At 41.7% G+C, this 576716-nt stretch overlaps 2 protein-coding genes and 1 long non-coding RNA gene across 8 annotated transcripts; 2 read left to right on the top strand and 1 right to left on the bottom strand.

Moving 5' to 3' along the window:
- The first annotated feature begins 21173 nt into the window (after positions 1-21173).
- Positions 21174-106470, top strand: ARHGAP8 (Rho GTPase activating protein 8). 2 transcript variants are annotated; one of them, XM_089680781.1, is made up of 13 exons: positions 21174-21392; positions 41879-42000; positions 42102-42239; positions 48195-48282; positions 51601-51732; positions 60081-60167; positions 65362-65460; positions 70358-70468; positions 75264-75337; positions 83229-83306; positions 85676-85804; positions 89295-89398; positions 101016-106470. In XM_089680781.1, exons 2-13 carry the CDS (start codon positions 41955-41957, stop codon positions 101211-101213), a joined length of 1284 nt encoding a protein of 427 aa, XP_089536907.1. In that variant the 5' UTR covers positions 21174-21392; positions 41879-41954; the 3' UTR covers positions 101214-106470. The 2 variants fall into 2 exon arrangements, with proteins under 2 accessions (XP_089536907.1, XP_089536908.1); XM_089680782.1 differs by lacking the exon at positions 21174-21392 and adding an exon at positions 21462-21583.
- Positions 106471-137348: 30878 nt separating this feature from the next.
- Positions 137349-330192, bottom strand: PHF21B (PHD finger protein 21B). Of its 4 annotated transcripts, none has more exons than XM_089680777.1 (13): positions 329734-330192; positions 257250-257534; positions 193151-193243; positions 182298-182642; positions 180260-180382; positions 177664-177715; positions 173460-173536; positions 170674-170725; positions 167260-167282; positions 159009-159167; positions 153131-153203; positions 144953-145056; positions 137349-143262 (listed from the first exon to the last, which is right to left on the bottom strand). In XM_089680777.1, the coding sequence occupies exons 1-13, from the start codon at positions 329785-329787 to the stop codon at positions 143029-143031; spliced, it is 1674 nt and encodes a 557-aa protein (XP_089536903.1). In that variant the 5' UTR covers positions 329788-330192; the 3' UTR covers positions 137349-143028. The 4 variants fall into 4 exon arrangements, with proteins under 4 accessions (XP_089536903.1, XP_089536904.1, XP_089536905.1 ...); XM_089680778.1 differs by having other exon boundaries at positions 257250-257531; XM_089680779.1 differs by lacking the exon at positions 329734-330192 and adding an exon at positions 326133-326354.
- A 200-nt stretch (positions 330193-330392) lies between these two features.
- LOC149459778 (uncharacterized) lies at positions 330393-390328 on the top strand. Of its 2 annotated transcripts, XR_016313214.1 has the most exons (5): positions 330393-330536; positions 333146-333316; positions 360198-360283; positions 379268-379417; positions 389138-390328. It is a non-coding gene; the product is annotated as an uncharacterized LOC149459778 (long non-coding RNA). The 2 variants fall into 2 exon arrangements; XR_016313213.1 differs by lacking the exon at positions 360198-360283.
- Positions 390329-576716: the final 186388 nt, after the last annotated feature.

The following is a 576716-nucleotide window of genomic DNA, read 5'->3' as shown; positions in this document are numbered from 1 at the left end:
TGGAGTAGGAAAGTGGAAAGAGAGAGGGTGGAAAAAAGAGAGTCGGAGGAGGTATGGATGACCCAAATAAAGGGGATTGAATGTGTCAAGTTTGCAAGCAGTAATTAAAAAGGGCTTTTGCCTCTTCAGGGAAATTAAACATATTCCAGTGAAGCCACTTTTGAGTAGGCCTTATGTCTGTTTTGCGCTGAAAGTATTTGGTCTTTCATCTTGTTCTACTTTTGAAAGCCAAAGCGTGATAGGAGGGGGATGTGGAATTCCATCTTAAGGCAATGCACAATTTGGCGGTGTTAAACAAATGACGCAAGATCGATTTGCTATATGTTTTTTCAGGAATATCCAAGAAATGTAGGAGGAAGAGAGCTGGGTCGTCAGGAAGGCCATAATCAGTGAACATCTGAGAGATACGATGTACCTCTTTCCAGTAGAATCCCAATTTTGGGCAAGTCCAAAAGATGTGTAATAGAGAACCCCTTCTATCCTGGCATTTCCAGCACTGATCTGAGATTAGGGGAAGATATTTGTGAAGTACTGCTGGTGTGCGGTACCATCTGGTAAGGAGTTTGAAATTAGTTTCCTGAGTCCATGTACAGAGGGATGATTTTAGAACAAAAGTATAATCCGCCCTTACTGGGTGAGGAGACGGATCTGTTCAACAGCAATTCCCATTTCCAGAGGAGGGGGGGCACTGTTCCTCTTTTATTTCACAGGCTCATTGGGTTGGACCTAGGGATTACCCACCAAAACCAAAGAACCGGGAAAGGCGTTAACCCTTACCCTCCCGTCCAGGGCAGCACCTAACTAGTACATTCTTCAACCTGCTTACATGCTCCCAGCAACCTCCTGGGTTGACTACATCACAGAAACCAGGAGGTAGCATATCGGTAAAGGATAAAGTATTATAAAGTTTGTATCCTTAACGTGATTCAAATATCTGGGACTTGACGGAGAGATCTGTGGTGTGTCGGCGCATGTGCAAGTACCTACTGCGCGCCATAAGGGAGCTGGCTGTGACAATGAGGAAGAGATAGCTGACTACCAATAACAGGTTGACAATAAGGTTCACAATGGTTCCACTGAAGCAGAGCAGCACAAGGAGAACTTTGACTGCAAGGAAGACAATGTTGGACTCCAGAGACTACGAGTAGTTTTTTTTATTATTATACAACAACAATTTTTAGAGAGACTGCATTGAGCTTTACATGAGTAGAATGAATTTCCTCTTTAAGCAATCTAGCGTTCCTAGAAATGTTAAATATTTAGCAAATCCACCAATATTTCTATAATTCCCACAGTGCAGAAACACAGACAATACATTTAGTAGCAAAGCTGGCGCTTAACTCTCTTCAGCTTGATGTAGCAGTCGGATGGCCCAGAATGCCTTTTTTCCAGAATATGAGATTAAAAATAGTTTCAGTATCACACAATATTTCACAGGTGACTCAGAGGTCTAAAATGCCGCCTCAGTTTAATATTTAACAGTTAATAAACAGAAAATGACGCGCAGTGACAGAGCACTCTCATGTGTACAATGAAGGGCACAAAATGGACAGGAGACAAACAGCAATGTCAAACACATTCACAGATTCTAACTGTGCAATAAATAATACATTATACTATATACTATAAACTATAAAGACATGAAAAGAGCTGTAGTTTTTATTAGGGGCTGACATAGAATAGTCATAGGAATTAACCATTATAACAAGGTCTTGTTTGGCAGTACTGACCAAAGATACAGACAACCAAATGAGGCACGACCTCCTTAGGAACAAATGAGTAATTTTTGGGTTCCCTGTCAATCTGGACCTCTCATTGAAAGCTCAACCTCTGCTGACACCACAGTACTCTGGTGACCTAGATAAATCACACCTGTAAAATGGACTCACACACAGAGTAGTGTAAACCAAAATTAAGTTTATATTGGATTGAGAGGTAACTGAGTCAAGAATGACAAAATAATACTGGCAGCAAATCTGATCATCCTTGGCAACTGTGAGCAAAAGTAACAACATTCACGATAAAATAACCATATCTGTTAGCAGGCCTGCTTTCGAAAATAATCCACTGCCTCCAGTCCGAGGGGGCTGTTGAATCCCCAGTGAGCAGGAATGACTATCAATAACAGATAAGCTCACTGTGGGTCCTCAGAAACAGATAGCAAGGATTAAATGTGAAATAGAGAAAATGTTCAGTTATAATTGGTAGTGTCCCCTTTAAGAGCGCTATAATGTCTTATATGCGCGGCTGTTGGGGCCCAATTGGTGTGAAATTGCATAAAGGGGTGGATGATAGTTCCTCAGGGTGGTCACATCAAAGATGGAGAGGGAAAAGTAGAAGATTCAACACTTCCCTAATTGATGGTAAAGAATCAGTGCAAGGTTCCCTTAAAGAGCTCTAACCATGAATTGAGCTTGAAGTAGTAAATAGCAGCAATTGACATAAATGTCTATGGACAAAGATAACTCCCTCTGAATGCCAAAAGCAAAAGATGAACATTCTTTAATCTCTGATAACTGTCATATTAAGGATTTACCTTGTATGGTGATGGGAGCCACAAATCCCAGTGGATCTTATAGACTGTTCACCACTGACAGAACACCATGTTTAGTAAATGGCTTGTCTGCAGAGCTGACTTGAAAGCCGAAGGTGTCTTTTAATAGGTTCCATCATAAGCCCAGACTTATTTGAATGGGAGGCATGTCCATTCACAGATTTAAATCTTTGAATCCCGTGGCGTAATCACCAGGTTGAAAGGCTTTCACCACAGCAGCACTGTTTGAGGCAATCTTATGGAATCTGGGGTTGGCCTCAGAATGCATACCTTGAGTCCTTTGGAGCAGATGTATAGCTTTTTTATCTGTGGGCAAGGATTTGAATCCATCATCCACGAAGAAGTCTCAACAAAGTGTCAAGCATCTGCACCATACTCTTTTTCACCATCAAGAGCAGTCCTTTGTAGACCATATGTTGAAACAGCAAGCGTAGGACTGTTTTTGATGACATGTACTTTCATGTACTATTCAATCATTTCATTGTTTATGTTGTTGTCACGGTGCCACAGGAACCTTAGGAAGTTCCTATGGACTTCTCATACTACAAAGCAATGGAACCTTTGTTCAATGTCAGCAGTTATCGCAACTAGCTTTCCTCTGAACCTCATAAGTACTCATACAAGGTTGTTGGTTAAGTTAGAACCAGTGGGAAGAACATAATTTATGGATATGCCTTGATGCTTGGCACTGCTGTCAAACACTACCCTGATTTGTTTTAGTTTACGTGGATGATACACTCCAAAGAAAGGCATATAGCAGCACTTATGTTCCAGAAGATCTAAGAGAATTGAGTGGGAGATGGAAACCTAAATGGTCTCCTAGTCCTTGCTGGGAGGATTTACTGGTACCACTCCCCTTATTAATAAGACACTGCAGATAGGGGTCCTAACTAAAAAAACTAATGGGGTTTTGAAGGTACCATACCGAGCAATAGAAAATCAAAATTTGTATAACAATTACCACTTTATTGTTAAAAATGTGCCACCATAACATATACACGTTTATTTAAAAAGCATAACATGGTTGGGGCAAATTTGTCAAACATTACTGCAAGAAATGGCCTGCTGGCACATACAACAAATTGACATAACCTTTCACAGATTGATGCTGGGTTAGTTGCTCCTAATGGCACATACAGCAATATAACATAGCCTTTCCCAGATTAATACTTTGTAAGTTGCTCCAATGAGTTTCACAGGACGCAGCCCACTTCTTCAGGGAGACAAAGCATATATTTCTGAAATTATATAAAAAAGTAGGCCAAAGATTTAAGTGCATAACAAGTTACAATAATAAAAATGACACAAACAGTATTAGCATTTACCAGTTGGTGGTATTAGTGACTTCATATAAAGCCAATGAAATGACATGATCATCTGATTCAGACATAGATAGAGGGGAACCCTTCAACCTAAGATATCAATATCCGCCAGCCAATGGCAGCCAAATGTTATCCCTTAGCACATAGAACAGTCCAAATTAGTACTTTCTCCCATTGCTTGTTCAAGGAGCTTCAGCCTTGCTAGGGCAGCTGCTTCCTCCCATTCCATTTACAGATTCTTTATTTGTTATTCCGCCTTTGCTTTGCTGCCATCTCTGCTTGAAGAGCTTTGCTTTGAGCTACTGTTTCTGCTTGGCGAGATTTGCTTTGAGCTTCTATTTCAGCTTCCTTTCTTTGTGCTTTATTTGCTCCCAGACAGGCTTCTATTAACTTGTTGCTTAATGTTGAGCTTCTGGAGCATAAGGATCTAGAAGAACGTGCTGTGAGCTTAGTAGATGTGGATTTATGAGATCTGGTCTCCTGTAGTTGAGCAGTGCGGAGTTCTGCCTTATCCTTAGCATCTTGCACTAAGATCTTTGCTGATTTATTGCTTCTGTCTTAGTTCTGCCAAAGAGCCCTCTATATTAGAGGCCTTTAAAAAAGCCTTTTAGAAAGCTGTATTTTGCAGACAGTTGCTGGTAGCGTTTGTGCTCTGCAGATAGGCGATCTATAGTGTCCCTTAATTCAGCCAGTTGATCATTAAAGCATGGCAAAACTGATATACACAACAAGTGCAACAACACATAAAGCCTAAATTCACTTTTTGCAAACAAACAAACAAACAAAAAAAACCAAATACAGCAATGTTGATCTCATGATCAATGTGTATTTACTCATTTTTTGCAATAAAGTCTGCCAAGAATTGAACCCGCAATTGGTAAGTCGCAAGTGCAATGCACAGGCTCCTGCAATGTTTTTCCCATCCTCGGGTCCATATCAAGGTATGGAGGCTGGCTGGAGCAAGTGCAGTGAGGAAGGAGGAATCGCCAGCACGCTCTGCACATGTCACAGTGGCAAATTAGACATGTAGGAATTGATCCCAGACTTGGAGGATGCAGTTGTGTTGGCGGAGCCATGCACAGTTGTGCTGAATTCAAACAGTCACAGTTTTCTGCTGAAAGATGCACCCCGCGATTCAGGAAATGGGGAGAGGTGGTTTGGGTTTAGGTGTCTTCGACCATTCTTCATGTTACACCTTAAATATAGGTGGAACATAAAACATAGAATAAAACATGGACTTAAGCTGGCCATAGATGGGTAGAATTTTGAACTAAAGAAACAGGATGGAAAATTATTCAAATGAACAAATGTTTGTATGTGTTTTTCATTCAGTAAAGTCTGCTCATCCCAAAACTAAGGCTCATGTACACTGCAGCTGCTAAACTCACGTTTAGGAGCTGTTCAGTGGTTTTTTCAGCAGCCCCTGAACTCATCCTAATGTTTTCCTATGTGTCCATGTACACATCTTCATTTACAGTCGTTTACAGGCAGTTGGGTTTACAGTCTTTTTTTGAACACAACATACTTGCGTTCAGATGTCGAAAGAATTTTCGTTCAAAATTCTATCCATCTGTGGCTGGCTTTACCCTTTAGTTCAGGATGGGAAATCTGATCTTGAAAGAGAATGATTCATCATCTGAGGCATAAATGAGATAAATTTGAACCATCAGATAACATGAATAGTTCTGAGAAGTCATGTGAAATATACTAGGACAGCTGGGTTTATTTTGCTCTTTCTGTGTCAACAATAAGATCATACAGAATGCTCCATTTGATCAAATGACATTTTCAGCACCAAAAACCAAAAACACTATTTAATTCATTTTTAATATTCAAAGCAAACTCACCCATCCTTCCATGTCTCCATGCTTTATTTTCTTAGGAAAACACTTTGAAAAACATCCACCTGGCTTTTCTAGCCACGCTCATCTTACATAAGGGCAGATGATTTATGTAACACTTCCTGAAATCCATCTTCTCTTAGCTTAGGCATGCAGATAGGAGGGTGTGCCTCCCCTTCCCCAGTCGAAGGAAAAAAAATGCCCATGAAGACTCCTAGGATGTATGACACCATTGTGGCCTAGTCCAGAAATCAGGAAGCAACATAGAAACAAACGAAAAAAACAAAACAAATTAAAGGATAAGTTCACCTTTTGACAAAAAATAATAAATGCACATTATTTTGCAGGTAAAAAATGTGAGTTTATTATTTTTTTTTGCAGGAGCCTGTAAAGCATTTCACCAGTGATCAGCAGATTGCATGTGACATTCAGGTTTCCTGTCAGTATATCTGCTTACCTGTACAGGATGTACAGACAAGCAGATATACTGAGAGGAGGAATCAATGATCTACCACAGGGCTCAACAGCTCTGTGCTGTGGTAGTTCATTAAGAAAGATAAGCTGACAGCCGTTAAGGCTGGTGGGACTAGTAGTTTTCTCATTCACAGAGCACTGTGAATGAGTGATGGGTCGGAAGGGCAGAGCCCCACACCGCCTCACTTTTTTTATATTTTGACAGCTAGCAGGAGGAGAAGATCCCCCACTAGCAGTAAAAGTGGGGGAGCAGGGGAAGTCCATCCATATGGGTGCAACATATAACATGTTATGAAAGGTGAACTTATCCTTTAAAGGGCATGGTTAAACAAAACCTGGGCTTCGTTTTACCCATAAAATATGCTATGATTTTTATGCCACAACCAAGAGTCTCACAGACACATACAGGATAAACCCTAAAGCAGTCGTTAAGAAAGGCTTCTATTACACATGGTTGTGCATAAACTGGAAATATACAGAGAGCTAACACTTTGTCTGAGCCTAACTTAACCACTTTCCCGCCGCCCTATAGCAGAAATAACGCTACAGGGCGGCAGGGCTGCACAAAATCACACACACACACATATATATATATATATATATATATATATATATATATATATGTGCGATTTTGCATTGCCAGGTAGGGGCATAGCAGAGCCATACATGCAATATGCTGACACAGTGAAGGACACACACAGCACACAGTAAAACAGCGCACAGCACACATTTAACCCTTTGATCGCCCCAGATGTTAACCACTTCCTGCCCGGTGCCATTAGTACAGTGTCAGTGCTTTTTATTAGTACTGATCACTGTATTTGTCAGTTCCCTCCCTTGTCAGAATGCCCGCCAGTCCCGCTATGAGTCGCTGATCTCTGCCATTACTAGTATGAAAAAAAGAAACAAAATTCCAGTATATATACCGACATTTGTAGACACTGTAACGTTCACATTAACCAATTAATTTATATGTATTTGGATTTTGTTTAGCAAAGACATGTAGCAGAATACATTTTGGCCTAAATTTATTACGAAATTTTATTTTTTTATTTTTTTACTGGATATGTTTTATAGCAGAAAGTCAAAAATATAGTTTTTGTTCTCAAAATTGTCAGTCTTTTTTTGGTTATAGCGCAAAAAAATAAAAATTGCACAGGTAATCAAATACCATGGAAAAAAAGAACATAAATTTAATTTCAGTGCAGTGTTGCATGATCGCACAATTGTCAGTTAAAGTAACGCAGCGTCGTATCACTAAAAATGGCCTGGTCAGGAAATGGAGTAAATCCTCTAGAGGACAAGGGATTAAAGAAGAATTTATTAAAATAGTCAAAGACTGCTCAGCAACTGGTAACTTTTGAGACAATAAAGACTTTGGTGAGCAGTATATAATGTACAATATAGTATATATAGTCCAGGAGCCTGTAAGGCAGAGTGCAGGGTTCAATAGTGTGCAATGCACAGAGTGCAAGGGTCAAGATTGCATAATACACAGAGTACTTCAGACATTGTCAGATTTAGGATACACAGCACAGAGCGCAGAAGTCCACGGTGTGTAATCCAATGTGTTCGAGGATCATTCAGGAGTATATAACACACAGAGTGCTATAGTCATTGCCGGGTTTAGAAGTACATGATACACAGATAGCAAGGTTCAGTAATGCACAGGACAGGAGTGTTATGCACAGAATGTAGGGGTCAGAAGTACATAATGCACAGAGTGAAGGAGACAGGAGTGTTATGCACAGAATGCAGGGGTCCAGGAGTATTTAATGCACAATGCAGGGGACAGGAGTGTTATGCACAGAATGCAGGGATCCAGGAGTATTTAATGCACAATGCAGGGGACAGGAGTGTTATGCTCAGAATGCAGGGGTCCAGGAGTATGTAATGCACAAAATGTAGGGGGCAAGAGTGCATAATGCACAGAATGTAGGAGACAGCAGTGTGTAATGCACAGACTGTAGGGGACAAGGAGTGTGTAATGCACAGAATGCAAGGAGTGTGTAATGCACAGTAGGGATCTGGAGTGCAAAGCAAAAACAGTGCAAGAGTCAGTGCTGTGTATTCTCCCTCACTTTACCCTTTCAGCAAAAATCCCCACTCCCTTCCCTCCAAAAAACCCAGCACTAATTTGCATGCTCACCTCTCCAAAAGCAAATCTTTGCCCCCTCCTCAGCACAAATCATCTCCCCAATCCTCCTTTCTTAGCACAAATCCTCCTCTACTCCCAAATCATCCCTCCCAACACAACCCCCCCCCCCAGAAAAAATCCGCTCTCACTCCCATTTCAGGACAGATCCTCACCTACCCAATTCCTCTCTACAAATCTCCCAGCAACAATCCTCCTGCCCCCCAAATACCCCCTCCTAGCACCACAAATCCCCGCAAACTCCTCTTCCCAGTTCTTTCCCCCTTCAAGCACAAATCTCAGCACAACTTATCCTGGCACAACCCCCCCACGCACATCCCCTCCCAATTTCTAGCACAAATCCTCCACCCCCCTCATCCTGGCACAAACATGTGCTCCCCCTCCCCCCAGCACAAGTCCTTCCCTAATCCTCCTCCAAGCACAAATCCCCCCTCCTAAATCCCCCTCTCAGCACAACCCCCCCCCCCTCCCCACCACCACCACCATTCTGGAACAAATCCCTTGCCTCCCAATCCCCTGAATTTGTGTCCCCAACACAGATAATCTTACACCTCCCCCCACCCCCCAAATATGCCCACATTTGAACAAATTCCCTGCATCCTGAAATTCCAGGCTGAGTCCTGGAGCCCAATGCCAGAACAAATTATGGCACCGCTAACCCACCTGGCAGGCAGTGTTAATTTTGACGTCAGATTTCAATTTAGTTTTAGTCATAGTGTTTTGACTAAAATGCCATTTTAGTTTTAGATGTATTTTAGTAATCTGAATTGTTTTAGTTTTAGTCATATTTTAGTCAACTTTAATCTCCAGTACATTTTAGTCATTTAAAATCTAATGGGTGCAGTTACAGAATTTCCAAACTCATTATATATTCCTGGAGTAAAAACCTAATGACATGTTATTATTTATGATATTAAGGTTTGAACAAACTACACAGATATAGATGTTGTATAAGTAAAACCAAGTTTCCTTGCAAGAAATGTTCCTCCCTTACAATTTTGTTCTGTTTTCCTTTGTTGAAATTGGAATTGAATTGTCAATTGGCGAAAATTCAAAATCATTTTCGTTTAGTTGTTCCCACTGAAAACATGCTGCTGACAAAAAATATGACGAAAACTAAATTAACACTGCTGACAATTGCCCTGCATGTTTTGCAGAATGCCTAGGGTCCCAGATGCTGCAATAGCCCCCTCTACAGGGGCGGACTGACCATTTGGAAACTCAGGCACTGCCCGAGGGCTCGGGATCAGTAGGGGGCCCCAGGACATGCCCCTGGTACCTTTTTCATAGGCTTTTTTGAGTTTGGACACATGGGCCCCATGATCCCCTATTGCCCGGGGGCCCCATGAGTTGTCAGTCTGCCCCTGCCCCTCTATGTCAGTTATCTCTTTGATTTGGGCAGGAGTAAGAGGATATGTGCTTTGGGAGGGAAGAGGAAATGGGCTGGGGGGTTAGGGGGGTCATACTTCAATTATGCCCCTTCCTTCTAGCACAAGTCCTCTCCCCTCCCAAAACACCCCCTAATACATATACTCTAACCCCCTCTCCCCCAAAATCATTTCCTAGAAGCATGAAAGGTTGTTACCTGCCCATGGCGCCCCCCCCTCCCAACCTTCCTGGTCACCATGATCCCCTGCTCTACAAGACTCCAATAAACCTCTTATTACAGACCTCAGATCAGCACATATGCTGTAGAGCAGTGTCCCTCCCTCCCGGATCCTCCTCCCAGCCTGCGTACATGAAACATCAGAGCCGAGGAGGAGGCTGCTGTGCAGTGTAGTCCACTCTGCGTTGAGTCCTCATACCGGCAGCCAAGGGGAAGAGAGGCGTACTGCCATAGAGAGATGCAATTGTGGGGGCGTGTGGGACCCCTGTCACGCCACAAAAGATGCAGTTAGGTGTCCCAGGTGCCCGCAATAGCGCTTCCATGTCAGGCAGGTTAGTGGAGCCAACTGCTTGAACTTGTTTCAGCACTGGGCTCCAGGATTCAGCTCAGACTCGTGGGACTCCGGGATTTTAATCAAATCCCGGGATAGTCCTGGCGAGTCCAGGACGGTTGAAAGGGAATGTAAATATAATATACCTTCCTACTTACTAATGCTAGCAGCATAAGGACTAAAAATAGTCAATGTTGATTGAAAGAGTAAAAGTTCTGCTTTAAACTGATGATTGTGATACATATTACTAGTCACATCAAATCGAACCTACCAATAAAAATCCAATACAGGGTGAAGCCATGACTCTGGTGTTATTATGCAAGATAAGTAGTTTTTGTTTTTTTTTGGACCATCCGTAAGGAACAGTACAGAGTAGCACTATGGGTAATCTTAGCTTTAGTTATTGAGCTTATTAACAAACAGGCTTTTTTTCCAGCAAAGCATTTAGGTAAGCCTAGTAACCACATGTACTTATAGAGCCACCCAATGGCTGGAATTATAAATCTCAAATATTTGCATGCAATCTTTTATGTTTACCCAACTAAAACAATAAAAATAATATTACTTTAGTCCTTATTAAATAATGGAAGAAAAAAATATAAACAAAAACATTATATTTCCTAAAAGTGCTGTTGTGAATAAAATATGGGATGGGTGCAAAGCAGGACGTTTCTTCAAAATGGGGCAAATACACTCCACTCTGGAATAACCTGAAGCTGAACTCAACGCATATATAAAAAGAGCCAATTGGACAATATTGACTGGCATCATGTACATGCGAATGAATGGTTGGAACGAAATTCAGATCCGTTCGTTATCCGAATCCAAATTATCGAATTAATTAGAAAATGTAATACATTTCCTTATGGGTCCAAACTATTATCACATCATGTGACGTCATCCAAATGAAACAAATGCATTCACTAATTTGGTTTAACTTTTTTTCTGAATTCTTGTCATTTGTTTCTGTGTCCAATTAGAGATTTGAGTACATCTAAATCTCAGAAAATTAAGTTATTGTCTGAAAAACAAAGCAAAACGAAGCAAATCGCAGGTCTATTCGTTGTGTCATTACGGTGTTTCAAATGCTTTAAACAATAACAAAAAGCACAATCTATTGTATTTCATCATGTTATGTGAATGAAACAAAGAAATACTACTTCATTTTTTGTTTTCGTTATAATTAATTTTGGTTTAGTTGCAATTCGTTACTATTGTGATTTAGAGATTTGGATACATCTGAATCTCCAAATAATGCAAGTTTTGTCTGAATTTCGATTTGTAACTACATTTATTGAACATATCTAGTAGAAGAAAGTACAAATCTTTTGGTATGTAAGACAGATCATACATACTGTATGTATTAAAAGAGTGCATTTAGCAGCTTTTCTGGAGTCCAACTTTATTAAAGTGGACCTTGCACCTAAATAGTAAAGTCCATTTATTCAGTGTCCCCCCCAATCCCGCCACCTTGCTAAAATGCCTCAGTAAAAGATGAACCAGTAATGTGCTGCATTGTCTTCTTCAAGAGATTTGGAGTACTCAGCATTCCCCAGGGTGACATTGCTTGGAGTGCAACGTCTGCTTTAAATGTGTAAATGTGTAATTTTAGATCAACAATCACGGCAAGTAAGATATGAATTGTTTTCCCTACAGGCAAAGAAACCAGATTTCCCAGATAGGAGAACCTTGGATGCTTCACACAGTAGTTGATTTGAATACCAGTTTAAAGCTGTTTTATACTATACTGTATATATTGGTGACTGTATTTGTACTTTTTAACATGCTATGCAATTAACTCAATGTCACAAAATTATTAACTTTCTTTTGATAATCATTTGACTGATTGGTTGCTTAATTCTTCGTACACTATGTAGCGCTACCTCGGCAGGGGACGCTTGATAATGTTTGCCCCCAGTGGTTGCCCTGACCTTGCAAGCTTCCCGACACCTCTGACACTCTAGGTTCATTTATATTTCAACAGTATGAAATAATAATGCAAGAGATGTGATTCTTTAATACCAGGCTCATCCAAAAGAGTAGACCACAGAATGAAGGTTTAGGAGGTACATCCCCAGCTAATGAATAAAGGCAGTGAAGTTAGAGCAGAGTGCTAGTAGTCAGCTCCTAATATCTTGATTGCAAATCTTCACACAACATAACAGGTGCTCCACTGTGCTCAAAATAGTGCCCCACATGGACTGACACTCACCGTCATCCAATATCTTTAGAATGGTCATACACGCTTTTGGGACTATCCCAGTGAACTGGTTCTCGCAATAGGTAACCACCTCTCCTTGGGATAAACTGTGATTGATAATAGATAAGTTCCAAGAAACCAACTTTCTCCTCTCCTCCACAGGCTTATTCCGCCTAGACATGGATATTTGTCATTCTTTTATGGATTTCTCACTCTCCCATTTACAGTCTGAGAAAGGACACAGACAAATATCAAACTTTACCAGAACTAAGAAAGGAAAAAACAAAAATGAATGAGAAATCCATAAAAGAATGACAAATATCCATGTCTAGGCGGAATAAGCCTGTGGAGGAGAGGAGAAAGTTGGTTTCTTGGAACTTATCTATTATCAATCACAGTTTATCCCAAGGAGAGGTGGTTACCTATTGCGAGAACCAGTTCACTGGGATAGTCCCAAAACCGTGTATGACCATTCTAGAGATATTGGATGACGGTGAGTATCAGTCCATGTGGGGCACTATTTTGAGCACAGTGGAGCACCTGTTATGTTGTGTGAAGATTTGCAATCAAGATATTAGGAGCTGACTACTAGCAATCTGCATGAACCGTTTATTTGCTGTAGAATATATCTGCTCTCCCAGCAACCTTCTGTTTCCCCAGCTCTCTGGTAATTGTAGTTCAATCAGCAAATACAGTATGCATTAGTTATAGGACTACAGGTCCCGGGATACTCTGCTGTCAGAAAAACTGAATGCTAACAGGAAGTGATGTAGCAGTCCGAGTACTGGATACTAGGGGGAAAAAGATTAACCATAGTCTCATCTGTAAATGTCCCTGAATAAAGAAGTGTAGCTTGAAGCTTGTGAGCCCCTATGCAAAAGCTGACCTGGGCCCCCCCCCCACCACTATCAGCTGCTTGTGTCATCATCCTGTGTAGGTGAAACTGGAAACTCTGAGTGCCTAGGATGGGCCCCTGCCTAACCTGCCCAGGCCACTGAGTCTACTGAATTACCTACGCAGGGTGATGCAGCAAGTGCTTTTCCCTACTTGAGAACTTGAGAACGAAGGACACTTTGGGGTGGAAAAGATATGCAGACCACACTCTGGCAATAATGCACTGAATATTGAGGTGGTTTAAAGGAGCATGGTTAAATAATAGTTTAAGCCTGCATATTCAGTGGTATATACAACACCGGCTTCACAGCCAGGTGCCCACTCCACACTGCGAGCAACACTGCACCTTGTGAATGGTCCCATAGTCTTCTGTCACGTGTCCCAGAAGACTATGGGGATGGAGGGGGAGAGGACAACTTCTGCTTTCAATCGCCTTGGCGATCACAGTGAGAGGGGGTACCTGTCAAAAACTGGTACCTGGCCCCCCCTTCTCCCCAAAGGTGCCAATTGCTCAAGGGGAGAGGAACGTCTCCTTTTGGGTGGAGCTCCGCTTTAAAATCAGAAGTCTCAATTTCACATCAGAAGCTCTCCCTTACCTCAGAAGTCTCCCCTTTCAAATTAGGTGTCCCTTTATACATCAGAAGTCCCTTCCTTTACATGAGGAGTTCCCCTTTCACATCAAATCCCCCTTACCATCAGGAGTCCCCCCTTACATTAGAAGTTTCCCCCTTCACATTAGGAATCTTCTTTTACATCAGAAGTTCCACCCTTTGCATTAGATGTCCCCCTTTCACATCAGAAGTCTCCCATTTCAAATTAGGTGTCCCCTTATACATCAGAAGTCCCCTCCTTTACATGAGGAGTTCCCCTTTCACATCAAATCCCCCTTACCATCAGGAGTCCCCCCTTACATCAGAAGTTTCCCCCTTCACATTAGGAATCCCCTTTTACATCAGAAGTTCCACCCTTTGCATTAGATGTCCCCCTTTCACATCAGAGTCCCCTTTTACATCAGTAGCTCGCTACTTAGCACCAGGAGTCCCCCTTTCACATTAGAGTACCTCCAGCATCAGGAGTCCCCTTTCACATCAGAGTTGCCCTTAACATTAGGAGTCCCCCTTTTACATTAGGATTCCCCCTTTCACATCAGGTGCTCCCTACTTAGCACCAGGAGTCCCCCTTTCACAGCAGAGTACTTCTAATGTCAGGAGTCCCCCTTTCACATTAGAGTCGCCCTTAAAGTGGTAGTAAACAGATTTTTTTACTTTTACCTACAGGTAAACTTATAATAAAGCTTACCTGTAGGTAAAATTAATATCTCCTAAACGTGCACCATTTAAGAGATAATAGCTCTTTTTTTAGAGCTGGTGCATGTGCTCTGAAGAAACAGTATACCTGTACAACCTTCGAAAGCACATATTTTACACAGCATTTCTGAGCTTCAGAAGACAGGGGGCAGGGATCTAATGACACACACTGCACAGCATAGAGCATGAAGCTGAGTGTAATCTGAGACCTGAGTGGGGGGAATGGACACACCCCTCTCCACAGTTTCATAGGGAAACATACACAGCTAGGGCTGTCAATCACCTTCTGTGTGCTAGAGGGGAGGGGAGGGCAGGGCATAGACTGTCAGGAATGAGTAGTTGTGCAGTATCTGGTGCATGATTTGAAAACTTCAGCCAGCTAACAATGGGGCCCAATCTGCATGGTAGTGCACTTAATTAATGTTCCTTTTAAATCTGCATGCGGTGGTTGGTTGTTGGGGCTGCTAAACAAATGGTCAGTCTCCTCTGGTAATGAACTACTAACTAACTACTAACTAACACTGGTACGGTAAGCACAGTCGCAACTGCCCACCGGTCCAGGCACCCAGCAAAACTTGCCCTGAATACTTGTCCATCTCTGGTCCTCAGGATCCCAATCCTCAAGCTCAGTCCCGGCTCTTCACGGTCTGATTTCTAGCTCTTTGGCCCTCACAGGCTCAGTCCTTGCACTCCGGTCCTCACAAGCTCTCTCACTCTCTGGTCTCGGTAGGGTGTGTACCACGCCCGTCCTGCACAGCCAAGACCGCCCTCCATATTTCCAAGCTTGGGGAAACTCTTTTTTTTCTCATCTCCTGTTTGCATGGAACTTTGGGTGTTGAAGTTTGCAGCCCTATCCACCTCCCCAATGCAGCACTCCCTCTGGACTACAGTTCCAAGGGTTCTATGCAACTGCATAATAGTCTCTGCCGCTACAGACATTCCAGGTGGGAAGGAAGAGAGCAGATGAAAGAAGCCCACAGCTGCACAGGACACAAGAGTTCCCATGCCTCTGGTCTCATCTAGCTGGCTGAGTACCAAGCTACATTTGTAAGTCACAAGGTAAGAGGCTGCAGCAGAAGTAGATCTGGGCAATCATTTGTGAACATGGCTTCACGATTTACGTAATCATTTTGTTTCAGACCAGAATGCAGGCCCATAACTCTAGATGATGGCTAGACAAAGATGGCTCCCTCCTTCTGGAGAGAAAAGTAGATGAAGGTATTGTCAGGGGGAGTACTGTGATCTCTGTGAGAGGTAGCAAATACCTTAAAGTATTACACTGACATTATTTAGTATGCTGTGCTTAACATGAACAAATATTTCTTGTACTAAGTCGACTTAAAAAAAAAGTACCTAAAATATGTTCCCTTTGGATTCTAGCTGTATTTACTCATTAATAGCATTCTAAATGGATGACTTTACATCTGTTTGAAAATTGGTCTTTTACTGATGTAAGATGAAGGCGTTGGACCGTTTTGTGTTTGAACTGCATTTGCTTCTCTATGATGTCACCAGATCTGCCGCATAGTGCACACTTTGATCTCTGACTAATGTAAAAATTGAGGATGGGAGAAGGTAGATAGAGAGCTTTATACATTTCAACGTTTTTGGACATCAAAGCACAGCTCAGCCCTGGGAGCTGTCTGTTTTTTTTGGACATCTTTGTACAAGGGTTTGCCTGCTAGTTCTTGTAACAGGAGAAGACGCAGTGATTACACTCTAATGTCAATGCGATTGCTGGAAACCAGTTCCTGAATTAAAAAAAAAATCATTCTCACTTTTTTAACCACTTCCCACCCTCTCCCAGCGGCCTTTTAAATAGGTTTCAATGCTGGGATATGGGGCGGACTTCCAAATCTGGCTCTCACAGTGGTCACATTGGGAACTGTCTGTGATAGCACGGAAATCTCAGTCCCCTAAACAAATATGTGTGGCGCATGGGCCCTCCCTGCTGCCACACATATCCACTACATGGTCAGTAAGAGGTTAAAGTGAAAAAGTCTTTATTAACGGGTCATCCCCTTTCATGTGGGAAATATTTGGTTAAAGGCTTAAAGGATAAGTTCCCCTTTGGTAACATGTTACCAAACAGCACCCCTCCGATCCCCCTCTATGACAGCAGGCTAGGGATCTTCTCCCCATACCCGCTGTCACAATTTAAAAAGCGTATGGCCGTGCAGGGCTCCTGCAATCTGTGAATGAATGAATTACAGCTCCACTGTAGCAGATGGCTTGTAGTTTTCAATGAACTGCAAGGCGCTGGTGAGCGCTCTTGTAGTTCATAGATCGTCCTGTTCTCTAGTAATTGTCTGCCCGTATCGGAAGTATATTGAGATTCTGCAGGGGCCTCATATTCCACAATCTGCTGATCATGGGTGTAATGCTCTGTAGTCACCCCCAAAAAATAAATGCACATTTTTTACCTGCAAAAATATGTGAATTTATTAAAAATGTGTGCATTTATTTTAAAGGGCCTTTAATTTCCTCTGGAAACAAGCTTAACCCAGGGCTTCTTTCTCAGAAATTAGTTATAGGAACCGCCTGTGAGGGGAGAGCACATCCTATCAAATGGTGGGTGTGGCCAAATTGCACTAACAATGAGGGGTCTCAAAGGGGGGGCATTAAATATAAGGAGTGTGTTACATACACAGTGCATGGTTCAGGAGTGCGCTATAGAGTACAGGCTTCAGGAGTTCATATTTCACTGTCCACTTTATAATTAAAATGACACCCCTTTCCCCCCAAATCACCTCCCAAACCCAATACAGCTCAAAAGATAGAAACTCAGGAGCACAGGATCCACATTAGAATAAATCATTTGTATTATTATTATTATTATTATTATTAATAATAATAATAATAATAATAATAATAATACGAACATTGCACACTAAGGCTACGTTCACACTAGCGTTGTGTGCAGGAGGCGGAGAGGTGTTTAGGAAGCGGAATGACAATTCTGCACATTGCACATTTGACAGTTCTGCACATTGCAGCACATGATGCTGTTCTAACAGGAGCGTTAGCATTGCATTGCGGCAAAACGGACGCCTCTGATCGATTCAGGAGGCGTTGAAGCCTCCTATTCTAGTCTATGGTGCCGCTCCGCAAATGCCCGGGCGGCGTTTGCGGTGCGGTTGTGATGCGTTTGCGGAGCGGTAACACCATTCAAACTTCATTATAGGCGTTTGTGGGGCGTTTTTAATGCTCGGCAAATGCCTAGCTAAACTGCGCATGCGGCGTTTGCATAGCGTTTGCCGAGCGTTAAAAAACGCTCCGCCAACGCCGGACCAACGCTTGCCAAATGCTATAGGGGCATTTGACAAGTGTTGGTAAAACAGTCAAGTGTGACCGAGCCCTTAGAGTTAGCATGGGAAGCAGAGGGCACTAGCAAGGAACCATTGCAAAGCTGTATTGTAGAAGTGGCAGCTGCCAATCTCATAGCCAGCATAACAGAGTCCTAACTGACAGATGTCAAAAGTCCACCAATAGACAGCATTCTCCGCCACTGTCTCCTGCCTCATTGTCACCTAAACGTGCAGGGGATGCATAGGGTCGGTAACATGTTTTGAAGGACAGCACCTTCTTTTTCCAACCATTGCCATTGAACTCTGAAAGCTGAGACTTGCAGTGCGCTGTGATGATTTGTATATACACAAACCCAATACAGAGCTCTCCTTCCACCCCCAAATCCCCCCCCCCTTCCTTGACAGTACCAGAGAGAGACCTGTTGCTGCAGAAGAGCAGCTACAGCTTACCTCAGGAGAGAAGTGCAGGCTGCAATGCAGGCCTGGGCAGCTGGAAGAGCTTCTGCCGCCAGACTAGCATGGCTGTGTACATCCCTCTCTACACCTCGGCTCTCATAGGGATGTTCAGGGCAGGAAAGATCCTGTGGAGCCGATGGGAATGCTGCACTGTTAAGTGTAAACACAGAAGTTTGGCTTCTGTGTTTAAAAGTGACAGTAGTGAGCAGCAAGCACCGGGCCAGCACTGGAGGTGGAGTAACGGGTTCCGCTGCGTTCCAGCTGGAGAAAAACCCTGGTTACACCCATATTTAAGGTGTAACATAAAAAGGTCCCAGTTTACACCCTCAAACTGTTCTCCCCCCCAACACATACTTACCTGAATTGAGGTGAGCTACTTCCTGCAGCCTACCGTCTGGTTTTGAATATGCATCATCCATTCACAGGATTAGAGATGAGCTCCAGCATTCTTCAAACTCATCTCTAACCCGATCTTCTTTTTCACTTTTTTGTACATCAGTGAGCTCAGGTCATTCCTGGACCTGCATGTAGGCGTGTGTTATCTGCTTTCTCCATTGCAGGTGGCGCTGAAACCGAGCGGCACCACAGCCTGGAGAGGAAGTCCAAGTGAAGCAATGTTTCTCTATGGTTTCCTGGGTCAGTGGAGCAGTGTTCTGGTTGGCTATGCTGCTCCCATGTGACCCTTGGTGCCCATCTTTGGTCAGCAGGCTGTAGTTAAGTCCCTGCCCCCAGGTTTTGACTTGCTTCTTGCGTGTGGCTAGTGTAGGGGGGAAAACCCCCTGCTTGTTAAGGAAAGTAACTAGCTCTAGAGAAAGGTTCCTGACGAGAAGGTAAAGATTAGGGACTCTCTATCCTGGAAAGGAGCTTCCCTCTTGGGACCGGAACGACCAGGCCACGCTTCTCCCTCTAAAACAGACGCTGTTGGCATCTCTCCTTTACATCTGACTAAATTGAACTGTGAACTATTTCCCTAGTGGTGTTGTCTCACCTGTGCATTTGTATTGCTGACATTCTGCTTAATACAAGTTCCAAGTTATACTGCAACCGGATTCTATGTGTTTACTGCCTGCACCACGCTGCACCTTCCCAGATGCAGCTCATGTGAGCTGCAGGGCAGGGGTTTGACCTGATCCGAAGCTCATTGGAATACAAAATGCGGGTGTTAAAAGTTCAGGTTACAGATGAGTTCAGAGGACGCACATGCTCATCTCTATACAGCGGGGTACAGCAACCAGTAGATCGTGAACATCTGACCCACCATCCCAGGGCATCAAACAGAGTGCAGTGCAGAGGGACTACTTGTAAAGTCAGTACTGTAGTAGGGAGCAAGGGCCGCATATGCCGATGCCTCCTCTGTAGTGCTGGCTCCTATCCCATGTGGAGCGATACCAACTGCACTCCACCTCTTATCCCAGCCATGGTCTCCAGAGTGGTGCCAGCAGCAGGAAAGAAGAGATCTTCAGGTCAGTGTGAAGCAATACACCAGACATAATAGTATAGGGCTGTCTTCACACTGATGCGCTGCAGTTTACCCACACCGCGGGTGCAGTGCAATGTACCTCATCCCTTTAAAACCCGAACACATATTATTTACACAGGTTCTCAGGATGATTTAATGCAGCTAAAGTGTGTGAGTTTAATTACCACCTTCATCAGCCTCAGAACCTGTGTAATTGATATGTGTTCGGTTTTAAAGGGATGAGGTGACAAACCTAAGTGCAGTGTACTTACAGCTTTCCTGAGTGTTTTGCGCTTAGTCATAGACTTCTTTTACATCCTGTGGTTTTGGCACATTTTCTGAAAGCACACCAAAATTCCAGGGTGATTGCAGAGTGGTCCCATTTACTTGAATGGGTCATGATTGGCAGGTGGTAGCACCCACCAAACGCAACAGGGGGTTTAATTCCTGCTGTGGCATGTGTACATCTTTGACTGCTGCTTCAGCAGCTAAAGGGAGTAGGGACTGGGGGCGGTAAAAAAGTGACTCAACTGCAGGATTTTACCTCCCAACTTTACATGTGAACAAACCCTCAAGGGCGCCGCTGCCGAATGCAACTAAGGGCTCATTCACAAGGTGGTGAGAAGGTGATATGTTGCCACCTCATCACCTGATTTAAACCCATGATTGCCATTCAAAGCACGCAATTATGACATGGTGGTACGACAATCAGAGGTCTAAATCAGGAGTGAGGAGGTGACACTGGACCTGGTGATCTTTGATTTCTCTCTTGTTGTTCAGGTAGATCTCCAGTTCTATAAGCTTGCCTACCCCTGCCATACAGGATCTGTGAATGGAAAGACAAGGCTTATCTGCTGCTGTGGCAGATGGACTTGTAGATATCAATGAAGCAAAAGTGTGGTAAGTTCACGTCACTTGTAGTCCACGGTTTACTTCCTCCAGCCTTAGGACAGTAGATGTATCTCCACATGGACCAGGGGCTGAGACATACATAATGCATGAGCCAGTGTATTGCACCTCCTCAGTAGGCTCAAATGCATGAAATTAATAACTGAACATTTTTGTAATAATCAATGTAGGGGCATTTGTTAATATTTTTCAAAAAGTTGACTATGTCTTTAAACAATGTCAATACGTCTGACTCTAAGCAGCGTCTGTGTGAGGAGAGAGTCAGAGCTGGTTTTCCTGCAGCACAATCCTGGGTGGAAGGAATGCAGGTTGAGTGGGAGGCTTTCATTTTCACCTTGAGGTTTTTTTTTTTTTTGACTCCTGTCCAGCCCCGCCTAAGAAATAGCCACATGTTGTCTGAACAAAAGAGGCTTGAATAGTTCCTAAAATATCCTGTGTGAAGAGCCACCTGGGTGTAATCTCTGAAAGGGACAGTGACTGAGAACAGCCACATTGCGGATCCAGGATAAAGGCTTGGGACGCGGGGACACAACTGACGAAGATCCAACCAGGAAGTAAACGTGGACAGGATTCAAGGTAACTGCAGCGTAGTATGGATGTGCGTAGATATAGTAAACAAACTCTGAGGGTGGTTACAGAATCAGTTTCACATTGAGCTGTGATCTGTGTAACGTTTCTCTTTGGATGGACTTAAATATTTTGGTTTAAGCGTCAAATGTGAACTAACAAGGGACTGGACATTTCCATGCCAAACCACCTGGGACAACGTAAGTAGAACACGACTAGATTACACTATGCACAGGCATCAAAAGAGGGATGATTGGCGCTAGAGGTGGATATACAATTTATTCAGATACACAAGGGCCTTCTGGAATTAAAGGGTCCATTTATATTAGAGTATTAGCAAAAGTGTGCTCATTTTGTTGATAGGGCCGAATGTGGAAAAATGTGTCACTATGGTGGTGGAGAGCACAGAAGTGCCCATTCGTACAGTAGCATTGGGTACATAAATTTGCATTGGTACAGTGGCAGTGAGAAAAGAAATGCAGATTGTACAGTGGCAGCGAGCACAGAAGTGCCCATTGGTACAGTGTCAGCGAGCAAAGAAGAGCCCATTCGTACAATGGAATCAAGTACAGAAATTTGCATTGGTACAGAAGCAGTGAGAAAAATAATGCAGATTGTACAGTGGCAGCCACCAAAGAAGAGCCCATTGGTACAGTGGCAGCGAGCAAATAAGTGCCCATTCGTACAATGGAATTAAGTACCAAAATTTGCATTGGTACAGAAGCAGTGAGAAAAATAATGCAGATTGTACAGTGGCAGCGAACACAGAAGTGCCCATTGGTGCAGTGGCAGCGAGCACAGAAGTGCCCATTGGTGCAGTGGCAGCGAGCACAGAAGTGCCCATTGGTACAGTGTCAGCGAGCAAAGAAATGCCCATTGGTACAGTGGCAGTAAGTACATAAATTCGCATTGGTACAGTGGCAGTGAGAAAAGAAATGTAGATTGTATAGTGGCAGTGAGCACAGAAATGCCCATTGGTGCAGTGGCAGCGAGCAAAGAAGAGCCCATTGGTACAGTGGCAGCAAGCAATGAAATGCCCATTGGTACATTGGCAGTAAGTGGCAGTAAGTACATAAATTTGTATAGGTACAGTGGCAGTGAGAAAAAAAATGCAGACTGTACAGTGGCAGCGAGCACAGAAGTGCACTCTGGTACAATGGCAATAAGCAAAGAAGTGCCCATATTTGAATTGGTACAAAGGCAGTGAGAAAAGAAATACAGATTGTACAGTGACAGCGAGCACAGAAGTGACCATTCGTACAGTGGCAGCAAGCAAAGAAGTTCCCATTCGAACAATGGAATTAAGTACAGAAATTTGCATTGGTACAGTGGTAGTGAGAAAAGCAGATTGGTACAGTGGCAGCGAGCACAGAAGTGCTCATTCGTACAGTGGCAGTGAGCGAAGAAATGCCCGTTGGTACAGTGGCAGTAAGTACATAAATTTGCATTGGTAGTGGCAGCGAGAAAAGAAATGCTGATTGGTACAGTGGCAGCGAACACAGAAGTGCCCATTGGTTTAAAGGCAGCAAGCACAGAAGTGCATACTGGGATAGTGGCGACGAGGGCCGAGATGGGAGTTGGTGCAGTTTCAAGTGAAGTGGAAGTAAGTGGGATAGGTGCAGGGAACAGCATGGAGGATGGGGGACAGCCACAGTGGTTAGAGGGGAGTTTGGTGTGCAGGTGTGGCTAATGTGGTCAGCAGTACAGAATAAAATATGAAGGCCCTCTTCACACTATGCAATACTATTGCAGTGCACTACTGCAGACAAGTTAATTTGTGTTGCATTACAGTTGTATAAAACCCAAAACCAAAAATGTAATATATTGCAGCTTACTAATTATTAGATGTGGTTGCTGCATTAGTTTGCTTTTCTTTGGCCTTTCCCCCTCTGTTTTCATTTGGTGATCTGGCTAGTAACACACCTCCTGTATTAGAGTGCCCCCACTCTGGAAGAATGAATACAGTGGGCACAGCAGAGCGGACAACAGCACTGTCAGTCTGGGAGGGGGGTAGTGTTAAATGTACTAGCAGATTTAAATACACAAACAAAGCCAATCTCCACCTAATAATTTAAAAGCAGTTACAAAACACAATGTATTCGCTTTTAGGATGAAGGTTTCACATACATAAATAAAAACTGAAAACTGATCATTATAAGCACCCCTGTCAGTGCTAAATGGTTTGTCTCATCCCTGTAAACCGATACATTTGCAGGAGAGCTTGTTCTTTGGATAAACAACAGACCTACTGGCCAGATCACCAGGTGAAAATAGAAGAAAGCCTAGAAAAGAAAACTAATGCAGCCATCACATCTAGGCATTGTAAGCTGCACTGTACTAAATGTTTGCTTTTGGGTTTACTACAGCTTTAAGGGTTAGGGTTAGAAAAAGGACACACACTTTTTTTTAATGCAACACACCACACAAAGCACATATGTTGTGGTGTGTTTCAGCTGGCACCTACTGCATTGTGTTACTGTTCTGGTAAGATGCACATTAGTGCAACGCATAGGTCTAAAGAAAGGCTAAACTCTAACTATACATTCTAATTACCCTCTTCCCATTCTAACTAAATTCCCTTTGCATTTACCTTATATCATGAGGTGACATGGTCCAGAAGCCTATACTTCCCTGGAGATATACAGGTAAAGGGATTTTGTATTCGGGTCTGAAGAAGCCAGTATCACTGATGCCCTGCACCCTGAATTTTTCCTGTCACCCTTCACCCCAACATCCCAGACACTGCATCCACTTGACTCTGAATTTTCTTGCCTCCCAGCACCCCTGCCACTTAACCCCCTGCACCCCGTTTCTGAACTTCCTTTATTCCCTGCACCCCTGACACTGTGCTCTCTGTCCACTTCCTCCTGTATTTGGGGATAGTGCAGACCGTAGAGGCCATTTTGTCCTCCAACCTCAGGGGGTGATGTGTTCATTCTTTGTGTTACCGAGAAGAAGAGGTAAGCCAAGCACTGAGATGCCCGCCTCCTTCTTTATTTATTTTTTGCTTTCAAGATAGGCATTTTATTGCAAATTCAACTTCTTTTACAAGAAGGAAGGGCGTAGGTAAGGAAGGGGGTCCAACAGCCCACCCCCCAGAGGAGAGTTGCCAACCACCCCTGCAGCCCTCGAAATTTCCACTTGCTCGCATAAGTCTAAAGAATGGCTAAACTCTAATTATACATTCCAATAACCTAATTACCCCTGTCCCATTCTAACTAAATTACTTTTGCATTTACCTTATATCATGAGGTGACATGGTCCAGGGGAGACGGTGGGGGCAGCGACAAGCAGCGATCTCCAGTATGACTTTCAATAACGCAGCTGGAAGCTACAGGAGGGAGAGGAGGAGATGCAGCTTCCAGCTGCATCATTGAAAGCCATACAGGAGATCGAAGCTTGTCACCGCCCCCACCTCTGCACAGAACATACTTCATCATTCTGTTTTTTTTTCTGGGCCCCCCCACTGCTGCTGTGTTCGTCTCAGTGCCAAGCCCCTTCCTCCATCCTCTGTACTAATAGGAGAAGAGGGGAGAGAGGCTTAATCTGCTCTGCCTCCCCCTGTGCCCGCCCACATGCAAGTCCGCGCAGCTTCAGAGGAGGTGTGGGCAGGAAACTGAACACAAAGCAGCCGACAGCTCTGCTTCTGACTGAGTGATGTGAGTCCCACCTCCCTCCCTCCCTTCCTTCCATCCCTCCCTTCCATCCCTCCCTTCCTTCCATCACTACGTTCCTTTGTTCCACCCCTCCCTCCCTTCCATCCACACACCCCTCCCTTCCATCCACACACCCCTCCCTTCCATCCACATACCCCTCCCTTACTTCCACACACCCCTTCCTTCCTTCCACCCACTCCTTCCTTCCTTCCATCCACCCCATCCTTTTTTTCACCCACCCCTCCCTTCCTTCCTTCCACCCACCCACCCCTTCCTTCCTTCCTTCCTCCCCTCCCTTCCACCCACCCCTTCCTTCCATCCCTTCCTTCCGGCCACTCCTTCCTTCCTCCCTTCCTTCCACTCTTCCTTCCTAATACACAGAACAGTATACAGAGTACTACTAAAAGTTACCCCCCCCCTCCCAAGCCTATATCTCCCCCCCCCCACAAAAAAAAAAGATTCCCCCCCCCCCCCCACAGTCCTAAATGCCCACTGTAATGTACCTGGTGGAGCCTGATGTGTGGAAGTAGGCTTCTCTTACACCTCTGGTTCAGGAGCCCTGGTAAAGGGACAGGAGCGCCTGAGCACAGAGTGGGCACGAGTGCCTGACTGGTCTTCCATTGCAGGATGCCAAAGAGCAGCACTTGTGTTGCTGATGAGCAGGTTGTGCGTTGATGAGCAGGTGGTGCGTTGCTGTAGAGCAGGCTGTGTTTGTTGAAGGGCAGGCTGTGCATTGCTGTAGAGCAGGCTGTGCTAGTGGAGGACCGAAACAGAAGGCAGGCACAAGTCAGCAGGTTCAAATGCAGCAGGACATGGTCAGGCAGTCCGGGTTGACAACTGAAAGGCAGATCAAGGTACAACACAGCGGGCAGAAGAATAGTCAAGGTGAGGCTAGGGTTGGCAACAGTTGGCAGATGGCTGGAAAAGCAGAAGGAGTCGAAATCCAAGGACAAGCCAGGGGTCGGTACAGGCAGCGTTCAGGCAAGATCAGGAGCAGATCAAGTTGGTATCATAAAGTCAACACTGGAACAGGTTTCAGATGCTTTGGGGAATGTAATAGACCAAGCGGCAAAGGACCCCACAACATAGTGCAGTTTAAATAACCCAGCTGGTGTTTGAGCATGCTAGTGCACCCGTTCGCACATGTGCACACCTACGAATCGGCTACGAACCAATGTTCTGCACAACAGAATGTGCCTTTCCTCACACCCATTTAGTACAGATTTATCCTCACAGCCCTAAACCCCCTCAACACAGACCCCCTTCCAGCACCTCTGTACATTATACAATCCTGATCCCTGCTCTCTGTAAATTATACATTATGCATTCTATGCATTACTCACTCTTAATCCCTGCACTTTGTGCAATAAATACTCCTGAGCCCTGCAGTCTGTGTGTTATGCATTGATAACCCCTGCATGCGGTGCATAATGCACTCCTGACCCCTGCACTCTTTGGTAAATGATTGATGGAAAAAAATGTTTGCCAGCAACGTTGGGGCTCTTGCTTGAGAAAAGCACAACAGTTCCCAGCAGACAATAGATGAACCTGTGCAATGTTAGTCTCTTACCAGACCTAGGGTGCCCTCCTCTGGGTCTCGGGACACATGCTCGGGTGCAGTTCAAGTCCTCACACAGAAAAAAAAGTTGCTACGATTTCCCTCTTTCAGTCCTGCTGGGACAATCCCTCTTTTCCTTCCTTACAAGCAGTAGGAGTGCTCCCTCTAGTACAGTCTGATCACACACTGTCCAGGGGCGGACTGACCATTCAAAAACTCAGGCAAGTAGGGGGCCCCATGAAATGCCCCTGGTACCTTTTTTATAGGCTTTTTTTGAGTGTGGGCAAGGACACAGGGGCGCCATGATCCCCTATTGCCCGGGGGCCCCATGAGTTGTCAGTCCGCCCCTGACACTGTCATTTACCTGGTTAGTGAGCCTGAAGTGAAGAGGAAGGCCTCTCATACAGCTCCGGCTCAGGGGCCACTGAAGCCAGATGACAGTGTGCTGGACTGGAGGAGTTGTAGCAGGCTGAATGAGCAGGATGCAGGGTTAGACAAGCCAGGTCAGTAAGAGACTGGCAGATCAGGCATAATTGTCGGGCAGTAAAGTATCCGGGTCACAGGCCAGTGTCAGCAACAATGAAGCAGACAAGGCAAAAACAGGAGGCAGAAGCAGAATCTGGGGACAAACCGAGGTCACAGCAGGTAGCAGACAAGCATGGTCAGGAGCAAGCTGGGTCAAGATCAGAGGTCAGGCACAGGAATCAGGAACAAGCACACAGAACACCCCACATGGAAGAAAAATATATTTGAAGTATATTTGAAAAATATTCTTCCCGAATATATTGCCATATATTTGAAATACTACAATTTTGGCCATATTCAATATATTTCAAAATATATTTCAATAAATATATATATATATTCATACTGCATGTTGAAATGTGTTTTTTATATATTACAAAATATATGAAAAATATTTTAAAAAATTATATTTTTTAAAACATATTCTTCAGATTTTTTTTAACATAAAAAAGTCATTTTAACATACATTTTTACATATATGTGTAAATGCATTCCAAAAATGTAGATTTGTATTTTTAAAGACATACAGTATATTTGAAATGTATTTTTAAAAAATATTTCATATATTTTGTAATACAAAGTGTGTGTGTGTGTGTGTGTCAGTCAATATGTTTGGGAAGACAATTTTAAAATATATTTTTCTTCCATATGGGACCATAGACCAAACAGCAATGAGCCAGTGCTGAAGTCCTGTTTAAATAGCCCATTTGGCGCCAGTATTGGTGACAGGTGAGTGTCTGGGCATGAGTGCACGCCTGTGCACATCTGCCAGTCTGCGCGTGGGCCTCCATCTGTACTAAGGGCAAGCCTTACCTGACACACACCGTCCCAAGGAGGTTCCAGGTCTCTGAGGCAAGGTCCTGAGCAATGAGCAGTCTTTTTGTCCCTCAGGTCCCACCTGATTGTAATCAGTTATGGAAGGCTTCTGTTCAGTCTGCAACTCAGTCTTTTTCAGCACACTGTTAGCCTTTTTTATTTATTTTTTTTTTACTATCCCCCCCTTTCCTCTCAGCGGCTGTTGAATCAGCCAATCATCTACTCCATTATCAATCTGGACCCAGCCAAAATGGCTGCCCCCTGCACTGGAGACACTCCATAGACATGCATTAAGATTGCTGCTGTACTTTTTTATTAAATGAATATTCAGTTTAACCCTGTCCACATTGCAGAAGGATAATACAACAGCAATAAAGGAAGACGTTCAGGAGGAGTTATTAGCTACAGTCCAGGTTAATAACCTAAAAAATAATAATGTGAGGATGGTATGAACTTCCTGGAAATTACTCCTTTTCAGAAAGTAGACACCACCAGGTGATCTCATTTTTTTGAAAATAAAAAAAAAACCCAAAAAACATGCTGGTATTGAAAAGTTACATTCATACAATACATTCAATATAAATGTACAGGTTATACACAGAGGGAGGAGACTGTGAAGGGGTTGATATACTGTACAGATCATATACAGTGGGGAGGATGGAGATGAGAAGGTTAATGTATAGATATGCAGGATAAGGGAGGTGAAAGGTTAATATACAGGTCTGAAACATGGGGATCATTAGTGTAGGAAAGTAGGGGGATTAGAAAACTTTAAAACAATTCCACAATCACACCCCCCTTTACCTTAAATCTGTTGCTGCGACTGATGATTTAGAACTCAAGAATAATATTTAATTCAGTAGTTCCTTTTTCCTCCGTTGCAGGAGGAGGGGGAGGGCTCTCATATGTTATTGTGGTGATTGGTCAATCGCAAGATACAGAGCTGCTCACATTGGTTGTGCACAAAGCAGTTAATGGGTGTTCTGGCTGCTCCAGGGCTTTTTTTTTCTGGAGGTTAAAGTTATGTTGCAAATACATAGGTATCACAATTGGACTGCAAATAAGAAATACACGCTGGGGTCGATTTACAAGTGCAGTTGCTCCAGAGCTTACTAAATGAGCTTGAGAATAGCTAACCACATGCAAGGAAAATAAAATAAACCGCATTTTTGCTTGCACGATTGATGGAAGTCAGCAGAACTTCTGCTCATTTACTAAGCTCTGGAGCAGGGGTGCTCAACCTTGGGCCATAATGAAATTAAATGGTGCAGAATTTCAAATGTTTTGTTTTGAATATCCTAATGAACATTTTCCTCCTGAAGCCGCCGAATGCCAGTGGGAGGGAGAAGAGGAGAAGCGGGACTGGTTCTTGTATATGCTGTTCCAACCGCCCCTCCTGTCCAAGTGTAAAACAAAATGATGTAGGCAGGCCATACAGGCCCCCTGGGGCATGGGGTGGGGTTGCCATTGCGACCCCTGAAGCTTTGCCAGTGGCTGGGGGTGTGTGGTAAAAACACGTCTCAACTATGGGGTTTTACCAAACACCCCCCAAACCATGAATGTAAACAAGCCCTTACTGTCCTGAGCCCTCTATACAGCTTTTTTCACACTGAAGCACTGTGGTTTACCCGCACCGCAGGTGGCTGCCAGCTTGATGCACTCTGATGCTCTATGATGGCAGGTCAGCAAGCCCAGATTGTGATCAACAGGTTGCTCCCCCTGGTCATGCACTTCCCTGGTTTGAGGTTAAGGGCCACATTAGAAGACTCCGAGGGCCACATGTGGCCCTGCTCTGAAGCAACTGCTCTTGCAGAGTGCACAGTCTATTTGCCTTTCGTAAATCAATCCCATAATGTCTATGGCCACCTCTCGTTACATTACTGACAGTGGTATCTATTTCTCTGCACAAAGTGTAAGACACAAGAGTAACAATTGGCTTCTATGAGGGATATATTGCCCCAAGCCACCTGAGACTGAGTAAACCTCCAAGTTTTTTCCCGTCTCCTAATAAGGCCTGAATAGCAATGGGGACAGAAAATTCAGGAGTGACAGAGGTGGACGGCTGTGGGGGAGGCCTGTTTAATATCAGAGCAATCTAGCCCCTGGGCACATTGGGCCATCATTCACCAACAAATCCAAATCACTAAACACATTATACTAAAGAAATATCATTGCAGTAATTGACTTCCCTTGTCAGGATATCCATTACACCGGTTACCGCACTGCATGCATACGTGATGGTAGCCGATCCCAATTATGATAACATTGTAGAAGGGATTGTATATTACACAGGGAGGCTAATGATACTGCAAATTGCCTAATTAATATTAACATATAGCAATTATGGTTGGATTAATGTGTTGTCATTCTGATCTGCTTTTCAAAAAAGTTGGGCAGTATGTAAAGTGTACCTGTCTTCTCATCTGTTTCTTGTAGAAGAAAAAGGATTACCGGTACTTGTACAGACGGTAATGTGAGCACACATAGTTAATAAAAGCAGAACCTGAGGCAGATATAAATGACACAAATGAATGCAGCTCTGTAACCATTAGTATATCATGCAGTGTATTTTTTTAAATGCTCGCAGCCAGGGCCATGGATAATGGGGTACCACTAGTCCTCCTGTACGGGCCCAGGCCAGCAGGGGAGGCCAGGCAACTGGGATAATTGGATGTGGGCATGGAGGGTGATCAGCACAAATTACTGGAACCGATCCCCTGTATGGCTCTTTCTGCAGCTGGATCCTTCTGCTCTCCCTCTCAACTGCTGCAGATAGTCATTGATTCCCAGTAATTGTCCATCCTCCACCCCGCTGCACCCATCACCCTCCATGTGCACCATATGTTTCCTTCAGGCCCCACCTCCCCCCTGTGTGCCCCCACCTCCTGCAGTGCTGCCAGCTTCCCTCTACTTCCCACTGGCAGCTGCAAGGACACAATAAGATCCTTCAGCATGGAGAGTAGGGGATGGGTTCGATAAATGTGTTACATTTACCAGCCCTTTCTTTCCTGAATGAACACAATAAGTGATTGGTACCAATCACTCACTGTAATCATTCATAACTGAAGCATTGTAAACTGTTTTTTTTTTGGGGGGGGGGGTTTGGAGGGGGCTCTGTCAGGTCGGCTGTATGGGGCCCTGTGGTTTCTAACAGCAGCCCTGCACACAGCATAAGTATCTGAATGTGACCTGATATCAGCCTCCTGCAGCCACTGTCCTACACCCAAGAGAACTGAAGTATGAGAGGAAGAAGCAGCACAGACGAGAGCAGAGTGACAGAGAGATGAGTTCATCTCATGTGCTGCTTCACCCATCAATGTCCAAATGCAGGCTGGGGGGGGGGGTTGTCCTGGTTGAATGATGATGGCCATCAGACAGAGGACATCTAGCAGGCCAAAAAAAACTTTAGGAAAAATCTCTGGAATGCAAGTGAATGTTGAAGCAAATCTGGTTTTGGTAAGTTATTTTTTATTGAGCTATTCATTTTTTGTTGTTTGGCTGGGGGTCCTAATTTAAGGAAAGTAATGAATACATCTGAGGCCTTCTGACTTCAGCAAGCCCTGACAGTAGATACTGTACGCTCTGGAATATTAGTAATGGGTACATGGGTTTTATATCATGATATTATGTGTAGAATATGGGAAGGCTGCCGAGAACGTGTGTCACACTCCCAGGAGGTGATCACCTCTTTGATAGAGCATAAAAGCTGAATGTTTTCCTGTGAGATGTTTTATGGGCTATTGATGGCTGCAACAAGTTTTAGATATGTTGTTGACCTGTTGGGTGATATCACAGAACAGAATTTCAGCTGTTGATGAAGATTGCTCATGAGATATAAAACAATCTACTGAGATATACAGACAGAATAGCAAATGTAAGATTTGAAAGCAAAAACAAATGACATTTTAGGCTCCATTCATACTTGTGACATTAAACACCCATGTTTTTTAATGACAACCATTCAAATATGTGTGAATTAAAGTCGGGGCAACTTTAAAAAGATTCCTGCACTACTTTGGTCCAACTGTAATGTGACTTGAGTGCTATAGACTGAAATGTAAACTCTCAAAAGTCCCATCTGAATGTTATACATGTGACAGTCATTGGTCTGAGTCAAAGTCACATCCAAGTGTTATCCATTCAGTTGGATCAGAGTTGCCCTCCAAAGTTGCACTCCAAATCTAGTTTGGAGCCACACTAATGTGAATGAAGCCTTAATAGCTAAATCACAGAGCTATACAGTAATTGCAGTTGCCGAAACACTGTATTAACAATCTCCATTTTCAATGTCCGTTGAGGTGCAGTGATCTGTAAAGATAAATGTACCCTCAACGCAAGGTGCATACAAAACATTGTGCCATCTTTGCACCATAACATTTTGATGTGGTGCATTGCGGTTCTGCATTTTTAAGCAGTGCAACGTACAGCACTCTACTGCATGTCTCATCCAAGTGTAGCGCCCTCCAGTTTAGGCAGGATTTTTGTAGTGTTAGAGACTTGCTAGAAGTCTGAGATGAGTCAGCCTGGAAGTGAGGCAGTAAGATCACATCAGGGCAGGCTGGGAGGCTCTACAGGTCAGAGCTTCTGGAGCTCTGGCACTTTTTAGAAGAGGGGCGGAGAAGGGTAGGAGGCCTGTGTTTGCATGTTTGAGGTAACCTGGCCAATCCCCAAGTAGGAGGCATGGCATGGTGGCTAGGCCAGCCCTTAAATATAGGAGAGCCTACACAGCAGAGGAGTCGAGTGCAATATAGAGTGACGGATGGTGCTGGTGTGTGGAGCCTTGTATGGGGTCCCAGTGGAGGGAGGCCTATCTACAGGCTGGAGATGGATAGAAGGATCTCCACTGTCACACAGTCTGCTAGGAAATAAAGCCTGTCAGCAGGGAAGGAGCCAGCCCAGCATAAGGCATGAAGCAGCTTTAATACATTACAGGGTAACAGGAACAGGACAGTGTGAGAACTTCTACACCCCCTAGGCCAAAGGAGGGAGAGGGTGGTCAGGTGCAATACCCAACTAGTTCTCCCTGGGACTTCTTCATTTTAGATCTCAGAATGCCTTGCTCAGGGATAGCTGATGGATAAGGAGATTTTCATCTGGGTCTTAGGAGGTTCACCAAAAGGGACCCAATGCTCCTTACAGAGATTGTCTGTCTGCTGATTTATGTCCATTTTTTGCTGAAAAGTTCGTCCTTAACCGCCTCCTGCCTGCCAAATAAGGAAATGACGGGCACAAGGCAGTTCTCTCATTCCGGGAGGACATCATATGACGTCCTCCCACTCTAACTCCAGGGGTGCACAGCTCGGCGATCTGTGGTGCGCTGTGTCCCTCGGACACAGCGGATCACCGATCAACAAAAAGAGCCAAAGACATTGGCTCTGTCATGTGATCAGCTGTGTCCAGTCACAGCTGATCATATGTAAATAAGGAAATGCTGGTTATCGGCATTTTTCCCCTCACGAGCTGTGACACTGACAGCTCGTGAGGAGAGGAGAGCCGGAAAATCGGCATTCCTCAGAGGGGACATGTACACTGATCATCAGGGCACTGATGATCAGTATGCCCTGATGATCAGTGTAGCCCCTATCAGTGCCTCCTGTCAGTGTCTGTCAATGCCAGCTGTCAGTGCTTATCAATGTCCCCTGCCAGTGCCCAGCAATGCCACATATCAGTGCCTACCAGTGCACATCAATGCTACATATCAGTGCCCATCTGAGCTGCCAGTGAGTGCCACCTATCAGTGCTGCCTATTAGTACGCATTAGTGCCGCCTATCAGTGCCCGTCAGTGCCGCCTATCAGTGCCATATATGAGTGCTGCCATTCAGTGCCCATCAGTGATGCCTGTCAATGCCCATAAGTGCAGCCTACCAGTGCCACCTATCAGTGCCCATCAGTGCAGCCTATCAGTGCCCATCACTGCAACCTCATTAGCGCACATCAGTGAAAGAAAAAATCACTTATTTACTAAATTTTATAACAGAAACTTTTTTTTCCAAAATTTTCAGTTGTTTTTGGTTTGTTTAGCAAAAAATAAAAAACCCAGAGATGATTAAATACCACCAAAAGAAAGCTCTACCTGTCTCAAAAAAAATGATAAAAATTCATATGGGTACAGTGTTGAATGATCGTGCAATTGTCATTCAAAGTGTAATAGCGCTAAAAGCTGAAAATTGCCCTGAGCAGGAAGGGGTAAGTGTCCTGTAGGTAAGTGGTTAAAGTTGTACAGTTCCTTGGGCATCCCATATACCCCCAGACCCCATCCAAGTTTTTAACCACTAATCAAAACAACAAAACCAAGTACAAGGACTGTTTTACTGACTTCAGGAGAGGGCCAGAAAATATGTGTTGCCTGGCTGTGCAGAGCTTAGGGGGGACCCAAAAACTCAGCGGCCCTTGAGAAGGTAGTACTACAATAGCAATAAATGAAGTGTCATTTTGTGACACTTAAATAAGAAAAAAGGTAAACTATGCACCCCCACCATCCCTACACAATGCACAGCAGTGAACACCCTTTATAGTTTGTGGGCCGGTGTGAACATGCCCTTGTCTCCACTTTTCTGTTACATCAGTTGTGCAGAGTGTTTGAATATGGCCAGTGGTAAACCTAGTGCACACAGTAGTCAGCACTCAGTCCACAGCTCATTAGAATAAAGATAGAGCACAAGTTTGGAGTTCACGTAAAGATGAGGATGCCCAAACTCATCTCTGGTGAGGACACTTGTGCTGAGGGATGTGGCTGTTACTCTGCTCTGCCAGTGTAAAGCACTGCAGGAAGAGGGTAGGAAGCAGCATTCTGACTGAAATGAAAAGGCATTTCTGGGTATTTTCACCATAAAATGAGACACAGATCATAATATGTAGGATTCTAGGACTATAAAGATAAAAATGTGTATGAATTTAGTTGGACAATGGTAGGTAAGGTAACATATTAGCATGTGCAGTGCCCTCTGAGGAGTGATCTGGGACTGGGCCAAATTTTGACCAATGTATAGGCAGGCTGGTTGTACAGACATCAAGGTATTTGATTTATTTTATTTATGGATGATGAGCAAAATAATACACACACCATGCTCAGCATAACTGAGTACACCCCTTTTTGAAAAGTAAGATTTTAATCAATATATCGATTTACACGAGAACGATTTCCAAAATTTTGACAAAACTGAGTTTATAGAACATTTGTTTAGCTCATTACATGAAAGTAAGGTTATTAATATAACTTAGATTACAAAATCTTTAGTTTGACTAATTTTAGCAAAAATGAATGCACCACACAACAAAAACTACTCCATCTAATATTTTGTATGACCTCCATGATTTGTAAGGACAGTACCAAGTCTCCTAGGCATGGAATGAAGAAGTTGGTGACATGTTGCAACATCTATCTCTTTCCATTCTTCAAGAACGACCTCTTTTAGAGGCTGGATGCTGGATGGAGAGTGATGCCCAACTTGTCTCTTTAGAATTCCCCATCGGTGTTCAATTTGGTTCAGATCAGGAGACATACTTGGCCACTGAATCACTTTCACCCTGTTCTTCTTCGGAAAGGCAACAGTGGCCTTAGATGTGTGTTTTGGATCATTGTCATGTTGGAAAAGTGCACGACGACCAAGTGCACAGAGTGATGGTAGCATCTTCTCTTTCATTATATTATTATTATTATTATTATACAGGATTTATATAGCGCCAGCGGTTTGCTCAACACTTTACATTATAGTGGGAGACAGTACAGTAACAATACAGTTCAATACAAGAGGGCCCTGCTCCTTGGAGCTTACAGTCTAGCAATATAGAGCAGTACATCTGTGAATTCCTGATAATATCATTGAAATGCAGCTCCCCGACACCAGGAGCACTCATGCAGCCCCACAGAGGCACACTACCACCACCATATTTCACTGTAGGCACAATTCATTTTTCTTTGTACTCCTCACCTTTGCGACGCCATATAGTTTTAAAGCTATCAGTTTCAAAAATATTTATCTTGGTCTCACCACTGCAGAGTACAGAGTCCCTGTAGTCTTCTTCTTTTTCAGCATGGGCCCTGGCAACTTGTATGTGGGCTTTTTGTGCAAGGGCTTTAGGAGATGCTTCCTTAGTGGATGACACCCATGCATGCCATTCCTCTGCAGTGTACGCTGTATTGTGTCATGGGAAACAACCACCCCAGTATTTCTTGCTACATCTTTAACTAACTGCAGGGAACTTTTTAAGCCCTTTTCATCAGAAGACACTCTTGTTGAGGTGTTAACTACTGTGGACGGCCTGAGCGTCTCTGTGAGATGGTTGCAGTTCCATCTTTGTTAAAGTTTTGTATCACTTTTGCTACAGTATTCTGACTGATAAATAAAGCTTTGCTGATCTTCTTGTAGTCTTCACCTTTCTTGTGTAAAGAAATTATTTTCTTTCTCAGGCCTTGTGACATTACTCTTCCATGTGGTGCCATTGCTGACAACAAGAAATGGGAAGGGGTTTTCTTTGTTAGGTAACACCCTTTTATAATCCACTGTCTGCTGGACACCTGTTTAATGAATAATTAGACTCACCTATAGTTGATTTCATTTAGGCTGAGCATGGTACATTCCCTTCAACAGGCAGGCAGTGACCCTTATAACTGCTGGAGGTGTCTGTGCTTGATTGGAGTAACTGAAAACCAAAAGATGAGGGAAAAAAAAAAATCTTCCAGGACACAATATGCATATCACACTGTCACATCAGAGTTTTCACTCCTCTTTGTCTCCTGTTTAATAGGAAAGGAATTTAATACACCCCGGTAAGTCCCTGGTGAGCATTAGACTATAATTAGAAACTATGGAGGTAATACAAGAGGCCTTTTGTCCAGAAGCATGTCAGGTTAATTTAATTAAAACTCTAACCGCCTCTAACAAAATCTCGACGCAGCCGCTAGGTTCAAAGCGTTTAATCCCCGGAGATGGAATTTCTATTCGAGTGTTAATTTAGCGTTGCACCATCCAGCCACTCATTAACGCTTTGTACAGTTTGCAAGTTAAACAGCAAACAGATTAGCCGCTTGGTGTTTTTTGCATAATTTGAAAATGATTATTTGCAGACAATGTACACACAGGTGATAAGTGGCGGGGAAAGGCAGAGGCTCCGCCACGCTAACATGCCGGAGCATATTATTCGCCAGGTTATAGTTGATGCCCCCCCGATTACCAGTGCTGGTTGTCATGGAAACCAGGTTGACAATTTGGCTATTTTTTTTCATTGAAACTAGTATTATCATTGCTTGGTTATGTTTTAAAAACCCTAATTTCTACATGTATTACAACAGTAGTGTTGTACTGTATTAGAAATAGAAATTTAATGCGGTTCCCCTATATTAGCCAACTTAAAGTGTAGGTCCATCCATTACCGAAATTTACACCAAAATTATCCCTCTTGTCTTCTAGAGCATGCTTCAGCATATTTTGTACCTTGTTCTTGTAGCAAAAAGCAGATTTTATTACTCCTTATGGTGTCACCACCAGGCTTGTAAATTTCTTGCAGTCAGTTACTATTGATTTAGGAATGCCCCCAGATCTACATCTCCTGAAAGCCCTTTCCCTACATACAGTGGGCAGGCTTTAGGGAGTCACGGCAGGAGCATTTTTGCTAGGAAAGAAATCAATGTATGCCTTTGGAAAGGGACAGGGATAGGGATAGGTGGAGTCCTGGAGTCTAACATGTGGGTCTGATAACGATGGTTGAGAATGAGTACAGAGAAGACACTGTGTTGAAAGTTTTATATAGGAAGTTAGTAGCTCATTGGATTTCTGGTGAATCAACAGGTACTTTTTATGTACTTTAAGCATTTGTAAAGGGAAACTGTGAATATATTGTTAAGGTGTACTTGTTCTGTACATCATCATTGTATTGGATAGGGAGCCATCTATTGGACATTCACTACAATTGCAGTCTATTGCAATCTTGAAACAGGAAGTTTCACTCACAAATCAGTCCAGTTCCAGTTTGGAACACCACCAGTGCAGGCCTCCTTTCTCCCTTTGATACACATATGGCTGTAAGTTCTATATTTGTGTTTGTCAAAATCACATACAAAGCTAGATTGTATTTAAATGTATTCAATTAGCTGTTTGCAAGAAATGCGTTAATTGTTTGCATTTGTGAGAGATATGTAAACGAGCATATTGTAATTTCATATAAAAAATGCAGCGCTAAGTGAAATAAATTGTTGACTAGTATATGTAAACATAGTCCTAAAAACATGATAGATATAAATAAAGTCCAGTCATGTAACAGCAATAAGTGCATATAGTGATTGATAATCAATATTGATGCATCCCTCATTGTGATAGTGGACATCCAAACATAAGTGAGATGATAGTGGTCCCCGTGCTCATAGGTGTGTATATAACAGGGGCGGACTGACAACTCATGGGGCCCCCCGGGCAATAGGGGATCATGGGGCCCCTGTGTCCTTTCCCAAGCTCAAAAAAGACTATGAAAAAGGTAGAAGGGGCATCTCATGGGGCCCCCTACTGACCCCGGGCCCTCGGGCACTGCCCGAGTTTCCAAATGGTCAGTCCGCCCCTGCTATATAATATGCACTAACCAGATAGCGCACAAATATGTGCGTTTGAGTACCTGAGAACCTGAAGATCATCTGGCAAACGAACAGCTCGGCAGGTGATCAGCATTACATCTTAACCATCTGTAGTGCCTTATCCATCCAGCAGGGGGTCATCACCCAAATATAATAGGCTCTCTGATAGCAATCATGGAATCACCCAGATAGCAAGTACCTTGGATTATGCAGATCCACCTTAAGAGAAGGGGCTCGTAATTCACCGAGCCCCAACAGATACTCTGATAGTGTAGTAATTTGTGATTCTTTATTGATAATTTTGAAAGCAGATAAGCACTCACATTCAGTAGGTGAAAGTGATTCAAAGATGGCCGCCGGCCTCCATGCAGCTCGGACAGCGTGACGTCACCGGCTAGGCTCCACCCTGACGTGTTTCGTGCGAACGAGCACGTTATCAAAGGGAAACTCCCTTTGATAACGTGCTCGTTCGCACGAAATGCGTCAGGGTGGAGCCTAGCCAGTGACGTCACGCCGTCCGAGCCGCGTGGAGGCTGGAAAGTAGCTGTAAAAGCTTCTGCTATCAAAAAATTGACCATTTAATATAGTATTTATAAACACTGTTCAGAGGTGAGATAGAGATACAGAGTAACATTGTACTTTTATATGTACTCTGTTTCATTAATCTGCATATGCATCTGCCTGTTAAAGCAACCTGACAAGTAAAAAAAACCCAAACTTTTTTTTTTTGCCTTGAGGGGTGGATGTCAGTATGGAGAAAGAAGTGTTCCCAGACAGGCTGTATTTGCATGCAGACTGCTCTAGGTAACACCCACATGTGATGCTGAGTCTCCATAATTGAAAGAACTGAAATCCAATGAATGAAAGCAATGCTGGGCAAAGATGCTAAACTGTGCCTCCATCCCCCCTCTCCCTTGTTCATGATATGCAAGCAAGGGGCAGACCAGAGTCAGTCAGGCTGGGGAGGAATGGGCTAGATCAACGGTTCTTAACCTAGGGGTCCATAGATGGGTTTCAGGGGTGCATGAGGGTCATAAAAATAACCCTGATTTTAGGGCCAACTGCTCTTGCCTCGTTGGCCCATGTTTAGCATTTAAATTTGTATTATCGTTCGCACTAAAACCGCCATTTTGTGCCACTCCATTATAGCAAGAGCTGATGTAGTAGTTATAATAGTAGTAGATTTGAGCAGAATTAAAATTGTTTTGTTTATTTGCACAAGATGATTACATTTCATTTTTGTAATGACTGGCCATTTACTTTTTGGATGAAAAGAAGTGAGTTTTTTGTTAAAGGATAAGTTCCCCTTTTTTAAAAAAAATAATAAATGCACATCTTTTTTGCAGGTAAAAAAAGCCTATAAAGCATTGCACCCACAATCAGCAGATCACTGGTGACATGCAGGATTCCTGCAGACATGTCAGTGTATCTGTCTGCTCGTACCTCGTACACTCTGATAGGAAATGGAAATGAACTACCACAGCGCTCAACAGCGCCGTAGTAGCCCATTGAGAACTACAAGTGGACAGCCGCAAAGCCTGTTGGTACTTGTAGTTTTCCATTCACAGGACACTGTAAATGAATGACACTTCCAAGTGAGCAGAGCCATGCACAGCCACATATTTTTGAATAGTGACAGCTAGCTTCTGTCAGTGACAGATAACTAGATGTCACTAGATGCAGCGGAGCGAGCAACAGCTGTGAGAGTGGGAATATGTTACATGTTCCACCCTAAAAATGTAAATGCCAAGCTGCGGTTTCTAAAGCGAGCAAAATCCTCTCTTGTATTAAAAGAGATATAGACTCTAGAGAGAGAGATATCATGTTACCCCTGTACAAATCATTAGTAAGACCTCATCTGGAATATGCAGTTCAGTTTTGGGCACCAATTCACAAAAAGAACATTGGGGAACTGGAGAAAGTAGAGAGAAGGCAACCAAACTGATACGAGGAATGGAGGAGCTTAGCTATGAGGAAAGATTAGAGGAACGGAATTGATTCTCTCTTGAGAAGAGGAGATTAAGGGGGGATATGATCAACATGTATAAATACATCAGTGGTTCATATGGTGAACTCGGTGTAGAGCTACTCACCCTGAGGTCATCACAGAGGACAAGGGGGCACTCTTTACGTCTGGAGGAAAAGAGATTTAATCTCCAAACATGGAAAGGTTTCTTCACAGTGAGAGTTGTGAAAATGTGGAATAGACTCCCTCAAGGGTTGGTTCTGGCCAGCTCAGTGGATTGCTTCAAAAGAGGCCTGGATTATTTCTTAGATACACAGAATATAACTGGATGCTAACATTTATAGGTAAGGTTGATCCAGGGAACATCTCATTGCCTCTCGGGGGATCAGGAAGGAATTTTTTTCCCCAACAATAGAAAATTGTATCATGCTTTGCTGGTTTTTTTTGCCTTCCTCTGGATCAACTGTGGGTATAGGACAGGGGTAGGCAAACTTTTTGACTTGAGGGCCGCAATTGGTTCATATATTGGACCCGGGGGCCGGACCAAGAGTAGATGAATGATGTGTATGTGTCATCCATAGTAAGTATAGTAATATTCCCCCATAGTAAGCATAGTAATTAATCCCCCATATAGTAATTCATCCCCCCCAGTAATTCATCCCCCATATAGTAATTCATCCCCCATATAGTAATTCATCCCCCATAGTAATTCATCCCCCATATAGTAATTCATCCCCCCTATAGTAATTCATCCCCCCTATTATTTCATCCCCCATAGTACTATTCCCCCCAAGTAGTAAGCCAAGTCCCCCCTGTGTCAATTCACTTACCTTTGCTCCGCGTGTTCCTCTTGCCGTGTTCCCGCGCCGTTCCGGTCTTCAGGGCGGACTGTGAGAGGAGCCTAGCTCCCCTCATGTTCGTCACGCTGCCCCGCCTACACACATCCTGACAGCCAATCACTGGCTATCAGGATGTGAGTGGCAGCGAGACTGGCCAATCATTGCATTTGAGCGCGCTGCCCTGGCTGTTTTTTTTTTTTGTATCACGCTCCGCGGGCCGGATTAAAAGGTCCACCGGCCCGTATACGGCCCGCGGGCCGTAGTTTGCCCATTGCTGGTATAGGATAACCTTTTTTTTTTTTTCTTTTTTAATGGTTGAACGGCATGGACTTTTGTCTTTTTTCAGCCAGACTAACTATGTAACATGTTTCCAAAGGAGAACTAATCCTTTAAGATTGTTTACTTTTATCAAATTTGTGTATGACATTTTTTATATATATATATATATATAATCTCAATCGAATTTCAATAAAATAAAGTACATAGGTTTATTACATGCAAAGTTGTGTTTATGTGTATATTTCTGAGGAGTGGTCCATAGCTCTTTCATCATGTTTCTTTCTCTTACAGGTGAAGGTGCAACCGTGCTGCCCTCCAGTTCTGCAGACAGGAGGTGCTGTGGCTCCTCTCATCTCTTTTCACTGACATGCAGAGCATGAACTCTATTGACTTTGAAGAGTTAGCCGAAATAGGTATTTAATTTAAGGGGAAACTATAGCGGCTATATATATATATATATATATATATATATATATCTTAAATATACCATATGGTGTTTTTTTAACTCTTTCAGAGCTGCAGAAAGATGAGGAAGAGCAGGCACAGTTGGGTGGAGTCACAGTCGTAGATGATGAAACCCCAGAAGTTAATGATGTCAGTCTAAATGATCCCCACTATGACATTGCCCGTCATGGTATAATTCATGTGGCCGGTAAGTTGAAGACAACAAATGTGATATGAGCAGATGTGTTAGCACTAATAAGTGAAGTAAAGGTACTGGAATGCATTTACTGACTGGCCATCTTTAGGTTACAGTATAGCCATTACTATGTGTGATGTGGCAAAACCATTAAGGGGCCTCTAATCTCCATCTCAAAGGCAATTAAGGACCCATTTTGAGCCAGAGGTGGAATGCAAGAGTCAGACATAAAATTATTGGCTGTTTAGATCATCAGCACCATTGTATTCAAGCAGCCACAGTGGAGATTCTTGTTAGCAAAAAAATTGAGATAGGTATGGCAGCCTTTACACAAGTACAGAATACGAATTAGATCCAGAAAAGTTGTACAGAGAGCCTAAATCATGTATTCAATATTTGTTTCCAAAATATATTTATCAAATTACATTTGCTTCCTGCGTAAATTACTTTGTAACTAAACAGCATTGGGCCCCGTATGCTTTCTGCCCCTTGGAGCAGTCACATGGTCTGTTATAGATATGCCCTTAGGGTACAGACTCATTAATAGTTTTATGTTTCTGAAGCATCAGAATGAGCTTTACAGAGACCCTGTCACCACTTTTATAATTCAGTTACAGCAGTTACAAGTGCACAAATTGTACGCGCTAATGCTCTCTTTTACTTCATCAAAACACTGCTACTAAAACTGACACTTCTGGGAGTGTCAGATCATTCTGCCTTTGTGCTGCTCACAGTCCCAGGCCTGTGTTCTCTCTCTCTCCAGACCTGCACAGCCTCACACTGTGTGTGTTGATAGCACAGTGGCTGTAACATAAGCAACTTAAATGTGTCCTATGCACAAGCCACGCCTCCTTTTTTATCACATTCTTATTAACAACGTAAACGTGCCTGCAATGATCACATGGGTGATATCCCAGCATCACATTACTTGACTGACAGGTCCGTAGTTGCTGGGGTCACTGATAAAGGAAACATGATGGGTGCACCTGGCAGCAAATAGGGTTTATTACAAACAGGTAGGGTCACCTTTCCAGGTGTCACATGAATACAGGAAATTTCTGCAGACTTATAGCTAGCCAATGAAACAAGATTTGGGCACAAGCTGCTGTGGACAGGGTCTTTTTAAAGTTGGCCATACATTGATTGAATCAGCAGGGACTGGCTAAAATATGATCCATCTATGGCAGTGATGGCGAACCTTTTTGAGCCCGAGTGCCCAAACTGCAACCCAAAACCAACTTATTTCTTTCAAAGTGCCAACACTGCAATGAAACCTGAATATCGAGCTTTTGGTTTAGAAAAAACAACTCGTACAGTAGTGCAAACTAATTAACAGTACAGGGATGACCAGAGACTGCGGACACAGTACAGGGATGACCAGAGACTGCGGACACAGTACAGGGATGACCAGAGACTGCGGACAGTACAGGGATGACCAGAGACTGCGGACACGGTACAGGAGATGACCAGAGACTGCGGACACGGTACAGGAGATGACCAGAGACTGCGAACAGTACAGGGATGACCAGAGACTGCGGACAGTACAGGGATGACCAGAGACTGCGGACAGTACAGGGATGACCAGAGACTGCGGACACAGTACAGGGATGACCAGAGACTGCGGACACAGTACAGGGATGACCAGAGACTGCGGACACAGTACAGGGATGACCAGAGACTGCGGACACAGTACAGGGATGACCAGAGACTGCGGACAGTACAGGGATGACCAGAGACTGCGGACACAGTACAGGGATGACCATAGACTGCGGACACAGTACAGGGATGACCAGAGACTGCGGACACAGTACAGGGATGACCAGAGACTGCGGACACAGTACAGGGATGACCAGAGACTGCGGACACAGTACAGGAGATGACCAGAGACTGCGGACACAGTACAGGAGATGACCAGAGACTGCGGACACAGTACAGGAGATGACCAGAGACTGCGGAAAGCACAGGGATGACCAGAGACTGCGGACAGTACAGATGACTGCTGACCTTTGGGGAGGGAGGGGGAGCGGGTACCTGAATTTGACAGGTACCCGCTCTTACTTCCGCAGAGTTTTTTTTTTATCTTACCTGTTCCTTTATCCAGCCGCGCGCTGTCTTCCCGGCTTCTGTAGTGTGGGCGCTCGTCGGACAGCCGGATGCCCAGTGCGCATGCGCGAGAAGCGCTGCGCTTTGTGATTGGTCCGGCGGCTTCTGGGATCTGTCATGTGTCCCAGGTACCGCCTTACCATTCACAAAGAGCACTGCTTCTTGCGCATGCGCACTTGGGACCCGGCTGTCACGCACACTACAGAAGCCGGGAAGACAGCGCGCCGCTGGATAGAGGGACAGGTAAGGTCCCACTGCAGAGCTGAGCGGCCGGCCCGGTATTCTGACACGGCGGCGTGGAAATACCGGACCGGCCGCTCTATATTCGCTCCATAAGACGCACTGACATTTTCCCCCCTTTTTTGGGGGAAAAAAAGTGCGTCTTATGGAGCGAAAAATACGGTATTCTCCTGGCGTGCCCACAGATAAGGCTCGGCGTGCCGGCTGTGGCACGCGTGCCACGGGTTCGCCATCACTGATCTATGGGCAGTCTGGTTGTACTTAAGTCGATCCATTGATTAACTTCAGCAAAATCAGCCTGTTGGATTTTTTGCCTGTGATCCCTGCAGCTACATCTAGCAGTGATCATTGTGTTCTGCCGGCAGGGAGGGCTCCCTGTGCCCCCCCCCCCCCACTAGCAGAACACAATAGCGTTGCAGGAAGGATTCCCCAGGCAACACTGACTGTGTTGATGGGGGAATCAAGCAATTTTCTTTCCACGGTGGATGGAAAGAAAATTGTATAATCTGTGGCTTGTCTAATGCTCCTAATTTTACTTTCAATGTTGTTGTTTGCCATGTGTAAAAGCAGCCTATATATGCAGTAAAGCACGCTTGTTATACTAAACTAAAAGGTTAATCCTCCGCATTGTGTAAGAAAGATGTTTGTTCCTGTCTTCTCTGATCCTTCCCTTCTTCCACAGTCCCCAATCCATCTGCTGATAAAACAGAGCCTTGGGGGGCAAGCTGCACATGCTCAGTTTGGTGTGTATTGCTAGAGAGTTTTTGGGGGTTTTTTCTTGGGAGAGTGCATGTGATCAGGGCCAATCAAGACTTTCCAGACAGAGGGTCAGGGGTCCTGCATCCTCACAAGAAAATCAGGGGAAAATGAACATTCTTCCTACAAACTTTATCCAGTATTCTGCTGGAGACTGATAGAAGTCACAAGACTGCTCTAACTGCTGATGAGAAAAGGTATTTAGCAGTTTATATTTAGTAAAATAATTGCATTTCCATGTTCTGTGTACTGTGTGTGACCAGAAAAAGTGAGTGCAGGGTTCTGGGTTTAATAACACTTTAACACATTTTATTGGAATGCATTTTTTTAGACACATGTGGACCTCGTAGGGCATACTCAAAGTAGATTCATTTTTTTAAGTGTATGTAAACCCTGACAATGATCTCTTCTTATTTGTTCCATTTTGATCGGCTCAGTATATCAATGAAAATTTTTTTTATATTTGTTCCATACATGCAAAAAATTCCTGTTGATTTTGGCAGAAATCTTGTGAGCTGATATCTTCATTGGCTCATGTCCTGTGTACAAGGAGTTATAGAGATGAGGAGGAGTTATGGAGATGAGGGGTCTGTGTTCTCTGTAATCAATCTGAATTGAAGTAGGCAGGGCTGACAACACATACTCACATGGTTAGGAATTCATAGCTGTGTTGTCATGTCTAAAAGGAATGTAGGAGCACACTGCATTTCTGATGCATCAACATTTTTCTGCACTTGGCATTGTTGAAGGGAGAAAACATGTGCACGTATTCCAGAGATGTATGAAATTTTTTTTGTTAATTTCTCCTTGACCTACACTTTAAATTGTCCAAATTGCACAAGAAAATAACTGGTTTTAGTAGGACCAATTCACACCAATGTGCTAGAAAAAGCAAGTCTCATTTTCTGCATTGTGTGTGTATTGAGCTCAGCTTCCGATTTTAGGCAACTGAAGGCTTCCAGAAATGCAGTACAGTGTGTCAGGTTAAGAAATGTGGACATTGGGAGTAGAAAAGGTCCCAACACTGAGGAAAGAATTGTGCCCCATCATTGCTATCATTGGACCCCAATGTTGGTGTCAGTGGACACCAATGTTGGTGTCAGTGGGAAGAATTGTGCCCCTTCATTGTTGATATCAGTGGATGAAATAGTGCCCCAAGGGCCGCATAAAAGCAAGCAAAGGGCTGCATCTGGTCCCCGGGCCGCAGTTTGGAGACCCTTGGTATAAATGAATGTGTTCTTACTGTTTGTTCATAGCTTGTTGTGCCCCATCATTGCTGTCATTGGACCCCAATATTGGTGTCAGTGGACCCCAATGTTGGTGTCAGTAGAAAGAATTGTGCCCCTTCATTGTTGATATCAGTGGATGAAATAGTGCCCCAAGGGCCGGATAAAAGCAAGCAAAGGGCCGTATCTGGCCCCCGGGCCGCAGTTTGGAGACCCTTGGTATAAATGGATGAGTTCTTACTGTTTGTTCATAGCTTGTTGTCACCTGGAAATGTATCCAAAATTCATGCAAATTTGCTTCTAATGTCCATATTTGTTATAGGAAATTACATTGCATGGTTAAATCTAAAGCTCCTTTTTATTCTATTTGTGAACAGAATGGATAGAACCCTTGTTGTTTTCTTTTTTTGTGCTATATGATTTCCCCTTGCTTCCTGTCCTAGGGACACAGTAGGAAGTGAGAGGAAATCTCTCCAAGGTGAGTGGATTTCTCCTCTATTCCTGTTTCGGTAACAACTGTAAAAACACAGATGAAATAAATATACAGGAGCTTTTTTTTACCTACCACAAATGTGTATTTCTGTCCATCCAGTTCTGAGATTTACACAGATCTACCAGACAGCACATGGGGGGCATAAGACCTCATTTTCCTCTGCTGCGGTTAAGTAACTCTGTTTTTGGATATGAAAGTACAGAGCTGTTGTCACGTAACCTTTTTTGCATTCCTTCCACATTGCATCCCGGTCTCAGAGCCTGAACTCCCGGAGATGTTTGTGCTGTATCTTACCGGATTAGCCAATTCTTAAGTATAATATAATTTAAACAAACATTCGGGGTCTGGTAATAGGTTCTTAAGCTAATTAGATTTTTAGAACTGAACAGATCAAAGCTCCGCAACATGCATCTCATTTCAGCAGAGGGTCTGATTTATTTCGGGAAGTCACACTAAGGTAAATAGTTCTTTGAAGAAACCTTGCAATGTATTATCGTGAGCGCATATTCCCGGTCTACCTTCAAATTAATGCATAGTGGGGTTTTTTATGTAAGCACTAAAAAAAAAAATATTTATTTTTCATTTTTATTTCCATTTAGCCAGGCAAATCTGGAGAGTGACTGTTTTGTATATACACTTATAGCTAGCAGAGGACAAACTAAACCCCACTCTATACTGCTTCTGCTGAGTCACTTTACTGCTATGCTGTGAATGTCCTGTGTAATCTCTTCTCCTGCTCTTGAAATCTATTCACAGATCTATTTTCGTCCAAGCTAAACGTTTGGGTCTATGTCAGTCCTGGCTTTCTGAGGAGCCACACACATTTCTGTCAAAACATCTGATAATTCACTTGCTTCGATTCCGCGAATGCACCTATGTAAAATCATGAGTGTGCAATAGCTTGTTTGCTTTATAATGAATATATTGAATTATTTTGTCTTTATAATTTAGGAGGAAACTATTGGTGCACATGTTGCACGCTTGAAACCAAATGCTGAGAAATGTGACTGAAAATTCTTGTAGATTAAACAAAAATCTTTTGACTCTCTTCTCATTTTCTTACAAAGTATTATGAGCACGCAAAAGCAGAAAACCTGTAAGAAACCCAACAGTCCAATTGTCTAATCCCAGAATTTCTGTGTTTTCTAGGTGACGATAACTCAGGTCGGACCGTTATTACTTTCAGTTGTTGCCGCTTACCACCGTGTCATGAGATTGATCACGTCCGTCTGCTAGAGTATGGTTCATAGCTAATCCAACCTCTACACAGTAATACTTGTTTACCTTTGAATTAGAGTGACTTATTGAATAATGGCTTAAAGCTGACCTCCAAGCAAAATTCACACAGGAAATATGTGTGTGCTGACCTGACATCGCATCCAAGATGGTGGACCCAGTTGCAGTCTCAGGGCTTTTGAATGTGAAACAGGAAGGCGCTTCTAAGTGCAGTATTCCAGGTCAACTTTAATAAAAAGCGGTTAAAAACACTTACAATGTGGTAGTAAAAACAGGATCTAATGTAATCCATCAGTAGCAGGGCTCTGTCCTCTAAGCGATGGAGCTGCTGTGCCAGTCAGCTTGGGGGGAGGTGTTTAAGATGGCCGCCGCTCTGTTTGGACCACTGGAGCGCACGCTGTCTACAGACCGGAAGTGACGTGAGCATGGAGCAGTGACGCATTTCAGAGTATGAGCAGAGCTCCTTCTTCATTGGTCTTGAAGAAGAAGCTCTGCTCATGCTCTGAAATGCGTCAGTTCGGTCTTGAAGAAGGAGCTCTGCTCATGCTCCAAAACGCATCACCGCTCCATGCTCATGACACTTCCGGTCCATGGACAGCATGCGCTCCAGCAGTCCAAACAGAGCGTTGGCCATCTTTAACACCTTTCCTCAAGCAGCTGCTGGCTGGCACAGTTGCTCCATCGCTTAGAGGACAGAGCCCTGCTACTGACGGATTACATTAGATCCTGTTTTTACTACCACATTGTAAGTGTTTTTAACCGCTTTTTATTACAGTTGACCTGGAATACTGCACTTAGAAGCACCTTCCTGTTTTACCTTCTTCTGCACAGAGTTTGTCTCCACTCTTTAGAAGTGCTGCTCAGTACCAGTTTCCCTACACACCATCCATCATCAGCTGCCATACTTCCACAACATTGTCCACCGACACGCCCTGCTCCCCAACTTACTCAGGGCTTTTGAATGTCTACACTAGGACAAAGTTTGGTTTGCTGGATGTTCAGCGACCATTTGAAAAAATCCATAAACCCCCAACATAGTGCCCGAACCTCACTGAAGTCTATAGGAGCCAAATCTTGACATCTTTTTTGCCTTTTTCAAGGCTAATTTTCAATCTTTTAGTAAAAAAGGCATGAGTATATGGGTACCATGAGGGGCATGTAGCAAATGCAAATGCAAAAAAAGTCAATAGGTGGTGGGTCTGTTCATACGGTCTAAACAGCAATATAAAAAATACACAAATCCTTTATTATTATTATTATACAGTATTTATAAAGCGCCAATGGTTCGCTCAGCGCTGTACATTACAAAGGGGGACAGAACATGTGACAGAACAATACCAATACAATGCAAAACACGAGGGGATTGAGGGCCCTGTTCTTTCGAGCTTTAAACAACATGTCTGAGGAATGTCCTACACCTGCAATTGAAGTGGGGTACATGCAGGTCCTTGACCTCACCCAAGATGCCCCTTGACTTGTTTTTAATTTGTGTCTCCTTGACAGCAGAGTTTGTCCTGTAACCTCTCCTGCTTTTCTTTTCTCCCTACCTAATCTGTGTTCGCTCTGCACAGTCTGTCTCATTACTGTTGCTTTCTTTCATCTTCAGCAACAGTAAATCTTAAACCTGTCAGCTGATTGGAATGTAGTGGCTCTGACTTGAGGCACAGTGCAGAAAATAGAGAGCAACTGAGCATGTGCAATGCAGGATGAGACAATGCATTACTGAATTTTAAACTGTATAAGCATTTATTTTTAATGCTTTACATAGCTATACCTGCAAAAAGGGTCAGCATGAAGTGGTCTATCAGGGCTTAATATTCTGAATAAAGTTCCACTTTAACAGCTTAAGTCTGGGTTTACACTTGTGCGGTGCGGCATATCGCATGTGATTCACACAAGAACCGCATTCCTGTGCAAATCACATGCAAATTCTGTGCGGTGCGATTTAAGCCATGCATTTTGTATGGCTCAAAATGCACCGCATCCGCACCAAAAAGGTGCAGGAACCTTTTTTTGGTCCGCACTAGAATCGGATCGCATGGGTATTCACAACTATGTGATCCAATTCTGCACATTGCACTGCGTTTTGCAGACCAATTTCGGGGTGTTGTTTACTCAACATACACACCCGCAGCAGTTTGCATGAACGGGGTGCGATTGTGATGCAGAGTAGAATTCGCACAGAAAATGCTGCAAATTCCACACCTCATTAGTGTGAACCCAGGCTCAAACCACTCCACACCTTTCTATGTGGGAACTAGAGTATGAGCAATCAACATAAATATGAATACATTCAATGATAATACCACTAACTGGAAATACACGTTTACAGTTCATTTTGTGCACGAGATAACGTGGAGCTAACTTGTCCACATAAGTGAATTTACCGATCCTTATCTGCTGCACTGAGGGAATTTCATCATTTTATAGAAAATTCAGATTTTATCGTTTCTCTTCAATAAATATTCTTATTGCATAGTTCATATTTGATTCTAAAAAAGAGCGACCCATGGGTCAGGGAGATGTTTATGAGTTCTGACTCTCCCTGGGAAAGGCTGAATCTCTTTACATTATAGCCCAAGGCTTGAGGTATAAATTCTGTTTGCCCCAGCGACTTCTACGTTTACTAAAAAGTCACTTTGCAGGCTAAAGACAAAAATGTTCTGTGTGAGATCGCGAGTGTTTGAAGTTCCTGCTGTCTTAACCTGTTTTCTGCAAATTGAACACGAGGGAATTGGCAGCTAATGACTGAACTGAAAAAAAGCAAAAACTTGATTTTCTTAGAAGTTACAGATTCCAACTGGTAATGACGCGTTTAATAAGTATGTTTTGGGCGACATCAGTCACGATGTCAATTAAGGGCGACTTGTAATAACTTGCACCGAGGCTGCAGGCAACACGCTGTCTACTTCATTAGCAGATATTTATAGGCTATAACATTAAAGAAATTGGATTAAAAAATAATGTTTTAAAGGTTAAAGAGAAACTATTAAGTGTTTTTACTAAGTACATATTTTGAGTACTTATTCCAATATATTTTTTTTTTTTAAATAAAATTCCAATATATTTATTATAAAGTGTGAGGAGACTATCATTTAAGCCAGCCCAATATGGATCGAATCTTGGCAGGTTCAGCAAAGACCAGCCAAACTTCGATCCATCTATGGGAAGGCTGTTTTTTTTTACATGCGATTACTGACGGCAGCTCTAGCCTCTAGCGATAATCATTGTGTTCTGCCTGTTTGGTTCACATAGTCACAGAGTGTTATTCGTGTTCTATGATTCAATTGTAATTAATATTCTTCTTTTGTGCTTTCAGATACCTGAAATATACATTGGATCAGTACGTGGAGAATGACTACACAGTGGTTTACTTTCACTATGGCCTGAATAGTCGCAATAAACCGTCTCTCAGTTGGCTGCAGAGTGCCTACAAGGCATTTGACAGGAAGTATGTTGCTTGTATGGGAGTGAGCATGCAGTGTAAATGTCCAAGCAAAACTAAGCCACTTGGCCAACCTATTTAGTGTGCTACATACTTGCTGATGTGTTATCAAGAAAAGCAAGATTGCTTGAAAATTTGTATAATGTATTTGGATATATTTTACCTATCAAAGCCAAGCTCCAGAAGTTAGAGACAAAATCTATCCTTGCAATATCCCCCCCTTTTCCTGCGCTTAAAGGGTTAAATGCTTGTTAAATCTAGGAGGTAGGGGAACAGACAGGATTATTTACCCATTACCCTGCTCAAGCCGGCCCTGGCGCTGCACTCTTCTCTTTGAAGCTCTGGACTGTGGTCGACTTTTGGCATCATCTTGTATAGTGCAGGACTATCATCCCTGTATTGTATGTGGTGGCCGGAGCAAGCGTGTGGCTGGGAGTGCCTTAGACAGGAGGCGATGGTGGAGCAGTCACGCCATTGGAGGGACCCTGCTGAAGTGGAGAATCAGACAAGTATTTCTCCTTATTTCAGCAAACTACAAAAGCTTTGCAGTGCAGGGGAACCCCATTGCAAGAGTAGTTTTACCCTATTCCTGGAGTTGGGCATTAGAGAGATTGTAAACCTCTGAAATGAAAAATGAACAAAGCATATCATTCTATAGTGTGTACTTCCCTCAATCTATAGCACTTACTGTGGAACATGTCTGCTTTATCCTTCCTGTATCTGCACTTCTGACAGTTTTTTTTTCCACACAAAGCTTCACCCCCTTCCAACGCACAGCAGGTGATTGACAGCCTCAGCTGTGCATGTTTCCCTATGAGACTGTGTAGAGAAGGAATGTTCCTGCACTCAGGTCTCAGATTACATTGAGCTCTGTGTTCTGTGCTGTGCAGTGTGTGACATCAGATCCTCATCCCCCTGCCTTCTGCAAGAGAAAAAATATTTTCCTTTTGGAAGGCTGTACTATACAGCGTACAAGAAGGTATTATCCAACAGCCAGTCAAAAGCTGAGGAATTGGCTGTCTCCTCATTTTTTTACTCCATTGGAGTATTGCATTATTTTAATTAATATATGTTTGCTGTCTGGGTGCCCATAGAGGAATCTTTTCTTCTCTTGCTCATCTGTCAGTTGGACCATAAATGAGGATATATCTCTACTATGTGGACACATATACAGTAAATAAGTTCCTACTATTTGCCCATTGCAGATGTTAACAGACTGAAATTCTTTTCATATAAGGCAGGTTTTGAGTGATTTTACTTCATGTCAGGAACAAAACCTCCAGACAAACAGCCCTGATGAAGGGTCCTAAAATGCTTTGGCCTTACACTTTTGCAAACAATAAACATATCTGTAATTAGTTGATTTCCAAGTATATATTTTTACATGTTTGTATAAAAAAAAATATTGGTAATTTTTATTATTTATTGCAGGTACTTATATAGCCGCATCAATTTACATAGCACTTTACATATATATTGTACATTCACATCAGCCCCTAACCCTCAAGGGTGTACAATCTAAGGTACATAACTTACATTCATACATACACATACTAGGGCCAATTTGGACAGGATCCAATTAACCTACCAGCATGGCTTTGGAGTGTGGGAGGAAACCGGAGTACCCAGAAGAAACCCACGCAGGCACAGGGAGAACATGCAAACTCCAAGCAGGTGGTGCTGTGGTTGGGATTCAAACCAATGACCCTAGTACTGCCAGGCATAAGTGCTAACAATTTAGCCACTGTGCTGGCCAATACTTACCCTCTGTATGCTCCAGTGCTGTTCCCAGCGTTCTTGTTTAGTGCCGTGATCCTCTTCAGGGCAGAACAACACTGTTTTCAACCGTTTCCTGTGATCCCAGGCTGTCATTTAAATGAAAATATAACAAAACAGCTTTAGCTGAGAAATTTACTTTCAATCCAGAGATTTTCCCTGCAGTAGATTTATTCTGCAATTAGATGTCCTCATTCTGATGACCATCATCAATCAACCCAATTCCCTGAATCCAAGTCATCCCAGACCCACCTCCAGCTTCTGAGTGAACAGTGAAAGGAGGAGAGCATTACTGAGCTAGTTGCTAGGATGCTGGCAGCTGGGCTACACAGCATCATTGGTTGTTATGGAGCAGGAGGCCATCTGCACCATAAAATCCAATGGCACTGTGCTCTTCAGCCACCAGCATCCTAGCAACCAATGACACACAGCCTCATTGGTTGCTAGGATGCTGATGTGTGGGCCAAAATGTCATTGGCTGCAGTGCCTGTCCTTGCAACCAAAGGGGGTGGCAAAAATGGGGTGGCATCCTTGGGAAACACTATAGCAAGATTACCAGGAACAATCATAAGGTGGTACAATCTCTGGTGAGGAGCCCACCCTCAATCCAGAAAATTAGAAGTGCCGAGGTTAATTGCTGTCTGAAACAGTTAACACCCCACATTATTACAGTATCCTATAGTCACCAAAACACAGATATGACATGGGTCCAATGGGAAAAACCACTAAACACAGCTGGGAATACAGTTCGGCAGGGAAAACCAGTGAGCACATCAGGGAATAGGATTTGATGGGAAGAACCACTGAGCACAGCTATGGTTAGGTTTCAGTGGAAAAAACCACTAAGCACAGCAGTGGATAGGCATCGGTGGGGGGAACCACTAAGCATAGCAGGAAATAGGCCTTGTCAGAAGGAACCACTGAGCACAATGGTGGATAAGCATCAGCAGGAGGAACCACTAGGCAGAGTGGGGGAGAGGTAAAGGCAGGAGGAACCAGTGATCACAGCGGGAAATAAATAAAAGTTAGCAGAAGGAACCACTGAGAACAACAGGAGAATAAGGAGATTGAATGCTGTATTTTAATAATATAGGATTAAAAACACTCACAAGAGACAAGAACATGACAAGCTAATCTGTGTATTGTGAAGTGGCCACTCCTCTCCATCCTGCAGGCACCGCTGGTCATACACCTAGGGTGCCATGGATGTAAGCTGGAACAGTGTGGAGCCATGTGTGCTGCTTGGGAGAACACCTGGATGTCATGGGGGTGCAGCCATTGCACCTGCTCTGCTGCACCCCCATGACATTCAGGTGGTCTCCCAACCAGCACACATGGCTCCACACTCTTCCAGCTTACATCCATGGCACCCTAGGTGTATGACCAGCGGTACCCGCAGGATGGAGAGGAGTGGCCACATCCCCTACACAGATGAGCTTGTCATTTTCTTGCCTCTTGCGAGTGTTTTTTATCCCATATTATTAAACACAGCATGCAATTACTGCACTTAGCTGGCGCCTCCTGTTCTTCTCTTTTTTGTCTTTGTATGTAGAGTTGGCTTTGCTCTACAGGATGGCTGCCGCTATCTGACACCCAGTGTCCCAGAGACTTTTTAAATACTTGATTATGTCTATGGACATTATATGATTTATTCTTTTAACAGTGTCAATTTACATTTAACCCATGCCGGTCTCCAGCACAAAATTATACGTATAAAGTTACATATATATTCTCCATTTGCCTAGCTGGCATCTGACATTATTGGTATTGTTCATAGTCCATATTGTATCACATTGGAATAATCTCACCTCTGTGCACCAGAATTTCTCCTTTGTTGAATAAGAAGATTGACAATCCCAGAAGTGCTGGTTTCTGAAGATACTTCTTAGTATTTACTATTTTCTCTGCAGAGATGGTGTTTATTCAGTGTTTCAGTAAAGCCACAGAATCATTTTAAGTAATAAATTCTAGTGCAGTAATGAATTCTATCAGACCTAAAAGGGAAACATTTGTGGAGGAAATGGGACCAGGGGGATGTAGGTTCATAGGAAGGACATTAGGAAGATGTGTAGTCAGATCATCTCAGCGCTCACAGTAGCATTGGATCTCATTATAAAGCCACTTTTCACCATCTCACTATCATCTATAATAACAATGCAGATCACTATCTGGAAGGCTGGAATAACACAACGTGACACGTATACAGAAGAGGGCCCTTCAAACGCTCGTTTCATCTTATTTGGCTAGAAAACTATTAGCAAACATCGAGTTTTTTGATGAAAGTCTTTGATGGCCTCTTTTGTGCCTGTCTGTTTCTCTGACAATTGTGTTGCTGAAATCAGGATATCACAGCCTTCCGAGACTTCATAGGAACAGATGATAAAATAACCCCAATAATTTCACTGTCATTGGCGAAGAGGGGAACTGTGCATCTCAGATGTACATGCTTCAAAGTGATGAGTGAATAAAACAAGCAGATACGGTGGGGCTGAGATGGGAAAACCAGTAACTGCATTTTTTCCTTTTTTTCATTTAGTTTGCAAAAGGTTTGCGTAGAGATCACAGTGGCATAAGGATATGTAAATGACAATGACAATACCTTTTATTGTCTGCTAAGGTCATGCTTAGGCAGCCCATAGATGATTCGATTTTTCACCAAGAAGGAAGAGTGGAAGGAAAGAAAATCACTTGATTCTCCCATCAAGACAGTCAATGCCTCCCGCAGTGCTATTGTGTTCTGCCGATAGGGCAGTACAGGGAATCTTATTGGCTGGCAGAACACAATGATTACTGCTAGCGGCTATAGCCAAATTATGAACCATGTATGGCTAGCTTTACCTCCCAATGTTCTGAGATGGGAAAGACAAACCCTTTTAAGCTTAGAATATTTAGACATTGGCCACACCACTGCCACACCCCGATCACATAGACCATGATGTATAGTGAGCAGAATGATTTCACTCACAAAGCTGCTTATGTGAAATTTGGTTGGGGGAAAAAAGAATCTTATTTTATTTCATTAAAGATTAACTCTGGGAAATATTGTGTAAATACAATGGGTATGTGTATTATTATTATTTGAATCTTGGTGTTCTTTGAGTATTTCTAGCAGATCTGTGCAGTATTCCAATGTCAAACATTGTCTCTGTACAGGAACTTCCTGTAATAAAGACCGGTCACTGCTGCTCTCTCTTGTGCAGGGTGACTGGTCTTGTCTCCTCCCTCTCCTGTAGTTTTCTGCAGGCAGCCTGTAGTGGGTGGACCTGCTGTTTCCCTGCCACAGCCCTGCTCTCTGTACAAGCTATGTACAGCACAGTGATGATGTCACTGCTACAATTACAATATCTGGGTTTAAAATTTGAGGAATATATTTCATTGAAAGTTTTTACATCCTGGGTTAAGCTTTAAAGTGATACTAAAGCTTTTTATTTTTTTATAACCAACATGTCATACCTGCAATGTGCAGTGGTTTTGCACAGAGCAATCCCTGTCCTCCTCTTCTCACATCCCCTGCTGAATGCTCCCATAGCAAGCTGCTTGCTATGGGGGCACTTGTGAATGCTCGCTCCTGAGCCCTGCTGTGTGTATCCATAAACGAACAGAGTTTGGCTCACTTGGGCCCCCCCAGCTCCCTCCTCACTGGAGAAGTCAATGAGGAGGGAGAGAGCCAAGAATGTTGCTGCTCTCATCCATATTGCTGGATGGATTGGGATCAGGCTCAGCTAAATATTGGGAGTGCTGGAGGTTGAGCTGCGCACAGGTTTTTTACCTTCATGCATGAAGGAAAAATGCATTCAGCATTTGGAACCGCTTTAGGGGCTTCTTCACACCAGATGTGTTGAGACTGCACTGGCAGTTATTTCCAGGGCAGCCCCAATGCAAAAACAAAGGAAAATGCCTTGGTTCCAGTTCACACCAAAGTGTTACTCTGTTATGCACTGAAAAAAGTACTGCATGCAGTACCTTTATTCAGTGCAGTGGATTGCGACACAGATCACTGCATTGCGGTGCCACTGCAGTGAACAGAACTATATTCACAGGGCAGCACAGTGGCTAAATGGTAAGCACTTCTGCCTGGCAGTACTAGGGTCGTTGGTTCAAATCCCAGCCACGACACTTCCTGCCTGGAGTTTGCATGTTCTCCCTGTGCCTGTGTGGGTTTCCTCTGGGTACTCCAGTTTCCTCCTACACTTCAAAGACATGCTGGTAGGTTAATTGGATCCTGACTAAATTGGCCCTAGTATGTGTATGTATGAATGTATGCTAGGGACTTTATATTGTACGCCCCTTGAGGGTTAGGGACTGATGTGAATTTACAATATATACAGTCAGGTCCATAAATATTGGGACATCGACACAACTCTAACATTTTTGGCTCTATACACCACCACAATGGATTTGAAATGAAACAAAAAAGATGTGCTTTAACTGCAGACTGTCGGCTTTAATTTGAGTATTTGGTATTTACATCCAAATCAGGTGAACGGTGTAGGAAGTACAACAGTTTGCATATGTGCCTCCCACTTGTTAAGGGACCAAAAGTAATGGGACAGAATAATGATCATAAATCAAACTTTCACTTTTTAATACTTGGTTGCAAATCCTTTGCAGTCAATTACAGCCTGAAGTCTGGAACGCATAGACATCACCAGATGCTGGGTTTAATCCCTGGTGATGCTCTGCCAGGCCTCTACTGCAACTGTCTTCAGTTCCTGCTTGTTCTTGGGGCATTTTCCCTTCAGTTTTGTCTTCAGCAAGTGAAATGCATGCTCAATCGGATTCAGGTCAGGTGATTGACTTGGCCATTGCATAACATTCCACTTTTTTCCCTTAAAAAACTCTTTGGTTGCTTTTGCAGTATGCTTTGGGTCATTGTCCATCTGCACTGTGAAGCGGCGTCCAATGAGTTCTGAAGCATTTGGCTGAATATGAGCAGATAATATTGCCCGAAACACTTCAGAATTCATCCTGCTGCTTTTGTCAGCAGTCACATCATCAATAAATACAAGAGAACCAGTTCCATTGGCAGCCATAGATGCCCACGCCATGACACTACCACCACCATGCTTCACTGATGAGGTGGTATGCTAAGGATCATGAGCAGTTCCTTTCCTTCTCCATACTCTTCTCTTCCCATCACTCTGGTACAAGTTGATCTTGGTCTCATCTGTCCAAAGGATGTTGTTCCAGAACTGTGAAGGCTTTTTTAGATGTCGTTTGGCAAACTCTAATCTGGCCTTCCTGTTTTTGAGGCTCACCAATGGTTTACATCTTGTGGTGAACCCTCTGTATTCACTCTGGTGAAGTCTTCTCTTGATTGTTGACTTTGACACACATACACCTACCTCCTGGAGAGTGTTCTTGATCTGGCCAACTGTTGTGAAGGGTGTTTTCTTCACCAGGGAAAGAATTCTTCAGTCATCCACCACAATAGTTTTCCGTGGTCTTCCGGGTCTTTTGGGGTTGCTGAGCTCACCGGTGTGTTCCTTCTTTTTAAGAATGTTCCAAACAGTTGTTTTGGCCACGCCTAATGTTTTTGCTATGTCTCTGATGGGTTTGTTTTGTTTTTTCAGCCTAATGATGGCTTGCTTCACTGATAGTGACAGCTCTTTTGGATCTAATCTTGAGAGTTGACAGCAACAGAATCCAAATGCAAATAGCATACTTGAAATGAACTCTGGACCTTTTATCTGCTCATTGTTATTGGAATAATGAGGGAATAACACACACCTGGCCATGGAACAGCTGAGAAGCCAATTGTCCCATTACTTTTGGTCCCTTGTTCATTTCATTTCAAATCCATTGTGGTGGTGTATAGAGCCAAAAATGTTAGAATTGTGTCGATGTCCCAATATTTATGGACCTGACTGTATGTGTAAAGCGCTGCGTAAATTGACGGCGCTGTATAAGTACCTGAAATAAATAATAAATATTGAAATGTAATTTGTGAAAAAAGTAAAAAAAAAAGTAATCTGAATGATTCACTGAGATTCTCGCATTGGCACTGTCTCCCAGTGCTCACCAGCAGCAATGTGTTCATTTCAGTGTCTCTAACTGGTGGGAACAAGCCCTAAATGTTCTTAGACCGGACATAGACGGTTCGACTGTTGGATGGTTTCTGCTGAACCAGACAAGATTTGAACCATGTGTGGGCAGGCTGAATGTACCAAATTGGTCAATCAACTTGGGTACAACCAGCCTGCCAGATTCACTTGCAATTATCGCTAGTAGCTGCTATAGCCGCTAGCAATAATCACTGTCTTCTTCCAGCGTGGGATGGCTTCCCCGTCCTGCCCCCCCGAGAGAAGACACTTGCACGGCCGGAGGGATTCCCCTGTTAGCACCGTCTCTGTGGATGGGGGAATCACGCAAATTTCTTTTCTGCAAGGAAATTCTGCCGTAAAAGGAAATTTGCACCATCTATGGCCTGCATTAGTCTTTGTGTATTATTAGTTATTTGTGTACTGTCGCAGTAAATTTTTTGTTTTTTTCTTTTTGCTGTCTGCCGTGTTGCAGATTTTTCTAAACAAAATATTTGGCTTGACATACACATTGAGAAGCTGTTTCTTCCTTGTCAGGTACAAGAAGAATATGAAGGCGCTTTATGTTGTACATCCAACTAACTTCATCAAAGTTCTGTGGAAAATATTCAAGCCGGTGATAAGGTGAGTGAATGCAGTTGATTTTGTCAGGTTCAATTTTGCTTCCCTCCTCTCTCATTGACCACACAGGAAGCAAGGGAAAATCTCATCAATGGCTACATAAGGCTGCTTTCACACTGATCCATCTTTCTTCTGCTTTTTCATTAACTACTTGCCCTCCAGGGGATATACCCCCCCCCCCCCCCGTTCCTGATCAGGCCATTTTTTGCGATACGACGCGGCGTTATTCTAACTGACAATTGCACGGTCATGCAACGCTGCACCCAAATGAAATTTAAGTCCTTTTTTTCCCACAAATAGAGTTTTCTTTCGGTGATATTTGATCACCTATGCGTTTTTTATTTTTTGGGCCATAAACAAAAAATGGCCAACAATTTTGATTAAAAAAACAATATGTTTGACTTTTTGCTATTAAACATGTCCAAAAAAAATGTTTTAAAAAAATCAAATTTCGTCATAAATTTAGGCCAAAATGTATTCTGCTACATGTGTTTGCTAAAAAAAATCCCAATACGTGTAAATTAATTGGGTTACGTGAAAGCTATAGGCGGTATAGATACTGGATTTTTTTACTAGAAATGGCAACAATCAGCGACTTAGAGCGGGACTGTGGTGGACATTCTGACACTGGAGGGAACTGATTTGGTATCACTGACATCCCCAGTGACACCAATACAGTGATCAGTGCTAATAAAAAGCACTTACACTGTACTAATGGCACTGGGCAGGAAGGGGTTAACATGTGGGGTCATCAAATTGTTAACTGTGTGCTGTTTTACTATGTGGGCTGTGTTTGGGTTTCAGTGTAAGCACAGTGCTTTGTATGGCTCTGCTATGCAGAGCCATACAAAGCAGTGTCCAGTAGCTGACAGGGGAGAGATCTGTGTTGTTTATACACAGGTCTCTCCCCTGTCAGAGATACTCCGTGATCACTGGGTGCCGCCAAGTAATCACCAGCCGGGACCCGGTGATTGACAGCTGAGGCCCTACCTGGAAGTGCAAAATCAGGTATACTGTAGCAGTATTTCATGCTATAGGGCAGAGGAGAAATGGTTAAAAAAGGCAGAAGAAAAAAAGCGTGTGACCATGTATTCTTATAGAACTCTTCACACTGATCCATTGTGGGTCAGATGCATTTTTCAAAGTCCTGCTTGCATATTTGGTGCAGGTTTGGTGCGCAGCAAAAACACACCTCTCCAATGAAAGCAATGGAAAATGCTGCAAAAACTTATCAAAAATGCTTCTGCGGTGTGTTTTTGGTGCTGTTTTTTGAGTCACATGTCATGTTAAAACCACACTGCAAATGCGGTAAAAATGTGTTTTTGCCACGGATCAGTGTGAAAGTAGCCTAAACTGTGAAAAAACTTGACAGAGTTTTTGCCAGAAAAATAGCATGGCCTTGAATTGTGTTTTTCATGTATACTGAACAGCAAACATGATACATTTGCTATATGCTCGCTACAGGTTCTCTTTTAGCATCAGTACCCAACATGCCAGAAAGGAAATTGTAAAACTTCCCGTATGCGGCATGTTTTCCCTGCCTTAAATTTGTACGCAATAAAGTCTTTAGGTGATAAGCATTTGGTGTGATAGTTATCATAAGCTCTCTTCTCCAAATCCGCTCTGCAATGTTCCTACCTTTCATCTCCCGTGCAGCTCTTTTTGCGGTGAATTAGATTTGTAGAAACTGACAAGCTTTATATGTAATGTACTCATCTAACTGCGCCGAGAACCTGATAAATTGGCCACTGTATAGGAATCTCGTGTTGCATCATTTTATAAAATTAACTCAAGAAATGTGTCTCTGACACAGACATCTCCACCATTAAGGATGACTCTACACAGACTCGATCACTGGTTTAATGCTGTACAAGTTGTGAAATCACTTTTTATTTCAGCTAGATTAATAGAGAAGTATAGCTTTTTTTGCCATGCTTCTCTTTTGGGTCACAGGAGTGCACTTACTTTTTGCACACTCCAGTTAGCGCTGGAGGGACAGAGCAGAGAGCCATTGACTGACTGCCACCTCTCTCAGCTCAGAGTGGACCTAGAACAGAGCGATCAGTGTTTATGTGATCACTCGGTTCTGAAGCTTAGAGCCGGCCGAGGACAGCTGCAGCATCACCTTAGAAGAGAAGAGCTTCCTTTAACTAGAGATTGCAACTTGAGACCCTTGATGTTTAAAGTTTCTGATATGGTGGTATCTGCTGTCTTCTGCTAGCAATGGTGGGACCCATAAACATAGTGAATATTGGTAATTCAGTGAATTTAAACAGGCTGTTTTACTGCTCAAAGCAAAGTTCTCCTGATATCGAGGTGTAAAGTGTCTGCATGCAGTGTCTCTAGTGAGTGTGAGAGTGATGACAAAAGAGGTTGGGCATCCGCCGGTTTACCAATCTTATGGATAGCACAGCCTCATAGGAACAAGAGTTCTTGCACAGGCTCTTGGCTGTTTACAGGGATGCACAGAATTGCTGCCTGACAGCCTTTCAGCGCAGCAAGTAGAGATGTCTGTGTGAAGACTGGATAGAGACAGTCATGATGCAGAAAAACTAATGTGATCCTGGTGTGGAATGGGCAACACAGCTGTGCTGAACTGATGTGCAGAGTCCCACAGCAGTAAGCCAACAATCTGTCTCTGGAGGAGAACGGCAAGCCCTCTGTGTTCAGCTCTGAATCCTGTGCCCAAGAGAGCAAGCCAGTCCCTTGCTGTAGAATAACTGCTTTCCCAGCATCACTTTCATTTGCCAGCTCTTTGGTAGTTGTAGTTCAATCATCATTCAAGAATACAGTATATATTGGCTATAGGACTACAGGTCCCAAGATCCTCTACTGTCAGGAGAACTGGATCCACTCTGCTAACAGGAAGTGATATAGCAGTTTCCAGTATTGCTCACTAGGGGGAAAAGGAATATTCCTAGTCTCACCTGTAATTGTCCATGAAAGGTATAATGATATGGCTCACCTAACAGCCGATCTCCTCCACTCCTCCTACCACTCCATCCCCCACAGCCACTTCCTCCTGTACCACTATCCCCTCCCTCCTAGATTGTAAGCTCGAAAGAGCAGGGCCCTTGAACCCCTCGTGTTTTTGTTTTGTTACTGTATTGTCTCATGTTCTGCCCCCCACTATAATGTACAGCGCTGAGCAAACCTTTTAACGCTATATAAATACTGTATAATAATAATATTATGGCTGGCACCTGGCTACACGTGATGTTTTGTGCTACAATGCACACGTAAAATATACTTAAAGCTTCAGTCTTACGCAGGCTTGTTCAGGCTCCTCCCCTGTACTGAAATGACTTACTCTGAATTCACTGCATACTGTGAGCATCCCACAATTTGAACTAGAACCTACAACAAGTCAAATGTCCTATTTTTCCTGGCTGGATGACACAGCTTGACAGTCCCTGACCCCCTCCTTTCATTAACTGGATTTCACTTCTTTTAATCATGGAGGACCAGCAATACATGCAGGCATTACCCAGGGTGGTCTGAATACAAATATAGCCTTCTTAAGAACACCAGCTCCACCAGACTGACATCCACCCATCAAGACTTTCCTATATTTACATAACTCCTCTCAAGAGACTCACTGCTTGCATCAGGACTGAGGACTCCTGAGAGGAGTACTGAGGCAGGGTGCTGTGATGTTTTTAGAAAGCTATGTACAGCACCCTGCCAACCCCTCCCACCAGTCTGCCATGATCTGCCTGCATCGTATTATAAAGCACAGAGACCCAGTGGTGACATAACTGGATCTAAAATATGGTATGTAAATGTAGCACCCTCCTAGATAGGTGCTAGGATAAGTAGACTATAGTTGGTTCCTCTGCTTAACAGGAGAACTGTTAGGAAAATCTACATAGGCTTTCTGCTTAACAGAGAGCTGCAATTGTTAGTAGTGCTTGCTCTGTGTGTTCAAGTGCTGCTAGTTCTGCCCCTGGCTTCCTCTGTGTTCAAGTAACCTAGGAAGGTTCTGGATGTATAGGTGGAACGCATGCAGAACACAGTATGAATATTAATGCTAATCCCGCGGAGTGCAGCCCTCAGGAATGCTGGAAGAGGGTATTTATTCTTTGGGCATACTGAGTCCTGAGTCTTTCCTGGAGAGGATTACACCAGCCTGGGGGAAGGCATGCTGCCTTCCTGGGCACCTGCTGCCATGCAGCCTCAGGTGGTCGGCCTGAGGGCCTGAAGAAAGAGAGTGACCCTGGTTCTTTAGTAGGCTGTCTGCCAAAGATCTGTCTGGTATCACTGGAGGGCATTGATTGGAAGGAGGCTAAGATTCTGGGCTTGGGCTTTGTGAGTACAGACACTGTGTGATCTTGGGGACCTGTGTGATTTGCTACTGGCTGGTGTCCTGAAGAGTGCTGTCCATTTAACTCCTCCCTAACGTGGGGCTCACGAGTGCTACTTATGGAAGTTCTTTCCTCAACCGTAATCAGTTCAATTACTGGAGTAGCGTACTAAATTTCCCATCCCTATCCAAGTTCTCCAACAATAAAATAACAAAAACAGCCCCTAGACTGATCATTAGAGACAACAAGCAAAAGTGTGTGTGCACCCTACTTTGAAACTACCTTGGGCCTGGCTTTGGGGTAAAATTAGGGAAGACCTGAACATTACTACAGCCACTCCTGCAGGTGTAGCGCTACATTAAAAAAGTAGATTTAAAAAAAAAAAGTCACTAGCTTGTTGATGCAGAGGGAAAGGAAGAACCACAGAAGGCAGATAATATACAAATTATACTTCAGATTTTTTTTTAATATATTTTAGGATTTGCAGGTAAGTGCAGAGTGAGTGCGCAGTAATGTTGTTCCTTCACTGTCGAATCACATTGGAGGCAGGAAGGTAACCAGGCTTTACTTCTTACCTGCTGATGAGAAAAGTCACGTCACCAGCCTGACTGGACAGAGCTGCCTGAAACTCAGAACTGGATGGACAAAAATTTTAATCCTTTGGCAATATCACAGCTTCAGTGTATTTCATCAGTGTATTTGGCTGTTTGCCTGGAGTTACCAGGCTTTTCCAATCTAAATCTGTCTTTTTATAGGGTTACTGCAAACACAGAGAAAGCAGATAAAAATAGTTTTGTTTAAATGTTCAAGTTTTAGCAGATTTTAATTTCACCACTGTGCTTTTTATTTTAGTTTTAAGTCTTCTTTAACAGCAATGTTCTCTTTTAATTCAGTCACAAGTTTGGCAAGAAAGTTTCCTACATGAACCACCTAAGTGACCTTCGAGAGCATCTTCGGTTTAATCGTCTTATCATTCCACAGGAAGTGTTACAGTGAGTTTTGTTATAATACAATATACTTTGGGGCATGTAATATAAGGCCGGACACAAACACCAAAAGAAAGTTACACACAATACATCATGCAGCATTCTCTCAGCACCCCAAGAAATAACAGAATCCAACTTCAGTATTCTTGCACTGTCAAAACCTCCACTTTCATTATCACACAACACACAGGAGGATATATCTTATGGTCATCATAATCTGCATATTAACAGACACTAATAATAATGTGAGTATCCCAGCATAAAATAAACACTTCTTTTGACAGCGTCACAGCATAGAATTAATACATTACCAAAGTTATGGGAAGAAGGGAAGGAAGAGACCTCATCAAAACCATAGCACACAGGAGATTGTGGAGAAGCCTAGGACACGATCAAGACCGATGAGTCCATGCAGCCTTGGCAAAAGTCCCAGCGTCAGAGCATCCCCTTTCGCACGGGAGGACTTCTGATCTCATCATGTCCAGGCCTCTCTTAAATATCCCGATTCAGTGCTTCTGGCCACATTCCCAATCTGGGCGGCACCTTACCTATTCCAGGAAGTGCTACTCAGAAAACCATTGAAAAGGTTTGATAACAGAGTCACACCCAGTAACATTACTGGACAAACAACTCTTCTCTAATACCCCCAATCCTAACAGCACAAAGCAGTAAACATTTCTAACTACAAAAACAACTTCTTATCTTTTCTCACTTAAACATTTCTTAAATGCGCAAACAAGTTCACAAAGAACTCTTATCTAATTTAAGCAGTTCTAATGTCTTGTGGTTCTGGAAGTTCCCCTTAGCCTAGAAAATGACATCAATGTCATTCCCAATGGCATTTCTGGCATATGGGCAGTGATGCTTTATTGTAAAAATCCTCCAAGAAACAAAGGGCCCAAGGCCAGCACATTTCATAGGCATTACAGGGCATATTTATTAAAAAAAACACATTTGGGTACATTGGCATGGCTGTATTTCACAGCATTCACTGTCCTTTGGAGCAATCAGTGGTATCCCTGGGTACATTGGCATGGCTGTATTTCACAGCATTCACTGTCCTCTGGAGCAATCAGTGGTATCACTGATATCTGCATTTATTGTATAGAATAGGACTGTGAAGATTTCCCCTTAGTTCCTGTTTTGATAAACAGAGAATCTCTGGGACAGAAAGTAAAAGGAGGTCTCCCCAGCAGAGAGACACAGCAGTAAAAACCAGCAATGTATATATTTAAGGCACTGGATTAGACTGTTTACGGTTGTAGAAAGTCAGTTGACTTCATGTTGAGCTCAGTAGCTCCAGAGAGACCACATTGAACAAAAACATGGTGCCCCGTATCTAGGGGTCCTAAGATTTAAGATCCACATGTAAAAACTCTGAGAGCACCAACCCAAAAATGGAAGCATCCAAAATCTTTTAGTACTAGTATACATTGGGTACATGTAAGGCCTCACAAACACAGCCACATGTCAAAATTTGACAGCCGTGCAGGAGCAGCTGCCCAGCCCCAAGCATCATATGCCTGCATTCGAGGCCGTGCGGATGCTTTGACATGCGGCTGTGTCCATGCATCCACTCTTGTATACTGCCTGCGTGCAGCGTAGGGCAGGTCCAGACACCAAAGCAGCCTGTACACAGTATGGGTGTCAAAGTTCATCTGAACGAAGCTTAAGTGGTATCACCCTCCTATAGTAAAATAATGTACAGCTGAATAAATCCAAAAGTGCATTATCTAGGTCTCAACAGGTTTGAAGTTTGATCCATCTGCCTATCTCTTTTATTATTTAACCCAAACTGGGTCCTGTTTCCAAGCTCCCCAAACATTTTAGGCCCTGATGAAGGGGGAATGTTGATGTCACCAAAGTGCATTGGCTCTTTTATGTTTCCTTTTTATAAACAAACACTAGCATTAACAGATTTTGGACTCTTAGATCTTTGGTCTGCCACTCTTATTAGACTTTTTACAAACCATAAAAACTTCACAGGGGTTCTATTGGACAATCTATCAGAAATTAACTGAATGTTGGTAGGTAAATGTACCCTGCATAACTGCTTAAGGACCACCCTATAGCAGACATACTGTTACAGGGCGGCACCTGTGTGCAGAATCACATATATATATATATATATATATATATATATATATATACAGTCAGGTCCATACATTTTGGGACATCGACACAATTCTAACATTTTTGGCTCTATACACCACTACAATGGATTTGAAATGAAATGAACAAGATGTGCTTTAACTGCAGACTGTCAGCTTTAATTTGAGGGTATTTACATCTAAATCAGGTGAATGGTGTAGGAATTACAACAGTTTGCATATGTGCCTCCCACTTGTTAAGGGACCAAAAGTAATGGGACAATTGGCTTCTCAGCTGTTCCATGGCCAGGTGTGTGTTATTCCCTCATTATCCCAATTACAATGAGCAGATAAAAGGTCCAGAGTTCATTTCAAGTGTGCTATTTGCATTTGGAATCTGTTGCTGTCAACTCTCAAGATGAAATCCAAAGAGCTGTCACTATCAGTGAAGCAAGCCATCATTAGGCTGAAAAAACAAAACAAACCCATCAGAGAGATAGCAAAACATTAGGCGTGGCCAAAACAACTGTTTGGAACATTCTTAAAAAGAAGGAACGCACCGATGAGCTCAGCAACACCAAAAGACCTGGAAGACCATGGAAAATAACTATGGTGGATGACCGAAGAATTCTTTCCCTGGTGAAGAAAACACCCTTCACAACAGTTGGCCAGATCAAGAACACTCTCCAGGAGGTAGGTGTATTTGTGTCAAAGTCAACAATCAAGAGAAGACTTCACCAGAGTGAATACAGAGGGTTCACCACAAGATGTAAACCATTGGTGAGCCTCAAAAACAGGAAGGCCAGATTAGAGTTTGCCAAACGACATCTAAAAAAGCCTTCACAGTTCTGGAACAACATCCTATGGACAGATGAGACCGAGATCAACTTGTACCAGAGTGATGGGAAGAGAAGAGTATGGAGAAGGAAAGGAACTGCTCATGATCCTAAGCATACCACCCCATCAGTGAAGCATGGTGGTGGTAGTGGCATGGCGTGGGCATGTATGGCTGCCAATGGAACTGGTTCTCTTGTATTTATTGATGATGTGACTGCTGACAAAAGCAGCAGGATGAATTCTGAAGTGTTTCGGGCAATATTATCTGCTCATATTCAGCCAAATGCTTCAGAACTCATTGGACGCCGCTTCACAGTGCAGATGGACAATGACCCAAGGCATACTGCAAAATCACCCAAATAGTTTTTTAAGGGAAAGAAGTGGAATGTTATGCAATGGCCAAGTAAATCACCTGACCTGAATCTGATTGAGCATGCATTTCACTTGCTGAAGACAAAACTGAAGGGAAAATGCCCCAAGAACAAGCAGGAACTGAAGACAGTTGCAGTAGAGGCCTGGCAGAGCATCACCAGGGATGAAACCCAGCGTCTGGTGATGTCTATGCGTTCCAGACTTCAGGCTGTAATTGACTGCAAAGGATTTGCAACCAAGTATTAAAAAGTGAAAGTTTGATTTATGATTATTATTCTGTCCCATTACTTTTGGTCCCTTAACAAGTGGGAGGCACATATGCAAACTGTTGTAATTCCTACACCGTTCACCTGATTTGGATGTAAATACCCTCAAATTAAAGCTGACAGTCTGCAGTTAAAGCACATCTTGTTTGTTTCATTTCAAATCCATTGTGGTGGTGTATTGAGCCAAAAATGTTAGAATTGTGTTGATGTCCCAATATTTATGGACCTGACTGTACGTGATTTTGCATTCCCGGGTAGGGGGCACACGTGAGCCGCGTACGCACCCTACCCACACTGCCATTCGCAGCCGTGGATGTCAATCACCAGGTTCCAGACGGTAATTACCCACTGGCGCCCAGTGTTTCCTGAGCATCTCCGACGGGGAGGAAGATTGTTTGGTTTACAAACAATCTTCCTCCCTGTCAGCTCGAGCACACTGCTCGGGATGGCTGTGTACAGTACAGCCATACCGATTAGTGTGCTTACAGTGAAGAACACACCCCCCGCCCCCTAGTAAAACACTCCCAGCACACAGTTAACCTCTTGATTGCCCCTCACATTAACCCCTTCCTGCCCAGTGCCATTAGTACAGTGTCAGTGCTGTTTTTTAGCACTGATCACTGTATTGGTGACACTGGGATGTCAGTGACACCAAGTCAGTTCACCTCCAGTGTCAGAATGGCTGCTGCAGTCTCGCAGTCCCTCTAAAAGTTGCTGATTGCTGCCATTACTAGTAAAAAAAAAAAATCCCATTATCTATACCGCCATTTGTAAACGCTATAACGGTCATGTAAACCAATTTAATTTACATGTATTGGGATATTTTTTAGCAAAGACATGTCGCAGAATACATTTTGGCCATGATGAAATCTGATTTTTAAAATTTTTTTTACTGGACATGTTTAATAGCAAAAAGTTTGTTTTTTTTTCAAAATTGTCGGTCTTTTTTTGCTTATAGCGCAAAAAATAAAAACGCACAGGCAATCAAATACCACCAAAAGAAAACTCAATTTGTGGGAAAAAAAGGATGTAAATTTCATTTGGGTGTAGCATAGTATGAACGTGCAATTGTCAGTTAAAGTAACAGAGCGCTGTAACGCAAAAAATGGCCTGGTCATGAAGTGGGGTAAATCCTCAGGAGGGCAAGTGGGTAAAGAAGTAATCTTATAATAGTGATCAGATATGGAAAGCACATGTGAACAATTTCTAGGATGAAAATTTCAAAAACAAAAGCTGCCCTGGAAATCAGGGGCTGTTACCTACGTGAGAAAGATCAGTCAAATGGGTTTTGAAGTGTTCAATACAGTGCAAAGATAACAAAGGTACCTTACCTTCCAGACATGATGAAAAGCTCCGCCTCCAGCACAGGGGAAAAGCCGTAGCTATTACTAAAGCGCCTCCACCTCGACCGCCACTCCCTACACAACAGTTTGGTGTCAGCCTGGAGTAGTGAGTATCCACAATTTCTGTTTGTATTCTAAAGTCATATTGTGCTGCAGAGACTCTGCATGGGCTGTGTGCCCAACTATGTATTCAGTGATCTGGAAATTAAGCCAATAAACGTGCTGTATTTTATTGGGCAACACTAGGAAAGGAAGAAAATCAGAAAGCTTCTATACCTGCTCTATACTGGCTAAAGTAACAGGTTCATTTTACAATAAAGTGACTGCAGGAGATCAGCAAAACTGAAATGCAACAGAGATGAAACAATTTGATTTGTTTTACAAATTGGCAATTGTTTATAATACACAGTGCTAAATGTAATTCAACTAGGGTTTACATCTACCTAAGGCACTGTACCACCTCCTTAAAGACACCTTAACTAAAGAAAATTGAAGGTAAAAGCGCAGAAAAATTAAGCATTTTAAATTCTTACTTGAAGTGTTCTTTCTTTCCATAAGAAACTTTTTATTCACTTGCAATGTGCCTCTAACCTTACTAGCAAAATGACTATACCAGGAATTGTTAATTTTCTAGCCCAGCTCAAGACAGACTGCTGCCTGCACACTAAACCACTCTGGTTTAGTGTGCGGGCAAGTGTGAATGGGTCCCAAGTGATATTACAGCTTGATAAATCATAGCCTTGCATTTTTATAAGTCTCTGAATTCAGAACATTCAGATGAGGATATTGGCAGCTATAGGCATTTAGGGCCAGCCAGCTGCAGAAGATTGTCAGGATGTATATTATAGTCACCCAGATGGCACCGTTTCCCCAATGTCAGTTTATGGTAGAATTCCAACCAAATTTTTTTTTTCTTTGCTTCTTCTGGATAGAGTGAAGAAGCACTAGAGACTGTATTTCCAGTGTCTCTGCTGGAGATATTCATATATTATGTGGTCATCACAACAGGAAGTAAGGGGAAATCTCCCCAGTGGAGACTTAGGCAGAAATAATGCCATGAACCACCAAGTTCCTCGATAAACGTTTGTCATTAAACCTAGTTGCTTACGTGAGTGCATTTTCACTTAGATACATTCTGCTCTTCATCAATAGATAAATGATATATAAACAGAGGCGGGTGTTGCTGCAACAAAATGGAACTTCTGATACAATAGACGAAATTGTATTAAGTGGCATATTCTGTATTAGAGAGAGGAAAACAAGCCATTTCTTTTCTGGAGAATGTAAAATAATCTTTTAATTTTCATTTATCATTCTCCCTAGGCAGACAGGTCATGTAGCGGGGTGGCTAACGCTAGCGCTAGTAGTGAGCCATCACCCCTTATCTGTCAGGACATATGGTGTAGTTATACTTCCGTCCTTCCCTGCTTCATTTCAGATAGAGCAAATAATGTCAGGTTTATTTTCTACAGTAGATAAATACAATGTTCAGTGCATTATGGCCGGAGAAATGCAATAACACCAATTGTTCACCTATACAGTTCACCTATGTTGGCAAAGAGGACAATTCACTTTTAAATATACAATACTGTGCAAACAGTTTAGGCAGGTGTTTAAAAGAATATATTTTAAATGCTGATTTTTATCAATTTACAAAATGCAAAATGAGTGAACAGAAGAAAAATCTAAAGCAAATCAATATTTGGTGTGACTACCCTTTGGCTTCAAACTAGCATCAATTCTTATACTTGCACATTTTGTATACCTGCGCAAAGTCAGGGAATTTGTAGGATTAAAGTCAGGTGTATGTTTAACCAATTATACCAAGCAGGTGCTAATGATCATCAATTTGATGTGTAGGTTGAAACACAGTCATTAACTGAAACAGAAACCGCTGTGTAGGAGGCTTAAAACTGGGTGGGGAACAGCCAAACTCTGCTATTTAGATGAAGATGTGGAAAGCTGTTTAATGTCACAGGGCATACACCATGGCAGGATTGAGCACAGCAAAAAGACACAAAGTAGTTATACTGCATCAGCAAGGTCTCTCCCAGGCAAAGATTTCAAAGCTGTTCAAGCTCTTCTGAAGAAGCAAAAAGAATTGAGCAACGTTGAGAATTGTAGACGTAAGGGTCATCATGCTTACTTCCCTTCGACATCAGAAGTGCCATCAGTACAGAATTGACAGAAACCAGTGGGACCCCAGTACATCCATCTACTGTCTGGAGAAGTCTGGCCAGAAGAGATCTTCACTGAAGAATTGCAGCCAAAAAGTCATACCTGTGACATGGAAACAAGGCTAAGCGACTCAGCAATGCACATAAACATAGGCAATGAGGTGTAGAAAAATGGCAGCAGGTGTTCTGGACTGAAGAGTCAGAATCTGAAATATTTGGCTGAACCAGGGGGCAGTTTGTTCACCAAAGGGCTGGAGAGCAGTACAATAATGAGTGTCTGCAGGCAACAATGAAGCATGGTGGAGGTTCCTTGCAAGTTTGGGGCTGCATTTCTGCAAATGGAGTTGGAGATTTGGTCAGGATCTATGGTGTCCTCAATGCTGAGAAATAGAGACAGTTATCCATTGTGCCATAGCATTAGGCAGGCATGTGATTGGCCCCAAATTTATTCTGCAGCATAACATCCCAGTCACTAAATTCTATTGTAGGCTTCAATATGTTCTTGTAATTTAAAAAGTAGCTTTTTGAAAATAGAATAATTCTTTTAAATCTGAACTCCGGTATAATCATATATTGTGTAGGGTGACTGGTCTTGTATCCACCCTCTTCTGTAGTTTTTCACAGGCAGCCTGTAATGGGTGACTAAACTCTGAACAGAATATGTAGAGCACAGTGATGATGTCACTGCTTCTTTTACAAAGCAATAACTAGGATTTGATGCACACAAAGTACATTTATATGCTTTGTAGCTATTGAGGAAAATATTTAATTACAAGTCCAATATCACTAACTGTAAGGGATGATCATTGTAACATTACGTGGACAGTGGGATTGTAAAAGATCGTAATGGTGCACTTCTCATGCTATACATTGAACCTTGGAGGATGCTTTTTTTTCCAGCGTTTGGTCAAACCTGTCAAGGGTTAGATTACCCACAGCTTGTGGAGTAATGGTCAGCATGATCCCTTCGCGTAACTTCAGCAAAGCTTTCTCAAGGGCTTTAGGCTGACAATTAATCAGTAGAGTGGTGAAAATTGCCGAGGTGTTATAGTGTCAAGCCTTCCTCTGCTCCCGCATCCGTTGTACTCAGACCGAGAAATGACTTTATTTAAAAAAGAAAGGAAAAGGTTCACCTTGATTGAATGTTGCTCTAATGGTGCAAATACGGAAAGGCTTGATCCCTCTAAACAAAGGGTCAGCCAAAGACATTTCCAAGCTTCCTTTATTAGTTCTCAACAACTAGTGTAAAGCATCCAATTACTTGGGCTTGTTAGAACAGGAAGAAACGTGTCATCGCTGGCGGCAATTTGAGGGAACTGATTCAGTTGATAAAAGAAATTCATTGCCAAGTAAAATTGAATTTGTTCGGACGGCAAAGCCTTATGCTCTGCGAAACGGGGATTGAAAATGGTTTTGTCAGTCTCGAGGAATATTGCAAGTTGCGGGATGACTTCATTTTAATGATTGTAATTTATGGAGCTGCACTGGATGCTAGTACTTGGATTAAAAGCAACACAATTATGGTCAAGCTAAGGGCCAGTGTATGCAGTTTGTGTGTTGGCTTTGTCTGTTTACAAAGCATTTTTGGTTTCACCAAATTTTAGTCAGGGGTATCAGAGTAAAGGGCACTGAATACAAATGCACGCCACACTTTTCAGATATTTATTTGTAAAAAGGTTTGAAAGCCATTTATCATTTTCCTTCCAGTTCACAATTATGTGCCACTTTGTGTTGGTCTATCACATAAAATCCCAATAAAATACATTTACATTTTTGGTTGTAAAATGACAAAATGTGAAAGATTTCAAGGGGTATGAATACTTTTTCAAGGCATTGTAGGTCTGACTCACCAAGGTTAGTTCTTTGCAGAGAAACCACTGCTTCCACACGCAGAGAGTGGAAGCATGCTGGCAGAAGCAGGCTTTTCTACTTGGGCTGTGGCTGCATTCTATAGAAAGTGATAGACTTTGCACACTTTTCTTTGATGCATGGGGAAAGTATTTAGCTGATTTCAGTTCCAGCTTCAATTCTCATTGCAGACACAGACAAAATTTAAAACCAGACTAAAGTTTTACCTCTTCCCCAGTAAAACCAAAACTTAGAAAAAGGTTTTGGCTAGAGTTGGGCTTTAATAAAATCCTTTTATAGGTATCCAGCGCAGAGATCTCTTTACCTCAATACTATTAAGATCTCTCCAGTCAGTACAGAAACACACTATTCAATTCTCATTACTCATCCAGAGGCGAGCTGCTGCTTATTGAACCGTTTGGGGTCAACAATAATTTGTTAGATTCGTGGCCCAGGTAGCCATACTAACTACACAGATCGTTACGCCAAGATTATTATCAGTGGGAGGTGGAGGCAGAGATACGGAAAATTCAGATTTACATCTTGCCCCATGAAATCTTTACTTCCTTGAACGGTCTACAGGTCAAATGCTTACAAAGACTGCCCATTTATACACTTGTATTAAAACAGACTCCAAAAACTATTTCTTATTCTTTTTAAACCTGAATAAAATAAAATAAGAAAATAATTTTTGATTAAACAAAGGAAGTACTATAAGCTGGCAATTCCAAGCCATCAGTGAATGATAATGCGATGTAGGAGGTATGGCAACCATGCTAAAGTCATCAGGGTCACTGTTGTAACACAACCTGTAAACATATCATTGTGATAAGAAAAGGAGAATTATCTAAGTTATAATATTTTTATTTTGTTCAGCCTAAAGAACAAAAACCAGGGAGAGCTGATCCCCCCCGTCATGGAGCAGACAATTGCGTACCTGAAGGTGAAAGGTAAGGGCTCCAGAATTATTTCATTCTTTAAAGTGGGTGTCACAATGTAACCACAACAAAAGCAAATACATAAACTAAATCCTATCCTACCCAGCACTTACTACACAGTTCTCCTAGATTGTAAGCTCGAAAGAGCAGGGCCCTCGATCCCCTCATGTTTTGCATTATATTGGTATTGTTCTGTCACATGTTCTGTCCCCCTTTGTAATGTACAGCGCTGAGTGAATTATTGGCACTTTATAAATACTGTATAATAATAATAATCTCACTATCTGGTAGGAAAATTAGATCTTGTAGTTGTGCTGCCATCACAAACTCTTTACTGTACAGCCTAATTCTCTTCCCAGGGGTTAAGACAGGGTGAGGACAACTAATAACCTTGAGTAGTTTAACTAGTCAACGAGGACCAGGATAATTCCATGGAAGGAAAGGCACCCTCACTTTTTCTAACTATTTTAAATGTATTGCAATTTACAAGGGATTTTGGTACCTCCCCGTTTGGCTAAATATTATGAAGTATGCTTAGTATCCCAAGTATAAATACAAATAAACCCCCCTAGTGCAAAATAATGACAATCAAATACGGTGTACCCTTCCCTTATTCACAAACTTCCCCAAAACGCATATAAACACTTTAAACCCCAAAAAGTGTGATAATCTTATGAAATATGCTTAGTATCCCAAGTATAAATACAGATATAATAAGTACTCAAAACAAAAAACACACAAGTCCCAAAATAATAAATTAGTCAAAATATCAAAGTCATTCAAAATCTCAAAATCAACCTCCAGGTGAAGACAGCCTCCAAAGTAATTTCTGAAACCAAAAAAACCTCAAAAAAAAGAAAGGAAATGCACATAGTGTATTATCCTTAACAACTTGAATTATTCATTCCATAACGCATGTGATTCACACAAAAACACTCGTGATCACTATATGGTAAAGTGAATAGATGTGTAAACCCGTGCCCGTATAGACATATAGCACAAGCTACCTAACCTTCCTAGCAGATGAGCATGGACAATGGTCTATATACAGTAGAGGTACACTAACATTACTTGTTATAATTTGCAATTTCTGTAACAGACAGGCTCCAAGCTTTACTCAAGTGATTGCAGGGAACAGGGCGCTAATGTCATCCTCCAAGTGAACTTCCTTCTTTGGTCTTGGGATGTCCCCTCTGGCACAGACTTTCCTTCTTAGTTCTTCTGTTGTAATGGAGCCCCCCCTTTTAGGTTATGCTTGTGGCCTTTTATTTAGAATGTTTGGGTAGCCATTCCCACATTGGCATACCCTTTCCTGCATCAGTTTCCATAAGCGAAACAGAACTCAAACTCTAGAAGTCACTGTTGTATCATACATGCCATAGACCAGATGTGTCAAAAGCTGATGTTTACTTTACAGCTAATGTTTACTAATAGTGAAGCAATGTGAAAAAGTCAGCAGTAACAAAAAAATTAATGAAATAAAGCCGCATGCAATATACATTGATCAGCGCTAAATTATTATTAATAGTGTATGCTAGGATATGTCACCATATAGAAATAATGAAAATATCAATTATTATTATACAGGATTTATATAGCGCCAACGGTTTGCTCAGCGCTGTACATTATAATGGGAGACAGTACACGAGACAGTACAGTAACAATACGATTCAATACACGAGGGGATCGAGGGCCCTGCTCCTTGGAGCTTACAATCTAGGAGGGAGGGGATAGTGGTACAGGAGGAAGTAGCTGTGGGGGATGGAGTGGTAGGAAGAGTGGAGGAGTTCAGTAATTAGCTGAGGGCGGGGTAGGCTTCCCTGAAGAGATAGGTTTTCAGAGTGCGCCTAAAGGCAAGTAGAGTAGGTGATAGTCTGATGGATTGGGGTAGGGAGTTCCAGAGGATGGGGGAAGCCCTGGAGACAAGCATTGGAGGAGGAGACCAGGGAACTAGAGAGCAGGAGGTCTATCAATGTGTCTATAAATCAAGAATGAGTTCTTAGAAACCAATTTAATATAAATATGATGTAAATCCAGTGAATAAGTAATGAGTCCTAGTGTGTCTTATTCCAGCCTTCACCATGCAAAAAGGAACACCCACTGTATTTATCCTCCACCATATAGGGAGATTGTAGGCTTACTGCAATCTAATGCTGTCTAATGGATAGAACAAAAATATGCGCTTTATTATGAATTACCATTCAGGGTTTCTCTCGTTCCATCAATAAAAACGAAAGCGGCACTCTTCCACTCCCTGGGGGTCAGCATCAACATTCAAATATGCAGGGCCACCAGTCCAGCAAGGATTGGCGGCAGGACCTCTATCAATTATGCTCTGCTCAACGCCATTTTCTGTGACTGCGCATCATCAGGAGCCTCTCAAGAAGCCAATAGATTGACTTCTGTGAAATAGGACTGCTGGAAAACTATTATTCAATCAGCCAAACGTCTGCAGCACTGACCAGTGTATTTTGGCAGTGGAGGAGTCCCTCGTTTGTGTGGACGGGGGAACCGATCAAGCTGAATGGAAAAAAAAACTAAGCATGTATACCCAGCTTTGCTGCATTCTGTCCCATAATCCATAATTTCTGCACACTGGGAGATGGTGCCATGCAGTCATATGACTATCCCTAGACATAATAAGGCTGTATTGCATTACACATAAACAGAATACATACAATCTGCTCTTTACAATCCTGTTAGACATAATAGTATGAAGCATATTGTAAATGAATGGTTAAGTGGTTCTTATTACTGGTGGTCCTTGAAAGCCAGATACTCACTTACTGTCCATCACGCTGGCTTTGGTGTGTGGTGGGGCACTGTACTGGTGTACATACATAATTACTCGGTTTATTGTGATGAGTCACCCTTCTTGACTCCTGAAGAGCTTTTTCTGAAGCCCTCTTCAGCTGATGTCAGTGTTTGAGCCATTCCTTGTAATATTATTATTATGAAATGTTTGTTCTACCAATATTTTCTACACAGGTCAAGCGTATTTGGGAAGAACTGGGACAAAAAGTAAAGTGTATCTAGACCCAAACCTTTTTTTGTTGTTGTTGTTTCTGTTTTGAGTAGAGAAGGGATAGTACCTCTGTCAGGTTTTTATTGCTGTATGTATCTCCTTTAGGGAGTTTCACCCTCTCTATTTCTCCTGGTCACTGGGATTGAAATGACCAATTTTGCTGATTTCAAAGGACACAAACACTTTTGTCAGGGCAAAAACATTCACTTTAGCTCAAAATATCCCCAATATAGTAACAGACAGCAGTAAAAGAACAAAAAACAAAAAAAAAATGGGCAGGCTCGATGGACCACTCGGTCTTTTTCTGCTGTCACTTTTCTAAGTTATGTTTCTAAAAGTTCAACCATGCCTCTAACCCTTCCTTGCATTACCCAAAACTAAGAGACAGAATTGAACTTTAAAAAGACCATTTCACCTACTTAAATAAATGCATTGCAAAAAAAAAAAAAGCACAGACGAATCAAGTATTTTTTACTTGCAGTGTTTATCATTGGAAAAATTGGAGTACTCCAAGAAGAGTCAATTATCTTGCACAGCCCCCTCCTTTCTTACACGTCATAGCCTTCTCCTCTCCTGGAAATGTGTAATTACTCTATGTTCTGGCTCAGCTCCTCTGCCCTCCATTCATCTACCTACATAAACTTTTATGTAGCTACCAGCGTAGGAGTTAAGGGGAATACTATCGTGACATCTCCTGAGTCTGCAGGGGCTGCTGACATCACATCCAAGATGGCGCCACCCAACAGTACTCTCAGAACTCTTGAATATCTACACAAGGAGGTTTTTACAGGTAAATATCATACCTAAAATATAATAATAAATAACAATAAACTTTATATAGCTCCTTTTAAATGTAGCTTCTCAAAGCACTTTACAAATAAAACACAAGAAATACACAGGATAAAATAAAGGACAAAAGGGTCATCTGCATGAAAGCTCGTCTAAAGAAAAAAAATTTGTAGATTTGATTTGAATGAGTCTAGAGAAGCTGACTCTGATGTTTTTTGAAAGAAAATTCCAGAGTTTTGGAGCATAGAGAAGGCTCTGTTTCCCATCGAGTGTAGGTGTGTAGGGGGTACACACAGAAGACCAGAATTTGAGGAGCGGAGGTTACGATGAGGGGGAGTAAGTTGAGAAAAGTTCAGGAAGTAAATGGGGTTCCAAGCCATGAAGAGCCTTATAGGTGAGCAGGAGGATCCTAAAGTCTATGCGAAATCTGATGTGTAGCCAGTGCAAGGACTCCAGGATAGGGGTAATATGATCACCTGTACCAAACTTACTCAGGTTTCTGGCTGCAGAACTTTGTACTTATTGAAGTCAATTAATTATGGATTTAGTTAAACCAGTGAGTACAGCATTGCAATAGTCAAGTTGGGAGAACACAAATGTATGGATCAGCTTTTCAGCTACAGTGTATGATACCATAGGACGCATCCAAGCAATGTTTCTCAAGTGGAAAAAAATGTTCTGACAACATTTTGTACATGTGGATCAAAGGTTAAACTAGCATCAAATATCACCCATAGATTTTTCCATTTAGACTGAAGTTCAAGTATAGGGCCTTCGATAGGCTACCAGAACTGGTATTTTAAAATTGATGGGGGGTGCGAATAAGGCATGACTTCAGTCTTGTCATAGTTTAATTGAAGGAAATTGTGTGCCATCAAAGTTTTTAGATCACAAATACTGTTAGGAGAGAAGCACCCAAAGTAGAATCAGGTTTAGTGTGGATGTGTATCTGAGTGTCATCAGCATAGAAGCGATAATTGAGCCCGTGTGATCTAAGCAGTTGACCAAGTGGAAACATGTAAATGCTGAAAGGTAAGAGACCCTGAGGAACACTGTACTTGACTGGACCAACATCAGACTGGAATCCACCAAGAGAAACAAAGTGACAGCAATCAGTAAGATATCACTTAATCCATTTCAGAGCCAATTCTGAGACTCCAAATATGGGTTCAAGGCAAGAGAGTAAAATATTGTGGTTTACTGTATTAAAGGTAGAACTAAAATCAAGTAGAATAAGAATAGTTAGTGAGCTGAATCAGAAGGTCTTTAGTGACTTTTACCAAAGCGGTTTCTGTGCTGTGCAGTTGTCAAAAACCAGATTGGAGGGGTTCAAATAGGTTATTTAAAGTCAGGTGCCCAAGGATCCTGGCAAGGAAGGACAAATTAGATATTGGGCGAAAGTTGTTTTCCAGAGCTATGTTGGGTTTTTTAGGTACTGGGGTGATGGCAGCAGTTTTGAGGATTGTTGGTTCCAAACCAGTGCTAAGGGAGTAATTTATGATATTGAGAATAATGGGGTATTGGGAACTAAAACAGGATTTAAATAAATGGATGGGAATAGGATCAAGTATACAGATGGAAGATTTTATATTATCACCAGTTTAATTAGAGATGCAGAGTCAAGTGAAGAGAAATGGGAGAGAGACGAAGCAGTAACACTACGTGGGTCAGGAAGTGATGTGGAAGAAACATATGGTGTAGTAAGAATTTGATGTCTTATTTTGGAAATTTTTGAGGAGACAAAAATCTAAGCATGCTGTGTTGTGCGGTGTTGAAGCTGGTAAAGTGGAGGGACAGTGAGGTTTTAATAATCTGTTAATGGTACACATATAATCTCATGGGAAGATATTTGTTGAAGTGGGTGGTCTGGAGATAGGATCTCTTTAAAGAGGCAAAGAGACATGCAGAGCGTAGAGAAAGTGTGTTTGCAAAAGACTTCCCCCAACCCCCTAATGATCTCCTTTATCTTCCCTTCCTCTTAGCACCCTGCATATTTGGGTATGGAGCATGTAACTTTGCCCCTTGTCTCATTATCCAGACACTAAATACATTTAGGGACCAGGGCCGCAGATAAGGGGGTACCACCGGTCCTCCTGTAGGGGCCCCAGGCACAAGGGGATGCCAAACATCACGGGGAATCGGTGTGACGGGGTGGGGGACAATTACAGAAGGATGCCCTGTGCAGCTCTCTGCAGCAGCTGAAAGCCAGTTTCTCTCCCTTCAGATGGCCTTCAACTGCTGCAGGGAAAGACACAGACATGGGGCATCGTTCTGTAATTGCCCCCCGCCGCACTGATCCCTCTGCTTTTTCTGCCGGCATCTGATTCCCCCGGGAGCCCAGACCCCCCTCCTGCTGATCTGCTGGCTGCCCTCTGCAGCCGGCTGCTTATTCTAGCCATTGAAATGAATAAACTCTGAAGCGCTAAACGTGCCTAACTCTTAGGCACAATTACACGTGTTTAGCAACTTTCAGCATTTTGTGTAGTCAAAATCCCCTCTCCTGAACACAATTTTAGGGAATTTTGTGAACTTCCTCTAAACTCCCCTGCTACTAAACTGCAAACGGCTATGTGTGTATGGACACATAGGATAACATAGAGGGGAGTTCAGGGGCAGAAAAAAAATCCACCAAAATCCACAAAAACATGAATTTAGGAGCAGAAGTTTGCATGGGGCCTTAATGTGCTCCGTTGAATTCAGAAATCCAAAGATGGCTAAGTGCAGAATACATTAGTGCAGCACATACAGTACCTGTTAATGTTCCTTGCATTAAAAACACCTATTAGAATGATGGGCCTGCCAACACATCCTGACATGTTGAACATTGGATATGATTGTTTTTTTCTAACACAACACAGGTGCATTGCTGTAGTGTGTTGGGGTGCCATTTAAAGTAACTGACACCCCAAGCCACATTTACACTTCTGCAATGCAGTGATGCATGCATTAACACACACTACGTGCATTCATAATAAAAGGCACTGCAGTGCAGCAACGCATGTTACCACAACCCAGAAGTGTAAACGTGCCCTTGGTGTTGTGTTTTTAGAAATCTCTTCCCTTTTATGTCTTTTCATATCTGCCTGGAGTTCTGCCTTAGTTGTTGTTATTTCAGTTCTCAGTCTGAACAATTGTCTTGTGATTTAATGGTTTTTATTTTAATTGTACAAACACAGCGAGCTCCTTTTGTACATAATATACAAATTGCTTTTTTAACGATCCTGAGTGTTTATGTTTATTCTGTACGGGAGCAAAATGTACACATTTGTTCGGTTACATTATTACAATGTCTCCAATTTTCTTCTTTTTATTTCAGGTTTGTTTGTATGTTTTCCTGATGGTTTTCATTTCCATTAATGTGTACCTTTCTAAAAGTAATGTGTTGAGAAAGTGTAGCGAGTTGAGGCTGTTTAGGCAGAAACCAAGCTTATCTAAGGTTTATTTTTTTCTTATTATGATTTTTTTTTAAATCTAGGCTTAAAAAAAATTAAAGCTGGAAAATGTTTGGCTGTTGCTGGGAAGTTCAAACTTACTATGTCAGATAAGTAAATAGATTAAAGTGTGCCCATCAACACCTATTCATTTCTTTGCAATTTATCTGGGTAACAGTGTAGCAGTATATAAAATTACAAAAACGTATAAATGTGACTGCCATTCAGCACAATAGTACTCTAGACCCAGGCATCATGATGACGCAGTCCCCTGAGGGTTTGTCCATGACTGTCTAAACTTACAGGAAGTGAGTTGAATGATGATGGTGGTCATTCAACTAGGAAGATTGGTGACATCTAGTGGCAGAAAAGACTTACTGCAGGGACAGCACTAGATTGAATGTAGATATTGCTGCGAAAAGCTGCCTTTTTATTTTTACTTTTACTCTTGCTTTAGATTTTTTTTTACCTGGAATTCTTCTTTCATTAAAAAAAAGTTTTGGCTGGCACTTCATGCTAACAAAATATACAGCTTGCCTCAAATGTATTTTGTTGGAGGGACACTATTACAAAGTGCATGCAAATATTCCTAGTGACACAGTGATGCTTCCATTTATTGCAGTCAGCAAGTCTTCAGACATTTCATTTTGTCTCACAGGTTTGCGCACGGAAGGTCTCTTTCGAAGATCAGTCGCCGTTCACATCATCAAAGACATCCAGAAGCTGTATAATCTGGGTCAGTATTTCCCCGAGCACTCCGGGAGCACCGAAGCGAGTCCTCTCGCCGATAATGAATCTATTTTACCACCGCTACCACCGCTCATTTAATTAGTTAATCATAAAGCCATTTGTAATGTAGATGTCACGTTAGCGGGAGATGTATGGAGGCCGCTAGGGACACAGCTGTAGGAATTTACAGTTTGTTGAATGGAGGAGAAGGAAGGGGGGGGGGGTAATGTTGATTCATAGAGAAGAGATATTGGCGATTATGAACTGTGATGGAACAGGTTACTATCCAATTTAAAATATGCTTCTTCGGGTGAAGTTACCTTGTGTGGCCACTACAGCGAATGGTGCTGTAAGGATGAATTGTTTAGTCTCATGACTGGAGTTCATTCTTCTCTGTAATGACAGGTGAAATGTCACAAGCAGCAAGATTATTAAGGCCATCAACAATTTTATTTTATGCCCCTGCTGCTGCTGATGTGCATCATGGGTTTTACAGACTTCTTTGCACCCTCATTTTCAGACTTTATTTCAGATTTGAAGATCAGCTAAATTTACCAACATCCAAGTATAGTGAGGTTTTACTTGAGCGGATACAATATGAGATAGTTATGTTGCACTATATAGTTGTTTATCTGACAGATCAAATCTGAGACCGCTGCATGCAGACACAAGATGTTTTTGTGACTGCCTCTGCTCCCTTTGTGGAGATTTTTCATCATTTCAAATTCTGTGACACCCTGGCTTCTGGATAAGAAGTGAGTGTGTTATCTCTTAGCAGGTAAGTTTTCTGCTTCCCCTTCCCAGAAGTAACTCAGTAGATAAGCGCTCTCTGTCCCTTCCCCTTGCTAGAGCTCCTGCTTCCCATTTACATTAGACATTAGAAGGCTGGAAGGTTGCTGAGTCATTGCTGGGTGCAGGAGCAGGGTGAGCCAAGCTGCTGAGTCACTGCTGGGAGGGGTAGCAGGGTGAGCTGAGCTGCTGAATCACTGCTGGGATGGGTAGTAGGGGGAGCTGAGCTGCTCAGTTGCTCCTGGAGGGGGAGCAGGGGGGTCTGAGCTGCTGAGTTACTCCTGGAGGGGGAGCAGGGAAGGCTGAGTTACTCCTGGAGGGGGAGCGGGGGGGGCTGAGCTGCTGATTTACTCCTGGAGGGGGAGCAGGGGGGACTGAGCTGCTGAGTTGCTCCTGGAGGGGGAGCAGGGGGGGCTGAGCTGCTGAGTTACTCCTGGAGTGGGAGCTGAGCTGCTGAATCACTGCTGGGATGGGAAGCAGGGGTAGCTGAGCTGCTGAATTACTCCTGGAGGGGGAGCTGAGCTGCTGAATTACTGCTGGGAGGGGTAGCAGGGTGAGCTGAGCTGCTGAATTACTGCTGGGAGGGGTAGCAGGGGGAGCTGAGCTGCTGAATTACTGCTGGGAGAGGGAGCAGGGGGAGCCAAGCTCCTCAGTCACTGCTAGCAAGGGGGGAACAAGATGAGTCAATCTGCTGAATCACTGCTGGGAAGGGGTTGCAGGGTGAGCCAAGCTGAGTCACTGCTGGGAAGGGAAACAATCCATTTGTGTAATCCAACGCACTCTTACAGCCACTGAATTGAAATGGTGCTGCAGTGACATGATGCATGGCATTATCTAATGCAATGACCAAACACAGAGGGAAATATGATTATAAAAAGTGAATGAATTATATTCACTGTATACTTAATTAGTGTGAAGTATAAGCAAAACATTTATTTTATTACATAAGAATAATTTGTTTGCTGGGGTATGCCTTAAAATACTTTTTATCTCAATGAAAATACTGCTTTACCACTCTTATGCTCTGAGCTTGCTTGAGTATCAACTACAGCCTTCAGAAAAATTGTCCTCACACAGACTTGTATTGCAGAGAAGGTGATGGGGTATATCTGACCAGGTCTGTTACTGAGTGCTGATTACACAGTGCACTGGATCTATCTCTGGTGCCTATTGGACTGCACATTTAGACACTGCACAACTGCTGTAATAGGAGAGTGAAGGTGTGTAGTAAAATGTCTGAATACATATCTGTTTCTGTGACTTCGGATGGGCTTTAAAACTAAACCTAAAATGTTCCCTAGTTATATCCACCTCACTGCTATCAAGCATGTATGCTGCAAAAAATAATAATAAAAATTCAGTTTTATTACAGTTTCCTCTCTTTGAAATGCACACCCTTGCTATATCTGTCCATAAAAAACACAATAAGCGGGGAAGTTATACAGTAATGACTTGCTGTGTGATTCTGAATTGGTTTAATGCTTCACTTGCTGATAACATCCAATTACTATTCAGCAGCTTCTTTCTATGTTGAACAGCTAAATATTAATGAGCATAACCAATCAATGTATTCTTTTGACTTCGCAGGGAAGGCCGTGAATTTTGATGAGTATACTGATCCGCACATACCTGCTGGAATCCTGAAGACCTTTCTGCGTGAACTGCCAGAACCTCTGCTGACCTTCATCTCTTACCAACGCATCCTGAGGATCACCAGTGAGTTTACAGCTACACATACCAACAAATGTTTTCAACAAAATTGTGTTTCCATACATATATTCCTTCAAGGAGAAATGTAGTTCAGAATAATTGTTTTCCTACACCTGAAAGTTGAAATGTGGCTTGTGGTGGGATTTCCTTTACTGACTACTGATGGAAGGAAGAGGGAGGTATTTAGGTGGGCTTAGCATATGGATGAAGCTAATGGTGGGTGTCACCAGTATGGAGGTGTTCAGTAGTCAAGATAGGAGACAGAGCAGCAGCAAGCACCTACTGAATTATCATGGGAGGCCCTAAAATTGAACTTTCAGTTTCAGCCCTTGTTTACACTGATGCGGTGCAGAATTTGCACCAGTTTCTGTGCAATTTCAGAACCGCATCATAATTGCACCCCATTCATGCGAACCGCTGCAAGTGTGTATTTTAAGTTAACAACACCCCAAAATTGCTTCACGAAATGAGGTGCGATGTGCAGAATCGGATCACATGGGTGTGAATACCCATGCGATCCGATTCTGGTGCAGACAAAAAAAAAGAGACCTGCGCTATTTTGATGCGGTGCAATTTAAGCCATACAAAATGTATGGCTCAAATTGCAGCGAATAGAAATCGCATGTGATTTGCACAGGAATGCGATGTGGTTCCTGTGAGAATCACATGCGATGTGCCACACAGCATCAGTGTGAACTGGGGCTAAATCAGCTAAATACATTCCAGGAACATAAAAACAAAGAGTATTCAAAGCTTCACAGTTTATTATCTTTAGAAGATAGCCACAGCCTGAGTAGAAAGGCCTGTCCACTGCCAGCATGCTGCAGAGAAGGATCTTTGCTCACTATGTGGAAGCAGTGGTCATTCTGCAGAGGTCCAACTTACCTCCTGCTCAGTCAAGCCTAGAGCTCTGCATTCAGCAAAGGCCATGTTCCTGATGATTGGTGAGCTCTGACTCTGGGGACGCAGGGGATTGTAGGACCTCTGCACAGAGACCAATGTTTCCACACAGAACATACTGGCAGGAGATGGGTTCTTCTTTGTTTTTCCTACTTTGGCCACCTTTTTGTTTTGATGCACCTGGAAATTGAATGTTCAGGCTTTGTATGTCTTTGTCATTAGTTGGAGGACTGTCACTGCTGATCTCTTCTTTAAGAATGTTTGTTCCCTGGCTGTCATGCTCATGCATATGCTTTGGCTTTAATGCTTTCTGATTCTCTGACCACAATCAAATACAGTGACGTCGACAAATAATAAGAACTGAAACTTTTATGCTGCTCATTTATATCATGCTTTTGCAATCTGTGATTTAAAAATTCTGACTGAAATTGATATTTGCAAGCCATTCTGGGTTTTGGGGCACCCAGAAGGAGGCTCCAGTATCTCCCAAAGGTATACCACATAGACAGAAGCTTGTTGAACACCTGATTATCACCTCTGCATGAGTTTGTTGGACATCCCTGTCTACAACATCACCCCCAGCTCCATCACCAACCTCATCTGCAGATATCGCCCAAACCATCTTCTCCACTCCCAAGACCTCCTGCTCTCCAGTTCCCTTGTTATATCCTCCCACGCTCACCTCCAGGACTTCTCCAGAGCTTCTCCCATCCTATGAAACTCCCTACCTCAGTATGTTTTGGTTAGCTCCTACCCTGTCCGCCTTTAGGCAATCCTTAAAAACAAATTTATTCAGGGAATTCTACCCCACCTCCATCTAAGAACTGTACATTAGTCACCTCCATCAAATTATCCCCTGCAGCTATTACCATTTGTACCTCCTCCCCCCTCCCTCTAGATTGTAAGCTCCATGAGCAGGGCCTCCTTTTCCTTCTGTTATGAACTGTATTGTAATTGTACTGTCCCCCTTTATGTTCTAAAGTGCTGCATAAACTGTTGGCGATTTATAAACCCTGTATAATAATAATAATAATAATCCCTTACCAAAACTATGGCTGTTAATATGGGGTTGGCCATATCACATGCCACTATTCTGGGAATGCTTTCCACAGAGTCTGTGCCATTTGTGAAATCAGGTACTGATCAGTTCTTGCACACCAAACCCATTACAATTTGTCTTTATGGAGCTTGCTTTTGTACACCTGAACGTAATAAACTGGAGGGTCCAAATACTTTCAGCCATATAGTATGTGCAAACATCATTCCAGTCACTCCTGAGGGCACTTTAATAGGTTGAGTTTACTTTTGCATTGTGATAGCACACACACATGGCACCCCAACATACTAAAGCGTGCAATAGATGGATCGAAACTCATCCAGTTCAGGAGGGACCGGTCAAATTTCAATCCATCTATAGGCAGGCTGGTTTTACAAAAGTTGATCTCAACACCAGAAGAACACAATTACGTTGCAGGAGGGATTCCTCATCCACAATGAATCGCACATTTTAAAAAAAAAATTCTGTTCAACTCGCTGGTTGAACAACAAAAAAATTTATAATGTATGGCCTTAGCAGTACACTGCATGGCAGGGTCTTGCAATACGTCACATTAGGAATTTTGTGACTTGGTCGATTTTTTTGGTGATGTGCTCAGCTGGTGCATTGGCAGCCTATTCATTTCAATGGGCTGCTTTTATTGCGCCGCACGTTAATGCGTGACATAAAGCACTCTAGCGTAAAAAGATAAATAGGCACTAAGAGCATCTCTTCCGTCCTCCTTACTAGAATAAAGTCCAGCACAACTTGGTGTCACCAGACCTCAATGCCTGGAGTCCCATAAAGTGCAGAGACTGGAGAGGAGGCAATTATAGCGCCTTCAGCAGGCTGGACATCAAGTAAATGTAGATAAAGAAAACTGTAAAAGTGGATTAAATTATAATTAAAATTGCACTTGTTTAGATAAATCATAGTACTGACTTCTTGCATTAACGTGGTATTCCTTAGAATGTCTGGTCCCAACCTAGAAAGCTGCTTGGGAAAATATCTCTTATAAAATACATGTAATGTAAAAAGTCATTTTTAAAGTTAAAATACCTAGTGATTCTATCATGAAGGTCACTGTTCAGGCACTTTCTTTTATGGGGTGACAATGTTCTGCTTCCAGTTGTTCTCCTATGTTGTCACCCTGTCACATGCTTTCCCAATTCAGACTACAAGGGACAATGGTGATGTACATTACACAGACATGGTCCACAGTAATCCTGACCTGAGAAATGACTTGCAGGAGGTGCTAAAGAGCATGTAGACAGGAAATGGCTGCAAAGATTCAGCAGCACTATAATATGAAAAAAGGTGAAAGTTGTATTTTATATTTACACCTCTTTCTGTCCCTTAGAAGCTACAAAGTACATGCACAAGATACATCTAAAATCCACACTACAAAGGCAAATGATTTATTTCATTTTTGGGTGGAGACGAATTAGGCAGCCTAAGTAGTATTAGAAATTTTATATGTCCCAATGTGAATATGCTTCACTTTGTTGCTCTGCTGATCTTCCCTTTTCGCTGCTTTGTATCTAATATTTGTTGTTATAGGTGTGGAGAGTATCCTGCGTGTAAACAGCTGTAAAGAAATTGTACACAGACTCCCGGATCATAACTACGCCGTGCTGAAATATCTCATCTCTTTTCTGAATATGGTAAGTATAGGGCACATATTGAATTAAAACAGCAGCATAGAGAATACATGGTCAATTTATTTAAAAAAAACCTCTGTGTGAATGTCTGCGCATTCACACAGCCATCACGAAAAATCCCCGTAATATGTCTGTTCAGGAAATTATCACATTTTATGGCCACTAGATGAGGCTGACAATCAAAGGAAATAAACATATTAAAAGCATTACTCGTTTTTTTATGACGGCTGTGCAAATGCTCAGATGTTGGTACTGCAATTGTTTTATAAATAGACCCCTAGGTGTGTAGTCACTGGAGGGAATTTACTAAAACTGGAGCACTAAGAATCTGGAGCAGATGTGCATGGTACCCACATGGAAGAAAAATATATTTTAAAAATATGCTTCCCAAACATATTGACATATATTTGAAATGCTACAATTTTGGCCATATTCAATATATTTCAAAATATATTTCAATAAATATATATATATATATATATTCTTAGATTGTAAGCTCCAAGGAGCAGGGCCCTCCTAACCCTCTTGTATTGAACTGTATTGTTGCTGTATTGTCTCCCATTATATTGTAAAGTGCTGAGCAAACTGTTGGGGCTATATAAATCCTGTATAATAATAATTTACTGCATGCTGAAATGCGTTTTATTACAAAATATATAAAAAATATTTTTAAAAATATATATTTTTTAAATATATCTTTCAGATTTTTTTTTAACATATAAAAAAGTCATTTTAACATATATTTTTACATATATGTGTAAATGTATTCCAAAAATGTAGATTTGTATTTTTAAAGACATACAGTATATTCAAAATGTATTGTTAAACCTATTTTGCATATATTTTGTAATAAAGACACATTTCAACATGCAGTATGTGTGTGTGTGTGTGTATGTGTGTGTGTGTATGTGTATATATATATATATATATATATATATATATATTATTTTTTTTAAATATATTGAATATGGCCAAAATTGTAGCATTTCAAATATATGTCAATATATTTGGGAAGAATATTTTTAAAATATATTTCAAATATATTTTTCTTCCATATGGGTAGCCAATCAGCTTCTAACTTCAGCTTGTTCAATTCAGTTTTGACAATAAAACCCAAAAATCGACTGGTTTCTATGCAGAGCTGCACCAGATTTTGCACACTCCAGTTTTAGTAAATCTGCCCTATAGTGTCCATATAGCTATCCCAGCCAATTAGTAGTAAGCGAAAAAGCAGTGAAATGCCAGTGGTTTAATCACTAAAATAATCCAGTGCCATATATGTGGTGGAATTGGGGTGAGGTATAGACATTGTGTATAAACAGGAAGTAATTAAGTATGCTGGGACTTTGTAGTCCATGCCAGATGAGCTGCTATACCTAAAATATTCACTTATAATTGGATCATGCAACATAAATGAGCTGCATACAATTACTGATGACTGATGGTTCAGTAGCCTTCATTGGATGTTCTTTTACAATACCTTGCTTGAGTCTGTATATCTCAATGGAATACACAGCTAGAAGATTGAGCACTCATCATTTGTATCACAGTGGATACATACACTATAATCCCTGATTAAGGGAATTCTTCCAGTATGGTTCCCTTAATACCTACAGGTGTCTGTGTAGAGAACTGAATCTATACATTTTATGTGACACTGTCTGATGTTTTGTAATTGAATGAATTTATTATCCAATGAGGCTTACATGTTGGGATTTTCACTTGGGAAATATATGATATGCATGAGCGTTATATAATTTATATTGTATTTTCACAGATACTGTATATGAACTTCTTGCACCAATACATTTCTGTGGGCAGTGGCATACCTAGAACCTTCAGGGCCCCGGTGCAAGTAACCTTCCCTCCAGTGGCAAAAAGACGGGGTCGAGCGCAATTTTGACCTTTGTGACCCTGGTAGTTCCGCCACTGGTGTCAGTAGTTTTTGTTTTTTTTTTATTTATTTGCCATTATACAATATTATTTTTTACAATTTTTTTTGCAGCCCCATTGGGGGGGGGGGTTGGTGAAATATCAGGGGTCTAAACAGACCTCTGATGTTTCATTTTCGAGACGGAGTAAGCTGCATTGAATGAATGGATAGGAATAGCTCTGTACAGAGCTTTCTGTTCATTCAACAACTGAAGTATAGTAAACACAGTTTACTACACTTCAGGTATGAATGGATAGGGTCAGTGATCAATACCAATCACTGACTCTCTGTTCAGAAAAGGAAGGGGCCAATAAATTACACATTCACCAGCCCCTTCCCTGCTTTGCACCTTGACCACATCCCCCGCATCAGCCGGCGAAAGGGGGGAGAGGACCCAGCAGCGCTGCAGGGGAGGAGCAGAGACAGGGAAAGAGCTCAGGGGGGAACTGCTGGAGAGCACAGGGTGGCCGCCGAAGAGCACGGTGAGGGGCAGCAGAAAGAGGATGGATAGGAGCAGGGGCTGAATGCCGCTTCTCCTCCTCCCCCTCCCGCAGGCATTCTGCTGCTCCTCCTATCCAGCCATACAGGGGGGCTGCTTGGGCCCCCTGCAGCATGGGGCCAGGTCGCAGTTGTGACACCTGTAGGTACACCCCTGCCTGTTAGTATATGGGAGTTAATAGGCACATGCATGAAAACACTGTAGGCAGGTGCATCCCGCTGTCTCCACTGTGGGTGGCATTCGTCCTGAGCGGTACCATGGCCTGGAGAGGAAGTCAGGAGAAACCTAGTTTCTCTATATGGTTTCTAAAGGCAGTGTTCTGGTTCCAGGTGACCATGTTGGGTCAGCAGAGGCTTTATAAGTCCCTGCCCCCAGGTTTTGATGCGCATTTGAAAGTGGGTAGAGTAGGGTCAGGTACCACGCCTGTAGGGACAGAACTAACGACAGGGAAAGTTTCCTAATGAGGAGGAAATCATAGGGCTTGCAGCTGCTCTAAACATCTTCCCACTTGGGTATGAGACAGCCAGGCTGCACTCTGCTCCTCATTATCTCATTGTTGATTCGGCTGAAACCTGCTCTTTGCTCACTGTTGGGATCCGTGAGTGTCCCCAGTTGGGTTGTCTTCTCACCGGGTTTGTTGTGACTGTCTGCATTGCTCCAATACAGTTCTTATATCACACTTGGACTTTCTGTTTTATTGCCGCCGCTTCACCCCACCTACAACAACATTTATATGAAAACAGATATTTTATTGTTACCGTGATAATCAGACATAATACCACATAAAATCACGGGCAATCTGGTATATTACAATCACCCCTTTATAGTTACATCCTTCATATTCTATACAGTCAGTGCAAATATAATGCGATGCTTGCATCAGTAGGAGAATCCCAGCATGTTTTAAAAGCATCTACATTGGAGGCTGGAGTCTGAGCATATAGAGTAGAGTACACACTTATCGGTTAAGTTTGTAGATTAAAACCAATCCCAAATTGTGCACCCAGGGGACGTCCAGACAGAGGTACAGGAAACATAGAGCTCAGAGAGATCCAGGGACTAAACATATACCAAAGCCCTCTTTGGAAACCAAGCGTATTTGGCCTAGACCAGCAGTGATGATCCTGCCTGGGTTGTTTTCATGCACATCCCTATAAACTATATATAACCACATGATTTTATTGGTGACATTTGAAGAGCTGTTGACACACTAATAGAGCTTAGCATTATGTCCTATTGTGTTGATAGTGACAAACTTGTTGCATGTTACACTTTAATATTTAGCAGCCAGATGCAAATATTAGGGAGCATAGCCAATTCATTAGCATTATTGTGGACAGCATTGATTTGGGAGGGATGTTGTGATATTTTTCTATTTTCCTCTATTATGAAATAATTTGTTTTGAATGATAAGATGTAGCCATCAGCCAGGGGGGTGCGTAGAAAATCTGTGGAGGTTGATGATTGTATCACTCCTATTTCTTGTCGTCTTTACATCTATCACTTTTATGGAGAGTGTGCAATGAAAAGAAATCCTCTTTTCCCAAGTCATCTTCCAGGACAGCTTCACATGAGATAGGCTCCTTCTATCAGTAAACACCTGATCCACTTTAACTAGTTGCCGACCGCAGATAGCCGAATGACGGTTTCACTGCGGCCGGCCAGTTCTGGGTGGACGTCCCCCCAGAACGCGCTCTCCTGGGGCACGCACCCGGCGATCTCCGTGATCGCTGTGTCCTACGGACACAGCTGATCACGAGATGTGGTAAAAGGCCGATCATACTGGCCTTTTACCACGTGATCAGCGGTGTCCAATGACACGCTGATCACAGGGAAATGCAAGTGCCCGTTCTCGGCTGCACTTTCCTCACACTGTCAGATCGTGAGGAAAGTACTGCCGAAAACCGGCAGTTATCAGAGCGAGGACCGGCACCGATCATCAGGGCCACTGATGATCAGTGCCCTGATGATCGGTGCCCAGCAGTGCCACCAACAAGTTCCTCCCACCTGTGCCCAGCAGTGCGCCCACTAGCTCCGCCCACCTGTGCCCAGCAGTGCACCCACCTGTGCCACTCTGCAGTGTCACACACCTGTGCCCAGAAGTGTCACCTACCTGTGCCCAGCAGTGCCAACCACCTGTGCCCACCCACCTGTGCCCACCAGTGCCACCCACCTGTGCCCACCCACCAGTGCTGCCCACCAGTGCCACCCACCAGTGCAGCCCAGCAGTGCTGCCAGTCAGTGCCACCAGTCAGTGCCCAGCGGTTGTGCCAGTCAGTGCCGCCAGTCAGTGCCCAGCAGTGATGCCAGTCAGTGCCATCTATCAGTACCCATCATCAGTGTCACCTATCAGTGCCGCCTATCAGTGCTGCATATTAGTGCCGCCTATCCGTGACACCTCATTAGTGCTGCCTATCAGTGCCGCCTATCCGTGCCACCTCATTAGTACTGCCTATCAGTGCCCTTTTAGTGCTGCCTATCAGTGCCCATCAGTGCTGCCTCATCAACGCATATCAGTGAAGGAGAAAAAATACCTGTTTGAAAAATTTTATAATAGAAACAAAGAAACTTTTTTTTTTTTTCTTTTCAAATTTTTTGCAGTTTTTTAATTTATAGCGCAAAAAGTAAAGCGCCCAGTGGCGATTAAATACCACCAAAAGAAACTCTATTTGTGAGAAAAAAATGATCAAAATTTCATATGGGTACAATGTTGCATGACCGCGCCATTGTCAATCAAAGTGCGGCAGCGCTGAAAGCTGAAAATTGGCCTGGTAAGGAAGGGGTTATAAGTGCCTGGTAGGCAAGTGGTTAATTTATGAAATACCCTATCTGTCCCTAGGGTCCAAGTAGCTGCCTTGTCTAATTTTCTGGAATTGAAGTTAGCGGAGGATCCCCTGGTAGTCAGATTCCTGAGGGCCATCGGTAGACGTAGAAACCCACATATGCCCAAATGCCCAGTCTGGGATTTAGGAACAGTTTTAAGGAAATTCCAACATGAGCCATTCGAATTCTTGGAAAAATGTTCTCTCAGGTACTTAACCCTCAAAACCATTCTCTTAGTAGCCCTAGTCTCAGCTTGCAGAATCAGCGAATTGCAAGCACTGTCAGTGATAGAGCCTTACTGTACAATCATGATGTACCAAAGGTCACATCACAGTTTCACAGAACAGAAGAGATTGTAATACCATCATTTTTCGGGAACCCGAACAACACCAAAGAAAGAGACTACAACAAAATTGATGTAAGAAGATGCCTAATTGCATACATAGAGTGCACTAAGCCATGGAGAAACTCGTCCAGCCTCTTCGTCTTGTTTCAAGGACCAAGGAAAGGTTACACAGCCTCTAAAGGCACCATCGCAAGGTAGCTAAAGGAAGCCATTTCAGAAGGATGCAAAACCATGGCACTGATGCCACCATCTGGTCTGAAAGCACATTCAACTAGGGCTACCCTAGCTACATGGGTAGAAAAAGCTGGTGCCTCCCCCGGACAGATCTGCAAGGCCCCAACATGGTCCAGCTTTAGCACATTCGCCAGGCACTACCGGTTAGACCTGATCACCAACAAGGAACAGACAGAAAGGTCTTGCAAGCAGCAGTCCCACCCTAATTTACGTATTCTTATTCAATCCTCTCATGTGAAGTTGTCCTGGAAGATTTCTGGAAATACAGTTAACAGGTAAATAACTGTGTTTTCTGTCCTTTTTAAAGACAGAGGCCTTCCTTCAATTTTTTTTACACTACAAGCTATCCATAGTAGAATTAACAAAATTCCATTACCAGCATATCAAGATACGTAATAGGTTCGGTTCCAGTTAATCTCCGCCGCGCTTCATTAACGTTAACGGGCGCTCTTAAGAAAACCCCTAGTGTCAATGATTGCTGTTTGAAGAACAATCGTACGTGCAGTGCCCGGTGATCGACATTTGTTCTACAACAGATGCATCATCTCGATGCAGGCACTAAGAGCTCAGGTACTTGAGGCGCTAATGAGGTGTGCGTGCTCTCACTATAATGCCACCGGTAATTAGCCCGCAGAGCCTTGCGGTATGGTCAGAGCAGAGTCCATTAAAAGCAAAGATTGCATTAAATCCATGTCTTCATAATCGCTTTTAGCTTCCTAGACTGGAAGAGTCATTTTACTTTTATAATGTCTTTCACCTGTGACATGCCGTGAATTTTTACCATTTCAGTTAAAGGATTAGTATGTACTATTAGATCCCACAGGTAAGGATAGGGGTGGGGTGTGTGCTGAGCCTGCTAATACGGCGCGTACACAATGGCAAGGCCACACCTCCTGTGTTTCTTTATTTTTTTTGTTAGAGGGCTAAATATTTTAAAGAATAGTTACAGCCAAAACTTTTAATTGTAAGAGGATTAGTCTTTTTTTTGGTAGGATTTCCCATGACTTCCTATCTCAGAGACACAAGAAATGAGAGGAACTCCCTGGGTTGAGGATCTTCAGCCAGGCTGATTGGCCAGGCTGGGATGATGTAGATCTCATATACATGCAGTGGTGTATTTAGGTTTCATGCTGCCCTAGGCAACACAAAAATGGGCTCCCCCCCCCCCCCGGAGAGACCCTGACACTGACAAACACCCCCCTCCCCCACGATATGAGCTTGACATTGACCAACAACAACCACCCCCCACCCCAGCAAAAGAGAAGACACTCACCTTCACAGCTCCGGACATCCCCGGGAACAAGAGTCAGGCTCTGCATACACCATCAAGCAGTCCACAGCCTCTCTCAGATCCCACTTAGTCCCCAGGCTGCATGTGTCCTTTCTTCTATCCCTTCTCTTAGGGGGGCAGCACTGCCCCCCTGAAAAATGCTGCTGCCCCCCTGAAAAAATGCCGCCCTTGGCAAATGCCTTGTGGTAAATATGCCTCTGTATATATGAACAGGAATTAATTAAACCTGGCACATGCTGGGATTGTACACTAGACTGCACATGAGCAGCTCGGTATACAGTACAGTACAAAAAAAATGTTACATAGAATGGCTTTGCAGTAAAAAGAAAATCTTTCTGCTCACAAGTTTCACATTTTTGCCTAAAGTTCCTCTTGAATTCTAAGTGCATCTACACTGACAGTTTTCTCTTAGTCCGCCTGCAACGTTGCACAAATACCTGTTGATGCTGCCAGTGATGCAGTTTCCTGTGAATGCAGTTTCCTGTGATGGGGTGACAATGATGGTGCACGGATCCTGAATTTAGAGCAGAGTTGTCAGATTCATGTAGGCTTGCCTGCTTGTATTACAGTGGGAGGAGCTGTTGCAAGGGCGTGGCAATCAAAACTGGCACTGTCCATTTACATACCTATAGCCTGTCAATCATCACCTAGCCACAGCTAGCAACGCCCACTGTGTTCTGGATTGGCAGCACTACCTTTGTTGCTGAAAATCTCCCACTGTTAGCTGCAGTGTCTGGGAGGGGGAGAGTGTGAGACACAAATGAAGGAGGCTTTGTCAGAGTCAGAGAAGGTAAAGGAATTTTTTTTTTTTACTTTGAGGCTTGTGCTTCACATAGGAACTCAATTTAGGATTTGTTCAGACTACCACACGGGAGCTTGATGCATTCTCTAAGCTTTTCCCACACCCAGGAAAACTATTGGCATGCAATTTTTCTTTCATTTGAGTAGGCAGGGTGCACTCCCAGGGAGATTTCTGGCAGCTTGAACAGAATTCAGTTTGACAGAAATGTTTATCTAAATGTGAATATAAATCTGATTAGTCAGTTAGAAGAATGATATTAGTGATTCCCCATGTGACACATTAAAGTCATTAGCTTTCTAATCGCGCGGGCGGAACCGCATTATTATGGCAGAATGTGTTATGGGAAAGCGACATAAATAGATAAACCATTAATTTCACTCAGTTCCCTTTTCATGATAATATGCTTTTTATATGGATTTGAAGAGCACCTCCAGGCAGTAATTAAAATCAATCAACAAACTGCCAGTGTTAGCCGGCAAACATTGCAACGGCACTAAAATGCGAGTGTCCGCCTAGTTTGCCTTACAGGTATTTCTAAAATGAAGAGTGACTGATTTTCCTGCAGTAGTGCATGATCCAGTCAAATGGAACACCTTTTCCCATCGTCTGCATTTCACATTCTTCAATATGCCAATAGAATTAGTGGGTTTTTTTAATTATTCAAAGATTAATCTGGGTTTTTACGGTGCCTCTGGATGATCCTGCAGTCACTTGTCATGTGCTGTCCAGCCCCCCTGCTTGCAGGATACTGCACTGTGGCTGGATCAGGGATGTGAACAATTTCTTTCTGAATGACTGGAGGTGTAGGTAATTAGAATAGACGTGTACAGTGGGATATGTGCTATCTCAATTTTATTCAATGGGAGGAGTTGGGGACATGGGAATTTGGGCAAAGGGATTTCCAGGAGGTACTGACAAGCAAATGGAAAATGTGTTAGGCAACCTGATGAACACAATTAGTGGAAATAAATTGATACTAAACAGAGACGTGTTAAGTGCCATAATTCATTCACATAAATCATATATATCATGTCATGTATTTTGTTTTGGGTTTTTTTGAATCCTCTAAGTACCTTATTCATGCAGCACTGTTGTGTGCTTATATGATCTCTCCCTGTTCTTTGGCATCTGCAAGGAAAGATCCTTGGGAGGGGTTCTATTACTACAGTATGAGTCTGTGTCTGCACAGCCCTGGTTGGTGCTGTGCAAGTCACATGACTAAAAAAAAGCGTTTTTTTTAGATTAAATTCTAAATATAAAAAAACAGTTTTACAGCTCCCTAAACATGTTTATTGAACATCAAATGTGTATTTTTTGTGTATTTATAAGGTGTAGGCAGAGTCAGTGATGATTGACACTAGCTTTTACTTTGCCCAGATGACATCTGCATTAAAGGCTTTTTTTTAATTTACGGGTATTAGCAATACTATATATATATAGTATATATAATATATTTAATACTGATTTATACTAAAACACAGCTTTTTGTTAGTTTGTTAGTGAATGTAATCAATCAGCATGCTATATCTTGCCCCCATAGGGTTTAGCAATAGGAGGACATGCAGGAGGAGGGAGGGAAGGAGGGTGTGTCATTTACCACTATGTATACACCCACATGTGTGACTCTATGGTCACATGGGCTGCTCAGATAAGAAAAAGGAGGAAATTAAGAGCTTAGAACTGAGCATGCTCAGTAGAGGACACCAGCTGGTCTACAAAATCTCAGCCTGCAGTGGGGACACAGAGAAGATGGGTGGGACAGCTGAAGGCAGGATCAACCAGGTATATTTCACTCTACATAAAATGGATGCTTTAGTGGTTTTGTAACTATGCACACTCTGTTATTTAACATGTGATTAGAGTTTTTCATAGTCTGGGTTTAATGACACTTTAAGAGACAGTAAGATGTTTTATTCCCTGGATGTATTGAAAATGCATGCAACAGCCACTTTTTTCACATTTGTATAGGGAAAAGAATGTTTAAAACCCCTGTCAGATTCAGCAGTGATGACTGGAGACCTAAAGCTTAAAGGGGAAATACAGCCAAAGCACTTTTTTAGCTGTACTTTTCATGTGCATCGGTCCAGGCTGGGGAAAGATCCCAACTTTAAAGTCGGAATCCACCCCAGAGTCTGGAGTGACACTTGGCTCAGCCTTTCAGCAAGCCACTGAGAGCCTGAGCCAGCCGCTCCCCCCCATCCCACTACTCATGGGCACAGCTAGGTGGACTACAGATACCAGCATGACTTTTTTTTTTTGCACCAATTCAATTAAATAAAGTAGAAAAAGCAAAGTGAACATAAAAACAGAGGTAAAAAGCACTCTACAACAGCTGTCAGCAGAACAGGCCTCTAAGATATTTAATTACCAGCCTTTTTGGTGACCACTATAAGCTTTGGATTTGCCATCTCTTTCTGTCTCGGTGACAGTAGTCACTAGGCTAAAAGAGGGTGGGGGAGATTTACTAAAACTGGAGCATGCTTTGGATTTGCCATCACTTTCTGTCTCGGTGACAGTAGTCACTAGGCTAGAAGAGGGTGGGGGGATTTACTAAAATTGGAGCATGCAAAGTCTGGCGCAGCTCTGCATAGAAACCAATCAGCTTCCAGGTTTTATTGTGAAAGCTTAATTGAACAAGGTGAAGTTAGCTGATTGGTTACTATGAACAGCTGCATCAGAATCTGAGTGTTCCAGTTTTATTAAAATCTCCCCCTGTGAATCTTTCAAGAAGGGATACATGCAATAATAAAAACCTGCCAGGGATTTCAATGTTTGCTTTAGGCTACGTTCACACTAGCCTTGTGTGCAGGCGGCAGAGAGGCGTTTGGAAAGCGTTTTTACCGCTTCCCAAACGCCTCTGCCAGTTCTGCACATTACAGCACATGGTGCTGTTCTAACGGGAGCGTTTGCATCGCGTCGCGTTGCGTCGCGGCAAAACGGACGCCTCTGGACGAGTCAGGAGGCTTTGAAGCCTCCTATTCTTGTCTATGGTGCCGCTCCGCAAACGCCCGGCCGGCGTTTGCGGCGCGGTTGCGAAGCGGTTGCGGGGCGTTTGCGGAGCGGTAACACCACTCAAACTGCATTATAGGCGTTTGTGGGGCGTTATTAACTCTCGGCAAACGCCTAGCAACCGCCGCTAAACCGCGCATGCGGCGTTTGCGGAGCGTTTGCCGAGCGTTAATAACGCTCTGCAAACGCCGGACCAACGCTTGCCAAACGCTATAGGGGCGTTTGGCAAGCGTTGGCAAAACAGCCTAGTGTGAACGAGCCCTTAGACATACTCTAAATGACAAAGGTTCACGTTCAACCACATTGTACCATTAATGGTCAGCTGTACTAAAAATTCAGCTTATCCTAATTCCTGGCAGTTCAAATAATTTGCTGGTTTACATCTGGATATGTCACTGTTTCTCCATGACTGAGATATCCTAGAGCTCCGAGATATACAATGAGCTTTTCAAAGCCAAATGATGGAGAGCAACACCTAGCTTATTCCCTTGTGGGAGACACAAACTGTTGTGGGGAAATTCCACCCATGGAGTCTCTACCAAATATAAGGAGCTTATGGGTAATTCAACATCCTTACCCCAAAAATTTAATTATCAGTTTTGGGAGAGAAATATTGATCTTGCTGATGTTTGAAATGTCATTTCTCATTTTAGTAGTTGCTTTAATATTTCTTTCCTTGGCAGATATCTCAGGAGAACATCAACAACAAGATGACCGCCTCAAACCTGGGCTGTGTGTTTGGACTGAATTTGGTGTGGCCACAGGAAGGAGTCCCATCCATCAATGCCCTGGTCCCAGTAAACATGTTCACAGAACTGCTTATAGAATTCTATCCACAAATCTTCAGCTCCAGGACTGTCCTGGGTGAGAAACTCCCATAATCACTGTGCACTATACAATGGACAATTCATAGAAACAATATGATGGACAATGATAAATTACTATTTCTAGGGCTATACTCACCCTTGCTTCTGTTGTCCCCCCCACAGGAATGGTGGAAAATAGGTGCATTTCCATGTATATTGCCTTCTTAGAGGCACTCACATTGCCCCCCTGCTCTGTGATTAGCTTCACCTTTTTTGCTAAGCCTTTCACTCCATGCCAGTCATACTACGCTTCATACGCAGCAACAATTCAGATCCTGCTGGACAGACAAACGGCAGTTGCATGGTACAGGTAAAAAAAAAAGCTTGTCCATCCCTAGAGTGGGAACAGCTATCACTTCTAGTCTAGTAGAAAGAACCCTTACAAAGGAGTGTATGTGGGCTCTTTTCTCTTGATGGTAGATAAAGGAAGCAATGGAAGTGTTGCTTGTGGCAATCTCACACTGATTAGCTCCAGTTCTCCATAACCTGGTTCAATATACAAGGTTACATGCAAAAGACCTTGCTGCACCCCTGAAAAGTGATCAACAGTGTATCTTATTTCAGAGGTATTTAACAGCAGCAAAGGGGTGATTTGTCGCTTCCTCCCCACCTGTTTCAACCCTGGAAATGCTGCACCACCACGCTGCAATGGCACGAATGGATCATGTTCAGTGGCAGTACTGCCACCGAATGCACATGGGGTACAGTTCTTGCTGCAATTCATCAAAAGTGTGGCATGTGTACACTTCAATTCAGTTGCCTATACAGTCTGGAGGGCTGACTGGGGGCAGTAAAACTGTAGCTCAACCACCTGTTTTTACCACCCACAAACTGTAAGTTTAAATGAGCCATAAGTGTGTTGTTCAAGCTGAGTTGGTTAGACGAGCCTTTCTAAACCAGGATGTTGCAGCGTCCTGGTAGAGAAAGGCATTCAGATGAAACCGAGCTCCCGCTCCTCTGCCAAACTGTACATCGGCACTGTGGGAGCTCAGTCAGCACAGGAAATGCACTAGGAAAACCCCTCCCCATTCCATTGCTTTCACTTTCCTAAGTGATGAGCTCTGCTCCTCCCCCTACAGTGCAGAACTCAGTAGTGCGAGTGCAGGTAAAGTACTGCAATTTTTAAAAAGGCTGTGTGTGTGTGTATGCGAATGTGTGTTTATACATGTGTGTATGTATATATGTGCCTTTGTGTGTGTGTATGTATTGTGGAAACTCGCTTCAAATGGTAGAGCTTTTCTTGTTTAAGCACACAGCAACTCGCTTCTTTAAGGGCTTTTTTTTTTGCCCACTTTTATTTAAAGAAAGTTCAAATAAACAAGAATGCTTCCCACGCAGGGGTATCCATCATCAAGCAAATTAATAGTATTCAGCCTCCTGGCTTGCACGCAGTTTTAAGTCTGCCTCCTGCAGACTCTTCCCAAAATATGGCACCAGCACACAGCTAGTCTGGCTTCCACCTGACTCCAAGGCAGAGACCTCCCGTCTGCCGGGGTGGAGCCCTCCTGACTCCGTCTGCCGGGGTGGAGCCCAGAACTATGGTTAGTCCTCTATAAAAAGGCCTGCACACACCTGTGCAATCAGTGTGCTGGGGGTTCTCAAAACACGGACCCCGGATTGGAGATTTCATCCCTCCCAGATCTCTTTGAAATCTCCAGGCTCCAGATCCCAAAACAGACTTAATGAGTAAATGAGGAAACTGAAAAGCCAGTTTCCTCTGCAATCCATCAACTCTCTGGAGCCCCTCAACCTGCCTGGTTGAAAATCCAGGGTTTTCAGCTTTATTTTGGCCGTGGCAGGACACCACACTGCCACATATCCCCCCCCTTTGTTTTGACCCCGTAGGGGGCGGAACACACAAACCTAAAACCCTTGCTTTAGGCCTTCTGTGCGGGCTATCACCTGTAGAGGTCCAATCCTGGCTGACTTCGTTTTCATCAAAGGGAAACACTACTCCCTGCCCCAAGAGGTGACTTCCCCTGTCTCCCCTTACTTGGGCTCTACTACTTCCCCATGCCTTTTTACGAGTGCGCTTCCAAAAGCGCGGTCTTTCTAATTTCCTTAAGACTATGCTAGTCCTTTTACCACTAGGGGGTTTACAAATCTCAGTACCCTTTGTAACCCGGGGTTGACTCCTAAGCTTTAAATGCCTGGTACCTGTAACATTACAACGTGCTCCCTCAAATTCCTCTAGACCATCCCTTTTTGCTTTATTTAATTTTGATGGGGTTATATTTTTAGACCCTTTAGTAATAGAGGTGGGCTCTTTTATTTGGGAATCAAACACTTTTAACATCCCCTTGTTAAGCTTTGGGACAGTTCCCTTAGACCTTTCATTCTTACAACTTGGGCGTTTACTGGACCTTTGGAAAACTTTTCCAGAGTGACCTTCCTGAACCTGTAGGGGGCCTATTTCCAGACTCTTAACCTCTCTTGTGTCTGTTAAGCACTCATTACCTCTTTCAGGAGAACCAGCTACCATGTCAACCTGACTACCTGGTCTACTATTCTTTTTGTTATCACACACAGTAATCAGACAATCCAAATTCGTCAACACATTTCCCTTTTTATCATTATCAAAATTATTCTTGTCAGAGCTCATTTCACTAGTAATTGGCAGGGCAGTTTCTGGAGAGGAATCACACACAGCGGAGTGGGTGTCTCCCATGGAAACGTCACTACCCATTGACTTCGCTGTCACAAATAACCCACCGCTGGTAAAAGGCACCGTTAAGGATAAACGCTCAGCAGAAGCTTTGCCCACAGCCCATAAAGGAGTTAATGGTGTAGTATACCAAACTGATATCCATAGAGAAGCCGTGGAAGAGCTTATTGACACTGAGCCTCAGAGTATTTGGGTGAATCCCACACCTGGTTACGCTCTGGGAGAGCCCCAGGTTATTGTGTTGGGTACCTCCAGCCAAGAGGAAGCCTCGTTAAGAAGCACCACCTCTGAGGCATCAGTAAATGAGTGTCTCCATGTCTCCAGGAAGGTCTTATGTGTGGAATCGGGCTGTCTTTTTATAACAGACCTGCTGAAGGAAATGTTAGCCTTCTGGAGTGTACAGCCGGTGTATACCATACTGTCTCTTCCATGTTCGGGAGAGCTGGTACAGTGGAGTCCCGCTAATCGGAGCTTGGTATTACAGGCTATACAAAACAAAGATGGTCAATATAGGAATTCTGTGATACCATCCTTGTTGGTAATGGTGAAAATTGTCTTTCAGTGCATGGCTGGGTTGCTTCATAGCAGTAATCTGTATGAGAGGCACACCAGAGTACTGTTGGACAGGACAGAGGTTTGGGCAGAAGTGCCGGAAGACACATGTATATGTGATGTGCTTGGGGTCGTCAACCCTAATGTAGCATTATGTAAGGATGGTTTGGTATCAGGACAGTTGCTGGCAGAGTCTTTTGTGACAGCGAAGTCAGTGGGTAGTGAAGTTTCCATGGGAGACACCCACTCTGCTGTGTGTTTTGAAGAAGAGCTCTACCACTTGAAGCGAGTTCCCACAGTATGTATGTGTATATATATATATATATATATATACACACGTGTTTTTTTATATGTATGTATACATGTGTTTTTGTGTGGGTGTATATTTGTGTCTTTATGTGTATATACGTGTGTGCTTTTTATGTATGTGTGTATGTATGTTACTTTTAATCCTGAACCCTAATCCTGTGTGACTAGAACTGCTTTTTTAGGGCTCGTCTATAATAGCAGCAAGGACTGTTGCTCCTCTGAAAAGTGACCCATGATTGGATCCCTTTTCAGAGGCATTTGACAGGTGGTGAAGAGACAATATTTTGCTGCCTCCACAGCTTTTTTTAACCCCCCAAATGCATGTATACTTCTAGCCCTGGCTGCTGCCTCTGCAGCTAAAGGGGAACAGTTGGTGGTGATAAAAACATCTCAACCGCGTGGTTTTACCCCCCAAGGTGATGTCATTTTTTTGCCACTTTTTTTCGGAAATGAAGACACATGCTGTTATTGAGGGGGGGTAAAGCACAAAACTAGATACATAGAACTGGATACATTTAGTTTATAGGTCATGCAGTGGGAGCAGCAGGTGAAGGGGTTAATATATACACGTCACATACAGTGGCAGGATGGAGATGAACAAGTTACACAAACAGAATTCTGTTCATCCCTAGTAATAGGTATATCAGTCCCTCCCCCTCCCTCCTCTCTACCGGTCTATGTGTAGGGCAGCTTTTTACAGCAAGTCAAAGCTTGGTTAGAAAAGTCAAAATATGCAATTCCCACTGCCTGTATATCTGGATCTACTCATCATTTTCACATGTGGTTTGCACTGTAGGTAACTTCTATTTATGTATTTGTTCTTGTATTGTTTACTTTGAATTGGCCAGATTTCTGACAGAATTACTGTGTTGTCAAATGCCAGATTCAGAGTTTCAGTCTCGCCCAGTTAGAGGAACTCAGAGAGGTAAAAAGATCAGGGGAACCACCGGAGTCTGTGACCTCAACACAAGGACTTGAGACAGTATTCCTGCTTTACCTGGTGATTAGAACAGTTTTCTTCCTCATTCACATGGGTGCTGAGTTCTGTACACCATGAATGGGCCGCTTGTTTATGTTACTGCAGTTGCCAGTGCTACGTGCAGGCAGCCCATGTAAGCGTATGGGGACACAGCGGCTGTATGACACAGCCTTTTTTCATTCTTTTATATAAAAAGTAATTAAAAGAGATTTACATAAAACACATTTCACATAACAAAAGTTCACAATAAATGCATCATCATCAAATTAGTATTATTATACAGTATTTATAAAGCACCAATAGTTAGCTCAGCGCTGTACATTACAGAGAGGGACAGAACATGTGACAGAACAATACCAATACAATGCAAAACATGAGGGGATTGAGGGCCCTGCTCTTTCGAGCTTACAATCTAGGAAATAACCAAAAGTACACTTCCACTTACAAGCATGTCAGTGAGCGGTCCCAAACGCACAATGTCTGCATTCAGGGACATACACTCACACACCTGTCAAATTGGGGTGAGTGTCTGTGTCCCCATTCACTTACATGGGCTACCTGCACGCAGCACCTGGCAACTGCAGTCACATAAACAAATGGCCCATTCATGGTGGATGGACCCCAGTGCCTGTGTGAATGACACCTTTGTTACATGCTTTTGTACTGTTTAAGGTCACAAAGGTAATATTTATATTGGATGCTTTGTTACAAGGTGTTTCATAATGTTTTGTTTGAAAGGAACAAAATGGTAAAATATTGCACTCTTACCTGGTGTATGTACTTATTGTACCTTGTGGTCCATTCACACTTGAATATTGCAGGATATGGCAACAAACATCTGTACATCCAGTGCATTGCTCTGCCATTCAATGTCATTGACACCACACCACACTGTACAGTGGTGGGCATCACCACACATACAGTTAGGTGCATATATATTTGGACACCATTTTCATACCTTTTGGCTCTGTATGCCACCAGAATAAATTAAAACGAAACAATCCAAATTAATTTGAAGTGCAGACTTTCAGCTTTAATTCAAGGGGTTGAACATAAATATCAAGTACAAATTTTAGGAACTGCAACCATTTTTATACACAGTCCCTCCATTTTCAGGGGCTCAAATGTAATTGGACAAATGAATATAATAATAAATATTCATTTTTAATATTTTGTTGAAAATCCTTTCCTGACAATGACTGCCTGAAGTCTGGAACCCATGGACATTACCAAAGCCTGGGCTTCCTTCTTTCTGATGCATTGCCAGGCTCTAACTGCAGCTGTCTTCAGTTGTTCTTTGTTTGTGGGTCTTCCTGCCTTTAGTTTTGCCTTCAGCAAGTGAAATGCATGCTCAATGGGGTTGACATCAGGTGATTGACTCAGGCATTGCAGAATATTCCACTTCTTTTCCTTCAAAAACTCCTGGGTTTCTTTAACAGTGTGTTTTGGATCATTGTCCATCTGTACTGTGAAGTGCCGTCCAATCAACTTTGGCTGAATCTGGGCTGACACTATATCTCTAAAAACTGCAGAATTCATCCAGCTACTTCTGTCTTCTGTCACATCATCAATAAACACCAATGACCCAGTGCCACTGGAAGCCATGCATGCCCATGCCATCACACTGCCTCCACCATGTTTTACAGATGACGTTGTGTGCTTTGTATCATGAGCTGTTCCAAGCCTTATCTACACTTTTTTTCTTCCCATCATTCTAGTACAGATTAATCTTAGTTTCATCCGTCCAAAGAATACTTTTCCAGAAATGGTCTGGCTTTTTGAGATGGTTTTTTGGCAAATTCTAATCTGGCTTTTCTATTCTTCAGGTTTATGAATGGTTTTCACCTTGTGGTGAACCCTCTGTATTTGCTCTCGTGAAGTCTTCTCTTGATTGTAGACTTTGACAATGATACGCCCACCTCCTAGAGAGTGTCCTTGTCTGGATGTTGTGAATGGGTTTTTCTTTACCATAGAGAGGATCCTGCGATCATCCACCACTGTTGTCTTCCATGGACTTCCATGCCTTTTTATGTTGCTGAGCTCACCAGTGCATTCTTCTTTCCTCAGAATGTACCCAACTGTTGATTTGGCCACTCCTAATGTTGCTGCTATCTCTCTTATGGATTTGTTTAGTTTTTGAATCCTTACAATGGCCTGTTTCACTTGCATGGACAGCTCCTTTGAACACATGATGTAGTTCACAGCAATAGATTTCAAATGTAAATACCACACTTAGAATCAACACCTGACCTTTTACCTGCTTAACTGATGAAGAAATAATGAAGGAGTTTCCCACACCTGCCCATGAAACAGCTTTTGATTCAATTGTCCAATTACTTTTGGCCCTTTGAAAAAGGGGAATGGATACTCTTAAGAGCTGTAATTCCTAAACCCTTCCTCCAATTTGGATGTACATACCCTCAAATTAAACTTGAGTGTGCACGTTCAGCCCATATCCATTATAGAACTAGAGCTTGAATATATTTTAGTAAATACCTTAAAAAATCTAAAATTGTGCTTGTGTCCAAATATATATGGACCAAACTGTATATTTTGGTGCACTGTGTAAAAAAAAGGGTCCTGTACATTTTTTTTTTTCTGTATGTTGTGCATACCCATCCACGAATAGGTTGTCTTAATGCAATGCACAATGATGTAAATCGCAAAGTGTCTGTTGTAGTCTTAATAGGCCACACCTGTCAAGTAAGGTCAGAGGACAGAACCATGACATGCAGTGGGGGATGGAGGTTTCCCACATTCTTGGAAGCATTGAATGAGTGGGGACACTGATGGAGGCTGCAGCACTGGACTGGGGGGAAGAAAGTAGGACACACAAGCCACTGGAGAGGTCAACCTCTTGCAAGAAGGCTTCAACTTGTTCTTTTTGGTCACCTGGCAGGGTCACTTTAAGAGCTTCAACAACAAAAATCTGCTCTGAGCATTGTAAATTGTTCCTGGATGTGGTGCTCTTTAGGCTAATGTTTGCTAATAAGCTAATTGTTGTGCATACAGAGTCTTGCATTGCAATTTTAAACTGCTTGGAGTCTGTTTCAAAAAGCGTAATCACAACAGTGACATCTGAAGGTGAGATGGAAGAAAGACAATTATAAGAGGGGACCTAAAACACAACTTTGGAAGCTGTGCCCAAAAGTACATGTTGAGGACAAGTATTAGTCACCACTACTGTCTGTCGTCTCCCTGCAGCTGATCTTTTCCCCATTACTGACTTACAATCCCTTGTTCTGCACTGTGTCTCTCTGTGAAGGTGGCCATGTTGGTAGAGGCTTTGCTTCCTCATATCAGACCATTCAGCAAGGAGAACATTGAGCAGCACAATAGTGACATCATGAAATCTCACTTCAAATCTCCTGAGACCAGTAGCTAGAGGCAGCAGTGCCTTACATGATCTCACACTGCAGATATACAGCTTTGAGATTGTGTGCACAGGAGTGCCTAGGCACCCTCACATACCAGGGAGAGTACTGCAATTTTTCAGGAGGAATTCCAGACAAAAGGTAGATTTTTCAGGGTACTGCTTGACGTTTTTACAGCTGCTGTTTTTGGCGTTTTGATTTACAGTCAATAAACTCTCCAGCATGTTATCCTATGTGTCCATGCACACATACAGTAGGCTGTAATCAACATTTTTTTGGCAGGAAAAATCCCCCAAAACTAGTGGGTTTCTAGAGATGTTTTTTTAGCTGTAAAAACGCTCTAATGCTGAAAAATGTGGTAAAACGGCGCAACCCGGTGTTTTGTACTTCTTTTGACCCCAAAAAAAAGCTAAAATCGCAAACACTAAAAAATGCCACTAATCATGGCAAAACTCTCCTAAACGCTACTGCAAAAATGCTTAAAAAAAGCAGAAAAACTCAAGTTTTTAATGTGACTTTACACAGCTAACAATGCCACCGTTATCAAAATGTCAAGTGTGCACGAGGGCTTAATATTGCAGTGGAAAAGTCAGGTCACAAACTTGAATTTTACTGTCTAACAGCAGAGCCTGGCTTTATTCTCAGATTTGTACCTATTATAAAGGCATTAGAATCATGCTTTTTGGTACAAAGTATTTTGCTTAATTTACTAATAAAAATAATACAGCGCAAATAATACAAATAATCAAAATGTGAAAAATATATTAAAGTCCAAAAAAAAGTCCTAAATTAAAGTCCAATGTCCCAAAAAGTCGTGAACAAAATATTATTTTAGAACTGTAACTCAAACTTCATAAATTTTCCAGCATGCTTACATCTTCTGTGAAAAGCATTTAACTATTAAAAAACTTTTAATACTCAAGTGATTCTCCAAATTCACTCACATTTTCAAACTGAATAAAAAACCTTTTTGTAAATAAATCATGACTCCTCAAACTTGTTCCAAGAGCCCCTCTGACTATTGGAACAAGATTGTGATTTATGAAGTTTGAGTTACAGTTCTAAAATAATATTTTATTCACAACTTTTTGGGACATTAGACTTTAATTTGGGACTTTTTTTGGACTTTAATATATTTTTCACATTTTGATTATTTGCGCTGTATTATTTTTATTTTTATTAGTACATTTTGATGTTTAGTCAGTCCTTGAACAGCAGCATTCAATTTTTCACTTATTCCTTTGCCGCAAGTTTTTTATGTATTTTGATTAATTTGGTGCTACAAACCTGAACAAACACAAATGTAAAACCTATACATACGATAGAAAAAAAAATCTGCTAAAAGAACATTGCTAAGAGAAAAAAGCTCCTTATACAGAGCTCCCTGGTCTTCCTGTGAAGTTTTCAGGACTAAGCTAAGTGCAGAAGCAGGAGAGGATCCCGGCCCAACTGTACCCCTCACAGCACCACTTCCAAGGCTGGTGTCTTTTCTGCCCCTGCCCAGCCCAGGATCACAGTATATAACTGTGCAATAACCTAAATCAGCCAATCATCTTTTATCTATCTAGGGTTAACTGAATCAAATTAGTTAAGTATAGATGAATTAAAGTTTTTCATGTTGTTGTCCTTGCACCTTACTGAATTATTATTATTATTATAATACAGTGTTTTATAGCGCCAAAGGGTTTGCTCAGCGCTGTACATTAAAGTGGGGTGACAGTACAAGAGACAATACAGTAACAATACAATACACGAGGGGTTCGAGGGCCCTGCTCTTTCGAGCTTACAATCTAGGAGGGAGGGGGTAGAGGTACAGGAGGAAGTGGCTGTGGGGGATGGAGTAGTAGGAGAATGGCTGTTAGGTGATGGTGGGGTAGGCTTTTCCTGAAGAGATGGGTTTTCAGGGTGCGCCTGAAGGTGAGGAGGGTAGGTGACAGCCTGATGGATTGGGGTAGGGGGTTCCAGAGGTTGGGGGAAGTCCTGGAGAAGTCCTGCAGTCAGGCGTGGGAGAAGGAGACCAGGGAGCTAGAGAGTAGGAGGTCTTGTGAGGAGCGAAGATCACGGGTAGGGTGGTATTTGGGTATCAGGTCAGTGAGGTAGTTTGGGGCAGCATTATGGATGACTTTGTATGTCAGAGTTAGTAATCTGAATTTAATGCGTTGGGCAATTGGGAGCCAGTGAAGGGATTGGCAGAGGGGGGCGGCCGAAGTGGAGCGGTTGGTGAGGTGGATGAGTCTAGCCGCTGAGTTCAGGATAGACTGGAGCAGGAATAGCGTTTGTCGGGGTAGGCCGGTGAGAAGGGAGTTGCAGTAGTCTAGGCGTGAGATAATAAGGGAGTGTACAAATTGTTTAGTGGTGTCTGGGGTGAGGAACATGCGTATCTTGGAGATGTTGCGGAGGTGGAACCTGCATGACTTTGATAGTGATTGGACATGAGGTTGGAAGGAAAGGTTTGAGTCCAGGGTGACACCTAGGACTTTGGCGTGTGGGGTGGGATTGATGGTGGCGTTGTTAGTCGTGATGGAGAGGATGGGGGGCACGGGCTGGGGGGAAAACTAGGAGCTCGGTTTTGGACAGGTTTAACTTGAGGAAATGGAGCGACATCCAGTCTGATATGTTGTTTATGAGGTGGGTGATACGGGCAGAGACTGAAGGGGTGAGTTGAGGGGTGGAGAGGTAAATTTGTGTGTCATCGGCATAGAGGTGATAGTTGAAGCCGTGGGAGTGTATCAGTTTGCCAAGGGAGGAGGTGTAAATGGAGAAGAGAAGGTCCGAGGACAGAGCCTTGGGGGACCCCAACAGAGAGGGGGAGGTGGCAGCGTTATAGGTAATGCTGAAGGAGCGTTGGGATTGGTAAGAGGAGAACCAGGAGAGAGCAGAGTCCCTGATGCCAAGGGAGTGTAGTTTAGTAAGGAGGAGGGGGTGGCTGACTGTGTAGAAGGCCGCGGAGAGGTCGAGGAGTAGGAAGACTGAGTAGTGGCCATTAGCTTTGGTGGTTAGCAGGTTGCTAGTGATTTTAAGTAGGGTGGTTTCGGTGGAGTGTAGGGGATGGAAGCCAGACTGTAGTGGATCAAGGAGATTGTTGTCAGCGAGGTGGGCTCTTAGGCGATTGTAGACTAAGCGCTCAAGGAGCTTGGAAGTGAGTGGCAGCAGGGAGATGGGTCTAAGGTTGTTCAGGTCAGTGGGGTCCAGGGAGGGGGTGATGTGCGTGTGCTTTAGGGGGGAGGGGAATGCGCCAGTAGAGAGGGAGAGGCTGAAGATGTGGGTGAGGGAGCAAATGATGGAGGAGGGGGGTGACCGGAGGAGTTGTGAGGGGATAGGGTCCAGGGAGCAAGTGGTGAGGTGGGCTTCAGTCAAGACCTTAGTGACCTCCTCAGTGGTAGCAGGGCTGAAGGAGTGGAGTGTTGGGGAGGTTATAGTGTGCGGGACGTTAGGTGTGATGGGGGGGCAGTGCGGTTGCGAGGTCAGAGGAGGGGAGAGTTGAGGGGGTGATGGAGGATGGGTGGCTAGATGGAGAGGTAGATTGTGAATTGACAATGTTCTTACGGATTGCATCAATCTTATTTTGGAAATGATTGGCAATCTCGTGGGCGGTGAGTGAGGTACTGAGTGGAGGTGGGGGGGGAGAGAGCAGGAAGTTGAAAGTGGAGAAGAGCCGGCGAGGACAGGTGGAGAGGGTGTTAATGAGGGTTACGAAGTAGGCTTGCTTGGCGGCGTGGAGGGAGGAGGTGTAGGTGAGGAAGGCAGATTTGTAGAGGGAGAACGCACGACGGGATCTGGTTTTGCGCCATAATCGCTCCAGCGTGCAACTGCGTCGTTTGAGACATTTTGTACGGTCATTCTGCCAGGGTTGAAGCGGTCGTGGTCTGATGTTACATGTGGTTAGGGGTGCCAGGGAGTCTAGGGCAGTTGACAGTGAGTCATTGTACGCAGTAGTGGCCAGGTCAGGGCATGACGGTCAGCTGCCGAGTGGAGAGGGGCCGGGTTCAGGTTGCGGAGGTTGCGGCTGGTGATGGTTTGATGCTTTGGTGGGGGGGTTAGAGGAGGGGGAGACAGAGAACGTGAGGAGGTGGTGGTCAGAGAGAGGGAAGGGGGTGTTAGTGAAGTTGTGGAGGATACAGAGGTGGGAGAAAACGAGCCTCGAAGGAGGAGAAGGATAGGGAGGGGGGGTTAGGGAGGACCTGGAAGGTGCTCAGCAGCGACAGAATAAGCTTAACATTCAAGGGAATTGCATTAACAGCTCACCCTTCGAATACCTGGCACATTGTGGAGTTCTGTAGACTAGCCTTTCTCAACCAGGGTCAAATGACACCACCGCTGACAATGGTGTAATAATTCAGCATCAATAAAGTGTGCTTTCTTCCGCGGCTCCACTTATATGCAGCATGTTTGTGCTGGGAGTATAGATGGGAGGGCTTGGAATAAAACTGAAAAATTGGGGAAAAAAGCAGAAAAAAAAAAGTGTAGAATGTTATTTTACAATGATAAATAACATATTTATGACATGGTATGCAAACTATATAACATGAAGACCTCAGTGTGGAAATTGTACATCTCTAGCTGGGAGCACGCTCAGTCACATGCCACTACTACGGAAATCAAGCTGTCACCAACAGTTCCTGGTCTCAGAGCAGGGATCAGAAGCAGGTAAGAGCGGAAAAGTTAAAAAGAAAAAAGGAAAGATAACATTGATCAGGGCTTGATCTTGGTTAGTGTCAGTGTGTTTTATGCAGGTTTGTATATGCTGTACATGGGATCAACAGCAACTCAGCCATGAAGTGGTAGGCCACATAAAATGACAGAGCGGGGTCAGCGCCTACTGAAGCACACAGTGCGCAGAAGTCGCCAACTGTCTGCAGAAACAATAGCTAAAGACCTCCAAATTTCGTGTGGCCTTCAGATTAGCACAACAACAATGCGTAGAGAGCTTCATGGAATGGGTTCCCATGGCCGAGCAGCTGCATCCAAACCTTACATCACCAAGTGCAATGCAGACCGCCGGGTGCAGTGGTGTAAAGCAGACCGCCACTGGACTCTAGGGCGGTGGAGACGTGTTCTCTGAAGTGACAAATCATGCTTCTTCGTCTGGCAGTTCAATGGATGTGGACCCTTAGTTCCAGTGAAGGGAACTCTTAAGACGTCAGCATACCAAGACATTTTGGACAATTTCATTCTCCCAACTTTGTGGGAACAGTTTGGGGATGGCCCCTTCCTGTTCCAACATGACTGCGCAGCAGTGCACAAAGCAAGGTCCATAAAGACATGGATGAGTTTGGGGTGGATGAACTTGACTGCCCTGCACAGAGTCCTGACCTCAACTGGATAGAACATCTTTGGGATGCATTAGAGCGGAGACTGTGAGCCAGGCCTTCTTGTCCAACATCAGTGCCTGACCTCACAAATGTACTTCTGGAAGAATGGTCATACTTTCCCATAGACACACTCCTAACCTTGTGGACAGCCTTCCAAGAAGAATTGAAGTTGTTATAGCTGCAAAGGTTGGCCAACTCAATATTGAACCCTATGGACTAAGACTGGGATGCCATTAAAGTTCATGTGCGTGTAAAGGCAGGTATCCCAATATGTTTGGCGATATAGTGTATTTTGGGTTTTTTTTTGGTGGTGAATGTTGGTAATGGCATAAAATTATACAGATACAGTTTAAAAATTATATTTATTTTACTAGTTTGGGCATGTTGTTCTTTAATGATAAAATTTGAATAAAATATCAGGTGATAGCCGTTAACATTTACCACCCAATGAAGGACAAATCTGTCCTGAAAATTAAGATATAATTCACCTGGGGCGCCTGCTGGATTTTGCATTACTTAAAGGTTGCCATGGCTCAAAAAAAGGCTGAGAAAAGCTGCTGTAGACATAATGATGACTATTCCCAGGTCATCCAGTAGGTGTCAGTAGGAACTCAGAACTGAGCCCTCTATACAGTCAAACTGACATTGACACATACAACACAACTGTCATCACAGGGAGGGCTTGTAATGTTTGCAGCATAACATGTTCAGTCTAAACTCATCACCCTCCATCCTGGAATTTCTGTCCTTCAGCCCTATTCAGGAGTGATTGTTAGCCAGTCTCCTCCCATGTTCTAGTGATTAATGGTACACTGCAGAGTTAATGTGTATATTAAGTCAATTGCTGCTAGCTACATACACGCTGTACTCCACAAACAATGCCTTCAATTACTTGTAACTTTATGGTTTATGCAAATGTAGAGCAGTTTAAAGAGAGAAGGGAAGGGAGCTGATTAAGCAGCACAAGCTGAATGCCAAATGAGATTGTTTCCAGTTTTCAGTCCCCTAATGGAGACCGGTGTGACCTGATCTAAAGTCCTTAAATCAGCAAATCCCTATTTCAAGAAATGAAAGATACAACACAGTCTGATATGAAAATGCTGCATTGAAACTGGACCTGGCTTCAGGGTTTTTTTTTTTTTCGAGTTGAAGGGTAACTCATGTGCTCCTACTATGCAGGCTTTGAAAATTTTAGTTAGGTCCACAGTATACAGAGGTCGCTTGACGTGGGACTGTGGCTTATGCATGTATTTGCAATGTGTGCAAACAAAACCCTCTGTTTTTAACGCAAACTGTTACACAGGGCCAAATTGGTTGTTTTGTAGGCTGGCTGACAAGTGTTGCTGGGAAATCCTTTGTTTGTGGTGTGCATTGCCCTTCCATGTGCACCTTACTGCTGAGGCTGGTTATAGGTTGGGATGGTTGCCATATTTTATGTTAAAGGGTATCTCCTCTTTCAGGGGAAAAAGTGGCAAATAAAAAAAAATAACATGGCATATGGCTGCGAGTGATGTGTTCTGGTGGAGGCACAGTTCCCCTGTCAGAATGCAATAGCCCAGCGGAGAGATTGCATAGTTAGTACAGAGACCTCCTCGCGAGCTCCTCTGTTTTTGTTCAGCCCAGTGGGCTGAATGGAAAAAAAAATCAACTTACTGTGTGTACCACGCTTAAGCCTGGTGTGCTGAGCAGTTTTGAATTTAAGAAAGAAAAAAGACCAAGTTAATATCAGTAGCTATCTACTATTGGCTTTTATTCTGCCAGACCCACTGAATCTCAAACTATGTAGACTAATTGCTTTTTTAGCTGACCAACTGCATCAAAGCAATACACTGTGTGGCCAACCCTGTACCAGTTACTAAAGAGCAAACATCAAAATCTACATACAAAAATACTTTTAAGAACACAAATATATTTTCTTTACCTGAATGCCAGGGTGACAATCTGAAAGAACAGGAAGGCTGCAAGAAAATGTTGTCAAGCCAGAAACTGCATGACTTGTGACCACCTTAAGGAAACAGTTAAGTGTTGCAAATCATAAAAAAATGGATGGGGACCATAAAGCAGGGGGGAAAAAAACTTCAATTAAGGATAATATAAGTGTATAATGTATTTAAAGTTATTAAAAGAAAGCACCTGCTATTGAAATTTTCAACTCTCGACTTTAAAAACGAACTGTTCAAGGTAATCCAGCTCTTTTCAAGATGTTGCCTCTGGTGTTGGTTTGGTTTATCGATGGCACTGAATCAACTCTCATCCATTATTCAAGAAAAGTTTTCCAGTGCAGAATTGGTGTTGTAAAATGATGTGCTTGGAATTCCACAAAGAGATAGAGGAACCATGCCGGCTGTCCCCCGCCGTGGCTCTGATAACAGTTTCTCTTCACAAATGATAATTGTGCAATCGAGGCTTTCCCTACCGCAGACCTTCTCCAACATCTCCCCCTGCATCAAAGGACAATTTTCAGATCATCTCTTTGGCTATGGAGAAGCTGATTACAGCGGATGGCTTGAAAGAGATATGATTGTGAGATATTCCCTTATTTCTGTCAATGAGATGGAATTTTCAAGAGGGAATTGGGTCTCCCGGCTGGGAGGTTGGTGGAAACTCTGGTGATATTGTGAAACCTCCTCCCATGTGTCTTGTACGGTAACAGTGTTAGGACCCCCGCTGCGGAGATTTATCTCTGGCTGGAAGATGTAGTATTGAGTTTTTAAGAAGAAAATAATAGATTCCAGCTGCCTTCATCTATATTGCCGGTGCAGAGGAACATTTTATATGTATTACAAGAATCTAACTTATCGCTTGATTTACCCTTTACTGCTTTGAAGCAAACCTTGTTTTGGCCATGTTGGCCAAGGCAACAGGTTTAATAAAGTGTGTCTTAAAGGCAAAAATTTTTTTTTACTGCCTCTGTCCCATTGCTGAGATTTTCCAATACTTTCAGTCCTAAAGACGCAGCATGAGGTAAAAGTAGATCTTGGGGTCTCCAAACTGTGGCCTGGGGGTCAGATGTAGCTCTTGCCTTTAACTGTCCCTTGGGGCACTATTCCACCAACTGACACCAGTGATCGAGCACCATTCCCCTTACTTGGGGCACTATTCTTCTCATTGATATAAACAATGGGGCACTATTCCTCCTGTTAGAAACAATAATGGGGTATTGATCCCGGGGCAGTTTCTTCTCCCACTGGCCACAGTCCGGCCCCCCTAAAACCTGAAGGACAATAAACTGGCCCTTTGCTTGGAAAGTTTGGAGACCCCTGCTATAAGGTAAGGGATCCTTCTCTCTAAGACATTTGTCACTGGGGAAAGGTGTCCCCAATACATTTACTTCAGTTACACTAGTTCTTTTGACAACTGTAAAATATCAATCTCCCATCACTGTCTTAGCTACCAAGAAAAAAAGGGTGACTTTTCTCAGTGATAAAACAGACAGCAATAAAAACCTGACACACCATCTGACATAAAACTCCTTACCATCTCCAATACAAAGAGCAAGGTGCACAAATGAGATATAAGCTGCAGATTTGTCAGTTTCCAAGAACCTAGCTACCCTTGATTGCATAAAAATGAAGGCACATAGAGTGGACTTTCAGACTTCAGTGCAGCAAAATGCAATATATTTTTAAGTGGTTGTAAAGATTGAAGGCTTTTTTTTTTACCTTGCATGCATTCTATTCTGTGTGCCCCTCCCCCCTCAGCACCCAGAGGGAGACACAGCAGAGGGAGAGAGCGGGAGGCAGGGCCGAGTTGCAGCTCTAAGTGTCTTATGAACACATAGAGCAGGGCTCGGGAGTAAGCAAGCATCTGTGTCTCCATAGCAAGTGGCTTGCTATTGGGGACACTGGTGAAGGGGAAGAAGCCAGGAGCACTGGTGGGGAACCCAAGAAGAGGATCGGGGCTGCTCTGTGCAAAACCATTGCACAGAGCAGGTAAGTGTGACACGTTTGTTATTTAAAATAAAAAAATCTTTGGAATCACTTTGAGTTTATCATTAACACCTGTAAATTACTGGGAAATATGGGAATAGGGAGAAAAATGTGAGCTACTCCCTAAACACTCCACTCCATGACTTTAACGTGCTTCTTCTTGACCCACTCCTTTGCTGCCTTTGCGGTATGCTTTGGGTCATTGTCATGCTGGAAGACCTATTCACGACCCATCTTCAGTGTTTTGGCTGAGGGAAGAAGGTTTTCAAACAAGATTTTACAATATTTGGCCCAGTCCATTGGCCCCTCAATGTGGCAAGGTCGGCCTGTACCTTTAACAGACTGTAAGGATGGTGTTCTTAGGGTCATAGTCAGTATTTTTCTTCCTCCAAACATGGCGAGTCGAGTTAATGCCAAAGAGGTAAATTTTGGTCTCATCTTGTCAGGGCTCCCGGGTATGACCAGAGGTGTGTGACTGACGCAGGGAAACGCAGACTTCCGATAAGTTATAAACAATTTATTAACACTAACAATACAAACATAAACGCAGTGCAATACTAAAACATAACACAGTGCAAACGAACCAAACCAAACCACCCACAGATAACAGTACATACAGTGCAAGCGTCGTCAGGCAGGCCGGGTCAATATCAATCGGGCAGGTAGGTACAGGGGGAGCAAGCGGAGAATAGTCAGGTCACGAGCAGGGTACAGCAACTAACAGGCAGGTAGGTACAGGGGGTCAGGCAGAGAATAGTCGGGGTCACAAGCCAGGGATCAGAACAGGAGAAGTCAGCAGAGGTCAGAATCAAGCCGGGTCAGCAACAAGACAGGAACAGGAGCAGGATGCAGGAACAAGATACAGGGCCCAGGAAAAACACAACACCAAGGCAGAGTCTGCAGGTCTGAATGTCCCTTAAATACACCAGTATAATTAGTTCCAGGTGTTTGACTGGCTGCAAGGTTGAGTCTCTGATTGCTGGGAGCACCCGCTGGCCAGCCCTGGTACTGCAGCTCACGTGGCAGGTGAGTCCCACTGTTGCTGGCCAGTCCATTCCTGACACATCTAACCACAGTACGTTCTCCCAATCCTTCTCTGAATCATTTAGATGTTCATTGGCAAACTTCAGACAGGCCTGTACATGTGCCTTCTTGAGAAGGGGAACCTTGTGGGTGCTGGAGGATTTCAATCTATGGCGGAGTATTGTGTTACCAATGGTATATTTGGTGACTGTGGTCCCAACTGCCTTGAGATCATTCACAAGCTCCTTCCGTGTAGTTCTGGGCTAATCCCTCACTTTTCTCATGATCTTCCTTACCCCATGAGGCGAAACCTTGCATGGAGCTCCAGACCGAGGGAGATTGATGGTTATTTTGTATTTCTTCCATTTGCGAATAATCACTCCAACAGTTGTCTGCTTCTCACCAAGTTTCTTGCTGATGGTCTTGTAGCCCATTCCAGCCTTGAACAGGTCTGCAGTCTTGTCCCTGATGACCTTTTGACAGCTCTTTGGTCATTTGCCCATGATGGTGAGGTTTGAATGGAAGAAAGAGATTCTGTGGACAGGTGTCTTTTATACACATAACGAGTTGTTGTTAGGAGCACCTTCTTAAATTGACATGACTAATCTGTGTACCACATGAGCACATAGCCAGTCTGCAGGAACCAGAATTATTGTTGGTTGGTAGGGGATCAAATACTTATTTTACTCACTGAACTGCAACTCAGTTTATATCAATTTCATAATATGTTTTTTCTGGATTTTTGGTTGATATTCTGTCTCTATCATTTAAAATACCCCTATAAAAAAAATCATAGACCCTTTGTTTCTTTGTAAGTGGACAAACTTACAAAATCTGAAGGCGATCAAATAACTCTTTTCCCCACTGTTGGTCTCTGAAACAGAAGAGCAGTGAAAAGGCAGAGATTTGTCACTTAATGGTATTAAAGACAAAATGTTGATCTACACCAGACTGGAGGAAGGACAAAATATGTCCCACAGAGTACTTACTAGGATGAAAGTACCTCGACACACACCAAGCAAAGAAGGCCATCTGGGTGTGATTGAAGATTTTTTGAGAAGTCAGCATCCTAGCCTTTCAGAGAGTAGGGATGACTGAATCCAGAAGGCACCTGTCCCGCTAGCCTGTGGTGCCAACATTCATGCCATTAAAAGCAGAGAAGGGCCCTTTGGGTTAGGAGGTCTGGATGATCCAGAAGGACCCACTGTGTGTCTGCCAGCAGCTTGAGTATGTCCAAGAACTACGCTGTCCTGGGATAATCTAGCAAAATGAGGATCACCAAATTCCCTCCTTCTCAATCCTGTGTAGTAGGTGAGAAAGAATATGGATGGGTGGAAAGGGCAGAAAAGAGTAGATCAGAGTTCCTGCTGTGAATGCCTAAGGGTCCCTGAATGTGGCAATAAACCAGTGCAGTTTGTTGTTGAATCCAGACCCCAGCAGGTTCCCATCTGGTGCCCCCAGCTGTAGCAAAGAGTTTGGAAGACCTCCCAAATGTAGAGCACTTTTACCCTGTTCTAGATGCTGATGACTGAAAAAAAATGGCCTGCCCATTTTCCATGCCTGGAATGTGGACAGCACACAAGGCCAGACAGCAAAGTTCTGCTGAAGAAAGGATCTAGTCTGCTTGCTTTCCCATCTAGCGTCTCCTTAATGATGAATGTAGGTCACAGCCATGGCAATTTCTGACTGGATGCTCATTTGGTGACCTTGTAATACGCAAGGCCTGCATTGAAAGGACAGATGAATCATCCTGAGTTTGCAAATGTTGATTGGAAGGTGAGTTGAAGCTGTTATAGCTGCAAAGGGTGGGCCAACTCAATATTGAATCCTACACATTAAGACTGGGATGCCATTAAGTTCATGTGCGTGTAAAGCAGACTGTAGCAAGCATACCCACAGAGACGGATGCGGCCCTCCATTTTGTTAAGAATTTTCAATGTCTCCCCTCATTCTCTCCCTCCCTCTCTGGGAGCCACAGTGACATCTGGTCAGTGTGGGTGTTTGAAGTGTCACAGGCAGGCCAGAGCTATGCAACCTCTCTGAGCTGAGCGCCTGGCTATCTAAGAAAGCTGTGCAATCTAGCACATTGTAAAAGATGACGCAAGCCCTCCCATGAGTTCAAAGACATTCCAGAGGAGCACGAACCAGATAACACTATTAAAATCCATTCTTAAAATCCATTTTCCCCCTATGTCTCATATCTTGGAATATGAGAGACTTACATAAAAACCAGGCATATCTTCAGATTGCCCACGAGAAGACAAACAGTTTGATAGGTCACACTCCGTGACTGGAATATCTAGGAAAGCAGAAAATTACATCTCTGGAACCCTTCAAATATGTATTTCATATTTCAAAGCGTCTGCATAGTAATCTACCCGCGGGTGGAATGTCACTTGTGCATAGGGAAAGTTATGAGCAAAATATGAACTATGAGAGATTTTGACTCTAGTTTAGGTATCTGCCCAGACGATCCCTCCCTAAACGGGCTTTGGTCCTTGATGTCAGAGACACCCCCTGCTGGGGATCTACAAAATGGGCTGTCAGGCCTAGGAGAGCTAAGTTGAAGAATTCTCCCTTTTAACATCAGAACCAACCTGGGAGACGTGCCCTTCTGCTTTGAAACTTGATCTGCAAACCCAAGGCTGATTGGCAAGTACTTTAGCCCTTTAAACTCCTTCCTGTTACCTCTTTGCTGTGCTGTTGTTCTCTGTATATTTATATGTATATTGGTTACATCTTTTTTTCTGTAAATATTTTTATTGCACCCTTTTGACCTTTTAGTAATAAATTTTTCTTTCTGAAAGTGTTGAACTGTTTCTAAAGCTCCTTAATGCAATTTATGAATTCCTGCCTCTAAAAGAGCGCTACTGTGTTTGTTTAACCCTCTGTATAACAGGTCTGCAGTGACAGTGTTATACAGACGATTATCTCAACCATCATAGTGTTATAGCTGATATCGCCGAGTTTCCTCTTTCTCTGTACAAAAAGGAGGTGGTGGCAGTGTGAAGGGTTAATTGAGTAATTAACCTGACCCAGTAACAATTGCTCCCAGGCTGCCGGTACATCGATTTGTGGTCCATTAGCTGGAAAATTGTTTGCAGGGTGCAGCTGGGCGTGGCATTGTGACGCACATGACATCGCAGTTTTAGATTGGCTAGTCCTTCGGTCACGAGTTTGGTGAGAAGGTCAGGGGCCTGACGCCGCGATCGTCACACAAACGTCCCAATACTTTTGGCAATATAGTGTATATTGTGACTATTATGGCGAAAGGGCCTCTCAAACTCCATTGCTGCCTTGGAAGTCCTCCTAGGTAGAGTTTGGACTTGGGTAGCAGGATTGTCCAAGGACCAAGATTGTTTGTCCCATGTGGCCAGAATGTTGAGTGAAACTGGGAGTACGGTACAGACTCCAAGGCAATCAGGAGGCAAAAGATCCTCATGCAAGCAGGAATAGAGTTTCCTCTGGACCTGGAGGGTCCTGGCATGAGAATGAAGAATAAGATGTTTTCATGAGGCTGAAAGAATCTGGATAGGGCTTCATCCAGCATCACACCCAGGGTCCAGCAATGATTTCTTTAGGTTAAGGATCCAAATGAAGCTCTGCAGAGCCTGTCCCATCTGTTGGATGTTAGTAGACAGGAAGGACTGGTCCCACTCAGGTACCCTACAAAATGAATCCTCTGAGCAAGCAGCAGAGCCAAAACTGGGTCAAGCACCTTAGTGAAATCTCAGAGGACTGTGTTGACAGGCCAAAGGGAAAGACAATTACATTAATTAGGAGGAAAGATGGGAATGAGCATATAGGCCTCACTAGTGTCTATTGAGGCCAGAAGGAGGGAGGCAATGACTGACCTAATGTTTTCTATGCAAAACCTGAAGAAATGAGTTGAGAATCTCCAGCTCCAGAATGGGCCTGACCCCTCCATTCCAGTTTCGGAACCATAAAGGGGTACCAGCAGAAGCCTTAAAAGCATTTTTCTGTTGGTGTAGGAGTAATGATCTTTTGATCCAAGAGCATTTGGACAGCAACAAGCACATGTTCCCCATCGTGGCGGGTGAGAGAATAGTTTGGAAGCATGAAGCAGAGGGGAGGTGGAGAGCAAAACTCATTTGTAAAATACAAAAATCCCCCTGCGCTCCACAGAACCTAGTGAGTAAGCTGCTATCACCTGTTCTTTATACCGCAAGATGTGTGAAATCAAATCATATAAGTGGTGAAGCGCTCAACTTATAATTACCTAGTGAATACACAAATCATAATAATACAAATAATAATTATTATATAAAACTAGTGCAATATCTTCATACACATAACGAATATATATCCCTGGTGATATAGTGGAAACTTATATCTTTTAGACTGTGCAGAAAGTGAAAAAATACAATAATTAAATAAATGGTGATGCCACACTGTGAAAAAATGGCAAAAGTGTTCAAAATAATGTCACTCCATGCTGCAAATAGTGCTTTTCGTGTAAATCTTGACGTGACTCCCCTCAAATAGCAGAAATGCCCCCTCACCTTCCAAATTCGACCCTTGCGGGTCACAGAGCCTTTTTATATATATCTCTCTGTTAGATGTCCTCCACTGCCTCCACCGACCATGCTCCACCTCCAGGCAGTAAGTACCTCTCCAATTACTCCCCTCATGCACCGAACTTTGCCAGGTAAACCTCTCCTCCACTGCCACCTCCGACCAAGTTCCTCCTCCAGGCAGTAAATATTATCCAATACCCCTCACACAATGGACTCAGGCTCAGAGCGATTCATATAAAACGATAAAACAGACCTCCATAGTGTAACATCGCTTTATTAAGCTAATCCAATACAGTGGAATATTGCACTCACATGTCCTCACGATTTGACAAGCAGTTTCCCATATGCTATGGGTGTATACAGGAGTCCCAAGATGGCGTCCGAACCCGGAACCGGAAGTACGTCACCCCTACGTCGACGCGTTGCGCCACTGTCACGTGGCTTCTTCAGGATCCTGAAGAAGCCACGTGACAGTGGCGCAACGCGTCGACGTAGGGGTGACGTACTTCCGGTTCCGGGTTCGGACGCCATCTTGGGACTCCTGTATACACCCATAGCATATGGGAAACTGCTTGTCAAATCGTGAGGACATGTGAGTGCAATATTCCACTGTATTGGATTAGCTTAATAAAGCGATGTTACACTATGCAGGTCTGTTTTATCGTTTTATATGAATCGCTCTGAGCCTGAGTCCATTGTGTGAGGGGTATTGGATAATATTTACTGCCTGGAGGAGGAACTTGGTCGGAGGTGGCAGTGGAGGAGAGGTTTACCTGGCAAAGTTCGGTGCATGAGGGGAGTAATTGGAGAGGTACTTACTGCCTGGAGGTGGATCATGGTCGGTGGAGGCAGTGGAGGACATCTAACAGAGAGATATATATAAAAAGGCTCTGTGACCCGCAAGGGTCGAATTTGGAAGGTGAGGGGGCATTTCTGCTATTTGAGGGGAGTCACGTCAAGATTTACACGAAAAGCACTATTTGCAGCATGGAGTGACATTATTTTGAACACTTTTGCCATTTTTTCACAGTGTGGCATCACCATTTATTTAATTATTGTATTTTTTCACTTTCTGCACAGTCTAAAAGATATGTTTCCACTATATCACCAGGGATATATATTCGTTATGTGTATGAAGATATTGCACTAGTTTTATATAATAATTATTATTTGTATTATTATGATTTGTGTATTCACTAGGTAATTATAAGTTGAGCGCTTCACCACTTATATGATTTAAAACTCATTTGTAGCTCCTGGAAATTACACTCAGCACCTAGACGTCTGATATTTTCTGGAACCAGAAGGCAGACAGACATCCCACTTTGAGGAAGCCTTGGTACCAGACTTAGCTAACTTGGAGGGCCATATGTTCTTATGAATGTATGTTTGTGTCTTAAACTTGGTATTGAAAGATTGAGAGGGATGAAAGCCCATGTATGCAGTAGCATAAGTCCATTATGGTCAGAGGGAGCATTAAGGATGGAGCTGGGATTCCATAAGTTTGATCCACACAGCAACTGATTCGGAAGGTACATGAAGAGCCACAGTGGCTATGGTGCAGTTGATTGATAGAAGACTCATCCTGAGGGAGAAAAAGAAAAATTCATAGGAAAAAGTAGGTTTCTCTCAGTAGAGTGAAGAGCTTAATCACATCCAGTTATATAGTAAGATGTCCCTGCAGCCTTCCTTTTTGCCAGTGTGTAGTCGCCTGAAGGACGCTGCACATAACCCATATAAACCCAATCATAATGATTTAAAGAAGCCTGTGTTCTGCACTGTACATTCTAGAAATTGTATTTTCACTTCGAAAGGATTTGCAAGAACTGAAGTGTGTACAAATAATTTCCAGTCATGCCTCAGTTTTATTTTATGGCTCTTAGAAATACCTGCGCTAAAGTGGCACACAGCAACGCATTAGGCTCTAATGAAAGGATAGTTAGCTTTAATTATCTTCACTAAACAAAACCTGCACAAACAGCAGGGGATAAAACTATCAATACGGAGAGACAATCTGTTAGAGATGGCAGAAAGAGTGGAAGCTGAAAATGTTCATTTTGTCTCGAATATAGGGCATGATTATTTTTCAAACAGAAAGTCCTACACCAGGCAAAACTTTTATTTAGTTTTGGACAGAATGAAGAACAGTTAGCACATAAAGTAAAGTTTTGCTATTTGCAAGCTTATTGGGGAGATTTCCCACCCACTGGATCCTACCAGAACAGGAAGTGCTGATAAATCTCTCCAATGGGGATACAAACCTAAATGAATTTTGGCATTTTGGCATATAAGAGTGAGGAAAGGTAAGGGTTTTTTTTTCTCTGAGTGATACCCCCATTCCCCATCACTACCATTTCTTGTATGCTTGTCACAGAGACAAGAAGTAAGGGAAATCTCTCATTGAAATGATTAAACCCCACTCTATCCAGCAAAAAAAAATTGCTAGAGTTAGGCTTTAAAAACTTTTTTATTCTGGAAGCTTGATAAAGATTTTTTGAGAAACAGTGATTTCTAGTACTAGTATAACTATAAAACTTAAGGCAAAACAAGCAAAATTATATCTAACCAATAAAAAATGCTATTGTATCAAATAAAGGAACTGCTGCTTGCCCATGGGCTCTCTTATCTTGGAGACAGATTCAGCTTCATTGTTTCTGTGAAAGTACAGCCTGAAAAACACAGTAACCCTTGGAGAGCTGTAAACCTTGGAGAGCCAAGGTTTCCACATTTTGTCATGTTATAACCACAAATGTAAATGTGTTTTATTGAGATTTTATGTGATAGACCAACACAAAGTGGCACATAATTGTGAAGTGGAAGGAAAATGATAAATGGTTTGCAAACTTTTTTGCAAATAAATATGTGAAAAGTGTGGCGTGCATTTGTATTCAGCCCCATTTACTCTGATACCCCTAACTAAAATATAGTGGATGTCCACCTGTGTGTAATTTAATCTCAGTATAAATACAGCTGTTCTGTGAAGCCATCAGATGTTTGTTAGAGAACATTAGTGAACAAACAGTATCATGAAGGCCAAGGAACACACCAGAGAGGTCAGGGGTAAAGTTGTGGAGAAATTTAAAGCGGAGTTAGGCTATTAAAAAATATCCCAAGCTTTGAGCATCTCACAGAGCACTGTTCAATCCATTATCAGAAAATGGAAAGAGTATGGCACAACTGCAAACCTATCAAGACATGGCCATCCCCCTAAACTGACAGGCCGGGCAAGGACAGCATTAATCAGAAAAGCAGCCAAGAGGCCCATGGTAACTCTGGACAAGCTGCTGAGATCCACAGCTCAGGTGGGAGAATCTGTCCACAGGACAACTCTTAGTCGTGCACTCCACAAAGCTGGCCTTTATGGAAGAGGGGGAAGAAGAAAGCCATTGCTGAAAGAAAGCCATAAGAAGTCTTGTGTTCAGTTTGCGAGAAGCCATGTGGGGGACACAGCAAACATGTGGAAGAAGGTGCTCTGGTCAGATGAGACCAAAATTGAATTTTTTGCCCTTAAAGCAAAACGCTATGTGTTTCAGAAAACTAACATTGAACATCACCCTGAACACACCACCCCCACTGTGAAACATGGTGGTGGTGGCGGCATCATGTTGTGGGGATGCTTTTCTTCAGCAGGGACAGGGAAGCTGGTCAGAGTTGATGGGAAGATGTATGGAGCCAAATACTGGGCAATCATAGAAGAAAACCTGTTGGAGTCTGCGGAGGTTCACCTTCTAGAGAACAACAACCCTAAACATACAGCCAGACCTACAATGGAATGGTTTAGATCAAAGCATATTCATGTGTTAGAATGGCCCAAAGTCCAGACCTAAATCCAATTGAGAATCTGTGGCAAGACTTGAAAATTGCTGTTCAGATGCTCTTCATCCAATCTGACAAAACTTGAGCTATTTTGCAAAGAAGAATGGGCAAAAATTTCACTCTCTAGATGTGCAAAGCTGGTAGAGACAACCCAAAAGACTTGCAGCTGTAATTGCAGTGAAAGGTGGTTCTACAAAGTATTGACTCAGGGGGGCTGAATACAAATGCACGCCACACTTTTCAGATATTTATTTGTAAAAACTTTTGAAAACCATTTATCATTTTCCTTCCACTTCACAATTATGTGCCACTTTGTGTTGGTCTATCACATAAAATCCCAATAAAATACATTTACATTTTTGGCTGTAAAATGACAAAATGTGGAAAATGTCATACTTTTTCAAGGCACTATACATCTGTGGACTGGATAACCAAACAAAAGCAGTGAAATGTCTACATAAGTACAGTATTTCAAGCCAATTAACCTCAGGGAAAAGCTTAACAATTAGGGCAGAAAAACGACCATTTGGTTAAACTCCTTTTGTATCTAACATTAAGTATAACTGGCATACTGTATTTAACATTAAAGTTAAAATAATGCTCATTGTTGTAAGGGATTAGGAAAAGATATAAAAACGCTTTTATGTGCACCGCACCTGGACTAAATGCAGCAATAGCTCTAGAGAAAAATGGTCCAAGGTTGCAGCACTCAAGTATTAAGTCCTCATGCACACTGGATGTTTTTACAGCTGCCTTAGTGGGATAGTGTGATAGTGGGAGGACTGTTACCCCAAGGGCCGGATAAAGGCTAGCAAAGGGCTACATCCGGCCCTTGAGCCGCAGTTTGGAGACCACTGTGATAGACCAACACAAAATGGCACATAATTGTGAAGTGGAAGGAAAATGAGAAATGGTTTTCAACATTTTTTTTACAAATAAATATCTGAACAGTGTGGTGAGCATTCGTATTTAGCCTCTTTTACTCTGATACCCCTAACTAAAGTCTAGTGGAACCAATTCCCTTCAGAAGTCACCTAATTAGTAAATAGAGTTCATACAGTGAGGAACAGAAGTATTTGAACACCCTGCGATTTTGCAAGTTCTCCCACTTAGAAATCATGGAGGGGTCTGAAATTCACATTGTAGTTGCATTCCCACTCTGAGAGACAGAATAAAAAAAATTCAGGAAATTACATTGTATGATTTTTAAAGAATGTATTTGTCTTGCACTGCTGAACATAAGTATTTGAACACCTAAGAAACAGCAAGAATTCTGGCTCTCAAAGAACTGTTACTGTGCCTTTAAAAAGTCCACCTCTACTCCACTCATTAATCTAACTTAGTAGCACCTGTCTGAGCTCTTTAAAGACACCTGTCCACCCCACAGTCAGTCAGACGCCAACTACTACCATGGGCAAGACTAAAGAGCTGTCAAAAGACACCAGAGACAAAATTGTGGACCTCCACAAGGCTGGAAAGGGCTATGGGGCAATTGCTAAGCAGCTTGGTGAAAATAGATCAACTGTTGGAGCAATTGTTAGAAAATGGAAGAGGCTAAAGATGATTGTCAGTCTCCCTCGGACTGGGGCTCCATGCAAGATCTCACCTTGTGGGGTATCACTGATGATAAGAAAGGTCAGGAATCAGCCCAGAACTACAAGGGAGGAGCTGGTCAATGACATGAAGAGAGCTGGGACCACAGTTTCAAAGGTCACTGTCAGTACAACACTACACCATCATGGTTCAAATCATGCATTGCAAGGAAAGTTCCCCTGCTCAAGTCATCACATGTCCAGGCCCGTCTGAAGTTTGCCAATGACCATCTGGATGATCCAGAGGAGGCATGGGAGAAAGTCATGTGGTCAGATGAGACCAAAGTAGAACTTTTTGGTCTAAACTTCACTCGTCGTGTTTGGAGGAAAAAGAAGGATGAATTGCATCCCAAGAACACCATCCCTACTGTGAAGCATGGGGTGGTAACATCATGCTTTGGGAGTGCTTTTCTGCGAAGGGGACAAGACGACTGCACTGTATTAAGGAGAGGATGAATGGGGCCATTTATTGTGAGATTTTGAGCAACAACCTCCTTCCCTTAGTCAGAGCATTGAAGATGGGTCGTGGCTGGGTCTTCGAACATGACAACGACCCGAAGCACACAGCCAGGATAACCAAGGAGTGGCTCTGTAAGAAGCATATCAAGGTTCTGGAGTGGCCTAGCCAGTCTCCAGACCTAAATCCAATAGAACATTTTTTTTATAGGGAGCTAAAACTCCGTGTTGCTCAGCGACAGCCCCGAAACCTGATAGATCTAGAGATCTGTTTGGAGGAGTGGGCCAAAATCCCTGTTGCAGTGTGTGCAAACCTGGTCAAGAACTACAGGAAACGTTTGACCTCTGTAATTGCAAACAAAGGCTTCTGTACCAAATATTAACACTGATTTTCTCAGGTGTTCAAATACTTATGTTCAGCAGTGCAAGAAAAATTCTTTAAAAATCATACAATGTTATTTCCTGAATTTTTTTTTAATTCTGTCTCTCAGAGTGGGAATGCACCTACAATGTGAATTTCAGACCCCTCCATTATTTCTAAGTGGGAGAACTTGCAAAATCGCAGGGTGTTCAAATACTTCTGTTCCTCACTGTATGTGTGTAATTTAATTTCAGTATAAATACAACTGTTCTGTAAAGCCCTCAGAGGTTTGTTAGAGAACATTAGTGAACAAACAGCATTATGAAGGCCAAGGGACACACCAGACAGGTCGGGGATAAAGTTGTGGAGAAGTTTAAAGCACATTTAGGTTATACAAAAATTTCCCAAGCTTTGAACATCTCACAGAGCACTGTTCAATCCATCATCTGAAAATGGAAAGAATATGGCACAACTGCAAACTTACCAAGACATGGCCAGCCACCTAAACTGACAGGCTGGGCAAGGAGAGCATTAATCCGAGAAGCAGCCAAGAGGCCCATGGTACTCTTGAGGAGATACAGAAATCCACAGCTCAGGTGAGAGAACCTGTCCACAGGGCAACTATTAGTTGTGCACTCCACAAATCTGGCCTTTAAGGAAGAGTGGCAAGAAGCCATTGTTGAAAGATAGGCATAAGAAGTCTCGTTTTCAGTTTGCGAGAAGCCATGTGGGGGACACAGCAAATATGAGGAAGAAGGTGCTCTGCTCAGATGAGACTAAAATTTAACTTTTTGGCCTAAAAGCAAAACACTATGTGTGGCGGAAAACTAACACTGCAAATCACCCTGGAAACACCATCCCCACTGTGAAACATGGTGGTGGCAGCATCATGGGCAATCTTAGAAAAAACCTGTTGGAGTCTGCAAAAGACTTGAGACTGGGGCGGATGTTCACTTTCCAGCAGGACAGTTAACCTAAACATACAGCCAGAGCTACAATGGAATGGTTTAGATCAGGGGTGGGCAACTGTGGCCCTCCAGCTGTTGGTGAACTACAAGTCCCATCATGCCTCTGCCTTTGGGAGTCATGCTTGTAACTGTCAGTTTTGCAATGCCTCATGGCACTTGTAGTTCTACAACAGCTGGAGGGCCAAAGTTGCCCACCCCTGGTGTAGATCAAAGCATATTCATGTGTTAGAACGGCCCAGTCAAAATCCAGACCCAAATACAATTGAGAATCTGTGGCAAGACTTGAAAATTGCTGTTCACAGACGCTCTCCATCCAATCTGACAGAGCTTGAGCTATTTTGCAAAGAAGAACGGGCAAAAATGTCACTCTCTAGATGTGCAAAGCTGGCAGAGACATCCTCAAAAAGACTTGCAGCTGTAATTGCAGTGAAAGGTGGTTCTACAAAGTATTGATTCAGGGGGGCTGAATACAAATGCAGGCCACACTTTTCACATATTTATTTGTAAAAAATTTTAAAAACCATTTATCATTTTCTTTCCACTTCACAATAACGTGCCACTTTGTGATGGTCTATCACATAAAATCCCAATAAAATACATTTAAGTTTTTGGCTGTAACATGACAACATGTGGAAAATGTCAAGGGGTATGAATACTTTTTCAAGGCACTGTAATGCAGTTGTGTACTTCTTTAAAAATAATTTCATGCATTTTACATACAGCTAGCATAAGAGACTTGAGCGGTCTTAATATTAGCCTCCATCATCCAATATTTGCACAACTGTAATAAAAGCCTCAGTCGACAGGTGCAAAGGAAGCGTCACACCCAACAGAGCAGAGGCAATATGATTCCAGGCTACAGATTTCAGCACTGTCAGTAGGTGGAGCCATTAGTAGAGTGTGAACTGGGAACCCATTATAGCAGGACCATGTATAGAATCAGAGATGTTCTATGATATGTATTTTTATCTAAATATCCCATGTCCCATATCAGAACTCCAAAATGCTAAAGCCAAAAGGGTTGAGCATGACAGCCAGGCAATTTGCATTTTCCAACGGAGAAATCAACAATTGTAAACTCAATGTTTCTATCAAGAAAGGTTTTCTTTTTAAAGTTGAACTCCAGCCAGAACATTTATGTTTCTTTGAATAGAACATGGAAAGGTTATAACCTCTGTCAGGCTTTCATACCCCTCTGTGTCCTGTCAGGACAGGAAGTGATGCACAATCTCTCCAATGGGACATGAAAAATAAACACATTTGCTTTTGCAGGGAAGGGTTAGAACGTTTGACAGATTTTTATTGGTGTCTGTTCTTTCCTGTCCCTGTGATGACACCCTCTCCATCACTAGTATTGGTGTCACAGGGACAGGACGTGAGAAAAAATATTGTGGTTGGAGAAAGAAAATACTTGAAAGAAATTTTGACTCTTTCTTACTGTATCCAAAGCCTAAAAAACTGTCATTGTCAAACAGCTAATTGTCCCATGCATGTGTGTTCAAACCAGTAAGATCCCAGTGACAGACTTTAAAAAAAAGTTGATGAAATAAAAGTAAAAAAGTAAATGTATATATACACACACATCCGTGTAGTGCTGTCCTCTCATCCCAACATTCAGCCAGTTTCAGGAATAATGCTTTTTTTAACTCAGCAGTTTGGATTTCACAGCAGTATACAGTGTCGAATCTGAAACTACTGAAAGAAGCTGACCCCTCCTGGGCACCGAGGATAGAAAAATTGAAAATATTTCGGGAGATTAAAGCTGAGCGTAAGTCTACATATTCTTGAATCCACATTAATTATTAAGGCACCCTGCCACGAAATGTAATTGGCTGCTGTCTAAGCAGAGTGCTGATTTTTTTTTTTAGGTTAACGCTATGAAATGTATTTGATTTTCATCTTGGGTTTAAAAGAGATTATTTTAATGAATACACATGGCAGTCACACGGCAATGAATCAACAGAGTTGTCTTTTTTTTTTGAAGCTCTAGTCTCTGCTAGTCTGACAAAAACAAAGCCAGAAGACTAGAGCTAACCACAGCATTTGTCATGGAGTGAATGTCCTCAGTGCTGCCATTGGCTAAAACAAGTAAAAATGTTTGTGACCTCTTTGAGATGAAAGCTTTTGCTTAATCCTACTGTCTCTTAGAACTTTATATTTTCTTAAAGTAGAACTAAAGACTCAGCAAAAATAAAACAGAATTTGTGGCTTACCGTAAAATCCTATTCAGTTTATTGAGGGACACGGGGTCAGAAGGAATTCTGCACAAATGGGTTATAATGCTACCTACAGGATAATTGGACATTAGCGACAGAAACAGAGCTGGACACTAGCAAAAAAAAAAAACATGATTTTTGGCTTACTGTAAAATCTTTTTCTTGGAGATCATTGATGGACACAGAGTCAGAAGGATTTCTGAGACGTATGGGTTATACTACTACCTACAGGAGAATTGGACATTAGAAACAAAAACAAACTGTTAGTCAGGCAATATGAATAACTACCTAATCTAACTATTAGTCAGCCAGTATTACCAAAGAATGAGAGGCAAGAGTTGAGATCTGACCCTTCAGAGTACTCAGGGCCACACGTTGATCCTAACCTGACTAGAAAATCATCAGGATGCATTCCATGGATTCCCTGATTTTAGCAGCATAGGAATAATTGATTTACAAAGACACTTTATGCCTTAGGACCTGGACTTCATCAGTCATGCAATTAAAGCCAGCAAGCAGAAAACAGGGTGGTAAAGTGATCCCTGGGTCTAGAGATCTGTATAGTCTGGGAAAGCCCATAGAGAGTCTGCCACCAGTCTGAAGAGGTCAGAGTACCACATCCACCTGGGTCAGTTCAGAACAATGAGTATCACTGGAATTCCTTCCTCCTTGATCCAGTGGAGCAGACAAGGAAGGGCTTCAGAGGAGGCATAAAAAAGGTTCAACTGATCGCACAAGTCATTAGGACATCTATTGCTATTACCCATCAGAGTATCGCTGGATCTGGAGACAAACTTGCCCAGTGAGGAGTTGATCCTGGAAACCAGGAGGTCCACATCCGGTGTTCCCTCTCTGTGACAGAGGTCCTGAAACACTTGTGTGAAGAGACCATTCTCCTGAGTCCAAATGCTTTTGATGTAGGAATTAATGGAACAATTTTTCATGCTTATAATGCATACCTTGCAACTTCAAGAGATGGGAATGAGAGACATCTATTAGCAACAGTATGTAGGCATAGAACACACCCCTGACAAGCCCCTCTTAAAGGCGAATTGTACAAAAAAATAATTGCTAAACCCACAAGTGCTTTTTTACCACTACTATTCCTTTGCACTGTATTGGCTTTTGGAATTTACAAATGCAGCAATTTAGAAATTGGATGAAAGGTTTGGCACTGTGAAACACTTTTTGATAGATAAGTAGTGCATTTTATATACAACTATATAGATCAGACCAAAATGAGGGACAATGAGGAGGAAAGAGGGACAAAGGGACTTTGTTCCAAATGAGAGACAGTTCCTCGAAATCAGGGACAGTTGGGAGCTATGAGAATACACAGTGGACAGTGTTGGAATGTGAAACCCAAGTCAGAAAATTTGGTTGACTTCTCTTTGAGCTGCAAAACTTTTGGTTCCTTCCTGATGGTTGATGTATGTCACTGCTAAGGCACTCTCCAAATAAATGCAGATTTAGTGACTATGCAGGTCAAAAGGTATAGTCCTGGACTGCAGAGTCTGAACTTTGATGTAAAGAGTCTAGATTAGTAGATAGAAGATACTCCAAATGATGGGTTGGTTCAAGAGCTGACTTCTGAAGGTGCAGGACCTAACCAAACCACTTGTGAGTTTGAAAAGATTATTGAACTTTAACTTCAATAAAATCTATACTTAATACTTAAGAGTATGCATGTGCTAGGGCCACTTTTGCCTGCACGGGGATGAACAGGATGAGCATGCATCCCCGTGTAGGCAATCTTTTTCATATCAATTGCTCCTAATTTGACAGCCATGCAAGTGAAAGTGTGCAGCCCTGAACACAATGTGCGTTCTGGGACATGCACCAGCATAGCTGTCAAATTAGGAACAGCGGCTATGCCCGTGCTGCCAATTTGTGTAGAAACAAAAAAAAAACAAAACTTTTTTTCCAGAACAATGACTCCTCGGAAGGGCAGCATGGAGTTCTGCTAATCATTCCAGAACATTGATAGATTAGGCAGGGATGAAACTGAAATTATAGCTTGCTGCCCTTGGACATCACGTGCATTATGATTGCAGCCAAGGTGATTGTTCATAGACATCCCCCAATTTTGGGAAGTGGGAGTGTCTCCTCATTGTGAAGAGGAGGTTTTTTCTTCCTTTTTGGACTATCAGCCACTTGCTGGCTATTTGTATTTGCTGGAGCATTGACTACGCATCATTGCTTAAGCCTGGCATCCCAACAGTGACAGCAATGGATCATGTATTTGTACTGTGTGTCTTAATGTCTTCAATAGGAGTGATTTCAGGTAGAGTGACAATGAAGGATCAGAACTGAGAAACCGTGGTCACCTTACAACAGGAAGAGCCTTACAAGACACTTGATGGCAAGATAACCAGGAATAAACTGAATAAGCCTGGGTTCACTTGAAGTCGCATGATTTTAGTCAATGTCAGTGCGAATTCAAGTGCAACTTGTAAGACATCTGTGCAACTTCATGCACAGGTGTCTATGCAAGTTGCATCTGAAACCAGCAAACGTAGCGCAGGAACTACTTTTCAAATCAGTGTGACTCCGACAGATGCACCAATTAGAACGGTTCCATTGCCGATCACTGGGTGTGACTTGTCATGTGATTTGAACTGTCAAACGGGGGCTTAAAGATGAAAATTAAATAGGACTGAAAACAACCTTTGGAATTACATTAACATATGAAAGTATGTGTGGCCTCTCGACTCTAGTATAACGGCTCATGCACACAGATCTGAATGCAGCGACATTGTATGCTATGGGCTCATGTACATTGCTCCATCTTGGTCTGCAGTGTTTAGTTACATACACCAAAACTAGAAACAGAAAACTGTGTTCATGGCACTGCGCATATATTGTATTTTACGTTGTATGCAAATACCTGTGCAAAATGACTAATAGCAACCCTATTGGCTTCTGCCACCGCTCAGGGCCAACAAATATCAGTATCGACATGAAAATGTCAACAATATGTAGATGTTTAAATCTCCCCCTGAATTAGTTATTTATGTGGCACGTTCAGGATGACCTTGGCCTTGAGTCATTCAGAATGGCTGCGGTCATTCTGTGCATGTGCTGTATGAAACACTCATTCTGGGTGAGATGTAAACATCAATAGTTTGTAATCAGTGGTGGTACAGCTGGCTACACATTGGTAATATTTACTTGTCGGCCCTGAGCAATGGCGGCAGCCAATGGGGTCCATGAAGGGCGTACACGTGTAAATGTTTGCAGTTGCACAAATGTTGCATGTGTACAGCATACAGACTTTCTACACAGGATCCCACATATACACAACACTCTCATGAGCATAAGCCCCAACACTGGCTGAGAACTGCAGCAACGCAACCTTAACAGGTTACAAACAATTTGCAGTAGCCTAGTTAAGAATTCTGTTAAGGGTTTTTTGTGAATTGGAGGAGAGGCCACTTTTGGATTGCACTGAAATGTCTGCAGTGGCAAAACCGTGTATGTAATTAACAAAAGCAGGATTCTGTCAAGGATGAACCTCATTTTTTACTGCAGATGGCAGCAGGAGAAGAGAGGGAAGATTTGTGAATCATCACCTTTTCTCCAAAGTGATTTCTATTGCTGTTAAAGGATTTGAATAAGCAAAACAAAGTCCTCTTAGTAGATTAGTATGCATAAACACAATGATCAGAGATGTGATTTCTCACTCATTAGTGTACATATTTCCATTACTTACACAGGAAATGTAGATCGCATAAAGACACTGCACTTTGAGGAAAGAAGGGGCTCACATAGAGGGCAGAAGTGTTTTACAATGAAAAGTTATGCAGGCTGTTCAGTCTGAGTTTGTCTCACTTAAAGCAGATTTTCTGGTGGTGTTCTCATATACTCCTGGTTAGTAATCAGCTTGTGTTCGGTGCAAACCAAAGTTCATTTAAACCTGAAAGTTAGCAGTCATTGCTGGGCCAATGATCAGTGGGCGGGAGCTTGATGAAACACCTTCAAAAAAAGCTAAAGAAAATCATTGATACCCCAGTGAAAAACAATAGCAATTTAACATACATCTCAACACCGTCAACAAAGAAACTGTCAATCAAGTTTTAATGCATCATAGATAAGTAAAACTACATTGGCATATTTAGGACAAACACTTTTTTTTCTATGCACACTAAATGGACTGTCCCCTTAAAGTAAAACAAAATAAATAAGACTACTTTTAACAGTCCAATACATTTCTTCATATATTCCCCTCACATTTTCTAGCTGCACATTTTAAATTTTATTCAAGAATAAAATAACTTAAAAAAAAATTTTTAACCTAAAAAACTACATTGCAAGCCATTATCTGAATGCATAATTGGTGTAAAATAACCAATGTATAACAACTGTGTTTATTTTATCTTTATGTCAAGTCTGTTTTTTTATTTGTTCATCAGTAAAAGAATATAAAAATCTTGGTCAACCCATTGTTAAGTGTATTAAAATAGATTTGTATAGTACTGCACAGTTTCTCCCGGAGTTGTGAAAATGGTGGCGGGGGCCCCGTTATTACTGATTGACCACCAAAGTCCCATTTCATAAGACATTCACAACTGTGTGATATGCGGATGTGCGACTGAGCTGCTCTGCGCGGCCGTATTGTCATGTTAAATTTTCCTCTCAATATGAGATCAGAGTGATACTTTCACAAGCAGGCTGTTTTTGAAGCATATATGTTAGCGTCAAGTAACAGTAAAAAAAATAAACGTACACGTTGAACATGCTGCTGGGATGAGTGAGGACACCTCAGGTACAAATGTACATATCATTCCACCCAAAACGGATATCTGAATTATGGATGGACACTGCTATGAATTAGTTACTGACTTCTTAAATCAATAGGGGACTGTACAACAGATATCCCCGTTTTATTTTCATGTTTTGGATGAGCAAGCAGACTCACTTCTTCCGCTGTATGTTGGTAGCATAGAATTAAACAACAACAGGGTAAAGTCTGAAATAAAATTCAGGTTTTCGGCACTGGACTGCTTGAGAGAATTAAAAAGCCAGCAAGTAATCTTACCTGCAAATTCCCACACAAATATGATCTTTGAGTGAACTGATCCATCATAACTGCTCTGTTAACTAAAAACATGATTTCTAACACTGATTAAACTGGGCAGCCAAAGACTTAAAGGAGTGTTCAACTTTAATTCCAAAGTTATATGAGATACCCTTTCTTATAGGACCACTGAGAAGCCCCTCTCTTCCTTCCATGATCATTTGTTTTTTGCTGAATTAGGAGCAGTGCCACAGCAGGTGAAAACTGGTATGGCAGCAGGTCTGGCCAGATATACTAGCACTCATGGTGAGTTCTACATTTAATTGAATGGTCTAATGTTTATGATGGGTTGTGAAAAGGCAGCATCCTGCTGTTTGACTGGGGGTTTGAAGGCATAAAGCACAAGCTCCCCTTACATTTAAACTGTAAAACTCCTTAAAGCAGGCAGTTAAGTCTTACTATAAGAAGACCCCTGCTTCAGACTGCTTCTGTGCTGTAATACAAAAGGCTCAAAATTTCCTCATCAAATACAACCTTAGGGTTCATGCAGATGAATACAATGTTCTGCATTAAGATCTGTAACTTATAAAGATCTGAACACAGCTGTATTGTGTTCTATGAACCCATGCACACTTGCCTATATTAGTCCACAAAAAAATCTGCATTCAGGGATAGATGTATGGACTGTAATTTATGTTGTGTGCATGTAAATAGTTGTGGTAACATTTACAGTCATACAGCACAATTGCACTCTATTGGGCACTGTTGCCCAGGGCTGACGTGTCAATCCTGACAATGTGTGGCCAGTGGTGCTTCGGTGCAGATTGCACAGTATTATGTTTACATGTCAGTCCTGAATAAGGAATTGGTGTGATGGCCATGCATATGCAGAAAAAACTGCATTGAGACATTCATAAATGACTGGCTGATGTAATTCTGTGCATGTGCCGCATAAATGACCCACCAAGGGCCAACATGTAAACATCAATAGTGTGTAAATCAGCACAGCAGGCACTGCTGCTTGCATAATATTGGTATGTAGATTTTGACTCTGACTAGTGGTAGTGGCCAATAGAGTGCATTTGCACCATACCAATGTAAATGTTACCACAATGTTACATGCGTACAGTGTTCAGACATGATGTTGCACAGAATCCTGCTACCAAAAAGATAAAACATTATGAATATTACAATCTGATTATATAATCTTCATACAGTCTTCCTATAGTCATTACATTACCTATGTACTGAATCTATGCAATTTATATCATCTTCAGCATGTTGCTGGTAAATCTGATGGAGATCACATTATAACATGTGTGACTATTTTAAAGTTAATGTATAGCCAAAACATTTTTTTTTTAGTTTTGGATAAAGGAAAGGGTTAAAATCCCCATTAGGTGATTTATTTTTTTTGTTGTTGTGGTCTGTGTCTAGCTAGGGAGATTTGTTGACAAAATATACTGTATGTCCCTCTGAATGGAAAATGTTCCCTGTCTGATAGAAAAAAAATTGTCTTTACATACACTTTAAATCCTGCTGTGCTTTGTTCCCTGTGTGGACTCGCACAGCACCATCATATTTAAAAGGACATGCGTCTAAAATACATTTTACCTGCAGTGGCATTGCTGATAAACACCATGATCATATCACTGAGAAAGAAACTAGGAATGGGAGACAAGGGCCCTTCTCTGATTCTTACATTGGGGGCCTTAGATACACTTTTTTAGTATTTTTTTTTTTTACAAAGTATCCATCACTTTCAAAGTGCCTTATTCATCAGTCATACAAGTGATACATTTATACTGTTGGTGACAGTTGTGTTTGGAGCTGCCACCAGAAAGCTGGATGAATAGTTGCCTGTGTCCATTTAAAAAATCCCTCTGACACATCCCTATTCCATATCATTCTTCTTTGAACTCTTACAATCTCTTCCTTTGCTTCCTTCTTATTCCCGATATCACGTCATGCAAGGATTTCTCAACCAGGGGGGTTCCCCAAAGAGTTTCTAGTGGGTACTTTTCCACCGAACATTAATGTAAGGGACTCTTCTCCACTGACCACTAGTGTTTGAGGACACTACAATTTTCATTGACTTTGTCTTTTTTACAGCCATCATTATTGTTTGGTTCAGTTTGTAATTATTACAAAATACATTTTGTAAAGCAGGATAGTGTTGAAAAATCATTCACCCTGTGTCTCAAATACTCAAGGTATGTCACAATGTTTATTCTCTTTTATAATCGTTCTAGAAAATACTGATTACTCTATTGTACTGTAGATGTAATACATTTTAGCAGAGGTTTTTAAAGTCCTGGAAATTAGTTTGATTGGGGTAAAAAGGTAGAGAAAAGCAGACCTAAAGTGGACCTGAACTGAAAAAGTGAAGATTAAATATCTTATAGTAAACATTTGGAAATGTTAATTGTGAACAAGCAACTCCCTGAAAAAATTACTTTATCTCCTGAAAAATAGCAATATGCCTCTTGTGCCTAGGCACGTCTGTGTCATTAGCCTTATAGCTGTATTTCTCCAATGCCAGCTCTAAGACTCTACTGTCTCTGACTGTTAAGCTCAGGAAATTTGGAGTAAGATTTGGTGATGTCACTACCATGTTGCTGTTTTGCTTGCTGGAGAGGAAGTTGTACCCAAGGGCCTGCAAAGCAAAGGTCTCCCTTGGTTTGCTTCATCCACTCTGGTGGATATGTGCTTTCTAAACCTCTCCTGCTACTTAAATGTTCATCTACCAATCATCAGGTTTGAGGAAGTAAAGCCCTGCCTCTTCCAAGATGGCTGCCTGCACACAATCACACAGAAGAAGAAGACATGCTAAATCAGTAGTAGGGAAAAGATCAGCCTACTGACAATGGAGCCTATGGGCAAACCTTTTGACTAGTCCTTTGGCCTAGGTTCACCTTTTTTTGGGCACAAATTTCACAATTCAAGTCCTAGTTAAAGTGCAGGCAGGCTGAGCAGTAGTTTATGTACCTAGGAGGTAATAGCTCAGCTAAATAACATATGAGAGGCCAAAAGTAAGAATGATGCAGAGCAGGAGGAATGTACTGATCTGGACACCACAGGCTCAGCTCTCCCCTGAACATCAGGTCAGGTGGTTCTCAGAAACCAGTTTTGGCAAGTAAATTACAATGTCAACACCTCAACCAAGCTGACTGATGAATGAGTATTTCAAAAGTGACAAATTATCCTTGAGTACAGCATAGATTAAATCTGTAGGTGTAAAAATAAATGGTCTTAACAAAATACATTTCTGAAAGGTTCTGATTAATTTAGAATCTTGACTTCAATAAACAATTTTCTTGATGATCAAGAAAACAGGAAATGTATGTTGCAATTGCAGGTGATCCATTGTCTTGTGACCCTTTGAGTCCACTGACAATCCTGTGGCCTAATGTGGTGCTAGGCTTGGCTGACCACTGTTGCATCAGGAAGACTAGCTAATGAATATACAGAAAATGTATCGTTTTAGAATTCGTACCTTTAAAAATAATGTGACCGACTCCCCTGCCCTCACAATTCCCTTTCTCTAATAATCAAAAACTTAAAAAAAAAAACTATAATTCAAAACAAAATGCTATATCAGATATGTAAAACTCCACTTGAGGCAGTTTTTCTTTAAATCTCCTGTACCATAAAGCAGAATCTTCTGCAGCTTAAAATAAAAACGCATATTGTTCCATTCACATTACATATTTTACAATAAAAATGCAGTACAAAAAAGGTTAAGGTTTTTTTTGGCATATTGTCTGTGCTGGCAAAAGAAAGAAAAAAACGAGAGAAATAAAAATATATGTTTAAAAAATAAAAAAGAGCAAAAAATTCTTCTTTACCAAAATGTAAAATAAGTCGCTCTAGCAAAGTTACTCACTTTGTCAATATTATATCTTTCAAAGAAGGAAATGAGAGAACAAAAAGCTGCATGACAGACATCGATAGCAAAATAAGTATAAAGGACCTTAATGAAGTTAAGGAATTGTACAGTCGTACTTCGATAAATAGTCGAGCGTATACACAAGCATCGGCATGAAAATACTTCGATATCCCACTAGAAACGCTAAGTTTATACAGTTTTCTCTTAATATATCAGCTGTAATAATACTGGAAAAAATCATATCTTTTTTTGTTTGAAGGCTCTGAGTAGTTCCTAACATTACCCCTTATTTTTCTTTAAAAAAAGAAGCCCCTTTAGACAATGAACCTGAATACGTGTGGCAATTTTCACTTCAAAGGGCTATTAGGAGTCCGAAAGAAAAACAACTCTTAATTTTTCCATTATCTTATCCATAAATCCCAAAATACAGTCCTGAAGCCCCATTCGTACTATCATATTTCAGCCTTTTGACACATGAACAAAAGCTGAATTGATTTAAGCAAGACCCAACTTTCCCCATGCCTCTTGCTTTAGTTTGGCCCTTTTTTGCTTTGTTTTTCTTGTCTGCTGTTTTTTTTTAATGATCCATAAGTAATTAAGGCCAAAAAGTAAAATGAAGAAACTCATAAGCACTGAAGGTGTTGGCATGTAGTGTAGCACGCCCTGGTCTCTTCGCTATTGCCGCTGTCACAACCCACGTTAATGCGTTTGCGAGTTCTGTTGATGAGCGTGTACTTGTAGAGTACAAAATGACAAGCAGTCCTTTCATTTTTTTATTCTCGTGTATTCCTTCTTGGCAAAATTTGCTTAAAGTTATTGTTCCATCTGGCTGTGTCAATTGTTGGTCTGAGGCTGCTGCAGGCCTTTGTGTAAAGCAGGGGTGGCGGTGGAGGGTTTGATCCAGGGGACAGTTAGCAAGGATGAGGAGGAGGAGGTGGTCGTGGTTGTCATAGTAACCTGAAGCATCTGTTCGTTTTGTATCAGTCTAATGAGACTTTTGAGGCGTTCCAGTGATGACTGAGTTCCTCTCTGCTGTGCCAGCAAGCTATTCTTCAGCTCTAAGCATTTCTGTGACAGGGAGAAAATACAATATGTTGCTTATTGTTAAAAACCGGATAAGAAAAGTGTATGAATGAATACGTGCAGATTGGACCGGTATGTGATAACTGAATGTGCAGTGCTCTGTATTCAGGAAGTGTGCTGTTAACACTGCTCCGAATAAGCAGTTTAATTCTCAGTGTACACCCAGTCAAATGTGAAAATGTTGCATGGAAAAAGCATCAAAGGTTGCTAAGTGTCTGCCATTTTAAACTTGGTAACCAGTCATACTGCAGGCAAAATCTCTATAAATACAGATATACTCACCTACTAAATAGCCTGTGAAGATGGAAGCAAACAAACACAGGAAATATATACAAACTCCATGTTACTGTTAGGACTGTTAGGTTGTTGTAACCTACAGCTTAGAAGCAAGAGTGCTAACTGCTAACTTACTGCTCCAAAGTAACATGTCCTGTGATTAGCATGACCCCTAATGGTACTGGACAGTATTTGTGCACATATTTCACTTAAAGAAACACCACCCCTGTATCATACAATATTTGATTTGCAGAAATTAAGCCACTATTATAATCTTCAGCATTCAACACTTCCAGGCAGCAGAGAGACACAGGCATCAGACACACCTAGAAGTGCTGGGTGCCGAAAATTATAGCAGCAGCTTTTGGTGCAATAAAGATGGCACTAACAAGTGTCATTCATGCCTTTTATAATACTGTGTTTGTGTATATATTTGTAAAATGGCAAAGGGGTATTTTAATATTTTTAGGACTAAAGAACATTTTTTCTCAGGTTACATCTAGGTGAAGAACCCCACAGTGCTCCGGGACTCCTGTGTCATGGATGTCCCCGTTTAAATGCTTATACAGTTACTTAAAGATCTTTACTTTACTAACAGAAATAAATAAATAAACTAAAAGTCACCAAAAATAGGAATAGGTGGGGCTAGGCTGTAAGCATTTATGCAGTGCTCATGGTCTGCATTCGATTCCAAACACACAATCTGCACGGAGTCCATGAATTGCTTCCCTGTTTGGGTTTTCTCTGGGTGCTCTAGCATTCTCCCACAATGCAGCGCTATGTTAAAGAATATCTAAAGCCAACACTTTTTTCTTTGTTTTGGACAGGTACTTAAAACAAACTTTTTGGGTCTGTGTTCCTTTGAGCAGATTTCACTTCTCTTTCTGTCTTGGAGAACATTAAGTGATAGAAAATGTAAACGTGAGGAGGAACACCTTTTTAGCTGTCACCAAAAAGGTGTCCCCATTGAAAGTCTTCCTCTCATGTTCTGTTGTAACAGAAATTCCATTTTGGATTTCCCACTGACAATAGACAAAAAAAAAAAAACAACAGATAGAGAGGGTAAATTTTCCTAAAGGGACACAGATGGCAATAAAAACCTAAGTATTTTTAACAATTCAGTTTAGGCGAAAAAACGTGCTTTAGAAATATTTAAAATGGCTTTCTCCCAGTTGCCTTGTTGTATATATGCATGACTGTAACAGGGTGTAGGAGACCATGGTAATGCATAACATTTTAAGCTCTTTCTGGTGGCAGTGGCAGATGTGATTGGTTCACTGTTCTCTGTAGTGCTGTAGAATAATTGCCGGCACTATATAAATGTGTCAAATAAACATAAAATAAAGTACAATAAGGTCAGAGGACTCAATCAAGATTTCCACACGATTAAAAACATTACCTTTATAGCTTCTCTCAGAAGTCTCTCTTGATCTTCTAGCTGTCTCTGTTCATTCTTCAACTCATTGCCTTTCTTCAATAACTTTCTCTTTTCCTCTTCTTTCACTGAAAAAGAACACAGAGAGTCAGCTGTCTGCCACAAAGACAGTTTGATTGTGCTGCAAAGGAGATCAGCAATAGATGCAAGAGGCAAAAGAAAGAACAGAAGTATATATGCACTGTGGCAATGCTTCCAAATAATTTTAGACACATATGTCTGAGTGGCAGTATGAAAAAGCTGTGTCAAATATAGAAACCTTGGGTTTTCTGCTAGTTCCAATGCACAGACACAATATGGCCAAAAGTTTGTGGACACCTGACCATTTCATCTACTCTACGGCCAAAGAGACACTGCTCAAAAAAAGGAACACTTTTAAGTCAGTATATAGCATCAAGTCAATGAAACTCTTGGGATATTGGTCTGGTCAGTTAAGTAGCAGAGGGGATTGTTAACCACTTGCCCTCCAGAAGATTTACCCCCCCTTCATGACCAGGCCATTGTTTGCTGTTCGGCACTGCGCTATTTCAACTGATAATTGTGCGGTCGTGCAATGCTGTACCCAAACAAAATGTATAAATTTTTTTCACACAAATAGAGCTTTCTTTTGGTGGTATTTGATCACCTCTGCGGTTTTTACTTTTTGCACTATAAACAAAAAAAGACCGAAAAGTTTAATAAAAAACAATATTTTTCACTTTTGGTTATAAAAAAATATCCAATAAACTCAAAGTTAGTTATAAATTTAGGCCAAAATGTATTCTGCTACATATCTTTGGTAAAAAAAATCTCAATGCATGCATATTAATTGTGTAAAAGTTATAGCGTCTACAAACTATGGTATATATTGGAATTTATGTAGCTTTTGTTTTCTGACTGCCTATCACATTTCTTGAGGTGCTAAAATCCCGGGGCAGTACAAACCCCCAAAATGACCCCTTTTTTGAAAGAAGACATCCCAAGGATTTTGCAGAGAGGCATCTTGAGTCCATGGAACATTTTATTTTTTGCCACAAATTGTCTGAAAATGACAATTTTTAAAAAAATTTTTTTACACAAAGTGGTCACTTTAATGATATATTGCTCATGCATGCCATGGGTATATGTGGAATAACACCCCAAAACGCATTATTCTACATCTCCTGAGTATGGGGATACCACATGTGAGAGACTTTTTGGCAGCCTAGCTACATACAGGCCCCCAAAATACACATATACCGCCTCCAGGCTTTCAAAGGGCATATTCGCTCATATCACTTCCCCACTATCACAGATTCGGAGGTTCTAAAATGCCAGGATAGTACAAACACCCCCCAAATGATCCCTTTTTGGAAAGTAGACACCCCAAGGAATTTGATAAGAGGCATGGTGAGTGTTTTACAGATATAATTTTTGTCTGAGGGTTTTGAGAAATAAAAAAAGAAAAAATACATTTTTGTTTTCTTTCTTCATTTTCCAAAAACATGTGGCAACAAATGAGATCTGTAAAACACTCACCATACCTCTTAGCAAATACCTTGGAGTGTCTACTTTCCAAAAAGGGGTCATTTGGAGGGGTTGCTTCTACTATCCTGACATTTCAGGGTCAACATTAGAAGCCTATGCCACACATCACCCAGTCTTGAAGACCAAGCCTTTTCTGACACTTTTTGTTCACATGAAAAAAAGTTTTTTTTGCTAAAAAATTACTTTGAACCCCCAAACATTATATATTTTTTTAAAGCAGAGGCCCTAGAGAATAAAACGGTGGGTATTGAACTTTTTTACGTCCCACAGTTTGTACACCGATTTTTTTAAACGCAAATCTTTTGGGAAAAATACACTTTTTAGAATTTTAATGCCTAAAAACACAATATATTGCCCTATTGTTTGATAACATATAAAAGATGATGTTACTCCGAGTAAATAGATAACAAACATGACATGCTTTAAAACTGCGCATGCCGGTGCAATGGCAACAAAGTACATACATTTTTATTATCAATAGGAGACGCATTAAAAGCCTTTACAGGTCACCAATTTATATTTACACAGGAGGTCTAGTGCTAGAATTACTGCTCTCGATCTGACATTCACGTAGATACCTCACATGCATGGTGCAACCGCTGTTTACATACCGCAAGCGCAGGTGGGCAAGGGTGCTTTTTTTTCCCATTATTTAGATTTTTAAAATTATTTTTACACTGTCCCTTTCTTTTTTTTTTCAAATCAGTTTTTTTGCTATCAAAGGGAATGTAAATATCCCCTCTGACTGTAATAGGCATTGACAGGTATTCTTTTTTGAGAAATTTGGGGTCTATTAGATTCTAGATATCTCCTCTGCCCTTACATTATCTGATCTCACCAAGATCGGTGTGATCAGATGCTTTCGCAATTTACACATGGCGCTGTTTATATCTTGTGAAACTAAACTGATGAAATGCTTGTAGCTTCTGAATTATTAGACTATAGAGATGATTGGAGTCATTCTGGTCTCTGATCAGCTCTATAGTCAGCCAGCAGATCTGCCAGCTGCATTCTCAGATTCCCCTGTGAGACAAGAGAGCCCAAGAAAACTGTGGAAGGCAGCAGCTCGTAAGAACAATTCAGCAGCTAATAGGCCACTAGCATTGCTTTTAAATGAAAGCTGACCGCGAGCTGAAAAAAAACGATGCCGGTAGCTGCAGGCATCATCCCGGTATAACCACTCAAAGATCAGCGACGTACCAGTAAATTGCTGGTCCATATATGTAACAGCAGAGAACAAGGGCATACGATGAATCTGCTCTGTGGACCAACATGACTGCAATTCATTCTATTCTGTAATGCCCATGCTGAGGGTTAGGCCCAAAAAAGTTTTTGCATTCAGAAACTGTGATCGGTTTCCATGCAAATTGTCTGGTAAGAGCTGAATTTTGGTGGGCAGTGGTGTATTTTTGTGCGTATAACTTGCTTTGGCCCACATTCAATTGGTACAAATCTTCCATGCAAAATAACGGAAGGGCTAAACGCTAGTGCTGGCAGCGACAGGGCTGATCCTGCTAACACTGCGTTCTTGGGGACACTGTAAAAAGGAGGCACTAGTGTAGTTCTGTTCATGATCTTTATATTGAGCCGTACAAACACTATACTAGTATTGGCGATAATCAGCGACCTATAGCGTGAATGTGATAGTGTGTGGGCAAACGCTAGCTGACCCTGGCTGGGAGGGGTGCTAACTGACCCTGATGTTATCTGATGTCGATAGTGGCAGGAATACAGTGATCAGTGAAAAATGTTATATACTGACACTAATGTACTAATGGCACTGGCTGGATGACGAGGCGATCAAAGGTTAATAGGGGTGATCAAAGGGTTAAATGTGCTAATCTAACGTGTGTAAAATGTAGTGCTTTTACTTGGTGCCGTGTTCTCTCTTCTTTCCCTGGACTGACCGGGAGGGGGGGGGGGCGCAGGCACGTTCACACCCCATAACGGGAAGCAAAACAAGATTACATCGTTTTGCCAAGAACTGATGCTCACCTGCAAAATGTGGGTAAGTGGGTGGCAAGTAGTTAGAAAAAAAAAGAAACCCTTAAAAAAAAATTTTACACATAGTGATCACATGATCACCGGGATCTTCAGCAGTGTCAGTGTGGGAGAGCCCCCTTGTGTTAGTACAGCCACAGCGACCTACGGGTACATTGCAGGCGAAAGGTCGGGAAGCAGTTAAGTAGTTTCAGCTGCTTTGGTGCACTAGATGGGCAACAATGAGACGACCCCCAAAACAGGAATGGTTTTACAGGTGGCAGCCACTAACATTTTTTTCCCTACTGATCTTTTCTGACTGTTTTTCAATAGTTTTGCATTTGGCTTGCACAGGCAGTCCAACTCCTCCAGGATGGCACATCAATATGTACCATTGCCAGGTTAGCTGTGTCTCTCAACACAGTCTCAAGAACATGAAGGAGATTCCAGGAGACAGGCAGTTACTCTAGGAGAGCTGGACAGGGTAGAAGGTCCTTAACCCATCAGCAGGACCTTTGTGCAAGGAGGAACAGGATGAGCATTGCCAGGGCCCTACAAAATGACATCCAGCAGGCCAATAGTGCGAATGCCTCTGACCAAACAATCAGAAACAGACTTCATAAGGGTAGCCTGAGGGCCTGACATCCTCTAGTAAGCCCTGTGCTCACTGCTCGGCACCATAGAGCTCAATTGGCATTTGCCATTGAACGCCAGAATTGTCAGGTCCGCCACTGGTGCCCTGTACTTTTAAGATCACCCTGAGCACGTAACAGACGTGAAAGGGTCTGGAGAAGCCATGGAGAATGCTATGCTGTCTGTAACATCATTCAGCATGACCATTTTGGTGGTGGGTCAGTTATGGTTTGGGGAGCCATATCCATGGAGGGACGCACAGAGCTCTACAGGCTAGACAACGGCATCCTGACTGCCATTAGGTATCGGGATGACATCCTTGGACCCACTGTCAGACCCTACACTGGTGCAGTGGGTCCTGGGTTCCTCCTGGTGCACGACAACGTCCAGCCTCATGTGGCGAGAGTATGCAGGCAATTCCTGGAGGATAAAGGAATTGATACCATTGTATGGCCCCCACGCTTGCCTGACCTAAATCCAATAGAACACCTCTGGGATATCATGTTTTGGTCCATCCGACGCCGCCAGGTTGCACCTTACACTGTCCAGGAGCTCAGTCATGCACTGGTCCAGATCTGGGAGGAAATACCCCAAGACACCATCCGTCGTCTCATTAGGAGTATGCTCCGACGTTGTCAGGCATGCATACAAGCATGTGGGGGCCATACAAACTACTGAGTACCATTTTGAGTTGCTGCAATGGAATTTCAGAAAAATGGACTAGCCTGCTGCATCATTTTTTCACTTTGATGGAAATGAAAATTATCAACCTACAGAGGACTGAATTCAGACACCCCGAAAATCAAACGATGGGGCATCCTTACGTTCCAAACACATTACCCAGTCCATATCAGTATAGATATCCAGTATGATATTTTTCCCCATTGACATCTGATGTGTTTTTAAAGTGTTCCTTTAATTTTTTTGAGCAGTGCATATGGACACCCCTCTAAATGACAGGTGTTGTTAGTGAAAGGTACTGTTAATGCTACAGCATACAAAGACAAATTTAAACAATCGTGCATTTTCAACAGTTTGCTGTTCCAGCATGAATGTGGCCCAGTGAACAGTCAGCTCCATAAAGTCATGTTTTGATGAGTTTAGTGTGGGGTGTGTTTAGCGTGAACTTGAGTGGCCTGCCCAGAACCCTGACCTCAACTTTGACCTATACTTAGGCTTTTACAGTATATGCAATAGAAATAAGTCAACAAATTGTAATGCACAATAAGGGATCAAAATGCATGTCACCATGTATCGATGTTTATTTTCATGTACATTGACATACAACGCAAAGTGCGTTGCATCACAAGAATTTATGTATTTCCATTGATCTTATTAGGAAACAGATTAGCCTAAAAACAGACAATGTGATTGCAGTCTTAAAGGGCTGAGGAAGTTTGCTCCATAATGCGTTCAGCCCCTCTGAAAGAAAAAAAATTCAGTGCGATTGTACTCCCTAGTTTTCCAAGAAGGACCATTGCAGGTCTAATGACTTGTAGTGAAGTGGTCTGATTGACATGGTAACTGATTGGCTACCATTCACAGCTGCACCAGATTTTGCACTCTCCAGTTTTAGTAAATCAACCCCACCATGTTTTATCCAAGAAACAGACCAAAAAATGGCAACCACTCCAACCAGATCAATTTACAACTATTAAATGAAAGAGACATGTGGTTGGGGCAAAATACTGAATCCCCAGCTAGTCAATTATGTGCAATCTAACATTTAAATTCTGAGCTTTTTCCTTGCATGCATTTGCAAATACATGTGAAGCCTTGCTGCAGCACCAAGACACCTCTGCAAAGTGCAATCCCGAACACTAAATTATCTGAAGTCCAACCTGGGACATATCTATAGTAATAAATACATTGAGAGCAGGATTAGCTTAACCGCCTCCTGCCTGCCATATAAGGAAATGACGGACTTGTGGCGGTTCTCTCGTTCTGTGAGGACGTCATATGATGTCCTCCCACTCTAACTGCGCATGCGCCCCCCCGGGGGGGTGCAGCAATCAGTGGTGAGGTGTGTCCTTGGGACACAGCTGATCACCAATCACAGTAAAGAGCCAATGACGTCTTCTCTGTCATGTGATCAGATGTGTTCAATCACAGCTGATCGCATGTAAACAAGGAAATGCCTGTTATTGGCAGCTGACAGCGCGTTAGGAGAAGAGAGCCGGTAAGCAGCATTCCTCAGAGGGGACATCTACACTGATCATCAGGGCACTGATGATCAGTGTAGCCTCATCAGTTTTACCTGTCAGTGCCCATCAATGCCACCTGTCAGTGCCCATCAATGCCACATACCAGTGCACATAAATGCTACATATCAGTGCCTACCAGTGCACATCAATGCCACATATCAGTGCCCATCAGAGCTGCCTTTCAGTGCCAGTCAGTTCTGCTTATCAGTGCTGCCAATCAGTGCCCGTCAGTGCCACCTATCAGTGCCCGTCAGTGCCGCCTAACAGTTCCAATCAGTGCCGCCTAACAGTGCCCATCAGTGCCACCTATCAGTGCCATATATGATTGATGCCTTTCAGTGCCCATCAGTGATGCCTGTCAATGCCCACAAGTGATACCTGTCAATGCCAATCAGTGCCACCTACCAGTGCCTCCTCATCAGTGCCACCTCATTAGCGCAAATCAGTGAAGGTGAAAAATTACTTATTTTAAAAAATTTATAACAGAAACTAAGAAAAAACTTTTTTTTTCAAAATTTTCAGTCTTTTTTAGTTTGTTTAGCAAAAAATAAAAAATCCAATGGTGATTAAATACCACCAAAAGAAATTATATATTTCTAAAAAAAAAAAAAAGACAAAAATATTGTTTGGGTGCAGCGTTGCATGACCGTGCAATTGTCAAATTGACATTCAAAGTGTGACAGCGCTGAAAGATGAAAATTGGCCTGGGCAGGAAGGGGGTAGAAGTGTACAGAAGGCAAGTGGCTAAAGATGGCCCCACGTTCCTTAAAGTAGAAGCAGCACACCAGAAGACCCGACTCAGACAGAGGTGCCCAGTTAGGCAGTTGAAGACTCACATTGTGTGTCTGCATTATATTGTATTGTTGCCCCACCATCTTGCAACTTTCCCTTGCTACTGATAGTAAACTGATTTGGGTGGCTTCCAGTTTTGGTTTGTTGCATTTGGTGCTGACACATACTGGGATACCGGGGGCCTGCCTATATTTTGCCTCCCCTGGTTCATTCTCCCCCGCTCCCCCTTCATCAATACGCTAATAAGAAAGTTAAACAAAATCTTTCCCTTTTCATTACCTCATTTTAGACACAAATATGGCATTACTGGGTCTCTTTGCTTCTCTATAAAGTGCAGGCAGATCATAGCTGGTGGGAGGGGCTGTACATAGTTTCCTGCAGACTTTCCTAGGTAATGTCCACTTGTGATGCTGAACCCCCATGATCGAAAGTAAATTTAAATGAATGAAAGGAGAGAGCCAGGGACAGTCAGGCTGAAGAAGAAAGAGCTATATGATGCTGAAATTCCTCCAGCCAGAAAATGAGGCAGGCTCTATCTGACTTGCTGCAGATTCCAACGCAAATTGTGGGTAGTTCTCAGTGTGCAATGAAATCATAGTAAGCAGTTTCAGTACAGGAGAGGAGCCTGCATAACTGTTGCAAAACTGAAGGTAAGGCTGGAATACAGCTTTAAGCAGACTTGAGCTGGAATTTTTTATTGTTCTGCTAAGCAACTACACAAAATCTGAGGGGCCCTCTCTTAGCTATGTTAGACTTGTGGTGCCAAGGTTATGTGGTAAAGGTGACCCATGCACTATGAACCTGCAGTCTCCTATGGTACACTTCATGTTTTATACCAGAGAAAAAAAATTCTCTTCTCTTTCATCTGCCAGTATCCGACCCAGTGCCACACTAACACACTTTACAGATGTCTCCCTTTCACACTCATCAATATATGTATCAAAGTTAAAGGCAGCTAACAATACAGAGAGAAAATTCCACAAGTGTATGACTGCATCGTTGTCAGTAATAATAATAAGGACCATACCTGATTTATGTGTTACATAGGACTGTACAATAGCAACAGCTCCACCCCACGGCACTGTCTCCTTCTTTAATACCTAAAGGACGACAAAGAAAGAAGAGAGCAAAAATTAGACAAACTATTTTAAGAGTCACTCAAATTGACACACTGCAGTGAGTAAAGAAAAAAAAAAGCTTGTAAAAGTTTTAAGGAATAAATGTATTAAATGTTTAGATCACTAGTGCGCGAAGTATTTCAAACCATCGACACAGCTAAAAAAAAGTATAAATATCATACTATAGTTTATGTTGTTTCCAATTTTAAATTATGATTGTGGTACAAAGCATTGCATTGATAAATGAAATGAAGGGTGTTTTTTTTTTTTTTACATTTTGATCTGTTAATGACACTAAAAGAAAATAAATAATGTTAATGCTTAGGAAAAAATAGGGCTGATTAGGGTAAATTAGGAGTTAATAAGGAGTTATTTTGAAACAATATAAAATAAATAATTAAAAAAACACTTTTTTTTCACTTGTCTAGTTGTTTAATCTGACATGATATGCAGGTCATAGCACATACTCTTGATCTGCAGATGAATGTAATAGAATAGACACAACGGGGTAGATTTCATAAAAATGGAGCACTCAGAGTCTGGTGCAGCTGTTAATGGTATCCAATCAGCTTCTAACCTCAGCTTGTTCAATTAAGCTTTGACAATAAAACCTGGAAGCTGATTGGTTTCTATGCAGAGATGCACCAGATTTTGCACTCTACCGGTTTAGTAAATCAACCCCAAAATAACAATGCTACTTTGTGTCTCTCTCTCTGGAGTCTGAAAATTCATTTACAGCTGGCGTATTAACAGAGCAATGTTTGATAGTGTAGAATTGTCAAAAAGAGTGAGGTGGGGAAGCAGCAGTGGGGCACAAGGACAGGGTATGCTACAAATGCCCTGTGCATGTCAATGTGTTGCATGCCCAGAGTCCAGAACTGGATAAAGCACTTTCAAACGGACACTTGGTTTACATCAACAAGTAGGTTTTAGCAGTTCAAAGGCTGATATACCACAACACCACCTGCATGGCTAAAGCTCCCAGGTAAGTTTGTTCCATTTTGAGAGGGCTTGGTTTAACCTTTTCTGTACCTTTCCCTTCATGCAGCCAGTAGTAATACACAATGAATGAAGATATACACTCTCCAGCCACTTTATTAGGGACACCTGTTCAATTGCTTGGTAACACAAATTGCTAATCAGCCAATCACATGGCAGCAACTCAAAGCATTTAGGCATCTAGAAGTGGTGAAGATGACTTGGTGAAGCTCAAATAGAGCACCAGATTGGGTAAGAAAGGGGATTTAAGTGACTTTGAATGTGGCATAGTTGTTGGTGCCAGACAGGCTGGTCTGAATATTTCATAACTGCTGCTCTACTGGGATTTTCAAGCACAACCATCTCTATGGTTTGCAGAGAATGATCCGAAAAAGAGAAAATATCCAGTGAGCGGCAGAATTGGATTTCCCTCCCACCCCGTCATACACAGACATTTCGGTTCAGTTTTCGGCCACATGCATTCTGAATTTTCGGTATCAGTTTCAGCACCAGCATTTTCATTTCGGTGCACCACAATCCTGTATGATAACAATAATAAGCTATACAGAATACCAGCTCTGCCACAAAGCTTTAAGGTAGTTCTGAAGGCAAAAGGGGTCCAACCCAGTACAAGCAAGGTGTACATAATAAAGTGGCTGGTTAGTATATATTAACCATCAATATCACTGTATTTTTGCCTAAAGCAGCTCCTCATATGATTATCCTCTGTATACTTAGCGCTCGATGGCCATAGCTGACTGGTTGCGAGTGTTATATGATTCCCACAAATGCACTGAAGTACTGCTATCTATGGTCAAAAAAATTACTGCTTTGTACCATTCTAGCCAACATGATCATCTGAATAATGAAGTGGGAGCATCCCTTTACCAGTTTCTGGTCTATGAAGGTATTTGGTACTGGGGTCTGAGCATTAGATGCTCCTTATTTATTATAACAACAGCCTAGGTATTAAAATCCCTAAAAGAGTTCCAATTAATTTCTAGTCTAATTAACCACTTCCTGTCCGCTGAATGCTTATATACGTCTTCAGGATACGGGTGAAAGCTGCTGCAGCAATGATGGCCAGCAATTCTGCGCAAGGTAAAAGTGATCCAAGCGGCTATTCAGCCAGAGGCAACATCTGGGGTCTAATAGACCTCAGATCTCTCCATAAAGAGGACCTGTCATAGGTCATGCTATCATAAAGGATGTTGGTCAATAAAAAAAATTAAAAGGTACAATGTAAAAAAATTTTTAATAAAATTAATAATAATAAAAAACACCTTTAAAGCACCCCAGTTTCCACACACAAATGCGCATGTAGGTCCCACACGAATATGTAAACTGCAATCTCAACAAACGTAAGGTTTCATCGCAAACATCAGCATCAGAGCAATAAATCCAGTGCCAGACCTCCTGTGTAACTCTAAACTGGTAACTTGCAAAGGCTTTTAAAGCATTGCCTATGAAGATTTTTAGGTACCGTAGTTTGGTGCCGTTCCATCAGCATACTCAATTTCAAAGCGTGACATGTTAGGTATCTATTTACGTGGTGTAACATCGTCTTTTGTGTTTTACCAAAACAATGGGTATTATATTGTGTTTGTGTGCACTAAAATTCATTTAATTGTATTTTTTCCTGCAAATTTGTTTGACAAACTGCTGCGCAAATATTGTTTGACGTAAAAAAAGTGCAACAACCACCATTTTCCAGGGCCTCTGCTTAAAAAAAATATATAATGTTTCGGGGTTCTAAGTAGTTTTCTAGCAACAAAAATACAAATTTTACATGTATAAGGGCTCATGTATACGGGGCGTTTGAAAAACTATTCTGACTGCTGGAAACTGACTGCAAGTAGACGTAGATTAAAAACATCAGTTTAGCCGCGTTTACCTACCATGTTTAGCTGCATTTGCGTTTTTTAAAAGATAACCTCAGAAGACCCTCCCAAATGCCCAGAATGCACTGAAAAATAGTAAATAATTAACTATTTCAGACATTTTGTGAGAAATAGAGAGAGCAGAAGCAGAGAGAGTAGTATGTGTTGCGATTACCTGTCTTTTCTGGTTGTATTCACTATGGATTTCATCATGAGCATAATGCGGCACGTTCTACCATTTTTTTCCTTCACGTGAAACCTGGAACTGACTGCGCTGGTATACTGGGTCCATTTGAATACATGGAAAATGCTGTGCATGCATATTTGATGAAGAAAAAAGGCTCTGGACAGCATCTGGATATGGACCAGCCCAAAAACGCATCTAAACACAAACGTGCATAAACTCGTTTACACACGGTTACAAGTGTTTGGCATTTGAAACGCCAGTAAACTCTACTCTTTTTGTGCTTTCAAAAAAATGTCTGTAACCTCAACTGCCTGTAAACTACTATAAACAATTATGTGTGCATGGACACATAGGAAAACATAAAGGAGAGTTCAGGAGCTGCTGAATAAAATGCACAACTGCTCCTAAACTTCAGTTTAGCAGCTGCAGTGTACATGAGCCCTAAGAGAAATGTTAGAATTCATCCGAATTAGTCTATTGAAACATCTTGCAGAAAAGCAGCTTTATTAGGGAATAAATATGACAAACAGACTCCAATGATATGCTTCAGTGAGTACCTGAACCTTAAAAATACACTGTTACCTGCCTGTTCAGATGAGCCCCTACTGCTGCCTCTTTTTGTTGTGAATTTTTACAAATGTACAATGTTGCCGTCTAATCACTGGGGAGAGGAAATTGAAGAAATGCTTCCTCTTGCCTTCAGCATACTGATGGCATCATCCCAGCCTAGGCAAAGTCACTGAACTGGAGCCTATAGGGTTACTCTTTAACAACAAAAGATAAATATTTTTTTACTGCTGTATAATAACCCCTTGGAGCCGAGTGTACACAAATTAGCGGCCCACTGGACTGAGCTTTTTTTTGTGGGGCCACTAATGTGTGTACCTGTCTTGCTGGGAGCGCGCTGCATGGTGCACTCCCAGCACAAAGACCGGGGTCTCAGTGAGAGGCCTGGTTCCCGTTCTGACAATCGGGACCCGGAACACCCGATTCCGAGTCACATTATCGCTGTGAAAGCCCCTGATTTGATATCACAGTGATCAGTCACTGAGAAGCCCGTCCCCCCTTGTTTTCTCTGTCTGAATGGAGGAGAGAAATACACTTTATCTCTCTCTGTCCTTTCAGAGAAAAAAAAAAGTGTTTGTAAAAGAATAAATAAAAATAATAATTAAAATAAATAAAAATACATAGATCAACGTTTGATCTAGGTCAGTGCCAGGGAAAGTGTTTTGATCGAGGTCAAAGGTCAAGATCAGGCTCAAAGGTCAAGGGTCAGTATTTTTTTTTATTTTTAATTTTTAAATTAGTATCAGTGTCAGCAAATTGTGCACTGTTGTTTCTGGGCCATACTACGGGTACAAGCTAACATACACATATGTGGTAAAAAAAAAGGTTTTTTTTACTATTTTGGGTCAGTTTTCCTTTGATAATAAAAAAAAAAATCAGGAGATATCCATTACTATTTACCACCAAATGAAAGCCCAATTTGTCCTGAAAAAAACAAGGTATAATCCACCTGGATGTACAAAGTAGTTGTGATTATATGCACAGTTTTGCTAACACATGTCAAAGTTGCAAAATTGTGCTTAGGCATTAAGATTTGTTTTACCCTTAGGTATGAAGGGGTTAAATGTACTTCATACTGTTGTGTATGTTGACATGTGATTGATTTATTTATGTAAACTTGTACAGTTACTGTAAAGTCCACCATAAAGTGGTTGTAAACCTCAGTCATGAAATCTGAACAGAGCACAGTTATCTGCAATGTTTACTTGTCTGTCTCCAAAGCTCTAAGTGTCCTTTCTCGCTGATGCTTCATTACTCTGTTATCAGAATGTGTCACTTCTGAGAAGTTTTCCTAACACACAAGATAAATTTGTGTTGGAAAGAGCTTGTCTGTTCAGACCATCCTGTTTGCTGCTCCTGTCTGCTGTGTGGAAGGGGGGGTGTCCCATGGTGTCCGTTTCCTACAATCAGCTCTAACTGCAGCTCCCTGCCCCCTCCTCTGTGATACTGAGATATGCAGAAGGATTTTACCTAAAATCAGCACTGTTAAAGGGATTTACAAAAGAGAAGACTGCAAATAAACAAGTAAAACTTATGTAGGAGGATTTGTTTTACCTCTCTGTATCATCTGAGGCTATTCACTTCACTGGGTATGAGATTGTTTACAACCACTTTAACTGTGATATGCTGTGATATTCCCAATAACAGTGTGTAACCTGTCATAGAAGTCCCAATTCTAAGAGTCCCAAAGTCTAGGAACCACTATTAGCATCCATCAACATGGAGAAAAAAAATGTACAGTTGCTGTATATTGTGACTTGTGAGGCGTTTGCTCAGGCAGGCTTGTAAGTTACTGAAAGGTTCGTTTTAATGCTGAATTCCAGGCACAAAAATGTGTATTTAATTATATTTCTCAATGATCACAAAAGATATACTGTAAATCCCTTTTGTGTGTACCACACACCTTTACAAACCCAGATATTGTTGCATACAAGACCAGTCACCCTGAACAGCAGTGACCAGTCGTTACAGGAAGTGCCTGAAGAGAGGCCAATTTTCACACTGGATGACTGCACAGATCTGGAAGAAATACACAAAGTACACCGAGATTCAAGGAAGAATACACATGGTTCTTGTATTAGGCCAACTTTGCTTATCCCAGCGTTCAGCTTTGAAAACTTTGAAAAAAATTAAAACTGTACAGTTAACGGCCTGGTGTGGTATGTTGCCTTTTACCTTTTGCTGGCACTTAGGACACATCCAGACCCCCTTGGGTGCTATTTTCACAGGTGAGTCCAAGCAGTCTAGATGGTAAGCTCTTGGGCAGGTTCCACAGGGCTGCAAGTTATTGCCACGTTTGCATGCTGAGCAGTGTGCATCGTGAATGATCTCATCCTATCAACAAATAGAAAAAAAAAAGGCATTATCACACAGATGTTTGATCTCTTTGGTAATATAAGAAACAGATCATCATATTAATGCTACAAATTAAATATTTCAAGACTGAATGTTTTGACAGCGCTTGTTGCAGAGTTTAAATGCCAATAAATGTGACAAATTAAATTGCAAACTGTAAAAACAATCACATAAATTAAAAAGTGCCAACTGGGATTTGACAGCATTTTAAACTATAAATTAAATAGTTTTGGGATAAATGCAGTTTGTACAGAACAAAAAGAGGCTTATTTATTAAGGCAAACTGAAACCTGTAGTAGTCCAATGACATCAGTCAAAAGGAATCCCATTGCTGTATGCTGGAGTCTGATTGGTTGGTATAGTTAACCTGAGAGTCCAAATATTTAAGGGATTAATTAAAAGTGTTTTGTTAAAACTACCTACTTGCTGGTAGCTAAAAAAAAAAAAAAAAACGGCCAGATGGGGGACCTACTGTACTGTTTTAAAATGTTCTCTCAGCAATTCGCATGCATGTGCAAGGCGCACTCACAATGTCTGTGAGCGAGCTGTCATTAAATGGTGCAGATTACACGCAAAATGCACAGAGCCAATGAGAGCACTCTGAGCCCTGTGGTTGATGCGAATGCAACAAAGAGATCACAAGAGCAAGCACAAAGGTAAACAAAGCCCTCCTCTTCCACCAATTACATCGACTCAATGCCCTGCCACAACCAGTGCCACCAACAGACATCTAAGGGAAATTAGGGAGAGACCCAGTGCTGGAAAGAGGGAGAGCCCAGCAGCTTTGGGCAGGTTGCCATTGTGCCAAGGACGCCAGCTTGTTTTTTTGGGAGATGTATTACATGGAGGATGGAAGTTTTGTGTGCATAGGTTTATTTATGGATATACATTTTTAATCAATTATGCAGAGAAAAGCATCTTTTGGTTGAACTTTATTTTTGCATACTAAACGCTTGTGGGTTCTTGGATTAGGGGTGCTCCTGTGGCTGGCAGAATTATACCCCATCTGATCCCCTTTCAAGCAGCAAGCCTAAGATTTATCTGGCATCTGCTTCCCTGTGTTCATACAAACATCTGAAAACATCACTGAGCCCTAATGAAAGGGGGGGGGGGTGTTTTCCCTCTAACAGTGTATAGTTATTTTATGAACATTTAAAACACGTTGGGGCTCTTCTAATCATTGGTCTTGCACTTGTGTTTGTACATACCATAAGTCAGAAAGAGGCACTGTGACTGGCTAACTGCCAATTGTGGCTGATTGTGGGGCAGGGTTGTCATCCACCCAGGTAAGCTCTAATATCTTCTGTACCCCAAGCTTGACTCCTGCAGTGGGGAGGTGGCAAAAAGATTGTGGACTTGTAAGCATACTTTGCTGGAGGGGTTTCTATCATGAGACACTGGGGCTGATTTACTAAAAGTGGAGAGTGCAACATCTGGTGAAGCTATGCATAGTAGCCAATCAGCTTCTAACTTGTTCAATTCAGCTTTGACAAAAAACCTGGAAGCTGATTGGTTTCTATGCAGAGCTGCACTGGAGTTTGCACTCTCCAGTTTTAGTAAATCAACCCCCGCTGTCACTTGACAAAATGACAGAATCTCTTTATTGGTTATACTGGCGTGTTCCTCCATGCTCTACTCCATGTTTCTTGCAGATAAAAATGCCAGAAACAGATATATGCAAGTTACAAAAGTTATATAATTCAGGCTGTATCAATGCTGTAAATCAGCAGTTCTGGTTGCATGGCTAGCTGCAGAAGCATAAAGAAATGAAACACATGGTTCTGCCTATTGTCCTTACAAGAGTTATTTTGTTTTAGATTTCTGACGGGAGCAAAACCAACCTTTTAGAAAGTTTTGTATGTGTGTCCTAATTCAAGAAATGGGGGAAGTAGGTCTGTGATTGGTTGTAAAGCTTTAAAGCCCATTAAAGCGGTATTAAACCTGTAAATAAAAATGTAATATATTGCAGCTTGCTAATACTTAGAAGAGGTGGCTACATTAGTTTTCTTTTTTTAAGTTGTTTTATTTCCTTTTTTTTCACCTGGTGATCCGGCTAGTAACACACTTCCTGTCTTAAGGTATCTGCATTCTGGATGAAGTAGTAAAGCGGACACCTATGGACAAGAGCATTGTCAGTTCGGGGAAAGGGTAGTGTTAGACTAGCACATTTAGGTGGACTTGACAAATTAAAGCCGGACACTAGCCAACACTTTAAAAGCAGTAAGCGCAACAGTTTTTCCCTATTAGGATAAGGGTTTTACATAAATGAATAAAAGCTGATCATTGTAAGCACCTCTGACAGTGTCAAATGGTTTGCCCCGACCTTCTAACTGCTACTTTGTCTGCACAGCATAGTCTGTTAAAGGACGTTGAAAAACAACAGACTTACTGGTTGGATCACCAGGTGAAAATATAAGAAAAAAAACTTTAAAAAGAAAGGAAAAAGGAAAAAAATACTAATGCAGCCATCACAACTACAAATTGGTGAGCTGCAATTTAATACATTTTTGTTTTGGGTTTAATACCACTTTAAGGCTATTTGAGCTATAATAATTAATAAAGCACTCGCATTGGTTTCATTAAAGCCCAAAAAACACTCTTTAGTTTTGGACAGAAATCTTCAGAAATGACGTGACACTTTCTTTGGCAACAATGATTATTAAGTAATTTTTTATCACATTTTTTAGTTTGTGCCAGCTTAATAATGGCCAGTAAACATTAAACACAAAACATTGTGAGGAAAAAGAAAAAAAAAAAAAAGGGAAATAAAATTATAATTCTATCTATCTGTCTATCTATCTATCTATCTATCTATCTATCTATCTATCTATCTATCTATCCATCCATCTATATCTAGGTACACAGGGACAGCACAAAAGCATAAATGTATAATATAACTTTAAAACCACATACTTTTAAAAGAAGATATTCAAATTTTACAGCATTAGATCAACAGAAAAAAAGAAGAAAACAAAATGCGAACATAAAACATTACCAAGGAATAAAAATAGTTCAGAAATTGCAAGTAAAAAAATTAAATAACTGTATAATCTACTGCACACACTCTGGTAAGGGCTCATTCACACCATGGTGCAGAGACATCAGTTTTACTGCACACATACTGCAAGGCCACAACAAAATCAATTGTTCTCTATGTACCCTGTTCACACCCAAACACTAGTATAATGTGCAGATTCTTCCTGCAAAGGAATCTGCAATGTGTACAAAACTCATTGAAGCATGCATGAAAACTGATGTCTCTGCAAGTGAAATCTGCGAGTCAGTTTACATCAGTTTTTCTTCAGGTATGGTGTTGAACGAGGCCTAAAGCATGTGAAATATGTAAATTGTATTAGGTTTCTGTTATAGAGACTCCCAACAAACTCTAACATGTTGTGATTCCTATTGGCAGTGTTGGCAAAAAATCCTTCAATCCTGTGATGATAGCATTCCAAACCACCCACTACAGGATGCCTGCAGAAACCTACAGGAGGGGGTGGATACAAGACCAGCAGTGACTGGTCTTTATTACAGGACACTCCTGCACAGAGGTAAAGTTTCACACTGAATTACTGCTTAGATTTGAAAGAAATACACAAAGCACACCAAAATTCCAAGGAAGAAAGCATATGACTGTTGTATTTAGACACTGCATATCCCAGAGTTCAGCTTTAAAGGCTGATGAAAGAGAAATAAGGATGTAATCGTTCTGCGTGCAGTTTGATACTACTTGAATACAGCAGCTCCATACGTAGTGAATGAAGACCAAATTATGGACCAGACAGACACCAGCAGCTCTGTTATGTATTTACGTAAAGATGACATGGAGGGGGTTGTGGCTAGCCATGGTGGGGAGCGGGCACAGCTAACTTTAGCTCCCAGTTCACAGACCTTCTAACAGCGGACTTATCCTGTTTCACACGTGCTCCATCCTCTCTTCCAGATGCCGAAGCAGCGTAAATCCCACAGCACCTCCAGGGACTGCCCAACAGCGGGCTTGAGCTGTTTTTTTCACCCCCCAGGCTCCAGACTCTCACAGTGCGCTGGAATCCAACATTGCACCCGGGACCACCAAAGCCTACCATGAGGAGCCCATTGAGAGAGCCAAACATCCAGCTTGCCCAGCTGCTCCTATGAGGTGAGGGCTGTCTCCCCGATTGTTACACCCCAGCTGAGTGCTTTACATTCCCCAGGTAGGTCAGAGGACTTGGACTCCATCCACTCTGAGTTGGGTCAGCTGGAAATCCTCAGACACATTCAGCTTAGTTTGGCCTCGCTCCCAACTAAGACTGAACTGGAATATTGGGCTCTACACATTGAATCCTCATTGAAAAGGGAGGTGGACGTGAGAGCCCAGGTCACAGCTGCCAAGGCACGGGTATCGGGACTGGAGACTACCCAATCTGCTCAGGAGGCCTGCATTGAGGCCTTGGAGATGGCCCTCCTACAGCAACGTGCCCAGGTCATACAGAAGGAGCAACATCAGATTAAAAAGGGATTCCTGAGGTGATGGCGACCGCAGACCTGGCCTCCACTGTGACAGCGATATTTAACAAATACATGGATCGTGACCAAGATACAGTGATTGAGCTACACAGGGTACCAGTTCCCAGAACAGCGACCTGTGACCAACCTAAGGACGTGCTCTGCAGGGTACATTTCTTCCGGGATAAAGACCTGATTTTACAACATGCCTGGTGCCAGGGCCCTATGGAATTTGATGGCGCCACCATCCACCTCCTACCTGACTTGTCTAGGCCCACGCTGGCTATGCAACAGAAGGTAAAACCCTTGCTGAAGGCTCTGCAAACCGCAGGGTCACATACAAACAGAGCTACCCCTTTCACATCATCGTCACAAAGGACAAGATGAAATGGAATGTGTTTATATGCTGTATTTACAAATGATAAATTACATAGTAAAGTAAACTAGTAATTGTTATCACAATATGACTTCAAAAACCACTATGTCAAAACTAAGAACTCGTGTACACTGGCGTAAAAACACTGCTTTCAGATCATGCTTGACAATTTTGCCCTACATTAGGCTACATACAAAGTAGAAAATTCTGCATCTGCAGAAGGTTTCCTGCATAGTTTATGCATACCAACGCATAAGGATGCATACATGCGGGAACTGAAAACTGACCTAGAGGATTAAAAGCAGAAAATTACAAATTAAATAGTCTGTTCTGAGTCTGGCACAAGTATTTGCTGGCTGTCTTTCTGCACACCTCATTTGTTTGCTCAGGAACTTTGTTTTCAGTCCGCTAAACATTTCGATACAATGTCTAAGCCCTGATAAAAGGGGGATTTCTGGGCTCTAAGACATGTTGGATACATCCTGCTTTCTTGTGGAATCAATTAAAAGACTTTGGACTCCTAAGATATTGGTATGGCACTCTTGATGTCCCTATTACATGTGCTTTAAATGACAGCGACTGATTCGCCACTAAAGAGCAATTGCTGAAAGGCACATTCACTGCTTTAAAAACAGACCCTATAGTCGATTTAACGAGACTGATCTACTAAAGGCAAATTGACCATGCACTTTCAAAGCATAGTTACACTCTGCAAGGGAATTTTCTCCAGAGCTTAGTAAATGAGTCGAAGCTTCACTTTGCAAAGAATACCCAATCACATGCAAGGAAAATAAAAAAGATTGCATTTTTCTTGCACATTATTGTACCGCTGACAGTAATACGAACCAACGCCCCTATAATGTTAACATGTTTTTTTTTTTTTGTACATTTAAAACCTGGAACTCTGTGGGCACTTGTTTAGGTGACTTCAATAGTTAATACTGGTTGATCTACGAAATATGCGATTGACAGGTACATTCTTGCTTACACATTCATGCACAAATCTAAACACTGGCAAAGTCCCAGAACTGCTGCATCTGAATATACAGTTGTGCTCAAATGTTATAGTCAATGAGTTTTTTAGCTCTCACATTGATGCACAGAGCAGGCTAGATACTGAGCCATGGAGAGTAGAAAAGAACTGTCAAAGACTTGCGTAACAAGGTAACATAACTTTCTAAAGATGGAAAATTATATAAAAAGATGTCCAAAGCGTTGAATATGCCAGTCAGTACTGTTCAATTTCTTATGAGGAAGAGGAAAATTCGGGAATCTCTTGATACCAAGCCAAGGTCAGGTAGACCAAAAAGGATTGCAGCCATAACTTCCAGAAGAATTATTCAGGATACAAAGAAAAAAAACCTCAGGAGAAATACCAGATGCTCTGGAAAAAAACAGTGTGCTTGTTTCAAGGAGCACAATACAATCATACAAAAATTATTTGCATGGTCAAGTTGCCAGAAAGAAGCCTTTCCTGAACGATGCCAAAAAAAAGTCTGGTAAGTCGTGTCAAGGTGTTGTCAGGTATATTTCAACAGTTCTTTTTTGCTCCCCATGGTTCAGTATCTAGCCTGCTCAGTGCATCCACATGAAAGCTAACAAACACATTGACTATTTATACACAGACACTAATTGTAATTTAAAAAGCCAGAGATGTGGGAAATTAATCTTTGATTGCCATTTTAACCTGTGTGTGTCACCTTGTGGGTTTGTACCAAGGCCAAACATTCCAGGGTATGTAAATTTTTGATCAGGGCCATTTGGCTGACTTCTGTTATCAATATGAGTTAAAAAGGAGCTAAACAACTATGTGATAATAAATGGCTTCATATGATCAGTATTCTTAACCAGTTCCCGCACAGCCAATAACATAATGACGGCCGGGTGAAACTTTCGACGATCCAGCTGGGGGTCATTTAATCTCCTCCCATATTGCCGCCTTGCACATGCCCACAGGGCCAGGCTGTGGTGAGATCGGTCACCGGCTGTGTTCATCAGACACAGCAAGTGACTGATCTGTGTACCAGCCCGTTGCCAGTACCATGTGACTGCTGTGACCAATCACAGCAGGCCACATGACAATTGTAAACAATGGATGGCTTCCTTTTATGTTATCCATTGTAGACAATTGTTTTGCTAGCTGTGATTGGTCACAGTGAAAATATGGTACAGACTGGACCAATTAGAGCCCGTCTATGTCATGAGATTAGCTGTGGCCAATCACAGCAAATCACAACAAAAAACACTGAATGAATCGATTTCATTCATTTAAATGCTTGATTATAGCAGTGAAATTCATTGCTATAGGCAATCATAATGTGTAAAAAATAGAAAAAAAAGTTATAAAGATGTAAAAATAAAAAAAAATTGAAAAAAAATATTTTTTTCCCCACACGGTAACTAGTTAGTGTCCCTGATTACCACCACACCAGTTACATGATGATGCTGCACTGCACTGGTGGCAGTATGTTATGGTGAAACTTTTTTTTTTTTTTTTCATTTTCCAAAAAAGGGGCAAAAAATTGTAAAAAAATTTAAAAAAGTGTCTCTTACTAAAGGGGTAATTTGGAGGATATCTGTACCGTCCTGACATTTTTGGTCCCCAAAAAATGAGATAGGCCCACAATACATCAGGATTGATTGATTTTTAGATATATACCACAGTTTATGGACTTTTCTACAGACTAAACAATATACACTAATTTGGTTTATTTTCACCAAAGAAATGTAGCAGAATACATTTTGGCCTAAATTCATGAAGAACAATTATTTATTTTCACAATTTTATAACAGAAATGAAGAAAAACTTGTTTTTTTTTTCAAAATTTTCTATCTTTTTTCATATATTTAACAAAAAATAAAAGAAATACAAAACCAAATTTAGTTTGGATACAGTGTTGCATGACCATGCAATTATCATTCAAACTGTGAGAGCACTGAAAGTTGAAAATTGACCTGGGCGGTGGTTAAATAAAAGACAGTTTATTCGCATGGTTGGTCATATTTCTAACATCACTGCCAAAATTTCGCAATTTCTGCCAGGGTATACAAACTTTTGAGCACAACTGTATGCTGATAGTCTTCTTACATAAGTCTTTTTTCCTTTGTGATACTGGTCACCTTAAAGGTTACATAAATGGGGAGCTGAATATAATGAGATATAGCTTTAATCACAAAGTATTCTTTATTGGGTAAAACTTGCAAACATACCTTCCAACAGGAATCCGTAATGGCTAGCATATAAAGAAGGGTAAAACAAATGTTAGTAGATAGAGTGAGAGCAAATGTGTAACACAGCAAGTGGGGTGGGGTGTGTACAAACTATGTAAGGGTTATGGGTAAGTGGTGAGTGCATACATTGTTCATGCAAAATGTGTGTGCAAAATGGTTATGATAAACCAATGGGTACATTCTCAGTTCTGTATTTTAATGAGGCAGTGGACTGTTAGTTCCTTGCAGAAAATTTCACTATTGTCTGCATTCAAAAGCCCAATAAAATGTTGAACTATGACCTTCTACTGGTTTGAAGAAAGTTGTGAAATGTTCCCACATACTGTATCTTATGTGCCCAAAATGATGATTTTCAAAGCCCTGACATACCTCTACTATCTCTTACCCAACTCATACCTTCTGGCAGCTTTGTATCTGATTAGGTTCTAATCAGCCTGAGTCTACTCCTCCCTCACCTACCATCATTTTACTTTTTCACTGCACTGCCTGAAGGAGAGGGATTGTCTTAAAACACACAATGTATTCAAAATAGTTCATCATAGTAAATTAAGCTTATCCGAAAATATCACAACCTGTGTCAAATTGGCTAATGAACAATGAATTTCAGAAGGGAAGGGATCTGTCAAATGAGGGGATCAAGGGATCTACCATAGAGATGGCTAGGATTAAGAAATTCAGGAATGTATTTCATGATGTGGCCTACACAAAGCACCAGTAACATGCCACTACAAAGCCAATACCTGGAGCAGTTATTGTGTTCTCATACTTTATCACAAAAAGGCAAGACAATTCACTAAGGGCACTCCTCTTACTTTCTGACAGCGGTTGTCAGCCTCTTTCTGCATGTTCATAATTATGGACCCAAAGAGATATGCAGGAGGAGGTGGCAATCTGTCAGCTCTATCAGGAATTTTATCCTTTCCATATTTCTGTGTATTCTAGGCACACGAAACACTGGTGAGGGTATCTAAATGTATGTGTAAGCTCCTCCAGGTGTCTGCATTGTAGGCTTTACTTTGCTTAGCACCACAAGTGTAGAGTTTTAATGTTCCTGTTGTGTCTCTGTTATGTTAAACATTCATTGTAATTATGCCATGTATTGGACATGCATCCATCTTCTTAAAAAATGTAATTAACAACACAGATGATTGAAAAAAAAAAAAAGTTTTCAATTACAGCTACTATTATGAGTGTAGAAGGAGAGAGGGGAGAAACAGAGGGGAACATACACTGAATATGCACATCAAGGCTGAAGATGTAGCAAAAAAGTAATTTTACATACAGACTTTGCATCACCTTTCATTGATTAAGAGTTCTTCTAATAGTTTTTTTTAACCTTACATTGGTAGTTTATGTGAACCAAATAATCATTAACTTTACTAGACAGGGTTGGCTGGTGCAACAAGGGACCTTCTCAACCAGTAAGGCTTTGACCTTCAATGACATTCAACTAGCAATATGGATCATCTTAAGATACACAATTTTATGATTAGCAACTTGATAAGGTAATCCATTTGCTCGCAAAACAGCTACAGCACCATTAATCATGGAGCTTTGGTGAAGCGTTTAATAACTGTATTAATTAGTAAAGTCCTGGAATCAGAAAATGTGTTATGACAACAGTGTGAAGGTTAGAGCAAACAAGTCCTTGTGAAGTTGATCTTATGAAATAAAAGTCATTTGTACCACTGTCATCAATTTTAGAATAGCCTGTACATCTTACAGATTTGGACGCCCCACTTAGTATTTATTTACATGGGTGGATCTGAGAAATATTGTATGGATTTCTCTCCAAGAGATATCCAAAGTAGCAGATGTGAAACTCCAGCCAAAGCTTTTATTTTGTTTTTTTGGATTGATTGGGGAAAGGTCATAAATGTGTTTTTGATTACTGTCTGTGACCCTGATTTGGTGATGTCCCCTACTTCCTGCTGTAGTAACAGTATCAACCTCAGAACAGGAAGTGAGAAGAGACATAGCAACAATATGCACTTTTCTGTATCAAAAACGCATGGATAGAAGTTATATGGTTTCCAATAGCACAGTTCACACCAGTGAGGTCAGTTCCAGTGCATTCCAGTTCCAGAAAAAAGTAGAACATGCTGCATTTTTTCTGCACTAAACTGTACTGGAACGTGAGAAAAAGCAACATAAACACACCGGACGCACGTCCTTATTTAAAGTAAATAAAAAAAAGACGGGGAAAAATGCACCGCAATGCATCAAAAGTGTATAAAAAACAATGTGCATGCAGAAATGCATATGAAACGCATCCAGACTGCATTTCTATGGTGTGAACTGGCCCCAAAAACTCATCCAGATATATGGACTGGAATTACACAATCTCCTTTGCTTGTATAAAAAATACAGTCAGTAGCATCCACAGTTATCAGTTCAGCTGTTCTTGGACATTTCTGGGTGTGTCAGAGTGTCTGTTGCTGATTGCTGTGGTTCTTCCCACCAGGACAGGACTACAGAACACAGTGGCAATGTTAGGGCTGGTGGGGAAATTACAGTGTCCATCGGGGCACACACTATCCAACAAACCTAGAGGTGTCAGCACCCAGCTTCTTTTGCTGTCACAAAATCTTGCAGACTGTTTTATACAAGCGACAGGGTTGTTTTACAGGTAAGTTCCACCTTTTGAAATAAATGTAATTATTGCACTCACATAAACAAAAGTAAATGTGCATTTATTACATTTTTGCATTAGAGTCTGCAAAGCATCGCAACCATGATCAATGCAATGCATGTAATGTACGGAGGTACGGATCTTCAGTTGTGGGGCTAGGGAAATTAGAGACTAAAGTCACCTTTAGTAGAAAAAATAATAAATGTGCTTGATTTGGCAGGTAAAAAAAATGTGCATTTATTATTTATTTTTTTTTACACTGGAGCCTCAAAAGGATTGCACCCACGATTGGAGCCCCACACAGCCACACCATTTTTAAAATGTGCAGAGAGAAGAACCCCCGCCCGTTGTCACAGGAAAGGGGGAGGTGAAGTGCAGATTGTGCTCCAATGAGATTTACGAGTCTCTTGGCCATGATGGTAGATGGTTGTCTCTCCATTCATAGATTCAGTGCCGAATTCATATGAAAACAGTTGACAGCAGAGAGAAGAACCCCATGATCCAGCTAAGGGAGGTCTGAGGTGGATTTTGAGGGTGCGGGCTTGGGGAATTAAACATTTTTCATGTTACACCCTAAATATGGATATAACATTAAACATGGTCTGAGTATGAGAGCTGAAGTATGCTTTTAGTCTAAAATCATAACTGTACTGCTGTGCTGGGTTCAGTAAATTAAGAGTCATGGCCAGTAGGGGGCAGTGTTCCTTATCACACATAGTCATGCGAATAGAGATTTAGATTCCCAAAGGTGGGGAACTTACCTTTCCCTGTTAAGAACGGGTTACTCAAATAGTTTGAGGCAAGGCGTTTCCGCTGAAGACACAATAAGAACGCCATGAGACACAGAACTCAGAAACAGTCCCTAAGACACCTGGCATTCTACCCAAACAATAGCTCTGATAAATAAGTTATTCCAACATGCTCCATTTTGATACATTTCAGGAAAAAAATGCAAATGAGCAAAAAAGGCATACAAATAAAACAGCAATGAAATTCAGATTTTAGCCTTTACTTCTCCCGAAACCCACCAAATGATCAGTATAAACTCAACAATCCATCCACGGGACTGTTTTTCGCTGTCAGCATTTTGTTCTGCTTAGTCGTCAATGATTTCATGTTTACATCGCGTGCAAGTGCAAAAATCCTCCATCCCTCACTCTGGGAATGTGCAATCTGATTATTCAGCGATTTCAGGATGGAGGGCTAGAAGTGCTTTACGAGGTAATCTTCCTGGTACTGAATAAACTCCAGTGAATATTTCACACTATATCCCGGCTGTCACAAAACACAAAGCAATTACATGGACTTCCATTCATTTGGCAATTTATTTCCAGCCGTCAAGAGTCGCCGAGCACGGGGCTGTGAATATGCATGAGTGAAACATATACGATTCATTTTATTCTGCTCCTCCCTCCTTTCCTGTCATACATTACAAAATTCTTAGAACTGCTGGCTGATCGCATTGTGAATTTCACAAAGTCACATTGATCAGGCACACAAATACAAACATTTTTTTAAATATATGTATAACTCTTGTTTTTGACAAATCTGATACAGTAAGACAGCAAAGTGAAACAATTAACTTTGTCAATAGTACACAAATATGTTTTCTTCCATTCTGCCTGTGCTGTATAAACGGCACCTACAAGATTTAGAGTAGTGCTTCACAGAAAATAGCAAAATTAGATGCCCAGAACAAATATAGTGGGGTCAGTTAATCTGATTATAACTTTATGAAAAATTTTTCAGTTTGACATCAGGGTCTGAGAACTAGTGCACATTCCTAGTTCTCTGCTGCAATGACAAAGTTCCCGCAGCACAGGGCATTGAAAAAAAAAAGCACACTTAAAGGTTAATGCCTTCATAAGGCAAAAGAATTGCGGTCAAAAAGTGGTTAATAGATATCTTTAGTTGAAATCATATCAGAGCTCCTATGTCGTTTGCGAAATAATTGAAGACAAAACCTTCTGCTGTTAAAACTTGCAATTATCCATTAAAATGGGTATCTATTTAAAAATTTTTAATGGTGGGGCCTGAGGTGTAAGGGGAGTTTTTTGGGGAAATTACGCTCTAAGCCTTTGTCCCCCGCTCTCCATTAAGGATTGGCACCTTTGGGGAGCGGGTACCCGAATTTGACAGGTACCCGCTCCAACTTCTGCTGCGATCGCCTAGGTGATCGGAAGCGGAAGTCGTCCTACCCTCCCTCCCCGTAGTCTTCTGGGACACATGCAAGGTCCCAGAAGACTAGGGGCCATTCATAAAGCGCAGCGCTTCTCGCGCATGCGCAGTGGGCACCCGGCTGTAAAGCTGCAAGCTGTCACAGCTGGGTGCCCACACTGAAAATGCCGGCACCAGGGAGAGAAGACGGCCAGTGAAACCAGCGGTTGTGAGGACACCGCTGGACTGAGGGACAGGTAAGTGTCTGTATTTTAAAAGTAAGCAGCTACAGTTTTTGTAGCTGCTGACTTTTATTTATTATTTTCCAGGTGGAACTCCTCTTTAAGCTCTGATAAAGAAACCACTAGGGGTCAGTGGTGGCACCAGCATTATTGTACTAGAATTGGTGTGACACTGGCCCTGTAGTTTGTTTCTCTTACACCCCGGTCACATCAAAGCCGATTTTGAAATCATGCCACTTACAGTGAAGTCGCACGATTTCCCAGATGACAAATGTCTATGAAAATCGCAACAAAAGTAGTGCATGCACTACTTCAGAAATCGGTGTGGCTCCGACCAAGTCGGAACCGCACCGATATGACCGCTCTAATAGCGGACAATAGGGTGCAATTTGGCATACGATTTGCAAGTCACAGGGCATGCAAATCACATGCCAAGTCGCACCCAATATGACCGGGGGCTTAAGGTGTAACTGCAGTCTTCTGTCATAAATTTCTGGGCTAGACCTGCACATGCGTTGCACTCTGCGTTCTCCATTCAATCCTATGTCTAGTTTGTTATTTGTGCTCCAGCGGAGTACAAACTTCCTGTAGGTTTGGACAGACAAGAAGCTCTGCAACCTCATCGGTGATATTTTGCTGGATCAGACATGGGTGAGTATAAGATTGGAAAAGGGGGTTAGGGGCATGATAAGCTACACTATAAGTGTAACTGTATCCTAAATGAATTACACTTATAGAATATACTGTATAAGACTATAAGATAATAATAATAGACTATATTAAGAATGCACCAAAGGAATACCAAAAAACTGGTGTGAGATATAAATTTGAAACTACAAAAACATTCTTTTGTTGGTGTTCTGCTTTAAAAGGGTTACTGTCAATTTCATTCATTATTGTGGGCAAACAAACTACTATACCAGTACCACTTTTCACTTGCACTCAAGTGGAAATCATGTAAGGTTGTGTCCAGCTGAAAGTGTAATGTTTGTATGAAAGAAAACTTAAGTTTGAGCACTTTGGATAACTTCAAATGACTGCACAAGGAAAAAAGTTGCTTCTGTGCCTTATTTTTCCAAAACTGACAGAAAGGCAGAGTTACACTTTAATCCACAGTAAAAAAAAGTGTATAAACTTTTCTTTCATACCTCTGGTTCTAAAAGGCCGCTGTAGGCCGGGTTGGCTGTGCTTCTCCTTTTCCTCTCATGACGCTTGCTTTGGATCTCTGTAACCGTGGAAACAAATTTACATTAGAGTTTTCCATAGGAAGCCAAGAGTAGTGATGGATGTTACAAACATTGGCAATAAATAGGATACTGAGGGGGGGAAACTGCAGTAACATGAAAAGCTTACTGGATGAGACATAAAGAGTCTGCAAACATTCAGTAAATGATTATTCTTACAAAAAAAAGTACTACTAAGTGAGAGGCTGACAGCTGCTGTGCCTTAATGCTGCACTTACATTTAGGGCAGTACACCCCCAGGTAAAAATACCTGGAATGCAGAATTCTACATTTGTACCTCTAGGTGCCCAGGTCATCTGCAACAGCTATCAGCCTCTCATAGGCTTTGACAGGATGCCAGCATCATGTCTGGATGGGACATCTGTGTCCTCCGCCCATAGCTGAATGCCAAAACCCCCTGTGCATGGGTTCAAGGCATCAATCCACTTGAAAGTGATATTTTGGGAGGAATCTGGTTGGCTCAGTGAACTGATAGCGTCTTATATTTCTCATAAAAACACTATGCACTTTATAAATACTGACAAGATGCTATAGTGTGTATTCACCAGTTATGATCAAGAAAAAAAGAACAAACAAAAAAACGAATCTGATCGTCTGCAGCTTTAATGTCTAGAAAACAAGTCACTTGTGTCACTGTATTGCAAAAATAAAAAGATGGATGATCAGCAAAAAGTCTTAAATTAGCAGATGCATCAAACATGTAATGACTGCCAAAATGCTGTGACATATGCATATACATTATGCTGATTAAATGAAACGGGGAGAGGGAAGCATAGAATTACTAGGCCCTGGAACGGAAGAGCTGGTTACTTTGTACTGAAGACTAGTGCGGTCTGCATAAGTGGCCATGTATTAGCGGAAGAACACAGAGGCTAAGAGCAATCAGCGGAAATACTGGAGAATCTATCGGAGTATTTGAAAGCAGATGTCAGTTTGCAGCTGTCATTACAAGCATAGCCTAAGAGTTAATTCTATCTGAGCAGATTAACACATTCTTGATGTTTTTAATGTTTTCTGAAGAGCAATGTTTGGCTGAAAGTGGGCAGCTTCTTCATTAATTGCTCCCCCGAGAATAACATACATTATGTAGTCACTTTAGTTTTTCTACAGCAGATGTGCGCTATCAGTAAATATTACAGGTAAATGCTGTGCTGATGTACCTGACACTGACAAGTCATGAAAAGTCTACAGAGCGAAAGTCTTAGATTGCTGGACAGCACAGTACCTAAGTATAGGCAGTACCTGCATGTTCCTTGTCAGTACATGTGCACTGCAGCACACCTTGATTAGCTCCTAGTACTGCCCCTCCCACTCTAAGTTTGAGCACTACTTTGCAGAGATTGGCAATAAGCAAAGGGTAAGGCAGACTGAGAAATTAAATGAAAGAAAGTGCTCATGCAAACTGTGAAAAATGCTGCGTACACATTCCTACAGTGCATAGTTTTGTACGCATCTGTGCAGATCACTTTAAGGAGAAGCCTTCACAGTCATTTCATAATTTAGTGATCCAGGATGCTATAACAGACTTCTGAAGTGATCAGTGCTCAGGTAGTGAATACAAGTGCTCCAGGTATATACATAATGATTACGTTTATCACAAAGTCTGGCTTTCAGTTCCTCCATATGTTGTAGATAAGTAAGTCTGGTAACCCATTCTTTAATAGTGGGGGTGTTATTAGTCTTCCAATACCTAGTTATTACTGTACTTACTGTACAGTAGTTGCAATATTAAGTTTGTGTGTCGGGAGTATATATTTTGAAGATGCTGCAATGCTGATTCAGGCCCATCTCCCCTAACTTTCTGCTTAAGCTGAAAACTCTCTGGTGCATTGAAGTCTCAACCAGTGATGTCAGTCCTTCTTAGTCCTCCTCTGCTGGGCTACAGAACATCTTCTCCTTATGACATGTAGATAAGCAGAGCGTGAAGTGTTCTGTAGTTCAGCAAGGGAGAACTAGGCAGGGCTGACTACATTGCTTGAGATTTCAGTGCAGCAGAGATTTCAGTTTAAAGTGCGGCCAAAAACACAAATAGCAGAATCAGCACAAGGGACATAACCTACAGTTAGTATGATGTGCCCCTTGTTTTGATTCTTATTCTTTCAGTAGTAATCCTCCTTGGTTCTGCACTCCCTCATTCCTGTAATCTTTCAGTGCAGCGAGGGTTAATCAGGAGCGCTGATTGAGAACGCCTACATAACCATTGCTGCCCTTTTCTGTCAGATCATACTATAGCTTCTATGAATGACAAAGGATCTCTGAATGGGGATAGGCAGATGACTGAGAGCTCCATCATCTCCATTCAGAGATCCTGTGTCATTCACTAAAGCTGTAGTACAGCTTTTATGAATGGTGGATCTGATAGGAAAGGGAGGCATAATCAAATTCTCTTGATGAGAGCTCCTGATGGCCCTTTAGTTGTAATAACTCTCGGGCTGCACTGGAAGATTACAGCGGCAGGGGATGGGGTGCAGGACCAAGGAGGATTACTAAGGAAAGAACTAGAACAAAATTACAGCTGACATGTTTTGCTTACAAACCTTTTGCTTACTGACCAGTTTTAAAAAGTTTTCCTTAACTACTCTGGATTTCTCTGCAGAATTGTAGGCAGTTGTCTAACACCTCCATAAACTCACCAAATAAATATCAATGATCAACTCTCTGAGTTTCAGGTCTTCGATTTTTTTTTTACAATAGTAAAAGGGACACACAGAACCAGTGGCTGTAAAAAATATCTGCTAAACAAGCAGCTTGCTAATTCAGCTATGTCAGTGACCTGGTAGTGTTTACAAAGATTGCACGCAATAACGAAGTTCTTCCATGATCAAGGCAAAGTATAGTAATTACTGACCACTTATCTTTTTATTGCTGTCCTGCAATAGAAAGATGACAGCCAAGATATGAGCAGTTGCAATTGCTTAGTGTCCCACGTGAGACTCTACTGGCAAACCAATTGCATGTGTTTTATTCAGACAATGTAGTTTTCTTTTATGGTCCAAAATCATGGCAGGTCAATATTCTTCTGACAAGACTGGCCCTAGTCTGTGTATGACAGTGGCAAGTATTTAGTTGTGGATCAAAGTCTGATGTAGTAAAACTGGTCCTACACTGCAGGTATTAAGAACATTAGAGTGGAAGCTCATCTATGTGGTAGAAGCCTGTAACTGTGTCCTAGATTATACTTGTCTGTGCATTAAGAAACAGGACTTGGCACCAGCTTCTAAATGGGACCTAAACTGGACCTAAACCTGAAACCATTTCACATTTTGTATTTATATCAGCTCTGTTGATTAGAGCCAGTAAAGGTGAGTAAACTGTAATTAGAAAAAGTTCCTTTCTGTAGAAATCATTTTAGAAGTGCAGTGAGAGGGTGTGAGAGGGATTATGTATCATCTAGCCACAGCTGGGGTTCAAAATACCAAGCCATGATGAAGAGTTTCTCTGTAAGCAGTACTACAAGACTGAGTGGCTCCAGATCACACAACCTGTTTAGGCCACAAGCTCAAAACATAAATAAGTAGAAGTCCGCAGCTATTCATCTGCATAAGACTGGGACTAAGCCGCTTTTGTCAGTTGTGGGACAGCATCTCATACAGGAAGAGGGAACTAGCTCAACATAGGGACAAACCAACAAAATGGTATCACAAACTGTAATGAAGCTGTAGCAGTAGTAAGTGGCTTCTGTGCCTTTGTGAAGAATAATATGGAGGATTCCAAAGGGCCTTTAGGATGTGCAGCATTTAAACGGTGTATTTTTAATGTTTTGATAACTTTTGCTACCAGTACTACTTTAAAAAGTCTGTTCATCCTAAATTAAGTTAGTTTTGGATGCCTGATAGTGACCGAATTACTCAATGAATTCCTTTATCATCTCGTAGAGATTAGAGTGGACAGACCTCAGCACAGCAGCTCCCACATCTGTACACCTGTGTCTGTAATTACACATAGGGCTCTTGGACTTTGTATTTAATCTGTATTATGGAAAATGCAGCAGTGGAAGTCAGACTCCTTTTGAATTCATACATACTAACATGACTACAGATAAAGCAGTCTGAACTGTAAACATTTTAGCATTCGTAGTTTATAATTTACAGGGTTCAATTGAACTTACCTTCCAAGTGTTCTGTTGTAACTAGTCCTAATGCTACCATGAAGGCAATTTTCTAGGTAAAAGAAAATAAAAATAAAGATGAGAGTATACTTTGATTACTGCAACATTACAGATTCTTGTACAGAAGATAAGGCATGGAGTCACATTTAGATACACAGCCAATTGAAACTAACAATACTTAATAAGTTTATTTGGAACATGTACAAACATAGTGCAATGTAAACTTTATTAAGTCGTTAAGAGATATTATCACTTTGCCTATTTAGGGTAAATTGACAGTGCCTCCTGATGGTCAACCCCCCATCAAAGTATATTAATCGATCTATGACACCTTGCTGCCTCCCTGCAGTATAAGTCCACCCTGGTTAAACTGGTTCTAAAGGCTCAAGGTTTTTTACTTTCATGCATGAATGTAAAAACCCTTCGGTGTGCAGCATCCCCTCCAGCCCCCCGTCCCCAATATTCACCTAAGCCCCCTCACGATCCAGCGATGTGCACTGGAGTCTCAGTTATTCCAGGACTCCTTCTGTTGTGTCAATCACAGCCAATGAGACAATGAGAAGACAGAGGTGGAGGGGCCGAGACACGGTCCCGTATGTGAATGGACACACAGAGCAGCGGGTGCCCCCATAGAAAGCTTCTTGCTGTGGGGGCACCTGACAGGAGGGAGGGGCCAGGAGAGCCTGCGGGGGGCCCGAGAAGAGCAGGATCCAGGCTGCCCTGTGCAAAACCACTGCACACAGCAGGTAAGTATAGACATGTTATTTATTTTTTTTACGAAAAAATAACAAAGCCCTTAGAATCACTTTAAGCTGTTGGTGTCAGATGACATTGGAGTTTACCTGGGTGGATGATTTTCATGCTTGTCCCTATGTGACACTGTTAGGGCTTGGCAACTGGCTGCTCAAGTCTGAGTGCCATCACATGGAGAAGGTCAAATTTCTCTGTACCCAGAAGTCCCATTTAATTAAGTAACTGTAACAAACCTGGACAATTCAGACTTTGCATGTAGTGGAAAATGCATAAGTAGTGCTTGAGTAAAAATAATCAGAAGATCAAAAGATATACTGCATCTATTTAACAAAGTCAAATGTGACCTCACCACTAAACTCATGAGTCTATTGAATGAAATCCTCAAGGGAAAATGTCACCAGCACACCGAGGATGAGGATCACCAATATGGTAATTTGGTGCGTTTGGATTCTACACTTGCATATTGAATGAAATCCTCCCCCATTCTGTTAAATGAATACTTTGTAGGTTTAGGAGGGGAAAGGGGGCAATGCTAAACTACTTTTACTGGAAAGTTGTGATCTGCATACAACGTTTTGTTGTAATTATTCAGGTTTGTGACAAGGGACAGTACGTATTGTAGTCTTATACAGTTAAAAGAGTAGTATGTATGTAGTAGCATGTGCAGCTGCTTCCACCATCTTCCAAGTCTGGTGCTCCAGTGAGTGCTGGAGGGGCAGAGCATAGAGCAGTGACTGACAGCGATCAGCGGTCAGCTGCAGCATCATGCCAATGCTGCAGCATGGAGGTGAGTTTGGATGTTTGTTTTTTTTCCATTCCCACACTTCTCCTTTAACCAATTAAGCTCCGGAAGGTTTTTCCCCCTTCATGACGAGGCCTTTATTTTTACTATTTGGCTCTGTGCTATTTTAGCTGGAAATTACATGGTTCATGGAAATTCATGCAACACTGTTCCCAAATTAAATTTATATAATTTATTTCACACAAACAGAGTTTTTTTGGTGTATTTGATCACAACTGGGTTTTTAAATTTTTTTACTATAGAAAAGACTGAAAATTTAATATATATATATATATATATATATATATATATATATATATATATATATATATATATATATATATGCACATATTTTTTTCCTTTTTTTACATTCTGCTATAAAACATAGAAAGCAATAGAAAAAAAAAATTCTTCAAAAATGTAGGCCAAAATGTTCTGCTACATGTCTCTGGTAAAAAAAAAATCTATATTATTTGGTTTGCATGTATTAATACTTGTACTGGCGGTGATCAGTGACTTATAGTGGAACTGTGATAGTGCGGCAGGCAATCTGACACTAACTGACTACATGATACTGACATCACCAGTGACACTAATACATTGATCAGTGCTAATATACACTTTTACTGTACTATTGACACTGGCTGAGAAGAGGTTACCTGTGTGCCTAATATGTGTAAAGTGTGCTGCTTTTACTAAGCAATGTGACTGTTATACTCCCTATTTTGCAGGGAGAAAAAAAGCAGCCACATCGCTGCACTGTTGTGCTGTTTACAACACAGGGCTCTCTTCGTTCATTCGTTCATTCCTTCATTCGATCAGCGGATCCCAGGCATTTATTATTGTCCACAACCTCCTGATCTGCTTATGCTGTAGAGAATGACAGCACAGCCGGGGCGGTGGGCATGCATGCTTGCGCCCCCCCTACCCGGAAAAGCTGGAACATGTATGTGATCTGGTGCAGCGGGACCACTCTGCTGCAGTAAATCTGCGGCAGGCGGTCTTTAGTGGTTAAGGAACTTTCTACTGTAATCAGTTTTTATGTGATGAGAATTTTTATACCTCAGGATTTTCCTCCTTTTTCTTTTTGGTAGCTGGGGGTCCCTGAGGCAGTCCTTCACAAGGCTTCTTGCTTTCTATCTTGATCTCTGGTTGGCTCTGAACTTGAGGTTGTATGATGATTACCTATAAACAAATATGTTGTCTGTTTAACAAGAGTAAAGTGACTTGCAATAGGTCCTTACTGGTCAAGTAAAGCTAAACCATGGGGAAACATAAATATTTCATAAGTGTTACCTCATTTTTACAGACAATTATCAAACAAATCCGGTTAAGTTGTTTGATACTTGCTTTCACAATATACCAGTGGTCTCCAAGCTGCGGCCCAGGGGCCAAATGTGGCCCTTTGTTTGCTTTTATCTGGCCCTTGGGCCATTATTCCTCCCACTGTCAGCAACAATGGGGCATAGTTACTACCACTGACACTGACACCAATGCTGAGGCACTATTCCTCCCACTGACACAAATGATGAGGCACTATTCCTCCCACTGACAACTATGATGGGGCACTATTCCTCCCACTGACACCTACGATGGGGCACTACTTCTCCCACTGACACCAATGATGAAGAACTATTCCTTCCACTGACACCAATGATGGAGTACTACTCCTCCCACTGACACCAACGATGAGGCACTATTCCTCCCACTGGCCCCAATGATGAGGCACTATTCCTCCCACTGACCCCAATGATGAGGCACTATTCCTCCCAATGATGAGGCACTATTCCTCCCAATGATGAGGCACTATTCCTCCCACTGACCCCAATGATGAGGCACTATTCCTCCCACTGACCCCAATGATGTGGCACTATTCCTACCACTGACACCAATAATGAGACATGATTCCTCCACTGACACCAATAATGGAACATCACACTCCTTCCACTGACACCAAAGATGGGGTACAATTCCTTCCACTGACAATGATGGGGTACTATTCCTCCCACTGACACCAATGAGGAGGCACTATTCCTCCCACTGAAACCAATGATGAGGCACTATTCCTCCCACTGACACCAATGGTGGGACACCACATTCCTTCCACTGACACCAATTAAGGGGTTCTATTCCTCCCACTGACACCAATGATGTGGCACTATTCCTCCCACTGACACAAATGATGGGGAACTATTTCTCCCACTTATACCAATAATGAGGCACTATTCCTCCTGGTGATACCAATGGTGGGACACCACATTTCTTACACTGACACAAATGATGGGGCACTATTTCTCCCACTGACACCAATGATGGGGCACTATTCCTTCCACTGACACCAAAGATTGGACACTATCCCCCCCCCCCCCCACCAACTGACATTTTCTACTCCTGGGAGTTGCTAGCTGAAAGGCTCTATACATGTGGAAAAAGGGCTGAAAGAGACAAACCATGATGGCTGAGCTACTGTATACGTGGCTAGCTTCTGATTGACATGGTACGAACTTGTCTATTTTTGGTGGTTAATGCTGACAGACACACCTCCAGCTGCATCAGCCCATCACCTTGATGGCACAGCCCACATAAGGGCAACAAAGCTGCACAACAATTGGAAGTGGTGGTGTAGCGTTGTAACCTCATCACAGGAAATTTAGGATTCTGCATTTGGCTGGAAAGTTTAACAGTTGTGGAAGAAATATAAAGATGCATTTTGTCATTGTCATGCATGGCAGGGCAGACTGGTCCCACCCACTGCCCAGGCCATTCAGATCTGAGAACAGCATAGTGAACTATAGACACATTTTCTTGAACATGCTCACAAGCAGTGGCAATGCTGAAAAGAGGTAGATAGTTATTTTTAATCAAAAATCAATTTACTAAATAATAAAACAAGAAAAGCTATAGAAATTTATTGTAAATGCTGTAATGCTTTATCATTATAAACAGCTAGCTACTCAGGGAGGTGTGGAAACTCACTGTGACCAATCAGGTTTTGATGTTTACTCAAAGAAATGTAAACCACGGACTGGCTGATGTGGGTTCACGGTCATGAAAGTTTTTCACTTTTGAAGAACAGGTCTAAAAGCTTATTTTCACCTACCTTGCTGTCAGCACTAATAAGGAGGGGCTGAACTTTGATACCATCATTAACCACAGACACAGTGCTGGTGTTGATTGGGTTTGCATTGCTGGGTGATGTTGATATAATGGCGTAGGCCACTCCTCCGCTACTCAGAGGGGAGGAGATGGTAGGTTCTGTGGAGCTCTGCGACTGGCCACTGGAAGCCTGGAGGTGGCTGACGGTATTGTTGGCAGTTGGGAGAGCTGGGCTGGGGTTTTTGATGCTGACCACTGTGGCCTTTTGAAATGTAGTGGGCTGCTTTGAAGGCTGGTCTCTACACGAGGAGATGGGGAGACTGTCTGGAATCAGGGTCTTTGGCCTAACCTGCAAACAAACAAAGAGACACATACAGCATAAGAACAAACCAAATAATTATACCAAACGAGCTTCTTTCTACAAATCTGTAAGTACAGTCAGGTAAAATGTGTTTGAAAAGTAGATTACAGCTCTACTGACTGGAATATGAAAATATAAAAATGTATATTTAAAGAGTATGTGAACCCAACATTTCGTATTCCTGTTATGTGCCTGCTGTATGCCTGCTGTATCATGTACTTGTATGAAAAAAGCATCCTGTTCTATTTGTATTGCTTACTTTGTGTGAAATCCCTGGTGTTCCTGACAGTTTCATATTTAAAAACTGACCACACTAGGTGTGAGAGAAAAGTGTGGTCAGTTCTCTAGCTGTGCAGGACACTCAGTGTGCTCTCCTCCAGTGATCAGACATCTGTTGACATGTCCTGGGAAGTTCAGTGTACAACGGTTTCTCTTCCCCTAGTTCTTTGTTCTCAGATGAATAAGGAAATTAGAGGGTATGTGATGACTTGAAAGACAGGGACAAAAGGCATGGGTCCAAATATTAAGTTTTGTCACCATAAAAGGGTTTTGTAAGAGATGACAGCCAACACCTTTCAGAAGTTGAATGTACAGATCCCCCTTCATCAGGGCTTAATTTCATTGTGTGAGTGGAATGTGGACGAGTAAGTATTCCCGAGTTTTCATGCTGTTATGTTTGCTCATTAAGTTGTTTGGCAGCCAGACAATCCCTGAAACGCCATGGGTGTAAACTCTTAAAAATAACCAAATAAAATCTATATCTGGATATCCCTATGGCCTAGCACTCTCATCCTTTCACCCAATACAAGATTTGTATTGTTTTTTTTCACTGCTGGGAGAATGTATCCTTTATATTTAACCACTGTCACCAGAACTAACAGTGTTGGAAAAACAACATTTTGTGTTTATTTCATTATTACCTATAATTATACAGCACAGACAATTTACACAGCACTTTTCATAAAATCTTACAATAGGGACACCTAATCTGGTGTCAACTATCTAAGGGGATTTTTCCTCACTTTAGAGAGATTTCCTTATACTTTATGTTCTGTCTAAAAGATAATATGTGAAGTAAAAACTCCCCAATGGTACACAAATGGCAAGAAAAAAACAAACAGATATTAGACATTCCCAACCTTATCCAAGGTTAAAGATATAGTTTAAAAACGCCCAGTTGTGGAAACCTCCATATACAGTAACAGCATAATAACACCCAGTCCGTAAGTTACACTGACCTATCACTATCCTATCCACAATTGCATTAACTAGTCGTAATCTTTTTTATGGAAGTATTAAACAGAGCCCTGTGTGAAACCTTTATGTGAATCCAGCCAGTGATGCAGAAAAATGAAGTGTTTATAATTTTATAGGTTCGCCTTGGCATCTACTAGCTCTGATGGACTGGAAGGGTTTAAAAGTCTGTCAGAGTGGTGTCACAGAAACTGTGTCTTTTCTGGCCAGGCAGTGCCGTGCTGGTGAATTAATGAAGCAGGCAAAAGCACAAGATTTTCTGTGTACTATCGGCAGAATCCTAGGAGAGCCATGCCCACAGGATGTGTGTTTCATGTCAATACCCCAAATGCCTTTCTTCAATAAAACCAGAGTGTAAAATGTGACAACAGAACCGATGAGCTGCAGAAACAACTAACTCACACGCAAATGCTGCAGTTTCATTTCACAGAAATTTCATTAGGTAAGAGAAATTCGACATGCTGGTGTTATGCTATACACAGTAGCAATCTGGCTACTGAAGAACACTGGGCAAATATACAAACACAACCTTTAGTGCCTTAATATATTGATTTAAAAAATTACAATAAAATTGCTCAGCTCAGTTTGCCTAATTGCCCTAAATCTGTCTATAGTGAATTGCCACATGCCATCATTAGTAATAATAGATAGGGTCCATATCACAAACTGCAGAATCTCAAGCAGTTAAAAGTGTTAGGAAGACGTATAACAAAGCAAATGTGGATGAATAAAAAGGTATACACATTTGACTTCAATTACATATTAGTTTTCTTTGGCTGGAGTTGCCTTCTAAATTTCAGCTGTGTCCAGACTATGAAATTTAAACTATTTACATAATCTTCAACAGTAAAAGAGCTTCAAAGCCCAACTGCAGGGACACGGAAAAAAGGGTACTGAAGGGAGCACTTAACCCTTGCAGTGCCATTGCAAGCCCAAGCATTCCCTAATCTAGTGGAATCTAGGTGGTACAATTAATTATTAAAAGTGCAAAGTCGACCCTGTTTAAGTGAGTCATATCCCTGTTTTAACATGAAGTAGTCCTGTATACCACACATTTCCAGTTCCTCCATATTAGTAAACCCCTCAAGATCTTTAAAGCGTATCTATTGTCAAAATGCAAACTTATATTCATTTCCACATTGTATTTCAACTATAGCTAGCCTACTCCTATTAATCTGAATGATCATGAAGTTTGTAAACTTACTTTGTGAAGATCCCCACACATTTACTGCCTTGGATTCTTTGACAGGTATTCACTATACCCTGTGAGTAGGAACTGCTGTGTCACATATAGCACAGAGCCTGCCTTCTGAACTACAGAGTTGCTGAAAGGAGGAGTTTTAGGAGGCAGAGTCAGCACAGGAATCACTGCTTGCAGGCAGCAAGGTACCATGGGATAGGTATCCCTTAGAAATTCAAAGTAAACAGCAGAGGAGAAGCTGCAAAGCATGCAAATTCATGAAGATGTGGAAAGAGATGGCCAGCAGAAAGTCAGAACTCACAACATGAGATAACATTTTCCACGATTATATTGGATTGTCAAAAATAACTAGTTGTATTGCTGTTACAGTGCTGAAGTTACAAAATAAAAGTGTATGTTGTGACCACAGATTTCCTTTAACAAAGGATGAGACAAATGGCATGAACCTGATTATCAGAACACCTCACAGATAACTCTGTTTCTTTACTGTTCAAAAGCTTTTCTGGTGTTGCTTTAGTGTACCTTCAAGTACCATCAGGCTTATGTAATGAGAAAGTGCAAGAAGCAAAAATTAAGCAAAAAGTTCAGTAACCCATATAAACCATTCATAATTAATCTTTCACTGGCCAGATAGTAAAATGACCCCATTTGGTTGAGATTATTATCTACACATTTTACTGTCTTACAGAATAAGCCTCAAACAATCTTCATAAGATTTAGGCCTCACTTTGATAGGCCAAGTTTAGACAGGTATTAGACTGTAAACACTAGTATGAAAAGCAAACATTTACAAAGTATTATAAAAGCTTTGATCTGCTTTCTAAAAGCCATAAAACCACACTTCAGCTGCATTACAGCTTCCACGGAAAATTAATATGCAGTCCTCCATTTTATAAAAGAATGCTTATGTCTCAAGCTACCTATTCCATCGACTTCCCCTCTGCATTCTGCAGATGGCAGGGTGTATCAAGTGTTGGATGTTTGGCCTAGGCAACTCATGAATGGGCACTCGGCTCTGTTTACTATCCATGCATGCACAATCCACTCTCTTTCACTCTCACAGAAGGCTGAGCTGCAAGATAGAGCTGACTGCCATGTATGGGTAGGGAAGGAAGCTGAATGCTCATTTTTGAGTTGCCAGAGCTGTGCATCCTATGCTCGGTTTGTCCTGCTATCCTCAAGACAGAGAGGGGAAGGCAATGGAAGAAGCAGCTTGAAAAGTAAGCATTCTTTTACAAAATGAGGGACTGCATATAGATGTACTGAAATTACATGGGGATATTTTAAATGTGAAAAAGGTGAACTAACCCTTTAATATATATATACTGTATATATTTTATATATATATATATATATATATATATTTTATATATATATATATATATATATATATATATATACACAAATACATTGGCCCCCTGCAGGCTCATACCATAATGTGCCAGTATGGACTGCATTCTAGTACACTATGGAGGCCTTACTGTACCTTACAGAGTTCTCCAGTCACCACTTCCAGCTCTACCATCTTCGCCCGCTGCTTCCATCATTGTTCTTTCTGGCTATATGAATGGCCAGGCTGCGATGATGTCACTGGGAATCTTCATAGTGGCACAGCACTCTATGCTTAAGCCCATGCTGTTATTTACTAAAAAACGCAAATTCAATCTGTTTTAAAGGCACCTACAGGTAAGATTTTTTTTTTATAGTCTTATCTGAAGGGTAAAGTCAAACTCTTGACTTTACTGCTACTTTAAAGTAGAGGACAGGGACAGGTTTCCACAAAAGCTGTTCAACAATTACGAAGTGCATTCTAAATGTCTGTTGTACACACTGCTCTTCAGAATAGTATTCTCAAAGGAATGCATATGTGAATGAGGCCATAATATCAATCCTAGGTTGGCATATAAAAAGAAATGTTAAAAACAGAAAAAAGCATAATAGCTGCATTCTAAAATATAAATTATTATATTTAATATACCTATGATCAGACTAAGCAGGTCTGGTGGTTACCTTTTAGTAATTTTAATCATTAATGTCAACCTAGCTGTTGTAGAAGCGTGCTATTGATGCATTTGTTTTAAACTGTTAATTCTTGATTAAACTGCAGTCTTTGTTAGAACGATTTGCAGTGTTGGCAAGCATGTCATTATGATACTTGCAGCTCTTGTCCTTGTGAATCTGCTTAAGTGGTTGACTGCTTAAATGAGAAGCCTAAGTAATAATTGTCTACACACGTTAATTTGAATTCTAATGGAATACACCTGGCAATTATGTGCAGGGCTCCATTCACCTCTGTGTAGGGGCTCGAGTGAAGCAGACAACCAATGAGAGTAAAGCATCTCCCTGTATTCCTTCTATACGATCAGTGTTATTATTGTAAAGTAAAGAGCTCCCTTCAGCCAAGAACATAATTAAAAAAGCCACTAGCAAAAAAAACATGCAAACAAGAAAAATCATCCTTGCTCTTCTGAATTTTTATGGGCATCACACTATCCACAACGATTGCAGGTCTTAGGGATCCCTGCAGCAAGTCAGACTGTCAGCTTTAAAGATCACATTCAGCTGTGGGAGAAGAAGGGCTTTTAATAGACCAGATATATATGTACAGATTTCTCTTGTTCAGCCTGTGGGATGAATGAGAAAAATCTTAATAGGTTCCTCCAGCCACACTATACAACATGGATTCAGTAAAGACCACTGCTGGATATTACATTCAAGCAGCTGCAACACCAGTGGCTGCTTGATCATCCTAACAGTGACTACATTTGATTCGATGCAGTCTCTGTTTGGCCAACAATTTTCCACCTGGCTTGTTTGATTTTTCAAAGTTTGTTGAGGTGGGTGGTGCCAATCACAGCTCAAATTTTGGTGGATTCAGCAAAAACCGAATAAAATTTGATCTGTGTATAGCCAACTTTAAGTGATGAGCTTAGTTAATTTATGTACAGCCCTGGCCAAAAATTTTGAGAATGACACAAATATTAATTTTCACAAAGTCTGCTGCTTCAGTGTTTTTAGACCTTTTTCTTGGATGTTACTATGGTATACTGAAGTATGATTATAGGCATTTCAGAAGTGTCAAAGGCTTTTCCTGACAATTACATTACGTTTATGCAAAGAGTTACTATTTGCAGTGTTGACCCTTCTTTTTCAAGACCTCTGCAATTTGCCCTGGCATGAGATTAAGGTCTGGGGAGTTTCCTGGCCATGGACTCAAAATTTTGATGCTTCGTTCCCCAAGCCACTTAGTTATCACTTTTGCCTTATGGCAAGGTGCTCCATCATGCTGGAAAAGGCATTGTCACCAAACTGTTCTTGGATGGATAGGAGAAGTTGGTCTTGGAGGAAGTTTTTGTGCCATTCTTTATTCTTGGCTGTGTTCTTAGACAAAATTGTGAGTGAGCCCACATATGGATAGTCTCAAGATGCTTTACTGTTGGCATGACATAGGGCTGATGGTAGAGCTCACCTTTTTCTTCCCCTGACAAGGTTTTTTCCGGATGCCTCAAACAATCAGAAAGGGCATTCATCAGAGAAAATTACTTTATCCCAGTCCTCAGCAGTCCAATCCCTGTACCTTTTGCAGAATATCAGTCTGTCCCGGATGTTTTTACTGGAGTGAGGTGGCTTCTTTGCTGCCCTTCTTGACACTAGGCCATCCTCCCAAAGTCTTCACCTCACTGTGCATGCAGATGCACTCAGACCTGCCTGCTGCCATTCCTGAGCAAGCTCTGCACTGGTGGTGCCCCGATCCCACAGTTAAATCAACTTTAGGAGTTTGTCCTGCTGCTTGCTGGACTTTCTTGGGCGCCTTATTCACAACAATTGAACCTCTCTCCTTGAAGTTCGTGATGATCCGATAAATGGTTGATTTATGTGCAATCTCAGTAACAGCAATACCCTTGCCTGTGAATCCCTTTTTGTGCAAAGCAATGATGTCTGCACGTGTTTCCTTGCAGGTAACCATGGTTAACAGAGGATAAACAATGATTTCAAGCACTACCCTCCTTTTAAAGCTTTTAGTCTGTTATTCTAACTCAATCAGCATGATAGAGTGATCTCCAGTCTTGTCCTCATCAATACTGATACCCAATACTGATACCCGTATTAACGAGAGAATCACTGACATGATGTCAGCTGGTCCTTTTTTGGCAGGGCTGAAATGCAATGGAAATGTTTTTTTGGGGATTAAAATCATTTTCATGGCAAAGAGGGACTTTGCAATCAATTGCAATTCATCTGATCACTCTTCATAACATGGAGTATATGTAAGCTGCCATCATAAAAACTGAGGCAGCAGACTTTGTGAAAATTAATATTTGTGTCATTCTCAAAATGTTTGGCCACGGCTGTAGAGGACTCCTTACTAAACCATGGCCGATAGCAACCAGTCCAAAAGAAGTCCAATTTTTCAGCTTTTACAGTAGGAATGGTCTGCTACACAGCAAAGAAGATCATTCTAGTGATCTGTGACATCTATTCAAAAAGGAAGGCAATCTCCAGAGCTTTTACCTCTGCCTAAATAATATAAATGGTGTTATATGAACCATACCCAACATAGTATAAAACATTTCTAGGCTCAAATCAAACTTTACACAAGGATAAAGATCTTTATATTCAGCCATGTGACTAACTGTTTAAATTGCATTGGACTCGGCAGAATATAACTGTCACTTTTTTGTAAATAAAGATCCTTATCATTGTGGTAAAGCTTTATGAATTGAACCCTATGTCTGTATATGCCTCTGAAATTACAATTCAACTCACATACTATGAGCCAATTTATTAAGATATAAAAGGGCACTCTAGAAATGGATGGGGCAGAGGATGTCTTCAATCTAAACACTGATTTCCAGGTGTTTAGTGTAACCAAGTAGGCTCTGGCAAAGAGTGTTTTAACCCTTTCGCTGCAACCGACACATATCATATGGAGGCAGAGAACTTCTTCCAGCTGGCCAGATCAGTAAATGACAGCTGCATACCCCCTTCTGCTATCACTTCAGTGACACCGTGGCTGTATGCATGCAATTTCTCATCCTGGATGCAAACTGGACAGGTCCTAAATCTCTATATGCATGTATGCACTTGGATGTGCGGTTACATGCATACAGCTACAGCTTCTGTCAGCCTGTCATTGATTTCTACAGGCTGCTACCCATGGCTGTATACAAACAGTTCAGATAAATAGAAAATTCTTCAAATACATACAGTGCAAACCAACTGTCGCATAACCCTATAAATGTGAATAAATAAAATAGAGTTATAAGTGAGATCACACAGCTCTTGTTCACAAAAAATGTGATTTGCCAAAACACACTCCATTCAGGTGCCAGCTATAGTGTATCACGCTAGTGATGTTTCCAAACTCTTTACTATATAAATAAATATGAACTTTAAATTATAAGAGATCTGCAGCAACTCCACAACCACGGTCAGCAAAAGATCCTACTACACCATCATCCTCTTTTCGTCACAAAGAGGACATCATCAAGGAAGAAAGCTCTCTTTCCCTGATGTACTCTTTGTGGCAAAACAAGTTGGGCGAAGCCTGGCCTGTGATGTCCTCACACCCACCAGCCACAGTGCCTTACTTGCCCAGTCTCTTTTTGAGTTATTTTCTTTTATTAAATGTAAGTTAGTAAAGCAGTATTACATGGTGTGGGAGGTTTTTTGCTGACCATGGTTTGCACTGTATGCAGAATTTTCGAATATTTTGTTTCAATGTGTTGAATGGGGCTATTTATCTATACTGATTTTTAAAGGATAGCACACCTGTTATATGTATTCATAGTAGTAAAAAACGTTACGTGTGTTGGTGCACTGCAGTACACCAACACCCTAAAAGCTTATCCACATCAGTGGACATGCATTATGATGCACATAAACCATATGCACTGGTTTGCATTGTACACGAGCACTGCAGTTCATTGTTATGATGCATTTTAACCACTTGCCCTCCAGAGGATTTACCCCCCTTCCTGACCAGGCCAATTTTTGCGCTGCGGCGCTGCACTACTTTAACTGACAATTGCGCAGTCATCCAACGCTGCACCCAAATTAAATTTACGTCCTTTTTTTCCCACAAATAGAGCTTTCTTTCAGTGGTACTTGATTGTCTCCGCATTTTTATTTTTTGTGCTATAAACAAAAAAAGACCTACAATTTTGAAAAAAAAACTTTTTACTTTTTGCTGTCAAGTAAAAAATTTTGTCATAAATTTAGGCCAAAATGTATTCTGCTACATGTCTTTACGTGAACGTTATAGCGTTTACAAATGGTGGTATATATAATGGAATTTTTTTTTTCACTAGTAATGACGGTGATCAGTGGCTTATGGCAGGACTGCGGTGGGTATTCTGACACTGGGGGGGAACTGACTTAGTGTCACTGACATCCCCAGTGACACCAATACAGTGATCAATGCTAATTAAAAAGCACTGACACTGTACTAATGGCACTGAGCAGGAAGGGGTTAACATCTGTGATGATCAAAGGGTTAACTGTGTGTGTGCTTTACACTGTAAGCACACTGCTCTGTATGGCTCTGCTGTGCAGAGCCATACAAAGCAGTGTGCAGGAGCTGACAGGGCATAGATCTGTATGACAGCCGTGGCCTCAAATGGCAGAGCGGGTAGGGCACACATGTGGCATGCACGTGACCCCTACCCAGAACTGCAAAATATATACGTGATTTTGCACAGCCGTGCTGCCCTGTAGCAGTATTTCTGCTATAGGGTGGCGTGGAAGCGGTCAATTTTTTTAGTGCCTTTGATCTGCACTGTTTTGCTAAAAGGCACAAGTTAATTACAAATATTTGTTATTTATTAACTCACTACAGTTTTAGCTTTTAGATTTGTGCTAGGTCCACACTGTTAAAAGTAGCGCAGCTGATCCCGCACCTGCAACCACCCAAAGCCAAAACATACTGCTCTGTAGAGACATGCAGGGCTGCCATTCATTCCTAATGGCCCCCGACAGAGCATTTGCAGGTGTGGGAACTGCAGGGAAATAGCATGTGATTTCCCTGTGGCTGCATATAGAAAATGCTGCAGGCAGCTTTTTTCTGGGGGAAATGCAGGCACAGCAGCCCATTCCAATGAATGGGCTGCCGTGTCCGCTGCCACAAAACCGCAACAGTGGGAACCTAGCCTTAGCAGGAATTTTGTCAGTTATGTTGTGTTTGTGTCTGCTAACAATGATTTTATGCATTTTTATAAAAAATATAGTTTGATAAACATTTGTGCAACTATCACAGGACCAACAATATCAGTATCATCTTCTTTTTATTCTACTGATCCTATGTTTTCATAAAATGTATGGTGTGTGGGGTCTTTAACAAACTCTAAATGCTGGAAGTGAAAAAATGATAACCATCAGAAGTTGTTTATTTACATTTTTGCATACCTTCGATTTTTAGTGGTTTACAACAATGTACAAATATTTGTTATTTAGCACCTCAATACAGTTTAAGTTTTTTATTTAGTAGGAATTTTGTAAATAATGTTGGGTTTGTGTCTGCAGCTAATGATTTTAGTGTATACTTTTAGCGGAAACATTTGAAAAACATCTGTGCAACTATCGTGGCACATAAAAAATCAGTAGCACTTTGCCTTCAACAAACTCTGAAAGCTTTAAGGAAAAATAAAGAAATAACAAAAATTGCAAATGTGGTCTGGCCGCCAAAGTTTAAATGTGGAGCATAGGGCCTGCTAGCGAAAGGGTTAATGAAAGAGGGAAACTGTTTGGTCTTCCAAAAGTTCCTTTCAAAATGTAACGCGACTGAAAAAAAATAACCACAGAAGTTACTAGAGGGGAAGATTTTGTAGCTGTAGTGTGCAAACATAGTGTGTGATAAGTGCATCATGTCATTATACCTGTATAACTTACACATTTTGAAGTGCTAATATACTTGCTTTAATTCCCAACATAAGCACTATGAAAATGAGCCTTCTTTATATGTGAACAACAAAATTTAAAATTAGGACCATATCCCACTGCTTAAATTGTCATGTGCTGGTATTCTACCACTCAATCTGTTTACCTGAGGTAGCACTGCTGGTCTGTGTCCTGCCAATCTATGCAAGGAGCTGACCTGAGGGACTTTAATTGGCACTGCAGTAATGGTTCCCAACGTCTGTAGAGAAAAAAGACATAAACCATTAGATTAGTCTTTGCCAGCAAAGCTAATATCTTTTGTCACATTATAAAGAGCAACAAATAGCCTTAGCCAATGAAGCAAGATGATTGGTTGACTCATTATGATATTCTAAAGATAAAAGAAGGAAAACTGAAAAAGCCTTCTGAGCTGCGTAAGGATGCCTAGTGCTCAGTATCCCAGTCCTTTAAAACACTTTATTTTTTACCTTTCTTAACAACATGTCACCAGTGGTGATATCCACCAAGGCTGGGACCATCCCAGAAGCTATGTAGTTGTTGCACTAAGTTATTGGTGGCTAGCACCTAACCTTTTTGAACCATGTCTATTTTTGTCAATGGTAAGACATTTTCCTTAGATCCTGAAAATGCCTCCAAGATGGGTCCTGGGTTTTCATTTATTTGTCTACCTTTGGTATACAGTCAGGTCCATAAATATTGGGACATCGACACAATTCTAACATTTTTGGCTCTATACACCACCACAATGGATTTGAAATGAAACAAACAAGATGTGCTTTAACTGCAGACTGTCAGCTTTAATTTGAGGGTATTTACATCCAAATCAGGTGAACGGTGTAGGAATTACAACAGTTTGCATATGTGCCTCCCACTTGTTAAGGGACCAAAAGTAATGGGACAATTGGCTTCTCAGCTGTTCCATGGCCAGTTGTGGGTTATTCCCTCATTATCCCAATTACAATGAGCAGATAAAAGGTCCAGAGTTCATTTCAAGTGTGCTATTTGCATTTGGAATCTGTTGCTGTCAACTCTCAAGATGAGATCCAAAGAGCTGTCACTATCAGTAAAGCAAGCCATCTTTAGGCTGAAAAAACAAAACAAACCCATCAGAGAGATAGCAAAAACATTAGGCGTGGCTAAAAGAACTTTTTGGAACATTCTTAAAAAAGAAGGAACGCACCGGTGAGCTCAGCAACACCAAAAGACCCGGAAGACCACGGAAAACAACTGTGGTGGATGACCGAAGAATTCTTTCCCTGGTGAAGAAAACACCCTTCACAACAGTTGGCCAGATCAAGAACACTCTCCAGGAGGTAGGTGTATGTGTGTCAAAGTCAACAATCAAGAGAAGACTTCACCAGAGTGAATACAGAGGGTTCACCACAAGATGGAAACCATTGGTGAGCCTCAAAACAGGAAGGCCAGATTAGAGTTTGCCAAACGACATCTAAAAAAGCCTTCACAGTTCTGGAACAACATCCTATGGACAGATGAGACCAAGATCAACTTGTACCAGAGTGATGGGAAGAGAAGAGTATGGAGAAGGAAAGGAACTGCCCATGATCCTAAGCATACCACCTCATCAGTGAAGCATGGTGGTGGTAGTGTCATGGCGTGGGCATGTATGGCTGCCAATGGAACTGGTTCTCTTGTATTTATTGATGATGTGACTGCTGACAAAAGCAGCAGGATGAATTCTGAAGTGTTTCGGGCAATATTATCTGCTCATATTCAGCCAAACGCTTCAGAACTCATTGGACGCCGCTTCACAGTGCAGATGGACAATGACCCAAAGCATACTGCAAAAGCAACCAAAGAGTTTTTTAAGGGAAAGAAGTGGAATGTTATGCAATGGCCAAGTCAATCACCTGACCTGAATCTGATTGAGCATTCATTTCACTTGCTGAAGACAAAACTGAAGGAAAAATGCCCCAAGAACAAGCACGAACTGAAGACAGTTGTAGTAAAGGCCTGGCAGAGCATCACCAGGGATGAAACCCAGCGTCTGGTGATGTCTATGCGTTCCAGACTTCAGGCTGTAATCGACTGCAAAGGATTTGCAACCAAGTATTAAAAAGTGAAAGTTTGATTTATGATTATTATTCTGTCCCATTACTTTTGGTCCCTTAACAAGTGGGAGGCACATATGCAAACTGTTGTAATTCCTACACCGTTCACCTGATTTGGATGTAAATACCCTCAAATTAAAGCTGACAGTCTGCAGTTAAAGCACATCTTGTTCGTTTCATTTCAAATCCATTGTGGTGGTGTATAGAGCCACAAATGTTAGAATTGTGTCAATGTCCCAATATTTATGGACCTGAATGTATACTTTTACTATGCATTATCCCCATTATAATGTTCTAGTCTTCAGAACAAAAGAATAAAAAAACAGGCTTTCAGGCAGTGTCAGGATCGCTCCCTGAGCACCTGACAGTGGTTGCCTAGACATGCTCTGAAAAACGATCCACTGTGAATTGCTTTTCATAGCATTGGCTAGTAGTATTCAAAACTGTCTGATGAATGCCCCACCAGAAGAACAGCTGGTTAAGACCCTGGGGCCAATAACTAGTGGATTATCTCACATAGACACCAGCTTAAAGTGAACTTGCCAACCAAATACGAAAACTTTTTAAAAGCAAATAATCTGCATGACATCAAGGGCCACAGTTAGTGTCATTCTGTTAGTAGGCACTTGACCTCCCTGGCTTCTGCGCTAAACCTCTACCATCTGTCTGCAACCTATCTAATATCAACATCTCATTAGCACCTAATCTAAGGCAGGACTTCTACATTTAAAAATTTAAAAAACAGTTGTAAAGAAGACTTAATACTGACCAGCCTGTCACCCATTCCTCAGATCTTTGTTCTTTGCAGAGCTATGGCCCCCGGAAAAATTTATATATATGAGACTCTTCCTGAAATGTCAGTGCCTGCATCGCCTGCCTTGCACTGTGATCCTGTACAGATCTAGAGGCTGCTGGATGAAACCACAGCACAGTAGGGGGTTAGGAATCCGGGATCTGTTGCAGATTTAAAGTGATTGTAAAGAGAATTATTTTTACACTTACCTGCTCTGTGCAATTGTATTGCACAGGGCAGCCCTCATACTCCTCTTTTCAGGTCCTCCGCCAAAGCTCCTGGCTCCCCCTCCCCCTCCGCTAAGTGCCCCCATAGCAAGGTGCTTGCTATAGGGGCACTCATACAGGCTCGGGCCCAAGCAGCAGTGTGTGTCTATTGACATACAGAAGAGAGTAACTGCTCTCAGGCACAGCACTGGATAGAGATCGGGCTCGTGTAAGTATAACTGGGGGCTGCACACGTACAATGCATCAAAGTGTTTCTAAAGGTTGCAATTAAAAAAAATAAAATAATAACAAACATGTTATGCTTACCTGCTCTTTGCAATGATTTTGCACAGATCAGCCCCAATCCTCTCCTTTTTGGTTCCCCCATCGACATTAAGGTAAAAAAACTCTCTGCCTTTAGAACCACTTTAAAATAGTAGGGCTTTTTTTCCTATTTATAGTTCACATAATTGCTGATCGCCGAGTTCTCACAGCCGCTCTGAGCAGAGATCGGGACTGTCAGTCACTGCTGTCTGCTCAGCCCTCAATAGGGCTCACTGAAGCGCTGGGCTGTGGAGTGGGAGGGAGTGGCTGGCTCAGGCTCTCAGCAGTTCGCTGAGAGGCTGAGCCAGTTGTGGCTCCAGACTCTGGGGTGGATCGCGACTCTGAAGTCAGGTTCTTTCCCCAGCCTGCACTGGTTGTGTGATGTCAGCCGCCAGCGGACTTCAACCCGCTGTCAGCTGAAACTGGGTCACGGGAGTGCAGAATTAACTGCACTCCTGTTATCCACAGGAGAAGTACAAGCAAAAAAGCTTTAGCTGTACTTCTCCTTCAAGGTAAAAAAAAACCTTCTGCCTTTGGAACCACTTTAAGGTTTCTTCTGGAGCCCGTTATTCTGCAATAATGAAGATTTGATGAATAGGCAGCTGAATAGGTTAGTACTGATAGTCTTACAAAGTTTTCTTTGTACTTTTTACTGTAGGAACAGAGTAAAATGCAGCTTTATCAACTAACAAACCTATAAGAGTTTAGGAAAGAGCTTTTGGCAGATTCCGGTTGAGGTTGTAAAAGTGAGACCCAGTTAAGCAGAACAGCAATGCGTATTATACAACTAAAAACTTTCCCTACTGAGTGTAATCAGATTAGTCAATATTCTTTTTTCCCACATTTTCTAGTTCCCTCCGTTCTCTGCCTACTCCTTGAAAACTAAGGCAACATACAAGTGATAAAATGAGACTGTTATCTCAGTTCTGCTGGACAAAATATACTTGTCAGGAAATGCTACAGTATGCATATGATGTAGAAAACACATTAACATATATATAGGCTAAGTGGCTAAAATGATCGCATAGATTTACATCAAGGTTATTATGTTACACCACAGGCACAGATTTAGCGTTCCCCTTGCATATAAAGGAGGACAAATTAATGGCTTTGAATAGCATGTTTCAGAATGGTCTCTCATAATTAGTCTAGGAAATTGCTCTGAGGTGTTTAGCATCAGTTTTAAAGAAAGGACACGATGATATTCAGCAGCATAGGACTACAGTGCTTGTTCAGTGAGAACATCTTTGTCATTAATATTGTAACATTCATCTCAAACTATTGTTTGTTAGCATGCTAAATTCTGTTTCAACATGTTTATTACATTCTTTCAGAGTATACAAATCATAAGCAAACTGCAATATCAAAAGGTAAACAATAATGTCCCACAACACAGGTGGAATAGAGCAAAATATCAATGAAAAAGATAAAGGTAACAAAATGTTATGCTAAGATATCTTCAACAAGGGCAAGGAATAGGGTGGAAGAGTATGGTCTTAATGAAGCTACAAACTACCCAACCGAGGTATACAACAATCTTACACAGGGGACTCAAAAGGAGATAGCATCTCAACATTCCCACAACCCAGCATGCTAAATTCTTTTTACTTTATTCAATTACATATAAATAAAGGCACACTTGGTTCACTACTACCATGCCTAAAATATTGATTTGTATGTAAACCCAAACAATGAAAGCCTTTGTTATATCGGTTCAAAAAGTGCCAATAAAAGAACTGTTGATCTTGCCATAAATTCAGCGAGGCTGTAAATCCTTATACATTCTGTCTTTACTCCACTGCAATATTAAAGCAGTATGAAACTCAAAACTGATCAGGCTGCCCAGCAAAAGTGGCAGTTGGAGGGTTGGAACAAACCATATACTGCTAATTGGGGTACTTACAATGGTCAGTTTTTTTTCATTTACAGTTGTGTTCAAAATAATAGCAGTCAGACATCACTAACCTAATAAATCTCTGTTTTTGGTAGAAATCATATTTCTACATGGCAAATAATTTACTAGCAGGTATAGTAGAGAAATAGAAATCCAACAGACCCAACAGTCATGACATTCATGCTGCTGATTCTGTGTAATTGAATCACTAATTGAAAGGGGCATGTTCAAAATAATAGCAGTGTGGAGTTCTATTAGTGATGTCATTCATTCTTTGAAAAACAGGTGGCAATTATTGCCCTTATTTAAGGAAGGAAGGCAGCAAATGTTGTACATACTGGCTACAGTGCATTTCTCTCTGAAATCCTGAGGAAAATGGGTCGTTCCAGACATTGTTCAGAAGAACAGCGTACCTTGATTAAAAAGTTGATTGGAGAGGGGAAAACATATAAAGAAGTGCAGAAAATGATAGGCTGCTCAGCTAAAATGATCGCAAATGCTTTAAAATGGCAACCAAAACCTGAAAGACGTGGAAGAAAGTGAAAAACTACCATTCAAATGGATAGAAGAATAGCCTAAATGGCAAGGACTCAGCCAACAATCAGCTCCAGGAAGATCAAAGAAGGTCTAAAGTTACCTGTGAGTACTGTTACAATTAGAAGACACTTTGTGAAGCCAAGCTATCTGCAAGAAGCCCCCGCAAAGTCCCACTGTTGCAAAACAAAAAAATGTGCTGAAGAGGTTACAATTTGCCAAAGAGCACATTGACTGGCCTAAAGAGAAATGGCGCAACATTTTGTGGACTGATGAAAGTAAGATTATTCTTTTTGGGTCTAGTGGGCGGAGACAGTTTGTCAGATGACCCCCAAACACTGAATTCAAGCCACAGTACACTGTGAAGACAGTGAAGCATGGTTGTGCAAGCATCATGATATGGGGATGTTTCTCATACTACGGTGTTGGGCCTATTTATCTCCCCGAACCCTGGCCCCTCACCACCTCTCCCCCCCTCCAGGGACCCCCTGCCCCCGCCAGCCGCCGCAACCCCCTCAACCTCATACCCGTGCACCTCCTCCCCGCATCCATCCCCCCTCTCTCGGTTGCACTTCTGAACGCCCGTTCGGTTTGCAACAAACTAACTGCCATCCATGACCTCTTTATCTCCCGCTCCCTCAACCTCCTAGCCATCACCGAAACCTGGGTACAGGCCACTGACACTACCTCCCCTGCGGCACTCTCCCATGGAGGTCTCGTCTGGTCCCATTCACCAAGACTGAGCGGTCACAAAGGTGGTGGTGTCGGCCTGCTCCTATCACCGCTGAGCACCTTCCAGGTCCTCCCTAACCCCCCCTCCCTAACCTTCTCCTCCTTCGAGGCTCACTGCATCCGGCTCTTCTCACCCACCCCCCTAAGGATCGCAGTGATCTACAGGCCCCCCGGATCCATAGCCCGCTTCCTGGATGACTTCGCCGCCTGGCTTCCCTTCTTCCTCTCCTCTGAGCTACCGACCATCATCCTCGGGGACTTCAACATCCCCATCAATGACAACACCCCAGCTACCTCCCAACTCCTCCACCTAACCTCCTCCTTCACACTCACACAATACACTCAATCCTCCACCCACATCAATGGGAACACCCTGGACCTCGTCTTCTCCCACCTCTGTACCCTTAACCACTTCACTAACACCCCCTTCCCTCTCTCCGACCACCACCTCCTCACGTTCTCCACCTCCCCTTCCCCTAACTCCCCCCCCCAGTGCGCCAAACCATCACCAGCCGTAACCTCCGCAACCTGCACCCGGCCCCCCTCCACTCGGCTGCCGACCGCTTAAACGACAGCATCCTTCCACTGTCATGTCCTGACCTAGCCACCTCCACGTACAACAACTCACTATCAGCTACCCTAGACTCTCTGGCACCCCTAACCACACGCAACATCAAACCCAGACCGCTCCAACCATGGCAGAACGACCACACTAAATGCCTCAAACGTCGCAGTCGTGCGCTGGAGAGACTATGGCGCAAAACCAGGTCCCCTCATGCATTCTCCCTCTACAAATCTGCCTTCCTCACCTACACCTCCTCCCTCCACGCCGCCAAGCAGGCCTACTTTGTTAACCTAATTAACACCCTCTCCACCTGCCCTCGCCGACTCTTCCCCACCTTCAACTCCCTGCTCTCTCCCCCCCCTCCTCCACTCAGTACCTCACTTACCGCCCACGAGATTGCCACTCATCTCCACAACAAGATTGACGCAATCCGCAAGGACATAGTCAACTTGCAATCTACCTCCCCATCTAGCCTCCCCCCTTCCATCACCCCCTCATCTCTCCCCTCCTCTGACCTCGCAACGGCACTGCCCCCCACCACACCCAAGGCCCTGCCTACCGTAACCCCCCCATCACTGCACTCCTTCAGCCCTACTACCACTGAGGAAGTCAGCAGAGTCTTCTCAGAAGCCCGCCTCACTACCTGCCCCCTGGACCCTATCCCCTCTCAACTCCTCCGGTCACCCCCCTCTTCCCTCATCCGCTCCCTTACCCACATCTTTAATCTCTCCCTCTCTACTGGCGTCTTCCCCTCCCCCCTAAAACATGCGCACATCACCCCCATACTCAAAAAGCCCTCCCTGGACCCTACTGACCTCAACAACCTCAGACCAATTTCCCTGCTGCCACTCACTTCCAAGCTCCTTGAGCGCTTGGTCTTCGATCGCCTAAGCGCCCACCTGACTGACAGCAACCTCCTTGACCCACTACAGTCCGGCTTCCGTCCCCTACACTCCACCGAAACTGCCCTCCTCAAAATCACCAACGATCTACTAACCGCCAAAGCCAAAGGCGACTACTCTGTCCTCCTTCTCCTAGACCTCTCCGCGGCCTTTGACACAGTCGACCACCCCCTCCTCCTTAATAAAATACTCTCCCTTGGCATCAGAGACACCGCTCTCTCCTGGTTCTCGTCCTATCTATCCCAACGCTCCTTCAGCGTTTCCTACAATGGTGCCACCTCCTCCTCACTCCCCCTCTCTGTTGGGGTCCCCCAGGGCTCTGTCTTTGGACCCCTTCTCTTCTCCATCTACACCTCCTCCCTTGGCAAACTCATACACTCCCACGGCTTCAATTACCACCTCTATGCTGATGATACTCAAATCTACCTATCCACCCCTCACCTCACCCCCACATTCTCCGCCCGCATCACTCACCTCCTAAACGACATCTCTGACTGGATGTCGCTCCATTTCCTCAAACTCAACCTCTCCAAAACCGAGCTTCTCATCTTCCCCCCAGCCCGCGCCCCCCTCCCCATCCTTTCCATCACTACCAACAACACCACCATCAATCCCGCCCAGCAAGCCAAGGTCCTTGGCGTCATTCTGGACTCAAACCTTTCCTTTCAACCTCATATCAAATCTCTCACAAACACATGCAGGCTCCACCTCCGGAACATCTCCAAGATACGCTCCTTCCTTACCCCAGACACCACTAAACTACTAGTACACTCCCTGATTATCTCACGCCTGGACTACTGCAACTCCCTCCTCACCGGCCTACCCCAGTGCAGGCTCTCCCCGCTTCAGACCATCCTGAACTCAGCGGCCAGACTCATCCACCTCCCTCACCAGCCGCTCCACCTCTGCCACCCCCCTCTGCCTCTCCCTCCACTGGCTCCCCATTGCCCAACGCATTAAATTCAAATTGCTCACCCTGACCTATAAGGCCATTCACAACACTGCCCCTAACTACCTCACCGACCTGATTCCCAGGTACCACCCTACCCGTACCCTTCGCTCTTCACAGGACCTCCTTCTATCTTGCTCCCTGGTCTCCTCCTCCCACGCACGACTGCAAGACTTCTCCAGGTCCTCCCCCATCCTCTGGAACTCACTACCCCAATCCATCAGACTGTCACCTTCCCTCCTCACCTTCAGGCGCTCCCTGAAAACCCACCTCTTCAGGGAAGCCTACCCCACCCTCACCTAACAGCCGCTGCCCTTCCCTCCTCCTACCACTCCATCCCCCACAGCCGTTTCCTCCTGTACCACTACCCCCTCCCTCCTAGATTGTAAGCTCGAAAGAGTAGGGCCCTCTTACCCCTTGTGTACTGTTTGATGTTACTGTTCTGTTTCATGTATTGTCCCCCCTCTATTGTACAGCGCTGAGCAAACCCTTTGGCGCTATATAAACTCGATAAATAAATAAATAAATATTTATCGCATACCAGGGATCATGGATCAGTTTGAATACATCAGAATACTTGAAGAGGTCATGCTGCCTTATGCTGAAGAGGAAATGCCCTTGAAATGGGTGTTCCAACAAGACAACGACCCCAAACACACCAGTAAACGTGCAACATCTTGGTTCCAGACCAACAAGATTGACGTTATGGAGTGGCCAGCCCAATCCCCGGATCTTAATCCAATAGAAAACTTGTGGGGTGACATCAAAAATGCAGTTTCTGAGGCAAAACCAAGAAATAGAGAAGAACTGTGGAATGTAGTCCAATCATCCTGGGCTGGAATACCTGTTCACAGGTGCCAGAAGTTGGTTGACTCCATGTAACACAGATGTACAGCAGTTCTCAGAAACAGTGCTTATACAACGAAATATTCATTAAGTGATTCAAAGGAAAGCAAAATCTTCAAACATTTTTCAGTTTATATAGTGAATGTTTGAGTTTGTAAAGAAGAATACAAACACTGCTATTTTTTTGAACAGTCTAATATTCACTTTTCTTCAATTTTTTTAGAGGAACAACACAAATTTGATATATTTTTCTTCATGTTTTGATTTGGAATAGAATGTGTAGTGTTCCCAATGCATTTGTGTGTATGGAAATAAAAGCTATTAGATGGATTTTGAGCTTTATTCACTGCTATTATTTTGAACACAACTGTATGTAAAACCATTATCCCAAAAAGAAAAAGTCACTGTAACAGCCTGTGTCAGTCAGCTGGAGTTTGGCTTTAATTTGTTAGTCTATTGACTGACAATGCTGTTGTCCAAAGATATCTCTGTTTCTCTTCCATCCAGAGTGGAGACACCCTAAAATAAGGAGTGTGTTAAGTAGGCCATGAATTATGCGATTCTCTTTCCTGCAACCTGTTGTTTGCAGGAAAGACAATCATTTGATTCCCCCATCAGCACAGCTATTATATTCTGGTGGTGGTGGTGGGGGGCAGTTTGTCATCCCTGCCAGAGGAACACAGTTATTATTGCTACATTGCTACAGCCGCTGCCAATAATCGCATGCTAGAAATCCGACATGATGGTTGTACATGGTTGTACCCAAGTCGATTGAAGGTTCAGCTTATGTATAATCAGCAAGTCCACTAATGGATCGAATCTCTATGGCTAGCTTTACTGGCCAGATCACCAAGTTAAAATAAAGGAAAAAAAAAACCTAAAAAGCAAAACAGATGCAGCCACCCCATTTAAAGTGTAACTAAAGGCAACATTTTTATTTTCATTCTGTATATAGTAAGGGAGGGTATTAACCCCTGTCATATTTCCCTTCACTTCCTGTCCCATAACTGGAAGGGTTAAAAGTAAGCTAATTTTTGTTTTGTGTTTATTAACCAACTTTTTACAGGATGTTCTCACGGACTGGAATGCTGTTATCTATGAAAAGTGTCCTCGGCTTTGAAAGAAACTGTAGAAGTTACTAATGTGTTTGTTATAGTTTTTGATGCATCATAGTGAGGTATGGTAATTTCTATAATGTATTCTGATTGGTGCTTTATGGAAACTGCCCTAAATATTCAGTGTTATCTCTATATTTAAGCTTGCGCAATAATAAAGATCTCTGAGTTTTGCATTTTGGACCTCAGTGTCTGACTTGCATTATTCTCAAAGTACTTTGTATCTGGAATGATTGTAGGAAGGCTGCCAGCATAAATTGAGTTGTCCTAACAATAACCAAAACAAGAAGAGAAAGAAAATCCCGGGAGGGATTCCAGGAGTGTCACTGGGGTCATCAGAACTAGTGTTCCAATTGGAAGATTTCCCCTCTACTTCTTTTCCAGCATCAACCAAATATGGGATTTGATTGTACTTAACAGTTCCATAATACAAACTTTGATGGCATACTAATAATTACATCAGGACAAAGTGACATACCGATAAAAAGTGCGTGTAGAGCAAGAGTCATCTAGCCAGCATGACCAGGTTGACCTCTGTAGTACTACTTGTGGAATCTCTTTTACAAAAAGACAGGAAACAAATGATCTATGTAGAAATTGAACCTTCAACATCAAAAGGTAGGCGTACGCCGACCCTAGCCTAAGATACATATCAGTATAGGACTACAACCGGTTCTAAATACTTTTTATTTCAATGAAAATGGTAAACAGGAAAAATTCAGAGAGGGTGAATCTCCCTTACTGGGGCACAGACAGCAAAAAGACCTAATAGGTGTTCCATTCTCTTTCCACTCCAAACGTTTTGCCTTTAGTTATACTTTAAGGATTAGTAAACTGCAGTTTATTAAAATTGTTTTTAGTTTAATATCACTTTAAACAAATTTAGGAAGGAAGATGTTCTGTAGTCCTACAGTGAAAGCACTGTAAGGTAAGGAGGTAATCAAGTGCACTATAGGAAATATGAAACTCCACGATGCCACTGGGATAATAATAAAAAGTCTCTATGCCCAGATTTCGCAGAAATGCTTGAGTCAGTGGCTGCTGCTGTGACGAGCTAAAAGATACTTTGTAAACAGAAGCAAAGGAGAGAGAGCAGTACCTTCTGAGTGTAGCATTTAAGGTGTTTATTCCAAGAAGCATAAAAATGACAACTTAAAAGATAAAAGCAAATAGAGCGCTCATCTGAAGCTGTAATAACCGCTGCAGCTGGCCAGTCCCACTATGCCTACAGTGGTATGGAGCATTCAGTGGTGCTGGTGGCTCCCGGCACTTACTGGATGGTCGTGAACCCTTGGGCCCAAGGGTTCACGGACCATCCAGGAAGTGCTGAGAACCAGCACTGATGACTTTCCTGTCACAATAGGAAACCAGAATGTTGGTGTTAGGATTCTAACATTCATGAAAGCTATACGCAAAAACTCCTACTAAAATTCAGTAAACTAATTATTATTTAGAATATTACCAGACTACAAATAACAATGAAGGGTCATCTAAAACCAGGTATACATGAACTGGACGAATTTCAATCCATGTATGGGCAAGCTGGTTGTACAGAAGTCAATCTATTTTTGTACAACCAGCCTGTTGGAAAATTTCCACATGATTAGCACCACCGGCCATAGCCAGCAGTGCTGATCAGGGTAAACTGATCTGAGAAGTCTCCCTGCTGTCAGAACAAAATAGCTCAACAGCTTAGCATGAGGTGGATGGGGGAACCAGGTCATTTATTTTTCCTTCAACCCACTGGTTGAAAAACAAATGACTAATCTATGGGTTGTCTTCCTGCTGAAACAAACAACAAATAACCTGGAGAATGGCTGGACCAGCATAAATGTACAAATGGTCCAGCATCACAGCCACAGTGCCAATAACAAGATAGTCTCATCTTTTCCTCTTTTTATATGAATGCTGTGCCATATTTATGACTGTATATTATAGGGTCATCTCTAGTTTTTTCATCTATATCAAGCCATCAGTCAGCATCTTGCAAAACACTACAGAGATGAAACCAGTTAGACTAGCAATGTACGGCAATCGATTCCTCCATCTATGCTACAGAGCATGGATGGAGGACTCTCCAGTGCTAGCTATTGTATTCAGGCAGTTGAAGCTGCTGAATACATGAACAAAGACTATATCCGATGGGACATATTCACTGTTGGCAGACAATTAGTTGATTTTCAGATTGACTTTTGGGCAGGCTGACTTTCGCCAAGCTGGGTAGTACTGTAAAGCCACCCACAGCTCAAATTTCAACTGAAAATATTAATCACTCAGAGCCCTGAGGAAGTCACATGTTACTGCGACGGAACGTGTCGGCCTGATGTAGTGACGCACTTCCGGCGTGGACGCCATCTTAGTACACCTTGTTGTACACCCATGCAAACTACACTCAAAAGCATGAGGTTTCTATGCCGTGTATACTACAGAGACATGTGAGTGCGTTTTTTACTTTTTTCATGGGAAAATAAACAGATTTACACTATGGAAGTATCTATTTTATTCTAAATGACATTTTGGCGCTGTACCTGTACCTATCTGGAGAGGAACCATTAGCTGGGTGCTGACCTGTTGGAGGAAGATTGGTGTACGGTGGAAGCAGATCAGTGAAGTAGCTGCTACTTGGAGGACCTGACTGAGGGATCCCTAAAGCTCTGTGATCCGCAAGGGTCGAAGCTGTAAGGTGAGAGGCTCATCTAGCTGGTGGTTGGATTATCACTTGTCAGCAGTCGTGTCCACTGTCACACCATCAGCACGAGTGTCATCATTTTTCTACGAGTGTTATGCTCCATGTTTATTGGACTCTTGGAGCACTGACCAGTTAATTTGGTCCCTTTGTGTGTGATTGCACCTATGTTTTCACTCTATGCACTTTTAATTATGTTGCAATAATTTGGGTTTTCTTTATACTTATACACTTAGATTTACATATATATTTATTTTTTATATTATTTACATATCTATATGAGTTATAGATTTGTTTATATTATTATATATTTATTTTTTTACCAGTTGGTTGGACAGTTTATTGGGTAGAGTGTGTATTGATTTATACACATTCTTAGATGTATATTCATGTATTGTCACCATAACTTCTGGTTTTAGTTTGTTATTACATTGATTCACATTGATTTGTGGTATTGTTTTCAGTTGTGTTTGCATGATTTCACTACAGGCTATTAACACTGAGTGATTAATATTTTCACTTATTCATTTATAGTGTTCCATTATTATCATTGGGGTCGTATACACTTCTTATATGTTTTTTGGTTCATGAGTAGCGCTGCATTGTTTATATATTTATTATATTGAGCAATCATTGGTATATGATTTGATGCTAGCAGCTGCTCACAGATAGATAGTGCTAGTTTCAATTGGAGTGCAGGAGGTTCACAATATTATTGTTCAAATTTCAACTGATTCTGCAAAATTCATCTGTGTATGGATAGCATTAGCCATATACAGAGTCTATATTCAATCAGCCTAAGCAAGAAAGAAAAACAGATACACTATATTGCCAAAAGTATTGGGACGCTTTACATGCACATGAACTTTAATGGCATCCCAGTCTTAGTCCGTAGGGTTCAATATTGAGTTGGCCGACCATTTGCAGCCATAACTGCTTCAACTCTTCTGGGAAGGCTGTCCACAAGGATTAGGAGTGTGTCTATGGGAATGTTTGACCATTCTTCCAGAAGTGCATTTGTGAGGTCAGGCACTGATGTCGGACGAGAAGGCCTGGCTCACAGTCTACGCTCTAATTCATCAGAAAGATGTTCTATTGGGTTGAGGTCAGGACAAGTCAAGTTCCTCCACCCCAAACCCACTCATCCATGTCTTTGTGGACCTTGCTTTGTGCACTGCTGCGCAGTCATGTTTGAACAGGAAAGGGCCATCACCAAAATGTTCCCACAAAGTTGGGAGCATGAAATTGTCCAAAATGTCTTGGTATGCTGATGCCTTAACAGTTCCCTTCATTGGAACTAAGGGGCCAAGCCCAACCCCTGAAAAACCAACCCCACACCATAATCCCCCCTCCACCAAACTTTACACTTGGCACAATGCAGTCAGGCAAGTACCGTTTTCCTGGCAACCCCCAAACCCAGACATGTCCATTTGATTGACAGAAAAGCGTGATTCATCACTTCAGAGAACACGTCTCCACTGCTCTAGAGTGTACTGGTGACGTGCTTTACACCACTGCATCCGACGCACTGCATTGCACTTGGTGATGTAAGGATTGGATGCAGCTGCACAGCCATGTAAACCCATTTCATGAAGCTCTCTATGCACGGTTGTTGTGCTAATCTGAAGGCCACATGAAGTTTTAAGGTCTTTAGCTATTGACTCTGCAGACAGTTGGCGACTTCTGCATACTGTGTGCTTCAGCATGCGCTGACGCCGCTCTGTCATTTTACATGGCCTACCACTTGGTGGCTGAGTTGCTGTTGTTCCCAGTTACTTCCACTTTGTTCTAATACCACTAACCGTTGACTGTAGAATATTTAGTAGCAAGGAAAGTTCATGGATGGACCTATTGCACAGGTGGCAACATATTATGGTACCACAGTTGAATGCACTCAGCTCCTAAGAGCGACCCGTTCTTTCACAAATGTTTGTAGAAGCAATCTGTATGCCAAGGTGCTTGATTTTATACACCTGTGGCCATGGAGGTGATTGGAACACCTGAATCCAATGATTTAGTGAGGTGTCCCAATACTTTTGGTACTATAGTGTATATACTCATAAAGAACAGTAACAGCCCATCCACATCTATGTGTTTTAACATATGTCAACCTGTGTACACAGATTGGCCATCATTTTAAGTGAAGCTGGTTTACTCCTGTGCATTGTGTTGACATTCATTGTCCATTTTTGATGCAACAAAATTCTAGAACCTAAAGATTTCACACAAAAATACATGATTTGTTATAAGACACATAAAAGCACATAAAGAGCTTATAGAAAGGTGTGAATCTTACCTAAGACATGATCCAGAATTTTCACAGCTACTGAGTATGCCTCTTGGAAAATAAACAAACTGCCTATTTTAGTAGCATTTATTGTATGTATATGAAGGTTTAGAAAGGTTGTCAGGTTAACAGGAACAGGAAAATATTTTTTTTTGGGGGGGGGGGGTTGGGGGAATAGGGTTGGGTTTTACTACACGGAGTTGACTTCCTGTCCAGAGATCCAACCAGACAATAGATATTGTATCCCAGCAGTTGCTATACATTTACCATATCCCAGCAGTTGGCATTTATTTGCTATATCACAGCAGTTGGGGTGTATTCAGCAGAAGGTTTTTATGATCATCTTCCTTTAAACAGCAAATTAAGGAAATGAACAGACTTGGAACTGCCTGCCCTTTATATGAGCAAATTGAGAACGGCAGCAAAAATAACCGTTAAAGGTTACTGCATGAGCTGAGCAGATAAATTAGGCTTCTATCACTACAACCATTGCTCAAAGCATCTTAATAAAAAGGTGGCAGCCATGCAGATCAACCAAATACATTTTTATTGATCTGATCTATTCAGATCACTTGGAGAGCAGGAGAACCTAAAAGCCTCTCACATAACCTGAAGCAGAAAGCCGTGTTCTGTGTTCTTCTTACTGTATTTCCGCTATATACACACACAGTTTTTAATAACACAATGTGTATGAAGCTGCTGCTGAACATATTGTTATATGGCGTGCAATCATTTTGGCGTCCATTTGAGAACAATTGCACATTGGAAGAACCTCCCTACTCACTGCTTATAACACACCAACCTTTAAATTATGATGTATAAATTACTAAGGATACAACACTATAAACTTTTTTTCTGTAAAACCAATTTTTAAATGGCATCTCTAGCAGAAAATGTTCTATTCACATAAGAAGTATATTTTTCTTATCCTAGAAATACATATTCCTTAGTTACAAACACTGCACATTGAACTCCTGCACAAAGCCTGACGAGATCTACTTTTCAATGCTGGATGCGGAGGCACAAAGCATGGCTTTCCTGCACCATAAACAGTCAATGAGGTACCTGCTGTAAATAATTTTATTTCAGAACTCCAGATAATAAGAAGAAGAAGAAAGAAAAATATTAATTCTAGTATGTTTTCATAAAAAATTGATGGATTTTAAAACACAGCTAGTATAAATACCAAAGTCTGCCTTTATTTTAGCATCTCATTCCCTCCTGTTTAGTATAGCTGGCCAGGAGTACAAGTCCTTTAGCAAGCAAACATACAGCATTTGTCATTCAAGTGTGCATTTAGCCTTATGCCTGGAGTCTCACTTTCAGTTTTCTCCCTTCCAAAGCTCTGTTTTGTGCCCTGGCCAAGAGCTACAATTTTACATTTCGGTTTGTAGATTTCAGTTAGTAGATCTAGAACTATGCTGCTTTCAGTTAGAGGATATCCAAACCCAACAAAAATGTAATATAGATGCGGTGGCTGCATTTGTTTTCTTTTGTTAGGCTAACAACATTTTTAGCAAGTACAGAAAAAAACTTTTGATCTTACAAAAAATGCAGTAACCCTGTAGTTTTCTGTGAATTGAAGCAAAAGTACAAATAATATTATGTTCAAAGCTGAATTCCAGGTATGGATTTTTTCACATAGCTGCATTGATGCAGCTTAGACCAATGTAAACATGCATGTTTCATACCTGGCTGATCCCTGTGGAAGTGGGAGTGGGCTACTACAGTGATCCATGTTGTCCTCCAGGTACTTTGCTGATCGGCTACCCTTGCATCTTTTTCAATGAATGCAAGGGGGTGGAGAGGTGGGGCACTGACATCACAATCTCTACCTCATGGATTCAGAGACCGCCTTGCAATCATTGAGAAAAATACAATACCTGAATGGTGCCTGTACCAAGCTGGGAACCTCATGTTCAGTAACTGACCTGTGGGACACGGGAATACAGCTCCAGCAGAAAGTTACCGTATATGCCATTTCTGTCACAGACACAGCATAGAACAGAAAGCAGATCAGTCTCAATTAACAAAGGGGTTTATGTCCCTTTTCTTGATAAGTATCTGCTGTTTTCTAAGTTTAGAAGAGTGGTGTGGGCTGTAATGGGCTCAGAACACCTTGATGCGTTTCATGGACCCTTGTAGACATATTCTACAGAGGTACCTCTATATCATTATTATGTGCAACCCATCTTTACTACTGAAATGGAAGGAGGCTCCAGGAGCTCTTTAGGTGAACACACAAGACTGGCTACACTGGGGGACCAAATCATCGAGTATATGTACAGTCTCTAAGTGATGTTCGCTGTTCATGAGGATTTAGAAGGAAAATTTACCATGGCAAAAAATAAAAAAAGAACTTTAAATGTACCAATGATTGAGTCTAGTTTAAAAAAATATACAGCCCTGGCCAAAAGTTTTGAGAATTACAAAAATATTACAGTGCCTTGAAAAAATACTGATGACACTTGAAATTTTCCACATTTTGTTATGTTACAACCAAAAACGTAAATGTATTTTATTGGGATTTTATGTGATAGACCAACACAAAGTGGCATATAATTGTGAACTGGAAGGAAAATGATAAATGGTTTTCAAAATATTTTAGAAATAAATATGTGGAAAGTGTGGCGTGCAATTGTATTCAGCCCCCCTGAGTCAATACTTTGCAATTACAGCTGCAAGTCTTTTTGGTGATGTCTCTACCAGCTTTGCACATCTAGAGAGTGAAATTTTTGCCCATTCTTCTTTGCAAAATCGCTCAAGCTCTGTCAGATTGGATGGAGAGCGTCCGTGAACAGTAATTTTCAAGTCTTGCCACAGATTCTCAACTGAATTTAGGTCTGGACTTTGACTGGGCCATTCTACCACATGAATATGCTTTGAGTTAAACCATTCCATTGTAGCTCTGGCTGTATGTTTAGGGTCGTTGTTCTGCTGGAAGGTAAACCTCCACCCCAAGTCTCAAGTCTTTTGCAGACTCTAACAGTATTTCTTCTAAGGCTGCCCTCTATTTGGATTCATCCATCTTCCCATCAACTCTCACCAGCTTTCCTGACCCATGATAAAGAAAAGCATCCCCACAACATGATGCTGTCACCAACATGTCTCACGATGGGGATGGTGTGTTCAAGGTGATATGCAGTGTTAGTGTTCCGCCACACACAGCGTTTTTCTTTCAGGCCAAAAAGTTCAGTTTTGATCTCATCTGACCAGAGCACCTTCTTCCACATGTTTGCTGTGTCCACCACAGGGCTTCTCATAAACTGCAAATGGGAATTCTTATGGCTTTCTTTCAACTATGGCTTTCTTCTTGCCACTCTTCCATAAAGGCCAGATTTGTGGAGTGCACGACTAATAGTTGTCCTGTGGACAGATTCTTCCAATTGAGCTGTGGATCCATGGGTTTCTTGGCTGCTTCTCTGAGTAACGCTCTCCTTGCCCAGCCTGTCAGTTTAGGTGGATGAACATGTCTTGGTAGGTTTGCAGTTACGGCATACTCTTTCCATTTTTGGATGATGGATTGAACAGTGCTCCGTGAGATGTTCAAAGCTTGGGATTTTTTTTATAACCTAACCCTGCTTTAAACTTCTCCACAACTTTATCCCTGACCTGTCTGGTGTGTTCCCTGGCCTTCATGATGCTGTTTGTTTAATAATGTTCTCTAACAAACCTCTGAGGGCTTCACAGAACAGCTGTATTTATACTGAGATAAAATTACACACAGATGGACTCAGTTTCCTAATTTGGTGACTTCTAAAGGCAATTGGTTCCACTAGATTTTAGTTAGGGGTATCAGAGTAAAGGGGGCTGAATACAAATGCACGCCACACTTTTCAGATATTTATTTGTGAAAAATGTTGAAAACCATTTATCATTTTCCTTCCACTTCACAATTATGTGCCACTTTGTGTTGGTCTATCACATAAAATCCCAATAAAATACATTTACGTATTTGGTTGTAACATAACAAAATGTGGAAAATTTCAAGGGGTATGAATACTTTTTCAAGGCACTGTAATTTACCTGCAAGGAAACACGTGCAGTATTCATTGCTTTATACAAAAGGGAAATTCACAGGCAAGGATATTCCTGCTACTAAGATTGCACCTAAATCAACCATTTATTGGATCAACAAGGAGAGAGGTTCAACTGTTGTGAAGAAGGCTTCACGGTGCCCAAGAAAGTCCAGCAAGCACTGGGACCATCTCCTAAACTTGATTGAACTGCGTGAGTGGGGCACCACCAATGCAGAGCTTGATCAGCAATGGCAGCAGACAGGATGGCCTGGTGTCAAGAAGGGCAGCAAAGAAGCCACTTCTCTCCAGGAAAAAACATCAGGGACAGACTGATATTCTGCAAAAGGTACAGGGATTGGACTGCTGAGGTCTGGGGTAAAGTCATTTTCTCTGATGAATCCCCTTTCCGATTGTTTGGGGCACCCGGAAAAAATCTTGTCTGGAGAAGAAAAGGTGAGCTCTACCATCAGTCCTGTGTCATGTCAACAGTAAAGCATCTTGAGACCATTCATGTGTGGGGTTGCTTCTCAGCCAAGGGAGTGGGCTCACTCACAATTTTGCCTAAGAACACACATCCCTAATGCATACTCTCCTGCCAAGCGTTTTAAAAAATGATGTGAACAAGAGACCTCTTGGATCTTTATTTTGGATATCCTGGCCCCTAGGGGTCTTAACAAGGAGATTGAAGTTAGTATTAGTACCATCGTGTGAATGTCTTCTCTGGCAGCACAGATAACCCAACTATTTGTTCTTCAAGTATCCTCTGAGTACCAAGATCTGTGAATAATAACTCAATCATAATTCTAAAACAAATTATTTTAGTAATATTCCTGACACAATTATATAATTTTTTCTTTAGTTATCTTCTTTAGTGACAGAAGCATCTTCAGTGCTGGATTTTATAATCGTAATTATATCCTTTTTAATAATATATTTGATTTTTTAAATATTATATATGTAATGTTTCTTATTCAGTTGTTATTAATCTGGATATTTGTAGTGCTTTGATTGAATGTCTAATTGCTTATGTATGGGTCCTGTGTTGTCATGGTGATCCTGCTGACATTTTCAGATACTTGGGACTGCCCCTGCCCAGCCCACACAGGCTCCTGCCACCAATAAATTAGAGCATTATCCCCATAGCCTATCAGGTTTGACAGAGGAGCGGATTGGTGCTCTGAAACACGTTACCAAGGCTACGGATCCACCCTCCTCTGACGTCACTTCCAGCCGTGCACTCCACGGTGTTTTCGGACGTCACTTTCGGTTCCGCATCCAACAGTGATCCCGGTCATTGGTTTTTCCCATTGAAGCGTGGCTTGTCCTCCGGTTCTGCTTGGTTCCAACCCACTACACTGCTGCTGATGTACCCCTTTGGAGCGATCCTAATGCTGAGGCTAATTATGCTTACAAGCTCTTTATCCTTTGGAACCATGTGAGTGCAATACTGATGGTCAGGGGTGGTCTGACAACTCATGGGGCCCCCGGGCAATAGGAAATCATGGGGCCCCTGTGTCTTTGCCCACACTCAAATCACACCCAAAAAAGCCTATGAAAGGTACAAGGAGCATCTTATGGGGGCCCCTACTGACCCCGGGCCCTCGGGCAGTACCCGAGCGCCTAAATGGTCAGTCCGCCCCTGCTGATGGTTTATTAACACCTTCCTGCCAAGCCTATAGCAGACTGATGTCCTGTAAGAAAGTGCCACTCACACAGCTGCGGGGCCACGCAGTGGCGCTCTCTGCCACCGACTGTGTCCATGGGACATTGCCATTTACAGGTCACTACACCGGCCAGCTGTCAGTGTCATGTGACCGCTGTGATTAATCACAGCAGATCAAATAACAATTGTATACAATGGATGGCTTCCTTTTATGCCATCCATTGTACAATTGTGTTGTTGGCTGTGAATGGTCACAGTGGTCACATGGTACAGACAAGGCCAATCACAGCCCATCTGTATCATGTGATGCGCTTTTCACAGTTAATCACAAAAGACTGAATTAATCAGTTTCATTCAGCAACAATGGTTGCTATATTAATTGTCACTCAAAATGCGACAACACTGAAAGCTGAAAATTGGCCTGGGCAGGAAGGGGGTAAAGGTGCCCAGTATTGAAGTGGTTAAACCTGTTTTTAATACTGCACATAGTGGCGCCCCCTTGTGTCCTTTATTGTTGCTACAGGCATACATTCCAGTCCCTTGGTGGAGCTGCCAATTGGGTGCTTTTGTACCTATTGTGGACTATATTATGATACGGACTACACTGACTTATATCTGGCTGTTGTATTGCTATTTTAATACTCATTCTATTTTATGACCAACCAAGGTTTGCGCCATATATCTTGTATCTATCAACACTGCAGATATTGACTCTTTGCATAAACTTAATGTAATTGTCAATAAAAGCCATTGACACTTATGAAATGTTTGTAATTATAATTCAGTATACCATAGTAACATCTGACAAAAAGAAATAAAAACACTGAAGTAGCAGACTTTGTGAAGATTAATATTTATGTAATTCTTAGACCTTTTGGCCAGGGCTGTATATTATATGTGTATATATATATGTATATATATTTTTTTTTCACACACATCCATATAGCTGTATATATTAAAATATTTTATTTGTATATACTTTAGAATAATACTCAAGTAAAAACCCACATACAAAAATGAAAATATGTCATATAACATCAAAAGACAAGGGTACTAGAGGGTTTTTACTTTATATTTTTATGAAGTATATATAAATGATGCATACAGGCTTTTTATACACATATATATTGTGTTGTGTGTGTAACAATCCTCCTTACTAGTACATTTAAAGTTCTTTTTGCAATAGTGGATTTTTCTTATAATGTTATGCAAGGCAGTGGTCAATAGGCTGATTTAGATTCCAATTCATTTTTTCATGATTAAAATTGATCATGAGGGTTCATAATAGATCTGTATAGCAGTTAGTAATTAGGGCCCACATAAGGTGACTAAACTCATATGATATAGGAAATGGGGTGGGTGAAACTTTACTGTAACCTATGTAAACAAAACAGATGCTCATTCACCTGCTCCTCCTCACACCTGGAATCTGTATCAATGTATAGCAGGAAAATATTTAATCCATAAGGAAAGATGATGTATCACTAATGCACCCAAAACAACCCCTTCCTGGGTAATATCACGGGGGGGGGGGGGGCAACTGCCTGCAGTCCAGAGAGACAAGTGTATAGGCTAATGCATCCAAGATAGTATGTAAGCTAATGCATCTAAGTCCCCCTCCCCCATATGGAGCATGGGCAAGTGCAAGGTTGCCAGAGCTTCATTCACCTCAATGTTTAGTTAAGGCACCCAAAGTCCCCCTCTTACAAAAGCTTTGAACTTTTGTATCCAATAAAATCATGATTGTTTTACCAGTATTTCAATGTTTAGATCGTTGTAATACCTTAAAAGTCCCTGTCAGTGGCTTTCTATGGGGCTAGCAGATTTTTACTTCTACCTGTGTACCTGTTGTTGATTTTTCCCTACTTCCTGTCTTGTAAAATATTGTCCGCCGGACAGGAAGCTGTGAAAAGGAGTAAAAATCAAACAGGAATTCTATAGCCCACCATACACATGTATATTTTTTGTAGTCTGTGGGCTGAATGGAAAAATCCAACTCTTCCAAAAATTATATACAACGTGAATGGACAAATCTACCCTTGCGCCTATTGTATATCGACAGCTGGCAGAGTTCAGTCAATCACTAACTATACTAAAGTAATTTAAAACCCTCACCTTGTAAAACAACCCCTTCAGTTTAAAATAGAAATGAAAAGCAACACATTTGTGTATAGACATAACAAACATTATAAATACCCTTTTTCTCTTTTTTTATATCACATACTCTCTCTTCTTAGCAGGACAAGAGCTGGGGGAGGAGAAACTGCAGCACACTGAGCTTTCCAGTGAAAGGCTTGCGGGGAAGGAGATGGGGGCGAGGTGTCAGGTCAAGTCTGACCATTGGAGGGAGAGCAGGCTGAGTTCCCAGCATAAAGAACTGACACCGCTGTGCTCTCATGCCTAGTGTAGTCCGTTTTTAATAGGATAGCAGAGGGACTGGCAGGAACAGCAGGGATATCACACAAAAGAAGCAATACAAAGAAAACAGGATACGTTTTCATACAAGTACATGACACAGCAGGCACATATTAGAAATATGAAATGCTGGGTTTACATATTCTTTAAATCTGCTCCCACCCCTATCCTAAGCCTATTCTATCTACCGAGAGGAAAGATCTGTATACTTACTTGCCTTTGCTGAAGGCGCTCCAGACCGGCCACATGATTTGCTCCCAGTGCCGGCTTCAGTGTAGAGGAGGGACAGCCAACAATGGATGCCCCCTAGTAAGCCTATGAGTGACATCATCTCCCAGGCTCTGCGGCCATTGCTGGCGATCTCTCCTCTTGACTAAAGCCAACGCTGGGACTTAATCGTAACTGGACCAGAGCGCCCTCTGCACAAGTAAGTATACACATCTTTCCTTTCACAGGGTAGATTGAATAGGCTTAGAATGGGGGTGGGAGTAGAATTATTTATAGTGGTTTACTGAATTCCACTTTTAAGTACAAATTTTTTCATAGTGGTTGTTTATTCAGTGCAGAAGGAATCCGCTGTACTGTAGCAGTGCTGAGATACTATGGCAACCACAAAGATGACAATGCTTAATATGAATGGGTATTTACTAAAGTCATTTCAACATCCATTTTTTTCTTGCCTGAATATTATATTCAGCCTTGAGCTGCAGATACAATAGCGGAGAATGCCACATTTCAATACACTGCAGGCAGTTTGTGGAAAACAACGCGGGATACAAATTGCAAATGAAATCATCTGTGCTTGCAGTGATGGAGATAAGTGCACAGGTGTGCAAGGTCACCCCTATTGTATCAGAACACTGATAAACTCAGGAGTTAGTCAAAGTGGATCTGAAGTCTTTTTTTCTTATATGCTGAGAATATGTATATATAAATGGAATCAGCTTACTGTAAATAATCAGTTCAGCATTTGTTAATGTTTTAAAAGACTTTTTTTAGAGTATAGAGTAGGGATGCACGATTTATATCGCCCAACACCCCAGACATGCAATACCAGGTGCCGGGCAGGTGGGGTTTTTTACATTTAGCCCTGCTGCAAGCAAGCAGCCTTTAGCCTGGGTTCACACATATGTGTACTGAAATCACAATGCCGTTCCAGTTTCTGTGTGATTTTGTCATCTTTCTTCACAACTGCCTCCCATTGACTTCAATGTAAAATCATCTCCCATTGACTTCAATGCAAACTCGCCTCCCATTGACTTCAATGCAAAATCATCTCCCATTGACTTAAATTCAAAATTGCCTCCCATTGACTTCAATGCAAAAACACCCTCCATTCATGTTAATGCAAAAACTCTTGTTAATAGCAAGCCTATGTGAAAGCTTATCTCTGCATGCCACTCTATTCTATCACTTGCGGAATGCACCGCTACAAACTCGCACAGGACCCTTTTTGTAATGGCATGCAAAATGCAATGCATGTGGATCTCATTTGTGTGAACCACCTCAAGAGGTACACATAATATCTAGCCTGTCATGCGAATCTGTGAGTTTGAAAACGCATCCAGAATCTCATATGTATGAACCAGGGCGTCTCCATTCACACCTGGGCATTTTGGGATTGAGGCAGAATCATTGCAATTCTGCCTGCAATCGCAAAATGCAGGTTTAGGTGCCATTATTTTCAATGGCACCTAAAATGTGGTGCAGTTTTGTCGTAATTGTTGCACAGCAAACCGCATTGTGTGAAGCTTGTTGCTCAAAAGAAGTACCTGATCCTTTTAGGGTGACAAGCTTCCCGAGATGCGAATTGCCGTGCAGCAAATCGCATAACAATTGTGGCAAATTGCATCGTATGACGCTTGTCACCCAACAGAAGATCCTGCTCTTTTTTTGGGCGACAAGCTTTACATGATGTGATTTGCCACGATTGCCACGCAGTAAATCGTGAAAATAATGACACTGGAACCTGAGTTTTGAAATTGTAGTGCGTTTTGAGATTGTGGTTAGAAATCCCAAAACGCCCAAGTGTGAACGGGGCGTAACGGAGTGCACAGTTTTTTAAAAAATTTCCACACCCTTGATAGCATTTGTTTGTCTCGTATGCCCTGTAACCCTGCTAATCTTGCCAACAATAGCACAAGACATTAAATACTAACCTTACGCCCAAGTCACGTGACTAAAAGTCTAGGTGTTAGATCAGGTGATTTGTACTGAACAGGAGCATCAGTCAGTTGGAACTCTGGTGTTCTTTGTCAGCCAAGGTCACGTGAAATGGTAACTGCCAGCCTAAGCCTGTGCAGTTCCTAAAAAATGACAATTGTCCCTCCTCCTCAGCAAATGTAGAATATAATGCTGGTTTTGCTAGGAGATGATTTACCAGAGAGTTTTACTTGTCTTACTCCACAATCCCACAGTCTTCTTCTCTGCTGCCTCTGGCTGAGACAACCAGTCCCCTGGAAGGGGTTCTTCTTGCTGGTCTCTGTCTGATTTTTATCTCTGCCCCTCTCACAAACATCATCTTGTACAAAGCAGGACCAGCAGACATAGCTAGTCTTGCACTGTATGTGATGACATAGGAGTGCCCACCTATAAAGTAGTGGTGAGGCGAAGAACCGGACGACAGGTTGCTGAGGGGCCATGGGGTAAGATAAGTTATACTATATTAACTCATCCTATAAAAAACAAACAAACAGTATATTGCTTATCAGCTGCAGGAAGAGACCCAAATATGTTTTAGAAACTGCCTGGAGTTTTGCTTTAAAGTAGTCATGAGCCCTGTTGTTCCAATGTAAGTTTTGCTAAGACAAAAACCCAAAACGTTTTTTTTTATGGTTTCAGCAGCTGTGTGACCACAATTAGTTGTCATATTACTGATTCCAGTGAATTTCTCTAGGCTCAAGCTGTAGGTATGGAGAAGTGCATCAGTCACAAGCAGAGAGAGGCAGAGGGCATAGACTTATAGGTATTGGATGACAACGGGGAAACTGCACACTGTGCTTCATCAAGGCTCACTGTATCTTCCCAGCAGAGTGTGTAAAGTAGGGTGACAGCAATACTACTGTATTAGTAAAGAAAAAATCCTCTTGCGCTGCCAAACCTAATATTATAAATTAGGAGTGTCTGCAAACACCAAATTGCGTTCCCACAACACTAAAAAATAAATTTATAGATAAATAGTGCTGCACTACTCACTGAACCTAACCATAAAACAAAGAGTAAACACCTGGCAGAGCCCCTAACTAAGGTGATATAAGTGCATACCTAGAGAATAACCAAACACAAGTGAATGAAAATATCCAAACAGACTAGATGCCCTGCTAGGCAATACCAAATATGAACAAATCAATAAGTGAAACTTCAACATATGTGCAAATAGACAATCTGAGTGATATATATCAAGGCACAAATAAAAATAATAATGATAATTATATATATATATATATATATATATATATATATATATACATACATACATACATACAGCTGTGTTCAAGATAATAGCAGTGTGTCGAATAAAGCTCAAAATCCTTCTAATAGCTTTTATTTCCATACACACAAATGCATTGGGAACACTACACATTCTATTACAAATCAAAACATGAAGAAAAATATATCAAATTTGTGTTGTTCCTCTAAAAAAATTGAAGAAAAGTGAATATTAGACTGTTCAAAAAAATAGCAGTGTTTGTATTCTTCTTTACAAACTCAAACATTCACTATATAAACTGAAAAATGTTTGAAGATTTTGCTTTCCTTTGAATCACTTAATGAATATTTCGTTGTATAAGCACTGTTTCTGAGAACTGCTGTACATCTGTGTTGCATGGAGTCAACCAACTTCTGGCACCTGTGAACAGGTATTCCAGCCCAGGATGATTGGACTACATTCCACAGTTCTTCTCTATTTCTTGGTTTTGCCTCAGAAACTGCATTTTTGATGTCACCCCACAAGTTTTCTATTGGATTAAGATCCGGGGATTGGGCTGGCCACTCCATAACGTCAATCTTGTTGGTCTGGAACCAAGATGTTGCACGTTTACTGGTGTGTTTGGGGTCGTTGTCTTGTTGGAACACCCATTTCAAGGGCATTTCCTCCTCAGCATAAGGCAGCATGACCTCTTCAAGTATTCTGATGAATTCAAACTGATCCACGATCCCTGGTATGCGATAAATAGGCTCAACACCGTAGTATGAGAAACATCTCCATATCATGATGCTTGCACAACCATGCTTCACTGTCTTCACAGTGTACTGTGGCTTGAATTCAGTGTTTGGGGGGTCGTCTGACAAACTGTCTCCGCCCACTAGACCCAAAAAGAACAATCTTACTTTCATCAGTCCACAAAATGGTGCGCCATTTCTCTTTAGGCCAGTCAATGTGCTCTTTGGCAAATTGTAACCTCTTCAGCACGTCTTTTTTTCAACAGTGGGACTTTGCGGGGGCTTCTTGCAGATAGCTTGGCTTCACATAGGCGTCTTCTAATTGTAACAGTACTCACAGGGAACTTTAGACCTTCTTTGATCTTCCTGGAGCTGATTGTTGGCTGAGTCCTTGCCATTTTGGCTATTCTATCCATTCGAATGGTAGTTTTTCACTTTCTTCCACGTCTTTCAGGTTTTGGTTGCCATTTTAAAGCATTTGCGATCATTTCAGCTGAGCAGCCTATCATTTTCTGCACTTCTTTATATGTTTTCCCCTCTCCAATCAACTTTTTAATCAAGGTACGCTGTTCTTCTGAACAATGTCTGGAACGACCCATTTTCCTCAGAATTTCAGAGAGAAATGCACTGTAACCAGCATGTACAACATTTGCTGCCTTCCTTCCTTACATAAGGGCAATAATTGCCACCTGTTTTTCAAAGAATGAATGACCTCACTAATAGAACTCCACACTGCTATTATTTTGAACATGCCCCTTTCAATTAGTGATTCAATGACACAGAATCATCAGCATGCATGTCATGACTGTTGGGTCTGTTGGATTTCTATTACTCTACTATACCTGCTAGTAAATTATTTGCCATGTAGAAATATCATTTCTACCAAAAACAGTGACTGATCAGGTTAGTGATGTCTGACTGCTATTATTTTGAACACAACTGTATAGATACACAGTTATGTCCATATATATTTGGTGGACACAGGCACAGTTTTCATACTTTTAGCTCTGTATGCCACCAGAATAAATTTAAAACGAAACAATCCAAATTAATTTGAAGCGCAGAGTTTCAGCTTTAACTCAAGGGGTTGAACATAAATATCAAGTACAAATTTTAGGAACTGCAACCATTTTTAACCACTTGCACTCTGAGGATTTACCCCCTTAATGACCAGGCCTTTTTTTGCTGTTTGGCGCTGCACTAATTCAACTGATAATTGCGCGGTCATGCAATGCTGTACCCAAACGAAATTTACGTTTTTTCACACAAATAGAGCTTTCTTTTGGTGGCAATTTATCACCTGTGCGCTCTTTATTTTTTGCGCTATAAATGAAAAAAACACAAAAATTTTGAAAAAAAACCTATATTTTCTGCTTTCAGCTTTAAAAAATATATCGTAAACTCAAAGTTAGTCATAAATTTAAGCCAAAATGTATTCTGCTACATGTTTTTGATAAAAAAAAAATCCCAATAAGTGTATATTGATTTCTTTGTGTGAAAGTTATACTGTCTACAAACTATAGATACTGTAATTTATGCCTTTTTTTGCTATATAGCTCTGTATTAGTTTAACTGACAATTGGGAGGGGAGGTGGGGGGTGGGGCGATCAAGGGGTTAAATGGGATTACTGGTGTACTAGCGGGCAAACTGGCACTACCTGGGAGGGGCGCTAACACTATTGGAAGTCGCCAGCGACACTGATACAGTGATCAGTAAACATCTGTACACTGTGATCAATGACACTGGTGACAGGGCAGTGAAGGGGTTAACTGGGGGGGGGCGATCAGGGGGTTAAATGTGACCTAGGTGTGTTCTAACTGTAAATGTGTAATGTTTTACTCACTTTTACTGTGTCTTCTTCTCTCTCTGGGACGGAATGTGCCCAGGCAGAGAAGAATTACATCATATCCTGTCCTGTGTAACTGTCAACACAGGACAGGATAGGACAGGGACCGATTATCAGATTTCAGCCGGACATCACTGGCTGAAACCGAATGATTGATCCCTTGGGGATCAAATGGTGACAGCCGCGCCTCCCCTGCCCGCGAAAACCTTGGGAGTGCGGAGCACATTTCAAAATGTGCTTTTGCGCAGCCGGGCCGCCCTGCCACTGTTTTAATGCAGTGGCTGAGCGGCAAGAGGTTAAACACAGTCCCTCCATTCTCACGGGCTCAAATGTAATTGGACAAATGAATATAAACATAAAAAAAATGTTTATTTTTAATATTTTGTTGAGAATCATTTACTGGCAATGACTGCCTGAAGTCTGGAACCCATGGACATTACCAAAGACTGGGTTTCCTCCTTTTTGAAGATTTGCCAGGCAGTTGTCTTCCGTTGTTATTTGTTTGTGGGTCTTTCTGCCTTTAATTTTGCCTTCAGCAAGTGAAATGCATGCTCAATTGGGTTGAGATCAGGTGATTGACTCGGCCATTGCAGAATATTTCACTTCTTGTCTAAAAGGGGGAATGGCTACTCTTAAGAGCTGTAATTCCTAAACCCTTCCTCCAATTTGGATGTACATAATTAAACCCGAGAGTGGGCACTTACAGCCCATATCCATAATATAACTATTTATGTTCAACCCCTTGAATTAAAGCTGAAAGTCTGCACTTCAAATTCATTTGGATTGTTTCATTTTAATTCATTCTGGTGGCATACAGAGCCAAAAGTATGAAAAATCTTCAAATCAGCATATATGCTGAGGTGCTTTAAAATCAACCCGAAATCCAACCAGCACTCCTCAGTAAGCATACTTTATTGGCTCCTTCTCCAATTCCTCATCAGAAATCCATGTTCAAAAAAACATCAAAGGACATCTCATAGTGTAAACGTCCATGTTTAATGTATAAAAACCAAGTACAGTATCTCCCAGAAGTGAGTACACCCCTCACATTTTTATAAATATTTTATTATATCTTTCCATGTGACAACACTGAAGAAATGACACTTTGCTACAATGTAAAGTAGTGAGTGTACAGCTTGTATAACAGTGTAAATTTGCTGTCCCCTCAAAATAACTCAACACACAGCCATTAATGTCTAAACCGCTGGCAACAAAAGTGAGTCCACCCCTAAGTGAAAATGTCCAAATTGGGCCCAATTAGCTATTTTCCCTCCCTGGTATCATGTGACTTGTTAATGTTACAAGGTCTCAGGAGTGAATGGGGAGCTAAATTTGGTATTATCGCTCTCTCTCTGTCATACTGGTCACTGGAAGTTCAACATGGCACCTCATGGCAAAGAATTCTCTGAGGATCTGAAAAAAAGAATTGCTGCTCTACATAAAGATGGCCTAGGCTATAAAAAGATTGCCAAGACCCTGAAACTGATCTGCAGCATGGTGACCAAGACCATACGATGGTTTAACAGGACAGCTTCTACTCAGAACAGGCCTCGCCATGGTCGACCAAAGAAGTTGAGTGTCTGTGCTCAAGGTCATATCCAGAGGTTGTCTTTGGAAAATAGACATATGAGTGCTGCCAGCATTGCTGCAGAGGTTGAAGGGGTGGGTGGTCAGTCTATCAGTGCTCAGACATATGCCTGACACTGCATCAAATTGGTCTGCATGGCATGTCATTCCAGAAGGAAGCCTCTTCCAAAGATGATGCACAAGAAAGCCCGCAAGCAATTTACTGAAGACAAGCAGACTAAGGATATGGATTACTGGAACTATGTCCTGTGCGCTGATGAGACCAAGATAAACTGATTTGGTTCAGATGGTGTCAAGCGTGTGTGGCGGCAACCAGGTGAGGCGTACAAAGACAATTGTGTCTTGCCTACAGTCAAGTGGGATTGTCATGGTCTGGGGCTGCATGAGTGCTGCCGGCACTGGGGAGCTACATTTCATTGAGGGAACCATGAATGCTAACATGTACTGTGACATACTGAAGCAGAGCATGATCCCCTCCCTTTAGAGACTGGGCCGCAGGGCAGTATTCCAACATGATAACAACCCCAAACACACCTCCAAGACGACCACTGCCTTGCTAAAGAATTTGAATGTAAAGGTGATGGACTAGCCAAGAATGTCTCAAGACCTAAACACTATTGAGCATCTGTGGGGCATCCTCAAATGGGAGGTGGAGGAGCGCAAGGTCTCTAACATCCACCAGCTCCATGATGTCATCATGGAGGAGTGGAAGAGGACTCCAGTGGCAACCTGTGAAGCTCCGGAGAACTCCATGCCCAAGAGGGTTAAGGCAGTGCTGGAAAATAATGGTGGCCACACAAAATATTGATACTTTGGGCCCAATTTGTACATTTTCATTTAGGGGTGTACTCACTTTTTGAAAGAAAAAACAGAGGGCGCACAGGCCTAGTGCATTACCATAATAAATGTTTAATAAAAAATAATACATAAAGTAGGTGTTGTACTCACAAACGACAATATAATCAAGGCACATCATAAAGAACAGCTGGGTCAACACCACGCTGAGTAACAGTCCGTAATAGGGAGTATAGACATCCAAAAGGCTGATGCGTTTCGAGGACTTGCCTCTTCACAGAGCCAACTGACCAAATGTCTGCTCCCTCTTTTATATGCTCACTACTAGTTGAACCAAAGGTCACATGGGCCGTCCTGGACACTCCCCTATGCAGGTGGAGGAGTCACAGGGGCAATTGACATAGTATAAGTAAACACAAAAGATCTACAAACACATATATAAATATATATGTATAAATAAAACCATTGAAACTAGTGACAATCATAAAATCATATGAACCATCAGAAGTGTGCAAATGAAAAATAAATAAGTAGAAAGTTACACATATATAATAAATATTAAAAATCCTTCCTTGGTGATGCACTGCACTGCTTGCCTTTAAATAAATGGATAAATGGGTAAACGATGCTACAAAGCTGCCTAGTGCTCTGCTTGCCATAGACAACCATGGCAAGCTGGTTCTGTGTACTCACTTTTGTTGCCAGCGGTTTAGACATTAATGGCTGTGTGTTGAGTTATTTTGAGGGGACAGCAAATTTACACTGTTATACAAGCTGTACACTCACTACTTTGCATTGTAGCAAAGTGTCATTTCTTCAGTGTTGTCACATGAAAAGATACAATAAAATATTTACAAAATTGTGAGGGGTGTACTCACTTCTGTGAGATACTGTATAGAATACTCAACTTTTAAAATCAGGCCAGCAGACCCATACAAGCATTGGTAATAAAATACATAAGAAAAGGTGTACCAAGATGACAGCCGCCATGCTGGGGTTCTCGCATCTAATAGGAGTGAGGGTGCATTTGCAGGCGTAAATGCACCCTTAAATGAAGGATGCTACAAGTAAATGCAGTACAAATTGACATATGTATGAGCGATTAGAGCTTTGTTTCAATCTGCTCTACAACACCATGATCACATGTGACAGATCCGTTTTAAAAAATGAAAATGCATTTTTCCTGTAAGGGATGCTGCGCCTTTTTAAGCCATCAGTCCAAGGAATTAAAGGTCATTAAACATGAAACACATTTATCACTTGGGTAAAAATGATCTTTGGATAAGAGAATTATGCCGTATTTCAGAGAAAGGCCGCTGCTTCTACTAGCAGCGTCTAATGTGTGGAAAGAATACAGCATATTAGCATTTCTACATATGTATACATGCCTTGTGGGGACTGCCATGGAGGGAATTGATGTGGCTTGTGGAGGCCTCATATGAAAATTTAATGGCTAGGAAGTCAGGCTTACAAAGGAAAATATTCAGCCGCAAATAATTCATGTACAGTCAAAGTACTGACTGCTTTTTTTCATATAAAAGCCTCCATTACTATTTAAAGAATAACTCTGCACTAACAGAAAAATACGGTAAATGCTGTTAAGACAAGAAAGCTAATGAACTCATTAAAAGAGAATCGCATTTTTTCCAAGGTTAATAAGTGAAGTATTTACAGCAACTTGGTAATAACAATGCTTCAGTTTTTAGAGCTTTTTTTTATAGTACCATATTTTTATAGTTCATCTCATCACTTGCAGACAACACCAGGGCCCCCCCCCCACACACACACACACACACACTTCATAAGCAGTGCATGCATCAGCTTTGTTTTTTTTTTGTTCAACCAGTGGGTTGCATGGAAAAGAAAAAGGACTTCATTCCCTCATCCATACAATGGATGTGGTTGGGAGAATCCTCCCCACTGGGCTACTGTATTCTGAAAGCAGGGATGCAGTTAGAATACACTGATCACTTTTGCCAGCTATAGTTGGCGATGTTGATTGAGGGGGAAACTTTCATACAGGGCAGATGTACAGATGTTGCTTGGTTGATTTACTTCTGTACAACCACCCTGTCCATACGTGGATTGAAATTTGACACCTGCCCTCAGTCTATCCATTAAATAAATTTTCCTGTTTTTAACGCATACTGTTAGACAGGCTAATTCAGTTTGTTTGCAAGCTGGTTGGTAAGTTGAGCTGGGAATTTTTCTCTTTTATTGTTTGACATGCATCACCCTTCCATGTGCTCCTGGCTATGAAGACCAGTTATAGACTGGGGCAGTGGCCATTTTTGGTACTGTTGACTTGTTGTGAGGGGTGCACTAGACACCTTAGCTGCCATTGTGCTATATGTTGGGTGTCCAGTGCGCTCCTGTTCCTTAACCACTAGCCTACCGGGCACTTATACCCCCTTCCTGCCCAGGCCAATTTCCAGCTTTCAGCGCTGTCACACTTTGAATGACAAGTGCGCGGTCTAACAACACTGTACCCATATGAAATTTTTATCATTTTTTTTGTGACAGATAGAGCTTTATTTTGGTGGTATTTAATCACCTCTGGGTTTTTTATTTTTTCTTAAACAAACCAAAAACCACTGAAAATTTAGGAAAAAAATGTTTTTTCTTAGTTTTTGTTATAACATTTTGTAAATACGTGATTTTTCTCCTTCACTGATGTGCGCTAATGAGGGTGCACTGATGGCCACTGATAGGCTGCACTGATGGACACTGATAGGTGGCACTGATGGACACTGGTAGGTTGCACTGATGTGTATTGACAGGAATCACTGATTGGCACTGAAAGGCAGCACTGATACATGGCACTGATATATGGCACTGATAGGCAGCACTGATAGGCGGCACTGACTGGCACTAATAGGCGACACTGACTGGCACTAATAGGCGGCACTGACTGGCGCTGATAGGCGGCAATGACTGGCACTATTAGGCGGCACTGACTGGCACTGTTAGGCAGCACTGATAGGCACTGATAGGCGGCACTGATGCGCACTGACTGGCACTGATAGGCGGCACTGATTGGCAGCACTGATAGGTGGCACTGATTGGTATTGATAGGTGGCACTGACTGACACTGATGGGTGACACTGAAAGGCAGCTCAGATGGGCACTGATGTGGCACTGATGGGCACTGGCACGAGGCACTAATGAGCACTGACATAAGGCACTGATGGACACTGACAGGTGGCACTGCTGGGGCTACACTGATCATCAGGGCACACTGATCATCAGTGCCCTGATGACCAGTGTACATGTCCTCTCCGCGGAAAGCCAATTACCGGCTCTCCTCTCCTCTTGAGCTGTCAGCGTGACAGCTCGAGAGGAGAGAAATGCCGATAACCGGCATTTCCTTGTTTACATGTGATCAGCTGTGATTGGACACAGCTGATCACATGACAGAGCCGACATCCTCGGCTCTTTCCATAATCAGTGATCCACTGTGTCCGAGGGACACAGCGCACCGCCGATCACCGTGCTGCGCGCTCCCTGAGCCACGCATGCGCAGTGAGAATGGCAGGACGTCATATGACGTCCTCCCAGAATGAGAGAACCACCTTGCGCCCGTCATATTACTATATGGCGGGCGGGAGGTGGTTAAAGGAGGGGTGGGCTCCCTCAGTTTCACCTGCCCTCAGTCTATCAATTAAATGCATGTGCCTCTACTATGGGGGCTCTAAAAATTTGTAGAGTTAGGAACTGCAGAATATCAGGGTGACATGAAGAGGCTCTGCAGCTTACACATGTATTTGCAAATGTTTGCTAACTAAACCCTTGTTTTTAACATACTGTTAGACAAGCTAATTGGGTTTGTTTGCAAGCTGGTTGGTAAGTTGAGCTGGGAATTATTCAATTTTATTATTACATTTTTTTTGTTTGAAATTTGACAGGTCCCTGGAATACAGGAAGGCAGAGTATTTGTCAGCCTAGCTCAGAGTAAGTTTTGAGCAATGCAACCCACAGCTTTTTCCCTGTATGTCCACTCATGACTAGGGGATTGCACCATATACATAGCCACAGCAAGTGAACGCAGGACCAGAAAACTATGGGTAAGTTGGTTCTAGAACAGCAATGGGCAAACTACGGCCCGCGGGCCGTATACGGCCCGGCGGACCTTTTAATCCGGCCCGCGGAGCTAGGCTCCCGCTAGGCTCCTCTCACAGTCCGCCCTGTTTCCTATGAGGATCTGTCCCCCCTCGACGTATCTGCGCATGTGCCGGAGATCGCCGATCGGCTGCTAATGCCTGAAACTGGCACATGCGCAGATACGTCGAGGGGGACAGATCCTCATTGGAGACAGATTTTCATGCTACACCGAACGGCGCGGGAACAAGAGGAACGCGCGGAGCAAAGGTAAGTGAATTGACACAGGGGGGACTTGGGGACTTAATATGGGGGATGAATTAATATAGGGGGGATGAATTACTATAGGGGGATGAATTACTATATGGGGGATGAATTACTATAGGGGGATGAATTACTATATGGGGGATGAATTAATATGGGGAATGAATTACTATATGGGGAATGAATTACTATAGGGGGATGAATTACTATAGGGGGATGAATTACTATATGGGGGATGAATTAATATGGGGAATGAATTACTATAGGGGGGATGAATTACTATATGGGGGATGAATTAATATGGGGAATGAATTACTATAGGGGGGATGAATTACTATATGGGGGATGAATTACTATATGGGGGATGAATTACTATGGGGGATTATTTACTATATGGGGGATGAATTACAATGGGGGATGAATTACTATGGGGGATTAATTACTATATGGGGGATGAATTACTATGGGGGATGAATTACTATATGGGGGATGAATTAATATGGGGGATGAATTACTATATGGGGGATGAATTACTATATGGGGGATGAATTACTATGTGGGGGATTAATTACTATGTGGGGGATGAATTACTATGGGGGATGAATTACTATGGGGGATGAATTACTATATGGGGGATGAATTACTATTTGGGGGATGAATTACTATATGGGGGATGAATTACTATATGGGGGGATGAATTACTATATGGGGGATGAATTACTATATGGGGGGATGAATTACTATGGGGGATGAATTACTATATGGGGGATGAATTGCTATATGGGGGATGAATTACTATGGGGGACGAATTACTATATGGGGGACGAATTACTATATGGGGGATGAATTACTATGGGGGATGAATTACTATATGGGGGATTAATTACTATGCTTACTATGGGGGAATATTACTATACTTACTATGGATGACACATACACATCATTCATCTACTCTTGGTCCGGCCCCCGGGTCCAATATATGAACCCATTGCGGCCCTCAAGTCAAAAAGTTTGCCCACCCCTGTTCTAGAACATCACGGCCAGAAAAAAAGGATAACTCGTTAAAAATATCAGGTCATTCTAAATTCTTTAAACACTTGATGTCCATAAGGCCTTTAATAAAGTGGTTAAAACAAGCTTATAGCTGTAGCCATGAGCTTGGTACCGTTTTTTTTAGCTGGCAAGAAAATGCATGATGCTGTGTGGCCCAATCACCTGCGTCCTACCAACCAATGATATGGTGTTCTAGCAACCAACAAAGCTGGATCTGCTGGGTGGGGGATCACGATGACCCTGCTTGAAAAGGCAGAATGGGTGGAAAAAGGAAACTGAAAGCACTCTCAACAGGCACTCTCACACAGTAAACAAGAAAGCACTCTCACACAGTAAAGAAGCAGCGGCCCCTGAGCTCTGCCTGAGTTTATACCCAGAAATTAAAATACTAAACTCAAGACCCTGCATTCACTATATGTGGTATCCCACAGTACACAGAACATGGAAATAAAATTATTTTAGTAAATATAAACTGCTAAATACCTTTTTTTATCAGAAGTTAGAGCAGTCTTGTGACTTCTATCAGTGTCCAGCAAAGCACTGATGCACTGATTAAAGCATATAGGGGGAGTTTTCATTCACCCCTATGAGGCTGCAGGACCCCTGACAGTCTGTCTGGACAATACTCTGTCTAGTAATAGACACCAAACTGAGCATGTGCTGCTTGTCCCCAAACCTCTGGTCTATCAGGAGATATATTGGGGACAGTGGAAGAAGGGGAGGATCAAAGAAGACAGAATAAAACATCCTTTTTACACAATGGGGAGGTTTTACCCCTTAGGTTCCACAGTGAGTATGCTTTACTGCATATAGAGACTGCTTTTACTGCATATACAGACTGCTTTTACTGTTGTGGGTTCCGCAAAACATTAGGCTTCATGTGGGGAGGGGCAGAGAAGCAGGAAGGTGTTCAATAAACATGGTAGTTTCTTCTGAAAGGCATTTATAGTTCATTTCACAGATATAACAACATCTTTGAACATGTATTTATAGACCAGTATTCTAATTTTTACAATCAATTCCCAAAAAGGTGGTATGCTGTGTAAAATCTACATAAAAATAGAATGCACTGATCTGCAAACCTCATAAACCCACATTATTCACAATAGAAAATAGAAAACATATCAAACGTTTAAACTAAGTATTTTGTTTTTTCAAGAAAAAAAAATAAGGTAATTTTGAAATTCATGACAGCAACACATCTCCAAAAAGTTGGGACAGAGCAATAAAAAGCTGGCAAAGTAAGTGGTACTAACAAGAGCTGAAAGAACATTTTAGATTAATTGGCAACAGGTCAGCAACATGATTGGATATAAAAAGGGCATCTTAGAGAGTCATGGTATCTCAGAATTAAAGACAGGTAGAAGTTCACCAATCTGTAAAATGCTGGCTCCTATCTTTTACAGCTAAGGAAGCTGCCATCTTAACCTCTGTTTGATCTGCCACTGCAGTGGGGCTGTACATGTGATCAGTTATGACACCAGCCATTTGGTGGTTTGACAGTTTGGTTGAGAACACAAGCAAATGTGACAGGTAGGCATGCTGAGAATGTAACTGTTTTTGAAACTGTTAAATCCATCGGTGTAGTTCCACTTTAAAATGGTCTGTTGCAAAATAGAAAACCGCTCTGTGGTCAGACAAATCAAAATTTGACATTCTTTTTGGCAATCATGGGCGCTGCCTCCTCTGAACTATAGAGGAGAGGGACCTTTCAGCTTTTGAGCTTGTTATAAGCACTCAGTCCATGTGTCTGCATCTGTGATGGTATGGGGTGCATTAGTGCACATGGAATGGGCAGCTTGCACATCTGGAAAGGCACCATCAATGCTGAAAGATACAGAATATGCAGGTTTTAGAGCAGCATATGCTCCAATCCAGATAACATCTTTTTCAAAGACAGCCTTGCACATTTCAGCAGCACAAAGCTAAACCGCGTACTGCACCTATGACAACAGCATGGATTTGTGGTAGAAGAGTCTGGGTGCTTAACTGGCCTGCCTGCAGTCCAAACCTTTCACCAATTGAAAATATTTGGCCCATCTTGAAAAAAAAAATACAACAAAGAAGACCCAGGACTGTTGAGCAGTTAGAATCCTATATCAGGAAAGAAGGGGACAGATTTACTCTCCCAAAACTCCAGCCACTGTCCTCCTCAGTTCCCAGATGTTTTCAGAGTGTCATTAAAAGTAGAGGGGATGCTACACTGTAAACATGGCCCTGTCCCAACTTTTTTGAGGCGTGTTGTTACCATCAAATTCAAAATTACCCTTTTTCTTAAAATGGTACATTTCCTCAGCTTAAACATAGAAAACATATCCAATTTTCTATTATGAAAAAAATATGGCTTTATGAGATTTGAAAATCATTGCATTCTGATTTTATGTAGATTTTACACAGTATCCCAATGTTTTGGAATTGGGGTTGTAATTCTATGTAGGCATAATAATGAATTCCTTGTATTCCCTTGGGAAAAGCAGAAAGTAAATGGTTATTTGTGATACTATCTATCTGTTTGTTATATAAAGCCGCCTTTACAAATAAAACCCTACTGTTGACATCCCCGTCATGTGAGGAAACAGATCTGGCTGCTCTTGGAGAACAATGATTAGCAGCTGTGTTCCCTGTGCTATCTCACTCAGCTCAGACTGAATAACTGTGTTGATGAACTATTAAAACACTGCACATTCTGAGCCCAACTAAGACATCCATCAGGCTTCACAGTGACTGTGCATTAGGCTTGGAAATTGTTCCAATCCAAGGGTGAGTTGTGGATTGACAGGACCACTAGATGAATAGCTATTAATGCCTGCACTAACGATGCAGCCTGAAAACGGCCAGTGATGTGTACAGTGAACTTCAGCATATACTGTATGCTAATGCAAGTCATGTTTAATATTTATTAGTACAAAGTTGTGTTTCACAGCAAGATTTTTCTCTGGGCTCCACTGTGGATTCTCAGATAAGGAACTGCACAGATCAAGCTTAGGTTTGTTGTGTTAGCATCCTGCAGGGTTCTTGTAATTGTATTCAAAATTGCTTTACTAGTACAGGGTTCTTTTTAAAAACTGAACTCCAGGCATAAAAATTCATGTTTAAAGAAGAACTCCGGGATAGGCAAACAAAATCACTCATTATTACATCCCCTTACACAAAACACTAAACACTTAACACAATTTTGAAAATCTTTATCATTTAGGAGAAAAGTCTAATTGAATTTTCATGACCTCATCTCTGTAATTAAAAAAATAACAGCATCTGCTCTGCCAAGGAGGAGGTGTAACAGCATGGATTATGTCATATCCTCTCCTCTCTCTCTGCAGTATAAAGAAACTACAGTTCCCATCAACTACAGGGAATTGTAGTGAATGTGGGCAGGTACACTGGGCCTGTACATGTTGAATGTGTCTGAGAGTCTTGTTCCGCCCACCACTGTAAGTGGAGCTAAATTACATAACTGCTTCTTGGAGAAAGAACTACAGAAGGGATGTGCCAATACTAGTGACTGGGGGAATAGGAGGCATAGCAGCCACCAATCTTACAAACAGGAAACCAAAGAGAATTAACGGTTTAATGTGAAAATGAATAGCCTATTTCAGAGCAACCACTGAGTGAACCAGAAGAGGAATTACATTCACAAAGGTAGGAAAACAGCAACTAGGACATGCAAAGAAGTTTTTGCCTGGAGTTCTGCTTTAAATATATAATTTAACAATCACAAAGGATACAAAACCACAAAACCAGATATCACCTTTTAAAACGGTGGTGACATTATCATCACCATCACTGTGCTGTACAAGCCTGTGTAGACAGCCCCACGCACTACAGGCTGCCTGCAGAAAACTACAGGAGGGGGAGGATACAAGACCAGTCACCCTGCATAAGGAGACAGTGACTGGTTTTCATCAAAGAAGTTCCCAAACTGAGGTATAGTACAGGATTTGTTTAATGCTGGATTACTGCACAGATCTAAAAGAAATATACAATGACCATCAAGATTTAAGTAATAATACAATGCCTTTTGTATTAAGACAATATTTGTGTTTTACTCAGTTATCCTCAATGAACATACACACTCAGCAGACCCAGCGTTGTTTTGTTGTGATCCTTTGTGATCCACCGCTGCTGGCCCTGAGCAGCTATGTTCTTCCTGATGTCACTGGGAGCAGGTGGTCTCTACCTGCTCCTTGATGACGTGCACCATCTCCATCCTCCTCCAGTGCTGCCTTGTAAACAGATGCCTTCTGGGATATATGATGTTTATATTCCAGGAGGCAGAATATACATTCTCACCTAGGCAGGAATGGAAATGGGGGTGACAGACTGGAATGTAACTATAAAAAAAAAAGTAAAGTAACTCAAAAAAAAAAAGTTAGGTTTATTTGAATTGTGCAGGGGGAGGAATAGAATGATGGAAAGTGAAAATTTGCTACGAAGGTAAGCTGTAAGTTTCTTAAACCTTAGGGTGATGCCTGGAGATACAGTCCAGAATTTTGGGTGAAGCCTCCTTAGATTAAAATGTTTGCGTAGTGACCTTTTTTTTACCTGCAGGTACCTACATATGATCCCCTATATGGCAGCTGTACACCTACAAAACCTACGTGCTCTGTAATGCAAGTACTATCCAGTTTTCTGGTTGCAGGCACTGGGCACACTGCCACCCGTACCATGTGCCTTACTACTGGTCCATTGCTGTAAAAGGTAGGCCTACAAACTGATAAATACAAGACCACTGGATTTCTGGCAGCATCAATTGGTATTTTTCTGTACTAGCAGGAAAATATTTTTAGCCTATAAATGTAAAACTATGCAGCCACTACACCTAAGGACAAGTAAGCTGCAAAATATTACATTTTTGTTTATTTGTTTAGAAATACTTAAATTTTTAAGGCAGTATTAACCCCCCCAAAGCAAAAAATATATTGCACTTCACCAATTCTTACAAGTGATGGCTGCATTCATTTTCTTTTTTAGGCTTTCTTTCTTTTATTTTCACCTGGTGAACTGCCCACTATGTCTGTTGTTTTCCCTCAGAACAAGCTGTTCTGCAGGATGTAGCAGTTACAGGGTTGAGACAAACCATTTATCACTGATATTTATTAATGATTTATTAATGACATCAGTTTAATTTGTGTGAGGCCACTGATGTCATTAATGAGAAGACTTCACGAGAGCAAATACAGAGGGTTCACCACAAGGTGCAAACCATTCATAAGCTTGAAGAATAGAAAAGCCAGATTAGACTTTGCCAAAAAAAAACAAAAAAAAACCAGACCAGTTCTGGAAAAGCATTCTTTGGACGGATGAAACTAAGATTAATCTGCACCAGAATGACGGGAATAAAAAAGTGTGAAGAAGGCTTGGAACAGCTCATGATCCAAAGCACACAATGTCATCTGTAAAACATGGTGGAGGCAGTGTGATGACACATGGCATGCATGGCTTCCAGTGGCACTGGGTCATTGGTGTTTATTGATGATGTGACAGAAGCAGTTGGATGAATTCTGCAGTGTTTAGAAATATACTGTCAGCCCAGATTTAGCCAAATAGCAAAGTTGATTGGACGGTGCTTCCCAGTACAGATGGACAATGATCCAAAACACACTGCAAAAGCAACCCAGGAGCTTTTGAAGGAAAAGAAGTGGAATATTCTGCAATGGCCGAGTCAATCACCTGATTTCAACCCAATTGAGCATGCATTTCACTTGCTGGAGACAAAACTAAAGGGAGAAAGACCCACAAACAAAGAACAACTGAAGACAACTGCAGTTAGAGCCTGGCAAAGCATCAGAATGGAGAAAACCTAGTCTTTGGTAATGTCTTTGGTAATGTCCATGGGTTCCAGACTTCAGGAAGTCATTGCCAGTAAAGGAATCTCAACAAAATATTCAAAATTAACATTTTATTTATGATTATATTCATTTGAAATGGAGGGACTGTGTATAAAAATGGTTGCAGTTCCTAAAATTTGTACTTGATAATTATATTCAACCCCTTGAATTAAAGCTGAAAGTCTGCACTTCAAATTCATTTGGATTGTTTTAATTTATTCTGGTGGTATACAGAGCCAAAAGGTCCCTAACTCACATGCATACATACACATACTAGGGCCAATTTAGACAGGATCCAAGTAACCTACCAGTCCTCCAACCTCCAATCTTTGGAGTGTGAGAGAAGACTGGAGTACCGAGAGGAAACCCACACAGGCACAGGGCAAACATGCAAATTCCAGGCAGGTGGTGCTGTGGTTGGGATTTGAACCAGCAATCCTGGTACTGCCAGGAGAAAATACTAACCATTTAGCCACTGTGCTGCCCAAAAGGAAAAATAAATGCTTGCTATAACTGCTTATAACGTGTTAGCTGGAGTTCAAGGTCAATTTGTAGTGTATCTGAAGCTGGGTACACACGGTCTGAATATTCATGTGTACAGCAGTCCTTCTGACAGAAGCTGATCTAAGGACTGACATTTGTTGAAGGGACATACTGGAAAACCAGCATCCGATTAGCGTGTCCTGGAGGGGAGGAGTCCCCCTGTGAGAACAAAAAGGCACAGCGAGAGAGATCCTTGCACTAACACCATTTTTGTTAGTACAGTGATCTCTTAATTTTTTTTCGTTCAGCCCACTGGGTTGAAAAAAAAAAAAAAATGAATGTGTTTACCAGGCATAAGTTTACTAGTACATCTTACACTCCTCTCCCCCCAGACTGACAATGCTGCTGTTCAAAGGTGCCCCCTGTGCTCCTTCATCCAGAGTGAGGGCACTTTAATACAGGCGGTGTGTTACTGGCCAAATCACCGTGTGAAACCAGAGGGGAAAAAATTAAAAAATAGTAAGAAACGAATGCAACCACCGCGTGTAATGTTAGCTGCAACAATTTTTGGTTTTAGGTTTCATACCACTTCAGTTCTGGCTGGAATGTAGCTTTTAAGCTACTTCAGGTTTCTAGTCATTACAAGGTAAGCCTAAAGGGAAAGCTAGTTTGTTGCAGAACTCAAAACTATCCATACTGTACCAGCAGATGAAGTCCCGAACAGATGCTTACACCTGCAGAATTGACATTAAATATAAAAGTTTGGTCTCCCAATTGTTCATATTCTCTCATTATTAATGAAAGCAATTTTACAGAACAAATTTAACCAAGACAGCTGGCTTTCCTCCAAAGACTTTCATTTCCTAAATTGAAGTCTTTATTACAATAACGGAGATGTAAGATAAGTGCTTGTTTTTTCTTTTATGAATCTCCAATAATTCATACATTCTAAGAAAAGCATTTCTTGCTTGAAGAAAGCCACATTTTCCAGTAACTCAAAATCCACAGAAGGAAAGAAATACACATGAATTATATTTACTACAGCATCCCTGTTATAATAAAATAATAATTTAAAAATAGGAGCATAGAAAAAACACGACCAAAATGCACTTTATGCATAATATTCATATATAGTAATTCTTACTTGCAGTTAAAGAGCCTTAAAGTCACCAGAACTGGCTACATATGACTCAAATTCCGTTCAATGTCTACCTGTCGGCATCACTTGGGTCTACAAACGTCTGTCTAAAAATTGAAGGAGCTGCACTGAAAATTCTTGGCCAAACAGTGCATGCAGCCAATGAAATGCAGTCACTGTTCATGTATTCTGACAACAGCGGAAGCTGCAGCTGTCTGCACGCAATAGCTGGGAGGGTAGATTCCTCCATACATGCTGAACAAGAGAGTAATTCCACTTCCAAAATCAAACTGGGATAATGCCTACTTTATATTTGTTACATGTTCCTATTCATATAGGAAATCTACAGAAATATTTAGTCATCTCAACACCGCCGTATGTATATGCACGACCTCGTATTGAGGTGGATACACCAGGATTGTGTTTGCAGCTACAGCCTTGATTCCAGTACTGTTTTGTTCCAGCCAGCCATTCTCTTATGTAAAAGTGATCCGAGCAATTATACAGCTGCTCAATCACTTTTACAGGCGGCTGAAGGGGGTCGATGCCGCACTTCTTGGGCTCTCCATCCCACCAGGGACCCCGTGATCAATGCAACCGTCCTCATTGGGTGCACTAGACAAAGTGAGAGGATCTTCTGTTGTTCCTCCCACTCTGTGATGTCAGAAACTGGAAGCAACAAGGATTTCATCATTTCCAGTTTCTGTTTATTTGCAACCTATTACCGGCTTGTAAAGAAGCCATTTAAACTGATCTTGGTTTGGTCAGCTGCTTTGGAGATGAGAGGAGCGATACGGAGTATCATAGACCCCAAATCTCTCCATAAAGAGGACCTGTCATGGTCCATGCTATCAGAAGGGATGTTCATCCCTTGTGATAGGAAAAAAAGTTGATTAAAAAAAATGTATAGTGTAAAATATCAAAATTTATATAAAATAATAAAAAAAATTTTAAAGTGCCCCCAATCCCCCCCCGTGCTTATGCTCAACAGCGAATGCGTATGCTGGTCCCACACACATATGTAAGTGGTGATCACAATACAAAAGTGAGGTATCACTGTGAATGTCAGAGTGAGAGCCATATTTCTAGCACCAGACCCCTTATGTAACTCTAAACTGGTAAACTGTAACGGCTTTTAAAAAGTGCCACCTATGGAAGATTTAATGTACCGAAGTTTGTCACCATTCAATGGGCATGCACAATTTTAAGGCGCAACATGTTTGGTATCTATTTGCTTGGCGTAACAACTTTTATATTTTACTAAACAATTGGGTGTTATATTGTGTTTATGTGAACTAAAATTCATTAAAAAAATTTTTACCTTGAAAATTTGTGTTTAAGTAGTTGCTGTGCAAATATTGCAAATACAATTTAACATGTATGCGAGAAATATCAGAATTGGCCTCGGGTTCAAGTGGTTAAACACTACAGTTTAACGGTTTACTGGAATCAAACCCCAGCCCAGCTATCGGGGCAGATTACGCTGAGCTAGTTGAGGAATACTTGCAGTCAGCCATGACACCCCCTCCTCAAACACAAAACCGTAAGAAAATATGTTCTTTTTCCTTCAGATATGCTCTGAGAGCAGGAATACATAACACATATAGTGACACCCAGGGGCGGACTGACCATTTGGACACTCGGGCACTGCCCAAGGGCCTGGGGTCAGTAGGGGGCCCCATGAGATGCCCCTGGTACCTTTCATAGGATTTTTTGGGAGTAGTTTGAGTGTGGGCGAGGACACAGGACCATGATCCCCTATTGTCCGGGGGCCCCATGAGTTATCAATTCCTCCCTGGTCGAAACTAGTCGAGGGCTTATGACAAAACGTCTGCTGATGTCACTTCCGGGATTTGGAACACATGCTGGAATGCAGCTGCCATCTTAATTCCCATTCATAATATACAAAGCTGAATACAACTAGTGCCAGGAAAGGCACTTTTTTTGTGAGTGGCATTTCTATTGTTTGACCCCATATTAAAGTTTTATACAGTATAACACTATGGGATGTCTGGTTTTGTTTTGATTTATGCTGAAAATATGAAATACTGCCTGTGGAGGAGAGGAGTTGCCTAACATTGATGCAGATCTAGTGGTAAGTTATTGGCTACTACCAGCAACCACGGTTATAAGGGCGAAGGATTATTGACCATCAGGACCGGATTGCAAACTGGGATAGTCCCAAAAAGCGAGTGTGACTTACCTAGAGAAAGGTGGTCATGAAATGACGGTGAGTTTACATCTATGTGGGGCACCAGTGTGAACACAGTGAAGCACTTGTCATTTCAATATGGAGTATCACCGTTAAAGATACAGCACCATTGCACCAATTATTAACATGTTGGGACTGAATATTAATATTGTATTTGTATTTTGCTCAGTGTTATCACTTTAAAGATTGCAAAGTTTATTTTGTCTATTTGTTACCTTAGCGCGGTCCATTTTTGAAATATATATATATATAATTTTGTGTTTAGGTATTCACATTTAGGACTGCTGCTATACAGGTATCTTATATATAGTTAAATTCTTACACATATATGTTAAATAAATTTTTCCTAAGCGCAACAGCACCCCCTTTTTTCTTTCAAACATACCACCGTTTTTACCCAATGGTATTTCCAGCGATTTTTGTTTAGCTTTAATAAAAAAAAAAAACGTGTGCATGGAGCCTAACTGTTACAAACACCAATTATAAGGAAAGGTAATCAAAAGATTAACACTTTTTAGTGTTTCCCAGTTACTTTAAAGTGTTACTAAACCCACAACAGTAAAATCAGTCTGTATATGCAGTAAAGCATGCTTGTTATACTCACTGTGGAACGTAAGGGGTTAATCCTCTGCATTGTGTAAAAAGACTGTTTGATCCTGGCTTCTCTGATCCCCTCCTTTTACTGTCCCCAATCCATCTGCCACAGTTAGAGCAGCAGTGGCAAGTCTGCACATGCCCTGTTTGGTGTGCATTGCTAGAGGGGTTTTTTCTTGGTGAGAGTGCATGTGATTGGTACAGGGCCAATCAGCGCTGTCCAGACAGAGGATCAGGGGTTACACAGCCTCACAGGTCAGTCAGAGGGGGGTAAAAACTCCTCCTACAAGATTAACCAGTGCTCGGCTGGACATCGATAGAAGTCACAAGACTGCTCTAACTGCTGATGGGAAAAGGTATTTAGCTGTTTATATTTACTAAAATAATTGCATTTCCATGTTCTATGTACTGTAAAAGACTGGATATAGGGAATGCAAGGTCATGGGTTTAGTAACCCATGGTTTAGTTCAGGTTTTGTGGAAAAGCATGGACAATCTCAAGGTTACAAGTCCATCCCCAGAGATACATGTTCCTGTGTCCATTTGTAAAAATTTGTAAAACATATTTCTGGGAGAAGTGGTGCATTATCTGACAGAAATGCAGAGGTGCCAATATTTTTGGCCATGACTGTAGCCAGACTGGTAGTTATGTACTGTAGATTATCATTCTTTTGACAGGAAGAACCTACATCAGTAGGAGCAGTTGCAGGAGAATTGAACTGCTACTGTGGCATCCACTTTGGCTCTGTAATGGTGCTGAGAAAACACATGAATCCCCAAAAGAAACCTGTCAATATAAAAAAAAATGTAAGCTACCACTGATGAAAATACTAGCTGTCGGGCTGTCTGGCTTTATGAGTCACTCGCCAGAAATATGCATACCACCGCTGTAATCAGAATTCCTGATCTGCTTGTTTGTTCCTGGTCAGTGATACAGAAAGTATTGGAACCTCCAGACGTGCATGACAGCCAGGCAAATAGTATTTCAGTTAGGAGAGGTCTGGGTGACTGGCTCTTTCTCTTCTCCTTGCTCCATGTGGCTCACAGAGACACACAACAGAAATGTTGGGTAAATTTTCACCATTTTAACTGGTTGCCGGTGTGATTTCTATATTGTCAGCACCAGTTAATTCATACAGGCGAGTTTAATTACAGGAGTATCACAACTTGGATTGCAATTATTTCTTACAATTTTGAGAAGGTGCCAATAGTTTGTCCAGTCTATTTGTGGGGTTTTACATGGAATGTGTCAGATTTGGCCTTTTTGTTTCTCCACTTGTTTGTGTCATACCAATACAAACAAAAGAAATAAACATTAGAATGCCTAAACATTTGTAATTGAATTATTGCAAGTGGTGCATTATCTGACAGAAATGCAGGGGTGCCAATATTTTGACTGTATTGACATCCTGACTGTACGTGCTTTAAGAATTGATAATTGCTATACCAGAGTCAAATGGAAAAATGTGAAAGTCTCAGAGTTGCAGGCAAAGCCATTCTGGTCGAAAAAGCGTTAAAACTACCATACCCTTGCTGTGCCTTTAAATTCTGAACAGCACAGTCAAGAGAACTAATGCTCTGATGCCTGCAGAATATTGACTTCAAATGTCATTAGTCATGTTAATGAAAAGCTTGTAATTAAGTGCTGTCTTGTCTGTTACAATGAACCTTTAGAAAAGCATGAAGGGGCCTTGTCTTTTTAAGAAATGCTTCACAGAACAGAGCAAATACATTGCACACTGAAGTGAGATTCCAATTCTTGGAAAAACGTATGGGTTTCTACTAATATGTCAAGCAGCAACAGCAGCACAGAGGCTGGGAATGGAATGGGTCACATGACTTCTTAGCTGCCGTCATGTACTGCCAATAACACAGAAAGCAATGGATCATGTGACCTTAGCTGCCAAAATGCCAATAAGACTTTTCTTAATAGTAAAAGATAGAGATCTATGAAATGCAACAAGTACCAGTCAACAGTGTGAGAAGTTTGAAAGTACAGTAAAAGAAAAAAAAAAATATATATATATATATATATATATATATATATATATATAGAATGAATGCAATGGAAATATTTACACAGTCTTCATATATTGAGCTTTCATTGCTCTTATAGCATCTTGGAAATGCTGGTGTACACAAGGCCACCTGGCTGCTCATAAGCTAGTGCTCTGCTACCAATGATCCTGCATCTGTAATTCAGCCTAATTATGCTGATGTAGTCTAATTATGTACATCTTAAGAAGAGGCCTGAGTTGCAAAGTTTGCATTTTTAACCTTCTCAGGCAATTAAAAGGTATAATTTACTTCTGCATTGTCTTGTTACTACCAGTTAACACTCTTCACACATTCAAAACATTAAAGTCTAGTACACAATAAGTTTTTTTTGCTCAACCAAGCGGGTTGAACGAAAAAAAAAAAAAAAAGGAGAGGTTACTATACTAACTACATGAATTTAGTACAGCAGTCTCCCCACTGTGATATTGTGTTATGACAGGGAGACCACCCCCCTGCCAGAACACACCATTCAGCGCTCGCAGCCATTGGCGACAGGCTGCTGGTTTTCCAGCATGCTTGTTCAACAGAAGCAGGTTGTGAGACGATTTCTGTCAGACAAGCAGCTGTATACACGGGCCAAAAGTCGTCCGGTTTCTATTATAACGGCTGATTTCAACCAATATTCGGTCCGTGTATACAGGGCTTAACACCATTGTTGCCCAGCCTTCCACCATCTCTCTTTGCTCTATAGGAAGCATGAACAGCAACAGACACAGAAATGGCAAAGGATAAAGACTTAGCTGAAAACCCTTTGACAAAGAGCTATCGCTCGAAACGCATCTGGGTCAGGCTTCAGCTGTTTGATGCTTACACCACCGGCACCACGAGGGGTCCCGGCGGCAACTTCATATAGGGTCAGTATCTCCATGTTATTTATTCCATACCTTGTATTCATTGTCTGTATGTGGGAATAAATGTACCCGTAAGACATACTGCACTATTGGCCTCCTTTGCTTTCTTCTGAGCTCCTGCGGGAGCCAGGTTGTCTTGGAGAGTGGTGGTCATTTAAGGAGAAGGCCGATCGCAAGGTGCTGGATAAAAAAGGGGACCTGTCCAGATTTGACCAGACCCTGTTTGAGGGAATGGATGTCGTTTATGTTATGGTACAGAAAAGCGCATAAAGATTGCGCATCTGGTGAGTGCGTAATTTGTACCCCCATTTTTTCACCGTGCACACAGTCGGTGTTGCCTGGAAAGCAGTAGATTGTTTGAGAATCAATCCACATCCTCACACTGAACTTTCCTTTGGATGTAACAATCCTTTCCTCACGTTCTACCAGACACAACGTAGTGGCTTATATGTATATGCACTATGTCACTTTGAACTTTTATATGAGTTTACATATTTAATACGTACTGTTATCTATTTGTATATTAGCGCTGCACCTTTTTTATACAAAGGATAAAGACTCACCTATGTAAATGATCAAATTCACAAATACAGGCAGCTGAAAATATTAGCAAATTTCACAATGCCCTATAAATACTGTCCAATCCCCCTCCTGCCTCCCTGAGCCTTCCGATACATTAATAAGATAGACTGTCTCAATGACAAAGGGACGTCATGGATGTTAGGGGGGTGGAATCAAGCTCAACATTTACAGGAGTCAAGACAATACATTCAGTTGTCTATCTCTGGACCTACTGAATGTAGGAACCTGGTACCTTCTGCTTGTTTGTTTTCCCCCTCATATGCCATGTTTGTGTTGTCCTATTTGGTAACAGGTACTTCTAGTTTTACATCAGATTAAAAAAATATCTAAGCCAACAAAATGCGTGGAGAGTTTATTGTAGGAAATAAGCAGAGGTAGAGAATTTACAGTGCCTTGAAAAAGTATTCATACTCCTTGAAATTTTGCACATTTTGTCATGTTACAACCAATAATGTAAATGTATTTTATTGGGATTTTATGTGATAAACTAACACAAAGTGGCACAAATGGTTTTCAAAATATTTTGCAAATAAATATCTGAAAAGTGTAGTGTGCATTTGTGTTCAGCCCCCTTTACTCTAATACCCCTAACTAAAATCTAGTGGAACCAATTGCCTTTAGAAGTCACTTAATTAGTAAATATCGTCCACCTGTGTGTAATGTAATCTCAGTATAAATACAGCTGTTCTGTGAAGCCCTCAGAGGTTTGTTAGAGAACATCAGTGAACAAACAGCATCATGAAGGCCAAGGAACACACCAGACTGGTCAGGGATAAAGTTGTGGAAAGGTTTAAAGCAGGGTTAGGTTATAAAAAATATCCCAAGCTTTGAACATCTCACGGAGCACTGTTCAATCCATCATCCAAAAATGGAAAGAGTATGGCACAACTGCAAACCTACCAAGACTTGGCCATCCACCTAAATTGACAGGCCGGGCAAGGAGAGCATTAATCAGAGAAGCAGTTAAGAGGCCCATGGTAACTCTGGAGGAGCTGCAGAGATCCACAGCCCAGGGGGGAGAATCTGTCCCCAGGACAACTATTAGTCGTGCACTCCAAAAATCTGGCCTTTATGGAAGGGTGGCAAGAAGAAAGCCTTTGTTAAAAGAAAGGGAAAAATCCATACACAACAATCTCTCTGAGTCTGATCATTTCAAAAAACTCTGTTCACAAGAAACTTATTGGATATTTACATTAGATACATTGTCCCCAGGCGGACTCAACGAGGAATTAGACATTAACACTATACTATAAACACTACAATCTCCCATTCACAGCCACTCAACACTCACAATGATACTTCCCCCCCCCCCTTCTTTATAAAATTATTTTTTTATTTATTTATTTATTTATTTTTTTATCGAATTTTTTTATCGAATTTTTTATCGAATTTTTTTTTTTTTTTTTTTAATCCAATTTTTAGTTTATTATTTATAACCTTTTGTTCATTATTTATATTTTATTCTATTTTTTATAATTTTTTACAATGTAATTTACTTTTTATAATGTCATCTGCATGTATTATTACCAATATGTTTATCATCTTGCAATCATGCTGTATCATCTTGCAATCATGCTGTATTACCACTAAATATCTGCTCACTACTGTTACATAATTGATGTGCCAGTGCTGCAAGGTGAACATTTTACCCCACTAATCTCCCAGAACATAATTTTTTTTTTTTTTTTTCTTTCGTCTTCCGTTTTCTTATTTATTACATCCTCTCTTTTTTCCATTTGGTTTCCTTTTACCCCCCAGTTAACATCCATGACTTTACACTATTCACCTGACAGCAATGGTCAATCACTGGTTAATTGGTTAATTGATCAATTAGACTCACGTTCCCTATATATTCACCCCTGTTCATCCACTTCCCCCTGCTTGAAAAAGGAGTGCACTTCCGCCTTCCACGGCCAGTGCATGCTCCGAAACGCGTCGCAGTGCACCCTGGGATCTGACGTCATCACGGCCACGCCGCCGCTACGTTCCAGCGTGCGTTCCATCCGGCTTTGAGGGAGGACGTGCATGAAGGCTGGCCTCACCGCTGTTCCCCCTCCAGCCACCACGCTGTTCCAGCCAAGAGCTGACCTCCCCACATCGCAGAGAGATGACGGCTCTTCACCCGGGTTACCACCCCACCGTTAACTATTGTTAACCACGGTTTTTAAGCCTATGATTACTTCACACATGTGAGTGTTTCTACATTTAGACTTGAATTAAAAGACTTATTGCACTTAGAGCCGCTTCTCTCCTTTTTCTCATCTACAGAAGTTGCTACAGCTTATTTGGAAGCCTTGCCCTCAGTCCCACACGGAATCCTACGCTCTTCATACAGTAGCCACTAATACCACCATCACCCCATACTACCATTTCCCAGGACTTTGCAGTGTTTGCGCTGTTACAACCCTTCCTCATTTTTTCTTTGTTAAAAGAAAGCCATAAGAAGTCCTGTTTGCAGTTTGCGAGAAGCCATGTGGGGGACACAGCAAACATGTGGAAGAAGGTGCTCTGGTCAGATGAGACCAAAATTTAACTTTTTGGCCTAAAAGTAAAATGCTATGTGTGGTGGAAAACTAACACTGCATATCACCCTGAACACACCAACCCCACCGTGAAACATGGTGGTGGCAGCATCATGTTGTGGGGATGCTTTTCTTCAGCAGGGACAGGGAAGCTGGTCAGAGTTGATGTGAAGATGGATGGAGCCAGATACAGGACAATCTTAGAAGAAAACCTGTTAGAGTCTGCAAAAGACTTGAGACTGGGGCGGAGGTTCACCTTCCAGCAGCACAATGATCCTAAACATACAGCCAGAGCTACAATATAATGGTTTAGATCAAAGCATATACATGTGGTAGAATGGCCCAGTCAAAGTCCAGACCTAAATCCAATTGAGAATCTACAGCAAGACTTGAAAATTGAAAAACACTTGCAGCTGTAAGTGCAGTGAAAGGTGGTTGTACAAAGTATAGACTCAGGGGGGCTGATTACAAATATACGCCACACTTTTCAGATATTTATTTGTAAAAAAGTTTGAAAATCATCTATCGTTTCCTTCCACTTTACAATTATGTGCCACTTTGTGTTGGTCTATCACATAAAATCCCAATAAAATACATTTACATTTTTGGTTGTAACATGACAAAATGTGGAAAATGTCAAGGGGTATGAATACTTTTTCAAGGCACTGTAGTTAGCACAAAAAAATAGCAAAGTGTACATCTGATTTTAAAGGCAACCATAGAAAAAAAAAAAGGTTCCAGCTGCAGTTTGTCAAGTACACTGACTATCTGGCTTCATAGATTTGTCCAGCCCTGATAGTAAGGATATGCACGGCTCAAAAAAATGAAAGGAACACTTTGAAAACACATCAGATCTCAATGGGGAAAAATATCATGCTAGATATCTATACTGATATGGGCTAGATAATATGTTAGGAATGTAAGGATGCCCTATCATTTGATGGAAATGAAAATTATTAACCTACAGAGGACTGAATTCAAAGACACCCCGAAAATCAAAGTGAAAAAATTATACAGCACGCTAGTCCATTTTGCTGAAATTTCATTGCAGCAACTCAAAATGGTACTCAGTAGTTTGTATGACCCCCACATGCTTGTATGCATTCTTGACAATGTCGGGGCATGCTCCTAATGAGACGACGGATGGTGTCCTGGGGTGTTTCCTCCTAGATCTGGACCAGGGCATCACTGAGCTCCTGGACAGTCTGAGGTGCAACCTGGACTGAAACATGATATCCCAGAAGTGTTCTATTGGATTTAGGTCAGACGAGCATGGGGGCCATTCAATGGTATCAATTCCTTCATCCTTCAGGAACTCCCTGCATACTCTCACCACATGAGGCCAGGCATTGTCTTGCACCAGGAGGAACCCAGGACCCACTGCACCAGCGTAGGGTCTGACAATGGGTCCAAGGAATTCATCCCGAAACCTAATGGCAGTCAGGGTGCCATTCTCTAGCTTGTAGAGGTCTATGCATCCCTCCATGGATATGCCCCCCCAGATCACCACTGACCCACCACCAAAACAGTCATTTTACAGGCAGCATAACATTCTCCACAGCTTCTCCATACCCTTTCACGTCTGTCACATGTGCTCAGGGTGAACCTGCTCTCATCTGTGAAAAGCACAGGAGGCCAGTGGTGGACCTGACAATTCTGGTGTTCAATGGCAAAAGCCAATTGAGCTCTATGATGACGGGCAGTGAGCACAGGGCCAATTAGAGGATGCCAGGTCCTCAGGCCACCCTCATGAAGTCTGTTTCTGATTCTTTGGTCAGAGACATTCACACCAGTGGCCTGCTGGAGGTCTGTCACATGTGCTCAGGGTGAACCTGCTCTCATCTGTGAAAAGCACAGGAGGCCAGTGGTGGACCTGACAATTCTGGTGTTCAATGGCAAAAGCCAATTGAGCTCTATGATGACGGGCAGTGAGCACAGGGCCCACTAGAGGATGCCAGGTCCTCAGGCCACCCTCATGAAGTCTGTTTCTGATTCTTTGGTCAGAGACATTCACACCAGTGGCCTGCTGGAGGTCTGTCACATGTGCTCAGGGTGAACCTGCTCTCTGTGAAAAGCACAGGAGGCCAGTGGTGGACCTGACAATTCTGGTGTTCAATGGCAAATGCCAATTGAGCTCTATGGTGACGGGCAGTGAGCACAGGGCCCACTAGAGGATGCCAGGTCCTCAGGCCACCCTCATGAAGTCTGTTTCTGATTCTTTGGTCAGAGACATTCACACCAGTGGCCTGCTGGAGGTCATTTTGTAGGGCTCTGGAAGTGCTCATCCTGTGCCTCCTTGCACAAAGTAGCAGATACCGGTCCTGCTGATGGGTTAAGGACCTTCTACGGCCCTGTCCAGCTCTCCTAGAGTAACTGCTTGCCTCCTGGAATCTCCTCCATGCTCTTGAGATTGTGCTGGGAGACACAGCAAACCTTCTGGCACTGGCACATATTACACTGCATTGCATAGGAATGAATAAAGTGCCACTTTGTCACATTTCAATCAAGTAAAAAAAAGTAAACATTCAATGCATTGTAATAACTACACAACACATACCAGCAGCTGCACTTTATACAGAGCATAACGCACATCTGCCTCTGTGAATGGGCATAGAACAGTTCATGTGATCAGACTGATATCGCAGCTAGCCAGTAATGTGCTCTCCTTCTCATGATGTATCCTGACACTCCTGTGCAGGTCTAAACTTGAAATATAATGAAAGTTCAAAAGTAGCTCGTAACGTATGTTAATTACCAATTCCATTTAATTAAATAGTCTTGTTCCATGCACAATTTTATATTCAAACAATCTGCTCAGGAAAGCTTGTGCCGGATTTTGTATTTGGCAGAGTCTGAAAAATATGGAACTGATGATCCACGGCCAATACGTTAATCATGGAGCTGTGCTTTGCATCCACAATCCATCTCTGTTCCACTAAATCATTTAGCTAGCTGGGATGTCAACCCTTTAAATTTCCCTTATGCTCTCCAACAAGGGCAGCTCTGTTGGAGCCACAAACATTGACGATAAGAAAAAAGTTATCCATGTGTAACGGTGCTCAAAGGAAGACAACTGTAAATAAAGGGTACCCACAGCAAATCATCAAAAGACCTTCCACAATAGTGTCACTGCAGCACACTCACTGCTTTCATATCAATCTGTCAAGGGGGCACCCATACACCCATGTATTCCAAAATCATTTGACAAATGCTACTGCAATCAGGAAAGATCAAAAGTCACACAGACAATACCAGGCACCTTTATTAGTATTATTTCAGGTTTTTATATATCGCTGACAATTTATGCAGCATTTTACATTTTGTTGATTCACACAAGTCCCAGCCCGCAAGCAGCTTACAATCTAAGGTTCCTATCTCACATACCCGCATAGAGATACTGGTGCCTCTTTAGACAGAAGCCAATTACCTGCCAGCACGTCTTTGGGGTGTGGGAGAAAACTGGAGTACCCAGAGGAAACCCACACAAGCACAGAGAGAGCATGCAAACTCCAAGCAAATAGTGTACTGGTTGGGATTTGAACAGAGATAATCGTTAAGCCACTGTGCCCACTTATATGTTCAGCTACAGCTAACAGTTAGACATAGTGAACATTTCAAACAGAACTTAACATGGGAGCCTCCTCACTTTCCAGCAAATGTTTAGGTTGCATTTACATTTTTACCTTTTGCTGCAATGCGAGTTCAAAAACCATGTTCCTGCATCTTTATTTTAAGAAATATGCACCGTCTCTAGGGATTAGCAGTAATGTATGTAAATCTTGTATAAAACACACCCAAAACATGCTGCGCTGAAACTGCATTACATGAAGAAATGCAGGGATGTGAATGTAGCCTCAATGAAATGTTCAGTTCCTGCTGCATCCCCCTGGCTTTACTCAGGCAGTGCCCACATAAAATGGGCCAAATGCTGATGACTTAAGTGTCTGTTTAAACTTGTCCATTTTTGATGCAGCAAAAGTCTTGCAATCTGCTGCATAGAAATGCATGCCAAGCAGAAATCCCATTCTTTCTATGTGGCTGATCCAAATCTATGCTTTGCAACTTAGTGTGAAAGACAAAAGGGAAACACTATGGGCCCATTCACACCTTCACGTGAGCATTACCATTGCCGCAGCATGCACACGGAACAGTATAAATCCAGGCTAATGCAGGCCATACATGGGTTGAATTTTGAACAAACTTTCTTTAGAAAATTGGAAAATTTTGTGCAGCTTGTAATCCGATGGTGACACCATTGATTTCGAAATTCGACCAACCAAGCCTTTAATTCCACCTCATGTCGCCATAGAAAATAATTTTCATAGCCAAGATTTTCCTTTTTCATTTCGTTTTCCCTTACATTTCTCGCACAATTCTCTCGTTCGTTTTTCAAAAAATTTTCCAAATATGTCCAATCCCTCAAATTCGATGGTCGCTCGAAAATAGGCCGTTGTTGTGGCCCAGTAATGGTGCGAAATTCAAACCATTTTCAAAAGAATTCAACGCATGTATGGCCGGCTTAAGTCATTCAGGCTCTTTTTAGTATAAACGGTTCCAGTTTTGCAGTTTAAAACAATCACCTTTTATCTGTGTTGAAAACACAAGACAATGCCTAATGTGCATAAGCATATAGGCAAAGATATTATTTACATATGATCCCTTACAAAATCTGATGTAACTGAAGGAAAACAGTCATGTTGTGTGCAGGGGTCATTAGGACGAGAGGTCTAACATTTTATTCAGAAAGAAAATCTCAATCTCAGAATAATCAAAACATTAGTGACCTGTACAAAAGATAAGTGCACTTCCACCCAGACCTCCAGGAGGCTAATATTCTCTACAAACCATTCCAGCACAAACCCTGCCCTCCCCCAATCCCCATCCCCATTTTATTCCATGCAAAGATGCCCATCCCCCAACAGAGATGTTAACATTGTGCCAAGCATTGTACACACTTGAACGTTTGCAGCATTGTGCTTATGTATGAAAGTGCACTTATCCTTTTAGAGCCCTTAGCAATAGGTAAAAAAAACCAAAACAACTAAGCACCTAAAGACACAATCCTTGCTAGTAAACATACAGGAATGCCACTAATAGCACAGCACTTTACTGTACGAGAACTAGAATCTCCAGAAAAAAAAGACATGCATTGTCCACTGGAAACTGTACACATCAGCATCATGTATTATGAGCTTCAAATTCTATCGTGGTCCATTTAGTTCAGATTATACAATCAGTGTGATCCAGTCTTGCCTGTGATCACCATTTCACTCTGCGGCACAGAAGTCCACCATAAATATCTCCATTAAAGGATAAGTTCTCCTTTCAACAAAAAATAATAAAGCCACATTTTTTGCTGGTAAAATAATGTACATGTATTATTTTTGTTGTAGGAGTCTGGAAAGCATTGCACCAGTGATCAGCAGACTGCTGGTGCCATGCAGGTCTCCTGCAGACCTGTCAGTGTATCTGCTTGCATGTACCTCGTAAGGGCATGCCGATACTTACTGACAGGAAGAATCAATGAACTACCATGGCGCTCACAGCACTGTGGTTGTTCATTGAGAACTACAACCCAACAGCCACTAAGGCTATCGGTACTTATAGTTTCTCATTCACAGAATACTGTGAATAAGTGACATGGCCAGGCAGCCCGCATTTTTAAAAAATTCTGACAGCTAGTGGTGGAAGAAGGGCCCGTCATTTCACACCATGTTACATTTTGAATATGGGTGTAACATGCTATGAAAGGTGAAATTATCCTTCAAGTACCAGATGGGGAAAACTACTAGTACTAGATACGCATATACAGTAAGGTCTCTTGCACACGGTACTGATTTTTGAGCATCTGCTTTTTTTAACTTAATTTCAGGAGCTTGTTTTGCACGTATTCATATGTACTTATGCGCCTATTTGCACAATATATTCTTAGGGCAATTTAAATATTTATGCTCTTTGCGCGTATTTGCGTGCATTTGTGCGCAGGCAGCACACATTACTGATCAAAAAAGCAGATTTCCTAATTTTTTTCTTATTGAGGAATATGTGGCGCTTATTCTTGTGCCTGTGTGCACATTGTAAATAATGGACTACATTGTACCTCAGTAAAAAAAAAAAAAAATACGCTGTACTGAGCTTTTTCAAGCTGCAGTGTGCAAGAGGCCTAATAGCCTAAATAAGCACAAATCATGATGATAATAGACAAAGTTTTTTTCTGAAAGGCTTAGAAAGAATAATTCCAATTAGGTAGGAGTATAATGAATAGATATCACACGTTCCTTTCTATAGCTGACCGACTGTGAATGTACAATATGACCTCTAGTGGTGGCATGCAATGTAAACGCTCAGTTCATTGTTACTACAACTCATGCATGAAGATAATTACTAACGTGTCAATATGAGAGCAAAATTAACAAATGCAAATTGATAAGGCATTTAAAGAAATTAAAACGGAAACTGAAAAAGCCTTGTACAGAAGGATGCAGTTAGGTCATAAACACTCTTTTACTAAAGAAATGATTTTTTCAATTACCTCTGTGAATGGAGAGTGATGAGACTAAAGGCTAAATGAAATAGTTATTTCCCACACAATCATCACTTGGTATATGACGGGGGTCAAATAACACTGCTATCTCAACATAACACAGGGGTCCAGAAGTGGTTCAGGATGCTGTAGGTAAAACTGTGGGCTTAAAGTGGTTGTAAAGGCTCAAGGTGTATTACCTTCATGCATTCTATGCAAGAAAGTAAAAAAAAACCTTTTCTGTGCAGCAGCTCACCCCACACAATACTCACCTAAGCCCCCTCTTGATCCAGCAATGTGCACTGAAGTCTTGGAAATCCTGGGACTCCCTCTCCTCATTGGCTGAGCCACTGGCTCCCGCTGCTGTTATTCATAGCCAGTGATCCAATGAGAAGGGAGAGGGGCAGGGCCAAGCCACAGCTCCATGTGTGAATGGACTCATGGAGCAGCGGGTGCTCCCGTAGCAAGCTGCTTGATGCAGGGGCACCCGACAGCAGGGAGGGGCCAGGAGTGCCACAGGGGACCCGAGAAGAGGAGGATCTGGGCTGCTCTGTACACAACCACTGAGCAGGTAAGTATGATGTGTTTTGTTTTTTTTTTCAATTTAAGCCTTTATTATAACTTTAAAGAGAAATTGTATTTAGAAACAAGGACTTGAAGTCTGTCACTTTTTCTCACTGCATTTAATCAGCTTCCAGGTTTTATTGCCAAAGCTTAATTGAACAAGCTGTAGTTAGATGCCGATTGTCTCCCATGAGTGTGCCAGTTTTAGTAAATCTCCCCCACTGTGCTGCAGAACACTAGAGTAGCAGTTTACCATTGGATACATTTTATTTAATAAAACAGCATGAAGGCAAATACTGTTCTCTTACTGCAGGAAACCATTCAGAAAAACATTTTTACTGCTTGTTGCAGCAATACATTTAAAAAAGCATTCTAATTGTTTGTTATGGGTCAATTAGCTTTACTTTTAGGTTTATTAAAGCCTGAACTTACTTAAAAATGGAATAAGCAATACACACAAGGGAAAGACTTACATTAAAAGATGTTCCTCCCCCCTTGCCCCATCCGCAACATTGTAATCTTCTGGTGTTGTGTGGGTTAATAGAACTAAGGGATCTGTCACAGGCACACATTAAGAGTTCCCAACTATGCCCACCCAGCATCTCCATTCATAAAAGCATTATTATAGTTTCTATGAATGAGAAACAATCTATGAATGGAGGATGGGTGGATGACTGAAAGGTCCACTGCTTCCATTTATAGATTGTGGTTCATTCATTCATTGAAGCTGTAGTGAAGCTTCTATGAATGGAGGAGCTGGGCAGAAAGGGCAACTATAGTCAGGCTCTCCAGATGTGGTGTGTTACAGCAACCTTAGTTCTATTAACCCCTGCAGCACAAGATGATAACAAGCCTTCTCATTGGCTCACTGGCTGTGAATAACAGCAGCTTCTATGAATGGAGGAGCTGGGCAGAAAGGGCAACTATAGTCAGGCTCTCCAGATGAGGTGTGTTACAGCAACCTTAGTTCTATTAACCCCTGCAGCACAAGATGATAACAAAGGAGGGGTCATTGTAGGAAGAAGATTTCTCCTAAGTGAAGACACAGCAGCACAAGGGATATATCTCAGTGAAGATAAGTAATGTCCCTAGAGCTTAATATTTTTTATTTATTTATTAACTAAGCTTAGGGTCACTAGGTTACATTGTGCAATCTGACCATACAGTCTCTGTACAATCAACTTTTCTGTAGATTTACCAAAACTATCCAATCAATTTACATTCAATCAGACAAGCCCTTGCACTGCATAGTTGTTGGTAGAGCTAAAGGAGATTGTTCAATCAGACTGCAATGTATGTGGTGAGCTTTGGTCCTTAAAGAGATCAGAGCATTCATTATCAAATAACCGCCATGCTTTTAAAGCTGAACTTCAGGTATGATTTTTATTGCACATACACATTGGTCCAAACTCGCTCCATGCTGGACCAATGTAACTATGTAATAAAAACCATACATAGATTTTGCTCCAGTATCAACTATGAGTTAAAGTCGACCTCTGTGATGAAAAAAAAAAAAAAACTGTTGCAGGCCTCTCCTATGCACTTCAAGGGTTCAATGGTTGTTATCTCTTGGGAAGGGGGGGCTTGTATTACTGTATTACTTACCGTAGTGCTCCAGTACTCTTCTTTGCTCATAAATGCTCTGGGAGGTGGTCCCTCTGTGTCATCATGTACAATGCAGGGATATTAGTCCTTCATTGTATGTGAGGAGGTAAGCACGCACCTGGAGGCGCCTTAGAGAGCAGTCTTCAGGAGACCAGTGACATAGAAGGAGGGGGTCTGTCGGCGTGAGAAATAAAGTTTTACAACTAGACTTCGAGATCATTTAAACTTGTAGTATAGGGGGGGACCCATTGCAAAGTTTTTTTCTTGCACCCACAGTTGGACTTTAACCCTTTCCTACCAGCCCCCACATCCCTTTAACTGGACTGTTACGCAGGCGATACATGGGTCTAATTCCGAAAATCGGAAATTTAGTGTGTTTTGTAATCTGATGGTGCCACTATTGATTTCGAAATTTGAGCAACCAAGCCTTCAGAAAAGAATTTTCATGGTCAAAAATTTTCTTTCCAGGTCACAACTCATGCTCATTTCTTTTTTGATTATATTTCTCACACGATTCTCCCATCATTGATTAGAAATTCGTAAATTTTTCAAGAAATTTCCAACATGCCCGATCACTCAAATTCGAACGAAAAACTCTTTAAGAGATTTTCGAAAGAAAATTGTTTTGGAATTCGACCCATGTATGGCCGGCTTTACGCCTGGAGGGTCAGGAAAGTCTACCTGATCACCTGACCACTGTTAATTGGCTGTCATTACTAGAGACTGGGAGCTGTCTTTGTGTATTCTCAGTGAGCGAGCACACTCTCAGCACAGAAACCTCTACACCTCATTGACACATGTGTGTCCTGTGGGTGGTAAAGCCCACCCTTTTTGCCACTGCATGGGCAGCCAGAGGTTCTGTGGATGCAGGTTTTTCATTAATTTAAATGTAATTTTCACTATTATTAATAATAGTATCAAAGCTGTTTCCTGTGTATACCATGTGGGAGGGGGAAAATTTACAAAACGGTGAATTTTTAGCACCATTCTGAAACTATTATCTCTTAGAACCAATTAGAGCCAGGACAAATGAAAATACAGAAACTACAGTTGAACTGTGTTTTCTGTTTCACCAAACATAGATTTGTTTTCCTGGTATAACAATTAAGTGTAATCTTCTCACATAAAACCAGAAACATTCTATTTAAAATACAACAAAGCACCGAAAAAACAATAGTTTATTGCACAAAAATACCACTAACTTTTAAAAGAACAGATTTTCCTTTGAATACTACTGCTGTTATTTTGTTTGTTTACACTAGCAGCTTCTTCTGAACTTTCTTCTTAACTTCAGAACTATTCTTTGTGACAAAAGCTGTTAGTGGAACAAAGCAACAGTGAGCAAATCAACTGTAACAGTACTTTTAATAGTTTTCAACTTTACAAGTACTTTTGACAACATATGCGAACTTTGGAAAGCAGAAAAAAGAAAGTGCAAAGCACAGTTGGTGTAACTTTTAAAAATCAGTCCAACTTACCTGTGCGTGGGGCATTTCTGACACTCTTCTCGCTGCCATGTTTAAGGTTCCTCCCACCAGTTTGCTGGTTGTTTGTAAGTTAATGGGGGCAGTCTGTGGGGGTTCTGCGCTGTTTGCTGGGGCTGCCGAAGCCGTCGCTGTCTTCTGTCCATTTAGGTGTGCAGTCACCATAGTGACAGGAGCTTTGGCCGGAACCACAGAGATGGCGATGCCCTGACTGCTTGGTGACTTGATAAGCGGGATCGGTTTGGCACTCCCCACAGGACAGCTCCGGACCGCCAGCTTCTGCCAGGCAAAAAAACAGAAGAGAGAAAGAAATTGGTGAGTGTAACCTGCTACAGACACAAACCCAGCACCCTCCTACTTGTCTCTAGGCACCTCCTTCTACACCACCTACTAGAGCAATCACAGGGACAAAGGGGCACTGCTGCAAAGATTCAGCGTGCACCATCTGGCTCCATTAGTTGCATTAAGATTCCATGCTCAGAACAGAGAAGAACTGATTCAGACAGCTTGTCCTGCACAGAAGGGAGCAGAGAGCCACGTCGTACAACAGCATGCGTCCTCCTGATGAAATGGCTCCAACCGAGCAAATTTAGGTGGCGATTCTGATTTTCGTACATGTATTTTGCTGTATTTATTGCTAACTACAAGAGGCTCTGTTCCTGCTGCGCTGCCTGTGGAGATCATGCGATACACAACCAGGAATACACATCTCCCTGCGGTCTCATTGATTGGGGAAAATAATGGACGTTTGTTTTTTCTATTCCTTCACTGTTTTTTTTTTCCTCCTTTCAAGCTAGGTAAAAAAAAAAAAAACAAATATGCGGCTATTACAAAGCACTTGAAAAGGTTCATTTGACATTTTGGGAAGAAATCTACTGCAGCATCTAGCATTCTATTAAAACCTTTGCTGTGCAGATTTCATAAGGGATTATCCACTGTGCAAAAAAAGGCATTTCAAATTCATCTGTTTGCTTTGTTACCAGAATGGAAGAATGTTATTACTGAATGTAAACCAAGCAAAATTCATTTATTGGCTGGCAGTGCAAAGTTACTGAACATGCTTGGGAAAAAAAGTGATAGAAAAAATGATTCAAAATATAATTTTCGCATCTGATAAGGTAGTGTTGTGGAATAATCAAATATTTAACGACTTATTTTTTCCTATATTGTTCTTTTATGCCGAAACAGGCTCTTGAAGTGTTTATTGTGAGTGCTATGAATATAGTGCATGTTGCCATGTGGGAACTGCAGACACTTTGGAATGTGTAAGCAACCATAACTGGTAGCCTGGGGAAAGGACAGGAAACCATGGCAATGAACATGATTTAAACATTTCCCACTGAGCGCAATGGATACTTCATAAGCCTGCAGAGACATGACAGAACAAAACTGGTGACAAATTCTATTTACAAAGTTCATCATCTCACTATGCCTACCTTCACTCACACTTACAGCTTCTAAATTGTCAGTAAAGTAGAATTAGCCTTTAAATTGCTTTAACTCAGGCTTCTGAGAAACACTAAAACAAGCCTTTAGTCATCACAGATGTCTTTACTGATAGAGACACTGCTCTCTTTTGGTGTAATTAGTATGAATTATTCAGCCTGTGCTCTCACTGTACATTCATACCTGTGATATTATTTTCTGTTTCCTCAATGGACGAAGCAAAGCTTCCAGATGTCTTTTTTGCCTCGTACAGCAGAGTGATACATACATTTCATCAGTGCTGTGCACCGTGCATATTATTCAAGCAGTGCAGAGCAGCAGGAGGCTAGCATGCTTGATTACACATCGGCTGACCGCAATCTTTCCTGGACCCAACTCGTAATTTAGGAATTGTACAAAATTACAAACGTGTTCTTTAAACTGTGATATAAAACAAGCAATCACCAGACGTTCCTGTTCCCACTTGATTAACACAAATAGCGAAAGGATGACAACCGGTAAAAACAGGTGATAAAGCATTAGTCATTTAAAGATAAAACAAACATGAAAGCTCCAGTAATACTACATTACAATCATATATATATATATATATATATATATATATATATATATATATATATGTACAATTAAAGTGATAGTCCACCTATATGATTTTTTAAATGTATGTTTCTGGTTGATGTTAGAGGTAAAACACCTGACAGTTTCTTGTGGGGTGAGAACTGGATTTCCCATGTTCTTCCTGTAAGTCCAATGACACTCCTATATCTATGAGCACCCTTAGTAATGTGGGGACCTATCTAGACAATCTCTTCATGCTATATCCAGTCACAGTGCTAGATGTTTCAGCACATACTCGGTCTTGGTTCTTTTGACCGAGACCCAGCATGGGTCAATCTAGTAGGATTGTTAAAGTAGAGCTGTTTAAAAACAAACTATGCTGCAGCACCTAATTAAAAGTATTTCTGCACTTAAGTTCTCACTTAGGCTGACCATACCAGGTTAGTTTTTTTTTGTTCAGCCAGCAGGCTGAATGAAACAAAAAAAAAAAAACAGATTTCTCCATCCACACAAAGGAGGTGGAGGGAGGAATTCTCCCGCCTGGACGTTGTATTCTGGCAGCAGCACCTACAGCTGTCAGAATACACTGATGAGCAAGTGATCTGAAAATATTCTGACATATCCCTAAGTGCTCTTTCACACTGGTGGTAATCTTTACTACCCTCTGAAAAGCAATCCACAGTATAGCAGTGGCTAGTTTTTACATTTCTTTTTCGTTGGTTAAAGCGCTAGTAAATTTTTCTGCAAAGATTTGCGCTGTATAAAGCGGTATAAAATGACATACAAGTTGGTGGTTTTCAAAGTTTTTCAACCTGCACCATTTAGGAGATATTGCGTGCTGTTTCCTTCAATTAGGTCACTGGAGCATGCGCATTGTGTCCCCGATTGATGGCACACTTAGTGTTCTGTCAGTCTATGCATCTGTGTGCCTTGCCTCCATCAGCATAACTCCATAGCATTGCACTGCAATCCGCAAGAGTGCTGACCATTCATTATTTCCTGAAACACCCCATGTGACTAGCTATGTCTCACGGGAGTGTGTACAATGACATTCAGCATCAATACAGGAGAGGACAATTACATGTGTATTTGATACATGTGGAACTGAGTAACCATGACAACTTTACATGAAATTGAGGCTTAGTTCACTTTTACTGTGCATCCGTGAGATTCTGGCTGTAACATACCAGAAAGGGTGGAAGTACAGTTGGGTGAGGGATCGGGGGGTAACCACATAGATGGCACTGGCTTCGGACTGAGCCAAGAAATAACGAAACAAGCTGCACAAGTAGCAAGAAAGCTGTGATGAGGCTCCAGAGTATTCTGCTATGTTTAGAGATGCAATACATACTGGACTTACGCTTGCTGGGGATCTTTGTTCATGAGTTTAATACCACTTCAAAATGTTGGCTTGCAGTTGCGGTGTGGCCCCACTGATCTCAATGGATGAGTTTGACAGGAGGTCCCAAAGCAAAGCATCGTGGCAGCGGCATGTGTTTAGCACTGTCATGCTGTAATGTTAGAATTCGGGTGGGAGGCAAGGGGGGAAACTACGGCTCACCCACCTGCTTTTACCGCCCTCAGCTGCCTGTATGAAAAAGTACTTAGACAGAAGTTGGTTATATAACCAACTTTTCTCAAGCTTGGGATGCCAGACACAGATCAAAAGGGACTGGGACAGGTGGAATTTTGATCAATGTATGGTCAGCTTAAGTCCCTCAAATACCTGTTGATCCTACCAGTGAATTCCACCTACTGCAGCTTTGTGTGATGGTGTGGCAATCATGCTGCATGTAGGCTGAGCCTGCTTGTACTACAGCAGAAGGAGAACATGTAGAAGGGGGCGTGGCTATCGTTGTTGTCACTGCTGACTCACAAGCCTGAAGCTTGGCAATTAGCACCTGACCACTGCTTTCTGGATTGACTGCTAAAACCCTTCCACAGTGAGCTGCAGTGTCTGGGAAGGGGAGCATCTGAGATATAAATGTCTCAGTCAAGGAAGGTAACAGATTTTTTTTTTATTTACTATATGAAAGTTATAAATCACAAACTAAGGGCTCGTTCACACTTGACTGTTTTTCCAAAGCCCCTATAGTGTTTGACAAGCGTTGGTCCAGCATTTGTGGAGCGTTTTTAACGCTCTGCAAATGCCGCATGCGTGGTTTAGCGGCGGTTGCTAGGCGTTTGCCAAGCGTTAAAAACGCCCCACAAACACCTATAATGAAATTTGAATGGTGTTAATGCTCCGCAAACACCCTGCAACCGCGTCGCAACCGCACCGCAAACGGAGTGGCACCATAGACTTGAATAGGAGGCTTCAACTCCTCCTGACTCGACCAGAGGCGTCCGTTTTGCCGCGACGTGACGCAACACGACGCTAACGCTCCCGTTTGAACAGCACCATGTGCTGCAATTTGCAGAATTTTCCCAGGCGTTTGGGAAACGGTAAAAACGCTTCCCAAATGCCTGTCTGCCGCTTGCTAACAAGGCTATTGTGAACGTAGCCTAACTGGAGTTAATAGTTGTTTAGATTGTCATACAGGGGCCTTTACACCTTGGTTCACACATATGAGTTTCTTTAGTGCGTTTTGCAGAATAGACTTCTATGGACCCACACCAAAAAATGCAAGTGTTGCTTTTTTGATATTTTTTTTGTTTGTTTGCTTTTGGCTAATAGGAAAGTATGACAGTTCTGTTCATGTGATGCAACTTTACACTCTCTGGCACTCAAGTAGCATCAAAGTAGTGCAGGAACCTTTATGCACCAAAGTTAGAGTCAAGGGCTATGGTTAGGGTTAAATGTTAGGGATAGAGTTAGACCGTTACCACTACACCTTACACTAATGAATACCGCTGACCCTAACCCTTAACCCTAGCCCCTATCCCTAACATTTATCCCTAATATTAGCCCTTAACCCTAACATTTAACCCTAACCCTAGCCCTTAATCCTAACCCTAACATTTAACCCCAACCCTAGCCCTTAATCCTAACACTAACATTTAACCCCAACCCTAGCCCTTAATCCTAACACTAACATGTAACCCTTAACCCTAACCCTAACATTTAACCCTAAACCTAGCCCTTAACCCTAACATTTAACCCTAACCCTTAACCGTAACATGCAACTTTGGACACATAAAGGTTCCTGCACTACTTTGATTCTACTTGAGTGCCAGAGAGTGTAAAGTTGCATCAAAGTTGCACCACATCAAGAGAACTGTCACACTTTCCTATTATCTAACCACAGAGCACATTGAAAACATTGGCTGCCTGTAAACCTTAAAAATCATAGTATTTTAGCAGTGTGCAAGAAACCGTTAAAGGATAAGTTCACCTTTCGTAACATGTTACATGTTACACCCACATTAAGGGTGTAACATGTTACGATGAGACGGCCCCCGCTCCCTGTTTTGACAGCTAGCGGGGGATCTTCTCCCCCCTTGCTAGCTGTCAAATTTTAAAAAACGCGGCTGTGTGGGGCTCCGCCCACACAGCCGCATCACTCATTCACAGTCAACTGCCTTAGCGGCTGTCGGCTTGTAGTCCTCAATGAACTACAGCAGCGCTGTGGAGCACCATGTTAGTTCATTCATTCTTCCTGTCAGTATATCTGCTTGCCCGTATATCCTGTACGAGCAAGCAGATATACTGACAGATCTGCAGGAGACCTGCATGGCACCAGCGATCTGCTGATCATTGGTGCAATGGTTTACAGGCTCCTGTAGAAAAAAATAATAAATGCACATTTTTCTACCTGTAAACAAATGTACATTATTTTTTTCTAAGAGGTTAACTTCTCCTTTAACATTTACTTCAGCAGTGGGTTAGTCACTTAACACTCAGAAACTCATAAGGCCATAATGAAGGTATCTCTTCTCAGAAGGATTCCCCAATTATTTTCTCACATCATTGTGGCATCCCAGCAGGAGAGTATGACAGCATTATTAGGGCTTCTAATTTTACAAGAGTTTCATTTCAACCAATCTTTTTGTTTAAATTACAAAGCCTAGCTTGAAAAAACAGGAGTTATATAGGCTCTGGTGATGCTTGTGAATCTTCTCCAACTTCTTTTCTGTTCCCCACCCAAAGGTAACACTAGGACTCCTCAAATACTTACCAATTAGAGGGAAGTGTCTCTCACTAGGTACCAGATACTTAGGGGTTTATTTACTAAAGCTGGAGAGTCCAAAATCAGACTCCCTTCTGCATAGAAACCAATCAGCTTCCAGGTTTCATTGCCAAAGCTTCATTGAGCAAGCTGAGGTTAGAAGCTGATTGGTTTCTATGCAGAAGGGAGTCTGATTTTGGACTCTCCAGCTTTAGTAAATAAACCCCTTAAAGTGTCCAAGTTTAAATCATAGCTGGCATGCATGAGGCACACACCCTGACTACTGGCTGCTCAGGCAAAGAAAGTAAACTAAGACCCACAAATACAAAATAATTTGGATGACCAATCAGATAATATTCTCATCTGTGTGTTTAATCCGCTGTCAATCTGGTGACCAGACAAATTGGAAAACCTATCTCCAATCACAATTGTTCTTCCACTGATAAGTCGCTATAGATTGATTCTTCTGTGCCATCTACTCCTTTACTTTTCCAGTGAATTAAACTTGTAAGTTTGGAAAAAAAAAGGGCTTGCTCACACCAGCCTGCACACCAAAATACTGTGGGCTGATGTCTGCTGTGTAGGGGCAGTGAAGGTGAATGCCATGTGCTGTTACAATGTTTATTAGTTTTTTTGTTATAAAAAGACACTTTGCTAAAGTCTACACACAGCAATCTGGTGTGATATGTTGCAGTGAGGTAGAGATGCACTGTGTAAAAATGCAGCACAACACCCCTCACCTGACCATAGCCTTGTGGTGTGAACAAGGCACATAGAACACAATTGTTTTCTATGTGCCTTGGTGTTGAGCCTGCATTAATTTATGCAGATCAACTCAACTTGGTCAGCGTATTGAAACTCACAGCATTCATGTTGGTCAAATTGATGCATGCAAAATGCAATTATCACAGTTTCAATATAAAAAAGTACGCAATTATGTATCTGGATTTGTAATGGCCACTGGAATCAGGGAAACCAGAAATTTTAGATCCGATATCTCATCACTAAAGTCCCAGAGAAATCTAAGAAGCCAGCCTGCAACACAGAAACTAAAATACCATAATATGGAATGCAACAAAAAATAAAAAGCGAGTAAGCCAGCAAGCAAGCATGCCTATAAACATTCTCTAGTCTTATCGAGTGAATTAAGAATGTATTAGTTTCATGTACTACTCCATTCATTTGGTAATAAATTGCCACTTGAAATGCATATGTAGGCAATCACACAGACATGTTTGCTTATACAAGCCTGTAATTAAGATAAGACAAATGATCAAACACAAAGCAGATAGAGACATGTAACAATGTAAGCATACAAAGGCAAAGCCCACTTCATTTTGAGTGCAATGGCAAACTGCCAGGTCGAAAATTTTATTTGTGTTTTTCTTTATAAAACTGCTGAATGTTCCTTCATTAAAAAAATTAAATTACTGAATACATGCATTAAAAAATGATAAAAATCATTAAGGGCGCGGGCAACAAGTACATTTGATCAATGAACAGTGAATGCCACATGAAACATTAAAGCTGTGCTAAAAATCTATTTTCTTTTACCTACGCCTTTAATTTAGCACACTAGCGCACTTAAAGCAGATCTTTAAACCCTTACATCTTTCAATGCAACAATAATGAAATAAATAATAGTGTCGTAACAACGACATAGTCATATATACACCATCACATATATAACAACATAGTTATATATACACCATCACATATATAACATATTTATATATACACCATCACATATATAACATTTATATATACATCATCACATATATAACATTTATATATACACCATCACATATATAACAACATAGTTATATATACACCGTCACATATATAACAACAGTTATATATACACCATCACATATATAACATTTATATATACACCATCACATATATAACATTTATATATACACCATCACATATATAACATTTATATATACACCATCACATATATAACAACATAGTTATATATACACCGTCACATATATAACATTTATATATACACCATCACATATATAACATTTATATATACACCATCACATATATAACAACATAGTTATATATACACCATCACATATATAACAACAGTTATATATACACCATCACATATATAACATTTATATATACACCATCACATATATAACATTTATATATACACCATCACATATATAACAACATAGTTATATATACACCGTCACATATATAACATTTATATATACACCATCACATATATAACATTTATATATACACCATCACATATATAACAACATAGTTATATATACACCGTCACATATATAACAACATTTATATATACACCATCACATATATAACAACAGTTATATATACACCGTCACATATATAACAACAGTTATATATACACCATCACATATATAACAACAGTTATATATACACCATCACATATATAACAACATAGTTATATATACACCATCACATATATAACAACAGTTATATATACACCATCACATATATAACAACATAGTTATATATACACCATCACATATATAACAACAGTTATATATACACCGTCACATATATAACAACAGTTATATATACACCATCACATATATAACAACATAGTTATATATACACCATCACATATATAACAACATAGTTATATATACACCATCACATATATAACAATATAGTTATATATACACCATCACATATATAACAGTTATATATACACCATCACATATATAACAACAGTTATATATACACCATCACATATATAACAACATAGTTATATATACACCATCACATATATAACAACATAGTTATATATACACCATCACATATATAACAACAGTTATATATACACCATCACATATATAACAACATAGTTATATATACACCATCACATATATAACAACAGTTATATATACACCATCACAGCCAAACTTGACATTTTGACAGTGCTTCTGGGAGGGCCAAAAGCTTCCTTACATTAACCTTTGCGGAGTCACCTCTCCTCATATCAAGACAAGCTTAGTTCTTTAAACTAATTCTGAATAAAAATAAAATAAATAATACTGACAATGAACCTCTCTGACTGGGCTGTTAAATATACCATTGAAAGTGTTTTGTTTTATCGATCTGATAAATCAAAATATTATTATTATTATACAGGATTTATATAGCGCCAACAGTTTGCTCAGTGCTTTAATACTGATTGATCCTGCCACAAATCTAGTTAGCTTCTAACTTCTTTTAGTGAGCTGACAATGTTGCACTGAAAACATTTAAAATTTCCTTCTGCTCTGCCAGTCAACCTAACTGGATAATGATTTTTGATATATGGTTGATATAAGGATTTTAGTCACTGGGATATTATTTATTGTATTTTGTGAGCAGCGCGGCACTAATATACATTTCATTAATGTTGCATTGAAAGGTGTAAAGGTCTGCTTTAAGTGCATTGGTGTGCTAAATTAAAGAAACAAGGATGCAGGTCCAATAAGGTCTTGCCTTAATTAATGCAACAGATGACAACACATATGACAGTGGACCATACAGGTATGAAGGGGCCCTTATGTCGGCCATGGTAGCTCCTATACCTCTTTCCTTATAGGTTCTCTTTAGGCCTCATGTACACTGCTGCTCTTAAATGTGAGTTTAAGAGCAATTTGGTGTTTTTTTGCCAAAGCCCTTAAACTCAGCGCAATAAAAGCCTATGTGTCCATGCAGTTTAGCAGTAGCGTTCAGGAGAGGAACGTTTTAGCCAAAAAATGCAAAATGTGGCAAAAACTTGTGTAAATGCATTTAGATCCTGGGCATTTATTCATTTCAATGGCAAGTACTCTAGCCAAAGAAATGACTAAAAGCCCAAGCGTTAAACGTGCAAATCACGGCAGAGCATTTACACCCGTTTTTGCTGCATTCAGCATTTTTCAGCGGCCAGGAGAGCTTGGCGTCCAAGGAAGCTTAGTGTACATGTAGCCTTAAGCTAACATCTGAGATCTGGTGCACACAATTCTCTGGATGTAAACTCCATTTTGACAAAACCTCCTAATCAATAGTGTCCTCTTCTATCAAGTATCCTTATTACAGCAGCAGCACACAAGCCCTGTCTGCTATTGTTTCTACAGCTTGTCAATGAATATGGAACACAATTGTTTGACTCAGGTGACAGAGGATCTTCCACTCTTTAATCTGTTTGATTTTTATCTTCCTGAGAGACTGCCATTTCTCCTTAAATCAGTGCTGCACTGCTACTATCATGAATCACACACCTCTGAATGGTTGGGAAATGATTTCCTCTGAGTAAATCAATCCCTAGTAAAAACAGGCACCATGGCTTGGCATTAATGCGGTTTTATTGCATTTACAGTGACACATTTCTATATGGAAGCAGTGTATTACAAAAGAAAGATTTCAAGCAGTCATTGAAGAGGAAATGTAGTGTTTGAGCCCCGAGGAAGGAAGGTTATTATATACTATCTACAGCACTATTGTATCAACCAGCATTGAAAAAAGCATCCCAGGCACACAAACACAGCTGGTAAATGTATACTTTATTATCATCATTAGCTATTCCTGTGGATGTGGCTATTCATTAAAGTATAACCTAAACCCCGCTCACATCAAAGCCAATTGAAATTGTGTGAATTACAGTGAAATCGCACAGTTTCAACGTCAGGTGACTTGTCGATTTGAGGTGCAATTTGCAAGACATCTGACACAGATGTCTATGCAAATCGCACCAAAAGTAGTGCATGCACTACTTCAGAAATCGGTGCCAAGTAGGAACCGCACCGATATGACCGCTCTAATAGCAGACAATAGGGTTCGACTTGGCATACAGCTTGCAAGTCGCATGGCATGCAAATCACATGCCAAGTCACACCCAATGTAAAGGTTACACTTTTTATAATATCTGCATTGGTGAGGGTTCGAACACCTGTCAGGTTTTTATTGGTGTCTACGTCTAAGTGAATTTAATCTAATTTCCTGATCACCAGTGCCAGTGATATAAACTGAAGGTAAATCAACATTTTGTGTTGCCACCAGAACAGGAATAGAGGGAAAATCTTCCAATGTGGACACTTGTTTCCGTGACAACTGTCTCAGAGGGGATTGCTTCACACTGGAAAGCTATGCTCTTACTTCATCTTGAGTATGCAGGACAGGAAGTAAAGACACCTTTTATGAGACAGAAGTGTTCACCTTCTTTTATTCTATAGAAAATGGAAAAAAAGGTTTTGGCTTTAGGACCTGTTCACTCTATGTGCAGGTACCTATGTTGTTCCTCATGGAAAAGTACTGCAATGGCACAATAGTTTTCTATGAGCCACTTTCACACCAAAACACAGAGCCTCTCTGCATTGCACATCTGTGCGATTTTATGGAGCATGTTTGCATAATATTACACTGCAATGCACAGAAACGGGTATAAACATGCACAAACCCAACATTCTGTACCGCACCACCTTTCACCCACAACAATTATTATGCAGGATTTATATAGCGCCAACAGTTTACGCAGCGCTTTACAACAGTACAATTACAAATGAATACAGGAGGGTTCAGAGGGCCCTGCTCCTTACAGCTTACAATCTAAGAGGGAGAGTAATTAGGTCAGAGGAAATATGCCTTTGAAAAAAGAACTATACAGAAAAACACACATAACACCACATGGAAATGCGCATAAAAACGTGTAAAAGTGCAATTGACTGCAGGCACTTATTTATGTGCATTGAAGTGTGAATAGGCTCTGTGATATACACTGCTCAAAAAAATTAAAGGAACACTTTTTAGTCAGAATAAAGCATCACGTCAATTAAACTCCTGGGTTATTGATCTAGTCAGTTAAGTAGCAGAGGGGTTGTTATTCAGTTTAAGCTGCTTTGGTGTTAATGAAATTAACAACAGGTGCACTAGATGGGCAACAACGAGACGACCCCCAAAACAGGAATGGTTTTACAGGTGGACGCCTCTGCCATTTTTTTCCTACTCATCTTTTCTGACTGTTTTAAACTAGTTTTGCATTTGGCTAGGGTCAGTGTCACTACTGGTAGCATGAGGCGATACCTGGACCCTACAGAGGTTGCACAGGCAGTCCAACTCCTCCAGGATGGCACATCAATACATGCCATTGCCAGAAGGTTTGCTGTGTCTCCCAGCACAGTCTCCATAGCATGGAGGAGATTCCAGGAGACAAGCAGTTACTCTAGGAGAGCTGGACAGGGCTGTAGAAGGTCCTTAACCCATCAGCAGGACCTGTATCTGCTCCCTTGTGCAAGGAGGAACAGGATGAGCAGAGCACTACAAAATGACCTCCAGCAGGCCACTGGTGTGAATGTCTCTGACCAAATAATAATAATTATTATTATTATTATACAGGATTTATATAGCACCAACAGTTTGCTCAGCGCTTTACAATATAACTGGAGACAATACTGCAACAATACAGCTCAATACAAGAGGGATTTGAGGGCCCTGCTCCTTGGAGCTTACAATCTAGGAGAGAGGGGCTAGTGGTACAAAAGGTAGTAACTGTGGGGGATGGACTGGTTGGAAGAGTAGAAGATTCTAGTATTAGCTGAGGGCAGGATAGGCTTCCCTGAAGAGATAGGTTTTCAGAGATCACCTAAAAGTGAGCAGAGTAGGCGATAGTCTGATAAATTGGGGTAGAGAGTTCCAGAGGATGGGGAAGCTCTGGAGAAGCCTGGAGATGAGCATGGGAGGAGGAGACAAGGGAGCTAGAGAGTAGGAGGTCTTGCCAGGAGTGGAGAGTACGGTTTGGGTGATATTTAGAGACAAGATTGGTGATGTAATTTGGGGCAGGGTTATAAATGGCTTTAAACGTTATTGTTAGTGTTTTTAATTTTATCCGTTGGGCAACAGGAAGCCAGTGGAGGGATTGGCAGAGAGGGGTGGCAGATACAGAACGGTTAGTAAGGTGGATGAGTCTGGCAGCAGCATTCATGACAGACTGAAGAGGGGATAGCCTGCGATGAGGTAGGCCAATGAGGAGGGAGTTACAATAGTCAAGGCGAGATATAACAAGGGAGTGAATAAGTTCCTTAGTGGTTTCCGAGGTTAGGAACGGTCGTACCTTGGAGATGTTGCGAAGGTGAAGTCGGCAAGATTTGGACAGTGATTCGATTTGGGGCTGAAAGGACAGATGGGAGTCTAGGATTACACCTAGTGCCCTGGCATGAGGGGAGGGACTGATGATTGTGTTATTTATCTTGATGGAGAGGTCAGGGGAGGGGGTACGGGCTGGGGGGAATACTAAGAGCTCAGTTTTGGAAAGAATGAGTTTGAGGAAGTGGAGTGACATCTATGCCGATATGTCACTTAGTAGGTTAGTAATGCAAGAGGAGACTGAAGGGGTGAGGTGAGGGGTAAAAAGATAGACAGAAACAGACTTCATGAAGGTGGCCTGAGGGCCCGACATCCTATAGTGGGCCCTGTGCTCACTGCCCGGCACCATAGAGCTCGATTGGCATTGGCCCTTGAACACCAGAATTGGCAGTTCCGTCACTGGCACCCTGTGGTTTTCACAGATGAGATCAGATTCACCCTGAGTGACAGACGTGAAAGGGTCTGGAGAAGCCGTGGAGAATATTATGCTGTGTATAACGTTGTTTAGCATGACCGTTTTGGTGGTGGGTCAGTGATGGTCTGGGGAGGCATATCCATGGAGGGACGCACAGACCTCTACAGGCAAGATAATGGTACCCTGACTGCCATTAGGTATCAGGATGAAATCATTGGACCCATTGTCAGACCCTAGGCTGATGCAGTGGATCCTGTGTTCCTCCTGGAGCACGACAATGCCCAGCCTCATGTGGTGAGAGTATGCAGGCAGTTCTTGGAGGATGAAGGAATTGATACCATTGAATAGCCCCCATGCTTGCCTGACCTAAATCCAATAGAACACTTCTGGGATAACATGTTTCAGTCCATCCAACACCTCCAGGTTGCATCTCAGACTGCCCAGGAGCTTAGTGATGCCCTGGTCCAGATGTGGGAGGAAACACCCCAGGACACCATCCGTCGTCTCATTAGGAGCATGCCCCGACATTGTCAGGCATGCATACAAGCATGTGGGAGCCATACAAACTACTGAGTATCATTTTGACTTGCTGCAATGAAATTTCAGCAAAATGGACTAGCCTGCTGCATCATTTTTTCACTTTGATTTTTGGGGTGTCTTTGAATTCAGTCCACTGTAGGTTGATAATTTTCATTTCCATCAAACAATGGGGCATCCTTACATTCCTAACACATTACCCAGTCCATATCAGTATAGATATCCAGCATGATATTTCTCCCCATTGAGATCTGATGTGTTTTCAAAGTGTTCCTTTAATTTTTTTGAGCAGTGTACTTTCAACTCTTAAAGCATTCAAGAATTGTTGTACCTGTTTGAATCAAACCATCCACCCAAGTATACATATATTTTTTTTTCATTTATTGAGGTTTATATAATCCATGTGAGCCAGATCCAGCAGACTTTACATTTTATTGGAAGGATTACAGCCTCTTGTCACATAATTTTGAGACATCTCATTCTCATGCTCCAACATGCAAAGCAGCATTTCAAGTGGAAAGTGCTTGAACAATCAACTGCAGCATGCTTTTAGTTATGTTGTCAAGTCAAGTCATGCACATTTTCCTATAAATTGCCAGCTCTAATGTAGACTTAAGTTTTTATTTTCACCAAAATGTAATGCAGAAAACCCACGTTCCGTGTGTGTTTCCTGCACCGTGTTCAAAACACACTAGGTATACGATCTGTTTCCCTAACAACACCCCAAATGCAGATCGGAAAAGCAGTGTGTTTTTCTGCACCAGATCGCACTACCATGCAATTCTGTTGCAGTGCATTTTTAGAATTAGTGCATGTAATTTTGGTGTTATCCAATTTAGTTTCAACTCATTCAAATGAATTCGCTGAAAATCGCACCACAGTGAATTGCACGGGAATGCAAAACCTTTAAAGTGATCAGGCACAAATCCAGCAAGATCCTAATTGTTGTCAGACATGCTGTATTAGGCCCTTTTCATACCTGAGCATTTTGTAGCATAGAGCTCGAAAATGCTCAGGGAAAAAAATCAATAATACTCTGTGGAGGTTCACATCTCCACTCCAATTTGCCTGAAGCAAAACACCTGAAGCTCAAAAAAGTTTTGGAGCTACTTTTGTAGTTCCATTCAGGCAAACTGATGTTTTTGGAGTGTTTTCATTCCCATAGAAATACATGGAAATGATCAAATTGTGCGTTTTCATGAGCTTTAGCGCATTTTGTCACGCAACCGAGGGCATTTTTCTGCCATGGCAAAACATGGCAACAAATGATGTCACAGATGAATTTTTTCTCTACTGGCTAATACAAAAATGCCAGAACTCAAAAAACCCCCAAAACACCTGAGCAAAACGCGCAAAAACATTCGCAAATGCGCATAAAAATGTGCAACAAAACATGTGAAAAAATGCATAAAATTGCTAAGTTCAGGTGTGAATGGGGCCTTAGAGAACACCTTCCCCTCTTCTCCTCTCCATGACCCATCCTTATTTACTAGTTTCAGGAGATTTGTTGATGTCATCAATGTGCTGCTCACTGTTTTTCTTGCTGAAGGGGAGGCTGTGTCTTAGGGATTGCAGTACAAGAATCTCCCTGCTTTCACTTCATTTATTCTGTGGATCTGTATTTTCTCCAACTCTTTTGCAGCCTCTTGAAAATTCTTCACCAGTTATTACCCACCTCTACACAGAGACACAGAGCAGAACAAGGCATGGTAAATCAATAATGGGGACAGGTCCTTTTTAAATTAAACTTGTTGCTGTACCCTGCATGGGCTAGGGATGCCCACAATTACAGGCCAAGTCTTCTTAATCACCTATATGTACCCAATCTGCAAGCATTGAACAAGGTCAATGGACACCATCACTGAAATATATGCCAAGCACTGAGGCAGACAACACTGCACTGAGCTTCCAGTGTTATCAGTCCATACAGTAATCATTAGCAGCCCCGGGGAAACAGTTATTCCTTCAAACCAGATATTGCAGTGATCCAGGCTGCTACACAATGCTGTTTGAAAAAGTGCTCTTGAAGGCAGTTTTATGTAACGCTTACAACGAATGGAAACATATCCAATGTTACTATAGATCTCCCAGGAGAACGCACTGAATCAATTCATTCCGGCAGTGGAAAAAAAAGCACACAAGCTATTTCAGAAAACGTTAAACGACACAAGGGTTGTTCTACTATATTTAGCTTGTCAGTAAGTTAAGTTTGTGTTCTTCATTCGGCTGTGTTAATTTAAACTCCAGAAGCCTGCCACTTGACAGCAATTCAAGTAGGACAAAAATACGTCAACCCTAGACACTCCTTATATAAAATATATACATAAACAATCTGTAATAATTTACTTTGATAATGACAGCATGGTAATATAAATCCGTTCAATAACCCGAGCATTTATTATCCTAATGATATAATGGTCAGATAAATTAGGCTGTTCAATAACTTTTACAGCTTATAGATCAAAGAAAATCAAGGCCCTGGTTAAACAGTCAACATGAAGGGACTCTGATGTCTCAGAAGGAAAGGACAAATTTGCTTCCAAGGTATAAAGTGCAATGAGCCACAGTGACCAATCAAAATACTGTACATGTTTCATTGACAAGCTCTGACTTCAGCAAATAAAATTGAGTTACTATGGGTAACTGCATTTTGCCCATTTTCATAGCTTTTTGCAAAGCCTACAAAAGGAAACCCATACGCAGAAAAAAGTAGGCTGCTGCTCCTGACCTGTCTTTCTGGAAATGCTAGTTAACTGGTTGTTATATACTGATGGCAGGATGTCCAAGATGTTCTGGGGGACTGGCCTGGAAACGGTCTATAGGTCAGAAGATCCAGGTTTCAGATTCCAGCATTTTTTACGCTGCTTGTCTCCTGCCAGGCGAAAAAGCATTCAGAAGAGCTGGAACAATTGAGTACTGTCCGTGATACTTTTTTTATTTGCACTAACATACAATTTTGAGGACAAGCTTTGGGGGTATGTCCCCTTCTTCAAGGTCTAAGCAGTCAAGGTGAAGAAGGGGACATACCCCGAAAGCTTGTCCTCAAAATTGTATGTTAGTGCAAATAAAAAAAGTATCACGGACAGTACTCAATTGTTTCTGTCGAAAATGCACTAATACGGATACAATCACCTCAAGCAGAAGAGCTGGACAAACACCCAGTGTGAATAAGGCCTTAATGGAAGCCTATCACCAAAAAAGCAAGCCCTTGTACACACAGCAGTTAGCTGTTAGATGAAGTAGTACATTTCTGCCAGGTCTGTCCAAACGTACGATGTAGATAAAAAAGCTTCATTTTTAGAGTACACATTTTCAGCTTCTGCAGTATCCAGAGCTTCAAACTATAAAGTCCTAAAGTTCCAGAGTCAACCCACTACCTCTAGCTTGCAAAATAGCCTAAGTCACTGACCTGGAAAAAGGATCAGGAAAATCATAGTAGCTAAAGTTCTCATCTGCTTACTTCCTTTGGAATAGTACATGGACAACATGAAAGCCATGGAACTAGTATTTGCAGAATGAAAAGACATCAATGGGTGCCTCCATGTTTCATCATAGAAAAGGTTTCCTTTAGGGCCTGTTCACAATATGTGTGGAGGCCTGCATTTCTCTAGACTAGAAGAGCATAAGTCTCTACAAGGGTGCACAGAAAACAATTGTTCTCAGTGTGCCATATTCACACTAGAATGGAGCCCCTGGATACATAACAGTGCAGTGTGGAAAGTGCATGCTCTATGCATTTTTCTGCAACATACCGAACTGTGCTGAAGTCTCAGTTTCTACTTCTATGCACCACAGGTCAGACACAGTGCATATTAATGACTAAAATAATTTACCCTGTGACTTTCCAATATTAAAAACAAAATTAACAATGCCCTGTGTTTTAAAATTCAAAGCATCACCCCACAAAGCCAATACACATTGGAGCACTAGCCCACACAGAAAAGAGCGTTTTCCTGTGTTAGAAATGTGATGGCCCCTTAGGCTTCATTTACATCTGTGCACAGAAAACGTTCGTCTTGTTGGAGTGCTGCTTTGCTATGACAACTCAAAGCACCTTGCCAATGTACATATGTTGCAAAGAACCGCAATCAATGGTAACTTACCATACATTGTGGTGCTTTGTGTTATAAAAAAGGTTAAACAACCAAACGAAAAAGAGCCACCTGATATGACACCTAAAGATATGTCTTATTAATATCTCCGTCTCACTCATAATTAGTGTGGATTTATGAACCCAATATATACCTAGCAAAAAATAGCAGTATGACAGATGCAATACTGCTTGAACAAAAGTGGTTACTTCAAAATCCAAGCGGAGTAGTATTGTTATACAAAAAGCTTTATTCAATCACATGGATCATATAGAGGTTAGACATGGATATGGTAAACAAATAATAATAAAATCACTTATTATAAAAAAGGTGCATGGACATTGCTGAATTTGGACAGTAGGTCGCCAATTACACTGAATGGGCTACCTTAATGATGCACAAGAAAATATGTTTTCACAGCACATAGCCGTTTACTAAGGGTTAATCTGCAATCTTCTTCAAGCATATCTTCATACAAGTCAGCAGAATAAGGCGTTACTACATTTTTTCAAGAAAGCAAACTTGTTACATGGTGTGAGCTGACTGTAGATGCAAGATTCACACTCTGCAGCACAATATGCTGATGCTGTATAAATGAACATTTATAGCTACAGACAGCAAAAAGCGGTATAAATCATTCCACAAGTTTACAATAACAAAATTGAGTTAACAACGATGTACATGTGTTAGCGATTGCTGTAAGTTTACCCAAACCGTGCCTATTCTTGTTTACTGTTGTGTTTGGTAATTGGGAGCTCAGGCCCATCTGCCAGAATGTAGCCAAGCCCTCCTTAAAGTCATTTGTATAGGCAGCCAGCTGTTCCATTCCCTGACTCTCCCCCAATTAGGATTTAGAGTGGGATGGAGCAAAGACAAAAGGTCAGGAGATGTAATTGCACCCCAGATAATATCCCTTGGCATCCACTTCTATTCATACAAAACAATGAACGGTAGAACAAAAAAAAGGCATACCAAAGTTGAAAAGATCATATAAAACATCTGCTAAAAGTACACAAAACAAAAGTTTCAAGTAGCCTCATCTGAGGGATGTACCGTAAAGCAACATAAATAATGATGGCTAAAATAGTTGTAAAGCCTTAACTCAGAAAATAACCCACTTTCCTTTACTTTTATATTTATATTATTAGATTTATTATTTATATAGTTTGTATTTACTAAAAAATTGCATCTCCATGTTATGTGCACTGTGGGAGACCACTTACGGTGAATGCAGGGTCATGGGTTTAGTAACACTTTAAAGAATTACTGTGCGTTCCCACCACACAAAGCATTCGCACTTTTTGCACACATAATAAATTATGCACACAAAAAGTTCTGGATACTTAGGAAGCTTTGTGAGATGTGCCAGCACTGTAGCTGTTTAGTAGCTGTGTAGCTCTAGTTGTTTAGGAGCCTTGAAAACACGAGTCACTGCTGGCAGTGGCACGATTCATAGTGTTACAAGGGATCTGCGGTACAGCTTGCAGGTACCAACAACGCTTAGTAGACCAGCCATTTGAAAAATGGCTGAATAGCATTATCATGCCTGCCCCAAAACTAAGGGGCTGGGCAGGGAAATCGCAGGATCACCAGGTAATTTATTTATTAAATGGACATATGCTGTGTTATAGGAATCTTGCAAAACAGAATGTTCATTTTAGCCTGGAGTGACAACTTTTTAACCAGCCTATCCGATTTTGCATGAAAGGAACAAATATTCTAGCAATATTATATAAACTAACCACTTAGATTTATTTATTTCAGGTACTTATATACAATTTACACAGCACTTTACACATATATATTGTACATATACATTAGTCCCTGCCCTCAAGCAGCTTACAGTCTAAGGTCCATAACTCACATTAATACATACAGTACACATATTAGGGCCAATTTAGACAGGATCCAAATAACCTACCAGTATGTCTTTGAAATGTGGGAGGAAACTGGAGTACTCAGAGGAAACTCATGCAGGCACAGGGAGAAAAAACTCCAGGAAGGTGGTGCCTTGGTTGGGTTTTGAACCGACGGCCCTAGTGCTGCTAGGCGGAAATGCTAACCACTTTGCCACTGTGATTGTTTTAATTGTTTATTTGTCTGAATTAAACAGCCTGGCTCCTCCTACTCTACACAGCTAATTTGACATTTGGGGAACACCAAACTGGTATGGCCCCTTGCACACCATGTGTCCAGCTGCTGTGTCTACCCTCTGCACCTGGGAAGGACAGATGCAGCCTCCAGCTCCGCTGCCTGCAGCATGTCAAAGTCTACTGCAGACTGCAGCTGGCCTGAATGCTGTACCGGGGCCCTATGCATTTAGGGACAAATGCCTGGAAGGTAAAAAACCTTCTAAAGGCAAAACTTCTTTTTTTTTTTGGAGAGTGGAGAAGGATTTGAACACCCTAGTTTTTATTCCTGACTGTAACCCTGTTAGGGAGAATCACTTTCTCTGTTTGTCCTGGTGACTGTTATCACTGAAAGTGAAAGTTAAGAAAAAATCCCTCATTTTGGGATTTGGGATTTAGGAATTCCCACAATGACACAAATTTTGGTGACAACCAGGGATTCCTTCATGTTGGAGAGATTTCCTCACTTCCTGTTTTAGCTATGGTACAGCAAGTGAAGGGAAATCCCTCCCAATGGGACAAAGAGAAAACTGCCATGAGTTATAACCCTCCCTTATGCTATCTAAATGCACATTTTTGCCTTTAGTTTTCTTAAAGAAGCTCACAGGGCTCCATGCAGTGCAAGGACAAGGTCATCTAGTAACTAGGGTGTCAATGCCAAACTGCACCATTCTCCAGGAGTGGTTTGGTATGGGATGAAGCACACCCCAGTGAAACATATGTAACATTCTATCATGCAGTAAAACTTGGGGCTAAAAGTGACGTAGTCAGAAATGCCCTGACATCAGTGTGAGGAAAAAATGCCCCTGTGTTGATGGTGTCACTATAATGCAGAAATGATCCTGCATCTGTGGTGTCATTGGAAAAAAATATCTCTGCATCAGTGGTTTCATTGAAAGAAGAAAATGTACCTGCATTAGTGGTGTCACTGGAAGGACAAATGTCCATAGTAGGTAATGTTCACCAGGAATTTTAAGATTGCAATTTTAAGGTCATCACACTGTATCCCAACAAGGTAATCCATACTGGGGACTTCTACACAGCAATTTCAGAACTTTTTTCATACACATAAAAGTGCAGCACAGTGTTAAAATTCCTCTATACAAAACATGGTGACATTTGAAACAAACATTTCCTTCCTTCTGTTATGTATCCAGGGGCTCCAGGCTTGAAACATTACCATTTCTCATAGGAAGGAATTTTAATTTTGTGCTGCACTTTGATGAGTATCATAAAGAAGCTTCTTTTTTTAAAAAAAAAATGTGGCGTGGAAGTCCCCTGTGCACATTACCTTGGTATACTAAATATTAAGGCTGATCTCCAGGTTTCATTTACCTTTAACTTATTATTATTATTTATTATTATACAGTATTTATAAAGCGCCAATAGTTCGCTCAGCGCTGTACATTACATAATATGGTTCATTTGGCCCATGCTGGTCCAAATAAACGATTTACTTCACTAACAGATGCAGTGGCTGCATGAGGTGTATAAACTGTATGTGCCCTTAGCTACATACAGTATACAGCACTGTGTTCTGGACCACTGCCCAGCCATTCAAAGGGAGCTTTGTAATCTATGAATTAATAAAAAACTTCCTCTGACTGGCTGAGACAGAGAGCTGGACTCATGACATCACTAACTCTGAGCCACTGTACCTGTCAGTGAAGTAAATAGTTAGTCTGGACCAGCTTGGTCCAAGCGAACTATTTCAACATCAGGCAGATGGAGAACTGACAACCTCCCAGTGCCCCCCCCCCCACCTATAGGGAGACACTGCTCCTGGGGCAGGTGCCCCTTCTGAATCAGCAACACCATGCTTTATTTAATGCGGTTACAAAGATAACTGTTCCATGGAGATCTCCCCTCAGTTACTTACACAGCACAGTTTAACAATGAATGTTATTTATACATTACTATAATTATACAGTTTGCTCCATAAACCTGTGCTAAGACTGTACTGTCTTCCTACAATGTCTTCTGGTACCCTGAAGCCTCATTCACACCGTGGTGCAGAGACATCAGTTTTTCTGCACGAGTTCCGCAAGGGTTCTCTATGTGCTCTGTCCACGCCACACTAGTATCATGTGCAGATTTTTTCTGTGCAGGAATCTGCAACGTGTATAAAACTAATTTAAACACGCATGATAAATGATGTGAATTGATGTCTCTGCAAATGAAATCTATATGTCAGTTTCCATCAGTTTTTCTGCACATAGGGTATGAATGAGGCCTAAAAAATCATGCTGCCTAAAGCAGAATTAAACCCTCATCATTTTCAGCCAAGGAAGCTGCCATCTTAGCCTCTGTTTGATATTCAACTGTCATTATGCGGCACATGTGGTCAGTTATACCACCAGTCATTTGTTGCTTTGACAGTGTGGTTGAGAGCACAAGGAAATGTGGACAGTTACATTCCCAGCATGTTCCAGGAACGTAATGTTTCTGAAACTATTCAATTAATGGGTTAAGTTCCGCTTTAGGTTCCATCCAATATGATCTCTGGTAATCTAGGTAACATACACACAAGGAATTATTTAAAAATACCAACACCAATGTGCAGCAATCCATATAAACCAATCAGATTACACCTTTTTTTCAAATTGCTGTTCACATGACATCCTGCTTCTGCTTCAGCCATACTATAAGTAACAAATCTTTGTAAAGAGGTTCAAGCCACAACCTTTCCTCTCCATTAAACCAATATTAGAAGACCATTTGGAGGAAATAAAATGTCTGTGGTAAAACGCGGTATCTAACTTCATCTTTCTTATATTTAGATTATGTTTAGAAGGAATGTGCTGGTAGGATAAACAGAGATACAAGGACTTAACCTCCCTGGATATATTCTAATATACGATAATGGTCTTCTCTGTACTATTGGATCAACCCTGCCATCTTCTGGTGCATTACAGACACACAGCACTTCAATTTTATTTTTACAATATTACAACTGATACTCTGCAATCTACAGCGTAACACTAACTTTAAGGCCCACTTCACACTAGTACAATTTCAGAAGTGACTTCAAGTGCACAGAATTGCATGCCAATAGAAATCACATTGTTTTCAATAGTTCTTATTCACATCAATGCAACACCAATGAGATGCAACTTTGGGGAAGGTGCCAGTGGTACTTGTGTGCGATGCAGTGCGATTTTGTGCCCCATGTACTTCAATACAGTAGCACCAAAAACACACGTGCATGTATATTTAAGTGCATTTTTGTCTACGATTTGTGTTGGTTGTTCAGAGCCAGCACCCGGCGGCATTCTAGCAACCATGAGTCATCCCTGCTGCCAGCTGGGAATTTGGCTGCAAAAGTAGAAAGACACTTTAAGGCCCATTCACATATGACGTAGTGTAAATACAAGTTCGTGTTCACAATTTTTAAAGTGCGATTCACTAGTGTTTCTGTGTGTCACGCATAGGGCAGCCCATTCACTTGAATAGGCTGCCTTATGTCCTAGATTGTAAGCTCCAAGGAGCAGGGCCCTCTAATCCCTCTTGTATTGAACTGTATTGTTACTGTACTGTCTCCCTCCATAATGTAAAATGCTGAGCAAACTGTTGGCGCTATATAAGTCCTGTATAATAATAATAATAATAATATGTGCGTTTGTCATGCCAAAGAAGCTCAGGGACCAAATATTAGCCCTGAGCCACATGCAATTTTATGTGCATATACTAACTAAAGTTTTCAAATGCAAATTGCTGTCTCCAAAGAACTGCAAAAAGATCTTCAAATTTAAATTCTATTTCACTGACTGATAAAGCCGTCTGCATGGATCTTAAGAAGCACATAAACATTGGATGACAGTATCCCCTTTTTGGGTGGACATGAAGTTGATCTAGTGTTTGACTGGGACTTAGGAGGAGTTATTGCACCTTTTGTAAGAACTTTTCCAATAACGTTTGTCTTATACCAATGACGATGTCTACAGTGAGTCCCCCCTGCCCTAATCCATACGCTAAAGGCAAAAACTTTTGCCCTTTCTTAAATCAGACCCTGTGGGGTTTATTTACTAAAGCTGGAGAGTCCAAAATCAGACTCCCTTCTGCATAGAAACCAATCAGCTTCCAGGTTTCATTGCCAAAGCTTCATTGAACAAGCTGAGGTTAGAAGCTGATTGGTTTCTATGCAGAAGGGAGTCTGATTTTGGACTCTCCAGCTTTAGTAAATAAACCCCTGTATGTCTAATCAGGAAGTCAATAACTGATGGCTCTCCAACATGTTTTTTTAAACAAGTCTCATTCCTCTGTCTTACATTTTCCTGTAATTGTATAAGCCCGTATTTACTATTATCTGTACTTTTTAGCTTCACATTTCAGTGACATAAAGTAGAATTATAGACAAAACGTTTTTCATTTTGGATAGAGTAAGGGAGGGTTATAACTCCTGTCAGGTATTTTTTTTTTGTATCTGTGTCCCATTGCAGAGATTTACCCTTCACTTTCTGTCTCATAGACAAAACAGAAAATGAGAGGAAATCCTTGCAAATTGACAGAATCCAATGGGGCTCCAGATCACCAGAATCAGTGTCCTTATTAGAATATGTCCCCTCTGTTACTGTTCTGGGGACAACCCAAAATTTGGGATTTTCTTTTACTTTCACTTTTGATGACAACGGTAAACAGGACAGTGTTCTAATCCCTCTCCACTTTATCCAAAACTAAAAAAAGTTTTGCCTTTAGTTATACTTTATGTTTAAACAAAATGAAATCTGAAAAGAGTAACCCTTTCAGAAGATGCACACTCATTGTTTCAATGGCTTACAATGCCATCTTGAAACAAAACAGAAGCAAAACGCGGTCATACCTAAACCAAGATGCATGTTCTTTTGCAACAATGGAAATAGGCAAGTAAATAGACCAGGTTTTTAGTTTTCAAGACAAAAGATTCATTTGCCAATATTTAAGTGAAAACAGCTTCAGTTCCTCAGATCTCATTTACATGAATGTGTTAAGTTAATGCAATGCTTTACGGGGTGTTCTGAAGTACGGCGTTATAGCAGCCAATTCATTCTGAATGAGTTTGCACCACACTTCAAAGCACAGAAAATCGTATCTTTTTTTAATGCAATGCACCCCAATGCATGGCATGTGCATTCTGGTGCACGGCAGTACAGATGCACTGCCTGCTACTTTACCATTGTCTTGGGATTACATTCAAAACGAATGGCACTGCAACACACCATGGTGCATGCAATCATGCATCATGGTAACTCATTATTTAACAAGCATCACCAAAACATGTGACTGGGCCCTTGATGAACATTAAAGTGGTAGTAAAACCACTTTGTTCATTTCACCTACAGGTACGCGTATAATAAAGCATACCTGAAGGTAAAATGAGTATCTCCTACACGTGAACCGTTTAAGAGATATTCTGGTTTTTTTTTCAGAGTCGGCGCAAGCGCTCTGAAGGAGCGGCATACCTGTGCCAATCCTTCAGAGCACGGTGCCGTGTCCCAAGACTCTTGTGTGCATGCATGAGAGTGACGTCATTGCGGCTCGGCCATTCAAGTCATCAGAGCCTGCAAACCAGGAAGAAGGACTGGATGAAGATGGAAGCCCTGTCAGCAGTGACAGCACGCCACTGCTAAGGTAAGTTTTACATAATGTGCTAGTATACGATGCATACTAGCACATTATGCCTTTACTATTCAGGGGATTTTTTTCTTTGGATGCGGTTTACTACCGCTTTAAAGAGCAGCTTTAAGGAGCAAGTGAAAGTAATCTTTAAAGTAATCCAGCAAATGCTGCAGCTGTGCTTAAATTAGGCTTGAATGTGACTAGTTACTGTGAGGAATTTGTTAGTACTGAAACTTTCATATATTAGGCTTCCTCCATATAAGAAGCAGGGAAGACCCTGCAATAGGTATATTTAGGAATACGTCTCCTATGTTACTAATACATAAGCCAAAGCTTAGTTTATCATTTTACTAAACATTCCTTTAACAAATTATACAGAACACTACATAGAACAGCAGAAGTTAAAGCTGATCTGAGAACACAAATCTCTGAGTATATCTGCTGTTAAACAAAAGCCTACATGCTAGTGTATCATAGCATTTTTTACAATGTTGCTTTCACACTCAGTGCTATTACCTTTATACAAAATACAAGGCTGCGGAGGCCGGCCAAGGTGAAAAGTCATTTCAGGCCACATTACTCAATTCTCACATTAGCAAATCCTGTGTCACCAAGTAAAATTCCATTCTTAGCTCTTTGCCTGCTCTGGCCTCGATGCAAGAAACATGGCTGTGGTGGTAGGGTGCCTACCCCATCAGTTGGTGTCAGTGGTCACGTGGATTTGTTGCCAGGCACTTCTACAATCTGTAGACAGTTTATGCTTTGCAACTGAAAAAAAAGCTTATTTTAAATTTATGATTGCCATGAGGTATCCCACAATCCATTGGTTACCAATTAGATGGGCACTCATCAAGTATGTTTAACATACTTGGCAGTCTATGTGTTAAAGTATATTTTAAACAGTGCATTATTTTTTACCATCAAATTTGTCATAAAAAAATGTTTGTGCATCTGTAATTCCGAACCCTACACTAACTTCAAAAGCAGGCACTTTCAATGAGCATTTTTGAGGCTTTCAAAATGTTGTGCTTTGCAGCGCCCATTGTTATTCACATGGTTGCATTAGTGTTCCATTGTGGCACATCACAATTTACCCAACATGTGTGAATGTGCATCAAAAACATGGCAAAAAATGCCATTAAACAAACCTTAACACATTTTGTGCGTTTAATGGGCATTCAAACTTCTTCACAAGTCTAAATGAGCCTAAAATCTGAAAAAATGTAACTCATCTGTGCACCCACTTCAGAGTTCTGCCATACCCCCTGTCATCAAACCATGCAATGGAAACCATCCTCACCCAATAGTGGGTACTGCCCCATATTATCTAATTTGTTGATCAATGGCTGTGTACTTCCAGGTAGCTTGTTCTAGCAAGCAACAACATTATATTTTTAGCAAAAGATGTAATAAAAATATAAACAAGAGAGAGACAGAGACGGGAACTTTCAATACGGTGCTCTCCCAATTTACTCATACCTAACACTTTCCAAATATTCTCTCTTTGGATTTCAGTGTCCCTCAGGTTTGTTTAAAATGTCCTTTAATGAACTTCTATAATAGCTTGCAACTTAGCAACACATATTATTACATTGCAGAACAAGAGAACCCATTTGCAGATGTTGTAACACATAGTAATTTATTCCTCATATTTTTTCCCCTTCCTTCTCCCCCTACAAAGTACATGTGAAGTCAACTGAATATGAAAGTGTGGAGCTGGACGTTCAATATTAGTGCTTTCAATTCTAGAGCGGCTGCATTTCTGTTTGGCGAACATGCATAATGTGAATGCAGTTGGCACAAACTGTTCATCTCACTTTACATGTGAAGGGCATCTCCGGACAAACAACTTCATAAACATTTGAAATATACAGTTTTGCTTAGAAGTTTGCAGAAATTGTGAAATGTTGGCATTGATATTGAAAATATGATCATGCCAATAAACTGTCTTATAGTGATCATATGAAGCCATTTATTATCACATAGTTGTTTGGCTGTTTTTTAAATCATGTAAAAATAGTAAAACCAGAATCGGGAACCACTGCCAAAGTATTATGTAAATAATTAGGCCGACTCATCAAAATTAAAGGTGGTGTCCTCAGGACCAAGGAGATATGCAGCACAAACATCAGCTAGAGGGTAAAAGACCTACAAAAAAAGAAGTTCCAAAGAGAACAATCTGCAGCTTAGAAAAATGTTTCTTGGACACCATCAAAATATCAAATTGACAAATATCCCTCCACCCTACACAAAATAAAGTACACAATGACAACGTTGCCATATCATAAAAACACCCAACTTTTTAAATCATAATGATAACAGAAAGCACCCAAATGGCCATGATCAAAAGTTTACATACCCTGTTATGGTTGGTCTTGGTACAGTACACAAGGTGACACACACAGATTAAAATGGCAATTAAAGGTTAATTTCCAACATCTGTGGCTTCTTAAATTGCAATTAGTATCTGTATAAATAGTCAATGAGTTTGTTAGCTCTCACGTGGATGCACTGAGCAGGCTAGAAAAGAACTGTCAAAAGACCTGTGAAACAAGGTAATGGAACTTTATAAAGAGGGAAAAGGTTAAAAAAAGATATCAAGCCTTGAGTATACCAGTCAGTACTGTTCAATCACTTATTAAGAAGTGGAAAATTCAGGGATCACTTGATACCAAGCCAAGAAAGATTGCAGAGACAACTACCAGAGGAATTGTAAGGGATTCACCCGATGAGGCGTGCCAGGGTGTTGCTGGGCATATTGTAACCAGGCTTTTTCGGGGCATAGGCGCAGTAAAGGCTTCTTTCTGGCAACTCAACCGCAACTCAACCATGCAGCTCATTTTTGAACAAGTATCGTCATATTCTGCTCCTTGAAACCTTTAGGCTTTAGAACCTCTTTAAATACAGCATATCATATTCCATATCTAAATCCTGTTTACAGAGTTCAGTAGTTTCAGCTGAAATGTATGCACACCTCATGACCTAAAAGCCCTATAATTTGATTTGATACTGAGAGATTGAGGATAAACACAGTCAAGAAACTCATATACCAGAATCCATATGTAAAGGGGATTCTACAGACTATATTATCCACATTAATAAAAATACAGAGCACAGATGCCAATAAAGTCATGTGAAAACATTTGTGAAAGTCCGGAAAAAGATAAGAATAGGAATCAGTTTACACAGTGTCTGTGTGCCATACAGACTTGGATATAAAAAGAAGTGATAATGAAAAACAAGATTATAAAGGTTGAAAACAAAAAGGCTGAACTTTCTTTTTTTTACACTTCAGTCGTGACTCATTGTTCATATCCAGAAAAGGAATTCACGTGGTTTCAGATGGATATAAATTCGGCCGGTTCAGCAGGAAATGGTCAAATTTCGATCTATGTGTGGTCACTGCAGATGAACAGAAGCCAATCTAGCAACTTCTGTTCAACCACCCCCTTTGATAAAAGCCGCTTTATCATTGCCACTGGCTGCAGCACTCATCTGTGTATTCTGACAGCAATTCTCTCCGCTGTAAGAATTCAATAGCACAGCACGGAGGATTCTCCCATCCACCTTACATGGCGGAACCTATGAACTATGTATGGCCAGGTTTAATACCCCTGGGGCTAAAACTATTGATCTTATCACAGATCAATGAGAAAAGAACATAGTGATCCTGTAATCACAAGTGGCCAGAAAATAAAAACTATATAAAGAAAAACTCTGTTCGAAACAAAAATATCTGCTGAAAGTTTCTATACTTTCCTAGAGTAGAGCTTCTCATGTCTCTGACATAACCTATGAACATTCATGTTTGTTTTTGTACATTTTGAGTTCTTATAAGAAGTTTGGATTTAGCGTAATACCACCTATTAGCTAAGTACATAGATTGTAGTACAACAGGGCCATAGATCATTTTTTCCTGGGGAGAGGGGGGTGTTCAGCTCTCACAAATTCTAAGGCATTGTTTACATTTGTGTTGGGGGGGGGGGTGAAAAAGAAGTGACAGCGGAGTGGAGCCATGAAGTTTTGCATTGCAGCGTGGCAAAAATGATCCCCCTGTAGTGTTCAGCGGGCAGTACCACCTGCTGAACGCAATCCATTCAACTGAATAGGGGCACCCTGCAAGAACACAATGCATGTGGTTGTGGCATGCTAGTGCAGGGTTTATAGTATTTAAAGAAGCAACAAAGAGCCTCCCCACTGCCTGCCAAATGCTCTCTGAAGAACAATCTGAATACAGATCATCTTCAGAGTGCAACACTAGTGAAAATTAGCTCTAACTGTTTATGTACCTGAAATTCTACGGTTTCTAAATACCAGCTATATCCTTCCTGAACTGTTTTACTTGGATCCATACAGATTTTTTTCTTTAACACAGTAAGGACATAAAGTGTTTTTAAAAAAAAGTTATAATTAGTACCTACTGTATAAGTTCACTGTGTATCCACCTGTATCTGCACATTCATTGATTACCTGCTGTTAGGGATAAGTCCTCATGCACACGGGACGTTTTTACAGTGGCTGTTTTTGGCTTTTGATGTTTTTTTCAACAGCCAGTAAACCCCCCATCATGTTATCCTATGTGTCCATGCACACATAGACTGTAATCAATGTTTTTTGGCTGGAGAAAAAACCCAGGACTAGAGCAATTTTTTAGCTGTAAAAACCCTATAACGCTGAAAACGCAGCAAAATGTGGTAAATCGCTTCAAACCAGTGTTTTCGTTTTTTTGGGAAACAAAACCTAAAAACCACAAACGTGAAAAAATGCAAAGAAACACAGCAAAGCGCCACTAATCGCTAAAACAAAATCGCTGATCAACTCATGTTTTTAACGTGACTTTACACAGCAAACGTTACCAGCGTTATTAAAACGCCCAGTGTGCATGGAGCCTTAATGTCTGACCCTGGATATAGAGAGATTTTGTACAAGGGCAGACGTATTCCTACCTGCAGGTAACCACTGGATGTGCAGATACATGCGGATACGTGTTTACAGCAGCAGACACTTAGCTCTTTTCAGCCCTTTCACCTAGGTGTACAGCCTGATCAGCTGCCGATGGTTGGAACACCGGGGAGCCCAGATGCAGGTATTTGCAGTATATTTAGCACCATGGTCATTTAAGATGTATGAATGAAACCCAAGACTGGATACTGGTAAGCTGGCCATACATGGATTGAAATTCACCCAGTTCAGCAGATCCATGTATGGGCACTGTGGTTGTACAGAAGTCAATCTACCAATTTTCAGTTCCCTTCTAAAAGATATAAAAAATATGAAACAGATTACTCTGCACCTTATGGAAAGGCTCATGTTTTCCTCTTAATGGCTTGTTCCATAATAAATTGTAAAGCATTTATTACAATCATGCTCGTTGTTGCATGGACAGTTTTTCAGGTAGCATATGGTCAAGAAAATTTTAGCTGGTGCCTAACTTGTATTTTTTAAGCGATTTATTTTGTAAGGGCCTGTTCACACTATAGCAGAGAGCTGCTCCTTGTATGACTCTCCACGAAGCAGCTTTCTCTCTCCCACGGCTTTCAGCTACTTTCATAGAGAGTCATACAGGGAGATCAGGGCTTGTAATTTGACATCCCTCTGTCCACCTGGATCACCCCTGACTATCAATGGGATTCCCCCGACTCTCTGAGCCCCCCTTGTCCCCCTGCAGTCCTGCCGGCTTCCCTCCTCTCCTCTCCCACCGACTACTGCAGGGGATGTGTCAGGATAGAGAGCGGGAGAGGGGGCTGGTATATGGGTCGTTTATTGGCCCCTTCCTTGTCTGAATGAACAAAGTGAGTGATCTGCACCGTCTACTGGCTCTGTTCATTCATAATTGAAGCATACTAAGCTTTATCATTCATCTGTGCTGCAAAGAAAGGGACCCAGGAATTTGTCCTCAGTCCCTTTCTCTGTCTTATAAGTGAGACCCCCCCCCCCCCCCCCAGGCCTGTTGAAAAAAAAAAACATTTCTGACACCATCTACTGCTCTATTGACACTGTCCACTGCCCTACTGACACCATCCACTGCCCCCTTCCCTCAAAATCATTGGAATCAGTGGAATAAAATGTAAAAACAAAATAGCAACAAATAATACAAAAAAAATTGTACTTTTTTTTTTTTAAATTGCATTGTAAAAATTAAATAAAATGAATAATAATAGCAAAAATGAAAAAACTACTGACATTGTCCACTGCCCTACTGACACCATCCACTTCCCCCTTTCCCCAAAAGCGTTGTGAAAAAAATGCAAAAAAGAAAAAGAAATTTGCAACAAAAAAAAAAAAAAATTAAAATAACTGACACTGTCCACTGCCCTACTGATACCATTCACCGCCCCCCCCCCCCCTTCCCCAAAGTATTGTGAAAAAATGTGAAAAAAAAAATCAACAAGTAATAAAAATAAAATGTAAAGATGTAAAACGTAATAAAAAAATTAAGGGCTCATTCACATGTGTTTTCTTGCGCATACAGTATGAATGAGTGGTTTATTTGTGCGACTGAATCCTCCTGTTACTTTATGGGGATGCAGCGGCTGTATGGACACAGCTGCAGGTACTAATTTGACAGGTATGCAGGTGTGGGTGAGTGGCTACGAATGCACACTGTCTGTGCTTGGGGCCGTACACATGCATCCACACACCTGTCAAAGTAGGACCAGTGACTGTGCTTATACAGTTGCTGTGTTCCCATAACAAAACATAGGCTGCCTGCCTAGTTCAGGGTGAACAAAAAATCTGGTTCATCCTGTACAGGCCAGTGCCTGTGTGAATGAGTCCCAATACCTCATTCATATACAGAGCTTTATTTATTAACTCAATGCCGTTTTATCTTTTATATTTAGCAGAAATTTTGTTATTAAAGAAAGTTTATGTTGTGTTTGATTCCACTAATAAGGATTTTAGTGTATTTTTTTGTGAAAAGAAATGATGGCACACGAAGTAGTCAGAAAACTCACAGGAAAAAAAGCAGCTAAACGCAATATGAGTTTAAAAAACGTGCATAAAAATGCAGGTAGATGCAAGTGTTTCCATATGAGTTTTTCCCTGCATCTTTTATTCGCAGAAGAATGAACCAGCTCTAAATGTTCCTACAAGTTTCCCTGCTTGTACATATCCCTCCTGATTCCAAGACAGCACTGGCTCAGTCTTACAGTAATTTAAGGCTTCTTTCTCACCGATTCTGGCAAAAACATGGCAAAAATGCATATGCATATTTTTGCTGCATTTTCCCAGGTTTTTTGCAGGATATGTGCATTTACAGGACTGCGGGTGAATTTCTGATGCTTTTTTACCACAATTACCATTGATTTCAATGAGGAGGTGCGTTTTTTTTACCGGATCAGTTTGAAGAGTTCCACAGGAATACAACAATACTAAATCAAGTGATCTGTAACATAAAATGTATGGTTGTGAAACTCTGCCAACATCCCCAACAAGACTGGAAAACAGACCAAAAATTTGATCCAAAAAAGAATCTATAGGAATACATGGTCACACATTTTCCTTCCGCTTTTTTAAATGCAAAAGCAGAAGAAAAACGGATCAGAGTAAAAGCAGACTAATGCTGTATTAAAGGATAATTTCAACTTTTGGCCAAAAATAGTAAATGCACATTTTTTTGCAGGTAAAAAATGTGCATTTATTATTTTTGTTCAAAGGAGCCTGAAAAGCATTGCACCAGTGATCAGTAGATCGCTGGTGCCATGCAGGTCACCTGCAAACCTGTCAGAATATCTGTTTGCCATACGGGATGTACAAGCAAGCAGATATTCTGACAGGAAACTTCAATGAACTACCACGGCGCTCCACAGTGCCGTGGTAGTTCATTGAAGACTACAAGCCCACAGCCACAAAGGCTGTCGGGACTTGCAGTTCATTCATTCACGGAAGTCCGTGTCCCAGAGGGCTGCAGGGAAAGGAGGGGAGGTTGAACTGTCAAAACCAGGTACCCATTCCCCCCCCCAAACAAAAGTGTCAGTTTTGAAAGAGACGGGGATGCAAACAAGGAGATATTCCCCTTTTGGGATAAGTTCTGCTTTAAAGCAGAGCTGAACCTATCAATTTAATCTATTTTTGTTGAGGAAAAATCTTCCCCGCTGGGTGATCAATGCGCAGTGAAAGGATTTTAACCACTTCCCGCCCGCCATATAGTCCAATGACGGGCGCTAGGTGGTTCTCTCGTTCTGGAAGGACGTCATATGACGTCCTCCCATTCTTACCGCACATGCGCGGCTCCAGGAGCGCGCAGCGTGGCGTTCGGCGGTGCACTGTGTTCCTTGGACACAGTGGATCACCGATCCACGGAAAGAGCTGAAGATGTCAGCTTGGTCATGTGATCAGCTGTGTCCAATCACAGCTGATCGCAAGTGAACAGGGAAATGCCAGTTATCGGCATTTCTCTCATCACAAGCTGTCACGGTGACAGCTCGAGAGGAGAGGAAAGCCAGTAATCGTCATTCTTTGGAGGGGACATCTACAGTGATCATCAGGGCACTGATGATCAGTGTGCCCTGATGATCTGTGTAGCCCTAGCAGTGCCACCTGTCAGTGTCCATCAGTGCCACATCAATGCCACATATCAGTCCCTACCAGTGCACATCAATGCCACATATCAGTGCCCATCTGAGCTGCCTTTCAGTGCCACCTATCAGTGCCAGTCAGTGCCACCTATCAGTGCCAGTCAGTGCCACCTATCAGTGTGTATCAGTACCACCTATCAGTGTGTATCAGTACCACCTATCAGTGCCAGTCAGTGCCACCTATCAGTGTGTATCAGTACCACCTATCAGTGCCAGTCAGTGCCACCTATCAGTGTGTATCAGTACCACCTATGAGTGCCAGTCAGTGCCACCTAACAGTGCCAGTCAGTGCCGCCTATCAGTGCCAGTCAGTGACACCTATCAGTGCTGTCTATCAGTGTCACATATGAGTGCTGCCTTTCAGTGCCCATCAGTGATGCCTGTCAATGCCCATCAGTGCCACCTACCAGTGCCTCTTCATCAGTGCCCATCAGTTCCACCTTTCAGTGCCCATCAGTGCTGCCTATCAGTGCCCATCACTGTAGCCTCATTAGCGCACATCAGTGAAGGAGAAAAATCACTTATTTACAAAATTTTATAACAAAAACTAAGAAAAAACATTTTTTTTTCAAAATTTTCATTGGTTTTTGGTTTGTTTAAAAAAAAATAAAAAACCCAGAGGGGATTAAATACCACCAAAATAAATCTCATACAAATTTCATACGGTACAGTGTTGCATTAACCGTGCAATTGTCATTCAAAGTGTGATAGCACTGAAAGCTGGAAATTGGCCTGGGCAGGGAGGGGGTATAAGTGCCCTGTAGGCAAGTGGTTAACAAACTTTGTTGCAGATTCCTACCTTTTGTTATTCTGATGAAAGAGCTGTTTGCTTGTCTGTGTCCATGTGCAAAGTTTTGTTGTAGGGGATACCTGAAATCTGACCTGTGTGCAGACTTCTGGAAAAATCAGTGAGCCAATCCCACAAGCAGAAAATTATGTTTCTGGGGGGCCTCATGTACACATTCTGTGTACAGAACTCCTCCAGGTAGCTATATTGCAACACTGCAGATTGATAAGGAAAGGCATTTTCTAATAACATTCAATTACAATATGACCTGTGTTGTAATTGTATTTGCTATATTATTTTTTTTATTTGATATTTTTTTCCCATGAAAGTAGCGTTACCCTTTAACTGTTGTCCAACACTGTTGCATGCCTTGACAGATAACTGTAAAGGTTGCTTGTGTTTTATTTCCATCTGATGATCAGGGCTTTAAGTCTGTTTTCAACTTCCTTTAACTGACCAAGCTATCCAGGAAAAGTGTCAGTCAAACCATTTAACACTGACAAGGGTGCTTACAATGGTCAGCCTTTATTCATTTTTGTAAAACCTTTATCCCTTCCCCTAGATTGACAATACTGCTTTCCAAAGGTGTCTCCCTTATTCCTCCATCAAATTGAGACACCCCAAAGCAGGAAGTGTGTCAGTGGTGAGATCACCAGGTGAAAGTAATGGAAAACAAGCTTAACCCCTTGGCGCCAGCGCCTCCCGGCCCTTTAAGGGTTTCAGAAGCTGGGAGACGGGGAGGGGTTTTAGGGTCATGTGACCGTCGTGATTCGCTGTCCCAGCGGTCACATGATCGGGAAAGGTCCCGATCGAAAAAGGAGATCGGGACATTTCCGTGAGTACCGGACAGGAGTGCTGGGCAGGGCGCATGCTCTCAGCACATATGTTTTTCTTAATTGTGCGGCCACTCGGCGTCAAGGCTCAAACACCGGGAGGCCGCACATTTGCGTGCGGCCGGCGCCAAGAGGTTAAAAAAAGAAAATCAATGCATCTAAGGATTGCTAAGATTCAATGGATTGCATTTTTTTTTAAGTTTTCTTTTATTTTCACCCGGTGATCCCACCAGTAAGTTTGTTGTTTTTCAAACGAACAAGCTGTCCTACAGATGTACCAGTTACAGGGTTGAGACAAACCATTCAGCATTGACAGGGGTGCTTATAATGATGATCAGTTTTTTCTCATTTATGTAAAACCTATATCCCAAAAGAAAAAAAAGCTGTTTAATATACAGTAACTTTTTAAAAGCGTTAGCTGGAGTTTACCATCAATAAATCAATGTATTCAATTAATGTATTTAAATCTGCTAGTACATCTAACACTCCCCTCCCTCTCTGTTGCTCTTTCATCCAGAGGGTAGGCACCATAATACAGGAGGTTTGTTACTGGCCAGATAACCAGGTTAAAACAGAAAAAAGAAAGCTTAAAAAAGAAAACTAATGCAGCCACCACATCTAACAAATAGTAAGCTGCAGTATATAAAATTTTTGATTTGGGGTTTAATACCGCTTTGATGTTGTCCATGATTAACCCTGTCTATACTGTGTTGGCAGTTCTCAGTATTAGTTGTAAACCAGTGGCGGACTGACAACTCATGGGGCCCCTGGGCAATAGGGGATCATGGGGCCCCTGTGTCCTTGCCCAAACTCAAAAAAGCCTATTATAAAGGTACCAGGGGAATCTCATGGGGCCCCCTACTGACCCCGGGCCCTCGGGCAGTGCCTGAGTTTCCAAATGATCAGTCCACCCCTGTTGTAAACTAGATTTGATCAGAGTAACTTATAGCCTGTCCAAAGGCCTGCTCCAAAGAAGCACCTCGAAAGCTAAGAAATATTTTTAAAATCATTTTTAGGTGTGCTGTTTGAATAGGAACACATAATTAACATATAGTGGGGGGCTCTCATACACAGTGCCTGCAGTATTAGGCCCCTTTCACATGGGCGTTCTGTATGTCCATTTTTCATCTGTCTGTTTACGGATGAAAAACAGACACCCATGTACTGTATTTCTGTGGACTAGCGGATGTAAATGGATGATCATCTGTTTACATCTGTTAATGTTCGTATCCGTTAACATACCTTTTTTTAACGGAAAAAAAACTATTTTTCTGCTGTTAAAAAAAACGTAATAGACGAAAACCGATGTAAATGGACAAAAACAGATGTTAACAGACAAAATCAGATGTAAACAGACAAAAAAGTATGTAAACGGACAAAAACAAATGAAAAATGGATATAAACAAGTGTAAATGGACGAAAACAGATGTAAACTGACAAAAAAAGGATGTAAAATGCTGAAAATAGATAAAAAAACTGATGTAAACTTATGAAAAACCGATGTAAATTGATGAAAAACTGATGTAAACTGATGAAAAACTGTTGTGAACTGATCCATTTTTTTCTTGGTAAAAAAGTTACTATTTGCTCCCTCATCCATTCACAGATTGCTTTTATTGTCTGAATGGGTTGGGTTGCAATGCAAACATTTGCTACAACATGGTCCTGATGGATAGCTGTGAGGAGCAGTTTTATTGTCTAATATGGAATTGTTGGGTGTTTTGTCAAATGGTTTTTATAATGTTCCTGTGACTGTACTTTGGAATGCTGAATTTTCATGTACACTGGCAGAATGTGTCTGCTTATTGAGGAATATTGTATCATCTTTAATTCCTTTTCTGTTCTGTATGACAAACTTGTCCAAAAACAAAATCTGAATTAAAAAAAACTAAATTTAGCCAGTCAATTTGACTTTCACTAAATAATTTAAAATACATATAACAGGAAAATATGCCAGCAGTAAATGCCTGGTGAATGTCAGATTAGCTGCTTTATAAATAAATCCCTTAGTGGTTTTGTGTATTCCTTTTCAGGTCTGTGCAATAATCCAAAGTGAAACTTTGCCGTTGTGTGGGAGCTTCCTGTAAAAGAGAAAAAACTGCTGTTCTCTTGATCTGGGCAGGGTGACTGGTCTTGTCTCTGCCCCCTACTGTAGTTTTCTGCAGTCAGCCTGTAGTGGGTGGACCTGCTGTCTCCCTCCCACCTCTCTGCACTCTGCACAAGATATCACTGCTACTTTTACAAGGTAATATCTGGGTGCACATGAAGTGAACTTATATCATTTGAGGATATAGATGAATACAATTAAACAATGGTTTCTGTGCCCAAACTTTAGCTTTAAGATACTTCTAGACATACAGTATGGATGCCATTGTGCTGTGCTCTTGCCAAAATTGAAATACACGGCCTGTTGTTAGCAAGAGGGTTTTACAGAAGGTCCAAGCTCAAAAACATGTTTTCTAGGTCAATTTTGCATGAAAAAACAAAACACAGATGAAGTTATCTATTTTGCATTTTTACTGCTGCAAATATTTTTTTGTTAAGCGGGATGCCTTGGATACCTGAGTCACAAATTCCTGTGTAAACCTCACAGCTGCCAGGGGGCAAATTCATCCTTCTAGATCCGACTTGCTGACACTAGTCAGTGGCTACCTGAAAATTGGACACATCTGCTGAAATAGTTTAACTGGGCAAACTGTTCCTGTGTGAACCCTGGCTTGTCATAACCTGAGTTCACACAGTTGTGGTACGGGAAACCTCTCTGCAGGTATCCCATGCTGAGCAGAGAGAAGGCATGTGGGGATGTATACCGTGGAAGCAGATGGTCCATATTGTCAGCGGATTTGAAATCCCCGCTGATTTCTCTCCTCTCCTTACAGGGATGACGGTTTGGGCTAGCTGGCTTTTGCTTGGCCAGCACCGTCACATGGATGGTGCTGCCCAATCATATGCCGTCTAGCCTGTAGTGTCATCACTGCAAGGAGAGGAGAGAAAGCGGCGGGCATTTCAAAACCCAAGCTTTCTGTGTCCTGTGTTGACAAACTCAGGGCTCTTTACTGAAGGAATGATCTGTGTGCTTCTCTCTGCAAAGCAAGGAGAAAGAGCACACAGATTTTTAGTAAAAAGCAGCACATATTACACACATTACTTGTTGGGCACACACTTAACCCCTTAATTACCCCGAGATGTTAACCCCTTCCCTGCCAATGTCATTAGTACGGTACCAGTGTATAGTATTATTGATCATTGTATTAGTGATATTGGTAATGTCAGTATCAGTTAGTCTACATCCCACCCAGTGTCAGGTAGTGTCAGATTCTCCTCCACACTATCACAGTCACACTATAAGTCGCTGATCACCGCCATTACTAGTATAAAATGCCAAGACATGTAGCAGAATACATATTAAACAAAATTATCTAATGCATGTCATAGGTTCAAAATACAGGAAAAAGAGCTTATGCTTTAAATGCTTCCTGTATGTGTAATCTAAGTACATTCATTTAGGAGCAGCTTAGGCTCCCATGGAAGGTGATGAGTGTGCACTATATGCATATTATATTTCAAAGGGCTAAAGAGGCTGTAGTTATCCATAAGTAACATCAGCTCTTTTGCAATGCAAAGTGAGTTTTACTACAGCAAAACACAGACATAATCAAAAAGAAGTAAGTAGGTCATGAGTCTAAGCATCTTTATACACAATGCATGAAACACCAGGCTCTGACAACACACCAAGTATGTGAAAGAGAGAAAAAGATGACAGTTAGAAATGAACCTCAATCACAGTTGAGTGACGGAAGGTCCAGATAGATTTGTACAATTGACCAGAGAACAATATTACAAAAAAAAAACCCCCACACAATTTCAAATGTATATTTTAGCTGACCTGAGGGGTCACATGAAATCAATATTTTGGAAATAAACATTCTCTGATGGTTCTCTGGGATCCTATAAAATAGCTGTATTAAAAAGAATAATCCACCTAAAACTGATATTTTAGTTTTTTGAATAGATATCCTTTAACTGCTTTTCAACTCTTGGGTATCTTGTAGCAAGAACAAAACAGCTAACCCACTTGCTGTGCCATTTATTAGGGTATCTCACTTTTCTTGTTGTATCTGTTCATAGGAGCTCCTAAGACTTAAAGTGATTCTAAAGGTAAACGTTTTATTTTTAAAAAATAACAAATATGTTATACTTACCTGTTCTGTGCAATGGTTTTGTACAGAGAAACCCTGGTTCTTCTCTTCTGGGGTTCCCCGCCAGTGTTCCAGGTTCCTACCCCCTGTTGAGTACCCCCATAGCAAGCCCCTTGCTATGGGGGACACTTGTGTGGGCTCACTCCCAAGCTGCCTTTGTGTGTCAGTATCACTGGCTGTGACTGACAGCAGCAAGAGCCAATGAGAAGAGAGAGCTGAGACAGCCTCTGCTCTGCACGTGCATCGAGGTAAGTATTTAGGGGGACCTGCCTAAAGAAGGTTTTTTACCTTAATGCATAGAATGCAATAAGGTAAAACACCTCCTGCCTTTAGAACCACTTTAAAAGGAGCCAGTAAGAAATTCAACTCACAGCATCTATTGAAAACTAAATTAACAGTTTTGGATGGAATAATGGTTTGGCATGCTGTGGGGGAGATGTGACTAGACACAGTGTGCACTATACTTCTTTCATGTGAACCAAAAAACTAAAACAATTGCATTTATTTTCTCTATCTTTTATACAGCGGTATTGGTTTTTGTCTACACATGTGCAATAAACAAGCATATTCTCTACAATGCTCATATCCTCAAATAAAATGAAACATGATTAAAAAAAAAGGGTCCTTTGTGCTTTGATAAAGTCTCTTTGTGCATATAAAGTGTCCAAGTGCTTTCAGTTATTCACAGTATAATGCACAATATCTTCAAACTTATTAAAGTGTTCAAAAAAGTGCTCCATTTCCAAAAGTCAGTGCCATAGTGTTCCCAAAATCCTCCACCATAAACACAGAACACTCAGCAGATTTATATGACTACCTATCACAGGTGAGTCATATGGTGCTTATGCACGCCATACATAGATCGACTTCTGAACACATTTTCTTTATAAAATCAGAAATTTTGTGCATTTTGTACTCAGATGGTGCCACCATTGATTTCGACAATTGACCAACCAAGCCTTTAATTTCATCTCATTGCTACAGAAAAGGATTTTTGCGGCCATGAATTTTCTTTTCTTTCCAGGTCACAGCTCGTGCTCATTTCTTTTTCGATTATATTTCTCACACGATTCTCCCATCATTGATTAGAAATTCGTTCGTTTTAAAAAAAAATGCCCAATCACTCAAATTCAATGGTCACTCAAAAATTGGCATTGCTGTGTGCGAAATTCGAACAAAAATTCTTAGAAAAGATGTTTGAAAGAAAATTCTTTCGGAATTCAACCTATGTATGGCCAGCTTTAGTATCATGGATAACCACCATCAGCCTTCTCCTTCTTGGGCCAGCTGCACTCTTTCCTTTTAAATGTCTCATACAACATGTAGGGAGAGATGGAGCAAGACTACCATAGTGTGAAATCTTTAAAACCTTTTATTTATTAAAAACCATTTCCACAATGCCCACTAACATTGTTAGGTACATATCCTTGCACCAGGATAAACGCATGTTACACCATAAGCATAGGGATAACACGGATCTGGCTCTAGGCTCTCTCACCGCCACCTTCACATTATTTAAATCCCATTTATTTACCTACAAAAATGGAAAAACAATAGTTTTTTGAGTAGTTTCAGAGCCCGTTCCTATGTCTGCGCTTAATGCAGATCTATACACAATCACTAAAATCTTATATAAATTATAAACTACTTATGTAATTTCAAAAGTTGTTTTCAATCTTTTTAAACAGTTTTAACTAAAAAACAATCCCTGGTGATACTGCAATGCAGTTCAGGCAGTTTCTATCAGGTAACAAAAGATAACCAATTGTGTGCCTGCGTTGTCACCCTTTCACATGTGCCTCTGATAGTGACTGCAGGCTGCTTCAGGTACAGGCATAATCCGCTATTGTCAGTTTTAGGAAGCCGACCGAGAAGTATGATATACAAATGATGCTGGACCAAGTGCATGTAGACAGGAAGTAGCTGAAAGAGGCTGGAGGAGATGCAAAAAAACCTTGAAGGCTTTACCCCCATCATAACCATAGCATTTTTTGCTATTCAGCACTGGTTATTTTAACAGGCAATTGTTTGGTCATGCAACACTGTAACCAAATGAAATGTATATCTTTTTTCACACAAGTAGAGCTTTCTTTTGGTGGTATTTAAGCACCACTGGGTTTTTATTCTGTAATATATAAAACAAAAAAAGACCTGCTTTCTATGGGGGCACTCGTGTTGACTTGCTCCCAAGTATTGCTGTCTGTGTCCATTGACCCCCACTCCCTCGTCGCTGGCTTTGATGGCAGCGGGAGCCAAGGGAAGGAAGTGCGGGGAGAGAGCCACTGCAGAGGGGCACAAAGCTGGATCGAATGAGGACTCAGGTAAGTATGGGGGTGGAGGTGGGGGTGATACTATTACCTAGACAATTTTTACCTTAATACAAATTCCCACAAATACCTGTTGATTCTGCCAGTGAAGTCCATCTAATGCAGCTTCCTGTGACAGGGTGACAATGATGTTGCACTGCTCTTGAATTCAGAGCAGCGTTGTCACCCTCCTATAGGCTTGCACCTGCTCACGCCACATGGGCATGGCTATCAGCATTGTAACTGCTGATTCACAAGCTTATAGCATAGCAATCGACACTTGGCCACATCTAGTCCAGCCCACTGCTTTCTGTCAGTCAGCACTTTTGCTAAAACCCACCCACAGTATCTGGGAGAGGGATTGTGTAAGACACAAAAAGGATTTGGCAGGGAAGGTAAAGAAAGCTATTTTTTTACTTTATGAGGCTTATGGATGGCATAGTAAGTGAATTTAGAAAGTGTTCAGGCTATCATACCAGAGTCTTCAGTTGAACTTTAAAAAAATGTATGGTGTAGTTTCTGTATGCATGCATACATATGGTGCCATTTATCTCTAAAAGACATTTGATTTTAGAAAAGTTCTTTAAAGATGCAGAGAGCAGGATATTTACATATTACACTCACCAAAACATGCAGATGTAATAGCTCTCACTGAAGTACAGAATTAACTATACTATTTTAGTGTGATGTGATCATGCATTAAATGTGAATGAAAGGTGCAGGTGTGAATGGGTCCTTATGTTCGCTTTGCTTGAGGTGAACCCAGCCAGGCTTTGAATGGGGCTGTTGAGTGCATCAAGCTGCATGTAAAAGCTATGAGAGTCATCCTTCATTCCAGGCCTAGCTCTAAGACTTCCTGACCTCCCAGTATCCAGGTGCTGCTTCATGCACTATTAACTGACTCCTTTCCTCTGGAATGGCAATGAGCACAAGCTGTGTAATGGGGACACTAAGGAACACATCGGTGAAAAGACTTGAGATGAGGACTGTCAGCCTTTACTGTTTTTCCTGATAACATTGTTACTTGCACTGTTTGAGAAGAGGAATGAATCATGGAGAAGGCAGTCAGATGGAGTAAAATATCACATTTGGGTGAACTAACCCTTTAAGTGGAAAATATTTCCGTACTGTAGCCTGTGGACCAATTGATGAAAGTGTCTGATGAAAGTGGAAATGAGCGCATCACTTGTCCCAAGGCTTCCGTTTCTATCACCTTTAATCCACCTATTTATTAAAAAGTATCATGCTTAAAGGGTAAGTTTGTTTGTAATAAAATGCACCAGGCAGTCCAGGGTCCCAGTACTTTTATAAATGCTTTGCAGCTTCAAAATTTGGAGTTTTATTTGAAGCGATATATATATACACACACACACATTTTTTTAATTAAAAAAAAAAAGTTATACTTACCTGCTCTGTGCAACAATATTAAACAGTGTCCTCAGCAAGTCATGTGCCTGAGGGGGCACCTACCTGGGTACAATCCAGAGCAGGGCTGTGTGCACCCACAAACACATACAGAGTGGCTCGGTCACACCCCCACTCCCTCCTCAAAGGATATGACTGAAAGCCTCCCACTGTTCACTAGAGTCTCCTGTCTAGGATGCAGTCTAAACACCGCATTAAGAATTCATTAAGGTACAAAACCTTTTGACTTTAGAAACACTTTAAAGTGTTACTAAACCCACAACAGTAAAATCAGTCTATATATGCAGTAAAACATGTTTGTAATAGTCACTGTGGAACCTAAGGGGTTAAACCTCTGCATTGTGTAAAAAGGCTGTTTGATCCTGTCTTCTCTCATCCTCCCCTTCTTCTAATGTCCCCAATCCATCTGCTGATAGTATAGAGCTCCAGGAGTCACTCTGCACATGCTTGGTTTAGTGTGTATTGCTAGAGAGTTTTTTTTTTCCTTTGGGAGAGTGCATGTGATCAGCACAGTGCCAATCAGTACTGTCCAGACAGAGGGTCAGGGGTCATGCAGCCTCATAGGACAGTCAGAGCAGAATAAAAACTCCTCCTACGAGCTTTAACCAGTGCTCGGCCGGACACTGATAGACGTCCTACGACTGCTATATACTGCTGATGAGAAAAGGTATTTCGCAGTTTATATTTGACAAAAAATAATTGCATTTCCATGTTGTGTGTAATGTGGGAGACCAGATATATAATGTAAGTGCTATACGAGTGTAGACCCATCAAGGCTTACTCACAGCCTAACTAAAAACTACTGTGATCTGGGACACTGCAAACATTGGATGCACTCCCAACATAACCTCAGCTACTGTGGTGAAAAGGCGAGCACTGCATGTACAGGTCTTGAAACAGTGCGAGTGTGCATGCCAGTTATGCTGGGGGCACCCCCAACACTTGGAGTGTCCTACATCACAGGTAGGGTGACACAGATTTCTCCCATTAGTAGTTTTTCAGCCAGGCTGTGGCTAAGCCGTGGAGGGCCTACAGGTATGACACTTCAAATTTTAAAACTACACAGTGTTTTTTAGAGTACTGGGACCCCTTGACAGCATAGTGCATTATATTACAAAGGTGAGCTTAACTTTTGACAATCACAAATGTAAACAGAAAAGAAAAAGTAATTTGATCAACAGAAAGACTAGGGCACAATACAATAAAGAAGCATCGGTCAACTCATAATTAATTTTCTTTTCGAATACATGCACATGGAATTACAGACACATTCATGCACTGCTTAGGGACTTAGCCATTACAAGTCCTCTGAGGAAGAGGCAAGTCCTCAAAACGCGTCAGCCTATTGGATGTCTACACTCCCTATTGCGGACTGTTACTCAGTGCGGTGTTGACCCAGCTGTTCTTTATGATGTGCCTTGACTACATTGTCGTTTGTGAGTACAACACCTACTTTATTTTTTATTAAACATTTTTTCTGGTAATGCACTAGGCCTGTGCGCCCTCTGTTTGTTCTTTCCTCAGTCAGTATACTTGGATTCCCCGGTCTATTTGAGGGCAGCAAGGTGTGCATGTTCCAGGATATTCTTAATGTGGTTGTAGCCTGCATCAAGTCCATCCCCAAGCGCAGGAGCATTTGTGTTTGCTGGTTCTTTATTACAAATCCTTGTTAGATTTTTCATCATTATGGAGATTACGGCAGAAGGACTGAGACTCCTCTAGCAATCAGAACGATGTCAGTACAGGGCGAAACAAGCATTTTATCCTCTTCTGACAACTTCTCTTTTCAGAAAGCCTCCTGTCACATTTAGCAATAATCAAAATATCAGCACAGGTCAGGCTAACCATTTAGGCATTGGTCATGGAGAATAATGGCATGTCTGTCTTCCTGTACCATGCAAAGACATAGGCAGCCACCAATTGTGCAAGTTCTCCCACTTAAAAAGATGAGAGAGGCCTGTAATTGTAATTGGCATCATAGGTAGACCTCAACTATGAGAGACAGACGGGCCCGGACATGTACTGGCTTAAGCAGGGGGACACGTCTGGCACTGCAGGATCTGAGTCCCTGGCGGCGTAGTGTGTTACTGATGGTAGCCTTTGTTACGTTGGTCCCAGCTCTCTGCAGGTCATTCACTAGGTCCCCCCGTGTGGTCCAGGGATTTTTGCTCACCGTTCTTGTGATCATTTTGACCCCACGGGGTGAGATCTTGCGTGGAGCCCCAGATCGAGGGAGATTATCAGTGGTCTTGTATGTCTTCCATTTTCTAATTATTGCTCACACCAAGCTGCTTGCCTATTGCAGATTCAGTCTTCCCAGCCTGGTGCAGGTCTACAATTTTGTTTCTGGTGTCCTTCGACAGCTCTTTGATCTTCACCATAGTGGAGTTTGGAGTGTGACTGTTTGAAGTTGTGGACAGGTGTCTTTTATACTGATAACAAGTTCAAACAGGTGCCATTGATACAGGTAATGAGTGCAAGACAGAGGGGCCTCTTAAAGAAGAAGGTACAGGTCTGTGAGAGCCAGAAATCTTGCTTGTTTGAAGGTGACCAAATACTTATTTTCCACCATAATTTGCAAATAAATTCTTTCCAAATCAGCCAATGTGATTGTCTGGATTTTTTTTCTCATTCTGTCTCTCATAGTTGAGGTCTACCTATGATGCCAATTACAGGCCTCTCTCATCTTTTTAAGTGGGAGAACTTGCACAATTGGTGGCTGACTAAATACTTTTTTGCCCCACTGTATACAGAGTATCAGTGCTGCACAGCCCTTCAAAGGACAGGGCAACATGAAGCCACACAATCCTGAATATTAGAATTACACTTTAACAAATATATATATATATTTGAAACAGTTAAATATTATAATATTATGTTGAATTTCAAAAATAGTTTTAGTTAAATAAGTCAAATACAACAAATACATTTAGGGAATGGTTTGACCATCTTCATTAAAAGAAAGTATAAGTCTGTTCATTATACAGCTGCCTGCTAACTGCTTTCAGGAAAAAGGCACTTTCAGTTGCAATTCCTTTTACTGGGGAGGCATTAGACCATTGTAACTATATTACAAAGCTCGCAAAATGCTTGCCTGAGTTACCAGTAGCTGCACCTCCACTCACTAGAAAGCTATTTCCATTCAGTCATGTTTAGCCAATCAGAACAGCGGGAAATACACTGCTGTTTGTAATGATGCTTAGAGAGCAGATGCAGTCCATAGTATAAATGGAATCACGCATACCATCGACCCCCACCAGCCATGGGCTTAGAATAGAAAACATCGCAATATCTGCAATATCTGTATTTGAAATTAATGTGTCCCTACAAAAACAGATTCCCTTGTTAGGTACAATAACATGATAATTCTGAGTCTGTCAACACCCCAGTTCATTGTATAATGTCACAGTAAAGTCAATGTAAGTCTGAAAAATTATCTGCTTCATTCTACCACAGAGCAGCGTCAAAATCTTCACACCACAAACATTTCTGTTAAAAGGTTAAAAATTCCAAGCAGAACTCTCAACCACAGAATCAGAGGGGTTTACTATAGCTGGAGAGTGCAAAATCAGGCTCACATTTGCATAGAAACCAATCAGCTTCTAACCTCAGTTTGTTCAATTAAGCTTTGGCAATAAAACCTGGAAGATGATTGGTTTCTATGCAGAAGTGAGCCTGTTTTTGCATGCTCCAGCTTTAGTAAATAAACCCCACAGTGTTGTGGGATCCACTGTAACACTGGAGAAATCACTGTAGGCTTCATTCATATGGGCACTTAGCCCCGTACCGAGTGAACAGCCGTTTGTTTATCTTTCTGGTGTAGCTCTGCGCTTCATGCCGGCAAGGCATATTAGTGAATGGAGGTGCCGTGGCTGTACAGACTGCGCCCCAAACACAGACAGTCTGTGTTCAAGGTCATGCAACCTTCCTTGCGTACCTGTCAAACGTGGTTGTACAGGTGAGTCCATATAGCTACTGCAGCTCCATTCACTAATATTGGCTGCCCGCTCAATGCTACTCAAAATGGTAAACAAGTGTCTCTTCCCAGTGTAGGAGCTGAGTGCCCATATGAATGAAGCCTTACTCATGCTAAGAAAAGAGACAATATAACCATACAAGTTATGGTGAGTAGGAACTAAAGGAATCAACAACTTGAATCAGTGTGTAGCACAGTAAAGAAGATATTCACCTCTCATTCCAACTCCAATCTCAGAAATAAAAGGAGTATTCCTAATTTCAGGACAGTGGGTGAAACCATGCGGATCATTGCTTTATGCCCCAATAGCCAGATGAACATCTAGCAATACAGCTTAATATTACAAGCAAATTTATTCCAAACTGCATACAATGGTTTCAGGCATTTTGGCAATCATCAATGTAGTGCTGGGATCTTCAAACTTTGGGGGGCGGACTGCGGCCATTGGGATTAGAAAAGGTCCCAACGTCAGTGCGAATAAACCATGCCTCATCATTGGTGTCATTGGGCCATGTTATTGGTGTATTTGTAAGAATTGTGACCCATTGTTGGTGTCACTGGGGGGGAATTATGAGACATTGGTGTCAGTGGAGGACTTTATGCTCTATTGTTGGAAACAGTAGATAAAATAGTGCCTCAAGGGCTGGATAAGAGCAAGCAAATGTCCGTATCCAACCCCCAGGCAGCAGTTTGGAGACCACTGGTGTAGGGAATGCAAAGCATGGCTTTCAGTAGGGCTTGGAATCTTACAAGACAATATAACCACACAGGTTATGGTGAGAAGAGGTGATTCACACATGCAGTGTGATTTAAAGCTCAGGCTTCACAGCTAATTGATACAGTAGTTGTTCAGCACTTCAAGTCAGGTTTATATCAGCACTTTGCACTTTTTTGTCTGCACTTTTTGATGGTATTAGAGCGCGGTAATTATTTAAATACTTTGTTTATAAACGCACATTATAGGAGAGTGGGTATATTAACCAGCGATCTAATACCCATATTACCTAAAGTACACCTCAGTGGCTCACAAGTTTATTTATTTGTTTATAGGTTTATATCAGGTTCAGGACAGGATTTTATTTTGTTCATACATGTGTGGTTTAAAAACATTTCCCATAGAAGTCAATAGCCTGTAATCCGCACCTATACTGGACCACACCGCTCAGAAATCGCACAGGAATCTTTTGCAATCCACGCTGAATCTGTACTGCCAGTGTGCCGGACATATGTGAACAGGCTCCATAGGAAGCAATGGTATTTCACATGTCATAAGGATTGGATGCGGTTCAAACCATATTCAATCCGCATATATGTGACCCGGCACTTAAGCAATCAAAAGGCTCTCCAAATGAATCAGTGTGTAGCACAGTAAAGCCTACTCAAGGACCTGTTCACACTATGCACAGTGACTGACATTTTCTGCACTTGATTAAAGCCAATCATCGCATTCACACATGCAAATCCCTTACTTTCTATGTGCCCTGTTCACACTGCAACAGGGACAAGACATGCTGCATTTTTCTACAACACACCGGAGCTCGGCTGAAGTTACTGTCCATTTTTACACTGCTGCGAAGCTACAGAGCATGGAATTCAATAAAATGTCACTTTGACATTTCAATAAAGTTAAATAAAAGGTAAACAGTACCTTCTATTGTAACAACAAAAACATTGAACACTAGCCCACATGCTAAAACCAATCAATTTAGCATGTAGCTAGTGTGAACAGGCCTTAAAACAGAAGGTATTCACATTTCTCATTGGATGATGACCAAAAAGTCTTAAACAACGGTATGTAGTTTGGAGTAAAAGGCTCTATTATATTAAGATATATTTGAACACCAGGATGTGCCTCTGGCCAATAGGGCGCAAAGCAATGATTTGCATGGCTCCACCCACCCAGAAATGAGGAATAATCCTCTGATTTTTGGGATATGTGATATAATGTAATGAATGATTTTTGTACTATGATGGCTTTACTGTGCTGTACTATGCTAAGGAACTAGGATATCAGAGGTTTGGCATCTTCCATTTACATTTCCAACTGCACAGCATGAAACGACATAAAGTTAAAAGTGCCTGGATGCTGCAGATAACTATTTAAAATAGTCATCTGCAGCACTCATTTTACAGATTGATTTTACAGCATAACACTGCATCCAGTGTGAATTGAGTGTTATGCTGTAAAATCAATCCAGAAACTGCCAGCATTGCTGAGAAGGATAAAGAGTAATAGTAAACGCTGAAGAAGGCTCCTTCCGGGGCTAGTCACATGACCCAAAGACTTGGCGTTTTGTCACATGATTTCTGCTGAAGGTAGGGATCAGCTGCTCTGAATGTTGATCCTGCTTTTTAACAGAGATCACATAATCAAGGTCCAGCAATCGAAAGAGTGGCATTTTTTTTAACAAATGTATTTTACCCCTTCTGCTATTCCTAAAGTAGATGTAATCTATAAATGACTGATAAATGACTGTTTGCTAAAGAAATGTTTATCACAAACATCTGACAAAATTGTAAAAATAAAATACTTGTTTCTTTAATATTTTCTTTGTCCTTTGTTCCATCTCAGTGCTGCTGATCTCCTGCAGTCCCTTTCTATTTACCTACAGCTTGGTGATGGCTGCATGGAATTTCTCAGGGTGGATTTCCTGATAGTGACAACAGTGAATCATGCCTGTGTAATATGTGTTGAAAAAGCCACGTGTAGTCTTAATCAAAAGCCTGTGTGACAGTGCAAAACCACTAGAACACAACTGGGAGACAACAACAGTGTTTTTACCCTATATAACTGAACAAGAACCATCATAGCTGGATCAGCAAACTTTATTTTATTGAAGGTTTCAGAATCGCAAATAAAGAAAATGTGGTAACTTTCTAAATGACATTAACATGTTATAGAGCTTACAAGAGATTTCCTATGATTGGGTTTCAGTATACTTGTGAAAGCAGAAATTCAGCTTTTACATCAGAATATAGGTCTACTTTAAAGAGACACCTGCAACACAGTGGGGTTGATTTACTAGAACTGCAGAGTACCCAGCTTCCAGGTTTTATTTTCAAAGCTTAATTGAACAAGCTGAAGTTAGAAGCTGATTGGCTACCATGCACAGTTGTACCAGATTTTGCACTCTCCAGTTTTAGTAAATCAACCCCATTTTTTTTCCACTGCTGATTAACTGGCACCAGAAGCACTGATGTAAAACATAGAAGTAATTCGTTTGTTGGACAATAGTGTGATCGAGCTTCTCATGGCAAAACAGCATTATTAGTATCCATACAGCCTATGATTATAATTTGATTTGAACATCAGTTGTTACTTGGGAAATGTTTAAAATATGAACATGTGCGCACAAGCTTTAATGCCTGTGGTGAAATTCTGGCTTCTATGGTGCAGCTGCAGTTGTTGCCTTTGTATGGTTTCTCCAAGGCTAATAACTTTCACTCTGCCTATAGATCAAAGAATCTGAATCAGACCCCTTGAGTGGATGAAGCACGACATGGTACCCAGAGAGAGGGGACTACTGCTCTGTGAGGCTAATCAGGAGATACCAGATTTGCACATGCAGCAATTCAAAACATTTAAAGTGTATGTAAACCCTCTCCTTGTAAAACAACCCATTACGTTTAAAATAGCAACGAAAGGCAAAGTATTTGTGTATACATATAGCAAAACATTATAATACTATATAATTATATATGTACAAGAAATGTGAGCGCTCAAAGAAATAATGTAAAGCACAAAAGGTAACCAGAACCTCAGATCAAACAGTATAAAATAAGTGCAGTGCTAAAATATATATATATATATATATATATATATATATATATATATATATTTATGAGTAAAATAAATAAATATATAAATATAAAAGTCAATATGAATATTTCACTTCCTAGATGTTCCACAAATATAGAGGTGCTCTATTAAAGTGCTTGCTTTCTGGAATCGGTGACTGTGCAGGTGATATAAAATGCGCACTCACCAAACGCGCATATAAAATGCGCCTGTATCAAATCCAATCGATCCTCACAGCAAGCCAGGAATAGGGGGTATCCTCCCTCTAAGGGTTGGGTTGTCATCAACAGGTTCCCAGGAAATGAGAAAAGGGGGGTAGTTCACATCCACCAGAGTGTCCCCCAAGGGGTTACACGGGTGCTGCTCCCTGGGTGAAAGGTCCCTCCTCTGGGTATGGGATGGCTAGGTGTCTGTAAGTTAAAACTCCCTCAGGGAGTTAAGATAAGGGCAGCTCCATAGTGTAGTATGGTATAAATACATTTATTGAAGACAAGTTAAAATTTATGCATCAAACTTAAAAATCAATATTAGGTGCAGGTGTATGGACTAACTGTCCTAGGTTTAAAGATGGCCGCCGGAGCTTCAAGTTACTCCGGCGGCGTGACGTCAACGGCGTGATATGGCTCCTCCTAATGCATTTCGCGTGTACGCACTTCTTCAGAGGTGAGCCGCATATCACACCGCGACGCCCACCGTTTATTTATACATTACATACATGTATTAAGATACATGCCCTAATCTTAACTCCCTGAGGGAGTTTTAACTTACAGACACCTATATATCACCTGCACAGTCACCGATTCCAGGAAGCAAGCACTTTAATAGAGCACCTCTATATTTGTGGAACATCTAGGAAGTGAAATATTCATATTGACTTTTATATTTATATATTTATTTATTTTACTCATATATATATATATATATATATATATATATATATATATATTTCTTAGCGCTGAACTTATTTTATACTATATAATTATATATACTCCCCCCCCCTCTGCATAAGAGCTAGGGGATAGGAAACTGCACCACAATGATCTTCCCAGTGAATGGCTGTGCAGGGGGGGTTGTCAGGACAAGTCTGATCATTGGAAGAGAGCAGGCTGAATTCCCAGCTCAGCTAGAGAACTGGCCACAGTGTGCTCTGTTGCCTGATGTGGTATATTTTTTAATACGAAAGCAGAAGGACTGGCAGGAACACCAGGGATTTCACACAAAGGAAGCAATGCAAAGAGAACAGGATACTTTTTCATGTAAGTGCATAGTAGAGCAGGCACATATCAGAAATATGAAATGTTGGTTTTACACACTCTTTAACACAAATAATCTGAACACTATCTCAACAAAAGGCCCCTTCAGATGACCTACTCAAGCATACACGTTTAGCACACCTAATAAATGAAAGATGCACAATATCCCCATACAGCCAGAGGACGAGATGAACACATGATTCCAACACAGAAACGGTGCATACAGGGGGTAACGTTTTCATAAGGGTAGGTTGAATTTTACAGTTAGGGTTTTAGGGTAGGCTAGTGTGAGAGGGCTTTAGTGTAGAACAGGGGTCTCCAAACATTCTAAGCAAAGGGCCCATTTACTGTCCCTCAGGTTTAAAGGGGGCCGGACTGTGTGTAGTGGGAGTAGAAAATGCCCTGGTGTCAGAGTCCCATCATTGGTTTTAAAGGGAGCAATATTGCCCCATTATTTTTGAATGAGAAGAAATGTTCTTCAGTGATGGTGTCAATAGGGGGAATAGTGATCCATCATTGGTGTCAGTTATTATACAGGATTTATATAGCGCCAACAGTTTGCTCAGCGCTTTACAATATAACGGGAGACAATACAGTAACAACACAGTTTAATACTAGAGGGATTTGAGGGCCCTGCTCCTTGGAACTTACAATCTAGGGGATTTGGTGGAATAGTACCCCAAGGGCCAGATGAAGGCAAGCAAAGGGCCACATCTGCCCCCCGGGCCACAGTTTGGAGACCCATGGCCTAGACCAGGGGTTTCCAAATTTTCTAAACTAAGTGCCACTTTTACTATCCTTCTAACTTTAGGGGGGCTGGACTGTGGTCAGTGGGAAAAGAAAGTGCCCTGGCGTTAGTGGGTGTAAACAATGCCCTATCATTGGTAATAGGGGAGGAATAGTGCCCCATCATTGGTGTCATTGGGAGGAATAGTACAACATCATTGGTGTCATTGGGAGGATTAGTGCCCCATCATTAGTGTCAGTGGAAGGAATAGTACCACATAGTATCACATCATTGGTGTCATTGTGAGGAATAGTGCAACATCACTGTTGTCATTGGGAGGAATAGTACCTCATCATTAGTGTCAGTGGGAGGAATAGTGCCCCATCACTGGTGTCAGTGGGAGGAATAATGCCTCATCACTGGTGTCATTGAGAGAAATAGTGCAACATCACTGGTGTCAGTGGCAGGAATATGCCCCACTGTTGCTGAGAGTGGGGGTAATAATACCCCAAGGGCCAGATAAAAGCAAGCAAAGGGCCACATCTAGCCCCTGGGTTTGGAGACCACTGGTATACAGCATCAGTCTCTGTGCTAGGACATCAGTCTCGGCTGAACATTAGCTACTACTTGGTTCACCTAATGTTGAACTGAAGTCAAAATGTTTTTCTCATTTTGCATAGACTAAGGAAGGGATATAACTGTCAGTCTTTGTTTTTGTTATCTGTGCCCTATTGGGGAGATTTACCCTCACTCCTTGTCCCATACCCTCAAAGGGTCATCAGATCTCTAGCCTGTAGAGGTCTGTGCATCCCTCCATGGATATGCCTCTTCAGACCATCACTGACCCACCACCAAAACGGTCATGCTGAACGATGTTACAGGCAGCATAACATTCTCCACGGCTTCTCCAGACCCTTTCGCGTCTGTCATATGTGTTCTCATCTATGAAAAGCACAAGATGCCAGTGGCAGACCTTCCAATTCTAATGTTCAATGGCAAATGCCAATTGAGCTCTATGGTGAACAGGGCCGTCGGGCCCTCAGACCACCTTCATGAAGTCTGTTTCTGATTGTTTGGTCAGAGACATTCACACCAGTGGCCTGCTGCAGGTCATTTTGTAGGGCTCTGGCAGTGCTCATCCTGTTCCTCCTTGCACAAAGGAGCAGATACCAGTCCTGCTGATGGGTTAAGGACCTTCTATGGCCCTGTCCAGCTCTCCTAGAGTAACTGCCTGTCTCCTGGAATCTCCTCCATGCTCTTGAGACTGTGCTGGGAGACAGAGCAAACCTTCTGGCAATGGCACATATTGATGTGCCATCCTGGAGGAATTGGACTGCCCGTGCAACCTCTGTAGGGTCCAGGTATCGCCTCATGCTACCAGTACAATGCAAAACTAGTGAAAAACAATCCGAAAAGAGGAGTAGGTAAAAAAGTGGCCTCCACCTGTAAAACCATTCCTGTTTTGAGGGTTGTCTCATTGTTGCCCATCTAGTGCACCTGTTGTTAATTTAATTAACACCAAAGCAGCAGAAACTGATTAACAACCCCCTCTGCTACTTAACTGACCAGATCAATATCCCAGGAACTTAATTGACTTGATACTGTACTCTGATTAAAAAATGTTCTTTTAATTTTTTGGAGCAGTGTATATAACACCACTAAACACACCCTTTAGGAAAATGCATATTGCATCCAAAAGTGTCTGCTCTATGTGAGGTTCACGTGTGTGATTCCTCAGTGTTTGTTACAGTACAAGATGTACTCTAGCAATAGAACAGTCGGCACAGGAAGTTGTAGGCTACAGTGGGAAATAACAAAGCACAATGCATGGAGTCATCACAGAATGTTTCTAGCATACATAAGATCATGTCACTCCACGCTGCGTTACTCTATGCTGGACTCATCAAATCAGAAGTGAATTAAGGCACATGAGTGAATCAGCCTTATGACATTTAGAGGAATCTCTTATGAGATGGAGCAACACAGTTTAATATAAATACACTCAGAAGCAACTCTTAACGGAATACTAAAAAAACCCATAGCAGAAGCACTGCAGTCATGCTAATAGTATCCGCAACTTACAGTATATATCAGGTTGCACATGCTTTTTCTTTTTGTCTGAGAGCTGCAGCCATATACAGACAATGAAGATTACAAATTACATCTGAGGATGCTTTTAATCAATGCATTTCACTGAGTCAGGCAAAAGCTAGTTTGCGTCCAGAAGGAGAACGTTAACAGAGAAGGGCTTCATTTCCTGCTACAGGCCTAAAACTTTATCAAATGTTATTTTAGCTTCCTAACAATACCGGAAAATACAGCTATTCAACTTTTAATTCCAGCACTGCACCTTTACCTGGCATTCATCTTTATTAATCTTTTACAATTTACTTTAAAGTGTGTGAGAAGGCTCGAGTGATCAGTCACTGTACCTTTTCCATTAACACTAGAACTTAGTGAAATATTAGAGTACTATACTGCAAGTAAAAAAATAATGGTTCAACCTAAGGGTAGATTTAGACATGCATTTAAATGTCCGTTTCCTCTGAAGCCCAATCTGCATTTGGATCATGCTTCAGAGGCTATTGACAGGTGGTGAGGAAGCAATGTGATGCCTCCCCACCACTTGTTTTAACCCTATTTTGACTATAAACGTACCACAAATGCAAGCAGTGCGTGTGGTTGGGACACTTCCCCATTTCTAGAGTGTGTAGTGTTTGGCAGGCTTGCAGGCCACCCATTGCTACACCGATCAGGTAAAGTTTGCAGCAGGCATTGCAACTGTAGCGTGTAGTCACCCTCATCTGCTGCCTATTGCAGCTTAAAGTGCTTCTAAAGGCTCAAGGTGTTTTACCTTCATGTATCTTATGCATGAAAATAAAAAAACCTTCCTGGTGCATCGGCCCCCTCAATCCTTACCTGAGCCCCGTCCGATCCAGAGACGTTCTTGACAGCCTCTCCTGTCTGGGGACTCTTCCTCATTGGCTGAGACAACAGTGGGAGCTCATTGGCTCCCCCTGCTGTCATTCACAGCCAGTGAGCCAATGAGGAGAGAGCAGTTCTACGTGTCCTATGGACCAATAGAGCAGTGGCTCAGGGACGAGCACGCAGCAGTGCCCCCAGGATGAACAGCTTTCCCTGGGGGCACTGCTCGAGGGGGAGGAGCCAGGAGCACTGGCGGGGACCCAAAAAGAAGTGGATCGGGGCTGCTCTGTGCAAAACCACTACACAGAGCAGGTAAGTATAACATGTTTGTTATTTAAAAAACAAAAACTTTACTGTCACTTTAAGAAAGGTTGGTTGGTAAGTCTAAAAAAAAGCCTAAGACTGCCCAGACTACAACTAGATGGCAAGTACACTTCAAAGTGCTATGGACATTCAAGTATTTACATATTTTTAGGAAACAGTAAACGAGCTTTAAAACAAGGGTTGACAACAGAAGCACTGGTTTATCAGCACCTCAACTCACCTGTTCCCCACTCCTAGAGCTGCTGCTCTGTGTTTACATTAGAGATTAGAAGGCTGGAAGGTCGCTGAATCACTGTTGAGACAAGCAGGGTAACCTGAGCTGGCTTACAGAATGACTTCAGTGCTTCTGCTATAACAGAGGAACTTCATCCCCGTTGATTTTTTTAAATCCTCTTAGGCTTCACTTATATGAGCATTGCCCTCTGAGGAGTGATCCGTAGTGGATCACTTTTCAGAGGGTATTTGAAAGGTAGGTGTAAGGGAGGCACTATGTCACTCCATCACCGCCTGTGTTAACCCCTCACAGCCTGCCCCACAGCAGTGTAGGCAGTTGAAGGGTAGTTCCAGTGTAGACCCCTTCACTTGCATGGGTTATGTTTGGTAGGTGGTAAGGTCCACTGAAAGTGATGGGGGGGGGGGTATAGTTCTTGCTGTGGAGCAAAGCATCATGGTAAGCATACAACCCTGTCTGGATGGGGGTGGGGGGGCTCAATCACTTGTTTTTATCGTCCCCCAGTCACAAGAGTAAGGCCTCATCTGTTCATTTACGGATGAAAAACGTACACCCATGTATTTCTATGGACTAGCAGATGTAAACAGATGATCATCTGTTTACATCCGTTTATGTCCATATCCGTTAACATCCATTTTTTTGAACGGAAGAAAGCCTTATTTTTCTTCCGTAAAAACAAAAAACATAACGGACGAAAAACAGATAGAAAAAAGATGTAACGGATGTAAACGAATGAAAAAAATTATATACACTGATGAAAAAATGTATGTAAACTGATGAAAAACACATGTAAACTGATCCGTTTTTTCTTTGAAAAAATGTGACTGAACTGATAAAAAAAACGGAACGCTCGTATAAAAGGAACCTAACTTAGCCTGACTCATCTAGCCTCAAGAAACGCAGTGAATCTAGCATTGACTTGTGGTAATCTGCTGCTGTGCTTCTACATATTAGGTGCAATATTTCTTTCCTACATAATTGGGAGGTGGCTGTCTCTTCCAAATTCTTGCAGCCCATTGATGACACATGCAAAGCCCTGCTTTTAGCTCTGTGAGATTTCTCAGCTTTTGCATGCTGGGATATGGGATGTGGATATCCTAGAGGGCTGCAGAAGCAGAACTGACATCATTCTCACCTAGATGAGAATAGAGGCAAGGGGTGGGGTGGAAAAAGAAAGGTAAACAATCAAAAAAGTCTGATTTTTTAGATTAAGGAATGTGTATGTCTGCTTTAACTTCAGCTCCACCATGCCTGCAGCTACAGAGGTCAGTGAGGCCTTGTTTTAAAGCTCATTTGCTGCCTACCAAGATTACGTAAATATATTAATATTTACATTTTATCTACAGTCACCTGAAAGTGCAGATAAAATAAATACACGGCATAGTTATTCTGAAGGTAGGCCTAGTAAACACTGCAAACCTCACAAAAGGTGTCAGAATAGTATCCGGGGTCAGGCCTGGGTCCCACTAAACAACAATATACAGGCAGCGCTTCATTCAATCCATAATACATGATTCTGCTGGACATCAATCAACAATGAGATTATGTGAAATATTGAAACAAGATCAATAGACATTATTAGCTTGAGATGTCTATAGTCTTCTATCTATTTGGACTTTTATTAAATAAAAAAAGAAAGAAACTGGAGTATGGCTGGAAATAAATGGCCAAAATAATCAGACAACATCACAAGCAGTAAGGTGACCTTTCCTTCTTTCAACCCAATACTGTGCTTCTGGACCCACAATGATCCTAACTGTGACAGCAGGCCACACAATTTGTTTTCTGGCATTAGATAGGCCAGGCTGCTAAAACATCTTCTTTGTCTGCACTGGAGAGCTCTTATTTAATTTACACTTTGCAGAAGGTGGAATAGGGAATTGCATGTAAAATTTTAATTAAAGAGTTTACAGTTGTTGAAGAATAATTAACAACATTCAAAACTATGAAGGTCACTACACCTGTGCAGAAATATAGAGGTCTGATATTCATGCCATTTAGCTTTACAAACCTCAAAGTTAGGCCCTTTTAACAAGGCTTTTCCGATCAGGTATGACTCTCAATTTTTCAGGTAGACCTGATAAAGGTCTATTCATCCCTATGAACAAGGGGGTGTAAACAAACCTTTCCCTGCAGAAACTGAGTGGACATGGTTGTGTCATGCACCAGCTCTGCTCTTAATAGTAGAGGATCAGTTGAAAGATTCCCTGCTGATTGAAATGGAATCTGCCTCATGTGAAAGGGGCCTTAATTACCTGTCTGTCCATATAGATGAATGGACCTTCCCATCAGGTCCGCCTGAAAAAAAGACAAGCAGACCTATTCGGAACTAGGGTTACCACCTCATCCCTTTAAAACCGAACACGTATTATTTACCCAGGTTCTGTGGCTGATTAAGGTGGTAATTAAACTCACCTAGTGCCTTATCTGCATTAAATTAGCCTCAGAACCTGTGTAATTAATATGTGTTCGGTTTTAAAGGGATCAGCTGGCAACCCTATTTGGAAGGGCCCTGTGAAAGGGGCCCTAAAGAAGCCTTTAACACCTGGTCATAAATGTTAGCACTCCTAAAACAAACTTACTCATTGAAAAGTACCAAGTTCCACTGTGTTCATTATGATAAAGTGTTTCCAAAAGAATTACACAATTGTCTGTCAAGGTACATCTGTATAAAAATTGGGATATCTGATTTTTAGTACCTCTGCTTGACCGCCAAAATCTGCCACACTACATGAAAAGACACCTCATGGTATTCTAATGCACTACTAAATGAGAAGTCAGCTGCCTGCTGGAAAATATTGCTCTCCCTCTCTACCACCTTTCTAAAAACCATCGCCAAAGTCAATCTTTCAAAGGGAAGTCATATCTATGATGTTATCGGGAACCTCTTGTACATGAAAGTTTTTATAAAAATCGTGTTTATTTTTTGTTTACCAGTAATGAATACTGTAACACAATCTACCTTGAGTTGTAAAAGAAAAAAAACCTGTTATGAACATGCCACTATTGATCTCCCTCTCAGAATGCAGATTACCTAGCCACTGAGCAGATCCTCTGATTTCAAAACTAAGAAAAACTAGGAGTCCTTATCTGCATAGAGAGTGTGGATGACAGCCAGGCAACTAACATTTTCAGAAGGCAAAATAAGAAATAGAAGGACCCCTCCTTTTCCTGTAACAGGTCATAGCTGATCTCTCTTTCAAAAAACTTTAGTTATTTGGCTGTCACACTGATCCTGCGACCCAGGATAATATTGAAGATCAGATTTCAGTCAACTCTCTTACTGCACGCTAGTTCTGAGTCAATGGTTCAGAAAGCTAATACAACCAAGTTTTCAACAGATGGTCAGTCCATATTTTCCCATAAGTACATAAAAAAACTTCTTTAATAATGACTGATTTTAGGACTAGTTTATACCAGCCCACACCCTGAAATGTATGCGCAGTGGTGTACATTGTGTATGGGGAGTGAGGGGCGGTGCAGTATGTTGTTACAACGCATTTCACGAGGGTGACATCATTCGTTCAAGCTGGTGGAGCCTGTGAACTCGGAAGATGAAGCCTTGTCAGCGGTGACAGAACGCTGCTGGAGGGCTTAGTTTCAAGGTTAATCTTTCATAATGTGATAGTATGTGATACATACTAGCACATTATGCTCCTAAAGCGCTAGTAAACCTCGTTTGGAAAAAAAAAAAAAACGGTCCACCCACAGGGTAAAGTCATAATGTGCAAGTATGTACTGTATACTAGCACATTATGACATGCTTATCTGTGAAATGGATTCCTCCAGAGGAGCCCTGTCACCATTGACAGGGAATCCACCTTCACACGGTCTTCCTTCTGGCTCGGGCTGCTTGAATGGCTGAGCTGCAATGATGTCACTCCCACACATGCACAGGAGTCACAGCTGTGACACAGCTCTCTCAATGGACAGCATTCTAACCAATGACTGTGCAGTGCGCATGTCACCGGCTGTTTCACATGTAAATATCTCCTAGACAGTGCAAGTATGAGAGGTATTTATGGTACCTACATGTATTCCTTTGTATAGGCTTACCTGTAGGTACAAAGCAAAAAAGGAAGTTTACTCCCACTTTAGCTTGCAGATGGAATTTTTTTTTCCTGCTTAATTCTACTACTGCTTTACGGGACAGCGATACTTTCAATACTGATGTCAGTGCCTTTGCCTGACCATTCGGATCTCACTATTGGTTCATCACTGTGATGGGCAGCCTTTGTGACCTGTATTAAGATGAAGGAGGAAGGATGCCAGAAAGTACCACCTTTCATGCTGTAGTCAATCTCTGTATAATAAAGTGCCCCAGGTTTTGGGCCTCCTGGTATGCTTTTTCGCAAAGCTGATATACAGTAGGTACCTGGAGATACTGACAAGGCTTTTATCCAAGCCTTGCATTTGCAATTGCCCTAAAACAGTCATGGTATTCTTTCAGTATAGCACTTCCAGCATCACCCAAACCAGTCATCCTCTATTCGGCACTTGAATAGTGACAGCTGTACAGAAACTGGTTGCTATTAGCAACATTTCCTTTAGTACTCACACACATAGGCCCATTGATTGCAGCCATGAGATGGGCTTTCTTAGACATATGGTAGCATCCACTGAGCATCTGATAAACAAACTCCCGCATAAATTGATACAATTCACCATCTGCTACATTGTATTGTCATTTTCTAAGCTTTAGCTCAACTGTCACTTAAAAAGAAAATGTTTAGTAACTAGTAGCTAGCAAAACACCTATCCCCCATAAAAACTAGAATCCTTCACTTAGCAAATATTTCCAAGTAGAACTCCAGCAGTCAATGTAATCTGAAAGCCATCTGAAACTTTTACAAGCATTGTGCATATGCTTAGAATAATGACATTAATTAAAGAAAGTTTTATTCCATCAGTAAACTTGTGATTTTGGCAATAGTCAGCTAGAAATATGCAAAATATATATTCCAGAGCTTGCTTTTTATTTCTAGATTGCCCTGTCTGAAAATAAAAAAGTTCCAGAGTCTTGAGTTCATATCAGGACATGGGCAGAACCTCTGACAGTGTCCTGCTTCTGTTGTTTCTGGATGTTTGCTAGCTATTGCATACAATGCAGTCTCATGAAACAGTGGTCCCATCCCCATCCACTTCCTGTCCTCATCTGAAATGTGACCCTGGCTGCTGACAGCTGATCTGCAATCTTCAGTGCAGGTACAGAATATTACCATGTGCATAATGACAAGCTTGACAAATCCCAGGGGATCAGGCAACCTAAATAAGATTACAGCTGGTACATTTCTGAGCATTTCTACAGTTATTATAGTGCATGTTCCCTGGTTCATAGATTGTAGCAAATGGCTCCTGAATTCTATATGAACTTGTCTGCCCCATGATATAGCACAACATTCTCAGGGTTCTTGTGGTTTTAATGACAGGAGAATATCCCCCTAAAGGGGAACTAAACTCTCTCAACCAACATTAACTATTTTGTTAATCCTTATGTTGCTAGTCTTACACTCCGGTCACATCAAACCCTACTTTGAACTTGTGTGACTTACAGTGAAGTTGATTTCAAAGTCGAATAACATGCCAATTTCAGGTGCAATTTGCAAGCCATCAGATACAGATATCTATGCAAATTGCACCAAAAGTAGTGCATGGACTACTTTAGAAAGAAGTGCTGTTCCAACCAAGTCAGAACAGCACCAATATAACCGCTCTAATTGCGAACAATAGGCTGCAATTTAGCATGTGATTTGCAAGTCAAATGGAATTCAAATCGCATGCCAATCCACATCCAGTGTGACCGAGGTCTTAGGAAGGAAGGACGGAATATTATATTTACTTGTTTTATATCCTTTATTTTTTATTTCAGTTGCTTCCTGGTTTCTATCCTAGGTCAAAATGATGTCATACATTGCAGGAGTCTTCAAGAGCATTTTTTTCTTTCATCTGGAGGAAAGGCTTTCTCAGCTAAGCACACCCTCCTGCTTGCATGCCTGAGCTAAGGGCAGATGGATTCCAGGAAGTAAATGCTACATTGCATGAATCATCTTCCCTTACTCAAGACTCAAGCCAGAATGCTAGGTGGGTATTTTTCAAAGTGACTTCTCAACAAAAATCATGGTGACATGTACAGATAGGTGAGTTTGCTCTGAAAATTAAAAATCGATTACATAGCATTTTTGGTTTGTGTTGCTCAGATACAGTTTAGATCTGCTTAAAAGAGTCAGTCCACCCATAAGAGACATCTCAGTTACAAATGGAGTCTTCTGAAATAAATCACTCCCCATTTTCTTATACATTGAGGACCCCAGTGGTGACATTTGACTGTCCTCATTACTTTCTGTTCATTTTAGGTGCAGTGAAGGTAAGGTGAGTTGGAAAAAGACCTGCTTGCTGCATCCTTGAAATCCAGAAATCCATGTGTTAGCCAGAGTTCAATGGTAACAAGAGTAAAACATGTCTACAACACACCACACCAAAAATATGCAGATGTGATCTAATCTTTAGTTCTCTGCTGCTTCAGCTGTTCCCATTCCTCTTTCTATATTTTAAATTACATACATAAAAAATCCAGCTGGGAAAAAAGGCTAGGATCCCCTCAAGGTAAGTGTACAGACCTGGGAATTCAAGCACAGTGACTTTGCTATTGGAGTACCCAAGCGATCTAAAAAGCCGTGAAGTGATTTAGCTACCCAGCACCTATCAAAAACTAGAAGTTCAAAACTGTGAGTTTTGAAGTTTATAATTCTAAAAAATCTTGAGAATCTCCATTTGCCTTCTTTGTTTACAATACTGACAGACTCTAACAATAATTATAGCAACAACAACAACAACTTATAAAAGAAAAAGGCCTATATTTACCGAAGAAATGGCACAAAAACTTGAGCTTGCCTCTATTTAGGCCTGCTGGCTATGAATCATAGTGAACTAAAATCCTATCTGTAACAGCAATTCTTTTATCAAGCTGTTATAATTTCTGATATTAATTAGCAGTTGTTGAGAGAAGGCCACAGGCAGCAGCCATTTTGCTTGGCTTTACACCAAAGACAATATGCTGAAGCTTGTTAACGGAACAGCAACACTGTTCATCAAACTGCTGGCCTTGTTTAAATTAAACATGCTGCAAGTAAAGAAATCAGCACCACTGCATTTTACAGCTTTCCAGGCCGCAATTACTTCACACAGATGAAAACAAAATACTAAGCTTGACGTGCTTTTTTTCCTTCTATTTTGCTCATGACATCATTCCTCCTCTGATCCAAAACTCTTATCTCTAAAGCACCAAGAGCAAAGTGGGCTATTACAGTACATGACATGCAATCCATGGCTGAAGTCAGCCAATTTACTGACATCATACATAAACAGAGATGACAAATAATGCTGATATTTAAAGTAGTAATACTTGTGTTTTTTTATACATTTGTATTCACAAAAGCAACACAACAAAACAATTCTGCTCTACAAATGTCCAGAAACACATATTGAAGTTATTACAGGTGCAGCTTTTGGGTCCCTCTTCCCTGAACTTCTGGTCCCATCACTTCCTTGAGAGTTCACTTCCTTGGGACTACAGGTCCCTTAATTTAAAATGCCATCGCACATGCGCAACCCTTGCAAGCTGCTTTCAATCAAAGGCGTAGAGCAGGTGTTAGTGCCTCTATTGTGCACAGCCTGCCTGTCAGTGCAGGCCTCATATTTACGTCAGTAAGCAGTTCTCCTACCATGGGAGTACATGGAAAGGTGGATCCGGCAGGACTCTATAGGACCCTGCAAGCCAAGAATCCACCCACACAAACGAAATCAAGGCTAACCATTAGGGGTCAGGTTAAAAAGGGAACATATAAATGCAGAAATATAAGAAGAAGCAGACAAGGTGAATCTGCATATCGGCATCCTAAATAGTATATGTAAGAAAGGGTTTAATATCACAATTGTACAATGCGCAACCACTCAGGTTGTCCAATAAGACTGTCAATAAAAAAGGCAATCCTTTATACCTGAAATGAATTTTATAGAATCTATTGCAGAAAGATGCAGCAGGCTTTTCACAGCACATCTGGAAAGGCTTGTAGCTGCTTGTCACATGTTTCTATGCAATTAACTTTTCCAAGAGCACACTTTGGAGCACATTTATAAAGCAGTGAATCCAAAATCACTGAACATTCACTGCAGGTGAATCTCCCAGGCACATGCGTTTTAAAAGACAGTGATTGATTCACCACCAGTGAATGTTTTGTGAAAATCATCTTCACTGCTTTATACCTATACCCTTTAGGCATTTCATGATAATTCAGAAATAAGCAAACCAAAGCCAGGGGGATCTGCAAATACAGGCATTAAAAATACACTGAGATACTGCTAAAACTCTTAATGTTCAGGCTTACTTAACAAGGAGTGGAAAAAGCAAGGAATCTGATCTGCCCACAGTAACCATCGGATTTTAGCCTTTATCAGCTTAACACGATCAGAACAATGAATGATGATTGCTGTTTGGCTGTTACAAGTTACTGCGCTTTGCACACTGCCTAGCAATGTTTTCATAAACTTGGAAGCATCTAAGTTGCTGACTTTGTCTGCTTTCCATGGTTATAACTATTAAACTATTCCAGCCCATGTAGACAAATCTGTGCTCTTGTAAATCAAAGAGAATAGAAGACAATTGAAGCAAAATCTAATGCAAACAAGCAGCTGGGGTCCAAATCCCCCCAGAATGCTGCAGTGCTTGCTCTTTTTTTTTTTTTTCCCCGAGCTCCATATTTAAACAGTGCGTGTTGTGTGACAAGAATTAAGTCCGTGCTGGGATGAGATGACAACACATATCAGATTATTAGACCTTAGCCAATAAGATTTATAGAGCAATGATAAAAATGAAGCAATGAACCGAATGATAATGTGTTGTGATAAATCATTCCCTTAAAGTACAGTTTATGAAGCAGTTTCATAAACTGGAAAAGATAATGAAACAGCCGATGTATAAACTGGATAATTAGTACAAAGACAAAATGGGAATGCAAAAAAAAGGAAGAAATAAAACCGATATTATTTGTAAACATGCACAGCTGAATGAACATCATCATACCAGGTTGTAGAAAGTAGTTAAGCTTGTTGCATCATCATGCAGCTCTCTGTATAATGCACAATCTAGATATTTAGGCACTATAACCTTCAATTGAATGACCAGATTAAAAGGGCATACAGGCCAAGTGTGTGTGTGCTTTTCAATCAGTAAATATGGCTGGACTTATGCGAAAGGTTCCAATTTTTCATACATCGATCTGATACATTATCCCCACACGGTAGAAACAGATCTTTAAACTCTTTTAAATCTGAAAAGATCAAATTTAATTCACTTTCTGAAAGTCTCGCTCGTGTTTAACAAGCTAATAAACTGCAAATAAAAATGCTTTGCTGTTAAACTGTCATTGCCATGTAGGATAATTAAATTATAACTCTTATATTAAACTTAAATATGTTGCCTGGTTTTACAAACTTCTCACTGCACCACATGGTAAAAAAATCCAAATATGTATTCAAGTGATAAAAACAAACCAAAGGTCGATGGTAATCCTTATAAACATCTCACGGTTTCAAGTATTCATGTAGTTATTTTCGATGCAGTGTATATCACTGCAGCTGTTCTTTAAAGGCTCTTAAAGCACAACACAAACACACAGATTGGTCCTAGCAGTGCATTGTTGCAGTAAAGAAAAAATAATCTGCATCCTTGAAAAAGAACTGTAGTCAACAGCTTGCCTCTTCCAATTAAAGGTCTAACAGCCTTTAGGTATGAGGCAGTGAAAAGGTTTTGCTTTGCTAAAAGAAAAGTATCTGATTTCTGATTCTGTACAGTGATTAAACATCTTTGTGTGTTTCTGCACGAGTAAAAGGGGTGATTTGATCCCCTCCCCCTCCAAAAATGGCATCAAAGCAATCAAAATGGTAATGTTCAGCATGAATGGGGCCCCATCCCCCATCTCAAACTCTGCAGACTTTTCTCCATGTTAGGAAGAAACCAACACCCCTTTCTCACAAAATGGAAGCTTCCACTACCAAACTGAGAGTGCTGACAAACCCTCATTAACATGACAAGGCTTCCAAACTCAAGCAGAAGTAACAGCAGAACATTAAATCACCGACCTGGGGCAATGGTTTGGACAAGCAAAGGACATGGGGGATGGATTTGGATCGGCGGTTGATAAAGGAGCTGTTCCAAGTTTGGTGCTGAAAAGCTGCTGCATTCCTAAGGAAGGGCGATCGATTCATTGAAAGGGGGGAGGAGAGAAATGCAAACTGCTCACATTCACCCTGGGGCTTCAGAAAACAGCACACAGACCCCTAAAACAAGCCAGCGGCAAAGCACATAACATACACAAGCTCCAGCGTGAAAGTTCTGCGCATTTCACTACACTGGGGGAAGGAGGAGGAAAGCTTTCAATGGCATCTGTCCATGGTACTGAAAGGAGCACAACCACATAACATACACACATACTGCCTCCCCCCTCTTCCATTTCCGGCACAGCACAGCCAAGGAAGAAAGAGGATGGGGGGGGGGGACGACTCACTGCACTTCTGGCAAGCAGAGAGTTAACTTTGTGGTGCCAAGAAAGAAGAAGAGAGTGAAAGTGTCTCAATAAAGCCAGAGGAGAAAGTGTTCAATGGATTGCCTGCTGCAGCAATCTGCAACAAAGAACACTCCAACATCCATCTGCTGTAGCCCTCGTCATATAAACATCCCCCCAGCCCCTATTGCACATCAAGATCAAAAAGTCACTCTGTGAGTGTTTTTTTTCTTTTTTAAACCCTCCTAAAACAAGACCATCCGATCAAAATGGATGCCTTGGAAAAAAAGAAACCGGGAAGAAAATCCACGTACCTACAACTCACAAGTGTGCGTGTGTGTGTGTGTGTGTGATCTGCTGAGCCATGGAGGAGAATGCTGAGAATGCTGCACACTGAGCAACCTTGATCCTCCTATGGAAAATGACACACTTTAACAGGGTGTTTACAAAGTATGGCGTGTAGAGAGGGAGGAAAAAAAACACACACACAAGTGTACAAGATATTTCAGATGTCTCATCGTGAGATGTATCATTATTTATCTTGCACAGATAACTTCTGCTGGAGTGCACAAGGATATATTGGAGCAAAAAAAAAAAATCACTTAAAAGTATTCCATAGCGACAAACACAGGACTAGGAGAAAGGAAAGGCAGGAGTCAACACACTGTGCAAAAGAATGCTCATGTGATTTTTCTTGTGTAACACAGGAAGGGGGCAAGTGATCACAGAATCTCAATGGCTATTCCCTGACACCTTTTATTTTAAAGATGCAGAAAAAAAACAAGTCTGTTCCTTCACATAGGAATGATCTCTTTAAAAAAAAAAAGCGATGGCAGCCGATAAAGTTTGTCATCCTCCCACTGTACAGCTGTACTCCACCACAAACAACAGATCTGAAGGACACGAGAATAGCTTGCAAAAAGAATAACAAAAAAATGTTTAAAAATCTGCAATTACCTGTGGCTCTTGCTTCATCCGTGCAACTAGTTTCTAAGGAAGAAAGAAAATAAAACCTACGATGCCTAAAAAAAAAAAAAACTAAGTGTATCTAGATAGAAAGGAAGAAGAGTGTCAGAAGAGGAGGAGGAGGAGGAATGAGAAAGTGTTTCAAGTTTGATGGAAATGGGGAGGAACAAAGAGGCAAGTAAACACACACAGTGCGTGTGTGAGGCAGTTTCCCCCAAGCCAGCTCATAAATATTCAGGTCTCGTCCTAATCTCCACGCAGCAGCACCGCAATATTACTTCCAAATCCTTGTTGCTTGCTCCAGCAAAAGACAAGGGAGGGAGGGGGCGGGGAGAGGAGGGAGGGGAGGAAGAAGTAGTGAGAGAGAGAGATGGAGAGGGGGGAGAAAAAAAAGGGAGGGGGGTGAAGAGTGGGGAGAAGGGGAGGGGGAAAAAGGAACAAGGGGAAGAGTAGGGAGAAGGAGGGGGTTAGTGCAAAGAAGAGGAAGAGTGGGGAGGGGGTGAAGGATGGGGATGAGTAAGGACAGGAGGGAGAGTGTAGGAAAGGGGGAGAAAGTAGATGGGCATAGTAGTGAAAGGTGTATGAAGGGAAAAAGTAGACTACGCCAGGGACGCTGGGACTTTGCGTATGAAGTTGTCAGAGGAAAACAGCATGGAAATGAGAGGCATGGCAGAAGGAGGAGAGTAAACATCAAGTAAAGTGATGAAATGATGAAGAGTGGAACAAGTGAACAGGCTGAAGTACGCTGCCGATTTACTGAATGCCGTCATGAAATGGCAGCAAAAAGCAATCACGTCTGGGGAGAGACCATTGAGGAAGGAGATAGAGGAGTAAACACAAAACTTAAAGTGATGGAGGAAAAAAAAAAAAAGGAAATAGGGAGCTCTGAGTACTGGAAGCACTAGGCAGGCAACAACATGTATGCGGATACTGAAACACGTCCATAATAAAAAAGAGCCCCTACAGTGAGGGGCCAAGCACTGAACATGGTGGGGGCATCGTTAGCGCATAACACTGAACAGTCAACAAGACAGCGCAGTAGTAAAGTGAAGGTTACCTTTCTTTATGGATACAAGGTTAGGATCAAAAGAGGAAAAAAACACCAAGTATTACAAAGGCGAGATTGTGAAGGGAAGGGCACAAGCTATGGATCAGTACAACAAAATAGATATATACAGAAGGCAGGGCACAAAAGGAGATTTATTAAAAGGTGACACAAAGCGCATGTAAACTTAAATGTATTGGAGAAGATGCTTTTTAGAAGCAGAAAGTGTCATTTCTTAGGTCCTCGCAATAAAAATGTAAACTATATACATGGGGGGAACAATAAGAGGATCTAAACCAAATCAGTAAAACTTCACATATCATTTCAAAAATTGTTTTGAACCTCTTCAGCTCTGCAACTTCCATTAAAACAATCCCTTGGCTATCCAGCCTTAAGAGTCTGATTCAGGCATTTCCTGTGAAGCATTGACAACTGTCTCCTAAATGTGCTCCTGCGATGTTGCATGGTGGAGACTACAAGCAGTCAAGCTGACGGGTATGTTCTGCCAGACAGAGCAACAGTGTGAAACCACCTCTGGAGCCAGGGCATGTAGACAGGAAGTGGCTGAAAGAGGTCAGAGGAGATCAGCAACACTAAGATGCAAAAACAAGATGAGAAAATCAAGTGAAAACTTTGTTTATGATACATGCTGCTTTGACAAACTCAGTGTCATCCAGATCTATTTTAGTAATGGGCTGACATCTACTTTTTCTCTGTTTGATTACAAAACTGGCCATTGGAGGGGATGAGTTGAGAAAGCTGGCTACTAAGGGAACTATTGTTTTCTTAGGAAGAGGCAACTCAAAACATAAGTACATTACTGTGGGGGAGAAGAGAAGACCAAGGTGTAAAAGAGTGAAGGACAACCATATCACTAAATGTGGCCACTACATGGGTGCAATGAGTCCAGGAAGAGGGTAAGAGAGGCAGATCCTGAACTGTGTGGTGACAAGGTGATGAAGTTTTCTTTGACAACAATGAAGCCGGTGAGAACCCCTCCCTTCCTCCATTCACTTCACAAAGTAGATGTTGAAGTGCTTATAGCCAGGCAGCATCCTGGTGAACAGTTGAGGGGCCCCTTTTAGTTGTGGTCATCCCCTGGCTGAGCAGTAGGTCCCCCACAACCTCGGATGATCTTGTTACACGGTTAAGCAGTAGGACCCCCATAACCCATTGAGGTCAATGCCTTTTAAAAAAAATTAGATGACCCCATCAGTTGAGGTCATCACTTGGTTGAGCAAATGGGTCCCCCCTTCCTTCAGTTAAGGCAAATACTTGATGAAGAGTTGGGCCCCCTGCTAAGTTGAAGGCATTGCCTTGTTGAGCAGTATAGGGCCCTCTTAGTTCAGTTGAGGTCAGTGTGTAGGGCCCCCCCTGATCAGTTGAAGTCATTAAGTGACTGAGCAGTAGCCATCCCGTAGGTGAACTCATTACCTGGTTATGTAGGAGCCCCCGCCCCCCAACCTAAATAAAGCTTGTCACATGGTTAAGAAGTAGGGTCCCATCCCCATTTAGGTGAATACCTGGTGAAAAGTGGAGGACCCCCCCCCCCCCTCACCTGAGGTCATCATCTGATCGAGCCGTAAGGGGCCTACCTCAGTTAAGATCAATACCTAGTGAAAAGTAGGGCTCCCTCCAACTTTGAGGGCATCACCTGGTTGAGTAGTTGAGGTCAGTACCCCTTTGGACAGTAGGTAGCCCCCCTCAGTTTAGGTCAGTACCTAGTTGAGCAGTAGGGGCCCCCCCTGGTTGAGGTCAGTACCTGCTGGAACAGTAGGGGGTCCCCCTCATTTGAGGTCAGTACCTGTTTCAACTGCAGGGGGGCCCCCCTCAGTTGAGGTCAGTAACTATTTGAACAGTAGGGGGCCCCCTGAGTTGAGGTCAGTACCTATATGAACGGTAGGGGCCCCCCTGAGTTGAAGTGAGTACCTGGTTGAGCAGTAGGGGGCCCCCCCTGAGTTGATGTCAGTACCTGGTTGAGCAGTAGGGAGCCCCCCTGAGTTGAGGTAAGTACCTGGTTGAGCAGTAGGGGGCCCCCCCTGAGTTGATGTCAGTACCTGGTTGAGCAGTAGGGCGCCCCCCTGAGTTGATGTCAGTACCTGGTTGAGCAGTAGGGGGCCCCCCTGAGTTGATGTCAGTACCTGGTTGAGCAGTAGGGGGCCCCCCTTAGTTGAGTACCTGGTTGAGCAGTAGGGGGCATCCCTGAGTTGATGTCAGTACCTGGTTGAGCAGTAGGGGGCCCCCCTGAGTTGATGTCAGTACCTGGTTGAGCAGTAGGGGGCCCCCCTGAGTTGATGTCAGTACCTGGTTGAGCAGTAGGGGGCCCCCCTGAGTTGATGTCAGTACCTGGTTGAGCAGTAGGGGGCCCCCCTGAGTTGAGGGGAATACCTGAGCAGTAGGGGGCCCCCCTGAGTTGATGTCAGTACCTGGTTGAGCAGTAGGGGGCCCCCCTGAGTTGAGGGGAATACCTGAGCAGTAGCATCCCCCCTCCTGAGTTGAGGTCATGACCTGGTCGCATAGTTCCCCCCATGGAGTTGATGTGATTACCTGGTGACACTGGATCTCCACTTGGATGGCCTCCTGCAGGCTCTGCACTTCCATGTCGGTCCGTCCCTCCGGTCAGAGTCCCCCCGAGAAGTTTGTCCGGCCTCCCCACTGCCCGGGCTCTTCCTGTGCGGGGCTCCCTCCGCCAAGTCCGGGGTGTGCGGGGCGCAGAGTGAGCTCCAGTCCGCGGAGAACTACTCGCTGTGAGCAAGTTGTGAGGGGAGAGGACTCATTACTTCGCACTCCTCCGCTCACTCTCCCCCCTCACACTCCGAGTCCTCCTCCGTCCTCCGCCGGCTCCTTTCTGCCTCCTTCACGGACTTTCTCCCCTGGCTCAGCCGACTCCCTTCTCCACAGCTCTCCCGTCTCCTCCGCCGGAGTTTCGGAGGAAGCTCAGATACGCGGGGACTACTTTTCCGTAGCGGAGCGCGGCGGAGGGATATGGAGATCTGGGGGCACAGCTTTTTTTTCAAGCTGCTGAGAGAAGAAAAGTTGGTAGCGAGGCGCGCGCACGCGACAGCGATGCCCGGATGCGGAGGAGCTGAAGGAGAAGAGGAGGAGGGAGTACACGGACGGGAGCGCGTCCCCGTGTTTTGTATAGGAGCTGAATGTGTGAGTGACGTGAGGGAGAAAAGGGGCGGGGCCGAGGAGTGGGATGCTGTACGCAGGCGCAGTGGCCGGGCCAAGTGATGGAGATGCTGAGTGCTGGGAGGAGGGGTGGTACCCGAGGATGCTGCGTGTGAGTTGGACAGACTTCTCCGGACTTGAATGGAGCAGAAGAGGGAGGAGGACGCTGCAGAGATTAGGTGAGAGCACAGGGGGCAGCAGGGAACATGGACTTTTGTATCATTGGATACACTAATGGCATTTTAAAGTGACTCAGAAGCTAAAACAAAATGATGAATCAAAGGACATCCTGAGAAGAAGACTTCGTACCTTTCCTTCTGCCTGCAATGAAGGCTATTCATAAACCAACAGTTTGGGAGTGTCTGAGTCCCCTCACTGCACTCAGCGGTTCCTCCCATGGACCCCTATTATTACTGAGTTCTGTGGTGACACAGGGGTCAGAGGGAGCAACCACTGAGGGCAGTGGGGGGACCCGAGAAGAGGAGAATCAGGGCTGCTCTGTGCATAACCATTGCACAGAGCATGTGAGTATGACATTTTTTATTTTTTTTTATCTGAACCTTTAGTATTACATTAAAGTGGTTGTGAAGGCAGAACATTTTGTACCTTTATGTATTCCCTGCATTAAGGTAAAACAATGTTTTAGTATTTGTATTGCACCCTCACCCCCAGTATACTTACCTGAGCCTTCTCTCGATCCAGTGCTGTGCCCATCTGCAGTGACTCTGGTCTTTATCTCTCTCTCTTCACAGGTTACAGGGGCAGCAGCAGAAGCCATTGGCTTTTGTTGCTGTCAATCAAATCCTGTGAAGAGGAGCTGAGCGTGCTGTGTGTGTCTATGGATACACACAGTCCAGCTTGGGAACAAACCTGCAGGTGTGCCCATAGCAAGCAATTTCCAATGGTGGCATACATGGAACAGGAGGAGCCAAGAACTCCTGCAGGGGACTCCAGAAAAGGAGGCTTGAGGCCGCTTTGTGCAATGCCATTGCACAAAGCAGATAAGTATAAACCTGTTTGTTATCAAAAAAACCTTTACAACCTCTTTAAAGAGGTATTAAACCCCAAACCACAAATGTAATATATTTGAGATTGGCAATCGTTAGATGTAGTTGCTGCATTAGTTTTCTTTTATAGGCTTTCCCCTCTGTTTTCACCTGGTGATCTGGCCAGTAACACCCCTCCTGTATTAGAGTGCCTCCACTCTGGATGAAAGAGCAGCAGAGACACATTTGTACAAATTTGGACAGCAGCATTGTCAGTCTGGGGGGAGGGAAGTGTTAGATGCACTAGCAGATTTAGATACACTAATAAATTAAACCAAACTCCAGGTAAGACTTTTTATGCAGTTACAGAAAACACTTTTTCCTTTTTTGGATAAAGGTTTTACATTAATAAATAAAAACTGATCACTGTAAGCTCAACCCTCCAACTGCTACATTTGTAGAACAGCTTGTTCTTTTGAAAAACAACAGGCTTACTGACCAGATCACCAGGTGAAAATAAAAGAAAGAAAGTCTAAAAAAGAAAACTAATTCAGTCATCACATCTAAAAACTGGTAACCTCTAATAAAATAAATGTTTGCTCTTGGGTTTAGTACTGCATTAAACCCAAAAAGTTATTTTTCCCTATTTACTTCATAATTATTTCACCAAACTATGTGTAGTGAAAGTTTGTTTCAAAATTAGATCAGTAGAAAATACTTGGTGATCCGCCCAGGGCATATTAATTCAGAGTGGCAACAATATGCTGGCTGATCCACAGTCTTCTGTGTTGCCACTCTGCGCATGTTCCATTTTTGAGCCCTGCACTTCCTCTTCCCAACACCCTCCCCCCCCCCCCCCCCCATCCCCACATAACCCCATATACGTCATGTGGGGGAGCTTCAGCATCATGACAGACAGTGCAGCAGTCATGTGACTATATGGTGGAAAAAAAGATCTAAATATCTATAATGTTGTTTTGTTTGTTTTTTTATAAGACTATATACATGATTTTTTTCATGTTATTATCCTTCATTTAAATTAAAGTGGTCCTACAGTTTATATGTTTTTTCACCTTAATGCCTGCAATGCATTAAGGTAAAAAAACAACACAAACTGTCCCCCACTCCCCCATTCCTAAACTGATTTCGCTCAATGATCCAGCACTGTCCTGACTGCAGCACCACTCTCCTCTCTTCCTTGTCTCACAGTAGACACTGAGGGCAGGAGGAGCCATAGGCTCCTACGACTGTCAGTTAAATTATATGAGGAGAGATCAGAGGGGTGGTTTGCTGGAACTGTGTGTGTCTATGGACACACACAGCCTGGGTAAGAATCACACACACGGGTGCCCCATTAGCAGCCAGCTTGCTAAGGAGGCACTGAAAGGAAGGACTGCAAGAGAGGAGGTAGGCAACCGCTCTGTGCAAAATCATTGCACAGAGCAGGTAAGCATAACCACTTTTTATTTTAAGGCAATAAAACCTTTAGTATCATTTTAAAACTAAACTATCTTCTTAGCCACCCTCCCTGACGCTCTTGCAGTTTTATGGGGCAGCACTAGAACTGTGATTGACAGTGCACTGCTTCCTATTTTAGAGTACAGTACGGCTAGATGACAAGAAGGAAAAAATAGGAAGTACTGCACTGTCAATCACAGATTTACCTCTGCCCCACAAGACTGCAAGAGTGAGAAAATTACTAAGAATTTAGTTTTAATTTAAATTTAAACAAAATTTAACAATTACTATGTATATGGGGTGTTTTTTAATACAATGTTATGAATAATTACAATTTTTTTCAGCAAATAATCATGTGACCGCCAGGGCACCCAGCCGAATGACAAGAACGCACTGCAGTGACAGGTGCAGAATACAGCACAATCTGGGAATGACCTCCACCCACATAACACCCATTGAGTTGCACGGGACCCGGGAAACAATTATGTGACCAAATAAAACAACAGCAAAAAAAGGTATTTACAATCATTTAAATGCTGTGATATGTGGAGCATAATGTTAATGCTTTTACACACACCACATACGTCAAAGCAGCTGCTGGTTCCGAGGACCCGGCAGCCATCCAATAGGGAGTGTTCACTTCACACAGATATTGATATGGACACCTAACAAAGGGCCCAAAGCAGTGAGTTAACAAAAGAGGAGAAGACTCAGGGGAAGGGGGGGGGGGGCTGCTGCATCACATGACTTGTCAGATTTATATTACTGTCTGTGCCCCATTAGGGAGTTTCACCCTCTACGTTTATCCTGTTTACCTCTTATCACTGAAAGTAAGAGTAAAAGAAATCACAAATGTTTCTTTGTCACCAGAACAGGAATAGAGGGGAAATCTTGCAATGGGGACACTAGTGACCCTGGTGATAACCTTGCATTCCCATAATTTGGAGGGATTTCCTCTAACTTCCTGTTATGGCTGTGGGACAGAGCAAAAAAAAAAAAAACCTCACCTAAAATGAAAACAAAAATTTTGCCTTTAGTTCTACTTTACAGGACCAGTTGCTAGCTAAGAAACATATCCATGCATTTGCTGAATTAACTTTTTAAATAAATACAACTTTGTCAATTAGTCTATTTGAAAACATACACAATTGTGGCTTGTAAAAAAATATCCATGCACCTCAAAAAATAAGCACCCGGTGCAAAAACTGGCAGATATTTATCCTATGCATGTTTTATTAAGTACCTAATGTGACGTATTGAAAGAGATTCAACAAGAAAAGTGTTTTTTCTGCTGATGACAACCAACCAAATTGTTCCTTTCATTTCCTAACCAGCACTAGGAAGTCTCAGTTGGAATCCCCCTGGTTACCATGGCAAAGAAACATCATACATGAATAATGTTTGCCAAGCACCCCCAGGAATACATAAGTATATCAAAAGGATTCCTGTAGTTGTGTTAACATGTATTGACACTGTAATGCCCCTCTAGAAGCTGGCATTTATTTTCTGCTGGAAATGTATTGTTATAACATGGCAACAGATTTCCTTAAAATGTTATGACTAATTTACAGATTACTATTTAGGAGGTAACTATTGTTATCAAGTATTAATATTATCAAGTTTACTATTCAGATCAGAGTCGTAACCAGAACCTTCAGGGCCCTGATGCAAGAAACCATGAAGGGCCCCCCTGACCCGAGCCCTGGGTCCTTCCCAATGATTCTGGGGCCTTTTACTCCCTTTGCTACCTTTATTATGGTTCCACAGTGGGACCTTCACATGTTCTGCAACGGACTCCTTTCCTGTCATCTTGGGGCCCCTCTACAGTGGCGGAACGACAGGGCCCCATTGCAAGTGTGACTTTTGCAACCCTGGTAGTTCCAGCACCGCTTTATGGACATTTAAAAACCATAATCCAATGCACTTTGTTTCAAACCCATCAATATTCTCTCACCAGACCTGAGTCTCCTGTGATGCCTCCTGTGCACCGAATGGATGGTCTGTCAGTATGGCTTTCCTTATACTCCCCAAAGCTGGTAACAGATAGACAGATGATGACACAGGGAAGGCTGCAGTGGGTACTCTTCAGATTGACAGTTCAGTGGTAGGGCACAGCGAGCACCTGGCTATGGTAAAAAGCCAGTGCTGCTCTGTACAAATAGGGTGTTAGCTAGAGAAAGACTGGGGCTGCCAGCTAGTGTAGAGTGTCTGATAATCTCCAAAGAAGCAGGTTGTGGCAGCCCTGAGCAAGCACTCTGGTGGTGGAACACCAGAAAGTGTGACCTTTGCAACCCAGGTAGTTCCGTCACTGATTCAGATCATTTCTGTTCATAGTATGAAATATGTTACGAATACTTTTAAAATTCTTGGTGTAGCTTTAAATTGGAATTCCAGGATAACTCTAACTACTCTTTAATCTGTCCCCTCCCCACTCCTAACACCTATGCTTAATAACCTGTGTAAGAAAGAACTGTATATTTACCTATTTTCAGGCCACTCCAGTCCAGTCACAGGATCTCTTCAATGTCAGCCGGTGCTGGCTACATGTGAGAGTTGAGAGCACTCCAACAATAGCTGGTAATACCTGGGAGCGGTGACATCGCCCATAGGCTTCAATAATCCATCTGCTGTCAACGCTTCCTCCTCTCCTCCTCCTCTCCCTGACACAGGGAAGCCAGATCATGTGACTGGAGCGGAGTAGCCTGAAAATAGGTACGTATATACAGTACATCTTTCTTTGACAAGTTATTAAGCATAGGTGTTAGGAGGGGGGAGGGGTGAGTTTTACGAGTAGTTAGATTTATCCAAGAATTCCACTTTTAGTCTGTTTGAAGGTTCCTTTAATATTTTACAGTGTATGTAAACATAAAAACAATTTTTCACAATTTTTCTGCTTCTATTTTTAATTTCCTTGGTTCCCTCCTCCCCCTACATCAACATGCTTATGAATTTGCTAAATAAAACCCTTCAATTTTCATTACACACTTTATATTAAACCCAGTGATGATGCCTCTGTGCTTCTCTATGCAAAATAGGCAGATCATGGCAGAGGGAAAAGCAGAGAGCGGTGCATAACTTCCTGAAAGTATCACAGCACCCTGCCTCAGTACTTCTCTCATGAGCCCTTAGTCCTGATGCAAGCAGTGCACTGGCTCTTGAGAGGAATTATGTAAATATCAAAATGTCTTGATGTGTGGATATCAGTCTGGAGGAGTGGGCATTCCTAGGCAGGCTGTATTTCCATACAAACCACCCTAGGTAATGTCTATACTTGATTTTGAGTCTCCGTAATTGAAAGAACTGAAATCCAATGAATGAAAGGAGCAGGCCAGGGACAGTCAGTTTGGGATTTATATATACAAAAGAAAAACACAAACGGGTGCTCTCTCCTCGTGCGTCATAACAAATGATATTATTAAAAACATAACAAGTGGATACTCACAAAAAGATAATAAAAACAGACATGGAGCCAAATGTATCAATCCCATACAACAGTGGTCCTGTGATACAACTGCCCAGTTGGAATGGCTGACGTGTTTCGGGAGTCGAACTCCCTTCCTTAAAGCTAAGCCTTAGCTTATGTAGCATACTCCTGAACCCTGCAGTTCTGTACATAGTGCACTCCTAAACTCTGCATTCTGTATGTACCACACTCCTGAACCCTGCACTCTTTACATAACACACTGCAAACTCTGCACTCTTTATGTATCACACTCCTGAACCCTGCACTCTTTACATAACACACTGCAAACTCTGCACTCTTTATGTATCACACTCCTGAACCCTGCACTCTGTATGTACCACACTCCTGAACCCTGCACTCTTTACATAACACACTGCAAACTCTGCACCCTTTATGTATCACACTCCTGAACCCTGCACTCTTTACATAACACACTGCAAACTCTGCACCCTTCATGTATCACACTCCTGAACCCTGCACTCTGTACTTAACACACTTTTGGTATTTAAGGTCTGAATGACTTTAGACCAGTGTTTCTCAATCTTTTTTCAGCCAAGCCACTCTTTAAAATTTTGGATAATTTCAAGGCACCCCTTTATAAAATGTAAAAAACTATTTTACACACATAGGACACCCAGCATTAGAGGTGATTTATTATTCCAAAGCAAGTATGCCTTTGTACAGTGGTACCAACTAGTATTTCAGTGTGTCTTTCTCAGTTTCTCTCTCATTCAGCTGATGTGAGTGCTGACAGAGGTGCAGTGGAGGGGCAAGCGAGGGTGCTGTGCATGCACCCGACATCCTCCTTATCAACTGATGATGTCATTGGTTGGGGTGCCAGCAGCTAGAAGGTCGTAATGGTGCATAATGAAAACCCGTGGCTTTGTATAACTAAAAGGCAGGCTTGTTCCACCCTCTGGCTTGTATACAATGTTTGGGTAATTTTTAAGCATTTCGCTAAGGCACCCCTGAAGAAGCCTCAAGGCACCCTGGTTGAAAAAGGCTGCTTTAGATGTCTGTATGCCTTTAAATGTAGTTAACCTTGGGGGAGAATCCCACCAAAATGGAAATGTTTGTTGCAGAGGATGCCCAAAATCTGATTTGTATCTTGATACAGACTTCTGGGAAAATCAATGAGCCAATCACAAAATCAGGAAATTACATTTCTGGTCCATACACCATCTGTATACAGAACACCTCAAGGTTGCCAATTACTTATGATATATATATATATATTTTTTGCAATATTATTTTCCCACGAAAGTGAAGTTACCCTTTACAAATGCACTTCTATGACTCTCTCACTGTTTGTGAAACTTGCCCATATCCCCCATTTGAGGATATTCCCCCCCTTCAACCCCCCCCCCCCCCCCCCCGCCGCATAGTTGAGGTTCTGCACCTATTTTCTGACAAAAAAAAGCCTATATACACTGATCAAAAGCATTAAAGGAACACTTTGAAAACACATCAGATCTCAATGGGGAAAAATATAATTCTGGATATCTATACTGATATGGACTGGATAATGTGTTAGGAACGTAAGGATGCCCCATCATTTGATGGAAATTAAAGTTATCAACCTACAGAGGACTGAATTCAAAGACACCCCGAAAAGCAAAGTGAAAAAATTAGGCAGCAGGCTAGTCCATTTTGCTTAAATTTAATTCCAGCAACTCAAAATGATATTCAGTAGTCTGTATGGCCCCCACATGCCTGACAACGTCGGGGCATGCTCCTAATGAGACGACGGATGGTGTCCTGGGGTATTTCCTCCCAGATCTGGAGCAGGGCATCACTGAACTCCTGGACAGTCTGAAATGCAACCTGGCAGCGTCGGATGGACCAAAACATGATATCCCAGAGGTACTATTGGATTTAGGTAAGGTGAGCATGGGGGCCATTCAATGGTATCAATTCCTTCATCCTCCAGGAACTCCCTGCATACTCTCGCCACATGAGGCCGGGCATTGTCGTGCACCAGGAGGAACCTAGGACCCACTGCACCAGTGTAGGGTCTGACAATGGGTCCAAGGCTTTCATTCCAATACCTAATGGTAGTCAGGGTGCCATTGACTAGCCTGTAGAGGTCTGTACGTCCCTCCATGGATATGCCTCCCCAGACCATCACTGACCCACCACTAAAACGGTCATGCTGAAGGATGTTACAGACAGCATAACATTCTCCATGGCTTCTCCAGACCCTTTCACGTCTGTTACATGTGCTCAGGGTGTACCTGCTCTCATCTGTGAAAAGCACAGGGTGCCGGTGGCGGACCTGCCAATTCTGGTGCTCAATAGCAAATACCAATTGAGCTCTATGGTGCCTGGACATTGGGCCCTCAAGCCACCCTCATGAAGTCTGTTTCTGATTGTTTGGTCAAAGACATTAACACCAGTGCTGGAGGTCATTTTGTAGGGCTCTGGCAGTGCTCATCCTGTTCCTCCATGCACAAAAGAGCAGATACTGGTCCTGCTGATGGGTTAAAGACCTTCTACAGCCCTGTCCAGCTTTCCTAGTGTAACTGCCTGTCTCCTGGAATTTCCTCCATGCTCTTGAGACTGTGCTGGGAGACACAGCAAACCTTCTGGCAATGGCACGTATTGATGTGCCATCCTGGAGGAGTAGGACTGCCTGTGCAACCTCTGTAGGGTCCAGGTATCGCCTCATGCTACCAGTAGTGACACTGACCCTAGCCAAATGCACAACTAGTGAAAAACAGTCCGAAAAGATGAGTAGGGAAAAAAATGTCAGTGACCTCCACCTGCAAAACCATTCCTGTTTTGGGGGTCATCTCACTGTTGCCCATCGAGTGCACCTGTTGTTAATTTCATTAACAAAAAGGCAGCTGAAACTGAATAACAACCCCCTCAGCTATGTAACTGACCAGAACAATATCCCAGGAGTTTAATTGAATTGATGCTTTACTCTGACTAAAAAGTATTCCTTTAATTTTTTTGAGCATATACATATATATATATATATATATATATATATATATACACTGTATACAGTTTATATAATAGGGCCTCTATGACAAGTGAAAAAAACTCTTAAAAAATAACAAAATAAATGATAAAAAAATATTTAAAAACAAACATATGTGCACATAGACACCTAGGACATAAGTGCACATAAACAGTAAATGCTAACATATATTAGGTATCGCTGCACATGCCAGAGTGAAAGGAATAATTCTAGGGCCGGGCCAACACCTAACATTGTTGGTCATTTTTTAACTTGACAGTCTCTTCATATACTTTATATTTAGCAGAATTCAGATTTTATATTGTGTTTGCTTTCTCTGAATTTAACAAAGAATTTCAGGATAAAGCTAACTATCTTAAAAATGCTCCCCTCCAAACTCATACTAGAAATACAGTAATTAAAAATATGGAAAAGCAAGCAAGTAAAAACATCTGAAAGTTCCTTTACAAATATATTTCAAATACCTATTACAAGATACACAGTATACTAACCTAAAATATATTATAGCTTACTTTAAAATAAATCAACAATGAGAGCACAGATCCTTCACTACATATTGAGTTACACCATAATGAACAGTTTAAAGTGTATGTCCAGGCATTACCCTTATTTACCCAAACACTTCCCTCTCTAGAGCATGTTCCAGCATGATTTTTTCTGTTGCGGGAAACAGCTTGTATTACTCCATGTGATGCCATCACCAGGCTAGCTGCAGGATGGTCGGCCAGAACTACATCTTCCAAGAGTCCTTTCCTACACACAGTGTGTGGGCAGGCCCTTGGGAGTCAAGGCAGCAGCAGAATCTTGAGAGGGGCAACAGACAGAGTTTAGTAGTCCAGTAGGCACAGATGACAACTCTGCTTGGGATTACAGTGCAGCAGCATGGTGTTGTCAGTACAAACAAGAAGCTATGAGTCCACTGGATTTCTGGCAAATCAGCAAATATTTTTCTTGTAGTGCTGTAAGGAAAAAACATGAGAAAATGTGCATGTATTTCAGATGTACTGCATGTTTTATTTATTTCTTTTTTTGTCCTGACAAACACTTTCAATTTTATTAAACACCTTCTCCTTCACTGATTTGACGTGCAAGGTGTAACTTGCCTGTATACTCTGCCACTTTTTTTTTAAACGAATACATGTTGCTAAGAGACATTGCATATTTGAAGGAGGCTTGTGACAAGTTTGACTGATGTCGTTGAATTCTGGGAGAGATAGGTAATATTTACTGCAATTCAGTCGGCAGCAAACTCTTGTTCAATTATTAATTCACTTCAGATTTGTGATTTTTATTGCTGGGAAAGACGTACCAAGGTAATTTATACCGCACTGCGCCGGGCAGCAAATCTAACCGAGAGGGGAATTCACAAAATATTCCCAGAAATTAAATGTCGATTACAGAGATGTAAAGTTTGTGCTCCTAGCAGTTTACAGTATACTATACATGTAATGAAGGACAAGCAAGAAACAGTATGGCAGTTCAAACCTGAAATAGATGTATTTTACTCTAGTATCTGCAAAACAATAAACATGCGGGACAGAGAACAGTAGCCATTGAGCATCACTTCCTTGCAAGAAATAGGAATAATATCACCAGCGGTAATGTCCAGAAAGCAGTCATTTGGAATACAGGCACTGTCCAAGGTGCTGACACGAATTTAAAATGAAACTATAGCAATAACAATATACTGATATTATGATACAGCCCTTCGCTAGCATTAAAAACAATTAAAACAATAGCTTATTTTTTTCTGAGTTTCCACATAATGTTGAGTTTAAGTGTTACTAAACCCAGGACTCTGCATTTACTATATCTGGTCTCCCACAGTACACAGAACATGCAATTATTTTAGTAAATATAAACTGCCAAACACTTTTTCTCATCAGCAGTTAGAGCAGTCTTGTGACTTCTATCAGTGTCCAGCTGTGCACTGCTTACAGTTTGTAGGAGGAGTTTTTATTCTGTTCTAGGAGGATGCAGGACCCCTGAACTCTGTCTGGACAGTGCTGATTGGCCCTGTGTTGATCACATGCACTCTCCCAAGAAAAAAAAAACATCTTTAGCAATACACAGCAAACTGAGCATGTGCAGAGTGACTCCACATGATATGTCTTATCAGGAGATAAAAATGTCTTATCAGGTGATAAAAGGGGGGCACTGGAAGAAGGGGAGGACAAGAGAAGTCAGGATCCAACAACATTTTACACAGTGCAGAGGATTAACCCCTTTGGTTCCACAGTGAGTATAACAAGCATGCTTTACCGTATTTACAGACCGATTTTACTGTTGTGAGTTTAGTAAAGTCTATATATACTCCCCTCCAGCGATGCGACATCTGCAAGCTCCCTCACCAGTGCCAGCATCTTCTTCCTGGCTTCTTAAGCTGTTTTGATTGGCAGGGAAATGATCTAATTCCCACGCATGCACACAGGAGTTCATTCATTCTTCCCCTGATGTGTGCTAGGAATGTACACTGAGCTGCCCATGTGGGAGCAGAAGGCTTTCCTGGTAGCATTGACATCAGTGTATTTACATAACCACATGTTTTCCCTTGCTTCCTGTCTGGTCAAACTGTTGTCATTGGGATAGTAAATGAGGGTAGATTTCTCTGATGGCTCCTTGGACAGCAGTAATAACCTTACAGGGGTTTAACCCTTCCCCCTAATACAAAACTAACACAAAAAAAGGTTGGACTTTCACCTTAAGTGGATGGCCAGACAGAGAAGTCACAATGATGTAAAGGACAAGGCTGATGGGACAGCTTTTGCAAGGAAGAGTTCAGTATAGAAAAAGCAGAAAGCGAATTTAGAGGTTACAATACACCTCCTTTTAAGTTGTGCCTGAAGTTTTGCTTTAGCCCATTTTTTTCTACCCTATTACAAGAGAAATGTTGTCTTAGTGGCTGCCAGAAAGTCGGACCTTGCTGAAGTAAATTACAAAAGTGTATTGAATATATCTCTAATTGCTACTAAGAAGGTTGTCCCTAAAACAAATATGAACTCATTGTTTTTAATTGAAAATCACACTATGTAAATTCCTGATGAAGCTGAAAATCTCTTGGCGAAAGTCAGAAGCAGAAGATGTAATCCTGCCACCCATGCAGGATTTCCAGAAAAACCTCCAGCCTGAGATCATAGCAGACATGAAACCACACATACAAAAAGTTCTTGTGTTTCCATACCCGGTTTTACTCTAAAGTGAATCTAGCATCAGATAGATTTTCCTATACATGCATACTAAGCAATATGACAATGTAACACTTCCAGGCATTTAACTCCAAACCGGTATCACAGTATTCCCCTTGACAATTGCTTCATCTCATGATCTCTCCAGAAGGACAACTGCATTTTTGTTCGGGCATCTAGGCTCACCATCTATTTTTTGGCCTGAGATGACAGTCATGAAAATCCTGGTACCTGCAAAGCTCTTGGCTCTTCACAAATGTCTGACATAGATCAGCCTCTGCTACAGCCTCTCACCTTGTGACTTGCTTGTAGTACATGTTTCTGCAGTCTGATCACAGGGGAACAGGAGACTAAGAACATGTTTCTTTTCACCTGCAGCAAACCAGTGACATCATCTCAACCTAGACAAAATCACTGTAATGGAGCTCAAGGATGGCTTTTTAATAGTAAATGATGACATGACATTGTTAAAGAATAAGTTAATCTTTTGTAACATGTTACATGTTAGGAAACCCAGGGTGTAGCATGTAACATGTTACCAAAGAACCAGCCGCCACTCCCCTTGATTCCCTGTTCTTCTTCCCCCCGCTAGTTGCCACAATTTACAAAAAAGTAGCAATGCGGGGCTCCGTCCGCCTGGGCGCATCACTCATTTACAGTATTATGTGAATGGAATAGCTACAAGTTCTGACAGCCCTTCCAGCTGTTGGCTTGTAGTTTTGAATGAACTACCATGGCACTGTTGAGCACTGTGGTAGTTCATTGATTCTTCCTGTCACTGTGTATCTGCTTGCCCGCACAAGGTATGAGCAGACAGATACACTGACAGGTCTGCAGGAGTCGTGCATGATGCTTTTCATTGCTGGTACAATGCTTTACAGGCTCCCAAAACAAAAAATAGTAAATGCACATTTGTTTACATGCAAAAAATTAGCTTTTTTTGTTAAAAGGTGAAGGCTTATTCTTTCATTCACACAGGCTTGTAAAGTTACTGTATAGTCTACTTTAGGAATATGGACTCATATACTGTACAAGAACATCAGACTCAGAAGCAAGTCATATACATGTTTTAGGTGTTTTTATGTTGCTTTGGTTTGTTCAATGAGTTGCTTCGAGTTTGTGATTTTCATTTTAATTATATACGAAAGAAAAGCAGCTAAGACAAAACAATCTAAGATAGATACTGTAAATAGATAGAATAGAGATAATAAAATAGATTAAATGATAGAAGATTAGATTATAGAAGATAGATAGATAGATAGATAGATAGATAGATAGATAGATAGACTAGAAGTTCTAACAGTTGCCTGGAATTTTTCAAATACTTTATCTCCAGGAATGCATCAGAGCTCCCCCTGAAACTGAGATTTTAAACGTCCTCCCATTTGTCATGCATTGTGCCAAACTAGTTCTTTCAGCTGTCCTCCCCCCTTTTCGTCATAGAGGGAATTACTACCCTTCTACTTCAGAGAAGCACATAGGAGCAGTCACAATGAGGGGAAAGAGCGAGTCTTTGGTACAGACTCCTAAATATACCTTCAGAAACTAATAAAGCAGAATTATTCTGAATTGTCACCCAGATCTCCCTGAAGATGCTGTACATGCAGTTTAATGATGGTGGTTTAGATGAAAGCTAAGTTCATGTCTATGTTTTTTTTACTACAAAATAAGAAAAAGAAAGGGGCTCACAAGCCTTGTGCATTACCTTGATAGAAAGTTTTATTAATAAAATATAACAGATGTATACTCACAAACGCCAAATTTACACAAGCATATCATGACCAACACTGGCCCATGGTCTGCAGTACTCCGTGAGTCCCACATGTAAGAGGATGCTCAAAGAACTGGTGCGTTTCGAGGGGGATCCTCAGAGGAAGAAGAGTGGACCCCCCCTCGAAACGCACCAGTCATTCTTTGCGTGTCCTTTTGCATATGGAACTCGTGCAGTACTGCAGACCATGGGCCAGTGTTGGTCATGATATGCTTGTGTAAATTTGGCGTTTGTGATTATACATCTGTTATATTTTATTAATAAAAATTTGTATCGAGGTAATGCACAAGGCTTGTGAGACACTTTTTTTTTCTTATTTTGTAGTGCTTGATAAGGGGCTGCACAGCATTGCTTGATTGGATTAAATGAAAGGTGTATGAAGATCTCTCCACACATGCCAGATCCAGTCTTTTGAGCGCAGGAGGGTCTTTTTTTCTTCTTGTGACTATGTTTTTTAAACCTTGGGATGCCTTTATTTTATGTTGGTGTGTTTTCACATAATTTACTTGGTAGAAAACTGTAAAAAGACATGGGTCCAAATTGCAAAAGCAATAGCTGAGTGATCTGAATCCATGTGAGCCCCAGGCTGTAACCATAAGCTACAGATGACAGCAATCGGACTCTAAAAACACATGAAGACTGAGCACACACACTTGCAAAAATAAATAAGTGTTTTATACCTATGTAAGCCCAATAACTACAATTTCATATAAACTTTTGACATGATATTATAATTTTAAAAGTCATTTTGAATACTTTTAAATCTGCTTTCATTAACAGAACATGTGGTGATGCTGACATAAAAGTCCTTGTTCAGGTACTTCCTGTTATAGGGTGACAACGCATTGGGGTTGATTTACTAAAACTGGAGAGTACAAAATCTGGTGCAGTTCTGCACAGAAATCAATCAGCTTCCAGTTTTTTTTGTCAAAGCTTAATTGACAAAAAAAGCTGTTCGGCTACCATGCACAGCTGCACCAGATTTTGCACTCTTCAGTTTTAGTAAATCAACCCCATTTTCCCTTGCCTTTAATTGTACATCTATGACGTCACCCTGTCATTTTTCTGATGAAGACTACACAAAACTGTTCTAACACATTAGGTAGGCACTGTGTATTGTTATCATAGAGAAACCTGCTTCAAGAAATGCCATGAAGCCTTACTGTACTGTACTGCATGTAAACTGGAGCAACAACAAAGTTGCAGCAGGAGATCAGGAGCACTGAGATGCAACAATGGATGAAACAAAATGTGAAAACGTGTATTTTACAAAACATACATAAAAATTAAAATTGTTCATCATACACAGTGCTTTAGCAACCTAAACACCATTCTGTTAGGGATTGCATCGAAGAAAATCTGTGCTTTGCCCATGCAGGGAAAATAACAGGTTTTTCTTTAATGCCCCAGTTCCCAGCAGCTCATACTCACCTTTCCTTAATGACCCACCACTCTATTCAGTAACCAGAAGGAAGGACAATATCCAATACTTCCCAGTATGGAGAAGAGTGTGATTAACTACAAGTGACAGCACTGGGAGGGTGATGTGCTTGGACCTGTGGAAATTCTAACTAGAGTGACTCAAAGCTTACACAGAACTGTCATTCATTTTCCCAGCAACTAAACAGCACAATGGAGAAGTAAAAAGGATAGGTATAAGCTGCTGAGGAAAGGGGCATTAATTGAACCTGTTGCTTTGTGCTAAACATAAATAGGTTCAATATAAACAGTTCAAACTGCATTCACCTGCAGGCAATTGTTTTTGTGCAATTTGCAAACTTCAGTGTTCTTTGCTGTTTGGGCCATAGACATCCAACAATACCACACACAATATACATGAGTAAGGTTTCGCAACCTTGTAAATGTTGCAGAAGAAAGCTGCACATACATTAGGATGATTTTGATTAACTTTTTATTTCTGTTTAATTATGCACATTGATGAAGCATTGATTTTGTTTTTGGTTTCATTTATTCACTTGGAAAATAAAAACATTTTGAAAAGATTAAAGCACTCAACATTATACATATTTTCTAAAAAAAAATAAAAAGGTTTAACTACAGACATCAGCTCATCCCTTTATAAGGGCAGTGCGTCAGACCCAACCAGGACAGGGACTTTTGGAGGGGACAAGGGCTAGCCTTCTACCTACTGATTATGGCACATGGAGGAGACCGTGGATTTTGTCTGCTTCTGCCGATCAGACCATGGAAAAGAGCTCAATTCAGCCTCTGATCCAATGGAGAGAGCAGATCATGCTGTAATGATGGAGAACAACGTGATGAACGCTGAGAGCAAGGCTTGGATTAATTCTCTGAATAAAGACAATAAAGTATCCATTCTGGAGAGGATGGAAAGGTGTAATATTAATCTTGTACAGGTTAAGGCTCCATTCACACCTATGCAGTTTGCTTTTTGTCTGTTTTGCAGTGCTTTTTGCAGTTTGTTTTGCGTTTTTCTATATGTGTTTTTGCCATGATTTTGACGCATTTGGCGTTTTGTTCAGCTCTTTTTTTTAAAGTGTATTTTTTTTTTCTGGGCAGAATAAAAATGCAAAACGCAAATCGTGGCAAAAACACACTACCATGCATTTCTGCAGATTCTCCATTGAACTCTATTGTAGCAAAAACACTGCTTTTTGCTTTTAAAAAAGTCCCTGACCCTTTCCAAAAACGCAGCAGCTCAAAAAAGCATAGATGTGAACATGTTCCATAGGAAACCATGTTAAATGGACTGTAGTGCATTACTGCAAAAAGCATGAAAAAACGCAAAGGTGTGAACGGAGCCTAAAGGCTTTTTTTTTTATAATATCTAGCTCCCCTATGCACCAATATTCCATTAATGTACCTCAGTTGCAAAAATATTCAAGCTCTCTTTGATCTGGAGAGCAAGGCCTTACCTTAGCCTTTGGTAAATTTCTGAGAAAGCTTTTTCAATTCCTGGAATGTAGACAGAGGGCAGAGGAGCCAGTAGGACCCCGGAAGCAGATTACTAGCAGATCTCCTACACTGACCTCATTAGTACACACCCTTCACCTATCAACTATTTTTCACAGCATCCCCAGGATCTCTCCCCATATGCATATGCCTGGCTACCCCAGCTTCTCTACATATGGGCTCAGGTCGAGTGATTGGATAGATGCTGTGTCCTTCTATTATATAATAATGGTAAACTTAAGGGAGATCGTACACAGATTATACAATCAGATTGTCTATATTATGGCCACCTTTACACACCTAAAATTACCTAGTTGCACTTTCAGTGTAATTAATTTTTAACGGCACACCAAACAAAGAAACAAGCACACATTTTGCCACATGAAAAAACAGGTGACAAACGCAGCAAAACACGCAATAAAAAATATGCAACATGCATCACGCCAAAATGTCCCGTGAGCCTTTGCCACGTGTAGCGCAATGGGCTGCCCTATGTGTATCACTGGAAAAATGAGCCAAAAAACATCCACTCCCTTTATTCTAGGTGTGAATGGGGCCTGAAAGTGAAATTGGTGCATTTACACAAAACAAAGAGGCTCCATTCTGTGTGTTTCTGAAAGCATGGCAATCTGCTTAGAAATTACACTCTTTGCCATGTGTTTCAGAAACACGCTGCAAATGTGCATCATGTTTGTGTTGTCATTACGTGTTAAAGGCACCCCAAGTGTGGCAAACATACCAAAAACCGCGGTAACGCACTGTGTTACGCTCCAAAAAAAGTTTTGAAGCTTTTCAGGGGAGATTGTTGCGTGCATGGCAACCCTTGAATGGGCTGCCATATGCGAGGTGAGTGAAAATGCTCCATAACAAATGCATGCAGGAATATGAGCCTTCACTACATGGAGATGTGAACAGGACCTGACAACAGAGTGTCTCCGTCCACACCTATAAAGATGGCCATACACTATGCAATCTCTGTACAATTTCCTTTAGATTTACCAGAACTATGGAATAGGAGGACACACCTGAACAATCTGTTCAATTTGTATCAAATCAGACAGACCCTTGTACTATATAGCGGATGGGAGGAAGGTAGTATTGTAATGAGGGAGGTGTGGTGAATACACCCTATCAAACCCAATTCTGTAATGCAACAAGGAAGGCTTCTGGGAAGTGGCCTACAGGAAGAGAATGCTGAGAGACCATTGACAGGAAATAATGCAATCTAAAAAGCTGTTCAAAATCTCACAGAAACTGACAGAAAAAAATGAAATGTCCTGTGGATGAGGTAAGTGAGAGAAAAGCACATTGGGATGGCTGGGCAGAAATGGCATTGGAAAATGCTTCTATTTATTATGAAAAGTGAAATTTTGCTCAAAAAGGTGAACTTATCCTTTAACCTCCCTGGCGGTCTGATTATTTCAGATTTTTGGTGCTGAAAGCGGTACCATTATTTTGCATGGAAATATGTAGTTTTTTTATTGTAGGCCTGTAATTCTTAGGAATAACTCACTGAAATCTGTCCGAACAAGAGTCTATTAAACATCCCGGGTATGATAAAATTTGAAACACAAAATCATAAATTATAATTTAATAAATAATCATAAAAAATAATAATATAATAATAATACATTTAATTCAATAATATAATCAAACCAAAAACACTGAAATTTGAAATATAGTGCCAAGTTCGCACGTCACTGAGCAAAGTCGCAAAATCGTTTTCAGTGTCTGATGACGAATTTCTCCACGAATCATTATCACTGAATTCTGCAAGTGGTTCTGATTTACTATCACTGTTCTCTAGCTGATCTAAACCCGCTTTTGACCTAAAGGAACGCTTTTTGGACGCCATGGACTTTTCTAAGTTTCCAGGCAGAAAGAACAGACAAAATGCAGGCACGGCACAGGACAAAGAACTAGGGACAAAATGTATGTGAAATGGGTTGAAACAGCAATGTTTTACTATGTAAAATTCGTTTTGAAAAAAATGAAATTTTTCTTAAATTTTCAAATTTCCCGCCGCCAGCGGCACCCGTACGCCCCGACGTCACAGGGACCAGAACACAGAAGCCGGAGGAGATGGCCGGGGACGCTGCAGGGGACACATCGCGGGAGCGAAGGACAAGGTAAGTGCTGCAGGGACTCCCTATGCAGAGCCGCATGGTTTGCCCGAGTGTAGCTTGGGGTTACCGCTTTTGGCACTGACATTTTACCCCGAGCTACACACGGGAATACCGCTAGGGAGGTTAATGTCAGAGGAAATATGGTGGCCCTCCTACAGACTGGGCTGGAGAAACTCCTCCACTTGGGACAGAAATATTTATCAACAATCTCCCTCAAGAAATCTATGAAGATAAATGAATTCCACTTTTTCTGATTGCTGGAACATTCTATGAGTTTTGTCTTATGATGACTTTTCTAGTGAACAGATTACGCAAGTGAAAGCCAAACACCTAAAAGACAGCATGTAATGTACTTTGTGTATCCAGGGTTATGGACTTGTTGCCAACTGTCAGGGGTGGGCTCCCTGGCTAAGTAAAGTTGGTCTGGGTGCCTTGATGTTGTTTCGCATACTGTTTATTAGATCACTGTTTAATTAGGTTACTGTTAGCTGCTAGCTGTTTGTTAGATGTACTGTTAGATTTACTGATGATATTATTGTTTAAAGTTTGAATTGTTTAGGATCATGTGATCAAGCTCTTATCTGATTCTGTATGGTATAAATTCTGTGCGAATTTTCAATAAAACAGTTCCTGTTTGCACCTAAGCTAGTGTCGTCTAGTTCTTGGATGCAATTCCCAGCTTTAATCCCTTTTTCCTGTATTCCAGCGGCGAGAAGGCAGTACTCTGGCGGAGATACCCAGTTGGTGTGTCAGGCAGTCCGTCACAGGCAGTCCAAGCATTTTATTTTGTTATGGGCAGAATGAAGAAGGTGGAGTGTGTCCTTACAAGCTCTAGAAGAATGCAGTGGCATTCTGAATAGGGTCAGCAACAAGCAGGTCAATGGCAGGCATGGACTGCATTGCTGGGTCTCCTGACTTCACTTCCCAAAGTAGTACTAAGGAGGGTCACATGAAGGTGGACTGAGGTAACTAAAAAAGGGTTTTTATGTTTAATTTTGAAGAAAAAATGGTGAACGGTTGGAAGAAATTAATTGGGGATTTAACTTTGCCTATACACATACTGTGTAGCACTACCCCCTTAGGAGTCACTGGGTCCGCCTAAAGCTCTGCACAGCCAGGCAACACACATTTTCTTCTACACTTTGCACACTGGAGTCAGTAAACAGTCCTTGAGCTTGGTTTTGTTGTTTTATTAAGGGGTTAACAACTTGATAGGGAATAGAGGTATATGGGATGCCTAGGGAAACTGTAAACTATAGGACAACTTAGAGCAACTATGTACAAAAAGGTGGACAAAAATAGTCTCTCCTCTAAGAGCATCCAAAGCTCTTTGGTGTACCTCTTCAGACCCCAGATGAATCCTCCTCTTCACCTTCTGTGGGTATTCCCTGGGCAAGGGGACCCAAGAACTGTAGATTGAGAACACTCCCAGATGAAGACTAGCAGGGTATTTCACCTGACTGCCCTCTCCCCTTATCTGGCCCAGGAAGTGTAGGAGTACTCACTCTGTTTTTTCTTGTTTGCTTGGTGGGTTGGTGGCTGCCTTCAGACTTTATGCTGGGATGGCTCCTTCCCTGCTTCACAGGCCGTCCTCCCAAGGAGACGATGGGACAGAGAAGCTCCTCCCTTCCAGAATCCTGCCTGCAGGTGGGATACCCTCCCTGGGCCCCCTCCCAGGCTCCAAACTCCAGCTCCTCACTCCATCTTCCACCCAACACTCATTGACTGCTCCCAGGCTCTGTGATACTTAAGGGTTGTCTTGGTTACCATGCCCAGCCTCCTGCCAGTGGATTGGCCAAGGTCCCTCAAGCATGCTGAGGCTCCTCCTCTCATCTGTCCCTCCTCCAGAAAGTGCTCAGGTTTCTGGAGAGGTGGGAGGACTCCAGAAGCTCTGACCTTCAGAGCCTCCCTAGCCTGTCTTGAGGTGAACTCCTGCCTCACTCACAGGCTGACTCATCCCAGGCTGCTACTCTGCCTAAAAAGAAAAAAACAAACATCCTATCTAGCTAACCTGGAGGGTGTTACAACTGTAAATATAGACAACTTTTTTCAATTTTGGAAAGAGTAGGGAAGGTTTGCAATCCTTGTCCTTTTTTGCTGTCTGTGTCCTGTTAGGGAAACTTCCTGCCATGGACACATGATAAAAAATGAGAGGAAATGTGATTGTTTTCACCAGAAAACGTGTATTCATTGTAAGATTTCTATTCTTGTTCCATTGAAAACTGCATAAAGTTTGACATTTCCCATCACTTTCTGTCCTGATTAATAATCAGTAGGATAAGCTGGCAACCTGAAGTATGATAAACTTAAAGGAGATTCCAGCCTCAACCTAACCAGTCTTAAAAATGCCCCTTTTAACAATAATGCTGTACGCACACACACACACACTGTGCAAACACACACATGATACATGCATTGTACACACACACTGCGCGCGCACACCTGATACACACACTGTACACATACACAATGTGCGCGCACACACTGTACACCACACACATGATACACACACATACATACATACACTGTGCAAACACACACATGATACATGCATGGTACACACACACTGCGTGCACACACCTGATACACACACTGTACACATACACAATGTGCACACACACTCTGTACACCACACACATGATACACACACATACATACATACACTGTGCACACACACACACACTTCCTCATCTGTCACAGCAGAGGTATAACACGGCCACCAGTCCTGGACCAGTACAGGAGGAGGATGCTGTATTGGGGATGGAAGTTAATGGCCAAGAGAGAGAGATAAAAGGGAAAAAAATGAGAACAGAGAGAAAAAGGAGAGAGGGAGAGAAAAAAAGAGGAATAAAGTGTGTTAGAAAAAAAAGATAGAATACATAAGAAAGAGGAGGAAGAAGAGAGAAACAAAGAAAAAAAAAGAGAAAGAAAGAGAAATAGAACAAGAGGGTGATAGAGAAAGGGAAACAGAAGAGAAAGGGAAAGAAAAAAAAAAAAGGGACAAAAAGAGAAAGAGTGAGGAGAAGGAAAGAAGCAGAGAGAAAAGGGCGAAAAGAGAGAATAAATGGTAGGGAGGGAGAGAGAGAGACAAAAGTGGTGAGAAGTAATGGAATAAAAAAGAAAGAGATATAGGGATAGAGGGAGTGCTAAAAGTCCATGTGTTAAGGGGTGCTTTCCCCAGGCACTGACAACCCACACTACACTACTGGGAGGAGGGGACAATTTTAAGACTAGTGGAATACTAATTTAAATTTGAGCGTGATCCTTCTCCAAAAGTCTGTTCGTTTGTTGTCTTTATGTTGCCATTTCCATGTATATGTAGCTGCCCTGCTTCCACAGTCACTTGGGCTAGATAGCCTCAGACCTTTTTTTTTTTGTATAGGCAGAGACTGCCCAATCTAGTTCGAGTTTTATACTGTACTTGACACAAAAGCTTTATTGAATACAATTCAAACCAATTTAAGCAGCATATCTACAGGAAAAAAAGCACAACATAAATCCTGTCCTGCCTGGCAATTTAATATACAGTCAAGTCTCCTTTATCAGGCAGTTGAACCTTGTATTCAGCTCCACAAAACATAAGCCTCTTACTCACAAGGTTACCATCATAGAATGGGGCTGATTTACTAAAGCAAATGAACAAGAACAGATATAAATTACTGTGGTGCACTTGTATTGTGGGCCCAAGTTTATTGCTTACTTATGTTCGATGCACCCAGGTGTGGGCCTTGTTTTTTTGTGCATTAAACAGTCAGATAGGCCTGCTTTTGTGACTTCTGCTCCTTTAAATTGTATTATTGAATGCAGCTATCATATTAATTTTAAATGAATAAAGATTAAAGTGATTGTAAAGGGTTTTTTTGTTTTCAATAATAAACATGTTATTCTTAAATGCTCTGTGCAATGGTTTTGCACAGAGCAGCCCTGATGCTCCTCTTTTGCCCCCGTTCCCTGGCACTCCTAGCTCCTCCTGCGTTCTGAGTGCCCCCATAGTAAGGCTTGAATACAACTTTAAATTTGAGTGTGAATCCCTTGCCAAATGACTGTTAGTTTGTTGCATTTTTGTTGCTATTTTAATGCACAGAGGTTAGACAAAATATGGAAACAGTACATGATTTGCAGGTGTGAAAGTGACATGTTTCATGTTGAAAGCGAAAGTGATGTAACGTTCTTTTGCTTCCGCTGTGTGATGAGACACCTAGCTAACAGATGGGAAGTCTAATTTTCATCATTCCCTGCAAGCGCTGCTAGTAATACGGAGTCATGTCACAGCTTACTGAGCTTCAAGGAGGGCAAATTGCTGGTGCCTCTGTGATTGAAGTTGCCACTTTGTTTGACGCATCGCGAGGTACAGTATTAAGGTTTTGACGGCATATACATTTTCCGGAAAAACATCGTCTGATAAGCATAAGCACGGTCAACATGGTCAACTGGCAAAAAGAGACATAAAGAAATTGTGCAAGATTGTGACCCAGAAAAAGAAAACAACTGCTGCAAAAGGGACTGCAGCTCTTAATCTCAGTCCCGTGAAGACTGAGATTGAGCTCTGTGCTCACTTTTACAGCAGTCGTTTTCTTATTCCCAATCACAATCCTGCGTAATGTCCTTTTGTCTCTTTTGGTCAGTTGACCATGTCGTCCTTGCTTATGCTTATCAGACAACGTTCTCCCAGAAACCATATAATGCCATCGTAACTATTTATACTGTACCTTGTGACATGGAAAATAAATTGGAAACTTCAGTCACAGAGGCACTAGCTATGCAGGCATCAACAATTTGCCCCCTTTGAAGCTCAGTAAGCTCTGGCATGACTCCATATTACTAGCAGCTGAAAGTGATGAAAGTGAGACTTCCCAACTATTAGCTGGGTGTCTCATGACATCGGAAGCAAAAGAACGTTACATCACTTCCGCTTTCAACAGGAAACATGTTGTCACTTTCACACCTGCAAATCATGTAGTGTTTTCATTTTTTTGTCTAACCCCTGTATATTTCTACGTATTGTTCTGATGTGCTGCCTTGCCTATTCACTTGGGATAAAAATCCTCACATCTATATATTCTCTATAGGCAGAGACTATCCACTCCAGTTTGAGTTATATACTGGGTATAACAGCTTTACTGAATACAATTCAAACCAATTTAAGCAGCAGAAAAAAAATAAGACGCTTGTTATGGAAGAACTCATGCAGGCTTAATCCCGAGCCGCACTGTATGCATCTATTGCCTTTAAAACCACTTTAGGATAAAAAAAAATGTAACCAGTTTGCAAAGCAATGAAATACACATGTGCCAAGGTAAAGTGGCCAACATGTCAACTGTTGCTTTACTGTCATAGAAGAAAGGTGCCATATGCGTGGGTATTTATAATTACAAACTTTGCTGCACTTAGCAAAAACTGTTTTAAAGATTTTTTTCTCCCTGTCTGAGCCCTGCTGTACAGGGACTGATACCAGCTCATGTTCATCTACTTGTAATACTTGCAATTTAAATACATTTATTGTCATATTAACCAGAGTGATTACATGCTATATTAGTAGTGCTATGTTACCATAGTGATGCCATGATAAGAGAGTGGTTGCTATAAATCTTAGTATTCTAGCCCTAACTCCAGTCCCCAAGGAGCCCCTAGGTGGGCAAGCCAACAATTATTTGGGTGGAAGGGCAAATCTCTAAGAAGGAGGCCTTCTAACTTGTTATATATGCTTTGCATGAAATATAAACTTGCTCTTGATGAGTGTGATCTACTCTTCAGGTATCCAGTATCATGGAACAATGAGGCTTGATTTCTCATGCAGGCAGAAAAAGAGCGCAGAGAGATAATCTTATCAGCGCTTTGCTGCTTCTTCACTGTCCAATCACGCCCTGTTGGTGGTTGTGCTGAAACGGGGCCTCTCTGACCTAGCTGTGCTGTACAGCTGTCTCAGAAATGGATGGACAGATATACAAAACCTTTAGTAGGTAAAACTGCACACATATATGCTTTTCAGTAGCTTATTGCTCTGTTTTCTGCAGTACAACCTTAAAAAGTGAGTAAAAGTGCACTGCCACTTAAACATTACATGTACTTGCTTTCATTTACTCCCCCCCTTTTCCCTTCAGAAATGTCAGATTTTTTTTTTCAAGGAGTGGGTACCATTTTTGTTTATGGTACCAGCTTCCACTTCCTCTTTCCATCCATAGGCAAGGATGATGGCCTGCTTCCCCTGCCTGCAGCCTCCTGGGATCACACCACACATCCCAGGAGGCTGCAGTGCAAGTCCCTCTGTCAGCATTAGGGAAATCGACTGTGAGGAGTGTGAGACATCAGGAAGTCAAAGCTGGCTCTGAAAACCAAGCTGGTGGTGTGGAAGAGCTAAAACCCTGGGGAGAATCAGCTACCTAGAAGACAGTTCTGGACTCCAAGGGCTAAGTCTCTGTTTCTTAAAAGTCAGCAGATACAGTATTTGTAAAGTAAGAATAAAGGCAAACCTTTTTTCATTTCAAGGGAAGGACTAACCCCTGTCCCATTGGGGAGATTTTCCTTCATTTCCTGTCCCATAACTAAAACAAGAAGTGAGTGGAAATCCCTCCAAAATGAGGGAATCCTTGGTTGTCACCAGGTCCCCATTGGAAGTTCCTGTTTCTGACCTATTCCAATTCTGACGACAACTCAAAATTTGGGATATTCTATCACTTTTGGAGATAACTGTAAACAGGACAAAAAGAGAGGGTGAATCTCTCTAATGGGGCGCAGACAGCAATAAAACCCTGACTTGTTCTATCCCCTCCACTCTATCCAAAACAATAAAACATTTGCCTTTAGTTATACTTCAATTATCACATTCCTCTCTGAAGTTCCCCTTTACAAAGAAACTGTGTTATTTTACAGGTTAAATTAGATGTCAAGTGTGCAGGCTTGTCAGAGGGTGATCTGGCATTTTGGACAGTTTGGAACCTCTTGGCACTTGGAGGATCTTTTAAGTTTGACCTCAAACTCAAAACTTTGCACCAAAAAGTACCACCACCAAGCTCTTAGCACCCTAAACTAACACACCCCATTTCTGGTAAACCTCTCCAAATATGTTAGGGCTTGTGGTGACAGGATTTGGACTTGTATTAATGGCATCAGTTTGACATCAGCTTTAGATACTACTGACATCATTTAGAATTCATTAACAGGTGCATTTGACTTGCAGTTGACTACATTTTACCTATTTGAAACAGATTTTTGCTTCTCCATGAACTTGCATAGAAATGCAAAACCTGTTTAAAGTGAGCAGAAACCCATTGACATAGGCCTTTAGTCTGCTAAAAAGTTTTACAATTAGACCATCAACCAGTCTTCTACTGGCTGTGCTGCATTTTGATCTTTGCATCCACTGAGATACTAGTATAAAATGGTATGAACAGTCCACATGAAGAAATGTTTAGTGCCCATGTACTGATAGTTTCATCTCATCACTGGGGAAACAACAGGCTAGGGCTGGAAGCCTATTCAGAGCTTGGCAATGTGGCCGCTTAATGCACTTCTGAGCATCTGTAATGAACTTAAGCTAAACAAAGCAATCAGACCGTCAGTGGAGTCAGATTAAAAATTTATACCTTAATAAAAATAGATCACCGTCTCTGGACAATTCAACTTGTTAAAATGTTAATTTTGTGTGTTTTCTTGAAGTCCAGCTTCATGTCTTGTTCAGCACAGAGATTATTGGTTAGGATCGTTTTTTGAGCCATCGTGTCCATTTTTACAAGCTTGGACGTTGTCTACAGTGAATACATATGAAGAAAAATAATTGTCTTGTAAAATATTCCCCATTACCATAACAAGGGCACCTTCACCGTATCAACAACACCTTTGCTTGTTTGAATAAAGAATGTGTGCAACGGCTTTACTCTGCTCATATTTTTCTTTTAAATTTTTCATAGCGCCAAATCTTAATTTGAAAAGAAAAATGCAACTGACTTTCACAGTCTGGAGCACACATGTAACACTTTTTCATTGGTGAACTCTGTGATCTTATTTAAAGTTCAGCTCTAGCTTTAAAAATATGTAAAGTTGGTTGGCTTAACCACTGTACAAATTTTAAAAAATGCATTTTTTGCTGTAGTTCTTTCTTCACTGCACTGTCCCTTGCAACCATTCCACCAATTCTCTTCCTGTTAAATGACATCCAATATCATTCAACCCACTTCCAGTGAGCCCAGGGTGTCATGGACACACCTCTTGTCATAACATAAGGATCACTAATTTTTGAGAAGCACCCACCACTAGAGACGAGGGAGAGGACACCATCATAAATTAAATTACCTAAATTAATTTCATTAATTTAGACATTTGTTTGCCTGAAGTTCATGCTTTGTAACTTCCTCTTCCTTTGCTTTTATGTTTTGCAAAACTTTATTCTAGGGGTACTGTCAACCACCTGTGGTAGTGAGCCCTTGGGGTTCCCCAGGGTACGGAGTCTAAGCCTCAGCCTGCTTCTTCACTAGAGCCCCTAATGGTGGGGATGGACTTGCAGCAAGCAGAAACCCGATCGCGGCCCCCAGGTTGGCCCAGCTGAGGATGCAGAGACCGCTCACGTGAGAGGAGACAATAGGAAATCCGATAGACAAGCCGAGGTCAGGACGGGAGGAAAACAAGCACAGTCGGTGAACAAAGCCGGGGTTGGTACCAGGGGTGGACTGACAACTCATGGGGCCCCTGGGCAATAGGGGATCATGGAGCCCCTTTGTCCTTGCCCAAACCCAAAAAAGCCTATGAAAAAGGTACCAGGGGCATCTCATGGGGCCCCCTACCGACCCCGGGCCCTAGGGCAGTGCCCGAGTTTCCAAATGGTCAGTCCGCCCCTGGTTGGTACACGTTTAGTCAGGTGTAGGATACAGGAATTTGCAACAAACAGGAGCTCAGAGAACTATGAAGTTGCTCAGGCAAAGTGGGCTAGACTGAGCATGTCTTATATAAACAAGCAAACTAGGAGTTGGGCCAGGAAGTGATGGAAGGGAAGGAAAAAAACCCACAGAATAGCAGACGATGCCCACAGGTGAGCACAGACAAACCACACATTTGAAAGGGATCAGAAACAGCACTGCAGCAAGGAGGTAAGAATACACAAACAAGAAACTGCAGGCTAACTTGTGACAGGTACACAGTTCTAGGGGTACACAGGCAATTTTCAGCCATACGAATAAAACTCTATTTGATTGATCACTTTTCTTATGGCTCATCGAATATCATTATAGGTAATACATGAGCGATCTGTAGTCAAGAAATTGTTCAATTGATCTCTTAAGATGTAAAAAGTCGCAGTTCAGTTAGGTTTCCCACTATTCACAATTATTTGCTTCTATAGAAATTAATGGACTGTGCGATTAATCATGCAAACATGTGCTCTTCATATGGCTGGTTGGCACTTTTCTAACAGTAAATGCATGTTTTACCTACCTGAACACTCTCCCTGCACAAAGGAATCATGGGAGATTAATCATGTATAAATTACTAGAAAATTGTGCTTAAAGTATATTTGATCTTAATTATTTATTTTTCTCTATCTGTGTGTTCACATGTGCACATTTAATAAATTAATAGTCTGTATCATTTTCATGTATGTCTTCCAGCTGAAGTACCTGGTTACATGGTCAGTGTCACGGTGTGAGGTCAGGTTCAGAGACCAGTTGCTATAGCAATGTAAGGATTACCTGAAACCAGCAGGATAGGTACACCAGCAGGTCACCCTGGGAAATGACGCAGGCTCATCTGAGGTGTGGGGTCTAAGCATTGACCGGTTTTCACCAGAGCTCCTAGTGGTGGAGATGGATTTGGCTACGTGTTAATACCAGGTCGCAGATCTCAGGATCACCCCACCAGGGAATGAGCAGGCTGGAAACAAACAGCAGATCAAACAGGTTAGAGATCAAGCAGAAGCGGAGTCAGTCAACAAGCCAAGTGTTGGTCAAAAATGGTAGTAGATGAGGATGAAGCAAAATCGTAGTCCAATAACAAGCCAAAGGTCGGTAGCGAAGGTATAGACGGCAGCAGGAGAGACAAGCGGGATATTGGATGGGAAGGCACAATAATGTGGCAACCAGGAAGTGCAGAGACATGGCTTTTATCAGGAAGTTCATGGGAGGAGCAAGGAGTTCAAGGTTCATCAGAAAACAAGGCACAAGGCAGGATTATCCAATAGATCAGGCAGAGTGTTGTCCAGCATCCCAGGTTGCTCAGTGAGAAGACTTACTGCCTGACACAGTAGAAGTCCCAGGTTGAAGTCCAGGCCCTGATAGTCAGTTTGGTTGACCATTGAGAGGTACAGGACACTGTGCAGATACACAGCATGCCTGTATTGGGTAATTTGTTCAGCCACTACACCCCCTGGCTAATCACACCCTACCACTGGCACATACTCTCTCCCAATCATAGCCTGCCTCTAGAACATGCCCCCTACTCAAGTACAGCCTGCATCTTGCCAGAGGCTGAACAGACTATGGAATGCAGGCACAATGTGTGTCTGCTTGTGTGCTGTAATCCCCCCCCCCCCCTTTCTTCTCAGGAGGAAGAGATGCATGGTGACATGACAGAACTTTTTAACATTGTAAAAAAAGTAAGAAAAATTATTTCTGAAATTAAGGAAAAGTAGTTATGGTGCCTGCATAGTTATAACTGTACTAGAAAGTGTCTATAACATTGTATGTTCACAACTATTTTAAACATGTCTTATAAAAAGGTGATTTTATCAGTTTCTGTGATCAATTGTGGTGGCTGCATTAGTTTTCATTTTTGCAGGCAAAGTACATTTTCTGAAAGTTCTCAAGAAACCTATTGATTTTTCCATATTTCCTATGTTATAACAAATAGGAGAGGGAGAGTTGTTCTGTAGTCCTAACACACTTATTGTCCTAGATTGATAACGCTGCTCCTCCCCTGATACAGTACAATGATTGTTGTCACCCTAGGACAGGCAGCCTGTTACTGGAATGGTCACCAGGTGAAAGGGAAAAAAGTCTGGAAAAATTAAACAAATTAAGCCACCACAGGAGTGGTAAGTTGCAATTTATCAAATTTTTGATATAACATGTTCACCAAATGGTTTTAATATTAATTTTAGCAATCACTGTTGGTAGCTGACTGTCCCATTCTTTGAATCATAGTGGTTGCCATGTATCCTGAATGGCCCTGTATCAAATCATACAAAAACAAAGACCAAGTCAATGTTCAAGAAGGACTTGGATGTTCTGGTAGATCATATGAATAATAATAGCATACAATGCTGAATTGCAGTTTATAAAGCTAGCAAAATACCTTTTTTGTATTAAAAGAAGCATACACTGCAGAGACAAAGCATAATTTTGCACCTCTACAAATCATTAGTAGGACCTCATCTGGGATATGCAGTTCAGTTTTATATACCAGTTCACAAAAATTCGGAGAACTGGAGAAAGTGCAGAGAAGGGCATACAAACTGATAAGAGACATGAAGGAGCTCAGCTATGAGGAAAGAACTGAATTTATTCTCTCTTGAGGAATCGTCGATTAAGTCGGGATATGATCACTATGTATAAATGCACAGGTGGTTCATATAATGAAGTTAGTGTAGAGTTCCTCACTTTTTGATCATTACAGGGGACAAGGAAACACTCTTTATGTCTGGAGGAAAGGAAATTTAACCTTCACATTTAGCAAGGCTTCTTCACAGTAAGAGCTGTGAAAAAATTGAATAGACTTCCTCAAGAACTAGTTCTAGCCAGCTCAGTAGATTGTTAAGAAAAGAGCTGAATGCATTCCTAAATGCACAAAATATAACTGGATTGTTGATCTAGGTGTAGCCTGGACTATAGCTGATAACTGCTTCCTTTGTTGCTGATGTATTATCTTTGTGCAGGGTGACCTGGGCTAAACTGAATATTCATTGATGCAAAAGTGCAGTAACCAATTTTAAGGAGACCACTTTACAATGCTTTTCTTTGGAGTGTCTCCAGTGCAGGGAACAGCAATCTTGGCTGGCTGGGTCTAATTCAATCCTGAAGGTGAGTGGCTGATACAACGGAGCAAGGAAATGGGGTCTGCAGGCTGGTGAGGAACTGTCTTGAAGTAAGCGGGTGGGTGGGAAAAAGATTGGGCGTGCTGAGCAGAGCCTTGCCTTAGTTGACCACAAACAGAAGAAGCATAAAGACTACAAACCTTGCCGCAGACGTCAGGAATTTTCTCTCTGGGAGGATGTGTAGTTTAATTTGGATGCCTGGTGAGACCTGACTGTACTGGAGAGCACTCCTACTGCTTGTGAGTAAGGAAAGGAGGGACTGATTCAGCAGGATTCAAAGAGACATCACAGCAATCCCTATTTCTGTCCCAGAACAGAGCATGTGTCCAGAGACCCAGAGGAGGACGCCTTGAGTCAGGTAAGAGACTAACATTGTACAAGTTTATCTGTTGTGTGTCGGGGACTGTTGTGCTTTCTTCAAGCACCCCATTTTCCTGGCCAATGGTATTCTTGGTTTTCTTATTTTTTTAACAGTCACTGGCCAGTGGGATAAATCTGGTACTGTTATAGCAAGTTAGGACTGTCTTTATATCTCACAGAGTAATGTTATTGTCTTATGTGGGGGTGCAGTAAAAATTGTCAGGGCAACACAGGATGGGAAGTCAGCTGGGCAGTGTACAAGGGGTCAGCAGGGCAAAAGATAGGGTTAACAGCTATGTGCTTTGTGGGAAGGAGGATCTCTGCTGCCTGTGCCCAGACTGTGTGCAGTACAGAGACAGAAGAATTAACCCAGTGGCCTGACACAGTGTCCAGGTGGGAGGGGAGGGAATGGTTCTTTAAGTGGGACCAAATAAAATCTAGGAAGGGGCAGTCCACCACAGTACCCCCCTAGATCCAGCCATGGTTGGTAAGTGCTGGTTGAAGGACGTGTGTCATCTTCAGGTGTGGAGAGTATACACAAAACAATTCAGTGGCTCCTTTGGGAGTAGCACAACCCCTGCTGGAGCAAAATGTACTATGCTTTAACCACTTCATACCTGGAAGCTTTCCCCCCTTCTTGACCAAGCCATTTTTTGCTATTCGGCACTGCGCTAGAGCTTTCTTTGATTTTTTTTAATTATTGTTTTTTTTCCTTTTTTTTATTTTTACACTGTCCCTTTCCTCTTCTGTGATAGCAAGAGGCAGTGACAGGTACTCTTTTCTGAGAAATGTGGGGTCTATTAGATTCTATATCTTTTCTCTGCCCTTACAGCATCTGATTACACCAAGATCAAAAAATGTTGCTATTAATGTTTGGCGAAACCAAAATGATGATATGCTTGTTGCTTCCGGTTTCTTAGAACACAGAGATGATTAGAGCCATTCCCATCTCTAGTCAGCTTTAAGGTCAGCCGGCAGAATCGTCGGCTGCATTCTCGGGTTCCCCAGTGGGACGGGAGAGCCCAAGAAAGCCATCGAATGCAGCAGGAGGGGGGATGTCCCTTCCCGATGCTTGTAAAAGTGATCTAGTGGCTAAACAGCCACTAGGATTGCTATTAGATGAAATCTGACCGCCAGCTAAAAAAAAAGATACAGGATGATGCCTGTAGCTGTAGGCATCATCCTGGAATAACCCCTCAAAGTCCAGCGATTTACCAGTACATTGCTGATCCTTGTTGGGCATACATATAAAACAGCAGAGAACATGGGCATATGTTGAATCAGAGTACAAAAAAACAAAAACAAAACTTAATAGCGCAAATGGAGAAAGAGTGTTAAAGTACCAAGCAAGAAGCTGTAGTCTCTGTATGGTAGATCCAGATGTATTGCATGCACTCCCATAATGGAAGCTCTTCTAACAGGGTATTGGATATCTCTGTGCAAACAAAAAATATTATATGATGAATCGGGTCTGTGGACCAGTATGACTTCAATTCATTCTTTTTTGTAATGCCCATGTGGAGGGTTAGGCCAAAAAGGTTTTACATTCAAAAACTGCGATAAGTTTCCATGCGAATTGTCTGAAAAGAGCGGAATTTGGGTGGGCGGCAATGTATTGTTGTGCATATAAATTGCTTTGGCCTACAATCAATTGATACAAATCTTCTGTGAAAAACAGCGGAGGGGCTAAATGCTAGTGCTGACAGCGAACGGGACTGATCTTGCTAATACTGGATTTTTGGGGGCACTATACAAAGGGGGCACTAGTATAGTTCTATTCGTAATCAATCTATTGATCCGTACCAACACTATACCAGTAATGGCTGTGATCAGAGACCTATAGCATAAGTGCGGTAGTGTGAAGGCAATCTAACGCTAGAAAGCACGTAACACTTTGCTCAGAGGCACCAAGCTGCCTCTCACCCGCAGATTAAGGGCGGGCAGCTGGCTGCCAAAAAAAAACCTTAAAAAAAGTTTTAAAATATTTTTTCTCAATATTTTATTTTATTTTTTCCTAACATTATTTTGTATTATTTTAAAAACTCACCAGAGTAGTTCAATATTACCATAGTAACATTGTACTACTCTGGGCGGGTAATCAGGGATTTTTTGTTTTTAAACTTTGCTTCACAGGAGCAATAAAGAATATTGCTCCTGCAATGCAATGCTTGCTTTGAACTGTCATGAATGGGTTAAGTTCATGACAATTTAAATACTAGTGATCTGTAATTGGCTACAGCTAATCACATGGTATAGGATGCTGTGATTGGCCCATGTACCATGTGAGAACTGCGGGCCAATCACAGCTCCCCAGGAACTGAAGAAAAGCTGTTATGAATCAGATTGATTCATAACAGCTTTGCTAGCATTGTGACCATGATTACCAGGTGCCAATTACCGGGATCTGCATTCCACCGTGTCCCTGCGTTAGTACAACCAGAGTGACATACCTGTACATTGCTCTGCCTGTACAAGTACTGTGGGCGGTCGGCAAGTGGTTAAATAGATTTTTGCCTTCCTCTGGATTAAGTGTGAGTGTAGGATTGTGTATACATTATGGAGGTTTTTTATTTGTTTATTTTTTTCTGTTGATTAAACTAGATAGACTTGTGCCTATTTTCAAGCTGACTGTGTAACTATGTAAGCATTTCCACTGTTGTGCTCAGAGAGGGATGTAGCATAGCATCATGTGGCAAGAACATATAATCTTCCCAAGAAACAATCTGAATGAACCTGGGTGCAAAGCGCTGTGTAAGACTTAGATTAAGACCCCCATCATACTGGATGCGAATTGGCATGCAATTTGCATGCCATGCGACTTGCAAATCGCATGCCAAAACGCAGCCTATTGTCCACAATTAGAGCGGTCATATCGGTGCGGTTCCGACTTGGTCAGAGCCACACCGATTTCTAAAGTAGTACATGTACTACTTTTGGTGCGATTTGCATAGACATCTGTATCAGATGTCTTGCAAATCACACCTGAATTTGGCATGCCATCCAACTTTGAAATTGTGCAACTTCACTGTAAGTCGCACGATTTCAAAGTAGTGTTTGATGTGACCGGGGTGTAAAGTAAACTCCAGCCTAGACGTTTTTCTTTTTAACTTTAATAAGAGTAGTGAAGAGTTAGGCCTGGTTCACTCCAATGCAGTCTGCATTTTGTCCGTTTCTGCAGTGGTTTCTCGTTTTTTCACATGCATTTTTCACACGTTTTTTAATGCGTTATGCATTTTTTATACTTTCTTTTTTTGGCTAATTTGGTGTTGCGCAGATTAAAAATTCAAAACGTGTCAAAATACATAAAAAATTATAGTTTTAATAGCTACTCATAGATGTGAACATGTCCCATAGGAAACCATGTTAAATGGAATGTAGTGCGATTCTGCAAAAAGCACTAAAAAACGCATTGGTGTGAACCGGGCCTAAGATTATCACTGTGGCAGTGCATTTGTCAGCTTGGCTTGATAAACAAGCCGTGTCACAAATCTGTTTGAAAACCTTTCACTTGGAAAAATATAGAAAGGAAAAGAAAAAGTAGTCAAGGTTACATACGCTCTGCACTATAGGTCTAAAAGCTGTGTGTTGCTTGCCATGTCACAATGTTTATAACATATTATTTTGCATTCAGTAATCTGCACTTGAGAAAAATAAGACCTATACAAAGATTCTGACAGATAACATCATGCTACAAGGAATGCCATCTTCAAGCTATTCTAGCACCTATTAATTTGTCAATAAACATTTCAGTTTGCAACAATATAAATTCATCTTAAATTTTAATTCTTCTGTGTATAAATTCATCTGTTTTCTTTGTTCCTTTCTTTCTTTTGTCTTTTCCATCTACCCGTTTCCTTTACTTTTTTCTCTGTAGTTTTCTCATTTTTAGTTATTACAGGTACTGTACTTATATAGCACTATCAATTTATACAGCACTATATATATATATATATATATATATATATATATATAGTACATTCACATCAGTCCCTAATGCTCAAGTGGTGTACAATCTAAGGTCCCCAATTCACATTCATACATACACCTACTAGGGCCAAATTTAGACAGGAGTCAATCAACCTACTAACATGTTTTTGGAGTGAGGGAGGAAACTGGAGTACCTGGAGGAAACCCATGCAGGCACAGGGAGAACATGCAAACTCTAGGCAGGTAGTTTCAAACCAACGACCTTAGTGTTGGCAGGCGGAAGTGCTAACCATTTAGCCACTGTGCTGCCCTTCCTTTTCTTTCTTTCCTCTAAACTGCCTTCCCTTATTTTTTCCCATTTCCTCTCAGTTTCATCCTTTCTTCCTTTTGCCCTTACGTCTTTCTTAGTCTTTTTCTTTTCTATCTCTCGCTTGTTTTTTCTTTTCCTTAATGTAAAAAACCTTTTGAAGGCAGCTTCCCGCACCACCCCCCTTATACTCCCCCCTATGCTCCCAATCTTAGCCAAAAATATTGGCACCCCTGCATTTCTGTCAGATAATGTTCCACTTCACCCAGAAAATTGTTGCAATTACAAATGTTTAGGCATTCTCATGTTAATTTCTTTTGTTTGTATTGGTATGACACATAAAAATGGTGAAACAAAAAGCCAAATCTGACACATTCCAAGCAAAACCCCAAAAATAGACAGGACAAAATTACTGGCGCCTTCTCAAAATTGTACAAAATAATTGCATTCCAAGTTCGTGATGCTCCTGTATTTTATAATTAAACTCTTCTGTGTCAATTAACAGGTGATGGCAATATAGAAATCACACCGACAACCAGTTAAAATGGTGAAAAATTTACTCAACCTTGCCACATGGAACATGGAGAAGAGAAAGAGCAGTAAATAACTATCTGAGGATCTGAGAACAAAAATTGTGGAAAAGTATGGACAACCTCAAGGAAACAAGTCCATCTCCTGAGATGTTCCTGTGTCCACTGTACGCAACGTTGTAAAGCGGGTTACAGCCCATAGCACTGTAGCTAATCTCCCTGGACAAGGATGAAAGAGAAAAATTGATCGAAGATTGCAATGAAGGATTGTTCAAATGGTGGCTAAAGAACCTCGATCAACTTCCAGACAAATTCAAGCTGACCTTCAGGCACAGGGTACAACTGTGTCAGCTCGCACTGTATACCGCCATCTAAATGAAAAGGGACACTATGGCAGGAGACTCAGGAGGACCCCATTGCTGACACAGATTCATAAAAAAGCCTGACTGGAGTTTGCCAAAACTTACCTGAGGAAGCCATAATCCTTTCGGGAGAATGTGGACAGACGAAACAAAACTACAGATTTTTGGTAAAGCCCATCATTTTACTGTTTTCAAAAAAAGCTATGAGGCCTTGAAAGAAAAGAATACAATTCCTACAGTCAAACATGGTGGAGGTTCACTGATGTTTTGGGGTTTTTTTGCTGCTTCAGGCACTGGATGTCTTGACCGTGTGCATGGCATTATGAAATCTAAAGACTGCCAAAGAATTCTGGGGTGCAATGTAGGGCCCATTGTCAGAAAGGTGGGTCTTTGTCAGAGGTCATGGGTCTTACAGCAGGATAATGACCCAAAGCACACGTCAAAGAGCACCCAGAAATGGTTTCAGACAAAGCGCTGGAGAGTACTGAACTGGCCAGCAATGAGTCCAGATCCCAATCCTATAGGCCACCTGTGGAGAGATCTCAAAACAACAATTCGGAACAGTTCCGGTCTGAGAGACCTGGAGTAGTTGGCGAAAGAAGAGCGGTCCAAAATCACAGTTGAAAGGTGTAAGAAACTCATTGATGGTTACAGGAAGTGATTGATTTCAGTTATTTTTTTCTAAGGTGTGCGCTACAAATATTAAATTGAGGGTGCTAATAATTTTGTCCAGTCCATTTTTGGGTTTTGCGTGGAATGTGTCAGAACTGACTTTACGTTTCTCCAATGTTTTGTGTCATACCAATACAAACAAAAGAAATAAACATGAGAATGCCTAAACATTTGTAATTGCAACAATTTTCTGGGTGAAGTGGTGCATTATCTGACAGAAATGCAGGGGTGCCAATATATTTGGACATGACTGTATTAACCACACAAAAACACACATCATGGTATGGTTGTAATTTCTTTACATTGATTTGCAAGCCCATTACATGTTACACATGGTCATAACAAATGTATATGTACATTTGTTAAGTTATTTTGTACAAGTCTTTCTGTCATGTGTCATACACTATACACATGATCCAGCTGATATCACACCTCTTTGTACTTGGTAGATGTTTATAACTGGTCCACATTTAATTGTAAATGGGCCTTTTGGTTTGTGTGCTTTACTGGTTTGTTCATTGTAAAAAAGAAAAATCTTTGAAAAATTCAATAAAATGTGTCTGGTTAAAGAAATATGGTATTTCCACTTTTGCAGCCCAATTGGGATAACACCTATTTTATATTTGTTACATGATCCCATTCACAGAGAAAAAATAAAATTAAAAATGGCTGCTTACCTTAACCACTTCCTGTCCGGCCCATGTATATAAACAGCTGGATGGGAGCAGTGCAGGAGGGGTGGCCGTTTATAAACGTCCACCGATTGCTGAATGGGACCTCTGTGTGAGGTCCCGATCATGTGATCACTGATTGGTCAATCAGTGATCACATGAATAGTAGTAAGCAAGATGTCACTTCTGACATCATTGCTTACTACTAGTGAAATCTGTGAATGATCACAGAGGTCACATGGTACAGGGCTATTCACCACAGCCTTGTACCATGTGACAAGCTGTGACCAATCACAGCTCTCACAGTATTTCTCAATAGTCTGTAGGAAAGTTATATTTCTGCTATGTTGATTTGCAGGTTGACCTCTTACTTTGCATTGTCTTTGGTGATAGAGAGTCTGCTTTTTAGGGAATTAGCATAGTCAATGTTATCACCAGAGCCCACAAACTATTGTATATACCTAAAAATCAATCAATCCTGATGAACTGATGGCACTGATCTCATTTCTTGAGGCCCAAAAATGTCATGACAGTACAGATATCCCCTATTTAGTAAGATGCAGTGCGAGTTTTTTAAAGTTGTAATTTGTCATAATTAAAAAAAAAAGTCACCATTTTTTTTTCACATACTGTCACCATGCAGTACAGCCTCATCTTATAACTGGTGTGGCGGTGATCAGGGACACTGACTAGTGTTCTTTATTCATTCATCTCAGCGACCTTGCTAAGAAATTATATTTCAATCATACAGTACAAGACACAGGACTTGTATTCTTAGACCATGGGTTATATGCAGCTACCTTCAGGTGATTGGACACTGGCTGCTATGGCAATCCCAGGAGTGAACCATGTAACTTTGCCCACTGGATGAGTTTCCAATTATTTGCTAGTGTTCATAGGTGATAAACATGTTCTCCTCTGGAGAATTATTTTTCTTTTTAACCATTTAATTTTTTTCTTCTACCAAGTTCTGACTGCTTGTTGCCCTGAGCTATCTAGTAATTTCTGGATCGGTAACCCTTGGTGTGTACCATGGGGACAATACCCAGACATCACTGTGTGGGACCAGCCTGTAATGTTTGCTTCAGGCACTGGATCCTGCATTATGCTCACACCTTGGTATGAAGTGCAATGTATCCTGGTCCATTTTTTTGGTTTCCATATCCTGAAAACCCCTTCAGGGGTGTGCCCACTGTGACAGATGAAACGTGGACCTCTAACAGGTTCAGCATCATAAGGTAAGACAGGGTTTCCCTGTGTATTTACACCAGTTCCTGGCTTTTATTCTGCATTCCATAGCACATTATATGGATCAATAGGCAAAGGATTTGGGCTGTTATTGACTTTATTGTGGTGACCCTTAAAATGTTGTCTTTAACGTTTTTTGCCAAACAGTTTTTCTTCTCCTATTCAGACTTTGTCCCATAGAGTAACTGCATCACCCTAAATTCGCAAGTCTATGAGCCTGCCTACAAGCCCTCCTTCCAATGAAGGAGTACCCCCACCCCTAGGAATGGGGGGACATCTGTTGCGTTTGAGCCAGTCTGAATCCAAAACGTCCTGAACCTCTGGGTTCTATCTATGCCTCCTACTCGCTTTTCGCCTTGCAGGGTGCCAGCTTTATTAACCACCTTGCACCAACTTTACGTACAAGGAACAGTTTCAAGGTTTCTATTCAAACCTATTCCGAGCTGCAAAATCAAATGGGGGCATCCACCCAATACTGGGCCTTAAGTCTCTAAACAGATTTCTTCATGTACCAAGAATCTGCATAGGATTAATATGATCTGTCATTGCTTCTCTAAAACAAGGGGAATTTCTGGCATCAGTAGAAGTTCAATATGCCTATCTACACATCCCCATTTTCCCACAAACATTTTCTGCATTTTGCTGTGGGAGACCAACACTTCCAATTTGTAGCAATACCATTTGAGCTCTCCTATGAACGTTGAATGTTCACAAAAGTGCTTTTCCAGCTTCTGGCTCTTCTACAAATCCAGGGTATTCCTGTCACAGGTTTCCTGGATGACCTTCTACTGAAGGACTCTTCAGCCCCAACCTTGGTTACTAATATCCAGAGGATGATTCAATTTCTTCAAACCTTTAGCTGGATAATCAATTTTCCAAAGTCTGCTCTCCAGCTGTCACAAGGTCTGAAATACCTGCGACTAATCCTAAACACAATCCAAACCAGAATTTCCCCAGAAGAAGGTTGTTTCCCTAAAGTCCCACAGGAGGACTTTCAGGTCAAAATGGTACCCCTTGCCTCTGTATGAAGGTTCTGGGGTTAATGGTAGCTTCCTTTGAGACAGTTCCTTTTGCACAGTTTCATTCCAGGCCTCTTTTTTTGAACATACTCACAATGTGAAACAACAAATCCAATGCTTGGATTGTCCAATGTTTATATCCAGCCAGAGAAAGCTCTCCCTCCCATATGGAAGAAAAATATATTTGAAATATAGTTTAAAAATACTATTCCCAAATATATTGCCATATATACAATTTTGGCCATATTGACTATATTTCAAAATATATTTCAATAAATATATATATATATATATATATATATACTGCATGTTGAAATGTAATATTACAAAATATATGAAAAATATTTTTAAAAATACATTTCAAATATACTGTATGTCTTTTAAAATACAAATCTACATTTTTTGAATGCATTTACAAATATATGTAAAAATATATGTTAAAATGACTTTTTTTATATGTTTAAAAAATCTGAAGAATATATTTAAAAAATAAATTTTTAAACATAAATGCCTGGGGGCCCAAGGCTAGGGATGAGCAGTTTCCCAGTTACATTAGAATGGAGTTCATAAAGAGAGAGGAAAGGAAAGAATGAGAAGGGGAAAAGCAAGAAAAAGGAGTGGAGAGAGGTAAGATGCAGCAAGCGCTCCCAATGATCCCGTATGAGGCACCAATATTCTTATGAAGTAGATCCAGTCAAATAGGTTATCCATGGCTCCTACGTTTTTTCAGACCTGGGCATCTTGCCCTGCAGGATGACAGAAAAGCACTCATTATCCATAACCCATGACATTTTAGCCTTTATCAGATAAAAAGGTATTGTGGGGGATTTCCATGATCTAGCTATGGTGATGCGTGCTGCTATGAAAATGAAAACTGTTAGACATTGTGTAGGTTTTTGGACTCCCTCCACAGGGTCACCCAGTAGTGCTTGTTGTGGCAGTTTAATCAAATTGATCCCTGTAAGGGAAAGTATAAAATTATAAATCTGCATCAAGAACCTGTTTACTTTGGGGCACATCCACCATATGTGATACATTGTACTCTCCAGGCCACACCCTCGGAAACAGTAGGAGGAGGCTCCAGGGGCACACTTGGCCACCCTTGCTGGGACCATGTACCACCACAACATAATCTTATAGTCAATTAGGAATGCATTTATAATCAATTTAGCTAGTTCCTGAGCCAATTTATGCCATTAAGCAATATCAAATGTTACCCCCATATCCTGTTTCCATCTTTCCATATAAGGGCGTTTGTCATCTGTGGCAGTGCCGGGACAAGGTCAACTAGTGCCCAGGGTAAAGATGCCAAATAGCATCCCTCCCCTAAAATGTGCAAGCATTATGTGTCAGTAAACCCCCCCCCCCCCAAAAAAAAAATTGAGCTTTAATCTACACACTTATCTCCAAGCATACATTTCCTTTGTAAGCCAAAATTATCGCCGAACAAACTTCCCCCCTCTTCCAGTACAACTCCCCCCCCCCCCAAAATCCCCAAGCAAGCTGAATAATTTGCACCCCACCATTCCCCCTCCTAGCACAAATCCTTTACCCCTCAAATTTCCCCTCTGAGCATAAATCCTTGCCCCCCCCGCCTTCCCCAAATCTCCCTTCCTAACACAAACCCCCCTTCTAGCACAAATACCCCCCAAATTTTGCCTCCTAAAATAAATTATACACCACTGCCCCCCTTGCATTTCCTCTTCCCAGTACAAATCCTCTCCCCCCCAATCCCCCTTCCAACCCCCCCTCCTAGCATTAATCTTTTTCTCCCTCCCACTACTAGCACAAATATGTTTAACCTCAGCACAAATGTTTGTTACTCCAAAGCTGCTGTCTCTAGTCCTGCCAGCTTGTAGGTAGAAAATTTCCATGCACCATTCCACCACACATGATACCACAGGACCCAGGGCAGCCGCCCCTCCTGCTCACCCCTTGTCCCAGTCCTGATCTGTAGAGGACAGGATGCCATATATCTTGAAAATATAGCCCTTGTGTTTGTCCATTCATTTACCTAAATATTCTATAGATGTGGTTGTAGAGAGGTCTGTAACTCGCTTCAGTGACTGTATAAAATACTCTATTTGAGCATAAAGAAAGTGCTCTTTTTACGGTAGGTTGTATTTCTCTTTAAGGAATTGCATAGACAGCATCCCTCTATGGTAACAGAAATCAGTTATGCTTAAGATAGCCTTACTGGTCCACTACGAAAAGTATTGGGGGGTGAGGCCTGGGGTGAAATCAGAATTCTCCAGTAGAGGAGCCAAAAGAGTGTGTCTTGACCTAAATTGGTGTTTCAAAGTTAGTCTATCCCACAATCCTAGGGAGAAGGAGAAGGTAGGGCAGAGAATCAGGGGTTGATCCACATCAGATTTTGTACAGGCCGAGTGGGTACTATAAATGATTCCAGCTGCATCCAAATCGGCCTCAGTCTAGTATGAAAGAAGATCAGGGGGGCCAATCGTGTGGCCTGGTATCGAAGTAGATTAGGGACTCCCAGTCCTCCCTGCAGCCTGTGAGTAAATAATGTCTGTCTGTTCACCCTAGGCCTCTTCACACTCCAAATATAAAGCAACATTTTGTGTTGTAATTTTTAAAGGTCTGAGATGTTTAGGGACACCAGAAGTGTATGAAACAAATGCAAGAGACTTGGCAATATATTCATTTCAAGAAAGTGAAGCCTACTGAACCATGATGGGGGATTCTTTGCCCACCTCTGTAGGTCCTCCAAAAGTGTTTTGTAGAGTGCTGGGTAGTTATTTTGGTACAGGGTGTGAAGCGTTGGGGTCAGCTTGATCCCCAAATAAAGAAGAGCTTCTGTTTGCCATTTGAAAGGGAAAGTACAGAATGATGAAGGGCCTGAACAGTATGTTTTTCTAAAGAGTTATTCATGTGATTTATTATGGTTGACTCTAAGGCCTGAGGTAGAGGTGAAGAGTTTTAAGTCTATATAAAGATTAGGTATGGCAGGAATAGGTGGTCACTTCTTTCCACCTCATGTATGACTTTTCTCTTCCTTCCCTTTGTCCTGTCCCAAAATATGACAAGGAAATTGTCCTACATTGCTCAGATGTAGTCAGGGCTGCAAGGTCTACCTGAAGAGGGTGTGCCGCTTCTTTTTCCACTAGTGCTACATTCTTCAAGTTCTACCAGTTGGAGTTCTTTAACCCTTGTTTTTTCGTTTGGGCTTGTTGGCATTTGTGTTTTCTATGCTGTTGCCCACCTCTCAGCCTATTGCTTGGGTTATTGGTTGGGTTGTCTAAATCGACCCAATATCATTTGATTGCTCAATTGGAAGCAGGGTATTTTTGAGCCATCTACAATGCCCCACAGTGATACTTATGGCTAAGGTTTGGGATGAGATGAGGCATATCATGAGATATGATGGAATCTCAAGCTATCACCCCATTTGGCACGGAGGAAGACTGGACAAGTAGGGTAAATTACAGGGCTTTGAAGGCTGGTCCTCTAGAGGAGTTCTTTATATACAGTTGCAAGAAAAAGTATGTGAACCCCTTGGAATTACTTGTTTTGCATGAATTGGGCATAAAATGTGCTCTGAACGTCATCTAAGTCACAACAATAGAAGAACACAGTCTGCTGAACATAATACTACACAAACATTAGATGTCGCCATGGTTTAATTGCACATAACGTAAACATTCACAGTGCAGGGAGGAAAAAGTATGTGAACCTTTGGACTTAATAACTGGTTGACCCTCCTTTGGCAGCAATAACCTCAATCAAACATTTCCAGTAGTTGCAGATCAGACCTGCACAATGATCTGGAGTAATTTTGGACCACTCCTCTTCACAAAACTGTTTCAGTGTAGCAATATTTTTGGGATGTCTGGTGTGAATCGCTCTCTTAAGGTCATGCCACAGCATTTCAATCGGGTTGAGGTCAGGACTCTGACTGGGCCACTCCTGAAGGCTGTGCTGTTGCAGGCATTGTTTTGTTGAATTACTTGTATGCTTTGGGTCATTGTCCTGTTGCATCACCCATCCTCTGTGGAGCTTCAGTTGGCGGACAGATGGTCGTACGTTTTCCTGCAAAATGTCTTGATAAACTCTGGAATTCATTTTCCCATCAATGACAACAATCCGTCCAGGCCCTGAGGCAGCAAAGCAGCCCCAAACCTTGATGCTCCCTCCGCCATGTTTTACAGTGGGGATGAGGTTTTGATGTTGGTGTGCTGTGCCTTTTTTTCTCCACACATAGTGTTGTGTGTTCTTCCCAAACAACTCAATCTTGGTTTCATCTGTCCACAGTATATTTTGCCAGTAGTGCTGTGGAACATCCAGGTGCTCTTTTGCAAACTTCAAACGTGCTACAATATTCTTTTTGGACAGCAATGGCTTCCTCCGTGGTGTCCTCCCATGTACTCCATTCTTGTTTAATATTTTCCTTATTGTAGATTGTGTCAACAAAAATGTTAGCATGTGCCAGAGATTTCTGTAGGTCTTTAGCTGACACTCTGGGATTCTTCTTTACCTCATGCAGCATTCTGCGCTGTGCTCTTGCAGTCATTTTTACAGGACGACCACGCCTAGGGAGAGTAGCAACAGTGCTAAACTTTCTCCATTTGTAGACAGTCTCTCTTACTGTGGACACATGAACATCAAGGCTCCAATCATCACACTGATTGGAGTCAAGGTTGGCTCACTCCTGGCTCCAATTAGCTCTGGGAGAAGTCATTAAGCTAGGGCCTCACATACTTTTTCCTCTCTGCACTGTGAATGTTTACATGTTATGTGCAATTAAACCATGGAAACATCTAATGTTTGTGTAGTATTATGTTCAGCAGACTGTGTTCTTCTATTGTTGTGACTTAGATGACGTTCAGAGCACATTTTATGCCCAATTCATGCAAAACTCTATGTAATCCCAAGGGGTTCACATACTTTTTCTTGCAACTGTACACCAGCTATACAAGGATAATCAGCTAAAGTCCTTTACAGATTTACAGGAGGAATTTAATATCCCTACTTGTAGATTTTTTCAGTATCTTCATTTACGTCATGTACTAGCTGTCCAAGGCAAGTCAACAGTCCTTTCACTGATTCAAATCCCACTCATTGATCATTTAGCTTCTACTACTAATAAGAAGGGTCTTATTTCCTCATTGTATCAATTTCTTTTGAGTGGCCTCCAGGTCACTTGTTGTACATTTTGCCTCACCATAGGAATTAGCAAATTAAGTTAAAAAGCTAATGTGATTGTAACATGTTTTATTGCTACATGATACCAGGGATGCAATAGAGTACTGTTTTGATACCTTTTCTAACTTTGACCTTACTATATCCATGCATAAATAAGGATATTGATGTCTTATGTGAGGAACGTATATGGCCAGTGTGTGGGCTGTTTCAATTAGTTTGGTTTTGTGGTTTGTAAACTGTTGAAAACTTTAATAAAAAAGTATTTGGAAAAAAGTTAGTAGGAATTTTGACATACATGTAAATTCTTTTTTTAGAGTACAGTACAGGAAACAGGCCCTTTTCAACAATGTCATGATCACTCCTTACTGCTTGCTGTAAAACTGGAGTCTCATGGAGAAGACAGAGTTTTTTGGTGTGTACTGGGGCAATCCTAGCAAGTTTTTTTGCCAATGGCCAACTACCAGAAGGTAGCAGCATATAATAGAATACAAGTCTTGTGTCCTGTACTGTACTCTAACATAAGGAATTTACAGGTAAGTAAAAATTCCTTTTTTTACATTTCACTATTGGTCCAATATTGGACATTTCTTTAAGAGGTAGCAAATAGTATCTGCCTATTGCAATCACAAGTTTAAACTGGGTATGCACTAGTAGAATGTTGAACAAAAATATGTATGAAAATAGTTTGAAAGTAATTCAAGACTTTAATGACTTTTAGCATTCTATTTTGAAATGCATGGACTTTACCAAACAAAAATCACATACACTGTTAGAAATGTGTTCATTAGACCAAAATTGCCATCCCACTCCTTTGAATTTTCATGTCACTTTGAATGTCTATTTGACCCCACTAATGATTACAAAAATGAACTAACATTTTTACAACAGTTTTACATCAAAAATGTTGAATGAAATTCTACTAGTGTATGCCCAGCTTTAGATTTTTAAAGCCAATCAATATTGGTCCTCCTATGAACAGAAGTGTATTACAAAATATTGTATGCATACAATATTTTGTCAGAAGATACCTATACCTCATACGGTGATGGCTAAGGTTTTCAGTAAAAGTAAGTTGTTTATGTAATTTGTACAGAGTATTTTTGGACATCTAGAGATTCACAAAATTACAAACACCAAAAAAAAAAAACCCACTAAAAAGTCTAATTATATCAAGCTTCTCATTATAGCCATTTACGACAAAATACCACTTGCAGGAAGTCACTTGGGATCATCTGGGTCCAGGAATCAGAAAGGTGGCATCCAAAAAAGCCAGAACATTATCCTGATTTATCATATTATTTGCCTTTATTTTATTTTCCTTTCAGACTGTCACCTGTTAATTCATATCTCTATATAGAACATAGGGGAGTAAAGCAAAGATTTTCTAATGACTTCAATGGGTTTATATACATTTGTCTTAATTATAGCCCATATTAAGTTCATTATGACTATCAGAGGGTTATCTAGGCAACCAAGAGATGTAACGGCTGCAATTAACGGTAGTCATGGTGCCAAATGTACCTTCACCTCCATTTCACTATTAATGGAACATAATGGAAGCAGTGCACTCTCATTCACAATTGATAGGGGCACAATGATCACAGCTGAATCCCTTGAGTTTCAGCTAGTTTGACTTTGGGGTTTGATTTACTAAAGACAAATAGGCTGTTCATGCTGCTGCTCATTCACTTTGCCAGTGAATTTTCCCTTCGCTTAGTGAATGAGGTGAAGCTCTGCTGACTTCTGTCATCCAATCATGTGCAAGCAAAAACACATTTTTTTTCTAATTATTTTCCTTTAACATGATTATTATTATTCTTTGCAAAGTGATTTTTCACCATATTTATTCAGCTAAGGATAAATTCCATTGCAAAATGTAAAAATTCCCTTGAAAATGTAACAGCCTTTTCACTGTTAATAAATCAACCCTATTGCATTTCTTTGACTGTTGGCCATCGACAGGGATCTAGAATTTCTGAAGTCGCAAATGTCAAGCTCGGTATGTAAAAGAGGCTTTAATAACATTTCTAGTTTGAATGTGGAAGAGTCTTACTGGAAATAGTATTTCTATAAGGGATTATTAAAGAATATTTTCAACCCAAGAATAAAAATGAAACTTAGTTCTTCTTTAATGCCAAGTATATTTTCTGTATGTACATAAAGATTCCTGTTGATCCTGTCAGGAATGTTTTATCCTGTAACATCTTGTGCAATTAACTGAATTTTGAAACAAAGTTGTCAGCTTTTTTTTTAGCTATCTTCCGTACACTACAAAATATCACCCCTTTATGTAATGGAGAAGGAAAGGAGTTCTGTAGTCCTAACACACTTCCTGTCTTGAAGTGATAATGCGTGTCTTACATAGATAAAATTCAGAGCGTGAAGCCAGGTCTTCTAGTCCAACACCAGTACCTTGCTTCACAAATGCTCTTTTGGTTGAATGGATTTTCTCAGATGGAATCCAATATCTCATAGAAAGCCTTCCAAGAAGAATGGAGGCTTTTATAGTGGCAAAGATTGTAGGGGGAACTTCATATTAATGCCCATGATTTTGGCATGGGAAGCCCTATATACTAGTTATAATAGTCAGGTGTCCACAAATCTTCTAGCACAAAAATTATATCCTACCACAAATAGTAACTTGCAGTAGAAATCCTCTGTTTTTCAGTTTCTTCCTTCTCTCTAACATGGCAGCTGACAGACTGCACAGTAATGTTTTATAAATTTCGAAAACTTCAGCTACTCCACAAGTCACACATGCTAAGCATAAAAGCACATTTTAGGATATTGGGAAAAGTTCTCAACACTTTATAGAACTAACACTTTCTTTTTATATTTTTACCTAGAGTGGTCCTTTAATAAGGTCTGAATATTTTGATATGGCTTTGCAATAAAGAAATTCTTCTTTCTAAACTTGGGAAGCCCATCATCTCATTGCATTACCTTCAGATGACCCAAAAGAATTACTTTCCCTAAATCTTCAGTTAAAGAAATGGTTACTTCTTCCCAGACTAACTTTCTCTAATGGTTTGTAAGAGCAAGAATAGCTCTGTGAATGAGATTTACTTTAGATGACCAAATGCACAGTTTACATTACGTAAAATGTTCTTAATGGCTTTGGGGAATGGCTGTTATATTTATTTACAGGTTCCTTAGAGCTTATATAAAATTGTTTCAGCGTCATTAGGAGAACTTTGCTGCAGTTTTCTTAGCCATTTGTGCTGGGTATAAGAATATAATGCCAGCCTGGAAATTTATGTTAAAGTTCCAGCTGCTTGCTCGCTGTTTGAGAGTTGAACTGATTGCTCTCTACACACCCCAGAGCCTCCACCAAACCAATACTCATATTGAACTTTGTTTTGTGGTATATATTTTGGAAGGACATATAATTTTAGATGAAGGACTTTCTTTTCACAATGAAGGCATTTCTCTACTCCTGGCTATCATAAATTTCCAGTCACAATTTCTTTCTTTAAGTTTAGGGTACAATGCAGTTCCTAATTCTGGATATCTACCATAAAGTACAAACTGTTGTTCAGTTAAATTCATATGAAATGCACATCCAAAGTGTGAATAGTGTAGTATTCAGAACATTGGCTTAGTGGATTTCCAATTAAAGCGGTATTAAACCCAAAACAAATCATTTAATATGTTGCAGCTTTCCAATTATTAGATGTCGTGGATCAATTTTCTTTTTATTTGGCTTTTTGCCTCTGTTTTCACCAGGTGATCTGGACAGTCCCTGTAATCTGATGCATTCTGCTGGAGAATTTGTGCTGCGAAAAACAAAAGACTTACTGGCTGGATTACCAGATGAAAATGTATGAAAGAAAGTCTAAAAAAGGAAACTAATGCAGCCATGACATCTAAGAATTGGTAAGTTTGCTTTTGGGTTTAATATTGCTTTAAAGTGTATCTACAGCTTTTTTTTTCAATTTAGAGTAGGGAATGGTTAAAACTCCATGACCATTTTTTGTGGGGTATGCAAAGAAATAAAAACACCACACCAGTACTTGCACAGTCTATACATGGAGCTGCTCATCTGGAGAGAAAAGTAGATTAAGTTATTGTCATTTGAAGAGAGGTAATAAATACCAGGAAGTGTTACACTTACTCATTTCTTGGCCATACTTCTCCTTTGGGTCACAGGAGTATACTTACTTGTGCTTTCTTGTGACCTAGAATCAGCTGACAGGAGGCTAAAGCCTGCTGTTGGCTGGCGTCACAGAGATGCTACAGGCTCTGGAAGGATCCCATGCATATTGTCGGGATCCACCCAGATGCCTCATGGGCAGCTGAGTTAGCCTCTCAGATAATGGCTGAGAGCTGGAGCCAGCCACTTCCACTCCCTCCCAAGCCCACTGCTGCAGTGAGCAGAGCCCCTCTCTGCTCAGAGCTGACCAAGAACTGAGTGATCAGTGGTCATGTGATCACTCAGTTCTCTGGCTTAGAGACATTGGAGGACAACTGCAGCATCACACTGATGGAGGTGAGTATGTATATTTGTTTTTTTACAACTCCAATCTTCTCCTTTAACATGAAAAATATATTTAATAGTAGGCCCATTTTAAGCTGACCACATGTGTCAGTTTTCCTTTATAATCCAAGGGTTAATTCACTCCAGCTCTTTGCAGTCCAGTGAAAGGCCACATTAATCCAAGGTGTGGTAACACATCAAGCACACATTGGCACTCCAAATAATTAAAAGAATGCACCTGCGTTAAAATCACCACAATGCATAATATGAGATGTGGTGTGCTGCAAACAAATTCAGCACAACTTAGTGTTACTAAACTCACAACAGTAACATCACTCTGTATATGCAGTAAAGCATGCTTGCTATACTCACTGTGGAACCTAAGGAGTTATTTCTCTCCATTGTGTAAAAAGGCTGTTTGATCCTGTCTTCTCTAATCCTCCCCTTCTTTTCTGCTTCCAATCCATCTGCCATAGTACAGAGCAGCAGTGGCAAGTCTGCACATGCTATGTTTGATGTGTATTGCTAGAGAGGTATTTTTTTTCGGGGGGGGGGTGCATGTGATTGGCACAGGGCCAATCAGCACTGTCCAGACAGAGGGTCAGGGGTCATGCAGCCTCATAGGACAGTCAGAGGAGAATGAAAAAATATCCTAAAAGCTTTAACCAGTGCTCGGTCAGACACTGATAGAAGTCACAAGACTGCTCTAACTGCTGATGAGAAAAGGTATTTAGCAGTTTATATTTACTAAAATAATTGCACTTCCATGTTCTGTGTACTGTGAGAGACCAGATATAGTGAATGCAGGGGCCGGGGTTTAGTAACACTTTAAAAGCTTCCCCGCCCCCCTATAGTAGAACTACTGCTACAGGGTGGCAGGGCTGCACAAAATCACGTGTATATATACATGATTTGCATTTCCAGTTAAGGGGGCGTGTGTGTCAATCACCGGGTCCTGGTCAGAGATTCCTGCCGGCACCCGGCGATCGCCGAGTAACACTGATAGGGGAGAGACCTGTTTGTAAACAACACAGGTCTCTCTCCTGCGAGCAATAGCATGCTGCATGTTTCCCAAGTAAAACACACACAGCACATGTTGTAAAACACAGCACACATTTAACCATTTGATTGCCTCAGATGTTAACCCCTTCCTGCCCAGTGTTATTAGTATAGTGTCAGTGCTTTTTATTAGCACTGTTCACGTATTAGTGTCATTGCGATGTCAGTAGCAGTCAGTTCCCACCCAGTGTCAGAATGCCTGCCGCAGTCCTGCTATAAGTCGCGGATCGCCGCCATTACTAGTATAAAAAAATAAAAATTCTAGTATATATAACACCATTTCTAGACGCTATAACTTTCACGTAAACCAAATAATTTACATGTATTGGGACTTTTTTTCAGTAAAGACATGTAGCAGATTACATTTGGCCTAAATTTATGGGGAATGTTTTTTTTGTTTTTTTCTTTATTGGATGTGTTTTACAGCAAAAAGTCAAAAATGTTGTTTTTTTTTCAAAATTGTCTGTCTTTTTTTGTTTATAGCGCAAAAAATAAAAAAACACATAGGTGATCAAATACCACCAAAAGAACACTTTATTTGTGGGAAAAAAGGACATAAATTCCATTTATGTACAGCATTGCATGACCACGCAATTGTCAGTTAAAGTAACGCAGCGCCATATTGCAAAAAATGTCCTGGTCAGGAAGGGGGGTAAATCCTCTGGAGGGCAAGTGGTTAAGTTTTTGTGCGTTGAGGTGAAATAAAGCCCATTTGGTTTCAAGGCCTGGCTGCCAGAACATACTTCAGTTTATACAAATGCATGCATAGTCTGCCCTAGTGTGAATGAACCCTTACAGCATTTCATTTTTTTTGTAAGGTATTTTAAATCAACAGCATTGAATACAACTTCAAAGTATTTGTAAATCTAGTGCAGCTTAAAAAGAAAATACTGTATTCGATCAGCACGTGAATCTAATAGTACAATCTCATTGTTACAATGAACAGTACAGATCAACTTAAATTTAGTAAACAGTCCAAGCTGATTTTTTTAAGCTGGCCATACAGAGAAATGTGACTGGTTTCTGATGAACCAGACATCATTTGTTTCACAAGTGGCCTTGCTAGCCCCTTTCCTGCCAATATTTCTGAATAAACCAGTTGTTGTAAAATTGTTGTCTGAACAGTGACTGCATCCAATCAGATGCAGCAGCTGTTTGGGTATTCTGACACCCACCAGCACCAGCTGCCAGCACCTACTGGCGCTGGCTGTTGTTTCTTGTTCTGCTATCACGTAAGATACTATGACCACTCTTTACGTAAGCTTCTGAATAGCAAGCAGCAAGTTACAGAGGACCTGTACTTAAAGGAGTTACACTTTAAACAGTAAACTATGAAAGAGTCAAATCACTAAGAGATCTTTAAAACCCACACCAGTCCTTGGAAATTAGGAACATAAGGCAAGTGCTCAATGACATACAGTCATGGCCGAAATTGTTGGCACCCTTGATATTTCTCCAGGAAATCATGTATTTCTCACGAAACGTATTGCATTAACACATGTTTTGCTATACACATGTTTATTCCCTTTGTGTGTATTGGGACAAAACAAAAAAAGGGAGGAAAGAAAGCAAATTCGACATAATGTCACACAAACCTCCAAAAATGGGCTGGACAAAAGTATTGGCACCCTTTCACAACTGCGGATAAATAAGAATGTTACAAGCATGTGATGCTCCTGTAAACTCACCTGGGGCAAGTAACAGGTGTGGGCAATATAGAAATCACACCTGAAAGCAGATAAAAAGGAGAGACGTTCACTTAACCTTTGCATTGTGTGTCTGTCTGTGCCACACTAAGCATGGACAACAGAAAGAGGAGACGAGAACTGTCTGAGGACCTGAGAACCAAAATTGTGGCAAAATATCAACAATCTCAAGGTTACAAGTCCATCTCCAGAGAACTAGATTTGCCTTTGTCCACAGTGCGCAACATTATCAAGAAGTTTGCAACCCATGGCACTGTAGCTAATCTCCCTGGTCGTGGACGGATGAGGAAAATTGATGAAAGATTGCAACGCAGAATAGTCCGGATGGTGGATAAGCAGCCCCAAACATGTTCCAAAGACATTCAAGCTGTCCTGCAGGCTCAGGGAGCATCAGTGTCAGCGCGAACTATCCGTCGACATTTAAATGAAATGAAACGCTATGGCAGGAGACCCAGGAGGACCCCACTGCTGACACAGAGACATAAAAAAGCAAGACTACAGTTTGCCAAAATGTACTTGAGTAAGCCAAAAGCCTTCTGGGAAAACGTCTTGTGGACAGATGAGACCAAGATAGAGCTTTTCGGTAAAGCACATCATTCTACTGTTTACCGAAAACGGAATGAGGCCTACAAAGAACAAAACACAGTACCTACGGTAAAATATGGTGGAGGTTCAATGATGTTTTGGGGTTGTTTTGCTGCCTCTGGCACTGGGTGCCTTGACTGTGTGCAAGGCATCATGAAATCTGAGGATTACCAAAGGATTTTGGGTCGCACTGTAGGGCCCAGTGTCAGAAAGCTGGGTTTGCGTCCAAGATCCTGGGTCTTCCAGCAGGACAATGACCCCAAACATACGTCAAAAAGCACTCAGAAATGGATGGCAAAGAAGCGCTGGAGAGTTCTGAAGTGGCCAGCAATGAGCCCAGATCTAAATCCCATTGAACACCTGTGGAGAGATCTTAAAATTGCTGTTGGGAAAAGGTGTCCTTCCAATAAGAGAGACCTGGAGCTGTTTGCAAAGGAAGAGTGGTCCAAAATTCCGGGTGAGAGGTGTCAGAAGCTTATTGATGGTTATAGGAAGCGACTGATTTCAGTTATGTTTTCCAAAGGGTGTGCAACCAAATATTAAGTTAAGGGTGCCAATACTTTTGTCCAGCCCATTTTTGGGGTTTTGTGTGACATTATGTCATATTTGCTTTTCTGCCTCTGTTTTATATTTGTTCCAATACATACAAAGGGAATAAACATGTGTATAGCAAAACATGTGTTAATGCAATACCTTTTTTGTGTGAAATACTTGATTTTCAGGAAAAATATCAAGGGTGCCAACAATTTCGGCCATGACTGTATGTAAAGCCTCCGTTATGACAAGTTGTTAGCAAGGTTGTCATCAAACTCACAGAAAATCAATGGAAAGTGATTTGTCACTAGTTTCATGCCTCTGCAATATTAGGCATAGAATGGTGTTATGGTGATCTGGCCTTTATAATAAAAGAAGGTTTAGCACCATCATGTCAGATGCCTAAAAGAAACCCTGTCACCATTCCATTAATATCACCAACAATCTTCCCATAAGATTAGATGTGTATGTCATTCATTTTAAGCATGTTATTTACCTGTAAATGCCTCCCTTGTGTGGTCATCCAAAAGCCCTGAGAATGCTGCTGGGTTCTGCTATTTTGGATATGATGTCAGCAGCCCCAGCAGACTCAGGGCTGTATCTCAAATGACACCATAAAATACCCCCCTTCACTCAACCCCCAGCAGCTACATGAATGTTTATGTAGGAAGGTGAGGGAAGGGCAGAGGAGCTGGGCCAGCTCACACAGTAATTAGAGGGATATGACATGCCAGGAAGGAGGAGGCTGTGCTAGGGAACTGACTCTTCCTGAAGCAGTTAAATCTTTTAATAGGTTCAAATGCACATTGCAGGTGAATAAAAAATATTTTATGTAAAGGAATCACTGAAAGTAAGAATTTAGAATACTTGATTTCTCTGTGCTTTTGCCTGCAGTTTTGTGAGTTGGTTGCTCTTTAAACGGTTTGTTTTTTTCAATATACACTGAATAAGGATGAGCGATACAATGATTATCTGTATATGATGTTCAGATAGAGAACATTTTCACTGTCTTGATTTCTTTTCTGGTCAGTATCTGTTTACTTGATTATTACCAAAAACAATTTTGACATATAAAGTTAGGATGTGTTTTAACTGCTTCCCGCCTGGCCTATATTAGAATTACAGTCGAGTGGGAGCACTTCCTTCCTGGGTGGATGTCATATGACATCCACTCTTCATGCACGCCCCACAGGCTGCACTGCAATGGCCGGACAGTTCACCGGACACAACAGATGACAAATCAGTGTACTGGGCCGCTGCCAGTACCATGTGATCGCTGTGACCAATCAAAGCAGATCACATGGCAATTGTACCCAATGAATAGCTTCCATTCATAGTGGCTTAATGGCTAGCACTTCTGCCTGGCAGTACTAGGGTCGTTGGTTCAAATCCCAACCACGTCACCACCTGCCTGGAGTTTGCATGTTCTCCCTGTGCCTGCGTGGATTTCCTCTGGGTACTTCAGTTTCATCCCACTCCAAAGACATGCTGGTAGGTTAATTAGATCCTGTCTAAATTGGCCCCAGTATGTGTATGTATGAATGTAAGTTAGGGACCTTAGATTGTGCACCCCTTGAGGGTTAGGGACTGATATGAATGTACAATATATATGTAGAGCGCTGCGTAAATTGATGGTGCTATATAAGTACCTGAAATAAATAAATTCATTGTGTACTATTGTGTTGCTCTCTGTGATTGGTCACAATGATCACATGGTACAGACAGGACCAATCACAGTGCATCTGTACCATGTGATAGCTGTGGACAATCACAGCTTCACAACAGTATACACTGGATGAATGGATGCCATTCATAAACATGGTTGATTATCACTGTTATAAGCAATCATAGTGTATGAAAAAAAAAATCTTGATTACCTCCCAAGAGTAATACAGTGTCATTATGGTAACACTGAACTGCGCTGGTTACAGTATGTAAAAAAAGTTGTTAAAAAGTAAAAATGTTTCAAAAATTAAAATAAAAATATTAATTTTATTTTTACATACTGTCACCATCCAGTGTCCTTGATCACCACCTCACCAGTTATACCATGACGCTGCACTGCACTAGTGACAGTATGTAAACACATTTTTAAATTTCCTCATTTTCCAAAAACGTTTGACAAAAAATTACAACTTCAAAAAACTCACCATGCCTACACATTGATTTGGGTTATTTTCATTAAGCAAATTTAGAAGAATACATTTTGGCCTAAATTTATGAAGAAAGATTATTTATTTGTAAAATTTTATAACATGCATTTTATCCCAAAATATTTAGTCTTTTTTCATTTATTTAGCAAAAAAATATAAAACCCAGTGGTGATTAAATACCACCAAAAGAAAACTCTATTTGTGTGAAAAAAAGATGATAAACATTTCGGTACAGTGTTGCATGACTGAATAATTGTCTTTCAAAATGTGACAGCGCTGAAAGCTAAAAATTGGCCTGGGCAGGAAGGGGGTAAAAGTGTCCGGTATTGAGGTGGTTAAAAAAAATATGCCTGGGTGCCACATCAAGGTGTGAAAGTTTTTGGCACACTTTTATTTTTTTCTGAAAAGAAACAATCAAGTTGACTGGAAAATGTTATAGCATTTTTTATGTGTATCTAACATTTGATTTAGTATTTTTTATGTCCTTCCTACTCAAATCAAATATTTTCTTTCTACTTTCTGTTTTCCTTACAGTGTTACTAAACCCACAATAGTAAAATCAGTCTGTATATGCAGTAAAGCATGCTTGATATACTCACTGTGGAACCTAAGGGGTTAATCCTCTGCGTTGTGTAAAACTGCTGTTTGATCCTGACTTCTCTAATCCTCCCCTTATTCCGGTGCCCCTTTTATCACCTGAAAAGACATATTGTATGGAGACACTCTGCACACGGTCAGTTTGGTGTGTATTGCTAGAGAGGTTTTTTTTTCTCTTGGGAGAGTGCATGTGATCAGCACAGAGCCAATCAGCATTGTCCAGACAGAGTTCAGGGGTCCTGCATCCTCCTAGAGCAAAAAGAAAACTCCTCCTACAAGCTTTAAACAGTGCTCTGCTGGACACTGTTAGAAGTCACAAGACTGCTCTAACTGCTGATGAGAAAAGGTATTTCGCAGCTTATATTTACTAAAATAATTGCATTTCCATGTTGTGTGTACTGTGGGAGACCAGATATAATGAATGCAGGGTCCTGGGTTTAGTAATACTTTAAGCAACATCTGTGTGAAAATAGTTATATTGTAATTACCAGCTCCTGAGGACCTTGGATAATACAATTTATCAATGTTTGTTTACATGTTGACAAGCAATGACAGGAACACCTGTTTCTACCCATCAGTACTGAAATCACCGCTATTAGCAGCTCTGCTACAGAGATCTGAACCTCAACCGACAAACTGAAAACAGGTCCCCGCAGCTACATATGTGGGAGTGTGCCCAGAGAGGGATTCTAGGATGCACAAGGCATGCCCCAGGTTCTTGAGTGGGTAACATGGTACAGCAGTGAAGGAAACAAGATTCTAAGTTTATATCAAAACTCCTGACAGATATAAAACTAAACACCAATTAATGCATTATGTATTTATTAAGTGCAGTTAGAGTAAATTATTATTAATATTATTATACAGGATTTATATAGCGCCAATAGTTTGCTCAGCGCTTTACAATATAAAGAGAGACAATACAGGAACAATACAGTTCAATACAAGAGGGATAGGAGGGCCCTGCTCCTTGGAGCTTACAATCTAGGAGAAAATGCATGGATCTGTGACCATCTTTATATTGACTCCCCGTAATCACAGCAGTGTTCATATTGAGACATAACAGGAAATCAGAGGAAATCTCCCAAAAGTGAGAGGAATTGTCACCAGAATAGGTATCCCATTGGAAGATGTGCCCTCACCTCTTGTTCCACTGATTACTAAAACATTTTGGATTTCCCTGTAAGAATGCAAGGGAGAATGTCACCAGCACACAGAGGATCACCAATGTGGCTCCAAACGTTTTAGTGAACGATCACATAGTTACAGCAAGCAGGGGCGGACTGACAACTCATGGGGCCCCCAGGCAATAGGGGATCACGGGGCCCCTGTGTCTTTGCCCAAACTCAAAAAAGCCTATGAAAAAGGTACCAGGGGCATCTCATGGGGCCCCCTACTGACCCCGGGCCCTCGGGCAGTGCCAGAGTTTCCAAATGGTCAGTCCACCCCTGACAGCAAGGCAATGTTTTGGAGTCTTGCAGGACTCCTTCATCAGGAATGCGACTGTCATATGCATGATGAAGGGGTCCTGCGAGACTCTGAAATGTTGCCTTGCTGTAACTATCTGATCATTCATGAAAGCTTTTGGACCCATATTGGTGATCCTCGGTGTGCTGGTGACATTCTCCCCATCTGATTCCTGTTGGTTTCAGCCCACGGTCGCTGCAGCACCCACTTATACACACAGCCATTTTTAACGCAGGAACGTGTGCATTTGGATTGTACACTTGCTCCCTGTAAGAATGGTCACCAGACCAAATACAGAAATAAAAATATGAAAGGAGCGCAAACTCTTCCCTACTCTATCCAAACAATAAAAACATACTTTTTCATGTTACATAAATGTTATCTTACTGTGTCTAATAGTGAAAAATAAATGCTCCATGTAGGCCTCCTGTACATATGAACTGTCTAGCTTGTCCAGAAGAATTCAAAGATAGGATGTCAGCTGGGTGTAGGAAAATATATTTCATTTAAAAAATAACTTAAAGTGGTTGTAAAGGCTCAAGGTATTTTACGTTCATGCATTCTATGCCCCCCCCCAATACCTACCCGAGCCCCCTCTCAATCCAGTGCTGTGCACAGTTTCAGCTCTCTCATGGCTCTCCCTCTTCATTGGCTGCCGCTACTGTAAATCACAGTCAGTGAGCCAATGAGGAGAGAGTGGGGGGCCAGACCGCATCTGTGTGTGAATGGACACACAGACCAGTGGCTCGAGAGCGAGCTTGCTTGGGTACCCCCATAGCAAGCTGCTTGCTGTGGGGCACTTGGCAAGAGGGAGGAGCCAGTAGAGCCGATGGGGGACCCGAGAAAAGGAAGATCAGGGCTGCTCTGTGCAGATAAGTATGACATGTTTGTTTTTTTTAAGAAAAAACATTTTCCGTTACAATCACTTTAATGTCCAAATGATGCATTCTTATAACTTGCTAGATATACAGTATATATCTTTGGAATTTTTTTACACAAACCAACTTGTCTTTTTCAGATCTCCTGGCCCTTTAATTATCTGGCAACACACTCTAAATCTGTAAATAACTGCACCATTCAAAGATTTTGCTGTGCAGAACAGGTTTTCTTTTGTGTCTAATTATGTGACTTCTGCTTCAAAGTGTTTATTCTGTGCATACAAATTGGTGTTTGGAAGAGTGTCCTCTGGCTTCTGTATGTTGGCAAGCCTCACTGGGTCCGAGTCACCCAGCCAGGAAAGATTTCCTCCGCTCATGCAAAATACCTTGTTGACAGCTGTATTGCGATCAGTGGACTTTGGAGAACAGACGTGTGCAATTTACAAATCGCTTACATTCTTCAAGACCAACAAGTTTCTTTATGAAGTGAAATGTATGTAGACAACTTCAGATTGTGGAACTTAAAATTATCAGACATAAAAGTCACAAATTAGGACAAATTGAGACAACTTAGTATGTAATAATACATCATTCATTTATTTTTTAAATGCAAGCAGAGTAAGTACCTGAGATTGATATGGTATCAGCCTCTTGCAATCCCTTGTACAGTAGAACTCAGGTGGGAGAGGGTGAAGCTGAATAAGGAGCCAATCATTTGTTCTGTAATGCTCATGTGCTAACAAGATACATGCTGATAGGAGGAGAGAGTAGAGTTGAGATGAGCTCATCAATTTGCTGTCCTTCCTTATTTCTGATCAATCATAGGCTGGGGTGAGGGACAAGAGCTGTAATTGCTATTTACTTCTGCTCTAAAGCTGAACATGAAGAGGAACTTCATCTTTCAGTATGACAACGACCCAAAGCATACATCCAAATCAACAAAGGAATGGTTTCACCAGCAGAAGATTAAAATTTTGGAATGGGCAAGCCAGAGCCCAGACCTGAATCTGTTCAAAAATCTGTGGGGTGATCTGAAGAGGAGATGCCCTCACAATCTGACAGATTTGGAGTGTTTTTGCAAGGAAGAGTGGGCAAATATTGCCAAGTCAAGATGTGCCGTGCTGATAGACTCATACCCAAAAAGACTGAGTGCTGGAATAAAATCAAAAGGTGCTTCAACAAAGTATTAGTTTAAGGGTGTGTACATTTATGCAACCACATTATTTTAGTTTTTTTTTTTTGTTTACTTCCCCCTCTAAAAGATTTCAGTTTGTTTTTCAATTGAGTTGTACAGTTTGCAGTTCACATTAAAGGTGGAAAAAGTTCTGAAATTATTTATCTTTGTCTTATTTTTTTACATTACAGAAACCTGACATTTTAACACGGGTGTGTAGACTTTTTATATCCACTGTATGTTACCACCACTTTTACTGTTATGTAAGGTATGTTTTGCCATCTTTGTTTATCTGCAGAAATTAAGAAACTGTGTATAAACTGGGAAGGGGGCACACAATATTTATAACCAAATTAATACATAGAGTTCCTCTTTAAAAGAAAGGTTTGGGGTTCCATTAACCTCCCTGGCGGTATGATTATTTCAGATTTTTGGTGCTGAAAGCGGTACCATTATTTTGCATGGAAATATGTTGTTTTTTTATTGTAGGCTGTAATATTTAGGAATAACTCACTGAAATCTGTCCGAACAAGAGTCTATTAAACATCCCGGGTATGATAAAATTTGAAACACAAAATCATAAATTATAATTTAATAAATAATCATAAAAAATAATAATATAATAATAATAATAATACATTTAATTCAATATTATAATCAAACCAAAAACACTGAAATTTGAAATATAGCGCCCGTACGTCCTGACGTCACAGGGACTGGAACACAGAAGCCAGATGCCGGCATCAGCCGGAGGAGATGGCCGGGGACGCTACAGGGGACACATCGCGGGAGCGAAGGACAAGGTAAGCTCTGCAGGGACTCCCTATGCAGCGCCGCATGGTAAGCCCGAGTGTAGCTCGGGGTTACCGCTTTTGGTACAGAAACTTTACCCCGAGCTACACTCGGGAATACCACCAGGGAGGTTAAAAAATAAACATGCATACACACCTCCATGCTGGAAGAGAAGAGAAGAGAAGTATGGCCAAAAAAGCTTTGGCCATACTTTTCTTTTAAACACAATTTTTACTATTAAAATTACTTAATCTCTGACCCCCGGTTCACAAATATGCGGCCGTGTGGGCTGCGTTGTGCACGGGTACGAGAGCCCATTCATTTGAATGGACTCCCGTGCCCGTGACACACAGGGAAGGAGTCCCTGCAATTCTTCTGAAGATGCAGCCTGCACGGGAACCTCAGTGCTCAGTATGGATGCGTTTTCCAGTGCGGGCGGCGTGCCATTAGAACTAATGGCAGCCGCTCGTGGGTCCGCATTTCTCTGTGTGGGTGCTGCAGCTGCATGGATTTTCGTGCGGATCCGCAGCAGCACCACCCGCAGAGATGTGAACCTAGGGTTAGAGGAAAAAAAACAGACAGACTTTCTCTCTTGATGCTGTTGTAAGCTGCATTGTGTTTGACTGTTATGAGTAGGTGATTCTGTACACATAAAGACTTTCTGCAGGCTGATCATCGATGACAACCAGTATGATATAGGATGGGTCAAAAATATATGGTGCATGCAATAGTCGCAAAAAAAGGAAAAAAAGATAATTAAATATAACAAAAAAAGGTTAATTCTAGACCCCAAATTAATCTCTTACATCACCGACCCCACTCTTCCCTTGTATACTTCTAGGTTTATTTGTTTCCACCTAAATTGTTATATCGTTCCCAACACACCCAAATTTACAGAAGTCACACGTACATTGTAATTGACCTTTCTACTACCACACTGTGTTATTTAGTACCATTGATTGTTTGAAAATAACAATAAACATACTGAACAACAAACATATTAATTCCACGTGTTTTAAATGGGTGTGCTCTTTAGAATAGGCACTTGCAGAATGTGAGATTAGAGACACTGTTGGCAGCTAGAGAATGCTGAATTGCTGGACAGCTCCTTGGCTCTGTGCCTAAAATCTATATAGTTCTCATAAAACTGCTCCTACCAATATGCACAGATATACTGCATGAGTATGATGTTCCCAAATCTCTGCAGAAATTGAAATATTTGGCATCATATAGTAGCTGCATAGCTGAATGTGGGGTATTGGCTGTTTGGAGGCAATAGGGGAGATTTATTAAACTTGGTGCACTCAGAGTCTGGAGCTGCTGTGCATGCTAGCCAATCAGCTGCTGACTTCACCTTGTTCAATTAAGTTTTGGCACCAAAACCTGGAAGCTGATTGGTTTCTGTGCAGAACTGCACCAGATTTTGCACGCCTCAGTTTTAGTAAATAACCCCCAATGAATAGCTTACATGTCCACCTGTCATTGTTGAGGCAAAAGAGATGCACTGCTCAGAGGGAAAAGGACATACAACTGTCTACCTCAGACTCTGTCTCAGTGATGGAGTGAGTTCACTCATATTTAGCTAAATTTGTAATGAAACAACTAACACCCCCTCCCCCGAAGCATTGGAACACTTCAAGTGCATGTACTGTATAGTGACCAGACCATAAAAGGATAGTTAAAGGATAAGTTCACCTTTTAGGGTGAACAATGTAACATGTTCCCATAGCCGCAGCTGCCACTCCCCCTCCCTCTGACAGACAGTACGGGGAAATGTTTTCCCGTACTATTGGTCAGATTTGAAAACAGTTCAGCTGTGCGGAGCTCTGCACACGCGGCCGCGTCCTTCATTCACGGACTTCCATGAATAAATGAACTTCAAGTCCTTAGCGGCTGTCATCAATTCCCCCTGAAGAAGTCACGTGACCTGGTGACGTAACACGTAGGGGAGGGGCTCTGGCGTCATGAAGCTTAAAGCAACATACAACAAGTATTCAGCAATATTGGAAAACCTTACTGTGGTTTCAAATTTGAACTTTGAATGCGGTTTTAACTTGTAATATATGTGCACTACTTTATTTGAATAAATTAACTTTTAAAGAGGATAAGGCACAATATCTTTTATTACATTTCATGGCCAATACACCTATGGAGAAAAATCCCTAAGGAAGCAAGGAGACCCCCTAGTGGGAAGAGGGATACTCCCGTCCATCCATTCGGCTCCAGGAAAATCCATAAGGAAGCGAGGGGATCCCCTGCTGGGAAAAGGAAACACTCCGTCCATCCATCCATCCCAGGGAAAGAGGGATAATCCTATCCATTTACCACTAAGTCCAAATAAAGGGACACAAGCTTTTTATGACCTCACTTAACGGTTTGGTCATATACATCAGGTGAAAGCACAACCGGTGAAGGTGCACAATATATTTTTTAAGCTTGGTGAACTGCACGGTTATTATTTCGCATCACAGCAATAGAAAAAGTACCAAAGGCACAGACTCATTAAGGACAAGATTGTAGTACCAATATTGCAGTGATATTATTACATATGCTTTTGATGCTGGACTTTTATTTATTAATTTAACACTTATTCACTCATAATCTTTGCAATTGTCAGTGGAGTGCGACACTATTTCTGGTTTTATGCTTTATGACACAATGGTATAAGTATGTGTAGAGTGTAAGCGAACCACATTTTCACAGTTTCATACATTATCTAATTTAATTTCATTTGCATATCACAATTTTAGCATTATTTCATTATTTATTAGCACTTTACATACACCCTAGTAGCTCACAAGACCCCACACTTTTGATATGGACTTGCAGTTTTCAATGAACTACCACAGCACTGTGGAGCACCGTGGTAGTTCACTGAAGCTTCCTATCAGAATATCTGCTTGACCATACATCCCATACGGCAGGTAGATATTCTGGCAGATCTGCGGGAGACCTGCATGGCATCAGCGATCTACTGATCACTGGTGCAATGCTTCTAGTCTCCTGCAGACAAAAATAATGAATGCACATTTTTTTACCTGCAGAAAAATGTGCATTTATTATTTTTGTCTAAAAGGTGAACTTATCCTTTAAGTATTGCGGACTTTAGTTCAACGTTAATGCTTTGGGGGAGATTTACTAAAACTGGTGCACTCTGTATCTGGTGCAGATGTGCATGGAAGCCAATCAGCTTCTATATTCAGCGTATTCAATTAAGCTTTCACAATAAACCTTGGAAGCTGATTTGTGTCTATGCAGAGTGAAGAAATAAATACTGATGAGATAAACCTTTGCTGCTCCACTACCAATAGAGATGCAAGCTATAGATGCAAACACACTTGACTCAACCGAAAATGTTTTTTAACATAACTACACTGTAGAAGAGCAGGTACCCTGTGGTGTCTTCAAGTACAGGTATAAAGTGGTGCAATGTTTACTCCATGCTGTATTTTGCGTGCCATTCATACAATTCTGGTCACAATATGGATCTAACACAGCCACATGACTTTGACAGGTCACAGTCTTTCCTTCTTCCATAACATTTTCTTATTCATTAAATCAAATAGAGCTTCGTTTGCTGCAGAGTCCCAAAACCAGCAAAGCATAATACACATTTGGAAAGCACAAGGTGACTGAAGGCACTCAAGGGAGCTGCAGAGCACCCCAGGGCAGAGTGGAGGGGTCTGGAGAGCATTGCAGGGAGCTTTGAAGTTTTTCATTAACCAGTTCAAGTCCAGACACTTTCACCCCCTTCCAGTCCAGGCCAATTTTCAGCTTTCAGTGCTATCACATTTATTTGAGACAGATAAAACTTTATTTTGGTGGTATTTATTCAACAATGGGATTTTTATTGTTTTGCCATACAAATGAAAAAGTCCAAACATTTTGAAAAAAAATTTGTTTTCTTCTAAAATTTAGCAAATACATCATCTTTCTTCATAAGTCTTGGCCAAATTGTATTCATCTATCTTTTTAGTAAAAAAAAAAAAAACAACCCAAATTAGTTTATAACCAAAATTTTAAATTTTTCAAAACTTTTATTTTTTTAATATTATCTTTTTTTTTTTAACATACTGTCACCCTAGCAGTACAGTGTCACCATAGTGACACTATACTACTTGCGGGGGGTGATGAAGATTTTTTTTTCTTTTTTTACACTGATTGCTTTTACACCCATAAAGACTGTAAAAGCTGTCATTACTGCAGCCATTGAGAAATACTGTGTGAGCTGTGATTGGTCACAGCTTGTCACATGGTACAAGGCTGTTGTGAATAGCCTTGTACCATGTAACCTCTGTGATCATTCACAGATTTCACTAGTAGTAAGCAATGATGTCAGGAAGTGACATCTTGCTTACTATTATTCATGTGATCAATAATTGGTCAATCAGTGATCACATGAATCAAATCCTCACACAGAGGTCCCGTACAGCGATCGGTGTTCCGATGTGTCTGGAGGAAATGGATACGGGGTGATTTTTAGAAACATCCACTCCAGGGGCGGACTGACCATTTGGAAACTCGGGCACTGCCCGAGGGCCCGGGGTCAGTAGGGGGCCCCATGAGATGCCCCTGCTACCTTTTTCATAGGCTTTGTTGACTTTGGGCAAGGACACAGGGGCCCCATGATCCCCTATTGCCCGGGGGCCCCATGAGTTGTCAGTCCGCCCCTGATCCACTCGCATCAGCAGCGCTCTCGTCTGGCTTTTTATCGACATGGGCCATATGGGAAGAGGTTAAAATTGATGTTATTTTCTAGTTATATTTTGTCTTTCCTGGTTCCTCCCTCCTCCATATCAACCTGAGTGTGAAATGTTTAAAAAAAACCTGTTGTTTTCACTAGATACATTATTTTTTACCTAGTCACAACTTGGCCTCTTTGTTTCTCTGTGCAATTTGGGCATATAACGGCTGGTGGGAGGGTCTGGCAGGTCACATTACATAGCGTTTTGAAAACATCACAGCACTCTTCTTCAGTACTCCCCTCAAGAGCCCTCAGCCTTGATACAAGTAGTGATCTTGCTCTTGAGAAGAGTTTTGCAGCTCAAATGCATAAAAATGCCTTGCTGTTAGTCTGGTGGAGTGGATGTTCCTAGGCAGTCTGAATTTGCATGCAGATTGCCCTAGGTAATGACCACATGTGATTCTGAGCCTCCACGATTGAAAGAACTGAAATCCAGTGAATGAAAGGGGTAGACCAGGGACAGTCAGGCTGGGGGGAGAGTTAGATGATGTTGGACATCCTCCAGCCAAGAAATGAGGAGGGCTGTATCTGACTTGCTGCAGCTTTTAATGCACACTGTAAGAATGTCTTTTTCATTCTATCTGTCCATGTTGTTTGTTCATTTTCCTGCACAGAAAGTTGGAAGGGGATTTGTTGGTTGCTGTGGCTGAGATGATTTCTTTCCCTTTGCAGCACCTTTCATACATAATGCCCATTCTCAGTGAGTTGATGTGTACAATATTACAGAGGCTATAAATACATCAGATTTATTCCATGCAAGTAAAAGTCAGGTGGAGGAAGGCAAGTGACAGCTTTCCAGTGGTGATGTGACAAGTTGGTGACACCTGGAAACATTCTCTATTTGCAAATCCGGAAATTCTCCAAACTACATCAAACATCCACTTTGTTTATGATGAAGTCCCTTACTTGTTTCTAAATCTCACTTATAATGTAATGGCACAACAGTGTTCACAACAAGTCACAGGAGAAACTAGATTCAACATCCCACAATAAAAATATAAGGCGGTTTCTATGTATTATGTAGCCAATCAGAGCAATAAAACATTCAAAGGTCTAAACCAGAGCTTCCTATCCAGTGTTAGATGTACAGTTGCAAGAAAAAGTATGTGAACCCCTTGGGATTACGTGGAGTTTTGCATGAATTGGGCATAAAATGTGCTCTGAACGTCATCTAAGTCACAACAATAGAAGAACACAGTCTGCTGAACATAATACTACACAAACATTAGATGTTGCCATGGTTTAATTGCACATAACATGTAAACATTCACAGTGCAGGGAGGAAAAAGTATGTGAGGCCCTAGCTTAATGACTTCTCCCAGAGCTAATTGGAGCCAGGAGTGAGCCAACCTTGACTCCAATCAGTGTGATGATATTGGATGTGTTGCTGACAGCTGTCCTGCCCTTAAAAAACACACACCTGTTTTGGGTTTACTGGTTTCAAGAAGCACTGTCTGATGTGAACCATGCCTCGCAGAAAAGAGCTCTCAGAAGACCTACGATCAAGAATTGTTGACTTGCATGAAGCTGGAAAGGGTTACAAAAGTATCTCCAAAAGCCTTGATGTTCATGTGTCCACGGTAAGACAGACTGTCTACAAATGGAGAAAGTTTAGCACTGTTGCTACTCTCCCTAGGCGTGGTCGTACTGTAAAAATGACTGCAAGAGCACAGCGCAGAATGCTGCATGAGGTAAAGAAGAATCCCAGAGTGTCAGCTAAAGATCTACAGAAATCTCTGGCACATGCTAACATTTTTGTTGACACATCTACAATAAGGAAAACATTAAACAAGAATGGAGTACATGGGAGGACACCACGGAGGAAGCCATTGCTGTCCATTGCAGCACGTTTGAAGTTTGCAAAAGAGCACCTGGATGTTCCACAGCACTACTGGCAAAATATACTGTGGACAGATGAAACCAAGATTGAGTTGGTTGGAAAGAACACACAACACTATGTGTGGAGAAAAAAAGGCACAGCACACCAACATCAAAACCTCATCCCCACTGTAAAACATGGCGGAGGAAGCATCATGGTTTGGGGCTGCTTTGCTGCCTCAGGGCCTGGACAGATTGTTGTCATTGATGGGAAAATTAATTCCAGAGTTTATCAAGACATTTTGCAGGAAAACGTACGACCATCTGTCCGCCAACTGAAGCTCCGCAGAGGATGGGTGATGCAACAGGACAATGACCCAAAGCATACAAGTAATTCAACAAAACAATTGCTGCAACTGCACAGAATACGCCTTCTGGAGTGGCCCAGTCAGAGTCCTGACCTCAACCCGATTGAAATGCTGTGGCATGACCTTAAGAGAGCGATTCACATCAGACATCCCAAGAATATTGCTACACTGAAACAGTTTTGTGAAGAGGAGTGGTCCAAAATTACTCCAGATCGTTGTGCAGGTCTGATCTGCAACTACTGGAAACGTTTGGTTGAGGTTATTGCTGCCAAAGGAGGGTCAACCAGTTATTAAGTGCAAAGGTTCACATATTTTTCCTCCCTGCACTGTGAATGTTTACATGTTATGTGCAATTAAACCATGGAAACATCTAATGTTTGTGTAGTATTATGTTCAGCAGACTTTCTTCTATTGTTGTGACTTAGATGACGTTCAGAGCACATTTTATGCCCAATTCATGTAAAATTCCACGTAATCCCAAGGGGTTCACATACTTTTTCTTGCAACTGTAGGAGTAAGTAAAGTGATTTAGTTGCTATTTCTACCCGACTAAGGTGTTTAGTGTACAGTGTTTTAGCAATCAACATTGTAAATATATTTCTAAGGTAAGTATGAAATATTCATATTTACCTATTTCCAACCAGTAGGTGGAGCTCTAAGCCCTTTTCGCATGTTTTCCAGGCTAATATTAACTGACTGTTAAAAGTTATTTACTGAGCTCTAAAGCTTATGCAAAGTCACCGAGGAGCCCCTTGCAAAACCATTTTTTTTTTCAATTAAATGTTAGGACATGCTAACTAAAAGAGATGAATTCAGCTTCATTTATCTGTGTTTGCCCCAGTTCTTCTACACAAAAAGCTCAGCAATGGGCTGACATAGAGAATTGGAGATTTTAGAATCTTAATTTTGTAGGGTGCTGAACATGCAACAAATTTGTGTGGCCATGAGCAATTTATATCAATAAAAAATCATGTTCGGGACAGCACCAGATGACCACGTGAGCATGCACCAATGTGTAGAACAAGGGTCATTGCCTGCTGGTTGTGTGTGCACTCATGTTTGTTCAAACACGCTGATTCACATGAGCACACTAATTTACACTGACCTAATGCCAGTCTTGTCAACAGATAGCCCAGTAAAAGTGGAATTACACTGCATCTGAGAACCACAAACCCAAAAACGCTATTTAATTAATTTTTAATATTCAAAGCAAACTCCCTCATTCATCCATGTCCCCATGCTTTATTTTGCTAAGAAATGACTTTGAAAAACACTTCCCAGCATTTCTATCCATGGCCATCTTGGCAGGTGATTCCATGTTCCCTTAGCTCAGACATGCAGGCAGGAAGGTGTTCTTAGCTGTGAAAACGTCTCCTCTCTTTCTGAAGACTCCTGGGATGCATGACATCATTTGCCTACGTAAGGAAAGCAGGAAGTAACCGAAAAAATGTAAAAAAAAAGTTTAATAAAAGAAAATATGATATACCTTCCTATCTATTTTACTATTGCTAGTAGCATAAGGATTAAAAATAGTCAATGTTGACTGAGAATGCTGAGTGAAGTTCCACTAAGGAACAGTTTTTGTCTACTGGGACCTATTTTTTGTGTGAATCTCTTTTCACATATTCTATTTCGTAGTCAGTATATTGTGGTTCTGAGGACACCACCCTTCATTTTTAGGGGGGGAGTCAGTAGTCAGTCGCAGACTCAGCTTTGAGTCTGTTTCAGGTTCCTGTGTTACTGCCAGCTGCTGTCCATCCTGGTTTGCCATGAAGACTTCCACTGTTGCCTTGCCCCTTGGTGATCTTACCATCAGTCTGCATGTCCAGTCATGCCTTCTGTCAAAAGTGAGCTTTTGTGAACTTTACTTTTGACACCCATGCCACTCTGTGCCCCCTCATTCCCTGTTCTTCATTTCAAGGGTGTTTGGTCCAGAAGGGATGCCCTCTTGTTATCTTAGCCTCTAACCAGGCTTGTGATAGTGGCAATCAGTGATTTGCCATTTAAATATGATAAATTCTGAAACCTAACTGGTACTGGTAAATTTAACACTGGTCATGTTATGGACATGGACAATGATTTCTTGCAGAAGAATGGTAGACATCTTTTGGCGAGTGCATGTGTTGTCAAGTGAGGTGTTGTTGACAACACAATTTCTATTTAAAGATTGGAACTTGGGCAGAATTTTGGAAGCAGAGAAAGGCCTTTCATTGGCCCCTAAAACAGCTTGACAATGTCACTAAAGATTGATGGTTTGTGATTTGTTTTGGTTGTTGGTGGAATGCTGAATACCAGTGTAAAGAATAATTTGCAGGCATGTAGTGGAGGCAGCTCTCTGTAAAACAGGAGAAACCAACAGAGGTCACTGTAGAAGTGATTAAAAAAGATGGTTAAAGAATATCTTCAGTCAGATGCGCCAAAATGTATTTATTGCAGGTACTTATATAGTGCCATCAATGTGCACAGTGCTTTTTATATATATATTTTACATTCACATCAGTCCCTAATGCTCAAGGGGCGTACAATCTAAGGTCCCTAACTCACATTCATACATACACATACTAGGGCCAATATAGACAGGATCCAATTAACCTACCAGCATGTCTTTGGAGTATGAGAGGAAACCGGAGTACCTGGAGGAAATCTATGCAGGCACAGGGAGAACTTGCAAACTCCAGGCAGGTGGTGCTGTGGTTGGGATTTGCACCAATGACCCTAGTACTGCCAGGTGGAAGTGCTAACCATTTAACCAATACTGTAGCAACTGAATTTTAATAAACAGCCACTCACCTGTCCAAAGATTCAGCACTGTCCTCACCCAGACTGCTTCTTCACCAGTCTTCGGGTCCCTGGCACCGGCATTTTATTTGTGGTTGAAGTTCCGCTTTAAGAAGTAAGAGGACCATTTAAGTTTGTATTTCAATGATTTTTATTAGTTTATAATCATTAAAAAAAAACAGGAGCAACAAGACACGCCCACACAGAGGACATCAATTGCACATCGAGCACCATTTAAGTTTAACAGATTTAGCGCCGCCCCTTAGCAGAAATACTGCTACAGGACAGCAGCGGTGCGCAAAATCACATATATATATACGTGATTTTGCATTTCCAGGTACAGGGCGCATGCTACCCACGCCGCCATTAGTGGCCAAGGCTGTCATCATTGGGTCTCGGCCAGTGATTACACTCGCCAGTGCCCGGAGATTGCCGAGGATCTCCGATGGAGGGGGAGAACTGTTAGTAAACAAAACAGTTCTCCTCCCTGTCAGCTCCTGCACACTGCTTTGCATGGCTGTGCACAGCAGAGCCATGCAAAGCAGTGTGCTTACAGTGAGGCACAAACACAGAATTTCATGTAAAACGGCACACAGCTAACTCTTTTATCGCCCCAGATGTTAACCTCTTCATGCCCAGTGCAATTAATACAGTGCCAGCACTTTTTATTAGCACTGATCACTGTATTGATGTCACTGGGGATGTCAGTGACACCATATCAGTTCCCCCCCAGTGTCAGAATGTCCTTCGCAGTCCCACTATAAGTCGTTGATCGCTGCCATTAATGGTAAAAAAAAAAGCTAAGTATATATACTGCCATTTGTAGCGCTATAACTTTCACGTAAACCAATTAATTTACATGTATTTACATTTTGGACTAAATTTATGACGATATTTGATTTTTTAAATTTTTTTATTGGACATGTTTAATAGCAAAAAGTCAAAAATATATTTTTTTTCTCAAAAGTGTCATTTTTTTTACAGCGCAAAAAATAAAAACCGCACAGGCGATCAAATACCACCAAAAGAAAGCTCTATTTGTGGGAAAAAAGGATGTAAATTTAATTTGGGTGCAGCGTTGCATGACCGTGCAATTGTCAGTTAAAGTAACGCAGCGCCGTGACGCCAAAAATGGCCTGGTCAGAAAGGGGGGTAAATCCTCTGGAGGGCAAGTGTTTAATAGGTCTAGTTGATTTTTATTTTTTAAAGTGAGAGTCACAGGAGTAGCCAACATGTTTTGGTTGCTCACCAGATCCCTTCAGCAGGGCTTGTAACTGAAGAAAAATAGACTAGGTAGCACAATGGACTGGAATAAAATGATTAAAACATCTAATAACCTGTGGGAAGGCTTGTTCATGGTACCAGTGAGACTGCTGTCTACTTTAATGTCACCAAGGGTGTCAGACCCATAATTTGTGGTAGCCTACTGGTGACACCAAAATTTAAAAAAAAACAACAAAAAACAGCAAAAAACTTTGCTTCATTTCATGATGTCAGCAGCCAGCAGATGGAGGATGCTGTTTTGGGGTACTAAAAGCTGGGATTTAGCACTAGGGCATATGAAGAACTTTTAGTATTTTTGTTTATATACCCACTAAAATATAACTGTAAGGAAAACATTTTTCATAATGAGACTCTTGTATATAGGAGACAGCTGTGTTACAAGGAATATAAAAGGAAATAGATGGTTACCAATTTTTCAATCAGGTAGTTTTAGCCCTCATAGCTTTAAATTGTTTTCAATGAGAAAAAATGTGTTTGCGGGGCAAATTAATAAACTTCAGCACTTCTTGTGCTGTAAAAAAGATAACTCTGATGTGTCTGATGTTTTAGCTTCTGCAATCTTTATAAACTTTGAATCCTGTTTTCCTTAATATGATTAGAGATAGAATTTTATCCCCATCTGCACAAAATATGGCTAATCCTTTTCCACAGTGGTACACAGACCAGCAAAACATCATTTTTTTCTTTCTGTGAAGATCGAGAACGAGGGCAGATGTTGTTTGCATTTTCATATTGATTAAATTTGTTTTGCACAAGTTAGGGTGTTTTGAGATGCAATAGTAAGTAGCATTGCTCAAGGGAAACTTAAATCTCCACCACCAGCTGCGGGTGCCAGGACTACAGGGGACATGTCTTCGTCCCAATGTGCAAGCAGGGGTGGACTGACCATTTGGAAACTCGGGCACTGCCAGAGGGCCCAGGGTCAGTAAGGGGCCCCATGAGATGCCCCTGGTACCTTTTTCATAGGCTTTTTTGAGTTTGGGAAAGGACACAGGGGCCCCATGATCCCCTATTGCCCGGGGGCCCCATGAGTTGTCAGTCCGCCCCTGTGTGCAAGCCTAAAGTGAAAGAACATCCACCGCCGTGAAATACTTTCTTTCCTTTTTCAATAAATGTTAATACATAGGCAACAGTACATTTCAAATAGTGCCATCCACCTGATTCTGCTCATCTTCAACCAATACTTTTCAGCACTTGAAGGACTTAATCATGAATAAACCCCTCCCTGAAATCAATTAAAACCAACGTGTCGTGTTTTTACTATGATTTTGTGTGCATTGTCAAGACCATGCCAAGTGCAGCAAGTGCTTTGGAGTTCTTGCTGTATTCATGTAAGTTAAAGTGTATACGAAGTCTAGCAATGAACACCTATTTGCTCCCTTCTGGTCTGTTAAATATATCAATGAAAGTGTTTTTGTTATATCTGTTATAGAAATGCAGAAATCTGTTGATCATGTAAGAAATTCAAAGCTGTCCTGTGCTCTCTACCTGTGTTATCTCAAAGAGTCTAGAATTATTAGCCTTTATGTTGTGAAGATTTAAGGGTGGGATGAGTTGAGCAGTTTAGTAAAAGATGACTTGGCAGGGGCCAGGGCTGACATGACTTAGTCCACACAAATGCTATGTGTCGTCAGCCCACAACAGGCCTTAAGGGCTCATGTACACTGCAGCTCCTAAACTGACATTCAGGAGCTGTTCTGCGTTTTTTTCAGCAGCCCCTGAACTCTCCCTAATGTTTTCCTATGTGTCCATGTACACATAGTCATTTACAGGCAGTTGAGTTTACAGTCATTTTTTTGAACGCCCCAAACTTGCGTTCAGGAGTAGATTTTACCGGCGTTTCAAACGCCAAATGTTTGTAAACGCAGTTAACCGTGTTTATAAGCGTTTGTGTTTAGAAGCAGTTTTTAACTGTTCCATGTCCAGATGTTTCATCATCAGAAATGCATGCAAAGCATTTTCCATATATTCAAATGGACCCAGTCAGGGGCAGACTGACCATTTGAGCACTCGGGCACTGCCCAAGGGCCCGGGGTCAGTAGGGGTCCCCATGAGATGCCCCTGGTACCTTTCATTGGCTTTTTCATAGGCTTTTTTGGGTGTGGGCGAGGACACAGGGGCCCCATGATCCCCTATTGCCCGGGGGCCCCATGAGGTGTCAGTCCGCCCCTGGACCCAGTACACCAGCACAGTCAGTCAGAGCACTGATGATCAGTGTGCCCTGATGATCAGTGTAGCTCCAGCAGTGCCACCTGTCAGTGCCCATCAATGCCTTGTGTCAGTGCTCATGCCATGCCACCTGCCAGTGCCCATAAGTGCCACATCAATGCCACATACCAGTGCACATCAATGCCACATATCAGTGCCCATCTGAGCTGCCTTTCAGTGTCACCCATCAGTGCCAGTCAGTGCCACCTAGCAATGCCAGTCAGTGCCACCTATCAGTGCTGCCAATCAGTGCCACCTATCAGTGCCAGTCAGTGCCGCCTATAAGTGGGCAAAGGTGCCGCCTATCAATGCGCAAAGGTGCCGCCTAACAGTGACAGCCAGTGCCGCCTATCAGTGCTGCCTATCAGTGCCATATATCAGAGCCATGTATTAGTGCTGCCTGTCAGTGCCCATCAGTGATGCCTGTCAATGCCCATCAGTGTCACCTCCCAGTGCCTCCTCATCAGTGCCCATCAGTGCCACCTGTCAGTGTCCATCAGTGCAGCCTATCAGTGCCCATCACTGCAGCCTCATTAGTGCACATCAGTGAAGGAGAAAAATCACTTATTTACAAAATTTTATAACAAAAACTAAGAAAAAACGTGTTTTTTTTCAAACTTTTCAGTGGTTTTTGGTTTGTTTAAGAAAAAATTAAAAACCCAGAGGTGATTAAATACCACCAAAATAAAGCTCTATCTGTCACAAAAAAATGATAAAAATTTCATATGGGTACAGTGTTGCATGACCGCGCAATTGTCATTCAAAGTGCAACAGTGCTGAAAGCTGGAAATTGGCCTGGGCAGGAAGGGGGTATAAGTGCCCAGTAGGTTTGTGGTTAATTGAACAAGCTGAGGTTAGAATTTGATTGGCTGCACCAGATTCTGAGTGCTCCAGTTTTAGTAAATCTAACTCTATGTCTCCATTGCTCAACAGCAAAGAGCTAGATTCATCTCTAATGCAATTTTGAATTTGATTGGTTGATAAGTGGAAAAACACAGTTATTATTTTACATACCCTAATTATTGAGGCTGGTTGTTTCTTACAGAAAATAGATTGGTTGATACAACCGTTTCACAAACAATACTACAAGTAAGACATACAATGCAATCAGCCACAGGCTTCACAGAGTAGAAATACAAGGAGAAGTATTTGGCATCTGCCAAGCTATCAGAAAATCATCAGTAAGTATTGACATCTTGTTTTTAAAGATCAATATTTTCTATTTTCATAGCAGCTCAAGCTTCTTTGACCCCATATTGATCTAAAGGTATCAAAAGAAGCACCTCTGTTTGTGTATGTGTGTGTGTTTGTGTGTCTTTGTGTCTGTGTGTGTGAGTCACTGCTCTTTGGCTTCCCTTCCACACTTGCCCCTGTTAGGGGCCACCCCAGAGTCATATGTTTTGTGCAGGTCATGACCTCTGCAAGACTTGTCACCATAGTGTGGTTGGTTACTTTGGGCTTCCTATTTAAAACTGTCTAAAGGTTTGTTAGTGTCAGATACCCAGTTTTCTGTTTTATGAACAATATGGAAGCACCAAGGACAGAAGCTGAAGTATTGTTAAGGGCAACAACGACAACAAGATTTCCATTAGACACTTTGGGGGCTTTTTACTAAAACAGCACGGTGCAAAATCTGGTGCTTCTCTGCATAGAAACCAACCAGCTTTCAGGTTTTATTGTCAAAGCTTAATTGAACAACTAAAGTTAGAAACTGATTGGCTACCAGGCACAGCTGCACCAGATTCTGAGTGCACCAGTTTTAGTAAATCTGACCTACTGATCTTGGAGCCATTTATACCTATATGATTGGCTAGAGGTCTTCTAGCCTCATATTCTTAAAACTAGTGTGTATATACTGTATGTTGTGTGTGTATATATATATATATATATATATCAGGGGCGGACTGACAACTCATGGGGCCCCCGGGCAATAGGGGATCATGGGGCCCCTGTGTCCTTGCCCAAACTCAAAAAACCCTATAAAAAGGTACCAGGGTCATCTCATGGGGCCCCCTACTGACCCCCAGGCAATAGGGGATCATGGGGCCCCTGTGTCCTTGCCCAAACTCAAAAAAGCCTATGAAAAAGGTACCAGGGGCATCTCATGGGGCCCCCTACTGACCCCGGGCCCTTGGGCAGTGCCCGAGTTTCCAAATGGTCAGTCCGCCCCTGATATATATATATATATATATATATATACATACACACAAGAGGAGCGTTCAAGTCAAACCAGGACTAGTCATTTTACAGGTATAAAGTGGGATGCTAGCATGGCAGTACTACACGGTACTACAGTAGTAAGTGGCAAGTGTGTCCTATTACTAACAGGCGGCACACATGTTGTGGGCAAGTCCAGAGACCGTTAATCAAGATGGCAGACAACAGTTTTAGTACATGCATGGAAGAACATGTGATGATGAAGTTTCTTGAAAACGAAGGCGTAAAATCTGTGAATGTCTACAGAAGACTTCAAGCACAGCATGGTGATGAGACGCATTTGGATGGTATAAACATTTAAAAGATGTATGTCCGCCAGTGACGATCCTGGCCATGCTGGTACCCAGCCCACAGCAGTCATTCCTATGAACATTCAGCACGTGGAAAGCCTGATCCTGGATAATCAATTCATAACCTGTCATGAAATTGCACAAGAGACAAATCTTTCTGTGGGAACAGTGAACACAATCATGACGAACTGAAGCAGGCTGTCTTAGATGATCGTATGTCCACCAGTGACAATCCTGGCCATGGTGGTTCCCAGCCCACAGCAGTCATTCCTGTGGAGTGCCTGATCCTGGATAATAGATTCATAACCTGTCATGAAATTGCACAAGAGACAAATCCTTCTGTGGTAACAGTGAACACAATGATGACAAAGTGAAGCAGGCTGCCTTAGATGATCCTATGTCCACCAGTGACGATCCCAGCCGTGGTGGTTCCCAGCCCACAGCAGTCATTCCTGTGAACATTCAGCACGTGGAACAATTGAGCCTGGATAATCGATTCATAACCTGTTGTGAAATTGCACAAGAGACTAATCTTTCTGTGGGAACAGTGAACACAATGGTGGCGAAGTGAAGCAGGCTGTCTTAGACTGGTGCAGGCATGCTGACAAATCTTTCTATGTCGAAGCTTTCCAGGCATTAGTTAAATGCTGGGATAAGTGTATAAATGTAGCAGGGGAGTATGTCGAAAAATACATTTCCACTCCTTGAAATTGGTTCTTATATAAACTTGACTTGAATGCCTTCCGTATATATATATATATATATTATATATATATATATATATATATATATATATATATATATACATTTTTTTTTCCATGGGAGACCAGTAATGATGTAGAAAATAAAGTAGCCCAAAGCAACCAATCAGATTCCATTCTGCTGTATTCTAAATCAGATAATAAAATCTGATCTGCTGTTATGGGTTACCATGTGATCAAAGCACATTACACTGATTTACAAAAAAAAACAAAACAGGCATGAATAAATCGCGTGACGCTAAAACAGATTATTGTTATGTCTGCATTTATTGTTATGTCCGCATTAATATTAGTAATGTATTAATATATTTATCATTTCATTATTATAATAATTTAGATTTTAACATTATTTTGACAGATTAATACAAAGCTGATCTAGGAGCCAGGAAATATGCCTTTAAAGCATGAAAAGATCAAAAGAGTTGTGTGGTGTCTAAATTTTTTAGACAATGCTTATGATTTATATATATGTAAATCTTTATGAAATTGCTAAAAATAACAATAATTATGATATTACAAATAATAATTATTTTTATTATTCATGTAATTCTGTGTTGCAATGTATTGGCTACATCCCTGAAATTGTAATTCCTTTTATTGCAGGCCATTAGTCACTGAAGACTGCTGGGAACATGTGACTGCAGTAAACATAAACAAGCAGTAGTACAACCACTCTCCATAATATCTCAGTCATTCAGCTTGTAGATTTGTGACCGGATTCATTCAGAGGTCAGATTGCACAAAAAAAGGAGAGAAAGAGAGTGGCATGTTGGGAAATCTAGTTCTTGGTGCTCTACATGTGCACTGGAACAAAGGACTGGCGAGTAATCGTAGAGCTCGTGCGTGGGAGGCACTCATGGATGCCTGTTCTTATTTATGAGCCACTTCCAAATAAAACTTACCAAAGGAATACAAACATAAGAAAAATATCTGTTAGAGCATGCTAAGAAAAGTCACTTATCATTTAACTTTTGCTTGCCAAATGAGGTATATATTCAAGTTTATACATTATATATATTTAAAATATATATCTTCAAACATCACATCTCAAAATGAACTTGCAGCAAAAAAAAAATATTTAGCATGATCTATTCCTCCTATTCACAAAACACACTTAAAGAAATCCATAAAACATTTGCAAGCTTTTTGGAGGCTTTTTACTTTTTATGTAAAAATACGAACACTCTTTTTTTTTTTCCTCTGAGTCTGAGTCAGTGAATAAAAATCATGAAGTCGTTCAAATTTAAAACCTCAGGGCAATCAAAGGTATAAAAATGCAAAGTGTACAAAATCTCTTGGGACTGATTGTAGCAGTCAGATTAGAAGCTTTTGTCTCACACAGATACAAATAAACAAACAAAAAAATAAAAAATATAGAAAATCACTTGCAAAAAATAGATACGGTGTTTCAGAAATTCAATTCTCTAGCCTTCAGTGAAAGAAGCAAAAAGAAATTTACAGTTGTACTTTTCTCTGATGTTGCTTTGGAATTCCCTTTAAGTTGAAAGCTTTTTCACCCTCCCCCCACCATAACCTTGGCTCCCTCCAGCAGCTCCTGGGATACTGCTGCTCTCCTTTCCTCTCCATCAGCTGCTACAACCCATTTCATGGCTGACTGCTGGTACAACTCTTCAACTCTTTCTTCCTTTTTTAAAAACATCTTTTCTGTTTTCTTGCTCAGAAAGATGTTAGGCCTTCTCATAGTCTCGTCTTTCATCCAGTTAAACTTTGCATTTCTTAATAAATGTTCCTTTTTCTAGGTTCCTACACTTAATGGAACTGAGTCAGATAAACTATCTGAACATACACTGTGACCTAAGCAGGGTAATGAATAGAAATGAAAGGGAGGGTGATACTTTTCCTACATTTATTTATTTCAGGTACTTTTACAGCACCATCAATTTATGCAGTGCTTTACATATATATTGTACATTCACATCAGTCCCTAACCCTCAAGGAGTATACAATCTAGGGTCCCTAACTTACATTCATACATACACATACTAGGGACAATTTAGCCTACCAGCATGTCTTTGGAGTGTGGGAGGAAACCAGAGTACACAGAGGAAACCCATGCAAGCACAGGGAGAACATGCAAACTCCAGGCAGCTGGTGCCATGGTTGGGATTTGAACCAGTGACCCTAATACTGCCAGGCAGAAATGCTAACCATTTAGCCACTGTGCTACCTGATTGTTTGTGTATTTGGTTGGATGTAATTTGATAAAAATCTACAACAGAATTTACAACCTTATGAAATTTAAAATTGAACACAACCAACATCAGTGCTTACTTAAAGGATAAGTTGCACATTTGTTTTGCAGGTAAAAAAAATTAGCATTTATTATTTTTGTCTGCAGGAGCCTGTAAACCATTGCACCAGCGGGTTCAGGTCTCCTGCAGATCTGTCTGGATATCTGCTTGCTTGTATGGGAAGAATGAATGAACTACCACAGCACTCCACGGAGCCGTGGTAGTTCACTGAGGACTACAAGCTGACAGCTGCCAAGACTGTCGGGACTCGTAGTCTCTCATTTACAGATGACTGTGAGCCCTGGTTCACACTGATGCGGTGCAGAATTTGCAGTGTTTGCAGTGCGAATTCCACACCACATCAGAATCGCACCCCATTCATGCAAACTGCAGCGGCTGTGTATGTTAAGTTACCAACACCCCTCAAAACGCGGTGCGATGTGCAGAATGTATGGCTGCGATCGCGGCGTACAAAAACAAGCGGTGCAGTTCCTCTGTGAATCACATGCGATATACTGAGCCGCACGTATAGCGATACAAACTTTGACAGCTAGGGAGCCAGGAGAAGATCCCCCAGTAGCTGTCAAAGCGGAGCGCAGGGGGGGGGGCAGGGGCCGGTCTGATCATAGCATATTACATGTTACACCCTAAATATGGGTATAATATGTAACTTGTTACGAAAGGTGAACTTATCCTTTAAAGGGCAACTTCACTCTGTCAATCAACATTGACTATTTTTAATTCTCATGCTGCTACCATTAGTAAATGGATAGGAACGTATATCATATTTTCTTCTTTCCCTTTTTTTTTACATTTCTTTTGTTACTTCCTGGTTTCCATGCCTAGGCAAATGATGTGATACATCCCAGCAGTCTTCAGGAGGGGAAGAAGGGTTCTCAGCTCAGCCAATGCCTGAGCTAAGGGCACATGGATTCCAGAAAGTAAATGCTACATGAATCATCTACCCTTACTCAAGATGACCACTGCCAGAAATTCCAAGGGGTGTTTCAAAATGATTTCTCAGAAAAATAAAGCATGGAAACATGAATGGATGGGGGAGCTTTGAATATTAACAATGAATTAAATAGCATTTTTGGTTTGTGGTGCTCAGATGCACAATGGAACTGAGAAACTGAGGACAACTTCCTGGAACTATATATAAGTTTTCTTACAGCAGAATCCTCTTCTTGGAGAGCTAGCCAGCATCTTCTGTTGTACCACCCCAGACCCTAGATACTCCTTATCCAGCTGTTCTGGGTGAATCCCTGATCAGGGGATCCAGTGCCTGCCACTTTAAGAGAAGACAGTCTCGGGTAGTTGCTAATCAGGTTTCCCACCAGAGTGCTCCTTCCCCTATCTGTCCCAGGGGGTGCAGGTCTACTCACTCAGTCCTTCTCTTGTGTTGCTGGTGGGTCAATGGCTGCTACCAGGCCTTCTAGCTGGGCCACTCCTTCTTCATCTATTGCTTTGAGGAAGGGAGTTTGACTCCCGAAAGGCGTTAGCACTTTACCAGAGGACCCATGCTGTCCACGACTGGCATCCTTTGACTTCTTGTCTCTGTTTTTATGATCTTTTTGGCTTGTGAGTATGTTTTTGTATTTTTATATAAATTTCATATTATCATGGTAATGCACGAGGAGAGTGCACCCTGTTTTGTTCTTTTCTGCTAGTATCAAGATTCCCCGATCTACCAAGGGCGACACCTCAGTAAGTGCAGGATTCTATTCTGAGTGCAGCAAGAGAGATTTGAGCGCCGGTTTCTGGTTACTGTTGAACCTTTTAGAATGTTTAACTTTTCTTTTATGCAGTATCTACCAGGGGCGGACTGACCATTTGGAAACTCGCGCACTGCCCGAGGGCCCGGGGTCAGTAGGGGGCCCCATGAGATGCCCCTGGTACCTTTTTCATAGGCTTTTTTGAGTTTGGGCAAGGACACAGGGGCCCCATGATCCACTATTGTCCGGGGGCCCCATGAGTTGTCAGTCCGCTCCTGGTATCTACTGTCATGTTGTGTTGTGTCTTGTTGTGCTTATACTCGTTATATTCTTATCTCAATATAACCAGAATATCTGCATACTCTAAACTGTGTGTGTCTCTTTTATGGATCAAGTCCTGGAGGTCCTCCTGGTCAAAGGTCCCCACTGGTCTCAGCAGGGGCTATGCTTTCAAAGCAAGCTTAGGACAGACAAGGAACCCAAAAATACTCAGCTGCCCTCAAGGGGGGTAGCACTACACATATATATGTTTTTGAAATAAAATCTTTATTATTTTTGGCAATACCATGGTGTGGGCGTATTTCTTCCATTCACAGGCTGTGTCACTCCCCTCCAGCCTGTGTCTTAGAATTACAGGGAAGTAAAGCCTCCATCAATCAAGATGTAATATTCCACCCCCATTGTGTTTAGCTGGTAAGTGGGCATGGAGGAGGATAGAGGGAGTGGGCTGTCATTTACCACTTGTATATGCCCAAATGAGTGACTCTATAGTAACTTGGGCTGCTCAAATAGGGAGAAAATGCTCAGCATAGAAACTCACTGAAAACTGAGCATGTGCAGTAGCTGCCAACTCTGTTCTTTGCTTAAAATTGACACAAGAAAGCAAAATCTGGTGCAGCTGTCTATGGTAGCCAATCAGCTTCTAATGTCATCTTGTTCAATTAAAGTGGTTCTAAAGGCTCAAGGTTTTTTACCATGTGTTCTATGTACAGCCCCCCCCCCCCAATCCTTACCTGAGCCCCTTCCAATCCAGCAATGTTGTTGACAGCCTCTGCTGGCCTCTGCAGGGCTGAGCCGTGGCTCTATGTGTCTTATGGATGCATAGAGATATGGCTTGGGGACAAGCATGCAGGATTGCCCTCAGGGCCCTGGGGTGCACTGCTTGAGGGGGAGGAGCCAGGAGCACCAGTGCGGACCCAAAAAGAAGAGGATCAGGGCTGCACAGAGCAGGTAAGTACGAACATGTTTGTAATTTTATTTTATTTTGTTTATGAAGTTTTATTGTCACTTTACAATGATTGGTTTCTATGCAGAGCTGCACAAGATTTTGCACTCTCCAGTTTTAATAAATAAACCTCATAGGGATTTCAGAGAGTATAAAAACAACATGGTTTCAGTGAAGAAAAGTGCCTAGGTACTCCCGATTATTATACAGTACATTTCATTTGCTAGTGAAAGTAAATAATTGTTAGTACAATTCCTCTGGGCTATGGCTTTCATATGCCCTTTTTTAAGACATTCCCAACAGCAGATCATCCCCCTACAAACTGTTTTTTTGGGCGGGTTATTTTTTTTAAAGCCACCACTTACAGTCTGAACTAAACAGCATTACGTTACAAAAAAATCCCATTGTTCATAATTAGTTTTGATCCAGTCTGAAGGGTTGTATGTTTTTCATTTTAAATGGCATGGGTATTTATTATAACTAAGCAGCCATGTCCTTGTAGGCCACAGTGAACATTTCATATGTCATTACTTTGAGCAAACAGATGAGCAGCTAGCAGTGTTATCTGACATATAAGGATATTTACAGGCTTTCAACACTCAGCTGTGTGCAGGGAAATTTAAAATCAGTAGGATCTTTGCTTGCACTTGATTGGATGATGGCAGGGAAAACAGCTTCACCTTAATCGTTAAAGCTGAACTCCAAGCATATATAAATGACACATTATACAGTAATCATTACTATATCATTGAATGTATTATTTTAACTGCTTCCTGACCGCCCTATATATATATGTGATTTTGCATTCCTGGGTAGGGGGCGTGCGAGTGCCCTACCCGTGCCGCCATTTGTGGCCGCATCTGTCAATCACAAGTAAACTGTCAAGTTCTCGCCACATGAGGCCGGGCATTGTCATGCACCAGGAGGAACCCATGCCCACTGCACCAGTGTAGGGTCTGACAATGGGTCCAAGAATTTCATCCCAATACCTAATGGTAGTCAGGGTGCCAGTGTCTAGCCTGTAGAGGTCTGTGCATCCCTCCATGGATATGCCTCCCCAGACCATCACTGACCCACCACCAAAATGGTCATGCTGAACGATGTTACAGGCAGCATAATGTCCTCCATGGCTTCTCCAGACCGTTTCATATCTGTCAGATGTGCTCAGGGTGAACCTGCTCTCATCTGTGAAAAGCACAGGGCCCCAGTGGCTGACCTGCCAATTCTGGTGTTAGATGGCAAATGCCAATTGAGCTTTATGGTGTTGGGCAGTGAGCACAGGGCCCACTAAAGGGCGTCGGGCCCTTAGGCCACCCTCATGAAGTCTGTTTCTGATTGTTTGGTCACACCAGTGGCCTGCTGGAGGTTATTTTGTAGGGCTCTGGCAGTGCTCATCCTATTCCTCCTTGCACAAAGGAGAAGATACCAGTCCTGCTGATGGGTTGAGGAACTTCTACGGACCTGTCCAGCTCTCCTAGAGCAACTGTCTGTCTCCTGGAATCTTCTCCATGCTCTTGAGACTGTGCTGGGAAACACAGCAAACCTTCTGGCAATGGCACATATTGATGTGCAATCCTGGAGGAGTTGGACTGCCTGTGCAACCTCTGTAGGGTCCAGGCATCGCCTCAATTTACCAGACGTGACACTGACCCTAGCCAAATGCAAAACTAGTGAAAACAGTCAGAAAAGATGAGTAGAGAAAAAAATGGCAGTGGCCTTTACCTCTAAAACCATTCCTGTTTTGGGGATCGTCTCATTGTTGCCCATCTAGTGCTTAATTTTTTTGAGCAGTGTATATACAGTATATATACATGACAAAATTCTATGTAGCAGTGAACTGTCAGCTCCCTCTAAGATGGGAAGTAACGACATTAGCCCAGGACCCTGGGCAGTCAGCAATCTCTGATCAGAAGATCGGTCCGTACATCTCCAGTACACACATTGGCACACACAATCCTCCAGCTGTAACAGGGAATCGACTAGTGACCGAATGGGGTGTGTCCAGCACTGGATCTGCCTATTCTACAGCAGCTGGAGCCAATCAATAGACGGGGGTGTGTTCTACTTGCAGGGTTAACCCTATGTGAGTAGGATGATCGGGGCCCAATGCGTATGAGAGGGAAGTTGTGTAGTGCTGTCTGTCCTCACTGAGAGCTGCAGCCTGGACTCCACACCCGGACAGGAGCCATTAGAGGAGAGCCGAGCCTAGGAGGATGGTGGGTCATGGAGGTGACATGAGGAGGAGGGAGGAGGACAATGGTCAGGGTGAGGGGATTGGATAGTGTTTGATCTTGTGGGACGCTGCCACGTCATGAATGATCCTTCAGCTGAGGGGAGGGGTGGCAGAGGGGAGGAAGAAAGGACAGAAGAAGATGCTGGGTGTCTGGGGCCAGTGTAGCAGCTGAGCTGCTGCTCCTTCCAGTGTTCCTCTCAGACTCAGTCTCAGACTCAGAGTTTTATAACTCTGTCTCTTTTGTTTTGTCTATCTGTCTGATTGGTTAATACAGTTTATTTATGTTTGGTTAATATATATTTTGTCTTTAATATTGGTGCTGGTGGCATCTTACGCCACTTATTTTTGCAAAAAAGAAAAAAAAGAAATTTAGCAGTTTCATGTTTTGTTGTTTTTAGTAGATTTAATATTTTCTACTGTTTTCAAAATTTTTATTTATTTATTTGGGTGGGCGCAAGTAGCTGGTCTTGCCTAGGGCACAAAATAGTTTAGCACTGGCCCTGCATCCAGGTGACCCTGGCAATCATCTTGGGTCATGCAGAGTCTTTTTAAGTCCTGCCCCCAGGTTTTGGCACATATTTGTGAAGTGGCTAGTGTACGAAGAGCATATCCATCTGTCAGGGACAGCACTAGTGGTAGGGACAGGTTCCAGAGGTATAGGGACAGCTTAGGTCCTACGTTTGCACTTCAGCAAGCTCACTTTTGGGTTGGACTGGCCAGGCCGCATTCAACCCTCCCTTGGCAGGCCCTGTCTTCAGTTCGACCTACTACTGCTGTATTGACTGTAAGTTTCAGGTCAGGTGAGCTTCCCAGTTGGGTTGTTATACTATTTGCAAGTTCTTCAATACATTGGTTACTGCCTTTGTGTTTACTGCCACCGAGGGCCTGCGCTACCACTAAGCAAACTAGGCAGCTGCCTAAGGCAAACTGCCGCCTAGAGAGTAGCCACGGCCAGGGAAACAGATAGAGCTGTACAGCTGGCTCTGCTGTAACATTAATTATATTTTCCCTTGGCATCATCAGTTCACCAGAGGGGAGGTGAGGAGCAGAGAGGGACTCTTTATTTAATTTTGGGCGCAGGCGGCTAAAGCCACACTGCGTTTTGCAATACTGATCAGCGGCAGCGGCTGCTCGCAGCCTTTAACTGGTGGAGTGATTATCCCTTCCTTCCAAGGAGGATGGAAGGCGAGGCTGTAGCCTGGTGGCGAGTGGTGGCCGAGGGCACAGGCAGCAATGGGAACCCGATGCACAGGCAAGCTCACAATTTCTATTTTCTGAGGCAAAGACAGAGATACAGCCATACACTGTATACAGACAGACACACAGCACCTTCTGTACTGTGTGATCATCACCATGATAATGATGATGATCACATAAGCACAGTGAGATATTTCCTGTTAGTTCTTATTTACACTTGTGTTTGAGGGACATTAAAAATGTGTGTCTGAGCCACATTTTTAACATCCCCAACCACTCCCTATTATTCTGCAAAGGCATTGGCACTGTAGTATAGCAATAGTGGTGGGGTGTTGTGCAAAACCCCCCCGCTGCCATGCCACGGTGTCAGTGCCTTTACAGCATAATGGGGAGTGGTTGGGGGGTGGTAAAAGTGTTGCTCAGCTTCAAATTTTTAATGTCCCTCAAACACAAGTATAAATATAAACAGGAAGCATCTCATTCAGTGTGTGTAAATCTGACTGTCAAGTGGAAATGATCCAATAGCTGAGCAGCCGCCAGATTGCTTTCACACACCCCCATGTGCCCTGCCATGCTACCCAGGCTCCGAGCTTCTATCAGCGGACCTTGGACCTGTATGGCGGGTGTTACTGGTAAAAGGGAAGGAGAACAGTGAACATTTCCTCCCAGTCAGCCTCCAGAGCTAACAATGGCAAGGAGATGAGAAAGTTTCCCTGCACAGGCTAAAAATGTTGAAGTTTTATTTATTTATTTTTTTTGGGTGGGGGGGGGTGCAAGTAGCTGGTCTTGCCTAGGACGCAAAATAGTCCAGCACCAGCACTTTCTTCTGCTTCCTATTGCAAGGGGATTCCAGTTTGTAGTGCCCACTGGACATTAAAAGGATCTATCACAGGGTCCTGAAGCCTTCATGGGTGATGTCATACACAAGACCAGTGGGGCAAGCAAGAGGAGAGCAGCTTCGGACCACCAGTCACTGCTACTGTGATAGGTACCGCGGAGATCACATGACAGCAGATTTGATGACATTTTTGTGAGTAGTGCTACTCTCTAGAGAGCAACTGGTTTGGGGTCCCCCTATTTTCCTGCACAGCCAGGCAACATGCATTTTCATCCAAGTTCATTAAACAGTCCATGAGCTTGTTTTTGTTGTTTTATTGAGAGGTATACAGCTTGGATGGGGTATAGGGGTATATGGGATGCCCAATGGAACTAAAACAACTTTGAGGATAAACTCATTATGTACAAAAAAGGAAGAATTAGATCCTGATCTTTCTACTCCTTCTGAAGTGGCTCTTGCCTCTTAACCAGGGGTGGACTGACCATTCGAGCACTTGGGCACTGCCCGAGGGCCTGGGGTCAGTAGGGGGCCCCATGAGATGCCCCTGGTACCTTTCTTTGGCTTTTTCATAGGCTTTTTTGGGCATGGGCAAGGACACAGGGGCCCCATGATCCCCTATTGCCCGGGGGCCCCATGAGTTGTCAGTCCGCCCCTGCTCTTAACAGATCAGCACACAGTCCTTTCTAGAAGCACTCAGTCCTCTTAAATGAACCTCTTCACACCCCAGATGAAAATTTCATCATCTACCTGGCTGTCATGAAGAATATCCCAGTGCAAGGTATTCTGAGATACATAAGTATAATGTCCCAGGGAGAACTAGTTCGGTACGGCACCTGACTGCCCTCTCCCTTGTAGGCCCAGGGAGTGTAAGGTACTCACACTGTCCTGTTCCTGTAGCTTTAACCACTTCCAGTCTGGACACTTTCACCCCCTTCCTTTCCAGGCCAATTTTCAGCTTTCAGTGCTATCACACTTTGAATGACAATTGCACGGTCATGCAACACTGTACCCATATGAATTTTTTAGCATTTCTTTGAGACAGACAAAACTTTATTTTGGTGGTATTTTTCACCACTGGGATTTTTATTTTTTTTTATAAAAAGAGAAAGTCCAAACATTTTGAAAAAAAAAAGTGTTTTTCTTATAAAATTTTGCAAATAATCTTTATTCATAAATCTTTGCCAAAATGTATTCATCTATCTTTTTAGTAAAAAAAAAATATCCCAAATTAGTTTAGAATCAAAAATTATAATTTTTTAAAAATTATTTTTAATTTTTATTTTATTTTTTTATATTATTATTTATGTATTTGGTTTTTTACATACTGTCACCCTAGCAGTACAGTGTTACCATAGTGATGCTTTACTACTTGTGGGGGGTGATGAAGATGTTTTTTTCTTTTTTTTACACTAATTGCTTTTACACCCATAAAGGCTGTAAAAGCAATAAATTCTCCTTCTCTCTGGCTGCATTCTTGCAGCCATTGAGAAATACTGTGTGAGCTGTGATTGGTCACAGCTTGTCACATGGTACAAGGCTGTTGTGAATAGCCTTGTACCATGTGACCTCTGTGACCATTCACAGATTTCACAAGTAGTAAGCAATGATGTCAGGAAGTGACATCTTGCTTACTACTATTCATGTGATCAGTGATTGGCCAATCAGTGATCCCATGATCGGGCCCTCACACAGAGGTCCCGTACAGCAATCGGTGTTCCACTGTGTCCAGAGGACACAGCAGGCACTGGATTGCGGTGCCGCGCTCCCAGGGAGCGCGCACAGGCAGTTAATGGGGGCCATTTATAAACAGCAATCCTCTTTGGCACTGCTCCCATCTGGCCATTTATGTACATAGGTCATGGGATGTACATGTACATGGGATGCCAGCCTGTAGGTAGACCCCCTTCTCCGGAGCCCCCTCAGAGGCTCCACACCAGCAGGACTTCCCCACTCCATCTTCCATGCGATTCCCCTGCTGACCAGTCTCTCCCATATTTATGGGCTGATCTCTCACACTGCCAGGCCTCCTGCTTGGGATTGGTCAGACCTCCATGAATATGCAGATCAGCCCCTCTTCAGCTCCACCTACTGGCTTCTAGAAACTTCTCCAAGTTTCTAGGGCAGGGGGAGGTACCAGAGGACTCGCTTGTAGAGCCCTCCATCTCTAACCTGAAGTAACCTTGCTGACTCATATCAATGCTGAATCATACCCAAGCTTCTAGCAGGCCTCTAATTATACACGAAAAAACCTATGTACACTAGAGGGCATTACATGTGCTTTTTACAATGAAAAAATTAGGGACAGAGGAAGGGGGTTGCTCAGTGTTGAACTTTATTATGATACAACTAGAATATCATAAGCACAAAAGTGATTACGTCTATAGCTGATAAATGTTCATATGCTTAGCACGATTGAGATGGTGTCATAGGGATCTTTTTGACTATTTTTGAACTATTTCTTTAGACCTAGGATTTATTTTTAGGAAGCCCATAAAGTTGAGAAAGTATAAGGGTGGTGGCTTTGACCTGTGCAGTTTGCAGCAAGGAGTTCAGGTCTCAGCTGTTTTTTGTAATGCTAATCAGTCTTGTCTCCATTGTCACTCCATCTAATTAGTGCTACACCTTTCTCACTGGCCTGTTCTGTGAATTGGAATGTTTCAACCTGCTGTCTTGGTTGTAATGACCTCTCCTGGAGGAAGATAATAATGGGGATGATGGTAATTAATTCCATCACATTGTCCTGCATTTTAACATTTAAAGAGACCCTCCATCAGACCAATAATTTAAAAAATCTTTCTATAAATTTATATGTGGATTTAATGTAACTTATGTATCATATTGACATGTAAAAGCCTCCCTTGTGTAGGCTTCCAAAAGTCCTGTGGCTGCTGCTGGGTGCTGCCCTCTTAGATATGGTGTCAGCAACTCCAGCAGATGCTCTATAGCCACTTGCCCTCCAGAGGATTTACCCCCCTTCCTGACCAGGCCATTTTGTGCGTTACAGCCTTACTTTACCTGACAATTGCGTGGTCATGCAACGCTGCACCCAGATTAAATTTACGTCCTTTTTTTCCCCACATATTGAGCTTTCTTTTGGTGGTATGTAATCTCCTTTGCGTTTTTAATTTTTTGCACTATAAGCAAAATAAAACCGACAATTTTGAGAAAAAAACAATATTTTGGACTTTTTGCTATTAAACATGTCCAGTAAAAAAATTAATGCACAGCCATCCCGAGCAGTGTGCTGACAGGGAGGAAAACTGTAAACAAAACAGTCTTCCTCCCCATCGATGATTGTCAGTAATCACCGGGCGTTGGTGGGTAATCACCGGCCTGGACCCGGTGATTGACATCCGTGGCCACGAATGGCGGCGCCCCCTACGCGGAAATGCAAAATCACATATATATATATACATGATTTTACACACCCGTGTTGCCGTGTAGCAGTATATCTGCTATACGGTGGCGGGTAAGTGAATAGTCTTTACCTTCATGTCTTCCCAGCAGCTACATAAAAGGTTATGTAGGAAGGTGAAGGGAGGGGTGCAGGAGCTGGGCCAGCACAGACAGTAAAGAAGAGAATAAGGGCTATGATGTACAAGATGGGAGGGCACTGTGCTAGAGGACAAACTAGTAAACTTTTTCAAGAACGTGTAGAGCACATTGCAAGTGCATAAAAACATTTATGGAAAGTAAGAACACTGAAAATAAGCATTTAAATACTTGATGCTTCTGTGCGTTTACCTGCAATGTTCTTATGTTAGTGACCAAAAGTGGTTTTAAAGTCAAAACATTTTTTAACTTAACGCATTCCCTGCAATAAGGTAAAAAAACACCCCACTGTCTGTTCTACCCACTCCTCCCATCCCTAAACACTTACCTGACTCCTCTCACCAGTGCTATCCCAGCTGCAGCACCACTATCACTTCCTGGTCTCTCAGGAGACACTGGGAGCAGTGGGATCAATGGGCTCCTGCTGTTCTCAATCAAACTCCTGTGAGGAGGGAGTGGGGGTGTGGCATATTGGTGCTCTGTGTGTCTATGGACACACACAGCCCAGATCTGGAGCATGTACGCAAGGGTGCCCCCTTAGCACAGCACTGGCAGAGGTAAGGGATCGCTCTGTGCAATACCATTGCACAGAGCAGGTAATTATAACATCTTTTTCTATTTTAACACAAAAAAATATCCTTTAGTATCACTTTAGGGCCTCATTTATACACTACTGAATGGGGGTGCCTTGCAACTGTGTGCAAAGCATACAATTGCCGCATGTTAGTGTGGGGTTAAAACAGGCATTGAGGAGGCATACAGTGACTCTTCACCACCTGTCAAATGCTTCCTGAAGAGTGATTCAACTGTGTGTTATTCTTCAGAGAGCACTGCTAGTGTAAACAAACCCAAAGTTAGTGAAATGGTTCTCAGTTTCTGTGTTCTGTCCTGGCAATGTAAACACAAATTGAAAAAGAAAAAAAAGACAAACATAAATTAGCACTGTCCACCCAAAACTAATTTTTTTTAACTTTTATCAGAAGCTTATTAACACTGATGTCAGGAAGGCATAACCCACACTTCATCTGCCAATAAAAAAAAAAAAAAATTCTGATAAGTATTTTAAGTAGGATTTTTAAGAGTGTCCAAATATAATGGGCACCTTTACCTCCTTTGTGATAGGACTACAAAGTTTCCTATTTAAATATTTTGTGCATTATTCCCAATTAGCCTGAACATGGCATACACCAATTCTATGTCTCCAACGTATTCATCATGCCAACAGATTACGTTGGAACACGTGTAACAGCATCTGTTACATATTAAGTGCCATGTATCTAATAAAGTCAGTCATGTTGCAAAAAGTGGCAGTATGGCCATGCCCTAAAAATGCCCAAACTGCAGTGGATTATCAGGCAAGAAAGGCTTCATCAAGCATAACAGATAGAGTTCCAGTATTAACAAGTGATTTATCTGAGGATCAGAGTATAAAACTTCTTATGCAGTAGACTGGAGGCCCATAGGCAGTGCTGTTGGGGAATATACATACAGTAGTATAATATATCTGTATATATACTGTATGTATTAGATGCATACCTTCCCACATTCTGTGATGGGAACATGAGACACTTCTGAGCACAAAGTATGTAGGCCAAAGGTACACCCCCACCAAGGCCCCAGTTACATGGACCATCAGGAATTAATAAGTAAAAAAAGATTGGTTAAACCAACAAGTGCTTTTTCACCAGTAGTTTTTTATATTAATTATAAAAAACTATAATTATAAAAAAAAGCAATCATTTCGAGGTTGGATGTTTAGTTTAGTATAACACTTCTGGGAGATAAACAGTACATTTTGTAATAGAGATCTACAATATATACTGTATTAGTCAGAGAAAGAGGGAGAACTGAGGAGGCACAAGAAACAGAGAGATTTGCTTTGAAAATAGGGACAGCCCCTCCAAATGTTGAATGTATTTTGCATAAGGGCTTGTTCACATCAGGGGCATTTTATCCCCTTGGTGCTGAAACCTCCTAGCCCTCCCACCTCTCTAGAAACCTGAGAGCTTTCTGGAGGAGGGGTAGAGCAGGTTTGAGGGATCCTGGCCAATCCCCTGGCAGGAGGCTAGGCATGGTGTCCAGGGAAACCCTCAAAAGTGGCAGAGCCTGTGCAGCAGTGTCAATGAGTGTCAGGTGGAAGATAGAGTGAGGAGCTGGAGTTTGGAGCCTGGGAGGGGGCCTACCTACAGGCAGTTGTGGGAGAAGAGGATTTCCACTGTGCCACTGTCTCCAAGGGAGAACATCCTGAACAGCAGAGAAGGAGCCAGCCCAGAAAAAGGCCTGAAGGCAGCCACCAACCCAATAAGCTTGCAAGAAAGGACAGTGTGGGTATTCTTCCACCTCCTGGTGGGCCAGATAAGGAGAGAAGGCAGTCAGGTGGAAAACCCAACTAGCTTCTCATCCGGAACTGCTGCATTAGATTGGCAGTTTCTGGGCCCCCTTGCCCAGGGAATTCCCTCAGGCAGCCAGGTGAAGAGAAGGATTCATCTGGGGTCTGAGGAGGTACACCAGAGAGTTGGAATGCTCTTAGAGGAGACACTACTCCTTTTTGTCTACAACTTTGTACATAGTTGCTCTGAGTTGTCCTATAGTTTCGACAGTTCCTCGGGTATACCATACACCCCTCAAACCTATCCAAGTTCTAAACCCCTTAATAAAATCGCGAAACCAAGCTCAAGGACTGTTTACTGTCTCCAGTGTGCAAAAGTGTGGTGAATGCATATTCCCTGGCCGTGTAGAGCTTTCTGGGGACACAAAACTGAGTGACTCTTAAAGGGGTAGTGCTACACATGCATAAAAATACATGTAAAAGAATGCAGTGTCACACATAAAAAACCGCTAGTGCATATGTCTAAGTGTACATAATTATTTAATAGATTGTACATTTAAATTGTGACAGGCATGTCCATCTATAGGCTGGCTATAGACCTGTAAATTCGATTATTCAAATTCAATATCCATTTGACGTTCCCTTAAAATTTAATAGTAATCAAATGAATAATCTGTTAATTTTGATTGCTGAACACTGATCCTTTTCAGAACATAGCAGATTGCTTGAAGGTGTTTCTGTTTTCGATTAACCACTATTCAATCAAAATTATTTTTTGATGTATTAAATCTATTTCAACCCATGACATTGATCAAAGTTTACATATTGATTGAGATTTTTGATGGAAGGTTGCCTTGGTGCTTTGAATGACTTTCAGTTGTAATAATGGTCAAAAGCTGGTTCAAGGTTGTAAGAATACCTGAAAATTGCTCAATACATTATATGGCCACCACTTGGATGTATGGCCATTTGGACTACTATTATTCAGAAGTCTCTTCGGTGGCTGTGCTGATGTACTTGACGTATTTTGCCTGCCCCACGTAAGAGATCTGTTCTCTTCCAGCCTCCCCCAACTCATATTTTCCCTCACAGTGACTCTATCTCTGGACAAAATGACTCCTTCAGGCAGGTGCAGCAAGAAGAATCTGAGCCTGGCCTAGATCACCAGCTGCTGTTCCTCCACTATACATAAAACCAACCATAATTCCAGGGTAGAAGAGACACAAAAAACTTGCTCACCCTTCTGCTGACCCTTCTCTTGTTCACTGATGTCTTTGTTTAACAAATGTGGAGCTGGAACATCTGAAAGACATGATGTGAAGTGTTCACAAGAGTGCTGAAGAGATCTTACTCATTGCCCTTTTTATAATCCCAGAGACCAGAGTTTGTCTTGGGGGTCACTTTGGAATAATGCAATCACTTATATTGCTAAGTAGCCTTGGTCTTTTGTGTTCAGGAGCCACTAAAGAAAAAGACTTCGAAAACACTTGATGTAAAATATATGTTTTTTGCAAATGTTTATCTTTTTGTTATTGCAGTGGCTTTGTTGTTAGCACTTATACCTTGCAGCACTGGGGACTTTGGTTTGAATCTCATCCAGCACAAATCAGAATAGAGTTTGCATTGTCTCCCTGTGTTTGCTTGGGTTTCCAAAGAGTACTCTGGTTTCCTTGCACACTCTAAAGGCATGCTGGTAGGCTCCCATCTAAAATGGCCCTAGTATGTGTGGATGAATTAGCTATACACATATGTTATCACTTTCTGCATGCTGTTCTCAAGCTTGAGTGGTTGGGGAGGATTGATGAAAGACCTGGCAATCTACCTTGTAAAAAATATTTCACCAAGGAGATACCCGAGTAATGCCTAGAGAGCTGCCCCGTAGAAATGCCAAGGGTCATACATGACTGAACGGATATATACATAAATACATTACATGCTGGATTTTATTAATAAGCTAAGACTTACAGGTAACTCATTATTTGTTTCCAGCCATTTTTTGATCCAGGCACTCTTGCTAGATAAAAGGGCAAGGTCATTGACCTGACATTTCTATTCCCTGCCTCCAGCCTGTGATTGGACAGTGAAGACGAATAAGCGTGCTGAGGAAGTCATCATTTTGCTCTCTGCTCCTCCAAGAATGTTCAGATATTTGACAGCTTTGTACAAAGCAATATGGTTCTGATTGGCTGAGAGGCAATTTAGTAGTTCTATGTAAATAAAACATTTAATTATTTTGCTTTTGGATGCATAACAGGACAAAAGAGTGTTTTTCATCCATTTTACTATAACCTCATTGCTTTACAGCAGCTGTTGCAAATACCTAACCCCCTTAATGTCTGATCCACCAGAGGATCTTGCAAACTCTTCAACTGATCCACTTTTCACTGGTACCTTAACAACCTGCTCATCCTTGTATGCTGCATGTGCATCCAAGGGCTAAATATCTTAAAATAAAAGAAAGCAAACACAGCCACAGGATAATACAGATAATCATCCATGAGAATAAAATTGCACTTACAAAAGGATGACTTGGTTTGAGCAGATTGCAAGTAAAAGCATCATCAAAAGGGCAAGGACTCAAAACATACCAGTAGAGATATTTTTCTGACAGATTCCACTTTCGTTCCTATATGGTGATGTTCCCCTGGCTCATTCCCCTTTAGAATCCTCTTCAGTTTTGCCTTCCTGCCTTGTACGTCTCCTTCTGCTGGCATTTCAGTGAGAGTTAGCAGTGTACCTGTAAGGTTTCATGCACACTGGGCTTTAAATGTTTTGGCGTTTCATTATTTCATTCATTCATTTCATAAATTATTATTTTGGCCAGTGAAATGAATTAGTGCTCAAGCACCAAAGGCCCTTTAGGCACACGTAGTGAGCGGGTGGCCATGCACTTTACAGGCTTTTAGTGGCAAAAAAACCCCCACTGCCAGCGCATTTAGAAGCCACAGCATTTTGACAGAAGAAACACGTGCCTAAAGGTGTGTAAACATGTCTAAATGCACATTACTGCTAGGCGTGTTTAGTGATTGAGAGCTAATTAATTTCAATGGCCAGAATAAATTATAATTCTGGCCAATGAAATGAATTAACACCTAAGCGCTCGATGTGCCTAAACCCATCTAAATTAGCCTAAATGTGTTTACAAAAACACCATGGGAAAGGAGTTCAGAAGAGCTGGGCAAACGCTACGTGTGCCTGAAGCCTAAGATGTAACCTTACCCATAATGGGATTTGCTTTTACCTGAGTCTGACCAAGTAATCATTTAATTACAATTTTATTCTTGTTTATTTTATTAAAATGTGATTCATCTGCGCTATCCAGTGTGCTCTGTTTGCTTTCATTTACCACTGAGGATCTTATACCGGAGGGTTTTCCTTTAAAAGGTCAGTCCAATTAAATATGATATTTCATTTTTTGGTATTTCCCAAGCCTGCAAATGAAATTTATATAATGGGGAATGCAGCTGGAAGAATGGGGAAATCCAGAAACACTCCTGCTGTGCCACTGAGATGTCAGGGTGGGAGGGATAGGGGATGGAGATGGGAACTATGGCATCTCCTCATTTCTAAAGTTCCCAGGTAATATAAGAGAGCTGGTGATTCTACTGTTCCATTTCCATCTAGAGCTGGCCAGATTTTCTTTCAACCCTTCATACAGAAATTCAGAAAAATCATTCATCAGAACATTCTTGCCATAATTGAGTCAACTAGTTTCATTCAAAAGCCCCCACATATTTGTCCAGACCTGCAATTTGAGTAGAATCCCGGAGTACTTCAAAAGGTTTCATTACAATATGTAATTTCTCAAATAACAACCATATTAATAACTAGAATTTCACTCTTTCGAGGAACATTCTCCATCCTGCTCCTTTAAAAAAAATGTTATCACTGCTGTTGAAAACGAGTGTTGATTTTACCCCACTAAACATTAGAAAATTAAACAACCATTCCAAAAACAAATTCTTGAACAAAGTTTCTTGCTCCCCCTCCCTTTCAAGTTCACCCATAGCAATTAATTTACTGTGGGGACACACATGCAGGCTCAATCCTGAGCTGTGTGCATCTATTGGTATTGTATCCAGGTTAGTACCAGGAAACTTCCTTCTTTCACTTTCTCTCTTTCTTTCTTTCTTTCTTTCTCTCTCCTTCCTTCCTTCCTTTCTTTCTTTCTTTCTTTCTTTCTTTCTTTCTTTCTTTCTTTCTTTCTTTCTCTCTCCTTTCTTTCTTTCTTTCTTTCTCTTTCTTTCTCTCTCCTTCCTTTCTTTCTTTCTTTCTTTCTTTCTTTCTTTCTTTCTCTCTCCTTTCTTCCTTTCTTTCTTTCTTTCTTTCTTTCTTTCTTTCTTTCTTTCTTTCTCTCTCCTTCCTTTCTTTCTCTCTCCTTCCTTTCTTTCTTTCTCTCTCCTTCCTTTCTTTCTTTCTCTCTCCTTCCTTCCTTCTTTTCTCTGCTGCTCAGCTGTCTTGTTACTACCATGCTGAGAGTTTAATGGTTAGTACTCATTCATTGTATTTCATTCACTTCTCTACCCTCACCCATACTCCCCTCTTTGTTACACTCAAAGACACTGCCATCTAATGGCCACACATTGGTACTCCAGCAGCACTGCAGCCTGTGTGTTCAGAGGATTAACCCTGGAGAGCAGAACTGAGCTCTCCATTTAAAACCCTGAAGCAGGCGAGAGACTCTCCGCAGATATGGTGTCACTAAGTGTACATTGTTGCTTGTTTAGAGATTAATAGCCCCACATAAACAGGTATATAATGAATCTTAAGTGCGGGGACGGATGCTAAGTGTAATTTGTATAAATTATGTGAGCATGACAAACAGGTAATTATCTGCTGGTGCTGTATAATAAGTGCAGATGTGTTTATATATAGAATTATTAGTGGAGATATAAAAACGTAACTATCTTTTAGAAATGGTGCAATATGACTGTACAGTAATGAAACTTCTTACACCACCTAACTTTCTAAAGAAAACAGGAGGCTATGATTTGAAGATAAAAATCCAGGCTAAAATAGTAACATGGCCCCCCCGCTACTTTCTTTGGCTCATTCCCTATAGCCATAGACGAAAGTGGCTGTACAGTCCTTCATGCATCTGAATTAATATAAATAACTGTTATTTGGTAAAGCTGAAAAAAGAATTCCTTAGCAGCATGCCTTTCAGGGCTAAAGTAGAAAAAGTTGCTAGGCAACACGACAGGAAATGTTACCTGTGATTCATTACTTTACATATCTTCTTCCTGCTGCAGTATGTACAATCTTCCAGAGAGTTTTATGGAGCTGTTCTAATATATAGCCAAAAGTTTAGGACCACCTGACCATCTCACCTATATAATCCTGTAGAACATTCTATTGCCAAACCATGGGAATTAATACAGAGTTGTCCCCACTTTGTGGCCGTAACCACCTCTGCTCTTCTGTGAAGGCTTTCCAAATGATCTCGGGGTTTGCTTGTGGAAATGTGTGTCCATTTAGTCAAAAGAACATTTTTGAGGTCAGGAACTAATGTCATACATGATGTATCAATGATCCAATTCATCCCAAAGCTGTTCAGTAGGGTTGAGGTCAGGGCTTTGTACAGGACACTGGAGTTCATCCACACCAAACTCATCAAACCTTGTCTTTATGGAGTTGGCTTTATACACAAAGGCACAGTCATGTTGGAACTGAAAGGGGTCTTCACCAAACCATTACCACAAGGTTAGAATTGCATAATTTTCTACAAATTGTATTTGTATACTGAAATATTGACAGCACTCGTCACTGGAAACCCCTGATTTTGCAGGAGCATGGACAAATGAGTAAAAGACTTTGAGGGTTTGCTCCAGGGGTAGGGATACTTTAACCACTTCAAGTCCGGACACTTTTACCCCCTTCCTGTCCAGGCCAATTTTCAGCTTTCAGTGCTATCACACTTTGAATGACAATTGCTCGGTCATGCAACACTGAACCCATATGAATGTTTTAGCATTTTTTTGAGACAGATAAAACTTTATTTTGGTGGTATTTTTCACCACTGGGATTTTTATTTTTTTGCTATATAAATGAAAAAGTCCAAACTTATAGAAACAAAAGTGTTTTCCTTATAAGATTTTGCAAATAAATAATCTTTCTTCATAAATATTAGCCAAAATGTATTCATCTATCTTTTTAGAAAAAAAAAACAACCCAAATTAGTTTATAACCAAAAATTATATTTTTTCTAAACATTTTTTACATTTTAATTTTTTTTATTATATTATTATTTATGGGTTTTGTTTTTTTAACATGTCAGCCTAGCAGTACAGTGTCACCATAGTGACACTATACTACTTGTGGGGGGTGATGAAGATTTTTTTTTCTTTTTTTACACTGATTGCTTTTACACCCATAAAAGATGTAAAAGCAATCATTTCTCCTCTCTGGCTGCATTCCTGCAGCCATTGAGAAATACTGTGAGAGCTGTGATTGGTCACAGCTTGTCACATGGTACAAGGCTGTTGTGAATAGTCTTGTATCATGTGACCTCTGTGATCATTCACAGATTTCACAAGTAGTAAGCAATGATGTATGTAGTTTACTACTATTCATGTGATCACTGATTGGCCAATCAGTGACCACATAAATCAGGACCTCGCACAGAGGTCCCATACAGCGATCGGTGTTCCACTGTGTCTGGAGGACAAAGTGGGCACCGATAGCGGTGCCGCACGCTCCCAGGGAGCGTGCACAGACAATGGATGTGGGAGGACATTTAGAAACGTCCACCCGCATCGGCAGCGATCCCGTCCGGCCATTTATCTACATGGGCCGGACGGGAAGTGGATAAGAGATATTTATGTAAAGTATAGTTATCCTTATAATCATTTTTCAGGCATGGTGGATTAGTAATTAGCAACTCTACGTTGCAGCAATGGGGTCCTTGGTTTGATTCCTAGATAGCACACTATATCCCTATGCCTGCATAGATTTTCTTCCACACTCCAGCGACATGCTGGAAGAATGTTTGACTCCTGTCTAAATTGGCCTTAGTATGTGTGTGTTTGAGATAGGGATCAAAGATTGTAAGCTCTTTGAGGGCAGGGACTGATGTGAATGTTAAGTGCTGCATAAATTGTCAGCACTATATAATTGCCCTGTGAGTCTTAATGTTGTTATGCGTAAGTGTCCTATAGAATAATGCAGACTATGCAGCAATTTTATGATTTTAGTCACCTTCAGCCAGCTGTTGCAAAGATGATTGGACAGATCAAGACAATGTACCACCAATAAGGTATGCATTGTATGTGGCAGGGACGATGACGGTGCTGTTTGTATGGACATTGATACAGCTAATGTCCATGTGTAAAGAGGATATACATTTCACATGTGCTTGCAAAATGCCCTATGCTCAATTGTGAATTTTGAATTTTACAGGTTGGTAAGACTGCATGCCATGAACAAACATGTCTTCAAGGCAATGTGCAGTATTTTCAACGTTAATGTTTAACCAATTGCCCTCCAGAAGATTTACCCCCCTTCCTTACCAGGCCATTTTTTGCGGTACAGCGCTGTGTTCTTCTAACTAACAATTGCGCGGTCATGCAATGCTGTACCCTAATGAAATTTACATATTTTTTCACCAAAAATAGAGCTTTCTTTTGGTAGTATTTGAACGCCTGTGCCTTTTTTAGGCTATAAATAAAAAAAGACTGCCAATTTTGAGAAAAAAAACAATATGTTTTACTTTTTACTAATAAACATGTCCTGTAAACAAATTTAAAAAATCAAATTTCGTTATAAATTTAGGCCAAAATGTATTCTGCTACACGTCTTCGCTAAAAAAAAATCCCAATATGAGTAAATTAATTGGTTTACGTGAAAGTTTTATAGCGTTTACAAATGGCCGTATAGATACTGGAAATGTTTTTTTTTTACTAGTAATGGCAGGGATCAGCGACTTATAGCAGGACTGCAGCGTGCATTCTGACACAGGGGGAACTGACTGACACTGTACTAATGACACTGGGCAGGAAGGGGTTAACATGTGGGGCGATCAAAGGGTTAACTGTGTGGTGTGTGCTGTATCACTAAAGGGGCTGTGTGTGTTTCATTGTAAGCATACTGCTTTGTATGGCTCTGCGATGCGATGCAGAGCCATACAAAGCAGAGTGCAGGAGCTGACAGGGGAGAGATCTGTATTGTTTACCGGGTGCCGGCGAGTAATCACTGGACTGGACCCGGTGATTGACAGCAGAGGACACGAATGGCAGCGCAAGTAGGGCGCGAGCACCCCCTAGTCATAACTGCAAAAACATGTATATATACGTGATTTTGTGCACCCGTGTTGCCCTGTAGCAGTATTTCTGATATAGGGTGGCGTGGAACTGGTTAAAGATATTATAAACCTTTCTACCTGCATCTTTTTTGTTTTACATACATAACATATATGTATCTAAACATCTAAAGCAAGCAAAATCCTCTCTTGTATTAAAAGAGGTATAGACTACAGAGAGAGAGAGATATCATTTACCCCTGTACAAATCATTAGTAACACCTCATTTGGAATATGCAGTTCAGTTTTGGGCACCAATTCACAAAAAGAACATTGGGGAACTGGAGAAAGTACAGAGAAGGGCAACTGAACTGATAAGAGGCATGGAGGAGCTCAGCTATGAGGAAAGATTAGAGGAACTGAATTTATTCTCTCTTGAGAAGAGGAGATTAAGGGGGATATGATCAACATGTATAATACATCAGTGGTTCATATAGTGAACTTGGTGTAGAGCTATTCACCCTGAGGTCATCATAGAGGTCAAGGGGGCACCCTTTACATCTGGAGGAAAAGAAATGTAATCTCCAAACACGGAAAGGTTTCTTCACAGTGAGAGCTGTGAAAATGTGGAATAGACTCAAAAAGGCCTGGATTCTTTCTTAGATACACAGAATATAACTGGATACTAACATTTATAGGTAAAGTCGATCCAGGGAATATCCGATTGCCTCTCAGGAGATCAGGAAGGAAGTTTTTTTCCAGCAGGTGCAAATTGGATCATGCTTTGCTGGGTTTTTTTGCTTCCTCTGGATCAACTGTAGGTATAGGATTATAACTTTTTTTTGTTTTCTATGGTTGAACTAGATGGACTTTTGTTTTTTTTCACCCAGACTAACTATGTAACTATATGCTTTGATCATCTAATTTCATGGTGCTATTTGTTGTCCTGTACACACACCCTATAGTAGACTAAATCTTCACATTCCATTGTCACAAGTTTATGTTTGTGTTCAAACATGAAGCATGTGGCAATGCAACACACAGGTTAATGCACAACTTCTGTCTGTAGTCTAAAAACTGACACTTCCTGTGAAGAAACTACATACCCCACTATCCATGGGTCTCTCAGTTTAGTGCTCTTCAGGTGAGAGCTGAAGAGTAATTAGATCTGACACAGGTGGAGCAATTAACAGAGAGCTCACCATGCTGTCTTTCATCACATTAGTACTCTCACATTTGTTATTCAACACAGAGCAAATTGTGAGGCATGAATTGTGAGCTAGAACAAAAAGTTGTCTTGTCCCGTTGACAAATAGGGACAAGTTAGGTGAATGAATACATTGACATAGGGGAATCGATCAGCCTTGACACTACAAACTGCAGCCACAGTAAATAAGCCCCTGATAACAAAGTTAGGTAAATGAACACCACAGGGTACATAACTACACTACCTAGGAAACGCAACAAAAGCATTTGAAGGTGTACAATGCCTTTAAAAAACTTTAATTTTTTTTCAGTTTGAAATTCTAATATGTCCATGGTGGCAGCAATATTTACTCATCATTTACTCCTGCTTTGCAGTACTACACAATAGTTGTACTTTAGCACGTCTTCTAACAATACAATTTTTGATTTGGACTACTCCTAGAAAACAACGCACTCCCTCTGTGGCTGGTATCTCTACAGCTGTTAAGGAAGTTAGTAGACTGTAAATTAAGTGTGTGTGCCCTTTACTCACCAATCTATAGTTCTTTGTATTAATTATATTGAAAACTAAACATTTTTACTTTAGTGTTTGAGAATGTATTGAAGGGTTAGAACCTCTGTCAGGTTTATGCTGCTCTGTGCCCCCATTGAGGGATTCACCATCTGTAGTTCTCCAGGTGACCATTTTTCCTGGGACAGAAAGTGATGGGAAGTCAAAACTTATAGTTATTGCAGGAACAGGAATAGAGGGGAAATGATCCACTAGGGACACCTGTTCTATTGACAACTGTCTAAAATGCAATATTCCCTCACTCAGATTTTTACTCATTTCCTGTTGTGTCTCCACTGGAAATCTCCCCATGGGACTGAGACAGCAAAAGAAACTCCATCAGGGGTGTAAACTGTCCCCTACTCTATTATTTATTTATTTCAGGTATTTATATAGTGTTGTCAATGTATGCAGTGCTTTACATACAGTATATTTTGTATATTCACATCAGTCCCTAACCCTCAAAGGGTGTACAATCTAAGGTCCCTAACTCACCTTCATACATACACATACTAAGGCCAATTTAGACAGGAGCCAATTCACCTACCAGCATGTCTTTGGAGTGTGGGAGGAAACTGGGGTACATAGAGGAAATCCATGCAGGCACAGTGAGAATATGCAAACTCCAGGCAGGTGGAGCTGTGGTTGGGATTTGAGCCAATGACCCGCTAGCAATGCTCACTATACAGTCTCTAGAGATTGCTCAGGAACATGTATCACAACTTGGATTTTTTCCTAGATTTGAATTAGAGCTCATCCCTAAAATTTCATATTACCATAACTAACAAACATGTTCATGTAATTTCAAAAGTCAAAAATCTTCTTTAAATCAGCAGCTTTCATTAAAATACCACCTGGTGATCCTGCCATAAAAGTCCTTATGTCGGCACTTCTAGTTATGTTGTGACAACTGTCTTCCAATTGCACTACTGCATTGTCACCCTGTCAAACCCATCGCAAGCGGAGACAACAAGCAGCAATGCTGACACACATTGCTCAGGCATGGTTCACTGTTGTCACCATCAGGAAACCACTCTAGAACAATGCTGTGCTGCTGAAATAAGTAGACAGCATTATTATTATACAGGATTTATATAGCGCCAACAGTTTGCTCAGCACTGTACAATATAAAGCGAGATAATACAGCACTGATACAGCTCAATACAATGGCCAGCACAGTGGCTAAATGGTTAGCACTTCACCTTGCCAGTACTAGAGTTGTTGGTTCAAATCCCAGCCACAGCACCGCCTAGCATTTGCATGTTCTCCCTGTGCCTGCATGGGTTTCCTATAGGTACTCTGGTTTCCTCCCACACTCCAAACACATGCTGGTAGGTAAATTGGCCTTAGTATATGAATGTAAGTTAGGGACCTTAGATTGTACACCCCTTGAGGGTTAGGGACTGATGTGAATGTACAATATATATGTAAAGTGCTGCATAAATTTACAGCATTATGTAAGTACCTGAAATAAATAAATAATAATACAAGATGGTTAGGAGGGTCCTTCTCTTTGGACAGTTGCTGGAAGAGGCTAGAGGAACAATAATACCAACTTTCTCAATCTCTGATATTCTACATCTTAGTGGTGAAAATATCAATAGCTAGATCCTGGAAATCACCAACAATTTAGTACTAAATAAAACCAAAATCTCTTGGATTACAATTCATGAAAACATGGCAAGTATTTTACATGACAGATTACTAAAGATTGAGAAAATCTTGGTTTTTTGGAAACAATTTACCATAAACTGGAGCTGTGTTGCATAATAACTAACCGGCTTCTATCTTTCGCTTTTAATTAGGCTAGGTTCTCTCTAGCCTGTGCTCTGTAAAGTGGTCAGCTTTTCAGATTTCGGCTAAGTAGCCACTGTCAGGTATTCAGAAGGTGATCCTGTCGCCTATTGAATGCCTGTTTTTTTTTATTTGTCAAACAGCAGTTTAGGCCAATGTGCTGCAAACATGAGGCAAGTGTCTGGTTTGCAGTTGTGCTATGGCGCTGTTGACTTGAATGGCCAAGTTGGACAGGTGGTGCTGCCTGTCAAATTGGCATGTCACATTAAATTCCCTGCAGCTGTGACACAGAGCATCACGGCATGTGAACAGCCTCTTTGACTGTATTTTGCACTTTAGGTTGCTACCCTCAGCTGCCGGTTTTTACCAACCCCCAGCCACCCATGTGAAAGAAAATGAAAGATAGAAGCTGATTGGTTGCTATGCACAGCCGTTTCAGATTCTGTTTGCTCCAGTCTTGGTAAATTGCCCTCCCCATCTTCATTACTGAATTCTGTGTTCTGTTTTTTTTACACTTCTTAGACCCTTTTCCTTCTTTTTCTTTAAAGTGTAACTCAGCTTTCCTGAAAAAATAGCAATTAAAAAATAATAATATAGCATATACAACTGCTATACTGAAATTTAATGTTCCTAAAATCACCTTTCCTTTTCAAACTGCAGCGCTGTAATTTTGTGTAAAATTCAGTGCAATATGGCTAACTGTTAAATTGTGTGGCAATTGCAACACAACGCACTGCATGTTTTTGGGTGGCATTATCTTTCAATGACACCCCAAATACCATGTGATTCTGCCACAACTGTTGTGCAACAGGATCATGCAGCAAAAATTGCCTGAAGCTTGTTGCCTAAAAAGAAGCAGGAGCTTCTTTTCGGGAAACAAACAAGTAGAGGTCAGCACAATCAATTGAATGGGCTGCCCCATGAGACACGCAGAATTACATGAAAATCGCGATGTCAAAATCGCTTTGGGGGAATGCTCTTTCTCACCACGCGATAATGTGAACAGGGCCTAATGCATAGGGTAAAAAAACAGCCTTTAGAATCACTTTAATGTATTATTTCTCTGTATTGTTGCAACATAGACATTGTACATTGTAGAAGTAAACCCTGTAACATTTTCCTTAATTGAAAATTTCCATGAACAAAAAGACAGGAGGAGATCAGCAGAAATGAGATAGAAAAAAAATTGAAAACAGTATTTTATGGTGTATGGTGACAATGCTATAGTAAACGTTGTCCTCAAAAAGACCCTACCACCAACAAATTGCATGTAAAAAAGCACAGAAAAATGAAGTATTTTAATTGCTTACTTGCAGTGTTTTTCTTTCCATAAATCATTTTTATTCATTTGCAATATGCTTCTGAACTTGTTAGAAAATGTCAATTCCCTATACAATGCTTCAGACACCATATTAATGACCAGATATGAGGATGTCTAATTACTGCCTGTGCTGACCCAGCTCCTCTAGCCCTCCCTTCACCTACCTACATAACCTTTAATGTAGTTTTTGGGGGAGAAGCAAAGATAAATGTGGGGGGTCGGCAACCCGTCAATTGTGATCTACCCGTCAATTGTGGGCAAGTGACGGGTTGATTGGCGAACCTGCTTTGTCAACCTCCAGACTGCTACTCACTGCAGAGCGGTGCAGGGAAGGCACTACCTGGTATGCTGCACTGATCCCAGCTCAGCCCTTCTCTTCCGACCGCTTAACTTTTAAGGTAGACTAGGTTTGTATTTATACAGTGACATTCATTTTATTATATTTTTTCAAAGTTTTCCTCATGTCATCCTTTCTATTTAGTTAGGCCTTGCTAGTTAACCGCTTACCCGCCGCCGTATAGCAGATATACTGCTACACAGTGGCACGGGTGCGCAAAATCACGTATATAGATACATGATTTTGCATTTCGCATGTGCCCTACCCGTGCCACCATTCACGGCCACGGATGTCAATCACCGGGTCCCGGACGGTGATTACGCGCCGGCGCCCGGTGCTTACCAACAATCACCAACAGGGAGGAAGACTGCTTTGTTTACAGTCTTCCTCCCTGTCAGTTTGGGCACACTGCTCGGGATGGCTGTGCATAGCAGGTTAGTTGCTCCTAGTGTTAGAATGCCCGCCGCTGTCCTGCAGTCCTTCTATAAGTCACTGATCACTGCCATTACTAGTAGGGGGGAAAAAAATCCCAGTATCTATACTGCCATTTGTAAACGCTATAACTTTCACATAAACCAATTAATTTACACGTATTGGGATTTTGTTTTAGCAAAGACATGTCACAGAATACATTTTGGCCTAAATTTAGGACGAAATTTGGTTTTTTACATTTTTACTGGACATGTTTAATAGCAAAAACTCCAAAATATTGTTTTTTTTCTGACAATTGTTGGGATTTGTTGCTTATAGTGCAAAAAATAAAAAATGCACTGGCGATCAAATACCCTGTAAGATAGCTCAATTCATGGGGGAAAAAAAGGGTGTAAATTTCATCTGGGTGCAGTGTTGCATGACCGCACAATTGTCAGTTAAAGTAAAGCATCATTGTAACACAAAAATGGACTGGTCAGAAAGGGGGTAAGTCCTCTGGAGGGCAAGTGGTTGATTTCTTAAAAAAAAAAAAAAGACTACTGAACCCTGGTGATCTTTGATCTCTTTCATGTTCTCCAGGTAGATCTCCACCTCTCAAAGGTTGCCTACCCCTGCTACAGAGTATCACTTGAGTGACAGCACTGAACCTGCTGCAGCTAATTACATCACATCCAAGATGGTGGCACTTAGCAGGAGTCTTGGCCTTTTTGATGTCTATACATGGGAGGCTTTTACAGGTAAGTAACATACATAAAATGTTAAATGTACATATAATCTTACGTGAAGATTTTTTTAACAATGAACACTCTGGCGACAAGGTCTATTTCTGCTTCAGAGAATTTTAACATACAAGGGTACATACTGTACATAGGTGAGTTGTCTGTACTGGAGAACAGCAGCTTTGGAGGGCTGGAGGCTAGGTTGGTAGACTGCTGTGACCATACACCACTCTCTGTTTCTGCCCATCAATCAGCAGACTGAACTTTCACATCCTTCAGTCACAGATAACAGCAATGGAGGAGACTTCATCTACTGTAGGTTTGTTTATTGACACGTTCCTGGGAGATGCATGCTATTGTACAGTGAGATCTATGGAAATGGTAATCGCCTTCAATAAAGTCTGTTATCATTACTGAATATTCCCAAAGATATGAGCCTGAGTACCTTACCCCCACTCTGTGCATGCTGTATGGAGAGCGCTGCGGCCCCAAATGGGTAAGGATGTAAGTGATGGTTGAATGAGAGGAAGATAATCAGCCGTGCTGGTGTTGGAAGGTGGAAAACACAGGAGAAAGGAATGTGCATTCACAAAACAACATTGTAGAGCTGATGCATAGGGCAGCATAGGGAGAAGGCAAAGGACAAACACAATACAGCTTTTATTTACTATTTCTTTTGTTTTAGCTTTGCCTTAGGATCAGCACTGTGTGGCAGCATTAAGATACAATGGACCCTCAAACAGTCCTATGTCCACTTCTATTAATAAATAAAATCAAAGCTGAACTCCAAATAAATAACTAAGTACAAATAAAATACATAACGTATGAAGGAGCTGTTTTAATTGCCAAAGGATTTCTATTTCTATTTATGCAGTCCAGGGATTTACGCAGCTCTGCCACACAGACAAGCCAAGAGAACGACACCACTTTCTCTGTTACAAAAGAATACAGTGGTCAGTACTGGATTACCTCACGCTGTTTAACCTCCCTGGCAGTCTAATTATGTCAATATTTTTGAATGTCAAAATGTTACATTGTTTTGCATGGAAATTTGTTGTTTTATATTGTAGGCCTGTAGTTCTTAGGAATACCTCACTTAAATCTGTCCAAACAAGAGTCTAGTAAACATATCGGGTATGATGAAGTTTGAAACATGAAATCATAAATTATAATATAATAAATAATTATAAAAAACAATAATATAATAATAAATTTAATTCAATAATGTAATCAAACCAAAAACACTGAAATTTGAAATAGAGCACCAAGTTCGCACGTCACTGAGCTCCGTCGCAGAATCGTCGCTGTCTTCGCTTTCAGTGTCTGATGACGAATTTCCCCACGAATCACTATCACTCAATTCTGCAAGTGATTCTATCGCTGTATTCTAGCTGGCCTAAAACCGCTTCTGACCTAAAGGGATGCTTTTTGGATGCCATGGACATTCTCAAGTTTCCAGGCAGAAAGAACGGTAAAAGTGCAGGCAGGGCACAGGACAAAGCACTAGGGACAAAATTTAGGTGAAATAGTTTGATACAGTAATGTAATCCTAACACATTACAATGTATTATGTGTATGTCATATTTTTACTTCTTTTAATCTCCCGCCAGTTCCGCCCCCCTGGGTCCCAATGCTCGCAGGGAAGGGAACCCAGAAGATGAATGCCAGAATCAGCCGGAGGACACGGCCGGAGGACACAGCAGGAGGACATCATGGGATTGCATTACAAGGTATGGACTGGGGGATCGCAGGACAAGCACTAGAGTGTAATCCCAAGTGTGGCTTGGGGGTACCGCTTTTGGTACTATAAATTACCCCCGAGTCACACTCGGGATTACCGCCAGGGAGGTTAAGGGCCCTGAGATAGCAGATTAAAGTAATATTGATTTGATATTGAAAGACAATTACAATGAAGCTTTCTTAAATTGTTTACAAAAGATAGAAAAAAAGAATAAACCCAAAGATACCTTAGATTGTACACCCCTTGAGGGTACTGATGTGAATGTACAATATATATGTAAAGCGCTGCATAAATTGACAGCGCTATAAAAGTACCTGAAATAAATAAATAAATGAAAAAAATAAACAAGAACTTTACATTAACCGCTTTCCGACCGCCCTATAGCAGAAATACTGCTACAGGGCAGCACAGGTGCTCGAAATCATCTATATATACGTGATTTTGCATCTCCGGGTAGTGGGCGCGCGCTGCCGTTCGTGGCCATGGCTGTCAATCACCTGGCGCCCGGTGATTTCCGGCGATCAGGACTGTTTTGTTTACTAACAGTCCTCCTCCCTGTCAGCTCGGGCACACTGTTCTGGATGGCTGTGCACAGCACAGCCATCCAGAGCAGTGTGCTTACAGTGAAACAGCAACACACCGCCCCCTAGTAAAACACTCCCTGCACATAGTTTACCCTTTGATCGCCCCTCATGTTAACCCCTTCTTGCCCAGTGCCATTAGTACAGTGTCAGTGCTTTTTTTTAGCACTGATCACTGTATTGGTGTCATTGGGGATGTCAGTGACACCAAGTCAATTCCCTCCAGTGTCAGAATGACCGCCGCAGTCCCGCAGTCCTGCTATAAGTCGCTGATCGCTGCCATTACTAGTAGAAAAAAAAATTCCAGTATCTATACCGCCATTTGTAAATGCTATAACTTTCACATAAACCAATTAATTTACATGTATAGCAAAAAGTTAAAAATATAGTTTTTTTTCTCAAAATTATCGCTCTTTTTTTTTATAGCGCAAAAAATAAAAACCACACAGGTGATCAAATACCACCAAAAGAAAGCTCAATCAGTGGGAAAAAAAGGACGTTGTCAGGGCAGGAGCTGAGGAACGGACAGGCAGGCCTAACAATGTAACGCACTGGCTGACGACAACCACCACCCACAGACCGAAGTCCCTCAGGGCGCGGAGTCTAAGTCCCAGGCTGCCCTTCACCAGGGCCCCTGATGGTGGGGATGGACTTGACGCAGCCAGGAACCAGGTCGCGGCCCCCGAGACACCTCAACTGCGGTAATGGCCGCCGCCAATGGCGTGTAACTGGTGGAAGAGACAAAAGAGTAGTCAGACAAGCCGGGGTCAACAACAACAGGACAAAACGGTACAGGACAGCAGACGAGAATCACAGGTCACGAGCCGGGTTCAGCAACAGAGGGTCAGATCAAAGGAGAATACAAAGAATAGTCAAGTCACAAGCCGAATCAGAATACCAGGAGAGTCACAAGAGTCAGAACAGAGTAATAGCAACACAAAGACACAAGACACAAGTGCAAAGAGCATGTGCGGGCCACAGGCTTATATGTCATCAGCCACACCCCTCTGGGGGATGGAACACAGAAACCTGAAGGCATAAAAGGGTTCCCATCATGCACAGCAGAATCCAAGATGGACGCCAGCACATGGAGTAACATAACCTCAGGGAAAAGGTAGGACCTTGACAGACGTATATTTAATTTGGGTGCAGCATTGCATGACCGCGCAATTGTCAGTTAAAATAAAGCAGCGCCGTAATGAAAAAATGGCCTGGTCAGGAAGCGGGGTAAATCCACAGGAGGGAAAGTGGTTAAAGACTCTTTAGAGAAAATACTGTATTAATGCAATGTACGCAATAACAACGTAAAGCAGTTCTCCAGTCCACCTTTTTAAAATTAAAAGTCGTGTAAATAAAAATATAATATTGCGCTCACAACCTTCCAATCTATATATAAAAATGTATATAATATATTTGAATATCTGAATAAGTGAATATATAGCCAATCAACTCACATAAATGAATATATAGCCAATCAACTCACATGAATGAAATAGTAAAAAATACTAAAAATATAGTGAAATCATATAATATAATGATAAAATAATAATGTCCCACAGAGAAATATATAAGTGACTTTGTGCTGAAAAAAATCTTCTATAACTTTAAATAGGTGACTGCTTGTGCCTCCTCCCTCAAGTGAAGATGTGCGCTCACCTCATGAATAGCCTGCAATTAGGCTATTAAAGCTTGCGGTTCACCTCCTTGGAACCTACTTGTTTAGGAACTGTTGTAGATGAGATAACAATTATAATGCGACCTGTGTTGTAGACCAGTATCCTCTCACTGGATGCCCCTCTGCTGTCTTCTTATTTCCATGTAACTCTCATGAATAGCCTGCAATTAGGCTATTAAAGCTTGCGGTTCACCTCCTTGGAACCTACTTGTTTAGGAACTGTTGTAGATGAGATAACAATTATAATGCGACCTGTGTTGTAGACCAGTATCCTCTCACTGGATGCCCCTCTGCTGTCTTCTTATTTCCATGTAACTCTCCATAAATAAGAAAATTCTGACATGGTGCTTTATCGTTTTCAAAGCTTTTTTTGCAATCAAATCCCCCTGATGAAGCCACGTGATTAGTGGCGTAACGCGTAGGGGTGGGACTGTTCATGTCACTCGGAGGGAGTTAGTCCGGATATCGGATCACGCACGCACATCTCCAACAGCCAGCGGAGGTCTGAATCAGCTGTACTATCACTATACGATTTATGTGAGAGCCACCTGTCAGCTGTACATTAAAAAGCTTTGAAAACGATAAAGCACCATGTCAGAATTTTCTTATTTATGGAGAGTTACATGGAAATAAGAAGACAGCAGAGGGGCATCCAGTGAGAGGATACTGGTCTACAACACAGGTCGCATTATAATTGTTATCTCATCTACAACAGTTCCTAAACAAGTAGGTTCCAAGGAGGTGAACCGCAAGCTTTAATAGCCTAATTGCAGGCTATTCATGAGAGTTACATGGAAATAAGAAGACAGCAGAGGGGCATCCAGTGAGAGGATACTGGTCTACAACACAGGTCGCATTATAATTGTTATCTCATCTACAACAGTTCCTAAACAAGTAGGTTCCAAGGAGGTGAACCGCAAGCTTTAATAGCCTAATTGCAGGCTATTCATGAGGTGAGCGCACATCTTCACTTGAGGGAGGAGGCACAAGCAGTCACCTATTTAAAGTTATAGAAGATTTTTTTCAGCACAAAGTCACTTATATATTTCTCTGTGGGACATTATTATTTTATCATTATATTATATGATTTCACTATATTTTTAGTATTTTTTACTATTTCATTCATGTGAGTTGATTGGCTATATATTCATTTATGTGAGTTGATTGGCTATATATTCACTTATTCAGATATTCAAATATATTATATACATTTTTATATATAGATTGGAAGGTTGTGAGCGCAATATTATATTTTTATTTACACGTTTTTTCACATTGGTTGTTATGTGCTAATAAGTTTGCGATCCAACAAAAGGAATTCATTACTTGGCTCGCAAGGTTTTTTCCATATAATTAAAATTAAAAGTCAACAGCTACAAAATCTGTAGCTGCTGAATTTCAATAAACAGCCACTCACCTGTCCCAGTATCCAGCACTGTCCTCACCTGGGCCGGTTCTTATGTAGGTCTATGGTCCCCAGCACCAGCATCTTATCTGTGGGCAGTCGGCTGCATGCGGCTTCACAGTTGGCTGCCCACTGCGCATGCATGAGCCGTGCTGTGCCTTGTGAATGGTCCCACAGTCTTCTGGAACCTGTCAAAACCAGCTACCTGCTCTCCCCCGAAAATGTAGCTGCCAAACATAACGGGGGGGGGGGGGGATGGGGTAAACAGCAGAACTTCCCCTTTTTGGTGAAGTTCCGCTTTAAAGTACATAAACCATAGACATCATGTTCACATTGCAGTTTACAAAGAAACAGAAAACTGCGCTAAAATGCGTGATAATATAAATAAATGAATAATAATTAAATATTCTATTGCTGACACTTCTAGTAAATCAATATAAACAAAAAATCCTCAAAGAGATTCAGTAGCGCAAAAATGCATAAACGTAAATATCAAAGTGAAAACTCATAAAAGTGAAAAAGTCCAAGAAAGTCCTTAATAATCCCAGAAATCTTAAAATTCTCCAAGAGCAATCATCACGTGTGCAAAATATATAGTGTCCCCCTTTTGATTGTGCACTCACCACATAGCTATGCCTCCCATTCTCATTTTTGGCTAAATCACTTAAAAGGTGTTATCCAAAGGAAAGAAGATCAACTCCCACTCGATAACAATCATCTCCTCCAATTCGACAAAGATATCCCTTTTTCCAGATACACAGATGACATTGCACAGATTGATTGATAATTGGTATAAATGTGCTAAAAATGGTGTATAGCCAACCTCTTCTTCCTTTATGATTGTCTCTCAGATGGTCATGCAAAAAGACAAAGCACAAAAGAACTCCAATGGTGCAGTACAAAACAGCTCCTTTATTCGCTTAAATAGACAGCCACTTATAAGCTATAAATAATATTTAAACCCAAAGATGTTGCAGATAGAGAAACCGGACAAATATGCTATGGAAATTGATGCACTGCTCTCACCACCGCAGCGTTCCACAAAATGGCGCTGTCCGCGTCACTTCCAGTTCTGCTCACGTCACTTCCGGTTTTGGTGCAACCCACATGTGTAATGTACAGTAGTGATGGTTATCTCTGTCTAGCGGCCGATGTGCACACCTCTTAGTTCAATGTTATCCCACTAGAGTGCACACACAGGAATCCGCCAGAAACCTTTGAGGGGGCCCTAAGTTTTCAACTGCCTAGGGGCCTCCACAGAGTTTAATCTGGAACTGACAGTAGTGTCATCTTGGCATCCCCAGCCTGCTGACTGGGCAGTAGAGGAGCAGCAGTAGACTGTTAAGTTCATCTCTATGTTCACTTTGGCACCTAGTACTTCCACTCTCTCTCCCACTCTGAGCTCTGCTGTAGAGGGACTGCAAGAGGCTGATAGTAGATCAGATTCAGACACTTACACTGCTTGCACTTAATAATACATCTAAGGATGTATTACTAAAAACAGAGCTACATTAATTAGCATAGTTGACAATACACAGAACAGGTCTGCATGGAACCAGCTCACAACAACACCATTTGCTTTCTTCAGTTGAAAAAATATCACATTTGATACACTAGGAGAGGGTGGGTGAGGTGTTCATACAGATCACAACAAGCTTCAAGAGGCAGAATTGGCACTCCCTGGACTCATAACTGTACCATCACAGCATGAGAATTTTAGTCTTTGAGCTATATAATAATAGTACTGGGGTACTAATTGTGCTGCCACGGCAGCCTGATTTATTTTATTTTCTAAAAAAACAAAGAAAAATATCCTCTGTAATGTCCTGAGTTGGAATACTACATTGGATTCCACTTGCCTTCTTGGTGAGATGATACATCCTGTGGATCTTATCAAGTCAGCAAGTTGCCATAGTGTATGAGTACGCTGGGTCTCAGGCAGTATGTCTTTTGCATAAATTGGCATGTGAGACAGAACACTTATAAATAAGGACTGTGGCATAGAAAACATGTTGGTAATATCTTCTATTGGTCATGAAATACAAAAAAGAGGTCACTCTTGTTGAAAGAAACTCCCCTTCAAAACATTTGTTAAACTTTACATTTTTGCTTTAAAATACTTTTCAGGACACCTTTATACGCCAACAAAGAAATCCATGAAGTTCCACTCATTTTAGCTGCAGTATTCATTGTACGAGGCATCATGGAGGCGGAGGAGGCCAGCGTGCTACAGGAGGTGTCAGTACAGTAATGGAACAGTATCTAAAGACTATCTCTCAACTGATATATGACTGCTTGCTAGAGGCACAACACATTGCAGCTCCTTTATCTTCACCAGAACAATGACTCCATCATATGGTGGATACACTCCCCTTTCGCTAGTAAAAAAAAACTCAGGCCTTGTAAAGACATTTTATTGTACATTTATGCAGATTTGTGACAATGCTGATTATAATTCTTTTGGCAGTAAATGCTGTGTTACAGAGGTAATCAAGGGCTCGCAGAAACTGGGTTCTATGGAGGATTAAATGCTAACAGAATTATTGTTAACATAAGCGCAAAAATGTGCAGTCACCCATGGCAACCAATTTTGTCTTTCATCAGTTCAGAGCAGTCAGGGCGGGGGTGATGTTTGCAGAGCAGTCGCAGTGGCTTTCTGCATTTTGCACAGACTCTTAAAAGCAAACTGTGGTCATTTTACAAGGATTTCTTTTTTTACATGACAGTGAATGTATACTTGTTGCTTGGAGTGCTGAATTGGAACTGTGGCATTAAAGCTAAATACACAGATGAAATGCATGAAAGGGAGCTGTTACCTGCCAAAGTATTTGTATTTCTGTCCACCTAGTCCTGAGATTTAACACAGTGCAGCTAGGTGTGACCACTTTCTCTGTTACGGTTATAGAGTGTAGAAGGAATACAGTGGTGTCCTCTCTTCACTCTTACCCTGCTGACTGGACAATGATAGAAAAGGAGGGTGATGATAAGGTCAACCCTCTGCTCTCTGTGTGTGATTACTTTTGGATGCAGCACATATAATTGGCTTCCAGTCTCACTCCTCAATTTTCCAGCTGTACAGGGACCTCAATTCAAGTATTTTAACATTTAATAATTTATTACTGTACAAAGTTGCATTAGTTGTGTATTTTTATCTAGATAGAGTATAGCTTTAAAGTGTTTAGTGGTAGTAAAGTGGAATTGTGGTAACTTCACCCAAAACTAGTATTTCCTTTTTGGTAGTTGTTGGAAAGTTTTTTCTATCTCTCTGGAACTCTGTTGGTGATTTCTCCAGGGATTTCCAAGTCTGCACACCTGCTGGCGCAAAGAGGACCAGGGACACATCAGCTTTGGGACTGGTGGAGGGAGGTACTGAAATCTTGGCCACAATACAGGCCAGGATGGGCAGGAGAAAAAGATACTAAACCAATGATGGATGGGTGGTCTCAGGTGAAGCCAGAGTTTGTAGCAGGCAGTAAAGTACAGAAATGGGTGCAGGCAGAGATAGTCACTGGAATAGCCCAAGCAAATCCAGAAACAAATAATCTAAAAGCAGGTCACAGAGCATGCCAGATCACATCACAAGATAACGGTAAAAACAAAGCAACAGGTTCATCTAACTGTCATTCTCCTCAGCTCCCTGCTCCAAATTGTGTTTGCTTGTTGGCACCCAAGCTCTGTCACATGGGTCTCTTCTAATGAGAAAGAACAGCAGCGGTTTCCTTTCAGACACTCTGTCTTTCATTGAAACTTTGGACAGAACTTTAACCTCCCTAGCAGTCTGATTATGTCAATATTTCTGTGCTCAAAGCGGTACATTTTTTTGCATGGAAATATGTTGTTTTTTTATTGTAGGCTTGTAATTCTTAGGAATAACTCACTGAAATATGTCCCAGTCTAGTAAACATTCCGGGTATGATAATATTTGAAACATGAAATCATAAATTATAATATAATAAATAATCATAAAAAATAATAATATAATAATAATACATTTAATTCAATAATGTAATCAAACCAAAACATTTGAAATAGAGCGCCAAGTTCGCACATCGCTGAGCAAAGTCGCCAAATCGTTTTCAGTGCCTGATGACAGATTTCCCCACGAATCATTATCACTCAATTCTGCAAGTGGTTCTGATTTAATATCGCTGTTCTCTAGCTGGTCTAAAACCGCTTTTGACATAAAGGGACACTTTTTGGACGCCATGGACGTTTCTCAGTTTCCAGGCAGAAAGAACAGTAAAAGTGCAGGCAGGGCACAGGACAAAGCACTAGGGACAAAATGTATGTAAAACGGTTTGATACAGTAATGTTTTACTATGTGATTTTAGTGTATTGAGTGAATGTCACTTTTTAAAATTTCCTGCCGATTCCGTCCCCCGTACGTCCTGACGCTTGCAGGGGGGACATCGCGGGAGCGACGGACAAGGTAAGTGCAGGAGGGATCCCGGAGTAACGCTGCAGGGTAATCCTGAGTGTAGCTTGGGGTTACCGCCTGTGGTGCTGAAACTTTACTTCGAGCTACACTCGGGAATACCGCCAGGGGGGGTAAAGGGGGAGGGGCACAAGGGGGAGGAATCAGAGCTCTTTCCCATTGACTTATGAACAAAAATCTCAGCATTTTATTATTTGTATTTATTTATTTCAGGTACTTATATAGCACCGTCAATTTACTCAGCACTTAACATACATGTATATTGTACATTCACAACAGTCCCTAACCCTCAAGGTGCATACAATCTAAGGTCCCTAACTCACATTCACACATATACATACCAGGGCCAATTTAGACAGGAGCCAATAACCTACCAGCATGTCTTTGGAGTGTGGGAGGAAACTGGGGTTAATGGAGGAAATCCATGCAGGCACAGGTAGAACATGCAAACTCCAGGCAGGTGGTGCCATGGTTGGGATTTGAACCAGTGACTGTAGTACTACCAGGTGGAAGTGCTAACCATTAAGCCACTGTACTGCAAGCGGAACTTCACCCCTGAAGGGAAGTTCTGCTTTTCTGTCTCTTCTTCCCCTCCTTGTCAACTTTTGGATATTTCTTTTTTGGGGGGGGGTAGGTACCAAGTTTTGAGAGGTACCTGCTCCCACTTCCTCCTAAATCATTTAGGTGATCCAAGTGGAAGTTCGCCCTCCTCTCTTCAATGCTTCTTTGGGTACATCACAGGTCCCAGGAGGCTGCAGGACCATTCATCATTCGTACATGGCTTGCACATGCACAGTGGGGAGCAGGCTGTGAAGCAGCAAGAATTCACAACTGGCTTCCCACAGTTAGCATGGCAGTGCTGGGGAGTCAAAGACTGATGAAGAACTGGTCCAGGTTTGGATAGTGCTGGATCCCTGGACAGGTAAGTGTAAGTCAGCAGCTACAGTTTTTGGGGGACTGAAGAACCCTTTATTTCCAGAAACCATCTACAAAATCATCCTTTCTTGGCACCATCCCACTCATAATATTAATACAATCACTCCTACCTCAAAGTCCTACAATAGAAATCAAGGTTGTAAAAAGGGACTTAACTGAAGGCTTGGATCCTGAGGAAGCGATAACCTCGTGAAATGCAGTGATCCATCAAGCCTCTTCTGACTTATTCTTCACTTTATTGTATCAAACTGTTATGATCTATAGGAATTAATCTGTGCTCGTAATATATATTTTTAACTGTTTTGAAAAGCATTGTAATAATATTCAGAACACTTTTTACATTTGTTCACATGTATTCCTTCTAAAGCACTTTCAAAATCCCCTTTTACCCCTTGAGTTTCATTGTGGGAGTTTGATTGTACTAAAGGACTGAAGAACCTCTTTAGGTAGCTACGAGAAGACACAAGAACATGAGCAAACACTGAATTCATATGCAATACTTTATATTTACCTGACCTAAAAGAAAAGATAAGATTTTTTGTTTTATTATAGTTTTTAGCCTTGACTATAATAAAGAAAAAAGTATATACAAAAACTGCTACATATTCTCTTTAAAGAAAAAAAGTGCTTATGTCCCTAAATTACCACCGAGTGATGTTTTTTATTGATATGTTCTATTGCTCAGAGCAATGATGACATACAGTGTAGCTGAGCTTTTGTTCTCATAGAAAAAATCTGTTTCAAGGACAGAGTACAAAAGTTTTACAGCAGTGAAAGGTAATTATGACAGATGGTGGACGTTTGAATACACTTGTTACCATACATGTTGGGAAGAGGTGAAGAGTAATTTTATCTGCACACAAACTTCCTGGGCAAACATCAACCCATTCATCTATATCATATTTGCCAGTGGTGTTAGGGGCTAGTCTCCCCTGCCAAAATATTTGATAAGATCTGCACATATGCTTGTGATTTACCTCCCCCTGCTATGTGGATTTATAGCCCTGCATTGTTACTGGGAACACTGGAAGACTTGGAAGTCCTAGCAAATCCTGAAAATCCCAGCTGGGATCCTGTGAGGATTCCTGGAAGATCTGGCAGGGATCCTGTAAGCAATTCCAGAAGACCCAGCAGGAATCCTGAGTTCTATAGTAATTTCTGTGAAATTGCTCTAAAAAAAATGTCAGTGAAGCAAAATTGGTCAATTTTGCATAACCCTTTTGATGACTAGGGATAAAATACATTATAATTTACCCGTGAGATTTTGGCAACATTTCACTATTTTGGTGAAATGCATTGTAGTCATTGGGGGGGGGGATAAAGATGTTTTTTAAAGCTAGCCATACATTTTAATTTTTTTTTTGTTCAGCCATAAGTTTGAACAAAAATAAGGATCTGATTTCCCCATCCTCAAATTTAAGGTGTATGGGAGAATCACTCCCACTGAGCTATTGTATTTTGAGAGTGGAAGCCTTCCCTACCGTCAGAAACCATTGATCAGTGTTGCCAGCTATAGCTGGTGGCTCCGATTCTTTGGGAAAAATCTGACAGGCTGGTTGAACTGAAATTGTTTCAGTAGATCGACTTCTGTATAACCAGTCTGCCCATACAAGGATCGAAGTTCAGCCATTCCTTGCTGAACTCCAAGTATGGCCACCTGAGAGTTACAGGAATTTCAATCAACAATAATGAACATGATCTGCCTAAAAATAGCCCTCATTAGCTTTTTTTTTTTACTATAATTAAAGAAAAAACAGGAAAAAAGGAAAATAAACAATTGAATCAGTACACAGACAACAATCAACAAAATTTAAAAAAAGGAAAAGAAAAGCAAATACAAAGAAAAATAAAGTAAATGAAACTTCTCTAAATACCCCCAAACTGACACAATATAAATATTAAAAAATAATTTTTTTTACATATAAATTCCCCTTTACCAAACATACCCTCCTGCCATTGTTTCATTTATGTTTAAAGAATGTAGTCCAAAACAACAACACCCCGGTCACAATGGGTGAGACTTGGCATGTGATTTGCATACCATGCGACTTGCAAATCATATGCCAAGTCACACCCTATTGTCCGCAAATACAGTTCCGACTTGGTCAGAGCCGCACTGATTTCTAAAGTAGTACATGTACTACTTTTGGTGCGATTTGCATAGACATGTCAGATGTCTTACAAATTGCACCTGAATTTGGCATGTCCCCCAACTTTGAAATCGTGCAACTTCGCTGTAAGTCGCACGATTTCAAAGTCGGGCTTGATGTGACGGGTGTTAAAAGGAACTTACTTAAAATCCTCAGCAGTCTGTGATGGCTCAGTCCAGAGTTATTGTAGGTATAGATCAGACCAATGACCCCTACTGGCAGGGGAGGGAGCCCCATCCTGTTCAGCAGTGAATACTCTCACCTGTCACAAACCCTGGATCATCATAGGGGCCAGGAGAGAGCACATACTGTGCGGCCTGAAAGAACAAGATGGCACTCCCTCCTGTGGCATTAGGGGGTGCTGTTTCCAATGGTTAACCCATCCCTACAATAACTTAGGACGGAGCCATCACAGAATGCTCATCAAAGTCACTCTGCTCATCTCTAGTGACAATACCTTTGCAGTTTAACCAACTCTTGGGCAGCCCATACATTGATGTTTTTTTTCGTTCAACCAGCGAGTTGAACAACAACAAAAAAATGATCCAATTCTCCCCCATCAGAATACAATGATTAGTGTTGCCGACTATAGCCAGCAGCACTGATCACTTGGGAAAAACCAGACAGGCTGATTGTACACAAGCTGAACAATAGATCAACTTGTGTACAAACAGCCTGTCCACACATGGATCATAATTCAGCCAGACCCTGCTTAACCCATCAAATGTTGATCTATGTATGGCCAGCTTTAGACTACTAGTGAGTATGGTTGTCAGCTTTTGGTCTAGTTGGAACTATAGCAGCTCAATTCCTCCCAAAAATGTCAATTTCCTAGAGTTTTCACCTTCAGTTACTCCCTAAGGTAATGCTTTTAAAGCGCATAGAAATGCTTCTTATTATTGCTGACTTATGTTTTCCATGTCCTAGTTTTCAGAAAGCATACAATAACTGGATTATGTGACTTGCCATTTTTATACAACATGCCCTATAACGCTTGAGCAAAATCCCTGTCTGCACTCAGGCATGTCATTGTTAAAGGACCACTATTGTGAAAAATATTGCTTTCTGATAACTGTATGTGAACAATATATGTAATGATAGTCATCAGTATAACAAATATTTTATTTTACACAGTTTTATATTTTTCTTTACATTTACCTCCAGACTAAGCTGCCCATCAAAAGTGGCAGTGAAAAGAAGACAGGCGGTGTTCTTTAAGAAAAAAATGTTGCTTAAAGCAGAACCCTCTCCCTCCGTATTCCCCTACCCCATTGGATTTTCCCTCACTTTCAGTACAGTGACAGTAATCACCAGGGTTAGCAGAGGGAGTGAATCTCCCCATTGGAGTTCCAACCCTTCACCCCTCTATTCAAAACTAAAATAAAAAGTTGGAGCTTTTAATACACTTCAGTGTGAATGGTTTCAATGACATGTAATTTTATCTTTCTCTCTTTTCTTTCTCAGTTTTGTGCTTAACATCAGTACAGAAATTCATGAGAAGATATGGAGAAAAATGCAAAGTGCCTTGACCTGTAACAACTCATCGGCAGTCAGCTTTCATCGCTTTCTAAATTGATTAACAGTAGACTCCAACTACAGGCGTACCTCGCTTTACAAATTCGTACTTTTCGGTTTACGAATGAAAATAATGGCTCGGTTTACAATTTTTTTTCTCAATACAAACGGATTAATTGGTTTTCAATGCATTTACAATTTTTTAATCATGTCCCTGTACAGTACTATGCCTTTAAAGTGCACTTTATAAAGAGTTTTAAATAGATAAAACTTTTTTCTGACCTCCAGAACGGATTAATTGGTTTTCAATGCATTTACTAATTTGTTTTTAATCATGTCCCTTTATGCCTTTAAAGTGCAATTTATAAAGAGTTTTGAACAGATAAAACTTTTTTTTACTTTTTTCTGACCTCCGGAACGGATTAATTGGTTTTCAGTGCATTTACAATTTTTTTTAATCATGTCCCTGTACAGTATTATGCCTTTAAAGTGCACTTTATAAAGAGTTTTGAACAGATAAAACTTTTTTTGACATTTTTCTGACTTCCAGAACGGATTAATTGGTTTTCAATGTGTTTACGAATTAATTTTTAATCATGTCCCTTACAGTATTTATGCCTTTAAAGTGCACTTTATAAAGAGTTTTGAACAGATAAAACTTTTTTTTACATTTTTCTGACTTCCAGAATGGATTAATTGGTTCTCAATGCATTTACAAATTAATTTTTAATCATGTCCCTTACAGTATTTATGCCTTTAAAGTGCACTTTATAAAGAGTTAAAACAGATAAAAGTTTTTTTTTTTTTACTTTTTTCTGACCTCCGGAACGAATTAATCGGTTTTCAGTGCATTCCTATGGGAAACCATGTTTCAGTTTTCAAATTTTTCGCAATACGGAAAGTCCCGCAGAACGAATTAAATTCATAAACCGAGGTACGCCTGTATTCGCTTTGGTGTTTCCATATGCAGTGAAAATGTGTATATATATATGTACTGTATGCATGCTATGTCTGTTATAATCTTTGATCTGATATAGAAGTCAGGGCAGTATGCACATCTGATTGTGCAAACACAAAGGCATATCCCCTTAGGCCTCATTTACATGGGCAGATTGTTTTTTGAGAGGGTCGTTGAGCAGTGGCTCCTTAATGGGTTTTTTTGTCAGTGAAGGGGAATTTTGAATAGGAATACTGCACTTGATCCACTTGAATGAGTCATGTTCGGTGGTGTTACCAGCTGCTAAATGCGACAGGTTGTTTAATTTTAATTTTGCAGTGCCAAAATGTACTTAAAGTGGCTGTAAAGGTTCAAGGTTTCTGTATTCTATGCATGAAGGTAAAAAACCTTCTCTGTGCAGCAACCCCCCTAATACTTATCTGAGCCCCATTGCAATCCATCAATGTGCATAAGAGCCTTGGCTCTCCAGGGACTCTCATTCCACATTGACTGAGACTCCTGCCAATCACAGCCAGAAATGAGCAGAGAGCCTCGGCTCTGTGTGTGAATGCTGCTTGCTATGGGGGCTCTAGGCAAGGGGGGAGAGGGCCAGGAGTGCCAGTGGGAGACCTGAGAAGAGGAGGGCTGCTCTGTGCAAAACCAGTGCATGAAGCAGGTAAGTATAACATTTTTGTTATTTTAAAAAAAATGTCTTTAACCACTTGTCCTCCAGAAGATTTACTCCCCTTCCTGACAAGGCCATTTTTTGCGATGCGACACTGCGTCATTTTAACTGATAATTGCGCGGTCATTCAATGCTGCACCCAAGTTAAATTTATGTTCTTTTTTTCCCACCAATAGAGCTTTCTTTTGGTGGTATTTGATCACCTCTGTGGTTTTTATTTTTTGCGCTATAAACAAAAAAATATCGACAATTTTGAAAAAAAAAAAAAAACAATATTTTTGAATTTTTGCTATAAAACATATCCAATAAAAAAATACAAAAAGTAAAATGTATTCATAAATTTAGGCCAAAATGTATTCTGCTACATGTCTTTGCTAAAAAAAATCCCAATAATTGTATATTAATTGGTTTGCTTGAAAGTTACAGCATCTACAAATGGCGGTATATATACTGGAATTTTTTTTTTTAATACTAGTAGTGGCAGCATTCAGCGACTTTTAGTGGGACTGCGGTGTGCCTTCTGACACTGGGGGGGGGGACTGACTAACTGCCACTGATATCTACAGTGACACTAATACAGTGACCAGTGCTAATAAAAAGCACTGACACTATGCTAATGACACTGGGCAGGAAGGGGATAATATCTGGGGTGATCAAAGGGTTAGCTGTGCTGTGTGTGTTTTACTGTGTGCTGTGTTGTGTTTTACTTGGGAGACCTGCTGCTTTGTACCTCTCTGCTGTGCAGAGAGATACAAAGCAACATGTCCATGCTGACAGGAGAGAGATCTATGTTGCTTACACACAGATCTCTCCCCTCTCAGCCCTGTCGACAATCACCGAATGACTGACAAATCCAGCATCTAATAGCGGCACATGAACCCCTACCCGGAAATAAAAAATTATATATATAATAAATATTATATATATAATACGTGATATATATATATATACATGATTTTGTGCAGTGGGGCCGCCCTGTAGCAGTATTTTTGGTGGTTTTTAATATAACTTTAATATGGTCACTGGATAGGTTAACTTGAGGGTTGGCAGTTAGAAGGCAGTAAAACTGCACCTTAACCAAATATTTTTACCTCCCCTCACCTGCATGTGTAAACAAGGCCTTACAGAGGATAGATAGCAGTACATGGTGCCAACACCTGGCTCATTAAAAGGAAGCCACCAGCAGAAGCATTGCTTGCAGAGTTAGCCTAGGTTCAATATTTAGGCTTTGAAGAAAAAGTGATAAATTGACAAAACTGCTAACTAAGCAGAGTGATTTCCGTGAAATTGATTATGACATGTAATTACATATTTTGACATTGAGAAACTTTCAATTTCATTTATTGAGATGTTTGGCAAAATTTGCTTGAAAAAAAGTTCTAGTCTATTTTAAATTTATTTAGAAGGTTTTTATATTGCTGTAGGTTAGTTTATTTCATTTGTATGTGTGTTATTTTCTATTTTTTTTTTAAATCATGTTAACTGTATAGATACTTTAAATTTTTAGTTTTACTTTTTTCACTGTTTATTTTTTTTTCTGCAGCAAATAAAACTGTAAAAGGAAACAAAATAGACATAATGTTTTTCTACCACTATAACCTTAGTTCCACCACTTTAACCTATATAAAACCCAACTCTCGGCAAATAAAAAAAGATCCATTGCAGTGGGGCTGTGCCCATGCTGCAAGGGTTAATTGCTTGTTTACATCTAGGGGAGCAATACAAGGAAATATACTGTACTTACCTGATCATCCACTGCTCCCTGCAGCTTGGTCCTGGCAGCTTCTGCACCCCCACACTAGCAGTCAAGGGTCCTGATGTCATCAGGACCATAGCAGGGTCCAGGGTCCACAGCATTGCTCTGGATGTAAGGATGCTTAGGGACAGTCCACCACCAGATTGTGGGGGAGCGCCATCTGCTGGTGGGGTCTAGGGGATCAGATAAGAAAAAATGTTTTTCCCCTCCCCTATATGAAATGAACTATAAATCCTTGCAGTGCAGGCACAGCCCCACTGCAAGGGATAATTTAAATTCACCTTCCCTCGTGACCAAAATGGCAACATTTTGCCAAATTTTTCAAATTGTTACCAAAATTTTGGGGAAATGAAAATGTTCAATATCTTTTTTGCAACCATCCACTGTCTTGCTGGAAAAGAAAAGATAGATACTTTTTTCAGCACAGACAGATGTCTCCTTTCTTGATGGGTTTTGTATGACCTATCTCACTTTTTGCATGGGATAGAAATAGGTCCTGATCTTCACCTCTGTCCCTACCAACATTGAAATTCATACTCACTTTTGTTTGTCATATCCGGAGTGGACCCTTAACCCATCTGTCACAGATTCCCTATCACACAGTCTCCAGGCCATCTGGCCAGATACTTTACATTCCAATTAACCCTCTCACAGCTCAGGGTCTCTGCTATGTATTGTTCCCCAGGCAGATAGTAAAATACACCCATGCAGCCATTGTCACCAAGTTGTGTCTGGACAGTTTGTAAATAACTCATTGTTTGTGACAAGGACCTGTCAGAGAATAGTCTAGTGTCACTTTTGCTTTAGTAACATTGTTTTGTTACTTAACGGCAGATGGTGGTGACATTGCTGAATTGTTTTTCAGGAATGCAGTTATTTTTCATACCTTAAGCTGGCTATACACAAGATGATTTATTTTCTAATTGTTACTGGGGTCAATACTGTGTTTTGTTTTTAACTGTAGTACAAGAAAATTCAAAGGAGTAGGATGGAAAAATGTTATTGAATGTATGACTTTCTTAAAGTGTATGAGGTTTCCATAAGTTAAACTTTGTTTGTTTCAAAATTGAATGTTAAAGTGTTACTAGACCCAGGACCCTGCATTCACTCTATCTGGTCTCTCACAGTACACAGAACATGGAAATGTAATTATTTTAGTAAATATAAACTGCTAAATACCTTTTCTCATCAGCAGTTAGAGCAGTCTTGTGACTTCTATCAGTGCCCAGCAAAGTACTGGTTAAAGCTTATAGGAGGAGTTTTCTTTCTGCTCTAGAAGGATGCAAAACCCCTGACCTCTGTCTGGACAGTGCTGATTGGCCCTGCGCTGATCACATGCACTCTTCCAGGAAAAGAAAAAGCCTCTCTAGCAATACATACTATTATTATTATTATACATGATTTATATAGCACCAACAGTTTGCTCAGCGCTTTACAATATAAAGGGAGACAATACTGTTCAATACAAGAGGGCTAGGAGGGCCCTGCTCCTTGGAGCTTACAATCTGAGACACTAAACTGAGCATGTGCAGAAGGGCAACAGGTTCAGTCTTATCAGCATGGACATTTGAACAAGAGGAGGGGCAGAGAAGACAGGATCAAACAGCCTTTTTACACAATGCAGAGGATTAACACCTTGGTTCCACAGTGAGTATAACAAGCATATAAATAAATGGAAATACCATAAACAGCGCTCTCAAAACTATATATGCGCTTAAATTATATATAAATAAATATAAATAAAATAAATAAATCAATATATGAATAAATAAAAACTGCCACCAAAAAAAATCAATATGTGCCAAAAATGTGAGACATCAAAAATTATAAGTCCATAATAAAGTGTAGTCCATATACAATTTTCTTAAAAAATTTATATATTCACCACAACCGTGAATTCCTTTGTGCTCAACACCCCATCAAAGTGCTAACTCCCCAGATGCTGGTGTTTAATCAGCATTTCAATCAAATATCAGTAGATGTGGAAGATTCATCAAAACACAGATCAATCCTGAAAATATTAATTTATCAGATGGTTGATCCATTTGGACTCCATCTAGGTAAGTATAATCCAATTCCATATGTAGGTAAATAAAGAACACTCGCCATAGCATAATATCGTTTGACTATTTATTGTATCAAAATACCCCCCTTAAAAACAAACTCACAATATGTAATGTAAAAACCAGCATTCAGTAATATATAGCTGCAAACAATCTCCAGCTCTCACAGGGGCGTCTCACCAGCCGCTCTCAGCAACAGATGATATAGTTGCGGTCACATGGTCCAGCCACGCGGTAACAGTATACGTGGTGACGTCACAACTTGATCATGCCCTTACGCGTTTCGTTACATGCACCCTCAGTTGTGTGACGAAACGTATAAGGGCGTGATCAAGCAGTGACATCACTGCGTACGCCGTTACTGCGTGTCTGGACCATGTGACCGCAACTATGTGATCTATTGCTGAGAGCGACTGGTGAGACGCCACTGTGAGAGCTGGAGATTGCTTGCAGCTATATATTACTGAATGCTGGTTTTTACATTACATATTGTGAGTTTGTTTTTAAGGGGGGTATTTTGATACAATAAATAGTCAAACGATATTATGCTATGGCGAGTGTTCTTTATTTACCTGCATATGGAATTGGATTATACTTACCTTAATGGAGTCTAACTGGATCAACCATCTGATGAATGAATATTTTCTGGATTGATCGGTTTTTTGATGAATCTTTTACATCTACTGATATTTGATTGAAATGCTGTTTAAACACCAGCATCTGGTGAGTTAGCACTTTGATGGGGTGTTGAGCACAAAGGAATTCACAGTTGTGGCGAATATATATATTTTTAAGAAAATTATATATGGACTACACTTTATTATGGACTTATAATTTTTTATGTCTCACATTTTTGGCACATATTAATTTTTTTTTGGTGGCAGTTTTTATTTATCCATATATTGAGTTATTTATTTTATTTATATTTATTTATATATAATTTAAGGGCATATATAGTTTTGAGAGCATTGTTTATGGTATTTCCATTTATTTATATACTGTTTTATTTGTTTAAAATAGCAGCTCTAATTACATATTTGAAGAATAGGAATTTGATTCTTATTTTATCACGTCAGTTTGGCGCGGTGATGTAGGCTATTAATTGATTAACCTATAAATCTGTCAATTTTTTTGAAATATTGATATTAATTTATTCTAACTTATATACAAAGTTTTTTTTAGTATAACAAGCATGCTTTACTGCATATACAGACTGGTTTTACTGTTGTGGGTTTAGTAACACTTTAAAAGCAAAATGAATTTTGAACTACATTCGAACGACATTCGTCAAGCCGTCGAATGTACTGAGAATTTTCATACAAATTTTAGTACACATTTTTATTCGAAAATCTACTCGTGTTCAGCAAGCTTTACTCAACTTTACTTCATTCTCTTTTATTTGAAGAATGGAACATTTTTGCCAAGGTTTTAAAATCTCTGTCTGTAACTCCTTTGTAGAAACTTTTTCTCACTTCCTTTTCCTGTGAAATCAGTACATAAAATGCGTGGGGTCATCAGTCAGACAGGAAGGCTTATACAGGCCATACATGGTTCAAATTCCAAACGATTTTCGTATAAAAATCGGACCTAAGAATAATCGGCTGATTTTCTCTCTGTTAGTGGGGCAATGGCATTGGCTAATTTTCGTAGTTCCTCCCCATTTTGTTTATCGGGAATGCCTGAACATTTGTGAAAAACGTCCGATTTTCGAAATCATTGGTGGGACCATTGTATTACAGAATGAACGGCATTTCGATTTTCAGATGAAAAATAATTCGAAATTTGAGTCATGTATGACCTGCATTAGACAGCAAAAAAACATGTTAGGTAGCATTAGGGCTCATGTACACGGGGCGTTTGGAAAACTCTTCTGAACGATGGAAACTGGCAGCTGGAAAATATAGGTTAAAAAACGTCAGTTTAGCTGAGTTTGCATACCACATTTATGCACGTTTATGTGTGTTTGCGTTTAGAAGTGTTTTTAAAAGATAACCTCAGGAGACCCTCCCAAATGCACAGAATGCACTGAAAAATAGTAAAAATTTAACTATTTCAGACATTTTGAGAGAAATAGGGAGAGCAGAAGCAGAGAGAGCAGTATGTGTTGAGATTACCTATCTTTTCTGCTTGTATTCACTATGGATCCCATCATGAGCATAATGCGGCACGTTCTACCATTTTTTCATTCACGCAAAACCTGGAACTGACTGTGCTGGTGTACTGGGTCCATTTGAATACATGGAAAACGCTTTGCATGCATTTCTGATGATGAAAAAAGGCTCTAGACAGCATCTGGACATGGAACAGTTAAAAAACCTTCTAAACACAAACGCTTAAAAACGCAGTTATCTGAGTTTACAAGCATTTACGCGCATTTACAAGCGTTTGGCATTTGAAAAACCGGTAAAATCTACTTATGAACACAAGTTTGGTGCGTTCAAAATAACGACTGTAAACTCAACTGCCTGTAAATGTCTGTGTACATGAACACATAGGAAACCATTAAGGAGATTTCAGGGGCTGTGGAAGGAAACGCTAAACATCTCCTGAACGTCAGTTTAGGAGCTTCAGTGTACATGAGCCCTTAAACTTTCCTTGCTCTACTAAAAATTTGGTTTTGTTTGTGCCCCCTGCTGAGATTTCCCATCATTTACTGTTCTGACAGGAAGTTCACAGGACCAAGGAGAAGAAGAAGCCCTGTAAAAGTTCCAAATATTCCTAGTAGGACCTTACCCATTATTAAGGACTCTCGGTGTGATAGCTGTTGCTTGAGCAGGGGTGGACTGACCATTTGGAAACTCAGGCACTGCGTGAGGGCCCGGGGTCAATAGGGGGCCCCATGAGATGCCCCTGGTACCTTTTTCATAGGCTTTTTTGAGTTTGGGCAAGGACACAGGGGCCCCATGATCCCCTATTGCTCGGGGGCCCCATGAGTTGTCAGTCCGCCCCTGTGCTTGAGTGTTACGTAAAAGGGAAGGAAAGTGAGCTTCATGCTCCCATACCTGGAATTAGTGGCTATTTTGATTTTCTCGCACGGCTGAATGAAAAGCTGAAGAAGTGAAGGGAAGGTGATTAAAAGCTGCTTCAGGGGTCGGCATAACGAATCTTCTGCTCATAGGCCAACCTCACTCACTGCAGCCAATCAGATGCTTTCATTTCCTACCTTGCACTGGAAAAATAAATAACAAGTGAGATCTGATTGGTTGCCTCAAGCCATGCCCCATCTTTCTTTTTCTCTAGTTTTATAAATGGAGCCCACTAGTGACAGTGACTTGAAGCTGATAGATTTTTCTCACTCAGAGCCGAACAATCTAATGAACAATTCACTATATGGGAAATGCACGAGGGACTGGACGATTACAATGAGTGAGAGGCTCCATTGTGTTTATATTGCACGCTCTATGTCATTACATCTCAGTGACATTTGTCTGATGGATCTGCACGTGGAAGCTGCTACAGAGGAGAGGAAAAGGCAGGACTCAGCTTCATTTCTCACAGGGTAGAGCGAGGTGTTCAGTAAAAATATGCTTTTAGCCATGGTAGAAAATTGTCTATTGACTAGCAGCCACTGTCCTTCTGGCGGAACTTACCAGCGTGACATAAGTGCCATCCAAAAGCTCAGAACAAAGCAATCTTTTATTTTATGGCTAATATCGTCACTGACGGTGAATCCTGCTTGTTGTGAGCTCTGTTATTTTTAGCTGTCGGCCGTGTTTGATCCCTGTATGAAATAATAGGATATAGAAGTGGAGGAGAAGAATGCTCTATGTTCATACCTGTGTAATGAGGGTCACAAGGACATCTAAGGTACCCTCAGGGATGTTAGTGAGCTAGAGAGGAAACAAGAGCTGTACAGCAATGTGTTACACAGTTCCTTGGGCAGTGGGAGAAGAGATGTACTAGGAACTGAGTTTTTAGGTCAGCCATTTTGTATGAGAACAACACTGCAAGAGAACTCAAATAACTGAGTTAACCACTTTCCCTGCTGAGGATTTACCCCCCCTTCCTGACCAGGCCATATTTTGCGTTACAGCACTGCGTTACTTTAACTGACAATTGCGCGGTCATGCAATGCTACACCCAAATGAAATGTATTTCCTTTCCCACGAATTGAGCTTTCTTTTGGTGGTACTTGATCGCCTATGCGTTTTTAATTTTTTGTGCTATAAAAAGAAAAAAGACCGACAATTTTAAGAAAAAAATTATATTTTTGACTTTTTGCTATTAAACATGTCCAGGAAAAAAATGTCAGAAATAAAATTTTGTCATAAATTTAGGCCAAAATGTATTCTGCTATATATCTTTGCTAAAAAAAATAGTGTAAATGGTTTACGAGAAAGTTTTAGCATTTACAAATGGCGTAGATACTAGATTTTTTTTTTACTAGTAATGACGGTGATCAGTGACTTATAGTGGGACTGCGGCGGGCATTCTGACACTGGGGGGTACTTACTTGGTGTCACTGACATCTCCAGTGACACCAATACAGTGATCAGTGCTAACAAAAAGCACTGGCACTTTACTAATGGCACTGGGCAGGAAGGGGTTAACATGAGGGGCGATCAAAGGGTTAACTGTGTGCTGGGAGTGTTTTACTAGGGGGCCGTGTCAGTGTGCTTCACTGTAAGCACACTGCTTTGGATGGCTGACAGGGAGGAGAGCTGTTAGCAAACAAAACAGTTCTCCTCCCTGTCAGAGATCATCAGTGATTGACAGCGGTGCCGGTAGGGTATATATTTGTGATTTTGCAGTATATCTAAGGCGAATGGGAAGTGGTTAAAGCTGAACTTTACTCTCTCAATCAACATTGACTATTTTTAATCCTCATGCCACTAGCATTAGTAAATAGCTAAAAAATTATATCATATTTACTTGTTTTAAACAATTTTTTATGTCTCTTCCCTTACTTACTGGTTTCTTGCCTAGGCAAATGATGTTAGGCATCCCAGGAGTCTTCAGGAGTGGAGGCAGGGTTTTCTCAGATAAGCACGCCCTCCTGTCTGTAGGCCTGAACTAAGGGCAGATGAATTCCAGGAAGCAAATACTACATAATTCATCTGCGGGAGGGGAGGGGCAAAGTGATTTCTCGGTAAAATAAAGCATGCGGACATGGATGGATGGGTGAGTTTGCTTTGAATATTTCAAATTAATTAAATAGCATTTTTGCTTTGTGGTGTTCAGATGCAGTGTAGTTCTGCTTTAAGGTGTTTCCAGGGAAGGGTACTTCTACTCTTCCATGCTTCTGGTAACAGTTTGGTGAAGGCCCTTTTCTGTTCCAGCATGATTGTGCCCCAGTTTACAAAGTCAGCTCCATAAAGACATGGTTTGATGAGTTTGGTGTCCTGCACAGTGCCCTGACCTCAACCCTACTGAACACGTTTGGGATGAGTTGGAACACCAATTGTGAGCCAGGTCCTCTGATCCGCAATCTGTACCTGATCTTACAAATGGACACAAATTCCCCCAGACATACTCCAGAATCTTGTGGAAAGTCTTCTAGGACAGTGGAGGTCATTGCAGTGCATAACAGCAACTCTCCAACATCAGTCACAGTGTCCCTGTTCACCCCCACACCAGTCCTATTGTCCCTTATCAGTGCCTTCCCAGTTGCAGTGTCCCTGATCACCACCATACCAGTTACAGTGTCCCGTATGACTACCACAGCAGTCACAGTGTCCCTGATCACTGCCACTGTAGTCATTGTATCACCCAAGGACTTGTTCACATGTGCAATGCTCTCTGAAAAGCCATCTATGTTTGGATCACACTTCAGAGAGCATTTGACAGGCAGTGAGGAGGCATTGTATTACCTGCTCACCACCTGCTGTTTTAACCCATTGGACCCTGCACAAGCAACCCCATTCATTTGAATAGGTCATGAGTACAGGGGCAGCAGGAGTACAGGGGGTATAAATTACTAGCCACGACAGGTGTACTCCCCCATCCACTCAGGGGTGTATTTACCACAAGGCAAACAAGGCATTTGCCTAGGGAGGCATTTTTCAGGAGGGGCAGCAGCATTTTTCAGGTGGGCAGCGCTTCCCCCCAAAAGAAGGGATGGAAGAAGGGACACACACAGCATGGGGACCAGGTAGGATCTGGGAGAGGTTGCAGGCTACTTGATGGTGTATGTTGAGCCTGACTCTTGTTCCAGGGATGTCTCAAGCTGTGAAGGTGAATGTCTTATCTGTTGCCGGGGCGGGGGGGGAGGGGGTTGCCAGTGTATGGGGGGGCTGAAGTGTTGTTGGTCAATGTCAGGCTCTCTTCGCGGGGGAGGGAGGTGTTGGTCGGTGTCAGGGTCTCTCCGTGGGGGGGAAGCCAATTTTTGTGTTGCCTAGGGCAGCACGAAACCTAAATACACCACTGCATCCACTGCCTCTGTAGCTAAAGGGGGTAGCGGTTGGGGGTGCTAAAACTGAAGCTCAACCACAATGTTTTACCACCCCATAACCTCTAGTCTGAACAAGCCCTAATAGTACAGCCAGTCACAGTTCTCCGATCACCACCACACTGGCAACAGTGTCGCAAGACCAGTGTAGCAATAATCAGTGTTCCTGATTTGCCTGTTTATGGACTTTGTTCTGCCTATTGCCTGGACTGATCCTTTGCCCATAAGCTGATCATGCCTCTGCCTGAAATGACCCATCTGCATGGCCGACTGACTGTGTTTCTGCAAGACACCAGTCCTAGCCATCCCCTGTGCACAACTGCACTCCTATAACCACAGTAACTATTTTGTTTATCCTTTCTTTAGCTTTTTATACTTCCTGGCTAGTGAACATGGTATTCCTGGGGGCAGCCATGTACCAGTAGCCTAGACTTGCTTGGTTTTTGGGAATAGGGACTGCTATAGGTGACTCTACACTTAGCTATATTCCCTGATCACTCATACAGAGGCGACCATTACAGTATATTGCTGTTAACACAATTGGTTGATTTGTGTGATACACAAGATACAATGTCTGGTAGTGAGGTAGCTGAGATACATTGAACAGATGGAGTGGACATCGGTTCTGCGTATCCCTCCTAAATGCCACAAGTTACAGTGAAGGTGTACATTAACACGGACACGTGCGAGAGTTAACTGGAGTTCAGAGTAGCCATTTCTAATGTTAGAGGTCTGCCTTACGGTTGAATATTCCATAATGGTGGCCTCAGCCTGGTCCCAAGGCATTGCTGGATACAGCACAAAGTAAAGGTACCCCATGTGCAAGGCGGGTGACCCATCCAAGGTGCCTAGCATAGACCAGAAGAACCCACCCCAGGGGTAGTCCTCTTATGTGATCCACACTTGGCACCCAATAGTTAATGGGAAACATGGAATAAGTGCCACCCACCTATCCCTTACTACATGTAGTTAGAAATAGCTTATTAAAAACATTTTCATTTTCTTTCCTGCATTTTATAAAACCTGTGGCAAAAAATAACATTTTCAAAAAACTCATAATGCCTCTTAGAAAACACCTAGGAGTGTTTGCCTTCTGAAATGGGGTCATTTTGTGTCTATACTGTCCTGGTGCTCCGGAGCCTCCAAAAATGTGATACATATTCAGGAAATTAGATATGTAATTTGCATGTCATTAATGCTCCTTGAAAAGTGCTCCTTGGATTCTAGGCCCCTCTATCTATCTGCGATGTGAAAAAGTCACACATGTGGTACCCCCATACTCAGGAGGCATAGCAGAATGTGTTTTGGGGTGTAACTATAAGTATGCCTATGCTGTGTGTGAGACATACAGTAACTTGTTAACTTGTCAACCTTGTGAAAAAAAATATAAATTTCTTAATTTTCTAAAATATTGTGACAAAAAATTATAACTTTACAAAACCCACCATGCCTCTTACCAAATACCTTGGACTGTCTACTTTCCAAAAAGGGGTCACTGAGGTGGAGCATTCTCTGCATTAAGGTAAAAAAAAAAGTTTTTGTAATGAGGATCCACCTCCAGCCCCCCCCTTATACTTACCTGAGCCTAATTTCGATCCAGTATTGTGCACAATAGCAGCAGCTCTCTCCCTCCTCACAGGGCAGATTGATAACAGTGGGAGCCATAGGTCCGTGCTGCTGTCAATCAAATCCTATGTCAAGGGAGTGGAGGAGGGGCAAAGCCTCACTGTCTGTGTCAATAGACACAGTCAGTGGAGCTCGGTAGTGAGCCTGCACGAGGACTCCCTTAGCAAGCCACTTGTTAGAGGGGTACTTGGAAGGGTGGAGGAGCCAGGAGCACTGGGCGGAGACCCCAGTAGAGGAGGACCAGGGCTGCTCTCTGCAAAACCATTGCACAGAGAAGGTAAGTATAACATGTTTGTCATAAAAAAAAAAATACAAAAAACAAAGGTTTAATATCACTTTAACACCAGAAGAATAGAAGGTGAGATATTAATTGTTTCATTTAAAGCGGAGCTCCACCCAAAAGTGGAAGCTCTGCTGAATTTGACAGGTACCTGCTCCCATTTCCGGTCCGATCACCTAGGCGATCAGAAACGGAAGGTGTCCTCCCTCCCTCCCTGTAGTCTTTTGGGACACGTGACAGGTCCCAGAAGACTACAGGACCATTCATGTAGTGTAGCGCTACTCGCGCATGCGTAGTGGGTACCCGGCTGAGAAGTTGTCACAGTCGGGTGCCCACACTGAAGATGCCGGCAGGGGCGGACTGACAACTCATGGGGCCCCCCGGGCAATAGGGGATCATGGGGCACCTGTGTCCTTACCCAAACTCAAAAAAGCCTATGAAAAAGGAACCAGGGGCATCTCATGGGGCCCCCTACTAACCCTGGGCCCTCGGGCAGTGCCCGAGTTTCCAAATGGTCAGTCCGCCCCTGGATGCCGGCCTCCTGGAATCCAGGACAGCCGGTGAAATGGGCTGCGGGGGACACAACACGGGACAGAGGGACAGGTAAGTGGCTGTTTTTTAAAAGTCAGCAGCTACAGTTTTTGTAGCTGCTGACTTTTATTTTTTGACAGGTGAGTGGAACGCCACTTTAAAGTGCAGCTTAACTTACCTTTCCTTCAACAGTCTCCATCGCTCACCAGTGCAGGCATCTCCATCTGGGCGCCGGTCTTCAGCTGTTTTCATTGGCCAGTGCTGGATGATGTCACTGAAATGCAGTATGCACAGGAGTCATCCTGGCACACTGGGACTGTTCTGGCAGCTCAGTATATATCCTGGAGTACGCTGTGAGTAAGCAGGTAGGTGTATTTTATTGCTGAAGTGAGAGTGCATGTCTCTTCTGCAAAAAAAACTACCTGCTTACAGTTTGTGATAGGAGAACTTTAGTTCCGCTTTAAGCCCAGGATGCAGGGGAGGTAAATGTTGGGTAAAAAAAAGCAAAAAATGGAAAGTGCCTCACCACACTAAAAAATAAACAGTTTCTGTTTTTTTGCTTTTGATGATGATGGGTGTCCATCAGAGCACAGTTTGGACAGTTTGTCATGACTGCCCACAACTGCATGTGAATACAAGATCTGTCACATCCGTCCACATACTTATGTCTCATGAAATGATTATGAAGCGGGGAGGCCTTTGTTGTCATGGCGATCGCTCTGCGCCAATTTCAGAAACCTTCACCTTGCTTCCCTGAACCTTTGTTCCAACTGAAATTCCCATTGCAAAAAAAATTCTAATTGTTTCGCTCACCTGCTTTGTTTTCAGAAACTCCGTGCTGCAGTCAGCGCAGGGAGGCCGACAGCGGCGAGCGATAAACTCATTCACTGCTGAGTACACCACAAAGGCCTTGCTGTCCTGCCGTTCACAATCTGATAGTCTGCAAGGTTTCAGCAAAACAGAATCTTGGAATATTGAAAGGAACCTTTTATGAGAGAATGCAGGAGGAGCCATTGCTGCCCCATGTTTGAGGCATCCTTATCCTTCTTTCACTACTAAGTACGTCAATGACCTGTCAGGACACCGGATATGCTTCTACTCATTCTGGGTCAGTGAGTCACCAGGTGTTGAAGGATGACCAGCTATAGGAGCCGGGGGTCACAGAAGTCACAGATATGACCAGGAGCGGACTGACAACTCATGGGGCCCCCGTGAAATAGGGGATCATGAGGCCCCTGAGTCCTTGCCCAAACTCAAAAAAGCCAATGAAGATGGTACCAGGGGCATCTCATGGGGCCCCCTATTGACCTCAGTGCCCAAGTTTCCAAATGATCAGTCCACCCCTGGTTATGACTAGGCCCCTACTCTGAGAGGTGTGGTTGAAGTGTATGTCCAGCCAAAACTTGTTTTCTTAGTTTCTGAAAGGGTGGGGAAAGATGGGAACCACACCAGGTTTTTGCTGTTCTGCAAGGCTCTATTAGAAATTTACCTGAACTTCCTGTCCTGCTGACAACATATTACTGGACAGGAAGTGGGGGAAATCCCCAACAGCAAAATGCTTTTTTAAAGTGTCCTAAACCAACAACAGTAAAATCAGTCTGTATATGCAGTAAAGCATGCTTGTTATACTCACTGTGGAACCTAAAGGGTTAATCCTCTGCATTGTGTAAAAAGGATTTTGATCCTGTCTTCTCTGAACCTCCCCTACTTCCAGTGCCTCCTAAATATCTCCTGACAGAACAGAGGCTCGGAGGCAAGCTGCATATGCTCAATTTGGTGTGTTCTACTAGAGAGTTTTTTCTTTTCATGGGAAAGTGCATGTGATCAGCACAGAGCCAATTAGCACTCTCCAGAGAGAGGGTCAGGGGTCCTCTATCCTCCTACAGGAGAATGAAAACTCTTCCTATAAGCTATAGAATGGACTCTGCTGGACACTGATAGAAGTCACAAGACTGCTCTAACTGCTGATGAGAAGATGTATTTAGCAGTTTATATTTACTAAAATAATTGCATTTCCATGCTGTGTGTACTGTGGAAGCAGGGGCGGAATGACCATTTGGAAACTCGGGCGCTGCCCGAGGGCCAGGGGTCAGTAGGGGGCCCCATGGGATGCCCCTGGTACCTTTTTCATAGGCTTTTTCGAGTTTGGGCAAGGACACAGGGGCCCCATGGTCCCCTATTGCCCGGGGGCCCCAGGAGTTGTCAGTCCGCCCCTGTGTGGAAGACCAGATATCGTGAATGCAGGGTCCTGGGTTTAGTAACACTGTAAGTAAAGCCACTATTATAATTTATTACTGTGTCACTGTTGCAGACTTTTCCCCCACTTCCTGTCTAGTAAAGTTGTTATTACCGAGACAGGAAGTATGGGAAAATATGTGGGGGACCCCTCCCAGGCAGTGACAACTTTCTCAGCACTCCATCTACCTGACTCCCCTGTCGGCCTGACTCTCCCATATTTATAGGCCAGTCCACCACTCCACCAAGGCCTTTAAACCTGGGATTGGCTATACTCCCATAAACATGGAGATTAGGTCTCCACTTCTTCCTGCTTACTGACTTCTGGAAGGTTCTATGGTCCTCCAGAGTCAGGAGAAGGTGATAGAGCCAAAACCTGTAAAGTCATCTAGCTGACTTGCAAGAGCCCGACCTCAATCACATACTCGCACAGTTACCATGAGTCTTACACTATGATTTTACCTACAATACACTACATTATTCTAGTAACACACTAGAGAGTGCTACACAAACATTAAAATATTAAAAACAAAAAAAAAGAAAGGAAAGGAGAGTGCAAGGAGATTAGGGGGAGGAAAATTTGGCAGAAGAGCTAAGAGGGAACAATTATGGGCACACCAAAATCTGTACTCCTTCAGACTCTGCCTGTTTGACTGAAATTTAGTACTATTATTATTATTATACAGTATTTATAAAGCGCCAATAGTTTGCTCAGAGCTGTACATTACGAAGGGGGACAGAACATGTGACAGAACAATACCAATACAATGCAAAACATGAGGGGATTGAGGGCCCTGCTCTTTCAAGCTTACAATCTAGGAGGGAGGGGATGGTGGCACAGGAGGAGATAGCTGTGGGGGATGGAGTGGTGGGAAGAGTGGAGGAGGTCGGTCAAGTTAGCAGGGGGTGGGGTAGGCTTCCCTGAAGAGATGGGTTTTCAGGGTGCGCCTAAAGGAGAGGAGAGTAAGTGATAATCTGATGGGTTGGGGCAGGGAGTTCCAGAGGATGGGTGACACCCTGGAGAAGTCCTGGAGGTGGGCATGGGAGAAGGAGACCAGGGAACTAGAGAGAAGGAGGTCTTGTGAGGAGCGGAGTGTGCGTGCTGGGCAGTACTTGGATATTAGGTCGGTGATGTAGTTCGGGGCAGTGTGGTGGACGGCTTTGTACGTCAGTGTTAGGATTTTGAATTTGATCCGTTGCGCAATCGGAAGCCAGTGGAGGGATTGGCAGAGGGGGGTGGCGGAAACGGAGCGGTTGGAAAGGTGAATGAGTCTGGCAGCCGTATTCAGGATCGACTGAAGCGGGGATAGCCAGCGGCGAGGCAGGCCAGTGAGGATGGAGTTGCAGTAGTCGAGTCGTGATATGATGAGGGAGTGGATGAGCTGTTTAGTGGTTTCTGGGGTTAGGAACGTGCGTATTTTGGTGATGTTGCGGAGGTGTAGTCTGCACGAGTTAGTTAAAGATTGGACTTGGGGCTGGAAGGATAGGTTGGAGTCCAGAATGGCACCAAGTACTCTGGCCTGCAGGGCGGGTTTGATATTGGCGTTGTTGGATGTGATGGAGAAGTCAATGGGGGGTGGGGTCCGGGCTGGGGGGAAGACAAGAAACTCGGTTTTGGAGAGGTTTAGTTTAAGGAAGTGGAGCGACATCCAATCTGATATGTCGCTCAGTAGGTGTGTGATTCGGGCGGAGACCGAGGGGGTGAGGTGGGGGGTTGAGAGATAGATTTGTGTGTCGTCGGCATACAGGGGGTAGTTGAAGCCGTGAGAATGTATGAGTTGGCCAAGGGAGGAGGTATAGATGGAGAAGAGAAGGGACCCAAGGACAGAGCCTTGAGGGACCCCAACAGAGAGGGGGAGTGAGGGGGAGGTGGTAGCATTATAGGTAACGCTGAAGGAGCATTGTGACAGGTAGGATGAGAGCCAGGAGAGAGCAGAATCTCTGAGGCCGAGGGAGTGTAGTTTTTTGAGGAGGAGGGGGTGGTCGACTGTGTCGAAGGCCGCAGAGAGGTCAAGGAGTAGGAGCACTGAGTAGTGGCCATTAGCTTTGGCGGTTAGAAGGTCGTTTGAGAGTTTGAGTAAGGCGGTTTCGGTGGAGTGTAGGGGTCGGAAGCCAGACTGTAGGGGATCGAGGAGGTGGTTGTCGTTGAGGTGAGAGCATAGGCAGGTGTAGACGAGGCGCTCGAGGAGTTTAGATGTAAATGGGAGCAGGGAGATGGGTCTGAGGTTGTTCGGGTCATTGGGGTCCAGGGAGGGCTTTTTAAGTATGGGGGTGATGTGTGCATGTTTCAGAGGGGAGGGGAAAGTGCCTGAGGAGAGGGAGAGATTGAAGATGGTACTAGGTCTTAACAGGCAGGTAGAAAAGAAGAGATGAGAGGAGTGAGAAGAAATGAGCCTGGAAAACATGTGAAAAGAGGTCTATAGCTTCACTAGCTGGCTGAAAATGAAAATACAACTTATTCACATAATATTTCATATTCCCATGATTAAGATTTCTTTTTTAGTTCTGCCCAAAATACCCAAAGAAATAACATATATACCAGGCTGATGGCGTGGGTAGATTTGATGACAATTGTGACCTTCTCAAATATGCCAAAAGCCAAGCAAAACTGAAAATTGATATATATGCTTTAAGTAGTAGAATTAGCTTTTACAGTGTCATATAAATACTGATATAATAATTGTGTTTGCAACTGCCAGAAACATTTGAGGTAATAGGCAAGATATTGTTGAACTTTCCTAGGAGGATGAGGACACATAACTGAAATTCAGCTGCTACCAACAATGCGGAATGACATAGATGCCTTACCTATGAACAGACTGTCGCAGCCCTATCAGTGTGTTTGTGGATAAATCCATTTGCAAAGAGAAAATTTGTCTCCTATTACTAGATATTTCATCACCAATATCATTACATAATTTGTTATACCATAAATGCCATGCCATTATTTAGATAGTCATAATGTGCCAAGCCTTTATCTCGCAGCAAATAAACCCATCTCGTGCCTGGCAGACTATGCGGATATTTATGGCAACGATCATTCGGTGGCGGTGCGCTTAGCTCTGTGGGAGTAAATAGTGATTATCAACAGCTTTGAGCATCTTAAGGCTTAATTTATGACCTAGTCATACAGGGGATCCAATATGATGGGGAAATGTCACTGTTGTAAGAATTAATCGGCTGAATTTCACAGGGCACAATGCCAAATAAGATGAAGTCACAGTAAATATTTAATCATTTAAATGCCCAATCATATCTCAGTCATGATCTTATCACCCTGCACATGTGGCTATACAGAGAACCTGTCAAAATAGATGTTAGAAAGTTGTCACTTCCAATGGTGCTTCCTTACTTGAAGGAAAACTGTTAAGCTATAATTATAACATTTGACTAATCTATAACACCCTTGGAGGGAGTGAGGATTGGCCGTCCCCAACATTTACAAATATCTTGCAGCTGGACAAATAGTGTTGGCCCATAGATGGTTAGCCTGTCCAATTGACTATGGACTTCTCTTTAGAAGTGGCAGTGGTTGGGTCTTATGAGGCCCTGAAACACTTAGGGGTTGATTTACTGAAACTGGAGAGTGCAAAATCTGGTGCCACTCTGCACAGAAACCAATCAGTTTCCATTTTTTTTTTTAGCAAAACTTAATTGAACAAGCTGAAATTAGAAGCTGATTGGCTACTATGCACTGTTGCACCAGATTTGGCACGCTCCAGTTTTAGTAAATCAACCCCTTAGTAATTAGAGGCTTGAAATCTCCATACACACAGATATTTTCTATGAAAACTGTTATTAGAACTTGGAAAATTCTCCAAGAGATGGGCTCTAGGACATCTAGCCCACCCCCACTCATACACCCCTGTGGAGAAGTCCACACTTGCCTCACTTTTATACCTTCCATACCCATTCATTTGGACTAGATTTGGTGTGAAAAACCGTACAGAATATTATAAATAATTTATGTCATTTGATGAGTTGAAGAGCTTCCATTAGCTTCCCAACTCCCCTTTTATTCTGATATGAGACTTACACATGTATTTAATGCGCAGTTTGGGATGGCTGGATATCCCTTTAGCCAACCCGTCTTGAATCTTTATTAAAAAATGAAGATCTTTTCAAATCTTTGTCTACTACTGTATATAAAACTGCTGTTCTCAGAGACAAGCAAACCATATAGTCATGTTGAGCAGCCTGGACAGATAATGTTCCGTATTTAGATGATGGGGAGGAAATGTGGCCGTTCCCTATGTTGAGTATATCTTACTCCCGCTAAACTTGCAAAGATCTATAATGATCAGTCAATTACATGCAGGAGATGCTCCTAAATGCAAGCAAACCTTATACATATATTCTGGGACTGCCCATCCATTAAACTATATTAGCAGGATGTTGTTGCCTATGTCAAATTTCTTACCATCATTCCACTTACCCCTTCCATAAGTGTCTGTTTAATAGGTTTGGTTGATAATATGGCAGAAATGATAGAGATCAGAACATTGTCTTCGAAAAATCCTATGCATCCACAATACAAGCCTGGAAAGTCTTAATAATTGCGGTCTTACCATTTTATAAAGTCACCTATGCTAAGAAAGGTGTATTTTTCAAGTCTGACAAAAACTGGGTTGCTGGGTAAACTCCATCACTACTGTCTCGGAGTAAATACGTGTGGAAGGATACCAATTCTATACAAACCCACATGGAAGTCAAGAGGGAAGGTGAAATCAAGGATGTCCTTTGTGATTTTTAAAGAGCACAATGGTATTTACATGGCTCCTCAGGGTTATGGAGGCTTCTTTTAGCAATCCTGAACTTTTCCTTGTGCCAAAAACATCCTCTCATCAGTTTCATTATTTTCTTTTTCCACATAGATAGAAAAAATTTTTAAGCGACTGTACCCATATACTGATCCAATACACAAGTACAAACAATGCTAAGGGGCATATTATAAAGCAGCAGATCTGACATTCAACAAGCACTGACAGCACCTTCCTGATGCATGTGTTTTCAATGACAGTGAATGATTCACCATCAGTGAACGTTTGGTGAAAGTCACATTTACTGCTTTATAAATATGCCCCGTGAAGAAATTTAACTACCCTAAAACAACCAAAAACACACCTTCTAAATAAAAAATTGTAGTAGGTCAGTTTTTATTTCCAAGGAAATGTTGTCATCTCAATTTAGTCTCTTGTTATGTCTCAACTACTTGGCCGGCTAAGGCCTTACACCTCCCAGATCGGGGTATTTCTGTGGCAAGTACAGCAGGTGTTTATGATCAGCCATGAACAGGAAGCCTGCACAAATTGATAACAGGCTGACAATGTATGTGGCTGTCCACAGCTGTATGCATGAAGTGATTACCTGAGGTTAAAGTTGGATGTGCATTCCTGGACAGAGACACTTCATGTCCAGGGGAGCAGATCCATCTCTGCTGGTAATCGCTTCTTGTGCGATTACAGGTGAACAGCTGTGGACAATGTTACCTGTAATTGATTTGTACATGCTTCCTGTCTGTGGTAGTGTTTGGCTTGATGTTGGGCTCAATGAAACGTACGTTTGACTCGAATATGGGCCATTCGTGTGTTCGCCAAACACATGAACGGTAAACAGGGGGTGCCATGCTTTGGTCAATCACAACAGAATACACTGTGAGAGCCATGATTGGGCAAAGTCTCGGTGACTTTGGCCAATCATGGCTCTCGCAGTGTATTCTGCTGTGATTGGATCAGTGACTTTGGCCAATCATGGCTCACGGCTAAGTCCACCTCCCACACTATATAAGGATGCTTATACAGTAGCCTTGTGTAGTGTGTTACTGGAGTTTAGTGGAGTTAGTGGTGTTACCAGTGTAGTGTAGTGTAGTGCGGTGTAGTGAAGAGCACTGTGGTGTCAGTGAAGTGTCAGTGTGTTTTACAGCACTTCTGCATCACCGCTGCTCCCATTTGTTTTTGTTTTTTCTTTGTTAATTTTTTATTTATTTATTTTTGCTGCATCTGGTTCTGTTGCTGCAGAATTTAATGATTTTTTTGTCGCAGCAGCAGCAGGAAAAATATTTAGGGCATAATTGTGTCAGAAGTAGTTCCCTTTTTATTTTTGCATTTCTGGATTTTACTTTTTTATAATTTCATTAAATTTTTTTTGCTGAAGCAGCAGCAAAAATATTTACGGCATAATTGCTGTTCACCCTTCTGCATCGCAGTTGTTCCTCCTTTTGCATGAGCAGTGGTTCCCTTTTTTTTTTTTTTTTTTTTTTTTTTTTAGGGGGGCTTTTTAAAATGTTCTTTTTTCCCAGTACCAGAAAAAATAATTGATCCATAACTGCTGTTACTCCTTTTGAGTCGCAGGTATTCTTCCTTCTGCATCGCCAGTGTTTTCTTTTTTTATCGGGTTTTATAAATTTTTTTAAAATTCGTTTTATTTAAATTTTTTGCAGCAGTAAAAAAAAAATCTTATTAAAAAAACACTAATAAAATGGTTTATAGTGCACCTAGCACAAAAGTATTGTACCCAAGCACCAAATTCCCATCCCACACTCTAAAATAAAAAGTTATAAAAATCCCCCCAAAAATCCTCATCATGTCTGAAAGGCCAACAAGGAGAGGCAAACGCCCACAGGCCACTAAAAGAGGGTAAGCAGCCTCTGTGTCCACAGTGGTCGTGGACATGGTGCATCCTCTGCAGGCAGAGTACACTTGTTCTTTTTTTCCCATGTTGGCTATGTTATAGAGCCACCACATGCAGAAGAGGTGGTGCAGTGTCCTCAGCTACTCCTTCCATAGCCTCACCATCATGCACAGAGGAGTTAGCTGAATTATTCAAACATAATGTCAGTCCCATGCTGCTGGAGGATGTGCAACAGTTGCAATGCTCTCATGTTGGTTCCCAGGTTGAGGAAGAGAGTGACGTGAGCCTAGAGAGAGGGGGTACCAATGATGGACAAGAAATTGGAAGTCGTGTTCCCCGAGCCGCAGCATGCAGTACCTTGAAAAAGTATTCATACCCCTTGAAATTGTTTACATTTTGTCATGTTACAACCAAAAGCATATATGTATTTTATTGGGAGTTTATGTGATAGACCAACACAAAGTGGCACATAATTGTGACCTGGAAGGAAAATGATAAATGGTTTTCAACATTTTTTACAAATAAATATCTGAAAAGTGTGGCATGCATTTTTATTCAGCCCCCTGAGTCAATACTTTGTAGAACCACCTCTTGCTGCTAATACAGCTGCAAGGCATTTTGAGTATGTCTCTACCAGTTTTGCACATCTAGAGAGTGAGATATTTGCCCATTCTTCTTTGCAAAATAGCTCAAGCTCTGTCAGATTGGATGAAGAGCGTCTGTGAACAGCAATTTTCAAGTCTTGCCACAGATTCTTAATTGGATTTAGGTCTGGACATTGACTGGGCCATTCTAACACATGAATATGCTTTGATCTAAACCATTTCATTGTTGCTCTGGCTGTATGTTTAGGGTCATTGTTCCGCCCCGGTCTCAAGTCTTTTGCAGACTCTAACAGGTTTTTTTGTAAGATTGCCCTGTATCTGGCTCCATCCATCTTCCCATCAACTCTGACCAACTTCCCTGTCCCTGCTGAAGAAAAGCATCCCCACAACATGATTCTGCCACCACTATGTTTCACAGTGGGGATGGTGTGTTCAGGGTGATGTGCAGTGTTAGTTTTCTGCCTGTGGACAGATTCTCCCACCTGGGCTGTGGATCTCTGCAGCTCCTCCAGAGTTACCATGGGCCTCTTAACTGCTTCTCTCATTAATGCTCTCCTTGCCCGGCCTGTCATTTTAGGTGGATGGCCATATCTTGGTAGGTTTGCAGTTATGCCATATTCTTTCCATTTTCAGATGGTGGATTGAACAGTGCTCTGTGAGATTTTCAAAGCTTGGACTATATTTTTATAACCTAACCCTGCGGTACACGTCTCCACAACTTTATCCCTGACCTGTCTGGTGTGCTCCTTGGCCTTCATGATGCTGTTTGTTTACTAATGTTCTCTAACAAACCTCTGAGGGCTTCACAGAACAGTTGTATTTATACTGAGATTAAATTACACACCTATTTACTAATTAGGTGACTTCTGAAGGCAACTGGTTCAACTAGATTTTAGTTGGGAGTATCAGAGTAAAGGGGGCTGAATACTAATACAAATGCATGCCACACTTTTCAGATATTTATTTGTAAAAAATACAAATGCACATTCAGCAGAGGGCCATCAATGAATACCTGTGTGAGTATGGCACAAGAGCAGGCTCAGGGGAGCTTGGCTTCCTTTTGTCATGTCAATAGCTGCTGATAAAGGATGCATGCACTGACCTGTCACCATTTGAGGAGGCCACATAGATGGGAGCCATGACAATGGATGCATCAGTGACACTATCCTTCTAGTCTTCCTGCTGGGCACTTGAGGCCCCCTTTATGCAGATACCATTCCTGCAGGGCTGAATAACACACAGGAGGAGGAGGAAGAGGAGGAGGATTGTGGTTGGGAGGAGGTAGTTCCTGACAGTGACCCAGAGGACTCAGAATCTCATGCCTTTTCAAACTTATGCTGCATGGGCTCCCTGATTCTGCAAAGCCTGCAAAAGGACCCGGGGATTTGTGGTATCAAGGAGAGGGCTCATTACTGGTTAGCAAACCTTCTTGATCCATGTTACAAGGGTAAAGTTGCAGAGCTCATCCTGCCTTTGCAGAGGGAGCAGAGGATGAAATATCTTGAGGACGCCTTGAAGAAACATTTGTGTAACACCTTTTCAGACACTGGGAGGTTACCATTTCCATTTGGGCAACATGTTTCTGAGACTTGGTTTGGTCAAAGGAAGAGCAGTGGAGAAGGTGGCCAGCTGACCGATGCCTTTAAACAAGTCTTTAGTCCTCAGCGTCCAGGGTTGTTAGGTTTAAACACCCATCGGCAGCATCTGCATCATATGGTGCAGCATTATCTAGGGGCAAGAGCGGACCTGGAGACCTTTCCAACTGAGCCAGGACTTGCTCAATATGCAATTGAGCTACTGGCCTGTCCTGCATCCAGCATGCTTTCCGAACTGCCATTCAGTGCTGCTGGAGGGTTTATGACTGTTAAAAGAGTGTGTCTATCTACAGACTCTGTTGACCGGATGACATTTATCAAAGTGAATCAGTCTTGGATCAACAGCAGCTATCAAACCCCTGATGCTGATGTAACTGATTACATTTGTTAGGGATCTGGGATCCCTTGAAGACTGCTTATGTTGCCTGTCCTATCCCTGATTATGCTAGCTTCCAAAAATGTTTTTGGTTTAGGGCACCACCAACACCCAAGGCCCAATTGTTTTGTACCTGTTTGACAGGTGCATGTAATTTCAATTTTTTTACAATTTTTAACAACAGGGCCCATTTCTACACTCAGCAACACTGACTGTGAGGGGTTAGAGTGTTCAGGCACCACCAACACCCAAGGCCCAATTTTTCTACCCCTGTTTGACAGGTGCATCAAATTTCTAATTTAATTTTTTTACAATTGTTTTCTAATTTTTAACAATTTTTAACAATTTTAATTAAAGGGTTACAGTGCAGAGGCACCAACACCCAAGGCCCATTTTTTCAACACACTGTGTGACAGGTGCAGAAAATTTGAGTTTTTAGAGCAGGGTCCAATCCTGCACTCACCAAACATTCCACAATGCACTGCACAGTCCCCTCCCCATGCTATATAAGGCTGCTTACACTGCAGCCTTATGCAGTGTTTTGCTGGACACTGCTGAAGACAGAGGCGAGAATAATCTCCCCGAAAAAAAAAAAAAGATAATAATATTGAAAAAAACCCAAAACCTTTAAAAAAAGAAACAGCGTGGGGCCCCCTCCCCCCCCCCCCCCCCAATCCCTACCAGGCCCTTTAGGTCTGGTAAGAAGGTTGGGAGGGACCCTACAGTAAATTTTTTTTTTTTAAAAGTGCGTGTGGTTTTTCCTAAAAGCCTTTAGGCCTGGTAGGACATTTAGCGGAACCCCACCGTCAAAATTGGGGGAAAAAAGCAATTTGATCTGAGCACAGGCGGCTTACCAGGCCACATGCCCTCAGCATGGGGACAGTGTCCCCATGCCGATGGGGACAAGGGCCTCTTCCCCACAACCCTGACCCAGTGATTGTGGGGGTCAGGGGGACTCATAAGCATCTGGGTACTCCTTTAAATAAGGGGACACCCTGATGCTGCCCTCTTCCACTTGTGAATGAGTAAGGGGTATTTGTACCCCTACCCATTCATTAAAGGGTTACATTTAGAAAAAAAAAGACGACAGACCCAAATCATTTTGTTCATCCCTTCTAATAACAACTGTCTAATAGGGGATACCCCCTTTTTGGAGAGATTTCTCTACAGAATAGGAAGTAAAGATCATTTTCCCCAATGGGGTACAGACAGCAAAAAAAAGAAAACAAGGATGAGACCTAAACCTTAAAAAGATATACTTTAAACTTTGATGAAGAAAGCCATGTGATGAAGGCTATACTTGGCCTGGTATGGCAACACTTTTCTTTATTTCAGATACATGAAACAATGTGACACTCGGTACCACGGTTAAGTGGCAGGCAGCCTGAGGTCAAGTGTTCTAGAATTGTCATGTTTCCTCGCAGATGGTTGTAGCTGATGTTTCAGAAAGGCAAATATCAGGTTTCCTGTTTCTTGTTGAAATGTTTGCTCAGTGAACAAGCTCAGAGTCATCAAAATAATCAGAGTTGAAGCCTAACTCCAGCCAAAACATTTTATTTTGTGGGAGGGTTTTCATTGCTAACTGCTAAGCTGGCCATAGATAGATTTTTTTTTCTGATCAGCCAGCCAGTTGATCAACAAAACGAGCGGATTGCCCCTTCTCCACAAGTGAGATAGACTGGGAATCCTCCCCACTCTGCTTTTGTAATCTGACAGCGGGGATTCCTCTGCTGTCAGAATACACTGATCAGTGCTGCAGCCGATTGCCTGCATGTTCTGATCGAATGAACATTTTCCAACATTCCCATTTGAGAGAAGCTGATTGTTAGATTAACTTCTCTCTAGCTGGAACAACCATAGATGGATTTCTGCTGAACCATTCAAATTTCGGTCCATCTATGGCCAGCTCGGGAGATTCTGCCTGTCTATTTGTCCTATTTGTTCTGGTCTGGTCATTGTCATTGCAACAGAAAATGATTGTAAATTCAAAATTGTGCAGCGGTCACTGAAAAAAGAAATGAGAGAAATCTTGTAAGGAAGATACTCGTTTCAGTGAAAATTATGAGGGCTCGCGCCTCACTTTGGAGAGATTGCCTCTCTCTTCTTGTTGTGTCTCTGAGACCAGAAGTGAATAAAAATCTCTCCAACAGTATCATAAAAAAAAACTTGACAAGGTTCTAACCATTTTGTATGCTATTCAAACAAAAAAAAAGACTATAGATATAATTTAAATGAATCTTCATTTTAATTTTTGGCTTGGTTTTAGTGTGCTGCAAAGCTTAGATTTTCCCATATTGTGAAAAAGCATTCCCTGTTAAACCCAACACTTGTCTACAAAAAAGTGAATCTCATCTCAAAAATGTTTTCAGATCCCATCAGTAATTATCCAAAACAGATCACATTCAAATCATCTGGAAGTGCTAGTTTTTCTATCGATACTATAGGACATAGTGATAAAATAACAATATTGTATGATTTGGGTGCTTAGAATCCATTGAAGTGGAAATCACAGATTGACTCCAGCTTTTTAATGATTTAAAGTGATTTGTTGTGATGTAAATTGATGTGATATTCCCATCTATGCTGCTAAGTAGTGTGTAACACACAATGATTACAATACAGTTGAAGACTATTTTAAAGATGTAAGCAGGTTGTTAACTGCTTAACAAGTTAGTGGCTGGCCCAGGCCAGGGGAAGAAGGGATTAAGCCATTTATTCTGTGCTCTTGGGATTTTGGGTCTCAGCCAGCCCACCTGTGCTATAAAAAGGAGGAAGGCTGAGGTTCGGGGAGTCAGAGTTTGATCTTTTCCCACCTGGATTCAAGTTGGGGAGGGACTGTTGAGCCAGACAGATTGTGGTGAAGACCTAGAATTCTGGAAAACTACCAGAGATGGACTGCACCTGCATGGTACTTATTCAGGGTGTGCCCGGGCAGCCGAACAACTGTAGCTAGTGTTAGCGAAATGGAATTGTTCACATTAAACTTTACTTCAAAGTTTTGTCAGTAAAAGTTACAGTAACTGTTCTTAGCTTGGTCTGAAGTTATACAAAATGTTGGTTCTGGAGTATCCAAAAGACCCAAGGTCAGTATACACAACAGGGTATGAATTCACACTACAGTAAGCAGGGGGTTAACTCAGGAAGTCACTAAGGGTATCCAAGCACAAGTTCAAGACACGAGAAACCAGTTGTAGGCATGATACCTGGGAAAGTGGCAGGTCCTCCGGTGGCGAGGGAATCACCATCTGGCTCCCTCTTGAGCTGTCCATCTCCCATAGCAACTGGGAGAAGACCAGCCTTATGGAGATCCATGAGCTGGCCACAAGGTACGTAAGCTAAGGAATTAATTAGAGCATGCATGAGGTCAGCGCTAAGTTCTTGGCAGGACCCCATTCTGTTACTGGAAGTGAGGCAACAGTGGTATGCTGGATTGGTGACGTGGGCGTAGGTTCAGCGCATCCATTTTTTCATGCAAATTTTACTAAAGTCACAATGTACTTTATAGTGGCATGGGACACAATGATTCAGAGGAACTCTGTCCTTGTACTGCATACAGTAAAGGCTCATCTCTGAGTTGGGGATCTTCTTTAATGATAGACTTTGACATGACCGCAGTCTCCCCCTGGTCCCGGGCATTGGTACGGTACCCCAAGTGCATGGGCGAAGGTAAACCCCTCTCACAACTATCCTAAATTGGACATTTCAGTATTACAGGTCTGCATAAATAAATTCCTGACATCATAATATACAACAACAGTATCATTAAAAATTAAAATATGTACTGTTATCATAAAAAAGCCATCCTTGAGCTCCAGTTGGGTGACTTTGCCTAGGCTGAGATGATGTCATCAGTCTGCTGCAGTCAGTATGTTGATTAAACTCTAGCTCCAGGCAAAATTAGTAAAGCCCAATCTTTCCCACCCATTCTCAAAAACTTTCTTAAAGCGGAGTTCCACCCAAAAGGGGAAGTTCCACTTTAAAGATTGGTCCCCTGCTCCCCATTAAGGATTGGCACCTTTGGGGAGTGGGGGGAACGGGTACCTGAATTTGACAGGTACCTGCTCCCACTTCCGCTGCGATCGCCTAGGTGATCAGAAACAGAAGTTGTCCTCCTACCCTCCCTCCCCGAAGTCTTGTGGGACACATGACAGGTCCCAGAAGACGACGTGGCCATTTAGGAAGTGCAGCGCTACTCGCGCATGCGCATTGGGCACCCGGCTGTGAAGCTGCAAGCACGTGACTCTCTATTGTGCCCCTTCCAGGAGTAAAGACTGGTGATTCACTGCTGTAGTTGTTATTCACCGCTGAGTACTCTTGTTGCCACCCTTTGTCATGATGTCACCATACTGCTGCTGGAGGCTTCTGACCCCTTTTGAATAGACCCAAGTGTCCACATCACCAGGTACCAAAGTGGGCACACACAGAACACTTTGATCTGGTGCATGGGAGAAGACTTGGGATCTGGTGCATGACATGACACAATTAGCTGGGGGGGGGGGTATTGCTTGGGAGGTGGGTCCCTAGACAGAGTTCAACTTTTATTTTGACATTCGTTATCTGCATAATTTTTGGGGTCAGTAACACCAGGAAGCACTTACGCCAGAGACAGCCAGGAGACTAGCATTTCCTAAAAGAAGGCATCAACATTATCTGCCATAATTTTGTTTGCTGATGCTGAATTGTTATTTCCAAGATGCATCTATATGGCAAATTAATGTGACCTAAATCCTGTCACGGCTCTTCTGCAGCAAAATTCACAGAGAAATTTTCTTTGCTGTCAGGAAGGCCAATCCAGACCTGGAGATGTCATTAATGTCCTATTTCAGAAGTGTTAGATGTGATACAAGAAGGCATAACAGAATTTCACAGGCTGTTACATTTGAAGGAGGTAGATCGTATTTCATGAAATTATCTCTCACTCACAACTCCAGCCTTGTTTTCAGATTGTCAGCGAAAGCACTAATCAGTCTGCAAAGTGAAGTAACAGTTCTTATTCAGTCCCAAAGACTATTGTGAATTGCTGTTGAATTGGCTGGGAGTTTGCTGACAGCAGAAGTGGTTAGAGACAGTTTAATTGACCCTAAAGAGACCCTAAAGGATCCTTAGTTTTAAAAAAAAAAAGTGACAGTTACTTCCACCTAAGTTCATGAGATCTGAAAACTACAGTTACATTGCTGGAAATAAAGAACCTTATCCTCCTGTAAAGCTTTATGAATTGAACATCAAGTCGCCTTGCTCCTTCAGGACCCAGTGGCATTGCTTCCAGATAGCACAATCTCCCACCGCCTCTTTGCTCTGTAAGAGACTTTGCTCTGTTGCCCTTATGGGTTTTTGTGTATGAAAGAACACAGGATCTCATCCATGTGGCAGACGTCAGGCCTGAGAGGTCAATGGGGAGACCAATGCACTGTATTGTGGGGGGGTGGGGGGGGGAGCAGTGGCATCATCCACCTAAGAAGTCTCTGACACCATACAACATTAAAGCTTATCTAGGGTTCACTCCTGAAGCTGAGATGAATTACCAGAGGTTACTCTTCTATGAGTCAGGGATTGTGGAGAGTCTTGAAAAGCATTAAAATGGACTTATCCAAATAATCCCTGCATGGTTTTGTGAGTGATGCAAAGAAAGCAAACAGAGGGAGCACCAGCCTAGTGCATTACCTTAAAAAACATTTATTGATAAAAATAATAGGTATTATACTCACAAATGACAATGATGCCACAGGCACATCATGAAAGAACAGCACTGTCCAATCCACACTACTTCCAACAGGCTAATGTGTTTCGAATACTTGCCTCTTCCTCAGAGCCAACACACGCAATGCCTGTACCCTCTCATATATTCTCTAATGGCTAGTTCAAAAGCTGTGTGTGGGTCATCATTGGTTCACCCAAGGGCGGAGACAAATGTCACATGAGCCACCCTTCCAGCTGACATAAAACAAACTTAAAAACAACCAATCAATCTGTAAACAATACTATGAATGTTATAAATACTTGATGAATTGTAAAAGACCACACAATTCCATAAAGGACAATAAAAGTGCATAAAATTTTCCTCATATTGTATTGTATATATTGGATTCCATTATATCATATCCACACCTGCAGCTAGTTAAAAATGATAATGATTATGATTATATAGTGGATGTTGGATAGGAAGGAAATGGATAATATAGCACACGTGCAGATGTATATAAATGTATATAAAAATGTATAGAAGGAGAGTGAGGAAAAACTAGTGAATGTTGTAAACTTACATCTTTAGTCCCTGCCAGCGCTGTCAGCTGACAAGAGTCCCGGGTGGAACGCACGTTGTGCCCGCTCTTCCAGGAGGAGGAGCGAGCCCATGCAGTTGGCTTTGAGGAAGGAATTCAAGTCCTCGAAACGCGTTAGCCTATTGGATGTCTACACTCCTTATTGCGGACTGTTACTCAGCTCAATGTTGACTAAGCTGTTCTTTTATGACGTGCCTTGACTTTATTGTCGTTTGTGAGTACAGCACCTACTTTATTTCTTATTAAACATTTTTTTATGGTAATACACTAGGCCTGTGCGCCCTCTGTTTGTTCTTTCCTCATTCACTATGTGCGTTCCACCAGGGACCAGTAAGTGCATTCTAGCGGAGCGTGGGCTCGCTCCTCCTCCTGGAAGGGTGGGCGCACCACCGCGTTCCACCCGGGTCCAGGAAGTCAGCTGACTCCTGTCAGCTGAAAGCGCTGGCAGGGACTAAAAATGTAAATTTACAACATTCACTAGTTTTGCCTCAATCTCCTATACATTTTTATATAACATTTTTATATAACATTTTGTATAACTCATGGGAATCTTCTTTCTGTGCAATCCAGGTGTGAACTGGCCATCAATGCTTTTAACCAAAAAGACAAGCAGAAAGTCCCCTGCGCTCAAGAGTGGTAAGTGATAAAGGAACATCAGGTCCTTAGTGCATCCAACGTCAGCACAGGCCTTGCTTCCCTCTGAGGGTCGGGGGAACCCAAATGAGTCACTGTAAAACAAGGGTAAAGAGGGCACACTTGCCTAGTGCATTACCTAAGAAGTAACTTTATTAAATGCAAAGTAGATATATACTCACAAACAACTGTAGTATCAAAAGCATATCAATGTCCAAAGCAACCAAGTCACCAGGTTAGCTCCCACACACGAGAAGACCCTCAAATGGCTGACGTGTTTCGAAGGGCAACCTCTTATTCCTCACGGCTCTGAGGAAGAGGTCCTCAATGCTTTTATTTGCCACTAGATCAACACAGTGTAACTGCTGATAATTGTAATATACACTCCAGATCGATTTATTGTGTTTATTTTAGAGAGCTATGTTGATCAGCATAGTATACTTGACATTTTTCTGACTCAACCATTCATTAATTGGCACCATATGTACATAAGAATAATATAAAGTATTTGATTCCTTTTGTGCTTTTTGTTATATTTGGCATCATACATCGATCAGTAAGGCAGTTTTTCTCAACCTTTTTCAGTCAGGGCACCCTTTAAAATGATGCACAATCTCGCGACTCCCCATTCTAAAATGTAAAAAATGAAAATAATAGTTTTACATATTGTAGCAGCATTCACACACGTGGGTCACTCAACATTAGAGATCATATATTCCTCCACTTTTATACTCTGATACTGACTAATATTCTAGTGTTTCTCTTCACCCTCAGTTTCTCTCCCTCTCTCTCCGCCAGTGCTCACAGAGAGGAGCAAGAAAGGGGCAGACAACGATTCTGTGCAGGTGCACGACATCCTCCTTAGCAACCGATTACGTCATTGCTTGCTAGGATGCCGGTAGCTGGCCCACAAAGTGCCCAGAGTTGTAATTGTGTGTAATATTGCCTAAAGTTGTAAAACTTGTGACTGTCTAAAAAAAAACAGGCTTGACCCACTTGCTGGCTTGTTGACAATGTTCGGGCAATGTATAGTAATTTTAGGCATTTTGCCAAGGCACCCCTGAAGAACCGAGAGGACGCTCCAGGGTGACACGGCACCCTAGTTGGAAAAGGTTGCCAAAAATAATACTTCTCATAAGCTATAGCATACTCTATTTTATCTGACACTGGATATGGATCAGCATAGTAAAATGGGTATCTGTTAAAAATCATCATGTTTGGCTTCAAATTAGTCTTGTACGCTTTGTACCAGTTAAAATTTACAATATCATACTTGGCAATGAGATATGGATCAGCAATTTAAACCAGTTATGTCAAATTCACTAAAGAGTGCAAAAGTATAATACAAATATCTTTTCCCACTTCGCTTTTTTACCAATATTTTTTTTTGTAATAAAATCTACCTAAAAGCCTAAATTACTTTTCTGAAACTCTGGTCACATGACAGGTTGGATCTCAGATCTGTAGTGTTCAATCTGCAGAGCCCATGATGCTCCCCGGTGACATGAACATTGCCCATTGGCTGTCACAAGAGTCCTCACAAGGATCCTGAAACCTTTAAGCGTGCTTCATGATGCAAGGGGGAGGACACAAAACTGGCCAGCTGAGCAGCAGAGAGCAAGAAGTTCAGCATTCAACTAATGGTTAACACTACTGAAGAAGCATGACAGAGGATCACATGCAGGGCCCCCATCAGGGGGAGACAGCCCATACACATGTAGGGGGCCTTGGCATCCCAAGGGCCCACCCAGGCCCCAAAATACAAGTTACTGCTGCTGACCAGGGTCGGGACAAGGGACGGAAGTGGCACCTACCCTGGGTGGAACATTAGTATATGGGGGCGCACTTCAGCTCACCGCACAGGCCTAGCAGCTTCTCCACCTTTCCTCTGGATCCACCATCCTCCAAGATAGGCTGTCCTGTTTACAGTGCTGAAGGAGAGAGTGGATGTGGCCAGTAGAGTGAGCAGTGGGAGCAGCAGCAACAGGAAGGCTCGGGATTTCCTCCTGCTCTGGACCAGTACCGAGAGTCTCCCTCTCTCCCTTCTGCATTGCAACTGGCTTCAATGTCTGTAAAATGTAGTAGCTGCAGGTCTCCCTTTACTAAGAAGGATGGGCAGGGGAGTCTGTGTTGGGGTCCCCACTGATCACCCCCCTGCAATCCTAGCTGGGGGTCTCCTTTTACTGGAGAAGAGTGGGTGGGGGGGTGTTTCCTGTGATGACCCCCTGCAGTTCTCTGAGCTGGGGGTCTCCTCCTGAAGGGAGGTGGGCAGTGCAGTTTGTGTGGGGATCCCCTCTGATCACCCCCCTGCAATCCTCCTAGCTGGGGTCTCCTTTAATTGGAGAAAGGTGGGCAGGAGGGTATGTTTGGGAGTTCCCTCTGATCACCCCCCCGCAGTCCTCCTAGCTGGGCATTTCCTTCTCCTGAAGGGTTGGGCAGGTGCCAAGGGGTCTTAGGTGTAAGGGGGTCTTATATACAGGTTGGTAGGTGTCCAGGGGTCTTATATAGATGTCGGTAGGTGTCTGGAGTCTTACATAGAGGTCATTGTTGTGGAGGGTCTTATATAGAGGTCAGTGTGTCAGAGGGTCTTATATAGAGGTCAGTAGGTGTCAAGGGGTTTAATATAGAGATAGGTAGCTGTTGGGGCATTAAAAAGGTAGTGCGGTTAGTTTTAGTGTAGGGCCCTGCTCAAAGGAGTCTGCTTTGTCATAGTGGCAGGCTTCATATTTATTTGGCCAAAATATAATTCCTTACTGTTAAATCTTGAAAGCACTGATGACTTGGAATACACTTTTCATTTTCATATATTAGGTTGTAAGAGTGTTAAAATAAAAGTGATGCACTGAAGGACTGGGATGACCAGGAAGGCCAGTCGGTGGGCCTCAGGGAATGTTGGTGATCAGGCACGGGGTGGGGGGCAGGCCTAAAGCTGTGTAAGGGGCCCCAAAATTTCTGATGGGTGTCCTGATCACATGACAGAGGATTCTGTATGTTTTGTACGAAGTACGTTTTTCTGGGTTTTACAGACTTTAAACAAAATTATATAATGTAATTTTGACAGACCACCTGCACCTCATCTGGGTGCCTCTGCCATACAGTGCCTCCTCCCAGAAAAAAGATTTTGCCCTAGTTTTACTTTTACTACTGTACCATACACCCAAACCTAAAGGAAGATCTTTAAAAAAAAAAAAGGGACACGATAACACTTTATCTGAACCCACCTTGAAGAGAATTGAACTCGTCAGATTCGGACACAGACATTGCCCTGCACAAGGTAGCTCAACCCATTTGGAGTTAAAAACATTTCTCTCAGCGTAGGTTACCTTTAAACTATTAGAATATGATGTTACTCTGTTACATATTCCCAGGTGCTAACAAGGGCACTTGCTATAACAATGATCAGAATGTTCCCTTACACTAAGGAAGAGATAGAGCAATATTTTATGCTCAATGAGACTGAAGAGATACCTGTGGCAACAGTCTGGGAATCACATAAGGGGGCATGTTAGGGGCATTTTCATATCGATAGGGGCCAAAAAAAAGAAAGAAAGGGAAAATAAAATAAAACTGAAAATCTTAAAATGTTATGGTGAACTATCAAATTTGAAAATGATTCCCTCAAAATCAGAGATATTAAACATTACAGTTTCAAAAACAGAGAAACAGATTTTACAGAAAGCTTTCCCCTTTGTATGGAAAGAGAGAGAATTAAATTACTTAGGAGTAAAGCTTACCCCTTCTTTGAAAAATCCATATCAAATAAATTATATCCCACTAATAAATGAATTAAAGGATGAACTGAGGAAAACATCTATAGGGTCACTCTCCTGGGCGGGTTGTATAAATATAATAAAGATGGTTATAATTCTGAAGATCCTGTATAAGTTCCATATGCTGCCAATATACTTACCGGTGTCCTTTTTTAGGATCATAAAAAGATGATAAGTAAATATATATGGGCAAATAAAAAAATCAAGGGTTAGCTATGAAGTATTATGCAGGGATAAAGTTAATGGGGGTTTAGGTGTGCCAGATTTTAGGAGATATTACCCTTCAGTGTTCATTTCACGAATAGTGGAGTGGATTCACAATATACAAGGAAAAATATGGGTAAAAATGGAAAATAAACTAAGTGGGTCACAATTAGACAAGATAATTTGGCTTCCACAACAGTATCGAATTTTTTCCAAAAATATTAGCACTTTAACTCGGAACTTTATAAGAGAGTGGGATAGTATTCATAAGCAAATGGGGTAGGAGTATAACTCACTGTTAATACCTTTTGGAGGGAACAGATTTTTTCCCTCCAGGGAAAGAGAACATTGCAGATAAATGGATAAAAGCTAAAAATGCACGTTTGAAAGATATCACTGATAATGGGGAATTTTGTTCTTTTTAGATTTAAAAAATAAGAAGGATTTATTTGTTAGGTTGAATGAGTGGCAGTATCATCAACTGAGACATTTTGTAGCAGATCTCCCGCAACTACTAAGGGCGGTGAAGAACATGTATCCATAAGAACGTTTTCTTAGTCAAGAAATAATGTGTAAACATATAACTTCCTGTATTTACAAGATTTTTACGAATATATCGGGATTCATTTCTCCACCGTTCCTGGGGAAGAGGGAAAAAGAGTTCGGAATCAAACTGGAGGAACAAGATAAAAAGAAAATATTCCAATTGACGCATGGTACTGTAAATATGAATATAGTAGAAATGAACTACAAATGCTTAGTAAGATGGTACTATACACCTAGTGTGGCAAAAGCAACAACCACAGAGTTCACCATTATGTTGGAGGGGATGTGGGAAGGAAGGAACTATGACACATATATGTGTCATATATATATGACACATATATGGTGGGAGTGCCCAAAAATTCAAGGGTTCCGGCAAGGAATAATACAGCAAATTCAGGAGATAACGGGAACTATAATACCAAGCAACCTTTGGGCCTGTGTATTTCATAATATTGATTTTACAGTGAAGCAATATAAAAATATGATAATATTCCACTTATTAAATGCAGCCAAAGGACTGATTCCTAGATTTCGGCAGAGAAGAGAAATTCCTAAAATAAAAGATTGGATCAGTAGAGTGGAATACATATACAGGATGGAAGAACTATACCATATTGGTGAGGATAAAATAAACAAATGTAGAAAAACCTGGGGAAAATGGATAAGTTATGAAGCAACTAAGAGTTATTCAGAATTCATAGGAATGTGAGGGGGTAAGATTGAAGGTTTACTTTTGTTTTATTGCATATTTCAGAGAAGTGGGGTAAGAGGTGGTGGACGGATGATAGAAGTTTATAGAGGACCAGGGTGACTTAGGGGTGATGATGGGATGAGGTTGGGGGTAGGAAAGGAGGGGGGAAAAAGGGTTTTTGTAAAAAATGTTGATATTGAAGATGTATGATTGTAGTATTGGAAATAATAATGTATTTCATAAAATCAATAAAAGATATAATTAAAAAAAAAAAAAAAGAATGTTCCTTTACAATCATGACTGACTGCTTAAATATCTTTAGGGCTGAAGAGACAGTAATTCTGGGGATGTTGGTTTCTGAAATCAAACCTCGAAACTAACAACTGAGATGGATTAAAGACTTACACATTCATTAAAATCACAAGTGTTTATGCTCACACACTTTAGCTACTGCTGCAAGTTTATTTAATCACTCATAAAACCTGTCCTCAGTTACCTCCAACATTTTATGGCCTGACTGTGTTGAGGAATGGGATGAGTTTGGGAATGTTTGGATGCTTTTGAACCCACATGGTTTGCCTAGAAGGGTGGTATTCTTGCCCAGAAGGGTGCCCTGCAGCCACATGTGTGTATACATGTGGCTACAGGGCAGGGAATGCCAAAACTGCAAATGATTGGCCCATTACAGATGCCAGCTCCCTGGTGGCGTGGCCATGTCGTTTCAGAAAAGCATCCGAACATGCCTAAGCTGATCGCTACTCAGGAGGCTCTGATCAGGAAGAAGATTGGTTTATGAGTAGCACATAGAGCTCAGATCACACTGTTCATGGCTGATGACCATGACTTTACAGTAAGGCACTTGTAGGTCAGTACATAAGGCAGCCGGATAAAGGGTGTTAGCTTCAAGCCTTAAATAAGGCGCACCTCCACCTTTTTTAAAGTGCCCCCCTCCCAATTACCTTTTAAAAAATCCCTTTTAAACATGTAGCACTACACCACAGGGGCCGCTTGATAATGTTTATACCCAGTGGTTGCCCTGACCTTGCAAGCCTCCCGACACCTTTGACACTCTAGGTTCAGACATATTTCAACAGTATAGAAAAATAATGCAGGAGACATAATTGTATAGTAACACCTCTATATTAGACTTGTTCAAAAAGTAGGCTACATGAATAATGGGTTTAGGATATACAACCCCAGGTAAAGCATACAAGTAGAACACTGTTAAAATAGGAATAACCAATTAGCAACATTTAATAGGTTATACAGTCATGAGTAGTAAGCATCAACAAGCTTCTACAACTTTAATTGTAACACCAGCAGCAAGAGGGGGAAGAAAAAGCTTGTTCACTTATCAGCTCCCTCCATACCACCGGCGCCACAACAGGACATGCAGAGAATTATGTAAATGTCTACTACGGCATAAATAGATATAAATACCCTACATTTAATAACAATGGCCTTAGAAGAGAAAAAAATCAATTTAAGAAGAGATTGCAACTTGAGTCCTGCAATGTTTAATGTTCCTAATATAGTGATATTCGCTGTCTTTTGCTAGCATTGATAGGGCCCATAAACATTTGTGAATACTGGTAATACTGGTAAAGTTAAACAGATAAGCCATAATACTGCTCAAAGCACAGGTCTCCTGGTAATTGAGGTGTAAAGGTGTCTGCCTGCAGTGTCTCTAGAGTGATGACAGAAAGAAGTTGGGCATCCGCCCATTCACCAATCCTTTGGAAAGCATGGTCTCTTTAGAACAAGAGTTCTTGCTCAGGCGTTTGACTGTTTGCAGGAAAGTGCAGAGTTACTGCCTGACAGCCTGTGAAGACTGGATAGTGACAGTTCAGATGCAGAGAAGCTGATGAGATCAATGTGTAGCGATCGGCATCACTGCTGTGCTGAACTGATGTGCAGAGTTCCGCACCAGTAGGCCAGAAATCTGTCTCTGGAGGAGAATGGCAGTCGCCCTGTGTTCAGCTCTGAATCCCATGCCAAAAGAGCAAGCCAAACCTTTCTGTAGACTATATCTGCTTTCCCAACATTCTTTTCGTTCCCCAGCTCTATGGTAGTTGTAGTTTAATCAGCACTCAGGAATACAGGAAATATTGGCTATAGGACTACAGGTCCCAAGATACTCTGCTGTCAGAAAAACTGAATCCACTCTGTTAACAGGAAATGATGTAGCAGTCTCAGTACTGGGCACTAGGGAGAAAAGGATTAACCATAGTCTCATCTGTAAATGTCCCTGAATGACATAATGATATAGCCAGCACCTGGCTACAGACATAAGAGGTACCTAAATATACAGCAGTCTTCTGACCTTTCACATGACATCATGGGTCCTTACTTTTCTTAACCAGGGTCAGTAGTGGGCAATTTTTAATGCTGCACAGAACAGTGTTCATGTAGTGATATGTGAGCACTGCTGAATAATGAGTGAGTTGTTTATAGGGTGGTGAATCGGCAAGAGGCAGTGTCTTTCTCAAAAAAGATGAGATGTGCTTCAACAAATTGTGATAACTCTCACCTTACTTTGTTTCCTTCTTCTGTTCGCCTCATTTGTGGCTAAATTAAGCAAGATAACTACTGGCAGAAGGTATTGCAGAGTATGTTAAAGTAGATCTAAACCCAATCAATAAAATGTCTTATAGGTGTAGCGCTACCTTTTTGAGGGCCGTTGTGTTTCTGGGTCCCCCTAAACTTCACACAGCCAGGCAACACGCATTTTCAAGACTTGCATCCACAGTCTGTGAACAGTCCATGAGCTTGGCTTTTGTTATTTTATGAGGTGAAATAACTTGGATGGGGTAATAGCGATTATGGGATGCCCGAATCAGTGAATGGAGACAACTTGTTTCGTATTTACAGAAAAAGATCCTGGACTGTTCTTCTCCTTGAATGTGGTCAGTCTTTATGGATCAGTAGCAAAAGCCCCTTACGGGCTAGGGACTCTCAGCCCCTCCGAAAATTAGCAAATTTGTTGCTAACTACATGCAGAAATATAACCTTTCCCCTGAAGAAATGCTCCCAGCTCCACAGCCTGCAGACACTACCAGCCCTCCTGGTTGCTCTGAAGATCTCTCAGGACAAGGCTAAATGGTTAAGCAAATGGTCTCCTTTAAATGTTTGCTACATGTGGCAGTCTCTCCTCTTCTGAATCCATGAGTGTGCTGATGTACTCACTCTGTTCTCCTTGCTCCAACTGTTTCCAGGCAATGATCCTGTTCAAACTGTGATGCTGACTAGATCTTCCTGGGCTGGCCCGAGCCCAGCCTGGAGGCAAAGCACCCTCCCTAGACCAACAGACTCCTCATCACTCCATCTTCCACCGTACTCGTCTGCTAGCATGGCTCTCTTATATTTATGGGTTAGTCTTACCACACTATGAGGGCCTCCAAACCTGGGATTGGCCAGACTCCCATAAACATGCAGATTTAGATCTCCCCCCTCCTGCCCACTGACTTATGGAGGCTTCCATGGTCCTCCAGAACCAGGTGGAGGCGATACAGTCACAACCTGCTGAGTCACCCAGCCTGACCTGCAGTAACCTGACCTGATTACAGACTCAGGCAGTTACCATGGGTCCTAACATAATAAATTTACCTACACTAACACTAATAGCACAATAGAGGGTGCTACAAAGGTTTTAACATGTTAATGTAATTTTATAACATTCAAAAGTTGTATTTTATCTGCATCTTTTATAAAACTTATACCTGGTTAGGCCTCATGCACAACTGAGCTAAAAAATGCTGCTTTTACAGATGTTTGAGCTTTTTTTTTCTCTGCCTCTAAACCTCCCTCTTTGTTAACCTACTGTATGTGTCCGTGCATACTATAGGCATTTACAAGAATGTAGAGGCAGAAAAATAACATTACTTGTGTGATCAAAACAGGAGCGTTTTGGCAGGAAAAATTGTCTAACGCACCTAAATGCGGGTCTTTAGTGCTTGAGGTTTTTTTTTTTCTCATTTCAATGACCAGAATAAACAAATATTCTGGCCAATGAAATGAATAAATGCCCAAATGCATGATGCGCTTAAACACGTCTAAATGTGATGTATTTGAAAACAATGCAGCTTAGGAGCATTATTGCAGCTGCTTTTCTCCTGCCAGGTGAAAAGTGTTTAGAAGAGCGCCAGTGTGCATAAAGTCTCGTGCTGTCACGAAGGTCCTTGTTCAGACTCTTCCTGTTATAGGGTGACAAAGCTTTGCCTATCTCCAGGTGGTGATCCTGCATGGTCAACTTTTCCCATGAGTTTTGGCTGGCAAACTACAAGTGATTGTTTCAATGCACATTATGCAGGCTTTGTATAGTGTTGTCACTTTCAGGAAAACCACTGCCAGTCATATGCAGGGTGCTTGTAGACAAGAGGTGACTGCAATGTGGCTGTAGAAGATCAGAACTGCAAGAAATGGAAATAACAGGTGAAAACAAATGTTGCATTTTAAAATGACAATTGTTTAAGATACACGGTGCATATTATTATCATTCATTTTAGGGTTTGCATCTTTAAAGTGTTTATAAAGTTTTTTTTACCCAAATGCATTCTCTGCATTAAGGTAAAAAACTTCCAATATTAGCTCCCCATAGCCCCCCCTGAAACACTTACTTGGCTCCTCTTTCAATCCAGCATTGTCCCAGCTGCAGCAGTCCTGCTCTTTCTCCCCCTTCTCAAAGGAAAAAGAGGCAGCAGCAGAAGCCATTGGCTCCTGCTGCTGTCACTCAAATCCTGTGAGGAAGGCCGAGTTGCACTGTGTGTGACTTGGATGCACACAGCCCACCTTGGGAGTGTGCATCCATAGTTACACACAGTGCAGCACATGAGTGCCCCCATAGCACACAACTTGAGAAGAGAAGGAGCGCCACTGAGGGACCCCAGAAGAGGAGGATCAGTGCTGTTCTGTACAGTATTGTTGCACAGAGCAGGTAAGTATAACATGTTTATTATTTAAAAAAAAAATCAATTAAGCCTTTACAACTGCTTTAAATATAACAAAGAAAAATAACTCATAGCAGATATATCATGAGTAGAAAATCAGAAAAGTGCCTCCTATACAAACACAAATCAATAAAACTAAACAAGGTGGAAATCTTCTTTAAAATTGTTTGATCTTTCCAGCTAGTACAAGTATAATTTCCAGGCTGCACTGCAGAAAACAAGGACATTCCATCCTCGCAGCGCTAATAAATAGGATAACTGCAAACCTGACACTCAGCAGTAAAGTAACATAACAAAGCCACTCTATCCAGTGAGGTTGTAAAAACTTTATGGATCCATATTAAAAAAAAGAAAAAAACAAAACAATTCAGCATTAGCTGATACCAGCAAATTCAATGCAGCAGATCAGTTCTAGGTGTAGGGGAGGTATGGAGCCCCTTGGGCAGCAAGGAAGACCTTGAAGGGGACTGACCCATGCCACGCTCTGTCTAAGAATGTTTGTGAATGTATAACCTTGTATTTAGATCTCTTTCCTTATATTTACATTACAACTTTATTTTACAGCAAAACCTTCAATGCAGTTGTAGCACCCTCCTAGATAGCTTTCTAGGATTGTAGATAGATTTAGATTTTTTTTTTTGCTCCTCTGAAATTTTTGGAGCAACTATTGTTTGCTTTAGGCTGTTCTGCATTTCACAGGTTGTAGGTTTTATTGTTCCCCCCTGCATTCTACATGTTTCTAGAACATAGTGAGTTGGAAAGTCAAATGAGCAGCCTGAATAGTTATTGTGTTGGAATACAGTGTTCATGTATTTTGCAACAACTACTTCAGTGTTCAGTAGAGATATATTCTTCAACCAATAGATGGCACTGTTTATAGGTTTGCAGCTGCATCTATGATTATACTCAGTGGGGTGGGTACTGTGCACTGCTAGCGCACTTCAAGCGCACTGCAAGTACAGTTGCTTTAGATCCAAGGGGAAGCTTTGAAATTAGGCAAAGCTCTGCTAATTTATTTCATCTAATCATGTGCAAGCATGTTCCCTCCAGATCTAGAGCAACTGCACTTTCAGTGCATTTCCAAGGGCACATGAAGTGCAGTTGCAATGCACAGCCTATATGCCTTTAGTAAGTCAACCACAATGTCTTCTTCCTGAATAAAAAGTTTCTGTTTCCTGTTTGCAGAGAAGCAGCAGATAACCACATGTGGACTGCGTACTGTCTGTTCTGTAGGGCTATAAACAGAATCTCTAATACTGTATGAGCCTAGACACCCACCCAGACCCCCAATCATAGCCTGCTACAGCAGAAGAAGTACAGGATACAGCAACAGAAATAAGACTGCAACAGAAATAAAAGGAAATGGCCAGTAACACAACTGCAACAAAGCTTTCATTTGCAAACCTGACAAACCATAACTATCAGTCTTGGAAATTCAAGATAAAAATGCTCCTAATAAGAGAAGGTATGTGGAAATGTATAAATTAAGATAAATGGATAGAGAATGATCAGAAAGCTCAGAGCACAATCTCTCTTAGCATAGAGGATGATCAATTCATAAATATATGCAAGTGTCAAACTGTTAAAGAAATGTGGGAAGAATTACAAAGAGTGCATGACAGCAATAAACTGTATTTGATTACAAAGGTTTACTAAACCAAGCTGAAAAATGGCCAGGATATGCAGGAATTCATAAGGCACAGAGAGGTATACGAGAAGAAATAAATAACTTTCATGTTGCAGCACTATTACTAAGTGGTTTACCAGAAAGCTGTGAAATGCTTGTCAAGAACTTGATGCACATCCAGATGATGAACTGACATTGGAATATGTTAAGTGGAAGCTTATACTGTGTGCACAATTATTAGGCAAGTTGTATTTTTGAGGATTAATTTCATTATTGAACAACTACAGTGCTCTCGGTCAATTCAAAATGTTAATAAACCTCAAACCTGAATATTTAAGAAAGTAAAAGTGAGGTTTTGGCTTTCTTAGGAGAATATCTGTGTGTGCACAATTATTGGGCAAATATTAGTGTGCAGAATTATTATGCAATTAAATGAAAAATGAAAATTTTTCCATCTCACTTATTTATTTTCATCTGTTAAGGTGAGAATAATAAAAAAATAACTCAAAATTTACAAATATTTCTAGCATTTAAAAAAAAATCAGTGACCAATATAGTCATACTTCTTTTCAATAGCAGCCACAAGCCTTCCATTCATGGAGTCTGTCAGTTTCTTAATCTGTTAATGATCACTTTTTTGTGCAGCAGCAACCACAGCCTCCCAGACACTGTTCAGAGAGATGTACTGTTTTTCTTCATTGTAAATCTCCAGTTTAAGAAGGGCCCACAAGTTCTCAACAGGGTTTAGGTCAGGTGTCAGGGATCTTGTAGCCGTGCAGCGGTGCGACGGCGATGGATCCCCTCGAGTAGCGGCAGAGCGAGTGCGCAGGCATGGGAGCGTGCGGCCACGCATGCGCGGTAGCGCAGGAAGCTCGCACTTGCGCAGTAAGCGCCCACGTCACGGCCGGTGGGCTATTTAAACCTGCTGCAAGGAAGAATCATTGCCTTCTGGTCTAAATACGTTCCTGTGCTCAAATTCCTGATTCTGATCCTGATACCTGCTTTCCTGTATAATCGCCTAAGAAAGAACTCCGCCTGCACCGACCCCGGCTATTCCTGACCATTCCCATACCTGCTCCTCTTGTACTTTCTGCCCGCTTGTTACCGACCCGGCTTGCCTGACTCTGCTGCATGACCCTGTCTGCAACCGCACCTGACCTGCGTCTTGCATACCTACCGCTGCACTCACGGTTCCGCATCCAGACTAACGCCACACCTGCCTGCTGCTGCACCTGCGTTCCTGCACCCGCACCTGGCTTGTGTCCGGATCTCCTGAGTTCCCACCTACCGACAGCTGCAAGATCCGCACGGCACTCCTGGCTCTGCACCCTTGCTCCCACCTTCAGGGACTCCGAGCGGGAGTCGTAAGAGGATGCCTTCTCTCCATTTCAGGCTCCCCAATCCGGTACATAATAGTCACCCTGTATCCTGCTTCCGCTAGCGGTCTCCTCTACCTCAGCTGGGTGTATCGGGGGCCACGACCTGGTCCCAGCCTGCTCCAAGTCCATTGCCACCATCAGGGGCTCTGGTGAACAAGCAGACTGGGGCTTAGACCCCATGCCCTGGGAAACCCTAGCTGTGGGTCTAGAGAGCTACCCGCCATAGCCGTGACATCAGGTGAGGATGGGGGCCATGTCACTATTCTTTCATGTTTTAAGGCCTTTACTGGCTAGCCACGCAGTGGAGTACTTTGATGCATGTGATGGAGCATTGCCATGCATAAATATCATGGTCTTCTTGCAAGATGCAGACTTTTTCCTGTAACACAACTTGAAGAAAGTGTCTTCTAAAATCTGGCAGTAGGTATGGGAATCCTCAACCCGAAAAGGTCCAACTAGCTCATCTTTATTAATACCAGATCACACCAGTACCCCTTCTCTACCTTGCTGGTATCTGAGTCGAAGTGGAGCTCTGTGCCCATTACTGATCCAGCCAGGGGCCCATCCATCTTGTCTGTGAAGAGTCACTCTCATTTCATCAGTCCAAAAACCTTTGAAAAATCTGTCTTCAGATAATTCTTGGCTCAGTCTTGACATTTCAACTTATGTTTCTTGTTCAGTGGTGGTTGGGTTTCCACCTTCTTGGCCATATCTCTGAGCACTGAACACCTTGTACTTTTGGGCACTCTGGGTAGGTTGCAGTGCACAGGAAGATAATGGGTTCCTGGCAGCTTCACATTTGATTCTTCTCAAATCTTTGGCAGTAATTTGCGTCCTTTTTTTCTCAACACATTTCTTGAGAGATGCATTCCTTTGAAAGACTGTTTACAGCACTGTCACACTTTGAATGACAATTGCACAGTCATGCAACACTGTACCCATATGAATTTTTTAGCATTTTTTTGAGACAGATAAAACTTTATTTTAGTGGTATTTATTCACCACTGGGATTTTTATTTTTTTTGCTATATAAATGAAAAAGTCCAAAAATTTTGAAAAAAAAGTGTTTTTCTTATAACATTTTGCAAATAAATAATCTTTTTTTCATAAATCTTGGCCAAAATGTATTCAGTTATTGTTTTAGTAAAAACAAAAAACTCAAATTAGTTTATAACCAAAAATTATAATTTTTTATAAATTTTTATTTTATTTTTTTTATATTATTATTTATGTTTTTTTAACATACTGTCATCCTAGCAGTACAATGTCACCATAGCAATTTCAGTCACCATAGTGACACTGTACTACTTGTGGGGGGTGATGAAGGTTTTTTTTTTTTAACATTGATTGCTTTTACACCTATAAAGGCTGTAAAAGCAATAATTTCTCCTTCTCTCTGGCTGCATTCTTGCAGCCATTGAGAAATACTGTGTGAGCTGTGATTGGTCACAGCTTGTCACATGGTACAAGGCTGTTGTGAATAGCCTTGTACCATGTGATCTCTGTGATCATTCACAGATTTCACATGTAGTAAGCAATGATGTCAGAAGTGACATCTTGCTTACTACTAATTATGTGATCACTGATTGGCCAATCAGTGATCACATGATTGGGACCTCACACAGAGGTCCCATACAGCGATCGATGTTCCTTTGGACACAGCAGGCACCGGATCGCAGTGCCACGCGCTCCCAGGGAGCGCGCACAGTCCAAAATGGCGGGCGCCGTTTATGAACGGCAACCCGCTCCTGCACTGCCCCTGTCCGGCCATGTAGATACATGGCCAGAAGGGAAGTGGTTAAACGTGTTTTTTGTCCAATTTTGCCTGAGGAAAAGAAGCTGCCTAATAATTATGCACACCTTGATTTAGGGTGTTGATCTCTTTAGGCCACACCCTCCATCATTACACAAATACATATCACATGATATGTTTAAATCCAATAAGAATTCAAGTTTATACAACTTGGATTTGGACAATATGCATAAAAATTATGATTTGGTCAAAATACTCACTTGCCTAATAATTGTGCACACAGTGTGTAGATGAATATAAGCATAAAACAGAAAGCATTAACAGTGACGGTGCTTCTATCGCAGAGTCTTCTCTAAAGATAAAAAATTGGAATAAAAACAGTAATATGCAACAAGAAACACATGAATGTGTTGTGTGCAAGAAACAAGGTCACTTAAAAGCAGACAGCACAATCTGGAAAGATAGAATGCAAAAACATACTAAACTACATAAGGCCAAACGTGTGAAGGAACAAACTGATTTTTCTTCAGATAATGAATATGTTTTCCAATCCAAAAGCACCTCATCTTTGAAAGCATAGTGTATTGATTCAGGAGCTATGAGTCACATGACAAATGACAGCAATTTCTATATTAACCTTGACACAGAAATAGAAATTAATGCAGACAATCCATACTGTAAAAGAAGAAACGGACCATAAGAGGTTTTAATCAGGAAATCCACCAGAAGCATTAAAGGCCTTGCCAAATGTCTGTCCTATGTTGCTCACATAGTATTTAAATCAGAGCCAGATTCATAGGATGAGATGCAAAGACTTCCAACCCATGAGAAACAAAAGTGGATCAGAGCTGCTGATGAAGAGATGACATCTCTTAGTGAACTGAAACAGATTTATAGAGCTGAGATCTGAAATGGGACTAATATAAGGAGTTGTTGTTGAGTGGTGGTGTTAGAATACAGTGTTTACGTATTTTGCAACAACTATTTCAGTGTTCAGTAGAGATATAATTTTCAACCAGTAGATGGCAGTATTTATAGGTTTGTAGCTGCATTTATGATTATACTCTTACTTCTTTCTAAATAAAAAGTTTTGGTTTCCTGTTTGCAGAGAAGGAGCAGATAAACACATGTGGACTGTGCACTGTCTGTTCTGTAGGGCTATTTACAGAATCTCTAACATATTGTACTTCAGCTAATCCCTGGGAAGGTGTGACAATCAAGTGGCTGGAAAAGTATATAAATAGTCTGAGCTTTAGATCAGCAGTGTCTTCCTGTTGAAGGGACTCCACCCAGCTGGGTGGTGGTGACAGCTCCCCCCTGCAGCAGTTGTACTGATTCAAGCTGACGTTCATCAATGATGAGGCACCATTCCTCCCACTGAGACCATCAATGGGGCACTATTCCTGCTGCTATGACCAGTCATGGGGCACTACTCCTCCCACTGACACCATCAATGAGGCACTATTCCTCCCATTGATACCAACCATGGGGCACTATTCCTCCTGCTAAAACCAACAATGGGGCACTATTCCTCCTGCTAAGACCAATGAAGGGGCACTACTCCTCCCACTGACTCCATCGATGAGGCACTATTCCTCCCATTGATAACAACCGTGGGGCACTATTCTTCCTTCTAAAACCAACAATGGGGCACTATTCCTCCTGCTAAAACCAACAATGGGGCACTCTTCCTCCTGCTAAGACCAATGATAGGGCACTATTCCTCCCATTGATACCAACAATGGAGCACTATTCCTCCTGTTAAAACCAATGATGGGGCCATGTTTATTCCCACTGATGCCGAGACATTTTATACTCACACTGGCCACAGTACAGCCCCCCTAAATCCTGAAGGACAGTAAACTTGCCCTTTGTTTAAAAAGTCTGGAGACCCCTACTTTAACAATAAATTTTAAGTTAAAAAAAGGAGGACCCCTTTACATATACAGTATTCCCTGCAGCAATGCATTTAACACACCTTAAAGCATTTCAGTGTCATTTATTTTCAGTAGCACTCCAGAGCATTAAAGCAATGTACCTGTGCTGTAGTGCAAGTTTCAATAAAACATTATCATGCTTTATGATATACTGTATTGAAAAAGAAAATGAAGGTGCAATTTTTTTTGTCCTTTTTGCTTTATTAACAGCCAGTTCAAATAACTGGGCTTCCTTGATGCAACACATGTGTGTTAACATAATGCACAAGAACGAAAATGTGTGAAGGGGCCTGAGGCACCTCTGAGTTCCATCTGATTCCTTCAAAGGTGCTTTTGTCCGGCAGAAGTGCTTTTGTCCAGCAGTTGACCTCCTCTGACCTACAGGTGACCACCTGCTAAGATGCATCAAGCTGCTTCAAGTTGCTTTGGCTTCCTCTTGCCTTGTTTGGGAACAAAAGCAGTTGTGATGTGAAACATTGGCACAACCAAATGGGCAAAGGTGGCACCTAACAGCTTCTCAGAAGTGCTGCATTAACAACCAATTGAAGGGTGCTCCAAGCAGGAAACCCCTTCTGATCAACAGCAGAAAGGCAAGTGTAGAGGTTTCCTATTTTGCCTGCAAAAGGATAAAAAAAACCTTTTTAAAATGCTCCCCTCTGCCTGTAAAAGGCTCGTAATGGGGCAGAGATTTAAAATAAGCAACATGATCAAAGCTTGTGCAATTGCCTGTAACTGGATCGTCTTTAAGTAACGCTGTAAGGAAATCCTGTACACAGATGCTATACCGATCTGTCCTCCCTGTGGGCATTCAAGGGATGTAAAAAGCTGTACAAAGTCTGCACGGTATTTAGTGACACGCAGGATTAAATTAAATATATACCACATACAGAGCATGCAAGGATACATTAGAGGCTACATAATACCAGGAGAACAACTTATGCAGCACATATACTTTACAGTACAGATATCTGTGTTAAAGGAAAACAGACAGGATAAAAACTGAATAGCAAATGTTCTTAAAGCTTATGTCAGGGCTAAAAAGAAATGCAGTACTTCTCAGCAATACTTGTCAATTCTTTTATATTTTATCTCTTTAAAGACATTGCAAGTGAAGAAAAATATCCGTTGATCTGACCAAAATGTGCTTAGATTTTTAATTTCCTTCTGTGGGCTGACAGACAATGACTTTCTGGACTAACATGGTGTCAACCCTGCTCTACTTGTGTATACATAGCATTATTCTAATTACAACATTGACTGGGTGGAGAGGTTGTTGTTGGCCTGAACTAAATTGTGTGCAATGGCTAGTCCAGATCCATATTACCAGAAGCAGGTGTGCTGTATTCTAGACTTCTGTAGCCAGGTGCAGGCAATCAGCCCCTTTTACAGAGAAAAAGAAAAGAAACTTCTAAGATTGTTAATGTAAGAACTACAGGTCCCTCCAAGTCCAACAGCTACATCTTTATGGATGATATGCATTCTACACTGATTAGGCAGCATTGGGCCATGGTTGAGGGGATACTGCTAAGCAGGGGCGGACTGACAACTCATGGGGCCCCCAGGCAATAGGAGATCATGGGGCCCCTGTGTCCTCGCCCACACTCAAACCACACCCAAAAAAGCTTATGAGAGGTACCAGGGGCATCTCATGGGGCCCCATACTGACCCGGGCCCTCAGGCAGTGCCCAAGTTCTTGAATGGTCAGTCCGCCCCTGCTGCTAAGGGAGATTGTGGGAGATATACTGTAGTCTCACTGTATGGTGATGGTATTGCCCTAGTGCTAGAAAAGACTACAGTTCCCAGAGGGTCATAACATGAAGGGAGAAGTAGATTCCTGGGAATGTTCGGGGCAGTTATCACCAGGACAGGGAAGATTACATACTAACATGCTCCGCAGACCAGGGCCTCTGCCAGGTGCATGGTCCGGGCAGCATTGCTAGCAGAGAGAGAGAGAGATAGAGAGACCATCGCTATATCTATCGCCCATTTACTTCAGCTTACAACGGGGGAAGCAAGTGGATTTGGTGGTTGTCAGCTACATCACCAGCATTACTGTGCTGGTTCACCACAGCTAAAGTCTTCGATCCATCGGGTGCCCTTCCATTAATGGCATCAAAGACTGAAACACAGGACTGGTGAAAGGGTTCTTAACCCAACACACACACTGTTTTTTAGGAACTGAGTCTTCTAAATGCCCATTATAGCCATACCCTCTGGCTCCCTGGGTTAGTCTCCAACACCGGTAACCCACCATAGGCTGTCATCATAACATCCACTGAGGATTATCCCAGTATTCCAGAACTGACTTTATTTTGGATTATTTCACTTACTGATACTGTTTATCTTCTTCTTCAAACCAATACTGCAAATCACAACTGCAACAAGTTGTACTTGGAATTAAATGTTGTGACTCCAACCTTCACCAATAGTGTACCACCATTAAAGGGCCCCAATGATAGCCAGCAGAAGAAACCATCTAGAGTCTGCCCCTCATAGCCATCTTGATTTTGCACAGCTTTCACCAGCTGTGATTTAGTTGGGACTTTTTGGCCTAAAGAAAGTCCTGCAGGCAGACTTAGACCTAGACATAGCATGGTCACCCCAGTGTACCATTGATTTGGCAGCATACCTCAGGGGGTTTAGACTTTTACCCTGTTTTCATGTATTTATATGAGATGGCTATAAAAAGCAGCGGTGATGGTCGCACATAGTTTCCACGCCCCAGACAACGTCATATGTGATGAAAAGTGCTGGGTGGAGCTTGTTAGTCTGACGTCTACACGTCTAACACCAGGAAGTGTACCTGTTCCTGGGACAGGAGAATACTCTGTACACAGCGCTGATTTGCCCACCTGAATGTGAGTGCAATACTTTATGATAATAAACCTGTTTTATGGTTTTATGCAATGGTCGCCCCTTTGTCTTTCTTTGCATGGCCATACTGAGAGGTATTATCGTGAGATTAAGAATGGGGAGCAATTGAAGGTGATACTTCCAACCAGTACCATGATATAACATCTTCCAATTCTGAGGGATTCAGTGGATATATTCTCATGCATTTGTGACTCTTTTATAAGGGTCCACATGTTCTGGTAAGAGTCCTACCATTTTCTGGTGGTGGAGCACTAATTATATTGAAGACATGTGGTGATCTATTATATGGTTCATAACACTGAGATTATTAATTTCGACATTTGGACTAATTTATGTTATCACTTATATGGTTGTGACAGATTCTGAGTTGTGACTTTTGAGCACAACAATTTATTTATAATATTTGTATACAATTGACCAGATTGTCTTGGCAGCAGCTACTTTTTCACTATTTGTGCAGCTTTTTTTGTTTCTTGTAGCTGTACCTTTCGTCTTCGGGTTGTTGGGCTTCAAACTTCCCGCCCACGCTCCCCAGTAGTGCTGTGCCTCAGAGGAGGAGGTGTGTAGACAGACAGATGTGAGGCAGACACATGTGGGAGGGTGGAAGGAGGCGAAAAACCAGCTTTCTCTCCTCTCCCATCTGTGCAGGGGTGGGGGGAGGTGGGAATTGCCAGTGCATGGCTCTGGGCTAGGCTCTCAGCCCAGGGCCATGCAGCCACAGTCCGGCCTCTTGGAACACCCCCACAGTGGCATCAGAGCAGCCCAGGAGGCAATTTCCACCCTGCCCCTCAGCCCAGTCTGCCCCTGAGTGTTGGGCCGATTCAACTGCTAGCTCCTGTTTCTTGGGGATTCTACTGGCAAGAACTCTTTCCCTTCGTTCTGAACCATGTTCCTGCCTATCTTGGGTGTATCAGCAGGTGCCATCTGTTATCTGCGCTATGTATGTTAATGCCTGGGAGAGTTGGGGTTAACGGCGTGCAGTGGTGCCTTAGCCAGAAGCTAGGTCTTGTCCTGGTAAAGTGATTTAAAAGCTGAGGAAGTGGTGCCCTCAGAGAGGAAAAAAGTCATGGAAAGTGAAGAATCTCCATATGTACTACAATGTAGGACACAACATCAGGTTGAGGACATGAGTCAGGGAAAGTGAGAGACGTAAAGCTCATTATGTAGAGGTGGATCAAGCTCAAGATAGGTGCACCATTGCACCAAACCATTGGACCAGTGAACACCAGCTTAACCACTTTTGTGTCCCAATGTTACTTCAAAGACACTGTTCATGGAGTTGTATCTCAACTATTAAGTTTGTGCCTGGTGGTATTAAATGCTGAAGTGTATGAGATCAACGTACCAGTAGTGTAAAAAGAAAATCCAGAAAACCAATTTGTTTATTTTGCAAATGTCTGGCCTTGTCAAAAGCCTCAACTGTGTGATGGATCTCCGTAAACAAGGGGGGTGTACAAAGACTCCTCACTTGTAAGGATATCAGGTGCTAATATCCATGTTTGCTCCTTTCCCGACTCAAGTTGCATTCAGTAATTCCATCAACTCCCAATTTTGTGATAGAACAGAGTTCTTCTTAAAATTAATTATATTTATTGAACAAGTATCAAAGCTTTAAAAAAAATAGACACTTTCACAACTAACTAATGATTTTCTACTTCTTAAAGTACCCTATGCTTGTCAAAAATTCAATATTTACCTCAGAGGGACATTAAATCTGCCTGCCTGCAAACAATAAAATGGCAAGGGTTGCCATAGTAACACCAGCATGAACTGGTTCAAAGAGGAGGAAATTAAGCAAAATATTTCTTTTCACAAATTAGGCAACGGCTCGACGCAAATCAAAACAAGCTGATCACTGCGAGGTAAAATAAACCGCACTTTCAACAATAGGTTTGATCCTCCACCGATACATGACGCGGCCACATTGTATCGTAGTGTGTTCTGGTTCCACCATAACAATCCGTTGAGGTTCCATCTCCAAATTTCTTCCCCTGCTCTGACACCTAGTGGCTGCTCTGTGCAATGCGGCTGTCATTTCCAATAAATGTGGCATCTGTAATATTTTTTAGCGGAGTGCTTCGTTCTTAAATGTAATTTGTTTATCTACATATTATGTTCAGCAGTAAAGAGTAACGTTTGTGAAATGTTGTTTTTATATCTCTTTAGTGTGAATTTTGGCATAGAAATATTTCATATTTAGCTTTTGCAGACAGCTGATGATAAGCCTGCTACCCCAGGGCTTTAGCCACCTCACTGCTATGCTGTATGGGTAGCATAGGCACAGAATACACACACAGCTGAAGGAGTCACCAAGCTCACCCTCCTTTCCTGTGAACAGCAGTCTAGATGTAGGAACAGAGATAAAGTTTAGTGCTAGTACTGGGCTTTATTATAGGCAGGCTAACATGCACTGCACAGAACTGAAGCCTGTGGGGGAGACATACCATCTCCTTTTTGTGAGACAGTGCAGTCTAGGTGTTCAATCTATAGGAGCAATAAAAAAGTGCAGTGCTAGTGCTGGGCTTTCTTATGAGGAATCCCATCAAGCACTGCACAGACTGAAGCCTGCAGGAGGGGCATACCCAACCTCTCCCCTTTCTGTGAGATAGTGTGGTCTAGGTGTTCAATCTATAGGAGCAATAAACAAGTGCAGCACTAGTGCTGGGTTTTCTTATGAGGAAGCCCAGCAAGCACTGCACAAACTGAAGCCTGCAGGAGGGGCATACCCAACCTCTCCCCTTTCTGTGAGATAATGTGGTCTAGGTGTTCAATCTATAGGAGCAATAAACAAGTGCAGTGCTAGTGCTGGGTTTTCTTATGAGGAAGCCCAGCAAGCACTACAGAAACTGAAGCCTGCAGGAGGGGCATACCCAACCTCTCCCCTTTCTGTGAGATAGTGTGGTCTAGGTGTTCAATCTGTAGGAGCAATAAAGAAATGCAGCGCTAGTGCTGGGTTTTCTTATGAGGAATCCCAGCAAGCATTCCCCAACCTGAAGCCTGCAGGAGGGGCATACCCAACCTCTCCCCTTTCTGTGAGATAGCGTGGTCTAGGCGTTCAATCTATAGGAGCAATAAACAAGTGCAGAGCTAGTGCTGGGTTTTCTTATGAGGAAGCCCAGCAAGCACTGCACAAACTGAAGCCTGCAGGAGGGGCATACCCAACCTCTCCCCTTTCTGTGCAATAGTGTGGTCTAGGCGTTCAATCTGTAGGAGCAATAAAGAAATGCAGCGCTAGTGCTGGGTTTTCTTATGAGGAAGCCCAGCAAGCACTGCACAAACTGAAGCCTGCAGGAGGGGCATACCCAACCTCTCCCCTTTCTGTGAGATAGTGTGGGCTAGGTGTTCAATCTGTAGGAGCAATAAAGAAGTGCAGCACTAGTGCTGGGTTTTCTTATGAGGAAGCCCAGCAAGCACTGCACACGCTGAAGCTTGCAGGAGGGGCATACCCAACCTCTCCCCTTTCTGTGAGATAGCGTGGTCTAGGTGTTCAATCTCTAGGAGCAATAAACAAGTGCAGTGCCAGTGCTGGGTTTTCTTATGAAAAAGCCCAGAATGTACTACACAAACTGCAGTCCTTTTAAAGGAAACCACTGCATTACAATTATTGATGGGCAATTAATACATCCATGTATTCATGTTTGTTTCAGACCTTCACTATATGGCCAAGACATTGTGTACTCCTGACCATCAGAGCTTGTTGGAGATCCCACTTTCAAAACCATGGACATTAAAGTGAGCTAAAGTTCCACTGTAACAAAGAGGGTGCATGCAGGCTTTTTATTGCAGAAGAGACACATAATATCTTTTGTGCAATAAGTTGTACCTACCTGCTTACTTGCTGTCTTCTCCAGTGATGTAAACTGAGCTGGCCCAGTATCTGTTTGCCAGAATGACAGCCTCGTGGGCATATGTACGAGTGACGTCAATCCGCGCTGACCAATGATGATTGTGAAGATTGGCACACAGGAGGAGATGCTGGTGCCATCGAGGGACGGGACCAATGGAGCGAATGTAAGTTTCAGCGCTCTTTAGTTCCACTTTAATATGGAGTTGCTGCTGAGCCGAATGAGGATTTGATTCATCAAGCTACAATTAAATGTCTGATCCCAGAGTCCAATTACAATCCACCACAGTACTTTATTTAGTAAAAAATAAGCGGTCTGGAACATCCAAATAATCCCAGCAGAACGCTAACACATTTCAGTTGAAGCCCTTAGTCATAGCTTTCATCACCATTGCCCTACAAAAAGCATTAAAAAACAATGGGGTTGATTTACTAAAACTGGAGCACACAGAATCTGGTTACATAGTTAGTCTGGCTGAAAAAAAGACAAAAGTCCATCCAGTTCAACCATTAAAAAAAAAAAATTATAATCCTACACCCACAGTTGATCCAGAGGAAGGCAAAAAACCCAGCAAAGCATGATCCAATTTGCTCCTGCGGGAGAAAAACATCCTTCCTGATCTCCCCAGAGGCAATCCGATATTCCTTGGATCAACTTTACCTATAAATAGTAACCAGTTATATTCTGTGTATCCAAGAAAGAATCCAGGCTTTTATTTACAGCAATCCACTCAGCTGGCCAGAACCAACTCTTGAGGGAGTCTATTTCACATTTTCACAGCTTTAACTGTGAAGAAACCTTTCCGTGTTTGGAGATTAAATTTATTTTTCCTCCAGACGTAAAGACTGTCCCCTTGTCCTCTGTAATGACCGCAGGGTGAATAACACTACACCGAGTTCACTATATGAACCACTGATGTATTTATACATGTTGATCATATGAGGTCGACTTGTAAGTTGGAGACATCCTGTAAGGACATTATTCCACTGCACAGCTTGGTGTCATCTGCAAAGACTGAAATGGGATTTTTAATCCCAGACCCTATATCGTTTATAAATATATTAAAAAGTAAGGGTCCCAGCACTGAACCTTGGGGTACACCACTAACAACCCTAGACCATTCAGAGTAGGAATCATTAACCACTACTCTCTGAATACGATCTTTTTGCCAGTTTTCTATCCATTTACATACAGATTTTTCCAAGCCCGTAGACTTTACCTTACACATTAGCCGTGTGTGAGGAACTGTGTCAAACACTTTTGCGAAATCCAAGTATACCACGTCCACCGCCACCCCTCTGTCCAAGGTTTTACTCACCCTCTCATAAAAAGAAATCAGATTTGTTTGACAACTTCTGTCTTTCATGAATCCATGCTGTCTGTTGCTTAAAATATTTTTTTCCCAGCAAGAACTCATCTATGTGGTCTTTTATTAAACTCTCCAGTATCTTCCAAACTATAGAAGTTAAACTAACAGGTCTATAATTACTTGGTAAAGATTTTGACCCCTTTTTAAATATAGGCACCACATTGGCCTTACGCCAATCCAGTGGTACAATGCCAGTCATTTAAGAGTCCCTAAAAATTAGAAACAATGGCTTTGAAATGACAGAGCTCAATTCTTTAATGACCCGTGGGTGTATGCCATCCTGTCCAGTTGCTTTATTCACCTTTATTCTGGAACTGTGCATAGTAGCCAATCAACTTCTAGCTTCAGCATGTTCAATTTAAGCTTTGATAAAAGAAATGGAACCTGATTGGTTTCTGTGTAGAGCTGCACCAGATTTTGGATGCTCCAGTTTTAGTAAATCAATCCCAAAGTTTAAAAAAAATAATTAAAAACATGCTTTGGCCCTAGCTTCTGGTACTTTGGAGATGTTCAGATGACGTGACTTCGCCTCCCCACTGTTTTCCCGAAAAAGCTGGGTGCCTGAAATCCCAATTGGGATTCTGAGCACCAGTCCCTAGATGCTCAGTGACACTGCCTCTGCCTCTTGGAAATGTTGGAAGCTGGGCTAAGGTAAATTATTTTTAATTTTATTTTTGGTCATACTTTAATGTTTATGTCTTTTTAAAGTCAAATGGGGTGGGGGTTGTAAATAAGCAGGCTTTCATCTGCATTCCACTTTTTTATCCATCGTTTGTTGCCTCTCAGTGCTGTTGATCTTCTGCAGACACTTCCTAGCATCAGCAGGAATTTTTTTTTATGAAAGCTGCAAATCTAAAGATATTTAACCATTTGCCACCCACCCTATGGCCGAATGGCGGCCGGCAAATGTCATCAGCGTTCAGGGTGGACGCCACATGGCGTCCTCCCACACATGCGCAGATTGTGCTCCTGCAGAGGCGCAGTGGCGCGATCTGTCACCGGCCGTGTACCTTGGACATGGCCGGTGACAGATCTGAGTATCGCCCCCCGTTGCCGGTACCATGTGACCTGCTGTGACCAATCACAGCAGGTCACATGAGAGTTGTATACAATGGATGGCTTCATTCATGCCATCCATTGAATACTAGTGTCTAGCTGTGAATGGTCACAGCTAATCACATGCACATGTCATGTGATTAGCTGTGGCCAAATCACAGCTAAGCACAAAAAAAAAAAAAAACCCTGAATGAATCGATGTCATTCAGGTAAATGCTTGCTTATAGCAAAGTAATTCTTTTCTATAAGCAAATTGTGTAAAAAAAAAAAATAAATAAACAAATACTGATCACTTCCCCAAAGTAGTACAACGTTACTATGGTAACATTGTACTACTTTGGTCATAGTGAAATATGAAAAAAAAAATCTTAAAAAAAGTCAGTGTCCCTGATCACCGCCATGCCAGTTATATGATGACACTGCACTGGTGACAATATGTAAAAAAAAATAGTGAAACAAATTTTTTTAATTTTTTCATTTTCTGAAAAATTATGACAAAAAAAATACAACTTCAAAAAACTCGCCATGCCTCTTATGAAGTACGTCGGACTGTCTACTTTGCAAAAAGGGGTCATTTGGGGATATCTGTACTATTCTGACATCTTTGGACCTCAAGAAATTAGATTGGCTGTCAGTACTTCAGGATTGATCAATATTCAGATCTATACCATAGTTTGTGAACTCTATAACTTTCCTACAAACTAAAAAATACATCCTAATTTGGGTTATTTTCACCAAAGACATGTAGTAGAATACATCTTGGCCTAAATTTATAAAGAACAATTATTTATTTGCAAACTTTTATAACAGAAACAAAGAAAAACGTGTGTTTTTTTCAAAATGTTTGGTCTTTTTTTGTTAATTTAGCAAAAAATAAAAACCCCAGCGGTGATTAAATACCGCCAAAAGAAAGCTCTAGTTGTGTGAAGAAAACTATAAAATTTTAGTTTGGGTACAATGTTGTATGACCGCGCATTTGTCATTCAAAGTGTGAAAGCGCTGAAACCTGAAAACTGGCCTGGGCAGGAAGGTGTAAAATTGCCCGGTATTGAATTGGTTAAAATTACTTTTAAATATATGTTAGAGCTTCCATAACAATTTTAGTGATTGGGTTTCCCAATACTTTAAATATTTTGCTGCCATTGACATAGAAACTATGTCGGTGGCAGCAGGGGGTTTTACACATATACTGTGGATGGCTGCAGCCAGTGTGTGTTTATCTGACAAGCTGACTGGCTGTTAGATAAAAGTGATCAGGTGGCTCTGCAGCTGCCTGATCACTTCCACACATCCCAGTATTGGTTGTACCCCCCCACACACACAAACACACACACATGCCCCCCGCCATGTTTCTGCCATGGTGTTGCCCGGTAGAGTGAAGGGAAACCAACGAATGTCCTTTTACTGGCCTCCTCCTCCTGTTACTAACCTGGAAGGGATATGTAAAATGTCATTTCTGGATCCCCCTATCATTTTCCCAGCCAGTATGGCTAGGGAAAAAGCAAATTAAACATTCTATCAGCTTCACACAGCTTCTGAAGGTCTTTTAGACCCCTGATGCCTCATTAAAGAGAAACTATCACCAAAAAATGCATCACATAAAGAAATTTTTGTTCCCATGTGATGAAAAAAAATGTTTAGTAAAAAAAATGTTAAACAATGTGTAAAAAATTAAAATTCTACCAAAAAATTTTACCCCTCAAAAAATGTTATTTCCCCTACCCTGACATATACACGTTTAACCTCTTCACGCTGGTCGAACGCAAATGTGCGGCCTCCCAGCCTCTGGTCCTAGACGTAGAGTGGCCGCACATTTGCGTTCTATTAAAAAAGAACATATGTGCTGAGAGTGCGCGCCCTGCGTGCTTCCAGTACACATGTCCAGTACTCACAGAAAGGTCTCGATCTACTCTTTCAATTGGAACCTTTCCCAATCATGGCGTCATGGCGGTCACTTGACCCTAAACCCCGCCCCGCCTCCCGCTTCTGAAACCCTTAAAGGACCGGGAGGCGCTGGCGTCAAGGGGTTACACATAAATGCATGTGTCAGGGGCTCCTACAGAAGAAGATGTTGATTGTGCTACACGTTACATATCACCGCGCAGTAATTCTAGGCCCATTATTCATGGTTAATTCTAACCTGATGACCTGTAGAGGCTTATAAAGCAAGGTGTAACATGTCGGGTATCTATTTACTTGGCACAACCTCAACTTTTGTATTTTACCAAAAAACGGGTAATTGATTGCATTTGTGTGCCCTAAAATTAACTTTAGTGTATTTTTTTACTGAAATGATGTATTTCCTAAACCATTGAGGTAATATTGTTTGACATGAATTAGAACCACCACTATTTTATTCTCTATTGTGTTTGCTTTCAGAAAATACATACTGTTTTGCAGGTATGTGTAATCTTCAAAATGATTTTTAAACATGTCAACAAAAAAAATGCAAAACTGGCCTTGACAGCAGCAAATGGTTAATGTAGAACTTTAAGAAAACGTTTTTTTTTTCGTTTTGGATAGAGTAAGGGAGGGTTTTAACCCCATCAGATTTTTTTTTCACCATCTGTGTCCCATTTTGGGTATTTCCCTTCACTTCCTGTCCAATAGCCAAACCAGAAGTGAGAAGAAATCCCTGCAAATTAAGGAAATCCCTTGGAGACCCCCAGGTCACCAGAACTAGTGTCCCCATAGGAAGATTTTCCCTCAATTACCTTTCTAGGGACAACCCAAAATTTGGGATTTTCTTTAACTCTCACTTTCAATGATAATGGTAAACAGGACAAACAGAGAGGATGAATCACCTTAAGCCCTGGTTCACACTAATGCGGCGCAGCACATCGCATGTGATTTGCACAGGAACCTCACTGCATTCCTGTGCAAATCACACGCGATGTCTGTGTTGTGCGATTTGAGCCATACATTTTGTATGGCTCAAATCGCATTGCATCCGCACCAAAAAAGTGCAGGACCCTTTTTTTTCCCTGCACCTGATTTGCATTGCATGAGTAGGCCAATTCTGGTAATCGCATTGCGTGTGGCAATCTGTTTTGGGGTGTTGTTAGTTTAACATTGACACTCATAGCCAATCGCACGGACGCGGTGCGATTGCACTGCAGTGCGGGAAAGGCACAGGATTCGTTGAATTTCCTGCACCGCATTAGTGTTAATCAGGGCTCACAGGAGAGCAGACAACAGTAAAAGCCTGACAGGTGTTCTGATCCTTTTCATCTCTATCCACTAAAAAAAAAAATGTTTTATCTTTAGTTATACTCTAGAGCAGGGGTGTCAAACTCCATTTCATCACGGGCCGTATCAGCATTATGATTTCCCTCAAAGGGCTGGTTGTATCTGTAAGACTAGATGTCCAGAGCACCCCACCCCCCCATTACATCAGATGTCAAGAATCCCACACCCTCCCTAACATTACCATGTACCCCCTTTGGGGGCAGAGCTGGAAAGCAGAAAGTGCAGGGTCTGGAGGAGGACCAGAGGAGGAGTGGAGTCAGTTACCAGAGTCTGCTGAATGCACGGACCAGGGGAGGCAGAGATGAGGGGGTGCTGCTGCTGCACTTAGAGGTGCATGATTTGGCAAAGGAGTTCTCCTCTCTGCTGCCGACTGCTGAGACAAGGTGAGGGCGGAGATGAGGGGGTACCTGCAGGAGACGTGCAAGGGCCACATGAAATGGCCTGGAGGGCCGGATTTGGCCTGCGGGCCTTGTGTTTGACACCTGTGCTCTAAAGTGTATCTATGACCAAAATGTAAAATTATATTTTCATTCCACATGTTATAAAATGAAATTGTATGCTTTAAGATGCCCAAAAAGCTATTATACAGTTATTATAGTCACCCTCAAGATCTGTTTGCTGGTTTATAACATCACACTTGTATACTGTCTTGCTGCAAACTTGTGTTTTAACCAATGCCCCTATGTTTGTCTCCACCGGGAACTAAGTTGTTCCCTAAACAATTCACTCACTGGATCTGAAACCTCGCTTGCGTAGCCCCATGCTGAGTCCTACATAGTACAACAGAGACGGCACAATTAGACCCCACTGAGAAAAAATTGTAGTGTTGTTGTCTTCAGCTCAGTAGGGGAAATCATTTACCGCAGGGATACAGGGATACGACAGATGAGGGAGAACCTTTACTGGCCATCACTGTAAAAAAGTGACAATTTATGATCTGCTCTCAATTTCACAATATAACATTAAAAAAAAGCAAAAAAAAGCTGTAATGAAAAATACATTTTAAAAAACCCAAAGCTGTAAACCTGTTTGAAGTTGTAAGCATGGATGTTAAAATACCTGAATACCTGAACATACCTGAATACAGGATGAGCAATTTAAAAAGTTCTGAATTACAATTTGGCAGAGCTTAAAAGTTAAACTAAAATCCCAACTTTTTTTTTTTTTTCGTTCTGGATCGAGTGCAGGGGAACGAGAACTGTCGTGTACTGTTTTGTTACTGTATTGTCTCATGTTCTGTCCCCCACTATAATGTACAGCGCTGAGCAAACCTTTTGGCGCTATATAAATACTGTATAATAATAATAATGAGAACAGTTTTTATCAGTTTGTCCTTGCCCCCCGTTATTTGTCAAGTTTTTATTGCTGTCCTTGCCCCCCGTTAAGTAGATTCATCCTCTATATTTTTCCTGTTTACCATTATCATTGAAAGTAAAAGAAAATCCCAAATTTTGAGATGTCCCCAGAAAAGTAATAGAGAGGTAACAGAAAGGTTACAATCCCTGCCAGTTTATTTTTTGCCGTCTGTATAACCATTTAGGAGAATTCCCTTCACAACAGGAAGTGAGAGGAAATCTCTACAAAGTGAGGGTAAATCCTCCCTTGGATAGCTGTCAACAGAACCGGAGTGCCCTTTGAAAGATTTCCCCTCACCTTTTGTTCTAGAGACATCTCTAAAATTCTGGATTTCTGCTTTAATGACAAAGATCACCAGGACAAAAAGAGATGGCTATTCTAATGGGGACACAGACAATAATAAAATCCTGACTGTGCCTTCCTCCTGTCAACCCCTACATCAGGGGTGTCAAACTGGCGGCCCTCCAGCTCTTGTGAAACTACAAATCCCACCATGCCTCTGCGTTTAGCAGTCATGCTTGTAACTGTCAATCTTGCAATGCCTCATGGGAGTTGTAGTTTGGCAACAGCTGGAGGGCCGCCAATTTGACACCCAAGCCCTACATCATTACAGCAGACGATATTGACGCAGGGACCAGCAGATCAAAGCACAGTGAAGAACCTGGAATCTGACATTCCTTGAAGTGTATGATTCTGCAGGATCTTCAGCTGGTGATTTATCATTGCTACTGCAGTGGTTGGTCTCACTGTAAGTATAAGAGGTAAGCATTCACTGTTTGCTTTGCAGGAAGAACATTTTTATAATAATTTCAAGAATAGGCAAGCTCTCATAAGTCAATTAAAAAATAAAGTTTATGTTGTTCCTCATTTTATTTTAATCCATGGCCAGCAGATTGATATTCCAAAACCAATCGCGGCCTTAAAATCGCAAATTCTAGCAGCAGAACAGTTTACCAATCCCTTAAGTGATTGTAAACCCTTACATATACCCAATAAAGTGACTAGCTTCCACAGAGATGAAACACATTCTCTTACATTCATTTTACCTGTTTATCTGCAGTTTTCTCTTTTACAGTATATGTCCATTCAATGTGCAAAATTTATACAGCCTGTCTGGACTTTCAGAAAGCAGGGGGCAGAAGCTACATTGTGCAGAGCTCAGTGAGAGCTGATTGGGGGGAAGGGACACATCCAGGGGCGGACTGACCATATGGAAACTCGGGCACCGCCCGAGGGTCCGGGGTCAGTAGGGGGCCCCATGAGATGCCCCTGGTACCTTTTTCATAGGCTTTTTTGAGTTTGGGCAAGGACACAGGGGCCCCATGATCCCCTATTGCCCGGGGGCCCCATGAGTTGTCAGTCCGCCCCTGGACACACCCCTTTCATACAGAACACAGGAACAGAGCTGAGACTGTCAATCACAGGCTGTGTGCTGGAGCTCCCTTCCCTGTTACATTTTTACCTCTTAACCACTTGCCTACTGGGCACTTTTACCCCCTTCCTGCCCCGGACAATTTTCATGTTTCAGTGCTGTTGCACTTTGAATGACAATTGTGCGGTCATGCAACACTGTACCCATATGAACTTTTTATCATTTTTTTTTCACACAAATAGAGCTTTCTTTTGGTGGTATTTAATCTCCCCTGGGTGTTTTATTTTTTGCACTATAAATGAAAAAAGAGCAAACATTTTGAGAAAAAAAAGTTTTCTTTGTTTCTATTATAAAATTTTGCAAATGGGTAATTTTTCTGCTTCACTGATGTGCGTTGATGAGGCTGCACTGATAGGCAGTACTGATGGGCACTGATAGGCAGCACTGATGGGCACTGATGAGGCAGCACTGGTGGGCATCGATGGTACTGATGATGCTGCAATGATATGTGGGACTGATGAGCACTGATAGGCGGCAATGCTGGGCACTGATAGGTGGCACTGATGGGTACTAATAGGTAGCACTGAAGGGCACTGATTGGCAGCGCTGACTGATGGAACTGTTAGGCACAGATTGGCAGCACTGTTGGGCACTGATGGGCAGCACTGTTGGGTACTGATGGGTAGCACTGCTGGTCACTGATGGGCAGCACTGCTGGGCACTTTTAGGGCTGCACTGACAATCAGGGCACTGATAATCAGTGTTCTGATTATCAGTGCAGATGTCTCCTTTGACATTATCTGCACGCTGTGATAGCGTGAGGAAAGTACTGCTGGTAACCAGCAAGTGTATTTACACAATGATCAGTTGAGACCAGACACATCACGTGGGGGGCGCGGTCATGTGACACCTTCCCAGAACTGAACGTCCGCATTGTAGCTGTCATTCAGCTATAGCGCAGTAAGAAAGTGGTTTTAATGTCTGAAAAACTTGTTAGAGGTGACTCATACAGATAGCAGACAGAAATGACACTTAGTGCTTTGGATTGAGACAAGACTATATAGGGATATGCTTTGTTCATATTTCATGTCAGAGGTTTACAACCACTTTAAATGTGTTCCTACATTGGTTTCCTTTTATTATTTTTTTATTGTTACCTGGTGATCTGACCGGTAACTCTTTTCCCGCATTAGGCTGTGTCCGATCTCGATTTAGTAGCAATGAAGACATCCTTGCGCAGCAACATTGTCAATCTGGGGAGAAAATAGTGATAGATGCACTTGTAAATGGACTTGACTAACATGGTGTAACAAAGGTTTAAATGGACATGAGTAACTAATTAAAGCTGAACTCCAGCTAACTCTATTAAAACAACTACAGCAAGAAGTTTTTTTTTTCCTTTTGGGATAAAGGTTTTACATAAATGAATTAAAGCTGACCATTGCAACAATCCCTTTTAATGTTTCAAATGGTTTGTCTCAACTCCCTAACTTTCACTTTTGCTGGACAGCTTGGTCTAGTAAAGGAAGTTGAAAAATAACTTAATGGCAGGATCAACATATGAAAAAAAGTAAAATCACCTGGGTTTTATGCCATTTTAAGCCATATGAAATCCAGAGGAGAGGCATACAGCTTGCCTTTCTGTAATTTTCTTGCTTTTCCTTAAAGAAGCTCAGAAGCTGTAATAATGTGCATCTATAGCAGGGACCTCCAAACTTTCTAAACAAAGGGCCAGTTTACTTTCCTGCAGACTTTAGGGGGGCTGGACTGTTGTTAGTGGGAGTAGAACATATCCTGGCATAAGTGAATGTAAACAATGCTCACCTTTGGAGTCAGTAGGAGGAATAGTGTCCCATCATTGGTATTTGGAGGGAGGAATAGTGCCCCATCATTTGTGTCACTGGGAGGAATTATGCCCCATTGTTGGTGTCAGTGGGAGGAATAGTGTCCCATCATTTGAGTCCGTGGGAGTAATAGTTCCCCCTTTGTTTGTGTCAGTGGGAGAAATAGTGCCCCATCATAGGTGTCACTGGAGGGAATAGTGCCACATATTTGGTGTCAATTAGAAGGAATTGTGCCCCATCGTTGGTGTCAGTGGAAGGAATAGGGCCCCATTGTTGCTGTCAATGGATGGAATTGTGCCCCATTATTGCTGTCAATGGATGGAATTGTGCCCCATTGTTGATGTCAGTTGGAGGAATTGTGCCCCATCGGTGGTGTCAGTAACAGGAATTATGCTCCATTGTTGGTGTCAGTAGATGGAATAGAGTCCCAAGGGCTGGATAAAGTCCCCAAGGACACAGTTTGGAGACCTCTGTTTTAGAGGTATGCTGGTGGTGCTTTTACACCCCAACGGGTGCGATTTGGCATGCGATTTGCATGCCAAGCGACTTGCAAATCGTATGCCAAGTCGCAACCTATTGTCCACTATTAGAGTGGTCATATTGGTGCGGTTCCGATTTGGTCAGAGCTGCACCAATTTCTAAAGTAGTGCATGCACTACTTTTGTTGCGATTTGCATAGACATCTGTGTCAGATGTCTTGCAAATTGCAATGAAATCGGCAGGTCACCCTGCTTAGATGTTGCATAGTCACATAGTTAGTCTGGCTGAAAAAAGACAAAAGCCCATCCAGTTCAACCATTAAAAACAAAAACAAAAAAAGTTATAATCCTACACCCACAGTTGATACAGAGGAAGGCAAAATCCCCAGCAAAGCATGATCCAATTTGCTCCTGTAGGGAAAAAAAAATTCTTCCTGATCCCCGAGAGGCAATCGGATATTCCCTGGATCAACTTTACCTATAAATGTTAGTAACTAGTTATATTCTGTGTATCTAAGAAAGAATCCAGGCCTTTTTTAAAGAAATTCACTGACCTGGCCAGAACCAACTTTTGAGGGAGTCAATTCCACATTTTCACAGCTCTCACTATGAAGAAACCTTTCCATGTTTGAAGATTAAATTTCTTTTCCTCCAGATGTAAAGAGTGCCCCCTTGTCCTCTGTGATGACCTCAGGGTGAATAGCTCTACACTGAGTCCACTATATGATGTGACCGCTTATTCTTTTTTTCCCTGTGTTTAATCACATCTGAAAAGGGCTTTATTGGCTATCTGTTATGAAAGGGTACTGTCGTTCTTGTGTTTGGAGAGGTCTTTGGTTGGTCACGTTAAAGGATAAGTTCACCTTTTGGACAAAAATAATAAATGCACATTTTTTTGCAGGTAAAAAAATGTGCATTTATTATTTTTGTCTACAGCAGCCTGTAAAGCATTGCGCCAGCAAACAGTAGATCACTGATGCCATGCAGGTCTTCTGCAGACCTGTCAGAATGTCTGCTTGCCGATTGGGATGTATAGCCAAGCAGATATTCTGACAGGAAGTTTCATTTAAGTTCATTGAAAGCTACAAGCCCACAGCCGCTAAGGATGTCGGGACTTGCAGTTCATTCATTCACGGAAGTCCATGAATGAATTACGCAGCCGTGTGGGTGGAGCCCCGCATGGCTGCACTGTTTTAAAATCTGACAGATAGTATGGGGAAACGTCTCCCCGTTTTATCTGTCAGAGGGCAGGGAGATGGAAGGCACGGCTGCAGCATTAGGAACATGTTACATGTTCTACCCTAAAAACGGGTGAAAAATGTAACATGTTCCCAAAGGTGAACTTATCCTTTAAGTGTAAGTCTGGGCGTAATATACAACAAAGTGCGGTACATCACATTTCCCCATGTTGTCTCACTTAAACACTGCAGAAATATACTTGTTGATCTACTAGAAATCCAGTGAATATCTAACTTCCTATTGTGGGCTGACAACATTGGTGCCGCTGTCCTAAAATCCTAATGTCATCCCTACTCAGTTCTACTCTGCTTGGGGGAGGTGTTCTGTAGTGCAGCAGAGGTAAAGTCCAGAGCAGGAATCTTTAAAAGTGGAATAAAAAAAAGATTTATTTTGGTCTCAAAAATTAAATTGGGCAAGTCACTGCTAGTCATGTATTGAAAGTAATCTCACAAAGCCCATGTTCAGAGTTAAGATTTCCTTCAAGTTTATATTTCTGTCTGTGGCCCCATTATGGAGATTTTCTTTACCTTTCTTCCAGTTTCTGTAATGGCCGTACAAGAACCAGCACAAGAAGGCACAGACAGGGATGAAAGCAAAGCCCTGTGTTATAAACACAGCAGGCATCATGACTGGGGACGGTCCTTTCGACTGGTCTGTAGGGTAATAAAGGGGTTAAGTGATGGCAAAAGGGTAGGATGGTGAAGGGACATGATTTGGATTGTGGTGGCAGAATATTGGTAGGAAGAAGAAAAAGGAGGGGACTCCTGCATCACATTAAGTCCTGGTCACCCAGTTGGCGCCCTTCCACGAAGAAAGAATTCCCCACCCTCCCTGCCCTAGTATTTGATCCTGGGTTTTGTTGTTATGGCTTTGCTTATGACATTTATACAAACATAAATGAATAAATATATCAATAAATAATTGGAAAGAAAAAAAAAGAATACATACATAAATTAAAAAACAAAAAAAGTGCATTTTTGTCTTACAGGACAATGAATAAATAAATACAAAATAATTAAGAGACAACTTGTTATTATTGGTTTCAGTCATGTATATTTGTTGTCACGTGGTATTTTTGTCACAGCTGGCATTTATCCCTTTTGCAGGCTGAGGTGGCAGGTTGCTGGTAGAGGCGGTGGAACTGGTAGCAGGAGGCCCAAGTAAGCCCCTAAGCCCAGGGGCGGACTGACCATTTGGAAACTCGGGCACTGCCCAAGGCCCCGGGGTCAGTAGGGGGCCCCATGAGATACCCCTGGTACCTTTTTCATAGGCTTTTTTGAGTTTGGACAAGGACACAGGGGCCCCATTATCCCCTATTGCCCGGGGGCTCATGAGTTGTCAGTCCGCCCCTGCCTGAGCCTAATCTGGATGGCTGGGGGCTGAATTGGCTCCTGCTTAGGAAGAAAAGTGGAGATACACCACTCAGCACTGCTAAAAGGGATTTGGTGTTAGATATGTTTTATTGGTTGATTGATCATTATTCATAGATATCAAGCTGTGGCCGATACTTAAATAATAAAGTATCAATGCAGTTAAAAGTATCTTTGTTGTCTGTGTGGTTATTATAGTCAATCTCAATGAGAAGTGAACAGTGTACCAGTCAAGCATTGTAAGCTCTGGGCAGTGCAGTAGCTTAGTGCTTAGTACTCCTACCTTGCAGTACTGGGGTCCCCAGTTCAAATCTCAGGCAGTATCCTGTCTGCATGGAGTTTGTATGTTCTCTCTGTGCTTGTTTGGGTTTCTTCCCACATTACAAAGACATGCTGGTAGTTTAATTGCCACCTGTCTAATTTGGCTCTACTGTACTGTATATATGCATGTCAGATAGGGACCTTAGATTGTAAGCTCCCTGGGTGCACTGTATAAATTGTTGGTGCTGTATACAGTAAATGGTACTTGTCTGTTAATTCACCGGATTTATTTATTTATATATCTATATATATATATATATATATATATATATATATAAATATATTTTATATGTTTTATTTAAATATATCACAAATATATATATATATATATATTTATATTTACATATATAAATAAATAAATACGGTGAATTGTCAGACAAGTACCCAGTAAATTCCTGCAATAAATAAGGTTTAACCCTTTACCTTCAAACAAAAAATGTGTTTTTGTCTGTGTCACCATTGTATTAATTTCCCATCACTTTCTGTTCTGAAAAATATTGAAGGAAGATAAAAAAAACAAACGGAGGCTCTAACCCCTCCCCTCTCTACCTGAAATGAAATACAATATTTTGGCTGGTGTTGCACTTGAAGTGAATCACAATATTAAACTCTCAGAATTATGCAATGTTTCCTCATTGTTTGATAAATTAATTAGTTTATTCATTCAGCAGAAACATATGCAAAGAATTGTGGGGACTTTTGATAAGCTGATTTGTAAAGATTCACTTATCTCTGCTGTCCTCCCGATATGCCTGATTTTTTTTTAGCGTGGTTCAGACCTACTGTGACGGTTTGCCATGAAATAAAACAACATCATGAAGAAGTGAAGGATTCATCGTCGTGGAACAGATAAATCTTTCTGCTCATCTGCTCAGCAAGCTGTTACCGAACATCTTTTTCCTTGTTAAAATTCAGAACAGGATTCTTTTTTATTTTTTTCCAGCTCTAATGTAAATTCACAAGCACTGTCACACCTGGAAAAACATCTCTCTGGTCTACGATATACGTCTATGACACTGGTAAGCAGGATTTAAAGAGTACACGTCTCAGTGTTTATGGAAGAATTCTACCACATTAGTCCACTTTCAGCTTTTGAAGCTCCACACCATAGATTCTCTATTAAAGCGGTAGTAAATCTTATAAAAAAAAAATAAAGATTTTCTCCTGCAAGGTAAAAGCATAATGTGCTAGTATGCATTGCATGAAATACTTACCTTAAAACAGATCCCTCTAGTGGTGCGCTGTCACCGCTGCAAAGGCTTCCATCTTCTCCGGGTCTTCTTTCCAGGTGCCTGCCACTTGAATGGTCGAGGTTGTGATGACGCACATGCGCAGGAGCTACGACTGCGGCACAGAGCTCTGAAGGAACGGCATACCCGTGATATCACTGGCTGCCGCTCACTAGAATATCTCCTAAATGCTGCACTTTTAGGAAATTTTCATTTTACCTACAGGTAAGCTTTATTATAAGCTTACCTGTAGTTAAAGTATAAAAGTAGCATTTACTACAACTTTAACCACTTGCCCTTTAACCACCACGTCTTTTTTTTTTGTTAAAATCAGTATTTTTTTTTCTAGAAAATCACCAAAAAAAAGCCATACATTAAATATTTTTAAAGCAGAAGCCCTAGAGAATAGGTGAGGCTTTAAAAGCCTTAACAGGTTACCACTTTAACCACTTGCACTCCAGAGGATTTATCCCCCTTCCTGACCAGGCCAATTATTGCGATACGGCGCTGCGTTACTTTAGCTGACAACTGCGTGGTCATGCAATACTACATGAAATGAAATTCATGTCCTTTTTTCCCAGGAATAGAGCTTTCTTTTGATGGTATTTGATCACCTGTGCGTTTTTTATTTTTTGCACTATAAAAAAAAAAAGATTGACAACTTTGAAAAAAAAAAACAATATTTTTAACTTTTTGCTATAAAACATATCCAGTAAAAAAATTTAAAAAATCTAATTTCTTCATAAATTTAAGCCAAAATGTATTCTGCTACGTCTTTGCTAACAAAAAATCACAATACGTGTAAATTCATTGGTTTACGGGAAAGTTATAGCGTTTACAAATGGCGGTATATATATACTGGAATTTTTTTTTTAATGCTAGTAGTGGCGGTGATCAGCAACTTATAGCAGACTGCGGCGGGCATTCTGACACTGGGTGGAACTGACTAACGCCACTGACATCCCCAGTGACACTAATACAGTGATCAGTGCTAATAAAAACCACTGACACTGTACTAATGGCACTAGGCAGGAAGGGGTTAACATCTGGGGGCGATCAAAAGGTTAACTGTGTGCGGTTTTACAACATGTACTGTGTCTCTTTTACTAGGAAAACATGCTGCTGTGTATTTCTCTGCTGTGCAGAGAAATAAACAGCATGATGCTGTTGCTGGCAGGAGAGAGACCTGTGTTGTTTACACACAGGTATCTCCCCTGTCAGTGTTACTCAGCGATCGCCCAGTGCTGGGGGAGAATGTCCGGCCAGCACCCGGTGATTGACATCCGTAGCCGCCAATGGCGGCGCGGGTAGGGTGGCGCACGCCCCATACCCAGAAACGCAAATCATATATATATATACATACATGAGTTTGCGCAGCTCTGCCACCCTGTAGCAGTATTTCTGCTATAGGGTGCTGGGCACCTGGTTAAAGTGATTGCAAAGGATATTTTTTTTAAATAATAAACATGTTATACTTACCTGCTCTGTGTAATGGTTTTTCACAAAGCAGCCTCGATCTTCCTTTTCTCAGGTCCTCTGCTGCCGTTCTTGGCTCCTCCCCCCAACGTGTACCCATCATTGGAAGCTGCTTGCAATGGAGGCACTTGTATAGGCTTGCTCCTGAGCTGGCTCTGTGTGTCCATAGACACATGAAGCATGGCTCGACCCCACTCCCACTGCTCTTGTGCACATCGCTGGATTGAGATCAGGCTCAAGTAAATATTTAGGGGGGCTGCATGCAGAAACTCTTTTACCTTAATGCATAGAATGCATTAACCCTTTCACTGCCAGGCCCTGTGCTCCACTTTTAACACCTTCCCGCCCAGCCTATAGCAGATTGACAACTGGGTGGGACACTGCTCATTGTGACAGGGCCTCATATGACATCCTGTCAAAACGAGCCGCTCAGCAGTGCGATCTGTGTCCACAGGACACAGCCGATGACATATCACTACACTGGCCTGTTGACAGTGTCATGTGACTGCTGTGACCAATCACAGCAGATCACATGTCGATTGTATACAATGAATGGCTTCCTGTCATGCCATCCATTGTATACAAATATGCTGTTAGCTGTGACTGGTCAAGGCAGTCACATGATACAGACAGGGTCAATCACAGCCCATCTGTATCATGTGATCAGTTTTGCCCAATCACAGCTGATCACAACAAAAGACTGAATGAATCAGTTTCTGAATGAAATACATTGGTATTAGCAATCATAATGTGTTAAAAAAAAAAATCCTGTTCACTTGCGCAGAGTAGCTCAATGTTACTATGATAACATTGTATTGCTTTGGTCACAGTGTGCTGAAAAATAAAACAGTAAAACAAAAGTAGAAAAAATTTAATAAAAAATAAAAAAATAATAGAAACTTTTGAAAAAAAATTATTTATTATTATTATTTTCACCAAAGAAATGTAGCAGAATACATTTTGACCTAAATTTATGAAGAAATGTTATTTATTTGCAAAATTTTATAACAGAAATGAAGAAAAGTGCGTTTTTTTCAAAAGTTTCAGGTGTTTTTTGTTTTATTTAGCAAAAAATAAAAAACTCAGTGGTGATTAAATACCATCAAAAGAAAGCTCTATTTGTGTGAAAAAAATGATAATAATTTCATATGGGTACATTGTTGCATGACCGCGCAATTGTTGTTCAAAGTGCGACAGTGCTGAAAGCTGAAAATTGGCCTGGGCAGGAAGGGGGTAAAAGTGCCTGGAATTGAGGTGGTTAAGCTCAGGTGGCCAGGCGGTTTTTGCAATTTTTCTATTTTTTTTTTATTTTCCCCTTACAGCTTTCAGAGTTTGTGTAAGACACCCCCCCTCCCCCCCCCCAACCATATATTTTCAGAAAGCACATGACCAGTAAAATAAAAGGAAGGTATTACTGATTTTTTAAGCCCTGTGATATTTGTGCAAAAGTTTATCAAAACCATATTTTTGCTGAAAATACACTGAACTCATTATTAGTGGTTACATACAGGGCAAAATTTACAAAATTCCTGCAAAATATACAAGTTAAAACTGTAATAAGATAATAAATAACAAATATTTGTAAATTTTAAATTGTACCTTTTTGTGAAATAGGGAAAACTCAAAACTGTAAATAAAAACAATTTACTCTAACAATCCAAGGTTATCATTTTTCAGAATTTGTAAAAGACCCCCTAGCAATATATTTTCTGAAAGCACTTAACCTATAGAATAAAAAAAAGGTGCTACTGATTTTTTTAGACCCCGCAATAGTTGCACAAGTGTATAGCAAATCACTATTTTCACTTAAAATACACTAAAATTATTATTAGCGGATATATACATGACAACATTTACAAAATTCCTACTAAATATAGAAGCTAAAACTGTACTGAATTATTAAATAGTAAATATTTGTAAATTTAAAATTGTGCCTTTTTGTGAAATGATGAAAACAGAATGTGCGCAAAACTGTAAATAAAAATGTAGTCTCAAAATCTGGAGGTTACCATCTTTCACTTACAGCTTTCAGAATTTGAAAAGAACCCCCAAACCATACATTTTCTAAAAGAACATGATCTGTAGAATAAAAAGTGCTACAGAATTTTTAGGCCCTGTGGTAGTTGTGCACATTTTCATCAAATCACTACTTTCACTAAAGATACACTAAAATCATCATTAGTGCATACAAACACAACATAACTTTTTTAAAATTCCTGCTAAATTGCTACTAAGGCCTCGTTCACATAGGGCGTAATAAAGTGTATGCCTGCAGAGGGCCATGTTTACCCGCATGGGGATGCCTAGGTGTTCCGTACATCCCCATGCAGGCAGTCCCATTCATATCAATTGCACAGGCATAGCCGCTACTCAGGAATATGCACCTGGACCCACAACAATGTCAAAATGGGAGCAACGATTGTGTTCATGTAGTTGCTACATCCCAAATGACATCAATGGGACTGCCAGCACAGGGATGAACAGAGCACCTATGCATCCCTGTGCGGGTAAACACAGCCTTGCAGGGGCATACACTGTATATGCCCTGCAGGAATGAGGCCATACTATGTTTTTTAAAAAATATGATTTTTCTTTTACAATTTTATTTTTTTATATGTTATACTTTTTTTTTGAGGGGTTGGGGTGGGGAGAGGGACTTTGGTGAGATAAAATTCACTGTAATGCACACCCTGACTGACAAGGTGTCTAAACAGACCCCTGATGTCTCTTTTTTGAGACAGAAAGAGGGACTGAAGGCAGTTCCCTTCTCTGAAGCCTAAGCTGCACTGTACATGAGTAAGGAGTTTGTATAGAGCAGGGGCGGACTGAGAACTCATAGGGCCCCCAGGCAATAGGAGATCATGGGGCCCCTGTGTCCTTGCCCAAACTCAAAAAAGCCTATGAAAAAGGTACCAGGGGCATCTCATGGGGCCCCCTACTGACCCCGGGCCCTCGGGCAGTGCCCGAGTTTCCAAATGGTCAGTCCGCCCCTGGTATAGAGACTACTTTTCATTCATAAACTGACACATAGTAAACACAGATTACTATTCTGTTATCAATGGTTACATGAGCAATCAGTAGTGATTGCTGACTGTATCCATTAAAGGAAAGAGAGGGGGCTGGTAAATACATGTTTACCAAGCCCCCCCCCCTCCCCCTGCCTGCTCTCCATCCTGACAGTGGATCAGCAGCTGCAGGTGGCGGCAGGGAGAGGAAAGAATACCAGCCAAAGGGGATTGGTGAGTGGGGAGCCAGAGTGGAGGGGGGAGATCGGAGTGGCTGGGGGAACATGTTATTCCCTGCAGCAAGCTGGGGGGAGAGGCAGGGGCCGAACGCCGGCAGCTGCAGGGGATCAGTGAGTGGGGGGCCAGAGTGGAGGGGGCAGATCGGAGTGGCTGGGGGAACATGTTATTCCCTGCAGCAAACTGGGGGGAGAGGCAGAGGAGGAAAACCAGCAGCTGCAGGGGATCAGTGAGTGGGGGGCCAGAGTGGAGGGGGGAGATCGGAGTGGCTGGGGGAACATGTTATTCCCTGCAGCAAGCTGGGGGGAGAGGCAGGGGAGGAAAGCCAGCAGCTGCAGGGGATTGGATTTGCGGGTGGAGCTTGGACTGGTGGGGGGGACAGAAATCAGTGCTGGGGGTTCTGAGAGTAGAGTGGAAGGGGGCATTAAATAAATGAACTGTGGCAGGGTGAAAGAGAGAAGAAAGGGAAGCAGCAGCATCGATGGGGGGGGGGGGGGGGGCTATGTACATTTGAGGTGAATAGCTCTGATCAGCAGCTTGTTAGCCATGCTACTGGAGGAACCCTGGTTGAGAAACCCTGCTTTAAGGTAAAAAACCTGCTTTTAGAACCATTTTGAAGCTCAACTGAACTTTGCGTTTATTAGTTAATTACATTCTAGGTGCATCGAAACAAAAAAAAAGGTGTTCAAGGTCTTACAGTTCTTTTCTTTAGAAAGTTGCAAGCCTAAGTAGAAAACCTCTCGCCAGCCAGCATGCTGCAGGCAAGGACCCTTGCTCTCTGTTTGGAAGCAGTGGTCTCTCTGCAGAAGTCAGACACTCCCCCTACTGAGCAGGCTTTTCTAGTTGGAGAGCTCTGGCTTACAGTAGGATGTGTCATACCTCGGCAGAGTGGCCACTGCTTCTACACAGAGAGTAAAGGTCCTTCTCTGCAACCTGCTGGCAGGGGACACGCTTTTTCACTCAGGCTGTTGCTGTTTCTTAAAAAGAACAAATTGAAAGACTTTGGACACCTTTTGTGCCTGGAATGTGCCTGGAATGAATTTAGCCGATTTAAGCTAAAACTTCAAATGGGTTTTAAGCACGCACTACCTCCATCTAAGATGTTGCTGTTTTAGCCTCCTTTTTCCCATTTTAGATGTCATACTATTGGTCAGTCAGGGTGTGCATTACAGTGAGTTAAACAAAGTGAGAAGGGGATGGGCAAAGTCCTGGCTTTGTGGCTGACATATGTGTTATTATAATGATAGGCATCAAGTGCCTACATGAATTAACTTCTTACTTGCTGCATGATTTTAAAAGATTTTAAAAGATTTAAAACAACTTTTTGGATTACATTATCATGTTATACAAGGGGTGTCCACAAAAAGAAAGAACAGGATTGCACAAACACCTAGTGCATTACCAGCAATTTATTTTGTATAAAATAAATAAGTGCCTAATGGATACTCACAAAAGTAGAAGTAGATAGTGTTAAAAATGTATTTTTCTTCTACTTTTGTGAGTATCCACTTGGCGCTTATTGAATTTTATACAAAATAAATAGCTGGCAATGCACTAGGTGTTTGCGCTATCCTGTTCCTTCTTTTTGTAGTTGCAACGGGATCCCCCATCTGAGGAGGGCTGAACCAGCTAGTCATTCCCAGTGGAACCCATGGATATCCATTTCTGGCCCCCTTTTGGCAGTGGCAGTATTCTGAGTGCTGGGAGTGACAGTTTTTTGTTAAGCAGGGGTGTCCAACCTGTGACCCTTAGGCCACATGTGGCCCAAGATGGCTATGAATGTGGCCAAACACAAAATCGTAAACTTCCTTAAAAATTTTGATTTTGGGGGGGGGGGAATATTTTGTAAAAAACGCCTTTACACTTAGCGAACACATGTAGTCAAAGAAATATTTGACAGTTTACTGGTCTTTTATAAGAAAAATATCCAGTTCTTCACAATCACACCTTATCCATGTCATCAGGACACGAAGGACAAAATTAGAGCCAAAATATCTGGTTAGTACCCTTAGCACTGAGAATTCAGTTGGAATTGCTACTACATCCATCAAACCAGATATCAATGTGTTAATTTATCAAAAACAGTGTCAAATAACACATAAGTCTTATGTTGCACTCTTTTACTTCATTGTTTTTGTTACTCAGATTACTACTCACATTATCTATATCAGTGATGTATTTTATGTGTGGCCCAAGACAATTCCTCCAATGTGGCCCATGTACGTCAAAAGGTTGGACTCCCCTGTGTTATAATTTAAATCCTGAGATTTTAGTGATTGAGATATAATTGAAAAAAACATCAACTAAAATTTAAAAAAAACCCACAGTCATTATTTGTTTATATCTACAGTATCTCACAGAACTGAGTACACTTCTCACATTTTTGTAAATATTTTATTATATCTTTTCATGTGACAACACTGAAGAAATTACACTTTGCTACAATTATTATTATTATTATTAATATTATACAGGGTTTATATAGCGCCAACAGTTTGCTCAGCGCCAGGGGCGCACTGACCATTTGGAAACTCAGGCACTGCCCGAGGGCCCGGGTCAGTAGGGGGCCCCATGAGATGCCCCGGGTACCTTTTTCATAGGCTTTTTTGAGTTTGGGCAAGGACACAGGGGCCCCATGACCCCCTATTGCCTGGGGGCCCCATGAGTTGTCAGTCCGCCCCTGCTCAGTGCTTTACAATATAACGGGAGACAATACAGCAACAATACAGTTCAATACAAGAGGGTTAGGAGGGCCCTGCTCCTTGGAGCTTACAATCTAGGAGGTGTAAAGTAGTGAATGTACAGCTTGTATAACAGTGTACATTTGTTGTTCCCTCAAAATAACTCAACACACAGCCATTAATGTCTAAACCACTGGCTACAAAAGTGAGTACACCCCTAAGTGAAAATGTATAAATATGGCCCAATTAGCCATTTTCCCTCCCCGGTGTCATGTGACTCGTTAGTGTTACAAGGTTTCAGGTGTGAATGGGGAGCAGGTGTGTTAAATTTGGTGTTATCTCTCTCACTCTCTCATACTGGTCACTGGAAGTTCAACAGGGCACCTCATGGCAAAGAACTCTCTGTGGATCTGAAAAAAAGAATTGTTGCTCTACATAAAGATGGCCTAGGCTATAAGGAGATTGAAACTGAGCTGCAGCACGGTGGCCAAGACCATACAGAGGTTTAACAGGACAGGTTCCACTCAGAACAAGCCTCGCCATGGTCGACCAAGGAAGTTGAGTGCACGTGCTCAGCATCATATCCAGAGGTTGTCTTTGGGAAATAGACGTATGAGTGCTGCCAGCATTGCTGCAGAGGTTGAAGGCGTGGGGGGTCAGCCTGTCAGTGCTCAGACCATACGCCGCACACTGCATCAAATTGGTCTGCATGGCTGTCGTCTCAGAAGGAAGCCTCTTCTAAAGATGATGCACAAGAAAGCCCACAAACAGTTTGCTGAAGACAAGCAGACTAAGGACGTGGATTACTGGAACCATGTCCTGTGGTCTGATGAGACCACAGGACATGGTTCAGATGGTGTCAAGCGTGTGTCGTGGCACCCAGGTGAGGAGTACAAAGATAAGTGTGTTTTGCCTACAGTCAAGCATGGTGGTAGGAGTGTCATGGTCTGAGGCTGCATGAGTGCTGCCGGCACTGGGGAGCTACAGTTCATTGAGGGAACCATGAATGCCAACATGTACTGTGACATACTGAAGCAGAGCATGATCCCCTCCCTTTGGAGACTGGGCCACAGGGCAGTATTCCAACATAACAACCCCAAACACACCTCCAAGATGACAACTGCCTTGCTAAAGAAGCTGAGGGTAAAGGTGATGGACTGGCCAAGCATCTCTCCCGACCTAAATCCTTTTGAGAATCTATGGGACATCCTCAAATGAAAGGTGGAGGAGCGCAAGGTCTCTAACATCCACCAGCTCCGTGATGTCGTCATGGAGGAGTAGAAGAGGACTCCAGCAACCTGTGAAGGTCTGGAGAACTCCATGCCCAAGAGTTTTAAGGCAGTGCTGCAAAATAATGGTGGCCACACAAAATATTGACACTTCGGGCCCAATTTGGACATTTTCACTCAGGAGTGTACTCAATTTTGTTGCCAGCAGTTTAGACATTAATGGATGTGTGTTGAGTTATTTTGAGGGGACAGAAAATTTACACTGTTATACAAGCTGTACACTCACTACTTTACATTGTAGCAAAGTGTCATTTCTTTAGTGTTCTCACATGAAAAGATATAATAAAATATTTACAAAAATGTGAGGGGTGTACTCACTTCTGTGAGATACTGTAAGTGGGATCAGGTTTAAAAAGAGACATGAGCCTGCATATGTAATAACCAAATATGGATTCCCCTACATACACTCAATGGCCACTTTATTAGGTACACCTTGTTAGTGCTAAGAAAATATCCCCCACACCAATACACCACCACCACCACCAGCCTGAACCGTCGGTACAAGGCAGGATGGATACATGCTTTCAAGTTGTTTACACCAAATTCTGACCTTACCATCTGAATGTTGCAGTAACCAGTCTGCCCATTCTTTGACCTCTGACATCAACAAGGCATTTTCCATTTCACCAACAACCATGCCACATTCAAAGTCATTTAAATTCCCTTTCTTCCCCATACTGATGCTCAGTTTGAACTTCAGCAAGACGTCTTCACCACGTCTACTTGCCTAAATGCATGGAGTTGCTGCCATTTTATTGGCTGATTAGCAACTTGTGTTACCAAGCAATTGAACAGGTGTACCTAATAAAGTGGCCAGGGAGTGTACATATTCACTGTATCTATAAAGTACAGAGAAACTATGGTGTTGTTGGCAGGGGCGGACTGACAACTCAAGGGGCCCCCGGGCAATAGGGGATCATGGGGCCCCTGTGTCCTTGCCCAAACTCAAAAAAGTCTATGAAAAAGGTACCAGGGGCATCTCATGGGGCCCCCTACTGACCCGGGCCCTCAGGCACTGCCCGAGATTCCAAATGGTCCGTCCACCCCTGGTTGTTGGTCATAAGTTTTAAAAAGACTTTAGTTTCCCTTGTTATACCAGCACAATGTGCAAGTCTGAATGATGAATAGGCAAACCCTGTCTCAATGTCATCTTTTAATGCACACACACAGTCAGAATCAACCTAAATACTGTAAATAGTCTTTGTTGCATGAACGCTTGACCCCGGTGTATGGATAACCTGATTTGTTGATTATAATCAGCTAGATGCATCATACTTTGCCAGATTGTGCTTGTGGCCCCTGCATGGCTCCTCGTGTCCCAGTTTCCTCTACAAGCACAGTAGCCTTGTCATACAAGAAGTCCAGGGTCAGGTTTAGCACCCCAGGAAACAGGGATGATTATCCACTGCTGGGATGAGAGCGAGCGCATGTATTAAAGTCTTAGATGTTAATTACAGAAAGAAACTTCCAGGAGACACACGGAAGCTCAGATCTAATTTGTTTCATTTGTCACACACCCTGAAGTCGAGGTTGGAATAATTGTCATGTACTCTGACAGCGGGAGCTAGGCACCCTGTAGTTAGCAACTGCTGTTCCAGGCCATATGGAAGTCAGCTTGCCAGTTATCTGGAGGATTTACAAATGACTTTGTTGCATGTGGTGCTGGCTCACAGCTTTGTGGATTTTATAAACAAGGGGGTTTGTTGCTCTGCGCATCTATCCAGCCAAGTCAGCGTTTAAGGCACAGCCATTGCAATGTGGGAATTAAAGGGAATGAAACTCAAATAGTATTTCTTTGCTTAACTAACATTGCCAGGAAAAAAGAAAACTTATTTCCAAGAAAGTATGGAAGACCACCAGAAAAAAGTAATATTGACCTATAAGTGTAAGTGTTTCAGATAGCAGCACTAGGGTCACCAGTTCCAATCCCAACCAGGACACTATTTGCCTGGAGTTGCCTTGCCTGGAGTACATGCCTGTATGTTCTCCCTGTGCCTAGGTACTCCAGTTTCTTCCCACAATCCAAAGACAAGCTGGTAGGTTTATTGGATCCTGTCTAAAGTGTTTCTAATATGTATACAGTATGTAGGAATGTGAGTTATGAATCTTAGATAGTACGCTCTTTCAAGGGCATGGACTGATGTGAATGTGCAATATACAGTACATGTGAAGCGCTATGTAAATTGAAGGTGCTATATAAGTACCTGTAATAAAATATCTAATGAATTTTATCAAATCTAGAGCAGGTAGATTTAAAGTGGACCTGAACTCAAAAAGTTAACATCTGTTATCTTGTAGGCAACATCTAGAAATGCTAATTACGGCTAAGCAGTACATTGAAAAAATTACCTTTTGCCTTGAATTTCTCCTGAAAAATAGCATTGCACTTTTTGTTCCTTGAGCCTCATAACTTTATATGTGCAGTGTGAGATCATGTAAGTCACTGCTGTCTCTGCTAGTTTCAGGAAATTTGGAGTGAGGTTTGGTGATGTCACTACTGTGGTGCTCACTTTTCTCCTTGCTGGAGAGCAAATTGTACCCGAAAGCCTGCAGTGCAAGGAACTACCTCCTTCTCCTTCAGTCTGTGGATCTGTGCTTCTTCCACCTCTCCTGCTGTTTCTCAATTATCCAAATTCTATGCCATCCAACCCCAATACATGGGAACTACATAGAGCATCATCAAAAGGGAATGCATAGTGATTTTGTGTAATTTCTTTATTTTTTTATGGTCAGGACTAAAATATTTCTTTCAGCCAGGTAAGTATAAAATATTTCAATATTGCAAACTAATACTAAGCTAGCCCATAGATTACTCAATTTTCTTTTCACCATGGCTGGAAGTAAAGAAAGTCGCTCGTTTTCCCCATTAACACAATCAGCGCTATTGTGTTTTGCAGGCAGAACACAATGGTTATGGCTAGCAACTATAGCCATTGGCAGTGATTGCGTGTCATAAAGTCCGACAGACTGGTTGTACCCAAGTCGATCAATGGATTGTTCAGTTGAAAAATGATGAGCAAAGGGCCAACAGGGCCACCTATTAAGCAAATTTTGTCTTCTTCATCAGGAAGCAGACACAATTTTCCCAGTGTATAGCCAGCTTTAGGGGCCCGAGGACTAAACAACAATTACAAAAAGGCTTCTGGGCTGCGGCCTGGGTACCAAGGGGACAGAACTGCTGTCTTGTTCTCTGTGTGTCCTGGTGATCACTGTCACTGGGACTGTAAGTGCAGATAAATCAAAATGTTTACATTGGCCAGCACATGTGGATCCCACCTTCAAACAACTTGTCCAGACGCATCAGCAATCCTGATTTTTTTCCCTCCTGCCGCTGTACCCTTTACTGGATGGTAGTTGGGGTCTCCTTTTATTTGTGCCTATTGACACCTTTTTTTTTACTTCAGACCACGACCTAGATGTGGTTGACATGTTGATATCTTTGTATTGTAATGAGACCTTATCCACTTGCCCTCCTGAGGATTTGCCCCCTTCCTGACCAGGCCATTTTTTGCACTACAGCGCTGCGTTAATTTAACTGACAATTGCGCGGTCATGCAACACTGCACCCAAATTAAATTTTATGTTCTTTTTTCCCACAAATAGAGCTTTCTTTCAGTGGTATTTGATCGCCTGTGCGTTTTTTATCTTTTGCACTAAAAAAAAATACGGACAATTTTGAGAAAAAAAACAATATTTTTGACTTTCTGCTATTAAACATGTCCAGTAAAAAAAAGAAAAAAAATTTATTTCATCATAAATTTAGGCCAAAAAAAGTATTCTGCTACATGTCTTTGCTAAAAAAAAATCCCAATACGTGTAAATTAAATGGTTTACGTGAAAGTTTTAGCATTTACAAATGACGGTATAGATACTGGAATTTTTATTTTTATTCTCCTGTCTGCAGTTTCTGACCTTCTCCTGTACTATGTCCGCAGTCTCTGACAGTCTTCTGTATCTTGTCCACAGTCTCTGACAGTCTACTGTATCCTGTCTGCAGTCTCCTGTATCCTGTTCGCAGTCTCCTGTATCCTGTTTGCAGTTTCTGACAGTCTCCTGTATCCTGTCTACAGTCTCCTGTATCCTGTCTGCAGATTCTGACCTTCTCCTGTACTGTGTCCGCAGTCTCTGACAGAGTCATGTATCCTGTCTGCAGTCTCTAACAGTCTCCTGTATCCTGTCCACAGTCTCCTGTATCCAGTCCGCAGTCTCAGACAGTCTCCTGTATCCTGTCCATAGTCTCCTGTATCATGTCTGCAGTTTCTGACCTTCTCCTGTACTTTGTCCGCAGTCTCTGACAGTCTCCTGTATCCTCTCCGCAGTCTCCTGTATCCTGTCCACAGTCTCCTGTATCCTGTCTGCAGTCTCCTGTATCCTGTCTGCAGTCTCTGACAGTCTCCTGTATCCTGATCCGCACTCATTGACAGTCTTCTGTCTGCAGTCTCTGACAGTCTCCTGTATCCTGTCCACAGTCACCGGTATCCTGTCTGCAGTCTCCTGTATCCTGTCTGCAGTGCAGTCTCTCACATTCTCCTGTATCCTGATCTGAAGTCTCTGACAGTCTCCTGTGTTCTGTCCACAGTCTCCTGTATCCTGTCCACACTCTCTGACAGTCTCCTGTATCCTGTCTGCAGTTTTTGATAGTCTCCTGAGATGGAGCTCTAATAGGAAGAGGTGGAGCATAAAGAGGAAAGGATGGGTTTACAGATGAAGGGGTGGAACAAATTTAGATGGGGTGGTGCCCAATTTTAGTCCTGCCTAGGGCAGCACAAAACCAAAATACACCACTGGTCAGTGGCATTGGAAGACTTGAGCTTGCCCTGTTGGTTATGGCTCTTTCTGTGTATAATGATAGAGACATGTCTATTTGATTTCCTTTGTACTGTTTTTTTTACCCTAAATAAAGTTTACATTAAAAAAATGTTTACATTGTCAGTAGAACATTAGTAGAAAGAAAGTCTTCCAATAGGGGACAACTGTTGCAGTGACATTTTTCTAAGGGTTAATTTCCATCATTTTGAGAGATTTTTTGAAACAGAGGACAAAAAAATTACCAGTGTTTTAAAAATTCCTTACTCTATCCAAGATGAAAAAGAAATACAGTATTTGATATGATTCAAAGAAATAGATAAAGAGAAAGATGTTGTACCAACAACTGCCAATTTCATAGACTCACCTCTACTTTCCTGTTATATTATTTGCATTGGTGTCCAAATCTGACTACACAGTGCTTGATCACAGTGCTCAGTGCACTTCATAATCTAACAGACCTGGTCAGACTCATGACTGAGGGACATGCAGAATATCAAGGCTAATACTCATCACCTAACCAATAAAACAACCACCCCCTCTAAGTTCTCCCACCTGAAATAGCCACGCAATTCTCCTTTTGGTGTAAAAACGGCCATAACAGCCCATTTATTTAACATAACTCTTACATAACACTTCATACAGTACAATCAAATAATAACTGACAGTAATGATCCCAACCAGGTCCAAGGTCTTTGAAGGCAATGTTACTCACATCAATAACTCGGCTGTATCTGACACCTAATGAAAAGGCCCCCAGCCGCTACTACACCACCCTGGGGACAATACTACAGCTACGTAGTCCCAGATACAGCCCATTAACTACCACCTTAGCAATGTAACCTTATAATTGGGAAGGAACACCCATACCTACAATGGGCCCAAACCATAATCCACCAAATTGTCACTCCAGCACCGCCTTCAAAGACCCAGCGACCCCTGCTAGCTGCCATGACAAAACAAAAAACGCCAAACACCCCAGGACACAAAATGCTGATCAAGGAAAGAAAATAAAAATCAACAAACCGACACAAAACCAAACAACAAGACAAACACAAAGGACAAGACCAATAACAAGAAAAAAAACAAAACAGCAAAACAAAACAGGTCCAGGGAGGGAGGGCAGGAGAAACCTCACCCGTGCTGGCAGAAACTCCGACTGACACCCAACAGGTCCCAACCCCTCACCTCATCCTGGAAAGACCACCCTCAAACGCAAATACTCCAATCAGGTGAGTAACCACCACTACCTACTGAATATCCTCCCACCCAAATCCAATCTCCGCCTCGTCTGCAAGTCCCAGTCATGCTGGCCCTCCCCTTAGCTTCGCTCAGTCCAGACCATGACTTCTCATCTCCTCTGTGAGTACCTTTGTGAAGACAGGTGTGGCCATTACTCAGCTATGTCAGCATAGAGCTCCAGAAAGGCAGTTCAAGGATGTCATTTCCACTAAAAGAAAAGACAATCCAAAACAAAAATCAGTCATAAAAAATAGCAATAATAACATACGGTGGTACAGGACTATAAAAAGGAAAAAAAAAAGTTGTCATACTTCAATTGGGCTTTAATGTAACACAGCTTCTATAGAAAAATAGTATTCCCCTTTTAAACTGTCTCTCCGCAATCTTTCAAAGTGCCCCGAGTTAAAGAATATGTCTGATACGAGGACTCTGTATGCTCACATTACTATTTTATCCTCGTTGTCTGGGCAGACATCCCATCATTTCTGCATATCTCTGTTTGTCTTATCTGTTTTTTCCCCTCTTTGGGAAACTTTCAGTACATAATGTGACCGATATGAAAGGCAGCGATAAAAATGAAACGCTTCTTTCTGGTGGTGACATTTAAAACGCCACCTCTCCCTCTCATGGTTTATGACGCCAGGCCGAGTTCCGCAAGAGGATAGTGTCTCTTTCTTTATGTCGACCATCCATAAAATTATATTTATTGACTCCTCGTGCGAAATGAGAAGGTGAATCTCTTCTCGGCAAATCTTTGGTGCCAGGAATGTTTAACATTAAAAAGTTTTATGTGTGATATGGATGTGAAGAATACAGGGAGAGAGAGTGATAGGCTTAAAGGAGAAGTTTGGTCTTTTTAGTGTTGCAGTTTACTGTGAATAGTGTGTATATAACAGCACAGCAAAACTATCGAAGAGAGAAGTGTGGGATTTAAAAAAAAAATAAACATTAAATGGTTGTAAAGGCTGAAGGTTTTTTACCTTCATACATTCATACATTCTATGCATGAAGGTAAAAAATCTTCTGTGTGCAGCAATGCCCCCAGCCCCTTCAATACTTACCTGACCCTCATCACAATCCATCAATATGCACAACATCCTTGGTCTCTGCCTCTTCATTGACTAAGACAGCAAGCAGGAGCCCTTGGCTCCCCCTACTGTCAATCACAGCCAGTCTGCCAATGAGGAGAGAGAGAGGGCGAGGCCACACAGTGGCTCCGTATGTGAATGGACACACGGAGCAGCGGGTGCCCCCATAGCAAGCTGCTTGCTGTGGGGGTACCCGACACACAGGAGGAGCCAGGATAGTCTGAGGGGAACCCAAGAAGAGGAGGATCCAGGCTGCTCTGTGCAAAACCACTGCACACAGCAGGTAAGTATAACATGTTTGTTATTTTACAAAACAAAAATTAACCTGTAGAATCGCTTTAATACTCACCTAAGTGGATACAGCATAGATCAGATGCTGCATCTGTCCCCCACTGTCTTTACACCAACAACTGAGCGATAAAAGACTGCTGATCACTCAGGTCTCGGGTCTGCTCTGAGCACAGAGCAGTGACTGTTAGTCACCAGCTCTCGCTCTGCCCCTCCAGTGTTCACTGGAGCACCAGAATCTGGAGAGGGCAGGAGAGGTTGGCCCAGTCAGTCAGGGGCATGCTGAGAGGCTGAGCCAGCTGCCAGTCAGGCACGTGGGCAAATCCTGACAATATTGTCGGGATCCCTGCAAAGCCTGGACCGGCTCTGTGATGTTAGCTGACAGCGGACTTTAGCCAAGTAGGCACCACAGTTAGACCTAGCGTACAGTATTCAGGAATCAGTAAAAGACCTTGTCAGGGGGGTATAGCTGGTACTCAGCTCTGCCGACATAGAGTGCTGGAGAGGGAGGGCAGAAATCAGCATTTTTACTGCAAGAAAAGGTTTTTTTTAAGGTTTCTCCAAGCAAAAATCAGTCACAAATCATACAGAATAAAAAAGAAATAAAAAGTTGCTCCAGCATGTGTGAAGGCCCCATGCAAACTCATTTAGGTCTAGGTGCACAGGCACGGCCAGCACTGAAGGAGAAGTAGACAGTGCAAGGGGTGCATCTCTACTACAGGTTAAGTGTGTATTTGGGAGGAGAGTATGTTAGGTTAAAAGCACATTTTGTCTGTAAAGCAACATTCCAGCCAAAACTAGAAAAAAGAATAGTTTATTAAAATATTAAACAAAGCTTTTGTTCTAATATTTACCTTTAGTCCAGAGATTTCCCCCACAGTATTTTTTTCTGCTACTAGAGGTCCTCATTCTGATAGCCAGCATCATTGAACCCACTTTCACTAAGACCAGATCATCCAGGACCCAAACCCAGATCCAAACTCAGTCTGTGACTGGACAGCGAATGGAGTAGCAGTGCAGGGATGAGCTCATCTCTCTGTCACTCTTTTCTCTTCTTCTATCAGTGTGCGTCTTGTCATGTGTTTTCATATGTGTTTTATGTCTGCCTAGAGTTCAGTTTTGAGGCTCATGTACAGCATATGGACTTTTGTTTGTCCGAGTTACTTTTCTTACCCAAACAAGTCAATCTGAAGATGGGTAGCTACTCGAAGCAGGTCAGAAGCAGCCCAAAACAACAGAAGCAACTCAAAGCAAACCAGAGGAACTCAGGAGCAGGCATTAGCAAGCAAACTTGCCTGAGCTATCTCGCCAAAAAGTTGTCTGAGCTATTCCCTACCAGCAGCAAGTCAAATCAACTTATAAAACACCTGAATAAGGAACTGCATTTGGCTTGCTTCTGAGTCTTATGCCCATGTACAAGAGCCTTTAATCAATCCATAAGGAATAAAAAATCTTTTGAAAGACAGTGGTATTATGCTCTGATCAATTTTACTGCAGCACAGAATGCATCTGGACCATCTCTAGTCCTTATAACTGGATCGGCAGGCTGGTTGAATAATTTGTTTGCTATAGGCTTCCCTCTATATTGAATTGCTCCTCACACCAGCTTTGCACTAAGGCAGACAACTTGAGTTACTAACCTATAATAATATAGAATTTATGAAAAATATGTGGAAGCCAGCCAATTTAAATATTGAATTTGCATAGAGGTTTGCATACTGCAGGTATATGAATATAGAACCGATACAGGATAAAGGCTCATGTATGTAGAGCAGCTCTAACCTTGGTTTGAAGGGACAAAAGGAAATTGCTTAATTCATTGCTCTCCAGATATTTACTTCTGATTCATTTCCAGGAGCACAGACATGGGTTAGGATATCTAAGCATCCTTAAGGGGTCTCAAGCATCAAGATAAATATAATGTCCTTTATAAATAATGTCAGAGATTTACTAAGGGAGAAATTTAGCCTAAAAAATCAGCGTAGATTTCAGTAGGTTTGGTCTAAAAGTATCCTTAAGTCCTCCCCAGCATGTTATCCTATGTGTCCACGCTCACATAGACTGTAATCAAGGTTTTTTGGCAGGGGTGTTTTTGTGGCTGGAAAAAAACCCCAGAACTAGTAGGTTTCTACAGGAGTTTTGCAGCTGTAAAAACGCTCTAACGCTGAAAAACACGGCAAAACATGGTAAATCTCGGTAAACCAGCATTTGTGGACTTTCTTGAGCAAAAAAATTTTTTTCTTGGTGACAAAAAGCCCACTAAAAATGCAAACGTGGCAAGACGCCGCTAAATGCTAATGCAAAACCGCTAAAAAACACTGAAAAACTCATGTTTTTAACGTGACTTTACACAGCTAATGTTACCAGCGTTATTAAAACGCCCAATGTGCATGGAGCCTTAAAGAGACCCTGTTGGGTCTCTAAAGATATAAAATGATCAGCTCCCGATCAAACAGCCCATGTCTCTTACCTTTCCTTGTTTCTAGCACTGCAGCTATGGTTTCTTTACCCCTATGTCACTAGTCAGTCTTACAGTGATATAGGGGTTGGGGAAAGAAAAATATAGGCATTCAACAGGGGACACAGTCAAGCTTTTGAAGGATGCAGCACTGGAATGGAAGGGAAGTAAAAGGCAAGAAAGCTGGAGAGGTAAGTATAAAACTTCTTCTATTGCAGGGAGCTAAAAATTTTAACCACTTGCCCTCAATAGGATTTACCCCCCTTCCTGACCAGGCCATTTTTTGCGATACAGCACTGCGATACTTTAACTGACAATTGCGCGGTCATGAAACGCTGTACATAAATTAAATTTATGTACTTTTTTCCCCACAAATAGAGTTTTCTTTCGGTGGTATTTGATCACCTCTGCATTTTTATTTATTGCACTATAAACAAAAAAAGGCCGACAATTTTGAAAGAAAAAACATTTTGACTTTTTGCTTTAAAACATATCCAATAAAAAAATTTAAAAAATCAAATTTCGGCATAAATGTATTGTATTCTGCTACATGTCTTTGCTAAAAAAAAAATCCCAATACGTGTAAATTGATTGGTTTACATGAAAGTTATAGCGTCTACGAATGGCGGTATATATACTTGAATATTTATTTATTTTTTTTTTTAGGCGGCGATCAGCAACTTATAGCGGGACTGAGGCGGGCATTCTGACACTGGGGGGGAACTGACTAACTGCCACTTAAATCCCCAGTGACACTAATACAGTGATCAGTGCTAATAAAAAGCACCGACACTGTACTAATGCCACTGGGCAGGAAGGGGTTAACTTTTGGGTGATCAAGGGGTTTGCTGTGTGCTGTTTTACTAGGGAGGCATGCTGTGCAGAGAGATACAAAATAGCATGTCCATGCTGACAGGGGAGAGACCTGTGTTGTTTACACATAGGTCTCTCTCCTGTCAGCTTTATATGGCGATCGCCGAATGCCGGCTAGGACCCGGTGATTGACATCCCTAGCCGCCAATAGTGGTGAGGGTAGGGTGGCATTCGTACGCGCCTCCTACCCAGAAATGCAAATCACATAAATATGTGATTTTGCGCAGACACGCCGCCTTGTAGCAGTACTTCTACTATAGGGCGGTGAGCAAGCAGGTAAAAAAAAACTGTTTTCATTACATACCTTATTTTAGACACATTGACATTGGCACTGGGTCTCTGTGCTTCTCTATACAATGCATTGGTTCATAGCTATTAGAAGGAGAGCATAGGGTGCTGCACATAGCATCCTGAGAACATTCAAACACCCTGCCTCGGTACTCCTCTCAAGAGTCCTTAGTCCACAATGCAAGCAATGAGCTGGCTCTTGAGGGGAGTTATACAAATACCAAAATGCCTTGTTTGGTGAGTGTCAGTCTGAAGGAGTAGGAGTTTTCACCCATGCTGTATGTGCATGCAGAGTAGTCTACGTAACACCACATGTGACACTGAGCCTATGTGATTGAATCCAATGAATTAACTGGGTGGGCCAGGGACAGCCAGGCTTGGGGCGGAGAGTTACATGATGCTGGACATCCTCCATCCAGGAAATTAGCTGGACTCTCTCTGATTTGTTGAAGCTTCAAATGCACACTGTAAAAAGCTTGAAGCGTGCGGTGAAATCAGAATAAGGAATTTTAGTACAATAGAGGATCATGTACAACTGTGCAAGACTGAAGGGGAGGCTGGAGATCAGATTTAGGGTAAAAATGCTACCTAAGAGCAGTCATCATAAAAATGACTAATAGATGTGTTAGCAAGAAAAATATCCTCTGTGCACTTCTTGATCAAGGTTTAATTATGTTACTATGGGCTCAGCTTCCGAGAATTTGGGAATAAGTCATTCTGTGTTGGGTTTAAAGACAGCCAGTCACCAATTTTGACATTTGTAGTGATCTGAATTTCCACTCTTACATTTTTATTATAGTAGAGCATTACCTCTCAGAGATTACTTTTTATATCTAAATGACTTTTTATTTGTTGTCGAAGGATAAGAAAGTACTGATCATTGTGACACGTGTCATATGCAGGCTTGTTAGGTACATTTATAGATAGCAAGAATCTGAAACGTGGGAAACAAACCAATGCATATCCTCATTATATCCTGGTGGGTTGTCAATTTTAAATGTCTTTAGACAATGTTCCATCAGTAAACTGCAGGTACATTTCTTATAAAGATGTGATGTTTCTGGAATAAAATTGTGTAAATTTGGGATACCGCGAGCATGGGACGGGGCGCCACATCCTAATCATAATCTAACATCTCATATACTAAAACCAAATGGACTTTTAAGGTGCCCCAGACAAAGCCACAAGGTACAAAGTTCATAAAAGGGTGAAATACACAACCCTTACAGTTTTATGCATACAAATGGTTAAAATTAAACATATACAGAAAAAAGACAGCTCTTCTCCCTTCACTTCCTGCTCTCACAGGAGACATAGGCAGCAGGGGTGTCATAGGCTAATGCTGCTGTTAGGCAAATCCTGTGAGGAGGGAGCTGGGCAGCCGAGCCGCGCTGTACGTGTCTATGAACGTACACAGCTTGGCTCAGGAGTGCTTCCGCACCCATAGCACACAGCTTGCTATGTGGGCAAGTAAGAAAGGAGCAGACAGCGCCAGTGGGTGCCCCAGAAGAGGACATAAAAAACTGCTCTGTGCAATGGTATTGCACAGAGCAGGGAACTATAGCATTTTTTCAAATTTTTATTACAAAATAGGCTTTAATATCACTTTAATTTCTGTCTTAGTGCATTAGAGATGTTACTGATTTTAAAATATTTTTTAATGAAAAAGCAAATCATTTTTTGCCTTCCTCTGGATCAACTGTGGGTATAGGATTATAACTTTTTTTTTCTACGGTTGAACTGGATGGACTTTTGTCTTTTATCAGCCAGACTAACCATGTAATTTACATAAAAAAGCTATTACAAAAGAAGAGACTAATGCAACATAAAAATGTTAAAAAATAACAAATATGTCATACTTACCTGCTCTGTGCAGCGTCCCCAAACCTCTTCTTTTTGGGTCCCCCACCTGTGCTCCTGGCTTCTCCGCTTCTTATGGTGGCACACCTGCAGGCTCAATCCTGAGCTGCATTGCCTGTGTCTATAGATACAGACAGCGAGGCTTGGCACCACCCCCCACTCTCTCCTTACAGGTTGTGATTGACAGCAGCAGGAGCCTGCTGCTGTCCCTGAGCCAGTGAGGAGAAAGAGAGACAGCAGCTCTGCTATTCTCAGGCATAGTACTGGATTAAGATTGAGTTCAGATAGGCATTTAGGGAGGGCTGTGGGGGGGAGCAAAACATTTTAACTTAATGCAGAGAGTACATTAAGGTAAAAAAAACTTTTAGAGCTGGTTGTAAACTCTTATACATATCCAGTGAAGTGACTGGCCTCAGGTGATACAAACAGATGTAAATGAACAACCTAAGTTGTGCTTGTTTATCTGCAGTCTTCTCTTCTCTACATTTGTTCAAAGTGATGAATTTATAAAGCTTGTCTGCGAGTTCAGAAAATAGAGGGCGGAGAGCTGAAATGACACACTTTGAGGAGAGCTCTGAGAGCTGATTGGGGGGAAGATACACCCCCCCCCCCCTCCACACAGCACACTTGAACAGAGCTGAAACTGTCAATTTGCTTGAAGTTCCTACCCTATCACTATTTTTCTCTAGGAAAACTTCTCAGAAGAGGAATGAAGCAGCAGACAGGAATGACACTTAGTGCTCTTAACTGAGACAAGGACACACTATAGAGGGATATGTTTTGTTCATATTTCACATCTGAGGTTTACAACCACTTTATGTTTTGACTCTATGGGTAGGGACAGCCAACCAGCAATGTGTATTCTGCTTGTCTACTATTTTATGATGGGACATGAAAGTCAGGATGATGCTATTAGCCAGGAATGGTTCTTAAGGGTTAAGGGTTCTAATTATTGAAGCCTAGAAACTGGAATGTTTTATTTTTGCTCTTCAAATACCGGACCTGGATGCATATTCCCTTAATTGCCTAGGACCTGTTAATGTTGTTTATGATGGGCTAAATCAAAGGGTTATCTGTTTTGCCAGGCTCTGTCTTGATGTCAGTTAAGATGGTTAAGAGGTTCTGTTTTATCAGTGAGTGTTTGGAATGCAGCTAAAAGGTTGTTTCTTATAGGAGATGCAGTCTTGGTATACACTTCCTGGGGGGAATATGGAATCCATTCCATGCTGTCTTTACATACAGAATTCAATTTGAATCTAACCTGTGTCACAATCTGGCAAATTCTACCATAATAAGGGTATTTTGGGGTTCCTAACTTGTTTTGGGGGCTACCCAGTCCCCATTTTCATCACAAGAGTCAGTAAAAATATGGCTCACCTGCATGTTTTTACCGCCTGTGATGGGAGTCACTTTGGGTGGGGGGCTCATGGAACCCAGCTCATTTGGAGAGGTGGGGAGACCCCTGTTTCAGCTCCCCATATCCCTCTTATGTGTAACTCAATCTTGTGCCTGTTAGGGGTATAGGATGATCTGTCCAAATATTGTGTAGACATGTATAGGTGGGGTGTGGGTTGTAGATTGTTTAATGCCATGTAGTTGCATCCCATTGTTCTATTGTGTGTCTTGCTTGGGAGCAAACTGTTATGGGATGTATGTGTTTATGTGTATTGGCTTGGTAGGGGGTGTCTCCAGCAGCCCTCCCTCCTGATGGGGCTGTCTGTTGGTGTGTCTCTTGTTACTAAATGTTGATTGCCCTGCCCTGTGTCATTATGCAGGAAGGGGGGATTGTTCCCTTGAGTGTATATATCTTGTATCTGTGTTAAAATAAACTATTCTACTTTCTGGATTACTTCAAGACTGGTGTCGTCTAGTCTTGTATAGTCAGCTGTGGTGCCTGTTGTCGGTGTTTGGACAGGAAAGCAGTAGTCTAACAGAAGTACCCAAGCGCAGTCTGGGCTTGGTTCTATTACACCGCCCCCAACCAAAAATTTAAACATAGCCTAAAACAGCTTTTTCCAGCCTCCTAGACCTAAACGCCCATTTAACCCTTGTAGTGCAGGGGCAACCCCAGAAATGGGCTTTAACCATCTTTTGTAAAAGTCTCACCTGAGAAGTTGCACATATTGTCGTTATTGAGGAGACCCTTCCTTTACCAATACAGAAAACAGTCGTTATCATGCAAAAGCAGCAGCTGAATAAATTCCTGTGTCACTTTCTCTGTTAAAGCAGATTCTATTATAGATGTGCTCTGATATCTCTGTCTGTCATTCATTACAGTTTAACATTCTGAACGTGTGATGGACAGCTCAGTGTCTGCTCCCTACGCAGCGCTAATGTCACTACTTAAATTTATGGCTTTTCATTAATAGTAGGCACAGATAGTGTTCTTACAATTTCAGTTATTTCTCAAGTGACACATTTGCATTGCTCTCAGCATAATAATTTTACAAAAGTTTCCATCTTTCCCAAATGACTATAAGATAGCGCCTCCTAGTGGCTCGATTATTCAGAAAAAGGTAAACGGCTTAGCTGCGACAACAAACACTTGTAGCTTTATGTATAAAGTAAGGGTCAAATCTATGCACGTAAAGGTAGAGCTTGGTAGCGACCTGATGGCCTTTGCCACTGCTATCTGCAGAAATTGTGACATGTTCTTAGCACAAATACATACACAAATGAGGATTTCAAGATAAAAAAAAAATATTTTCAGGACATCAAAAATGTGCCACAAATGTTAATTTAAAGAGGAATTCAATAAAGACATTATTATACTTTTTTGGCAAAATGGTCCCTTTAAAATGGCCTGCACCTAATTCAGGAAAGACTTGCGACAGTTTTGCTAAGCTTTCCAACACGTGGTTGAAGTACTTCTAAATATTGCCACTTTTCCTTTATTTTCACCTGGTGATCCTGCCAGTAACACATTTCCTGTCCTAGGGTGACAACACTCCATCCCCATACAGTATCAATGGAGAAAACAGTGTTGTCACCCTAGGAAAGGACTACATAACACTATCCTTTCTCTTCATCTCTATAACATAGGGATGGTGTTGTCAACAGTGAAAACTAAACTTGGGTCATACCTTGAACTAGGGAACACATGGCCTTAGTTTTTCTGGCTCAGATCCAGGCACAATTCAATATGATCACAGGAAAACAGTTGGATCTAACAGCCATCCTATACTGTATCTTTGGAGGACAAGGATCACCCTAAGCCAGGAAGTTTTTTACGACTGCAGAACACTCCTTCCTCATCTGCATAACATATGGGAGAGGTGTTCTGTAGTTCGGGGCAAGGCATAACACTGCTGGAATTTCAGTACAGAAGATGTACTGTGTTGTCAGCTTTTTTTGATTGAAAAGATACTTTTATTACAGAAGCATCAAAAACAACATGATACGTGTAATCGGGGTACATCTCACCCTGTACTGCGACGCAGCGCACCACATAGCAATACAGTTCCAAGCACACAATAAATACATTCAGAAATAAATACATTCGCTCAGCGGTATGATGCCTGACGTGATGTGCAGAGGATGAATCCCCAGACCGCCACGTCATGCATGACGCCGCTTACCCCAAAAACCATAGCATCCTGATACACAGTACTAAGTCATGCAATAAACGAAAGCGAAAAAGAGAAAAACCGAAAATCACAATTTACAATAGGCATAGGGTGTGTGGGGGGGGAAGGGAAGAAAGGGGGAAACACAGACCCGAAGCTTTATTGAAAAGACAAAGACACGCAGGGGGGAGTAGGGGGAAGGGGGAAATCTTCAGACGTCCTCTTCCTCCTTAAAGTCCATCAAGGAATAGTCTCTGAGCAGACTGAGGATCAGTCTGCGGCAGTCCTCAATGGACATCCTCTCCCGCTGGTGGATGAGGCGCTTTCTGGCGCACCATAAAGCATCCTTAAAGCAACACAGCACCCGCCAGGCGCCGTCAATGTCCTCCAGAGAAAAGGTTCCACAGAACAGTCCATTCAACACCCCAAAGTGAGTGATGGCTGTCTGTGGTACAAAGTCCTTGAGTTCAGGTTCCAGGGCCCCCAACAGGGCCTGAGCAAATGAGCACTCCCAGAAAACGTGGTAAGACGTTTCCTCGTGGATGATGCAGAAGGGGCAGTGTCTGTATCTGCTCAGGTTCCTGGCATGCATAAATGTCCTGAAAGGCAACCCCCCTTGGATTGCCATCCATGCCAGGTCTTTGTGCCTGTTGGTAAGAATGTTGGAAGAAACATTCCTCCAGACCACCTTGCAGGTGTCTGAAGGCAGGCCTGGAACCGACTCCAAAATGTCGCTGGCTCGGATGAGCTTGTAGATAGTCTTTGGCTTCCACAAGTCAGGCTTGACTCCCTGCAGCCCTTGCTCCCTGATGAACTTGAAGGTATCCAAGTAGTACCAAGGAGTGTCCCAGTTGTAGGGGATGGAACTATCCCAAGTGTCCCACCCCAGGGACCTCCAGAGAGGCAACAGGAAGAAGCGAGACATTGCGTTCCCGCCAGAGTCCATAATCCGTCTGGGCAAAGTTCTGCGGATGCAGTTGCAAGCAAAGAACACCCTCAGCTGGGTGGCGATGTCGGGCACGCCCTTACCGCCCTTGAGGGGTTCCTTGAACATGACTGCCCGCTTCACTCTGTCCATCTTGGAGCCCCAGATGAAGTGAAACACCGCCCTGGTGATGGCCTTACAGGTGTTGACCCGAGGGGGCCAGGCCTGGGCGAGGTACTGCAACACAGGGAGAATCTCGCTGCGGAGTACCAGTGTCTTCCCTTCGATGGAGAGGTCTCTGAGGCTCCAGAGTCCAAACTTTTGACGCATCTTGGCCAGTCTCTCCTCCCAAGACTTCAGGGCTGCGCCCTCGGCACCAAACCAAACCCCCAAAATCTTCATGAAGTCTGTCTTGATGCCAAAGGGCATGGATGCAGAAGAAGGCAGGAACCACTTTCTGAAGAGCATGACTTCCGACTTCCCGCAGTTGACCTTTGCCCCCGAAGCTTGGCCGAAGTCCTCGCAGGTCTGGACGAGCAGGTCGATGGAGCGCTGGTTGGCACAGAACACCGTCACGTCGTCCATGTAGAGCAAGCACTTCACTTCCCGTCTGTCTGGTCCCGGTGCGGTGATTCCCCCGATCTCTGGATTCCGTCTGATGCATTCGGCGAAGAGCTCTATACAGCAAACAAAAAGCAGAGGTGAGAGAGGACAGCCTTGTCTGACCCCGGAGAGGACCGGGAAGGGGTCAGTCTTCCAGCCGTTCACCTGCACGGAACTACAAATGCCGTTATACATCATATCCACAACCGAACAGAACATTTCCCCAAGACCAAACCTGCGCAGGGCTCTGCACATAAACCCATGGGAGACACGGTCAAAGGCCTTTTCCTGGTCAAGACTGACCAGGGCCGCGTGCACACGGCGGTCTTTGATGTACTGGACCGTGTCCCGAACAAGCGCTAGGCTGTCCGCAATCCTGCGGCCAGCAATGCCACAAGTCTGATCCGGGTGGATTATCTGTCCGATGACAGCCTTCAACCTGTTCGCCATAACTTTGGTGAGGATCTTGTAGTCCACGTTCAAGAGAGAGATGGGACGCCAATTTTTCAAGTCACATCTCTCCCCCTTACGCTTGTACAGGATCGTGATCATCCCCTCCCTCAACGAAGGAGGCATCTTGCCCTCCACCACCATCTCCTCGTACAGCTCGAGCAGGTCCGGGCCCACGAGATCCCACAGCGCTACATAGAGCTCCGCTGGGAGACCGTCGCAGCCCGGGGTCCTGCCTCGCCTAAAGGATTTAGCGGCAGAGTGCAGTTCCTCCAACGTCAAGGGGGCGTTGGTGGCCGACAAACCTGCAGGATCAATAGCATTAGAGATACCTGACAAGAACCTGTCGGCCGCTGCCGTGTCTGTTGCTTTGGGGGAGTAGAGGTCGGAGTAGTAGTCGCTGACCACTTCCATCACGGCCTCCTTCCCCTTCTGGAGTGTTCCAGTCTTGTCGCGCAGCTCAGACAGGGGAGTGTGTCCTGAGTGGAGTTTCCTGAAAAAGAAAGAGTTACACTTCTCACCTTTCTCGAGATGCTCCACCTTGGCACGGAAGACAATGTGCCTGGATTCTTCCTCAAAGTGCTTTTTCAAGCTCTTCTTGGTGTCCTCCAGGTCTTGCCTCACACTGTGTTGTCAGCTTACTACAGGGAGTTACATATTCAATGGATTTACAGCAGGATCAACTTTTTTTTTGCACTCGCAAGAGAACTGTGAGGGCTATGTGCTGTTCTGCTAATGGTTAGCCAACTGCTAGCTAACAAAACTGACAGAAGCAGTGTTGTGTTTCATTCCAAAACTGAATTTAGTTCTGTAAAACTGAAATACAATTGCATAAACTGAAGTTACAATATGCTTGAATATATGTCTCTTACAAATGCATACAATGAACACATTTCTTGCTAACAGCTACCTACTAATCACATTAAATATATTTAATTGCCATCTGCCTTTAACAAACACAAAGGATGAACTTACAGGCATATGTGTATCAAAGGGGAAATGGAGGAGTCCTTAACTGGTGTTCTTCAGGAAGCTAAAATGGCTACAGTGGTAGTTGGAAGATCTTTATTAACACACTTCCTATTCTTGTTGAAAGGAATAATAAAAACAGGTGCAATTGCAGTGAATACCCAATAGATGGCTCCCTACTCAACATAATGATAATATACAGAACAGGATGATTAAACTCCTTTAGATAACATCAGCAGAGCGAACAGGATACAGGGCAGCTCGGAATTTCTGGCAGGATCAACTGGTATTTTTTTGCACCTATTGAACATATATACCAAACCCCTTTCAATGCAATGGTACATTTATCAGACCAAATCTATCTATCCAGACCAGATCTATCCACTTTTATGGTTTACATACACGTTAAAGTGAAACTAAACAATATCCTTCATCTCCCTAAACCCATACACATCCACTGCTTAATTGCCCTGTGATCTATTTATCATTAAATTGTTTCTTACTGTGTTTATCTGCCTCCTTATCCCTCAAGAGCTCCTGAACATTTCCTTTTCCTTCTCACTTCAATTTGTGACCATGTGCACACTACAAATCCCATAGTCCACAGGTTCAAACACAAGGCCCGCGGGCCGAATCCGGACCTCCAGGCCATTTCATGTGGCCCTTGCACCTCTCCTGCAGATACCCCCTTTTCTCAGCAGTCGGCAGCAGAGAGGAGAATAGAACTCCCTGGTCTTCAGCAGACTCTGGTAACTGACTCCACTCCTCCTCTGGTCCTCCTCCAGACCCTGCACTTTCTGCTTTCCAGCTCTGCCCCCAAAGTGGGTGCACGGTGATGTTAGGGAGGCTGTGGGATTCTTGACATCCGATGTAATGGGGGGTGGGCTGCTCTGGACATCTAGTCTTACAGATACAACCGGCCCTTTAAGGGCAGCCATAATGCTGATACAGCCTGCAATGAAATGGAGTTTGACATCCCTTCCATAATCCATAGTCCAACTTGACTTGCAAGCAAGAGAGGGTCGCTATGTTCCTATGTACAGTGGGACCATGGAGAATAAAAGTAGCCACGTTCTGACAGGAGTGAGATCACAGCAGCAACAAAAAAGGAATTTGGAGATTTGGAGGGGGCTGAAAGCTATAGTCTTTGAGTTAAGAATACCTGATACATTGGGCAGGCACAGTGGCTAAATGGTTAGGGTTAGCACTTCCGCCTGGCAGTACTATGGTCGTTGGTTCAAATCCCAACCACAGCACCACCTGCCTGGAGTTTGCATGTTCTCCCTGTGCCTGTGTGGATTTCCTCCCACACTCCAAAGACATGCTGGTAGGTTAACTGGATCCTGTCTAAATTGTCCCTAGTATGTGTATGTATGAATGTAAGTTAGGGACCTTAGATTGTACGCCCCTTGAGGGTTAGGGACTGATGTGAATGTACAATATATATGTAAAGCGCTGTGTAAATTGATGGTGCTATATAAGTACCTGAAATACATAAATAATACATTAAAAACACTGGAGTGTCACTTTAATTGTTATTACAACACTGTTTTGTTGCAGCCCTAATGGTGCTCTGCTTCCTTATCACCCAGTAAAGCATTCTTCCAGGTTGACATCTGGACAATGGCTAGAATGAGGTTAATGATGATGATATTACTGTTCCCAGTGAGAGCGGGTCAGTGTGATGTGGCTGTGACTGCCTGACTGATGATTGTACTAATCAGTTCCGATCAGAAGTGACCCCCACTAAATGCACAAATGTGTCTCCATCAACCCCAGCTGACTGGCTATGGGAAAGGGCAAGCAGGCATGGGGCAGCCTGTGACTGTCATCGAGAACTTAAACGCCTAAAGCTTGCGGATATCCACATCAGTGAAACAACGCAATCTCAGTCAGTTCCAAATATGCGCAAATCGACTTGTTCGTCTCTAGTCAAAGCCTTGACTGAACTCATTTCACAATTGTTTCTCCTCGAACCCCGCTTTGGAGTACACCGTGTCATACTAAGACAGGAGATTATTTTCCTTGTAGCGTTTAATGAGAGAACGATTCCCACTAGTATACAGCCTGCAGACGTGGAGTATTGTCCGCAGGGTCACGCATGGATGCCCGCAGTTTTCTGCTTCACTGGCTGATAGCAGCGAACGTGTGAGAAATCAACTCGTAATAGGATGAAAATTGAATGTGAAATGAAATCCAGTCTGTCTGTAACTGGCGCTGCGGCAGAGGGGGAGGCTATGTACTGTATTCCTTTATAAAGAGGATATGAAGTAGAAAATGATGACTGTTAGGGGTTTTGCTGTCTTGTTTAAAGAGGCACTGTCACCAGACTATTCAATTCAAGAACAACCTTCCTATAAGATTATCTGAGTATTTAATGGATTTTACACAAAAGCTTCCCTTGTGTGGACATCTAAAAGCCCTGAGATTGCTGCTGGGTGCTGCTGTCTTCGATGTGATGTCAGCAACCCTGGCAGATTCAGAGCTGTCACTCAAGGGACAATCTATAGTATTCCCCTTTGCTCCACCTCCAGCAGCTAAAAGTAAAAAAGTTTATGTAGGGAGGTGACAAGAGGAGTGAAGCAGCTGGGCCAGCACAGACAGTAATTAGACACTCCCAGAGGAGGAAAGGGCTACAAGGAGCAAGAAGGGAGGGGTGTGTTTAGGGAATTGACTCTTCCTGAAGTAGTCAGCTTTTCTAGCAAGTCTAGAGGCACACTGCAAGTGGCCCTTTCCTCCTCTGCATCCAGCCCCCAAACCCCCAACACCAAAAGGGGACGTTCCGCTTTAAGCCTTTGTCCCCTGCTCCCCATTAAGGATGGAACGGGGGGGGCGATCAGAAATAGACGTTGTCCTCCCCCCCTCCCTCCCCGTAGTCGTCTAGGACACGTGACAAGTCCCAGAAGACTACAGGGCCATTCACAATGCTCATCGCTTCTTGCGCATGCTCAGTGGGCACCCAGCTGTGAAGCCACAAGCTGCCATAGCTGGGTGCCCACACTGAAGATGCCAGGGAGAGAAAACAGCCGGTGAAACCAGCGGTGGTGAGGACACCGCTGGACCGAGGGACAGGTAAGTGTCTGTATTTTAAGAGTCAGCAGCTACAGTTTGTGTAGCTGCTGACTTTTATATTTTTTTTTTCAGGAACTCCACTTTAATAACAAAAAAAAATAAAGGAAAAATGTTGTAAGTAAACAATTAAAATACTTGCTTTTGCTCTGCTTTACCTCAAATTGTTTAGGATGGTGAAACAATGAAATTCACTGCTGTAAGCAATCATAATGTCTTCATTTTCCAAAAAATTAAGACAAAAAGACTTCAGAAAACTCGCCATGCCTCTTACTAAATACCTTGGACTGTCTACTTTCCAAAAGCTGGTCATTGGGGGAATATATGTACTGTCCTGACATTTTTGGGCGTCAAGAAATGAGAGGCTGTCAGTACATCAAACTGTTCGATTTTCAGATATATACCATAGTTTGTGCACTCTATAACTTTCCTACAGACTAAATAATAAACACTGATTTGAGTTATTTTCATCAAAGAAATGTAACAGAATTCATTTTGGTCTAAATTTATGTATAACAATAATTTATTTGCAATATTTTTTAACAGAAATGAAAACCTTTTTTTTCAAACTTTTCATTGTTTTTTCGTTTCTTTAGCAAAAAAAAAAAAAAAGCAGTGGTGATTAAATACCACCAAAAGAAAGCTCTATTTGTGAGAATAAAATTATAAAAAATCTAGTTTGGGTACAGTTTTGCATGACTGTGCAATTGTCATTCAATTCAACAGCACTGAAAGCTGAAAATTGACCTGGGCAGGCAGGGGGTAAATGTGCCCGGTATGGAAGTGGTTGAAGTATATCTCTGTATAGCCATTTTTTTTAGTTTAAAGCTGAACTCTGGCAGAAAAGCTTTCATTTAAATATATTCCTCAAAAGCCACATGGATATAAATCAACTTTGTGTACACAGAGTGCGTTTGCAAACCCAATTACTATGTTGTTAAAGTAGCAGTGACATCATTACTGTGCTGTACATAGCTGATGCAGAGGGCAGAGCTGTGGGAGAGGCCCAGCAGGATCCACCCACTACAGACTGTCCACAGAAACTACAAAAGGGGCGGAGACAAGACCTGTCACCTGCACAAGGAAAAAGAGCAGCAGTGACCAGTCTATATTACAGGAAGCGTCTACACAGAGGTACTGTAAGTTTCACACTGGATTACTTTACAGATCTGGAAGAAATACACAAAACACACCAAGATTCAAGGAAGAATACACATTGTATTTAGACAATATTTCATTAGCCTGGAGTTCACCTTTAACCCTTTCTCACGCCTGGTTCCCCCTGTCAGTTTCCCTGGCCATCATGACCGGGAAAGCATCTAATACAGTGCGATATATACTGCATTATATTCAGTGGAGCACAGGGGAGACATCCAGGGTCTTTTAGACCCTGGATATCTCATTAAAGATAACCTGTCACCAAAAAAAAAAACTTTTTGTCCCCTATGTGATGACGAAAAAAGTCAAGTAAAAAAAAAAATGTTTTTCAAGTTACACCGAGAACATAAAATGCCCCCCCCCCATTTTTGAGCTCCCCCCCCCCACAAATACGCACGTAAGAACCTAAAGGTGTGCGTCAGAGGTGCCTACACATGAACCTCAATTGTGATACACATAGTGCCACGCACTCCTAAGTGAGACCAATATTTCCAGCATCAGACCTCCTTCGTAACGCTACACTGATGACCTATAGGGGGCTTTTAAAGCATTGTCTATGGAAAACAGAGGGTATTGAAGTTTGTTGCCATTTCATTGGTGCACGCAAATTTAAGGTTGGACATATTGGGTATGTGATTAATCGGTCCAACCTCATCTTTTATATTTTACAAAAACATTGGGTCATTTATTTCATTTGCGTGCTCCAAAATTAACTTTAGTGTATTGTTTACTGAAAATTTGCATTTCCTAGACCCTTGTGGTAATATCATGTGATATAAAAAATTGGAACTACCACTATTTTGTTCTCTGGGGTATCTGCTTTTAGAAAATATATAATGCTTTGGAGGGGCATTATGTGCAATCTTCAGGCCTAAAATTATTTTTTAAACATCATTAGAAAGTGCAAGTGAAGAAGATGAAGGGATTGGTTGGGGTAGCACAGTTGCTCGATCAACAGATCTTTATTTATGAAACTGCCCTACTAAAACTCACTAATGATCTACTAACTGCTAAAACCAATGCCCACTACTCCGTACTCTTACTACTTGACCTCTCTGCAGCTTTTGATATGGTTGACCATCCCCTCCTCCACAAAAAACTCCACTCTCTTGGCCTCAGAGACTCTGCTCTCTCCTGGTTCTCCTCCTACCTATCGCAGCACTCCTTCAGTGTTACCTATAACGCTGCCTCCTCCTCACTCCCTCTTTCTGTAGGGGTCCCTCAAGGTTCTGTCCTTGGACCCCTTCTCTTCTCCATCTACACCTCCTCCCATGGTCACTTGATAAACTCCCATGGCTTTAAGTACCATCTCTATACTGATGACACACAAATCTATCTTTCTACCCCTTACCTCACCCCTTCAGTCTCCTCTCGCATTACTAACCTACTAAGTGACATATCGGCATGGATGTCACTCCACTTCCTCAACCTCAATCTTTCCAAAACTGAGCTCTTAGTATTCCCCCCAGCCCGTGCCCCCTCCCCTGACCTCTCCATCAAGATCAATAACACAATCATCAGTCCCTCCCCTCATGCCAGGGCACTAGGTGCAGGGTGGATTTGATTTAAATCAAACTGATTTAAATCACGATTTAAATCACGATTTAAATCACTAGTCAGTAAGGCTTGATTTAAATCATAGTTTTCTACATAAAGACTACCGGTAATTCTTGCTGGTATAACTTTAATATGCAAGTAGATGAAGATTTTTAGAATAACAACTTTTCATACTAGTGTTTTTATCCCCAGTTTAATAGGTTAATCATTCATATTTAGACAACTTTTCTGTTGTACTTAGTAAGGAGAAAAATAATCATTACCTTAATAATAACAATTTAAATAGATTTATTCAACTGAAACAATAACATTACAGCATATGTTATTTGCTTAAACAAACATCCATGTTTGTTAACTAATTCGGCTAAACAAAATATATATATTTTAAGAAACTTAGACTGTCAGCCCCTTCCTTCTCACACTTAGATTTACTTTCTTCTTGTGCAGATCTATTCCACTCCAAACAATCAGAAAAATATTGTTTCTATTCTATTCACTGAACTTCTTGAAACTTAGCACTGAAGGGGTTGATTCTGTATTCATAGGTTTGTAGAAGTTAGGATTAAGGTCTTTTTCTTAACTCTGTTCATGTTATAACATTTTTGCTGTGAAGAAGAGGCATGTGATCTCCGCTGAGTCAAATTCAGTTTTGAGAACTGCAAAAGTAAACCAAGCATCTGTGATTGTATCTTGTAGGCAGAGAAACTGCCCAATAATCTTACAAAAACCTCTGGAGGAGCATGACATTGTGAATGGATTAATGGAATTTATTTACCAAAAAAATTAAACATATACAGCCTTATTCTACATAATTAAAAAACTAATCTTTATTTTATGATGGAATAACCTTTGGATGGTAATATATTTTCCTCAAAAAGCATTTTATTTAAAAAAAATCTGATTTAAATAAAAAAAATCCGATTTAAATAAAAAAATCTTTTTTTTTTTATTTTTTTTAAAAAATAATTGATTATTATCCACCCTGACTGGTGTAATCCTAGACTCCCATTTGTCCTTTCAGCCCCAAATCCAATCACTGTCCAAATCGTGTAGACTTCACCTCCGCGACATCTCCAAGATACGACCGTTCCTAACCTCGGAAACCACTAAGCAACTTATTCACTCCCTTGTTATATCTCGCCTTGACTATTGTAACTCCCTCCTCATTGGCTTACCTCATCGCAGGCTATCCCCTCTTCAGTCTATCATGAATGCTGCTGCCAGACTCATCCACCTTACTAACCGTTCTGCCAGTTGCCCAACGGATAAAATTCAAAACACTAACAATAACGTATAAAGCCATTTATAACTCTACCCCAAATTACATCACCCGATCTTGTCTCTAAATATCACCCAAACCGTACTTTCCGCTCCTTGTAAGACCTCCTACTCTCTAGCTCCCTTGTCTCCACCTCCCATGCTCGTCTCCAGGACTTCTCCAGAGCTTACCCTATCCTCTGGAACTCTCTACCCCAATTTATCAGACTATCGCCTACTCTGCTCACTTTTAGGAGATCTCTGAAAACCTATCTCTTCAGGGAAGCCTATCCTGTCCTCAGCTAATACTAGAATCTTCTACTCTTCCAACCAGTCCATCCCCCACAGTTACTACCTTTTGTACCACTAGCCCCTCCCTCCTAGATTGTAAGCTCCAAGGAGCAGGGCCCTCAAGTCCTTCTTGTATTGAACTGTATTGTTACTATAATGTCTCCCGTTATATTGTAAAGCGCTGAGCAAACTGTTGGTGCTATATAAATCCTGTATAATATTAATAAAATAATAATTTACCTTTATATCTGGGTAAGAAATCTGGGCCAGCTTTGTATAATGACAACCCCTACAGAATATATGATAATCCCTGATAATATTTAGCAAGTTAGCAATTACTGAAAGACCAGTCTCAGCCTCCCCTTTCCACCATCAATATCCAACCTACCCTTGGGTGCCCCCCAGTCAGTAATTTTCATAATTTTTATACTAATTGTTTTTCTGATGCCTTCGGGCAAGTCAGATAATGCACAGGGTCCTCTTCCTATTCATCTCTTCTCTGGGTGGTTCCTGATGCAGGGGACGAAGCTGATCCAGTGATGTTTGTGCAGAGATAGTGGTGCCAACCCTCCCAGGAGGTGGGTTCATGACGACCTGCACTTACAGGATGTCCTCGGTCTTCTGGTTGAAAAACATTGGGCTTCCTTCCACCCAGAAGACTAAGGACATCTACTGGCAGAAAGAAGTTACTGTTTTTCTCCACTGCGGCAAACAATTTTTTTTTAAGCTGTAGGATTGTGGTGATATTGAGACTGTAGTAGAGAGAGAAAGTTGAGACTTGCATTACTCAGTGATGTGATATCCCGTCTTTGACAACTGTCACCCAAACATCTGTCCCCAACGAGGAATTTCCCCTCTGTTTTCTTCTGTTCTAGTGAAAACTACATCGTTTTGAATTCCCCTCACTTTCTGCCCTGTGACATTGGTCACGTAGATTTCATATCAATAACATTGTCAATACGTCCCATTTAAAACTTTAAAACTATATGCGGATATAAAGAACACAGATATAACTCTGCATTCGTTAATTTATCTTTCATTTTTTTTAATGCATTCTTTATTTATATTTTTGTTGTTCTACAGATAAAGGCATGTTTGATAAATCCTAGAACAATAACAGCAGTGTAGTGTTTGCATGAAAAAGATGGTTAAATATCATTCATTTAGACAACTCAATTAACTGAGATCTGAGATTAAAAAAAACGTATGGAGGGCTATATTTCACCTAAGGTGTAAGTCTTCATGTCACTTCATCATATCCCAACACAGCTATGTCTCTCAATTTCCATGTTAGGCTATGTAGAAACCAAGGTGTGGATATTTTGAGCTTCCGTGCCGAGTGGAATATGTCACTTGGGGGGATAGTAATAGGGGTGACTTATACTAAACAGGTCAGGATATAAAATAAAAAAAGGAGGAAAGGTTATTTCTAAGAAGGGTTTGGAGTTAAGAAGTAGCGGGGTAATATGGGAGAAGAGAGAAGGAGGGTGGGGAGCGCACCAGGTGGAGGAAGGAACCCCTATTTACCTCACTTGGGACCCTATTGGATATAGGAGGGGTTTAGAAAGAAATTGAATTGCATATACAAAAAGGAAAGTGGAAATCATAATGGAACTTAAACTTTCTTTCAATTAGTTGTTTGAACTCATCCATGCAGGAAAGTTCAGTCCAATAAACTCACGTTTCCAGAAATTTAGAATCTGTATTTTTCAATGAGCTAGTAAGGCTAATCTGATATCTTCAACTTGTTAAACCTATTGCTGAACTGTCAGCGTGAAGGGAATTTCCATTTCCACAAAGCTGTGATACACACGTGAACTGTGTTTATCAAACGTCTAAGCACTATTTTTTTATAAGTTGTCACAATTATCGAGTTATATTGCAGGAGAAAAAATGCTGGTGGTATTTACGAAATTAAGTTATCGCCAATAGATGTTCAAGGCCTAGCAGGACCAACAAATATATAATAAATCTCTTTTCTATATCTCCAGCATGTTGCTGGACAGGAGAGGTAGATGGCATGCAGTACGGTTGCAGTACAATACCAGCGAGTAATGATCTTATAGCCAGATTCCGAATGTTTATTTCTTATGGAGACATGTATGACGTGGAAAGTATTTTTGATTGTGCTTCAGTTGAAAAAGTGACAGCAAGATCTCTTTCCCATTGCTCCAGAAATGGTAATGGGGTTCTTGAAGCTTCCATCAAAAGCAGTTTGGAGGACATGGAGAGGGCATGTTAAATTGGTGTGGTCATTAGCCATTCTTTTTCAAATGATGTTAGGGCATGAGAGAATGTTGTCGGGCTTGGCAAAGATCGTAAATAATTTAGCTGCTGAATTCCTCTATAACTGAGCAGACCACTAACCCCAACAAATCAGCTTGCCCTGTAGAGCATCTGGGGACCACCAAAACCCAGGACAGCCAACCAACGCCTTGCCAGAATTTATCATTTACAAATAATAAATATTAATTTATTTTTGAGAAGATCCTCTGAAAGCATTTTAAAACTGGGCCAAAAATGGAGATTGTGCCAATAGGAAACAATTTGCTATTATTGATAGCAACTGGTTACTGCAAGAAACTGCATCACGTTTGGTTATCTTTGTAAGTCCAAAGCTGTTTTCCATGGCAACCAGTCAGATTTCATAGTGCCACTGAGGGTATAGGGTGGGGGCATGTTTCTAAACACAGCCTGAAAGAGCAGCAAATTCAGGGCTTTCTAATAATACATGATTGTGCCTATTACCTAGACTACTAAAGTAAAGTAGCCCATAACTGTGTGTTACAAATAACAGACCGAAAAGAAATATGCACTTTGGAGATAACAAATTGTACAGTTTGCAGCCTTTATATATTTTGTAAAAATGTCATCTTATGTGCCCCCTTCTTTTAAGTGTGTTAAAATAGAACTATCGTTTTTTTTCGATTTTGCAAACAGGGAGGTTTTTTATTGCAGAAGAGACATAGGGATTGATTTACTAAAACTGGAAAGTGCAAAATCTAGTGCACTGCTGCATAGAAACCAATCAGCTTCCAGGTCTTTTTGTCAAAGTTTAATTGAACAAGCTGAAGTTAGAAGCTGATTGGCTACCATGCACAGCTGCACCAGATTTTGCACTCTCCAGTTTTAGTAAATCAACACCTATGTCTCTTCTGCAATAAAGGTTTCTTACTTCCCTACTGACAATCTTGGTGTATACAGTTCAGGAATCTTTCGAATCCCAGGATGACTGAACTCCCGTGCACATGTGTGCGAGGTACATCATCCCCAGACCGATCACTCAAGATGGCCAAAGATGCCAAAACCGAAAGAACATGGTAGAAGATGTGGGCACCGGCAGAGCATCACTGGAGCTGAGTTCCTCTACTTGGTTCACATTATTGTGTGCAGGGAATGTGCGCAAAATTTCATGTTTCCCCGACACACTTTGAAACGCGCTGCTCTTTAGCAGACACGTGGGAGGTGACGTTAATTCTTAATGGCACCTCCAGGCATCAGCAAACAGCAATTCAGTGCAGCGCGATTTCTACACAGGGTTGATAACTTCTTTCACAGGTGGGGCAACCCATTAAAACGAACAGGCTGCCCTACAGGAGACATGTGCATGCAAACGCACACACATAGGTATGAACCTAGGATTAAATGTGACAGCTGCATTTGTTTTCTTTTTTCATGCTTACTTGCTTTATCTTCACCTCTTATAAATAACACACTGTACCTGTGTGGCTATGTCATCCCTCCACTGTGTCTAAGGAGGGACCCCATGCCAAAAAAAGTGTGCTCTCCCCAAATCTATACTAGTCCCCTAGGCCTGGTATGAATTTTGAGGGGGATCCTACACCAAAATTTGTTTAAAAAATGGCATGGGGTCCCCCCAAAAATCCTTATCAGACTTTTATCCGAGCATGCAGTCTGGCAGGCCGGAAGAGGGGGGTGAGTGAGCCCCTCCCCTTACTGAACCATAGCAGGCAACATGCCCTCAACATACGGGTACTTTTGGAGAGGGGGGGTCTCTTCCCCCCACAAAGTACCTTGTCCCCATATTGATGAGTACAAGGGCGTTTTCCTCATAACCCTGGCCCAGTGGTTGTGGGAGTGCAGGGGGGGTGACGTATCAGAATCTGGAAGCCCCTTTTAATAAGAACCTGGTCCCCCATGTGAATGAGTATAGATAGTACCCCTACTCATTCACCAAACAAAAACGTCAGAAGTAAATAAAAACACAAACACAGTCCTTTATTTAAAAAAAAACCTAAACAAATAAACTTGCCCCCGATGTAAGTCCAGCGTCAATGAAGCTGAACACCGACAAAAAAGAAAAAAGAAAATCCTGTAGTCCACCGAACATGACTGGTCCCATCGAGAGACATTCGCCAAATGACAGCTGCTTCTCCCTCATTGATAAGTTAACATAGGGTAGGGGTCACTCGGTGACTTCACGGGGTGACCACACCCCCTATGACATCATGGCCGGGGGTCTCCAAATGCTGTTATGGGGGTGTGGTCATCCAGTGATGTCACAGATGACCCCTGCCCCCATGTTTACTTACTGATGGGTGTGAATTGGTTGTCATTCAGCAAGTGTCTCTCAACAGAACCAGCTGTGTTCAGCAGGCAGCAGGATTTTTTTTTACGTGTGGGTCATCATTCACCGTGATTGACGCTGGATTTAGGCCTCATGTACACTGCTGCTCTTAACGTGTGTTTAGGAGCTTTTGCCGTCTTTGTCAAAGCCTCTGAACTGAACTCAGTAAAAGCAAACATAGGCTTTTAGCAGAGTTTAGCAGCAGCAATGTTTAGGGTAGTTAAATGTCCCTTTCCTGAATGCAGAAGAATCGTGTTTAGGGGAGAAACGTTTTGGCCAAAAAATGCCAAACACGGCAAAAACCGCTGTAAACACGCCTAAGCGCTAACCACGTTTGGGCGCTTATTCATCTCAGTGGTAAATACTTTGGCCAATGAAATGAATAAACGTGCCGCGCTTAGCAGTTTTCTGCTGCCAGTAGAACTAACGTCTATGGCAGTTCTAGTGTGCATGCAGCCTTACATAAGGAGACATGTTTATTTATTGATTTTTAATAAAGGGATTGTCAAAACATGTGTTTGTGTTTTTGCTTACTTCTGAAATTCTTTGGGGTTAATGAGTAGGGGTACTATGTACCCCACACTCATTGGGAAGCCGGGATCTAGGGGTCCCCTTGTTGAAGTCACTCCACTGCACCCCCACAACCAATGGGCCAAGGTTGTGGGGGTGGGGCCCTTGTCCTCATCAACATGGAGACAAGGTGCTTAGAGGGGGAACTCCTCCATGTTGAGGGCATGTGGCTTAGTAGGGTTCAGGGGTGGTGGGCGCTTGTTAATCCCCCCTTTTCCTGGCCTGCTTGGTTGAAAACATAGATAAGGGTCTGGTATGGACTTTGGGGGGACCCCATGCCATTTTATTTTAATTTTGGCTTTGTGTTCCCCTCAAAATCCATATCATACACGAATCAAGTTGGATAATTTATTATACTGGATGCTTCAAACATCTAGATAAAACATGAATTTCGTTGTTCCATTATAATTCATTTTGAATTAGTCAAAATTCATTATTGTTGTTATTACATATACATAATAAAAATTTTGTTCTAATTTCTGTTCGTAGCAAAGTGAATCGCACATGTCTAAAAATAGGTATTATACGCAAAGGGCCCAACAAGAGTCTTGGTGGATTTGTGCACATGTAACCAGGTATACAAGTATATACAGTAGTTATTAATAGAGATCCTTCCAGATGAATGTTGCAGTAAAGTCCAATTGCAGGGGCCCCTGACGATGATGATGATGCGGCATGTAGATGATCTGAAAACAAGATCTGCTGTGATGAGGGGAAAACAAGATCAGCTGTTGCCCAACCCACCAGGAATTCAGCTTTTCTCTAACAGAAACTGTGGTGTGATACTGGAACTCAGAGTCAGCCTATCTACTCTGCCCTTAGTCTATATTAGAGTCTAATCTGTCATGCAACTGGACCTCTAACTAGCAGAAGTGGCTGTCGAAAGCCTAACCTAGCTCCAGCTTATGCTCATAATTGAGTTCTGAGCTAAAACTATATATAGAATCCCAGATCAGAAGGGACAGGATTAACTAGAATAACTGGAGCTGCATATAAACTCTATTTAAATAATCATGTTTGTAAGCCAGCTAGAAACTGCTTAGCAAGTTAGTAGTTGGCCCATGATGGGGGAAGGCAACGGTTAAGTCATCTGTTTTCAGTTTGTGGGCTTTTAGGTCCCAGCCAGCCCACCTGTGGTATAAAAAGGGGGAAGGCTAGGTTCAAAAAAGCTTTTGGCTTTACCCGCCTGGATTCAAGGTGGTGGAGCCAAGGAGGGCTGTTGCTCTCGACAGTCTGCTACAATATCCTGAGGATTCCTGAAAACCACCAGTAATGGACTTCATCTGTATGGACTTTCACTCACAGAGGTATGACTGAACAGCCATTCTCTGGTAGTTAGTGTAGGGAAATTAAAATGTTCAGCAAAGGGCCCAACAAGAGTCGTGGTGGATTTGTGCACATGGTACCTGGTAAGGTGGTCAAGTTTTCCAGTAAAAGTCATAATAACTGTGTCAAGCCTAGTCTGAAGTTAATCAAAGGGGTGAATGATGGTTCTGGCATAATCACAATAACCAGGGTTTGTAAAGCACATGTGGGGTATGATTTGACACTATATGAGACTACAGCAAGAAGGGGTTAATTCAGCAAGTCAAGAAAACGTAAAACTGTTGTTAAGAAACATCAGTCAGTGGGAGAGGGGAAAGAGGAGGTGTCATGAGGGAGGGGATTAGAGACTTGTAACCCCACCCCTTGTCACTGAGCCAGCTCTGCCTTCCTGTCCCCGAGCCTTATACCTGTCAGTGGGAGGGACCTGTCATGGAGGAGGGGATTAGAAACTGGTAACCCTGCCTCCTGTCACTGAGCCCCCCCCCTTCCTGTTTATGAGTCATACACCAGTCAATGGAGGGGAAAGAGGACCTGTCATGGGGAGGGGATTAGAGAATGATAACCCCACCCCCCTGTAGCAGAGTCCACCTCACCCCTCTGTTCCTGAGCCATACACCAGTCAGTGGGATGGGGAAAGAGGACCTGTCATGGGCGAAGGGGATCTAGAGAAGAACTACAAGCCCAGAAGAAGGGGGGAGGGGCAGAGAAGCCCATGAAGGGCAACAAAGTTTTAATTACACCCGACCAGTGGCGGTGGGGGCGGCATATAGAGGAACCGATACCCTATATTTTCCTCCTGCAACCGCTGAATCCCGGCTTCTCCTCCTCTCCCTCTCGCAGGTATTCAGCGGCTGCAGAAGGAAAATGGAGGGCATCGGTTCCTCTATATGCCGCCCCCACTACCCCTCCTATACAGGTCCTGCTGCCCACCAGCCTCGGGATCAGTGGGAAGGGCCCCAGCCAGAGGTAGGGGGGCCCTTCATTGTTTCTTGCACCAGGGCCCTGAAGGTTCTAGTTACGCCACTGGTGATGAGCATCCTTCAGAAACATTTCATAGTTTGCATTGTACATGCTTTATTCTATTTCAGATGTTTCTGGCCAGTTGGATGCCTTTAGGATTTCCCTGACTGGATATTTCCATGAGATCATGGCAGCTTCAAATAAAGAGAAACTATAATTATTATAGATCATAAACAACCACATACTAGAAAGCTGCTATCCCTAATGGCTCACTTGGATATATGCTTCTAGAACCTAAGAATGATTACCATGTAAGCTTAGTTGATAGAAAAGTAATTACTCCACATCTGTGCAGATTCCTTTTCTGTTCATACTGGAAAGTGATACAAATCGTTATCTGTCATCACCGCAAATAGAATGACTGCCATGTAAAGGGTTTACTGCATGTTTTGTCAGATTCTGATCTGCATTTGATCTGATACTTTTCATGATAGAGTCAAAGTCAACGAGTGCTGTGTTGTTTAAGATATTAAAAACCTTTGCACACTATAGCAGATTCCAGAGTGAACTGCCAGCAAGCAGCTAAAAAATGTGTAAATAAAAGGGAAAGAGCTTGTGACCCAGGCACCCCTATCAGACAGCATAGCCAGGTACCAGGTTTCTCTTTTTTTATTTCAAACAAAATGAAATTATTTTGAGCTTTTATATCAGCCTAGACATCTGCATTAAGTGAAACCCTCATTAGGTGCTATTTGGAATCCAATTACATGAAAAAGTACATATAAAGCTTATATAGATCAGAACAGCAGTTGTGACAGCAAAGACGTTCACTTTTCTGTAATATAAAAGACCCAAGCAGACCAGGAAACAGTAACAATGTAATGTGGAGACAAGGGGTGTTGACCAGGACAGATCTGAGAACAGCAACAGTTTGTGGGAGTGAGAATTCGGGATGATTTCAATTAACATAATTTTCACTTCATTTTTGCTGTGAAATTTCAGATTTCTCCTTCCAAATTTCTTTTTAAAAATTAGCCTTCACCATTTGCCATTTCAAGGTAAAAAAAAACAACAACACAAAAATGTTACTAGAAGTGGTTGGTGTTCCTAGCTATGACCCCAGCACTATATGACATGTGTTTGTTTATTAACAAAACCATGTGATCTTTGGGGTTGATTTACTAAAGGCAAACAGACTGTGCAGTTTGCAAAGTGCAGTTGTACTATACAAGTGCAGTTGCTCCAGAGCTTAGTAAATAAGCAGAAGCTCTGCTGACTTCCATCATCCAATCATGTGCAAGCAAATATGATTTTTTTTAAATTTTCCCTGCATGTGATTGGGTATTCTTTGCAAAGTGAAGCTGTACCTCATTTACTAAACTCTGGAGCAACTTCAATTGCAGAGTGCAACTGCACTTTGCAAAGTGTACAGTCTATTTGCCTTTAGTAAATCAACCCCATTATATCTGTGTTGACAAGATGATTACATAGCTTTGTTGTTAAATAAAGGGTTAGGGTTATCCTTAGGTTTAGCATTAGAGTTAATGCTAGGGTTACCATTATGGTTAATTCTAGGGTAAGGGCAGTGGCGTATCCCTAATGCATATGCAGCACACACTTGGCTCCAACAGTCATGAGAAGCAATGTTCACTCTTGCACATATTGGGGATTTGATTTGGGAAGTGCTGCTCCACCATCATTTGAAATATAGCCATGCCCGTCACTTGTGGCTGCAGCTCAAAGCACATCTGCTTATGGTCACTCATCCTGGGCATAGGGGCTGGCTACTTACAGTTGCAAGAAAAAGTATGTGAACCCCTTGGGATTATGTGGAGTTTTGCATGAATTGGGCATAAAATGTGCTCTGAACGTCATCTAAGTCACAACAATAGAAGAACACAGTCTGCTGAACATAATACTACACAAACATTAGATGTTGCCATGGTTTAATTGCACATAACATGTAAACATTCACAGTGCAGGGAGGAAAAAGTATGTGAACCTTTGGACTTAATAACTGGTTGACCCTCCTTTGGCAGCAATAACCTCAACCAAACGTTTCCTGTAGTTGCAGATCAGACCTGCACAACGATGTGGAGTAATTTTGGACCACTCCTCTTCACAAAACTGTTTCAGTGTAGCAATATTCTTGGGATGTCTGGTGTGAATTGCTCTCTTAAGGTCATGCCACAGCATTTCAATGGGGTTGAGGTCAGGACTCTGACTGGGCCACTCCAGAAGGTGTATTCTGTGCTGTTGCAGCCATTGTTTTGTTGAATTACTTGTATGCTTTGGGTTATTGTCCTGTTGCATCACCCATCCTCTGCGGAGCTTCAGTTGGCAGACAGATGGTCGTACGTTTTCCTGCAAAATGTCTTGATAAACTCTGGAATTCATTTTCCCATCAATGACAACAATCCGTCCAGGCCCTGAGGCAGCAAAGCAGCCCCAAACCATGATGCTCCCTCCGCCATGTTTTACAGTGGGGATGAGGTTTTGATGTTGGTGTGCTTTGCCTTTTTTTCTCCACACATAGTGTTGTGTGTTCTTCCCAAACAACTCAATCTTGGTTTCATCTGTCCACAGTATATTTTGCCAGTAGTGCTGTGGAACATCCAGGTGCTCTTTTGCAAACTTCAAACGTGCTGCAATATTCTTTTTGGACAGCAATGGCTTCCTCCGTGGTATCCTCCCATGTACTCCATTCTTATTTAATGTTTTCCTTATTGTAGATGTGTCAACAAAAATGTTAGCATGTGCCAGAGATTTCTGTAGGTCTTTAGCTGACACTCTGGGATTCTTCTTTACCTCATGCAGCATTCTGCGCTGTGCTCTTGCAGTCATTTTTACAGGACGACCACGCCTAGGGAGAGTAGCAACAGTGCTAAACTTTCTCCATTTGTAGACAGTCTGTCTTACCGTGGACACATGAACATCAAGGCTTTTGGAGATACTTTTGTAACCCTTTCCAGCTTCATGCAAGTCAACAATTCTTGATGGTAGGTCTTCTGAGAGCTCTTTTCTGCGAGGCATGGTTCACATCAGACAATGCTTCTTGAAACCAGTAAACTCAAAACAGGTGTGTGTTTTTTAAGGGCAGGACAGCTGTCAGCAACACATCCAATATCATCACACTGATTGGAGTCAAGGTTGGCTCACTCCTGGCTCCAATTAGCTCTGGGAGAAGTCATTAAGCTAGGGCCTCACATACTTTTTCCTCCCTGCACTGTGAATGTTTACATGTTATGTGCAATTAAACCATGGCAACATCTAATGTTTGTGTAGTATTATGTTCAGCAGACTGTGTTCTTCTATTGTTGTGACTTAGATGATGTTCAGAGCACATTTTATGCCCAATTTGTGCAAAACTCCACGTAATCCCAAGGGGTTCACATACTTTTTCTTGCAACTGTAGGATCTCTTTCCTCCCCACCGCTTGACTGGGCAGTGCAGCCCAGGAGAGGAGAGACAGAAGGAAGATACAGTGTAATGGTCCAGATCGGCTTCCAGAAACTTTAGCCATGGCCTCCCAGTTCCACAAGAACCAGGGTAGAGGAGAGAGTAGGCCCCAAGCTCAAGGACAAGGTCAGTGTGAGTGCAATAATGGGGGACAGCTGAGACTTAGGGGGAACTGGATGATGGAGCCTGTGTGTACTGCCATTTCCTGGCCCCACTGTTCTACCTGTCCCCACCATCAACTGCGCCCCTCTGTTCTGCCTGTCTCCACCATCAACTGCCCCCCCCGTACTGTCTGCCCCCTCCATCAATCACCCCCCTCTGTATTGTTTGCCCCCACCATAAACTGCCCCTCTGTACTGGCTATCCCCACTTTCAACTGCCCCTCTGTACTGGCTATCCCCGCCTTCAACTGCCCCTCTGTACTGGCTATCCCCACCTTCAAAAGCACAGAGAGGTAAGTGAGCGCTGGAAGTCACTTCAGCTGCTGAAACACCAAAAGGTACCAAAAACCTCCAAAGCATCAATATAAAATGATATCCCCACCTTCAACTGCCCCTCTCCCTTTGTACTGCTTGTTTTTCTCTTCTTAGTGACAGCTCGAGGATTTTTAACTCCAACTGACACCGACACAGGGACATTTTTTTTTACTTCCAGTGACACCACCAATACAGGGTCATTTTTTTTCCTTCCAGAATAACTACTGACACAGGGTCATTTTTTCTTTTCAGTGACACCACTAACAGGGGCATTTTTTACTCTCACTGATGCTGTGGCTTTTCTTCTTTCGTCAATATTTTGTGGGTACAAGGACTGTGGTATATGGGTGCAGTGTATACAGTTAATAGGCACAGGTTCTGTTCAATTATTCCCTCACTCCCACCATTTGGTGCAATCCTGCCATGGCCACCATTCTGCTCACCACAGAACTTGTTTTTGGATTCTATCCCAGGGGGCCATGGGTCTTTCATACTCTTAGTTTTGCGCACATGTCGCACTGTTTGCCTTTTTGAGTATTGTTAATAATTACATTGTTCATACTGTTGTTGATAGAATTGAGCCTGGACACAGGAAGGGGGCCAACTTGTGATCTTACACACAGGCCCACCCCACTGAGAAAATGCCCTGGGTAAGGGTTCTAATTTCTTTGCCAAAGAACAGGCTCAGGATACTTGAAAGAATTTTCACTAACTCCCTGAATCTATTTAAAGCTCACTGCACCCTTAAAATTAGCTACAGCCAGGGCTTTTTTTCTCAGAGGAAAGGTGGTGGAACTCCCCCACCCAAACCTGGCCACGCCCCCATCAAACCCTAGGACCACCCCTTTAGAGAACAGGAATGCAAGTAAAATTTGGGAGGGGCTTCCGATGACATCATTTCCCGTACATACCATATAAGGGAAATGATGTCATCGGACCCCCGGCTGCCTCTTGCATGATCTGCATGAAACACATGCATAGATATAAAATGACTAATGTACTGACACCAGAAACACATGCATAGATATAAAATGACTAATGTACTGACACCAGAAACACATGCATAGATATAAAATGAATACCGTACTGACACCAGAAACACACGCATAGATATAAAATCAGTACCGTACTGACACCAGAAACACATGCATAGATATAAAATGACTAATGTACTGACACCAGAAACACATGCATAGATATAAAATCAGTACCGTACTGACACCAGAAACACACGCATAGATATAAAATCAGTACCGTACTGACACCAGAAACACATGCATAGATATAAAATCAGTACCGTACTGACACCAGAAACACACGCATAGATATAAAATCAGTACCGTACTGACACCAGGAACACATGCATAGATATAAAATCATGGCAGGCCGTTTGTAAACGTCCAGCATAGATATAAAATCAGTCTAGCATGCATGTGTACCCTGTCTGGTAGATGTGCCTGCTCCTACAGGCTCCCCTAGGGTTGCCACCTTTTCCTCCAAAAAATACCGTCCATCACTGAATTTATCTTTCCTGTTCCTCATGCACAGGAGGGGCGCTCTCGATCGGCGCCGCTGAGCGCTGAGCAATTGCGTTCTGAAATAGTTTAGGTGGGCTCAGGTGGGTGAGGATAGTTTAGGTGGGCTCAGATAGTTTAGGTGGGCACAGGTGGTTGGGATAGTTTAGGTGGGCACAGGCTGGGGAGAGAGTAAAAATTTAGAGCAATACATGATACTGCAGTCAGTGACAGGGAGCCGAGCGCAGCTTACCTACTCCAAGCTGTACGGCCCCTGCGTCCACGCTGTCACTGCCGTTGATGTCGCCGCGCCGCCCCCGATGTTTACACGCCGGCGGGGGGGGGCGGTGAAGCGTGCATAGTGTCCTCGCCCATCGTCCGCGCCCCCGATGTTTACACGCTGGCGGTAGAGGGGGGGGGGTGAAGCGTGCATGTCCCCGCTCACCGGCTGTGAGCAGCGGCAGTGACAGGTGCCGGGCACGCGCAAGCATGACATAAACAAGCCGCGTCCGGCACCTGTCACTTTCGCTGCTCTGCATAGCTTGTCAGCTCTGCAGAGGCAGTCGGTGAGCGGGGACAAGAAGAAAAAGGTGGCGGAACGCAGTACCGCCGCGTTCCGGCAGAAAGAAAGCCCTGGCTACAGCCATCTTAAAGCCGGACTCCAGGTATGATCCAGCATGGTCCAGCTTGGTACAATGTAAGCATGCATACCTCATACCTAGAAGCTGAAAATCATTGTAGTCATTTGTACTACTACAGTGATAACCATGATAGTCTGGGTCTTCTGGGTCCTGTGAATAGTGGCAGTGCACCCCCTATCCCTACTGTGAAGAAGAGAAGCAATGTCACCACTGCTCTTGTCCACCTTGTTCAATCGGAGAACACCTTGCATTCATGAAATTGCAAGGCATTCTGGGAATGTTGCAGGACCTGGAATATCGCTGTTGTAGTGCCCATGACTACAGTCATTTTCATCTTCTAGGTATGAGGTATGCATACCTACATTGTACCAAGCTGGACCAATGTACCTATGTACTATAATCACACCTGGATTTCAGCTTTAAAGTGTGCTTAATCACAAGAAAAAAAATGTCCTATTTTGTAACATGCCAGCCTTTAACCGTTTTACTTCAACCGATGGGATTGGGATTTAGACTGTGGCAATGGGTGTTTTACACACACTTTACTGCTGTTGGGAGACACCCTGGTAACCCCTCCCTTCCCCCTCGCACACCATGTTTCCTAGGTTCTGCGCACCCATCGGCAGACCTGGGACCAGTATGGCAAAAGCAGCTTGATATAGGTGAGGGAGACCAGCAAGACCAGAGACCAGCAAGACCAGGTCCTTGTGCCACTTTCCTCAGCAAGTATGGCTGAGGAAGAAACTAATACAGTGTGCAGTATTAGTTTAATTGAGGACAGGTGAGACATCAGGGGTCTTTTGGACCCCTGATGCCTCATTAAAGAGAACCTGTCACCCAAAGAAATCACATAGGGGACCTTTTGTCCCCTATGTGCTGAAAAACGTTCACACCCACAAAATTAACCCCCCCCCTAAAAAAGTTTGAGCACCCCGCATACACGCACATACTAACATAAATACACACGTTGGGGTGCATACAGAAAAACATTAATTGTGCTACATATTTTACATATTGCCATGCACCCCAGAGTGAGAGCAATAATTCTAGGCCCATATTCATGATTACCTCTAAACTGATGATCTGTAGGGACTTTTAAGTTGCCAACTATGGACGATATAGGGTACTGTAGTTTGTTTCTGTTTTACGGGGGGTAAGCAATTTTAAGATTTGACATGTTGGGTATCTGTTTACTCAATGCAACCTCCTATTTTATATATTAACAAAAAACGGTGTAATATGTTGTGTTTATATGCCCTAAAATTAGTTGAATTTTGCATTTCATAAACCGTTGCAGTAATAGTGTGTGAAATAAAAAAGTGGAACTACCATTAGTTTTTCCAAAGGGTCTTAGCTTTCAGAGAATATATGCTCGGGAGTTGTATGTAATCTTCAGGCCTAAAGGAATTTTTTTAAATAAAAAATTAAAAAAAAAATGCAAAAAGGGCTCTGGCAGTGAAAGGGTTAGATTTTGCAGCTGCATTGGGTTTTTTTTATTCAGCTTATTTTTCCTTTAACCACTTGGCCACTTAATTTTCCCCCCTTTATGACCAGGGAATTTTTTTGCTATTCAGCACTGTGCTACTGTAGCCTCCCTAGCGGTCTGATTATGTCAGTATTTCTGTGCTCAAAGCGATTTTTTTGCATGGAAATATATATTTTTTTATTGTAGGCCTGTAATTTTTAGGAATAACTCACTGAAATCTGTTCGAACAACAGTCTAGTAAACATCCTGGGTATATTAAAATTTGAAACACAAAATCATAAATTATAATTTAATAAATCATCATAAAAAATAATAATATAATAATAAATTTAATTCAATAATATAATCAAACCAAAAACACTGAAGTTTGAAATATAGTGCCAAGTTCGCACATCAATGAGCAAAGTTGCAAAATCGTTTTCACTGTCTGATGACTAATTTCCCCATGAATCATTATCACTCAATTCTGCAAGTGGTTCTGATTTACTATCGCTGTTCTCTAGCTGGTCTAAAACCGCTTTTGACCTAAAGGGATGCTTTTTGGACGCCATGGACGTTTCTCGGTTTGCAGGCAGAAAGAACAGTAAAACTCCAGGCAGGGCACAGGACAAAGCATTAGGGACAAAATGTATGTGAAATGGTTTGATACAGTAATGTTTTACTGTGATTTTAGTGTATTTAGTGAATGTCACTTTTTGACATTTTTAAATTTCCCGCCGTTCCATCCCTGTACGTCCTGACGTTGCAGGGAATGGAAACCAGAAGACAGATGCCGGCATCGGACGGAAGAGATGGCCGGGGACACTGCAGTAGGGACTTTGCGGGAGCGCAGGACAAGGTAAGTGAAGAAGAGATCCCGGAGCAGAGCTACACTGGGGAATACCTCCAGAGAGGTTAAAGAAAAACTTTGGGATAGGCAAAAAAATCAGCCATTAGTACACCCCTGCCCCCCTACACAAAACAATTAGTGCCTTCTGGTCTTGTATAATTTTGGCTCTTTCCAATTCAAACTATGGCCACACCCACTTTGAAAAGTTTTTCACCTGCCATCCCACGGGGCAATATTCCTTGAGGGTAACTGAGGCTATTAATTGCAGAGACAACACTTTAGTGTAATTTAGATAAGTTATTTCCTGTGATCCATTGCCTGTTTACTAATCAGCTGATTACCTGCATTACGATACTTGTGCATGTAATGGTTTCACTTGACTTGAAAATACTCTACTATTACTGTGTTGCAAGACAGACTTTTTGATGGTCTCACATTGTCGGACTGTATTTTACCTTTGTTTTTCTTTACTGTTTTTGTTTGTGTGTTGGTTTTTGAACAAAATGACACAGATCTGGAAATGTTTTGGTTTTCAAATAAAAAAGTGTCTGATTTACATATTATATAGTTACATAGTCTGGCTGAAAAAAGACAAAAGCTTTGCTTTAAAAAAAAAAAAAACACTAAACAGTTAATACATTTGTGAAATTCCTTACCATTGAAGAGAAAAGTCTAATTGAATATTCAGGAAGTCTTCACTGTATTTCAAAAGATAACAGCATCTGCTCTGCCAAGGAGGAGGTGTAACAGCAAGGATTACATCATATCCTCTCCTCTCTCTGCAGTAAAAGGAAACTACAGTTCCCATCAAGCGTTGGGAACTGCACTAAATGTGGACAGGTACACTAGACCTGTACATGTTGAATGTGTACTCGCCCACTTTAACATGAATCACGTCCCCTCATTCTCCAGCCATGCTGCTCAGCACTACACAGCAGGACAGTTAGGTGACAATCATATAAATGTAAAGCATGCATGTGCAAAATGTTTACTTCATTCTACGTAGTCTACTTTCATTAAATATTTATTTCTCCCTTATCTAGGTTTTCTGTCACTGGCTGTGGCTGCTATCTTCACATGACTTCTCTCCCCCTCCAGCCACAACAGCAGATAAACTAATTGATCAGAGACTGTAGCCATACTACAGAAGATGACTTATCCCATGGGGTTACCGACAAAAACACATTTATAGTACAGCAAGGAAGGCGTTGAACCTCTGACAATGTTTTTATGGCTGTTCCTGTGCCAAGGTCAGGAATTGAGGGGAAGTCTCCCACCAGTGGAGTCAAAGAAACAGGAAGTCACCCTTCAGTGGGGTCACAGAAATAGGAATTCTCCTTCCAGTGGAGGTCACAAAACAAGAAGTCTTCCTCCAGTGGTGTCACAGAATCAGGAAGTCTCCAGTGGTGTCACAGGGAGAGGAAGTGATGAGAAGTCTCCCTCCAGTGGGGTCACAGGGACAGGAAGTAAGGGGAAGTCTCCCTCCAGTGGGGTCATAAAAACAATAAATCTCCCTCCAATGGGGTCACAGAAACAGGAAATCTCCCTCCAGGGGGGGGGGGGTCACAGAAACAGGAAGTCTCCCTTCAGTGGAGTCACAGAAACATTAAGTCTCCCTCTAGTGGGACACAAAAACAGAAAGACTCCCTCTAGTGGGGTCAAAGGGTCAGGAAGTGAGGGGAAATCTCCCTCCAATGGGGTCACAGGGAAAGCAATTGTTGGGAAGACTCCACCCACTGCTGTCACAGAAATACAAAGCGAGGGGAAGACTCCCTCTATTGGTGTCACAGAAACAGGAAGTCTCCCTCCTAGTGGTATCAAAGGGACTAGAAGTGAGGAGAAATCTTCTTCCAGTGGGGTCACAGAAACAGGAAGTCTCCTTCCAGTGCTGTCACAGAAATAGGAAGTCTACTTCCAGTGTGGTTACAGAAACAGGACGTCTCCCTCCAGTAGGGTCACAGAAACAGGACGTCTCCCTCCAGTGGGGGTCATAGAAACAGAAAGTCTCCCTCCAGTGAAGTCACAGAAACAGAAAGTCTCCCTCCAGTGGGGTCAAAGAAATAGGAAATCTCCCTCCAGTGTGGTTACAGAAACAGGAAGTCTCCCTCCAGTGAAGTCACAGAAACAGGACGTCTCCCTCCAGTGAAGTCACAGAAACAGGACGTCTCCCTCCAGTGAAGTCACAGAAACAGAAAGTCTCCCTCCAGTGAAGTCACAGAAACAGAAAGTCTCCCTCCAGTGGGGTCAAAGAAATAGGAAATCTCCCTCCAGTGGGGTCACAGAAACAGGAAGTGTCCCTCTAGTGGGGTTGCAGAGACAGGAATTTTTGAGAAGACTCCTTCCATTGGTGTCACAGAAAAACAGAGCAAGAAGACAGAGCACACATGTTCCATCGCTGTACTCTCTCTGCACACATTTTCCATCACTGTACCCCTTCTGTACATGTTTTATCGTTGTACTTTCTCTGCACACATGTTCTTACACTGTACCTCCCTGCATACATGTTCCACCACTGTACCTCCTCTGAACACAGATTCCATTGCTGTACTCCC

This window comes from Staurois parvus, unplaced genomic scaffold (genome assembly GCF_062004578.1).
Source record: "Staurois parvus isolate SC_StPar_1 unplaced genomic scaffold, SC_StPar_1.0 ptg000249l, whole genome shotgun sequence".
Taxonomy (NCBI): Eukaryota; Metazoa; Chordata; class Amphibia; order Anura; family Ranidae; genus Staurois; species Staurois parvus.
This window is presented reverse-complemented; position numbering and strand designations above follow the sequence as displayed.

Coding starts and splice junctions, on each gene's coding strand:
- PHF21B (XM_089680777.1), bottom strand. CDS start 329,787: ATGGAAGTGCAGAGCCTGCAGGAGGCCATCCAAGTGGAGATCCAGTGT. Junction 257,535..329,733: donor TGGAGATCCAGTGTCACCAG/GTAATCACATCA, acceptor TTTGCCTGGCAG/AAGCTGGCGGTCCGGAGCTG. Junction 180,383..182,297: donor TTATTAGTGCTGACAGCAAG/GTAGGTGAAAAT, acceptor ATTTGTTTATAG/GTAATCATCATACAACCTCA.
- ARHGAP8 (XM_089680781.1), top strand. CDS start 41,955: ATGCAGAGCATGAACTCTATTGACTTTGAAGAGTTAGCCGAAATAG. Junction 60,168..65,361: donor ATATTCAAGCCGGTGATAAG/GTGAGTGAATGC, acceptor CTTTTAATTCAG/TCACAAGTTTGGCAAGAAAG. Junction 89,399..101,015: donor TCATCTCTTTTCTGAATATG/GTAAGTATAGGG, acceptor TTTCCTTGGCAG/ATATCTCAGGAGAACATCAA.